The 576,716-nt window shown below is 36.9% G+C and overlaps 2 protein-coding genes and 1 long non-coding RNA gene across 8 annotated transcripts in view; 2 read left to right on the forward strand and 1 right to left on the reverse strand.

Moving 5' to 3' along the window:
* Gca (grancalcin) overlaps positions 1-6,470 on the forward strand; it is a 26,253-nt gene extending 19,783 nt beyond the window's left edge. Inside the window, exons 4-8 of the mRNA XM_041631560.1 lie at positions 779-822; positions 1,093-1,240; positions 3,994-4,107; positions 4,410-4,468; positions 5,326-6,470. Coding sequence (XP_041487494.1) covers positions 779-822; positions 1,093-1,240; positions 3,994-4,107; positions 4,410-4,468; positions 5,326-5,352 — 392 coding nt within the window. The 3' untranslated portion in view covers positions 5,353-6,470. The remainder of the gene's footprint in view (positions 1-778; positions 823-1,092; positions 1,241-3,993; positions 4,108-4,409; positions 4,469-5,325) is intronic.
* A 5,914-nt stretch (positions 6,471-12,384) lies between these two features.
* Positions 12,385-433,650, reverse strand: Kcnh7 (potassium voltage-gated channel subfamily H member 7). 4 transcript variants are annotated; one of them, XM_041631378.1, is made up of 17 exons: positions 433,519-433,650; positions 431,607-431,837; positions 156,839-156,994; positions 142,175-142,603; positions 138,622-138,642; positions 138,180-138,203; positions 131,781-131,995; positions 94,153-94,578; positions 83,695-84,094; positions 71,131-71,330; positions 47,953-48,196; positions 44,800-45,005; positions 42,035-42,116; positions 30,411-30,674; positions 24,960-25,128; positions 18,125-18,317; positions 12,385-16,590 (listed from the first exon to the last, which is right to left on the reverse strand). In XM_041631378.1, exons 1-17 carry the CDS (start codon positions 433,592-433,594, stop codon positions 16,324-16,326), a joined length of 3,603 nt encoding a protein of 1,200 aa, XP_041487312.1. In that variant the 5' UTR covers positions 433,595-433,650; the 3' UTR covers positions 12,385-16,323. The 4 variants fall into 4 exon arrangements, with proteins under 4 accessions (XP_041487312.1, XP_041487311.1, XP_041487313.1 ...); XM_041631377.1 differs by having other exon boundaries at positions 47,953-48,205; XM_041631379.1 differs by lacking the exon at positions 138,180-138,203 and having other exon boundaries at positions 47,953-48,205.
* Positions 433,651-433,698: 48 nt separating this feature from the next.
* Positions 433,699-449,515, forward strand: LOC121433134. Of its 3 annotated transcripts, XR_005972284.1 has the most exons (5): positions 433,699-433,818; positions 435,692-436,020; positions 438,235-438,344; positions 444,029-444,077; positions 449,442-449,515. It is a non-coding gene; the product is annotated as an uncharacterized LOC121433134 (long non-coding RNA). The 3 variants fall into 3 exon arrangements; XR_005972283.1 differs by lacking the exon at positions 449,442-449,515 and having other exon boundaries at positions 444,029-445,599; XR_005972285.1 differs by lacking the exons at positions 444,029-444,077; positions 449,442-449,515 and adding an exon at positions 440,170-440,185.
* Positions 449,516-576,716: the final 127,201 nt, after the last annotated feature.

Here is a 576,716-nt window from a genome sequence, read left to right on the forward strand (position 1 = left end):
ACGAGCCCCAGAATTTCTTTCCTCACGTGGCTTGTAGTGGTCTTCCTTTCTCCCCTCTTAAGAGAAGACAGCTGTCTCAGCTCAGCGGCTCATGCTTCCCCACCAGACCTCTTACTAAGCCCTCACGTGATTCACCTGTACCCTGATCTCTTTTCACCTTGAGTCTTTTGTTGTAAAGCAGAGTTCAGGTTGAGGAAGTGTTCCACTTTCTTTTCTGCTGTATCACCACTGGGAAGTTCATTGGTTTACAGTGTAATATTCAAGAATTTCTTTGTTTGGCCTTCTTTGCCTTCCTGACGTCCTCTTACGTTATTCCCTTACCTGTTCTCTAAGCCCTGCACAGCTTCTGGCTTCTGAGTACATAGCAGATATCCAGGTCAACCTCCCTCTCTCTGTCTCTGGTGGTTTAAAAACTGAAACCAACTTTCTGCCCAGACTCCTGGCAAAGCCAAGTGCCTGTAAAGTGTTCATCATGTTAACTTTACGCTACTCCGTAACTGCTCACCTGGTTACTGACCTCAGTTAGTGTCAGTAGTTTGGAGAGAGTCATTTTAAAATGTATTTTATTGTTATTATTCTAAGTGTTTATCAGCCAATAAATATTTAATATAAATATTTACATTGGCATATAAATATTTTATATTTAAAATAAATATAATATTGTGATTTTTATATTGTTTGCAATTTTTAAAAATTTTTTGAAACTGAAGATTATCCTGATGTTTTGTAGATAAAACTGAGAATAATATAATATTTTAATACTGAATATCTTTTGCAGCCTTCAGTCTGGAAACCTGCAGAATTATGATTGCCATGTTGGATGTATCCTTGAATAAAGATAGAAAATATCTTTATATTATAAATATAGAGTTATTGCTTTTTTAACATTTAAGTCAGTTATTTTAGATCTAACTGTATTTTGTAAGATCCTGCTTAAAGTCTATATAATTACATTTTCACACAGCAATCTATTCATAGACTGGATTCTGCTAGCTAACTATACAAGAATATGTTCTTTTTAGTGATTTGGGGTGTAGAATCAGATAAATTCTCTCGGCTACCAAAACTTATTTTTGTTAATAAAACTGTTAGAGAGATTATACAGGAAAAATGGGGTTCAATGAATTCAAGGAGCTTTGGGCAGCGCTGAATGCCTGGAAGCAGAACTTCATGACTATTGATCAAGACCAGAGTGGCACAGTAGAACACCATGAGCTGAGCCAAGCCATCACTCTTATGGGTAAGAGCGTCCTTTAGAATCCAGAAGAATCATCTTTGCTCATTGATCAAGTTATGAATTTTTTATATTTATAAAAGATGTGTTTATTTTATTTTATGAGCTTGAGTGTTTGCCTGCAAGTCTGTATGTGTACCATGTGTGTGCCTGTTGCTCTAGGAACCCAGAAGAGGGTGTCAGATTCCCTGGAACTGGAGTTGCAGAAGGTTGTGAGCTATCATATGCATGCTCGTAACTGAACCTAGTTCCTCTTGCAAGAGCAGAAAGTGTTCTTAACCACTGACTGATCTTTTCAGTTTACAAACTGTGAATCTGAGTTGTTTAATTTACTAAGTTTCCTGTTAGTGTGTTCCCTAATTTGGGCTCACAGTTGTAAGTAAATTCTGATCCAAGACACTAATACAATCATTATTGTTGTTATTTCTTCACTTTATTGTCGTATTGAAGACTGAACCTCAGTCTTACATGTTTGAGACCAGCACAGTGTCTCTGAACTCCAGTCCTTAAATTTGTCTGAGGTTTCTTCCAAAGGCAATCTTTCATTCATTCTTAATTCCTTGCATCTAATTATCATCCCTAATGTTAGCATCCACCACCTGCATTCCACTAGTTTGTAATTTGGTGGACTCTTTAATTATTCATGAAAGACTTATCTCAGTCAACCACACATGTCTGTATCAGAGTCTAGCTTTTCAACTGAAAGAATAATTTGTTTCATTTTTCTTCTTTGTTCTCACGCAATTTAGAATACACGAGATGCATTTCAGTTTAAAAGGTGTAACTATTTTTATTGTACTTCTTATAGGCTAAGGTTCTTGGTTCACTTGCAAAGAGTGGTTATATATACATACATACATACATATATACTTAATTTGCTAGCATGTAATGCGCTGGTACTTTCCCTCTTTTATCTGCCCCTGTCTGTCTCTCTCTCTCTCTCTCTCTCTCTCTCTCCTCTCTCTCTCTCTCTCTCTCCCTCCCTCCCTCCCTCCCTCCCTCTGTCTCTTTATTGTTTAGGCAGATTATCACTCTGCTCACTCTATAACTCAGCCTCATCTGGAACTCACTATGTATGTAGCCTAGGCCTGCCTCTAATTTACTGAGTTCCTTCTGCCTCCATCTCCTGAGTTGTAAGTGTAGGCCATAATTTATGAAGTTTTGCCTAACTTTAATTAGTTTTCTTCATTTTCTTATCTTATAATTTTGTGTATGTTATTTATAAACAAAATGTATATACATAAAATTATCTCTTTGAAAATTAAAATGTAAGCTCAAGGCACATGGGTTTAAATTATATGCCAAAAAGCTCAAACTAGGGAAGATTTTATTTTATTTTATTTATTTATTTTTTATTTTATTTTATTTTATTTTTATTAAAGATTTCTGTCTCTTCCCCGCCACCGCCGCTAGGGAAGATTTTAAAATTAGTTATATAAATAGGCATTTTGTTTTTGTATCTAGGGAAAATCCTGGCTATATAAATATGTTTAGCTGTAGATCCATAATAATAATCGATTCAACTCAACCTTTTATAGTGTTATTTAAAAAAAAAATTAATGTAGTATTTTTTTCCCCCAAAGTAAAATGGTTCAAAGGGGTCAACCAAGTATCCAAGTGTAAGAAAAGATTTTTCTGAGGCCTGCAAAAGCACCTAGTGCCAAACTGAATGGCCTAAATTTGATTCTCAGGGCCCTTGTGGTGGGAGGAGAGAGCTGACTCCTGCCAAGTTGCCTTCTGACCTACGAACAATTGCTGTGTTGTGTGTGTTCCCTCAAACTGTAATGAAAGATTTAAGTGTTTTCAGACTGTTCCAACTTAACACCTTCAAATACCTTTAGAGTTATTCAAGTTACGGCAACATTTTAGGAATTGTATTCATACCACTTTCACGTGGTCGACTTGTGTGTTTTGGTATGACTCTTACTTTAAGTATGTTTTCTGGGAGATATGTATATATGTGTGTGTGTATGTACATATATGTGTATGATGTATGTACATACAGATATATAATCTCGCATATGTATCTTACATATATGAAATCATATATTATTTTGTATATATGATTTATTTTGTTTTTTGTGGTGGGAATACAACCTAAGGAAGTTCCCTGACCCCAAGCCTTATGGGTTGTATTTTACAATAACTACAGATGGAGTTTTTCCTTCTGGTACTGATTTTTATCTTTATCTAGATTAGTGTCATATATATATATATATATATATATATATATATATATATATATATGTATTGAAGAAAGGGTTTCTCTGTTTAGCCCTGACTGTCTTGGAACTCATTCTCTAGACTAGGCTGGCCTCAAACTCCAAACTCAGAGATCTGCCTGCCTCTGCCTCCTAAAGGAGTGTGCCACCTTTGCCTGGCATAAAAATAAATATATTTTAAATGCCAGAGGAGATAATTGTTTTCTTTCTTCAGAATTGATTGTGTTACAAAGTTAGAATTGTGTCAGCTCTGTACCACTTGGTGGAATTATTAAGAAATCTCTTGACTTAGCATTTTTAATATTAATTTAATGTGTTTTAAAAATATGCTTTTGAGGGCTTTGTTTCAGAGGTGGAGTTCTTGCCTCTTTCCCATGTGTAAGCACTTATAGTCAGTTCCCAGTCCTGCCAAAAATAAATAGGATATATTTTGTGTAGAAAGAAATTTGAAAGTTATTTCTTTTTCATGATTTTATTAATAGCTGTGTTTTGGGTATTTAACGTTGAAGTTTTCAATGTGCCAATCTTCTTCCTTAGGTTATAGGTTGAGTCCCCAGACACTGGCTGCTATTGTTAAACGCTACAGCAAGAATGGCAGAATTTTCTTTGATGACTATGTTGCCTGCTGTGTGAAACTTCGTGCCCTGACAGGTACTCAGCATTTAAAAGTGGATTCAATTTATGTGGCCATTTTTCTTCAATAGTGTCTTTGTTTCTTTTAGCAAATTATAAGTGTTTTCTCTTCTTTATTCACTATAATATCTAAATAGTCTCAAGGATTTAAAATGTGAATATAAGTAAAGAAACATTGGAATCTCTGAATTTTAGAAAATTTATATATTTACGGTTCTTAGAATGTTAAGACACTTAAGATAGGAGCAGTCTTAGTACCAGGCACTGGGAATTAGTGGGTTTTCAATTAAAATCCTAAAACATCATTTTTGTGTGTAAAGATTTCTTTAGGCGAAGAGATCACTTGCAACAAGGGATTGTGAACTTCATGTATGAGGATGTAAGTATTCTGAATACACTGTAACATTTGTACTTCGTTGTTAGCTATTGAAAAGACATTAAGTGATGGGACCAGCAAGGTAGCTTAATATGTAGATGTTTGTCACCAATCTTATATCCTGAGTTCCAGTCCCGGGACACATGTGATGGAAAGAGAAAACATTCTCATGAAAGCTGTCCTCTGAGTTCCACATATGTTTCATGACATGGAGGTCATGAACATGTATGCAAGTGTGTACACACACATACACACACATGCACACAATCAATTGATAAATATATAGATGCAATAAAATGTTGAAAACCAGTAATTGATCCAGAGCACAAACCCTGAAAATAATATCTTGGCTGGCTACGTTGTTTCCCACATTTCTCGCTAATGCAAATGTAAGGTTATTATTGTTGGTATACTGTAAAAATCGCATGACACATGTTTGGAGTTTTTTTTCCAATAATTTAATGGTAATCACTAGCATTATTTTCATGAAGAGTTGTTAACTTGAGTTATCTTTTCTTGAGAGAGAGAGAGAGCGAGAGAGAGAGAAAGAATACTTTCAGTGACAAAATATGAAGCTGCTCCTCTTTCAATTCAAACATTCCTCATGAACCCACTTCTAGTTGTTCCTAATTGAAGCTAGTGGTTTTCATGTGTGCTTCGGTGCTTTGGAAGTTTTGTTCTGGATTTGTTATGTTTCTTAATGGAAGGTATATGATAGACAATACTTTATTGATATATATGTGTTTGAATTATAAGTCTTAAACAGTTTCATTTTCTTATAGTAAATGTTCTCATGGAATACAGTTCATTTAAAACAAAACCACTGTTGTTGACTTATGATAACGCCCCTCGTGTCTTAGTTTCTACAGGGCACTATGACCATTTGACAGCGTAGCAATGAAAAAGTGAATACTGAAGAATCCTTCTGCTTCACTGAAACAGACTGGACTACCTAAAACTAGAAGTTTGATGAACTTTTTTGTATCCCTTCCTGTTAAAGCTCCGTCCCCTTCCTGTTAATTTACCTTAAAGCACATTTCAATGCAATAACGTTTTTATTTGGGATATATTATTTTTTGGAAAAGTTACGGTGTTGCAGATATATGCACGCCATCTTGAAATGTTGCTAATGATATGTAGTTGATTGATATCAGCGCACCTGAGCCTTCGTTTTTTAACAATAATAGTGTATAGAAATGTAGTTATATGACAGATTGTCTATGAAGCCAAGTAGCAAAAGTCTAGATAAAACTTAATCATGTTATCTAAAGGCTACAAGTTGTACTTCTGATTTTGTTCACGTCTGTGGCTGTTTCTGGAAGTAAGTCAGTTAGAAGGGACATCTGCACATTTTCTGGCTTTGGCTTTGATTACCCCACCAGAGAACATAACCTCATGTTCTTGGCCTATGAATAAGAAATCTGTAGCTCCAAACACTATTTGAATTTGAGTCTGTCAGCCTAAGATAGTAGGTATTGTTTACCTTTTTTATTTCATTGTTTATTTTTCTACAAAATATTTTGTTGTCTTCCTATTTTCTTTTCTTTTTTTTTTCTTTTTAACATCTTTGTTTCTGCTTAGCTTTGTTTTGTGAGACAGGATCTTTCTAGATGGCCCAATAGGTCACAAACCCATCGTCCTCCTGTCTTGCCCACTTTGTGTGTGGAGGTTCAAGGCATGCAGACGTGTGCCTGCCTTAAAATTTGAAAATGAAGATATCTTTCTCTTTTCTTAGCAGTGGCATAGATAACCTAAAATGTCCTCTTTTTTCAAAATCAACCAGTTTTGGAGGATGACACATTTTAGTGAAGTGTCAGCACTTATTCTTGTTTCTTCTTTAAACCCGTGCTGCCCCTAGGTGATGGCGACAGTTTATAAAATGAGAAAAAAATTCATGTGATCCGCTACTGTTCAGGAATTCTGTGTTGGATTAATGGCATGAATGTGTGTGCGTGTGTGTGTGTGCGTGTGTGTGTGTGTGCGTGTGTGCGTGTGTGTGTGTGTGCGTGTGTGTGTGTGTGTGTGCGTGTGTGCGTGTGTGTGTGTGCGTGCGTGCGTGCGCGTGCGTGCGTGCGTGCGTGTGTGTGTGTGTGTGTGTGAATATGTGGGTATGGGTGTACCAAGAAGTGTTTTGATTTTTTTTTCCTTTGTGGACCCTGATAGCATTTCTGGTGAAATTTTCTATAGAGATTTCAAGTAGTCATCAAGCTCTTTGCACTAAGTCCTCTGGTATAAGGTGTCAGAGTTAATTTCGTTTCTAATGTGGAAGACACTTGTCTTTATTAATGAAGATTTGATAAATCACTAAATTGTCATATATTTTAACTGAATATATATCTAGCTGAAGAAAAATGCAAATAGATATAATTTTAGTTTAACTGGTGACCAAATTAAATATTTTTTAAAGAAAACGCCATGTTTTTTTAACAGCAAACCTCTTTATAATTACAGAAAAATGTGAAAATGCTTTTACTTGAAAAGATTCGGGTAAAGAAGTGATGCCTAATTGTTTTGACACTGGTTCCCTATAGTTTGCTATCAAATACATTTGCTCACTTTTATAAAGACCGACTAATGGATATGCCACACAAACTGTCCTCTGATTGTGTTTCATGACCACATATTTGATAACCTGAAAGAATATTAGCCCAACCATTGAATGTACAGAATCTGAAGCCATTGTAGGGAAATGAAGCCACAGTATGATGTTATAAATTATTGAAGAATGGACACTCGTGATGTATAAGTGCTTTTATTTATACAGTAAACATGTCTCCATGTCATTTTGAGAATTTTTTAATAAACATTCAAATAGCTTGCTGTAAAGTTTTGTATCATACAAAATTTGTTACATATGTACTGTTATGAGATGCGTCAGTTCAACAACAGTGCATTAATTCAGCTGTTATCTAAAAGATTGCCAAATGATGAGATGTCAGGTATTGCACTTCTAGTTTGAGTGGCAGTTTACACATTTCAAATTACATCCAGGGCAAATCAATGCTGGGGGAGTCTCGATTTGGTCCACTGAAAATGTCTTTTAAGGACTGTGCTCATTAACCTATTTTAGGCATGCACTCAGAAAAAGGAAAGTAACAAATACATATTCAAGTTATATATTTTTTTTTCAGAAAAGGCATTTACCCTGGAAGAAAGTAGAATTTATCAAGGTAGTTTAAACTCTGTGCAATTAAAAAAATAACAAAATCAATTTGTGATTATTTCTTTAATTAAAATATACACATCAAGTTCACTTGTAATCTTATGATAGTACTAATTGAATAAACAAAATAAATACTACTTATGAGAAATGTGCTTTTTTAAAAATGTCCTTTTATCTTTGACAAATTAAAATGGATATATTTTGTCCTGCTTCATGAACAGCTTTCTGTAAATTTGATAGGGGTATGTTTTTAATAATCTCTAAATTGAACCCATTGCTCAGAATTCCAAACTGCTTTTGATTATCACATCCTCCGGTTAAAATTATAAAACTCAACCATGGCTCTTTTATTACTTTGGTGCTTGCTTAAAAAGATCCCTTTTGTTTGTCTTAATGAAATCATTTATGTAGTGAGTTAAGCTTCCTCAAATAACTGTCTAAGGCTAAGGTATCCTCTACACTATGTCTGGGAGTACTACAATGCAGATGTTTAGAACATCTGTGAGGTGGAGAATGCAGACAGCATTTTAAATGAATACCATTCTTATTTCTCATTTAGAACAATATCAAGACATCTCTCCATATATTAGATTAAAATTTCCTTGTAATTTAAAACAGTGAGAATAGCTAGCAAGACAAGGAGAACTCAGGGACCCCTTCTGACTCTAGATCGGTCTGTCCTTCGGATACTAGGAAACCTGTGCTCTGAATCCTCCTTATCATGACCCCTTCTTATTTTTAGACAAATTTTTCCTTCTTACAAAGGAAAGAATATATGTTCTTATCACTCCTTTAATCAAAGTAGCTTTATTACATATAGCGCAGTATATTAAAACCCAGGCTCGCTTCTGTCAGTCTGAACATATAGTAAGTAGACATACAGAGTGCTTCTACCTGCCTACCGCGCACCACAATTAGGAAACGGATGGGTTTGTGGCCATGTGCTGCTCTTGTTGTCAGGTGAGCCCCTTCATTAACATTAAGGAGTTAACAGAGCTTCATTGAATAGCTATATGGAGAGATGTGTGAGCCAGGGATGGTGGATTTTCAATTCTGACGTACTAAGGGTTGGAGTTTAACCTTTTCTCTAAGCATAAACATCTAAATATATAGACACATGCATATAGCCATTTTGATTTAATTGTCTGTATCGCTTATTTAGTTATCTTATTTTTCTATGATTATTGAAATTGCAAAAGGTAACCTGAACGGTGAGGATGTCACTGTTCTAGAAACCCACTAATTTAAAGAGTCTTGTTAGTTTGTAAATGATAGGCCATTTAAAGTTGACTTTAGGATTTACTGGACTTTTTCTGCATATTTAATTTCTCACAGTTTTGTAAATGCAGGACCCTCAAATGTGTCTTAAGAGAAGAGATAATTACACAGTGGGATGTTTCCAGGGATTTTGCCTTCTGTACTTTGACTCTGACTTCACAATCAGTTTCTCTGACAGAGGGCAATGTAATATTTCCTGCTATCTGTAATAAGTTTGGTTTTACTTTTAATACATGGGGACATATGCTCTTGACTTCTTACATCTTAAAAATGAAGCATGAAGAATCTATGCCACTACACAGACAGTGCTACCCTTAGCGCATGCTGTGTCAGAGCCAACCAGTTTTTGTTTAGAAGTGTCTTTGAGGATAGTACGAATTTTCTTAACTGACACAAAAGCAACGAGGGGAGAAACGAAGCCCGTATGAAACTGAAGCAAGAGGAAATCGTAGCTGCATACTTTTATTCTTGAGTGAAAAGATGAGCCAAGCTTTCGTTACAAATGAGCTATTTTGAATGCATGTTAAAGGCCATTTACTCTTCAGAAAATTTTAGTGAACAAGAAACTTGTCAGTCATTTGCTACCATGGTTCTGATAGGGCAATAAGTAAAATGTTTCTGAGTTCTTTCCATTCAGATTTAATTCTTCCGCCACTCAGCCCAGCTTGCTCTTGGTCTACTGGGCTTCGGTAAAACTGTAGCACTGTTACAACGATGTGGATTTCGAATTGATCAGCACCACCATGCCTATATCTAGCTGTACCTAATAAAATGTTGGAATTTGTTGGCTTCGCTATTAAAAGTACACTAGCTAGCTAATAAGATTTACTTTCTTTTCCCCCAAAATAAATTCTTTTACAAATTCTTGAATTTTTCATGTATAAATAGATCATAAATTATGTTTCATTCTTGAATTAGATGTATATATATATATATATATATATATATACTATATTTTCAATACAACTTGTATACTTCTTTCAGCTACCAAAATGTTGCAACCATTTTTTACAGGAAATTTACATTTTTCTTATGTACAATTATTTGTAGAAGGTTATTGCAAAACTAACTGTGCAAATAGATTACACTGTCAATACCACATACCAATCTTTGAGGAAAATATTGGCTAAAAAATAAATATTTCTGCACAGAATATTTCAAAAGCGTTATGATTCCATGCTACATTATGTGCATAAAGACTATGAAGTAGTATGTGTTTTGGTCGATGGTTTCATGTCGTTTAAAGCATTCCCAAGTTCTATGTAACAGGATGTGAGTGAGCTTTCTTAGATCAGATCACGTTTTCAAGTGATCACACATATTCTTTTCTGAAGTACGTTATTCACTGACTGGCAAGCCTTCTGGGATAATATATTTTCTCATCAGCATTATAAGCTAAACATTTCAGCTATAAAGAGGTCTTGGGCCTTTCATTCAAATCCGTAGGCGCCTAGGCATAAAGTAGGGATTTCTTGATATTTTTTTATTGTGTTTTTGTACCACTTGGGAGAAGGGTGCCATGCCATTTCGTTGCTGTCCTAACTCTACGAGGAGAATGTGGGGAGAGCTCGTCACAGCTCCATCCATCCTTCAAGTTCCCTTCTAGTTAGGGATAAGGAATGTGGTGTAGACTATGCTTATGCACCCGCAAACAATGCAAATCAAAATGAAAGCTAATACAGTTGGAGTGCTCACAGTTGTGGTTATTCACATGTGGGAGTTTTAAAACTGCGTCATAATATACCAGAAGCAGCCCAGAGAATGTGAGTTAAGCATAGAACGCTTTGAAATCGCAGGTGTCCCCAATTAGTTCACACCTTACAAAACACATTGACTAATGGAGTCCCAGATGACATGAGTACAGTTTGGGAATTTCTAAGTCTTGATATTACTTTTAAAAGAACAGCCATGTTCACATTTCCACGTCGCACAATAAAAATGTTTAATTGGGAGCACTAATATCGCGGTTGTTTTTACTGTGTTTGTTTACAGGTTTGATCATGACTGGAAAAGCAATGGACTGGGTCAACTGAGTGTATAGTTTTGAATACATTTTCCATTTCTGTGATTTTTTTTATTCTCATTTATTGTTATAACATGGTAGTTTAAAACAACTTCCAGTTAGTCATCTCTCAACTTGCACGTACTAGTCAACGAAACAATCTGTGGTAGTTTTTTTTCATGCTGTTAAATGTCAGTCTGCGTCTTCTATGAATTTTGTTTTTTTATACTGGGCTTTAAAACAAAGTGTATTTTACCACAAGAGAATATAATGACATTCTAGGCATGAGCGGACCTTGCTTAGTCATGATACCTAATATTTTATAAAGCACTGAAAATATATGCCTTTAGTTTTTAAAAGACTAACACCAGCTTAAGAAGAAACAGAAACACGCAGCTTTAAATGGGGCATCAGGGAGAGAAGGGGCAACCTATGTAAAACTGAGAAAACATCTGCACATCTGCATTGTGGATGTGTCTATAGGTGTTGGGAGCTAAGGCAGAAGAGGTGGCCCCTCCAATCCTGTTTCCTTTTAGCAACCTCATTGTTGGCAGGGGCATGAAAACCACTTTGGGGGTTTGTTACATACTGAGTGTCAGTGTGGAGAGTTGGGTGGAGGCAAGACAGAAAATCACGTGGCAATCATGGCCGTGCCACTACCTGAACACCACTGTGTGGTGCCGTGCAAGCCACAGGATGAATTTGCATCTTTACACAGTGCCTGGTTTCCACACACCTCCATATGTACATTTCAGAGAGAAGTTCAAAAGTCACTTGTCTTTGGATACTGAGGGTCACTTTGGGCTTTTCCTCAACCATAAATGGGATAGGTAGGATTTGATTTCAGCTTTACCATGCCGAGCCTTTTGGCCATTTCCAGCATTCCACACGAGAACTCAGAATGTCCCTGTGCGACGAGAGAAAGAAGCTGGGTGCTTAACGTCCATTACCCTGGGAAGGTCTAGTTTTTGTAAAAATAGCATTGTGTTTACTTTCAAATTAATGACTGTATTTTGTAAAGAGTTTGAAATACCCATGTGGGAACACTCATATCCAAGCAGACACTGCACAGTGAAAAATCCGACATTAATTCAGAGCAATTATTATTTTTTTTGACCGTGGGAATCATATTCTCACTGTTGTTATTATCATTATTTTTCCTTTAAAGCTGCAGCGCTAATAGCACAAAGTTAAGGGAAGATGGTAGCTACAGTTACATGTTTCAGAATCAAAAGCTTTCATCATGGGAACAGCGATTCACTTACTTAGCACTTGTTCAAAAGAAAACTTTTCTTCTTAATTGCTTTTAATGTGTTTCTTGTGGTGGCGTGGGGGGGGGGTCATTTTAGGAAGAAGAGCTGCTAGGCTCGAGTTGGCCTGATGACAGGGGACACTTTGCGGACCTCCGTGTTTCAGTTCGTACACAGATCATGCTAAGGAGAGCTCATTGAACCCGTGCTGAGTCCCAGCCTTCACTTTTTTTTTTTTTTTTTTTTTTTTAATGGGATCTGGGATGAGACCCAGAACTTTTCATTTCCAAGTTCTGAGGTGATGTGAGTGCTGCCATCTTAGGACAGCTTGCAGACACCCCACAGCCAAGCTGTCTTCCCAGGGCCTCTTGGAATGCAGAGTATTGACATGTTTATGTTACTACAAAACTGGGATTAAAAATGAAATAGCTACTCAATTTTTTTTTGATCTAAAGGTTTTAAACATTGAATGACAAGCCCATTTACACATCGAGAACTTGTTTTCTGGTTTCGTTTTTATCCATGAATCAACAATATAGAGTCCTTTGTGTTAAATTATAGCCAGTTGCAGTTCATTTCTAGCTAATTGATCTACTGAATTGCTTTTTTCCCTGACTATAAAGTATGTTATATATTTTAGTTACTCTTTTATATATACTGAGGATGTGAAACATCTCATCCTTACCTATAATGTGTCAGTTGTGATTTGAAATTGACATTTGGATATAAATGTTTTTCTCCTGGGTATTTTGGAGCCATTGTACAAGTTCAAGGCCACATAGCCTTGAGCTCTAACACGCACATATTAAACCGGATTCCTAGTGTCACTATACCTGACTAGAAGAGTAGAAAACTTAATTCTGATAGCCAGTAATTATAATGGCCTTGAAATTTACGTTGTCTCAAATTGGCCCCCTGCTTTCCCCTGTTTTGTTGAATTAGTGACTATTATATTAAAAGGATCACTTCTGTCTTTTTTTATTCCTGGTTTTCTCATCAACTAATTAAAGTAGTGGACTCCCCTCTGGGATAAAATGATGAGTCTTAGAGGCAATTCTCTGTCCAGCAATTAATAGCAGCAGGAGAACATCTCAGCCAAATAAACTTTAAGACAGCATTTTTTTTAAGGGCATGGGACCGATAATAATTTTAGGTTAAAGGCAAAGGTGTTATGTCAGTGCTTCTAATTCTTTCCAAGGAAAGCTGGGCTGCTTTTAGGCTGGTGTAGCATTTAGACCCAGCCTTAGGCAGGACCCCAAGTTGGAGGTGGCAGATTGCATTTATTGTGGGTGCTAAGTAGGGAAATGCTATTTTAAAGTTATTTTTCGGCTGGGACAAGGGAATGCGAATTGTGTGTCAGGATGATTGCTTTTGTTATCCATAAGTCAGTTCAAGTGTTCATCTGACATTTACGACTACGTGTATGTTTATGTTGCTTGGGAACCTTTAAAATTAATATTCTGTGGAAAAAAAGAAACGCTACCCAATCCTCCGAGACTTACGATTTAAACAGCAAACAATTATTCTATGTGGAGGAATTAAGAAGGGACGGGGTTTGGATTGTGCTAGAATCTAAGCCAGCTGGATGCTTGTATACTACCCCTTGTCTTCCTTTTCCTGCATGCCCGGTTTTTATAGAGAAGTACAAATGGAGGCTTCAAATAGGCCGAATCGCATGCATGCCATGCCAAATGTTGCAGCTGAAGCATTCGCTAATCAGATCAAACAATCAGATCTCAGTTCCTCACCTGCCAAATCCTCCTTCCTTACAAATGAGCAATCTCTGGTGAATCTATTCGGAATGCCCATGAGCTTAGGCAGAATAGTCCTTCGAAAATGTGTTGCAGCTGCAGAAATGTGTCCCAATATGGAAATAAGATCTCTAAATCCACATCTAGATTGTTCGCTACTTAAAGGACTCTCTCTCTCCTGTGTGGGGCACCTCGTTTGAATGTTTGCTGAGTGAGTGAATGAAAAGGGCCTGGAATCTACATTTCTATCTGTCCCATATCATAAGATTTGGGAAGCCCATTCTAATTATTATACTTTCATTGACTTCACTGGTCTTTTGCTATAAGTACACAATCACTTATGATTACTTTTCTTAAGTGAGAATAGAGCGTGCCCTATATACAGGTTTACTCCCACTCAGATCAGATTGGCAAACTCTGTGACTGCTTAAAATTATATAGAGCACAGCTTAAGGTCACTCTCATCACAATTTAAATAGAGGAATAATGTTATATGCATTTAATAAATTGCTTGCATTTGAAGTGGATTAACGATTAGTGTTAAAGGTGAAAGAAAATTCAACCATTTAATAACGTGCAGACAAACTACTATTTAAAACTCTGTGGGAACATAAGAATTTTTAGAAAAACCAAGAGGCTCCCAACAAATTTCTAGGTGTTTGTTCAGGAGAAAAGAAAGCTAAGGGCTAGTATATAATAATTTTAAGATTATAATTGAGTTGAAAATAAAATTTAACTAGAGTTTGACCCATCATTAATTGTAAATTGTATTTTTTCCTGTGTTGATTTTACAATCCAGATGCCATCTCCTTTTACAAAACAGTAGATAGCACTCAAAGGTGTTAGAATATATTCTTCCACTATATATATATATATATATATTCTGTGATCAAATCAATATAGAATCAGTCTATCCTATACGTAATGGATTTTTCACTTAATTTTCAACTTACTTAAGAAGTTTCTAAGTGCAGGTGGTGGTGATGCACGCCTTTAATCCCAGCACTCGGGAGGCAGAGATAGGCAGATCTCTGTGAGTTCGAGACCAGCCTGATCTACAAGAGCTAGTTCCAGGACAGGCTCCAAAGCTACAGAGAAACTTTGTTTCAAAAAACTAAACAAATAAAAAAATAAAAGGTTCTAGGTGGGCCAATGAACAATGTTTTCCGCAGCTGGGATAATGAAGCAAGGAAACAACCCCATTTTTAATGAAAGACAATTTTGCTGACAAATATTCTGAAATTGAACATTTAAAAAATATGGGTGTCTACTATTTAATCAAATGAAAGATTGGTCTCACATAAATCTGAACAAATTGTGAATGTCTTTTTATATAAGGGGCATGTTAGGAGCCACCCCAGCACACAAAATAATCTTCAGTTTAAGACTTCAGAAAAATGTACTATTGTAAATATTTTAGGAAGCTCGTGAATGAAGCTCCTGAAGAATTTGCTAGAGACTATTTTATTCTCTCACTGATATTGTCCTGTATTCATAATGGTTTAGCTGAAGACAACCTGGGGAAGCAGTGCGCCTCCTCAGTCTGTCCAAACATAGGGCAGAAAAACAAAGGTCTCTCCTCTCCTCCCACTTGCCGGTCTAAAAGCAGGATATAGAGACTCCTTATGGATAGATTGCTCACTGGCACAGAGACTGCAGCTGCCAGAAGTTTCCTGGGACAGCTTTGCTGTTACTTCTCCAAAATGAGGAGCTCTTGCTGAAGGTCTTCTAAACCTGGGCCATGAAACTAGGGCCTGAGTTCCTGAGGAAACCTCACAGGTGTTTTCTGGAGTTTATATTAACAAACTACAAATCTATTAAGAAGGAACCATATCCTTTGATGCTTTTGGATTTAGCTTCCTTTCTAATACGTGTAAGTCCAACTTCTTTTTTATTGTTCTAGGAAATGAAGGTAAGTAACTATAAACATGTCAATAGAGAAGGAAATCCGTTCTCCAAAGTGACTAACTTCCCTCTATCCCCCCCCTTGAAATCCCGTGAGTGCAGGATCATCTGAGTTGCAATCCTGACCATTTTCATTCCTCAGTTTCTTATTTGCTGGAAGGCTTTTTCATAATCAAGCACTGATTCAGTAATAGCGGCAAATAGGAGTCTCCATGCAAGAGAAACTGGAGTTTCCTAGCATGCACATGATTTCAAAAATAAAATCAAAAAATAAGGTGCCTTGAGATGCTGGCAGTTTGAACATTTGGAACCAAAAGCTCTTAATGTATATTTACATCCTAACTGCTCAACTTTACCCTACAAGCTTCAATTTAGGAAAAATATACAGTACTTTTGCATATAATGGTACCTTGTGAGCCCCTGAGTCAAGTAGAGAGGATTTAAATACAAAAAGGAAAACAGCCATTAAAAGCACTTACATTGGATGTGGAGGAAATAGTACAAAAGGATTACTTTCCTGGAAGACCAGGGTCAGAGACATGCCTATGGAGACCCAGGATCCCTACAGTGCTTAGGGAAGAGTCTGGCAGAGACGGGTGCCGGATGGGATGAAGGTAGGTTTTTCTTGGCCGCGGGTGAAGCTCTACAGACACATCGCCGTCTCGTGTTGAAGGTGAAGTCAACTTTTCTTCTGAGGCTGTGTTCAGATGCCTTCCGCTTGAGGGGGATTCTTTGGATTTGAGTTTAGATTTTTCAAGGTCTAGAAATTCAGGACACTGATAGAAAGAAAAGAAAATACGCTTTCATAATTTACTCCAAAAGCTAACTAAAATTATGTGTTTGTGTAATCCAGATGTGTTTGTTTTCCCCATTCGCTATATGTGGTTAAATGTACTGGCCAACACCTCTCTCCAAAAACAGAGCCCCAAAATTAAGGGTCTCTTATCTCAAGTGAAGAATTTTAATTTCACCCTGAAATAAGATTTAAAGGTTCAGTTTTTTTTTAAAACAAACAAACAAACAACAACAACAAAAAACTATTCACTTTGAGTTGTGTATAAGTGGGTTTTAATTCAAAATTTAGGACTGGATTAATAAATGTCTCTTGCTGATTAGTGTTATCTAAGAAGGAAAGCAACAAAGGAAATAAAACATCATTCCTGTCAGAAACCACTGCCTTAACCAACTGCAAAGAATAAAACACGTTGTGTGTATTTCTCATTCATTCAAAACCTCTAAGAGCTGAACTAACTTCCACATTTTGTAAAAAGTATCATTATTTTCCTTTTGACACAGTGACTTCTGTTATCATGTTTCATTTCCTAGAAAATTTTACATTCAGTTTCCATGCAGAAATGTACATAAGAGTGTCTATACATTCTTATCGAAATAGTCTTTCTTAGGTTCCATTGCCCATGATGCTGAAGTAACTGAGAGGGGCACTCTTAGACGATTAGAGTCACATGTTTTGTCTTACCATGGATATTATCATTCAAGTGGTAAAAACTTAGAGATACCTGGTGGCAAGTGGGGCACAAATGTGTTTGCCACATCTGTCTGGCTGCATTTGAACCTCAGATCGAGCCCAGTTACCTGCCCACTCTTTTCTTCTCCAAGGCCTCCCTACCCTGCCTTGTGGCATTGTAGGAAATGCCAGGTTTTCCTCTGATGTACTTTTTGAATTTTAATTCACCAAGCATGATTCCTCACCGTTAAAATCTATATAGTGCGCCAGTCCATTTAGGTTGATTCTTGAGTAATAGCATCCCCTCTTAGATAACTGTCAATGTTTAGGGAAAGGTGCTGTCCTAATGCATGAAAGCACAGTATGAAGAGTTGGGTGTTGTGCACCTGTAATGCCAGCACTGGGGAGGTAGGGACAAAGGGCTCCCTGGGGATCACCAGCCAGCAAGTCTAGCCAAATTAGTGTTGTTGGTGCATTGAGAGAGCTGCCGTTAGAATAACACACAATGTTGTATATGCTTGTCTCAAAAAATAAGATGAACTATCTAGAGAGAAACCTGATGCTTATCTTCTGGCGTTTACCACTCACTCCCAGCAACAGACAGACACACACACACACACACACACACACACACACACACGTAATTGGTACTGTTTAAATTTTTCTTTAAATCCATTGTTTGCAAATTTTAAGGACACAATGCAAAAACACAGATCCAGTTTCCAGAAACTCTGAGCAGAAGCAGATAGAAGTGGAAATTCCTATTTCTCAGTGTGAGTCTTACTCAGGTGACCCGGGAGATACACTCAAGGAGACACTCTTGGCTTTACCGTGTCTACACTCACTTGTGAGGAGGGGCTGAAACTCCGGTCAGTCTTAATGGATGCTCTGGGCTGACTGGTTCTCAGCAGCCGCAGGACAGGTCTCTGGTATTCCGCTCCTGCGGTTACCATGCTGTAGGCTGGAGGGACCACTGTGCTTTGCTTCTGCAGGAGCTGTAAGATGGTCTGGATGTCTGTTGTCATTTGGGATTCAAGTCTGCAAGACATGCGGAAAGGGGAAAGATAGTCTTAAATAGTCATGACCTGTAGGAAAGGTCAGTGCTGAGAAAGCATTGGCACTACCAACAAACAGAACTATGGGTAGCCCTGAACAGGAAAGACAGGAGCGGGAAGAGAGACTCTCTCCTACCAAACCCTTTCTGTGGAATGAATTACTCTGACTCAGACCATCAATTTATTATGCTCATACTAACAGGAAAATAGGAGTTATGTACAATAAGCTTTATTTCTACAAAACTTTATTGATTTTAAAATATAAATCACATTTAGAATATTGTGACCAATAATTATCTGATTTTGATTAGGTTTTTACTCTACTATTTATGAACTGTTTTTGCCCTCTTCACAGAAGAACTTGGTAACCCATTTCTTTTCTTTTATATTCATTTTTTATTTTTAGTCTATTGGTGTTTTGCCTTCATGTATGTCTGTATGAAGGTGTCAGATCCCCGAGAATAGGAGCTACGAACAGCTCTGAGCTGCCATGCAGGTGCTGGGGATTGAACCTGAGTTCTTGGGAAGAGCAACCAGTGCTCTTAACCACTGAGCCCCAGTAACATATTTCTTTACAATTACAGCACCTCAGGAAAACTTCTTATAAAATTTGTGTTTTCACTATGTGCTGGCTAATCTTATGTCAACTTGACACACAAACTAGAGTCATCTGAAAGGAGGGAACCTCAGCTGAGAAAATGCCTCCATAAGATTGGCTGTAGGACATTTTCTTAATTAGTGATCGATAGGGGTGGGTCAAGCAAATTGTGGGTGGTGCCATTCCTGGGCAGATGGTCCTGGGCTCTATAAGAAAGCAGGCTGAGGGGCTGGAGAGATGGCTCAGAGGTTAAGAGCACTGACTGCTCTTCCAGAGGTCCTGAGTTCAATTCCCAGCAACCACATGGTGGCTGACAGCCATCTATAGTGAGATCTGGTGCCCTAAATAAATAAATCTTTAAAAAAAAAAAAAAAAAAGAAAGCAGGCTGAGCAAGCCAGTAAGCAAAACTCCTCCATGGCCTCTGCATCAGCTCTTGCCTCCTGGTTTCAGCCCTGTTTGAGTTCCTGTTCTGACTTTCGTTGATGATGAACAGTGATGTGGAAGCATAAGCTGAATAAACTCTTTCCTCCCCATCTTGCTTTGGTCATGGTGTTTCCTCCCAGGGACAGACAGTAACCCTGACTAAGACACTATTTGACCTTGCCTCTCTCCCCTTCAAGGCAAGTTCTATATATGAGTCATCATACTTTCTTTTTTAAATTATTTTATTTTAATGATTAGCGCTCTTGAACATTAAATACCTTTCCTATCTCTGGTTCAGAGCTTTAATATTTCAGAGACAGAGGAAACTTAAGTTTAGTCGCTTCTATGACTCATCTGGCTTGCACAATGTACAAACAACCATTGCTTTCTCCAAAGCCCACCAGCAGTCAACCTTTCATTTAAAAATAAATTTCAAGACCAAACCACAAAATATAATTGGTTTGTGCCAGGTCCAAAGGAAACTCCAGTTCCCCAAACTCTAAAAGGCAGTCTAAATATCCGGGAATGAGCTCCACCTGGATTACAGAGGATCTCTGGCACTCAGATAAAAAGCTAGCGTTCCTCAGCAACTTGTGGAAACCCAGTCCCCATCTGCCAGGATTCATTTCCCTTACCTCTGGCAGAAGAACACAATAGCTTCCCATTGATGTATAACCTCCAGCACATATCGCTATATCAAGGTAGCCTCAGGCTTCCTCAGTCCCTACTCACAGGACTTGTTATATACCTCAGGTCCCTGCTGACTTTCCAGCCCTTCTCACCTCCTCCTGGACCGGAAACCCCTCCAGCTGATGGACTTCCCTGCCCTTCCTACTCTTCCCTCTCATAACCCAATGTTTCTCACTTCACTAACCCCCTGCTATTTTCAGCATGTTTTCTCTATCCCCTATCCCCTGTTTTCCCATTTCTTGCAGTTAGCTCTGGTCTTGTCTGTTCTTCTGCTCTGGACTTTTCCAGATGCCTCTGGCTGGTTTCTATCTCAAAAATAAAACCAAACGAAGCAAAAACTAAAACCTTCCCCCTTAACCACACCTCGGACTGCTCACGCCAGCTGTTCCTGTCACATACATCTGCTCTCGCGTACAGTTTATTCCCCGGTGTGGATGGCTTAAGATACGGTATTTCCTTGGTATAAGAACAAAATTTGCACCATATGCCTTATTTGTGCCTATGATTTACCACTGAATTAAAAAAGAGAGAGCTGTACATCTTAGAACTATTTGCCCTATTAAATAAATGTATCTATGGAAATTAGTTTTGTTTCAAAAAATGAAAATCTGGGAAACCTTAGAAAAGCTACACGTTATTTTTAATTTTAATTCTAAGATAGTATCTTCCTGTATAGGGAGGTCAGGCTAGCCTAGCACTTTCTTTTCAAGTCTCTGGGGTTGGTGGAATTACAGGCGTGCCAGACAATAGGTTCTTTTTACCTCTTAATAGTAACATTAAAATCTTCTTTCAAATTCAAATATATCCTTATAGATTTTCTTTCATTAGTAAATATGGCCAGAGAAAGCCTTAGTATTTTTCATACCAATAGCTTATAAAATATGTCTGATTGTGGCACATAAATGCCACAGCTGCATGCTGAAAATGAAAAAAATACAGTTCACCTAGCAGATGACTAAATGCCTGATGTAATTGTGGTACAAATTCAATAGAACCGAACGATTATTTTGTTGTTATGAATCGATTCCTCATCTCATACTTCAGGTTCAGTGCAAATTATGTCTGCATCAATAATTCTTCCCCCGTTTAACTCATTCAGAATTATTCTGTCCTGGGGCGAGACAGACCAGAGGTCTTGGGTTCTTGCTGAGGTCATTTCAGGTTTAACTAGAATTTGATCTCCTTGATGGAGATCCCACGGAAAACTCCCCAACTCTATTTATTCTAGGAACCCAAGGTTAGGATGTCCTAGGTAATTTAGCTTCTGTTAAACTGCCTGTTTGTGAGGGGCCCCTCCAGTTAACTGCTTGTCTTAGCTTTTGTTAAACTGCTTGTTTCTGCAACCGTCCCTCCTGCAGTCAGTGAGATGCTAGGGCGTGGTTTCTGCCTTTAAAAAGCCCTGTGTTCTGGACAGTAGGGGCCACACCTAGGTCTCCCAAACACTTGGGTGTGTTTCCAGCTGGCTTGAATGAAGAGTTTCAATTGGCTGTATACACTGTGTCTGAGTGTGTCATCTTTGTTGAGCTCCCCTAACAACTTCTCTTTCCCCCGAGCCCCGAATAAAATTCTAAATTCAAGCTTCTTCATGAATATTTCTACAAATTTAGCCTATTAATGATGACATCGAAGTAGTGAATGGATTGCATGATGCTCTTTACTCTAGTTGACAGGATACACTGTTGGAGGTGAAATGACTTCTCTGTGGCTATTGGAGTAAAAGCTTCACTGACAAGTCACATTGAAGATGATATTTCTGAGTCTGTTAAAGCCTTTGTCAGACAGTGATAGTCTTTGAGGGAAAAAAAGTCTCTTTAAAATAGGTTCTATTTAAATAACGTCAATGCAGAAACCTAGGCAGCTAGCTATATGCCTGATCGTTGCCGGCTGTGAGTGGGGCTTCTCACATAGAAGGGGAAGTAGCTGGTTTACAGTGAGACTGGACATAATTTGTGCTAATACTACATACGACTAGACTTTCTCTATCAACTTGACTTGGCTTTTGCAAGGAAATTTTGCCTAAGGAAGACGAGCATAGGTCAGGAGCTGGGTTTTATTAGCATAGGAATAGCTACTACTCAGCAAGTCTTGACTTCTTCCTGATCAACCTTCACCAAGTCTCACTAAGTCTTGCTTCTCTTCTCCTTTGAATTCCAAAGCAATATGTGATGAATTTTGTGCAATCCTACTTTTTTTTTTATTTTTATGGGTTGGATCTAAATCGCTATCTCCAGAAGCCTGATATGTTGAAGGATTAGTCTCAGGCAGGTTAATCATGGAGAAGTGATTGGACCACAAGGGTTCTGACCTAATCACTATATGAACCTATAGGTGGATTTGTAATTTGATGGCACTCCCGGGAAGCAATGGAAACTGTCTGAGTTGGGGCCAAGTTGGAGGAAGTGCATCAACAAGAGTGTGCCCATGGGACCTATATCTTGGTGTAGGCACCTTTCTGTTATCTCTGTGTTTCCTGGGTGCCATGACATAAGCTGTGCTCACCATGTTTTCCGTACACCATGTTCTCTCTCACCACATTGCTCAGTAAGTCACAGAAGACAGGGTCTGAAACGGAGGCAATGCAAAATGTGCCTCCTTTGGAATTGCTCCTCTAAGCTGGAAAAATGAGCACAGTTCCCTTTCTTGAAGGCCCAGACTCCAAAGTCCCGTAAGCATTGTACTTCGGTGTGTCCTTTCTGAGACTTGATGTATGTGACTGTCCCTCAGTCTCCTTTCTTACATTATTTTTAGTGCTTTACAAAATGATTCTTTTATCTTTTGTGATTATAAAATAATTATGTCATTTTGTTTGCCCTGCCTCCCTCCAAACCTTCCCATATACTTCTTTCAAATTCATGGCCTCTTTTTTTCATTAATTGTTTTTATATACATATATGCATATTATATTATGTATACACTTACATTCCTAAACACCTAAGTACGATCTTGTGTATATGTTTTCAAAACTTTCAAAAATGAATTAGGTGTTTGATATTTGGGTTGGGCATTTCAGCAAAGGAGAGTATGGTAATGGGTGTCTGCACAATGTACAGTATTTATTTTCATGTTATGCCTAGGGTCTATTTGCTGAATTATAAAGGAGTCTTTTGAGAATAAGTAAAGTACTTTGAAAGAATAAAGGGAATTAAACATAAGTCCAATTTTTCTCTGTTTTTAAAACACAAAACAACCCAGCTTTAGATTTTTTTTTTGTTAGCATAACATAAAGTTGTAGAAAAGGAGACCTGCTATCAATCAGGCTTGACATTAGGTGGAAAGGAGAGATGAGACACCATGAAGAGTGATAATTGATTCGAGCTCATTATAGACAGAATCCATGTGAGGACCAGAGTCCGGATTCCCAGAACCCACAGGAAAAGCTGGGCAGATGTGGCTGCCATCTGTAATCCCAGCACTCAGCAGACAGAGAAGGGAGATTCTCCGGCAAACCTGGATAGCTATGGTAGCTAACTGACAGCTTCTGAGTTCAGCCGAGGAACTGCGAGTGAAGAAGTAAGTTAGAAAAAAAATCAAGATTGACACCTGGTGTCAACTTTGGACCTCCACAATTGCACACATGTGCACACAGCATAACCCTCACACGCGCATCCTCATACATTACATATATACATATTACTATGTAAACAACAGAAAAGAAAGCGAAGGACATGGATAATCGATTGTAACAGTAAACAAAGCAGTACTTCATGTGGTCGTGGAAGGCAAACACATTGCTTTGTGCGTTCTGCAGTGGAAAGGCCACTGACCACAAGTTTTACATAGTTTAGGTCATCTTATTTGTGCTGCTTAGTCAAGCAGCACTGAACATCCCTGGCAGCCTGTTAAAATGTGGACTCTGCAACTCCCAGCCCTTCTGTCTTACAGTTGCACTTCTGCAACTTACCCAGCGACCTGAGTGCGTATTTAAGCTTGAGAAATTCTGCTGTGGGATCAAACATTTGCAATTCCCCCAACTTTGTATATATCTAGGCACACTATATAAATATTTAAGAACATCTACATAAACCTTTAAGCCTACATATAATTATTATTATATTAATTGGCCGTTAATGCAAAAAATGTGATATAGCAAGGAAGATGGGTAGTTATGAAAGAAGTGGAAAGAACTTACCATCCTGGTAGCTCTGGGTTGTATCATCAGGTTTCAGGTAGCATGCCTTTCATGAGGCTTATAGGAAATGCATTAATTGCCCACTTTGCCTCTTTTTAATAAATCATGCTGTGGCCTTTGAGATACTTGCCTTCTAGTATACTTGAAGGTCAACACCGAATAAAACACATTTCCAAACACACTCAGGGAAGCTATCAGAATCTTCATTTTTCCTAGAGTTTTCTTTTGAGGCAAGGCCTACTACGTAGTCCTGGCTGGCCTGGAACTCGCTATATGGATCAACCAGTCTCAGAACTCAGAGACTTGCTTGTCTCCTCTAGATGTTTTTGACCAATTTAACTTTAAAGAACTGAAACGGTCTTGAATAAAGCGTTGCCTCTTTCCCCAAACTAAAATTATTCCTCATATTTGTCTAGATCAAGAGAAGGGGTTGGGGGACCCAAGTCTTGCTTTAGCTTGCGATGCTTTAAAAACATTAATATTTTTGAAGTTGATTTAATAACCATTTTTTCAAAATGTCACAGCTCAGGGTGAATTCAGGAACAACAACTAAATAATATACAAGAATTAAAAGAAGGAGGTTGCCTGTTAAGAAGTCTAATGTAAATTACTTTGAGAGCAGGAGGTGTTTTAATGATAACAGTGCAGATGGTACACGAACGGAATGGTAAGCTAAGGGAGGGTGCTTGGTGGCAAAAGTACCCTAAATTCCATGCTCCTTGGTCTTCTTTATTTATGTGATGTACATACATAAATTCCTCTTTGGCTTCAAATGCTCATTTACCTGTTAAGTTGTTCTTGAAGTAGATCTAACCTTTGCTCCACTTCCCCATAGGTGAGGTCACTTTCAGTCTCAGAGATCCCCCAAGCAGCTCTCTGAAGTCCTGGCGGACTGCTTTCTTCAGGCTGAGCCCTGGCAGGCTCTCTTTCCCAGCTGTGTGCATCAGTGATATCTGTGGGAGAGAGCAAGACAGATGTCAGTTTCTTTGGAAGTCCCTTGGAGATACAGTACAAAAACCCCTGCAAGGCAGACTAGGCGCATCTCCAGGCATAATCCAAGACAGAGAGAAACACAGGAGCTCAAAGACATGGCAATCACCATCTCCAGTCTGTAGCAGAATCTTAACCTTAAGCTGTCTAGCTTACCTCCCCCATCTCTTTTCATAGGGTTCACAATCTACAACAGGACATAAGATTTTTTTCCCCCAGGTTATGATTTTTTTCCCATCTTTTTGTTAGTGCTGAGAAGACATGATGGACAAATTCAAATAGATCAAACAACTACTATTTAATTGGGAGAAGATAGCAAGTTTGTTTACAATGCTTTACCCAGAACATAAGAGTGTTAGCACCCCTACACATAAGGTAATTTCCATACATTATGGTTCTGCTTGAGCCCCAGTAGAAGGTCAGGAGGGCACTGTGGGTCTTCTGGGTGTTTGGGGAAGTCTTAAATGTGATGGCTTTGTTGGGAGCCTAGCCAGTTTGGATGTTCACCTTCCTAGATATGGACGGAGGGGGGAGGTCCTAGGTCTTACCACAGGGCAGAAAACCCTGACTGCTCTTTGGACTGGAGAGGGAGGGGGAAAGGAGTGGGGGGAGGGGGAGAAGGGTGGGAGGAGGGGGCGTAGGGTGGGAGGAGGGGGAGGGAAATGGGCGGCTGGGAGGAGGTGGAAACTTGTTTTTTTTTTTTTTCTTTTCTCCTTTTCTCAATAAATAAAAAAAATACAGAAGCAAAAAAAAAAAAAAGTCCTCTGCTGCTCTTCCATGCTTTCAACTTCCTTAAAGGTTCTTTTGTGCTACATTTAATATAGTCACATTGCTTTCTAGAATTTTCTTTTTGTGAACCTTTATTATAAATACCTTATGTTAATATACTTTAAAACAAACTTCTTATGTGTTCAATTCTACTTTTCTGGTGTGCCAAGTGTTAAATTCCAGATTCTGCTAAGCATGAGGAACTGAAGACAAAGACTGTGAGTTCAACTCAGAATGTCCGTGGTCATTTTTCATATAATGATTCATTACATAAATTATATATTTTCATATAATGATTCATTACATAAATTATATTTTTCATATAATGATTCAGTAACCTCTCCTAAAATCTCCAAATATATACTACTTTCTTCCTCATTTTTGTCAAGAAATTTGATGCTTTGAACCCACTTTCTTCTACAAAATGTGTGAACGGTAAGGAAATAAAACCGGTGAAGAAATGCAACTTGACTTGGGAGATTATCTCAGGGATAAAGAAAAGCAAATTTTTTCCTTCATGGGAGAGCTGGTGGGAGGGAAGATGTCCCTCAAGTGGGTCTTCTCTTTGCTTCCGAACTAGCTTTGGGTCATAGAATGTGGTTCGAAAGACATTTTAAAAGAAAGTCTTGACAAATAGCTATGGTTAAACGGCAAGGAGAGTTATTACATAAGATATGGAATTTACATCCTTTGCTATTTTTTTAAAAAAGGACTGAAAGTAACTAAATCTGGCAGGATTAGCGATGAGTCTAGAAATAGGGAACAGATCTGTGAGACTTCCTTTCCTATGGTTTCTCTGAAAGCACTCTGGTGGGGGGGAGGGTGCCTTGTACTCCCCCTTTCTGAGCAGATGACAAAAAAATATTCTTTTTCCATGAGTTTTCTCTCCCTATCTTTTATCACTGGGTGTACAAAAAAAGTCTCTAATGATGTGCTTTTTATTTCTGTCTCAGTAGGGGAGGCTATAAGGCAGGAATTAGCATAACCAAAGACAGCATGAGAAAAACAAGGCCAGGTTCCTTGTTTTGTTGAAATGGCTAACAAACCTCAGAGACTTCTCTGTGACATCCAGAGGAGGCTCCTGATTATGGCATCTGTAAAGCCCGCAGGATCTTGGTGTTCCATGCTTTTCTACAGTGTCCGTGTATCGCTTATTTTTCCGTCTTACCGGACAGGGAGAAACGCGAATACAGAAGTGACAGGGCGATTTTCCTGGAGAAGTATGCTTGGTTGTTCACAGACATTTGCACCACTTTAAAATGCAGACCCACAACCGAGTGCCTTGGTAAACTACGTTTCCTACTCTGTGTCGGTGATGCTAAATCAGCATGGAGAACGTGCGCAAGGAGCTTGGAGATGCCAGGCACCGGGCCCCTCTTGATTCTCAACAGCCAGTTCTTGCAGGGACATTACTTTAGAGAGGTTGAGAAGTGATAGCATTGAAGGCTATGCAGTGTCCTCATGAGCTCGGTGCCAAGTAACCTCATTGAATTTCTGCCTCTGCCTAAGAGCCCCCTCCTTCTCCAATTACATAGCACATTGATTTTTAAATGACTCTGGTGAGTCGCATGCAGTAACTTATGGAGGATAGTGCTTTTCTTTGATGTTTAAGAAAAGGATTATCTTAGCAGAAATGAGTAAAATATGTACTGTGAGATTGAGGCTTCCTTCATCACAACTTAATTTTTAATTGAAATTTAGAGATATGTTATTAATTTGATTTAATGGCAGAATGAAAGCTAAAGAGTTCAAAGGGGGAAACCCTGGTTGGTTGTCTTAATCAAATGAGCATCCTTGTAGACACTTTCTAAAAATAGCTCAGACGGTATCTGCACTGGTTGCCTTGGAAAATGTTGCCATAGTTGCAAGACACATTTCTGCAAATGGATGAACAGAGGGTAAACCTTCATTTTCAGAGTTCACAGTTTCCCTGGAGTCTACACTTGACCTCAGCACTAGGAAGGCCAGAATCAATTTAATTTTTTTTCTTTTAAAGTTTTGCTGAAATGACCCCTTCTTTGGGATGACAAGTCTCAGAATGCAAGGGAGTGAAACTGCCTATTGATAATTAAACGAAACAGTCAGAACCCAGCAGTTTGATCTGCAACAATTATACCTACATTTACATATCGAAGCTCATTACTAATACACAGCCTTGCACTTTGAAAGTTTCTGGGGAATGATTTTTTTCAGTGAATCAAGTTTTTAAATTCTTCACTGTAATTATATTAATTAGTCATGTTCAATGCATGTCATCTTGACTGAAGCTTTATGTCATCAATTCCATTTGTCAATAGGCATGCATATTTAGCTATGCATTATCAAGATAATTATTCGTGACTGGAGTGTGGATTTCATTATGAATTTTTGAAAACATGGATGTTTGGACATGTTAAAATCTCCTGAAAATATAATTTGTTGGGCACAGAAAAGAGTTAATTAAAAGTTGGAAGAAGAAAAATTATAAAACGAACGGCGTTTGAATTCACTGTCAGGGAGAATCATTATAAAGTCAAATAAAATCTCAAAAATATCTTTAATGACTTGTCACTTGAGAGCCTAATATTCATGAAGAAAACATGTTTTTACAAAAATCATCTTAAAATCATTTTGTCCATAGTAGGTATTGTTCAGTGAGTTCTTCAGAACTCTGACTTCCTGGATACAACCTGTTTTCTATTTTTAGTCCTACCCAGAATCCATTTTCATAAATAACTAAAATGGGACATTTGGTAATCACATCTAATATTCCATTCTTCCACTGTGATGAATGAGATACTATTTCCATGCATTCCATCAAGATTTTAGGCTGTCTAGAGGACATTTGCATATATTCTTAGCTTATTGCCATGTGAAATCACGACAAAAGCTTATGTGACATGGTGGGGAAGATAGGGAAAGGAACTCTAGGAAATTAGCAACCCTCGCCATCTTGTCTCAACACACTTGGTTGTTGGACATTCCTCCGAAATGATGGTGATGACAAGGACTGCCTGCCTTCTCAGTGGCATAGTTTTCTTTCCTCCTAGCAAAGAATCCTGGTTTTCTTCATTTATGTTATAATCTTTTGATGTTTCATAATACCGTCTTTAAAAAGATTTATTTATTTTTATTATGTGTATATATGTGTGTGCTGCTTGTCTGCATGTGTAGACAATGCACATGTATAGAGAATCCATAAAAAGACAATGGATTCTCTGGAACTGGCGTTACATGCATTGGTGCACCGCTAGATGGATATGGGAGATAGAAACCAAGCTCAGGCCCCTGGTAAGAGCAACAAGTGCTCTCAATGTCCTAGCCAGCTCTCCAGCCCTGTGAGAGGCCTTTTCAGTGTCCACATTTAAATTAAATAAGTAAATAGTTGGAAAATAAAAACCTAGCAGAAAATATTAAGTAAAACTTAAGATTCGATCCCAGAAAATTTTATTTACAATTTATGGTTAAATAATCCTAATCAGTTGATTAGATAACATTGATTCTATCTTAAAGATGAATAAATTGGACCCTGAGGTTGATCAAGCAATTTGCCTAAAGTCATACAGGATGGCAGAGCTAATTTTTATAATCCAATAAGTCTGACCCACATCTCCAAGTTCACATAGATAGCAAGATCTAGCTAGATGTAGAGATCTGGTACACTGATTGTTCATCCAGTAACATTTTTAAAGTGTTGTTTCATATCCTTTATCATAAATTCTGAAAACGAAAGCACACTGCTCAGTTCTTGTGTATTTTCTACAACAGAGCTTGCATTATTCCTTTTGAAGGAGATGTGAAACAAGAATGGTCTCAAGAATATGTTTTATTTCAAGCTATTCCTCATCTTCATACTTCACAGTAAAACACAATTGGATGGAGCTTCTATGTTATAAAGTTATTAAGGCTGAAGTTAAGAATTGGTACTGAGGATGAATATAAAAAAAACTTTAAGCTGGGCGGTGGTGGCGCACGCCTTTAATCCCAGCACTCGGGAGGCAGAGGCAGGCGGATCTCTGTGAGTTCGAGGCCAGCCTGGTCTACAAGAGCTAGTTCCAGAACAGGAACCAAAAGCTACGGAGAAACCCTGTCTCGAAAATCAAAAACAAAACAAAACAAAACAAAACAACAAAAAAACCCTTTAACTTGCTAGCTCTCAGCAAACAGCCTCTGATCCGCCCTTCCTATAACCAACAAACTGCCAATAGCGCTGTTCTTCTTAGTCTTATACTAAGTTTAATTGGCCATAAAAATTTCCCAAACTAAAATTTATATATGGGCAAACCCTATAGGCCATCATTCTTTCCCCCGTGGCTTTGTAGTTATTTTCCAAGAACTACAGTTCCCAGAATCCCAGGAAGTCACCTGGTCTAATGTGGGGCATACAGGTTAACTTTCGGTCTAACGTCAGAAGAACCTGGACTCGTGCGGTTCTTCGGTTTTGAAAAGCAACCATCTCCCATCTAGTGATGAGGAGAGAGTGTTGACGCTCAGTTACCTCTGCAAGAGTGGCTTCTTTTATCCATGTGGATTCTTCCTGAGGGGGGCACTGTTTCTTCACCGTGGAGTCGGGTTGACTTCACCTTTCTTGGAGTAGAGTCTATGGTTCCCAAGAAGAGTGGCTTTTGTTCATCATCGATGGAGGAGATGAAGGACGACGACCTGCTTTTCCTTTCTTCGAAGGGCTTTTTGGAACCCTGATAACGCCTTATTGTATCTGTGGAATCGTCGGGATCATTTGTGCTGTTTTCTTTGCTAAAATCTATCAAAGAGAGGTTATTTTCATAGTAAAAAATCAAATGTGGGACCTTGTGCACATTATACTAAATAGCTGTAAGCAAACTGCTGTTTACTCGTGGAAAAATGTAGCTGTGTGGACCCTGCTAAATTCAAGGGTTATTAGCTTATCTTCACGAAGTAAATCACTCATTTCAAAATTTAAAGACATCAAGCAAGAGTGAGTTTATGTGGAAGAAAAATGATACGAAAATTAAAAATCACACACAGTCAAGTCTTATTTAGTCTTAGAATCAAGCATATTATTTCTTGAGGAAAGTGGAGAGACTAGAGAAAATGTGTCCTAATTCTAAAATATCACCAACGATACAGCTTGTTATTTTTTTTTTAACCTTTATGCCATATCATGTGTGACAATCATTCACACATTGTAAAGGTCAAATCTGGAAGTCACTTCAGGAAAGTCAGGCAGGCAAAGTTTCAACCTTAGCTTAGTAAATGGCCTTGACAATTTAGGGAGTTTGATTGTGTAGAACCTTGCAAAGGATATGAAGCTTAACTACAGTAATTGAGGTAAGCTTCTTTACCTAATTACACTAAGGCCACTGATGCATACTGACTACTTCATAGAGAAATGTCAGGATAATTTGAGCCCCAAAGGTTGTTGTGTTAGAACATATTTCAGCCAGAAAAACTCAGAAACAAATCTCCAAACTTGTTTCTATTAGTGTCCTGGGGAGAGAGTGCAATTCTCCATCTGGTTCCTGCTAATAACCAACCAACAAAACTCCAAGAGGTATATCATTTTCTGGAGAAATTTTGAAGCCTGTGTCCCTATCCTCTCTGTGCCTGATGTGCTCATTTCGTTATTTATAGAAGGCCAGATGAACAGATTTAAGGCCACTCCAGAGAAACTTCCAACTGCTTTTCAGAATTCCCATATGGCAGAGAAATGAAACAAGGATCCTCCTTTCCCTCTTTTTAAACAACAACTTATAATTTAAAAAAAATATTAAAAGCCAGAAAGCAGCTCAAGGTAAAAATGTTCAGTGTTTAAAAAGTAGTTTCATCTGGAAGTATGTGGTCTGTCAGTCTAAGTCTAGCAAATGCAGAGAACCTAATGTATTTTCTTAAGGCATCACACTTGTTCGGCCATTCCATCAATGCTGTGAACACTGCACACCCTCACGCTGTCCAGCAGGATAGTGACGACTACTACTCCGAGATTCATGGGTAGCCACTCAACTATCAATGTATGTGTGAATATTCTGATCAACACATGCAAATGTCCTTCTCTTCAGGATCATTGACCCAACTCCCCATAGGCTTCCAGACTTCATCCTTCTCATCATTCTCTATTTTCTTTATCTGTTCTCTTGAAGAACCTTTGGAAAATATCATCAACATTCTCCCCCTTTATGAGCACATCACTTCAATCCTCAAAAAAACAACTTAATTTATTTTCGCCAAATTTATTTTAGTAAGTTTGAGAAAAGAATAAAAGCTTAGCTTTTCTAAGTTTCCCTGTTTTAGATTTCCGCAGCCTGGGTCTCAGTTTCACTGTTCTAATTTCTCACAGCCTGGGTTGCTAGTCCCAACTAACCCTTTTGTAATTAATAATCTGGGCAGAGTGGTATTTGTATCAACCCAAGCTTCCCATCCCCTTAATATTGTCATTCTTTGTAACTGTATCATGGCGTTTGTTCCTAGAGGAACCAAATTTAAATTAACCTAACCATCGATTCATGTGCCTCTCATCCAAGTGTGGGTAATTATCGTCAAGACATATCACCGGCTACTAAGATACGTGGTCACATTTGATATGTAGTGTTCTGTAAATTTTCAAATCCCTACATGTGGCTGTCTCAGCAGTTCAGAGGATTTCTTGATTTTCCAAAGGACCCAGGTTTGGTTCCCAGCACTCATAGCCATCTATAAAGCCAGCTCGATGGATCTAACAACTTCTTCTCACCAGCTTTGGCACAAGGCGCGTCGCACATGGTACACAGACATACAGGCAAACACTTGAACACATAAATAAAATAAATAAATCTTTAAAATATTAAATCTCATACGAAAAGACGTTCCATGTCACCTTCTACAAAGGCCCAACATTAACTTACTAACTCATGGCTTCATTTCAGTTGTTTAGACATAAGATATTGTTTAACATGAATGAATTAAAACAGGCTGATTTCAATTTAGGAGAGGTACACAGACTGTGATGAGTAAAGAATTACAAATATTTAGCTCAATAGTTTAAAATGCCATTTATTTCATACACATAGGACTTACCTCTTGTGACAATTAGGTTTTTTTTTTGTTTGTTTTCTTTTTTGTTTTTGTTTTTGGTCAGCTTGACATAAACTTGAGTCATGGGGAAAGAGGGACTGATGTGGGAGGTCATTCTGTCTATGTGTTGGTTTTATTGGTTAATGAATAAAGAAAACTGGCTTGGCCTGTAGCATGGGAGGAATAAGGTGCAGTAGGGAGAAGCAATGGAACCACTGGAGACAGAAGCTGGGAACATTACCTGGTAAGCCACTGCCACGTGGCGATACACAGAATAATAAGATGGGTTAAATTAATATGTAAGGGTTAGCCAATAAGAAGCTAGAGCTAATGGCCCAAGCAGTGATTTAAATAATATGGCTACTGTGTGATTATTTTGGTTCTAAGCTAGCCAGACAGCCGGGAAGAACAAGTAGCCTCCTACAACAAGGGACTGGCCCATAGGGGATTTTCTAGCTTAATTATTGATGTGGGAGGATCCTGGCCAGTGTGAGTAGTTCTACTGTTGGGCAGGTAGAACCTGTTTGTATAGGAAAACATGGAGCCAGGTGGTTCCGGATTGTATAGGAAAGTAAACTGAGCAAGCCATGGAGAGCAATCCAGTAGGCAGTGTTCTTCCCCAGCCTCTGCTTCTCCTTCCTGTTCTAAATTCCTTATCACCTCTCCACGCCTCAATGATGAACTCTAAGCTGTAAGCCAGCTAAACTCTTTCCTCTCCAAACTGGCCCAGTCTTTTATCACAGAAATCCCATTAGCAAGAAGTTCAGGCAAATGAATCAAAAAAAAAAAAATGGAAAGAATTTGATGTTCTTGAATGTTTCTGCATTCCACTAGATTATTGCAGTCTGTGTGAACAGCTGCTTTGAGAGAGCCCCCTCCAAACAAGATTTTCTGTTTAATACTAGCTAAATTAAAACTTCATTTTCTATCATAGAAAATGGAAATAGAAATGACAATCTACTTGTAGCCTGAAAATAGAAATTGTCATGTTTGGTCTGGTAGCTGACAGGTGTAATCCATGCGATTGAGCTGTTGGCGTGCACTGTTGTTAGCCTTCAAGTACTAGATTTTGATGGCCTGTCCCATTTCTGCCTCTCTGTAGAGAAACTGATTTGATAGCCATTAAGCAGGATTATAAAATGCCTTTCTTCATTCTCCTCATATTCTGCATAGGCATTCCAAATATTGAAGATAGATGGTGATTACATTCTGAAACAAATCTGAGGATATTTATGTTTTCCCCTTGTGTATACATGAGATCACATAATCACCCATCACAATCGCTTTACGAAGAATTCTTTTCTGCTTGTTTAAGTTGATCCCTGTTTTCTGAATCGGAGGACCATAGGGCCAGCAAAGCCACCCCCCTCCCCCCCGCGACCCCACACAGGACATAATTATACAGCGTGTGTGGCTTTCCTTGTAGGTAACTGTAGCTTTAGGATGAATTCGAGTTAATGAAATTCAACTTTTTGATGGAGTAGCTGACGCAGCTGCCTTACGAACGATAATAGAAAAAGCTTCCTTGCCAAAAAGTCCGGGGATAAATTCTTAAACTCCCTCTGTCTTTTACAAGAACTTCCTTTCAGATTAATTACAACTTTTATTAGTCAGACCCAACAGGGAGACATAACTCTTGGTCAAAGAGAGACATTTAATGAGGTTTCTAGGCATTTGGGCTTTATGTCTCCCACTGGTGACGATTTGGAGGTAGTCTGAGTACTCTCCTGCTAGTTAGGTTAGGAAAACATTTTATTGGGAACCTAACGCCAGGAAAACACTTCTTCACTTGTCATCAAGTACCTTAGGCTTAAAGGGGACCCTAAAGTAGGCTGCCATACAAATACTTGATTAAATAGTCTTACAAACTATTTAGAAAGAAAAGATTCGTTTGGGGAGATGTCACAGTTTTATTTAGGACAAATAAGTTCTAAAACTCAGTAGTAAAGCAAGATAATGACAGTCAACTCATGGCGTGCTTAATACTTCCTGGGAGCAATCTTAAACATTCTTTCCACACAGAAGAAAGAAGTAATGGTTATGCTTGTGGCATCTCTCTCTCTCCCCCTGCAGTGTGTGTGTGTATATCCAAATATCACATTATATACTACTGTTACAGTTGTACACAGCTTTTGCTTTTCAAACATGCTTGTTTCTAAAGATCTTGAAAAGAAAGACAGGTTTCATATATATGCCACTAAAATGGGTAATACGAGTTATGTTGTTTTGTGGGAGATCTATTTATTTATTAAGACATATGTAGCCACTAGTTAGCCCAGGACTGTCCTGAACAATGTATATCACCCCGCTCCTCCTTCCCAAGTGCTGGGATTATAGGCATACATCACAGTGATTGGACATTATTTCTTTTTGAGAAAGACAATCTGGAACCCAGACATCAAATTATTTTGCCACTTTATTTAAAGGATTGATTTTTTTAAAAAATTAGCTTTATACCCCGTCTTGCTCATAATATAATTTTAACAATATATGCATTTATTCCCTTAGTTACTTTCATTGATGTTATTTTCTTTTGAGGAATACTTTCAAAGTGTGTTGCATTCTGGCATACAATATGAAATAATTAAACATATAAAGTAACACTACTTACTGTTATCAGTAGAAATGGAAATTGTAATGGTCTCAGGGTGCTTGTATAGTGCTCGGAGGAACACTGAATTTTTAATCCTACGTTCAATGTGGGACTACGTACACCCACTGGAAGAAGGTGATAAGCAGCATCTTTCTAATGATTTCCCTACAGTCAGCTGTCACAGGCAAGCCTTTTAACACCATTTTCTCTTGTATTGTTTAAATATTTATTGACTGTTTTTCATTTTTGGCAGTCTGTTATTGATAACAAGCTTTGCTGTGATTGCCAGCAGCTGTGGGAGTCCTCTGATCTTGGGGAGATGATTATTAGGTATACAAAATCAAGACAGCATATGTATTTTTCTTGTAGTAACAAGTCTAGGATTCTAGGAGAACTTCCACTTGGCTAACAATGCTTATTTTCTTTCTGATGCCACATATTTTTCAGGTGAAACTTCATTGAGGCTAATTATTTACTGTATCTTTGATTTTTAACATTTTCAAAAGGGAACGGAGGGAGCATGTCCATGAAGGACGAGGAGAAGCCAAGGTAGGTACATCTGCTGATTCTGAGTGCGAACTTGGGCAGGGCCAGCCAAGCTTGAGCTGTCTTCCAGAGGCTCACACTTTCTGTTCCCTCCTCCTTTGATAACATTCAAGGCAACCTGTGCTTTAGGTGAAAAATGCCCCAGCAGTTTGTTTTCCTGGAAATTCACAGTATCAGCAGGTGCGGTAGGTACGTGATGGTTGCTGCTTTTACAGCACCAGCAGGTTCTAAATAGTAAAACCAATTAAAGAGTTCCCCCTTTCTAAACTATCATTTTTTTTCCATGCTTACCGTTTGCTACAAAGACAGAAAAGCAAGTTCTACAGAATTCAGTGGAAATCTTTATTTTTACTGCTAATCAGTAAAAAAGGAGTGATAAAAACAGGAAAGCAGAGATAAAGAGACATTAGCTGTAATTCAGAATTATTTGGTTTGTCTGTTAAAACTAGTGACATTTTTTTCTTCTAAGTAGAAAGAAACTTCTTAAAACTAAAAAACAAAATAAAACAGAAAACCGGTCTAAGTAAAGTACCTAAGAGCATTTAGCACACAACAGATACTCAATGCTTGTTTTATAAGTGAATGAGTGATTGACTTACATCTATAACATTGCTACAATTACTGACCTAATGGTCATCGATACTCCAATCATCTATTAGTGACTACTTTTTTACATGCTGTCTACAGAAGGAGTTGAGCAGAACACTCTAAATATTTGATCATGTAAATTTTGTTGGTATATATACACACATATGTATGTGTGAATGCTTGGGTATGGAATGGTACCTTATGTACACATACACACATATATACCAAAATACAACTATGTATTTCCTAGTTTACTATCCACAATACTTCCTTCCTGTGTTAATCATGCCACTGTACTAGTATTGTATGTATTTTATTGTGTGCACATAATATTTTAAATGAACTATTCCCAAGACCCAATTCATCACTTTAGTAGACTTGAGAGTAAGCATAATCCAACTTTGTAGACCACTTAAGTGGAAGTGATTTTTTATTGTTTCCTTCATTAGTTTATTTTGCCCACCCATTGCAGTTTCCTTGGCAACAGAATACATCACTGAAGCATCATTTTGTTTCTTGTTTTATGTAGCAAGAATAGGACCAGGAGAACCTTTATCCAGCAACAGATGGAAACAGAGGCAGAGTTCTGCATCAGAGCACTGGACTGAGCTTCCAAACTCTAGTTGAAGAGTGGGAGGAGTAAGAATATTAGCAAAGAGGTCAAGGCCATGATGGGGACACCCACTGAAACAATCTACCTGAGCTAATGAGAGCTCACCATCTCTAGCCTGACAGGGAAAGTACATGCATAGGTCCAAACTAGTCCCTCTGAATGTGGGTGACAGTTGCATGGCTGGGCCAGACTGTACAGCCACTGGCAGTGGCACCAGGATTTATCCCTACTGCTGGTACTGGCTTTTTGGAACCTATTCTCTTTGGATGGATACCTTGCTCAGCTGCCTAGATATAGTAGGGAGGGTCTTGGACCTTACCCTCTCTGTGGAATGGATGGGGGTGTGGGTGTGAGGGTTAAGTGGAGGGAACGGGAGGGGGGAGGAGTGGGAACTTGGTTTGGTATGTATAATGAAAAAAGATAGTTGTTTTCTTTTTTTTTAAGAAAATAAAAAATATAAAATAATAAAAGTAGATTCTACTTCCATCTTGGAAGCTCTAACATCTCTACCTATGCTGATCGACCCTAGTCATGAGAGATCCTAGGTGCCTGTCTCCCAGAAGTTAAAGGAGGAATTAACCCCAACCTTCAGATCTGCTGTGACAATTCCTTCCTGTTGGGAAGTGGGTTCATTTTCTCAGAAGAAATCTGAAGCTCATGAAGACAGACTATCTACATCAACAAATTCCTTATGTTTAATCAGCTTGGCAGAGGTCCTGGCCATTTTTTTTTAAAGATGCTGTTTGTGCATGATGAGGTGGACCTGCTAAGGGCTAAAACCTAAAAATTGTGAACATCTTGTTGAGAAGGCACTTGGAAAACAGACAGGATTTTACCTCTGTTTACCCATCTCCGATGCACAGACTCTTCTTGTCCCTGTTGTCTATGTAAATTGATTTCATAAGACGTCAATGCTCTTGGAATACTACCTTCAAGGATCTGTCTCATAGAAGCAGTAAGGTAACACTGTAATCATAAGTACATTCCCTGTGAAACTTCTAGTTTATTCAGCCCTGGGTTGATCAGTATTAGAGAATCCTCTGGAAATTCTCTACTACTGTACATTGGCCTGTTTTATGTGCGCCCCCCTCCCCGACAGAAGACAATTTTATCTGACAAAATATGGGATGACTGGTCACCTAAAGAGTATTAGATTGGGGTGACATGTACTAAATTTCTCTCAGCAGAATTATGCACTTGCCAGCAGCAGCCTGGAATTCCAAAGGCTTTGAAAAAAGGCTGTGAAGCTCTGGATAATGGGAATTAATTGTATTTTCACATTGTTGAACTCATGGTAACATACTGGCATGCTAGGAAACTTCAGAATGATACAGGAAGGCAAATCTCCTGCTATCTGCACTTTATATAAAACATCTCAGAAACTAAGGCTGTGATTAAAAGGAATGATTTCAACATCAATAGAAATGTCTGGGTACACGAAGCCTTGTGAATTGTGACCCGATTTCAGGGCCTTATCAGAAGATAAAAACGTGAGATTATTTGCCTTGAGAATGGGGAAACTGAACAAGATTGAAAGAGGATTTAATAAATCTTCAACCCTTTGGAGAACAATGGTACACAGGCTACACATTGCCAGGTTGTTCTCCATTTCCGGTGAGATAAAACCAAGAGATTAACACCAGGATGAGGGAATCAGATTAACTCTATGGAAAAACAGCTTGACATCAGGGGTGCTGTTTTAGAAAACTCTACCAAGAAAATAAAGAAGGCCATTGCAGAAAATACTTCCTATTGGTGAGCAGGTTATGAAGTAGGTTAAATGATTCAACTATTGGTAAAAGACAACCAACATCTATCAGATGTGTTTTGTTTGAAGGCACCTAAAGTTTTGTAGAGATAAAAAAGAAACCAATTATGCCAGTAACCCGAGCACAGTGCACAGTTTGGCGATAACGCAAGAGGAATGCATATGGGGATTCATAAGAAAATTCCTGTGCATTTAAAGTGATCAAGAAAATGCTTGTTAAACAACACATCGCAAACCACAAGTTTAGTGAATGAAAAACAGTCTGGTCTGGTTGTATGTGAAGGTTTCCTTGGAGCTATGGGTGTTCATATGTTTTAGGAAAAGTCTGACAATCTATCTCAAGGAATAACATATGCAAGAACACAGAAACAATGTACATAAAAGAGAGAAGAATTTAATTCACTAAAAACAAATAGCAAGCTAGCAGGTGATATCTCCAAGAGAACAGAGTTAAAAAGAGAACTTGAAATATGAAGACAAAATGAAGGTGGAAAAGGGTTACTCAAATGCCATTTCATTTGTGTTTCTTCTCTTCTCTTCCTCCTCCTCCTTCCAGTGGCTTCATCTGTTTTGAAAACTGCAATCCTCTTGCCTCTGGAGTACTTGGGTTATGGAAATGTACAATTCTGCCTGGTTCATATGTAATTTCAATAGATAATGCTGTACATGCCCCTGAGTCACAGGGAACAAGTATATACCATTTTTATGAAGTTCACAATTCACAGGTAAACAACGTCGAGCAGTAGTGTCTTAAATAACTATAACTGAAATAAAGGCTTGGAGGAGATGAGCCTCAGGGCAAAGGTGAGGAGTTCATGGGAATAATTAAGGAGAATTAAAATAGTTAGTATGAGATAAAAGTCTCAAAGAAGTAGGAAAAAAAGCCAATTCTATTACCAATGCACAGAACAGGAGACTCTGTTTTCTTTAAGGAAGAGTCATTGATAGGTTACCCAATTCCTTTTAGTCAGTCCTCAATAATAAAGAGACTCAATAGATTCTCTACAATGTTGTGTGTATGTTTGTATATGTATGTATATATGTATGCATGTGTGTGTGTTATGTATCATCTATCTATCTATATCTATCATCTCTCATCTATATCTTCTCTATGTCTATATGTATTAATAATGAAGAAGAAGTCATGCATTTGAGAAGGAGTAGGGGCATTAGAAGAGTTGGGGTGGGAAGAGGGAGGAATAGAAATGTAAATAAAGTAATCATGTTTGAAATTCTCAAAACAAATTTTAAAAGTTAGTAACAACAAATGAGTATACAAAATATGAAGTCCTTAGAAGAATTTAAATATACAGGTGAAATGAATGTAATTGGATTCAGAAAAAAAAATGTCATCAGTGTCCCAATGTGTAGAATAGATGAAAATAGAGTAAATTTTACAAGGAAAATGAGTTAGTTAAAAAGCTGGTTTAGTATTCTAAGGAGACAGATGATAATATCTAGACCCAATCGGGTGGAGGGGCTGTGGGAATGGAGATAAATGAACCAACGGACACTTAGGTTTGAAAGTAGAGATGGTGGAAATACAGTAGAAAAGTCTAATCAAGGCTACAGTTTCTTCATAGCTCAAGAGAAGTTATAATCCTACATGTTTGTGGAACTGATTTGAATGGTGTGGGTGTGAACATTTGCAGAGCAACAGATATGGAGAGGGACAGGAATTTCAAGGAAGCATTAGGGGATACCTTTGAGAGCTTAAGTAGTTTAATAAAAAGTTGGAGTCAAAATATGGAAGCTCATCTGGCCTGTGGTTTAAGATATTAATATGTACACTTCCCAAATGAAAACAGAATGAAATTAGAAGCATAGATGATATTAATCAGAGAAAGATTATATTACATAAAAAGAAAAGGAGGCGGAAGATATCTTAAGAAACTTTGGAGTCTGTGGAGAGAGCTCAGTTGATAAAGTCCTTGCTAACAAGCATGAAGCCATGAGTTTAATCTCTAGAACCTATACAAAAACTTTGAGATTGTGAGATGTGCATGTATTACAAAAAACACGGAGGCAGAAGATTCTGGAAGTTCACAGGCCAACATGTAACTTAGTTGTGAGAACCAAGCCAGTGAGATCCCATCTCAAAGGAAGAGGGAAAGACATCTGAGGTAGTGTTATGGCCTCTATACACATGTATACAAATGTGCGCATGCACCCCAATACCATGTGAACATGTATGCATACCAAACATACAAATACACACACAACAAAAAGAAACTCTAAGAAATAACAAGCCAGATGAGAATATGATATGAAGTTTATCTCCGGAGAATTTGTGAAGTTGGAAGGAAAATAGGAAGAGCGGAGAGCCACCGACACCATGCAAAGACTATTCAATAGGAAGAATTGATCCAGGGTCAGGTGCTGCTGTGAGGCCAAGTAGGAAAAGGCTAGAAAGCTGGTGAGATCAGCAGGAGGCAAAGTGAGAGGTTTTTCGTGACATCTTGGTCTCGTTGCCAGGCACACTTCTGCACACCTGTATCTGGGGTCCTACTGAAGTGTACTTGTTTCTGTTCCTGACTGAGAGTGGCTCCCCCTCCCTCCCTAATGAAGATGAGTTCTATTTTGTGCCTTCATCCACACAATTGGTATGTGTGGTGCTTGCTGGCGAAGGGATTACACTCCTGACCTGAAATGAAAATTCCTCTTCCCAAAACACTCTGCTTCAAACTCTGAGTATATTTATTATCTATTATCAACTTGATTTTGCTTTCAATCAATTTTCCTAGTTCCTCTGTTGGCTGTCCTTGAAGACATGGAGTGGCTTTGCTGAATGATGTAATTCAGACATAGCCACCCCGGAACAAAAACAATGTTTTTAGTTTGGGAACAAAAGTGATTCTCCCGACACTATCAAAGCATGAATTAGATATAACCTTGAAAATCACAAAACTATAATGAGTATTTAAGCAAAAAGAGCTAGACACCGTGTGCTCTAGATAAAACTTGACAAATAGAAAGAATGATTACCTTTCTCGCCTTCACTTTCAAAGGACAGTCTTCTTCTTCGTAGTTTACAGGTGTCCCCTTCAGAATCATTTATGGATTGGGACTGCAGCGGAAAATCAACCGTGTTAATGGAACTCAAAGAGGGATCTAGAAGGTTATGCTACTTGAGTATAATGTCTTACTGGTAAACTCTACTATATCACTTCGCAGCAACCACTTTAAATCTTAAGAATTATGTTTTGGCCAAGTAGTTACAGTAATTTTCTTGAAGGTTAGCTCTGAGTTGTAAAACAGATTGATAGAATAATTCTAGTAGCTTCGCAATTTGATTGGGGAAACCACGGTTTGTAAGAGTTATGGGCTAGGAATTTTAGGATCTGGCATTAGAATTTAGAAATAAAATAGTCCACAGAAGGGAGTATTTTGTATAATACGATAAACATTTAAAATATTAACAATTTAGACAAGTAGAAGAATCTGTATTATTGCTAGCAAAATTTATGAATCAATTAACAGTAACTAGGATGTATATATTACTTAGTAATGAACGTAAGGCTAAATTTTACAATCAATATATGATTGAAGACAATCGATACTATGATAAAAGACCTTTATTAGACTTGCTTCAGCTCCTCCTTCTCCTCTTTGATTGTCTGTACACCATCAGCCTTGTAAATCAGAGCAGAAATTCCCTGCGTTGTTCATCTGGTTGCCATATGAATTTCAGTACAATGAAGTCACCTGAGGCTCATAGTTGCATTTTAGGTAAAACCAGAATTAGGTTGATGCTCTCTGACTGAGGTCACAATAAAGCATTCAGTAAGACTATTCTGAGAACATATGTTTAAGAACTGGAGACTTTTTACTGTAAGTTTTTTTTTTTTTTGTTTGAAAAGAAGTTAGCTCAGTAAGCTGAATTAGAACACTGAATGGCCACCCGGTGACCCTAGAAACTGCTGTTTCTTAAGCCTCTCAATGCCTGGTGATGACTACAACTCCATGGAGACTTAAGTCTCACATCTTTTGCCTAAATATTGACCTAGGGAATTCTTCCATAGAACACATTAGCTCATAAATAAATACACTGGGCAAGTACCAAGTGCTCAATGTTTGATGTATGATAAAAGGGCATTTAGAAATAAATGGACTTTCTGAAACTTGGCAAATTAACCCAGTAACAAATTGTGAGCTATGATGTAAGTTGTCCTTCCACAAGACAAGACTAGCTTATCGATCAGAGTTCACAGTGGAGCACAGTAAGAGCCCCACTCGCGAAATCATTAAAGGTTGGGTAATGTGCAGAATTAAACATAAAATATTATTTCTATTAGACAATATTTTATTCATTCCATAGCCTAGATTTTGACTCTATTGTAAGAGTTAATTAATTCATACTTCATTAACTTGAAAGTTGAGTTTAGTATTAATCTAAACTTTGATAGGTCTAATATTTTCAACATTGCAGAACATCAATAGCAACTGATATGGTAGGAATAATAGACGAGATAATATTTCATTCCCTATCTATGTAAGATAAACTCCTTTAGGAGATTTTAAAAATTACTCGAAACCACTCATTTTCCTACAAAAACTCTAATGTAAACCAAGACTCTAAGAACTTCTAAAAGGTCAAACTTAGCCATAAATAAGGGTTATGGAGTCTACAATTGGTGAACCTAAAGAAGCTAAGTAAGAAGGTGAACCCAAGGAAAAACATATAGTTATCCTCTTGGCTATGGGAAGTAGACAAAATTGCCAGGGAGAAAGTTGGGATTTTGGGGGTGGGGTGGGATGGGGGTAACGGGAGATGGGGAGAGAAAAGGGAGAAGGGGAGGATGGGGGGGAACTCGAGGAAAAAGGATGATTGGGATAAAGGAAGGTTGGATAGGGGAGCACGGAAGCACAATTCTTAGTTAAGGGAGCCACCTTAGAGTTGGCAAGAGACTTGACCCTAGAGTGGCTCCCAGGAGCCCAAGGCGATGTCCCCAGTTAGTTCCTTGGGCAGCTGAGGATAGGGAACCTGAAATGACCCTATCCTTTAGCAATACTGACGAATATCTTGCATATCACTATAGAACCTTCATCTGGTGATGGATGGAGATAGAGACAGAGACCCACACTGGAGCACTGGACTGAGCTCCCAAGGTCCCAATGAGGAGCAGAAGGAGGGAGAACATGAGCAAAGAAGTCGGGACCACGAAGGGTGCACCCACCCACTGAGACAGTGGGGCTGATCTATGGGGAGCTCACCAAGGCCAGCTGGACTGTGACTGAAAAAGCATGGGATAAAACCGGACTCTCTGAACATGGTGAACAATGAGGGCTGATGAGAAGCCAAGGACAATGGCACGGAGTTTTGATCCTACTTCATGTTCTGGCTTTGTGGGAGCCTAGCCAGTTTGGATGTTCACCTTCCTAGATATGGACGGAGCGGGGGAGGACCTTGGACTTTCCACAGGGCAAGGAACCCTGACTGCTCTTTGGACTGGAGAGGGAGGGGGAGAGGAGTGGGGGGGGAGAAGGGTGGGAGGAGGGGGAGAGGGTGGGAGGCTGGGAGGAGGCGGAAACTTTTTTTTTCCTTTTCTCAATAAAAAAAATTATTCACCATCTTTTAATACTGAATTCTTGCCGTATAATTTATTAATTTCAACATTCAGTTGGTCTCTTTCTCTCAGTATTTAATATTGATAAATTTTTGTTGCAGTGTTTTGTTTGTTGTTTTCAGAAGCACTTGGCAGATCTATGAATGACATTTCAGACATGGGAAGGTCATCAGTGGGGCTTACCTTTGCACTCTCGTGTCTCAGGTTGAAAGTCAGTTCTAGATTCGTCAGAAAGTGGTCGGAGAACTCGGGGTACATATCCAAGACCTCCAGTAAGTCTTCTCGCTGGATCTTATGCAGGTCACAGTATGTGAGTGCTCTCACATCTGCATTAGACTTGCCAGGCTTGGCATAAAGATGAACCATTTCTCCAAAGATATCATTTTTTCCTAAAATAAACCAAAAAAGAAGAAGAAAGAAAAGGAGGAAGAGAAAGAGATTTAATGTTTTATTTATAAGTAGAAAGGGACACCAACCAACTGCCTAATCATTGAACCAAAGATTACAAATGTAAGATCCCATACCTGCAGAGCATGGAGAGCAACATTCCATGTCTTGACTGATTGTGCAATGTTGAGTGAAACTTTGTTCTTCTTAAAAGTCTTGGGTACCATTATAATCTCCTTCATTTCTTTACTTAGGTTCTTTTGCTAAGAGTGTAAGATTTAGAGGATGCTTTTTTTTGTTACACTCCTGAGTGCTAGCTGTGGGTCTCGCCATATGGTTTTCTAAATATACTTTCAGGTAGAAGTGTTCTGATGGTGCCAGTCCAGGAATATGAGAGGCTGAAACTAGCTGGATTTCTGTTCTTTCTGTTCAGTCCTATCATGTCCAGAGCTTTTTGCCAATTAACAGCTCCATCATTCCTCAGCCCTCACAGATATGGACAAGTGATATCAACACACCTTGCTTTCTCAAGTTACCAGTTTTGAATGTGCCTTTAAAGTATTTGTCCATTTGTTTAAATAATGACTTCTATGTATGTCACCCACAGACATAGTCAGGGCTTTTGTCACTTGCTCTTTGCTCTGAAAATTTGTTCCCATTGTACTTCTACAATTACTAGGATTATTTCAGTATTGGATTCTGCCTAACCATGTGCTGTCTACTTTCAGTTTTATTCAATGACAAGAGTAAGAATAATCCATATTTTCTGACGACCATGTAGGTGCCATGTTTATGTCCAATGTTTATGTATATTACATATATGTATGCTTACACATATGTATGTATATGATACTCAAAAATAATTTTGTGAAGATGTGATTATTATAAAAATCTATAAATACTGAAACAAAATTAAAGAGGTAAACTGAATATCGTAAGGTTCATTTCTCAGTTGGGTGAAATGGAGGAAGGAAAAGTAGCCAGGATTAAAACCCATGCATTTTGACACCATAGTCAATATCCTTACCTGCCCAGGATATCAAACCTTTCAATAGTTCTCAAAATTTCACGGCCATTTTTCTGTTTCTGAGTATCAAGGTACTCACATGGTATATACCTTTAGTCAATATTGGTAGACTACTTGATGAAGTCACTTTTGAAGGTCATTAGTAGCAATGCAACATAGCACTTTCTTCACATTTCTAAAGGTTCTTTTCAGATTACGGATACGCAAAAAGTATGCATTTATGTTTGCTTCTGGTGGATTACTACATGTGTCTTCCAATTTAGGGAGCTATCAAGGATGTTTAAACAATAAAGTTCCAACAAGTGAAAAGTGCTGGGACATTATTTTAAATGAGAATTTAATAAGGAAAAGTCAAATACCATATACTTATAATTAGAGAGAAGTCATTAGGCATAGTTTAAATAAATACTTATTAGACTTTGAGAACCATAATGAATAGCAATAATTTTTCAAATGCTAACATACATGGAAATTGGGACAGCAAAGGAGAAGCTTTTGCAAGTCTTTAGATTGGATGGCTTTGTTTAGATAATTATTTTATGACTCTGAACTGTATTTGCATGGGGTTTATATTTTAATTATCTTCTGTGAATATAGATGAGCAAGAAGGAAGCCCCATGATGCTGAACAGCATTCTATACTCACAGTAGTCTAAGCACAGAAGCAAGTTGTTTTGCACACAGATGCCAGGACAGGCAGGCATAAAGATCAGCCTCTGCTTTCCTTGGTAAGACACCAAGGAAAGCTGTCAATGTCAAATTCAGTGAAAACTTTCTTTTGATAAGTGGCCTTGAGGTGACTTATGATGCTTTTATTCCATGACTCTTTATTGGTTTAGAAACCAAATAGTGTACCTTCTCCATCTGTGGATTTTTTGACCACAATAATAACGAAATTATCAAAATACCAAGGGAATCACTTAAACTTCTTTGTTTGTATAGGGCATCTAACGATCCATGCTTTGGGTCTGTCTAACAACAAACAGATAAAACCCATGAGTTTATAATGATCAAATGTGAAAACTGAGAACTGAGTGAAAAGAAACCATTCAACTGACATAGATTGAACAGTAGATAGATAGACACTGGGGATGAACTTTGGCCTTGACTGTGCTGGGCAAGAATCTATCTCCCACTTATGCCTCTAGTGCTGTATGACTGCTTATCAATGGAACAGTGTATTAAATCTATGAGAAAACTGAATTTCCATTGACACTGTGGGGAAAGGGAGTTTTGATCCTGCAGCTATATGATCAGAAAGCAGGCGAATAGAGTTGGCTTTTTCTGTTCATCTCTCCATTACCCTAACAGTCCAAAGAAATGCTATGAATTCATATAAGCAGGTTCATTTTTAAAGAGACAGAGCGAACTAAACATGAGTGTTCCTTTACGCTCAAACCCATGTTTCACTCATTTTGTAGTCTATCAACTCACGTCCTAATGTTAAATGCACCGCTTCACTCTGTTAAGTCAGGACCCCAATTTCTTTTCTAAGGGTTTAATAAATAGCAGGTAAATGAAATTCACGAAATGATAAATTTAGCTCATATTACTGTAGGCACATGCTAATTAGTATGTCTACAACACTGAGTAGTTCATATTAAGATGCTAAAGGATCAACCATGAAGCCAAGATCTCACATGAAAAGGAAAATGTCAACTGTTTTTATATATTTAGCTTCAAATGTCTAAGTAGCTGCCAACAGTTGAAGAGAATCACGAGAATGTTTGCATATTACACAAAAATTGAGACATTAAAATACATTTTAGCAAGGTTAATTTGACATGCAATGAATTGAAATAAAGCTCTGAAACGATCGGTGTTGTCATCCTTAACCAATCGGTCTGTTAGTCTGTCATTGCAAACTAATGTTTGCAACAACTCACAGCTGAAGATGTCATTGATCCTGGCTAAAATACTCACCGAGAATAGCTACCACTATGTCATCCTTGAGGATTTCTATGGAGCCTCTGGATAAGAAGTACAGTGCAGTTAGGACATCCCCACAGTGAACCAGGGTGTCTCCTGGAGGCGCGTGGGTGGTTTTGAACTTCATTGCCAAAGCTCTAAGGCAGCCTTTACTTGCTCCTCGAAAGGCTTTGCAGTTTTGCAGCAAAGTCTGGTTCAGATGCAGGCAAATGTCAGCTTGTAAACATTCTGGGAATCCCTTTAAGACCTGAAATGAAAAAATAAAGAGTTTGATACTACCAGAACACCAGGCACTTCAGCTTGAAATCAAGTCTATTTCTTGCTCACAGATCTGAAGATGCAGTAATTCTTATGAGGGAGATTTTATAATGCAGCTAGTTTGCTTCCCTTAATGAATATTTGGTCTGCTAAACAAGTCAGAAGTTTTCGCTGTATATTGTTCTGTGAATTAACTGCAGACATTCGATTCAACCCAAGTGCTGTCTCATTAAAATGTTATGCCTACACATTTCACATTACTTCTTGCCTGCCTTAGGTTATTCAGTATCATATTGTGCATAGATTAATGCAACAATCAAAAGAACACTGGTAAAAGTCAATATTCAAAAAGTCAAAAATCGAAAGATGAGAAACTTTTTGAAAGAATTTTAAATCAATTTAAATTGTCACCATGAGTGTACATCTAATCTGATGCAGCTTTGCTATTTGCATATGTCATAACCGATGAAATGTTTAATCAACTGTATTTGGAATAATCATATTTCTATAGACATTTTTTTTTGAGTCAGGGTTTCTCTGTAGCTTTGGAGCCTGTCCTGGAACTAGCTCTTGTAGACCAGGCTGGCCTCAAACTCACAGAGATCCACCTAACTTTGTCTCCTGAGTGTTGGGGTTAAAGGCGTGTGCCAACACCGCCCAGCTCGATACACATTTTTATACTAAATGTTTGGAGAAACACTGAAAATAAAAGAAAGGAGAGCAGTTGATGTACTTTGAAAGTAAAGTTTAATTTTTTAGTAATAGAAATGGTGCTACTTTTGAAAACTCACTGGTTAATTTAAAACCTAAGGCACAGACTAACCAATAATTTCTGATAAATGTCCCTTAGTTTGAATGGAATAACATGCTATTTTTGCAAAGTTATCCGTATGTAATGGGTCAGGGCACTCTTCTTTAACTCTTTCCATCTTATTCTCTGGGGCATCACATGCAGACTTTAGTTTTTATACTGACTTTCCCCGCAATTATGAACAGGATACTTTAGGGCAGATGGACCCATTGAACAGAACAATTTACAGGGTAATAATGCATTTAGAGACTTTTCTTTCTCTGATTTTTATTGGTTCAACTTTAGCATATAATTTAATATAACCAAAATGATCATAAATTGGCAATAAGACAATTCAAGTGTATTTAGTCCAGAAAGAAACTTTGTATTGAATTATATTTGAGTCAAGCTATGATTGTCAGTGTCTGAAATATAAAACAACTTGAGTGATCCGACTTCTACGAAGCTACCATGTGATGTTGCTGCTGAATTGACTACAGCATACCATGGAAAGATCTTTAACACCTGTGAAGCACAGCAGCCACGTTTTTGTTATTGTTTTAATGATCAACAGAGAGTAAAGTATATTTTGGAAGAAAATCTATGAAATTAAAAATTTTTATAAAATTTGCCACAATTAGACTCTTGTGCAAGTCACTTCACCCATCCACGTTTTTTTTTTTTTAAGATTAGAATCTTCAAAGTACCGAATTAGTTATGTTACTGATAAATAGTGTGCCAGCTATCCAATTCTGCTTACTCAGCTTTACGCTGCCAACACTTTCAGCCTGAAAGTTTTCGGGTCCAGTAGAATTCAAGCCTTCCTCTTGTATGAGTTTCTGGGCATGTATCATCTAACTTCTTCTTACCTATAACTTCAGCTTCCATCAACCTGCGAGGACCCCTCCCAGTGTTCTGCTTGGACTAAAGACCTCTCTAATATAACCTGTCTCATATTGCCTAGTCCTGTCTCTGAAGCCTAGGGGTTTTTATCTCACTCTTATGGTGCCTTACATAAGTTAAGGTTTCTTCAGAGAACCAATGCATGACCACCCTTTTCCATCACCTACAATGGAAATTATTGCTTTGAATTCTTTGTCAAGTTGTGTCAAGCTGCAGATGACCTTAGTTTAAACCACTGGTTTCTGAATGAAAAATCATTTTCATTGGAGAGTCTATAGGAGAAAAACACCAGTGTTCACTGGCTTCTCCATGCGTCTTTGAAAGCCACTTTTGGAATCCCAGCCTAAATCTTAAATGACCCTGCTAGGATATAGATGGATAGAACACTACGCCAAGCAAAAGCTAGACCTTTCCTTTTAAATATAGTTGACAAAATATCTTGTACTTCACACAAATGGAGGAGGGTACTCATCCTGTACAACTGGCATGTGCTTCTGGCACATTCCTTGAACTACCCCTGACTATCATCAACCCATTTTGTTTCTGTGTGTGTCTGGTCATGTATGTGTTGGAATGGTTTGAGTTGGAAGACAGAGATGAGTGAGCGATGGCATTTCCATCTTTTGAATTTGTCAGTGAACTACACAGTTGGATGCAAATGGACTGACATTCCTGACCCTTTACTTGCCGATTCTAAGTTTGGGGGTTATTTATCTTCTCTGTGACTTGGTACCTTATTTTTCAAAATTGAATAAATAACATTTGCTTCACAGGTTGTATACTGATGTTTGTGAAGCATAAAGCTGATAGCCAATTTTCAATATATTTTTGGGTTTTTTTTATATTTTTGGATTTTTGAAAAAAGCGAACAAAAAAACTGAGTGCATATCTGCACCCCCCCCCCCCCAAATAACAGATATGTTCCCTTTAACTAGTATTTTTTTTTCCTCTGTTAACTGGGCAGAGTTTAAAGGCTTTGCATTCTAGGCATCATTAGTTTGTAGATCCCATCCCCCAACATTTCTCTGTAATCTTTTTTTTTTTTTTTTTTTTGGTTTTTCAAGACAAGGTTTCTCTGTGGCTTTGGAGACTGTCCTGGAACTAGCTCTGTAGACCAGGCTGGTCTCGAACTCACAGAGATCCGCCTGCCTCTGCCTCCTGAGTGCTGGGATTACCGATTGCTGGGATTAAAGGCGTGCACCACCATCGCCCGTTTTTTTTAAAATATTTATTTATTTATTATGTATACAATATTCTGTCTATGTGTATGCCTGCAGGCCAGAAGAGGGCACAAGATCCCATTACAGATGGTTGTGAGCCACCATGTGGTTGCTGGGAATTGAACTCAGGACCTTTGGAAGAGTAGGCAATGCTCTTAACCTCTGAGCCATCTCTCCAGCCCTCTCTGTAATCTTATTTCCTATGTCTTCTGAAGTGTTCTGGCTCGTGTGAACATAAGCTTTCACTGGTACTTGCCTTAAATTTATCCTGAAAGTAGGTGGTTAATGAAATACAACTATATTTTAGAATCCAAGTCTTCTTGGAACTCCTCACAGAACATGAAGGTCACTTGGGAAAGTTTCCAGTCTAAATGGTCTACTTTCAGTCTTCATTCTGCTAGACCGGAGTCTGCTGATAAGGACCGCATTTAGCTTGAGATGCCATAGAGCTCTGTTTTCACAGGTGGTGATTATATAGACATCACAGAAAAGTTACCCATACACATTTGTGATCGTAACCCTTACCTGACTTTCTTAACTATCTTAATTTGATCTGTTGCTCAAGGAAAACTGAGTAAGACTTGAAATTTGCTTGTTGGATCTCAAGGTAGCCCATCGTTTGGATTCCCAAGTAGGTCAGTGGCTTTAGAATTTGTGATTAACTTTGGGAAAGAATTGTTTTTTTTTAATGGAGAGTTAACAGTTTGGAACATTAAAAAGTACATGATTTTTTTCCTAATGTGGGAAATAAGAGGTAGTTTCAAGTAGGTCAAGACACCTCGTTCACTATCTCCGTATGGGTTGCCCTCTTCCTTTCCTACCTATTATTGTACAATTTTTTTCTGTGTTTATTTCCTCTGTTAAATTTCCTGAAGTAGAATATTTTCATTTATCACTGAAATCTGACATCTTAGCAGGCCTTGCAGACATAGATGAAGAAAATTGGAATGTAAAATAGCTAACTACAAATCAGGATGTAAGCTTGCTTGATGACAGTTACAACCATAACCCCAGTGCCCTGCATTCTTGGCCGAGTTGTGGTTCTCCAAAGGTACACGTCACTGTCTGCTGTGCATCTGGAGCTATTGTTTAACTGAGTGAATTCAATTTTAAAAACCACTGTCAGCCTCGTGGCCTGCACCTTAGAAAGACAGTTCTCATCTTTTAAGCATGCATTCATTCACATACTTACTCATTTAAATGCTTAAATAGCACCAGATTCAAAAGAATCATAATGAATAAAGCATGTTTTGAAAATGTACTAAGGCTTCGTGACAGATTAAACACAATTCTTACAGGTCTAATCAGAATTGGTTACACTGTCCTCATGTTGAAGTCAGACATTTGTTATAAATAATAGTGGACGTTCATGGAACCTCAAGTAGCAGTTAATTTGAGGTGAGTTAAAGTCCTAATCTCATTTTTTCTAACTCTACTTCTTCACGGCATATTTTTAAGACTTGACGAAGTTCCAGAAAACTTTTCTCTATGTTGAAAGGAATCACACACGTTTACTATGTGTGATGCAAAGCCATTTGTGTTTTGCCTTCTCTTTGCTTGGATTTATGTGAACAAAAATCTGTGAGTCTTATAATGAAATGATAACTTGTTTAAGACTTTTCTCACTTGTAGTAATAGGGGCGGCGGGGCTGCGTCCCCGGCACCCCGGCTGCCTGCTCGGCTAGCTTATGCCCGAAATAATTACACAGAAACTGTATTCATTTAATCACTGCTTGGCCCATTCACTTCTAGGCTAATTCTCGCATATTAATTTAGCCCATTTCTAATCATCTGTGTGTAGCACCCCAAGGTGCACTTACCGGGGAGATTCTAGCCTATGTCCATCCTGGGTCGGAGCTTCATGCTGGGAGCGGGGCATGGCGTCTCTCTCAGGCGTCTGCTCCTGAGAGGAGAGCTGTTGTGTCTCTGACCTCACTTCCTCTTCCTCCCAGCATTTTGTTCTGTTTACTCCACCCACAGGGCCAAGCAGTTTCTTTATTGGCCAATGACCTTCCTCCATCACTCACTTCAGTCTGAAATACTTGCTGCGATAGTTATAAAAGATTTGTAGTTTACTGTCTGTGGGCCCCAATGTAAAGACCTATGGACAGGGGAAACCTACTAATAACACTTCAGCATTGTTAAAGTCATTTTTAAAAGCCACACAAAACAAAGGGTGGACAACAATATTATCTAACAAATATCTATGAACTGTGATCAGTAGTTAATTCAGAAGCATCTGACCTCATGGTAGAGTTCCCTAACAGGTGTATCTGCTAACAAACTTGTAATGTCATGACAATACATTCTTGCTATTTGTACTTAAATTGTACAAGTAGTATAGCATGACAGCTGAGTACATGCTGATATTGATGCAGGTCTATTGCTTGATATAAATGCTAGTCAAAGGCGGGCGGTGGTGGCGCACGCCTTTAATCCCAGCACTCGGGAGGAAGTTTGGTCAATTCCAATAACAATAAAATTAAAAAACTTTGTCATTGGTATCCTGAATAGTTTTATATCATCTTGACACAAAGTAGAGTCATCAGAGAGGAGGAAACCTCAATTGAGAAAAATACCTCAATAAGATCAGGCTATATGCAGGCCTAGAGGGCATTTTCTTAATTAGTAACTGATGTGGGAGAGCCCAGTCCATTGTGGGCGTCACCAGTTCTGAGTTGGTGGTCCCAGTTTCTATAGGAGAGTAGGCTGAACAAGCCTTAAGGAGCAAGGCAGTAAGCAGCACCTCTTTATGGCCTCTGTGTTAGCTCCTGCCTTCAGGTTCTTGAACTGTTTGAGTTCCTGTCCAGACTTCATACAGTGATAAACAGTGATTTGGAAGCATAGGTCAAATAAACCCCTTTCTCTTCAATTTGCTTTTGGTTCTGGTGTTTCAACACAGCAATATAACCTGAACTAGAGCAATCAGTTTTGGTTAGCGGCATTGAGTGAACAAACATTTCTAATCAGGGAAATTGTCAGCAAAAAAAGTTAGGATATGTCATTATTATATCATTTTTCATGACAATAGAATATATATATTTTCTTAATAACATTTTACCTGATAGAAAAATATTTCTAAATTAAGACATAGTGTATTGGCCGTAAACTGTTGCTCTTTCCTTAGATGTGAGGAAGATTGAACATTTGCTGCTTTCTGTCTCTGTCTGAGACTGTCTCATGATGAGTACATTTTCCAAATTCTGTTTAAAGAGTGCCAATACATAAGTTTCTGACCCCAAACACTTCCCAGCCTTCTTTATGTTTTGAACCCCTAAATTTACTTTTTTAAAGAAACCAAATCTGTTCCCCAACACATATCGTTATCCTATATCCTGTAGTACGGAGGTTGATCTGTGTTCTAACCAGGGGTTTTTCACTCATTTCTGCTAGTGGTACTGCAGAAGGGAGCATTCCCCAAGGCAGGCCGAATAGAGAGCACATTTAGGCAGCCTGACTGTGGCAAATGGTTCCCTAAATAGCAGATTAATCATGTGGACAACTTCGGTGGCTGAGTTAACTGTCATTAGAAAATGTCCTAGGGAAATTCTTTGGGTCATTAAATATACTTAAATCTTGACAAATTAGGATTAATCAAAACACAAATTAGCACTCCCTATGAACCTCCAGCATGATTATCAAACACATTATGCAAGTAATATGCTAAATCTTAAGTCTCTGCCCTGGAGTACAGCTTTACCATTTGAGAACATCTCCTGACTCTGGCAGAATTGCTATTTTTATGTGGGCATTCAGCTTCTTGATAAATCTTTAGCACCTGTGAACTCATGAACCTTACATTATGTTCTTTGTGGAAGCTAATGTCTTAACATAATGCATTTTGTAATCTCTAGATCATTCCATATTGTATCATTTCTATCATTAGGCACCAAGAAATAGGAAACAAATTCATTCTATGTTTCCTTGGTGGCTACATGGTGATTACTACATTTTAACCACTGATTATAATAGTAAGCCCTTAAGTAGGTTTAGCAACACATATACACATTAATTACCCCAGTGTGAAGCTCACATTGCTTTGACATCTACATTTTTTTTATTCTACCTCCATGTGGCTGTTAAAAATAAGGAACTATTTTAATATATAAGACCGTCAGGCCTTGCCAGACCATTGAGAAAATTAGAGAATTGTGAATTCAGGAATGTGGAAATATTTATAAACACTGAAATAATACATTAATGTGTTTCATGTAACCTGTCCACATTTAGCACATGGTTTGTATTTACTGAAGATACAAAACCTTATTATACTTGGACATGGCTAAAAAAGTAGGAAGTCATGAAACAGTTTTGGCTGCACCAATGATGCCTCAAAAAATAAAAAAATAAAAAAAAATAAAGAGCATCCTCTTCCTGCTTCCTCTTCCTTCCCAACTAGCAGCATTGCGATGACTTCCTTTTAGAGGAACACTTAAACTTCAACATGATTCAATGAAGACAGGGTTAACAGTGATGTGTGGGCAGAAGCGAATCTCTGCTTTTCTTCATCATCCAGGCTCTGGAGTCCTTTTTGTTAGATCAGTAAAAACTTGGCTTACAAGGAGTGTCTCGGGATCTGCAGTGCGATCTCAAAAGGAACTCTAATAACTATTCAGATTTCTAGAGGCTACAAGAAGGACCTACAGCCTCAGGATTAGATTCTGAGTCTCCCCCTTTTAATCCTTGCATAGTTATTTGAGAGAGATAGTAGGGGAAGGGACGAAAAGAACATAACTGAAGCCCCTTCTTCTAGCTGCACTGCAGCTAGTTCTTTCTGAATTGATTGATTGTGGATGACCCGATCTTTCTCACAGAGTAGGGGAAAGGGAAATGCAGTTGGACAGGTTCAATGATATAAAGTATCACATTGCATCTAAAATGCTATCTTGAGTTTGAATCAAGTTTTATGATCCTGGAAAGATTTCTCATATGCTATATTTCAGAACCAAATTTCCTCAACATTATGTGAAGCAACAGAGTGGCAGTAGCCTCATTTTACAAACATAAAAGCGAAGACACCACACATTAGAGAACTCTGCTTGTGGAAGCTCTGAGACTTGTAACGTAGTCCGGAATTCACCTAGTTTTATTTAACTGTCTTTCAAGTTGGACTTCTAATGTTGCTCGCAGTATGAGAGGACAAATGTCTTTTCCACTCATTTTCAGTAACTGGTTTTGTAGATAATAAAGGATTGAGATCCCAAGTAGATGTTCTCTTCATTTTGTATGAGAGGGGTGATGTATTCCTCAAAATATTAAGATAGATGAAAATATAACTCATTGCTTTGTAGGAAAAGTAAAAAACCCATATTGACAATTGTTTAACTTATTATAAAGTAGTAGAAGCTTTAAAACAAAATGTACTGTTTTCATAGCTCAGATTCCCTTCCCATAAAATGTCCTGGCTGTTATCTGGAACCCTGATGTCAGATCTCTGCACATTTCTGCTCCGACTAAGCAAGCCCATTGCCTATGTTCCAGTGGTTGACTTTTTTTCCAGCTTCACAAGTTGGTCAAACTAAATAATTCAGTAATATATTATAAAAAATCCATGGCACTTAGAAAAAGGAGGGATAGTCCCTCTTTCTTAAACTATACAGTAAGGCAAATAATTTGGAAATTTTAATAATAATGAGCCATTTCAAAACTGCAATCAGAATGGGAACTGGAGGGATCAGGTTGTAGGAAGATGGAGGGAGAGAGAACTGGGAGACACAACTGGAATGGGGGGCATTTTGGGGACATGGTAGAAACCTAGTACAATGGAATCTCCTAAGAATCTACAAGGGTGACCCTACCTAAGACTCCTAATAATGAGGCAAATTGGAGTCTGAAACATACAACTTCTGTAACCAGGCAAGGATTACAGTGTAGGGATTGGGACACCAACCTAGCCACAAAACCTTCGACCTACAAGTTGTCTAGTCTGCAAGATATACTGGGGTAAAGGGGGTGCAGAACTTATGAGAGTGGCCAAACAATGACTGGTTTAACTTGAGACCCATGCCAGAGAGGGAGCAAAGGTCTGACACTCCCCGGAGGGTCAGAAACTAGAGGCTGGATAGCCAAGAGACCAAGGATAGAGTCAAAATCACTGGGGAAACAAAGAGTGAATGAAATGATTCCTGATGATATTGTGCTATACTAGTAGACCGGAGTCTAACACAATCGTCATGAGAGGGGCTTCATCCAGCAAAGGATGGAAACAGATGGAGCAACCTGCAGTCAAACATTAGGCAGAGCTTGGGGAATCCTACAGAATCGGGGAAGGAAGGATATTGGAGTTAGAGGGGTCAAGGACACCACAAGAAAACTCTCAGACTCAACTAACCTGGATTCATAGGGTCTCACAGAGACTGAACCAACACAATCCGGGACCTAGTCCCTCTGTGTATATGTTATGGTAGTTAGGTCTTCTTGTGGGACTCCTAATTGTTGGAACAGTGACTGCCTCTGACTCATTTGCCTTCTTTTGGGACATTTTTACTCCTACTGTGTTGACTTTTCAGAATACCTGGAGGAGGTGCCCAGTCTTATTGCAATGTGATATGCCACCTGCACTGGGTAGGCTTTGTGTGTCAACTAGACACAAGCTAGTTATCAGTAGAAGGAGCCTCAGTTGAGGAAATGCTTCAGTGAGATCCAGCTGTAGGGCATTTTCTCATTTGGTAATCAACAGGGGAGGGTCAAGCCCATGGTCGATGGTATCATCCTTGGGCTGTTGGTCCTGAGTTCTTTAAAAACAAAACAAAACAAAAAAAAACAAACCAACAAAAACCAGGAAGTAATATCTTTCTATGTTCTTTTTATCAGCTCCCACCTTCAGGATCCTGCCCTGTTTAAGTTTCTGTCCTAACTTCTTTAGTGATGAAGAGCAATGCTGAAGTGTAAGTCAAATACCTCCCCTGGCTACCAACTTGCTTTTTGATCATGGTGTTTTATTGCAGTAATAGAAACCTCAACTAAGACACCATGCCTATCCTCCTCACATCCATATGCATCCATCAAAAGAAAGGAAAAATAAAAACCATGACAGATTCGAAAATAGGAAACATTCATCAGCTTTTTGTCCCCTTCCAACAGTAAGTGTGGGTATAGTAATAAAGTATGGAATATATACACATTAGAGTACTACGCTGCGGTAAAAAACAATGACTTCTCAAATTTTGCATGCAAATGGATGGAAATAGAAAACACTATCCTGAGTGAGGTATCCCAGACCCAAAAAGATGAACATGGGATGTACTCACTCATAATTGGTTTCTAGCCATAAATAAGGGTCACGGAGTCTACAATTGGTGAACCTAAAGAAACTAAATAAGAAGGAGAACCCAAGGAAAAACATATAGTTATCCTCTTGGCTATGGGAAGTAGACAAAATTGCCGGGGAGAAAATTGGGATCTTGGGGGTGGGGTGGGATGGGGGTAAGGGGAGATGGGGAGAGAAAAGTTAGAAGGGAAGGAGGGGGGAACTTGGGGAAACAGGAGGATTGGGATAAAGGAAGGTTGGACGGGGGATCACGGAACCACAATTCTTAGTTAAGGGAGCCACTTTAGGGTTGGCAAGAGACTTGACCCTAGAGTGGCTCCCAGGAGCCCATGGTGATGTCCCCAGTTAGTCCCTTGGGCAGCTGAGGATAGGGAACCTGAAATGACCCTATCCTAGAGCAATACTGACGAATATCTTGCATACTACCCTAGAACCTTCATCTGGTGATGGATGGAGATAGAGACAGAGACCCACACTGGAGCACTGGTCTGAGCTACCAAGGTCCCAATGAGGAGCGGAAGGAGGGAGAACATGAGCAAGGAAGTCGGGACCACGAGGGGCGCACCCACCCACTGAGACAAGGGGGCTGATCTAGTGGGAGCTCACCAAGGCCAGTTGGACTGTGACTGAAAAAGCATGGGATAAAACCGGACTCTATGAACATGGCGAACAATGAGGGCTGATGAGAAGCCAAGGACAATGGCACAGGGTTTTGACCCTACTTCATGTTCTGGCTTTGTGGGAGCCTAGCCAGTTTGGTTGTTCACCTTTCTAGACATGGACGGATGGGGGCGGACCTTGGACTTTCCACAGGGCAGGGAACCCTGACTATTCTATGGACTGGAGAGGGAGGGGGAGAGGAGATTGGGGGAGGGGGAGAAGGGTGGGAGGAGGGGGAGGGAAATGGGAGGCTGGGAGGAGACGGATACTCTTTTTTCCTTTTCTCAATAAAAAAAAAAAGAAAAAAATAACACTATCCTGAAATTTAAAAAAAAAAGAAGAGGAAGAATGAAAGGGCAATGCTCGGTTATGATGGCGAGGAAGGTCGGAGTGCAGGCCAAGAGTGCAGGCCAAGTACAGGAATTATGAATAAGAACAGAAAGAGGACATGCTGCTTCATTGATTTGAATTTCACAGACTGGCACGGTTGATGGAAGATGACAAAAGTGGAAAAGTGGTTCCACTCTGAAAGATAATTGGTTTTAAGAGAGAGAAAACTGAAAATATTGAATCTGCCTGGAATGTTGGATGCAATTGTAGTATAGAACTTAGTTATTCTTAAATTACTCGAATCTGTAATCTTATGGTATGAAGCTTACCTTAATTTAAAAAAAATACAATCAGACCAGAAAACAGATTTTATACAATTGATGGCATTTTCTTTCTAATCACATAGGAAAATACAGAAAAAAAGATGAAACAAAGTCAATGATCTAATGGGACTTTTTAAAAACAAGGAATGATTTTTTTAACTACAACAGAAATGTTGGTAAATCAGACCCTATTTAAAATAGCAGCAAAAAAACTGTGTCAAAAACATCCTGTAAGTGAAATGAATGTGTTGAAAATATATTATGAATAATTTATAGTCTGTGACAGATAAAACCATGGCATATGTAATATATGTAGCATTCTTATAAAATAAAACAAAATAGTTGAAATAGACAATTCAAAAAGAAGTTATTCAGATATAATATATATATATATATATATATATATATATATATATATATAGTCAGAGAGATGTCACTGAAGTGACCATAAATATATCTGCTGAACTGGGAGATATGAAAACAAAACATAACATCCATTGCTACCGAAGAAAAAGCAGGTGAGTATTAACATCCTTCTTAGAAATGGGAATTGTCAAACAGTAGCTAGTAAAACTTAAAATTGCTCACAGAAATCTCTCATCTGAAAATCTACTCGTCAGGACAAAACCATCAGGAGAAGATATAGGTAGGTATATTTGCTTTATTATTACCCAGAGTGGCATAAAATTAGGAACGAAAATGAAATCACATTAGTGACAGAATAGTTCAGTGTTATGTTATAAAATCATAAATTACAATGTCCTATAAAATTAGGGTACATAAAAATGAGTTAGTGTAGGAATGTTACATGATTTCATTTTGTAAATAGGATTTGGATGCAATTTTAAAAGGTGTGACATGAGAAATATCAAGTATAATGTTAAATTATGTAGCTAAGTGTGTGATGGTGTGTGTATGTAAATTATACATATATATGAGAATACTAGCATATTTATTGCAGAAGTGAGAAAATTGTGAAAGATTATATACTTGAGTGAATAAATTTTTGGTGTGGAGAGAGGGGATAGCAATGATCAAGGATGGAATAAAAACCACAATACAACACTAAAAACCCCTAAATAAAACATATATTGATTTTATCTGTGTAAAATTTGTGTGTAACTGTGTATCTTTATGGGTGATATGGACACTATTGCAAAAGATGGTCTTAACTTGAAAAACTTTGATCAGGTTGTATAACTTTAGAAGAATAACGGTTATTAAATATTACAGGAACAGACTTGGCGACCAAGATGCTGCATTTGGACATTACCTATGATTTGAAAATATCAAAAGTAAATTTTAACTACTTTATAAAAGAATTTTGTTAAAGAATTAATAGAACGCAGAATATTTAAGGTGGTTTTAACCTGAAAGCCTTCTCCCATGGTCTGGATTTCATAGTACCAGAAGGTGCTATGTCAGGTGCTGAGGGAAAGAAGCTATCTCTAGGTCTAGATGGCTGTGATAACTCTGAACTCCAACAATGACATGATGGTAAGATATTCCTAATGGCGCAATAATGACACATATATTGTCAATAGGCAACAGATGCTTAATTGATCTTACGGTGCACTCAACAGGAGGGAAATCATGCCTGGTTTTACCTAGTCAATCATCTGTGGTCTTAGAAAAGAACCTACTACCAAAACTGTAATAGTCAGTATAATTCCTAAATTCCATGCTCATACCTAATATATACTTATATATAAGTACAGCTCTCACCCCATGTCAAAGAAGCTTTCATTTGCATTAGAGGCCATCACGGAAAACCACAATGAGTTATATTGCAAAAACCAGCTGATTTAGGGGAGCCCAGTCCCAACAGATACATGCACAACACTACTCCCGCATTGAAGGCTCAAGGAGCAGCATGGAAGAGGGGCCAGAAAGACTGTAAGAGCCTGAAGGCAGGGTGTATGCTGTGAGATTATGTCTCCTGGAAATGATAGGGAAGTTACACTCATAATACCACAACAGTATGGTGGCCTAAAGAAGACCTGAACAGTGATAATACCAATAGACACGCCATCGTGGAACGGGGAAATATCACAGAGTCCTTCCCTAATAAAAGAACTAAGGTTAACTAATGATTGCTCAGAAAGGAAGAATTTGTTTTCCTCTGGGGAAAAACAGGAGCGGGGGCTTAATTAGTATTCAATACCAATCGAGGAGCCCTGAAATCATATATACAGAAGCAACACTAAATGGATTCAGAAAGTTTTATTTATATATTTATATATATATTCATACATATGAGTATTTGTAACAATAATCAAAGAAGAACAGTTTATCAGTTTTTTTTTTTTGTTAAATCAGGGATAGGGCAATGGGAGGGGTCAGAGGAAAGAAAGGGAAAAAAGTGATGTAATTAAATTTTAATTATTTTTTTCAAAAATTGTGTGTATGTGGTTGTTGTGCGTGGTTCATACACATGGGCGCATGGGTGAACGAACATGAAAAGGTCACGGGAAGGCATGAAGTGGCTTCCCCTGTCACTCTTAACTCCTTCAGGACTGGGGCTCCCACCCAGGCTATCTGGTTAGTGATCTCCTTGGGTTTACCTCTCTCTACTCCTCAACATTGGCTTTGCAGATGCATGCAGTGGTGCCCAGTTTTTCACACTGGAGCCTGGGATTTGAACTCAGGTCCTCATGTTTGCAAAGCAAGCCCTCTTGTCCACTGAGCCAGCTCCCTAGCCACTATTTTTAAAACAAATTCTTCGACTCTGAATATCTATGGGAGCTATTATATTTAATAAAAATATCCCTACAATATTTATAGATTCCAATTCAGTGTGCGAAGGGAAAGTAATTAAGTAATGCATTGCAATTAATGCCCTCCTCGTGCATAATAAGAATGAGGGCAGAGAAATGAAGTACAATCACAGACATGGTGAAACATAGCCCCTGATTTTCTTTTCTTTTTATTGTCAAAAATTTAAAAAATTAAAATATAATTACATTACTCCCTTTTTATCCTTCCTATCCCCTCCCATGTCACTCTCGTTTCTTTTCTTAATTCTCACCAATATCTACATGTCCCACTGCCCCACCTAATCCCAGCATGGCTCCATCTGTTTATTTTAACCAAGATTAGCACATATATTTTGTTCCACTTATCAGTCCTGTTTCTGAAATAACCAACCTTATGGCATCTTTTCCTGACATTATATTCTCACCAATTCTTCAGAGGTGTAGCCAAAGGGACTTGATTTATTATGAAGTTTGGCTGATCATCAATTCTCAAATTATCGGCAGCTAAATATTCTGAATGGTTTCCTAGGTAGGCGACTAGTGCGCTGTTATAGACTGAAGCCTCTGTCTTGGGGAATAGCACGAGGACCCCATTTTCCTTGCATCTGTGTGCCAGGATTCACAGCAAAGAACCAGAAGTCAGAGATGGATTTCTGGCTTCAAATAAAATAACGACAATGATGAGGTGTGAACCTTTGGCTTATCTTCCCCTATGGCAGCTTTTCCTAAACACAGTCGTGTTTTTTTCTCTGTGAGGGTTATAGAACATCACTATCTGTGAAGATTACTGATAGAAAGGGCAAGATGAATTGCAACAGAAATAAAAGTGTCTTAGCATAGAACCCAGGCTCCTCCAGCAAAAATGATGCGATTTTTCTCTCTCTCTAGGAAAAACGAAAAAACAAAAAAACAAAAAACAATAAAAACAATCAGACTGTCCCAAAGCATGAAATTGTGTGGTGGGGGTGAGTGACTTGCCTCACTAATAGAAGTCAAGATACCAACTAAAATGCACTTTGATATATATATATCATTGAAGATGTAATCATTCTGCACTTTTTCTATCCATACTCTCTCATAACTGTCTACATCTAGGAAAGCATATATCTGAAATATCGGCTATATTACATTCTTAAGGTCATGTAATAACATGCCTTCGGGTGAGCTGTTTTCTGCTAACCTTCATCCTTAAATTGGTTAAAAAAATAACTATCCGTGTAGTGGTGGTGCACGCCTTTAATCCCAGCAATCGGGAGGCAGAGGCAGGTGGATCTCTGTGAGTTAGAGGCTATCCTGGTCTAGAAACAAGATCTAGTTTCAGGACAGGTCAAAGCTACAGAGAAACCCTGTCTTGAAAAACCAAACAACAACAATAAAACAAAAATAAAACCCTAACGTGTTAGGTAGAACAGGTATGTATTTGTTAATAACAAATCCCATGGCACTAGCTTGTTTTTCATGGCAGCGAGTATCAGACCTTTTTTTCTGGGGAAGATATTGGGGGTGATATGAGTTCATTAAGTTGGAGAGACACTGAGTTATTCTAGGATTTATCCAAAAGAGGCTTAGAATAACATTTCCAAAGAATACTTTACTACTGAACTTCGATGAGGTCTGTGTCGAGAGTAGGGACCAGAGGAAGGAGACCCAGTGAATGAGATCCTAAGTGAGTATGTGCTGTTGACATGTATCTGGGGCCTCAGACCAATGGGGGAAATGGAAGAGCTTACCCCCTCTTCAGAGTGAGGCTCAGAGAGAAATGGCTAAGCCTTCCCTCCTGGCCCCTGTGTGGCTGTTGATAGTATGTGCAGAAAATGTCCAACATAGCTTTCTCTACCCCCTAAGGAATGCTGAAGAATGCTCCCCTAGAGGACTGCTGCTGGTGAAATTAGCTGAGCCTGTCCTTTCAATGTAGCTGCATACCATACAATGTGGCTCTTGTTTATCTTTATATACTAACCCTTTCTCCTTGTTCAGCTGTGAACAATAACCCTTCTTTCTCCTCATCTTTCAGTAACATGCTGAGCTTCTGGGTGTTGCGGCTTCTCTAACAAAGAGCCCAGGCCATCAGATCCCAGCTTTCTGTGTCTAAATGTTTGTATTTTCTTTGTTTCCTAGCCATACAAGTCATGTTCAATTTTCTGGAGGCTGTGCAATAGTTTCTTTCTTTCTTTCTTTCTTTCTTTCTTTCTTTCTTTCTTTTTTCTTTCTTTCTTTTTTTCTCTTTCTTCCCTCTCCCTCTCTCTTTCTTTCTTCCTATCTCTCTCTCTCTCTTTATTTCTTCTTCCTTTTTTATTGGCTTAACCTGTGTTGATAAAAGAACAGGAAATTGAATTGTGTCTGAATGGCTCTGCTTCTCTAACTCACCAAAGAAAGTGTTTTATGACGTGTCATTCCCTTCTGCATCAGGAACTGCATCAGCTCCTGTTTAGAAGGGTCATTATTTTCAGGAGTTGCAAAACAAAAGCAGAAATCATTTCCACTCTCTACTGCTATAAGAAGAACATTAGTAATGCACTGGAGAAACTGAAGCCCAGAGTGTACTCACTGCCTATGTGGTGTTTCTGCAGTAGCTACTGATCTTTTTAAGGCCCTGGGACAAGGTGCAGTTTAGTTCCCAGGGTTCAAAAACTGCTAAAAAAAAAAAAAAAACAAAACTGTGTGTGGTGGCACAATCGTCTTTAGTCCCAGAACTCAGGAGGCAGAGACAGGCAGATTCCTGAATCTGAGGCTAGCCTGTATTTGTACAAAGAATTCCAGGACAGCCAGGGCTACATAAAAAACAAACAAACCTGTCTTCAGGGTAAAGACAAAAAAGCCTTACTGGCTATGGGAGCACGTGCTGGTCTCTGTAGATAAGTAGATAAACTATAGATAAGTCATTCTGTACATGATAGGAAAATCCATCATTTTGAATGATGGCTGAGTGACTTGTCACCTAAAAACATCAGATGCCTGTTTCACGATGTCTACTAGTCCTGCCAGGGAGCTGCAGATGTTTTGTTGCTTTTTTCTACAGTGGTGTTTTAAAGAGCTGTTGAGTAAGTTGCATAGGATGGGCAGATGAACTCAACCTTTCCTAAAGCATAGGTTGCCTAGCAACTTGCTACAGAAAGAGACCAGGTGTGACAAACTTGTATACTGATATATAAGTGCAAGTTTATAATAAACACTTTTTGAAGAGATTGGCAACCTCTGCTGATTGATTAATCATCATACAGATGAAATGATCATCCCTAAAAATATAAATTATATTTATTTATTTGTGTGTGTGTGTGTGTGTGTGTGTGTACACTTGTGAAGGTCAGGGGTCAAATCTTGTGAGTTGGCTTGTTCCTTGCAGCCATGTGGGTCACAGGTATAAAGCCCATGTGCCAAAATATTCAGCAGCCTTGGCAGCAAATGCCTTTACTCACTCACTAAGCTATCTCACAAAATATCCTCTTAAGTGTATATGGCAAAGTTATTTTTAAAACTCAATTCCTAAACAATAACCAAGCATTTATTTATAGAAAACCAAAAGATTTCACGGGTCCTATGGTCCACATCATGTATATTAAAGTGTTTCCCCATCTCCTTTAAATATTGGTTGGTTTAGTCAGATATGCAGGCACTGTTTTGGATACCTTTGCTATGGTTCCATGTTATATCAGTTAACCAAATGTTGCTCATTGACTCTGTTTATAAATAAAAGTTTTTTTTTTTTTTTTTTTTTTTTTTTTTTTTTTTTTTTTTTTTTTTTTTTAGAAAAGGTAGAGGATTAAAAGATCTAAAAGCATGCTACACCATTTTTAAGTTTTCCCTCTACACTGGTGACTGGGTTTATCGTAAGGATTGTTCTTATCTGATTTCATTCATTGAGTACAAACAAGTGTGGGTCCCCTCCACCTTAGCACTTCGCTGTGATGTGTCAAAAGCTGCGATCTGAACACGAAAGTGGAGTACATAGGAAATTATGTAAATAAGTGTACAGAGTAATGGCTTTCCCTCAATGTATCTGTGTGTGTGCGTACCCAAAGGCACGTGTGTACCCATGCTTTTGGAGGCCAGAAGTCAGCAGCTACTGTCCACCTTTCTTTCCTTCTTCTTCTTCTTCTTCTTCTTCTTCTTCTTCTTCTTCTTCTTCTTCTCCTTCTCCTTCTTCTTCTTCTTCTTCTTTTTAAAAAAACACTGATACAAAGTCTCTAATTAGCCTTGACTATACCTAGTAGGCTGGGCTGGTGGACCTGAGAGTCTTGGAGCTCTGCCTTGTCTGTCTTCCTGGGGGTGGAGTCTTAAGTAAGAGCTACTACATTATTTTTATTTCTCTGAATAAAAATTCTGAATGAGTTGTGGGGATTGAACTCAAATCTTCATGCTTTTGAGGCAGAGTGAGCTGTCTTCCTATTCCTAACATGAGACTTTCATTGAGTACAATTAGACCACGAATGCAGCCGTGACTCCAATGCTAGCACTGGAGGCATTTCTGCCAGGGAGTTGAGAAACTAGAAGTAATGTGAAAATAAGGAAAACACAATATGACTAAAATATTCCTTAGAAATCCCACCAGCCCCAAGAAATTATGATCTCTGTTGACTAATCTGCCATTTATCAGCTTTACTTCTCCTTTGGTTTTATGTGCTGACTCCTTTAAGAAACATGCTGTGTCATGCAGAATGTCACTGGGCTTGAAAAGACTTTTAGCCTGCTAGGATGACTTCACTGAAATCTTCCAAGACTCCGCTCCTACAGCTCTACCCCTCCCATATCATCACCCACCTCACCGTTCATGGAGAGTCTGGTTAGATCATGTAATACCATACTTTCTCTCTTTTTCCTGAAAGACAGCACACCACACTATTCTCAACACATAATCACTGTGTTCTAAGTGATTTTTTATCTGTTCACCTTTCTGGAGAATCTTATCATCTAGTCCATTAGTCCGGATACTTTCTATTCGCATCTCTCAAAACTGCCTTCATTGAACAGTCCTAATAAAAAGTCCATTTCCCCAACCATGTTCTTCCGAAAACCAACTAAATAAAAATGTGCCCGGACTACCTAATTCACTGTGTGTGTGTGCGTGTGCATGTATGACTTGCTCTCTTGCTTATGTTTCCTGCTCGTTACCTTTTTTCTCTACAATCAGCAATTCTAATAGCGACATAGTTGAGTGGTTTTTGCACTACATCCATTGCAAGATGCTCCACGAGGAAGGCTTGGATGCTCCTTACAGGGAGTGGAGGAAGTGGCAGCTGATAGGCTATCATGTACACACTGTATTTGAGTACCGGTGCCTTCACATGCTTATACGTGGTGAGTTTATTGGAACTGTAGAAAGTATAAGTGACTTGCTCAAGACGGTGGCATGCTGAGGACAAGTGCCCAGGTCTCTTGACTTTTTCCTGTTTCTCACCGATTACTTGGTTGTTGTCACAACAGAAATTTTAGGCAAAGCAAAAGTCCACTAAGTGTGCACACGTGATTTTCTTCCAAGCCAATATTAAATTATAGAGATTACTTCCTGTCATGATAAGGGACATTTGGACCATCAAGTATCAAGCCTAGCTCATAGTCTGGTATTAGTCTGCTTGAATTCTACATTTAGATGGAAAACAGTTTTTATTTTCTTGTTGTCAGTCAAACTAAAATAATGTTGGCTAACTTCAGAAAGTTTCTGGTTCGGTTAAGAGATGGCTTTGATTTGCAGAAATTCCTTGAAATGCTGCTAGCTCTACCTTGAGAACACATCTCTTTATTATCAATCAGTCCGTTTTCTGCATGAATTTTTCAGGATTAATCTGTGCACATGCTTGAGACAATTATACAGTGCTAAAACTGAAGCCAGACCCTGAAAAACACATTCCGTTCACTACCTTTGTTGGTTTGACCCTTTCCTTTTTTTCTTTAGCCTATTTGGTTCAAGTAAAAGGGAATCCATAATTGTTTTTTATTCTGGAACATACTGGCAGCAGTATATATGAAAAGTAAAAAACAGAAGGAGTAAGGGATATGGCCCCACTTTTTTTTTTAGGTCAATTATTTCAATGTTTTGGTGGTCTCCTAAGCAATCAAATGTCTTGGATTGTGAAATAATTTTAAGTGAATTTACTGTGTGTTTGGAAACCTTTACTTCATTTGAAGATGATTGAACAGTAAAAAATGGCCTGAAATGCTTCATGAGAAATTATATTTAAGTTTATACTTAAATAAAATAATATGGAATGTAGATGCAAAATACAACAGTTTGATGTAGTTTTATGTATCACAGTACATAAACTAGCTAATTTTAAATTGTTTTAAAATTATAATTTTATCAACAATAACTTGACAAGACACAATAATCATTAACAATGTGTTTTTGGCAGTCTCATAGTACAGTTGCTTTTCTCTAATCAACGTTGTTTTACACATCATACTTATAGCAAAATCTTCCATTTGCTCTGTGCGGAGTTATCTTATACTGAGTTTTTTTTTTCTTTTTTACTCACTTTGCAGTCACAAAATGAAAATGTAGACACCATGTACAAACAAGGAGTTCGTGCAAAGTCAAGTTTTCAAAACCACATGCAAGTCTCAGCGGCACATGGCTTAGAGCTCACACGCTCCAGGATCATGTAAAACTGGCATGCAGATGAGAGGAGAGAAAAGCACCTACATCATGAAGAGAGGATGATGAAAGAGAATGACATTTTCTTTATGACAGTTATCTAATGCAAACCGTATACCCATAACCTCTACCAGCTTGGGAATGGGGGCAGAGAAGTGGATTTTTGTGGGGCGTAGGAAATTGTACATCAACGTTATTGGAGGTCAAGTTGTTACTGAAATGGAGAATTGCTATTCTGTACTTGGCCTCATCCATGTTATCTTCCCCAGCTTCTTGCTCTCTATTTCCTCTGTTATATCATGCAAAAAAAGATCAGAACTAACCCTGGAAATCATTTAACAAGCTCTAAACCTGACAGATAACAAGGGTATTCTCCACAATTTACACGAGAATTAAATTGGATATAAATACCTCCTGTTCTTACCGGTGGGTGTTGTGATTCCATGTGTTAAGGTGTGAAGCAGGCAGGAAAGAGATAAATCTTTCATAAGTACATTGTAAATAGGCAAGTGGTATAGAAACCATATTTATAGGTAATAGAGTCAAACAATGATAGGTAAATAGTTGTCACAAAATATTTTATCATAAAAATGGTTATAAATCTAAGTTTTATGGAGAAGGGACATAAATAAATGGCTGTTTTATTACTGTTATTGAAATACCCTGGCAGTATGAAACAATAAAATTGAGTGACGCATATTTTAATTAAAAATACTTGACACTGCTTAAGCAAGCCCGGCACTAGAGATTCCTCAGCGGTTTTGAATGCTGGTATCTTTGTTAAACAAGCACAGTAACAATTTATAAAAGCAACCAATATATACAGGTGCTCTTTCTTGCTAGATTAAAAACCACCTCAGAAGAGATTAATTTAATAAGTGGCTTTTTCACCGTGAACTTTGGGACACCTGAAAATCGCAGCTCATCGGCTTGAGCTACATTTTTTCGGCTCTAAGGAGCTCGTGTATTTCTTCAAATTAAAAATTTTATAATATGATGGTATTTCTCAGCAAATAAATCGCATGCAGCTATGATAAATTTGTCGACATATAAATGTGTCTTTGAGTTGGCAGCAAGTGCTCTATGGCTTTCTCCGTGATTTCCGATTTTGATTCAAATGGTAAATAGCCATCTAAATTGTCCATATACACTCACACAAAAATGGCATCATGTAATTGATGGAATCAAACATGGATAATTTATTTTCAGAACAGGGTAGTGATGTGAGGACGTGCTGTGTTTTTTTTTTTCTATAGCTCTGTACTAAGCAGTGGGGTTTGGCTTTGTTGTATAATTTATCTGTAGCATTAAATGTCTAAAGCCAAACAGCAAAGTAAATAATATAAGCGATGCTCTTAATCCCAAAAAGAGCTCTTCAGAACCCATTCATCTTAACTAGACTTCTATGCAGTGATTGAGATGCTTCTGAAAAGTGTATTTTTTTTAAAAAAAAAATCAAGTATTTAAAAGGTGTTAAGGAATGCTTGTCCCCTCCTTGAGCAGAGAGAGTCATTAAACCAAGTAAATATATTGAAATGGAATATAATTAATTGTTAAAGGAAGTATGAAACTTCCTATCAGAAAATGCTTTCTGACATACTTAAGGTCTCTAAACTTTCCTACAAATATTCAAGATGTCCTACTCCAAAAGTATGTTCATCTTGGATCGCTGTTTAGGCTCATCCAATTGTCACAGTTGGTTTTTGGAATCTTAATTGAGCATAGACTCAGCAACTTTTCTTGTTGTTATTTGCTCATTTGTAACCAGGCCATACCACGAAGGCCTGAGTTTTAGCTAAGACCAAGGTTTCCTTTAATTGGAGATGGGAACTCTATGACACATAGTTATATCAGTTTGCATCACGTTATAATGCCTTTGCCACACAGTATAACTAGATATAGCACCATGCAATGCCATGAATTGAGAATGAGACACTATCTCCAGGGGAGAAAAATAAACATCCAAGAGAAGGAAACAAAAGCACGGGGCTCAAAGCTGGTGAGACTGGCCTTTCATTTAGCTATAGCTGTAATGCCTGTTGAGCTTCTGTTTTGGGAAACAGAAGTACATACCATGTTCATGTCAATGCCGTTGGTGTAAGTCCATGCGTGCTGGAAATATTCTTCAAGCCGTTGCCGCAGGGGGTTGGGGATTTGGTGGAAGCGAATGAACTCTTTCACTCTCAGCATCTGCATGTGGTACCTGGCGGTCCCCGAGTACAGTCTTTGAATAATTGCAGAAACATTCCCAAAAATGCTTGCATACATTAGGGCTGGATTGGATAAAAAAAAAAACAAAGTTATGGGGCAACACTGCATTTGGGCATCGTATATTTTTTTTCAGAATATCAAATGTGCAGATTTCAAGTATTTAACCCAAGTATGCAAGTATGTCAATTTACCCCTGCTTTAGTACATTTTTTTTTAAAAACAGTAAAGTGATGTAAAGAACTCAAAATCCCCATGATTCAAAGTAAAACTCATATTGCTTTATGAGATACACCTGGAACCAAGAACATTAACTAGATGTTTTATATGCTTGTGTTAAGCCATCTTATTTGTAGTAAGCTACATTGTAGTCATCATTACCATAGGCAAAAACATTCTTTAGGGACTTTAATACCACTTTAATTTATATAAGCTTTTAATTTATATTATATAATATTCATTATATATATCTTAGCTGGTGGGCAACTAAGAGCAATGGCAATACCCTATATTATTTGGGGGGTTTGCAGGAAACCCCTGACCAACAACTCTAGAAGTAACACATACATGGCCCTGGACTTTTTTGGTGACCTATGGCTTTGGGGAGGAGCATTATCCCCTGTGTAGACTAACTCCAATTAAACTTTATATATATATATATATATATATATATATATATATATATATAATATAATAGTAGGTTTCCCTATGGCTATCTCTCTTCCTACACGATATTGTCCTAGGACATGGAGAAATCAAATTGGCATGAGCTAGGAAGCTTTTTTCCTGCCGACTGGCTTTCACAGTATTTGAAAATGATATGTAGACTGCTAGAGAGAAAAGTCGTCAACAATCTTACTCAGCTGTGAACTCATAGAGCTAAAATAATGATCAGCATGGATGTTATCCATGGATGTTATGCCCGTGGGTGCAATAGTAACAGAACAGTAACCAATTTACTGTCAGCTCCACTGGAGGAGGTTCATTATTAGTACTGTTCAAAGAACACATGGTTGGGAAGGTCATATGCTTGAGGATGAACCTACCACCATTACTTTACTGAATGGACATCATATCAACCTGCTTTCTACGTCTGTGTCTCTCATCCATCTATTAATGAAACGCTTAGATCTCATCAGAGTGGTTTTCAGTGCAGCGGATATATACCACAGAAACTCACAATGGGTCAGAGCACAGAGAGCCACTTTCCTCTCCCTCCAGGCTCAACGAACATCAAGGAAGAGGAGGTAGAAAGATTTTTAAGAGCCAGAGTCAGGGAGGACCAGAGCAAAAGAGCGTCTTCTAGATGTGACAGGACCAGCTGCACTCTTTAACTCACAGGGGCTGTGCTTGCCTACCCAAGAACAAGCCAGGCAGCATTCCAGCACAGGGGAGGAAAGAGCTCCTGAGAGCTCGATGGCTTTTGGGGAGGGAGAGTCAGTTCTTTAAGGTTGTGGATTCTGGTGGATCAACTATGCTCTGGAGAATGACCCTATACCCATGAGTATATGGTAGCACAAATTGGACTTGTTGGGTTATCAAAAAATGGTGGGTAGTAACATAAAGATGGGAGGAGAGGTAGGAGAGGTGGAGCTGGAAGGTGGCCACAATTACATTGTATGTATGTATGAAATTATCAATGAAGTAATAAGATATTATAATAAAAAAATTAGAAATTAATCTTGAGTTGGACAGTGGTGGTGCACACCTTTAATCCCAGCACTCAAGAGGTGGATATCTGAGTTTGAGGCCAGCCTGGTTTACATAGCTTGTTCCAGAACAGCTAGGGCTGTTACAGAGAGAAGCCCTGTCTCAAAAAAAATTAATATCAAATTAGAATTAAAGTATTAATTTCAAAAATGGACTTTGCTATCACAGCCTGGAATATAATCTTGTCATAATAAAAATGAATTGCAAAATTTCAACACTTTGGAGTTCTCAAATAACTCATTAATTTTCTTATGGAACATAGAATTTTCTTAGAGTGTTAATTTGTATATAATTTTTAATTTATTCCAAGTTGATCATATATATATATATATATATATATATATAATGACTTAGAAAAATGTATACTGCTTAACTTTTGCCAAGAAAGCTGTGCCACATTTTGCTCATCTATTGGAAGAAAGTGCTATGACACTCATATACATTCAGCATTTAGAATATCCTCAGAATTACTTCTTGGGATAACATTTTTTAAAATGTGTGTGAACTTTTTTTGCCTGCATGTATGTATGTGTACCATGTGTGATTTTTTGTTGTTGTTGTTCACAGAGGCCAGAAAAGGGGTCAGAGCCCTGGAACTGAAATTAAAGGTGGTTGCAAGTCCCTATGGGAACTGAGCCCAGATACTCTGTAAGAGCAACAAGTGCTCTTAACCACTGAGCCATTTCTCCAGTCCTTGAAATATATTTTTATTTAAGATTGCCACGTTCTTATTGTTTTTCCTTTTGTGTTTACATTTCTAATAATTAAAACATAGAAACACTATTTTATGAAGAAAGATTACATGATCTATTTTCTGCTGATGGATCTTTGGGACTCTGTCAAGAGCTTTGATATGGCAATGAAGGTTTCAAGCTCTGGGGTCAGAGCACAAAAGCAGCTGAGAGAGGTACCAAAAGCAATAGCACAGTTTGAAGTATGAGATCCAACTATGTTCATCCAACATATCTTTTTACTTGAAGTGCATTTTCTGGACAATCCTCTAAAATCTACTTGCTTATCTAAAATGTAGATGTTCCCAGACTTATGCTCTGTTACATGAATGTGGTTTTTTGACCATTTGTTTTCCTTTCCTTGGTGTGTCTTGTCATGTTTGATTGTCATAATCTTTGTTTGCCATAGATGTCCAAAGGAAGGAATGTTTCTGGGAAAGATGCGATCATTTGTTAAAATACATAAAAGTGAGGGCTGTGAGGATTAATTTCATGACAACTTGACTAGGGTAGAGTGTTCACATAATTTGATTATGCGACACACTATGTGAGTCTGTAAGGTTATGTGTGGTTGAGATACATATCTCAAATTAACACTTGAGATAAGTAATGAAGATTGAATTCTCCTCTGTAGGCAGTCATCACCCATCCAGTTTAAAGGTCTGAGCAGAGTGGACATTGGAGCAGGGAATGTTTGCTCTCTTTTTCTCTCTTACTCTCTAGAGCAGAACACTGCTCTTGACTCTGGGCAGTACTAACCAAGAATAAAATTATGCCTTGGTTTTCCTGCAAAACTCTAGAGCACATCCTTGTCTTAGGTACCAGTTTGGTTCTCCTGTGAAAATCTTGACAAATGGAAGAACCCTATTGCGAGGCTAAGGTGGCCAGTCTGTGGAACACCAATGCTCTGGAATGCGCTATATGTAAAATGTCAGTCGTTTGCAATGTTGATCAGCTGCTTAGTTTGCTTCATCTTCAGGAAGAACCAGCAGATAGAAACTGTTTCTAATTTGAGTAAATTAATACTTTATTGAGGAGATGACAATATTCACAAGAAGTTGATTCGTGTGACTCATTGAGAAGTATATTTTACTGAGAGAAATTTTTTGATATGTAAAATCATATTTTTCATATCACTAACTTTCCAAAGTTACACACTGTCTCACACTCATGAAGCAGATTCTGAAAGTACAAGACCCTCAGCAACTATTTTTCCTGAAGTTCATAATGTAAAGTGGGCCTTAATACATACACAGTAGTTTTATCTCCATTTCTTCATGAAAATGAATCAAAAGCCAAACACAGAACCAGGAACTGCCTACACTGTTATGTATGTTAGGATTATGAATGCTGGTATTCAGGCATTATGCTGGCCTTTGCCACCTGGCAGGACACACTCAGGCAGTACTTTGGCCAGTCCAGCGTCCTATAGCTGCTATGTCACTAATCTGTATGCAGGTAGAAAAAGGCCCCTTGAGGCAGAGGCAAGCGTATCTCTGTGAGTTTGAGGCCAGGCTGGTGTACAAGAGCTAGTTCCCGGACAGGCTCTAAAACTACAGTGAAACCCTGTCTTGAAAAAAAAAAAGAAAGAAAGAAAGAAAAAGACAAGCTCCAGTCGGGCGGTGGTGGCTCCTGCCTTCAATCCCAGCACTGGGGAGGTAAAGACAGACAGACATCTGTGAGTTCAAAGCCAGCATGGTCTACAAGAGCTAGTTCCAGGACAGGCACCAAAACTACAGAGAAACCCTGTCTTGCAAAACCAAACCAACCAAACCAACCAACCAACCAACCAACCAACCAACCAACCAACCAACCAACCAAACAACCAAACAACCAAACAAAAAAAAACAAGTTCCACCCATTCCTGTTCTCTTTACTGTTCTTCTGAAGAGGCAAGTAGGTCCCTACCTCTCTCTCTCTCTCTGTCTCTGTCTCTTTCTGTCTCTCTGTCTCTGTTTCTCTCTCTTCTATCTCTCTCTCTGTCTCTGTTTCTTTGTCTGTCTGTCTCTCTCTGTCTCTGTTTCTGTCTTTCTTTTCTCTCTCTCTCTCTCTCTCTCTCTCTCTCTCTCTCTCCCGCTTCCCCTTCTCTCAATAAACTCCTCACCTAAGCTCTGTCTGCATGGCATCACCCACTGTGGTTTGTCTCTCACCCACCGCAAAGGTCGCTCCCATGCAAAATCATTACATTGTGAAAATGGAAAACCTAGATTCTAAGTATGAAATTGGAAACATGAATGAGAAATTGGAGGATGTATTTGAATTTTAAAATCCTAAGGAAAACCTGGGGTTTTATACACCCTTCCATTTTAAAACAAAACATCACCAGTTAGAGAGAACAAATTATTACTATTATTATATTTTTGCATTTATTTAGTTGGAGCCCATGCACTGGCATGGAATATTAGTCAAATGTATATTGGCAAAATAAATAAATGAATAAACAAATAATACTATTTATATATAGGAATTTCTTTCTCTAACTCAACTTTTTACTTACCCTTCCTTAACCTTCAGTGGAAGGTTTTGACTTCATCAAAATTGTTTACTTTAGGTTGAAGTCTCATAGAAACAAAATAAGCATAACCTTCTTGAGCCCATAACCACACATATTAAATGCTAGTGAAGTATTAGCCTTAGATTCTGGTAGAACCACTACAGTTTGCTTTTTTAAAAATCTATTTCATGTATTTCAAAAATATGTAACCAAAGGATGAGAATTTTTGATGGATAATAAACACATAGCTAGATGCATCATTTTAAGTATGTATTTCATTTGGTTGTGGCTAATGTGAGCATTCCTGTTGACATATTGAGAGATTAGCCTGTTTCTCCCCTCCTGGAATACTTGCTCACATCATTTCAGATGTGGAACTGCAGAGACGAGCTTCATTAGCTAGGGACCAAGGCACACAAACCATCCACTTTGGTCTTTTGTTCAGCGTAATGCTGAGAATCATTGTCCCTCAGTACCTTAAAAATCTGTGAATCCTAAAGGTGTACCAGAGTTTGTTTGCATCATTTGCTGATGGAAAGCACAGCATGTATACACAGTAAACACCGCCCTGAACATTTGTGTACAGATCTTTGTGTGGGCATGTATTTTCATTTCTGTTTCAAACACCTAGGTGTGGACTGTCTATGTGGTATGGCTTGTTTAATTTTACAAGAGACAAGTTCTTTGCTAAAGTTGTCTCATTTTGTGTTCCCGCAAACATACTATGGCAATACCATTTGTTCTAGATCCTGCCGACATTTGGTAGTTGCCAATTTACATTTACCATGGTAGCATGTGTGGTGTGTCTCATTAGTGTTTAATTTGCATTTCACTGTGATGATTAATACCACAGTTAAACATACTTTTTCAATGTTCAGGTGTGTTTTTGTTCGGTTAAAAACAAACAAAAAATAATTTGCTCCTAAAAAAAAGCCTCAATGTTTTACAGCTTTAAGTTGTAAGAATTCTTAATATATTTTGGCTGCCAGTCTTTTTCATACCTATATATTCAAAATACTTTCTTCTAGTCTCTCACTTTCAATTTCTTTGTTTTAAACAATGCCATTTGATTTTTTTTTTTTTTGGGAGAGTGTCTAACCACATTGATCTGAAAATTGCTGTGTAGGGCAGGCTGGCCTCAAACTCACACCTGTCTTCATTGCCTACCTAAGTGCTAGGTTTAAGGCATGTGCCATCACACCCAACTGAACAATTCCATTTCAAAAGAAGCCAATTTTGATGAACTATAACTCAATAATTTTTAATTTTAACATCTCTTATGTCTGTTATCATAATGTTATCCATAGTGTAATTTGTTCTAAGTTGTCAATCATAAATCATAAATCAGTTCTAGTGGTCCTTTTTGTTGTGGGTTGTGGTGGTGGTAGTATTGGGGATTAAATTCAGGGCTTTTCATGCCAGTAGAACTCTCTACATTTGACCTACAGCTTGAGCCCCAGAGTTCAGCTTTTTATTCAAAGTGCGCAAAAGTCCTCCTTCATCTAATTTTTCTGCTTTCATTGTTTCCTCTTCTGTGTCAGAGTGGTGAGACCATGCTGATATTTGTCTGGGACTTTGCAAACAAACCACTAAGACCAATGGTATAAATGGTGATTTACACCAACTGTACCGTTAAGAGCAATGGTTCTCAACCTGGGGGTTGTGATCCCTTTGCCATCATGGGGTTCACCTGAGGCCACTGGAAAACACAGACATTTACAATATGATTCACAACAGTAGCAAAATTATGAAGTAGTAACAAAAATAATTTTATGGTTGGAGGTCACCACAACATGAGGAACTACATTAAAGGTCACAGCGTTAGGAGGGCTGAGACCCACTGACTAAGAACATTGATTTGTTCTGCCTGAGGACCACGAGGGCACATAGCGTAGATGAAAGTTAGGCTGGAGCCCTAGACCATGCGCAGACGAGTGGTGCAGCCAAGCCAGAGCAGCAGGGGTGAAGTGAGGGCAACTGTATTAACAGCTTGGCTTTACAATGTCCTAAGAATCAGAACGTCCCTTTTGTAATGCTGCACATTTGCAGCTTGGTTCAGCCTAGTATAAGGCATATCCATTTTATTAACTTTTTAAAAAGAGTCAGAATTTATGTCCTTCAACTATCTCTCTGTTCAAATAGTTTTTAAATTTTCTCTCAACTCTATCATTCTTTTTTTCCTATTTATATACCTTGAAGTTACTTTTAAACATTTACCAACTTTTAAAGAGAGATGTAAGAGCTTTCAACTTGATAATAAGAACTCTTTGAACATCGCTTTAGCTAATTTCTATAGGTTTGGGCATTTTTCATTTTAAATTTTATGCATGCAGTTCTTGGTAACTATTTCTTTCTAGAACATTTAATCCTGGCTCAAATGATGCAGGATTTCACAGAAGCGATGAAATGCTACTTCATCTTCCTCTCTTTGTGCTAATATCATCACACCTCCTTTTACATATACTTCACAAGACCTATCAATTCACAGACGTGATTTTCACACTGGTCAATTATTTGGAAGATGTATAAAGACAAGAGAGCATGTTTTCAGTTTATTCCTATATTGACTAGCATTGGTCTTCCTCATTCCAGTATTTCACAGGCTATATTTCTCATTCATTGTCAAAATTTTTAGTTTCTTATAGTCTGCTTATGATAAATCAAGTCATTTGTATCCTTGTCCTTACTTGAAATACAGTTTAATCATAAATTTCCATGTCGACAGACACTGTTTTTCTCTCAGCAATTTAGCTCTTTATCTATGGTGTTATTTATCCCATTGTATATAAGAAATCTTTCAATTTTATTTTATTATTTTATTTTGCTATATATGTCTTGGTTTTCCTTTTATCACCTTGAAATTTTTTACTTCATGACTAGTTTTGTTAGTTTGATAATGTGTCTTGATATGTTTTATTCACAGTTTTAATATTCATTGAATTTTTTGAGTCTGTAGTTTATAGTTTTCCTTGATCTTGACAAAAATCAAGCCATTCTACTTCTGACCACTTCTCTATTTGCTCCCCTCATTCTGGGGGTTCCTCTTTCTTGTCTCTGCTTGCTCCTTTTCTTCTTGAGGATTCCTCTCTTGCATTTATCAATTGCTTGATCTCACCTTCTGGCCAAGTGTTTTCTGTGAGTTCCATTTGCTCTATGCCTGTTTCCTGTCTTGCTTCTGGCTCAAACCTTTGTGCCATCATAGCTGTAATTATTTTTAAGTTAATATTGCATAGTGCTGTACTATTTCTTCTTTTAAAAATGTTAGACTGTTGTTTTTGATGAGTGACTATCTTTCTGTGTGTGTTACATTGCTATATGTGTGTGTGTGTGTGTGTGTGTGTGTGTGTGTGTGTGTGTATGTAGCTGCATGTATACTTGCCATGCATGCATGCATGGGGCCCAGAGGGTGACGTCTGATCTGAGTTATCTTCCTCATTCACTTATCCATCTTAGTTTTTGAGATAAAGTCTGTTGCTGAATTTGGAACTTGTCAGTGGATTGCCTGGCTAGCAAGCTCTAGGAATTCTCCTGTCTCTACTCCTAGTGATGGGTTAAAGACACTTTGTCATCATGCCCAGATAGTTTATATGGCTGTTGGAGATTTAAAAAAAAAAATCAGATCTCCAAGCTTTCACAGAAAGTACTTTATACACTGAGCAATCTCCATACTTCCATAGTCCTACACCCTTCTTCTCTCTTCTTTTTTCCTTCTTCTTTCTCCTCCTTCATTTTCTTTTTCCCCTCTTCTTACTCCAACTTCCTCTTTCAAATTTAAATGTATTTGTGATTGAAATATAGACACATACAATCTGTATATTCATGGAGTATCATATAACATTTTGTTAATGTATGTATTTGAAGTATTATAACTCTCCTTATACATTTATCATTTTTATAATAAAGCAGTAAAAATCCTTTAAATAGTTACCATCTATAGTCATATCAGGGATTTTTTTGTTCCTGTACATGAATGAACATACCATATTCACATTTATTCAGTATTCTTTCATTTTTTAATTATGCACACTATTAAAATGAATTATTCAATCTTGTTCTGTGTTCAGTGAAAATGACAGCTTTGAAACTTCCCATAGATGTTTGTTATTTGTATTTACTGAGGCCATTTTTGCAGACTCTTATTATATAGCCCATTCTGGTCACCAGTTTCTGTCCTTCCTGTTACCAGTACTGAGTGCAGGGATTGGAAGTGCACTGATCTTTGCCTCCCTTTCGATAGTTTAGAATTCTTTATGTTTATTTTTCTTACATGATAATGCTGTAATATGTATATATAGTTTCTCTTTGTCTACAATGTGGCTTCATTGTTATCTTTTATAATTTTTTTGTTTTCTAAATAATTAAGGAAGCTAAAACTTCAACCAGATAATATTTATGGTTATAATGAACACACAAATGATATTTTATATTAATTTTTTTTGTTTTGTCTTTTAATTTTATGTCAAAAATAAGACTTCTCTAGGTATGATACATTTGGCTTAGTATGTAAATATTGCTAATTACAAGAACCAATTAATTTTTGCATATAATTTCATATAGTGGGAGACATCAGGAACAAATGTGTCACTATGCCTAAAGGCTAAGAACATTTCATGAGCAATGTCGCAACTGCTGTGTTTCAAGTTTCAATTTTACCTTTCCCTTATCAATGAGATCATAGGTCATAAGAATATTCTCAAGCAATGATTAGAAGATTTTCTGTGTGACATCAAGCTTTGCAGAACTTATTTTAATCAATGCTTATAAAAAGGACTCTTCTGCTTGAATAATATGTGTGGAACGTGAATTAAATTTTCCTCTATTGAATTTGAATAGATTTTTCTCTTAAAAGATCAAAATTATCTGTAGGAATCACATATTCTTTTTAAAGGATCAGTAATGGTAGCCTAGTGTTATGTTTATCAAGAGCATGAAAAGAAAGAACAAAAGAAGGAAGGAGAGAAGTAAAGAAAAGAAGAAAGGGGGACAAAGAAAATTAAAATAAAGGGGGAGGGGAAACAGGCAAGAGAAGCTGTCACTATTCCTCTGACATTAGATATTGTGTGTAGGCTAAATAAGAACTAGCGTTTGTTTATAATAAAATGCTTCACATAATAAATATCACAGTGCTGAAGATTTCTAAGCAGTGAACAGGATAACTGGTTGTGAGTTTTGTAAGTTCCTTGAGTTATTTTTTCTTAATATAGGTAGGTACTCTTTTCTTACATAGATACATTCATATTTAATTCACAGGTATACGTATTTAATCAAGAACAGATACTTTTCTTTTGCCTTGTTTGATAATAATGCAACTAAAATCTTTAACCTCTGTGAAATATATTCTGGTAGATACTTTGCTGTTGCTTTGAGTGTGTGTGTGTGTGTTTGTATGTGTATGTATATATGCACATATGGAAGCCAGAAATTGATGTTTGATGTTTTCGTCAATCACTTTCTAACACACACACACACACACACACACACCCCTTATTATATTGATATGTGTTAACTTTGAGTTTGTAAGCAAGTGTGCATCTGTATGTTTTGGGTTCGTTGTATGTGCATGTGTAGGCCATGACTTGTGTGTGTTAAGAGGGCAACTGGTAGGTGTCAGCGTTTCCCCTCCACCGTATGCATTGGAAATTAAACTGGGTTTTTTCAAGCTTGGGCATCGGTGTCTACTTGCTGAGCCATCTCCCTGGTCATTCCACCATGTTTTTCACATCTCACCCTCAACAGACCCACTGGGAGGCCACAAAGTCTTAAGGATCCTCCTATATCTGCACCCCTAATCCCAGGAATTCAAGTGTGCACAGCTGCACTGGGCTTCTGTGTTAGTGCTCAGGATCTGTCAACTTGCAAGCCGAAACCTGTGCTGAGTCATCTCCCAGCCCATCTGTGGTTCTAATTACATTAAAAGTGACTTTAATGTGTATTTCTATTTTTTAAATAGGTTCCAGTCCCATTGCCTTCTTCATGCAATACTGCTTCTGTGTTCGTAACGAAGAGTGTGATGGAATTGTCATAGAAGATCTTGAAGGTTTAAAAATGTATTTTCTTATGAAAATGTTATTGAAATAAAAACTAAATTTTAGGCAGAGTAGATGACTGAGAGAACTCATTTAAGTTTCATAAATAGGTTTTATCTAACCACATTTCAGTAACTAATTATGGCAACATGTAAGAAATCAATTGTCAAGATCTGTTTTCTACTTTGTACACCATCCAAGGGCAGTGCTCCTTTCAAAGCTGTTATTCTTGTCTGCCATCATCTGGGTAACCTCTAGGTTCTTAACTAGGTCTTTTCAAAAATATTATTAAGTCAACTCTATCTTACCACAATTTTTTTTATTCTCAATAATATATGAAATAAATTATTCTCTTATATAAAGCCTCTACAGAGTAAAAAACAATGTCAGGCCTTAGAATATCAAAAGGAAAGCAATTTAAAATTAATAAGAGAGAGAATTGGTCGTAGGTATTATTGTAAGGGTCTTATATGTACGAGAGAAAGATTTATCTCTAGAATTCTATTTTCCAGCTTAATTTGGTTGCTACTCGAATCAGAAAATATCTATTAGATCTAAATTATAATCACTTTTATGCAACAATGAATGAACTATACTTTTTAGATCTGCAGACTAACTATGCACATCACTCCAGTTTACAGCCATGATATTCTAGGGTAAAAACGAAGCCTCATTGAATGTAGGAAATTGTGACTTCTGTATTTACATTTGAGAGTTTAACCAATCATGAACAAAAAATATTTTCAAAAAATTATGCCTATACTGCACACATCTATATTTTTCGTTCTTCTTTGTGAGATTTATACATTTATGCTGTAGGAAATACAAGTAGTCTAGAAGGGATTTAATATACGCATGAAAATATTTTTGTATTAAAGACAATTTTGTGATACTATTTTTAAAATTTAATTTTCAGATTTTATTTATTGTTATGTTTGCGTGTGAGTGCCTACATGAATCTATTTCCACTATGTGCATGTCTTGTATTTTCAGAGGCCAGGAGGGGGTATTAGATTGGAGCTAGAGTTAGTGGGGGTTGTGTGTGTGCTAAGAGCAAGCATCTAGGCAAGAGTAGCAAGTGTTCTTAACCACTGAGCCATCTACAGAGCCCTCAGTGTGATACTATTTTATATAAAGCACTCATGATACTCCTTTATAGTAAGAGGCTGCTCAGGTTCAGACAAGAATGAGACACATCCTGAACTAACCCTGGGATCCCGAAGTGATGAGTATATTTCATATTGATATTAAAGTTAGTTCTAAGCAAAGAATATGAAAACAATTTTTGTTTCTACACTTCACTAAGAAAATTTATACTTTATGGAATATAGCATACACATGTGTAATCCCACCATCGCCACAGTTTCTGAATCTTGCTTTATTCTCTATGTTCTAGAAATACCAATTTTGTTCTATTACTTTATCCTAACAGAGAACAGGGGAAAAAAAAAGAAAGAAATCTACTTACAGCCAATCAACATGACACAAATGGAGAAGATTTTCTCCGAATTGGTGTTGGGAGACACATTTCCAAATCCTACACTGGTCAAACTGCTGAAGGTAAAATAAAGTGCCGTGACGTATTTGTCTTTAATGGACGGTCCAGAACTCGAGTCACTGTCATTGTAACGTTTCCCAATTTGTTGTCCTAAGGAATCCAACCATCCAATTTTGTCAGTCAGATAGGGCCTCTCTACATTCCCAATCGCATACCAGATGCAAGCCAGCCAGTGGGCAATCAGGGCAAATATGCACATTAAGAGCATAAGAACCGCGGCGCCGTATTCGGAATAGCGATCCAGCTTCCTGGCCACGCGCACAAGACGAAGGAGCCGCGCAGTCTTCAAAAGACCAATTAATGTTGTTGTCTGTGGAAAAAAATGCGAATGGTCAGAAACAGCCATTTCAAGGTATGTTCTTGTAAGGTTGAACTGTTAACAGAAAATGGGAAAACGAACGAAGGCTTGAATCAAGTATGAAGATTAGTTCTTCATCCAAAGAGTATTAATTCCACTTTGAAAAATATGGGACTTTGGAACCCAATGTCTTGGCATGCAAAATCCATGGAATGAGAGTCAGCTTTCACAAGGTCTACAAAAGTGACTTTCATGCAATATGTATGCCCTACTAAAGTGTTCCTTCCTCAACCAATGTCCAGGGAGTTGATTGTGTGTCTACCACGTACCACGCACCACAATTACAATGCAGGAATAAAGTTCTCTCTAACAAAGACAGACAATTATATAGACAAGGGATCTCCTCTAATGAAGAGAAAAAAAAAGTCTGCTATTTCCTGGCAGAGAGACTGAAAAGTGAGATCTTGGGATTAGCATTAGTTATGGTTATTGCATAATTGCTATTTGGCAATATAGTTTGTGGTAGAGATCACAAGAGAGGAAGACCCCAAAAGACCTTTCTAACTAGGCTGTACTGAAGTTGAAAAACACCTGAGCGATGTGAAGGAGTCAGCCAAGCTCCTCTTGTAACTGTTAGGAGCCCTTAGTGGATACCTGCATGCACGAATTACAATCTTTATTTAAATATCTCTTTCTTTCTTTTCTCTTGAATGCGTCAAATTCATAAATCGTTTCTTGGTATCCTGATGACCTCACAATTGTATTTTGGAGTATGCTGCATGTTAACTAATTGCATGATTGTTGCTGACCAGGTAGTTAACGATAGGATACTTTTACATAATAACAGGATATTTAACTGGTTGTTGAGAATCGAAATCTGATAAGTACAAATTACAAGTTCATTTCTTATGTTTCCTAAATAATGTCAACTAGAAGTAGTATATAATTCGCAGAGCGTGTAATTATTCCATAGTAACATGGTGTTTACCAATCAATTATTGAGTCATTTTAGCTCTTTATTGTGGTGTTTATTTTACAAAGTACTTCCAAGTGTGTTAAGAACGCTAGTGTTTTAATTGAAGAACTAGCACACAGAGTAGCTATTGCCCCATTGCTATAAAAATACTGATTTAGTGAAAAATATTACTGAGTATACAGGAAAACTTTTAATGGAAACATTGTAGAAAATCCTCCCTTTGTTCCTTTGTTACAGTCAAGCAAAGGAAAATACTTTATTTTCCCTTGAATTCATTTCTCTAAGATTGGAACTCTTCAAAAGTAGGAGGACTTTGCCTAGCTTGGATGGACTTATCATAACAGGATTATAGTTTTTTTCATCTTGGTTGTGCCAATAAATAAGTTAATATTTTTCACAATGCAATGCAGAAAACAGGTTTTCCCTCTTCACATCTTTAAAGACACATGCCCCATCAATGAATTCCAGAATTTAAGAGAGCATTACAGAGTTCACTGGAAGTAAAGTAAAGTTCCCTATTTATACAAATACAACAGAAAGTCCAGTTATGTACATGGACTTTCGAACAGGCAGCCTTATAAGTTCTACGTGGATAGCTCTATGCCGCATTGGACAGGTTCTTTTTATACTCGGGCTTTAGCTGCTTTGTTTATAAATGGAAATATGAGGTCTACACGGGTGTAGGTAATATCTAATAAGTGATAGATCTTCATATTTCTATTTAAATATTTCCTCATATTTCTGTTTCTACTTATAGGAACTTTATGTTATAAAATGTGTTGATGGAGGGCTGGAGAGATGGCTCAGAGGTTAAGAGCATTGCCTGCTCTTCCAAAGGTCCTGAGTTCAATTCCCAGCAACCACATGGTAGCTCACAACCATCTGTAATGGGTTCTAGTGCCCTTTTCTGGCCTGCAGGCATACACACAGACAGAATATTGTATAAATAATAAATAAATAAATAAATAAATAAATAAATAAATTAAAAAATGTGTTGATGGAGCTTACATACTTTCCAAATATACTACATAGACAATTGGAATCTCAAATGGATGCCTGGCATCATGGATTAGGGTGCCCTCAGAAAATGGATGGGTCTTGGAAAGACAAGAACTTCATCCAGGTAAATGATTGCCAGGCGCTTACAGCAGGAGTCCCATTTGCTCAGTCTCGCCACGTCTGCCCAGTTCAGACTCTTGAGTTTATTTCTTCTCCTAACACTGCTGCCTGTTTATGTGTGTTTCAAAACCAGAGCTTGTTAAGTATTATTGTGCAAATACTAAAATTCTTATTTAGTTTTAGAATAAAACGTTTCAAAAATAATTTAAATATAATGGAGATTTACCAGGTAGTAGGTTAAATTAAGTAAATTCCTTACAGAACACTGACAGTTTCATAATGGGTTGTAAAGCGGTAGACTACAAGGAAAATAATAAAAATCTGCTGCGTAGGCTTCATACCCTTGTGCGTTTCCACCTCGAACACTCTAAAAATTTCTACTATATTTACTTAGTAATGAAAATAGAATTTATGTGAAGCTAAGGTCTTTCAAGAATATAAATCAGTATAATTTACATGATCACATATGAATGACAAATATTCTAAGAGAAAATAAGTTTAAGAAGACATGGACTCGTTCACAATTTTTATACCTGATAATTACAGGAAAAATAAGAGAAAGGAAGGGCAGAAGGAGATACAGGAGAGGCAGGAGGGGGGAGTCGAAGAAAAATAAGCCGGATGGAAGAGGAGAGATGAAGTTGTGACTCACTTTCGTTGTCAGGAGAGGTGGAATGAACAGTCCCTTTGATAGTCATTCACGACTCTGTAACATTTACCCAAGCTCAACTACATGAGCTAGTTTTATGTTGTACCATTTTTCTGTTGACAAATGCTGCCAACTCTCTTGGATCGTCTTTGCTACTGACCCTTGTGCATACTGCCATACTGTCTTGCCTGAGATTATAGAGATAAGATAAGGGATGGCACCAAATCTCTGAGAGAATAGGCCAGGACATTTCCGATCTCTGCTTGCTGAGTAGCTTTTGGCAAAACAAAACAAAACAAAACACACACCTCAGCATGTCCTAAACTTTGTTGACTTTTATAAATAGGGTAATAAAAATAGATAATAAGCAAGAAGTACTTCTGCAGTAGTGAAGGAAGGTACTTTGCCAATTTGACTTATGAGCTATAGTAAGGAAGACACAAGGGGTCCTAGAATATCAAACTTCATCTTATAGTACCTGTGCGATGTAGAACTCAGCTCATTCATTATGGCTGAAAAATATTCAATTTTTTCCAGACTGTAATAGTAAAGAAACTTTTCTCATAGAAGATTTTCATTTTAAATGTCCTGTTTAGTGCTTTTTAATTTGACAACTTTCCTTCACAAATACAATTATTTATATCTCTTGAATAATGAGTATAATTCAATTATATTGTTTTAAAATATCTGATATTTATTAAAGGTCTTAATTCCTTCTGATATTGGTAGAAATTAAGTTTCCTCATTAAATAAATGACTTTTTTTGATTAAAGATACAACTATACACTTGGAAAAATGCTGTATCAGAGACCAGAATAAAAAATTATATTAATATTTTTGATGAACGTTGTGTAATAAATTAATCAATATTTTCCTTCACTGTTGTAAAACTTTCCAAAGTACTGAAATTAGTTAATTCCTGTCAGGATTAATATTATTAAAAATAAGTCTGTGTAGGGTTAGATTGAGAAAGCTTTGCCAATAAGAATTTTTTTTTTTTTGTTTTTGGTTTTTCGAGACAGGGTTTCTCTGTAGCTTTGGTGCCTGTCCCGGAACTAGCTCTTGTAGACCAAACTGGCCTCGAACTCCCAGAGATCCGCCTGCCTCTGCCCCCCCCCCCCCCCCCGAGTGCTGGGATTAAAGGCGTGCGCCACCACCACCCGGCAATAAGAAAAATTTATATGCTGAAAAATTTTAAAATTTACTTTGTTAGTATTTATAAAAATCTTATAATAAAAATGTTTAGAGTCCTTAGAAAACTTAAAGTCACTTAATAAAAGTTAACATTTAGGTAAATTATAGCAATTATTTTTTTTATAAATGATGAAATATAAACATGTTCTCTTTGGTTTTATAGGATGGACTAAAGAATCAGACATCAATGAAACTTCAGTTGAATGCATTATTCCACCCTACTTCCCAATAAATAAATGTATGGGGGATACAGAAATATTTGCAAATAAAAATTGCAAGATTCCATATTCAATGTTTCTGCTTTAAATTTTATTCCAGGTATTCCCATTCAAATGTATACTTTACACACCATTTAATCAATTATTTAAATAATGCGGCTCAATGATAAAATTGTCTAGTTTCTAGCCTTTTCTTTCAGTTGTCTAATACTTTTCATCATTTCTGAGGACATGTTTATTAAAACTATCAATATCTGTATTTGGATATGTGCAGAATCCCGAGGAATTATCTAGCTTGTTTCTTTATTCAAATCAAATTCCACAATTGCTTTTACTAACTATGTATTCCAAAGAAATGATTCTACAGTTTGCTGCGGAATTCCTTTCAATTCCAAGCTTAATGATTGATACACATACACTGTATCATAGTTAACAATCTATTATACTGTAATGTTAAATTCCTTTCTATATCACTGCAGTAACATAGAAACTGGGCATCAAATAATTGTAAGTTTTAACAGAGAAATAAACCATCACATGTAGAAGTATGGATGTTATACCCTTTTAATTGAATTTTTAACTTTTAATTGAGTTTTTAACCAAGAAAATTGCATTCTATATAATCTCTATCATTTTTAGTCAGTCACACATATATTATATGTAAAAGATTCACTTAAAGAAAATTTCTTTTCCAATTGGTCATCTGTATTTAAGTCACATGTCATGCCAGAGTTGAGAGGCATGATCAAAGCTCCAAGTGGAGCTCAAGGAAAATTTCTGTAAAATACAAGCCAAACACTATCTAAAAAGAGAGAAATAGCTATGCTATTGTTGACATGCATATACACAAAATTTTATGCTGTGCTCTGTCATTTCAAGAGAAATATCAATACCTCATTCACATAATAATGTCTAGGAAATTCATGGCATCTAGCATAAAGATCAAAGGCAAGGAGAACAGCTCACAATATAATCAGAATTTCTACAGAAGACTACTAATGTTTTCTGTATGTTCACTCCACAGTTCGTTAGCGTAATGAGTGAAACGTTTTTTTGTGAGCAGACATTCCACTTTCCTATTGGAATTTTGCTTCAAAGAACCTCTAGTTATTTTGGTTCTAAAACCTTTCCTTCTTGTGTTTACTATTCATTTAAAAAATATCACTAAGGCATGAATCAGAGGTCAACAAAGCAAATAACTGAAAGCTAGAATTTTAATTATCAGGGGAGGAAGGAGATAATATTGTGTTTCTAAGTAGAGCTCTCTAGGTCCTAAGTGTTAATGTCTTGAAAATTTGCCATGGATATCCAAATATGGGCAAATCTGAAGCAGATAATCAAAACTGATTTTGTGGAGACAAAAGGAATGATATTGTCCTTCAGCATCAATGATATTGATGCAAATTATTGTGGCAGTGTCACACTTGAGGAAGCCAAAGTTAGGAACCACAGAACTATTTCTCTTTCTAGATGATACCAGCATCAGTAAGACAGAAATAATATAGGCAAGCTGAGTAATCCCCTGCGCTCAAATTCTTCAAAATGTTTGCAACAGTAAAGGAGTGCATCTAGTTATTACTAATCACATTTAATTATAGTAAAAAAGTAATGTTAGTTTGAAAAATAAGAGTAATTGTGTCTTCTTTAGTAAAACCACATAGTCATGCTATCCACCTATTGTGAGTATGTGTGATTTACAGATAAAATGGTATTGTTACAATATTAGATTTAGGAGTTGACCATAAATAAGATAGTTTAACGTTCAGGTAAAGGATGATATTAATAGTTAATTGACAGTGAGAAAAAATATTTTCTTTATGTTAATTGATGATGCTAACATGTAAGAAAAAGTCATTCAAATAGCTCAGCAAAAATTGTTCCTACTTTTAATCATTAGAAATTAACATCTTCATTAATTTGCCCATGCATATTTGCATGTAGTTTCACGAGTACATGAAAGCCTGGGTGTTTGTATTCCAGATATGGCCACCACATTACATATGTTTAAACAGTACAGTTGTCCCTAAAATTTAAAACAGAAAATCTGATTTTAAAGTTCACCAAATGTGAATCTTCCCGCATGTATGCATATATGTATGTATGTATATATGTATGTATGTATGTATGTATGTTTGTATGTATGTATTGAGATGAGGTTTTGTTAAATAGCCCAAGATGGCCTTCTTCTCCCATATGCTCAATACATGGGCATGTACAGCTAAGTCTGGTCTATAGACTCTTTTAAAAAATTTACACAGAAATTGATGTGCAATTCTGATAGAAAAGGACTCGTTCAAACCACCCATTACTGTGATTCTATCTAATTTTTAATTTAAAGGCTGTCTTCTCTCTTTCATGTGTGTCTTTCTAGCTACTCACAGGTTGCCTAATTTGTTTCCCAGCCATCTGTATTTGTAGGACTAATAAGCATCTCATACTTATGATGGCCAAAACATCTCACTTTACACTTTTTTTCTCCTGCACAGTACACCTGTTTCTCCCCATGATTTTACCATCGGGATAAAGACATTACCATCTATGAAAGTTGCTTCTAAGCGTACCTTCTCTCTCATCCCTACTCCCTCCTTAATAACTCAATGCGTGAACTACAAAATATGTTTTGAATCATTGTTAGTTCAGATTTTACTTTTATTTTTTTCATGGGTATTTAATTAACCAACAATTTACGATAGGGTGGCATTTAAAACCTTCCATAAATGTATCTACTTCCTACATCTCTATGGTGTCATGTGTCTATGCTGCTTTCTCGTCCACCACACATCACATTCTGGGCTTTCGTCTGGGCCCCTTGCTCCTGACTGCTCACCACAGAGAACGGTCTATGCAATCTTTTATATGTCAATCAAAATCAGTTCCATTCCAGAGAGTCTTGTTTAAGCCACAATAAACAGATCTTACGCTTCTTTGTGATTTAGTTCTCATATCTTAGCACCTCATCTCTGACTTTGACTCAGCCTTGCTGTCACTGGCATGTTTGCTCGTCTTCTAACATCTCAACCCGGACAGTCAACTGAGGAAATGCTCCAAATAGTTTTTTTTGAAGTGTTCTGTATTATAGACTTACATGACATAAATTTCCTTCTTTCTTCTCTCTCTCTCTCTCTCTTCTTTTTTCCTTTTTTTTTTTTTTTTTTTTTTTTTTTTGGTTTTTCGAGACAGGGTTTCTCTGTAGCTTTGGAGCCTGTTCTGGAACTAGCTCTTGTAGACCAGGCTAGCCTCGAACTCCCAGAGATCCGCCAGCCTCTGCCTCCCGAGTGCTGGGATTAAAGGCAAATGCCACCACTGCCCGGCAACTGTAAATTTCTTGTAAGCCTCAACTCAAACAGTCTTTTTTTTAGTGGCCTTTCCTAATCTCCAAGTCTGTTAGAAAATGACATATTATTGTTTCCACCCAATTTGTGTCATTTCAGCATTTGCTCTTCTATGGGAGTATAGAGCAGAAACATATCTAGCTGCTTGACTTCTGAATCTGGGATAATGCTGGCTGCTCTGAAAGCTACTCAGTAAACATTTGTTGATGAAGGAGATAGGGTATGGTGCTATTGAATAGGAATGATGTGCAGTGTAGGGTCCAGGAAGCCAGTTAATGGCCTAATCTATAAAACTGGAATAATAACTTCCCAGGCCTCGTGTTAGATGAAATAATTTTGTAGTTAATTTTACTTCTAAAATTTATGGGAAACACAGTATTAGATTTTAATGTTACCTCTTAGAAGAATGAGATCAGAATACATTGTGATACCTAGAAGAGTCTCCAACAAAATATTGCATTACCTAAATAATTTTCTTAGTGTTTTGCTGGTAATTTACATATGTAAAACCAAACATTGGGATATCTATTATTCGTTCCAGGAGTCTCCTCACTCTGTAAGCTTCAAATTCTTCACTTTCTTTTTCACCCTCTTTTCCTTAGACAATTTCAGTCCACAGTCATGTGACTCTCTTAAACTGTCCCTTGGTTTATTAAACAGAATTTTGCTCTAGTACTGATTTATCTGAACTACGTATTTTAAAGGAATTTTACATTTTTCAAAATGTGCAGTAACTGAAATGAAAATAATCTAACATTTCTAAATATTTCTAAATATACACTTTATTATTATTATTGATTGAATATAACTTTTCTTAATATTCTATTTGCCTATTCACTTGTTTTTCAATGTTTGAGTCACTGCTAGTGTGTGTATGGATAGTTAATGCACACGCACACACAGATACACACTAATACACAGTGTTCACACTTTTGAAACAGTGAAATTTTTATTCTAGTTCGTCAGGAAAAGTTTGTGTTATATAATTGCATGTATCCCCCATTATAAGAAATTCAAATATAAATATCAATGATGAAGTGTTTTATATTCTTGTGTTTTAGTTCCAACCCAAATTAGGAATCACCTTTAAAAGATCTTTAATGACTTTTTTTTCCTATTTCATAGGGGTTATTTCATTCTAATGCCAAATAAAATAAGAAATTAACAAGGAAGATAACTTTATTAGCATTCTTTTACAGATGATGAAAGGGTGCTAGGACTTCATCATATTCCATTGTCCTGAGCTCAACTAATCTACAGTTTAGACAAGCCTTTCTGTAGAAACAGAGACAATTCTAAGTGTTCTAATTCCCCCTGGATGACAAATATTCTTTTGTTCTGAAGCCTTCAGAGGCTAGGAAGCATGTATCTGCTGAGATCTCTTTTTCTCTTGGAATATGCAAATTAACAAACCAAGCAAAAGATGATGATGAATTCTTTGGGGCACTGATTTTTTTTAAAAAAAATTCATCATATTTCTTGGAGTTACTTTTATACCTCCCATGACGGGTAGTTTTAATTGTTAAATTGTGAACTTGATAAAATATAGAAAGCTTCAACGAGGGATTATTTCATTGGCTTGAGGTATGTCTGTAGGGGAATTGTTTTTGAATGCATTTATTGACGTGGGGAGACCCAGCCTGAAGTGTGTAGCACCATTTCCTGGGTTTGCATCATTGTATAAGGGAAGAGAGAGCAATTAAGCAGTAAGGATATATGTACTCATTCTCCTCTGCTCTTGGCTGTAACTCTGACCAGCTGCTTCAACTTCCCGAAGTCTTCACTCTCCCACACTGATAGAATGAATAGAACCTGGAACCTGGGATCTAAAGTAGACCCATTATCCTCTAATTTGTTTTTTTTGTCCATGTATTTTTATCAAAGCCTCAGAAAGGAAACTAAGGCACATATCTCCTGTAAATCTTTTCATTATATAAATATTTATGTGCTATAACAGTTAGTGATGGTTAAGTAATGGGGACACTAACTGAATCTGTCCCAAAGATTCCTTTGAAGATCTGATTATTTTTATGGACGCACTGTTCAGAAAATGTACTCAATACATCCAAACTTATCATATTTACGTAAGCTTTCCAACTTTATGAGGTATTAGCATTATGCATTTGATATTTTCTGAAATGTGAGGTGGAAGTGAAAGAGTTTTTGATAAAGGCATTTCATAAGGTGCCCTTTTTTATAGTTTGAACAAAGAACAAGTCTTTCTTTGTTCCACACCCTAATTAGTGATGTAAGAAAGAAAACAGCCTTAATGTTGGATAGCTTTGCACTCAAGAACTTCTTTGTACATATTTTACTCACTAGAGTAAAATGCTCTGTGGATGTGTTTTAAAATTTAAATTGTTGGCTACAGCATGGATAGTATTTTTGTATCTCTTAGCAAATATAGAAGTAATTTCAATTATTCACAACAGAAAAATGTCTTCATTTCATTTTACAACATTTCCAGGTGTAAATGAAATTTCATCTGTGAGATGTAGGACTATTTTTTTTTATCTAGTTAATGTAGATTTACTTTTACAATTGCAGTCTTTCAAAAAATAAAATTCTTAAGCAGCTCTTACCTCATCAGAACCTGATCCAAAAATCAGCAAGTCAAAAGGGATGGCTGCAACCATGTCAATCAGGAACCAGCCTTTGAAGTAGTGTATTGCTATTTTGGCAGGATCACTTACCACTTCTTCATTTTGATTTACATAGGTTGTTCTGAAGTTTATTAGAATGTCTATAATAAACATAATATCCACAATCAAGTCTACCACATTCAAAGGGCTACAAGAATAGCCACATTCTCGCCTTTTTTGTTCTTCTCTGTCATTGAGGAGAAAGGCTGCAGAGTAGGGGGTGAAGATAGCAGTATAAATGACCAGTAGTAAAATAAGCCAATCCCAGACTGCTTTGAAAGGGCTGTAGTGCAATATTGTAAATTTGTTGATACGTGGTGTCTGCAGCTTGTATTCTGGCAAGACATCTGCTCCCAAAGAAAGAACCTGAGTATAAGAAAGAAAAGCAGACATGCATAAAAAAATGCATTTTAAATTCTGTCATACCTGTAAAACAGTAAGGCAATTATAGAACATGATACATCAGGAAGGAGTCATGTTATTTTGACATACTCATGAAAAACACACATACATTTATATGAATCTTACATAATGATTTTTGGTGATGTTGTCAGTTTAAAAAAAATCGCAATGACATTTCTTGATAAATATGATTTTTCAGCAAAATTTAATGCATAATATTCCTGAGACACCGAGGAATCATTAGATTTTTAAGTACATGAAGGTTTTCAGAAATGCATAAAATCAGTTAATTTAAGTAATTGCTCAGTTTTCCAATGTAAGGAAGTAGTAGCTGTAAAGAATAGATGAAATATATATATATATAAAGTCAGATTTGATTTATTCATACTAATTAATAATTAAATCTTGATAAATTAATTGAAAAAGGAAATCTTGCTTAACCTATCCAGATCTTTAGTTAAGCATGATTCTCCTCCTTATAATATATTTTCAATAAGAGCAAAAGCAAATAATACTAAAATACACTCAAAAGAGTCTTTTGTTTAGATGATGAAAAGATATTTAATATTCTGGAACAAATAGTAACTTCATTTAATTTTTTTCTGAGACGTAGAGAATTCCATGGGAGCAGGGAATGCTTCAGAGTTCTTCAGATTATTACCTGAAGCTGTTACAGATTTTTATCTACCAAGAGACATGCAGACACTAAGACATAGTCTCCTAATAAGGTGTCAGGCCAGCTAAAATGATGTAGCTTATAGTTTTAGTGTATCTGAGACTATCAGAGCTAAACTTGAGTCATGTCTAAAGTAAATTTGTGATTTTGTGATTTCTACAAACAAATTTAAAAAAAAAAACAAAAATCAAAACAGGAGGGTTTCCACCTATACAATGTACCAAACACTAAGCATGTTTAAGGGGCCTCTGAATTACATTACACTCTTCACATCACACATGTGCACACTGGTTTGAAAGATGAAGCATTTACTAAGTGTATAAACTAGAGTTTTCTAAATTATATTATTGGCTTTATGATATGAATCTCAGATCCCTGTTGATACTTTTTATAGTTTTGGAAATTCTATACATATTGAATTTATCTTAAGTATAATAATAACCTTCCTGAGTTTACTTCAATATTCAATTTTATTTTTATTGTCATACCTTATTTCTTTTCTCCTCATGTAACAAGTTATCCCTCACTTAACATAGACTTGAGAAGTCAGCCACCAAGTGCAATGGCATTAAAGCATAACATAGGAATTTAGCTAAAATAGGCAAATGTGGTTATGTAATAGCTAAAGCAATTTAAGTAGCTTTGGAACCCAAGAACCTAATTTGATTATTTATCCAGAGCACAGTAAATATGAATAAACAAAAACATGGAGGAAATGGAAGGTTACCTCAAACTATGGTGGACAATGACAAGCTGAGCATGGGGACAATATAGAGAGTTCAATACAGAGAAAAGCGATCTAATATTTCATAAAGTACTAAAAATCCTTAGAATCAAAGATATGCTAATATGTAAGGACGCCATTTTCCAGATCCAAGAGGGTAAAATGTGTAGCTTAATATCTCTTATCACTTGGAAAGAGGAAATCAGATAGAACAATATTGTAATTTTATTCAGCCTGGAAAGTTAATCTATGACATCTTGGTTGGAAAGTGTGGACTAGCAACTGTCATGTTAACCACTGGGCCTTTCTCATAAAACACGCTCTCCTTATCTTGTACAACGTAACACGTAAAACCTTATTTTGGTTGTCAAGATCTAAAAATATATGGATGTGTTCTATTTTTCTAGCTCCCTCCCCCTGCCAGGTTCCTGCATGCTATGGGCTGCTCCAAGAAAGTGAGGTTGAAACTTTGAGCCAAGCAGATCTTTCTAAATCCTGAACCTACAGTTTTCCTCCGGAAAGAAAGAGCGTGTAAAGAAAACAGCAAGGACTACAAAACAGTTTGTTCACAAAGAGGTATTGTCTGGGATTACCCAGTGCATTACCTTGGAACTCCTCCGGGAGAGTAAAATGCACACAGCGCCTTGCAACTTCTGGGGAGTAACGCTGTGGCTGCAACCCTACCCTACCACACTGACATCTGAAACGGTTGTACACTGTTTCCGATGTCAAGGCACTGCGAGAACGGTAAGCTTTTGGAGTTTCACCTTACTAGGTGTCTGAGGGTGGGAATGGTGCCTAGGTGATATTCGTAGAAGTGTCAGAAAGAAAAAAAAAAAGATGGCAGCTTTGTTGAGACTTTGAACCAAGTTACAAATGCATAATGTCGGGGCATGAGGAAACTGAACCTAAAGCACATTGCAGGAGGAAGGACAGAATCATCGACGTTAAGGACATTACAAGCGGAGGAATTATAAGCAGACTGCATTTATGCTGAAGGGTTATCCATAGGGAAACTGTGGCAGAGGACAGCGCTGGGAAGACATGGCACAGGCTACGGAGACTCTAATGTATGTGGCACGGACCTCAGATTTGAGTGTTAGGGAAAGGTTTCATACATTTTACATGTAAATTCCTTTTAAAGAGAAGTATATTTATTTCAGAAGCCCCCTGATTTATGTTATTCATATTTAAAATATAAAAATAGGTTAAAATGGTTTAGCATATACCTCTCAATATGAATGATATGATGCAATTTGTACATCTCAAATACATGTTTATGTCCTAATCCACAGCACCTGTAAATGTGACCTTATTTTGAAATATGGCCTTTACAGATAGAATCAAGTTAAAATGAGGCCAGAGTGGTACAATAATTGATGTTTGTATAAATGAAGAGAGATTCGGGTGCAGAAACACAAAGACGCATGTAGAGAATCCCACAAGCTAGCGGAGGCAGCGGGGCCTGCATGTCAAGGATGGCCAAGCGTGTCTTTTCACAGCAGGGCCCAAGAGGGGGGCTGTGTGACTTTCCCCTCAGTCTTTCCAAGAAGAAACACTGTGTTCATAGTCTGACTTGGAGCAAATCAGGACCTGTATGAGGGAATATAATTCCATTGTTTTAAACACCTTTTAATGCTTTATTATCTGCAGCCACAAGAGAGTAATGAAATCACAAAAACAGAAACGGATAATTTAGAAAATACTTTCCATCTGTGAACTAAAATGGTCAGTATTCGACAATTCTGTGGACCAAACAAATCAATCATTGGCTCCTTGACATGGGCCAATCTAATACGTAAAATCATGATTTTTCTTTTCAAAACTTCATGCCATTTTGAGAATGTCAAAATAGTGTTACAACCATCCAAGCTTCAATTGCTCTTTCAGGATATTTTAACATAATCCTTAAGGCAAACACTGCTCCTGCTGGCCTTTGGAAGCCAATTTAAATGGCATTACTTTGTAACTCTACCAGGCTTTGTTTACATAGAGCTAACTTTAGCTTTAAGGCTTTATTGAATTCTGTATCCAGTGATTATATAATCAACTTATCTCTGGAACTGGGCTTAGAATATAGTACTTTATTTATTATAGTGCAATTTGTTATGTACATTGGGGTGCATTTTGATGGTATGAGATCAAATGTTAATTTAATTTACAGGTTTTTAACTTGTGCATGGCTGTGTGAATCATGTGATTACTCAATCATCATGCAACTTTATTAGTAAAAGAATTTCAATAAATTCTGTTTAATGACATATTTTAATATCATGAATTATTACTATAAATCCAAATGAGTTGGGATTGAAGTCAGGTGGGTATTAATTCTGTATTGGAAGGTCATTGTTTTCATGATTCAGAAGATTATTGTACTGACTGAAATATCACAGAGACAGAATAAGATATTCAGAACGAATTCATCGCTATGGTAATCAGTTTGAAGACTGTTAAGTATTGCTAGTCAGGAAACATGGTCATACTTAGCTTGAGAAAAATGTATCTGGTAATAAAATGCTGGTGAAAAGAAGGCCCCGATCAAAGATCAGAGCTCATTGAAGTCTTTGGTACATCAAGAGAGACATATTAAGAGGACATTTGAGGGACCAGGCATCAGAGATGTAGCAGGGTACAGTTGAGATATAAATGTTTCCCAAGAATACTCATAGCTCCAATCCTAAGACATCTAAATTAGTGTGACCTGTGCTATAAATCTCTGAAGGCACAACTGAGAGAGGAATAAGGGAAAGAATGTTTCCAGAAATCTGAAGATATGAATTTAAGTATTAGGTATTAAATTTTTTATGTTAAGGCATTAATCTCTTCAGATCTCAGATTTTTCACAATGATAGTAATATATGCTCAAATCACCACTCTATGCAGAAGTATTATGTCATGTCATCATATCATCATATCTCTTTAATGAGTTGGATAATAAAACAGGGAAGTTTTAATTATCATATATATAAAGCATTTTCATCATGGTTTAGAATTGTAGGGTAATTCACATCATGGCTTAGACATACCAACAATAGCAAAGCATTTGTACACCACATGGAGAAATTTTGATTTGGACTGAAATTGCTTTAGTTACCTACTCCTTAAAACAAACTAGGCCAAAGTTTTGTGAATTAAAAGAGTAGATATTAATTATTTATAGTTTTATGCTTCAGATGTGAATGAAGGCAGGGCTTAGAATGCAGGACTTCTGTGCTGTTGCTGACAACTGGGGTTTGTTTAGGGATATTTACTTTGTGAGAAAGCCAAGATTCACGTGATTAACTCCTTATTATGGCTAACTGCAGGGCAAACTCACCCAATATGCTGAGGGGGTTTGTTCTTCTGTTTGTTTTCTCTCGCTTCTCTGTTTCCTCATCTCCCTTTCTTTCACTCTATCCCTTCCTTTTCTCCCTCCCTCCTTCAATTCTTTGCTCCTCTGATTTCAATAACAGAAACTTCTAGCCTTCTCAGTGTCCAGACACATATTTTTTTTTTCATAGTCAGAGCAGAAGCATGTTAGTTCAAATTCAAGAAAGTGAAAGGATATTTCCTAACTTTTGTCAGGGAACATAGGTTACAGAGGAGAAAAAAAAATCAGTGAGGGTCCTTTTAGAGACAGATTAGGGGCAATTCTTACTTTTGAGTGCAATGCCATCTGTAGTTATTTTAAAATTATTTTTATTTTGTTTTATTCTATGTGTATGGGTATTGTGCCTGCATGTATGTCTGTGTACCTCATAGAAATCAGAAGAGGGTATCTGATAACCTGGAACAGGAGTTATAGGTGGTTATGATAGTACTACTTGTAGGAGTGCATGAGATAAGGCAAAGAGGAAGTTCCCCCACCCCACAAACAATGCTGGATAAAGGAAGACTATGGAACCTTGGGTATGACAATAACACAAGCATCTAGGATGGGCCTGCATAGGAACAACTGGAGAACCACCATAAACAGGCTGGACATGCATGCTTATGCATTGCTGGGGCATAAATGATGATGGCGATGATGATGACGATGAGCTTCCAGGGAGATGTGGGAGCTGGACACAGGTCTTCAAGAAGAGCAACCAGTTCTCTTTGCTACTGAGCCATCTCTCCAGGCCCTGTAGTTATGCTTTAAAAATATGTCTTACAATTTAGCACTGTGGATGAAATGTTTATGGGTCTTTTACAATGTTAGAGATTTTTTTCAATATGCCCTGAAGCATGAAGAGAGGAAGGAGGTCTGGTTATGTATAATGCTATAATGCTCACTATAGTTTATGTTGAAACTGGGTGACTAAATACCAATCTCATTATTTTACAAGATGCTTAAAATATTTTACTATAAACACTTTGAAGTAATTCTAGACTATCAAGAAGTATGATATATATTATATAAATATGTTTGGAATCTTATCCCAGCTTTTTTTTTTAAAGTGACAATAAATTATTTCATTAATCACATTGTATTTATCTTCTTTCAGAAAACAAAACAATGACATTAAGAATACTAAGTGATTATTTATATTGTCCTTTATATTATTTAAGTAGTCTAAATGAGAAAGCATTTTATAACATTTAAACATGTGTTTTACAAATAATAGACACAAAAATTTTAAGTCAAAATTAATCATGAAAGTGCTTTGGATTTATTGTTTTGGAAAATGAAATATTAGGTAGGTAAATATTTGTTTATCAGTGTAATGAGAGTTCTCCAAGTCCACTAAATAGAAAAATCTGCTACTCAATCCATTCCATTTCCTTAAGAGAGTCAACATTTCCTATACATGTGAGAAATATCAAACTTCAGAAAGACAAACCATGATTAATTGAACTATTACAAGAATTTTCTTCTAAACGATAAAGGAAAGACGAGAAGAGTAACAAGTCACTGTATAAAACTAAGATTCCATGATATTCATAAGGATATTTATATTTTCTCCCCCCTCAAGTTACCCACTAAATATACAGTTTAATACACACTAAAGATTTTTTTTTTAACCAACTACATTTGTCTTCTTGTTAGCACATCCCTATTTGTTTAACTTTCAACAGTTTGGTGTTATATATAACTAAAATTTCCCAGATGGAACAGCACTATGAATTCAATGAAGATCCACTTTGAACATTTTTTTGTGAACCCCAACATTAATAACTACCTTTCTCTTTCGAAAAGTGCAATAGGGAATGATTAAGCTGTCCTAAAGATTAGGCAGTGCTTCAAGCAGCCATTAACTACCCCGATGCAGTGTTAGTGGAGCATGCTCACCTGTTATTTACCTTTGACTAGGGATGTCTATTTAACCAAGAGTCTGGCTGCCTTTCTATCCACTGGGAAAGTACCGGGTAGCGAAGTGAAGCAGATAGATTATACAGCACCAGGAAAGGTTTAATGATTCGGGCTAAGCTGAGTAATTACCATCGAAGCAGGCATTCTCTAATGACAACTACCCTAATATTCAAGTAAGAAATATGCAAAAACGACACAGCTGTCACAAAGGAAGTGACCATTAATTAAATACAAAACTAAAACGAAGTAGCACAGTCATTCAATATTCTGAGTTCTAATGATTTTCCAAGGTTTATTTTTTATTGATTTTATTGAGCTATACATTTTTCTCTGCTCCCCTCTCTCCCCCGTTCAACCCTCTCCCATGGTCCCCATGCTCCCAATTTATTCAGGAGATCTTGTCTTTTGCTACTCCCCATTTAGATTAGATCCATGTATGTCTCTCTTAGGGTCCTCCTTGTTGACTAGGTTCTCTGGGATTGTGAATTGTAGGTTGTTTTTTTTTATGCCTAAAAGCCACTTCTGAGTGAGTACATATATTTGTCTTTCTGGGTCTGGGTTACCTCACTCAGTATGATATTTTCTAGATCCATTCATTTGCCTGCAAATTTCAAGATGTCATTATTTTTTTCTGCTGTGTAGTACTTTACTGTGTAAATGTACCACATTTTCCTTATCCATTCTTCAGTCGAGGGACATTTAGGTTGTTTCTAGGTTCTGGCTATAACAATGTTGCTATGAATATAGTTTAGCACATGTTCTTGTGGTACGATTGAGAATCCTTTGGATATATACCCCCAAAGTGGTATTGCTGGATCTTGAGGAAGGTTGTTTCCTAATTTTCTGAGATATTGTCACACTGATATCCAAAGGGGCTGTACCAGTTTGTAATCCCACCAGCAATGAAGCAGTGTTCCCTTTACCCCACATCCTCTCTAGCAGTGTTTTTGTTTTTTTTTGTTTTTTTGTTTTTTTGGTCTTTCGAGACAGGGTTTCTCTGTGGCTTTGGAGTCTGTCCTGGATCTAGCAGTGTTTTTGATTTTGGCAATTCTTACAGGCTTAAAATGGAATCTCAGAGTTGTTTTGATTCGCATTTCTCTGATGGCTAAAGATGTTAATCAGTTCCTTAAGTATTTTTCAGCTATTTTAGATTCTTCTGTTGAGAATTCTCTGTTTTGGTCTGCACCCCATTTTCTTTCTTTTTTGGTTTAAAATTGGCCTGTAGAGGTGTGTGTGTGTGTGTGTGTGTGTACTTGAGTACATATTATTGTTTTATTTTGTAAAACTCAGATACACATAGGTCTGGGGTCTGCTATAAATCAGTTTTAGCTTTATGCTAACTCTAAAAACCTCTGTTCTTAAAGGTATATAACATGTGGTTTTTATTACATAGAGGTATATATTTCTCTGGGGATATATATTCACTCTCTTATCAGATTTTTCAGAGTCATCTATTACCTATAAAACATTAAAAACTCCAACTAAGAAGAAGGGCATGATGGCATGCTCCTATTATTTTAGCACTGGGGACAGATAGAGAAACTCAGATTCCTATAGTTCATTGGCTAGCCAGTCTGGCCAAATTGATGAGCATGAAGTCCAGTGAAAAAACGTGTCTCAAAAAATAATGGGAATTCACTAAAAAAGACACCTGACTTCAACACACACATGCACACATGTTGTTTGTGCACCTCCTCACACATGTGCCCACATCCACACCAACATAGATACTCCCCCTACAAACACCCAACTTAGAACATAGTTTTCTGTGAATGTCTAGGGACTACAATCACACTTTTAATTCTCACAAAAGAGGCAGAAATAAGAACAGAGACAGGAGAGAGAAAGAAAAGAAGACACAGAAACGCCTTCTCTCAATTAGAAAAAGCTGAGGCCTGCAGAGGAGGAAGCCTGTAAGAAGATAAACATATGTAGAGACATCAGAGGGGACCCCAAGATCAATGCATCACTCAACCCTTGGCAGGGAAGTTTTTTCTTGCAGCAGGTGGTAAGTAATACAGAGACCCACACCATGGCAACAGACAATATGGAGAGAGAGAGAGAGAGAGAGAGAGAGAGAGAGAGAGAGAGACTTTGGAGTGTTGACTCTGAGTGATATGCTTATATCACAGTTATCTCCTGCAGCCTCAGAGATCTACAAGGAGGAAGGAACAGGAAGATTTTAAGAGCCAGAGGCGGCATATGATTTTAAGGAAACAGCATTTTATACACACACGGCCAATGCATATGGGAACCTATATACACTGCAACAGCATGCATAGGACCTGGACACACTCAAGCCAAAGTCCCACAATGGAGGAGGAGAGGCAGACACAAAGTCCCACTCTTAGCTAAGAAGCTGTTTGCAGTCGGTAGATACTGTGAGAGTGAAATCGGCTTCCTTCAATTGAGTGACACTGAGTTCGCCGACCACACACCACAAGGGCGGACTCATGCTCAGGAATATAGTTCACCAACATTAAACAGACTCCATGGTTTTAGTGGCTTTTTACTTTTCTTCCCTTCTTTTTTTAATAGTAAGAAAGAAAATAGATTAGGGTGGGGAGGGAAGGGTAGAGGATCTGGGTGGAGTTGGGGAGCAAAGAAAATATGATAAAGTATACTATATTTAATTATCAAAGAATAACAACAAAATATAGCAGTACTGGTAGTAGAAAATATGCTCAAGGTCACAATGAAATCAAGAGTGACATCTTTTCTGAGGTATAGATGATTCCTACATTGACAAAAGGTTTCTGATAATTCCCAAGGCAAAAGCTCTGCTATCAGATATGAGCTGAGATTTGGTTTGATATGGATGTGTTAATTAGTCATTTTTATTATCCTGTAATGAAGATGCATATCAAAGCGTCTTATTGTTTTCTGTAAATATAGGGTAGCCTTTCCTTCCAGCTAAATCTTCAAACGAGAAAAGAACAAATTCCATTACAGAGCAGCTTTGGCAACAGGGAGACTTCTGTCTGACGGGAAGTTAATGAGTCTTACTTGGTTGGACCACATATGATGGCTAGAAATTAGCTAAGAGTCTATGATATTTTATTCTAACTACAAGAATTTACTCAAGTCATTTTTATTCTTAACAGATTCCTGGAAGTCTCTCACTTTTCTTCTAGCCTTGTTTTGGAGAAACTTTTCCATCAGTTTTTCCATCCTGTATTTTGATACTATGTTGCTAGGTATTGTGGACCCAGAAGAACAAGAATTCTAAATGTCAGTTCCTCAGTAGCCCAACTAGTGTAACGAGAAGAAGTAAAAATAGATGACTTTCAGAGAACTCAATGCTAACCCTTCTGTCTATTTTTGTCTGTATTCCTCCTTTCTTTTCATCTCCCCTTTTTCCTCTGTCCCTCACTTTCTCTTGCTCTATTCCATAACAAAAGGTTTTGCAGAGATCAAACTGGTGCAGAAGAAAAATATGAATTAGGTTGTAGAGTTATTTTCTAGACTTTAAAATAGCTTTAACCATGGTACTCAATTTTCTATATTTGAAGCCACTCTACATCCATTGTAAGCCACGTAATAAATACTGAATAATATTTTCTACAGGATGACAAACCTGTGACCCAAATGTTCCAGTACATGGAAGGCTCAGTAAGTTTCATTATGCAAGAAATGATGTTTTACTATTTTAAGTTTAAAAGATTCTTTGAAAAATGTCTTTCTAGGATTCAAAATACTCCTTAAATATAATAGGGAGACTTGATCACTAAAAGCAGCATACAAGTAAAAGCTAACAAAAACTAAGTAACATTAAAAAGAAATGATTAAATAGATATCTTAACCTTAAGACATGGAATAACACTGCACAATAAGAGAAAACTATAGAAATACTTTACTCTTAATTATATATTTTCTGATTGTGGTAGTTTATTTAGAGAGTGGCACTAGTCATAGGTGTGACCTGTTGGAGTAGGTGTGGCTTTGTTAGAGGAGGTCTGTCACATCACTAAGGCCTGGGCTCTGAGGTCTCAGAAGCTGAAGCCTGGCCAGTGGGTCATTGTTACTTTCGGCTACTGGTGGATCCAGATGTAGAAGTCTCAGTTACCTCTCTTGTACCATGTCTGCCTACATGCTGTGATTCTTCCTGCCGTCATGATAATGAACTAAACCTCTAAAACCATAAGCCAGCCCCAATTAATTGTTTCCTTTATAAGACTTGCTGTCATGCTGTCTCAACACAGGAATAGAAGCTCTAAGACACTGATCTGCCAAGAGAGGGAAAAGTTTTGAGTATTCTACTAAAATCCCTGTTGATTCTGTAAATTAAATATGCGGTCAATTCTATTATAATCTAGAGATAGTTATACCCCAAAGTTATCTGGGGGTACCAATGAGCTAGTGGTGTCAAACACAGTCCTTTAAAAACATTTCTTTTTAAATCAAACCGAAGAATTCAGATATAATTCATTTAAAAAAACCACCTTTGAGTTCTGCAGTAACTTTGAACCAATAAGTACATGCACAATCTAATATAAATGAAGAGAAATAAAGATGGTATTTCAGCTTATTTAGAAGACCCGGTAAAGAAGCAGGGACTTTGTATGAATAGTCATTAACATCCAGTTGTTCACATCACTTCTCAGGAACAACTTCACAGGAGGTCATTTTTCTTGATTCAAAATAGTCACAAATTTCATTTTGGCTTATATTATACCTTATGGCTCATCAGTAATAATTTAGCTTTGATATTTTTGCAAAAAAGAAAACTTTTAAGATTTCCTGTTTCTCCTAGGTGGAAGCATGAATGTGAAAATATCTAACTAAAACACACCAGAACATCATAATCCAAGGAACAAATGGAAATCAAGCCACCATGGGCTTCCCCATGGGAAGCACAATTTTCTCAGTAACAGCCAACTCATTAAGTGTGTCTAATACAATTCTGTATGTGCATTGCTTTTCTTGATTTCTTCATTGTAGCTTTTGTGTCTTACCAGTATATAAAATATTCTAGATTTTTTTCAAACACACCTTTGTATTTGAAATTATCATTTTAAAATTTTCTATTGAACACAGATGAATAGCAAAATACCTGGATTATTTCTTTTGGAACCTTTCAAATTTCAAATGTCAAATAGAGGTGATATCCTTTAGTGTATCTCATATCTTTAATAGTTCTTACTAATTCAGTCTCTTTGATAAATTATATTAGGCCTTTCACATGAAAGTATTTAAGAGACTCCATTCTACATTGGCATCTTAAACTGTTTCCCCAAATTTCTGGATTTCATACTCAAGTAAAATTTTGAGTTGCTAGGCAATGGGATCCTATAGACATCCTTCAAACATAGGCTGTGGCTAATGGTATAGGTTACCCTCCACAACCTGATGGTGAGACCCTATTGCTGAAGGTATCACAATCTTATCATGGGACATGGAGAAAACTACATGGTCCTCAACTGGGAGCTTTGTCCTGGCTGGATACTGTTCATAGCGCTTGAAGGTACTGTACACGCCACCGGAGGAGGAAATCATCATACCACCATCTACAAAACAACCTGCTTGTAAGATACTCCCACTGCTGCAACTGTGAGGTGCCACAATTTGAATATTTGTGCATGCTATAAGAGTAATTAAACACCTTTTTGTTGCATGTAAGACTTGCTTCATGAGATATAACTTGTATTTGACGCCATCAATGAAACCAGGAAGCTGAAGCTAGGTAAGCATGGGAAAACCTACTACTCTTTCCCTACAGGAAAACCTACTACTCTTATTATGGTAAATGAACACCATAATAGGTTTTAATAACACATTGCTATTCCTATAGATTAGTGCATCAATAAACCCTCATTATATTAGTTTCATCATGCAGTCGGTAGTAATTAGCATGCAAACCCACAACTGGTTAATGTGTAGCCAATAAGAGATCTTTAATATTATGTTCTAAGTGGACACATATAATATCCCTCTTCAATGTGCACGGATCTGTGTGGATGCGGGGATGGAAAGATTGTGAGACCCAGAGGTAGTGGATGACTTCAAAGAAACAGCATTTTCCTGATACAACAGTCCACAAGCACATACAAACTCACAGAGGCTGTGACAGTATGCACAAGACTGGCATAAACTCATGCTAGACAAATATCCCAGCACGGCAGGGGGAAGTCCCGCCTATAGGCAGGAAGCTAGTCAGAAATGGTAGATTCTGGGAGAGAAAGACCATTAAATTTAGTCAATGGAGTGATCCTGGGTCTATTAAACACATTCTAGGGCAGACTTCATACCCAGGATTAACTGGCTAACATAAACTGTGCTCCATTGATTTTTGGTTGTTCAATTTTTTAGAGTAAAGGAATAGCAAGTTAGTTCAATATTGATATTTTAAACAATGTGTTCTGAAATGAGTAGCAGTGGTTCAAACATACCAAATGTCAGTTAAATACAAGTAATAAAGGATGTTAAAGGAGAAAGCATTGCTACTAAATGGAAAAACTCATCAGTCTATGGGTTTCTGCTTACATCCCCCCTGGTGGAGTGAGGCTTATTATTATCATATGTTATTTCCAAATAATTCTATTTGTCTTTAGGATAAATTTTGCTTTTTTCCCCCATGAGAGTGGAAGATGTTGTTATGGGAATTAACGAGATATGGGAAGAAAAAGAGATTCAGACTAAAGTATTCTATATTAGGCCTAGAGAAGAGAGCGTACTGTTAGTTGCTGGGGATGTGAGCAGAAGTTGTCATGCCGCTGAGAAGTTGAGAGTGATGTTTAAACCAAAGACTCTGAAAGCCATGTTGACTGAATTCATGGCAATCTACCCTGCAAGCTCAACAGCAGAAAATGGAATTTATGCACAAGTTTCAGTCTTTTGGGGTTGCTAAGTGACTTATAAACAAGAGAAATTTATTTCTTAGAGTTTTGTGACCTAGAATGTTCAGTATCAAGGGTCATCATCCTCAAGTACTTTTAATGTGCAAACACAGGTTCAAAAGCTTTTCCAAAGACTGGCTTCCTACTCTGCCTTCAGAATATAAAAAAATGCATGGAAATATTAATTTTAGCAAGTGACAGTAACAAATTAATATACTTACTCTGAAGTGTTATTATATTTTAGGGTGACAATAGACGAATTTTTATGCATACATGAATGGCTAGACACATTTTTGTGTGGAAATGTTAGAGAACAGGCAGAGAAAACAAACCTTGAAAACAGGTTTGTGAGGAAGGCTGCGAGCAATAGATAGGTTTGTGAAATGGTGTAGTTATTACAAAGTTATAGACTTCAAAACACAAAATAACAGGAAGTCAGTAAAATACTGACTTTCATCTAAATTGTATCTTAAGAACTACTTGTGTAAAGTGCATGGTCTCTGATCTAAACAACTCTGTTCAAGCAGCTGGCTTTCCAAACAAATAGGAGAAAAATGCTTCTTCCAAATCAAGATTCTTGGTTTCCAGTGGCTTCTACCTCTGGTAGAATCAAGTAGAGAAGAATGTGTATCAATATCTCTCAAATCAGTCACTCATTAGACTGTTCAACTCATAGTTATTGAAAACTACTCCATGCTATCACTCAGCTAGGTGTGACTACAGAAATAAAACATTCACTCTGACTTTCAAAACACGCATGTTTTAGTAAGGCCTACAAGGTAATTAAAGAGCATTTGAAGTAAGTTAAGAAACAGAAAATAAATGTGCTTATTACCATGATAGAATTAGTCACAGTGGCTGGGGAAGACTGAGAAGAGTCCCCTGGTCCAGAACTGTGGGTGTGTAGAGCCTTCTTTAAAGGACAATGATTTCTTGAATTAAGGATACATTGGAGTTCTTCAAATAACAGTTTCAGAAAAAGATGCTGTTGTAATTGTAGCATGAATGTTGTGAGTACCCACTCTCTGATTCCATCTAAAGCCTATTCCACAAGATATAACTTAGGCAGCCTAACTGGGTGAAAATTTCATAGCTAGTTAAGTCATATGACCTATGGGAGAATTGAATACTTTCGTTCTGTTTATAAATTGACCTCTAAATTCTTATCATTACGCCTAGAGATTTAAGCATCTCAGTTGTCATTACAGAAGCTTCTCTGGAAATTGATATAGAGACCCATGGCTGATCAACATGCACAGAATAAGAGACTGTGGAGGGCTCAGCTCTAAACGGAACATCCATTTGACATTCCTCCTTCCAAGGTTCAGAGATTATTGCAGAAGGGGAATGGGAAAATCATTGTTAGAACCACAGGGAATAGACATCTACAGCGAAATAGTAATTACGGGACATCACAGGTCATTGCACACACGAGCTCACTGTGACTTGGACTGCACACACAATATCTGCATAAGATCAAGAAAACACTCTAGATGAAGTCCCACACTTCTCTGGGAAGCTCTTGATAACAGGAGGAGTGTCCTGTGTAGCCTCTGAGAGGCTATACATGCCCTGGAAGATGGTTTTACACCTACGTAAATAGAAGCAGCACTAAATGGATTTGGGACAATTTCTCTCTCTTTTTTTAAAGAGCACTTGATGGACAGTGTATGTATGATGGGGAGGACTTGGAAGGAAACAAATGATGTAGGATTTAATCAAAACACTTTACAGGCACTATGAGAACACCAGCAATAAAGGAGTCTAAGGATAACGCTTTCTAGAAGAAATAACATCAGAGTTAGTTAAAAAAATAAACTCAGAATATTAGTTTCTGTTGTTATAAAGTTTCCTATGAAGTAGTTCCAGAATATAATGAGGAACCTATAGTAACAGTGTTATGGATTCTTTGTAAGAGCTAGGCACTGTGTTGTAAAGAGCTATACCCAGCATTACTTTTTTCTCAGTTTCTACAGCAATTCTATCAAGTTTTAGTTTTCAGTGAAGAAACTGAATGTCCATGTGTTGAATAAACATTCCAGGGTCATAAAATGAATGACAGAACCATGGTTAGAACTTACAATGCTTGGTTTTAAAGCCCAATATGTTAAAGGCCATTTAGGACCAGCAAGAAGGCTCAACAAGCAAGAGGGCTGGCCATCCAGGTCTGACATTCATCTGAATTTGAGCCCTTTAACCCACACGAAGGGAGGAGAGACCCAAATGCCATAGATTAATATCCTATGGAACTTCCACAACTTCCTCTTAACTTTCACAAGCCTGCTCTGTCCATCCATTTGTCCCATGTGCAATCATTCACACACACGTTAAAAAGTTGAAGACTATTTAATAATTTAATATTATATCTATATAGTGTATGCAAATGGTATCATATGCCTTAATAATAAGAAACATTTTTTTTGGTGGACAGTTAATTGTTACATATGCAGATTTTCAGTTGCTAAGGACCACTATATCAGAATAAAAGTAGTGTTATTGCAATGTGTCAAAAATAGTGATCCTGAAAATAACTTGATGTGAGAGTTTCATATTTCTGGGGAGAAATGCTAGCACCCTCCCTCCACATGGCAGGCAGTCTCTCAAGTGGTCACCAATGATTTCTGCTTCTTAATACTCAAACCTTTTGTGACTGTGTCCTCAAGAACGTAGGCTGCATTTATAGATGTGACCCTAGTGATAGAATGTGGTAAAAAGTATGGGTGTTACTTCTAATACTAGGGCAAACAGACAGTGTCTTTGTATCGCGGATACTCACTTACTCCATCTCTGCCTCCAGAGGAACAAAAAACAGTGGCAAGAGGGAGTCCTGGTAGAAATCTCAAGAACAACTTAGAATATTTCTGAGTCCTATATTCCTAGATGTGTTCATGGAAACAGATTGTTTCCTAGCTCATCCTAGAGATACCTGTAGTCATGACCAATAGGCACTTTAATGATGCCCTGACTTACAGACATGTTTTTCAGCCTTGTAACAGGCCTGCAGTGAGCCACAGGCACCCGAGGAAATCTGTCCTTACTTCCTGACCCACAGCGATGTACAGTTGCATATACTTATTGTTCCAGACATTAAGACGGAGGCTAATTTCTTTCTCAACAACACTGCTTGATGTGTCAAAGTTATCATCCCATCATATACACTATAGGTCCCTGGAGACAGTTTTGTGTATGTGCAGTTGGATCACACTGTCTAATTATACCACGTACATACTACTGAAGAAAGTAATGTCCCGGATGCGATTGCTATCTCTAATTGACAATAAATCCCTAATGAAATCAAATCACCTCAGAGTAATAATCTTTATTTTCCCCCTGCAAAGATGTATTTCTAGTATTTCTGGAATATTTTTGGAAACTGTGTAGCAAACCCTCAGGCCAGCGATCACAGCATGAAGTCAGTCATTCGGGCTTCTGTATCTATTCTCTACCTGATCGTTCTGCAGTCTGAATATTAGGTTGATTCTTTATCCTGTATCTCTCTCTCTCTGTGTGTGTTTAGGAAACTACAGTTCTTACAATATAGTTGTTATTGTAACACATACAGTAGAGTTAAGTAACTGCTGAGATGTAACAACGAGCACTTTCAAAAACAGCGAGGTTTCAATGCGCTCCTATAGCCGAAATTCATGAGTATATAGGATATTTATACTGCTTAAATAAGCACCTTTCACTGTGATTTTTCCCCTCAAGTCGTAGACAAAGAAGAAGGCAATTTTAAAATGGAGTCCTTGAAGTCCCCCACCCACCGCTGATGTGTGCTTTCTCAGTCTCATGAGTCATGGCTGTGTGCATACAGTTGGCTCAGATGAGCTGGCACCCTGGAAATGGGAGCAGCTGCGCTAAACAATTACGAGGCTCTAACTGAGAAAATGTCTCGTGGGGGACAAAGAGCCAGCTGGGCATTGCTGGTGCTTGCCTGGTGGACGTTTGTTAGTTTGTATGAACACTAAAATTCCCAGGGCAGCAATCAATGGGGGAGATAATTCCACCAAGAATACATTAACCCCAAAAGAGCTGCAACTGGAGAAGACCCTTTGTGGGAGAGCAGTTTGCCTTCAGTGAGGCAGCCTGGAAGCTGGGGCTGAACACCCCAGATCTGGAAAAAGTCTTTGGAGTACTGTATCTCATGAGGGAGATTGCTGCCTATTAACAAAACTCAATTTATCAATCCTTAGTCATTTGAGTGTAACTTGCTGAAATAATACCCTTAAACTTTCTGATCCAAATTATACTGGAACTCTATACATAGAACAAACTCTCAGTATTCATTTTGTGAAGCATATTTGTGATATCAAAGGCTGTATCAGAATATTAATATTTTCTTGGCATTACTGTCCAATAATCCCTCAGCACTTTGATCCACTCAGTAATTCAAAAAACTTCATTATCTGAGAGCCATCATCTTCCTTTTTATGAATATAGATGCTAAAATGAGTTAATCTTTTAAAGCAGATTTTATATTTTCAATGTTATGTATATTTAAAATAAAAGTTATAAATCTTGAACTAATGAAGACTTTCTTCCCAGTTCATTGAAAATTACTTCCACTTTACTAAGCAATCTATCACTTGCTCTTTATCGTTAATAGCATAGGTTCATTAGTGCACTCTATTAAATACACGTTTAGAACTCTTTAAGCATACCTAATCTTGAAATAATCGATGAGACAATTGTTAACCCCATTATGATTCTGACTAAGTCATGATGGTGAAACACGGTGTTTCTTTTCCTTGTGAGTTGAGAAGAGAGTGTCTTTCCAGGGAAGATTTGCAGGTTTGAAGATACACAGGATAATAGCCCATTCTCACCTCTGGGAAAAACACAGATTCTAAGATGTTCAAATGATTTTATGCACAAAACATCACATTTGTAACAGCCCTTTATTATAGCAATAAAAATGCTCATGGGTTTGAAGCAGACCATCAGATTTATCTACGTGTTTGGTACCTCGGGTGGAAATAAGATGCCTAGAACGTGAATGGGCACATAAACATCATCCCTCAGTGGTACTAATGTACCTGATTTAAAAACAAAAAACAAAAAACAAAATTGTATTCGAAACAGCAAAGAAGTAGGGGACTCTTACCTGATCCCATGCAACTGTTAACTTGGAAACTAAGGTCATTCTGGATAGTCTACAGATTTTTGTTACCTCTGACTCAGCCTACAAGTCAGAAATGCTCAAAGCACAGTCATTGTACCGCAAAGGGAGCACAAGAGACAAATCCAAGAGGAGGTGGAGCTTCTAGTGTGCAGGCTGACTGACTGGGAGCACTGCCAGCACCTTCCATTCATTTGCACGACCCTCCTCCCGCCCCCCTCTGCTCTCCCCTGCCACTCACTGACACAAATCACCACAGGGATCAGTCTTGAGACAAACTGAACCCCGAGTTTGTTTTCAGTAGGCCTCAGGGAGAGAAAGGATGGAAAAAGGGAGAAGGTAAAGTTTTGTTTTTTTATTTCCTATTTTGCAGTGGATGGGCCCCTGAAAAACCATCTCTGTCACTTCTGTCTTTGCAGAGAAAAACACACAGAAGAATAAAAGTAAACGGTGCAAAACCATTTTGTTCTTATTCTTATTTTCCATCTCCTGTTGTCTGAAAAGAATACTCCATTCTGGTTTTGAAAGTAAACTCCCATATTGATTTAGAAAGTAACTTAGAATATTTCTCTTTTCACAGAGCCTTTAAGGTAGCAGGGGAAGACAGTCACAGCCTGACCACAGAGACCTCCTAACTGTGCTGGAAAGATTAGAGTTAAAGGAACAGTAGAAGAGCAGACAATGTGCTGCTGTGTGACTTTGCCTCAGGGGAAGGAAGCATCCTTTAGGAGCCAGTATTTAAGATGTGCTAGGCTGGATATGGCAATGGTGAGGGTACCTAGACGTGATACCAGATGTATGCCCTGGGCAGGTGTTGTTCCCTTGTAACACTACAACTCCCAGCATCCCTCTGGACTCCAGCGCACGCAAGCGCGGGACACATTTCCCAGAAGCCTTTGCATCCTCTGTTAAAAGCAAGGACAAGCCATGAGTTCGCCCCTTCCCTTCCCCTTCTTGTCCCTTCCCTTTGTCCCTTCCTTTCACTTTTCCTAGTGTGTTTTCCCCTCCCATTAAAAAGTGTACCACGTGGTATCGCCGCGTGTCTGTGTCTTTTCTAGCGTAACCCTCGTCTAACCCGCAGGAATTAAGAACAACCCGCGGAAATTAAGAACAACAGCAGGGACTCGTGAATTGTTCCTCTGACGGGAAAACTAGGCTTCTGTAAGAAACTATGCCCTTCTCTTTTTACCAGTTACAAACTCTACCTTTCTTTTTAATCATCTTGATAGTAGTATGTAGACATCTGGAATGAACCTTCCAACAAGATGCTAGGTCCTGTTTTAGAATGTAGAGGATCATGTGTTCCTCACTGGTAAGTTCCTCGTAGATTCAGATACCATCTACTGACATAGGGTTTGATATCAATTTGTCATCAGCATACTCTGACTCTGGTAAGGCAATCCTGGAAGATATCTTGGTCTCTGATCTCATAATTAACTTTCCTCTAGCATAGATTATAAGTTCTCCCTCTTCAAACCCACACTGATGAGAACAGGAGATAGAAAGTAGTCCGACCATTTGTGGATGGACGCTTAAAAGAAATCCCACACTAGCTCAGAATTGAGAAATAGATTGTTATTTATTTAGGGGTAGACTCACAAATCAGAATCCTCTGCTTGAATGAAGATCAGAAACTGAATCTGGCAGCCGGAAAAGAGGCCGGATGCATGCTCTACATCTGTATATATAGTATAAGAGGCCACGCCCCAGTGAGCGGGTAACCACTGACTGTAAGACTTCCTACAGCAGCCATTTAGGGATAGGGAACGTGATTCTTGTCAGAAATGTCCTTAGTTCAGCTCTGACTAGAGGTCAAGGGTGCCAGAGGGGGCTCGGGTTCTTGCTCTGGCTTGACATAGAATTTCCTCTCCTTTCACACAACCGAGATGAGCATTAGAGCTCAAATGTGTGTATGTGTGTGTGTATGAGTGTGTGTGTGTGTGTGTGCGTGTGTGTGTGAGTGTGTGAAGATGTGACAGAAACCAAAACACCTGGACACCACATGGATGGCTTGAAAAGACTGACCAACTCACTTTCTCCGGCATCCCTGCCGTTCCTGTCATTAAGTCTTAGGAAAAGCCCCTCACCAGCAGCTCAACTCTACCCGCATCCCAGGAATCACTTCTCTGAAAAATCTTGGGCATCTCTCCCTCTATTTTCATCTTCCAGCTATAATCCTACAACAAAACTTCTTTCTCAGCTCTCCTCTGTGTGGCCCACAAACTTCATTCTTTCAAATGAAGACAAGAACATAGAGCCACCAACTCAGCGAAAGTCTTGTGTGATCATGAATATTCTGCACCCTAGCTCCCAAGTTAAAGTTTAGTTGAGGCTAGCCTCTATGGCACTCAGTGACCTCTCTCTTGCTCTAACTCAGTATCATCTACTTATCAGAATGTACAGCATGTTCTCAGGCCAAGTCGCCACCTGAATTAATACAGATTTGACATTACAGAATTCTGAATGAGCCGAGCGTTGAGGTTTTATCATGGCTGTATGTTCTTACCCTTCCCATCCAATATTAAGCCAGTGAATCACGATCCATTGAAGTTTCTGGAACTAATTTCATTTCTCACCCTCTGCCTGCAACTGGCATGAGGTAGGCCCTTGGGCAGTTTAAGCTCCTGACCTACTTCAGCCTTTCTTTTGTGTTCTGGAAGGTATCACAGTTTAGAAAGCAGTTTAAATCCTAGAACAGGTCGTTAATCACTGTGGCTCCCAGGGCTTTTCTGGGGCTTTTGAAATAGAAGTTGATCTGATACAAATAAAACATGTGGGGGAACTTTTATTTTAAAAGCCTCAGATCTGGTCACAGAAATCACAAGGATGGGGAAAGAAGAAGTACACTCTACATTTTTGTGAGTGCAATGGCTAAACTATTGGAAAATTCTTCTCCTGACAGAGTGGAGCCATTCTGGCAGGATTAGCTGAATGAAGCCCCCACAAGACCTCTTTTTCATGATAGAAACATGTACTCAATCTCTTGAATTCATATCAAATGCTTTCTGATAAATTGAACTAATATCTGAAAACAAACATAGCCCATTATTTATTGGCTAAGCAGTACCCATACATAGTGGTCAGCTGTGATTATGCTGTTGAAATATTGGACTTGGAAGGCTCTTTTGAGGTGGATGTTTTATGAACTTAATAAGCTCTTCTGGGTTTCAAGTAAGCATATTCATTTATTTTATGAGAGTAAGGGGCAGTACCTAAAGAAGAACTAATGGTTCAACCCAGACAACAATTAACTTTCAAAACTTCAACACGACTTGAATAATGTTGCTCCTTTTTCAACTTTTATAAATGAGAAGTTGTCCTGCTTTGCCCCTTATAACTGTGACAAAAGCCACAGCCAAAGCAGCTTGATGAGGGAAGGGTTCATTTTACCTTGAAGGTTACGGTCTGTCATTCATCGGAGTCAGGACAGAGATCAGGCAGGGATCTAGAGGCAGGAACTAAGCAGAGACTGTTGAGATTGCTCATTTCTGACTTTCTCCTCTACAGCTTGCTCATCCTACATCTTTATATCTCTCAGGACCAGCTACCAAGGGGTGGAACCACCCCATTACTGTTGATCAAGATAGTGCCTCACAGACTTTCCTACAGGGCATTTTGTCAATCGTGGTTCCTTCTTTCCATAAAATGCTAACAATGTAAATGCAGGGATCTCTCCCTGCCCCCACTCTCCCAGAGTGTGTGTGTGTGTGTGTGTTGTGATGATGACTAGATCGCTGGAGAGTATGACTGGATGCCAAGAACTCAAGGGTAGTGACTTTTCTCTTCAGCCTGGTGTGCTTTTAATGAGGACTTGTCAGGCCCTTCTCCTTCTGCCTTTTTGCCTTGACTCACAGATCTGCAGAATAAGTGTAGGAATTTAGTTTAATTTCAACTTCATGACAATATCATCCAGGATTGTATCGGAAGGTTTTGAAAAGGTAACCAGAGACTCTGTGGAGATTTATCTTGTGAAGGATCCCAACGTTTCCCAAGGTTTTCATGAAACTATTTTAAAACATTAGGAAAAGAAAGAAAACCTGTAGTTGAAGGCAGACACTAAATTAAGTGGTGAAAACTGAATTCCCTTTACTTAAAATAGGAACTCTGTTTTTCAAACCTAAAGCATATTGAAATACTATTAATTTAAATAGATATCTTTGCTATATATGCATTTTCTTAGTTTACTTAATCATTAGAGCATTGTAAATGTTTCATTGTCTAGTAAACATAGGAAGTCCAACACGTTCATAAATGTCTTTGAATTTTGAGTAATACTCGCTTTTCAGAGAAGACTGACTGACTGAATCCTTAACTGCTGAAGGTAAAAAAAAAGGAAATTTATCTGTGGTATTGAATGACCTGAAGAAGGCAGAGAGACAGAGAACCCGAGGGCCTGTCAATAGAACCAGGAAGCTTTTTTCTAAACTTTATCTTTCACTTTCAATCGGCTCCCCTCCCTCCCTTTTTTTTTTAAAGATTCTTTTTTTTTAATATTTATTTATTTATTATGTATACAATATTCTTTCTGCGTGTATGCCTGAAGGCCAGAAGAGGGCACCAGATCTCATTTCAGATGGTTGTGAGCCACCATGTGGTTGCTGGGAATTGAACTCAAGACCTTTGGAAGAGCAGGCAATGCTCTTAACCGCTGAGCCATCTCTCCAGCCCCCCCCTCCCTCCCTTTTTATGTTTCCATGAATAAAAATCTTCAGTTGAGTTAATGAGTTTCTCCTTCTTGATGCAGATACATCCCACCAAGAATAGAATTCTATTTTTGATGCAGGTTTTTTTTTTTTATATGAAATGCTTCAATCAAATTAGCAGCCTTAGGAAAAGGTGGGTTTTTATTACAATGGGAAGTCAAACAAAATCCCAGCATGGAGGAAGAAGGTGCGTATGAGGTCCCTTTCGTGGCTAAGGAGCTATTGGCAAGCGGTGGCTGAAAAATGTGGGAAAGAGCAAATTGAACTGGATGGGCTTTAAAAAACAAAAACAAAGCCAGGTGGTGGTAGTGCACTCCTTTAATCCCAGCACTCATGAGACAGAGGCAGGCGGATCTCTGTGAGCTCGGGGCCAGCCTGCTCTACAAGAGCTAGTTCCAGGACAGGCTCCAAAGCTACAGAGAAACCCAGGCTTGAAACAAACAAACAACAATAACAAAAAAATCAAACCAAAACAACAACAACAAAAACCTCAAAAACCAAAAAACAAAAATGAAGACATGAGAATGAGTAGGTAGGGAATGGGTCTTGGAGGAGTCGGAGGTTGAATGTCATCAAATGATATGAAATCCTCAAAGAATTAATGACATAAAGAGAAATAGAAAGTATACTGACAGTTTCTTAGACTACTTTAAAACATTTAAATAACCTCTCATGAGGCCACCTTTAGGATGGAATGCTTTAAAGAGCAGAACCAACGTGGAAGAATGTGTTATCTTGTAGAGCAAGGACTTGCTAAGGGCACCAGAGAAGAAAACAGGAGGCCAGAATTAGAAACTGGGTTCAAAAAAGAGCCTGTGTCTTTTGCTACCCTTTCCACAGTTACCGCCAGTCACTCAGTCTGAAAATCTCTGTGCTGTTATCTGCTTTGAAGTCTCCCTGCCGAGGATGACACTGTGCAGGTACCTTCCATTTTCTTTGACTTTTCATGGCTCATTGTGAATACTACTTCCTCTGGCATGCCAGACTCAATTAAATTTTTCTATCTGTTCATGAGTCCCCTCTGTCTGTGGAAGTATTATCTTTGCCTTTGCCTTTCTGTTTTAGTCTAGTCAACTCGATGGCAGTGGTTTACCACACCACGGTAACCAACATTTATAATGAAACACTCCAATGCGAGAGTAGAGAGCTAGAATCCATTTTGCTCAGGAACTCAAACCAATGATTTATTGACTATCTCTAACAGGGAAGAAAACATACCTGGCTTGCAGCTTAGGAATTTAGGAAAAGAATGAATGAACAATGAGCGAAGAAAGTTGTCGAGCTCTTATCGTACATTTGACAACAAAAGACGCCACAGTCTTAACCCTTCTATTATTCCCTCAGAATAGGTTTATCTAAGATACTTATAAAGAACAGCATCTGCCCTAATTTTATGGCACCCCCTCACTGGTGAAAATAGGAAGACAAGGACAGAATGAAGTGATCAGGTGAATCAACTTATAGGTCTCTTATTAGATCTACTTGCAATTTAGTAGGAACTCAGTAAAGATTATGTGAATGGAAATGCGATTCTACTAGTCCATCGTTATATTTTTCTGTGATTGCCAAGAGTATACTATGCACTATGACACTATATCTACTTTAATTATTCATTTATAAGTGAGCACTATGTTGAGTTGTTTGGGCCATATGTTAAAAAAACATAATACCAAACTGGACAGAGGTTTTCACAAGCTCTAAACTCTACACAAGGACAATTGAGGAAACCTGGTACAGGAGAGTTGGTCCTCTCCAGAGAAGTGTATATCAATTAGTAGTCCAGTGTCAAATGGTCAGCCCTGAAAACACACACACATACACAAACACACACACACATATATACATATAATGAAAACATATATATATACATATATTTACATGTATGTAGCATTATACATATAACAGGTTATATTTAGGAACGTGTGTGTCTGAGTGTTTGTGTGTGCATGTAATAGCAATTATTGTAAAAAGAGGCCTTAAACTCGAAGGAGAGTAGGGGAGAGAGAATATGAAAGGTGTTAGGACAGTGGTTCTTAACATTCCTAATTCTGTGACCCTTTAATACAGTTCCTCATGTTGTGGTGACCCACAACCATACAATTATGTCACTGATACTTTGTAACTGTAATTTTGTTACTGTTATGAATCGTTATGTAAATATCTGATATACAGGATATCTCATATGTGGCCCCTGCAACTGAAGGGCTCATGACCCAAGTGTTGAGAACCATTAGAGGGAGGAAAGGGAAGGATAAATGTAACTAGATTATAATCTCAATATATTTAGTAATTAAGAAAAGATGGTGCCAAATGAATAAAGTTTCCCCCAATTATAATCCTATCTCTCAAGGGAAAGAAATGGAAATAACTCAGCATGCACATACATACAGGTAAGTTACCTATATGAATCCACCCGCATACCTGTTTATTTCCCATCACCATCCTCTAGCCATCTATCTACAAGTAGACACAACATATTATGGATGGATATAAGTTTTCCTGTCACACAAAACCAAGTTGTCATTGGACATTTGGTAGAAACTGTGAAGCTCGCTGAATTGCCATATTGGATGCAGACCTTAGGAACAGGCGGGATTTGACGGACATGAGGGTGTTGCTGCTGTTAACTTTAGAATAAACAAAACTCTAGGTCATAGCATATCACAGCAGGACAAACGGACTTAAGGGAGACTGTTGGATCACCCCAAATGTTCGCTGATGAGGAAGGAGCCAGAATACAGTAACAGGCAAGAGAGACAGCCTGGGTAAGGGAACAATACTCTGAGGTGAGACAGATCAAGGTCCTCTTCCTTATGTGTTTATTTGTTTGTTTTCCAGGAAAAAGGGGTTTTGGGGAGTGGGGAACACTGATTTTAGGTAAACTATTAAAGAGGGTTTCAGTGGGCAACAGTTCAAGTTTAAACAAAGGAGTTAGCCTGCTAAAATAAAACTTAAAAAAAAAAAAAAAACATTGTGCTGGGAATAAGGACTCCAAACAATGCTAGCACTTTTAAACAGCCACATTAAGTTTGCTGGTTGAGCCAGATTCAAGGCGCATCAGGTCACCCAGGCTACCCATTAAGCCAGCGCAAGAGAAGAGAATGATATTACTGATGTGTGCCGTTTCCTACGGCTACTGAACCCTGAGAAATTGAAAGCGTTTCAGAAGAATGTTCTCCTAACCTTTACAGATTAATTTGGAGCCTTTCCTTCCTCTACCGGAAAGCTATATCTCTAGAGCAGTTTCACTACACATTTTAACATCTATGCCTGATGCTGTCAGGGACAGAGTCTGAATGCTAAGTGCCAGCTGAATTTAATTATATCCCTGCTATTAGTAGGTTAATTTTCACCTGTTGTAACTGAAAATTCCTGGAACTGTTATGTAGCAGAAGCTGTGTTCAGGATTTATACTCTGGTGCTGAGGATAGAGGTGGGATCTTATTACTAAGGAATTGAGTTTTCATAAAGTAAGGAAATGAAAGTATAATGTTATAGAATAAATGGCACATTTCCCATCTGTGATCTCAAATTTCATTCTTGAATTTTATATTTCTTTCAGTCAACTAATTTAATATTTCTAGTGGGTGGGAAACAGATGTGATATTAAATATATTTGGAATATTTAAAGAACTTATTTCAAATCCATTATTTCAACAGTTTGCAAATTATCTCTTGAAGATGATGTTGGCAAGAAAATACACAAGCTAAATCAAGTTCTAAGCTATCTCTTCCAGTATGTGTGTATACTTTTGTTTTGGTATATGGTTTTAAAATGTGAATTTTAATTTCAGGTAATATGAAAGAGGGGCTATGTAATATGGTATAACTGTTGTTGGCAAAAATCATAAAAATAAGTTAAACAAAAGTTTCTTTCAATGAACACACATTCATGTTTTCCTTGTTTCCTTTTTAATTCTGAATGTTGCATTTCCTTTTGTAAATTATAGTAGGCCTGCAGTAGAACTTGTTATTGTAAATTATAGTAGGCCTGCAGTAGAACTTGTTATTGTAAATTATAGTAGGCCTGCAGTAGAACTTGTTAGCACAAATTTACAGATTCTTCTATCTGTAAATATTCCCTTAAAAAGTAACAACTACCTAATTTTTAAGAATGTGTTTTTTTTTAAAGCTATGCTTTTTCCTAAAGTTAATTTTCTTACCTATTTTGAGGCTGATAGTAAAATGTAAAGTAAAAATAAATAGTTAAAAATGCCTGTTTGCCTGCTCCATTGCAGTTAGCGATAATAACTCATTGGTGGAAGCACCTGTGCATTTAGCCCCTGAACATTATTGGTGCTAGGAGGAATAAGATTAGACGGCCAACATACTCTTGAGATAGCCCAGTTAGAGGAAAGAAAAACTACAGGAGTTAAAACTGTCTTGTCACTGAATGGCACACAAAATACAGTTAGCACCAGACTTCTAGGAAGTAAATTTTATTCTTGGATGTGAGATTCTGAGTGTTTCCTTGACTCAAAATTTATTGTAAAAATAAATACTTGTTGATCAGAATCAGTTTTGGTCTAGGATATCTGGATACATGAAAGCACAAAATTACAGATATACACGTTTATTTAGATTGAAAAACCTAAACAAATCAGTTCTCTTAACACACACACACACACACACACACACACACACACAGAGAGAGAGAGAGAGAGAGAGAGAGAGAGAGAGAGAGAGAGAAAGTGAGAGAGAAAGTGAGAGAGAAGAGAATGCACAGATATATAGGGTACTGAGAACATTCGTGTCAGGGGTATTACACAGTCCTTATTCTCTGTACCTTTGACTCCAGGCTGTTTATTGGCACTGAGGACTGCATGATTTTATTATTAAAAGGATAATGTATTTGTAATTTTGTGCATGCTTGGGACAAATACCTGATGAAAGCAACCTAAGGAAGGATGTTCTTGGCTCACAGTTTGAAGACACAGTCCTTTATGGCAGGGAGAGCATGGCCACACAGTGTTGTTGGCTTCTCTTGTTGTATGTCCAGTCAAGAAGCAGCAAGAAATGAGTTCTGGCGCTCAGTTAGATTTTTCCTTCTCATTCGTTCTAAGACCCCAGTCCATTGATGGTATTGCGCACACCCAGACTGGGTCTCCCAACTAAACTGACACAACCAGAGAATTGTTTTTATGAGGACTCTAAATCCCATCAAGCTGGCAATCAAGATTACCACCACAGACACAGAATTCATCCAAAATTGCTGTGGTGACCACATGAAAAAGGAGCCAGAGGAACAGCCACAACCCAAGTGCTAGAACTACTCTAATTTATAGGATGTGGGGAGATTCTCTCTTGGCAGTGAGATGTGATGGAAAAGATCTCTGAATGGAAAAGAAAAAAAAAAAGAATGGTGTTTCTGTCCTTGAACTTAAACAGAAAGCTGTGGGGATTCCAAATGGAACCCGAGGTCCTCAAATGAAGTTTGCATCTGTGCCTTTCATGACCTTGCTCCTTCCTTCCCCAGCGATTCTCGGGAGTAGTTTTGTTTCAAATGGATATCTGCTTTGAAGAATAGAATTAGAGTTAGGAGGATGCTCTGAATCTTATGAACACTGTCAGGGGCCTATTTATGTTCAGTCTAGAAACCAAATATAAAATGTGACACTGACTCGTTTCTTTTTCATACGACTTGGTTGAAGCTTTAGTCCTCTGACCTCTTAAGTGTGGATTAGAATGAGGAGGTCTGACAAATAAAACCAGGAATCTGAAGAAAAAAAATCACACCACAGAAAACAGATCACAACACAAAGCTGCAATCGATAAGTGGGCAATGTCATCACTTTTCAATCATTTTCAAGTAATGGGTTGTGCTGACCGGGAAGAAGTCATACTCACGCTTTGCTAGATATTTTTCCTGTTAACTATACTGAACTCTCATGTCCATGTGGCTTATTTACTAAATCTAAAGTCATCAGAGTGTCCATCTGGAGGCACTCATTTCAAGTGTACAGACAGAAACAGGGGTGAAGAAAAAGTCTTTATTTAAAAGACCAAGTGAGTTAGTAATACCTGATGAGAGGGAGAGAGGTAAGGAGGAAGGGGTGAGCAAACAGAATTTTAAGTACTTTGGGGGTTTGAAAGTGGGAAAATTTAGGGGGTCAGAAACCACTATTTTTCAATACAACTTCATGAATAACGGAGATAGGTATGGGCATAATGTATACATGACAGATTACCTCTCTAGAGCAGGTGGTTCAGTTGAAGTGACAGCTGGCAGGCGAGAAGAAGCATTGGTGTTCTTTTTTGTTGCATTCATTTTTATTCCTCTTCAGATTCTGTTCCCTCAATATGACTCAGTTTTAGTATTCTGTCCTGAAAATTAAGGACTTGCTTCTGATATGGTGTGGGGACCTGTCATGTGGCCTGCATTTCACATGTAGCCGAGATCCACAGGCACAAAGGAGTAGACTTGGCTAACGGCTATTTTGCCTTTTGTCTTTTTGCTGCATTAGAAAATAAATGGTAGAGCAACCCAACGGGAGAGGACACAAATTGGAAGAGAAAATACCTCCGTCCACAATCCGTCCACCTCTGCTGGGACCACAGAATGGGAGAGGACACAAATTGGAAGAGAAAATACCTCAGTCCACAACCTGTTCACCTCTGCTGGGACCACTAACGTGACACCTTTGATAAGGCCAGCCCTTAGCATTGACTGAGAAGTGGGCAGAGCAGAAAAGGTCATCTCTTCCGCTTCTGAAGTCCGCAAGCCAGCTTTCATCAAGGTCCGCTCTTAAAGGGGTTTAGATTCTTTCCTTTATCCATCACTTTGTATCTCATATTTCTTTCTCCCTTTCTACTTATCAGATACTAAAGAAATAGGTCTCAAACACACATGGGCCTGCAACAGGAGTATTAAAGACAGAAAAAGAATGTGAGACTAATGTCGCCGAGAACACACCAGAGTATAGGCATAGGCCGTTATCCTGGTTGGAAGCTGCGTCTAAGATGGACTGCGGGTACCCACTGCTCTGAAGCTGCCCCGGGAAACCAAGAGAGGCCAATCCAGGGTTACTGAAATGAGAACGGACGGGCTTTTCCTTTTTATTCAAAGGCGTTATAAGAGGAATTTCACAGGATTGTGTAGTTCGTCCTCTTCCATAAAAACCACATGAAGATGCAAGTTCTCAAAACAAGTGAAGCTTTAGAAAATACAGGGCTGTGTCAGATTCTCTTTTCAGCTTCAACTGCAGGGTGAAAGGTGGGATTCTACCCATGTTTCCAAGTTTGTCTGATTTTAATGATACAGAAGTGGATGTTACAAAGGAGATAAAGACAGTGGAGAATCAGGAGTCCTTAGACTCATATCACCATTAAATAAAATTCTTGTGGATTTTAAATTACCAAATTTTTAATGATTTTTTTAGAAACAATTAAATTTTAGAGAGTTTTGTGATCTAACTATATACTTTCCCTTGGAAACAAGGTCTTCACAATAGAGAGAGAAAGGACCTGGAGGAAAAGGTATTGATACCAAGATCACCAGTAAGGTTTTCTAGTTTATTTTGTTTTAGTCTCCTAATTTAGATTTCTTTTTAAATGTATTCCACACCTTAGCTCAAGGAAGAAAAGACCACAGTCACACATTTCAAGACCTTAGATGATTTTTGTGAAAATACCACGTATGCTGTGGAGGTTCATTGCTGATATTTTTTTTAGCTTAATTTTCATCCCACAAAACACAAAAAACTTACCGCTTCTTACAGCGCTTCTGCTCTTATTAGGTAGTTCCCTTTGAAATGTGCTTGTCCAAACCCCTAGTTTACAAGGGAAAATGATCGAAGAACTTTACCTCTGCATTTCCTGCCTGTTCCAGCTCCTGACTTTTATCTCAAAGCTCTGGCTAACTGGAGGGTGGACGGGGATGGAAAAACAAAACCATCTTGGCAATACAGCCACATTCTTCTGTGCCTCAGTTGCTATGGTAACCATGCTATTGCTGTGAACCCTAAGCTAAATTATTTTTACCTGTCTCTCCTGACCACTCATATATATACACCCCACTTCTAAAGGAGACAGCATTCTTTTTCTTTTCTCCTCTTTAAATATGTGAATATATAAAATCAAACAGGTGGTTGCTTTAAGCAGGTATTCATGAATCCTTCACCAAAAGCTGTGGCTCTTATTCAGTCGCTTCCAGTGTTGCTGCAGCATCAAAATTGTGCTGAAGGGTGATTATTAAAATAAATAAAGTACTTTTAGAAAAACAAAGGCCTATTTTATTAGACTATATGTGATATTAGGCATATATAATATATATACACACACATCCATACTTAGACATACATATATACACCTATACATATATATGTTTCAGTGAAAATAGACAAAATTAATTTTTTGCTTTAAAAATTTTTATACTTATTTTCTAAAGATAACAGGTTTATTTATATTAAATGTAAATGCAGTATAGTACATACTTACAGAAGATAATTGTTAATAAGATACTTACTTTTTTAAATCCTAAGTGATACTCTTATTATCATCATTTATACTGTAGACTATATTGACTATATGAGAAAAAGCTTGAAATCATAATCTAGTATCTTCAGTTTCAAAGCTTTGTAGTAACTCAAAGGCAAAGCAAAGCATTGCAGCTACAGCAGCTGGCACTCGCTTACAGTTAAGTACTCACAGCTGCTGAACCCGTGTTCAGGGTACCTTATGCTTTCTTGAAAAGTCCAGATATACTGTTTTCTTTTCAATTTGCATTTGTACAAGTAATTTATAAACCATGCTCAGAATATAGAGAAAATACTGGATGGGATTTCTTTCTTGCTCTGCCAAAGTTGATGGTATTCTATAAATAGCTGGAAGATAATGGATACAAAACAAATGTCCTATCAATTGCTAGTATTCAGAAGCAATTTTTCCTCCTCTGTTGCATTTCAAATTTAATTTATAATATTTTTATTATTGCTATTTCTGGCAGTTCAAGATGATCTGTTCAGTTCTATTGAAACTTGCATGATGTTTAAATCAGTTTAGATACAAAATGAAGTTTAGAAAAGAAGTACATTATTCATGTGGCAGAAGTATTATGAATCTTTCATTTTGTAACATCAAAAATGAAGAATCATTAGTTAAAATAGTGTTGTAAATTAAAATCTCTCATTGTGTGCAATTTTAACTTAACAGCATTATTGAAAAATAGTGCTCTATATAAAATCATTTTTAATTTGTAGTTTCGTGTGGAAAATTTCAAAAAACATCACTGATGAATTTTTCATATTTATAGTATTTGAAGGAATATGTCAAATATTTTAAGAAATTTTGTATAGCTAATCACAAGTTGATAATGTTAAATATTTTAATATTACTTTTGAACTAAAATTCCTCTACTATAAATAATACTCTTATAGATAGTTGCTTTGAAGTTTTTGGTTGACTGTGAAGAACTTATAAATAAATTTGCATTGTATAAATTTCAATAAAAAGTAGATGCTATCATCTTTGAGTTAGTATTTGTGTTAGTAACATCATGGTCATTTCACTTTTTTGGTAATTTGTCACACACAAACAGAACCCTAAATCCCATGGTCCTCATCTAAACCTAGCATCAATAGATAGACATGAACTGCAACAGTGATGATGGAAAAAAAGTTTCTTTGTCAAGATGTGTGGAAGACTAGGAGAAAGAACTCTCTGCTTTGTTCCTGTTCCTGTAGCCTCACTTCTCTGAATACTTAATGTTTTTCTGAGTATGACATTCAACCATAAAGACAGGCTTCAGGCATATCCTGTTGCCGTGATGCCTTCTGAGAAGATTCAGCATGCAAATGGGGAACTAGTAGATTCATGGAGTGTGGTTTAGAAACGGAGGCATCCACGTGTGGCGTCAAGCAACCTTAGGTGGGAAGGAATGGGTATAATAATATTGCCAACTAGTTATGTAGATTAAACTTGGTCAGCCATAAAACACTTTATCACAGAATCTCTTAAACAGTACACAGTCATTGTCAGCTCTTATTAAATTTACCATAATTCTATTTTCATGCCAGTAACATATTTACAATGAGTGTTGAAGATTAGAAATCTACTTTGGCTTAAAATCTACATAGATGATTTAAGTATTATATAGATTCTTCTTTTTTTTTTTTCTTGTTTTGAGTCAGGTCCTCTTTACATAGTCCTGGCTGTCCTGGAATCACTATGTAGATCAGGCTAGGTTTGAATGCACATAGACCCACCAACTGCCCTGTAATTTACTATATAGACTAGGCTAACCAGGAATTCACAGTGACCTGCCTGCCTCTGCCTCCCCAGTGCTGGGATTAAAGGCATGCTGTTGGTGAATACATGGGCTTATAAACATTGATGAATTACTTTATTGTTGCCTAAGTCTTTTGTGATGAGTTAAATCTAATTTCTTGAATGCTTTCCTCAGTAAATCTACAGGAAAATTCCTGTAGATTAATAGTAAATTTCGTTGTTCTCTAGGTGAGCCTGCTCTCATTCGTTTAGCAGCAGCTTGCAACTTATTCCCTGATAGTGTCTGTTTGGAGTTCCATGAAACTTGTCAAAAATTATTCATGAATAATAGACACCATCAGACCAACTTTGAGTTGAAGGGAAATAGAGATTCCCTTTAGTTCCCAAAAGTGATATTATAGTATTTATCACACTACTCTTGTCAATGGTATCATTCTATACAGTTATATAGTGTTTCTCCATCTAGTTCAAAGCACCTTCTATTGTCATACTGGGCATTATTCCCTCATGGAACTCTATTTTATATTTTAGTATTAAACCATTGACTGTGTGATGTGGGAAGTCCTTCTGTATATGTGTTGCTTTTATTGGTTAATGAATAAATAAGCTGTTTGGGCCTATTACAGGGCGGAATAGAGCTAGGCAGGAAACTAAACTGAATACTGGGAGAAAGATGGCAGAGTCAGAGAAACACTATGTAGCCCCGGAACCTTTCTGGTAAACCGCAAGCCTTGTGGTTAAATATAAAATAATATAAATGGGTTAATTCGAGATATAAGAGCTAGTCAACAAGAAGCCTAAGATAATAGGCCAAGCAGTGTTGTAATTAATAAAGTTTCTGTGTCATTATTTCATGTCTGGGCAGCTGGGAAATGAACAAGCAACTGAAGGAGACAGACACTCAGCCTGCAGGAACCTTGCCTGTAGACCATGACCTTGTAACAACACATAAAATAATAGAAATGGGTTAATTCAAGATATAAGAACTAGTTAATAAGAAGCGTGAGAGAATAGGCCAAGAAGTGTTGTAATTAATTCTGTATGACTTTTTTCGCGTCTGGGCAGCTGGGAAACAAACAAGCCTTCTCCTACAACTGTGGGTTTTATACTTCTGTAATATAGAATTTATTCAGCATTTAACATAATTGTGTTTATGTCCACTTCAGTGGCAGCGATGCTGTTAATTTGAATACTTGTCTATAGCCGTCTAATGAACTTCAGCAGAGTCCTTTCGAATCCACTACACTTTCTTGGGTTGTTTTCATCAAAGAACTACACTATTACTACAAGGATGGTCACAAAACCCAAAAGGGCTGACCAGGGTCCTTTTGCTCTGGGACTCATAGGAATGCTGGAAGATGGAAGATACTTACCGGTAGATAACTACCTGTGAGCACTAAGAGGAGCAGGGGACTCTCAGGAACTTGTTTTCCTTTCGTGATGAGCTAGGTCAAGTAGAAGAAAGCCTGGCCAGGAGACTGCGTGGAGTCTGCTCTCTCCTCAGCTGTGTCATATATTACAAGAAACACTAGCGACACTGCAATTGTTTTTCATTCTGTAGTTTCCTCACAGACTGCAAATTCCAGATTCTTATTCTAAAACACTGGCAATTTCTCAAGCTTCATAACTAGCCTACGAGGCCACATTACCTAATTGCCATCCCTTCATCCCAGCCCAGGTAAGGTTTCCTGTTTGGGAATCCTCTGTATCTTGTCTGCCCTGGTAGTATAATCTTTTCAACTGCCTTGTAATACCTCTGTAATCTACTTGTCTATTTCCTTCGTGTCTCCAAGGTAAAGTCATTTCCTTTAAGTCTACATTTCCAGGATAATACATCGTATATCCTCTCAGCAAACTCTTGTTGAATGAACAAACCACTGCAGGAGAGAATAGATAATTGAGTGACTAACCATAGGCTTTCTGCTGGAAAGAAACTCGTCTCGCTGGAGAGAAAAATAGCTACACATTCTAATTCAGTGTGTATAAGAGACTAGGGACAAAACTAGCGTATTTAGTTTTTTTTTATAGTGAAAAGTTTTAGAGAATTACCACATTAATTTTAGTGACTGTTTGACAAAGGAAGTCGCATCAAATGAATATGTAAATGTCAAAGACACTTATGGCTAGGAAACTTGGCATAGTCTCAGAGTACTTTAATGCAAAATTAGACCTAATATTGCTGGTTGTTTGTTTTGTATTTGATCTTTACCTTGTTTACTTTGGCATGTAAATGATAAGTTGGCATGAAAATAATCAAGTGCCAGAATAGAACTATCCCATGTTGTCCATATATGCTGCTATGGTTCTTGGACAGTTCCCATCATGCTTGCTGTGTTCCAAGCTTCACTTCCTCATGCCACTTTATAGCCACGCCCCTAGAATTGCTAAGGTTACTTCCATCTCTTATCTTAATTTCTATAGCTACATGTTAGTTGCTGCTTATAAAGAAATTTTTAAGATAAAGATAGAAGTTGTAAGTAAAATTCAAAGCTACCAAGATGATATCAGTTAATATGAATAATAATAAAATATTTATTTAATTCTATTATATATTTATTTAATTCTATTTTATTGACTTATGCTAGTTAAGAAGAAGGAAAGACCAATAGTAGTGTGCCTTCTTACATAAAAATACAAAGGTATATTCTAGGGATGCTATCATAAATGGCAAACATATTTTATCATTTCCAACAAATATAAGTTGGTCACGTAAGCCCTAATATGCACAGTTCTGTCATATGTATCTCATACAAGAGGTTCTGGGCAGATAGCAATGCAGTTCTACCTGTGGTAATTACTACTCAGAAAACTTTTTTTTTTTTATTAATTCTAATTTTTTCAGTCCTTCCAATAGGGGTTCAGGCTAAATTTACCTTCCTTTGAAATTGTGGGTTGTTTATACAAACACTCGCTGCCAAACAAAGTTGTATTAGAGGAATTGCTTCCTTGACAAATTTTAGAGCCATGAATCCCTAACATGGTAAATGCACTGTAAGCAAAAGCTAGGGACTGCTTAGGTGGTTATTTTGACATAATAAATACAAATCATCTTTATTTATTCTTTGAGGGAAGACTTTTGAACAGTGTCTTTTTTATCACAATTCAGGTTGCAATATTTATTTGAAAAATGATAAAATATTGTCGCTGTGAGATGCTTTGTTTCGCTCTAAGATTTTGTCATCTCAGACACCCCTTCTTTCTTTCAACACGCATACAGCTCAATTTAGTGGAGTAAGTGCAAAAGGGGAGGACACAGTTAGGAATAATTCCCCGTTAGACCTCTAAAGTTCCGTTAATCACATCTGATCCATTTCTTTAAAAAATGCTTTATATTGTCAGGGTGGACAGCAAGTCAATAAATGTTCAAGAATGATAAATGGCAGCATAATTACCTCTGAGCAATAAACAATGTCAAGTTAGTTCAGTTTTGCCCAGTCTAGTAACAGGCAAAAATCACTGCAGTAGTTTTGTTAATTTTTCCTTAGGAGTTTTTCAATATCTCAAGGCATTGAGATAAACGTCTTACCGTTATTCATCAGAGAGAAAAGTATTCGTTATGGAAAAATAAATAATCCCATAGTGGTTGTAAAGTATAGCAAAGCAATGTCCTACCTGGGTTACTTTCTCTGTCACATTGTGTGTCCGTTCTTTGACCTTGGGTGCAATAATAGTTTTATCTGAAGAGGGAGGGGATGTATTCTTTTTTTCAGTTTTGACATCTGAAAAGTTCAGAGTGAGCTGAGGAATCTTGTTGATGGTGCTGTATTTGTTGAGGTTTGAATCCGATGTGGACCCCAGCAGACTTGACTTGATATGATTAAAAGGCCCTAGAAAGATTGGAAAGTATTTGTAAAAATAATATCAGAAGAAACAGAAAAAATAAAAAAGATGGTCTTGGATGCCTGGCTAATGATCCATGACTGTGTGAGTCCCATGACTAAGTGCAGTCAGTTTGTGTGTGAACACCTTTTGCCACAAAGGAGGACATGCGAGAATCAAAGGGAAAATTTTGGTATTAAAAGTACGAATGCCAACCTCTATCGTGAACTGGCTTCTCTTATTAAAGGCTGAAAAAAAAAGAGAGAGAGAAACAAAACTAAACAACAAAATAAACAAAAAACCCTGCATGCCCTGCTGATGGCTGGATTCTACCTCAAGTATTCCAATAGATTTTGTTTCCTATTCTGGGGGTGACTTAGGGAAGCATTGACTTAGTTAAAATCATGTTGGTCTTGACATTTGTGCATTTACACAGCCTGGGTTTACATTCCTCTCTTTGACATGTCACAGAGAAGGGACAAGCTAGTTACTTTCTTCAGGTGTTCTACTACCGACATGAGATGATCCATGGAGTTTCTACGAGATTCATGCCTAAATGATGTTGAAAATGACTAAGTGTCTTGTGTGTGTGTGTGTGTGTGTGTGTGTGTGTGTGTGTGTGTGGTGTATACTGGTGTTCTCTGTTGAGATTCTCTGGATTCTTTTTGGGATATTGATATCTTTCTTTCCATTTTACTTTCAGTTACATTAAAATACCTGTAACTAAAGTATATAAGCATGTTGCTATGGCAAACACAGCTTAAACTAGACATAACGGTAGTCAGGAGACAGAGCATGTCTGAATTGGAAGTTGCTAAACACCTTCAACACTCTGTTCCTACAAACACAGCTGGAAAGAGGCCAAGGACCCTGGTTCCCTTGTGGAAGACGAGGAGCCAAAGCAGAGCCATTTTCTTTACAGACGAATCTATTATCTGCTATTTATGATGTCAAGAAATAGTCTGGAGTTCTTATGTGTTGCTTATTCTATGTTATAGATCTTAAAATTTAGCATCATGAAGAACTGTTTCAAATTCCTGAGGCCATGAGTATTACACAGTGTATTTTTGACTGGGAGAGTGGGGGTGGGTGGGGAAAGACTCCCTTTCAGTTGCTTTTGCCTGTCTCATTATCTGAACTTGCTCCACCACCATCATCATTTGCTGGTGCCTCCAATTAGCGCCCCAGTATTGGTACCTGAAGTCTTTAAAAAAATTAAAAAACATAATAAAAAGCGTACTTCAGATGGGGTTTTCCAGTTTCGTATATTTCTTGGCCTCAATTTTAGGCACATTTGTTAAAATTTGTAACACATCTAGGATTTCGGACTTTGTAGACACTGTTGTTTTCCTCCCCACAGAAATGTTGTATTTTTTTTTTTGCCTGGATAATTTATCTGCACTTAGGGATATGAATAAGAAATGTAAGTGGTAACATTCAGGCATACAGCGAAGTTGCATTAAATCGTTACAGTTCGCCTTTTGAATTTATGACTAGATCATCCTTCTTTATGTTGTATTTTTGTAGGAACTTGTCTTCACAGCTGATCTAGGATGTTAATAGCTAGGCAAAATATGTTAGTGTAGTTTTATTGCCCTTATGGTTATTTCAGATCACCTTCTGGAATTAGCTATAGTTATAATTATAGTGTGTGCGCGCGTGTGTGCGTATGCTATGGTTACTGAGGAGTACATGTAGAGGCTATAGAACAAGTTCTTAGTTTTCTTCTTCTAATGTGCGGGGATGGAGCTTGGGCCAGCGCTCTTGAGCTGTAAGTGATTTTACCTGTGAATTTATCTATCAAGCACTAGCCATTCTTAACAAAGCATGTGGTTTGCAAGGTACACCTTGATGAAATTATACATTAACATTTAGCAATGTGTCTATCTTCTGTGCAAGTCAATGTTACTACATCTTATCACATAGAGAAGTAGCCTGAAAGAATGTTTAAGGGAAGGAGAGCTCGCTTGTGAGAATATCGCACTTCCTAATTTCCCTTTCATGTTCTCTTAGTATTATTTTGAGTATTTAACACATTTAGAAATTTATTAAATCTTATGATTTCTCTCCCACTTTACTATTTTTCGATGGGGTATTCAATCATGTCCTTAATTTCTTGGAAGTCAACTTTTTCTACTGTTACAAGGATTATGTCCTTAGCATATTGATATATAAACTAGCATAGTAATATTCGTATTATCTGATTATAAACTGCTTTGCCTTTGTAAGCCCTTTATAGTAAGTTAGAGGACCATGCTATTATTTCAGGAATGCTTAATTATCTCTCAATTTCATTGCAGGGAAATCAAGTGATTAAAACAAAATACTTGCCGAGAAACGGACTCTTCGAACTGAAGCTGAGAAACTCTTTGAAAAACTGTCTTACCCACACACCCCTGGATTGGCAACCTCCCTACAGTCCTTATTTTACTTTCTCTCATTTACTAGGGGAAAAAGAAATCTCCTACATTGTCATTTCATTCTGTTTTTTTTTTTTAGATTTTTAGTCTGAAAGAGTTAAAGAAAACTTTCTTTTGTGTGAATATATTTATTGAATTCAGCATAACAGTATATTTAAAATAAATTATGCACCCTTACTCAGATAGGGCATCCCAAGCATCTTTTCTCCTGTAGAACAGAAAGTGGTGTTCTTCTTTCTCTTGACTTTGAATCAAATATTTACACCTAGAAGTCTTTTAGACTTTGCAAGTTACAGTCTTTTCTGAATTCTATATAAATTCCAGTGGAATATATTCCCAATGCTTTAAGGCAGGGATTAATAATATTCTTTTTCACCAATTCTAAACTAAGCTGACAGAATATGAGGTCAAAAAGGTACAAGTCAAAGACCAAAAATCAAAGTACAAGGTTTCCTACCTCCTAGGTCTACATTCAGAGAGGCCTTGGCTGAGGACTTAGAGTTGATAGGCAGCCTCACTGACAATGATCATGAACAGATGGGATTTGGGATTCTAATGAAAGAAAGGAGATTAGCCTGAAAAACAAAGTAAATGAATTTACAGAGAAGGAACAGGCAGAAATAAGGGGACATGATCAATTCAGTTGAGGGGACTATAAGACTCAAGTGTACCAGGAGACTGACGTTCTGTGAGGGAGAGCAACGTGAGGGGTAACAACGTGAGTATGCCAATGTGTGATTAGGAAACGGAAAGCAGGTGACCAGGGAGGCTACAGCAAAAGTTGGGTAGATTTTAGCACCAGTACCTGATGAAGTTATAAAATAAGCTACGTTTTCCAACTATGCATAGAGATCCAGCAATAACTAAGAAGAATTTCAGATTTGAAAATACTTAAAATGAGACTGTCTAAATTTATCAGGAGTAAGAAAATGCTTTATTATTATTGTTGTTGTGTGTGTATGTTTGTGTATGTGTGTGATTTGTATTTATGGGCACAAATGTCAAGGCATATGTACATCATAGGGTGGTTTCATGGCATGGGTTCTCCCTTTACATAGTTGAACAAGGTTTCTTGGAATCAAACTCAGGTTGTCAGGCTTTCATTTTCTGGCAGCCAGGGCCTTTACTTTGCTATCTTGTCGGACATGTACAGTATTTCTTAGGGCATTGAATTACATTTGTTAAATGTAATGAAACATACAACTAATCTATATTAACATTAGCAAAAATGCCAGCGTAGCATTGGCAATGACGCTTTGCCAAAGAACCCTGCGAATAAGCATCAGCCAAAAAGTGCTGTAGCGCTCAGAAAAAGACAGAAACACTCATCAAGTTACTTGCATTCAGTGTCTACAAATTCTGTTCCTCTGCGTGACGTATAATTTGCCAGACAAATTGTCACCACTAAGAATCAATTTGCAAATCTTGGTAAGATCATAGGCATCTGGATAAAGGCCAATACAAAGTATGAGAAACAAGTTCTGTTAGATCTCTCCTCTCTCTCTCTCTCTCTCTCTCTCTCTCTCTCTCTCTCTCTCTCCCTGTCTTTTTCTCTCTCTGTCTCTTTCTCTCTGTCTGTCATTATTTTTGTTCCTGATAGGTTTCCTGGCTACAGTGGAAGTGATTGCTCTTAGCAATCTTGATAGCAGTTTTGGTTTCTGACTCAAGATAGTATCGTGTTCTAGTTGGAAAGTGGTCAACATGAAATAGAAATCTGTAGTCTTAGGAAGCAACATAGGGCACAACATTTTCAAGGACTTACTAAATAGGAAGAGAGGAGTAATGTATCTATGACTTAGAATGCAGGACACATGGACAAACTACTAGGTGTGAGGTGATAATTGAGTGACTGAAATACCAGTAGAAACCCTTCTGAAGCTCTAGAGATAGGGCCTCGAATCATATTATCTACATACGTTATGCCATTTGTTAAAAGTTGCTGTACTCCTTCTCCTTCAGGGATTACAGTTTCTAAAAATAGCAAGTAACTGTTGTTTAAAGTGTTAGAGTGACAAAGAAACTTATCGAAGGGAAGCAGAATTGATCTGAAGAAAGGGTCTGTGTATTTAGTTTTGGAAGGAAAGGCTGAGTGCCAGCCTACTGTCTTCTGCTGGTAAGATTTTTATGCTTAGAGTCCTTGATGCCAGAGAATATATCTCTGTCCACTGGGGACAGATGGAAGGAGAAAGGATTTAAGCCAATGCTGGTTCTCTGTGGAACAGGAACTAAAACAGACTTCCCAAGATAGTAAACGCATGACCTTTTCTGAAAATAAAGATGTCAGTACTCCTTGTGCCAAGGAATTAGGCGGCACCTGAGCTTTAAGGGGACCACTCAGACAAACCTGCAAATCCTTTGTCTGTGTTACCAGGTTATTTATGCTCTTTTGTCGGGAAATGATTTCTGGTCAAAGTGGATGATACGTTTTGTGTTTGTATTTATTATGGCTTAGAGTCAGTATTAATTTGTTTTATAAGCACACTTGATGGATCATCCAGTATCTATTTGTAGTTTTATGAAAATGGCAGTTGTAAAACTGATGTGCATCTGAAATATATGCACACATACACACACACACACAAAAAAAAAACAAAAATGAACTTTAATCAAGCAATTGGGATTTCTACCTAAAACACAGGGAATACGGATAAAGGTTGGTTTGATGGAGTAGTTGATGAAATTAAAATAAATTTTTTTTGACAATAGATGAAGGGTAGGTTCTTTCTCTTTTCCTTCCTCCCTTATTTTCTTTCTTTTTCCCTTTCTTGATTTGGGTGCTTGGGATCTGATTAAGGCTCACACATATGGGTGATCTACCTCTGAATTATATATCCCTATTACTGGAAAATTAGTTTAGGAGCTAAAGCCAGCCAAATTTGGACATAATTTAAACAAACTAGATTCATTTCTCACTTTGACTTTCAAAAAACAAAACCAAAAACCAAAAAAATCCACAGAAAAATTAATGTCTATGCATTTACTCATCTTAAGTACTAGTAGTATTTCCAAGGACCAAGCAGGCAATAGATCTTTACATTCTTTCTGAGGATTCATTCTGAATTGTCAACTAAAACTACCATGCCCAACTAGAATAACTATGTAGATAAACAAAACAAAACAAAGGAACAACAACAACAAAAAGCCCATCCCACTATTGGAGGTATCTTGTACAGATCTTCCTTGAAGTGCTTACAAAATAGTAGGAAAGGCAAAGGAAACACTCCTACAATCTCGTTGATTTACAGATTATCCTGGGAGTTTGATCACATAACACCTACAGTGTCTAGTACTGCTCATTCATCAGCAACAGCAGTTCTGAATCAATTATGGAAGCAATTAAGATGTCAATTACACAAAACTGCACAGTGGTCAGAGTACCAGTGATGCAAAGAAGAGGCCCAGACAGTAAGTTCTGAGGAATGATGGTTACTGGTGGAGACATGTTCATGCAACAAACATGCACAAGATGCATCACTGACATCATTTCCACAGCCACAGCAGCATGCACGGGCAAACACCATGCCAAAAGTTTTGATCCTTGCATCTACTGTGATAAGATAGCCAAAGCAGAATTGGATTTCAAATTTTAGCCAAACCCAAATTTATCCAGAGTATCTCCCGGTTAAATATTACTCTGTGGTAGCTGTAAACCATGTCAGTGATTAGAATAATATAGAATACATTTTAAAATGATTGAAGTATAATAGAGAAAAAGTAGAAAATGACTCTCATGCAAGTACAGTATACTACTACAGTAAGCTTAAAACCATACCCCCTGCCATCCAGGAACGTGAAACTAGTTTTAAGGAAACAAAAGAGGAACAAGTGAAGTGATGCTGTCATAGAGCTTTGATCATTCTATTTAATCTTGTACTCAAGAAAAGACAGAGTCCCTGCAACAGTTTATGTGCTTCTTTTATACTGGAATATATTCATCTTGACAATTGTTTCTTTCCAAATGTCTAGGAAGTGTTCACCGTCAATCTTACATCCTTTTGTTCAGGATAAAAAGGTGTTCATCATCACTTTGATGGCACAGCAGAGAAAGTAATCATGTCTCCAGCAAAACCAAGCCATGATGTCTCCACCAGGCACCTGGACTAGCTGAGGGCAGCATGGAGATGTGGCATCAACAGGGCATATAGCAGGCAAGTTAACATGCCAAGTAAAGGGCACTTTAAGCATCAGATGGCGAATTTGAGTTTATACGTTACCTTTGACATTGCGACCATTGTCTGTTTTGAGCATATAAGGATAAAAGAGAGAGAAATATAAAACAGAAGACTAAAATTATGTTTAGCACACCAAACTAGCTTAGTAGAAACAATCAGAGAAACCAGGATGTAAATACAGAAAATGGAATTTTGGTTGAGGTGAATATTATAAATCATTAATCAGGAGAAATGCACAAACTGAAATATCAGTTATAATAAACATCACAAATAACTGAAATACGTCACTTAATTTAAACAAATTGTAAGTAACAGATTTTATAATTACAGCATTTTAGAGAAAGATCTGCATAGTTGCTGGTAATTGTGGTAATTTACAACCTTGTCAAAAGCCAATCTTTATGTCTCCTCAGCTGTAGCTTGTAACAAAGGAAACCATACAACATTTTGTATGTCAAGTTTTTTCCATATACTTAAACCTAGGAATGTTAGTATGGACAGAAGTTTTTAAGACAATGGAATAATACATATTTGAATTATTTAGGATACTTTTGTTAGCTGTCCCTTTACCCTCAACTGTTCTTTACTGTATGCTTTAAAAATATCAGTCTTTAACGAGTCATTCTTAGGCAAAAAAATAATTGCAACATATCAGTGAACACTTTATTGTATAAAAAGAATTTGCATTTTTTTCTATGTAGCATAAAACCTAGAATATTTATACATTTGCTTATATTAAAGCAGGTGTTTTCAAATCTTGGCATAGTGTTTTCAGATTTATTTTGAGAGTAGAAATCTAAATGTTTTCTATGTGGTACTAAAAATATGTATTAATATGTATTACCAGCTTTGAAATACACAAGCTTAAAATAAATGAAGTCATAACAAACCCTTCAAATGTGTTCAAGATTTGATAAATTTATGTATTTATTGCCATCTATCTTATCACCATGCATATCTAAAATCTTGAGATAGACCATAATTGTCTCTAAGCTTATGTTAAAAGTAATTCCAATATTGTGGTTTATGAAATTGTTAGAGAAGACATGGCCTTGTCAATACTATGTGCATAAAATGTGACTTTCAGTGGCAACTTGTTCATCTCTTTTAACAAGTCATTTTTAAAATAGGACCGTGGGACAGTTTTCTTCTACATAGAGATGGTTTCCCCTCACAATATTCTACAGTCATTAGCAAAGTAGTAACTGCTTTCCCAGTAGTTAGAAAAAAAATCATAAATGGAGCTGGGTTTGATCCCCAACACTGCTGAACACTGCTAATAAAATGCTCACTATAAAACGCACATGCATGCACCCCCCACATACACGACCATGCACATGTGCGCATATACACACGTGTACTTGCTAAGCCCAGATCCTATAAAAACAAATGGGAAAAAAGCTAGCAGAGTGAAGCTTTGACACTGAGGAAGAATGAGAAGTTTGAAGATTAAAATGAGTCAACAGTTCTTTGCTATTTCTTCTATGCCCATCAGTGGTTGTATTTAATTAGTTGATTGGTTTTTGGCTAAATTTGGTCTGAAGTTAAAGTACAATACTATACATTTATTAGTCTGAAGTCACATATCCACTGTGACATCCTTATTACCGACAATATGAATGTGCAGAACATAGAATACTTAGACTCCTTTGTAGTATTTTGGCAGACTAAATTCACTGAATATAATGATAAACTAATTAAGGTTTATATTTTCCATGTCTATCTTTTACTTTATAACACTACATTTTTACTGAATTTTTATAGTGTTAATTTAGAACAGATCACAAAAAGACTCAGTTGTCTGTAACATGTGCCTTAGGAAGAAAAATTCCAAGGTACTTTACAATAGACATAAATAAGAAGATTATGTAAATATCACCTAGCAATATGCTATTAAATATTTACAGAATTCTAAGGATAGAGCACTTAAGAGCACAGTTCTGTGTTGGAATGAGGACATTGCAGCTCTAACTCTTGAGCTTCTATAATTTTATATCTTAATCATTTTCAAGGGTTTATAAAACTAAAATCAACTGTGAGGGTTTTCCATCTATTGTTACGCATGCTCAGTTTCTCAAATATATATAGAATTATACGGCCCCCGGAATGGTAGTTCCTTTAATGCTCATCACTGTCTTTTAGGTAAGATCATTTCAAGGTTGAAGTACTGCAGTTGCATGCCCTATGAGTTTATCAGGCTGTGGCACACACTGACTGCGGTTTTGGTAGGAGAGAAATACTGCCCAAAAGGGCCCAGCCCAAAGAGGAGAGGAAAATTGAGAGTGAGCCCATCATCAAGCATCTATACACAGATCCTGTACTGAGAAATCTAAGAAATACCGTCACACTTTCCTATAACTGTCTTAGTAACTGTACTATGTGGAGGCCACCTGAGAGGAAAATGACAAACATAAGTTATAAAACCTGATACACAACACAATACTGAGAAGTTCCAGAGAAGCACAGGGGAAGGATGCAGGATGTGCTGAGTCTGAGATGTTGGCTTTTCAAATTTATTATCATAAACTCAGTTTCCTAGGAGAAAACCCTGATGATTCTGTATGCTTGTTAAAGATGAGCATAGTAACTGGTAGGGACCAACTAAAGCATATGCTGTTTATTTGAAACACTACTGAATTTATTGTGACTCGTCCACAGGAGTCGTTGCTCAAACATCCAGTTACACAGGTTTCACTCAGTCAGAAAATACTGAACTCACCTCTCCTGGGTGAGGATCTGGAAAAAGGGACCTTTCAAGAATCTAATTCTACAAGGAATGGAGAAGAGTATCAGGCCTGCTACTGACTCTCAGACTCCTGGTCTTCACTTATATTGAAGTCTTCTGCAGTATGAACGACGGAAGCAGTCCTTGCCCTGTGGCAGTTGGAGACTTACCCATAAAGGGAGATTCAAACTGGCTCCTAACCTGTGAGAGTTGCTCTGAGGTTTAACTGAGACTTAATGTGTGTCAAACACTTACACTGCCTCAGGCATCCTAACTGGTCCATGTTACCTATTATTGTGCTAAAGATGGATGGTATCTGTGGTGGCTCTCAAAGCATACTTTTCACACTGGCTGCCTTAGGAATGTGAGAGGCTAGGGAGAGAATAAAGTCTCACCCTGCTTTCCAAGTTGCCCAGTGAGTTTTCCCACTAACTTATCCCCTCTTTCCCACCTGCCTCCCACCTCTGATGGTCAGTAACAGTCCTATGAGGGCACGCTGTTCTTTCATTCAGGGTCTGATCAGCTACTAAATTCAACAAAATTAATTATGCTTAAGATAAAAGAATTCACCACCTAATCACATCTTAAATTAAGCAGTAATTAATTAACACCCCAGGAAGCGGGCTGATAATGGTTATACTATTTCAGAAGCACCGATAAAGAAGCCAGAAGAAACCAAGTTACTCACTGGGGTTCAAAGAGGAAATGAGAAAAGGTGCTTAATGCAAGATCCGTGTTCTTAATAGCTTTTAATCATATTTCTTCTTTGAAAAAGCAGATTACTGTTCAATTTTGAAACAATACAAACATAAACTTCCATCACCCAACCAAAAGAATGTTTCCATGTTTAAAAAGAATAATCAAACATACCTTCACTGGCATGTCGATCTCTAAATATGTTCTTGGGATGGACACTGAAGCCTTCTATATCGTGAACTGAAGATGCTCTCCGGATGCTGCAGAGGCTTTCCCTTGATCTGGAGTGTGTTAGTTGGGAACTTGACTGCAGCATGTCAGGGTAGAGGCGGTCCCATTGCCTTTTGGGAGAGGAATGGTCCAGAGGTCCGGATATGTTCACTAAGGGGGAACACTGGCTAGGCTGTATCAAGGCCTTTGTGTCATCTGCTTCAGAGGGACTGCAACTTTCTTTCGTGGGAGACTTGAAGTGTTTCATGGCCACAGAGTCATCGCTGTGTTTGGAGGAATCAATGACTACCACATCCGGGTCTTCCTGTGGCAAGGACTGCTTTCTGTATGTTAGAACTCTTAGCCCGGGAAATTTGAACCCAAAGAGTTTCCCTACAAAGGAAGACAGAAAAGAGTGTTTTCACACTGTGAATATATATTTTAAAACTAATAAAAACAATAAACTCATATTGAAATATCATACAAAATAACTGCTATACTTGATACTATAAAAATAACTATCTGTATTTAATTAATTCTGCTTTAATGAGAAATATTGTAAAAAAGTTTTCTGAGTATAATAAGATATATATATATATAAATATATATATGTATGTATCCTGCTTTTGATAATTATAAAACAGCTCAATGAAATGAAAACTTTATTTACATGACAGAAACCTTTAGTTTATAACAGATTAAAAACATGTATTCAGTAAAAACCCATAATTTAAACAGGAAAAGAAAGAACCTATGTCTTGTATCAAGGGACACACACAGGAATGAGTGGGTCTATGTGGGGTGTACATGGAGTGGTAAAAATATTGATGGTAACAAAATAGTACATGAAACGGGCTTGATACCCTTGTAGTTTTGTCTTTAATAGTATTGTAATTTCAGTCTGAGTGGTAAAAAGGGGGGAATCAATGGTATATCAAAGGCTCTCAATCCATCTGGTAGTTTTGAAAAGTTATAATGTCAAATGTTTTCCACCTTATTTTCTTCTATAAAAGTCATGGAAACTAATCAACATGGACACTGTTGTTTTTTGTGCATGGACTACTCAATCCATTGAAGATGGATTCTAAAACACAAGAGAACCTAACTCTAAACTCAGCATCTTTTCTCCATTTTGGAAACATGCATAGCGAATGATGTTATCTATCTATTTATTTTTAATCCTATTCTTAACCCAAATACTATAAATTTATGTCTCCAGTCCAGATTTTTACGCTGAGTTCCAAACTTGTGTATCTAAAACTGGCAACATTCCCTCTTAAAAAGTTGCAAGTTATCTCAGATTCTTAGTCCACATTCCAATCTCCTGATCTAGCCTCCAAACTCAGCTATTTTTCAGAGCAAATGGCACTGTAATCCATCTAGTTGGTTAAGTCCGAGGCTTGAGGGACATCCTCAGTACTGTTCTCTGGCCTCATCTTCTAGAACCCATTAATATCAACCTCTTGATTGCATTCATTTCACTTTTCCCATCATGTTTTTTATGTTTACACCTTTTCCCTCAGTCTAATGGCCCAGCTGACCCCTTGGTATAGAACGCTGGTCACTTGTTATACTGGCGACAGCAACAGCGTTTCTTGTTCACCTCCCAAAGACAATGAGTTTTATGTCCTCAAACATTCACACTGAACAAAGTAGACTACTCTCACTTCTCTTCATAAGTTCTTACTTAGAGAGTGTAATCTCTACCCCATCTTTAATTCCTCTCCTTGGACTCTAGAATCCAGCCACGATGTCTTTTATATTCCTTTGGACTCCCATGCTTCTTTCAGATTCTGGGCTCACTTCTGTTAGATCATTGCCTTTTGTCTACTTAATTGCTCCTGCAGGTTATAGCCCAGCAGAGTTGCTTCAGAGAGGCTCTTCCTTCCCTCTGAACCATGCTGACAGTTCCACACAGTTTTCACTGCATAACGTAATAATAGACTCAGTGATTTCCCGATTAACACTTCTTTACACCCTTTTAAGGAAGACCTTGTTGATTTTGCCTCAGTTTAGACAAAATGACCGAGCATGGCAATGGAGTTATACAAACACATAATAAACTGAGTTGATAATGTTGCTTAGTTTGGATTAAAATATGTAATTACTCTGATCTTCATACTTATGTAATCTTAGCCTCCTGGGGAACTGTATCGACTTCTATGCACTTTGCAATTGAGTGGAACTAAACACATCACGGGAGCTCTATATCATGCTCCATATACCTGAAACAACCCTTATTACCAATTTCAGCCTTTTAGTGAGGGTTTACATTGCTTCCGTTCTGATTGCTGAGTTTACACAGAAGTGTTTTCTTGTCTTGCATGATCTAGGAAAATATAGATAGATAAAATGCTTGTTGGAGAACAATTTAGAATGAAGCAGGCTAATTTATTATGCCAGTGTCGCACTAGTAGTCTAGGAGTTAATAATGCTCAAAGTAATGGAAATAGGATTTATTTCTCTAGTAAAGTGCGATGACACAAGACAAGTATATTAAACATATTGTGGATTAATATGCAAAGATGAGAGCAACCAATCTGCACAAATAAGATTAGATATCAGGGCAAAACTATAAGGGTTTTGAAAGCATTTTTTTTTACATGTTTCTACTAACAGTTTTATATGCTCAAGTCGATTGCTAAGCTCAAAATCAGTGAGCTGCATCAAAGCCATTTGATTAGTGCTTAATGCACATGAAATTGAGTTACAGTTTACAAATCAATTTTGCAAGTTTTATTACAATGCATTGAAGGGCTATGCCTACTTTTACTCATTTTTCATCAGTTACATTACACCCCCCCCCCAAAGAACACCCAGTAGCTCTCTTAAACTAATGACCACACGGGCGTTTATTTTGCTCCTGTAGTTATTTGCAGCCAAGGTGGTCCAGATGGTCTTTTCCGCACCACTAGGCTAACATGACCATGTTGTATTGCATTCCGGATTTAGTTGTCTCCGTGTAGTTCACGCGGAAAGAATGCACATTGAGAAATTTGTGCGCCACTATACTTCCCTAAGGCATGGAATTTAAAACGTAGGTAAGTGTAGCGCTGCTGTGCCTTTTAACTCTGCAAAATGTCTTGCTAAGTCTTCAGGTTTTATTAAGTTTACTTTCTTACTTGGATAATTAGATTTTATTTAATCTCATGTCTGCTAAAATAGTACACCTGAAATAGGAAAAAAAAAAGCTCAACATTTTTTCACAACTCTTATACATTGTCAGATAAGGATAAATATTGATAGATTACTTCCATGAATCTAACTTTGCTTTAATACAGAATTTAAATAACAAGTGCTGGTAGCTATGTACATTAGAAATGGTCTTTCTTGGGGAAAATGAATATTAGTACAAAAGATTTTTCACCTAGCTTTTAATCATTAATTTTTCTTACAACTGCAAGTTTTTGTTTTCTTCATTCCATTTATTATCATTTTACAAAATTTTAGAACATCAATGATCTAAGAATTTTACTACTAAAGTACAATATGTGGCTTAAAACTTGCCTAGTTGTTCCTGGTTGAGTCTTGCACCAAGAGGAGAGATCCTTAAGTGTGAATTGTTACGTAAATAGAGCTATCTTTAGGTGTGGCAAGGATAATGAGTGTGGAGGGAAATGGAGCGGAGAGAAGTAGGGAAGGCTGCCAGCTTTTCTTTTAGTGAAGGATTGAAAACAAACTTGCTGGGCAGTGGTAGAGCAAACCTTTCTATGAGTTCGAGGCCAGCCTGGTCTACAGATGGAGTTCCAGGACAGCTGGGGTTACACAGAGAAGACCCATCTCATTAAAAGACAGAGTGGGGGGGAGGAGAGGGGAAGGATGAAGGAAGAATGAGGGGGGTGGGGGAGAAGGAGGGAGAGAGAGAGAGAGGAAGGGAGGGAGGAAGGAAGGAAGGAAGGAAGGAAGGAAAGGGTTGCTTTCAGACCTTACTGTGTTTCTAAATCTGCCGTCTTCCTTGTACAAGAAGACTCAAGATTTCAGGATTCCAAGGTGATCTTAAACTCTCTGCTGCTTATTTGAAGCCTCTTGTATCTCTACATCACCCAGTCCCTGGCTCCTACCTATAAGCAGTATCCGCAGACCTACTGAGAGGCAGTTTGGTGTGTGTAACAATTCATACTTTCAGTAATTTTGCTATTACAGTCAGGAGCATAGTGTCTTGTACAAAGAATGGGAAAAAGAGCCACCTTTAGTTCTGCAAAATAACATCCAATGTGGACTTAGCTCTGATCAAATGGCTATCCTGAGTACTGAATTATAAATGGACCAGTGTAGCCAGTGTAGTTTGGGAGCTACAGAACAAAACAAAACAGAATAAAACTCCGTGGAGTCCACTGGCAGGCAGCAAAGTTGAAGCTAAATATGGGGCTCCTTGAATGAGCAGATGTGATCAGTAGAGACATATAAGACTAAGTCTCCAATGATACAACTTAAGAGCAGTTGATGCAGAGAAAAAGCAAGATCGCACAAAGGAAGGGAGCAGTGAGCAATGGAACAATTGGAATCTTGAAGTGATGTGAGTTGCAGAATGCTGTGTGAAGGTCAGGGATCAGCTAGGGCTGAATCCCAGCATTAAAACAGTTGCAGCAGCAGCAACAGCAGTAGCAGCACACTCCTCTAAACTTGTTAAAGATTGCTGCTGGTGTCTGAGAAGCCCTGCTTCCAGTCTGGCCACATCATCATGACAGCAAAGGAGGCAGCAAGCAGAGATTTGGACGAGGGAGATAAGCAAAAAGACAGGGTAACAAGATTGACTGCTTTTAACCACTCATTCACTAAGGAGACAGGGAACGAGTATAATGCACCAACATTACATATGCCTAATTACATCTCCATGCGCTTGAAATAACCACTAAGTCAATAAATGCATGATTTTACCATATTATTATTAAGTTTCCCTCGGGTATATATGGTTTCCTCTCTCCAAATGCCAAGTTAAAGAATCAATTCAGGTCTCCTGGATGTGATAACATCTTAAGATTCTGGGTGATCATGCAGCCATCATGCTGATGGGAGCCCTAAACAGAATGTTCAAAGCATTAATGAGAAATGGTCCAGTTTCCCAAATGCTGGAAGGCTAGAGAGTGTCCCTGATTTTCATGTTGCTAGGTAACAAAATATTCCACAAGATGCTTACAAGGGGGACCGGCTATGCTTATGCTGACCTGGGTGCTGATCAACATCCCTTATTAACAAAGTACGTACTTCCCCCCCAATAACAAGCATTTCAATTGATCTTAGATCTATGTTCTTTACTCGTATGATGGGGAAACTATAACATAAATTTGACTGAACGTTTTCCCTGTTTGTTGTTGCAACAATGTCATGGTTCCTTTTTCTATATCAAATTTAATCCTTAAAGAAAAAGACTTTCAAAGGAAGGATGAAAGTAAACATTAGTTACATTGTGAAACCTTTAATTAAATTCCGTTCAATAGCAGACCGTTTCTATAGTAATGTGTGCTGATTAGGGAATTCTGTATTACCACGGCAGCCTCTCATCTTTGAATTAAAGAATGACTTTCAGCTCCAATGGAGAATAGTAAAAGCCTGGTGATGGCTCTTCTGCAAAGAACTACATGGAACATTTCTTTGTTTCTTCCTTGCTTGGGGTCAGAGAACAGATACAAGTTTGAAGAGGTCATATAGCTGCTGAGACAAATGTATTTTTTATGTGGTAATTATCTTGAGTGAGTTCAAAACATATGAATAGATAATAATGGCTTAAATTAGACAGATAATGGCCTAAATTATCAAATGTTATTTTGTATGTATAAATTTAGTTTCAGTTGAAGCTTTTAGGATAATTCAAACTTTTATTTTAGTAAGAATAATAGTAAAAATTTCTTCCAAAAAGATACAATTTTAATCTTTTTTAAAGATTATGGGTTCTTTTAAACAAGATTAAATGAAGAAATCTTTTTCTGAAAGTTATTGTTTGAATAAACCTCTATAGAGATTTGACATTATTTTATGAGATGACTTATATTTGATTTCACTTAAAATCATATTATTTGAGTATTATTTAGCTTAGATCACAGTACCAGGATGACACCAAGTTTAATATAAACAGAGTACTGAATTTCTGTGTTTCTGAGTCAGTAGTTCTGACATACAGACGAAAAACTTGAATTTCAAGCATGTTACCTGTAGAAGGAGACTGCTCTTTCATCTTCTGGCAACCCAGACCCAAATAATCAAATAGAAACTATGTCAGTTACAACAGTGTTGAAATAAATATGCTACAAAAAATGACAACATTCTGCTAGACAATACATAACAAAGGACTTTTCTAGTGAAACTCTACTAAATACTAGAAGCTATAGAAGATGAATCTAACAAAATAAAGGAAGTCACTATGACTTAGATCTTCGTATTGCATATACACAAAATTTGGAATTTTATGTTTTAGGCAACAAAAGCATATCACAAAGGATAGAAATAGTGGACTTCTGTAATCTGGGAGGAGCAGTATTTTATGTAATATTGGAGAAAAAGGATGAAGGAGGGAATTAAAATTATGAGACCATTACATTAGCTCAAATAAGATGTGTTGAAGTTCTGAGTAGGATAATTATAGTGCAATATAAGGAAGCTATTGAATGAAGTGATGGATATACTTAGTCCACCTTTTTGATGGGAGATGAGAGGATTCAATGGAAGGAGAAGCATAGCATGCTATATTTTGGCTTGGATGACTTGGTTAGTGAACCATGATAATCGAAGAAGTCTAAGTGAGAGGGGCTAGAGATTTTAAGACACATCTAACTTGAAAAGGTGGATGTTCCAGAAGTACTAATATATTCCAAAGAGTTCACCCAATGGGCCATTGAATACATCAGGCTCTAAGTGATGAGAAAGGACTAAGGAAACTGTGACCCAAAATACGGATTTGTGGAAAGGCCTGAAGCTGCGGTAACTGATGAAACTGTCCAAGCAGGATGAATCATGATGACTCCTATCTAAGGAGGGGAAATGCTAAAAGTAGCTCCTGGAAGATAAAGAGTATTTAGGGGTAGAATCAGAGGGAGATTTGGAGTGTGACTTTGGTAGGAACTTGTATAGCTTTTGTTAGCACCAGGATGGGACCGCAGCACTGATAAGAGACTCAGAGAGAGGGAGAGTAGGAACTTGAGGAATGGGGAAGGAGGAAAGGGAACGAGGAGGCAGAGAGCAAATACTGCTGAAATAACAGTGCATTTTAAAGACGCAGTGAGTGTAGTAGCCTAGAAGTAAAAATAAAGGCAAGAAGTGATCTAACTCACCTCTGTACAGAACAGTCTAGAGAATGAATTGAGAGAGCTCAATTATGCCGCTCTGTGGGATGAAGGAACGAGTGGAAGCAGGGAAACACGTGCGGTTTAAACATCTACAGACAGAGACAAATAATAGAAACCAAGAAACCCAAGTGTACACAAAACTTACGGAAACATGTACTGAGCACAGTTAATGGAATAGCACAGGCCTTGGCAAAAAGGGGTCGCTAGTATTCTGTGCCAACTTAGAACGAACATTTGGGGTGTGTAACTAGATACTCAAGACAGAGAGAGAGCGAGAGTGCCAGATATCCTAATTTTAATGTGCAATATCAAAATTTTAAATGCTGGCAACAAATTCCACTAATTAAAACTTTAAAAAATATGATGTGATATAAACAAAATGTGTCTGTTGAAATGCAGGCTATTTATTCTCAGCAGCTTGAGTATGAGCAACAGAGGAAGAAGCCAGAGGAAAACACTGGCATGGGAGGGAGACACTGAGGAAGATGGATTTTGAAGGAACAGGAGAGTATCGACCCTTAAGGGATACATATGTTTCCCTTAGGATTTGTCAGCCAAAGGTGGCATGTAGTTACTGAGGAATTTCCACCCAATGCCCTCCTTCACCCCTACTGTGGGCAAAGGAAGAAAAGGATTCTGCAGTGTAACACAGGAATGGACTTGAGGCCAGAGTCATAACCATTCTACCAGAGATTGGAGGTTGGAAGTACTAGTTAAGGGAAATGGGAGAAAATCTGAAAAGGAAAGAGTATCTCAAATATATATATAGTCAATCAATAGCTTGATGAAATAATTTTTCTAAAATTGAGTAAAACTTAGTTAAAGCTTGTAGCTTATTGGAAAATCCCTAAATTATAGTGTAAACTCAATATATCCTGAACTTTTGACAGTAAGTGATGTAGGTTTAAATTGAGACTCAAAGCAATTTACATTGATTAAGGAGTAAAAATGTTATTAATAAGATTTGTTTAGTGAGAGAAATGTTAGAGAAACTTTTATAGTAGGTCAAACAAGATAAAAATATATGCATTAATTTTCTGTTTGGATATTATCTTAGTTTATTTTCCTGTTGCTATGACAAAAGGCCCTGAGAAAAGTGAGTTGAGGATGAGAAGGTTCATTTTGGCCCACTGCTCAAGGGTGCAGTCTTACATGGGTGATCCATAGTCAAAAAGCAGACAGCACGGAGAGCATGTTCTTACTCATTTTCTCCTTGTAGGTAGTACAGATCCCATTCCAGGGAATGGCGCCACACACGGTGGTCGGTCCTCTCACCTCAGTGAACCTAATCTAGATAATAGAGGGACAACATGCCCCAGACATGCCTAAGGCTTATCTCCTAGAGGACTTTGATTCATAGCAAATAGAAAATTGAGATTAACTATCACAATCAAGAATTTTGTTCAATTTAGGTTTCCCCATTGTTCTCAAAATCCTAGCAAACTCTATTATTTCCATTTTAAAGAATATTTTATATAAAGTAGCAATAAAATACTGAGTTTGTATTGTATTAATATTTACATTAATTAGTTAAATGGATCCATTGTATAGTATTTACTAATTTGATAGTTGTACCCATTAATAATAACACTTCCTTATGAACGTGTTCCATTTAGGGGGACATAAGTCATTTATTTTTATCTGGTCTTGTAACTCTCACAGATAATATTGTGAAAAAAATTACTTTTCTGAATACTATGCTTACTTTTCTTGTGTTGGGTTCCATGTTCTAAAGCTAATATTTTTACTGAGATTGTTTATTATTCCATTCAATACACAGCAAGTTTTCCTTTTTATAGTTTCTCTTTTCTATAATTCATTTAATATTCTTTTCCTTAGTCATCATAATTTAATAGTTAAAAATATGCACATGTCTCATTTTTTTTTTGCTCAGGTTGGTGACATTTTTGGGAGACAAGTAATTTACAGAAAGATGTATCTTTAATAAATAACAAATGGGCAATCTTCACCTTTTGTCCCTCTCTTTCATTCTTTCTCTCAGAGGTATACATACCATATTTTCATAAGAGATTAAGCATTGACTAGAGAAAAATATCAGGTTTAAAGTATTTATCATACACACACACACACACACACACACACACACACACACACACATAAATCAGTGTAACCAAACTTTATTTATGACTAGTTTAATTTACCCACAAGCTTTCAACTGGATTGTAGACTTTAAAGCAATATATCTGTTAAGGGTTAGCATTGTAACAGGGCAAGACAGTGCAAAGGTTTTACCTTCTTGTGTTCTTGCTGCAGCCATTTTAGGTTTAAGTAGAATTTGATCTCCTTGATGGAGAATCCCAAGGGAGATTATTCAACTCTATTCTAGGAACCTGAGGCAAAGATGCCCCAGCTAACTTGCCTGGCTTCTGATAAACTGCCTGCTTGTGCAAACCTCCATCTCCTGCTAACTGCTTATCTTAGCTTCTGTTAAACTGCTTGCTAAAGTAAAACCTCTCCCTGCAGCTGCTGCCGCCAAGCAAGATATCATGATAGAGTTTGCCTTTAAAAGTTCCTTGCTCTAAATACTCAGTGCTATGCTTAAGTCCTTAATATCTGTGTATATTCCCAGCGGGTTGGAATGAAGACTTTCAATTGGCTATAAACTGTGTTTCAGTGGACATCTTTGGTTGACTTTCCATAACAATATGTTTTTCCAAAGAAATGTATTAAAATTTCACCTTCTCTCTCCCTCTTCCTCCCTCCCTTCCTCCATTCTTCTTTCTTTTCCTCCCTCCATCCATCCCTCACTCTTTTCCTCCATCTCTTCTTCCTATTCCTTCACCCCCCTTTTTGTATTTTTTTCTGGCTCTCTACCAAAAGATGTTTGAAAGAGCCAAAGCCATTATTTTGTACTGACAGTAAAATTTTATTCTCAAAGAAATAAATCAGCACATTTTGTCAGAGATGAGACACAATGTGAAATGTTATCAAGCAAAATTTGGGTCTTTTAAACTTTTCTGCTTGATTTAACAATCAATTCTTCAAATTCTGACACAAAGCTAAGCCACTAGACTGGCTGTAAATAATAAGAGTTTGAAAAGCCATGGAAACAATTGTATCTGCATATTTTTTACTCTCTCCAGTGATTTCCTGTGTGAGTGACAGATACACCATAGGGGAGCCACACATATTCACAAATTAAGGAGTAGAATCTCTACTGGACTTGTCAGGACTTTCCCATGAGATGCCAGTCTAACTAAATTTCAAATGCCATAGACTGTGTTCATAATCTGGGAGCATGCGTTTCGATTTCTTTCTCTTTAGGAAACCAAGGTATCAATTCAACATTTGTATTTCAGTTTTAAATGAATGTATTATCCTTTTTTTTTCCTCTAAATTCCATCCTCTGCTATCGTGTGGGCACACTGTTTCTTTCTTTCTTTCATTAAGATGAAGGGCCACACCAGACACTATCACATGGGTAAAATGAAGCAATTGAGAAGATGGTTAAGAAAATAAACTAGGCATTCCCTCTGTGGACAAATATTTACAGATATTTATAAATATTCACAAATGTTCAAGGCAGAGAGAGGCAGATGCCACTGAGGTTCACTCTCATAGACCATCCTGTAGTGACTGAACTTGACAAGAAGAGAACATATCAAAATTGAAGTGGGTATCACTTCAAAGCTACAATGTTTGTGACCAGAATACTTTTATAGTAATTTACATTTTGTTTCATAACAAAATTATGTTTCATATTTTGTTAGATTTATAAATTACAGATTTCTCAAGAAATTTCCTCAAATGTATTTTTTGGAGGGAAAATTCAGGATATTGTCATTATATTACATTACTATATTTGTTCCACCTTTGCTTTAGGAGAAATTTAATTTCTACTGCCATTTAGGTTTGGCACATGAAGTAACTGATACTATAAAAAATGTTTAATTGTTTGATTTAGTATTAAACCTAGGTGTATGCTTACAGGGAGGAACCTGCGACTCATGGGTGGTAAACATCATGCAGCCAAGGGTAATGAGAAAAACACCCATACAAAAACACAACCTGCCATAAAGGATAAAATTGTTTTTATATTTTGTGTGTGTGAAATCTAAAAAAAAACATTATATGATTGTTAAGCTTGAACTTTGTAGATAACAGTTTTGTGTTTTAATGTCAAAAGGTTGCACATGTGATGAAGGCTTATCTAGGAAACTGCACACATGTGAACGTTGACTTGAGTTTCATCCCCAAAAACCCATGTGAAAAAGCTGGATAAGAGAGCTCGGGAAATGGCTTTGGGAATAAAGGGTTTGCTGTGTACTTCTGATTCCAGAACCCATGTGAGAAACACGTGGACATGGTGGCCACAGTGGTCTTAACACTCAAGAGACAGAGACAGAAGATCTATAGGGCAAGCTGACTAGCAAGTGTAGCCAGAACTGATGAACTCCAAGTTTACTGAGCTAAAAAAAAAAAATAAAGAGGAAAGTAATTGGGGAAGACACATGATATCAACTTCAGGTTCTCACACGCACATATACATCTGTATCTGGACATGTACCCACACACATCCATCAGTACACATAAAAATACATACATAATGATAAAGCTTCAATAAACACAAAACTGGCTGCAGTAGTGCATGCCTAGAATCTCAGCACCAGGGAGGCAGACAGGAGACTCTCCAGTCTATCTGAATCAGTAAGATCCAGTTCGATTGGGAGACCTGATCTCAAAATAAGGTAGAGGGACACAGAAAACATTATCAATGTCAGTCTCTGGCCTCTATTTGTAAGTATATACCACTTCAAGATTTGGACATGTTAGGCAGCATATGCTTTGGGAGCATAATTTTTATTTCATATATGTTGTTATTTGATGTTCATAAAGTATAGGAGTTTTAAATTTCTGTTATTAACATTTTTGTGATGTTTTCCAATGTTCATTAGAAATACCAGATATATAAAGACCAGGTTTCATATGAATTTTATCTCAAGCAAATAAATCAATAGGAAGATGTCAAATCAAAGCACGCATAATCTGGACATACAGCATTGTTACAAGAATAGCATCAGGCTTCTATTTCATCTACACCTAGAAACGTTCACCTAGAACAGCAGAATTTGCTGAGGAGAGCACAGGACGGATCAGAGAAGAGAGCCACAAAAGCTATGTAAGGAAAGAGGAGGCACTAATCTTGGAATTATGAACTGTACTCTGAAGAGTACCCTTGCAGAGGAGTGTGCACACTGGAGAAGAAATAGGAAGTGTGAGATGAAAACGGCCCAATGGCCCAAACCACTAGTATGGTCAAGGAGACTAGCATTAGACTCCTTGTCAGCAACACTTAATGGAAGAAAAGAATGGAGAGTCTGTTGGAGTAACAGGCCAATGTAAATGCAAGATAATATCCAAATTGTTATTATCTCCCAATGCTGGCTGGCCTTCAAGCATTGAGGCTATAGAAGAACCATGTTTTTATTTGTCACTTCTCTACTGCTATGATAAAAAAAAAAACATGACCAAGACAACTTATAGAAGGAACAGTTTATTCAGGCTCATGGTTCTCATGGGATAAGAGTTTGCCATGGTGGAGAAGAAACAGAGATGGCAAGCTTAAATCTTAAACCACAGGTACAAAGCAGAGACATTAACCTAGAAATGACCTGAGATTTTAAACTCTAAAGCTCATCCTTCATGACATACATAATCCAGCGTATCCATACCCCGAAATTTACCCAAATACCGGGGACTAAGTATTCACATGCCTGAGACTAGGGTGGACAGTTTCCATTCAAACCACTACCCTGTTGAATAAGAAAGTGTTCTAAAACACTTTGCAGTAATAAGTTTAATTTAGTATGTTATGTTGGAGAAACTGAGGAGATCTGTGTGAATACTGATTCTGTTTTATTAAAACTTAAAACAAGGGGAGAGGAATGGGGGGAGGGGGAGGAGGTTAGGAGGAGGGGGAGAGAAATGGGAGGCTGGGTGGTGGCGGAAACTTTCTTTTTTTCCTTTTCTCAATTAAACAAAAAGAAATTTAAAACAAAATTGAAAAATATAAAAATGTTCCAAAACTGACAGACTGCACAATGACATCAAGGGGCAGGGGTTGGGGAGAAAAATCATAAGACAGACTAAGTTTGTTGACAAGATATAGAAATCTAATAATACAATCCAAACTAAAAAGTCAAGTAGCATACTATTAATGATATTTAACAACACAATGACAAGCTCAAAGAAATATATTATTGACTAAAATTGTATGGTGGGAAGGTCAGAAAAAGACCTTTGATCTAATTTTCTTCTCCCTCAATGTAAGGAATCAAAATTCACTGTATGATGAGGATGAATGAAGGACCTAATCTATAAAGTCAACAAATTGTATAATTGCAGATAAATGGCATCTTGTAAACTATTAGACAACTATTTAGACAACTATTAGAAAAGTAGTTATGTTACCAAATATAACAAGAAAGACACGCAGACTGAAACAACCAAACACTAACACAATTAGATGGAATAGGTCAACACGGAATGCTATCACTGTGAAAAAACAATCAATTTTGTCAATAAACATGTATTGCCACTGGAACTGTAATCAAAGCATTTCTTGATGCTTCTTAGTGAGCATCAAGAAACAAGTGCCATATGGATGGAATGACACAACCAAAACAAATCTTAAATGTAGTTAAAAATGCAGCAACAGAAGAGAAAAGGATTCATGTGTCATAGATTAAGGTACAGGAGACTGAGTTGAAAAAAATCAGTAAATGAAGTGAACCGAATATCCTCTAACAATGTGAACTGCTTTATTTTACCAATATAAAGTTATTTATATGAAGTATTAGTTCTTTTTAAAGCATCTTTTCTGAGTTTATTGGCCAATTATTTTAAGTTAACTGAAATGAAACTATTTTTTATTTTATAAGCTAATATCTTGTCAAGCATTACAATTTTTGTTTACCTAATGTGAAGTATTATTTCTAATACCTAATATTTGTAAACAGCCTAAGTGTTTTTCATTGTTCAGTAAAGTATTGGTAAAGTGACTAGCGTGGTGGAGTACACCTTGAATCTCAGTACTGTGGAAGCAGATGCAGTCAGTTTGGGGCCAACGTAGACTACATACTAAGTTCAGAGGCCACTCAAAAATACATAGTATGACCCTGTCCAGAAGAAAAAAAACAAAAGCATTAGCATTATGGAATACCTGAGATACATGACTGTCAAAGTAGATGATAAATTCTGTAGAGTAGCATCGGCTATGGCTATCTGAAATAAAGTAGTAATATTTTCTATGTGGGAACTGATTCATGCAAATGCCTACAGCAGCCACAGAGTATTCGGACTTTATGGACATGGGCCTTGTACTTACGGTTTACAGATTTGACTGGTAAGATTGGGTTTACCCTCTCTGGGGAGGCAGCACTATCTTCATCTGTCACATACTCAAAATTAATGATGAACATCATAGCCACACCCTCTTGGTTCTTCACTGGGATTATGTGAGTGTTACAAATGAAAGTGGAGCCTAAGGGGAGGAAAAAAAAATGAGTGTTAGATCAAACATATACTTTCTCTGTGAATTATCAGTAATAACACAATTGAAATGCATTCCTATAAAAAGTTGTCTTAAATGACCACTGACAATCAATAAAATAATTTAATTTTCCCATAATTTATTGCATATGTATTTACTTTATAGATACACATAAAAAGTTTAGAGTATAATTCAGTTATTATATTGTGGAAAAACACAATATCAAATCCTATCAGCTCTTACCAATAACTTTAACAACTAGTATAAAAGAGTATTTTTAAGATTCTAGAAAACACATTCATCCATGCCCTACATATTTGTATTAAGTCTATGTCTATGAGAAATATACTTGTATAAAGAGTGAAGAGATATTCCTTTTATATCACCATGATTTTGAAATTAAAAATTATATATTTTTCTTAGTTTCCTAGACCCAATCAATTACTGTATATCTTAGATGTGCTGCAATAAATGAGAAAAATGCAAGCATCCAAATGACAATATTTTATTCGGTTTTAATTGTTTAGAACATTGGAAAATATCTATATTATTGTATTATTGTTTTCTGTATTGCCAATAGTCACCTCTGTGAATCCATCAACACAATCTTTGCCATTCACGATCTATAAATACAGTTGAGAAGCTGAGTTTCTTTAAACTATTTACCTTCTGTCTGATTTCTTGGTGCTGACAACTAGTAATCCTCAAACAGTTCCTTTCTGGTGTTGGGAGGTCTTTCTGTCTATGTGTTGCTTTCATTGGTTAATGAATAAAGAACTGCTTTAAGCCTATGACAGGAAAGAACTGAACTAGGCTGTATGCTGGGAGAAAGAAGTGCGGAGTCAGAGAGAAGCCATGGAGCCACCACCAGATACAGACATGCTAAAAGTTTGCCTGTAAGCCACTGCCATGTGGTGATACACAGATTAATAGAAATTGGTTAAATTAATATGTAAAAGTTAGCCAATAAGAAGCTAGAGCTAATGGGTCAAGCAGTGATTTAATTAATGCAATTTCTGTGTGATTATTTTGGGGTTGAGCAGCCAGGAACCAACAAGCGGCCTCCTTGCTATACCCTTCAATCCCTATCTTCTGAGGATTTGTTCTACTCAGTAAAAGTGAGATTAAACTTTAGAACTATGCATTTGTTTCAGCCAAATGTAAATGTGAAAAACTTCAGAAAGCAATCTTAATCTCTCAGATAGTAACGTGTATTATGATTATTCTTGCTTTTTTTAATATTAGCCCAAGAATTATGTTTCAGTGACAAAATAGAGAGGGGTGTAAGAAGGCAAGGTTGATGAGATATTTTGATGAATTGTGAGAAAATGATGGCCATCTGGAAAGAAGGGACAAAGGTGCGGGCAGATAGCAGAAGGTTTGAACCAAGAACCCGAGCATCTTCAAGAATTACAGATTGCTGACATTCTAAAGAGGCGTTGCAAATTCTGTTGCAAGCAAAACCAGCAGTGAATAAAGCCTTTTCCTTCCTACAGAGTCCCGTATCATGGCTAATACTATCAGAGTTGAGAACAGAAGCTGCTTCTGATATCGCTGTAGGTGGAGGACGCAGAGCTTTGAGAAATGTGCGGCCGGACAGCTATTTGCCATGTGGTAAATTGTTTCAATGGTCTCTAATTTCTACAGATCGTAGTTACAAATACCCACTTAGATCACTTACTCTTTGTATCTTAGAGATACCAAAGTCTTAGTTACAATTTAGATTTATAAATACTGATATCTTTCCCTATTTGAAATGGAATAGACCCTAATAAAATATCAAACGAAAGAGACCCTAAGAAAATGTCTAATATAGATCAGTAACCCACACTGCACAGATGCTAAAAAACATGCATTAAGAATGATTTGTTGCACATCCAGTCTTCAGCTGTATCTTCAATTCATCTAATAAAATAGTTAGCTAGAGCTCTTGTGAAGTTTCTATGGTAACAAACAGGCCAACTTTAGTAAACACAAAATAAGCAATTTAAGAGTGCTCCATTAGAACTAAATATAGACGTGCCATGGACCAGGCATCACAATGCAAACTGGTTAAACAGAATCTGAAGAGACGTGAGAAACAGCCATCATGCACTTTCCTAATGAGTCAAAATACATATTGATTTTACCACTTACAATGACATTTCCTACACCATTTAGAATATAATTGTGAATTCACAGATTTGTTATTCAGCAGTTTGAAATCTTTCAACATTTGAGGTATACTGCTGATTGTGAAGCAGAAACATAAACTAAATCTTTGAGAAATCAATAAATAAAAGATGCAAGGATGAGGATCTAATAGGCTTGTAATAGAACAGAGCTGTTTTGTATTGACTAATAAAAGGAAAACCATACCCTTCCATACAAATGCTTGAAATTTACTCTTGAGTACTGAAAAGCACATAATCATTGTGTTCCAGGAAAACAGTTCAATGCATGTATATCAGCTCCACATCTCATTGCATATGTATAATTAATATGAGATTTATTGCTTACCACTATTGCTTCCTACATGCTTCCATTAAATAATATATCCTTTCTACAGTCAACTGAAGACTCACACTTACATGCTTTCCAGTTTTAGTTTGGGGAGTTGACATATCCATCAATCTTGTGTAGCCTCTGGAAGGCACACAGTGAAAGGGGAAACACAGAATACCGAGGAGGAGCATATATGGAATGTATTTTAGCTTGCATAATTCTGCAACCTCCAAGCACTGTTGAGTAAAGCAACATACCTGTCAGAGTCATCATTCTGTGATTGTTAATATTTTTTCCCCTGAATGAAGTGGTAGAAGCAAAAGGAACAGAAACATAATCTGTGAAGCACTACTTTAACAATGAAGAAAAGAAAGACTTATTCAATGATATTTAAATAGCATTAAATCAAGAAAGAATTTAAACCTTGTTAAAGTGCATCGTGTATTCAAATGCAATTAATAGTGTTTGTTAAGAGGCAGAATATTTACAATAACATTATCCATTATTTATACAGTTAGGCATGCAGTTATGCTGCACTAATACTGGTTAGACTTGGGTTCATTTCCATATTTTTGTTTCCTGAGTGAAAACCTTTCCAAAGTGGAAAAGGCTACTTGTCAGAAACTGTGATTATTTTAATAAATTTTTCAGAATTTAAAACTTTTAAACTCAAGAAAAGCACAGTCCTTTGAATAACACAACAATTACCTCTTTAAACATAAACAGTGGCTTATACTCAGCTGTATTATGAAATGCAATGAAAGGCCATGATTTTTCTGCACAAACTTCTTTGAAAGTATTTCTTTTGTCTGTAATGTGTACTCACAGGGCATCTTGTGCATACAAGGAACATCAGGGAAGCCAGAGTAACTATACCAACATGGTGACTACAAAGTCTGGGGTGTGGAGGGTAGGTCAAGGGAGATACAAAACGGCACACCAACCGAGAACTTCTCTCTGTTGGAAAAGTGCTGGGGCATTTCATGCACAGATTGCTTCATTTGATTTAAAACTATCATTCTCATGTGCATGCAAGCAATAGCTTGCTGAGAAGGCTAGGATGGGAGCAAAGAAAGCATTGTGGAAAACACTGTCAAAACTGGCATGAGTATAATAGTTTATACCAGTGTCGTGTGGGTGAAAGTGCTTAGGTGGAGTTCAACATGTGTTGAGCTAGAAGAATGACTTACTATTTCTTTAACTGAAATAGGGTGAGGCAAGAAGTGGTCTTGAAGATTTTGTATACTCATAGGTGTTTGAATATGGTAACTCTGAAATTGCTTGGATATCTAAGTGGAGAAGATAAACATAAGGCACAGCAGTAAAGTTGAGTTTAGGTATTACTCTAAACCAGCATTATGAATTTGGAAGTCATTGGGGTAGATAGGTATAGAGAAAGTTTGTAGCCCTACTCCAGAGGCACTTCAGAGTCAGAGGATAGATGAGCAAGACCCCATAATGATCATGAAGGATCACACAGTGAAGTGGGAGTGGAATCAAGACTGTGGGCCATCAGGGCTTCAGAGCCAACATTAATCCCTCTTGCCAATAGGCATCATGAGACATTAGCAAACATTGCAATTCTTTAAGAGATATTTCATAGAACTGTGGCCATGAAGCTGTTTGGATGCATTCAAGAATGAATAAACTGCATGAATTACATCTGACAACAGAAGATTCTTTCAAACTGTTCTACTAATGGATGAACTCCACACAGTTCTAGCACAGATCCATAGCTAGAAAAGATATTAAAGCTGTATTTTCTTGCTAGAAAAAATGTTGTATGTTTCTACATTTCTACAAAGTACATTGAATTGTTTTAAAACAATTCTATCCAAATTTGTTCACATTAGGCTATTTAAAGTTACTTAAACTCAAGAAAGGTCTAATTCTATCTTGAGATATTTTTCTTACATTTGCCTTGTTCAGTGTTTACTGATTTCCTCTGCACATGGTACCTATACAAAACCTGGCAGCTCCTCTTGTTGGAGAGTGCTAGCTTTGCAGCTGGAATGTGTGTCTCTGAGACCCTGTCCCATTCTTTTCTTTTCTGAGCAACCTGCTAGCTCTACTAAAGGGCTCAGCTCAGTTCATACTTTACTTATCTGTATTCTGTAAATAATTATTTTTTTGTGTATCCTTGTTCTTGGAATTAAATGAATGAATATCTGTGCAGCCAGGGTTTAGGATAGAATTCTTTATACCGTGCTAACATGACGTTCTAATAGGTCAAGTCTATTCTCATTTGATTTCTATTGCTGTGATAAACAGCATGACCAAAAACAACTTGGGAAGAAGAGATTTTATTTTAGCTTACACTTGCATGTCATCGTCCATCACAGAGGGGGGCCAGGGAATAATTCAAGCAGGAACATGAAGCAGGGACCGAATAAAGAGGAGTCCCTAGAAGAATGCTGTTTACTGGCTTGCTTCCAGACTCATTTTCAGCTACCTCCTTACATCACACAGCACATGCTGTTTAGTGATCACACCCTGCCTAGAGAGGCCTGGGCCCTTCTCCCTTAATTAACAACAAAGATAATATCTTACAGTCATACCCATAGGGCATAATGGAAAGGGCAAAGTTTTTAAACTGAGGTTTTTTTCTTCCCAGGGTTCTCAGTTTGTAGCTAGTTGGAAAAACCTAGACAATACATCAAGAACCATGATGAGAATAAGCTCCAATTCTCTACTGATTTACAAAGCCATCCAACTGTTATTCCAAGGACTTAAAGCACCTGGAGATGGGGAAGAGAGTAATAGAAAGGACTGAGGAAGAGATTTAATTGGGAAAGCTGACAGTGAGTATTCCATCTCAGGAACTTTACATCTAGGTCCTCTATAAAATATAAATTGTGGGTTGAAGACCCTTGAAATGAAAGGTAATTCTTAAATTGAAGTAGAGGCTGGTGTTTGAAAGACAATGAAATGTAGAGTAGCCAGGTTTTGGGCATGGGGCCCCAATTCTGCAGTAATAGAGGGCAAAGAGTTTGCAACATCTCTTCTTCCCCAGAGCCAGTCACACCATGGCTGAGTAACGGACAGGACAGTGGTGTGGGTGATGTCTACTCACCTGAACCTATGCATTGGACTAAGAACTTCATGGATCTAGGGATGAGTGGACTTAAGAGGAAAAGGAAGGAGGCAGTCCTTTGACAGTAAGGACCATCTGACTTGGGGGAAAAACATGCAGGAAAAGGCAGCTAAATGTAGGTAAGGTCAACATAGCCTCTGAACAGCACATCCTTCTGTCTGGGAAAGGCCATGTCAACTCTGAACATCTGCTAATCCCACAGAAGGCCAACAAGCCAGCCAAGTGACAACTGCTGTCCTATTCAACCTTTCCTCCCTCTCACTTTATACTCCAAGGGGAGCAAATAGAAACCAGCTTACTGGGAGCTACTCAAGCACACCACTGACTGTTTAGTGCAGGTCAGATGTTGTATCTTTAGATCTGTTTGTACAATAAAAAGTCAACAGAAGTCCAACGGCTGAAAGTGATCCATAAAACGACATGCCTGTCAAACCCCCACCCAAATAGCACTTGATTATCCCCTGTGAGTAAAGTTCATGGGATGATGACAGACAAAATAAACAGCATTTTCATCATATTGCAAACTTCAGAGTATACAACAGTTTCTGGGCACACAGAGAACACTTAGAAGCAAAATTCAATAATGTGAGCTATTATCTTTGCCTATTGTTGCTGGATCTTCAGAGGGCAAGTGTGATAGCTAATTTTAGCTGTCAAATTGGCTGCATCTGGAATTAACTAAAACCCAAGTGTCTGGGTCCAATTGTGAGAGAATTTTCTTAAGTGATTTGAAGCAGGAAGATCCACCTTTAATCTAGGCCACCCCTTCTCATAGCAACCTATCTAATGGGCATTGAAGTGGGAAGCTCTTGTTCTTTGCCTGCTTGACTTAGCAAGTTCATTCCTTCACTAGCCTCTTTCTTTGGGATTCCAGCATATACTGAAGACTAGCTGAGACATCCAGCTTCGTGGACTGAACAACTACTGATTACTGGATCCTTGGACTTCTCATGGTAGACAGTCATTGCTAGACTATCTGGACCACATAAAAAAATCTAATAATACATATAGGTATTGCTAGAGATATATAGTTTTGCTCCTCTAGAGAACCCTGACTATTACCTCAAGATAACTGCTCAGACTCTGTATGCATTTTTCTCCAACCTCCTACCATTCTTAGAGTTGGAATCACAATGTTTATCTTTGGGACACCAAATAGAGAATATTCTTTTCTGAACTAATCAATTTAGCAAATACTTGGGATCTTTTATTCCTTTCTTTCTAGTAGACTGGAAGGCCTTTGAAGATTAAAAAAAATGTCATTAAAGGCTGGCTCTAGAATAAAAATAAAACACAGCAATCTCTAGGGAAGGAAAAGACCTCATCTAAAAGGCAGGGCTGTTAATTTTGAATAAAAAGACGTGTTAGAAAATCAAAGGGGAATGGTCTTCCCACACGAGAAGAAAGCATCTGGTCACTAATGACTGATGGTATAATTAGGTAGAAAAACGTGAAAACAAATGGAATTGGTGCTTGACTTTCTGTATGTAACAAGCATTTTCCTTCTTTCACTGAGAGTGTTTCACTGCTCTCTCCTGGCATGTCCACTCAAAGGTGAAAGAGTACAAGCGTTTTCATATCAAAAAGGAGACTTGTGAAAATCACTAATTTCTTATTGAACTGAGAATGACTTAATTGATTATCGCTATCTGGGGAATTTTTAAAAATCTTGAAAGTTAAAGGAACCTAATTGACAGCTCTCATGTAGCCTCCATGAGAAAAAATGTTTGGTTTTGTCATCAGGACTTTTCAGACATCCCCAAATCCATTTTGAACTCTCTCCAAATATCAATGTCCCCACTGTACAAGTTGTGACCCAAAGGAAAGGGCCATGTGTTGAAGCACTGGAACAGAACTAGAAGAAATTAATAATTGCAGAGTTTATGTGATGTCATTTGGCCTCCCATATATCAATATTTTGTTCATCCCTAACTATGGTCCATTTCAGAATTCAATACAGCATCTGAAGAAGAAAAGAGCAATGCTGTGTCCCACTCCAGACACACCTCAGCACACCATGGGAGTGCCATAAATATTTATTGAGTTGATAGTTGCTCCTCCTCCTTCTTTCTGATGGTGAGATAGTCCACATAAAGTTGTTCACAGAAGAGGACTCATGAGTGGGACAGTGGAGCATTTGTGCCCAAGTGGGCAGTAGCCTGTAGCTTTAAGACAGGATCTGGAGTCAACAGACATGAGATATCTGCTTCTGAACCTGCTACACTATTGAGCTTTTCTTCTGCCTTCTTTCTCTGTGGGGTGAGAATCATGCCATATCAATGCAAAGAAAATGGCCAGTGAGGACCATGGGTAGGAGAAAGTTAAAGCTTTTTACTCAGTGGGAAAGACCTTGCTGAAGAAAGCACACTTTAGTAAAGAAGCAAGGAAATAAGTGACCATTAAGGAGAAAGGTCAGGGAAAGGTCAACAACGCATATAGTGCCCCACTGTAGACGGAACTGTGTCTCTTCAGAATCCATGTGCTGTACTGAGGCCATGGTATGAGTGGAGCTAGCCCTTTCAAGGAGTAAAATATGGTTATTAGTGGAATTCTAGTTCAGTGAATTCCCTAAGAAATAGAGAGATAATCAATGGCATAGGAGAATATTTAAGTACATAATGAAGGGTAACCATTCGCAACCCCAAACTGCCAGCTTTGTGAACAGTAAGGAGGAAGATTCTATTATGTAAGTACAGATCTGTGCTATTTTATTTTAGCAGTATGTATAGAATAACCTCAACCTGGGGAGGCCAGGGAGATGACAGTGTGGTTGAAACAGATGAAGATGGGGTGCATTGTAATGACTTGGGCTGACAGTGTGAACCCACTGTGCAAACTGAGAGGGAAAATGGTGACTCTGAATGTTAGTGCAATAAAGGCATGGCCATGTGAAGATTTTGACATTTTACTATAAGTGCATAGCGTACTTCAATCACAGTCACCTCCTCTTTATATTTTCATGTCTTCTTTATATATTTCTTTTGGGGACCCTGTACATTTAATTAGGAATGCTTACAGAATCAGGAAGGAGTAAAGGGTTATTGTGCGTATTAAGTCTACACTGACTAACCGCACGCTAGAATAATGTTGTTACCCAGAAAAGATGAAGGAGGGTTGTGGGAGATCCTGTCTTGGTGTTTTAGAAATTTAGTCTGTTGGTGTTAAGGAAGTGACAAGCTGTTCTGAGGAGGGGGGCATCTCATGAAGCAATTCTTCACTGTACAGAGAACTTCTACACGGCCTGCCGTAGCTATTAGTGAGGTCACAGAGAAAACATAAGTTCAAAGATGTAGGAGCTATATATTTGATTAAAGAGACAGAGGGACATTTAGAAAGGCCATTAAATAACTCTTACCCAACATCATAGCAGCAAAAACAAATGAAGCAGTCAGTTCAAGTGAGCCTATACAGTATGTTTGCTCTGATGGATTGAATCTGACTTGACTGCTGTGGGAGGTATGGAGCTATCAGTAGACCGGTGGTCATTTTTCTTATTTTTCCAATCACCTTGCTAACTCTCAGAGAACATGCTGAAAACAAACAGGAAGGGACTCAGATGAGTTAATAAAAATATGCCTTTTGTAGGTGCATTTTAAATAAGAATGCACCCCAGAAGTCAGTGTGTCTAGTGATACCTTTGCTTTAAGAAAAGCTGTTTAACATAATAAATGTGTTCGTTCCCCAACATAATTAAATAGGTGCAATCATGAACAAATATAGATCGTCTCTGTCCCTACTGGAGTGACAAGGAACTACAATTGTCTTTTCAGACCTTTCTAAATAAATATTACCTATTCATTGCTTGCCAGCTTTAAAAAATTATGGAAAATTTGTCTATGTTATATAAGCTTGCTTATATAACATTCAAATTCTGCTATGTGATAAATGTCTCATGTATCAGAAAAATAACTTGTGTTTAATTATGGCTTCTTTAAGTAATTTTAAATACTCAAAATGACAGGGTTGTATGATTTTTGACATTGTAGCCCTGTACAGATGTAGAACTATCATTTATCTGACTCTTGTCATTTGACAAAGGACCTTACACAGGTCTATTAATAAATGCCTCCAAGAATTGCACTACCTATCCATAAAGAGGGCAATGAAAGAGACAGTGGAACATGCACAGTGTTATTGGTAAGACAAAATGAGATCATGCATTCAAGGCACTCAGCAAGAAGTTGGCATATAAGAAGCGAAATATAAATGAACGCTTTTGTTATTAACTGGCACGGAGAAGTAATTTTCTCTGTTGAAAACAGGAGAGAAGCATCTTCCAAAGGTAGACTGGTACGTTGGAGACATTTGTTTCCTAAGGGATTTCAGATAGATACAAACTCATCAACTCAATCCCTTAGCTTTGCTAAGCAGGTGCATTAGAGAGCTATTAGATGAGGGTGCTGACTTCCCAGAAGATGGACCTTCCATCAGCTAATGTCCAAGGCAGGACCCTTGCATTCTGTAGTGATGAGAGCCTGCTTTAGTTCTTAGATTCTTCCTTACTTTGTAAATTGTCCCCGAATGCACACAATCTATTAGGTGACTACGAGAAATACTTTTAACATTTTGATATGCAATAGCAATGTGTGAATTATTTTGAATTTTTAGAAATACTTTGGTTAACACTTGAAAGCACATTTTAGGTAGGATGCTCATGTTAACCTCTAATATTTATTGTGTTCCCGACACTGTACTGATGGATTTGAGTTTTCATATCATTACAGCCACAGAAAAACATAATAACGGACAATGTTGTCATTTGCCATCATCCCAAATATGAAGGCAGCTATGAATATCATTGTCTTCTCTTGTGATATTGGGATACATTGTCTTTTATGACAACTTGGGCAAAATGCTGTTCACCTGAGTTCTTTGTTATGGTAAGACTCTGAATTTCAGGATTTTCAAATCAGGTGTACACAAAAAATTTTTTTTTTATCTTTTATAGCACTTTGCTGTAAATTAAACCCTCTCACTTCTTTTCTCAGGCTTTCATGTTTCTACAATGTCCTTGGCTTAGATAGATTAGGTTCCAAGTCTTTTCTCTTGGAAGTCAAATGGTTCTGCCTTGGGGCCTTTTAGGAATAAGCAGGTTCTTGTCTGATGCCTATAGTTTTCCATTTGCTACCACCACAGAGAAGTCTTTCAAGTAAGCAATAGAATCATATGCTTGAATTCTGACATGACTGGGAATAGGGAAGTGACATCTCTGGAATTGAAACATTCTCTTTTGGAATAGAATTTATGAAACTTGGAAGGAGAAGGAAGGCTTGTAAACCATAGGAAATAAAACTCAGAGGTTAAGGAAGTTCCTAAAACTTACAAGATTCATAAGATTCCTTCCCAAGGATATTCTAGTAGTAAGAACTGGGAGAGTGGCTGTCTGTAAGCTCCTGTGGGGACCTTCAGAAAGGCAGCATGCATGAGTTTTCACTCATGCTGAGGTGGCCTTTTTCAATGATGCCCAGTCCTTGAGTCTTCCTCACTCCTATGCTTTGATGGAACCACAGGAAACTCACTGGCTCATTAAGCTAGACTCAGGTGGAATTTTTTTCTCTGGTCTGACATAGGCATCCTATCTGAGGCGAATAGATGTTTGTTTTCCTTTCTCTAGGAAGAGCCAAACTCTACCTGGTTCACTCTCTCTCCTTCATTTGTGTCATCCAAAGATGTGGAGATGATTCTAGGAAGAGATTTCTGTAACCAGTGTATAGCAAACGTCCTTCTATAGTAGATGCTTGAAATCCATTATTTATATGAGAGATTTAGAAGTTTACAGGTTTAGATACATTCTAAATGAGGAAATCTTCCTCTCCTCTCCCCTCCCCTCCCTCCCCTCCCCTCCCCTCCCCTCCCCTCCCCTCCCCTCCTCTCCTCTCCTCTCCTCTCCTCTTCTCTTCTCTTCTCTTCTCTCTCTCTCTCTCCTTTTGTGAAATGTTGTGACTCTATTTCTGTGTCTTACAAATACTGGGCCAGGGCTCTATGCTTGAACTACATCCTTAGCCCTCATATTATTTTAGATAAATTTGTGGTTAAAGTCTAGCTGTCCTCAATGTCATTGGAAAACATTGAATTGTGTAATGCCCTCTTTCTCACATATAGCTTTTGACAGGGAAGCAAGTAAATATCATAGATCACTAAGGTGCTCTTGGAAGTATAGAGAACAAAACACTGGGTCAGGAGAGGACGAATGATGCCAAATGCTCTGCACCTGTTTGATATATTTTGCTTGGTAATGATTCTTGTCAAAGCTCTCAAAAATCCGCTTAAATCATATTGTCACATTAGATTACACCATATTAGATGTATATAGCACCAGAGAATTTCTCATTAGCTTGTTTTAAGTTTATAGTATAGTCTTTTTGAGTCCTACGCTCAATTTGTATCTCATCACAGGGATCAAGTTTTATCCTGTGAAAGCGGTAGTTCAAGAATCCATTAGAAATTGCATAAACTAGCCATAAACTATGTAAAGAAATGTCTTTCATTGTGTTTAATCACCTATCATTTCCTCCTCTTTTTTGGGGGGCTGAGTATATGGGAATTTATAATTGTTTGTTGAATTATGCCTAGATGCTGATAAATTTTCTACCAAGATTTAAGTTCAGGTGTTAGGCCCTTTTTAATAATCAACTTACAAATCTGATTACTGAAAAATCTCAATTTACATCATTAGTGATTAGTCTAGGATAAATGATTTGATGGCTGAAATAGAAAGAAAACATCTGATTTTCTCTCATTGACAGTTAAGATTATCTTTTAGGATGAACTATTCATATTACCACGTACTTTGTCTCCATTTCATCTGGACATTTTATACATTCCTGGTATAGCAGATAAGACAAGTGTGGGAACGAGCTGGGACTGATGCTCAATGCTGTTTTTATTCTTCTGCAAAGCCAAGCCTATATTAATGATGAGACAATTTAGGGCATGTTTGTGATGACTTCTTAAATGTTAAGTGCTTTTATTTTTCTACTTAAATAAATATTTATTAAATTAAAACTACTTTAGACAAAGAACATTCTGGCCATCCCACCAAACTGTCATTTGTTAAGTCAGGTTGCTTTAAATCTTAACTGACTAAGAATATAAGCAAAGGCGCACATCACGGTATGTGCACAGGTTATCATGGCCAGAACATAAGGAAGAACCAGGGACCATGCACCCACTCTACATATGTGATTGCCAACTGACCTTATGTGGTGAGCTCTGTTCATTGAGTTTTTGTGATTATTGAAAGACTATTCTGCTTTGCATTTGTGTTTTGTTCTCTTGTGCTTGCAACAATAGAACAGAGACAAAAGTAACAAAATAAAGCTAGAATCTCTTAGAATGTGTAAATAGGCATTTACAAATTTGGCAACATGTACATGTTGCCAAATTTAGCAAGTACCTATGCTGTAGTTGGCTACAGTTTATTAACTACTGCTTTACAAGTTGGAAGTGCTACAAACATGATCAAAAACATGGGTTTAGGAGTGAGGATATGGTTAGAAATAATGCATTTGCCTAAAAACAGGGGTTGCTTTTTTTTTTTTTTTTTTTTTTGCCTCACTTCTTAGAAGTAAGTATCTGAGACAGGCATGTAATTCCTCTTAGAGATAAGGGAAGTTCACACAGAAAACGTCATTCAGACTGCATCCTCAATTATGACCACAGGGAGAAATTTGGAGGGGAGGTGTTTCTGGCCGAGGAGAAGCATAAGCGGTGAAAAATTATGGTGACCCGGGACAAAGTGCACGGTTTGAGATAATGAGGGTAGAGATTTCCAAGTCCCATTTCCTCTCCTTTATCTTTCACACATCTCTCATCTGTAGTGCTTCAGCATAGGCAGAATTCCTTTCTCCTGCTTCCTGGGAGTAAAAAGCCACTTTCTAACTGCAGAGTATCCCATTTTAATTTTATCCATTTGGTTCCAGAGAGGCAATGATTCCAGACAGCTAATTGAATTGGCCCATGCCAGGTATTTCTCTGTTTGATAATGGCTGCTTTTCTCAAGTATTTGCTCCCTACTAGTTACACAAACTATGTATGTATGCATGTATGTATGTATGTATGTATTTATTTATTTATTTTAACATGGCACATGGAATCCTCATAAGAACCTTCACCAACTCTGTGAAACAAATCCCATCCCTGCACGAAACTTCAGGCATGAGAAGAATAAGGAACTCCCTTGAAGCACACAGTTCTTTGGGAGAGTCCAGATTTTATCAGCAAGGCTTGACCCATGCTGATGTATTTCACAGCACAAAGAGGCTCCTTCCTACTTCCTCATGGGTCCTGGGTGTGGCCTATGTCTCACAGAGCTCCATAGTTCCCTACACCTCTGTTCTAGCACAGAACCTTGGGATTCTCTTCTTTATCCCTTACTGCAAAGGGGTATATTGAAAAATAGCAAACGCATCACTAATAACCTCTGGCTTCAGCTGAGAGTCCCCAGCAAGGGGAGAAGACCATACTTGGGTTACCATTAAGTTCCTTAGGTATGTTAGGAACATATGTAATAAAATGAGAAAAATCAAAAAGCAAAATTGAAGTGTTAATAATTGTTTTATTTTGTATCTTGACCTTCTCGTGTTTTCAAATAAGCCAATAAAATATCCTACCCTGTTTAAACTAAGTAAGTTAGAGTCTAAACTTCCCTTATATGCCTACATAGATTTTACTGAATAGATAAACATATGTGAGAGAATTGTGCTGAAATCCCTATTAGGGGTGTTCTGCATGACTAACCTTGTTGAGAAGCACCCCGTCCCCCTCAGGCTTTGACACCAGGCCTTGGGGCATGTGGGTGCTACAGATGTTCCCTGTTCCCTAAGGATGTAAGAAGCATGTGCCCGCAGCAGATGACTGATGGCAGCGGTTACATTACAGTGCTTCATCTTGCCCTGGATGTGTGTTTCCAAGGCAGCAAAGGCAGGGGACCACATTTAGTGCTTCTTCGTGTCTAGTTTGTATCTGTATTTATTGTGCAGCCTACCATCTTTGTAGATTGACAGGAGACTGACCGCTGTGGTCCAGCTGTTCACCGAGACTGTGGAGAAGATGCAGGATGACATGATGTGATGCACTTTTCTGAGTGGCAGTTGTATCCCCTACATCCCTAGAGGTGGTAGTGTAGATGACAAGCTAGAGCTCCCCAAGGGTTAACTTCTGGGTCTCTCACTTATCAGTGTTTAATCTTGGGGTAAATTACTTAGGGGCTCTAGAAGTTTATCCTCATTTATAAATGGAAACAGTCATAGAACCTAATTCATGGGGTGATGCTGTTATAACTAAATTGTTCAACATCACTAGAAAGATTATAGTATCACCTTGTACAGTGAAAATGTATGATCAAACCAACAGAGAAAAATCAGAGTGTGTTCTGTTGCTAGTGAGGCGAGTTAGAGAGAAAACACTTGTGTTTCCTTGGCTGCCACCCTACAGCTTCACTGTTGACTTTCTAGACCTTGCCTGTCGTTCTCTACTTCTCGAGAGTCTTTGCCTCTACAAAGCCATTGGTGTGTGCATTCATCAAACACTGCTTAAAAGCTTGCTGACCTCAGAAGGCACAGAAGGACTGTGTTCAGATAAGAGGGTACTTTTCAGCTCTGGGTAGATTCTTTCCTTCCTTCCTTCCTTCCTTCCTCCCTTCCTTCCTTCTTTCCTTTCTTCCTTCTTTGCTTCTTCTCTCCCTCCCTTCCTCCCTTCCTTTTTTTTTTGGATCAGTAATTTCTGTGTCTCTCTGCTGCTTACTCATAACAAGGAATATAATCCTTAGATTGAACTGCATCATGTAAAATTCAAACCTTTTGCTATTTTAAACAAAACTGTCTATCTGGGCACAAATGGCCTTTTTCATCTGATGTTTCTGATACTGATTAGTGAGGACATCAATGTGTGATTTCTGTACATAATCTAACTCATTTAGTAGGAGCTTTCTGGAAATAAAACGTGTCTCTAATGATGGGGATTTCAGACACTTAGGTAAACTATTTTAAGAATTTTTATTTTAATGGAGACTTTTATTACATCTCAAATAATACAGAACTGAAAAACATAAGAATGAGCAGGCAAGATTGTAATAGGTATGAAGGCATAGCAAGGCTGACCTTTAATATATTACTTTTGAGAAGAGAGATTAGAGATTTAAGATGAGAGGGATTAATTTCCTACATTCCTTTCTCTCTGTAAACTGTTAGGAACAAAGAACAGATATTATAGTATCAGTGCTTATAAAAACAAAGGAAGTTGACAGAATTTGGTCATTTAACACTAGAAAGACATGGTGGTGTCTTGCTTCAAAATGTCAGATGGTAGAACTTTTTTTGTTATTTGTTTTGGTTTGTTTGTTTTCTTTCAAGACATGAATTCTCTGTGGAACTCGGGATGTACTGGAACTCACTCTGTAGACCAGGCTGGCCTGGAACTCAGTGATCTGCCTGCTCCTGCCTCCTGAATGCTGTGATTAAAAGCATGCACCACCATGCCCAGCTTGACAAGAAATTCTTTTTTTATTAAGTCTTTGATAATTTCCTGTAATTGATCATATTCATATTCAAAGTTTGACTGAATTTAATTTCATTAATATTCTCTCCTCTTCTATCTCTCTTGGTGGCAAAACCTTGGTATATAGCTCGGGTTGGCCTTGAATTTGATGATCTTTCTGCTTTAGCAGTCTGAGGGCTCAGATTGTAGGTGTGTGTCATCATACTGTGTTCATTGCTATTTTTTTTTAATATTTAAATTCTTATTCCTCTTGGAACTGTGGTTAAGTTGGTATGACATTTCATCCTGTGAGTTTTGTGTGAGGCTCTGAAGGAAGAGGAACCAAATTGTATCTTAATGTAAGAATATTTCCAAACAACTTTTAGAAGTCAAGATGGTATGGAACACTCGGCAGACTAAGAGGATACTGAGTGTTTCTTCAGAGTCCGGCTTCGGGAAAATTAATCGATTGGTGTCCTAAGCTATTCTTAAGCTGTGATTTTAGAGAAGGAACTTAGATACAATGCTGATGTCATCCTGCAGGACTTCATCCATTTGTCCTTGCAGACTGTCTTCCATCCTTCTCCTCCTGCTGATAAAGGGCACAGCATGCATCAGAGGTTAACCTCCCACGCCAGACCACTCTCCCCTTGGTTTGTAGACAGTGGTGGTTGTAAGAAAGAAACAGGAGAAAGGGAGGGAGGAGGAAAAGGTTAGGTTGTTTATTTTTAAGATTTCAGCTCTGTGGTGTTACCATGGGCTTGCTCTATCTTACACAAAACTCACTGTGCAGTGCTCAGCATATAGCTGTGTCTCATCCGACTAACAACCATTCCCACTGTTGATCTGTTCTAGAATTCTCCTTGAGTTATCTTTTGCTTCCCTAATCTTATCCATATGTTATAAATTAATTTTTCATGAAAGCTCTAACATCCCAATTTTAATGTTTAAATATATTTTATCTTGATTCATACAAGATGAAAACAATACCAGACAAATAAAATAAATGGAATCTTGGTAAGCAAGTACAATATATTTAAAAAGTAAATATAGAGAAACATACTCTGGTAACGAGACTCAGATGGGTATATGATTAAAGGCAAAAGCACTAGCAAGCAAAGATAGACTTGGTAGTAATGACGCATCCCCACCTCCATCCATGAAGAATTTGTGGAAACCTGAATTAGAGAAATGTCAGTATCAGAATTTTAGATTTGATAAATGACCTTCTAAGATTAAGCCTCCTTTAGAACTTCAAGGGGAAGTTTTAGTTCAGTGCAGTGTTCAGAAGAACAGCAAATTACCAGGCAGCAATTTTCCAGGAGCATATTCGACATCCTAATGAAAGCGAGGGGAACTCAGAAGGTATCCATCAGAATGCGAGCACTCAGTGACAAAAGCCGAAGAAAAGCAACTTCAGCACTGACAAGACTTAAATTATTCAGAAACTGCCCATTACCAAACCTGGTGGGAAATCCTGCACTATTTTAAAAGCATCACCCTGGATTTCTAAGAAAAGAAGTTGACCATAAATCTTGCATGATAGAGTGGAGATGCTAATAAAAGTGAATGAAGGGAAAAAACAAAACAAAACAAAACCAAAATAATAAAACAAAACCAACAAAAATTAAAGTATTTCCAAAGGCAAAGAAATAGTAAAGGGTGTTAAAGAAATGAATAAGTATTCAAAGTCAGTGTGAAGTAAAAAGCCAAAAGTAATTTGAAGCTACAGGAAATAGTTTCTAAGTCATTAATTAAAATGATATGTTTTTGGAATCATTAAAAGAAAATCAGGCAGTGAACAATGTTGGGTCACTGAAGGTGTGCTCAGTATCAAGAGAAAGCCAGCTACAAACATTGTATTAGACATGGAAGAGCCTAAAAACCATAAAATGGGAAAGTAGATCACATTAATTGCTTGCACAAAACAGTAAAAATAAATCTTTCCCCATAATCAATTTTTAAAGTGCACCAAGTTTGATGCTAGTGCCCTAAGTCTGTAATTTATTATTCTACTGATCAATGTGCTGGTCCATGTGATTTCTATAATAAGCACTTAAGAGAACGACAGCTCAGACCAGCAGTTCTTAGCTAAGCAAGTGACTGGCAACAGAAATAAATTCTGAGGCCTCTAAAGAACGATTTGTTGGTGAAAAGGTGATATATACATATTACTTTCTGTAAAGTAAAATCTGGTCTCTTTTGTATATTGGAGGTGTTTAAAATTAAATATAATCATAGATTTAAAAAAAGCCAGAACCCAGAACTTTGACAACAACTATTATTAAACCATTCTGGGCCCCTTGGTTTTCCAAGGGAAGGAATTACTGCTGCCATTTCCTGGAGGAAGCTAGAGGGGCTCTCTATCCACTCTCTTAATCTGCTGTAGTCTGCTATCAGTTTGGAAGTAGAAACCGGACACTTGCCCACATCTGCCTCATTCTTAGTACTCAGATTATTGCCCTAATTTACTTAGATTTTTTTTTTTTTAAATTGCAAACACTTCTTAGGGGTTTTAGAGGGCTTTAAACATTCCATCACATTTCAATGAACATAGTGTTTTGAAAGATAAAGGACTTCAATTAAAAATAATGGAAAATAATTGCTATAAACAAGTTTTTCTCCCATTAGAAATTTACAATATTTTCCACGTAGAATTCTATAGTGCCTTTCATATCTTAAGTTCTTGGTATTCCACAGAGCATAATGTCAGAATTGTGAATATGGCACAATTAAGATTCCTATGATTATTACAGTTATATGGTGGAGTTAACTTTAAACAAAAGATTATCAGCTGGGTGTGGTGGTTCTCACCTATAAAGTAAATATTTCCAATGCTGAGGTAGAAAGATATGGGGTTTAAGGCCATTGTGGATTCTGTAGAGTAATCCTTTCTGAAAACAAACAATAGGCAAACGGACAATAGCAATGCTAATGAAAGAACACTAGAGGGCCATTATTTAAAAGTTTTTAGCCTAATTGAAACTTTTCAAAGCTGAGATTTCTCAATGGCTGGTTAGAGGATAGGAAATAAAATGTTTGCTTGCTAGTTTGGGAGAAATCAGACATCTATGTGAGAACTCGTGAATAAAAATGGATGATATGGTCCTTGTGAACAGTGAGAGAGACCCTGGAGATTCCAATCTGCAATCACAGGAGGTGATCTCTACAGTCAACCAGTACAGTTTTAAGAAAGTGCATGCGAGCCCAGATGAGAACTGCAGCTTTACACATGGGTGTTTACCTTGTAGAACCCCAAACAGGGGACCAAGAACAGTATTTCTAAACTTCAGACTACCAAATCTCTGAGCAATAAAATGGCAATAAAAATTAATACCCATTAAAACTTTTCCAGAAATTATTTTTTCTGACAGTCTACAAAGTTCAAGTGAGGAGGTGGGGAGATAACTCAGGACCTAAAGCACTTGCGCAAAAATGAGAAGACTAGTTCATAACCCCAGAGCCCATGTAAAGGTTAGGTAGGCGTGTTTGCCCACTTGTAATTCCAGCCTTGGTAAGCAAAGACAAGAATATCCAGAGCAAGTTGGCTGGTGAGACTTTGTGAAGTCTAGTTTTGACTGAGAGACCTTGACTTCAATAAGATGGTGGAGCAATCCAGCAAGATTCCTAACATTAACCTTGGATTTCCATGTGCAAGTCTCTCTTTTCTCTCTTTCTTGCTACATGCATTCATGCAAGCACATACACACACACACACACACACACAAACACACACTCAAGTAAACATGGATACACACCTACACATAAAAAACAGAAAAAATGCTTTAAAGTTCAGACTCCTGAAAAGTAAGATTATATTTTGCTTGCACATAAAATTTGATCTGTGGGGAATACACTATGGGGAGATTGAGTTACAATGATTGATAGAAGCAGCTTCAGTGTGGGCAGAAGACACTTCAGGAAACATTAATCCAGGTGATATTTGCAAAATGATGGATGAGACTTATTCAGCAGTTATGATTCATTAAAAAGCTACATGGGACATTTTCATTGTTCCCTTTAGACACTGACTTAGCATAGTACTGTTCAGAAGACCAAAAGGAAGCAGATATTCTGAGCGCCTCTGGGAAGATGTTGGAAACCAGCTACAAGCAAAAGATCTTGGGGAAAAAGATAATTTCATCCAATAACATGAAGAGCTCTAACGACTACCAAGAAATACCTGAGTAAGAGACAAGGTCACCAAGTGAGAAACTAACACGAATATCAGGATATTATTTTTAAAAGTGCATTTTCACATCCATCCTACATATAAGAAAATGAATAGAGGTTATAAAAATTAAAATTGGAATGACCACAGAGTAGACACATTTCCTTTCTGGAATATCTTTACCTATCTAAAAGTTAGAACAGTATTGCAATATTTCTGATCTCTCTGCACCCTGTCCTTCTCCATGCCATCGGAATAATGTGAGCACTATCTGCTTGCTAAAACCAGGGCAATGTGTCAGTGTTTCTGACTCTAATTTTCCTTATCACCAAGGCGGAATTTGACTAAGCGGAGAGCCCGGCCTTTCTTCTATGTACATCTCTAACTAAAATTGTCTTCTGAGTTTTGGGCTGAAGCATCTAAACCCTTCCAAGAATACAAGCCATAATTCTATCCCCTTGAGTAATAAAGGTGAAAATTTACTCTAGACAATTTGACTTACTTCTAATTTCATTTTTATTTATTTGTGTGTGTGTGTGTGTGTGTGTGTGTGTGTGTGCTCGTGCATGTGTCATGTCATGTATGTGGAAGCTTCAGGACAACTTATAGTTTTCTCTTTCCACTATGTGGGGATGGGAGCTGGAACTCAGGTCATCAGGCTTGTTTTCAAGTGCATTTATGTACTGAGTCATCTTGCTGGCATACTTACACTGTATTTGTGATGCTCAAGGAATATTGCTCACTTCTACCTTGGGGATCATAGCTTCAAGTAACAAGCTTTTTAATGTCTGATTTATCTATATATGTGTATATTTATCAAATTCATTACCTCAGAAAAAATCCAAAGTGTCGAGATTTGAATGAGATGTCCTCTGTAAGATTCAGGCATTTGACTTCTTGGTTCCCAGTCGTTGGCACTGTTTGAGAAAGTTTAGGAGATGAAGCCTTATGGGAGGAATGCATCACAGAAGTGAGGCTTTGAGGTTTCAAAAGCTTCATGACATTCCTAGTTAGTTCTCTCTCTGTCCTGGTTGTGGTTTGAGATGTGAGCTGTCAGTTTCCAGCCCCCAGCCACCATGTCGGCCAACTGCTATCCCTGCCACCATGGGCCCTAATGCTCTAAGTCCAAAATGCACTTTTATCTATAAGTTGTCTTGGTCATGATGTGTAATCATAGGAATAGAAAAATAACTAATACATAAAAATATATGCATATGTATATGATTTTCTGCAAGTCTTGTGCCATTTTTGATAGGAAGTGATTGAAATGAAAGCTGATGTGGAATCATGTAGGCAAGTGAGGAAGAATGAAGATTTCAAAAAAAGGATGAAACAAAATTTCAGCGTTAAGTAGATGCAAGAAAATGTTTTCAGACCATCACTTTCTATTTCCTACCAAGCTCTAGTACGGAGAAGCGAGGTATGGAATTCTTGATTACAGCACAGCACACTGGGGACGAAATGCTTACTGTTGCTGATAAAACAAATTACCGCAATTTACTGTTTTCAAGAACTATAAATTTAATAACTTGCAGCTCTGGGGGGTCAGAAATCTCGAGTAATATGCAGGTTGCCTTCCCACGGGAGACTAGGGGTGAATTCATCTTCAGGACTTTCCTACTTTCACAGACACTGGCTCCTAGCCATAACCTAATGTTTGTGTGTCATGATTATTTCAGTTTCAATCAGCTTCTTAGCAAATGCAATGTGATGTTCTCGACCCAAATTCTGTCTATAGATAAATATGGATATTTTCACTAAAGTACTTTGTGTTTTATTAAAACTATGTATGACATCATGAAATAATGAATTGTTGAGGAGGTTTGGTCTTGCTAATACTATGCAATTTTTACTTTTTGTTTATTTTTTTGCAGTTCACTGGGTTCTCTAAAGTTATTTTCATCAGTGTCTACCCACTAGCATGAAGATTAGCAATCTCTCTGGCAGTTTCATATTTGTAAAAATAATTTAGAGTCAAGAGAGTATTTACCAAATGATAACAGATACAAGTATTCTGATGTATTTGAGTAAAAAAGTTCTTTATATTTTAAGCAGATTATTTTCCCTAACTATGGGATTCTGGTCATAATTTATACAATAAGAGTTATTATTGCAGCTTTATATGGGAAACTAAATTATTTATAAAAATATTGCACACTATCTTAAGTTATGTCTTTAACAACATGCAAACCACAGACACACATATACTTCCACGCATATGCAGAAAACTAAATAGAACCTTATTTTCACATGTATTATATTATAACTTATTAAACTATGGTGCATCAATTGGAAACCAATGGGATATAATTATATGTTTTAAAATAAACCATGTCCATATAGAATAGCAAAAGGTTCAAAGTTTGCTTTGAAACTTAAGCATTTGTGATTATTTTTATTAAAGAGAAGTACATATAATTCACATATGCATTAATTATTTATATAAATACTAGAATCTCGATCGATATGCACTTGGTATCAGATTATAATTGAAACTATCACTTGTGAAATATTTATTTGCTCACTAGTTCTCTTCCAAAGGCTTAGTATAAACCATCTTATATGATTCTAAGTCAAGATTGTATGCTATTATCCTCATTCTATAGATAAGTCCATAAGGGAAAGAATATTCAGAGGATTCTTTGCTCTATTCACAGACTAAAGAAATAAAGAAACCTTAATAAGTTGTGTGTATTACTTTTGTAATTATAGAAAAATCTGGGGGAAAATGATCTTTGCCAAAAAAACAAAACAAAAACCAATTGTAAGCACCTGGCTGTAATTTACTGGAGATAATAATTTAAAATGTAAGAGAACTGGTGTTCAAAATCAATTACTTTCAGTCAGGAATTGTGGCACATCTTTATAATTCTAAAACTCTGGAGGCTGGGGATGAACATCTGAGTCTGAAACCGAGCTGAGTTGTGTAGGGACACGTTGACTAAACAAATAAGCAAGCAAGCAAGCAAGCAATAAGCAAAAACCCCTCTAAATAGTTTATTTAATAAATTGTTACGATTAGGTCCTAACTCTGCACACAAACAATCAAGTAAAACAAGAATTTAGTCTTTATATATATAGTTAATGCTTTCCCAAGAGCTGTTTTTCAGATGAAACTGTAGGACATATGAAAAATATTTTAAAATTAATGTAGAACTTAAAAAACTCACTGTATCAATATGCTAAAACCACAGAAGGATTTAACCTAAAAGTCAAGGTGGTTTCGGTCACAATGGTTGCATTCTCAGGGAGAAGAAACACAGGACAGTTGCATTTGGACAAGTTAGGCTGCAGATTAAATAGTACTGTCAACATCGATTGCAGGGCAGCAGTCCACCAAAACGCTTAGTGATCCCAAACAATATACTATTATAGTTCTGTGGTGTAAGTCTGAGTGTGGGGTGTATGGGCTCCATCTAGTATCCTGCAGCCCAGAACATCTGAGGGCAGGACAGGGTTGGCTTCCCACGGATACCCATTCTTGTTGCTGGCAGCTATAGCTAGTTGAGGGTGGGGAAGCCGGCCCCCGCCCTTCACTGCTCTCCTTCTGTGTACCTTCTTAGGATTTGGGACTCTCAGAAAATGATGCCTACATTTCCAGAAGAGACATCCAAACTGAATGTTCTGTTGACACTCCTGCAGGAGCCAGAAGGCAGAATCAACTGGACAAACTAGTGAGACAATACCTGGGCAAGCATTGGCCCTTTCATGTATTTTCCAATCAAAGGAGCTACAGGCTCCCCCCTCCCCCCATTGAAGGATGTAGAGAAGCAGACAGACTACCCTTCTTGACGGATCAGTGGCATGAGACGGGAGGTGGAGAGTGCTGTGCCAAAGTTACCCTTGGAAAATGCAAACCTGTTCTAGTCTGTTAAAACGGACTTTCGCCAAGTCTATGCATAAATACATATTTTATATAAAACATCCTATGGAACTGACAGATATGTGAATTTGGTTACCTCAGATAATCTCACATACATAATATTGATCATAATTCATAAAGAGGACTACGACTCTATTTCTGGCAGCCTCTGTTTCTGTCAAAGCTCCTTTGATTGTTGGTGATCTTGGGTTCAGGTGTGCAGATTGGGGTAAAGTGTTGGAAGACAGAGTGACTAAGGAGAAAACCACAATTTAAATACGTAGAAAAATGTGCCAATAATTACCACGAACTTTTGGTGTCAGTTACTTTTCTGATGCTGTTTTAAGATAGCATGACCAAAAACCACTCAGAGAAGAGAGTTTATTTTGAATTATGGTTCCAGGGGTGGGGATGTTCATCTTGGAGAGGAAAAGGCAGGGCGGCAAGCAGCAGACAAGGCAACAGGAACTGGAAGCTGAGAGCTCACACCTTCAAACACAAGCAGAAAGCAGAGAAAGCAAAGCAGAAAAGTGAATCTTAAAGCTCTCAGAGCCTACCTCCCGTGGCATATTTTCTCGAACAAGGTGGCATTGAAACAGCTCTCCCAGCTGGGGACCAAACATTCAAATACTGGAGCCTATGGGGGCATTTTCATTCTGACAGCAGCATAGGTCCTTAGCATGGAAGCTTATAATCTGGTTGATATTTTTCAGTATAAACGATAACAATGGCTACATTTCTTAATACAGAAAATCACTTGGTGTTCATATCTCCCAGACTATACAATTGCCTGGTTAGCTATTGTTGAAGTTTGCCTTAATATGTCTTCCCTTTGGCAGGCTGTGTCATGGAGAAAACAAACATCCACATCTCTGCGGTCTATTTTCAAAGTGGCTGTTTCTTTTAGTGCTTTTATTAGGTCTAGGCTCTGGCAGCAATGGATTATCTATGGTTTGATCACCGATCTTTCTTCCAGGGTCAGGATAAGACTGCTGCTATTCTTTGTGACATACCAATCAGTGGGAAAATGCAATGAAAATCAGATAGTGGCTTCTGAATTTTTGTTGCAATATGACAATGTCACATACGTTCTCTATTCATGAGCTTATAACACGTTGTGAACTAAACTCGATGTGAGCATGGTCAAGTATGTACTTCTACAAGATTATTGAATGCATAATAACAATAAAGTCGTTTTTGGTAAGAATCATAATGCTCCTTACTGGACTAAAATTTCCTGAAGGCAAAAAATCTTATCTGGAATATTTAAAATATTCATTTCTCTATATCCAGTGCATATTTCATGCACTGTAGGAAGCACTCGTCAAATATTAATGGCTCGATTCATTAGATAGGTAAAGATTAACATGTAGCAAACCCTTGTTCTGTGACCTTTATCTCCCCAGGCTCCAAATCGAAGCAGCATTGATTAAAATTTAAATTTCTGCTGTTAATCGAGATGTGTTCAAACATCCTCAGACCATCAATAAGGTGCCCTTTATAGAACTGCAGTCATAACAGAGGGCAAGGTAACGCAGGCAATTAGGTCAAGTTAAAAGGGTTCAGTTATTCATTTAGCAAACAGGTACTAAAATGTCCTATCAGAGCCTTGTATGTACAGGGTGCTGAGGACAATATTTAAGAAATGAGTAGGACAGAGGTTTAGGCCTTGCCTCCAATGAAGTGTAGCGGCAACTATCAGGCCAAAAATAAATTTCATGATGACAATTTTAGTGAGTTAATTTGTTGTTTTTATTTTAAAGATCTTAAACTGCAGTTTGGGAAGTGTCTGGATAGGCACATGCAACTTCATTAAACTACAGTCTTTGAAAATCTATTTAAACTAAGGAATACAGCCAGTGTTTCCAAAATGTCCTTAAAAGCAGGAAGTATCATCACCGCACACAGACTTATAAAAGGAATCTCTTAAATCAGGGGCAAAATTATATTTATGGGCCATGGAAAGTAGCTATTTAAAAGTGTGTTCAGCGTATGCAGAGGAGCTAGCATTTGACCTCCAGACTATATCATCCTGTGCAGAGGACTTTAAATGCTAAATTATTTTGACACAACACTTGCTCAGTCCAAGTGAATACCATGCAGTTCTTTAATTGGCCCTCCTTCTACAGTGAGAGCTCATTCAAGAACTTTCTGTTTCCTTTCCCTAATACAGAAAAAGTTAGCTTTGTACCTACTCGTATAAGAACTCTATTGAGGGGTGCTATGGCATTAATGGAGACAGAAGAAAAATTCCTAAGCACAGCTTTTTCTATTAGCTGAAATGAAGCGCAGTCTAAATAAATATATTTCAAAAGCTTTTTCCAGTTAATGACCTACAAAGTTGAGAATTCAAGTTGTTTAATTAGTTATTAAGAATCACCAAAGACACAGGTCACTGTTGCCAGGGAAGCAGTCAGAAACTTAAAACAAGTTAGACATCACTTAAAAGAAAAATGGAAAAAAGAAAATGTGGTATATTTATACAATGGAGTATTACTCAGATGCTTAAAAAATGACATCATGACATTTGTAGGCAACTGGGTGAAACTAGAAAAAAAAATCATTCTAAATGTGGTATTCCAGACTCAGAAAGACCATTATGGTATGGATTTGCTTATATGTGGATATTAACTATAGAACCACAGAGGGTAGGCATAGTATAAAGAACTAGAGGGAACAGATCTAGTTAGGAAAGGGGAATAGAATAGATAATTATGGATAGATGGGTGGGAAGTACTGGAACTGAGAATCAAGTCATGGTGGGGAGCTTTATGGGAAAGGATACAAGGAAGGGCAGTTAACATTAAGTGATTTTTAAGGGGTTCTGCAGAAACCTAATATAGTAGAAACTTTCTAATATATACATGTAAAGGTGATATAAATGCAGTTGCCAAATAATGAGGGAGACACAGTCCAAACTGGTCATTTTTTGTCATCAAACAAAGCTTTTGGTACCAGATTTGGGTTACATCTAATTGAATTGTTGTCCAGTGGGGTCCCATGGGAATCCTCAAACAACCCACAATGTTGCCGAGACTATAAGCAGTTCTCTACAAACTGACATCAAGGTTCCATTGCTGAAGATAACACCTAAACAACTCATTGAACATGGTCCACTCCATGAAATGAAACCCATACAAGGCACTGCTTGGGTGACGAAGATCAGAGACTAGATAGCCTAGGGACCCTGGGTAAATACTATTGGTCTTAAAAAAAAGTAGTAATAAAAGGACTTCTGATGACACTCTGTTATACTCATAGATCAGTGCCTTGTTCAGTCATCATCCAAGAAGCTTCTTCCTGCAGTAGATGGTAACAAATATAGAGATCCATAGTCAGACACCATGCACAGAGTGTGATACATTGAACCATTCAACCCTAAATGAGATGTCTCCATTAAATTCTTCCCCTCAGAGCTCAGGGACAGCATGTAAGAGTCAGAGAGGATGGAGGACACCAAGAAAACAAGGCCCTCAATATCAACATGATCAAAACTCATAGGAACTCACAGAGACTAAAGCAGTATGCACAGGAACTGCATAGATATACACCAGGTCCTTTGTGTATATATTATGGCTTCCAGTTTAGTGTTTTTATAAGATTCCTGAGTGTACAAATGAGTGTATCTCTCTGATTCTTGTGCCTTCTCTTGGGATCTTCCTCCTCCTCCTCCTCTTCTTCTTCATCTGATTTTATTTTATTTTATTAATTATTAACAAAATTAATGAACAAATCAATAAATGAAAGAACAACTAGCCACTAGCATAAAAGTTAACAAGTGAAGGGTTGTTTATACTTTCTGGGAGAGGGAAAATCAGTTTTTCAAATGTAGTAACATTGGGTATATCAACCACTCCAGAACAGGCCTCATGTATGTTTAGGAGTAATTGACTAACCCCAGATTGTTTTATGAGTGCTTTTATTTGGTTACAGTTGGTAGGCTTTGATCATTTTGTTTTGTTTTCTGATGATCTGTTGTTTTGTTTTCTTGGTTTTGCAGGGTTTTGTTGTTGTATTGTTTTGTTGTGTGTTTTTATGAGAAATAGCTGGGAGGATAAGAAGGGGGAGAGGATCTGGAAGGACTTGGGGGAGGGAGAGAACATGATAAAAATATATTTAAATTTACACATTGTTTTAAATGATAAAAATATAATAAAAATTCAAATATTTTAAGAAGAGAAAACAGAATCAGAAAAGGAAGGTAGATGCTTCTCTCATTAGTTCTGGATTATAAAAATCATTCTTTTTAACACTTGTCCTTCTTAAAGCTGTCTTATTGCTTTAGTTGTGGAATCAGTTTCTACAATAAATGAGATATTTGATTCTTATAAATTACACTCTTAATAAATATTGCCTCTGAGGTTATTTTTACACATATTGCTATACACAGAACTTCTGGAAGCTCATAAATAGATTTTGAGTGTATGCTTGCTCCTCTTTTCCTGTAGAATAATTTTTCAAACAAAAATAAAGAAAATTGAAAATTAAGTTGTCCTTCCTCATGTCATGGGTGACTGAGGCCTGCCCTGAGTGGAGTACACAGTATCAGTGCGTGCAAAAGCCAGCAGGGCTCCTGTGCCATAGCACAGTTGGGCCTTTTTGCACCCCCAACATCACGAGTCTTTGCTGCTTTGGTTCATCCACAGGAAGAGCCGGGGGAACCAGAATGGCGAGTGGGAATTGGAATGCACATCTGCCTTTTCTTGCAAGAATTTCACAAGTCTGAATGAATAAATAGATGTGGAACAGGAAGCAAAAGCCTGAAAATCTTTGGGCATTAAAGAGTGTGGTGCTCACCGAAGCACAGCATTTTAGAACCAATCAAATTTATAACGCCTGGTCAACAAAACCAGAATCCAGAGACAGAAATAACAAACTTTTTAAAAAAGGCATTCTCAGAAAAAGTCTTGACTAAAAAGCTCTATCCACGTGTCCACAGGATGGTATCGAGAAACACCGTGGGAGTGAGCTGCCACCAGTGACAGTGGACTAGTGATGAAGGTATAAAAATTATGATAGGAAGCTTATAAAATGATTCAGCTACCCACTCCTGATATCACATTCAAAGTTATTTCATTTTAGAAAGTTAGAAGTGATGAAAGCTAACTCCTGTCTTTTTTATTCTTTCTAACTATGCCATCAAAATGTACGAAACTGTTGTACAGTATTCTTTCAAATGTCCTGCTGGTCCTTGGGAAACCTTAGTATTGAAAGTGGTCACTTTAATATTTTTAAAATGAAAGTCCAAGGCTGGCAAGATGGCTTCTGGGTAAATGTGCTTCCTATCATGCCTATTGCCTGGAATTTGATTCTCAGCGCCCACATTTGGAAGGAGAGATTTTTGTCAAGACCAAATTTTACAAAGTTGTCACCTGACCTCTATACATGAGTTGTGGCATGTAACTTTTCCCTTCACATAGTTGCACATAAAACAAATATAAAATGTGGGGGGAAAACGAGGCTACGGTGTGGTGTAGAATGTGACAGGTGGAGCTAAAAACAGTTGCACACAAGATTGTGTGCATGCAGACTGTGCTCTGAACTGTGCTGTGCAATTCTGAACATTCGGCAGGTAGGGGAGCAGGTGAGCTTGAATTATGTTTGTGAGAAATGACATTTAATACATGGAGTACTGAGTTTTGTGACCATTTTACTCTATTAATTAACAAAACAGGTTAGAAGATGTTCTCTTTTATAGAATCCAGTGTCGACCTAATGATTTCAAAAATATTTCTTTTCTGACAGAGAGACTTGACCAATAGATGTATCCGTAATAAAGCTGTCTTTCTTTGTGGGTAAGCTGTCGAAAAGAGTGAGGGTGCCAACTGTAAGAATAATTCTTGCATGGCAGCTAGCCAGTGGAACATGTTCCTAGAATTCGGTGAGGTATGCCTCAAATTGCACAGCTACAAAATTTATGAATCAGAGAAGCAAGATTTTTTTTCTATATTTGAAAGTTCATTTTTTTCCAAACTATTTCTCTGCTCTTTCTGTGTGTGTGTGTGTGTGTGTGTGTGTAACATGATACTTTGGTCTCAGGCAGGTCTTTACATCTAAAAACACCATATATTTCCATAAACACGTGATTTCTAAACATGGACCAGAGCCAAAGCAGTGGCCTTAGGGAAAGTTAAAGGGACAGGCTTTGATTTGATGACAAAGAGCTTGTTTTGCTAGACTGGGGCTGCTGGGCAAGTTATGTAGGCAGGAATCGGAACCCAATAAGGGACAGAGTAATCAAGGATGTGTCAGCCTCAATATTAGTCTTCTATGTATAAGGGGATGCCTGAATTATTCAAAGTAAAAGGCGTTGGTGTCTTTGGGTGTGAGGTTGGTCAAGAATGACAGAGAGTTGAATTTAAGAACTATATAGTGTTACCAGGTAAAACTGATGTTATTTTATGACTTGTATGTTCAAAGTAGAGGAATTTATCTCTATCAAGTTCTTGTGACTTAAAATCATTGGAGAGTCACAGAAGTTAACAGGACAATAGTCTGTGACTCTAGGCTTATTCCATCAGTCACTCTTGAGATAACTAAGTATGAGGGCCCTTTCACATGGATATTTGTGTCTGTTAAGTGTCTCATGATAAAATGGAATGACTCCTTCTCAGAACTGCAGTGGTCAGTGAGATATAGATAAAAGACACATAAAAGGAATAATTTATTATTAGTATTTTACAATTTTGAAATGTCTACACTAATTGCAAAATATCATGACACCATAGATTTTTTTTTCTTTTTAAAAGACAAATTTGAAGCAAGCTTTAATTAAATACTGGCCAGGTGGATTTATCTCTGGTCAAGTTCATGCCCAGGTTCCTGGGAAATGGCCCAGAAGCAAGTATGGCAAAGGCTGAAGAAGGAAAACCTACAATTTATCCCATCAGGTCCAATCATGGGCAAACATACACCCTGATTATTTCCTGTCTATGTACCTCCCGCCCACATGCAATCAAGCACATCCAGCGCAGATGGGTCAAGCAAACTTGTTTAGAGGAGTGTGGCTTCTTATCTCCCACAAACAACAACCTCCTCCAGCATTTCAGGAACTATATGTCCTTGGGCGAGCAGCTTGAAGATCAGAGGCATTTTTGTTTCATGGATCTCTTAGGCATAGTAACTAAAACTTCAAATGTAACTTTGGCTCTCTCATTTGCTCTTAAGTTGTATCCTGAGTCAAATTCTTGACTCTGTGATGGGGATCTGTTTGTTTGTTTGTTTATTCTCATTTTAATTGTTTAGACAGAATTGCGCTATATATTTTTTTCTCACTCCCTTTCCCTCCTTTCCTCCTCCCTCCCACTGTCCATCCTGCCCTTCATACTCCCTATTTACTCAGGAGACCTTGTCCTTTTCTCCCTTCCTAGGTGGGTTCAGGTTCTCTGGGGTTTTGATATGTAGACGGGTTATCCTTTACTTTATATCTATTATCTACTTTTGAGTGAGTATATATTATATTTGCCTTTCTGGGTTTGGGTTATCTCATTCAGGATGGCTTTTTCGAGTTCTGTCAATTTGCCTGCAAATTTTAAGATATTGCTTTTTTTTTTAACCACTGATAATGTTACATTGTGTAAATATACCACATTTTTCTTAACCATTTTTCAGGTCAGGGGCACCAATACCACAGCTTTTTAAGCAAGATATTTTCTCAGTTTTATAATATGTTATTTATAAACAGGACCATCAATTTTCATTTAACTGATAACGAGTATCCATGGTGAGAAGTGTGCATACTTCTGTTATCCTGTAAAATTTTTCTTTATTAATTTAGTTTGTTGTGACTATTGTTTTGCTATGAGACGATGGTATTTCCTGTTACAGTTGGTGAGGAAAATCAACTATTCATTTGCTATGAACCAGATTCTTTCCCTCGGCTTTTGAATAAAAACAACTTTACCTAATTTGATGTTTTATTATATTATACAATTGATACCTAATATTCATAAGTTTGTTAAAATACTATAGCTAGCATATGATTCCAAAGTTATATGGCTGGGGTGGCCTTTTGCATTAAGGAAGCAGGTAGTGGACTTGATGGTGCAGTAGGCAGTCCATTAGGGAGTTGTTTACGCCACTGGAGGTTGGGTAGTACACAGACTGTAAATAGTTCACAGTGACTTTGGAGTAAGTCTGCACTGTTTCAACAGACACCTAAGATAAGGGATTTGGTATTCTGGGTGTTGCCCACCCAGGGAAATGTTGCTAATCCTTACAGTTCAGAAATTGCTTCTGGGAAGTAGAGCTGTCTCTTCCAGTCTGAGCTTTTGAAAAGTTCAGAATTCTAATGGGGGAAGGAGAAAGCAGACTCTCCTCAAAAGAAGGTGATTGTATGATTGTAAGGCATCCCCTTACAATATGAGCTCGTGCACCCTCCTCATAGGTTTGTCTTGCCTGACTTGCCCTTCGGGGTCCCAGGTAAATGCTTGAGTTCTTCTAGAGTCCATCTTTTGAGTTATCTCTCTACATTTGTGCCACATGGTCCCAGGGGGCTATGGAAGAACAGAAGAAATCCTGCTCAAGTAGAAATCCTGCAGCGCTCCCAAGGTTTAAAGATGAGGGAATGGCTCTTGTCTTCATGGTATCATGGAGCTATTTCACAAGCACAAGGTCACTTCCAGCAGGTAACTATTTTTTTCCATTTTAATTTAAGTGACTGCCACCAAATGAAAGATGGCTTATTCACCGAGTTTAAATGTGCAAAGATCAGCATCTCCCTGCGGAGACCTTGAGTTCAAACAGCTTGGCTTAGTGACTGAAGATCTGTTCTCTTCATCTGAGCACTGAGTTAAGACTAACTCCCTGGGGATGGCTTGGTTTTCGGGTGGACAATGTGGACATTTAAACATGCACATAACCTTCTCAGTGGCCATATGGAGTGGTATAGAATAATGGGCAGTTATGCTTCTTTCAGATAGTGGAGAAAGACGGTGCAAGCCTATCAAGTCAAGACTACTGCTGCAAAGACTCCACATCTACTTGGGCTGTGCTGTGGATTATCAGAGTGTTTACCTACTGTGATTTTAGAAAGGGATACAAAGCAGGCAAACTATAACACAAAAGGAAAACAACCAACCAAATAAAACATCTTCAGTGTGTTGACTGTTAGATGGACGACTACAAAATCCTATAAAGGAAACTGCTTTAGATAGCAGGAAATGACTCAGTGGTGTGTGTTGTTATGGTTATAGACAGTATCTGAATTTAGTAATGTATCAACTTACATAGACCATTAATTCCCAGCTACTTTCCTCAGCATTCATTTCTACATATGTGTATAACAATAATCTATTACTCTTTTGCGATTATTTGAAAAACATGTTCTCCCATTTACACAGTTATTCATATCCAAAGCTTTAGAAAGTCATTATTGAATATAAAAATTTTGCTTAATATTCATTCTATAATGCAACAAATATGAAAGCCAAAATTACTTTCACTTCAAACTTGACATATCAAAATGCATCATATAAATTTATGAAATTTTCAAGGAAATAAAAAACCTTAAATTATGTTTCTTCTCTAATATCTTCCTACATACAACTTTATTTAAAGCGATTATTTTCATGAATAATTCATTTTAAAGTCACTGAATGCATTACCCTGTTTTTGTCTTTCCCTCTCTCTCTCCATTCCTCTGCTTGCTTTTAAAAAAAAAAAAAAACCTCTCTTTCCAGAATCCCTGGAAGCAGAGTTAGGGCTTGTTTTTTTCCTACCTGATTTACAGATATGGCTTAGAGAGCTTACATGACTTCATCAAGGTTAGGGAGACAGACAGAGGTTTTGCGAGTGCTGACTCAGTCTTTGAGAAGGGATGCCACATTGTCAGAGTTCTTCTCAATGAGGTTTCTTTGCTCTGCTTTCACGATAGAGGCTATGTATATCCGAAGTAATTGAGATCCGGAGAGGCGAAAAAGAAGTTTGCTAACCCCTAGAATTGCCTTTATAATTCACCTGTCCTGCTTTTCTTTCTGGAAAACCCAGAGAAAATCTTTGGTGATCAATGTAAAGAGACATTTACACAGGGTACTTTTCCTTGCAGCAGGGACTATTCAGTCTGTGACCTTGGCCACTTATTCTTTGTAACATTTAAAAGATAAGAAGGATTATTGGTTTAGGATTACGGAAATACAACATAATATTTTTGCATCTGTGAAATTACTACATGACTCCATTCTGAAGTTCATTCAAGGCTTGTTCTCTGCTCCGCTCACCTTCAGCACCTTCAGGTCAGAATAGCTGTACTCACAGCTGGATCATCTAAGGTATTCAAAATTATCTTAGTCAAAATTCCAATGGAAAAATTATGATAACTCTCTACAAAGTTTTGAAATTCCTAATTAAAGTATCATGTTGGTTGAGAGGTGATATTGGTGGCCATTGCTACTTTTGAAGGCTATATCAGCTTAGAGGTGAATTAGTGTTGGTGGGGTTCCTTAGCCTCCAAGTTATTTGGTTTTTGTGTTTACGTATTAGAACCATGCCTCACTGTTAATATTTAATACCCACAAACATGACCTTCAAAGTGAAGGACTGTGGGTGGGACTGGTACAATGACTGTCACCGATAAGTAAATATTATCCTTAGGATGAATAAAGATTTCCATTTTTCTTCCTTGTTCTGTCTTTCTCCTCCTTTTGGTACTTTCTATAAAATGTTAGACTATAGTGACATAGAAATTGTTTCTTTCCTGTTTATCTCTTGCCATGTTATATGTGCAAAATAAGTGAGTTTTTTGAAAAACTGAATTAACAGTAGAAAATATGACCTCTTGTATGTGTTAGACAATATAGACATTTAAACATACTTGAAATATTAAGTGTATAGCCCAAATATGGTGTGTATTTTCATGAAAATATTAAGAAAATTGTGACATGCTAAGCTATCTTAATATGAAGTATTAATGTATTAAAATTTTAATTGAATAATAAAATAAAATTGTGAGAAAAAGCATCATTTCTGTGTAAAATATTGATGTGCAAAATTGTTATGTCTAAAATATCATTTAATGCCCCATGAAATAATCACTTAGGGAATAGTGTTTGTGGCATCCTCACGTGAGAGCTAAGATGAACCACAATGACTGTGAACAGAGACAAGGACATTGTTAGGTTCAGAATCAGTATTTAGACACATGAGATCATTACAATGGGCAAGGAAACTATTCACGGATATCAACCTTGAGAGTTTCCTTAATTATTTAAGTTTGGGAGGATGGTGGCTAATAATACACTAGTATCTTGGTGTCTCTGTACCTGTAATTAGACATTAGCTTCTTTATTTGGAGATGTGTGACCTTGGGAAAATTACTGAGCTTTTTCATTCCTCTGTTTCTGCATCTATAAAACACAGGGTGAAAAGTGGTTTTGTGAAAATAAAAAAAAAATAGGCTATCAGATGCTTTGTTTATTACATATTTAATAAATATTCGTTTATTATTTATTCACTTAATATACTTATAAGTCACTTTCATCTGTCTGGGAACCATGCTCTTCTACATTAATCCTCATTGTTGGGGACCAAAAGTCTCAGAAAAATATCAGCCTATGAGTCTATGGACTTTTTGTCATTTGCTGCTCTGGTCTTTCCATTTTTGTCATATTTCACAGACTTTACAGGTAGTTTAGACAGAACAATTACTGGGTAATGACCCCTCTAAAATATGTTATAGGATAAAGCATGGTCATTTTTCCAAGTTCAATTTTATTATAGTATAACATAATTTTGGATTTTTCATATGTCTGCAAATGTTTTGTCAGCAACTTCAGCTCATTAATTTATGACAAGGTAAAAATAGGACTTAACTCACAGACTGAGTACTGTAAGGCTTTATCTCATGGTCCAAACAGTCTTCTATTGAATAGTTGTCTTAGAAATATGATTTTAGTATTCCTAGTGAACCTAAAAATACTAAAGACAAATATGAGAGATGGCCAACTTGACACTTTAGACAAACTTTATTTAACTAATATATACTAATCAAGTTACTAACAACGGCCATTTTAAATGTCTGGTGAAAATCAGGTATGTGCTGCTTGTATCTAAAATAACAAACAGAGAAGTTGCCATTAAAGGGCTTCCATTTAAAATCTAACATTTTGTTTCAGCAGAAATACATGGAACACAGACATATCTAAAGCAAAGGCAGGGCAGAACCCCATGTGGATGAAGGTGAAACCCTTGGTGGGACAGTAGGTCATAGCCATGGGTTGACAGAGGGAGGATTCATGAATTCAGACTGTTCAGTTGATGACATAAGGTCAATTTTTTTCACTAAAAATATTAAGACTACTGTGTCTGTCCATGCCATGAACTAAATGCTTATTAGGAAATGAAACTGAAAATTTAGTGATGTATGGATCTGTTGTAAGTTCCCTGTAAAGTCAATGTCGAAACACATAGCTATTCTTTAGGAGATAGAAGAAAATGGGTATAAAATCATCCCTTTATTTAGAAAAGATCATCCAAAAAATAACTATTTCTGATGTATCAGATATGATCTGTTAAGAAAAAATTAAATTTACAAAGGATTTTATAGAAAGAAAATGCTTACTTTACAATTTTTCTAGGTTTTTTTTTTCTGTCTTTCTTTTAGAAAAGTCTTTTTAAGCTGAGGATAAGTAAGGTTGCAGTCATCTGTGCAGAATGTATGAGCAAAAGCAATATGACTGTTGGATTGTTTATGCGCCACACCAGGCATAAGCTTACTTATAGTTGCTAAATAATAGGCCCAGAGCCATACACGTGATACCTACTCTCACGTTGTTGTTCAGAGATAGGCTATTGCTGTTACTCTTGCTTGTCTACCAAAACTTGATGATGGGACCCTATTGCTGAAGACAATACACACTTTGGCTATAAAATATGGAGAAAACAAGTTGTATAGGACATGTAGGGGTCACCAGAACCGTTGTAAACTCTTGTGTGATGGAGGAAGGTCATTGGCTAATAAAGGAACTGCCTTGGCCCATTTTATTGGTTGGAAGATAGGTGGGAGGAGTAGGCAGAACAGGACTCTGGGAGGAAGAGGAAGTGAGCTCAGACTCGACAGCTCTCCTCTTAGGAGCAGACACCTGAGAGAGACGCCATGCTCCTGGCTCCTGGGCAGACGCACAGCTATGAAGCTCCGACCCAGGATGGACATAGGCTAGAATCTTCCCGGTAAGCGTACCTAGGGGCGCAACACAGATGATTAGAAATGGGCTAAATTAATATGTGAGAATTAGCCTAGAAGAGAATGGGCCAAGCAGTGTTTAAATGAATACAGTTTGTGTGTTGTTATTTTGGGCATAAGCTAGCCGTGCCGGCGGCTGGGGTGCTGGGGATGCAGCCCCGCTGCCCCTATTACTACACTTGTGTACAGTGGTTCTGTTTGTTTCACTCTGGTTTGTGCTATGCACCTCACCCTTACCCCTGACCCATCTCCACTAGCCTAACTCTGCCTCTAATAATCTTTCTTTCTCCTCTCTGCCATGGTTCCTGCTTTGGAGGCAGCGGTTTTATGTTGATGTATCATCTGTGGCTGAGGAATCCACACACACTTATTCTTTGTGCTTTGAGTAGTTATGATGCTCTGCACTTAATGTGGTCCACTAAACAAAGAAGTTCTTTAATAAGGTCTGAGTGCTGCAGTTACATATGGTTCTAGACGTACAAACTTAAAGGGCAGTTTGATACTATGACCAGAATAATGGTAATAGGTTCATTCCTAAAGGCTGTGAGTTCTACAACCATGACTTCTTGGCCAAATTTGTAACAGAAATCATGGATGTCTTCCTGTGGGAAGGACCTTAAATCCAATCAGAAAGCTGTTGGCTACCCTATAACATTTGTGCCACCAATGTTATACCAATGGTATATTCTGCCATGCCAGTTGTTTCTGCAGTTCATAGGATTAAGAGCTTGGGAAGAATGTTGATGACATCCCTCCTAGCTCCAGAAGTCTTCATAGCACTTCTCAGTGTTAGGGGAACAAGCTGGTAGGGGTGACGCTCCACGGTAAAAGGACACCTGCTGCCAAGCTGAAAGACCCGAGTTCAATCCCTGGGAAGTACATGGTGGAAGGAGAGACCTGATTCACAATAGCTGACCTCTGACTTCCACTTGCACATTGTGTCACATGTATACACACATGCACACACACAAAACATAAATAAAATGTAATACAATTAAAAAATGGAAGTAAAAGTAGGAATAAAAAAGATTTAAATAAACACTTTATATAATATTTAGAAAATATAATTAAATTGGCTTAGGTAGTATAAAAATTTATCTTGGTATAAAATATAAATTATTTTTAAGTTTCTATAGTGAATACTATTTAATTAAATCCACTAGGTAGGCTAAGCATGTCTGTTACCTCTAATTGTTATTTATGTTGTACAAATTTAAATTAAAGCTCGATTATTATTTGTATTGCTTTGGTGGAATTATCCAGCTGTTGTTATGATCAATAAAGTATATTTGTTTAATAGAAACATTGTTTCACATTTAATTGGTAGGCAGCTCATAATTTTCAACTCTTGATGGAAAATACAGAGAGAAACTTGGATCATGTGCAAACACATTGCTACATATGTTCACCAGAAAAAGCAAATTCCCCTGGGGACAGGCTGCAGAAAAGTCACGTTTGTTATCAAAAGAGCAGAATAAACAGCGCCGACTCTTATTGTATTTTATTCATTCAAACTACGAGCAAATCTCTTATTTCTAAGTGGAAAACTTCTAAAGAATTTGAAATTTGTGCTAGCTATGGGTATTAATTATCTTAAAAACAGTTAATTGAATATCTGTTGAACACTATATGGCATCATCTCAACGCAACTTTGTATCTCTGATGGGTGAATATTCATGGTTTTCAATGGACACTACAAATTATGGGGAGGATTTATAGGCGGGAATGTTTAATATAACACAAATGTGGCTGACAGAGCTTGGGCCGCCTAGTTTGAGGTTTTATTAGCCAAGTTGACATTTGAAGGGATATTCTTCACTCATTATTTCAGGGCTTTGATATTCTTCCTTTCAATTTATTATAGTTAATTTTTGAAGTCTTAATTTCTTCTTCTTTATAAAATAAATAAAGGAACAAAGGCACCATCACAGAACTATTAGACAGTTGGTTCAACAGAACTGTAATTATTCCATTGTGAAGATCTCTTAATTGTACAAATGCACTAGAAATGTAAGCTGTTTACTTAATAACTTACAATACTCTCTGCAGAGACTGAGCGCAAAATACTTTACTGTTTTTTAAACAAGTATTCAATGTTATGAATGTCCTGTGAACTATCTAGAAGAAATATCTTTGGGCACATTAGCAGTGATTACCTCTTAGAGTCTGGGAATGAAGATGTGGGTGGGTGGAACTAAAACAAATGTATGAGCTCATTCTCATGGTGTGCACATGACCAAACCAACACTGTGTGGTGTCTGAGTCCTCACAGTCATCACATCTTAGCATCCAGGACTGAAAATGCATCTTTGTAGAATCAGGCCCATGTTCTTACCTGTGTCTTTGTATCATCATCAGGCTTGGCTTACAAAGTCATGCAGTAATTGTTATTTCATGTAGCCTGACCATGCACAGGCAGACTATGCTCACAACTCTTGTAGTTTCTTTGATTTTTTTTTAAATCAATCGCTGGTTGAATTGTTGCTTGATATTAAGGCATTTACCTCACTGATTTGTCAGAATTGCAGGAAAACTGGTGCATTCCTACGCGTGATTGCTGCTGTGTAGCCACCAAGTCACTTAGCAGGAAGCTATAACTGCTAATCAGAACTGGTACTGTAAGTGGGCATGGAAGAAGCGAGAGCATGTAAAGCCCATCAGTGTATGGTTCAAATTCCCACCTACTTTGCTTTGCTCTTGATCTCCACATCAGGCACTCTAACTGGGCTCCTGCCTTCCTGCTCAGCCCTAGATCTCTTCCCACATTGATTTGATCGCCTTCTTGCCTACATTCCAGTGTTTTAATAGTTGCTTTCTTCTCTGCTTGGCTGGGTCAGTTTTCCACAGGGGACATGAGTCCACATTTCTAATTTCTGGGAGATCTGTTGCTTGCCCACAAATTGCCTTAGGCAACCTGTCTACTGCCTGCTGGAACTCCTAAAACAGTGCTCATCTACCTGTTGAATCATCCTGTTGACCTCAGTAGGCTCTCTTGTCCAGATGCTGTCCCGGACAGGCAGCTACTGCTTGTGGCCATATTTATTGTATGCTCTATCTATTATGTTATGTTAATCCAGGCTGGTTCATTTGAAAGTAGGGCCTCTCTACTAGCAAATAATAACAATTTTCACATTCAGCTACTATAGTCTTCCCAACCCTATTACATGGAGCTATTCTGACATATGACTGTGATAGCTCTGCCAACATCTTACTTACCACTATTATTTATTGCCTTAAATAATTATGTTATTTTTACTTTTTAGTTCAGTGTATGTCTATACAGGATTCACACATGAGTGGAGTACCTGCTGAGTAGAGAAGAGGACAATGGGTTTTATCTCTACTGCTGGAGTTGTGAGCAGCCCAACAGGGATGCTAGGAAGACTACTAGGGGACTCTGGAAGAGCATTACATGCTCCTAACTGCTGAGCCATCTCTCCTGCCCATATATATATATTTGTTTTTGCTTTTCGAGACAGGGTTTCTCTGTAGCTTTGGTGCCTGTCCCGGAACTAGCTCTTGTAGACCAGGCTGGCCTCGAACTCCCAGTGATCCGCCTGCCACTGCCTCCCGAGTATTGGGATTAAAGGCGTGCGCCACCACCGCCAGGCCCCTTCTTTATATTTTTAAGACAGCAACACTTACTTGATTATTTATTAGAATAAATCACCTTACTTTGGAATTCAGAAAATCTTGTTTTTGGGAGTTGAATATGAAAACTGTATCACTGAAAAAAATTAAAGCTACTCTTAAGTGAAATCAATATCACAGTTAAAATTTTTTCAAAACTAGATCACAGAGACATTTTACAATTGAATTCTCAACCAAAGAACTGTAAAATTAATTTAAACCAAACAATTATTTTGGCAGTGCTTCAAAAATTATGAATGTTCTTTCTGATAGCTAAATCACTTGATGGGAATGAGTTATGCCATGCAGAAACATCTTCTATTGCTACATCATTTGGGTTTCACTTAAAATTGAACCCTTCAGTTTTGAAAGAGGTCTGAACTTGGCAAAAGTGGATTTTTCTAATAGAGTACTATCCTTTTTTTGCCTAAAAGATCATGACTGTGTCCCAGGCAGCAGGCAATTTTAAACTGATGTGAAGAATTTGAATTACCTCTCAGCATTTTTCTTATAACTTTACTAGCATCCAGTTGACTAAATTTTTTCTTTAAGGCTATCCAAAGATTAGGGAACTGATGAAAAAGATGAGAAAATTGATATTCTTTAAGCTTTTTGTGAAAATGCCCATTCTATTACCTTTTTATTCTTCATTTTCTCATCTGCAAAAGCTGGAGGTTTAAGGGTAATGGCAATGAAAGAGATCAGATTTATTTTAATTCAAAAAGGACAAGATTAGTAAATTAGAAATACTTGGATTGATACTTAGTTCACAGCAGAATCTCTTAGCATGAAGGCAAAACATGTGGGTCAGTTAGAGAAGGTAATCCTTTCTTCCTTTTTTATCAGCTTTAACTCTTGTTTTACCCATCAATATCCCCTCTCTTTCTAACACATTCTGTACAACTACAAAAACTATTTCTAAGTTTCTGTTTTTGGTTTTGTTTGTTTTATCAATGGCTGAATAATAAGTAGAGAATAGGATTTTGAGCTAACAGGAGCAATGATGATGACCCAAAGTGTACTGAGAGTAAGGGAGAGAGTTGCAGAGAAAAGTGCAGAAGAGAAAAAAACAATAACTTAATCACATCTGCTAGAGGCATGGACGAGTGGAACTTTATCAACCAAGAAAATGTATCATATACTTTTAGTGAGCTTTTTTGGGACCCGTCAGGTCACGGACACATTTTTCCACTTGGGTAGGCATAGGAAGGGAGACTGAGGACATGTTGAAGATTGCTTCTTTGTACACTCATACTCTAAAGCTGGCCTAGATCAAATAGAGAAAAGAATTGTGGATGTTGGGTGAAATCCCTTAAGGGTTTAGCTTTAAGCTCTGGATCCAGCTTCATTACAGTCAGCTCTTTTTCCTGAAACTTTAGCCAGGACACTTAACCTAATTGTAGCTTCCTCTGTAATATTAAAAACAATTCTTTCCTCACGCTCACAAACCTTGGAGAAGAAAGATTTTAGCGCCACTATTTTTAAAGCTACATAAAACTCTATCAACACGATATTTTTCCTCTTCTTCGACTGGACTGCCTAATGCTTAGCAAGTTCTTAGCAGAATTTCATTAAAGGACTGCACTCCGCTAGAACTTCTCACACATTCCACATTAGTGAACGAAGTAGGACTGTATCATATCCAATAAGCCAGATTCTTTCCATGTAGGTATTACCAGGTTCATTTTATAGCTGAAGAAATTGATCACAGTGAAATCCAACCACCTGCTTATAATCCTCAAGCTCCTGAGTCATTGAACTGAGACAACAAACAAATCTGTGTCAAATCCTGTATCTCTCCGAACGGAATTGAGTTCTGCAGACAAAGGAGCCCAGCTCCTGTGCTGTATGTAACTCATACCTGAGTCAAATGTACCTGCTGTGTTTGGGAAATTTTACACAGACTATGCTCCTGCTGTTTCTGAAGGTATGCAACCATTGACTATTCGTTTCTCCAGCCCTTCCCGTGGCTGTGCCTGTTGCTGACGCAGATTGGTCCCAGAAAAAGATCAGAATTCAGACATGATAAAAGCAGGCATGTCACAAAGGATGGGGCTCTATTTGAGACAGTTGTCACTATCGCCTGGTTTGTAATGTCTCCCTAGGATTCAGTTTGTATCTATTCTCCCATTGAGGTTTTTCCTACTTTGAAGCTTTCCTGTCAGAAATGATCCTCTAAGGTATCTATTTTTAATTATATTTTTTATATTACTGTGAGTTCAATTGTTAACTAATTAACTGGGAGTATTTCAATATAACCAATATTAACTGGGAATAACATTATTTACAATTTGGAGTAAAATAATTTGTCTCCATGTAGAGAAACTTCCATGAATTGAAGTGAGAGATGCTTTTGAAGAGATGTGGGGTGTGTGTGTATGTGTATATGTGATTTTTGGAAAACTGGTTTCTTCCACTCCTTTTAGGGCACTAAGAAAATGGGAAAATATAAAAGGAACATTTTCTAGAAGGGCAAATTAAATTATCTCTCTTTCAAAAGTGATCAGGTTATAACACAATAATGTATGTGACAGCTAATCTTGGTTGTCAACTTGACTCCATCTGGGAAACAAACAAACAAACAAAAAACAAAATAAAAAAAAATCCACACAAACTTTTGGACTACTCCTGCGAGGGATTTTCTTGACCAGAATATTTGAAGTAGAAAGATCCGCTCTAAACTTGGGTAGCTCCTTCTGGTAGCAGCTCAGATAAAAGGAAATGGACAAGAAAACTTGGCATTTTGTCTACTTGCCTTCACTTCTGGTAGCAGGCTTATCTCTCCTAGTGTTGAGGCATTCCTTTGCCAGTATTAGGGCCAGATTGTTAGGGCTTCTAATGAGCAGCTCTCCAGGAACCCTCTAGGAATCCATTGTCTGATTAGGATTGCTGAGGCATCCAGCTTTCTGGACTAAATAACTAGCAAATTCTTAGCCTTTCAAGTGTGCGGCAGCCACCGTAGCGTTTCCACTTTTAATATCTATACCCATTCTATCTGTTCCGTTTCTTTAGAGCACTCCGACTAATGCAAAACATATTTATTACAAATTATTTCAGGATATTTTTGCATGCTAATTTTTGTTTTGTGTTTCAAGAGTTCAAATGTGTTTCCTCAACTTTGAGAGATGTCAACAGCACATGTCATATAGACCCAACTAGACAGTGAGGCGACTTCCACTGGCAGGTGAAAATCTATCTGTTCAATGCCTAAATAGGGTAGAAAGGGTTAAGTAATACAATGCACCTATGAGTTTAGAAATTCAGAACTAAACTCAAATAAATGGCAATGACAGAAGAAACTAAGAATGACCCTCTTGTAGATTTTTGTTTAGACTTGACTGAAGGTTGATACAACCATGAATATGCAAACGGAATAAAGATTGGATGCTGGAATACATACATTTTTAAGTGAAAATAGAAAAGGAGTTCCTGGGTAGGAATGGGACTTTCTTTCTTCGTAAGCATCCTTTGCTATCATAAGCTAAACAAATGCACTTATGCAGAAAGGATTATACCAAATTACTATTGTTATTATTATCATATTTACAGCTCTACTAAAAACAAAAATTAAATTTCATTCATATTTATGAGACTCTTTGATATGGTAACATAATAAAATTTAAATTGTGCTTTCTGTCTACTGAAGCATTTACATTTGGAATGACTCAGTAACTAAACAATTCCATTCATTAGGAAACATGCCTTAGCACAAAGAGAAGCATAGGAGGATTTGATTTCCCCCTTTTTCTATTTCTTTTACTCTCTTTTTCTCTACTAGGCTTTTAGATGAAGCTTAGGACTATGAGAATCCTTAAGAACAACAAGCTTAATCTTAGCAGAAAGACAAGGCAGTTCTTATTTGTGCTGACTGAGAAGGGAACGAAGCAGGAAGGGAGACTTCCCAGAATATGATGCTTACTTATCTTTGCAAGAATCATAATTTAAGGTTATCACAATGGAACCCAAAGACACAACTAAGTTGGGCTTATAGAAGCTCATAGACACTGGACAGGCAACTAAGAAGCCTACATGGGACCCACTTGGGTCCTCTACATATGTGTGACAGTTGTACAGCTTGGTCTTCTGTGGGACTCTTAGGAATGGGAAGGGGTCCTGTCCCTGATGCTTTGTCAGGCTTTGGGAACCTATTCTTCATACGGATTGCCCTACCAAGTCATAATATGAGAGGAGGAGCTTAATCTTACCTCAACTTGAGATGCTTGCTATTCTTTGTTAACAGCCATGGGAGGCCTGCCCTTTTTGAACAAAAATATAGGAGTGGACTGGGCAGAATACTGAGGAGGTGGGAAGAGGGGATGGCAGGAGAAGAGTGAGGAAAAACTGCAGTTGGAATGTAAATAAATGAATAAATTTAATTTTTTCGAAAGCGAAAGAATCACAATTACTTTGATCTGGTCCCGTGGATTCCTCCTAAGCTGAAGGCATCTTTACCCACTCCGGGAACCAAAAGAGAGCACCAAGCAAAATACATATTTATGTAACTCCAGTTTCTGTAGAGGGAAATGAAGTATTTCTTGGCTGAGGATAGCTTCTAGGGAAAAGTACCGCAATCACATTTCCAAGGAGGTAATGTCCTTCCTGGTCCTCGGCTATGTCAATATCAAAGTTTTATTTACTCTGTTTCCTCTAGAAGCTTGGAGACTTTTTAGTCTCCCTAGTGTCTGACATATCACTTACAGCACAGAACCTTGAAAACTTCTTGGTATAATAAAACAATAGGGGAGGAGTTTCAAGAGTGATGGTTGAGCACTCCTGAAAGTAGAGCAAAAAGGAGAAAGGGAAGACACATTTATTGAACAGAATGCGCTTATACAGCAAAGGTTCAGGCCATCCTGAAGTTCTGTGTGTCTTTAAAGGACCACAGAGTTATTGGCGAACCTTGGTCAAGGCAGACACAGAGGGTGTGGAATAATCACAGACAGCAAACAATCTCCTTTCAGAACGACTGGTAAGAAGAACTGTGGAAAAATAATGGTGCAGTTGATGTGATGATTTCTCCTTTTTGAGATGGTCTGATAATGATTTATGATGACCTCTTTGATGGGCAAAGTAGAACTTTCCTTTGGATTGAAGGAGAGCTAACAACCCTCTCATGGAGAATGGCTGAGTTCACCTGAGTTTCTTTTCTCACGTCATCCAAAGAAGATCAGGTCACACATCCTCCTGGCTGTTCTCTTGAGAATATCCAGAAAATGAAACTCTATGAGCTTTTCTTTATGTGCTAGTGGCATCACAGCTAAAGTCAGTATGGCTTCTCCGGTGTTCATGAGGTCCTCTCTATCAGGCAGGCCAACCTGTTTATATCATTCCTGGTTCACAGCACATGTCCATCACTTTGAAGAGCTTTGAGAAACTATTTCTTGTAAAAAAGAAAATCTACTCAACCTCTCAAACCTCTTCTAAGTTGTTACAAAGTAAAAAAATAAGAGCTGGTTCTTAATCCTTAGAAAGATATATTTAAAATAGGGATTTAAAAATGAAAGTTTAATAGATCTAAAGAGTGGGAATGAACTGATGGCTCACCAAAAGTAGGTATGGAAGACTTCAACAAGGAGGAATCAGTGATAAGACACTGAATTCTATTTTACCTCACCATAGGGCAGTTGGCTCCATTAAGTTAAGTCCATTTAATTCACTTTTATTTTCCTTGCTGCAACTTAACCCAGTGACTTGGTTAAGATAAAGATGATAGGTAGAAGAAACTGAACCACTCTACTAGGAGAGATGCTGCAGGAGGATGTCTTTTAAGAGCAAAGCTGGACAGGATGAGAAGGGTGCTTGGTTGAAGTTGAAAATAGAAGAAATGTCACATGAAGTTTCCCATCATGAACCAAGGAAGGTATAGGCAGAAACCACCATGTTGTCTACATAGAAATAATCTTGGATAGCATAAAGATTGAATAACATAGCAACACATTTTTATCCCAGCTTACAGAGAATGAAGTGTAACTATGCTGAGGAATGGGGTCAGGCTTCAGAGGAGCCCTGGATAGGGTCACACTTCCTAAGCAGAAAAATTTCCATTTGACTTGAAATATTAGTGGTTGCCATTATTTTTGACAGATTCAAGCAAATCGATGCTTCAGCCTCAAATTTGAAACTGTGGTTTTAAAAAGAATTCTAATTCCAGTAGGACAAATTGTACAACTCACTTTGCTAATAACTACACTTTCTAGGCCATAGATGATGGACGAAATTTCAATAAATCAAATAACAATGGATAGCTATTTTCAGTATTTCATACGATATATGAGTAGCAGAACAATACAACAGTCAGTAATATACCAGCTTAGTAAAAATAGAACCATCATTTTCTTACAGCTGATGCCAAGGGATTTAGGACAGAGCCTTTGGAGGCCACAGTTTAGTCTTTACCTCATTAGGAGGAGAGGCATTGCAGGGCATATTGCTTGGATTATTTTTCTCCACGTCTTTTGAATACCTACAAAATGTATTTAAATAAAGATATTTTTTCCACAATACATTTTATTTTGCATAATATCACCTTGTTATAACACCAGACTGAACATTATGTTGAATTTATTGGAGATATTTAACTGGAGAGCTACAATATCAAATGGGAGTGAGAAACTGGTAATGGATCGTTATGGACGATAATTCATTGAGACTTGGGTCTGATTTATAGTTAAGAAAATCAATATCCCAGAGAGATGTCTATTATGTTTGCACTGCAAAGGAATTCAACCTCGTCGGAGAAACGTGAAACAGTGAAGAGGTACTTCGAGTAAAAGAATAAATTGCTGCGTGTGATTCTCTCATTCCAGCTCAGGCTTCCCATTTGAAAGTGATAAACATTGTGTCCCCTGGAAGACCTGGCCATCTTCAGGCCTTCAGGCTCATATTGCTTAACAAAATTAGCTGGGTGACCGGAGGATGATAGAGACATAGCTCGGAAATCATGGCTGTGCAGCAATGCTTCCCTTTGCAGTCCGAGATTCATGAGAAAAGTGTTATAAAAAGATCAAGATTAGCCCCGCTGGATAATTTGACTCCATCTGGTTTTGCAGTTGGGTCGAAGGATTTGCTAAGCTCAGATTTGCTGCTCTCAAAACTGTATCTATGACCTGCCAGTTTTTCTTAGGTCTGAAGTGGGACTTATGGAATCCTTTATAAAAATATAAATGAAAGCAGGAGGGATTACTCTATATTCTCAAGTCCAATGTGTTTTAGTACCATTCATCACTTTGGTGGTAAGGTATTATAAGGATAAAACACAATGTTAGTTGAGGACTGGGTCAATCTGATACCATTGCTTGGTTGAGGCTTATTCTCATTGCTTGTCCTTGTAGGAATAGGTGCCTTCACTCTGCATTCTAATGGTCAATGACTCAGCTTTGAAGCCATCTCTACAGTAGGGGGCCTGACTGAGTCATGCTCTTTGTCACTAGGCTTGCCTTAATGTCTTGGCACAAGAAGACAAGTGAATCTCCATGTTTGGGGCTGAGAAGGTCACTTCCTGTTTAGGCCTAGAGCACAGCTTTTTAATTGATATCAGGTAATTGAAAACCTGAACCTGAAAGGAAGGAGCCTGACTGTAACCCTCATTGCACCATAGGAAGCATCCAGGACCTTATTTTGTCTCAAATCAACGAGACTGAGCTTCATTGCTCTGTGGTCATTGATTGGATATTACACATCACCTGTATCTCAGAAATAAATACAACAACAATCCAACTTAAGGTTTGTAAAATTGCTAGGTCATGATCTTCCCACAGAGAATATCATTCTTCATAAGAGAGAGACATTTCAAATCTATTTTTAGTATAGATGACAGAGACAGCTACTGTGCTAAAGGCTAAATTTCAAAATTGCATTCCTGGGAGTATTTTTGGTTTTTCCTTTGAGATTTATGTATCATTTTATGGGTACAAATGTTGTGTTTTATGTATATATGTATACTGAGTGCATGCATGGTGCCCATGAAAGTCAGAAAATACATCAGATGTTTTGGAACAAGAGTTAAGGGGGATGTGAGCTGCTATGTGAGTAAGAGAAACTGAACCCTGGTCCTCAGCAAGATCAGCAAGTGCTCTTAACCGAAGATCTATTTTACCATCGCTCTCCTTGGTGGCATTCTTGAATAATTTAAGCATACTTTTGACTGGTAATTGGTTATAATGTATTTGAAAAACTCACTTTGAGGAGCTGTAGGGGGTATGAGTTTGTGACAACATTGTAAGTAGCAAAGGTGGACAATCAATGAGAAGGACGCAGCTCTGTGGCAATAAAGGGATTCTTACATTAGGGAAAACTTGAAGCATACTTTCATGGCTATTTAGATGTAGTAAAACATTGTTTCTTTTTTAACATTGTTTTTCATTATACACAGCAATTGATGCATCTATTTTCAATCAAGCAAAGAGAGCTAGAACTAATTTCAGTGTGCATGGTTCTGAGCATATATGTTATTTGAAGCACACTTACATGTTTAATACCAGAAAAACAGTCAACATAATCAAAATCAATAGTAGTAATTTAATATGACAGCTAGAGTTGCCTTGCTGGGACAAGAGCAATAAGACTAGAACAAAACCATACTTCCTGCTTTGGTCACTTGATAAATGGACAGCATGCCTTGGAGCCATAAGTGCAAAATCCACTTCAGAATTCAAAGCCTAAATACTTTATAGAGGATGGTATCTATAATCAAATGCACTTTGAAATTTCTAACAAAATACACAAATATACAAATATTCATACTGAATATAAGTAGTCCAATGTTCATTAGATGAAGTTTTGATATCAAACTTATCAAATCATTAATATTACTCTTTGAGCTTACATTAGTTACATTTTAAATGATATAAGTGTTAGATTCATTTACATGGCATTTCTACCTGTTTCAATAGATTTAAGATAATTCTTGTAGACCATTCTCTAAAATGGTTCTTGAACTTCAGATAGCCTCAGACTCTGAGAAGTGAATCAACACCTAGAACCTGGACCCAAGATATATCTTACAGTGGATTAGCTCATGAAGTAGCATAGGATGTCATAGCATTAGTGGGCAGTCATCTTAAGACCTAAGTCCTAGTAATATAAGTAGATAGAGGGAGTAGAAAACCATTTCATGATCAAACTCATCTTTGTTCCTCATGCTCCTTAGTTAGCTCACGAAACTCAGAACGCCAAGGTCAGACCCTGTGAGAATACAAAAGTATTACATTTTTCTATGCTTGTAAATGGGCTATTCCGCAACATTAAACTGTTACTGGCTCCACAAAGAAAGGGAAAGCAGTTATGGGATTAGCATGACATGACACCTTTGTTTTGCTCTTACTTTGTCTCATTTAAATCTTTTTGTTTAGCTCTGAGCAAATCTCTTTCTCATGTCTATTCTAAATGGTTTTATTTGTCAAGCCAGTGGTCATTCTCATACCAAGGGTTGCAGGATCATGGCAAATGGATGCTTATGAGTGTTTTGTGGATTTGATGTGTGTCGTCAGTAGCTAAGGGTATATGTTCCAACATTCACAGTTCCCAGCGAGAGCAGGGAAGCATCCCTGGGATGCTGTGTGCTCTGGGCTAACAGATGATGCTGATTTCACTGCTGGGCATGGCATTACCCTGTGTCTCCCTCTAACCTGGCTTCCTCAAACAGGAAATTAAAAAGTGACCTATTGGATCCACCCCTGTAACTACTTTGAAGCACAAATGTTTTCAGTTTCCTTAACAGTTTTGTGATTGGAAGCATAGCCTTGCTAAGGTGATCTCTCTATCCTCACAAAATCTCTGCTTCTGCCCCACAATTACCAATTTTCTTCCATAAAACAACAGTTGAGTCATAGTTTCTATTGACCAAGATTAATAAATGTCGTATGTCTAAAATCTCATTTTAAAGCTGGGATACATCTAACCATGTATAGATACTTATTCTAATAATTCACAATACAAAAGAAATAGACTTGAAATAGATGGTTAAGGCATTTGTAACATAACTATACAATCAAATGATACTTCTTTTCTAGTATACGGGAATACAATTGGATAAATTATTAAACAAGGATAAGTTGGGTAAGTCATTAACTAATGCAATGTTCTGTGTTACTTTGTTCACTCAAATTTAAGGCATGATTTTCAGAAATACTGTTATATTATTATTAAGACAAGTTATAATTGCATTGGCATTAATCATGCTGATTAGTCTTGTCTATTTTTATTTAAATGGAAGAAATTATACATATTATTGGGAAATACAAATGTGTCAGTGCAAGAGATACAAAGCAATGTATCTAGAATTATAAAACATTTTAAGAACTGTATTAAAACATACAATGTGTTTTCACGTGACAACAAGTTTTCTAAAAATTCAAAATAATCAGGGTTATCTTTGCTTGTATTCATGATAAGATAATCCAGACTGTGGTATACTACAAAATAGGATACCAGATTTCTCCTATTGACATATAACTTATCATTTGAATTATATGTCAATGCTTTTATTTAAAGGAAAATGCTCAGGTGGCAAGATAGTTCAGCACTTGTCCTCCAATGATGCAAACTTGATAACGTAATTTTGATCCCCAGAATCCACAGACAGGTGGAGAGAGGCAACTCCACAATGTTGTCCTCAGGCCTTCCCCTCAATGCCCTCCCCACCCCAACAATTGATAAATAAAATAATTTTAATGTGAAGTGTTCCTTTCACACTCTACCATGGTTTAATCTCTGGAGGATTTGCACCTACTTCAGTTTATAGAATGTTGAAGCAGTGCCAACTGCATGTTAAGAGTCTGGGTGTGAAATGTCCCCAAACAACTCCTGAGTTTTGAATACTTGTTTTCAACTGGTGATGGTATTCTGAGAGGCTGCACAACATTTTTGGTGTTGCAAGCACAATGATAGATACAGATAAAAGGCTCAAAAGATATACCTGGCCCGGGTTGGTCTGCAGTCTTTGCTTCCAGGTCTGGTGATGTGATCAAGCCTTGATATAAACTTCTAATGCCAAAGGCAGGAGTTGCTCCCATGGGCATACCTTCTCTACCATGAAATTGTGAAGTAAATTCCTCCTTGCTTAAGTTGTTTCTCCTCAGTTTTTTCACCACAGTGATAAAAACGTCACCAAGATGCTGTATACTAACACACTTTCAGCATGTGGCTTCAGAAGGCTTTATAGATTCACTTTTGTCCTTTTGAAACTTTGAGATCACTGGGTTCTAAAGGTTAGGAGGCGGCACAGAGGCAGAATGCCAGATATTCTGGACATTCACGATGAGACCTTAACATTTGTTAAAGGACTCACCCTAGTCAGCATCCTTACTCAATCTCCTGATGATTGGAAACCAGTGAATGATACCCTGTGAGCCAGCCAAAGCAGAGAAAAATCTCAGGACCAATGATCTTAGCCCAACCTGCAGAATGATGAGCAAATGGTTCTTTATTATTGCATTAAGGCATTATTTGAGATGGTATGAAATGCCTAACTAATTGATGCAATATAATTATTATTCTTAATTTTAACTGTTTTAACTTTTCTATTAGTGACATTTGGGCTGTGGAATCGATGATGAACAAAAAGTTGAAAATCTAATGCGAAATTGAAAACAGCTTGTTATGCATGATTTTACCGTCCAAACAATATGTATCAAGTCATAAACATTAAAAGTTTTAAATGAGAGCCATACATATGTGTATCAGTTTTTATATGCAACACTATCTACACTATAACTGAGGCCTCCTTCCTCAGCATGACTAAAATTTGTCCAAAACTTCACTCTTACTGTGGGCTCTAATTTGTGCTCTATATACATATTTCCCCCCTCAGAATGAGTGATTGTCTTTCATCTCTAATTTTATGGCTTAACTCTTGCATGTAAGCAAAGCTCTCAGATACTATTAAATGAATTCATATACATGGTTTCTGTCAGAGTGTATTTGCAGTTTTTCCTGCAATTTATGCATTTAATTTTCTGCTTGTCTTTTATGCTATTTACTTTATATTTATGAGTGACCTGCTATTCCTATTAGGAAAACATGAATAGGTTTCATCGAACACTCTGACTGCTATTTGTGGGAGGATATTTTAAGGCCCAGATATTATGCTTCATGGGAAACTGCACATGGGAGGATGTTGGGTTGCGAAGGAAGGGCTTAGAATACACTGCAAAGGGTTTCCTTTAGAAAACACATCTCCTTCCTCAAGACTCTTTGTGACAAAGATTCATAGTCACTTCCTGGAGCTATCACAAGTTTACTGTGGAAGAACTAATACAAAGGCCATGTAACAATATTTCCTGAGATTGTTTTTTAATATCCTTTTTATTGTGAAAACATTGTTCTTATAGCATTTAGATTAAAAAATAAAACATAGGAAGAAACACCAAAACACATTTATGTTTTGTTATAAAAACAAACACCCATGCATGTACTCTTTCTTGCTCTGTTCCCCTCTCTCTCTCTCTCTCTCTCTCTCTCTCACACACACACACACACACACACACACACACACCCATATTTATGTTAACACAACAGAGATATATACAAGTCTTGCTGCATATACCTGAAAAAACATTTCTCCATAAACAGTCTTAATTTGTAATTGTTGCTAAGAAAGGAAGCCAGTCACACTACTGAATACAGGTGGATACAGGCGGTTGTGACACTGGCTTCTTCAGCCTTCTTCCTCCCCCTACTCCTGCACTGAGTGGGCCATTAAATGATTATGAACTGGAGACAATGGAAGCAGTATTCCGTGGCTCCCTATGTACAGCAGCAAGAACCACAAGGGCTGGGTATTTATCATTCTGCCTCTCAGTACCCACTTTTTGGTGCTTAAAATAAGAGTAAAAGGAGATTAAAAAAGAGCACAAGTAGAAAACTTTTGGTTTTTTTTTTCATGGAAAAGGATCCATTTTTATGCATTCATCTAATTTGTAATCTCTGACATGTTTCTTTCTAACTTTGTTTTCAGACAATATAGAATAGACCTAAGTTTTCATTAATCTGTTACTATTTGTTACCAAGTTAGCATTTTTCTATTTACTATGGTCTTTTCTCTATAATTCCTCCAAATGAAAGTTTGGATATTTATCAGAGTGAGACATCTATAAGAAATTTGTGATGTTTGTAGAAACCAATGTTTGCTATCTTAATCTACTTCTATTGGTATATTGTATTCTCTTCTTCAAAAATAGCTACAATCATCATTTAACTTCCTGTCCTCCTGCCTTCCCCTGTATATGACTAATAGTAGGTATAGCTTCATTCCTAGAAAACTGTCACCAACCAATCAAGATTGGCAAACCAATAGATATAAAATAAGCCATTTTTTTGATGACACTTTATAACTTCAACTAAATTTTTAACACTAGACAGACTTCAGTTACTTTGGATCCCCAAATACGGTCTACATTTTTCACTTTTGAAAATACACCGGAGATTTCAATTCCTACTATCGTAGCATGTGGATATAGAAATCATGAAGCATGAATTTTGAGAGAATAGAAAGATGACAATGGCACCCTGCCTCACTCTCGTCAGACATTAGCAAGTGAAGGCTGTCAGCAGTGTGGATCAGGTGCAATGGCGAGAAAGATTCAGAACACTGCCCTTACTAGTTATTGAAGGAAAAAAAAGAAAAAGAAAGAAATGAGAACAGCATCCACTTCTGAAGAAGGAAGTCTCTTCCATGTTTAATAAAAAGCAAAGGATGAAATATCTTTCTTGGCAGTTTAAATGCATTTCCATGAACCTAAAATTAATAAGTAAGTATGTGGTGTGTGTGTATGAGTGTGTGTGCATGTGTGCAAACTCCACTCAACAAAGAATATGTTCTCATTATATGTATTTATACGTAGGATAAGAATGGATACAATAAAGAATTTGTATAGGAAAAGAAACTACATGAGATGCATTCTATGCAGGAAGCATTAGTTAATGCTTTAGAGTTCAAAAAATCCCATATGCACAGTGATTTAGCTCTTTATGGAAGCAAAGAGCAGAGAAGGGAAATGAAATGTTAAATTATAGAACATGGAAGGAACTTGAAAAGCTTTCGGCATTTACAGAGCTCTTTTTTTTTTGATGTAGAAATATATTTGAAGATAGTTTTGTCTCACATAGATGAAAGAGGTTGAGAAAGTTCCCCAGCACAGCATGGTAGAGAAGACGACATCATGAACTAGGCATTTCTGCTAGTGCATCTGAGTGGGAGGGAAGTCACACCTCCTCAGATCCTGGCAAGTGCAATAGCTGTAAACACGAAGGAGCCAGAGCAAATATTGTAAAAACTGCAATGAGAGACGAAACAGCAAAAGCTGTTTCATCTGTAACAACCAATGAAGACTGGCATTATGAGGACATTGATGGATACAGCCTAGCTTGAGTTGGAAGCTATCATGAAGCATGACATGGAGGCCCTTGATCCAGAGTGGTAGGTAACACAGAAAGACAGAGGCAAGGCCGTATTCTGTCATCTCCCTAATGCTCAGCACCAACCCTTGAGACTTCTTTAAAAAAGCATTTTCCAAAAGTATCAGCACAAGGTCTCCTGTCCAATATATCATAAGGAAGTCTTCAGAGTAGGAGCTCTGAAGAATAATTAGAACTGCCCACTCTCCATACATTCTCCACTTCCCTGCTGCCATCTGGAGCCTGGACAAGTACAGTTCCCATCTACATGACTGCCTTTCCTTCTGGATACGTCTACTTCTGTGATTTTCAGAGTGTAAAGCAATCAATGCCTTTCTAATCATCCAGTAGTGTCATGAAGCTCAACTCATCACAAACACCACTTGGCCTCATCTCATAGCTCTCGGATTTCAGCTGAAAGAGTTTCACATTCTCAGAATATGTCCAGTTCCTCCTGTCCCCTAGGGTGTGTGCTGGTTCGTCTCTTTGACTGGATTCCCTCAGCTCCTCAATGCCTGGCTTTCCCCACACTTACAATGCACCTCAAGTATCATTTTCACAGAGAAAACTCTTCTTGACCCACCAATTCAACACACCAATATTTTTAAATCGGAGATTTTAATATCTGTATCTTGCCATCTATGTTTTTTCTTCTCTTCTTTTCTTCTCCTTCCTTGCCACTTCCTCCCACCTCTCCCCCTCTTTTTCTATTTACTCAAACTAGAAAGTGATTTCGGTAGGATAAGGACCTCCCTTTACCTTTGTTTCTCCGGAATTACAGTAAACACATTACAAACCCCAAACTAACTCATCAGCTAACAATCTAAAACATTTAAAAACTACTTATTTGGGTTTCTCTTTTTTTAAAAAATGATTTGTTTACTTGTTTATTTATATTTTTGTTTTTCCTCATGTGTGTTTGTGCCCCTGGAAGCCAGAAGAGAGGGACAGACTTCTTGGAACTGGAGTTACAGTTGCGAGCTGCCATGTGGGTACTAAGAATTAAATCAGGGCACTAAGGAAGAACAGTTCCTGCTTTTAACGACTGAGTCATTTCTCCTGTCCTCAGAATTATACTTTTATAAAAATTACTTATTTGTCCTAATTGATCTTTTACATCATAGAAGACACAAAAAGAAACTAGAAACAATGAAAGAAAAAAAAAACCAGGAAGTAGCCAATGTCTTTGTAGCTCTGTGACTAACCCACTTACACAGCTAGCCAGTCCTGAACAGGTTCCAGTGAGTCATCAGGTGACTTAAGGTTTCTTCCTGTCACCTCACCACACTGAAAGGCAGACACAGAAGAGGTCCTGGATGTCCATTGACTAGTGGGTATAGACAATTGATGAGTTCAGAAAGACTCTCAAACAAACAAAACCAGCTTGGTAATAAAAAGGGATGAGGTTTTATGGCTCCAAAGATAAAAGTTCTTACTGTGCCACCAATATAAGCAGGATCCCTGGAATCCAAGTAAAGATGGAGGAAGAGAAACATGTCCACAATTGTCCTCTGATTTCACACAGGCACTGTGCACATACACAGCCACACACATACATCACACACACACACACACACACACACACACACACACACACACATACAAGAACAACAATGATAGTTTTTAAAATGTAACATGGAAGGCCTGAAGAAATGACTCAGCAGGTAAGATCACTGGCTGCTCTTCCAGAGGATACCAGTTCAACTTCCAGTATGTGCATAGAAACTCACAACCATCTGTAACCCCAGGTGTGGGGAATCTGATACCTTTATCCCGCTTCCTCAGTGAGTCAAGAAAACAGCGGAGCACAGAAGACATCCGGTATTAACCTGTTTTGTACAAGCATGAAACACACATCCAGACACACCTGCACACATACATAAACATGTCCATAGACATATTCAGAAAAAAATATTCATTTAATATATATTTCAAGAGTGAGGACTTTATGGAATTTCCAATTTTAAAATTTAGTTCACGTTGCTAACAGTTGCTTTTTCTACTAAATTAAAAGACAACATATGTGCTTTGCCTGTTTGCAACCCATTCCCTCCCATTCCCTTTCTCATAGATTATACCCTTAATTTCAGTGTTTTTGCACAAACTTAATAACTGACTTGTGAATATGAAAACATTGATAAAGTCTTGCATTGCCTTCATGGAGTCAGCATGCATGTCAACATTTCTTTTCTCTCGACTGACCAAGAGAGAAAAGTTGGGAATGCAGTTTTACAGTTTTTTTTTTTTTTTTAAAAAAAAAAACAAGATACTGAAAAGAAACAGCGAAGAATTGTGTGCTAGTTTGGTGGGGTGATTCAAGTCTCCCACAGCTGAAAGGTTACTTAATTCAGAGCTGTGCTGAGTGTCCCGATCTATTCCTAGCCTCCTGATAGACAAAGGTTTCACCCACAATCTGCAATCAGCTCTACAGTTGTCTTCAGGGAAGGGAGCTGATGCATTTGTAAGCACATCATCAAGGGAAAGGTTGGAAGCCATCAGAACTGAGAGGACATGGTTGAGTACTTCAGGGTCCAGACTAATAAATACAGTCCCAGGAGAACTTAGGGGAGCACATGAACGCAGGGAACTCATTTTTCTAATCAGGGCTTCTACCTGGCTCTGGACCACAAAGTCTTGAGCTCTTTGAGAAAAAACGACTCTTAGCTATAAATGCATTGGACAGGTGTAGGCATTTAGTGGTGGGAACAGGTGTCACAACTTAGGTACTGCTGCTTCCAGTTTCTCCCCGGAGCAACCCCGGAACCCCGGAACCGTTGCTTAATCCTTGGAAAATAGAACACTACTTTATTTGTGTGTATATATGTTAATATAATGATGTTAAAATAAATACATAGTTTCTATTTTGTTGCTCTTGCTTATTGACTATCTGCAAGGCTTTGCCTTGTCACTTTTGGTAAGCTTGCCTAGTCTCTGAACACAAATGCTTCTTTCTCTTTGATATCACAATATCGATGCATTTTTGACACTTCACCAATTAATTCTACACTAGAAGCGTGTTCTAATCCTTTAAGATTGGAATCATGTGTCTACCTCCTGCTTCATCTCAGTAGACCAGCACGGGTTCATTCCATTTCATTCACATCCTTTGTTTTACTGCTAGCCTGCCAACAAGCTATCTACTAAAGGGAGTAATACATTGTGAGTATACAGATAAAGAGTTAAGGGCAAATATTTTAGGATCCATATAGGGTCATCAACCCTACAGAGTTTTTCAAAAAATTTAAAAATTTAGCATTCTTTATCCAAAGGCCACAAAAATAAAACAAAAGCTAAGACAAAACAAAAACCCCAACACAGTGAAAACCTCTAGACCAGATATGACAAATAAACATTAATTTTCTTACTGATGGAATAAATAAATTTATAGTTATTAATTTAATTTGTCTTTATCAAACAGTTATTTTGTTTCATCTGCACAAAGAAATAATAATATAGACATGCAAAATTGGGAACTTTTTGTATTGTGGGAAAGATTTGGTTCACTTTGAAAGCATGGGAAATAAACATTTCAAATGCCCACAGTAGGCATAGCCAAATTTATTCCATTCCTATTTTAATATTAAAGAGATAGTGATTCTATCACTTTTTTTTTCATTTTGTTCCTTCCTGTCTGCCACACCATACAAGTGTAGGTTAGAGGACATAACCTGGCAGAGTCAGGTTTTTCCTTTCTATCTTCATTATAGGTTCTGAGAATTTAATTAGATGGACAGATTAGTACAGCAGGTATCTCTTCCCTATACACTATATTTTTAGGCCACCACCACATACTTAACTGTTTTAAAAGATTTATTTATTTATCTATTCATATATATTAGTGCTCTGTCTTCATGCGCACCAGAAGAAGGAATCTGAACCCATTACAGATAGTTGTGAGCCGCCATGTGGGTGCTGGTAATTACACTCACGACCTCTGGAGGAATAGTCAAGTGCTCTTAACTGCTAAGTCATCTTTTCAGCTCCCATATGCTTAATTTCTAAGAAAAAAATATTTATTTATTTTTATTTTCTATGAGTGTTTGGCCTGTCTATATGTATGTGCACCATATGTGTGTCTGGTATCCAAGGAAGCTAGGAGAGAGTGTTGGATCCCTTGTAACTGGAATTACAGATGGCTATGAGTTGCCATGTGGGTGTTAGGAACTAAGTCTGAGTTCTCTACAAGAGCAGCAACTATTCCTAACTGCTAAGCCATCTCTCTAGTCTCATCCTAAAAAATTTAAAGAGTGTCTTCAGTACTGCTCTTTGGCAATTTAAGAAAGAAAAAAATCAGACAAGATAGGAATTACTGCATCTCACATATGACAGTAAACTTTCCCATCTCTACCTCTCCCCACAATTTTCAGATTATAAAAACCTTGTTTAGATTACTAATAATGACTATATTAGGTCCATGAGTCTATCTGATATTATGCATTTTGCAAAGCTCATTTTAAAAGCTTTATTTTATTTTTAGTTATTTGTTTCATTTCTTGGTGTATGTGTGGGGGGGAATGTGTGCATGTGTATGAATGTGTGTGTATGTGTGTGTGCATATGTGCAAATGAGTGTATATGAAGTTGCTCCTTTTATCTTTTGTTTTCTGAGAATACTTGTCAAAGATTCAATTACATGAACAAGAGGCATTGTCAAGTCAAATTATCTTTGAAATAGAACTATTTGTTCATTGACTGAACAGATTTCTAGACAGGCACTGGTTGTCCACACTTCTTTTCAGATATTGCATCTGATTTAAATATTATCCTGCTAGTCCAGCATGTGGCTCTAAAGGATGCAGGGAGCATGATGGCACTGGGAATCTCACTTTATGCATGGGAGATCATCTTTCATAACCTTTGCAACCAAGACTCTAGGTCTTGTCTTTCCAGGTAGCAATTTTCTCATTGAAAAAATGATAGTTCTGACTGTGACATTTCAAATTTAATTTGTAATTTAATAAAGGCTTTGAGGATTTAGAAAGGACACACCTTTATCACCCACCAAACATAGTAATTAGTTTGGGAGAATTTAATTTCTCCTTATCTTCTCTCCCCCTTTCTCATTCCTTTCCCCTCTTTCTCTCTCCTTTCTTCCCTGTATCTGTCTCATAGTGTTTCCTCTTCCTCATTTCTTGTTTTACAATGTAACCAGTTTTTTGGAGTAGAGGGGCTTTGAAATGTCATTTAACCAAGAAAATATAATCAATAGAATTAATAGTTTGGAAATTTCAGGATAAGGAAATATCTCCAGTTTGATCTTATATAAGAAAAACACATAGGAAACTCTGAATCCAGTGTCAGGGGCACTGTAAGAAAGGTATAGGAAAAGTTGTCTTGTGAATATAGACCTAAGAACTCTCAACATAACAAAGACTTAATAAGACATCAAAATCCATTTAAGGAAATTTCAAACAGTTTTGTTTTTTTTTTTTTTTTTTTTTTTTTTTACAATCACTAAGTAGGAATTATTCCGGGGGTGTAAGGATGGTCCAAACTTTGCAAGTAAAGAAATCAGGTTTGTCACACAGTATGAAGTCACAAAAGTATGTGAAAAACTGATGTTATCCATGCCAAAATGCTTACACAAAAGAGTGCTGAAGTCATCGTTATCAGGACTCCAGAGCCTCTAAGTTAAAATACGCGACATCATATGAAACATGAAAGTGGAAAACATGCCCCCGGCAATGCAGAAGCGTGCACGGGCAGCCCATCTGTACTGGGTTTCACGGTCTGAATTGATGAGGAGGACTGACCAGGTCCCTTCCTCAAGGAACAGGTTCCACCAAGATATGAATTCAGATCACTGGATTCAGAGTCCAGAGCATTAACCATCACACCACGGGAGCTGGTGCTTGTGACATCATACACAATTGTGAAAATCTGAAAGATTTCCATCTGAGTTTAGGAGGCCATGAATTTGATGGATGATGTAGAGGGATTTATGGGAGGGTTTGGCGGGAGCAAAGGCAAGGAACAAATATAATTAAATTATATTCTAAAAATGGTCAAAACTGTTTAGGAACACAACCATGTTTACTGCTGTTGCCATTTCTCTTCACACGGAGCAGTGAAAATTCTAGGCAAAATGGTGAGGAAGAACAGGAATCCAAACAGGAAATGAAGGTGTGAAATTGTCTGAATTTGTCAACAGCATAGGTTTACATATAGAAAAGCCTAATCACTAAAAGTTCAGACTGATATATGAATTCTATTTGAAAAACATAAGAATAGCCATAATCTATAAAAACATCAAAATAATAAGGGGTACACTTAACTGAGGTAGTGAAAGATAAGTATACTTAAAACGTTACAGCATTGTTAAGAATTGAAAAAAAAGTAAACAAAAGGATATCCAATGCTCATAAATTGTAAAAATTAATATGATGACCATATCCACATCACCAAAGCGATGTGCCAGTTTAAAGGTCTTTAAATTTTATAAGAAGCATCAAAGGACTACAAACAGCCATAGTACATTCTAAGCAAAAAATTGATGGGGCCATTATTCTGCTGGGCATCCAAATATATTACAAAACTGTTGCAATCAAAACAGCATGATATTGGCATAAAAGAAGATTCATAGATAGATAATATAAGGCAAGAAGCCCAGAAATACAGCCTCACACCTGCAGGCAATTAATCTTTGACAAAGGTGCCAAGAATGCATAACAGAGAAACAATCTTTCCATAAATAGTGTTGGGAACACTGCTTATGCATTGAAGAAGAGTTAAATTGTACTAGTATCCTATATATAACTTAATACCTAGCTCAAAAGTTACTAAAAATACAAATTTAATTACAGGCTATAAAATAGCCAAAGAAAACAGAAGCAATGCGATATTGGTTTGTGAACTTTTCTTTTTTCTTATGCTCCGTAAAACATAGATAACCAAAGCAAAAATAGATACGACTGTAGAGAACAACTGCTTCCTCTCCCCCAGGGGAAAGGGTCAGCAGACTAAGTAAATCGTCTTTGTAATGAGAGAAACTGTTGCCAACTATGTAATGTAATGAGCTAATATCCAAATATTATATATATATATATATATATATATATATATATATATATATATGAATTCAAAGAACTCAACAAGAAAACAGATTATTTAAAAAAGGGAAATGGAGATGATCACACATTGCACAAACACAGATAAGTGACAGTCAACACAAAAAATACTTACTGTCACTAACAACTGGGAAATACAAATTGAACTCCATTGAGATGCCACCTCACAGCTAGACTGGCCCTTATCAAAATGACAAAACTTGGTGAGAATGTGAAGAAAAAAAAAGAGAGCCCTTTTATAAGGTTGATCACAATGAAATTAATGCAGCCATTTTGGACAATAGCAATGGAGTGTCCTTAAAAAAAGCACATAATTAATTCTATGTAAGTTCTTGTGTGTTTGCCCAATATAAGTGAAATCAATATGCTGCAGAAATATCTGTATTTCTACGATCACTGTGCATTGTTCACAAAAGCCAATGTTTGGAAGCAATCCAAGAGTCCATCTGTTGGGAGCATGAAGGTCCTTACATCTATAGATCAACAGCTAAAGCAGAAACATTAAGCACGTAAGTGTGTCCTTTCAAAGGAAAGAACAGGCGACTGGTTTCTCCATTCCAAAGGCTGGGAATTGGAAGGGATTAACAACAGCCAGGTGATTCGCATTATCTGTAGGGTCAGCCATATCAAGCTCCCACTGGATGCGGCTAGTAATCTGAATATCCTTGCATTATCTGTTTAAGACCTCTCCCTAGTTCATGAAACCAGGACTGGAGGTGGCTAATAGTCCAAATGGTCTCAATACTATCTGTATGACTGAAACCAAGCCGTAGTCTTCTCTAGGCCCTTACGCTAGTACAGGCAGCCAATCTAGAACCCATCTTCTTGGAAGAAATGGCATCTACTTTGGGTTTTCATGTAATTTATAACTCCTCCTAAGGATACAGTATTATACAAGAAAATACCTTTTTCCAAATTGTACTGGTTTTGACTATGCCGGCAACAAACCACTTGGAATCAGATTCTCTAAGTTTGATTTAGCCTAATTAAGTCAGATTGAATAAAGTTTTTATTCTTGTCTCTTGATATATAGTTTCACTCTTGGCTGTGATGCCTGCAGAGACCTTCCACAACCACCAGTAAATGAATGATTACAAAAGTATCACACACACACACACACACACACACACACACACACACACACACACACACTTCCTGCAAATAAATGATAATTATGTAAGGTTTTAAATAAAGAAGCTAGATTGTGGAAATTCCACTATCTGTTAATGCACAATACCATTATATTATACCCTACAAATACATATATTTATTGGCTATGAATGTTCTGTAAAAATCAGAAACAAGAGTATTTTTAAGTATATACCAAATCAAGAAAATAATATTTGGTCTAGGCTTTGTGGTTGCACTAAGTTCAGGAGAAACTTTCTACCCGTAAGTTTGGAATTCCAATTATGTTCATTTGTTTAATTAAAGCTCCCTTTCTTTTCTCAATCCCCAGATGTAAACTTGTAAAAGAGATAGAATCCCCTGTCACACAGAGAGATAGCTGAAAATGTGATGAACACAAGCTGACCTGTGCAGAATCTAAACGAGTGCTAACATTGTTTTTGAAAAATTATTTTCCGTGTACTAACTAAAGTTACTGAGGAAGTAACTCCGTAGCTTCCCCTTGTTTATCAGCTCAGATATACGAATAGGCAGAACCTATTCCAGGATGGAATTTGTGGGAAAGTGACTTTGAAGCAAGCTAAGAACACAAGTAAGAAAAATTCCATTACTTATTCAAACTCAGGCAGATGTTGCAAGGATGTGCTACAACTCTAGGTGCTCATCCTCAAGGAGAAGACATAGAAGGCTTTTAGAATTATATGTAACAATAGTCAAACACTAGTTATTATAGAAGATCAATAGGTTAAAGTTCTCCAAACAGGCACACGTGTAGACACATAATTGTGGTGTCCTTAAATTTTTTAATGGTTCCACTATTAAATGATTAGATCGATTTTAACGAGTTTCGGCATACTGAGTAGTTCTGTGTGAGCATCTTCAGAAGGCAAGTAGACAGCACTGTTACTGTGAACATGGACCATCAAACTCTTCACTGGGGTTGGGGCAAAAGTCTTTTCTAGCAAAGTTTTAGGGATAACATAGAGGATCCCCCACACTGATTTTCCTTGTTTCACACAAAAGAGACTTTATGTGGTTATTAGCATTAGAAAACGATGTCACAAATTCTTTATGATATGAATGAAATATTAAACATAGTAGAGTTTTATAAAACAGTTTTAGAGGAGACTTGAAAGAGTTTTGAGGCTTTATAATATTGAAATCACTCATTTTGAAAGCTTATTCAATTTATGTTATTTTCAGAAATTGCACATCCTTACATGGAGAAAGGAGCACCTCCCAGGAGTATTATATCCTTCCTGAACCCTGGGATTATAAATGTTCTTTCTTGTGTCCAGGCAAAGCTATAAGTGAACAATCTAGATGAACACTACCATATAAAAGATTATTATTAAATTAGAGTTGGTGACATTCAAGAACTTTCAACTCTATGTAGGAACTAAAATTTTGTTCTTAAAATATGATCTCTTCGTTCTCCATGGGAAAGTGACCAGTTTTTTACCTCAAACACTTTCAATTACTTTACCATTTCTTAAATTTTTTTTCTACATTCTACCCTTGTAATTAGTGTTATCTATCCGAAGGTTTTGATTGTGTCCGAAGCTTCTAAGCCTTGTAAATTTGCATACTTAAATATTAACTTAAAATGTTCATGGTTAATTTATATTTCTCTTTGCACAGTAACAAAATCTTACATCATATTTAGTGAAATATTAAGTACACTTCATAAAACATACATTACTTTCTTTGGCTTAACTGTGCGACAGAATTATGCTAGCTTTCTTATCAGCGCGACACTGTTCAGGAAAGTACAGCTTAGAGCTCGCTAGGTAGCCAGTGGCCAGCGCTGCCTGCACTCAACCATTTCAGACTTGAATCTGTACAGTTGGAGGTCTCTTCGGTGTGTTGCCGTGGAGTTGATTCTAGGGAATTTGATTTCATTTACTTGTAATCATTTTTCAAACTGTCAAGGTCATTTTTAATTCTAAGCCTGTCTTCCAAGGTGCTTTGCCCACTCTGATGATGCGATCTACTTGGCAAGCTTAATGACTACCCTCTCGAGCTTGTAATCAATCACATACAGAGATGTTAAATGCACCCAGGACTGAATCTCCGCAGAATATCACCTGCTAGGAGCTTAGGGGCAATGGTTCTACATCGTGTTTTTTTAAATTCTGGTGATTACCGTATTCTTCACACTGTGCTGTAGACAAAGACAAATAGAATGCTGCCTGAGTTAAATAAAATCGGGTAAATACAGAGGGATGAGCACGGCTAGCTCTGGGGCCTTCCTGCAGAGGCCTGAACCAAGTGTGGCACAAAGCCTGAATCCGTTTGTCTGCATCGCTTGGGTTTCAGAACACAAGCAGAAGACAGCCAGTCTTTGTCAGGATATGATGAAACTTATGGTCTCTGCCTCGATGGCTGATAGACTCTTTGCTCCTCTCTTAGACATTCTGAGCCCACATTCACTGTTCATATTTCTGTCTGCCTGCCAGTCTTCTGAATAGCCATGATAATTTCCCTTCGGCTCTCCTTACACGACCTGATTTTGAGCAACCCCATCTTTGGGAAGTGGACAACATGCGGCACTGTGGTTTAATAGGCCTTGTGATTTACAGGACAGCAGTGAGGTTCCTAGAACTTAGTAAAATTTTCCTTTGTCTGTAGGGGAAGAACTCACATCAGTGCTAAGCCGACGAATTCTTCAATGATTTTGTCCAGGTAAAAAATGGTGACTATATTAACCTCTCAAAGTTCGATCTATACTAAGCAATGTACATGCGACCTGCTTAGGGAGGTGGTATATTGAGCAAGAATATAAAATATTGCTTCAAATAGGTATTAATATTTCCAATGGAGAGAATTTTGTTTAAAGACTCAAGAGAGTTTCAAACCCAATTGTAAATAGCCTTGGGCATACTTTCTGAAATGAAAAACGGAAAATTAGACTGTATTAGGTATATTGGTGGCATTAAACCTGTGTTTTCTGGCATTGTTGGGCAAAGGACATTGAACTACATCCCCTGCTTTGGTAACTAATTTCTTTTTAAAGTTGGAGTACAAATAGAGTGGCGATTGGTGTCTTAAATGTTCTTTGAAAATTGTGAGATGGAATCCATGTTTAATGGAAAAGAACTTTCCAATACATAGTAGTGGTGTCTCCCAGGGAGAGGAAGGAAGAGAGAAATATTTTCTCCCCTGCACATGGTAATTTGCAGTCTCTGAGTACTCTAAGATTTTTGTAAGCACTTAACCAAAAGGAAACAAAAAAAAAAATGAAAAACATACATTGCTCACTCCAGACCTCTGGAAAAAGATGCATGGGGCTTTGCTTTCCTAGCTAGAGGTAAGAACCTATATTCCAGAAAACCAGGATATTCCGTATCCTGTCGTAGGTCAGAATAAATGCTCTCAGCTGCTTGGAACATCTCTCCACTGAAGGTGAGGCCTATGCCCATTATTAAAAGTTTTGTACATTTAGCTCTGAATTCTTTCACTAAAACTTAATTCAACAAATGGAATCTGCTTTGCCTTCCCAGTTAAAAGCCCCCATCTCTCTTTGTCTCTCTCTCTCTCTGAAACTTACTTTTGTGTTTTTAACACACACACACACACACACACACACACACACACACACTTTTCAGATGAACTTCTCAGTTTGACACTCTACCGCAGATATTTCGGCCTTCTACTCAGACTAAACTGCTAAACCAGGTCACAAATGACCTTTACTTTCTGGTCATTGTTCAGTTTGTACCAAAATGTCACATTCTTCATTAACTGATTTCTTGAACATTTTGTTTGGACTATCATTGATGAAGTTGGAAGTTATTTGCTTTGTTTGATGTTTGATAATCCCTGTATTAAATATTGTACTCAGCCACAGCTGGTCAAAGTTAAGAATTTTGAAATGTTGAACGGCTTGAAGAGGGATTAAATGTTATGGACTCATGGGCCTAGATGCTCCATTTCAGGTTCTAAGCATCTTGTACTTAATCTTGTTTCTGTTGACTGGAGCGTCTACACTAATTTTGAATTCATGTTCTACGACAAATAAGTTGATGTTGGATTTAAGAAGAGAAGTGAGAATAATTTATTTTTGAGATCAAATATTTATTATACAACATGATGAAACAGATCATATGGTGTTGACCAGGAAATGAAATGAAGCAGTCTTTGGCTATAAGCATTATTTCAGAGAAAGGAGCTGGCCTGAGGTAAGGGGTGGACTCATGTAAAATAAATTTCAATATTCTCAAATAAAATATAATGAATTCTATTCTACATCTGTTTTATTCATTCTATTTGCATTGCAGTTCACTTTACACCTTCCTCTATGTGGATGAAGAAAAAGTTTCAGTAAGATTGGTTTGTGATGATACCAAATACGCAGGAAGCTTAAGAAGAAGTTTGCAACAGCGTTTTCCTGAATGGGAACCATACCCTGACAGAAGCCATCACCAATGGTATAAAGCTTTGGGACTGCTTGATAGGAAAGCTGTTTGATACATTTATCCAATGAAGTCATAGGCAAGAAAGTCCAAACGGTAGTTGAAATTGTGCCAGAGTCAGAGATCTGAAAAGGTGGAGAATATCAAACCTCGCTGGGCCCACACAGCACTCCGTTGCCTGGCCTTTGGCTACTTTTTCTGTTTTTGTGTTCTTTTGCACACTGAAAACCAGCTTGCTCTTCCTCCCCAGGCTTGCCAAGAACACCGATGGAACTTCTTCAGTCTAACACTCTCGCGGCTGAGATATTTTGGCTCTCTGCTCAGATGGAGCTTCTAAATCCAGGGTTTCTATTTCCTTCCTGGATCATGGGAATCACCCCTGCGTTTTATTTAGGGTTCTGACCACAGTCAATCTTTTCTGAAAGTGCTCGCCTGCTCACTTTCCCAGACGATTCCAACATTAAGCCTTCATTGTTCCGAATTGGTTCTCTTTAGAATTGTTTGTTCATCCCCATTGAATACCAGATTTAACAATTTTACATCAGTGAAGAAAACATATAAGAATGTCTAAGTCACGAGGGAGAAGAAAGTCCAGTGGCCACGCAATGAAAGGGTCAAGACAACCTTTAGAAAGAAGGTACTGAAATGTGGAGAGTAGCAGGGTCACTTTTTGCAATGGTTCTGCAGAATGGCATGGGCTTCATTCATACTACAGGAGGTTCCAGACAAAGACCGACTGGAACTAGAAGTTTGAGCATCGCATACAGAAGACTTGGAGAACTAGATAGACAGAGCTCAAGAGTTTGAGTTTTTATGCCAGCTTGTGATTTTTGAGTATAGATAACGCTATTTTTATTTTTGCTCAGTCACTACACTCAAAGTTTAAGAATGAAATGAGTTTCAGGCATTGCCAATAGGATATGCATATCAGACTATAATTCCAGACACATATATAGTAAAACGATAATTTATAATCTAATAAAATAGCTCCTGATCGGTATCACTGTTCATTATTTTTCTTTTTTAATTTATTTATTTATTAAAAATGTCTACCTCCTCCCTTCCTCCCATTTCCCTCCCCTTCCCTCTCCGGTCTTAAGAGAAGCCAGGGTGCCCTGCCCTGTGGGAAGTCCAAGGCCCTCCCCCTTCCATCCAGGTCTAGGCTTGCAAAAAGCCAGTACATGCAGAGGAATCAAAATCCAGTGCCATTATCATTGGCTTCTCAGTCAGCCCTCACTGTCAGCCACATGCATTCCCTGTGAGGGCCTGGATAGTATTTTACATTTTTGGTTTATTCTTGGATTCATTTTAGTTTGGGGAGATTGTTTTGGTTTTTGCCTGAACATTGTAATTTCAATGTACAGAAATTAGTCCTACTGTATATTTTAAACTTAGAGTAAAAGTGGCAAAACAGGTTATTCTTACTGTCTTTAATATGGAAAATAGAAAGACATTTTCAAGAAGATAGACATGTTTGCATGTATGTCCACTTGATAAACAGTTGAACTCTCAGTATTCAGAAAATGTTCTGCACACTTCAAATAACATTGCTTTCCTACAATCTGTGTAATATATAATTGAACTGTACCCTTCGCCGGCCTTCTTTCTTCAGTATGAAAATCAATTTCAAACTCTGGAGGCTTGTTAACTATCTCTCAATAACATATTCCAGCTTTGTATTTGAATACACACACACACACACACACACACACACACACACACACACAGACACTTACACACAGACACATATTTGGAGTGCCTGATTGTCATTAAGGACAATCAAACATCAAATACAGACAACTTAAAATAAAAATCTCAACCCATAAAGTAACTTACATAATTCAAATCACTAAGGAAACCAGGTGATTTATAACTTCTTTAATTGGCACAAAAATGTGGGAACAGAAAACATACTTTAAGGTTAGTGCCAAATTTTTCCTTTTATATTCGAGATTGTCTTTCATATTATTTCATGTAGAAAACACACATACTCTTCAGATGCAGCTGTTTTGTCCAATTAGTTAATGTTTGGATGGAGACATGTTACTTATACACATTTCTGTTATTTATGTGATTAAACAGAGGAAGATATTAACAGCTTCTTTTATCTTAATCCCAATAAAAGAATATTAAAAAACAAAACACCATTAGTTACCCAACATATACTATTTAGGATATAGATTGTTGTTTTATAATGTGTCTATGTGTAATCTAAAAATCTAAGTTTAAGTTTAATAATTATTCTTAGTTGTAGTAAGTTTAGAAAATTTAGCCAGGTGGTGGAAGCACACGCCTTTAATTCTAGCACTCACAAGGCAAAGGTAGGTGGATCCCTTTGAGTTTGAGGCCAGCCTGGGTTACAGAGCTAGTTCCAGAACAGCTTCAGAAACTGTACCGAGATATCCTATATCAAAAGCCAAAATAAATAAGTAAGTAAAATAAATAAATTTAGAAAATTTAAGTAATTTTCCATGTAGTGAATGAGCAATGAATTAATTATAGATGGTGTTAGATGGAATAACTCGTTTTGTTTTTTATACTATGACACATTTTATTTGATTTATATTTAAAAGACATCAGTTCATTTTTATAGTAAGTATTCACAAAACATAAGATGAAGCAATCACTTCTCAGGTACTCGGAATTCTTCAATTTTACATATTTTTGATTCTGCATCTGAATGCCTTTTCAGTTGCTTTCTAAAAATAAATCTCAATACCTAGGCATATGTATAAATAGACACATGTATAAACAATTTTCCCAGAGGATATGCTTCTGAGTTGCTATGGAGCAACCCACTTTTTTAAAAGCCAATGAGTTACACAATCTTAAATACAAAAAATTATTTGGAACCAAGCTCTCCCATCTGTGTTCCAGTCCAGTGCTGCTACTTCCCTGTGGGACGGAGCACAGCGGAGACATAACTCCTACCTCAGTTGGATATACGGCAACTGAAAACCTCAAGCAAAGAACCAAATGTTACTTATATTAAAGATAGGTTTTATTTGTGTGTGTGTGTGTGGTGGGATACTTGTACACTGTATGAAGATACATTTACTGTGATTGGTGTAGTAGAAAAGCTGATAGGCCAAGAGCCAGGTAGGAGACATGGGTGGGATTTCACAGGAAAAAAAAGAGGAGTGGAGGCTTTCAAGAGAGGGGAGGAGACACTGAAAGGAAATGGGAGGTGCAAGATGGTGGAGATGTAATATCATGGGATAGAACGTAGATCAATAAAAATGGATTAATTTAAATAATAAGAGCTAGTTAGGAGTAAGCCTAAGCTATCAGCTGAGCTTTCATAATTAATAAGAATTCTCCCTGACATTATTTGTCAGTTGATGGCTTGATGGGTCATGGAAAAATCTAACTCTCTCTCTCTCTCTCTCTCTCTCTCTCTCTCTCTCTCTCTCTCTCTCTCTCTGTGTGTGTGTGTGTGTGTGTGTGTGTGTGTGTGTGTGTGTGTGAATGTACCTACATCGTGTGTTTGCTCACAGAGGGAAAACAAAAGCATTGGATTCCTGGAGCTGAAATTATAGGAAGTTCTGAACTGCCCCATGTGGGTGCTGGGAACTAAATAAACTCCAGTCCTCTGAAAGAGCACCTACACTCTGAACTGCTGATCCATCTCTCCAGTCCAAAACCCTTAGCAGATGGAAGTACTAGGCAGCAATGACAGGACCACAGGATTCCGAGGACAGTCTGGGTTGTAAAAAGAGGTCTAGCTGAGACCCTGTCTCAGCTAAAGAAAATTAAAAGATAAAATGCCATTAGGTACACAGTGACAACAGCAAAAAGCAGGAAACCTCTTCTTCAGGCATCTTTCTTCCTCATCTTTCTTCCTCATCTTTCTTCCTCATCTTTCTTCCTCATCTTTCTTCCTCATCTTTGCCTCCCCTCAAATCTTGACCTTTTGATTCTGCTCTCTCTAAATCCCTCATATCTACTCTCTGCTCCACTTTTTCATGTCAAGATCTTAGCTGAAGTTTCTTGTCTCAAGAAAATAGAAAAGAACAAGCAAGTAGACCTGCAAAGCCAAGGAAGCAAGAACCCCAGCTCAAAGAAAGGCAAAGCTCCTCTCTCATGTTATATATTAAAAACCAGGTTCTAGAGATAGCATGCAGAAGTAAGTACAGCGCAGTGATAAAAATATCCTTTGACTTATCCTCATTGAAAAATAGTAAAAAACATAGTGAAAAGACTTTAACTGCCTATTGAGTATTCCATAAACTCACAAGTATCAACATATTGGTCTTATGAATCACCATAGAGATTACTTATGATCACCTTGCTTTTTCACTATCAGGAAATAGAAAAAGACAAATCTTGAGCCGGGCGGTGGTGGTGCACTCCTTTAATCCCAGCACTTGGGAGGCAGAGGCAGGCGGATCTCTGGGAGTTCGAGGCCAGCCTGGTCTTCAAGAGCTAGTTCCGGGACAGGCACCAAAGCTACAGAGAAACCCTGTCTCGAAAAAATAAAAACAAAAAACAAACAAACAAAAAAGACAAATCTTGCATGAAAGTGAAATAGGAATCACAAAACCAGGACTTTCGGTAGCTTGAGGGGGAAGAAAAGGAAAAGTTGCAATTTTATTCGTCCATGTGGCCGAGATAAATAATTCCCACACACCTGTATTACTACAAGAGTCCTTGGGCTGAGTATGTAGAGATGCCGATTTTGTATGAATTACTGCAACAGACTGCACGGTAGGATAGAGTTCACCTTTAGAGAAGCAGATTAATTTTGCTTTCCAATTTAGCCTGCTCTGTAGCTATGACAAGGTAAATCATTTCAGAGAAGATCTGCTAAACCTGATTAGGGCTCCTGTTTTAACACTTGTCAGACCGGTAATGACCCAGTGGTCAGTAGCAAACAGATACCCGCAGAATTACAAGCAGAAATCTTTGGAGAAAAGAATGAGAAATGTATTATTATTCTTCAAATTTCCAGGAAAAAAAAGCCCATTCCCTGGAAAGATTTTTCATGTTGTGATTTTTGGAAACCTTGAGGGTGACAGGCATGAACAGAGAAATTCTTCTTAATGAGAATCCCCTCAGATTTCTCTGGTGGAAAACACTTCAAATACAAGACTATGGCTTGTTGTTTAAAGTTTGTTTTTCTGTGTAGGTTCTTTCCTTCTAGAAATCTTGTATTTTCCCTTTTGTCAAATTTTTTCTCTGTTTCATGCAAATAGACCCTTAAATAATCCAGACTGAAATTTTCTACAGAGTGGATGAGGATGTGAATCCAGATCACCCTTCCAGTTGACACATAATTAGGATTTACAGAAAGTTTGCTTAATTTTACAATTAAAGTCTTGTGAAATCTGGCAAAGCATTGGACACATCTTGTTAGGTACTTTTTATTGTATTTTCCCTCACTTTAGCTGTGGTAGGAAGACTACCTCCTGTTCAGGGTAGATGTTGGTTTATTATAGTATCTAACCTTTCATGTCTATGGTGCTTTTATTGGTTAACGAATAAAGAACTGGCTTGGCCTATAGCATGGGAGGAGGAAGGTGGAGTCAGGGAGAAGCTATGGAGCAGCTGCCGGAGTCAGACATGCCAAAACTTCGCCGGTCAGCTACTGTCACGTGGCAAACACAGATTAATGGAGATGGGTTAAATTAAAATTTAAGAGCTAGCCAGTAAGAAGTTAGAGCTAATAGGCCAAGCAGTGATTTAAATAATATGGTTTCTGTGTGATTATTTCTGGTCTAAGCTAGCTGAGTGGCCGAAAACCAATAAGTGCCCCCCCACAACATATTAATGTATTAAAGTTTTTAAAGATGCATTTCCCTGGCTCATGAACTTCTGTATTTTTTTTAATATCTGGACTGCTACTAGGTGATATATCTGTATACCTACATATTTATAGATCTTTCTATATATACCCACATATATCAATATCTGATAGCATGGAAAATACAAAATGTAATTACAACTATCTGTATGTATGTGAGTGTATGTGTATATCGGTGTCTTCATGTGTGTGTGGGTGCTTGTGGAGGCCAGAAGACAATATTGGGTAACATTCCTCAGGCATTGTCTTCCTTCCTTCCTTTCTTCCTTCCTTCTTTCCTTTTTTATTTTTCTCAGACAGAGTCTCTTAGTGGCCTGCCATTTAGCTAGGTGGCCGCCTAGTGAATCACAGAGATCCATCTATTTCCACATCTTTAGTTCTGGGATTAAAAGTATATACCACTACGCCGTGTTGTTTTATTTATTTATTTTTTTACATCTGTTGGCTTAATAGATTTTGAGTATTGAACCTAGGTCCTCACTTTGATAACCAAGCTGCTTTCCTAGGCTTCATTCTGCCTTCTTTTAAATTACCTTTTCAATTAATTATTTAAATTATTTACTGAGTTGTATGTAAAAATGGCTAAATATGAACATAATCGATAAAAGCAACAGAAATTTATGAACAAATGTAAAAAGTCTCCCACATCAGTGTCAATTATATGAATTAGAATTTAAGCAAGTTTCTAATACTGCTTACTTTGACAAGGAAGAGTGGTATACCTAGTGTTGTTGAAGACTTCAGGCTTATACATCTACAACTCAACTTGGTAAAAGATATAAGGTAAAACATTTCACTGAGTAGAAATATGGCAGGATTATTTTAAAGGTCCTATATTTTGATTCAATAATTTTATTTGACTTTGTTCTTTAAAAATTAGTCTTAAACCAGACTGTGGTGGTTCACACCTTTTAATCCCAATACTGGGGAGGCAGAAGCAGGCAGCTCTCAGTGAGTTTGAGGCCAGCCTGGTCTACAGAGTGAGTTCCAGGTTAGCCAGGACTGTTACACAGAGAAACCCTGTCATGAAAAACAAAACAAAATTAGTCTTAAAGTGTATTTGAAAATTTTGCTTTCAGTTATTATTTTAAAATAATATACTAACATTTAAAAAATAAGTAAATACGTTACTAAATACATGATAGGCACAATTTAGAATATTATAATAAAACAAAATTATTGTTACCTAGTAGTACATATTTACTTTGGATAATGCATAAATAAAATGTGATACATCAAAGGGATCTTATATATATGAGAAAGTTAGGAGCTACTGTCTTTTCTTTTTTTAAAAAATTTTCTATGTTTTGAGACACAGCTTGTTTGCTAGGCAGGTCTTGAACTGCTGGTTTCAATCGAATGCATGGCCTCAACCTTCTCCTACATAGGCATGTAGGATTATAGTCTCACAGCTAACAATAGCATTAAAAATAAACAGTAGATTTAACATAAACGTAGAAATGAAATATACTGAACTGAAAATTTTGATTGCTGATTAATTATGAGGTGACAAATTATGTTTTTTTATGTTTTCATTTAATGGTATTCTACCACACTCATTTTACATTAAAAAGGGTTTTTGAAAATTGATTGAAAAGTATGTTTTTGGTTCATGGTTTCTAGCTTTGGAAAGAAAACCCGAGTTTGAAATAAAGAGAACAATTCTTAATTAGCAATTAATGTTTCAAAGTTATTAATTATATATTTAAGATGAATAAAAAGTATAAATACAGTATAATGTGCAAAATTAATTTTAAATTATGGTTAACACTAATTTCATATATCTCTGAATTAAAAATACACAAGTATTTCCTGCCTTTTTCTCTTCCTCCCTCCCTCCTTCCCTCCCTCCCTCCCTCCCTCCCTCCCTTCCTCCCTCTTTTCCTTCCTTCTTTCCTTTATTTCTTTTTGGGGTTTTGAAACAACATCTTTTTGCATAGCCCCAGATGTCCTGGAATTCGCTATGTAGACCAGGCTGCAAGATCCACTTGCCTCTGCTTCTCTAGCTCTGAGATTAAAGACATGCATTACTACTCTTGGCTGTATTTTATTTTTTTAAAAGCCAATATTTAATGTTCCAACAAATCTTTTGATTTCATTCAATTTGGAAATATGAATATAATTTTTATAAAACATAAATGCCGCTTCTTTAAATGTTTGCCTCATTTATAAAATCAGAACTTATCTTTTTAAATAAGATGTATAAATATAATAGCTTCTTTTTTTTAAAAAAAAATCTTTTTCCTAGTAAAATAGGTGATGGAGGAAGGTCATTGGTTAATAAAGGAACTGCCTTGGCCCATTTTATTGGTTGAAAGATAGGTGGGAGGAGTAGGCAGAACAGGACGCTGGGAGGAAGAGGAAGTGAGGTCAGACTCCACAGCTCTCCTCTCGGGAGCAGATGCCTCAGAGAGACGCCATGCAACCAGCTCCCAGGCAGACGCACACCATGAAGCTCTGACCCAGGATGGACATAGGCTAGAATCTTCCCGGTAAGACCGGTGCCCACAGATTATTAGAGATGGGTTGATCAGGATATCAGAATTAGCCAGTAAGGGCTAGAGCTAAAGGGCCAAGCAGTGTTTAAATGAATACAGTTTGTGTGTTGTTATTTCGGGGCATAAGCTAGCCGAGCAGGCAGCCAGGGTGCTGGGGACGCAGCCCCGCCGCCCCTATTACTACAAACAGGGAAGGGGTTTGCAAGATTATTTTCCTACAAAACCCCAAGTATTGGCTACTTTTCCCCACTTGATGCCTTGCAATCTCTTAGTCCATTATTTTTACACAGAGTGCCACAAAATTTGGGACTTGGTTATTACTCAAAAATGAACAAATACATCAATAAGTGGACTTCTTACACATCGAAAGTTTTCTTCCACGAAAGACTTTTTATGCTTAATAATGACGTTATGGTGCTATTAAGGCTAAACAACCATATTTTACTATGTTTAGTCTTACAATGTATAGGATTCCAATACTCTTTTCTTTTCCTTTTGTTTATTTTTTATTTTTTAGGACTGACCTACATATATATATATATATATATATATATATATATATATATATATTACATTTCTGTTCTCATATGAAATCATAGGACTCATTTCTAGGAGTATGCTTAGAGATCACTTAGTCCAATATTTTCATTGATATTCCTTTTGGGTTTCACTGTGAAGATATTTTAGGTATTTTGGCCCAGAGGCAAGAAGAGTTAGTTAAGGCAGAAAGTGCTAAGTGTGCATAAATGAAGTTAAGGCAAACTTTTCCTTAGTTTTGAAGAGACATTTGGCAGAAAGTGGAATAAAGGGAGGGAGAGCCGGGAGTGTAACAAAGGCTCCCCTACAAGATCCAGACCTCACCGTCTCTGGAATAGTCATCCTGTTGCGAGAACATGGGGGAGAGCTCAGACTGCTCTGAGGCTCTAGAGATGGTGTAGTTTAACTCTGGGCTAGAGTTCTGATGAGTTTAAATGTGATTCTCCCTCGGCAATAGCACAGATGCAGCATGGACCATTCCTCGGAAGGTGTAGGTTCTAAGTGTTTCAGGAGAATAGGGAACGTGGGAGATGACAACATGGATTCATTTCCTCTCACAGCCACCCTTCTGAAACACAGGCAGATAGTGTGACACTCACGATGAGTCGGGAAGGAGAGACAGTTCCACATCACAGAGAACAGTAAAGTCGAAAGTAAGGTCAAGAGAGTATGGCATACTACATTGTAGTATCACATTGTGGGGTATTATCTTATGTTTTAAAAAGCACATTTCAGCAGTAAATTCTGGGAGCCCAAACATGCAATCAGCAACTGAGTGTTGACAGAGGTTTCTGTCCCACCAGGTCCCACAGTCATTTAGTCACAAACAAACACAAAGAGGTCTACATTAATTAAAAACTAGATGGTTAGCTCAGGCTTCTTATAACTCTTATAACTTATATTAGCCTATAATTCTTGTCTGTGTTAGCCATGTGGTACCTTTTGTCAGTGAGGCATTCTCATCTTGCTTCCTCTATGTCTGGGTTACAACTGCAGCAGACTGAGTCTTTTCTTTTCCTAGAATTCTCCTGTCCTATTGCCTTGCCACTATTGCCTGGTCACCCCACCTCTACTTCCTGCTTGGTTAATGGCCAATCAGCATTTTTTAAAAATACAAGTGACAGAGTACAGACCATTGTCCCACAGAACTCCTCCCCTTTTTCTTTCTTTTTTTTTTTTTTTTTTTTTTTTTTTTTTTTTTGGTTTTTCGAGACAGGGTTTCTCTGTGGTTTTGGAGCCTGTCCTGGAACTAGCTCTTGTAGACCAGGCTGGTCTCGAACTCACAGAGATCCGCCTGCCTCTGCCTCCCGAGTGCTGGGATTAAAGGCGTGCGCCACCACCGCCCGGCCCCTTTTTTCTTTCAAAACAAAAACTTGAAATCAAATCTCCTTGGTTTAGCTTTTTTCTTGACTATTATTCATAACAATTGTAGCCAACATTCTAAACAAAGGTGAACATCCATAACCCTTTTTTTTGGGGGGGGGGAATGTAAATGTAATTTTCCAGGCAACTTCCTACTGATTGGGGGCACTGATAATCTTACAAGGACCTAAAGATAATTTTGAATTATGGTCAAGTTTTGACTGGAATTTTCTGTGAGGCTTGATCATCTCAGTCAGCAGTCTTGAGGCTGTTCTTGATATAGAATTCAGAGGAAACTCTGAAATGTTGGATCATCTGGACCATTCACTCCTATTGGAGATTCTTTAAGGGTTCCTTTTTGATCAAACCTGATTTTTCTGGTCAATTTTCTTGTTCTTTCTCTTCTTTTAATAATAGTCTACAGTTTTTTAAAAAAACAGCTAAGTTAACTTTACCCAACCAGTTATATCCCGTACTGTCTTTATGAAACATTGCTCCTTAGACTTAGGGAGGTGACCTGATCCACTGATTGTCAGACCCCTTAGGTCATTGATCGAGAAAGTAAGAGTAGTTAGAGAATTCTCTTTAATACTTTATTTCTAGAGATGAAAATTTTCTAATTTTATTAAGTTTCTTGAAACCTATAGTTAAGTAAAATATATTCCTATTTCCAGCCTCAATTTTTGCCAGTATTATGTGGGAAAATTGGCATTCCACTTAATATAAGAATAAGTATAAAACAAATGATTTGTCTATTTTGTCTTCATTTCACTTGTGATATGTCAATATAATTTTGGCTGAGTTACTATTATTAAAATTGGATATGTTTTTTCTTACACGTCTATCAGTATTTGATCTTTATGTTCTATAAAGTAGAGAGAAAAATGTGTCAAGAATTAATACTTATTTTAGATAACATTGAATGATATACCCAACAAAGAAAGTTTCATGAGACAAAAGGCTGAAAGAGTCTTTGAAAATGGAGTGACATTTAAATTAGAAACCATTTCAGACAAGTGAGATAAATAACACTCCAGATATTACTCTCAGTAGACACAAAGGAGAAATCACATCATGACTCATCAATAGGAGTTACTGTGCATGACAGTGAACTTATGCAGAAAAAGTCGAGCAGGGAAAGGTCATAAGGCTTAAACTTCCAGACAGCTCAGTCTTTTTTTTTTTTTAAATTTATTTATTTATTAAGGATTTCTCCCTCCTCCCCGCCACCGCCTCCAATTTCCCTCCCCCTCCCCCGACCAAGTCCCTCTCCCTCATCAGCTCGAAGAGCAATCAGGGTTCCCTGACCTGTGGGAAGTCCAAGGACCGCCCACCTCCATCCAGGTTTAGTAAGGTGAGCATCAAGACTGCCTAGGCTCCCCTAAAGCCAGGATGTGCAGTAGGAATCTCAGTCTTATGTGATAGGAATGTAAAGCAGCATCAAAGGCATACTAATAAGCCCTGGGTTGACCAGGAAGGCAAAGGGGCAGATAGAGATCTTGTCAACACAATGTCCTGGTCATTCAGAGTGATAATATCAGGAGAAGCACAGTACCATTGGACTTCTAGATTGGGCTCTTCCCTCTGATACAAGTTAGGGCAAGAATGCATTCTGATCATCATTTTCTCTAGTACTCAGATGTCAGCCTACGAAGAGGCTGAGAGAAGGGACTGTGAGCTAAAAAGCATGAGGTACCAACAGGAGGTTCTCTATTCCTGGAGAGAGTGGGTATTAATTGAAGGACTAATTAGACCAATTGATTATTAATAAAATACTGAGTAGCTAACGTTCTGAGACTAACAAGTCCATTAGGTTAGGAAAAAAAATGCAGCATTAGTACTAGAGAAAAGCAGAACTAGTTTTTCTATGTGTGTTTGAGCACACTGTGCTTTAAACCTATAAGTTTACTTCACAGCAAAGCACCAAGTATGCATTTACAAAGAGTAGCATCGGAACCAGGGGGGAATGACATGTAGTATATTGCACTGGCTACTTTTCCAGGGAACCTGGTTGGATTCTTAGCACCCAAGTGGTGGCTCACAGTAACTGAAGGTTTCTCTGCTGCCCTTCAGGTCCTGAATAACCAGTGTGAGGCTTAATATTAATTATAAATATCTGGATGGTAGCTCAGACTTATTATAGCTAACTCTTACATTTAAATTAACCCATATTTCTTATCTATGTTTTGTCACATGGTTTATGATTGGTTAACCTCATTTTTTACATGTCAGCAGCTGGCTGGCATCTCCCAGGCTCCATCTTTCTTCTCCTGTATCTCTGCTTGGATTTCCTGCCTTACTCTGTCCTACCTTGCCATACACCAGTGCATCTTTTTTTTTATCAACCAATAAGAGAACACATATTCACAGTGTAGAAAAAGACATCACATATCAGCTCACAACTTAATATAACTCCAGTTACCAAGGATCTGATGCTTCTTCAGGCCTCTGTGGGTATTGCACACATGAGATACATAGATAAAAATGCAGGGGAAATACCCATATACATAAAAATAAAAAGAGAGAGATATAGAGAGGGACTAATCTATATGTACATTGTACATGCCACTCCCAAGATATCTGAAGCTCAATGAAAATTTAAGTGTTTGTACATGAAGAAAATCTGAGTAGTAACTATATCTCTAGGCTCTTTCTTTAGGTTCTTCCAGACTTTTTTTGTTTGTTTGTTTGTTTGTTTGTTTGTTTTTCGAGACAGGGTTTCTTTGTGGCTTTGGAGCCTGTCCTGGAACTAGCTCTGTAGACCAGGCTGGTCTCGAACTCACAGAGATCCGCCTGCCTCTGCCTCCCGAGGTTCTTCCAGACTTTTAAGAGGGCAGTCTGTTAATAGCTGTACCAGTTTACAGCAGAACACCACATAAAGCCAGAATTAGGAAAAAAGAGATCCTTGGTCAAAAATGAAATTGGAAAACAAAAAGTTTATCTTGAGCTAGCATGTCTTTGACAGCCCTCTAAATGTCTATCTCTATATCCATAGATTAGTTCTGCTCTCAGAACTCACTAGAAGTTTCTTCACGGATGGCAGCGAAGATAGAAACCCACACCTGAATAATGATTACAAAATGTGTTGGTGGGCTGATCATCCACAAATAGACAGTTTTATCACCCACTCCACGGATCAGCAGCCATCAACATCAGGGAACAGAAATTTACAAGATTCAGAAAAAGGGAGGAGCACAGCAGAGCAATGTCTTCTGGACATGGAAGCAGCACTGCACTCGTGACCTCCCAGTAGCTGTGGTTATCTGCGTAGGAAAACTAGCACGAAGCAGGTAGGGGCTCATGAAGACACACCCTAACCAAGGAGCTGTGGAGAGTTGATAGTTTCTGGGAAGGGTTTTAAGTGTGGGGGGGGGCACTAGTAGGCTGACTATGCCTACTCCCTGAGCATGAGTAACACAAACTTCACTCAGTGGATTATTTTATAGTTTTTATAAGATACAAGCTTGGCAGTTATTGAGAAGGTAGGGTTGGGTCCTTGAGGAGTTAGGAGGAGGAGTGTGGTGGCAGGGTAAATGTGTTCAACATATGCTGTATGAAATTCTTAAAGACTCCACAAAATATTTAGCAGAGCTGGTGCTTGCATGAAGTCTCACTCCTACAGTTTAGTCTCTTTGGTGAGGGAAGGTACTCTGCAGAAATTGAAACCCGGACACCAACTCAGTCACAAAATCCTGGAACTATATCTGTCCTGCATGCAAGATGTGCTGGGGCAATGATGGCACAGAACTTGTAGAAGTGGGTAACCAATGTCTGGTTTAGTTTGAGGCCTACTCCAAAAGAGGAAGCCCATGCCTTCCACTGTTTGTGAGGATAGGAACCACAGACTAGAGAGTCCCGAAATCTAGGGAAGAACTAAACATGTGCCAATAAAAATAAATAAACAAATAAATCAGTGACATAATTCATAATGATATTCTGCTATATTCCTTGATTTGTGGCTTGTCCACGTGTCATCAGTGAGTCTTCATTTGGCAGCAGGTGGGAGCAGGTGCAGAGACCCACAGTATGCAGAGAAAGTCTAAACTGGAGGTTTCCATTGGATCTCACCCCTCAGAACCCTGGAACCACTGCTGAAAAGGGGCAGGAAAGATTGTAGGAACCAGAAAGGATGGAGGACACCAGGAAAACATGGCCTACTGAATTAATTAAGCAGGGTTCACAGAGATGGGAGCAACACACCTAATCTGTATGGGTCTGAGCTAGGTCCTCTTAATATATGTTACAGTGTGTAGTTTGGTTTTTGTTTCCAGTAATTTATAGTTGGGTAGATAAACAATGAGGTTATTAAATTTGCTCCCTGCTTTATTGTTTTTTTTCTTCTGAAATATTTTTATCAGCAAAAAGTTCTAGCTGTGTCACAGTTTATGAATATAATTATAATTATGAATGCACATTCAAAAATCTGCAAATGGCCCATACTTAAATGTACAAGCACGAAAGCACAACTTTTCCCCAGGATTGCTTATGAGTTACTTTTCAAGTAATTAACAAGATGATTTCCTATTTCATACTTGAATTAGAATTTACTAAATTACACATAGGAAAACTGCTGAGATGAGTTTCTACCCCTCCGCTTTTCTACTGTGCCTTCGAATCTACAGTCTGGTGGATTCAGGCAGATCTCTGACCATGCCAATGATTCCATCAGTCTTCAACAGGTGTGATAACATTGTCTTTACTTTTCCACATTCCTCTGACCTCCACTTCCCAAGCCTACTTTATGACCAATAGTATGAGTAACTGCAGCCCAGTTTCACACAGTTTGCGTGAAGGGTAAGACCCTACCTTCCTCATGTGATAACCTCTGGAGACTATGAAAAATAAAGAGGATGCCTTTCATCCTCAAATGTGCTCTTGGCTTTGGTAAAAGATAAGACTTGGAAAAAATACATGCTTTAAGTTTAAAACCATTACAATTAATGTGTCATATAAGATGGAGCAGAGCAGTAACTGGGACGGTGAAAGGTCAGTTATCATCCTTGCACGCCAATGACCAGTGTAGCTTTGGCAAAACACCACGTGTACCTTTCTTTCCTCATCTGTAAAATGAGATGCCCAGATTAATATGATGAATAAATTCACCTCCAGTTCTTTTACCCGTAGTGATATATTTTATTTGTATTTTATTAAATAAAGCTTGCTTGAAGATCAGAGAGTAAAACAGCCCTACTGGTCAGCCTTACAGACCAGGCAGTGTAGGGCTGATTTCAAGATTCCTGGAGGCGGGATCACCACCATTTCTGGCTGAGGTAGAGGCAAGAGCCAGTGGCTGACTTTTGCTTTTCTGATCTTCAGGTTGAACCCCAATTTCTGTCTCTGGGTTTTTGTTATTCGAGCTATACTCACATCAACATTCACGGTTTTTAGTTTCTTACGCCAGATTTGTGTTTTGATTTGTCTGCATTTTCTGTATATCAAATTGAAGCTTGAGTTAGTTAGGTAAGCTTGAAAATGCAGAGAGCACAGAAATGTAAGCTCTGCGGAGGTCACTGGAGTCTTTTTAACAATGGAAAAATGTGTAACGTCAAAGTGCAGTCCAATCTATTTTACAGAAGCAGATCATTTATGCTTACGGAAGAGGAATAAGGAGGACACAACAAAACACGCAAAACTGGACGGGGAAAGCCATGGAGACCTCAACCCCACACGAAGTACAGGCAACTGAGCAAAGCTGGGAGCAGGGAGTGGGGTCCTCCCAGGGAAGAGCACACCAATTGGCTGTCCAGTGCCAAATGGTCAGCCCTGAAAACACACATAGGAGTACATTTGTAAGGACTCAAGAGCTTATATTTAGGAATATATGTGTATATGCAAATATATATGTATTCAATAATAATTAATGAATAAAGAGGCAATGAATTTGAAAAGGAACAGAGTGGAATACATGGAAGGGTTTTGAGGTAGGGAAAAGAAGGGAGAAATGTAATTAAATTGCATTCTCAAAAAAAGGAAAAAGAAGCAACTTAAAATATAACACTAATTGTCTGCTAATTACAACTAATTTTCGAGAATGGAATTTCAGTAACTATTCAGGCGTCTGGCATGTGCCTTTAAATTCCTTCCTGCCCTCTGTTTTTGCTCTGCAATCTCCTCTTCTGTAAATGTGTTGTCTTGGAGCTGAGGTCTACCTTCATTGTTATGCTAAGGGCCTACAAAGTTAGAGTTTGGAAAGGGGAAAGGTGTGGATTGGGAACAGTGAATGAGGTGATCTTAGAGAAGCCAAGAGCAAGAAGAGTTGCCAGGCATAGCATCACCAACAGAGTATGTTATGTTTTTGAGAATGAAGAAAACTTTATAGGCACATGGTGTCTACAATTTTGAATGCAAAGAATCTGTCTGTATCCAGTTAAACTGTCATGCCACTTAAGGTTTTTTTTTTCTATTTTCTAGTTTTACCTTGACAATCTTATATAAATGATGGAAATATGTATTTAAAATTTCAATCTTCATTTTATCCTCATAACCATAAGTCTAAAATCAGAATACTTTATTATTTTATTAAAATAATAGGAAAATGATAACATTTCAAGCTAATCCAAACTTTATTAAATAGATATACATCATGAATTTATCTTTATAAATAGCGAAATGAGTGAATAGAGATTATTTAGACTTTCTAAGTAAATGCTTCATAATAATGGTAAATTGGTTATAAGGTCATGTGATATATTATTTTAAAAGTTTATCTTTTAGTTTTATGAAGTCCAATTCTTCAGGTTTTATTTTGTCATTTGCATTAATTTGTGAGTAGATGGGGTCCTGTTTGGGAAGTCCTGCTCTACACAGATATTTTGTAAGATGCTACCTGTGTTCTTCCAGCCATTCCTGGGGCCCATTTGGAAATGACTTTGTGCAGGGTGACAGATATGAATCTAAGCACATTCTTCTACCGGAGGATACCTGGCTTACACCGCACCATTCATCAAAGATGCTTTTTCTTCAGTGTGTATTTGGCATCTCTGTCAAATATGAGATGTCTATAAACATGTGTATTCATGTTTGGGTTTTCAGTTTTCTTCCATCTTCCACTGACCTACAGTGTGTGTGTGTGTGTGTGTGTGTGTGTGTGTGTGTGTGTGTATGCATGCACATGTATCATTTTTTTCCTACATAACTCTATGATATAACTTGAAATCTGTAATGACAATTCCTTCAGCTTGGTCTTTTTTTCCTCAAAATTGCTTTGATTACCTGAGGTCTTTTGTAGTTGTAGATGAATTTTAGGATGTTTTTTTTCCTATCTTCATAAATAATGTCATGAGGATTTTGATTGGGACTGTTTTGAATCTATAAGTTGCATCTGATAGGATGGGCATTTTCACGGTATTAGTTCTGACAACACATGAGCAGGGGAGCTATTTTAATTCTCTAGTGTCGCACATAGTTTCTTTCTTCAAGGACTCAAAGCTTTTGCTGCAGAGATCTTTCAACTCCTTGGTTTGGATTACTCCTAGGTATTTGTTTGAGGCTATTGTAAGTGGGAGTGTATCCATTACCTCTTCTCGGTGTGTTTGTTACTGGTTCATAGAAAATCTGCTGATTTTGTAAGGTGATTTTATATCTTGCCAATTTGCTAAAACTATTGACAATCTGTTGAAGTTTTCTTGCGCAATTTTGGGACCTTAATATCATATCCTCTACACATAAAAATAATAAAATATCTCTGTTTTTTTGCTATTTAATTCCCTTTTCTTGCCTGATTGTTAGTGCTTTAGGCATTTTATTGAGAAGCGGTGATAATATACAGCTGTTCTCATTCCTGATTTGAATGGAATTACTTCAAGATTTTCTCATTTAAGATGATGTTGTTTGTGACTCTGTCATATACAGGACACAATCAACTGAGTGAAAAGGAAGGCCACTCTGAAGAAAAGATTTTTTTCTATCTATACACCTGAATATATAGAGAAATATAAACAAGACAAAACAAAACAGAGTCAAGGAAACAAATGACCCAGTTTAAAAAAATGGGCTAGGAATCTGAACACAGTCCACCAAATAAGCTAGAAATATAGCGAATAAGCATCTTAAAATACGTTTACTATCTTAGCAATTAAGGAAATAAAATTAAAACTAATTTGAGATTTTATTTTATCCCTGTCAACTGTCTAAGATCAAGAGAACAATGGACAAGAAATACTTATGGAGATGCGGTGAAATGGAAAGCCCTCATAAACTGAGGATAGGATTGCATACTGATGCATCTATTATAGAAATCAGTGTGGGAAATTCTCAGAAAGCTAAAAGAACACCTACACACACACCCCAGCTATGCCACCTGATCTATGCCCAGAGGATTCACCATTCTTCTGTGCAGACACTTGGTCAGCAATGTTATTGCCATTCTATTCACAATACCCAGACAATGGGCTCATCAAGTCCCACACCATATCTACCCTCAAGGCCCTACCAGGCCATCATTCTCTAGGCCTCCTCAGTGTGCTGAGTCTGCTCTAAGCTTCCAGCACTTAGCTACCTTAAACCAGAGTCTGGGACGTCATGCCCTGCAAAGCAGCTTTGTCTAAAAAGTCCCACCCACACCCTGCGAAACTCCAAGCACAGGACACAAGTGCTACTCAGCTCCACTATTTGCCAGCCCTCATTCCATCAAGTCTCATGCTATAGCTACTCTCCAGGTACAGCCAGGGCAGCACAGTCAATGCTCTGATGGTCCATGCTCAAGCCGATTGTCCTTATCCCAATCCTCTGAAGAAAGTCAGTTCTCAAAAAGCACTGAATGGAACAGAGAATTCTCAACAGAAGAAATTCAAATGGCCAGAAGACACATAAGGTCATGCTCAACCTCCTTAGCAATCAGGGAAATGCAAATCAAAACAACTTTGAGATACCATCTTATACCTGTCAGAATGGCTAAAATCAAAAACACCAGTGATAGATAGCCTTTGCTGGAGAGGATATGGAGTAAGGGGGACACTCATCCATTGCTAGTGGGAATGTAAACTTGTGTAATCACTTTGGAAACCAGTGTGGTGGTTTCTCAGGAAATTTGGGATCAACCTACCCCAGGATCCAGCAATACCACTCTTGGGAATATACCTAAGAGATGCCCTATCATACTACAAAAGCATTTGTTCAACTATGTTCATAGCAGCATTATTTGTAATAGTCAGAACTTGGAAACAACCTAGACGCCCCTCAATGGAAGAATGGATAAAGAGTGTGGAATATATACACATTAGAGTACTACTCAGCGGTAGAAAACAATGACATCTTGAATTTTGCATGCAAATGGATGGAAATAGAAAACACTATCCTGAATGAGGTAACCCAGACCCAAAAAGATGAATATGGTATGTACTCACTCATAAGTTGATTCTAGTCATAATTAAAGGACATTGAGCCTATAATTCATGATCCTAGAGAAGCTAAATAAGAACGTTCTCGTTTCTATAAGGCACTTTTGTAACTTTATTTCGTGGTTTCTTGATTTTCTACTGCCCTGTATAAAATTATCCTCAAAATTAAAGAATATGTAAGCATGACCCTTGAATTTAGGCCCTGCTGAGCCAGAACACAAGTTTGTCACCTATGATAATTCTTTTTCTCAGCCACAGGTATTAGTGTGACTCTCTTTTCATTCCAGTCTGGGAGAAAGGAAGGGCTGGAAACTTTGCCCAGGCAATATTATGCTGTACCTGCTGCTCTGGGGTTCCAAGTATAATGTTTGCTTAATACCTTTTATATGAGTGTTCTTTATAGACTATTACTTGTATGGTTTGGTAAAAGCACACAAGGTCATTTTCTACATATGTACTAATTCACAGATTATAAAAAGTTATATTAGTAATTTAGAAATTATAAAAAGTTATATTAGTAATTATTCTGTACTAATGTGCACATATATTGAAAATATGAAAGGCTTAAGTATTATTGTATAGTCTGATTTTTCCAGTACCTGAAATTTTTTGTAAAACATTTTTATTAAGAGGATCTTATAGTATAATATACACTATACAAGACAGCCATGGACAATTATTTTAGCAAACTGAAATCATATAGTTATATACATTACAAATCATTTTGCTCTCTTCTGTTATCATCATTAATTATACTCACAGTGAAAATATTTCTTTTATGAGAAAATGAACCAAAATACCAAAAGATAAAATAGCTATTAGAGGGCATTTTTCTTTCGCCACTTCTCATGTGTCTTTTAAAAGACTGTTCAGTCTAATTTCTCTCTTGATATATAGTTTGCTATTCTATTTCTGCAAAAGGAGAACATTCTGTTCTATTCATTCTCCCACTTACTTTTAGAAACTGCAGAAAGGCTTAAATTAAACTCCTAAAGAATTAACTGCCATTCTCATGCATAGTTATGAAATATACAACAGACTTTTGTGCATTGTTCCTAGGCGTTGTGCCTCACTGGTGAGTGATCAGCAATACATTCATATAAAACATCACTGGAGAGACAACCAAAACTGGGTCAGGAAAATCCCTTCGCATGAGGCTTACAGGAACCAGTGAGAGAAGAGAGAATAGTTAGTACCCACCCCCTCATGACCAAAAAAATAAGAGAGAAGGGCCTCTCTGTACACAATGCAACTCATTCATTCATTCACTTATCAGAAACCAATATAAAGCATTTCCAAATATGTCCTTCAAGACTGACAGTTGTCAAAAGAATTTGCTTTACCTTATTCTTAACAACGATTAAACATTTAAGCAATCTGTGTCCAAGTCTTCCTTGGTTATATTGTCTTCCTTCTGGCAGGGATTCGGAGCAAGAACTGGATCTCTAAGTTTTCCTCTAGTTTGGAAATTGACACTCAAGAGTCGGCAAAGCAGTGGTAAAATCTATTTGTGTCTATGTAGGTAGTACCATAACTTTCATAAAATCAGATAGTCAGTCTACTAGAAAAATGTACCAATTATACTAGAAAATGATACCAATTCCTGACACACAGAGACTGAAAACTCATAAGGAGTGTTTAGGTGAGATTTTCTTTGCCTCTCGATGTGGCATATCAGATTTTATTCCACTGATTTTGTTCGTTTGTAAATCCACGGAGGCACAACAGTGCAGGTTGCCCCATAATCTTTGGATCTGGGGTAGGTAAGTGCATGTCTGTACTTGAGAGAAATTCATACATTGTCTTTGGTCAAAGTGTTTAGGTGAAGACTTTTTGTTTCAAACCATCCTTCATGCTGTAAGGTGCAAATCAGTCTCCCGAGCTTGTGGTTGATTTTAAGAAACAGCGATCTACACTGTGGCATGGCCATTTTCCATAACAATAACTACAAACCTCGAAGATGTCTTCTCACACCTTCAGTTTTTCTTATACCTTAATTGTTACCCACAGTTTGTACTTTGCTTATCTATTTGCTTGGAAATGGTGTTGATTATAACCTACATTAGTTTTGAAGATCTAAGGTGGTTGAATGCTCACTTTTACACATGGTTCAATCTATGCATAAGAATTTGCATGTGAATGAGATTATATTTCACATTTTTTTTACTAAAACCATTTTGGCTACAGAACTTGTTTATTAACTATGAATTATTACGACTGTGAACACACACTGTTTGTACAATTAAGGTCCCCTTTATTGTTGCTTGGCACAGAGATTAAGGACATAGATTTCAGGGTTACTTGCACGTGGGCTCAAAGCCCCTACCTTTGAATCTAGTAACTAACAGTGTTTAAATCAGATAAGCTACTAGACATGTTTCTTGCAAAACAGGGACAACGTTACTTTACAGTGTGCTAATAAATACCAAGAGAGTTAATATCAATACATTAAGAAATTTTTAGAGGCAGTGTGTACCGCACACCATGAGAAAGGGTTATTGGACCAGAAAAACTGAGATTTTAGCCCTGTGTCCATATAATCTTGTTTCCTTCTTGAAATAGCTGATAATAAGGCCTGGAAGTGCACAGCATGAAGTCAGCACGGCAGTTCACTCTCTCCAATGACCTCTTCTCCTCTGTGCACTCTCGTTTTGAGCTTCCCAGTTTCTATATTAATTCTATATTCCATAATTAGATTGCATCTTTATTTGGCTTTCTAACTTACTTTCTTGGACTACTGTTGTGGAATATTCATAGAAAAGAAGGCATAACCATATGACTAAGCCCTTGTGTGATTGACCTTGCAATTGCTGTACCGGGATAGAATCAATTTCTCCTAGTTTTCTCTGATTCTAGAATCAGTAGTGTAATAATTAATTGAATCCTCTCAAAGGAAGCTTCAAGAAACATGGTAGTTAAATTTCGGCTTAAGTCTTTGAATTGCAGTCTCTACTCTTTTACTAGTAAGATACTAGAAACTTAACCCTTTGATTCTCCACTGTCTTGTTTATTAAAGAAAGTGGAGTATTGAAATGGCTCAACTGTGCAAATCTGGTGACCTGAGTTTGACCCCAGAAATTCACAGGGGGAAAAGAGAATTGACTCCCTCCCAACATTTTTCTTTAACCTCCTCATGTGAGCTATGGACCACACACACTCACAAGCTCTTAAAACACACATCCTGCATGCAACAAACATACACAAACACATACACAATAAGTTAATAACTAGTTTTAATGATTGTAAAGAAAGAATTTATGCTCTATTAATTTGTACGATTAAGTTGGTTAATGCAGGGAAAGCATCTAGAACATCCTTGGCAGGTAGGAAGTCTTTAAACATCACATATTTTTTTTTTTCACTTTAATAATTAGAAGCTGTTAGTAGTAAAATCATTGGTGGGTCATTCAGGAATTTAGAGATTCATTTGCCTTTGACAGAATTGGACCCGTCAGTAACCAAAGCTCATATTTTAAAGAAAAAGTGTAGGTTTCATTTACAAGATTAGCAAGTAGAATTGGGAAATAATAATAAAAAAAAACATTGATGCAAGCCTATCCACAATGCAGTCACAGACCACAGAGCCTTGCTGCCTACCGTTCTAGCAATCTATTAAACATTTAGGATAGAAGGTATAAAAAAAAAAAGGCAGTCTTAAAAATTACACTGGATAATTTATACTGGTGAGAGGAATAACTGTAATAAAAGGACATGATTAGTAAGCAACGTGGAGTTGAAATAAAAGACATCATGTTGCTTTAGGAGTGAAGTAAGAGGTTTTGGTAACCTAGGTGAGCACCGACTAGGATCTACTACAGATACCTGCATATGCTTATGTGGGTTGCACATTGAGTGTAATTGTGCTACAGGTCTAGGACTTAGGAGGCATCTGGTTATGTCATAGTTGGATTTTTGAGGCCGCTGCTAATAACTGTGGACTGCTGTGAAGGGAAACTTGTATTTGTTTGAATATATGATGCCTTGCTCAATTTTCAATAAGCAAATGTATCATAACTTATGATACATTTAAGATACATCGCGCCATTCACATTATCAAATACCAAATTGTATTTGTAGAAAACGGTTCAGTGAACATGTTAACAAATACATGGCTTTTATTAATTAATATACTACATATTTAGAGATGCACAATGCCCATAGAAAAAAATGGCATATTTGGACAACTTCACAGTTTTCATGTAGACTTTATATGTCTTTATATTCATCTTGCAGTTTTTATATTGTTCAAATATTTAACAAATATTATTTTTGAAATAGAATGATTTTTTCATTTGGAAAATGTATAGATGATATAAATTAATTTGTAGATTAATGTAATGCATCCAAATAAAATAATTATAATGCTAATAAAACTATAAAGCTAAGTTCCTAAAAATTGGAAGATGTTTCTGTTTGATATAAAAGAAGACTGTGCAGACAGAAAACCATTATTCTAACTGTCAGGGAATAGACTGCTTTATTTGATTGAGAATAGATTCTTTAAGCAATAAAAATAAATGATTGACATGTCTGATATAAGGTAATATAAATAAACCCTGATGAAAGTGGCTGATTTGACACAAAAGATTCCTAAAAGCTGAGTTGATTCATCTGATCTGTAGGGTATAATCTCATTATGAATAGAAGATATCACTATACAGACAAATCAAATATATGTATCGTTGAAATGATATTAATGATTTATGTGATACGTATCACAGTATTAAGTGGGGGATATTAAAGATGATTATTTTGAAAGGCAGATAAAAATAAGAAATAGAATAAGCTGAGAGATGGTTCATGGCTACCTTGGGTTAATCTTTGTTGTTACTAATTAAAGAGAAGAGTATAAAAACATTATAATTTAGTTACAACACGAGACAACATCAAAAGCATGCTTAAACAGTACTGTTAGATCAAGCTATTTGTTAATTAGTGATTTTTGAGAAAAATTGTATCAAACACAAGGAAACTGAGTTTGGCGCTCCCATTTTTTTTCAAGTAATGTTTACGCAGATTCACTTTATTTTGTCTAGGAACATTGAAGGCCATCACATGCTGGATTATGACTTCCAGGTTCAGGTAACATAGCAGTTGTAGCGGACGGTGTTTGGTCACTAGTTACCCCATATGTACACACAGAAGTTGGTGTGACAAAGAGAGCAAGATCCTGAGTCAAATACGCATGTCTCTCTAGGTCAGCAACACGGCAGTAGCTAGATATGCGAAAATAATCTCAAGGGTCGTGGAAACTAAATTAATCTTTTTCTACTTTGATAAGTTGTTTTCCTAAATACATTTGGAAAAAACTTTTGAAGTTACTGAAAAATGTAAAGAAGCGAAGCAACACACTTCAGATAACTGAAAACTTTAATTTTCTCATGAATATGAAATGGCAAAATTTCCTGCTCCATAGTTTAGAGGAATCATTTAACATTCACAACTGAATATCTTCTATGAAATAGAGAATACTATGATTTTCAGATCCCATTATTTATGCAATGACATTTTAATATATTTTATTTGGAATCACTAAGTGAATTGTCATGGCTCAGTGCTTGGCTTGAACCCTAGAGTAATCTAGCCTTGACATCTGTCACAGTATTCATTGCCAGGACAAATTTGGCTAATTATTAATGATTGACATGGACAACATGAATTTTTTTTTTCCTAGTGGATAAGGTCTCCTTTACAAGAACAACTTTCACTTTCCCCATCTATCTTTTTTTTTTATTAAAAATTTCCGCCTCCTCCCCGCCTCCCTTTTCCCTCCCTCTCCCCCCACTCCCCTTCCCCTCCCTCTCCAGTCCAAAGAGCAGTCAGGGTTCCCTGCCCTGTGGGAAGTCCAAGGTCCTCCTCCCTCCATCCAGGTCTAGGAAGGTGAGCATCCAAATAGGCTAGGCTCCCACAAAGCCATTACATGCAGTAGGATAAAAACCCAGTGCCATTGTCCTTGGCTTCTCAGCAGCCCTCATTGTCTGCCATGTTCAGAGAGTCCGGTTTTTTCCCATGCTTTTTCAGTCCCAGTCCAGCTGGCCTTGGTGAGCTCCTGTTAGAGCAGCCCCACTGTCTCAGTGGGTGGGTGCACCCCTTGCACCGTCTATCTTCAGAATTTTGTTTCGACTGATGGACACTTAAATTCGTTAGTCAAAAGAATTACCAAGAAGCCAAGCATGGTGGCAAATACCGACAATCAACGATGCTGAGTGGGGTTGAGATAGGAGGACTGTGAGACACAGAACATTCTGGTCGACATTAGCAATTGTAATACTATTACAGACCATACAAGAAGATTCTGTATCAACAAAGAAACCCTTTAAACAAGCAAAACAAATCACACACACACACACACACACACACACACACACACACACACTTCTCACTGTTGCCACAGAAAGCAATTAACTGCTCATAAATAAGGAATAAATTTTATTTGAAATAAAATCAAACAAGGAATTCATATAGATCTTAAATATATATACTGTAATATATATGTACATATATATGTAGCTTGATAGGAAAATTTTTTATGGATATATTGTTAAAAATTATTGTTTTATTTGTGCTGGAATATATTTTACTGAAAAAAATAAAAATTTTTGGAAACTACAGAACTAGAAAGAGGCAGATCCCCTCTCTGTTTGCTTTGTGGGGTGAGGGATGCTTATTGATCTATATGAAGCATATGAAGTTTTATGAAATTTCCAGGAGCAGTTTGTAGATACTTTCTAATTTGGGGCCAATTTTATAACTGATAGAGCACATAGATTTATCATCATTTTGTGGCTAAAAGGATGACAGTTAAAATATAGATATGTACATGAAGGACTGGAAAAGACCAAAATCAACAAACACCCCTTCACAGCTACAATTACACTCTCACACTTGAGTTTCTGCTAAAGTTAGGAGCCATGTAACAATGTAGTGATGATGTGGACATACCAGCTTTTCACTGCCCTTTTGAACCGTAAAGCATGCTACATGTGGGCTCTAGAGTGAGTGTTTCCAATGGGTCAAAGATAGAAGAAACTACAGTTAAGGTATTTAAGTGAACAGAGAACGACTGTTAGAGGCAGTGCTTGGAAAAGGCCACTGGCTGAGGCTGCCCTTGGGAAGGACACAGCAGAGAAGTAAACAACTCCCGTTTTCGGAGCTGCCATTCATCACTCCACTCTACCCCACCTCACTGCCCTTGGTGTTAGATCAAGTGTCAACTTTAAGTCTAGATGAGGGCAAGACTGTGTCCTGAGCCAGGAAAAGCAGGCAAGGGGTTGGGGTACCCAGAGGAGTAAGTGAAGACTTCTCGGGAGTCACCTAGCTCAGACCCGCTCTCCTGTTCGAATGTGCACAGTTTTCTCCCAAACCAAAGCACTGCTGGCTGTAGCTAACTTGAAACTGATCACACCAGGGATATTTGCAGCAGAGAAATCAGCTGGAATTTTCTTTTTCCCCTTCTGTGACAGACATTAGCAGGTCATTACCATTTAGAGTGACTCTCTTAGAGACAGGACATTGAATTCTGAATAGTGGCAGAGAATGAAATCTCAAAAGAGAAGTTGATATTAAGGTCAACAAAATAAGGAATTCCTGAAACTACAAGGTATAGAGCATGGGAAAGTGATTATGTACCTTTAATCAATCAATCAATCAATCACTCAATCAGTCAACCAAGTATTTCCTTAAGATAAGACCTCACTGGCCTATAATTCACTTTGTAGCCCAGGGTAGCCCAGGATTCACAGCAATAACTCCTGTATTAGTCTTCTGGGATTACAGGTGTGTCTACTTTGCCAAGGAAAAGTGTCTTGAGAATACAAAAATAACTCAGCATAGTGACAAAATTTCAGATATGCATAAACCTGGTTAAATTTTACTGACATTTAAATTGAAGTCCCAACGGAGATCAAAATGCAAATTGATAAGCTATTTTCATAGGATATATTGGCTTACTGCTTAAGGGAGTGTAAAATTTTACACTGTTATTCTAGAAATTGCATTTATTTTTATGGCAAAACAAAGATGCAGCCCTATGTGAGATTATCATGGAAAACACATTGAACTGGAGGCAAAAGTTCTGCTGAGAATATTGCTTTCAGGAATATCTGCTAACTGAGAAACGAGGGGGGGGAGTGAGGAAAAATAAAAAATAACAGTAAATAGAGACACGAAAGAATAAAGGAGAATAGACAAACACATCATCACTGTGGCTAAGCTTGAAGACACTGGCTTTGCAACTTGGAAGTTTTTTCAAAGATAGTTGTTTCATCCAGCCAATAAGAGAATTAGATAAGGAATGTACCTGATGTAGACAATTTCTTTCAGAGTTTACTAGATCTCAAAGTAACAGAAATAAAATCTCGATTGATAATATTAGTGCAGGAATAGTCTCTATTAGTTTTAGGAATATCAGTCAGGGAAAACAGCACCCACAAAAATAGACCCCTAAAAGTTAGGGTCTTCATTAGAAGAAGGTGGGTGGTTCAATTTTTTAATTGTCTGGAAGAGAGGCAATCCAATTTAGGCTGAGAACATATAAACCACTCAGTGTCATTTTTCTGCCAGTCTTCTCGAAATCATACCCTAGCCAGCTGGGGGAGTACAGGCATGGTTGCTCTGGTTCCAGAATCCTTCAGTGGGATCTACGCTAATCCCTGTCCAGGATTAATAATGCCGTTAATTTAATTAACATTAATAAATACCCAGATGGAACAGAAAGTAGTGTCAACTGCAGTTAGACCTAGACAGATTGAGTTTTCTAGCAGAGTTAGCTGGAAATCTGAGCATTTGTCACAGAATTTCATTCATATCTGCCAACGACATTTCCGGTGGCTGAATGTTGTAGGATGCACTTACAATGTTTTGAAAGGGTTCTGTTGCACTGTCACTTTGTGGGAAACTGTAGGATGAGTAGCCTGTCTTCCCACATCATTCAACCCTCATAGCATTGACTCTGTATGTTTATATGTTGAGAGTTTCTTCTCTCTACCTAGACTATTTACAATTATCACTTCACGTTGTGTGGCTTTGTTTTTGGGTCAAAATACATTTCTTTATGATTGTGTCAGAAGTAATTAATATATGTGTAATTATCATTAATTACCTTAATGATAATGTGACAAAATGCAAAAAGGTAAAGCGAAAGAAGAGAACATTTCATTTGGATTAGAGTTTCAGTGATACAAGCCTTCTCAGCAAGAAAGAAGGTATGGAGCAGGCTTAAGAGGGAGCTGGTCACATGGTATCTACAGTCAGGATGCAGAGCCCTGTGAGTGTTCTTAGTCAACACCTAGGCTCTTTTATAATTCATTTGATTACCCCAACTTATGAAATACTGTCACCCAAGTGGTTGGTTTTCTGAATGTCAATTAACTTATTCTAGATAATCCCTCATAGGCATACCCAAAGCTTTGTCTCCTAGTTGACGTTACAAATCATGCAGTTGAAAATTGAGATTAACCATCATAGTATGGTATATCCACCCGTGTTAGAAGCCAGATACTAAAACCTTGAAAGAAAGAAGTACTCTTTCATGAAAGCTGAAGAGAATGTTTGAAACGGGTGTTTAAGCAACCATGGACTCTGTATTTCAGTTGTTGGTGAATCAGTTTGAAATAAATTCTCAAGATGTTCTTGTATAATATAAATAGATAAGGCTTTCTTTAAAATATTTTATTATCCACATAATATCTATGGAAGAAAAAGAAGAGCTTATTTGGTAAAATTATAGAATTACATGTTTTGTTTTTTTTTCCTATTTCTTGAAAGTTGATAAATGTAACTGTAACAGATCAAGAATGGCTGAATAACCAACAAAGAGAAAGGCAAAAAAGATCAGAGAAACACCTTATCACACGAAGTTGCCAAAAGAATAAAATTAGTAACTCTTGAGTGAAGGAGTATGTAGACATAGAGATGAAAGTCTGATGGCTGATTAAAAATATAAATCCATTTTACAAGAGAAATGCAATAAATGAAATTATTGTAAGAAGTGAACTGCCATGCTCCCTCTTTTGGGGAATCCACATTGTTGATTCTATAGCACAGAAGTAGAGAGTAGAGAGAACTGGATATGTGGGGACAATAGAAGGAGACATGGTGGTTACATGATATATAATTTACACAGTCATATAGAAGGAAGACTTTTAAATGTTTATGTTGTTTTCTATAAATAGGTAGAAATATAAAGTTGGTAAGTGATTTCCAGGAACCTGGACGTTGGAGGAGATGATTGCTGCTGGGGGATGAGGGAGAGAGAATGCTTTTTATGTTTGTCATTTGCTAAATCACAGGAGCCAACACTCCATGGTGTGTGTGTTTGCCCCACATTTTCTTGCAATTAATAAAGGCTCTTTTGCAACAATATCCCCTGCAAGATTTCTTTATCACGACTAATGGTTAGGAACTTTATTATATGGTGACAACATTTAAAAAAATGAAAGGTTAAATATTGAAGAAGAAGCACTAAATAAGATTACCTAACAAGAAAGACTGTAGGTATCAATTGAAGACTGTCAAAAATAATGAAATTATTCAGAAAGATGGCAGGTTCAGCAAATCAAATGGTTTTATAGACCATGAAACAACCAGTTAGAAAACTTAAAGAAACAACAAATTATTTTTAATGACAATAAGAATGTGAGATAAAATGCAAAGAATGCATTTAGAAAAAATGCTACTAATATATCTATATCTGCACCTACTTCTACCACTATCTGCATACATGTATTATGTTGATAAATGATAACTATAGAATTAGACCAGAACCAAACATTTAACATTCTCAGCTTTTAGAATAGCACTTTTCTTAAATTACTTTGTTTAAATAAAATCTTGTCAAACTTTCAACATTATATCCACAGAATGTAATATGTTAATCTAAAATTAACATAGAAGAAAATATACTCTCTCCAAAGATCTCAAAGCATATGTCTATAACAATGAAAATGGGAAGCAGGCAGAGAACTTGAGACATAGATCAATAGAATGAATAAATTCTAGAGAAGATCCATGAATAAATATTGATATAACTCAACTAAATGTCCTTTAAGATTTTGGAAGATAGTCTGACTTTTCAAAATAATGTTTTGATAATCTACTAACCACTTGTAATAAAATGAAATCTCGGATAATTTGGGGAGTCCTACATAAAAAATTAAATACCATATAGACAAATAACCCAAATATTGAAGAAAGATCTAGGAGAATATATAATCACAAAGAAAATGAAAAAGAAGGGGAAACTTTCTGGATACAATGGAAAAGCCAGAAGATATGGAAGGAAATCTCATAGATTTAGTTGAATGATAAAATAAAATGAAAATTTTCTACTTTTGAACGATAAGAACAGAAAAGCCAAAGTAACAAGGTATTTGAGAAGAATGTTTTCCCAGTTTCATAACAGAAGACATGATTCAATTTGTCTATGACCTGGTCTAGTAAGGATTTCATGCCTTCTTTATTCCAAATCATATATTAAGGATTTTTCTGTGTTTTGGGAAATGCAGGATGATTTTATCTTTAAATTAATTTGTCACATTAACTCCGGGGCATATTACTTCTCCATTTTGAAGTGTTGCATTTCAAACTCAGGGCTTCAGGTAAGGGTCATAGAAGGGCAAGCCTTCTATTGCCTGGTTATAGACTTGACTTTCATATTTCACTTTAATCATAAAACATATATATACTTGACTGTAGTCATCAACCTAAAGTTATGTGGTTTTTGTCATCCGCAGCCAGCCTTTTTATACAGCCTCTATGAGATACCCTTTGACTGTGCTGTAGATTTCTTTGAATTGGATGTTCATAGTTTAGTTTTGTTAAGATGTTTATGATGCTAAAAAGTAAAAAAGAAATTAGAGATATGTAATTTTATATGGCTTTCCTCTGATAAGATTCTGTATGCTCTCCCTATATGAGATAAATACTATGTTTATCTTGCTTTTTGGTGTCATTTCATAAACCTCTTTACCAGCCATAATTTATTTTTTGGCATACTGTATGATTTGGCATGGTAAACTGATGTGTTTGTCTATGTAGGTTACCCCTTTCCTGTTTTATAACCTCATTTTCACCAAGGTCTCTTCCAAATGTGTCTTCTCTATTTATGTATCCATTATGTTGTACATTGTTTTGGTTTGCTTGTTCAGCCTCTAGAACTTATTTCATTGCTTCATTGGATAAGCTCATTATTCTAAATGTTCAAAAATTCTTGAAATTGTTCACAGAGCATGGATTTAGAAAAAGGATTATGCTTCCATGCAACATTTAATCTTTTCATTCAGAAATCACATGTGCATTAGTTCCAGACTTGCTCACATACAGTTTAATAACATGTATTTATAGAAATATGATAACCTTTGTATAAATCCTTCTTAGTTGTAATTAAGTATTTTCTGAAGTTATATATTTACCTGGGCACATTTTGTAGGAGCTGTGACTATTAATATAGTTAACAGAATACTTTCTGTTTTACTGTGTTGCCTATATATCTTCTGTTGTTGTTGTGACTGGATGTAGGTATTATGTGGAAACCATGCAGTGGGACTGAATTTTTATGTTATTCCAGCTCAGTAATCATTTTGAAGTATTATTAAGTACCAAGCTCTGTACAACGAATAAGTAAATAAGGTTAAGACAGCGTTATTGTGCTTTTCATACATTAGATATGAACTTCAAAGCAAGCGTGGACTTATAGAAAGTATCCATTATCTTGCCCTCAGGAAGCAGGGCATATATTGACTAAGACATTTATATTATTGGTACTACGGCATGACTCAGTGTCTTCATGACATCAGACAATCTATCTGATCTTTAACAACTACATTCTTTATACTTTCTGCTTCTTATATTGTAGTTATGAACAGTACATTAATGACTACTAATAATGTGATTAAGCATTCAGTCACCTGACAGCCTGTATATTATAATCTTCATTTCCCTGAGGAAGGTTTGAAGCTTGGAGGTCTTCATATTTACTCTTTTGCTGTTTGTGCACAACAGCAGAGCTCCAAACTCATATATATGTATAATGCTTTCATGATGAACTACATAGAGCTGTAGAGGAATGATTTTGAGATGGTCAGTAATACTATTTATTGAAAATCAATAAGGGAAGATTGGTTGCTTTCCCCTAATCTTAAATGTAACAGCATGTTTTTCCTTGGCTTTTTTATCCAATAAAATAAGTTGGAAGGAGAGCTGAAAAGATACAATAAGCATCATTAAAATGTCCCATTTGGTCTATTAAAATATATTTAATGGAATTTATTCTTTGACTATTTCACTTATGTGTCAAGAACATTATTCTCACCCTATCACTTCTTCCCAAAGTTTCTGTCTGAAGTCCTTGCCTTTTTATTTTTATACTTAGTTTCTATAAAGGATCATCTGTGTGACTATGGGCTTGACAGTACCAACTGGAACCGAGGGGCATCCTCAGTGGGTACACAACTAAAAACAAAGGCTGTTTATCTCCTGGAATCCATTAGAAGCCAATAGTAGAGTAAGGAAGGCAAAGGCCCTGTCATGCTCATGGTTATCAGATGATGGGCCCAGTCCTGTATATGTCTGTTGTGACGTCATGATAACACTGGCTGTGGCACGTCACAGCCCTTCTCCATATCTTCTGGTTCATACACTGTTTTTCCTCCCCCCTTTCATGATTATCTTGGTTTACAGGGGGTAATACACATTTCAGGCTTAGGGTTAAGAATAAGACACATTTATACTCTCAGAATTTTCTTGAGCCATGCATTTCTGCATTCATTCGTGACTGTTCTTTGACCAGAGAAGCCAGTCCTTTCTATTTCCTTTAGTCACTTTTTGAAAAGAACATGAATTTACATGATTAATTAATTAAACATTTAAATAAAACGAAATTGATGAAGTAGTCCCTGTTTTGCTTGCTGCATTTGAAATGCTTCATAGCTACACGTGGTTAGCTGGTACAATGTGGATCACGCCAAACAGGTCCGTCACTACAGAAGTTTCTGTGGAATTGTGCTGAGTTATCACATCTGACTAAGGTCATATTCTGCAGTTGCTCTATAATTTCATTTCATGCAATCTAACATTAAGCCAAGAAATGAGCAAGTATTTGAAATATACAAGTACTTAAGACTCAGCTTTTTTCATTAAGTTTCTCAAAATTTTGTGGCAGACAAATAAATGTATTTGTTTTGATTGACATTCTTGGGAATAACAATATATGATAATAATAATAACAATAATAAAAATCCCCTACTCATTACAACATTATTCTATTATTTTCCCTTTGCAACCTTTGTCTCTTTCAGATAACATTAATGTTTATTTCATCTTTATTAAAGGTGCTATGAGGCAGCTGTTGCCCATAGTATCTACAAGCTTGGCCTAGTATTTTTCTTTTTTCACTCTGGTTGTATTGCTTTTATACCAACTCACACAGGACCTGAATGGTTAGCTGTACATACCTGGATCATAATTTCTGCTAGTTTTTTTTTTATAAAAAATGCATCTAGGATCTATTCATGCTTTGTTTTTCTTTGTTGTCTAGAGAGACAGGAAGTCTTGGCATAGAATCTTTCCCATTTATTTTTCAAAAGGCGACTATTGAAAAAATGATCAGCTTACAAATCACAATCCCAGAGAATTTAAACAACAATGAGGACACCAAGAAAGACTTACATAGATCTAATCTACATGGTAAGTAGAAAAAGACAAGATCTCCTGAGTAAATTGGGAGCATGGGGACCTTGGGGGAGGATTGAAGGGGAAGGGAGAGGCAGGGAGGGAAGCAGAGAAAAATGTAGAGCTCAATAAAAACAAGGGAAAAAAATGATCAGTAGAACAATCCAATTTTTCACTGTTAAGTATTTGAAAAATATCACTTACATAAAGCTGTTGGAAAACACTGTTTTTCTTTCACACAGAAAATTTCACATTTTCTGAGTTTTCAAACACAGACCAGAGGAGATTCTGAAAATAACTAATATAACATTCTGCCAAATGTTTTTCTTAATGGGGGTCACCTCTCTGCTTTTTTTCAATAAGAAGAATTCCATTTTTCACCTCATAGATTATGATTAAAAACTCATCTAACTTCTCTTTGGAGAGCATTGCAGTATCCTGCTTCTTCTTATTTGGTTTTATGAATATTAGAATCTACACAAAATGTCCTCTTTTCCAATTAATGCTTGGTAGAACTGATATTCAAATTTACTTTTGGTGACAAAAATATCATATTGGGCAGCATTGTTTTCTGAAAATGGTCAAAATTTCAACACCATAAAATGAGACTATCAGCCATAGACCAAAACAGACATGAGGCTTTTTGAGACTTCATTTGTCTTCTGAGAGAAGATCTGTCACTCTTGCTTGGCTTTTCCCTGAACTATTCTGTTTTCATGACATCCAACTTTAGATGCTCATGGAGTACCAATGGCAAGCCAAACTCGATTGCCTGGTAGTTACTGAACCTTCATTAATCTATGAACAAAAAAGCCTTTTGATTCTAAATTTTGCCTTTCCATTTAGATAAAATTTTTAATCCTATTCCTGAGTTTTGATGACTAAGACTAGCATATGTGTAATCTCTAACAAAAATCTGAACATTGATGTTTTCTGACATAATATAGTCATTACATTATATGTTATGAGTCCATTTTTTAATAAACTGATCATCATTCTTTTTCAGATAGAGCCAATAGAGCCCACTGATAAGGGCATAAGCAAGTAAACTCATTGAAGTGTTCAGCAGATTCATTGACCAAGGGAACACTGCTATTTTCAAACTTTACTTCAACCATTCCCTTACTGCACTGTGCAAGGTAAGCCTGTGGCATATTACTGAGTTTCAGAGCTTGTATTTGTCTTTGAAAGTTTGCTGTCAACTCTAACTTTTTTCAATATGTCTTACTAATGTTCCTCCTGTCTGCCCACTTTCCCATGATCCTCCTGTAAAATTGAACAAGGGGGTCCCTTTTTGTGAGAATCCATTTGAGACTCAATCCAGGAAAATTTATGTTTTTTTCTTTCTTCTCTACTCTTTACATCCTCCATAACATTGCTTACTATAAAGAAACACATCCTTCCTGTACGTTTGGTTCTCATATCTGAGTGTCAATAGTACTGCTTCCCACGTTGGTTGTGTTGTTTTTATTTGGAGACTTCTCATGCCTAAGGACTCTATACCACATAATGCTCCCTTATGTATCCTGATTCACTTGCGGTCTTCAGCAGGGACTATGGAACAAGGCAATGATTCACCTTGTACTTTTTCGGAGAGGTGTCTGCTTGGCAGACCAACCTTGGATCATCTTATACTAGTAAAAGAGTCAGACCCCAGAGTGCTAAGTGGATGACTGTTTACATCTTGTTCCGTAACTCATTTGAGTAGTTAGAGAGTTGATGTGCTATCAGGTGATATGTTATTCAGATATACATATCTTAAGTTAGAAACTATAAGTCCAACATATCTATTACATAGCACCGTTAGGATAGTTAATAAAATATAGACTTGAAAATGCTAATAAAATGTTCTTAGCACAAAAAGTTAAGTATTTGAAATAATGTGTGCTAATTAGTTTGATTTAGCTAAAGCACAATATTTAAATAGCAACACCTCTTGTACACTAAAGTATAAGCATCTTTTATTAAAATATACACAAAGAAGAAAGCTAGTGTGCTAATATCCATCTGATTGTAGGAATTTACACAAGATGAGGTTGTTGTGATTTATTGCTCCCTTAAAATCTTGGCACAAATACAGTATTTACAAGTGGATTGATGAGACTTTCCAGAGCATTTCCTCTCCTAGTGCTGATATTTTCATTTTCTTTTGATAGTCTTATATTAGGGTAATCAAATGGGCTACAGTTATAAGCAGGGTTCAGGTTCAGTAGCAGAATTTTAAAGAACATTTTTGGAGTGGAATGAATCCTTAAATTTTTTAAAAAAATTATTTATTTTTAAAGTTCATGTGTGTGGGAGTTTTGCTTGTATATCAGTGCATGCAATTCCTAAAGAGGCCAGTAGTGGGCAACATATTCCATAGGACTGGAATTACAAGATGGCTGTCAGCAATCATGTGAGTACTAGGAAAAAAAAAATCCAAGCTTTCTTTTTTTTTTTTCTTCTTTTTTTTCCTGAAGAGCAGTCAGTGCCAACAACTGTTGAGGCATCTCTACAGCTCCGGTATTCTCATTTTTTTTTAAATTAACTTTGCTAGGGTATGTAATTTAAAACAAAATAATGATCTTCATTTTGAAGAAGATCATTCTATCTATCTATCATCTATCTATCTATCTATCTATCTATCTATCTATCTATCTATCATCTACCTATCTATCTACATGCAAACATACACACACACATATATATATGCAAATAACAGGCTTTAATTATATTCCTCTCTCTTATCCATTTATTCCCCCTACCCTGACCCCTTTCTCTTCTTCTGTTACTGTCCCTACCTCTTCTACTTCAATAACTTCAGTTTCCTACATTCCATATATGAGGAAAAACATGTGATGCTTGCCTTTCTGCTTCAAATTGTATCACTGAGAGAGAGAACAACATCCTAGACACACAGGACATTGAATATAAAGCTATTGGACATTACATCTGATCAGGAAGTTACAGATGCATGATCTGAGCATGTATTTTATGTTTTTCTTTCAAAAAAGCCAGACGTTTTAACAGACAGGTGTTCACAGTCAGTAAGACATAATAGAAGACATTACATTGGAGGGGCAATGCAGATTATGCATTAGGTTTGTATCCTTCATAAAGTATTTGGATTAAATCACCCCTTCAGTGGAATTAAATTTCCCCACTGATTTTGAGTGTACCTTTCAAATATCGATCTTACTATTAAGATGAGGTTGTCTTATAAACATTGTGCCCTGCACACGGGATACTTCTAATGGAAACAGCAATATCTTGAGTTGATGGCAGGAGGGACTCCTGCATTTTATAACAGAGGAACCATTTTCCAGCCTTTCCTCTTGAGCCCATCCATAGACAAAGTGTTACATCATCAACTTGAGGGATTGCTGAAATAGACATAAGGAAAGTATGAATTTGGAAAAAAATAAGCAAACAAAAATATCTAGTTCACAGACCTAAAATGGGAAGCAAAACAATAAACTGTTGAACATATTTAATTCTATCAGTAGCATAGGGCTGAAGATTAATCATTCCCAAAGTCTCCTTGTGCAAGTATTTATTCTGTGGTTGGTGCCTCAAATTAGAGTAAGTAATATAAATTATTATATTACTGGAAGGAGGATATATTGAGGTATATCCTGAATTGAGTTTATTCAGCATCGTTGTTTGTGTAGCTGATGTCCTCGTCCTTGTAGACTGCTTAGTACTATCCCTGGCCTCCCAATTGGACACCAGTACCACACCATCCTCCTCTGCCAATTTTGACAACCCAAACTGTAATATACCACTTAGACTTGGAGCAATATTGTTTGCCTTCCCTTCATTAAGTAGGCTGATCTAAGCATAGGTGTATAGGAATATCTCATTTGACACTATTATGTACAGTAGTAGTTGTGATCACAGCTAAAGTTAGATTAATACCATGCGGTGAATATTTTGACAGACATATCTTCTTTAATTGCCACAGTGCTGTGAGTTATGCAGGCACTGTCATTATCAAGTCTTTGGAAACATTAAGTGTGAGTTTCCTGAATGAACGCATTGTACTATTTAGCAGCGCTAAGATACTTGTTCAATATAACACTGTTAGGAGAAGATAAAGGCAAGACTCATTTAGTACAGACTGATCTCACCTATATGTATAAAAACACTGTACTATCAGCTCTATAGAATCTTTATTTAATCTATTCCTTGGGAAATGAACTAAAGTGGACAAAATAGCTAATCATAAAGCTTAGATTCAATATCAGATTCTGGGGGTTTGAATATTTTCTTCCAACATTAGGCACATGATAAATGTCCAGGCTCGCAATTCTCATTCATTACAGTTCTGGAACTCTGGCTAATGTAGTAAGAAAAGAAAGTAAAAAGATCATCCATATTGGAAAGAAAAAAATAAAAATTGTGGGGCCCCAGGCAGTGGAACCAGGATTTATACCCTGGTGCATCAGCTGACATTTTGGAGTCCATTCCCTGTTATGGGATACTTTGATCAACCTTGATGTGGGGAGAGAGGCTTGTTCTTGCCTCATGATGTGCCAGACTTTGTTGACTCCCCATGGAAGGTCTTACCTTTTCTGAGTAGTGGATGGGGAGTGGGGTAGGGAGGGTGAGGTGGGGGAAAGCAGGAGGAGGGGAGAGAAGAGGAAAAAGATTCATTGACTAACTATATATAAAAATATGAGGAAGATGACAAAAACAAAACAAAACAAGCAACCAAAAACAAAAAAAAACTAAAAACCTTCCCAACAAACAGAAAAAAAGGTCTGTCCACCTAAAAGGTGAATATAAGATCTCTGAATAATATACAAATGCACAAAACAACTGTATTTCTATAAAGTATCAATGTACAACTTGAAAATGTAATGATAATTAAAATCAGTCCCCCAAATAAAATACATGCATATAAATTAAACAAACACACATAAAATTTTATGCTGAATTTTACAAAACTCACAGAGAACACAAAATTCAGTGAATAAGGGAAGTGTCTACGTTAAGGTTTCTATTGCTGTGAAGAGAAACCATGACCACAACAACTCTTATAAGACAATCATTTAATTAGGGGATTCTCGCTTACAGTTTCAGATCAGCCCATTATCATCATGGTGGGCATATGGAATGTAGGTAGACATGGGACTGGAGAAGTAGCCAAGAGTCCTATATCTTGCAGGCAACAGGAAGTTGACTGAGGATCACATTGAGTATAGCTTGAACAATGCCCCTATAGTGACACACTTTCTTCAACAAGGCCATACCCACTTCAACAAGACCATACCTCCTAATAGTGTCATTCCCTATGAGATTATAGAGGCCAATTACATTCAAACTACAACAGGAAGACACAGATCTCAATTTTCCTCAAATTCATAAATATTTAAAAAATCATTGTGTATGTGTGTACATATGCACTTGGGTATTTATAAACTCCAGAAAACATCTTTATGATCTCTGTTCCTGCTGTTGTAGGCAGTTGTGAATTGTCCAATATAGCTGCTGGAATTATAGCTCTGGTCTTCGGGAAGAGGAGCAAGTGCTCTTAACCACTGAGACATCTCTGCAACCCCAATGAATTCTTTTGAAATCTCAGCATGATGATTTTATGTTGATATAGACAAGATTATCTAAAGTTTGGAAATGCAAAGGAAGTCGAATAATAAAGCAATATTGAAAGTAAAGAATAAAGAGGCTTAGTATAAATTATTTCATGATGTCACTTGGTTATAGTAATAAAGATTGTTTACTATTAGTGAAAGCAAAGACTTATAACCAAACAGAACAGTAGACAGGAATCCCTCCCAAAACCCATACAAACTTGCCCAAATACATTTTCATAAAGGTACACTGCCAACGCAGCATGCAAAAATATGCTCTCTTAAGCCTTGCTTATTCTTTCTATACAACAGCTCTGCAACTTGGTGTGATTATCCTCAGCACTTCACAGCAGTGCATCTGAAATCAGAAGACATGTGTCTACATGCACAATTCAGCAAGAATATTAACCATAGAAACGAATACATACTGATTGTGTTTTAAGTGCACTGAGCTGGAACACACTAGCCTTTCCATTATTGTTTTTCACTTTTTTGTATTTCATTTTCATTTTACATGCTTTGCAATATATTGCAAGTAGCTTGAGAGGTCCTTAAGAATGTTTTTTGTCTCTGTCTCTGTCTCCATCCATCACCAGATGAAGGTTCTATGATGATATGCAAGATATTCGTCAGTATTGCTCTAGGATAGGGTCATTTCAGGTTCCCCATCCTCAGCTGCCCAAGGAACTAACTGGGGACCTCGGCTTGGGTATCTGGGAGCCACTCTAGGTTCAAGTCTCTTGCCAACCCTAAGGTGGCTCCCTTAACTAAGAACCGTGCTTCCGTGCTCCCCCATCCAACCTTCCTTCATCCCAATCCTCCCCCTTCCCCAAGCTCCCCCCATTCTCCCCCTCTCCCCCCTCTCTCCCCATCTCCCCTTACCCCCATCCCACCCCACCCCCAAGGTCTCAATTTTCTCCCCGGCAATTTTGTCTACTTCCCATAGCCAAGAGGACAACTATATGCTTTTCCTCTGGTTCACCTTCTTACTTAGCTTCTTTGGGATCACCAATTGTAGACTCCGTGACCCTTGTTTATGGCTAGAAACCCACACTGGAGCACTGGACTGAGCTCCCAAGGTCCCAATGAGGAGCAGAAGGAGGGAGAACATGAGCAAAGAAGTCGGGACCACGAGGGGAGCACCCACCCACTGAGACAGTGGAGCTGATCTATTGGGAGCTCACCAAGGCCAGCTGAACTATGACTGAAAAAGCATGGGATAAAACTGGACTCTCTGAGCATGGCGAACAATGAGGGCTGATGAGAACCCAAGGACAATGGCACGGAGTTTTGAACCTACGTAATGTGCTGGCTTTGTGGGAGCCTAGCCAGTTTGGATGTTCACCTTCCTAGAAATGCACGGAGGGGGGAGGACCTAGGACTTACCACAGGGCAGGGAAATCTGACTGCTCTTTGGGCTGGAGAGGGAGGGGGAGAGGAGTGGGGGGAGGGGGAGAAGGGTGGGAGGAGGGGGAGGGAAATGGGAGGCTGGGAGGAGGAGGAAATTTGTTTTTTTTTTCTTTTCTCAATAAAAAAAAAGTTAAAAAAAAACAAAAAAAAAAAGAATGTTTTTTGTTGGTGTTGTTTTCTCTAAATCCTATCCAGATTTTCATCACAGTATCATTGAGCTATCTTATTGCAGTAGGCACAGATACATAGTTCTGATTACTTGATCAACTAAAAGAATCTCAATTTAGCTATTTCTGGCACTTTCTCTGAAAAGGAGTATCATCCAGTGAGGGATCTTTAAGAGATGAAATGTCATTGCTATTTCAATGCCCCCAAACAAGGTCAGGTCTGTTGCTATTCTGCTTCTTTTCCTTTGTATCACCCTGTGGTGACTCCTAGAGACATTATTGCACCTGGCAAAAAATAAAAATAAAATAAAAAAATAAAATAGGACATCTGTTGGAAGCCAGGAATCCACTTTAAGGCTGCAGTAACTTGCTTAACTACATTTGCTTTCTGCTGTGTTCCTGCTATTAGTGCAGAAAAGAAAGCAGGTAACTAAGGGGCAGAAAGTAGCACCAAGTAACCATCAAAACTCTAAGTAACATCATAGAGATTCTAATATGTTTTTGCTGTCTTGCTGAAGCAGTTTAACAAGGTAAAACATACTGGTCAGATTATAGGCATTTAGGGGTCTCTAACATGGATCAATGCATACGGTTTGAGATTTTTTTTTTTTAGGTTGAGATTTAAAATCACAGTGAAATGGAAATCAATGAAGAAAAGATAAAAATATTTATATTATTAAAATTGAAACAATATGGACCAATTTATTTATGAATGAAACCTGGCTGAATGGAAATTCTCCCTTTGAAATATTTAAATGATATAAAGATTGCCCTCCCAGGACTTCTGTGGTTATTTCTATGAAATAATACTAACTCAGCTAGCTCTCTTTTCAAGCCTGTATCAGTCAAGACAGACTTGCTGGCTCCTAGAACCTCTAATTGATTACCAGTCACATTAATGATTTGTTTTTTTAAAATTCTACTGATCAATGAAATGGAACTTATTTATGTTATTGCTTTAAGAATACCTTATGCCACCCTAATAACACTAATTTGGACAGGAAAAGTCTAAGGAAATTTTTGATCTGGACTGAAACAGAAGAACACTGAGATGCTCTTTAAGAAAGAGCAGTCAACGAAGCCACGTTTCTGCCTTTCAGAAGATGGGGGAAACATAAACTGAACGTTCTAACAGTCCTTCAACAAGCTGATAGGGCAGCCCCGCCGTTTGTGGTCTGGAAGTCACCATATTCTTTCTTAATTTTTTTCCTGCTTAAAGGCCATTTCTGCTTTATATTTTCAGCTTTTATCTTCACCTCTTCCCTATGGATCTGTACAATATTCAAGAAAACATTGGTTGTGGGGGGTAGTCTTATGTAAAGAGAGCTGGATTAAATAGGCGAACAGCCCCTCTGCTCATAGTGACACACATAGCTTCAGCCAACAGCCCTTTGCCCTGAAAATAATACCAGGATGACATTTAGACAAGAGGAAAGCTTTACTGGTCTTAACTTGTTCAATAAAGGTATTCACACTATAAAATAGTTAGCAGTGTCCAATGATTCCATAAAATATCCAAAAATTTGTCAATAATTAACTAACTAAATAGGACAGAGTCTTCTGTATTTCAGCCTGGTCTTGAACTGGTTCTGTGGCCTTGAACTTCTGATTTTTTTCTGCACTTGTTTTCTGAGTGCTGATATTTAAGGAACGTCCTACCATGCCTAGATTATGCTATCGGTGGCTGAGATGAGAGTTTGGGGCATGATAGACAGCATGCTGCCAACATAGCTACCACCCGAACCCCATTTGCGTTTTTGTCCACTAATAAATTCTTTCTGCTTATGTAACAGCATATCTTAATATTTATATAACTCTTTTTGACCAAAGTAATGAGTTGAAACTCTGTATAGTGTATGTAACAACAATAGCAACAACAAAATTATCAGTGGTTAGAAAATCACTAATATTAATGTTTATCCACAGTATAGTACAAGCTTTCATTTTAACATTTCATTAGGAGAAGGTTCTATTCACTTTAATTATTGTGTAGCTATAATTAAGAAGTCACAATCGAGAATAAACTCTTTTATATGCCCATGTGCTATATGCACAGAAGGAAAAAATTCTTTGCTGTTTTCCCAGAGTGACATGAGTTGCTTTCCTCACAGGTGCCATTACTTCATTAATTATTTGAAATAAACTTGTCTGAAAACCTTTTAAATATCCACAGAACCAATGAAAACTGTACTTAAAGAGCTTAATTTTACCTCAAATGCTGATAAATACAGGAAACATCTATTTGAGTTTATATCTTATATCAATAAGTACTCTATATGTAAGCATATATAAAATGTGCATAAAGGTACGTGTGTGTGGGTTTTCACTCCATATATAATTGCTTTTTTGCTATCACACATTTAATTTCTGATTTTCTACATTGGTAAAGCACATTTCTTTTGCATTAGCAAAATAAAAAACATTTGAATATGAGAGAGAGAAAGAAAGAGAGAGAGAGAGAGAGAGAGAGAGAGAGAGAGAGACTTTGACTTCAGCCTATGAAGCCTGAGCAGATAATTAAGGTTAGTTCCTTCAGACTTTTGCTACACAATAATGTCATCAATAGGAGTCGTTCAACTGACCGAGTTTGCAGTAATTTGTATCCCAGAACTAAAAAAAATTTGGATTTATGGTACAGTCTATTATTGGGACCAATAAGCATCAAGGATCTGGTGGTCAATTTGTAGGGTCAAGAAGCTTCTCTTCCAAGAAATAAAGGCAGGAGGCTTAGACCATATCTATCTGTTGGCATATATGCCCATGGTGTTCCAGATGCAATTGCTGGCTTCCGCTAAGGAGAGATTTGGTTTCCCAATAGGGTGACAGGCTCTTTCCAAATTCCCTATTTGAGCAGGCTCCTGACATGCTTGTGGGAGTGTGTGTGTGTTTGTGTTCACATGTAAATATCCAAATGTTGTATAGTGCTGGTTGTATACTGTATGTATGCTTTATAATACTATAAAATGTGGCTAACTTATACCACATTCAACACATTTATAATCTCCTTGAGAACATTTTAAAACATTTCGGAATCATTTGTGAAACTATGTGATTACGTTTTGAGATGTTTTACAATTACATTGCGTCAAGGTTTATGGTTCATTAGACCTCTGCCGCCTAGAGAATAAGAACTGCATTGCATATACTGCTAGGTCCTTACTAATCTGCAGTAATCAATAAACAGTTGTTGAATGTATATTTGAAAGTAGCAGTAAAGCAGAGAGGTTACAATACAGAAACTAAGGTCATATTGTAGGCAAGATAACATTGGTTTTTCATGAGTAATTAATGAATCCTACCTAATGATCTTGCATAATCCTGAGATTTGTAATGAAATTGCATCTACTACACATTGGTAAGGCCACAGTTGTTTGGTCTATAGGCCACCTCTTCGTTTAAAACAGGTCAAAGAAACAAGGACCACGGCCAGTCTAACCCTTTTCCTATGCGTCTGATCAATCAAATGCTGACAAAAAGTCCTTTTCAATTTTTTCTTTTTCTTTTTCTTTTCTTTTCTTTTTTTTTTAAAAAAAAACATTTCTGGGGAGTGAATCTGAGGTTCTACACATGTTAGAAATTTGTCCTATCACTAAGCCTCCTTCTAAGCTGGTTAGACCAGTCTTTGCTTTTTGTTTCTTTGTTTTTGTTGCTTTCTTAATGATTTTCAGTTGATACATTATAAAGAGTCACACGATATCAGTGCCTATAAAATATGCTTGGTTTTGAGACTTGGTTTTAGAAACTTAGATATTTACTCTTTGGTGCATAACAGTAATAACTTGCTTGTTCTTACCTTAGGGGTAATTCAGTTGCAATCTTCTCTACAATTATTTAATTCTTTCAATATGAAGAAATTCTTCTTATAAGTTTCTATTATATTGGTTTTAACCTCACTAAGTTAATTTTTTTGTTGTTGTTAGTTTTTCATGACAGGGGTTCTTTGTATAGCCCTGGCTGTCCTGAAACTCACTCTGTAGAACATGCTGGCCTCGAACTCACAAAGATCCACCTGTGCCTGCCTTCTAAGTACTGAGATTAAAGGTGTGTGTTATCACTGATTGGTGTTAAGTTTTAATATAACTTTGTCAGATATCACACATGTGATTTTTGAGAATGAACAATTAAATATTCAGGAGCAACTTGAACCATAGGAAAGTATTCTATAAATCTTCAGAAACAATACTAATAACATATTATGAAGGAATCAAATAGACATTGATATTAACATCCTAGGACCATCACAAGATGGTTATAAACACTGAAAATGTTTTGGGTTCTCTGTGCATGAGAATGATGAAATGGTAAGTACATTAAATGAAAATATCACATGCCAATAATCAATGCATTTTAACCAACAGAAAGAGTTAAAGTAATATGAACTATGTTTGAACTAACATGTTGCAGATTAAAATTGAATACACCATACAATTGCATGAAAGGTGATGACTGAGAATTTTTCTTTTAAATTAATGTGGACGTTTGTGTGCTTGTTTGAATTCCTATGACTGAGAGTTTTTAGTGACCTGATGTCTGCAATATTTCCTGTCCCTGCTTAAATCATATAAGCACACAGCAAAAACACAGAAAAAAAATAACCACGAGAACAAAAAATACATATGTATTTCTATTTAAATATCATTTGTTTCTTATAGATGAAGCATATGACTATTAAATACAAATCTTTCTAAAGAGGATTATAGATATTATATTAAGAACCATTATGACTTGCTACATAGCATTTATTTTATTTTTAATTCTTTAAAGTAATATTTTCATTAATTCTTTGTTCTTGTATTTTGATCATATTCACTTCCTTCCCAACTCCTCCCAGGGCTACCCCACCTTCCTAACCTACTCAGCTTTGTTCTCCACCCACCCATACAGTTCATGTGAGTGTCCTAAATATTCTTGGACGTGGGGCCTGAGGTTACACCCTGAAAGAAAACTGACTGCCCCTCTCCCAGCACCTTTGAAATACCAAGAGCACTTCAGCTGCGGGTGGGGAGTTCAGCAAGTTCTTACTGGTCAGATTGAGTATCTTGTGATTCGGAGGTTTCCATGGGTAGATGTGCAGATATGGATTATGTCTGTCCTGCCTTGTCATATTCAGCGAATTGGGTATATGTAAATGAGTGGATAGATAGAACAGGCACTGATGCCTTCTCAGTTAAGCAGTTACCATTCTTCATCTCAAAGTGAGCTACGCGTTCCCTACAGTTACATGAAGGCCAGCACAGCATTCAACAAAATGAGTTAATGCCCCTTCCCCAAGCGAGATTTTGTTTAAAAATTAATTCGAAATAAAACCATGCAGAATGAAAACAGTTATACATTATGCAGTAAAGCATACATTTTTCATTAATGTTAAAGTGAAAAATAAAACTTCCAAGGGGAGAAATATGGAGCCAGAGCAAAGGTTTTTTCATCAGTCCCTTTGTAGGAATACACTTTCCCTGTCCTCTGTCATCAGAAACGTATCCGTGGGAAAGTGTGAGCTACTTGAGACAAAATAATCGGGAGAAAAGAGGGATGAAAGGAGATGAGACTCAAGCCATATGGTCTTTTTCTTGAAATCTAAAAATACACAGACTACAGCTGATATAATGTGACCCGAAGAGCTCAGGGGTCTGTTTTACCATAGTGCTTCAAAAGACCTGTAGGTCTTGAAACAGACGTTCAAAGACTTTATATATTATTTTAAGATGTTAACACTTCCAGGGTATATTAGTGTATTTTTTTCCTTGTGAACACCTTGGACAAGTTAACTTTAATTAAGTAAGCAAGCACACAATGGGTTGATAGATGAATGTAGACCCCAGGAAGGGACACATTCAGTTCAAATCCCCTCTTTGTTACCGACTAGAAGTGTGATCTACACCCAGATATTTTTCTCAAGCGCTTGTTTCCTTTAGTCGGTAAGATGGATGGAATAAGGGTACACACCTAAAAATACTGTGAGGCCCCGATGAAGTGATGTTTGTACAGGACAGTATGGTGCCTGGAGGAAGCCCGCAGATAATTCGACAGGTTAATAACAAACAAAACTGTTTCTGGCAGGAGATAGTTGTTCTAAAGAGGCAGCACATGTATACATTGGCATCTTCTTTCGAAATGTATGGTTTTCTTACAGCGACCATTTCACATAATGTTAATGAATGCTTTGCAGCTCTGTGATGCCTCCAGCTAATGTCTGACCTACTTATTAGGAAGGGAACTCCAATAATCTGGCCTTTGCAGAAGCTGTTTTCCTGGACTGATGGAATTGAATAATTGCTACTTCAGGCATTGCTATATAATGTTTACAATTACATTAAAAAACTACAATCCTTAAAGTTGTTAATTGGCTAGTTTTTATAGATGCCTTCTTTCAAGCACCCTGGAAATGCCTGAAACTCACACAATAATGGAAATTTGTCAAAATATGGACTATTCATATTTAGTTTTTTTTTATGAGGGAGCATAAAAAGATAAAACAATGCATTTTTATTATGTGTTCCCAAGATGCCCGTGGTCACAGCAGACTGCCTTAGCACCTCTGGGTTCTAGATTTTCTGATCACATCACAATTAGATTACTGTAGACCTCAATTCTTGGTATCACAATTTATAGTGAAAGCTGTGATAGCAGAATTTCCAAAGCTAGCAGCAACTGAAGAGTAAACATTAAAGAAAAACCTTCTATGAGAAAGGTGTGAAAGAATCAAGAACACTTAAATGATAAGGCTTTCAAAGGTCTCTGAGAGCTCAGTCTAAATTGAAAAATATTTGTGGAAGGAAGAAGCAATGAAATAAAAAATAACAAAGAAGGAAGAAACTCAAAACAAGATAAAACCCAAAAATCCAAACTGGTAATTGTACTGGGAATAATCACATGGCAGCTGTGAATCCCTGTATTAGCAAGTGCAAAGGACAATTGCTAGCCCAGCGTTTTGATTATTGGTAGATTTTGGTAGGCTAGGGTTTTGGGCACTGGAAGATTGCGATAGAGTAAGATTCCGATCATTCTGGTAGACTGTGTTAGGCTAGGGTTTGTAGCCTGGTCATTGACAGGGTTGTAGTAGGCTAGGATTCCAGTTATTGATAAACTTTGTTAGGCTAAGTTTCTGGTCACTGGTAGTTTGTGGTAGGCTGGCATTCTGGTCACTGGTAAGTTGTGGTAGGATAGGTTCTGGTCATTGGTAAAATTCTCATGAATGAACCCTTGAAAGTCCTGTTAAGCTGGTTATTTGGTGATGGACTTCTGCTAAATGCATTCGTAAATTTTTATAGTTTCTGTTTTGTGATTCCTGAATATTAAACAACTGAAATTAATTATTATGGATCTTTAATTTAAATATGTTAAATAATAAGCTTTTAAAATAGAATTGTCCTGACAGTAGAACATCTTTTCTGAAGGGTATGATATTATGACAAAGAATTTGTGAATTTTGTTGAGTAGATTTGAGCAATTCTGTAGAAGACTCAGGAACAAACATATTTTTATTCAAGTATCACTAATATTAATAATTCTTTGTATAGAAGCTAAATAATAAATATTAATCCAAATTAAAATCTGTTGAAAAAAGAAAGAACACATGCTTCTCTCATGAAATTTTCTATTTCTAGTTATGTGGTTTTATTTTAAAGTAATTAACAAAATTTGCCACTGGTGTTTTATTCTAATTTTCAAAGTTAGCTTATGTCAAGTATTAGGTAATACGCACAAGAATTAGGTAATAATAAAAACAATAAATGCCGAGATCATGTTTCAGGAAGATGGAAATTTCATTAGGAGTCTCTTTCCACTATCAATTATTAAATAATTTCACCAGAGTATTTTCTTCTCGTAAACTATTCAGAAGAAAACCATTTCAAAAGAATTTGTTCTTTGAAGTATGAGAAGTTTATGGAACAAAAGTCACCAAAGTCTTGTCTGAACACTAAGATTTCCTGAAGAAACTATCAGAGTAATTTTGTGACAAGGCCATTTCATTTTAAAGGAAGGTTTCCATCTATGTAAATGATAAACAGTGAAAGCATAAAAGTAGACCATAAATTTTGAAGGTGAATTTTACTTTTAGTTTTATAATAATAACTAGCAATTTTTGCATTCCATGGAAGTTTTATATTCTTTCATTCCTTTGAAGTCATTTAAACATTAACAATCCTCCTTAAAGACACATTCTAGTGCACAAAAACAGTCGGACTTTTTCTGTTCTCCCACTGTTTCAGAAAGGTTCTCCAAGAGAACACAATGAGACAAGAGCATAAATAGAGTCTCCAGGTCCTGGGTCAATCTGCCTGGCTCTCCCCAGGACTTCAGTATCAGGACACAGATACACACAGGTACATGCAGATATGAGTGCTTCGCATCAATACTACATCTCTCTGTAAAACCCCAGATGTTTTAAATATTATGTTTGTATGAGCACATCCTCCTAATACATTGTACTTTTAGATAGAGGCAACGGCAATAAAATAGCAGAAAGACTATTTTACAGTCTTACTGAGCTTATGAAGTTAAAGAGTGACCACTAACTGGCTTACTAAGAGAAATGTATTTCACTACTCTTATGGCTCTTATTTGATTATAATAAACTGTCAGAGAAATGGGAGATTATATTGTATTCCCTAGAAATTTGAAAATCTACCACAAGTATGTGAGGAGGTAGCATATGAGGAATTTAGAGAGTTCTGTATGGCCAAAGCTTATGCAAATTTCTTCACAATCATAAGGCACATGGTAGTAACCTTATAGGTCAAAAGAAATGTTTAATTGTTTCTGTGCTAGGATAGTAAATAATCTTTTTATTTGTGTAAAAAGTGTACATAATGATGATTATTTAGGGCTTAGTGTATTTATAACTCTATAGCGCTTCTTTTCCATTATTCAGAATCCAGAAATTCAGTAAAGTTAAAAGGCTGTGTTTTAATAACTGCTATCTATATACTGTGAAAGCAGCTAAAAAGAAACACAGTCATATGCTGCTACAATAAGGGGAATTTTCCTTCCCTTCTCATTTGACCAATGATGCCTCTTCATTCCTTTAACCAAGGCTCCAATGTGATCTTTCCAGTAAAGTCATTCATGACCCTGACAAGGTTAAATTCTCATGTCAGGTTTTCTCCCAAGCAGAAACTGTCTGTGTGTCTCTCTACTAGGCTTTCAGCTCCATGAGAACAGAAATCGTGAAAGTTTTGGTCTTCAATATTCAAGCAAAATAACAAGTACGTAGAGGAAATTCCAGCAATGTTCACTTAAGGAGTGAATTAATAGAGGAGCCTGTGAAGTTTCATCAAGAATTAACTGCTAGGCACATATAACTATTGCCATTCTTCTTCTAAGTTTTCCATGTGATTTCTCTCTCTTTCTGGAATCCCATTGCTCAAATACATATAAGCGTATTGATCATTTCAAAGAACTAAAATGAAACATACTTCTGTATGATTGGAATGTGTAGCATGAATAACAAAAATCCAAAGTCATGGCAACTTCTAAGTCATTTTTAGTTTTCAGAAGGAACTGTGGTGAATTTTAATTTTCAAATGGGAAGGAGGGAGTAAAGACATTATGATCCATCTGGGTTCAGAAGCAAATACTAGCCACTTATTCCTGTGAAAACCTAAATTTTTCAAGTATGCAACCTCAGTTACTTAAAACGGCAATGGTATTTAGAATTCTTACAAAGATTAAAAGATTTCTTTGAAAAAATGCATTGTGTGGTATCTTTTTAAAAATACCAACTCCAATGTCAATAAGTTCATAACAGCATTTATTTTTCTATGTATAATACATGGATTTTACAAAAGCACAAGATACATATGTTGAATTAAGGCAGATACTAAGAAATATAAGTCTAAAACCTTTTTTTTCCTTTACCTTTATTTTTAAATTTTACGTGCAGGTATTTTTTGCCTCCATGTTTATTTTTGCACCATGTACGTGCTTGGCACCTTCAAAGATCAGAGGAGGGCATTAGATTCCATGCACTGGAGTTACATATGGTTGTGAGGTGCCTTAAGAGTGTTCCGAACTCAGATCTTCGGCAAGAATAACAAGTATTTTTAAAATTTATTTGGTTTACATCCATACCTCAGTTTACCCTCCTTTTTTTCTTCCTAGTCCCGCCCCCACCAACTCTCTGCTCCTATCCACCCATTCCTTCTCCGTTTCTATTCATGAAAAGGTCAGCTTCCCATGGATATTGGCAAAACATCTCATATCTAGTTGTAGTAGACTGAGCACCTTCAAGTATTTTTAACTACTGAGTCATCTCTGTAGCTCCCCCAGCAGCAATTTTAACTGTTTTTCAATGAATAGAGCTGTCTTTACCATGAAGAAACTGATTCATTTACTTTTCTGAATTTTATCTTCACAAAAATTGAAAGTTGCTTTTCAATTACTTTTGTAGAAACTGGGGCTAAAGAGACAAGCTTAATTCTTGTCTTTGAGCAATTAAATTAAGTTAAAAGGACTTTATAAATCTCTTTGGTAAGTTGTGGTTTTTACAGGCATGTCTAACTGTGGACCTTGTGAAATCACATTCACATATATATGTGTGCGTTCATACCTATAATGTTCATACCTAAGAATCACACAATCCAACTGCAATAGAAATTAGTAAAAAGAAAATTTCTACCAACCAAACAAGCAAAAACTAAACTCTGTCATAGTGTTTTAAACAAGTGTCTAACTATTACTGTGTTCTTGAGCTGCATCTCTAGCTCCTTGGGACCCAGTTGGGATTGGATATATGTGGTAGAGAACAGCATATAGAGTCTACAAGAGCTATGCAACCTGAAAATAGAGACCTACAATTTATTATTAACAGTTCACACAAGTGACCTGTTAACTTGACAAGGAATTGATGGATATTTCTAATCAGTATTGCTCTGAAAATCTTATTCACAAAAATTAAGCAATATAAAAGGCATCCAAACAAAAGTAAGTATAGTGTGTGAAGAAAATTCTGCCCTTTTAGAACTAAGTGACAGGTAGCAAAGTTGTATGACTCAAAATTGAAACTCTATCAATGAGGGTGTTTCGGTACACACACAATGACCTCTGTAAAAGAGAATTCGGTGAAACTGCAGGACACAAATCACAGACAAAAGTCAGTTTTATAGTCTTGCTCTATACTATAATAATAAATTACCCCCAAAGTAATCAAGAAAACTATCCAATTTATCAAGGCATTGAAAAAGCTCATGACTAAAATGAAATAAAGACCACCCAAAACTTTTAAATGACACCACAAATATTGACTGAAAACAAAGAGGGAGACACAAAGTAGTGGAAAGATGCCTGGGTTTGCAGATCAGAAAAATTTAAGATTGCTAAAATGTCCACAGTATCTAAGGCAAACTACAGATTCATGTAATTCCTATCAAATCCAAATGAGATTAAACAATCTTAAACATTGCAGATGAAATTACTAAATAATTTTAATAGCCAATGCAATCTTTGAAAAAGAACGAAGCATATGGAAACTCACTATATAATTTCAGAGTATATTACAGAGCTGTCGCAGTGGAAGAAACATGCTACCGGCTTGAGAATAGACAGAGCAACGGAATGTAAGAGAAAACACAGACATCCATCTATAAATTTATATAAAATGATTTTTAAATCAAAATATCAGTATACAGTAGTACTTTATTCAATAAATAATGTTGGCACAATTGGATGCTTACATGTAAATAAATTTCTTCATTCAATAGCATGCATAAAATAAATTGAAAACTGAGTAAGCACTTGAATGTAGGACAGGAACTAGCAAAATACTGAAATATAGTCCCCCGACATTAGTCTGAACAGAAATCGTTTGGATGACCCCCAAAACAACAAAAACAAAACAGACAAGACAAATTACATAATATTAAAAAGCTACAGCATAGAAAATTAAACAGTTCACAGAAGAGACAGGGTAAAAAAAATAAGAAACATTTAAAGTTTGTAATGATATCAGTACCTAAATAATAATGAATTTATATCAATCAGGATATTATTGCTGTGGCCATTAAAACCAATTGCAAGTCCTCAAAGAAGCAGTTTAAGGGAACAAAGGTTTATTGTGGTTCACAGTGACAGAGGATTTCATTCCATCCTAGAGAGGAGGGCGTGGCCTAGGGGCATCTAGTAGAGACTCATCATATCCTGATAGACCAGGAAAAAGTCAGAATGAGGGACACTGTAACCCATAGAGGGCTACACTAGAGGCCTGCTGCTATCAGATAGATGTCATTATATAATGGTTTCACAACCTTCCAATATAAGGTCACCATTAAGAAACATTTAGCATACGCACCTGTGTAGAACATTTCAGATGAAAGATAACACAGGAGAACTCAAACCAATACCAAGTACATAAATAGTCTGATTAAAATTAAATAGAAGGCATGAATGGACATTGTTCACATCGATCTGCAGAATGTATTTCAAAATACTTGGTGTACCTAATTGATGTGGGATTCCCCTCTGTATGCTGGGAACCATTGGTTAATGTATAAAGCTGCTTTGACCTATCAGCAGGGCAGCATAGAGTAAGGCACAAATTCCAAGCAGATGGAGGAGGAAAGAAGGCAAAGTTAGAGAGATTCTGGCAGCTAGGTGACTGGTGAGGGCCTGCTTCCTAGCTTATGGTCACACAAATTTCCGCTGTGCACTCCTCATATAGCAGGAGGGTCAGGTGTTTCAGCTTACGCTCACAGGTTCTCTCATGATGATTATGCCCTCAATACTGAATAAATCACCAATGTCTGTTTTCTAATAGCATACCATTGTGTGTTCTAAAGGAAAAATACAGCTTTCAAAAGGAAAGGACAGTATTTAGGAGTAAGTTCTCTCCTCCAGTAGGATTCAGGAATCAAACTCAGGTTTTCAGGTGTGTATAGCAAGGTGCTAAACCCTCTGAGGTATTTTGCTAACCAGATATTTAGTTTTTTTTTAAATAATTAGTAATTAATGGCCTTCCCAAGTGAAAAAAAATGTATAAACTCTTCTTAGGAAAAATTCCAATTCTATTTTAGAAAAGTAGAATTCCAATTATTCCAATATCATTGCATGAAAATCTTAGTCTACACCATTAAGATCATCTCGATTATATTATCACCTAAGAATGCTAGTTTTGCATCACACACTTAGGCCTTGGACCATTCTAAGTCATCATCATGTTGTGTAAAAGACTTCTTTTTAGATTCTCTGCAGGGGCTCCAACAGTCCACTTGCTGAAATGGCGTTTGTGGAGAAGAATGTATCTTTTCCTTTGCACGGACACTTGTCTTTTGTCAAAGATTATTTGGCAAGATTAGTATAGGTTCCGTTCCAGGCTCTATTTTGTCCCACTGACATGTTTATTACTTTACCACTTTATGCTCTCTCAGTTCTCATATTAAATCTGCTTCAATATTGTGTTATCTTTTCTTTGGCCTTTGCCTCCTAAGGAAATCTTAAAATAATTTTATTGTTCTCTTCAGATTAATTGACAGAATTTTGATTGGAATTGTATTTTTCTACGGATCAAGTTAAAAAAAATACCTTCCTATGAACATGTATGGATCTCTACTTAGTTTTTTGTTTTTTCCAGTTTCTGCATGGCAGTGCTAAGAATTGGACCTACATGCTCACACATGCACGGCAAACAATTCTGCTGTCAACTATACTTCAAGCCTTTGTCTCTTGTCATCAGCGCTGTGAAGGTTTTTTTCCCCCACATATATCTTCCACACATTTTGTTAGATTTATATTGAGTTGTATCATTTTGTGGTGCTAATGTAGAAAAAAAACCCATTCTATTTCAAACACCAAATTATGTTTGTTCAACACTGGTCAATAGAGAAGGGTGGCCCTTCTGTATAGTAGTAACCTTGCATTTTAAACCTTTGCTATGAGAATGGAGAGATTGTTCAGGGGTTAGGTGCTCTTACTGCTCTTGTCGAGTGCGTGAGATCAGTACTCAGCCTGTCTGTAATTCTAGCTCCAAGAGACTTCCATCCTCTTCTGCCCTCAGTGGGCACCTGTATATATGTAGTACATATAAGCATGCACAGACACTCTCACAAAATTAATAATAAATAAATACACTAATCTGACTAAAAATAGAACCTTGCTCTGTTCACTTATTTCTGGAATACTTTTCTCTGCCTTTAGACTCTTCTATGTAGCCATATAATTTTAGAACAAAAAGCTTTATTCCTTCTCATTTTGTGTAGCTTTAATTTTCTTTTATTATCTTGTTTTGATGAAGATTTCCAGTATAACGTTGGAAAGCAAAAGATAAAAACAGAAATCCTGATCTCAGGAGATAGCTACTAATTCCCCACAATTAAGGATGATGGTAGCTGAAGACATTTTGTAGATGATCATTATTCAGTAGAAGATCTTGTTCTCTGTTTCTTTTTGATGAGAATTTTTTAAGGAATTCAGATTTTTACAAAGCTGTCTTTATAACTATCAATGCTCATTTTCTTTAGTCTACAATGTGATAGATTACATGAACTGAATTTTAAACATCGAACTTGCCTTGCCTATCTATAACAGAGCGCCTTCGCTTCACTAGGTGGTGGCATATAATTCCCCAGTGTGTGGTATGGACTTGGGTAGACGTATCCGTGTGGAGGTCAGAGGACAGCTTCTGGCAGAGGTCCTCAACTTCCATCCTGTTTGAGACAGTCTTTTTTTTTGGGGGGGGGGTGCTGTATTTGACAAGCTATCTGGTCCTCAGCTTCTTGGGATTTTCTTATTAACTGCAGGCCTGGTAGGATCACAGGAGCACCAAAGCACCTGATTTTATATGGGCCTAAGAGATCTACATTCACGTCTTTATATTAGCAAGTGATGTGCCCATAGAACTATCTCTGCACTTTGTATTTTTTTTTTTGAGGCAGGCTCTCTCACGGAACCTAGTTATAGGTGTTTCAGCTAAATCAGTTGCCCAAGACCCCAGGATCGCCCTCTCTCTGTCTCCACAGACATGGGTTACAGATACCAACCTCAACACATGGTTTTTCGTTGTTGCAGCGGATGCCAAAGGTTCTTATGCTTGCACGACACACATTTGACATACTAAGACCCACCATTGTATTTTGTTTTACAATATATTCTTTATTCTTTAATTGATTTTTTGAGCTACACGTTTTTCTCTGCTCCCCTCCTTTCCCTTCTTCCCTCTCCAATGGTTCCCATATTCTCAATTTACTCAGGAGATCTTGTCTTTTTCTACTTCCTATGTAGATTAGATCTGTGTATGTCTCTCTTAGGGTCCTCATTATTGTTTAGGTTCTCTGTAATTGTGAATTATAGGCTGGTTTTCTTTGCTTATATCTAAGAGCCACTTATGAGTGAGTACATATGATGTTTGTCTTTTTGGGTTTGAGTTACCTCACCCAATATCATGTTTTCTAGATCTGTCCATTTGCCTGAAAATCTCAGTTGTTATTATTTTTTTCTGCTGTGTAGTACTCCATTGTGTAAATGTGTAAAATGTGCATTTTCCTTATCCATTATTTGGTCAAGGGGCATTTTTGTTGTTTCCAGGTTCTGGCTATGACAAACAATGCTGCAATGAACATAGTTGTGCACATGTCCTTGTGGTACAATTGAGCATCCTTTGGGTATATATTCAAAAGTGGTATTGCTTGGTCATGAGGAATGTTGTTTCCTAATTTTCTGATAAATTACCATATTGATATTTAAAAGGGCTGTACCAGCTTGCCCTCCCACCAGCAATGCAGGAGTGTTCCCTTTACCCCACATCCTCTCCAGCATAAGTTGTCATTAGCGTTTTTGATCTTGGCCATTCTTATTGGTATAAGATGGAATCTCAGACTTGTTTTGATTTGCATTTCTCTGATGGCTAAGGATGTTGAACATTTCCTTCAGTGTCTTTCAGCCATTTAAGATTCTTCTGTTGAGATTCTTCTGTTCTCTGTTTAGGTCTGTACCCTATTTTGAGAAATTTTGAATTTATGCTTATGAGAGATATTCATAATTTTTCATGTACTGCCTTTGATTGCTTTTAATAATGTTATTTTCATCTAATAAAAATACTTCTTCTCTCTTTTAAAAGGGAATTTGGGAGCTTTTTCTTTAGGAGTTTTGTTTTGTTTTTTGTTTTTCAGGACAGTGTTTCTCTCTGTAGATTTGGAGTCTGTCCAGGAACTCGCTCTGTAGACCATGCTGGCCTCATACTTAACAGTGATCTTCCTGCCTCTGCTGGGATTAAAGGCGTACTCCACCACCACCTGTCTTTCTTTAGAGTTTTAATAGAACAAGTTGAACATTTTTTTTTCTATTTGGGAAGGTCATTAACTACTGATTGCTTAAAAAATAAATATCTGGTCAGGAATAGATCTCAATGTATATAGCATTTACAGCACTAACCTAAAAAACCTAGTTTGATTTGGAGAACACACAGTAGGAGAAAATCAATTTCTGAATGTGACCTATGTCACTCAAGTGCCAGTCCATATGTGCCTACATGAATAATAAATATAAGTTTAAAATAATTTTTTAATTAAAAATATATAAATGTTCAGATAGTGCTTGCTTGTTTTTATGACTTTTGGGACATTGGATTCTTTAAGATATTTCATATAGTTTGAGAAACTCATGGACATAGATGCTCATAATAATCTTTATTGTCCTAATTGATGCCCCAAGGTTTTGTAATGATGTCTTTCCTCTCATTTCTGTTACTAGTATTTGTGTCTTCTCTTTGCATGTAGTCTGTCTGACCAGGGCCTTACCATTTCTTTCACACTATCTATAAATTCAGCTTAGACGTTATAGTATTTTCCCACAATTTTTTAAAATTTTTTTTAGTTCATTGATTATTTGGTTCACTTATGATTTTCTTTCTAGTTGTATTAGAAGTCAACTAGACAATTAACTTCGGAGACTTTATTGTTTGTAACATGTGGATTCAAGCTGCACAGCTGGGCTAAGGTTGCTTTATCTGCATTCCACCAACTTTGAAAACTGTCTCCACCTTCGTCTTCATTTAGGTCAAAGTATTGCTTAATTTCTCCCAATTCTAACTTGTGCATATATTAGAAACGTGTTGTTCAAATTTCATTTTTGTAGGATATTTCCAATATTTGGGATTTCAACTTATTTTCTGTTTTATATAGATTAATTCCATTACTAGACAATAGTGAAATGTCATGATTCTAATTAATTAAATTGCTAGCCTGGATTTTGAAGCCTCCAGGGTCATCTGTTTTATGGAATATCCCATAGCAACTTTAGAAACAGGTGTATTTAGCTGTTGTTGGAGAAACTTTCATTTTACCCATCTGGTATCCTGTGATTTCACTTTTTTCAACTGATATCCTACCCACCAGATATAAAAAGAAAAACTATTTTTTTCAGTTATTTTCTGCATACTGAGAAAAAAGGAAAATACGAACTCTGCAAAACATGGCAGTACAGATTTCAGGATGTTCTTTCACAACAAAGAACATGGTCACAAAATGCATACTATATAAGTATTTTGGGGAGGGATTAACAAAAAGACTATTATACACCAGACAATCATATTCTCTTTCCTTTAACAGAGTTTTGTATAATGATCCAACGCATTGCGTTGGAAGAAACTCATGATATGGTAACTGTGTAATGTTTGTTTTTGTTTTTGTCTTTTTCTGCACAGGGTAGTGCAGTCCTATAAGAAGTTTACTTAGGAAGCAGAGGCAAGGTGGTTACAAAGTCAATGGCAGCCTGAGTAACAGAGTGAGATCAAAGGATGCCTGGCTAACAATACAATTCTATCGCAAATTGACACATAGAAGGAAGGCTGAAGCTATAGAACAGAGGTAGAAGAATTGAGTGACCTTCACCAGTCTTGGGTTTGATCCTCAGTAGTGGAGAAATGGCTGATTTATTAAGATTGCTCTATTAGTGTGTTAAAAGTGAAATTATCACAAACTCAAATTCTTTCAATAAGCTTTGAAAAATGCTATTTTCTGTGGCAAATCTGCATATGGCAATACTATATTCCCAGAATATCAAATAAAGAATTCTACTATTCAGCTACTGTCTCCTGTCTGAACCAGTGAATACACAAAGTGCTCTATCAATGGGAAGTTTGGATATTTACCTATTTACAAAGCAAACAAAACCCATAATTTCTCACGTTTGCAAAAGTTACTAAACTGTTGATATTTGCTCTTAAAAGCAGGAACCAACTAAGGTGGAAAACTCAGTGTAAAGAGAAAGCAGTAGTGGGCACAAAGCTTATATCAGGCATTGCAGATGTGAACTGGCTCCTGGGCCACAACAGCCTTAATAGCACAGAGTAAAGAAAAAAACTATGAATGGGGATTTTTCTGCTATTCTGTAATTTGCAGTCACAGATTGTCATTATTTATAATAAAAGGTCTACACTCAGTCAAAACACGAGTTTCTAGATAAGCTATGAGTGTCAGCCGTTATTGTCTTGAAGGTTAAATTTCTGTGGCAAGCACAGGGTTCTGGGAATTATCATAGATCAGAAAAGACTCTGTAAAAAGTTATTTCCGGTAATGAAAATCTCATAAATTTCATGAGATAAAGCTTACGTAAGCCTGAAAAGAGATACTCCAGATTTAGAAAGGAAATGAGAAGCAGGAACTACGTAACGACACTGACAGATGTTCCCAACTCACTGTGCTCTCTCTCTCTCTCTCTCTCTCTCTCTCTCTCTCTCTCTCGGTCTGCAGATGTTATGATGGATCCTAATGCTTACTGGTTTTTGTTCTGGAAGAAAGGAACTTCCATGCTATTATTATATGTTATTTTATGTTTTAAAATAAATAGATTGCATTAAAGTTTGATTTTCTATGCACAATATTGAATAAGTAAAATTGCATTATTAAATGTCATCTCTTTTATCCTCTTCAAGTACTTTTAAGTATGAAAGGTATTTTTGTTTTCTCTGTTTTAGTCAAGTTTCTTTTCAGAAAAAGAAAACTGACAGTATTCACTCAGTATCCTAGTCAGTTATGTATATTATCAACCTATGTAGAGAAACGTATTTGCTTGTTATTGTTTTTAATACAGACTCTCACCTGTGATGTTTTTCTAACACAGACTCTATGAAGCCTGTCTGACCTAGAGCTCTCTCTGTAGAGTAGACTGCACTGGATCTCTTAGAGATAGAGCTACCTGCCTCTGTTTTTCAAGTGCTGAGATTAAAATCGTGTGTCACAGTGCCCAGCAATTAAAGCACATTTTCATCTGGTGTGAAAGTCTAATTACTGTGCTCATCTGGAGTTAACCAACTGATCTCTTCTTCACTCAGAGCTTTCACCTGATGCTCTTCGTCATGACAACAGCATGCTGCATAGCTACTGCCTTCAGAGGTATTTTCTGGCCACTTTTATTTTTTTTTCCTCATTAAGTTCTAATCTCTTCGTTTTGTGTGATTTGTTTGCAAGCTTGAGTTGGTTTCTAAAACCGTTGAAATGAGAATGACGGCCTTTTGTTTTTCAACCATGATTGTATAGGGAAATTTTTGTAATATAAATATTCAGCAAGTGATAAAAAAATGTCTGTCCTGGGAATTAGTAAATTAACATATATGGCAAGGTTTGAAAACATTAAATTTGAAATCAAAAGTGTGACTTCATCTTACTCTGACGATGTCTATTTATAGTGGGAAGGTCTTTGAAATGCCTTGGCCGTGGTTGCATTTTTAAATGGGAAGAAAATAACCCTACTTTCTTGCAAGGCGTCTCTAGGGAGTGAAGACTGTAGATGGACAGCGTTAGCACGTGGCAGCCAGTTGGTCGTTTAGATGCTGGTTGTCTGTAGTGCAGTCTTGGAAGTAACAGTGTTATATCTGTACATTTAGTGTATGAATAATTATGAAAGCAAATTATGATTCCTACAAGTTTTGTGCCTCACAAAGAGAAGAAACAACAGATGTGTGCAGAATGTGCATTTTCAGAAAGCATGTCCTCTGTTTGAGAAAAAAACTATAGAAAATATTCTTGTTAATATTTCATTACAATTTCTCTTTCTTTTGAAATTTAGTATAATCCTATAATGTTTAGATAAAACATCTTGATTAATCATTAGTTATTAATATACTCAAGTTGGATGTCTATTATTTACCTTCCACTCTGGGTAACATATAATTTTGTTTATCACTACATTTTTCTTAATAAATAGCTAATTAGTTTGATCTTCCTGAGATTAGCATTAACTCTTTATCCACTCTAAAAATGCTTAAGAGAATCAAATGACTGTCTGCGAGGGGGAACAGAAACTAACCTGCATCTTAACATTTGTGCTCTACAGGAAGGAACTCTGAAGCAGCTCCCGCAGATGCTATTGGGGGTTAGGGAAATGAAGAAGAATCAGCTGGTGCAAAGCTGCAACAATGATGGGCTGGTACCTTAGCATGTGATGAAGATACAGATCTCCCCAAACACACATTAAGCTAAACTTAGTATGAATGTGGTTTTGAGTATCAAAGAAATGTAAAGCCGAAGCAAATTATATCTGCCTTTGTGGGACTTAGTGGGAATAATTACCTTACTTCAGAATTTTCCAAACATCTGTAATATCTTCAACCTAGTAGCAAATTTATTTAAACTCACCTGCTTATTTTCATTAACTTTACTTAATTTTTAAATCCAAAATGCCACAAATCCTTATCCGTTAATTCTCCATGTTGATTTAACAGCTTAATGTTATAGGCATCTTGTAGTTGCATTTCTTGCTCCAAACTGTTGGTTCCTTTTGCTTTTCCATTATTAATCTCCCTTCTACCAACTTCTCTTCATTTAATTTGTCTTCCTGTGTCAGAGACAAAGTGCTTTAAGGATCTTTGAAATTATTTAGATCCCCGTGAGAACTGCTTCCAGTTGTCAACTTGATGAGAATGAACTTGATGAGGAGATTCGGACTTTCCATAGCAGAAAATTTCTGGGCTTGTCTCTAAGAGACTGTCTATACTGGAATAATTGAGGCTAGAAGACCTACTCTAAATGTTGAAATACTATCCCAAGGGCTAGAGTCTTGCTGAATAGATGGAAAAAGCAAGCAGAATGCAAGAACTCACTGTTTTCTGCTTCTTAACTGCACACAGTGTGCCTGTCTGCTTCCTGCCACAATATGGTCTCTCTGATTATAACTGATTGTTCGACTTATAATTGTAAGTTAAAATAATCTTATCATACCTCAGTGTATCTCTGTGTATCCCTGGCTGTCCTTTGAACTCATTCCGTAGACTAGGCTGACCCCAGAGAGATCTACCTATCTCTACCTCCCAACGGCTGAGATCAACATTATGTGCCACCACTAGTTGGCTTCTCTAGTAGCCTTTGTAAGGTAATTTATCACAATAACAAGTAGCTTTAATAAAATGTTCCTCCAAGAGAGTGTATAAGTGTGTGCATAAGCTATTACATTTACAATTTTTATAAACTTTTGTACATTTTAGACTAAACCCTAAATAATGTCCTAAGTTCCTTGTCAGTGCATGGCTTGGATCCTAGAACCTGAAGGAATGAAAGAAAGACAGATACACAGGCACAGAAAAGCTGGGTAAGGTAGATCGTGATCTCTGACTGAGACACCACATCACTTCAGAAACTCAGCAGCTTTATATATATATATATATATATATATATATATATATATATATATACATACATAATATTATATACAACTAAACAGAGAGTTAAGGCAGGATTATTGCATAAAGTGAGCAAAGAGGCAAGGTTAAAATATAGAGCTGAATCAAGAAACAAGGTTTAGCTCATTTTGACAAGAGCAGTAGGGGAGAAATTTCCAGACCATTAACAACTGGTGAGAGAAAGCTTGGTGAAGATTCTCTGGGCACTTTATCAGCATCTACACATGGGGCATGAGGAAAGGTCTTGACATATCCCATGGGGATTGCAGCCTGGAAAGTCTTTTCAGTTCCCATGGGGCTAAGGCATTTGGGTCCTTGACATAGCCCTGCCTTTCTCAACAGTGTTCACTCAGGACTTCACTTGTTCCCTACCCCTTAGCAATGAACTGTTTTAGCAATGGTCTTCCAAATCCTCAAATATAGAAGCAGCAGTTATCACTGGCCAGAACACAGTGATGCACTAGATATGCTAACGTCCTGCAATGACGTTTCCAGAAGCCCAGAAGCCCCACTCAGAGTGAAAAAGTAGAATTATCAAGGAGTCTAATGTCTTTGTCTATGCTACACTATATATTTGCCACAGAATTCCAATGTAAACCACACCTAATTTAGAAGGAAAGCCTGTTCTCGAGGCACTCGACTGCCTCATCATACTGCTTGAGTAGAGACACAGAGAAAACAATTGAGTAGCACAGCCTTCAGGTAAACAAGCATACGAAAGAAACCTTGCTAGTTGTTAAAAATGTAGCATATAGCATCACTATAGATAAAAGTGTAAGGAAAAATGGCTAATATTTTTCAGTAAAGTACTTATACCGGCTGCTAAATATTGAGACTAACAAATATCAGTCAGAATATTAATTTTTAATTTCACTAAATGGTCTTCTAACTTACTGGCTAACAAGCCTATTTGTATGATTATAGCCAATTCAGACTTGTGTTTTAAATATTTTGAAAATTTCACTATGGACCAAAACAAAAACTTTGCCCACCAAATTCTCCTCCTTTTCTTTTGGAACCACACTCAACTAACAATGTTATTTCCCATGATTTCCTTTGAAAGTGTATTACTGTGTTATCTATTTCTTATAAAGAATTATGAATACACTGAAGTGTTTGAGTTTGGAGTACAATTTTATATGTGTTATGTTATCTAACAGTACTCACTGACTATCAGAAAATTCTGGAAGAGCATCATTCACTTTTAACAGTCTTAGATAAATTGTAGGTTCTATGACTCTCACTAAATTTCATTTTTATTCTTTCAGCACCATTCTTATTGATGATAAAGATCAAAATATTCTCATTTTTATTACAGGCAAACAGAATACCAGTAGTAACATGTTGGATATTTGAGTCCCATCTTTGATCAGTTCCTTTTATTTTAAATCAATTAGGATATAACATGCAATACTTTTTTCTCACCACTCCCCACATTGCTTTCAAGGCCATTCTTCAATACTTTCAAGAGTTCTCATGAGCCTCAAAAGACACTTCTGTATGTCCTGGAGCATTCTATCTTCTTAACCCCTCACTTGTAATGAGCACTTGTGACATTAAGTCTCTCTAGGCAGTTTTTTAACTTCTCCCCCTCCTGTTCTTCCTCCTCCTCTTGATCTTCCCATGTTTTTCCTCCTGCTTTTCATCCTTTCTCCTCCTCTACTCCTTCCTCTTATTGTTTTTGTCCCTTTGCTCTAACACTGCATTTGAGTCAGCTCTTGGAGGTGACTGTAGGTCTCCTCTTTGGTCACTTCTCTTTCTTCTTGTGTTTTCTCCCTCCTCCTTCAAACATTTAATATCTTTAAAGCACATTGCCAAATTTTGTCATTCTTTATCTGTCCTCCATCCTGTCATCTGCTTACCTCCGGATCAGGATCACTTCTTTCCTTTATTGTAAGTAAAGTAAACTGATGTGAGCAAAGATCACTGATGATGCCAGCATCTAACTCTGGACCTGCCCTCCAAACCAAAGGAGATTCTTTAGCTCTTAGGCAGAAACCTAAGTCCCTCAGGTCTACTCTTCTTTTTATTTCCAAGTTTCTTTTTTCATTTTACACAGCAATTATTTTCCCACCCTGCTCGTCTGTGTTTGCCTTGTGTACTGACTTTCTAATTGAATTTGTTTTTTTATTTTTTATTTCAATATTTTTATTGATTTTATTGAGCTCTACATTTTTCTCTGCTCCCCTCCCTGCCTCTCCCCTCCCCTTCAACCCTCTCCCATGGTCCCCAATTTACTCAAGAGATCTTGTCTTTTTCTACTTCCCATGTAGATTAGATCCATGTATGCCTCTCTTACGGTCCACATTGTTGTCTAGGTTCTCTGAATTTTATGATTTCTCAATTACTCCATGAAATTACATCTTGGTCACCTCATTTATTTGTGAGAACTACACCTCAAATTTTAACATTACTGCCAGGGCTGCCCTTCCTGTACATTTGAACTTTGATGACCCTCAGTGAGCTCCTTGCAGCTATTTTCTGATACATCTAGTTTGATCATTCTCTGAGCAAAGAAAATTTCTCAACCCATAGGCCTGCTTCTAAGATTGATTTTTTTTTGAAAAAAAAAATCTGTTCTTGGTTTCTTCAATTACTAGAATAAAAACACCTAAGTAAACATTGGCACTAACTACCCATTTTCTGCTAACAAGAAGCCATTGGTAGAGTTCCCACCACATTCTCCATTATACCATAGTTCCTGAAAGTGACGGGAAAATTGGAAAACTGTACTGACTGTGATCAGGTGATATCTTTAGGAAAACTAACTTTTAAGGTATACCCCATAATCCATGTAGCACAATAAATTTTATAACAAATATTTATAGGATTAAAACAGCGTATTTATTAGTTAAGAGCATTTACCAATCAGAACACCTATGTTTATTAATAACAATATTTCCTCAATTTGTTCAATAATAAATGAGATTTTTAACCCAACTACAAATCCACATTTCTAATGTATCTTGACAAGTTATAAAAGAAAGTATAGGAATCTAATAATATACCTTTAAAAATACATGTTTAGTTGTATATTAATAATTTTCATAATTTATATTTAGCTTGTCAATGCCATCAAATTAAAAACTATATTTAAATGTATCTCACAGAAGTCAATAGAGTTCTTTGCAAGAGCTAAAGAATTTTCAGAAGGCAAACCTATCGATTTTACCAACCCCTCAATTAAAATGAACGTTAGCGAGCAGCAGAAGCATTCTTTGCAATCTATTTCAGATCTGTCTCACTGAGCAGTCTTTTGTGGCTGTTTCCTTCCGTGAGGCTCTTCTGTATTGTTGCATAGAGTTGGACCTTACAAATTCATAGTGATGCACCATTCTCCACATTATTTTGTCATACTTTCATCTGTTCTGTTTGCAAGCATAAGTGTGGCTTCAAACTGGAGCTATTATATAACATAATCCTCATGTGAATATTCTCAAACATTTTGGACAAAAATATTACATATTTCAGATGGAATTTTGGAAAATAAGACACACGTGTGCTTAGAGGGTTGGACCCTGGCGATGGCCCAGCTTGTTATTTATTCATGCCCACAGGAGGATTTTGAGACATTTTCATAGATTCACATGCTCAGAAGCAGTCAGTAGCTTACCTACTCTGGTGGACAAGTAGCATTATTTCTTTATGCCTTTACCTTAATTTGTCTGGATACTTATGCTTGAGAGATGTGCCTGCCTCTGTGTTCTGAGTGCTGGGATTAAAAGCATGTACCACCACTACCCAGCATGCTTAATCTTATAACTTCTTATGCTGTGTGCAATTGATATCTCTGGTATAGAGGGAAATGGAAGAGGATAGATTTGGGGGTCTGGGGAGAGGGTCGGAGAGAAGCAGGGGAGGGAAAACTGTGGTCCGGATTTAATGTATGAGAAAATAAGAAAAATATGTACAGGGAATAGAGGGGTTTCATCTAACAAAACTGGCAAACAGTCATTTCCCAGAAGAGCTGTGCTGTTTGTGTTTTTAGAGTAGTTAGAAATGTCACTATGTATCTGTACCTTTAGCCATCCTAAAGAAATACTCAACAACTAATATTGCATTACTTAGAACACATGCAAGTCTAAAATTCTTGTGCATATTAATTGTAATAAATTGCATGAGTAAAGGATGGAGACGCATTGTTTTAATCTAAAGCAATTTCCAGTCTTGCTTCAGAGAAGGAAGATTACCAAAGCATAAAACACTCCTTGAGTTAAGATCATCATATATTAATGAATCTCTGGAGTGGTGATTACTTGAGCACTCTGAGCAGTTGAGAAAAAGGATCAATTTAGAGAGTTAAATACAGAGTAATGACATGAAAACATGCATTTTATTACTTTTATGTTGATTCTACGATCTCACATTCAAATGTCCTTTATATTATTAATTTCCCATCCATTCAGTAATCCAGTCATATAAAAAAATACTTCATAGTGTTGTTTTTAATTACTTTCTTTCTGGGTGAAAACCAAGACAAGTTTCAGCTTTGTGTTAATTAATGTATTGTACTTAATTTATTTCTGTATCTATGTTTCTCAAGTTCAATTGGCCTCATAAAATATCTTTCTAGATTGGGCTAAATTTGCTTTGGTAAAGCCATTTTAAAACTTATATGAGAACATTACTTTGTACTATCTTTAAAATTTAAGTAAATTGAGAATACGGAGCATAAAGAGTCCCTTTACAAAAGTAGAGAACACACCATATTTAAACCCACTGCAGCAGCAAAGAATACAGCGTCTTTGTAGATGAAGAGCCTATACATGTAACTGTCTGACACGCTAGGAATGTCTTGGATGTATTCAATGTCAGTCTAAGGTATATGACTTAATTTATATTGCAAGATCAATACTGAAAATTAAACAAATTACACTGGATGTGAGTCATGATATTCCCCAAAAGACTGAAAGATTGTGTAATAATACATGGTGAGAGACACCCTCCCCCACCCCACACATACACGAACACTTTCCATTCAACTAAAGGCAAGCTGGAAGACTTGAGTGAGAAAATAAGATAGGAGGGCAAAATGACGAATTAACATACAGTGCAAAGGTTTTTGAAAGGTAGAAGCAAAGACAATGCTGGCCAAGAATAAGCCATGAGAGCAAAAATAAAATTCGGAGTGTTTATATAACACAGAAGGAATGGAAAACTTAACTTTTTCATTAATGCTAAGTGGACCTGTGTACATTAACAAATGCATAGAAAATGAACTCCACTCCATCTGCTCGTCCATTCTTGCCTTTTTTTTTTTTTTTTTTTTTTCGAGACAGGGTTTCTCTGTGGTTTTGGAGCCTGTCCTGGAACTAGCTGTTGTAGACCAGGCTGGTCTCGAACTCACAGAGATCCACCTGCCTCTGCCTCCCAAGTGCTGGGATTAAAGGCGTGCGCCACCACTGCCCGGCGTGCTCGTCCATTCTTTAGATACAGGTTGCACTCCAGGACTTGAGGATTACATTAGTGAATACGACACATCTGTATACTTGCCTTATGGGGTTACAGACCAAATCAAAACTCTCAACAAACCAATCAATACTGATAAAACTATATAAAGACATGATGCCACTTCCATAAAGCTGAAGGCTGGTAGGTCAAGCTCTCATATATTATGTAGGGGTGCAGAAAAGTACCAAGGTGCTTAAAAGCCCAAACTCCTGGGAAAGTTTGGCATTTGCTTCACTTAGGACTGCGTAGCTTCTGGCTAGTCCCTTTCTTTCATTTACTTACTATTAAATGAATAGGATCACAGTAACTTTTCAAAAAATTGTATAAAACCTAAAGAGGTAATATTTTGAAGACTATCATTGGGCGCTGGGATGATAAAGAGGCCATAGACATTGGAACTGATAATGTTACTTTTCTTGATTTTGTGGTAAAAAGACATTCATGCTGATATATATCACATATATTCTACTTATTTTTTAAATTGTCCATACTAAACCTTTCAAAACAATTTCAAGAAAGGATATAGAACAATATAAAGCAAACTTTACATATTGGTTTTCTATAACCTATAGGATTATGAGTTATAACGATGATAAATATTTGAACGGTTTCAATTTGTGAAACTGAACCTATAACATAATTTATTGTTTTTGAAAAGGATTCAATTAAAAAAGGGAGGAAGCAAATGTAAAATGTCAGAGTTTTCCAGGGAAGGACAAAGAGCAAGGGGATGCTCAGCTCCTGGAGAGAACGAGTGTCAGTGGGTGCTTGAAGCTTAGCGACCCTACAGCAACTTGAAGCTTAGCGACCCTACAGCAACTTGAAGCTTAGGGACCCTACAGCAACTTGAAGCTTAGCAACCCTACAGCAACTTGAAGCTTAGCAACCCTACAGCAACTTGAAGCTTAGCGACCCTACAGCAACTTAAAGCTTAGGGACACTACAGCAACTTGAAGCTTAGGGACCCTACAGCAACTTAAAGCTTAGGGACACTACAGCAACTTAAAGCTTAGTGACCCTACAGCAACTTAAAGCTTAGGGACCCTACAGCAACTTAAAGCTTAGGGACACTACAACAACTTGAAGCTTAAAGACACTTATGGTTTTGGTATCAGGCTTTGTGGGAGCCTAGGCAGTTTGGATGCTCACCTTACTAGACATGGATGGAGGTGGGTGGTCCTTGGACTTCCCACAGGGCAGGGAACCCTGATTGCTTTTTGGGCTGATGAGGGAGGGGGACTTGATTGGGGGAGGGGGAGGGAAATGAGAGGCGGTGGCGGGGAAGAGACAGAAATCTTTAATAAATAAATAAATAATTTTTAAAAAATGAAAAAAAAAGACACTTATGGTTGGCTAGCTCACCTAATAAAGTTCCACCAAAATTACTATTCACCTTTTTTTTTTTTGGTCTTTTTAAAGTTCCAGTATCTAAAGTCATACCTAATCTATTCCCCAATGCCTTTTTGAAACAATTCAAGTTTTAAGAAAACTATGCCACGATGTTCAAAATCACAAGGCATAGTTAAGATATTTATAACAAAAGATATTGAGTCACATTGAAAACGGTTGAAATCTATTCAATAGGGAAACTTTTCCTTAAACCATAAGCATTTGATGTAATCAGGTACACTAGCAAGTTCAATTTTTTTCATTCTGTAATCTGCATACCTATTTAAGTATCACACTGTGCTCTATAAGTATACATTATTATTTTTGTTAATTAAAAATGAAACTTCAAAAAGATGTTGTGGTATTCCTAATTATATAGTATATTCCCAATTTAATATTTGTGTTTCCCAATAGCAAGAAGAAGATATCTGCTATTCATTAGTCTGGTACTGAGGAAGCAGTGTTCGAGTTACTAAAACAGAAGTCTAATATATATTTAGTATTTGGGTTAATACAAAAAAGAGGCACTCAGGGAAAGAAATTCTAGTCAAGAATGTGGGTGTAAAAGCCACACTTACACAGTAAGCAGAAGCCATATATAAATTTTGGTGTTTCACACATTACATATAAAGGGTTGCTAAGAAAATATTTTTTTCAATAAATGAGATTAGGCAGATGTCAAGGCAGTATCCTCAGCAATTTTAGAATGTTTTGTAGATATAATATGTCAACCCAGCCAAGGACACCAAGACATACAGCAGGGAAATGCATTCAGTGGACTTTCAAGAAATGCTTTGTGTGTGTGTGTGTGCGTGCGGTGACACAATGTCTAATTTGTGATGAATGTAAAATTATGCTCAGATTTTTTCTTAATTTTTATACTGCTTTTTATAGCTAACAAATAACACAGATTCATTAGCAAGTCAGCTCACTCTTCAAAAGTGAAACTTAGAACACATTTGAATTCTTCAGCTTGCTGTTAAAATAATAGGGAGATAGGTATGTAATAATAGGCGGTAATTCTAGTCTTTAAAGTGACTTTGATCAACCAACCTTAGACTATTTTTTCATGGAGCTTTCATATGAGTACTAGTAGACTTACTGCATGAGCCACTTGATAGACCTTCAAATCTTGATACTTTGAATTCAAAAGAATGCAAAGAGATAGTGCTGCAGGCAGTAACAATGGTCTCCTAGACTCATCCTCTACTGGTCCTTTTTAGTTTAGCAAGGAATTTTAAGAGACAGTGATTGAAGTTACTATTAAATTGCCCCTCGACTGAGGTAGGCATCACAGTGGCCTGGACCAAACAGTTATGACGGCATGCAAGCGGCCTTGAACTCATTGCAATGAACATTTTGCGGGTTGGGTGCTTAGACAAAAGGGTAATCTGCTGCGTGACACACTGCAGCTCCAGATGCCACCAGGATGAATGAAGAGGTGTTGAAAAGATGGAGGCAAAGGATGTTTGGTGTGTTGCATGCTGCTGGAGTGAGGGTAGATGTGAAGGGAGTGAAAGATAAGCAAGACTGGGTGCATGATTTGAATCAAAGAATCATTTAAGAATTATTTTTTAAAAAGTTAAATTGTTTAAAATTTCATGTTGTAGATTATATTAAAATCTAACAACAAATATGTAAAAATGTCAATTATTTCATTAGTAATTTTGTTATTAAAGTTATTTATGATAACTGAATTTGTTCCACAGAGAAATGTTCATAGCAACTAAAGTGTATGGTAGTGAACATCTCTATATTTACTCAGTATTGTCCTCAGGCTGGTTGACATTATCCATGTCAGGAATATTTATACCACAGATTTGGCACATACAGCTAACCTTATAGTTTCTCCCTACCCCACTGCCCCATGGACAATAGTCTTTAAGCATAAGAACTCCACAAATAGAAGTCCTCTGCTATGGACCAAAGTGAACTATATGTTTATTTCTATTTCAGCTGTTTCTTGTGTTATCACTACCACACGGAATTTCAAGTCTCATTGAGAGATACACATGGAAGACAGGCTTTTATGTAAAGATTCATTCTACTAAATTTTAAAAATTGAGCACTATATAAGTGGCTATTAGCAAGCATTTACTTAAAGGGTTTTAGTTAAGGCATTTTTCATCGCATAAAGAAAAGAATTAAAAAGAAAATTTACTAGTAATAGTATATATTATTCTGAGTTAATCTTTTTTTGTTTTTTTTTTGAGATAGGGTTTTATGAGTTAATCTTAAAGTTTTGAGAATAAAATAAAAAAAATAATTAAACAATTAAGTGGCCTATAGTTTTTACTGAGATTTTTTTTTTAAATCACATTTACCAGGATTTAAGATACTTCATCTAAAGTTAATTTAGTGTTTTTCAATGAAATTCTGATTCATGAATCAATACAGTTCAAATTCCTTTGCTCATAAGAATTTAAATATGCAGATGAAGTCATCTTGAATATGAATACAAGCAAACATTCCATGTTTATTTCTGACCATATAATTAATTGTAATTTCCAAGTTCAAAGTCAGTAGCATGATGCTTGAATTTAAGTTTCTCATTGGCAAAGGTTTACTGGTCCTCTTTGTAATAAGAAGGGGCTATGCAGTGATAATCTTTCCACTGTCACTCTCATGACTTCCGCAACATGTGTGTAAAAGCTCTATGACCTCTGTGATGAGGGATATTAACGTTTGTAATCATAGCATGCATGAGAGCCAAGTCTCTGTTAGGTTTATCAGAAATCATGGTTTTGAAAACTACTATCAAATTACACATAACAAGTCTATTCACTTGGAATCCAGAGTAGACTCTGAGTCCAGTCAAACTCCTGAGAAACTCCTAGAAGTAGTAGAGCATGGGAATTATGCAGTTCTTTGCTTTGATGACTTTATCTCTTTAAGCTCTGATTTATCTTCCTCACTACTCATTTCCCTTTGCTACTTTGGGTTCGGTTCTCCACAGTGATATTTAACAAAACATTATGTTTCACTATTATTCAAAGTAGATGTATATGTCTCATTTTCTAGAACGTTCTAAGCTTCCTTATCTGAACGAAACAAGAAGTGGAGTCAGAATGATTTGGAATGCATTGGTTTTTTTTTTCTGTCAATTGTGTCACTTGTTACACATGTAATATTGATTTCCAGTTTTTTATGCATGAAATGGATATATTGTTTCTTACTGTGGTCATACATTTCAGTAGAAATGTAGTAATGAGCTTTCAACTGCTGAAACAAGTTTCTGGCATATAGTTTATTTTTAATGAATAACACATTACTATCCTCCTGGAGGCTAACTGTTAAAGATAATATTTTCATATAAAATTTGAGCACTATGACTGTTTGAATTTCACTTATATTCTACTCAGGAGTTAGAGAAACATGTTAACTATTGATTAAAGGGATACAACTCACGGTAAATCTGCTCTTGCTATTCCTTATTAAAGTGCTGTTTACATATTTTAGAGACTTTTGATTCAAAAAAGGAAAATAAACCAACAGAAATTCCTCTTTTAATTCTTCATGTATTTCCCCCAGTATTGTAGCATTCCCAGTTTAATTAAAAAATATGGGTCTTTGGAATTCATATATTACTAGGGAAATGATGAACACTTCACTTCAGACACAGATAGCTGGAAGGGGTTTGGGAGGTAAGGAACGTACAGAGGGGAAGCATTGCTACCCATTCACTGGCCATAACTCTGAAAAGTAGTTTTACTTTATATGAGTCCCCTGTAGCCTAGAACGTTTTCTTTACTATGCAAAGAGAAACAAAGGAAGACAGATGCAAGATCTGCTTTTACAGGAAAAATATCAGTACATTTCATCTTCTCTAATAACACGCATATTAGCCACATTGTTATTTGTGGGAGGAAGACACACTGGATGTTTTCTTACAGCATTTTCAGCACTGCCTTATTTTCAGTCTTGGCTGTCTGCATTTTTGATAGGTAACTTCCAGGCCAACTACTTCTCTTGGCTCAAACCTTCCTTTATTAGTAGAGGTACAGAGGGATTTGCCTGAGCCAGGGCACATGGTTCATTCACTATATTTATTTCCACTCATAAATGATCAAGATGTGTTATTAAACAGCAGCTAGAGTTATATCTGTACATGCTGAATTTGAAATTAAATCAAGATACATCTGAAGTACAACAAAAAACATATCAATATGCTATGTTCCTAGTCAAGATGGAGTGGAGGCTTCCCTTGGGTTATTTTTAAAAAATATATTATATTTGAAGTAGCATTCTATATTTTAGCATCCCAGAATCAATTCCCATGTATTATTTTCAGACTTGGAGATTTTTGTTATTTATTGCTCCAGGCCAATGGTCATGGGAGCTCTAACCTGTAGAGCTCTCTCTTAAAGTGAACATTTACTCATGAATTCAGCTTGAATGCCCATGAAAGAGGTCTTTTTCAGTGGGCAGCATGACAGCGACTCTCACAAATGCAGTTCTTCCAGGATAATGATGACAGTGCCAAACTTTTGTATTTGTTTCTTTTATATTTTGATATGATAATATAATTGCATCCTTTCCCTCTTCCCCTTCATTACACCAAACCACCGCAAATACCCCATTTCTCTACTTCAAATTCATGGTGTCAATTTCATCAAAAGTGCTGTTGAGGGGCTGGAGAGATGGCTCAGAGGTTAAGAGCACTAGCTGCTCTTCTAAAGGTCCTGAGTTCAATTCCCAGCAACCACGTGGTGGCTCACAACCATCTGTACTGAGGTCTGGCGCCCTCCTCTGGTGTATGGGCATTCATCGAGGCAGAATGTTGTATACATAATAAATAAATAAATCTTTAAAAAAATTGCTGTTGAATCCATGTATGTATATGAATATATATCCCTAAATACAAAAAAATAACATGCTCAATCTGCATCATGCTACTTATATGCATGTTTTCAGATCTGAGAGTTCAGTATCATATAACCAAAAGGTGTGCTCTTCCCTGACGAAGATTATTTCTCTTACTCTTGATGTTCCTTAGCTGCCTATAGTTCTTTGTGTGGGATTGTCTCACCAGCATGACTGCCTAAACATGAATTAAACAAAGACAACAATAAACATTTTAAAGTGGTGACTAAAAACAAACAAACAAAAACAATCCAGTGACTGGGAAATAATTATCATTGTATATGACTAATTTTTTATACATTCAGCTAATCTATTATAGGAAGTTGAAAACCTGTAAGTGATTAGCTAATGCCTACTTAAAGAAACAACAGATTCGTAGGCTGTTTTCTCATTTGTAGTAAGTACTTTAAATTTCCATTATAATAAGGTAAAAATATTCCTTGCCACTACATTGCCTAAATCCACAAATCAACTGAATAGTAAACTAACATTGAATGAAATAGTTTTTAATTGTTTCTCAAAACACTATTATTTTACCAGATGGTATATGAAATATCACCATATTATAGCCACTTCCTACCAAAAATTAAAACTGAGAATACCTGTCACTTGGGAGATTGGTGGAAATAATTCTGACCTTCAAGGGACTAGTCAACTACTAATAAACAGGATTAAGGCTGTAACTAATAGAATTCTCCGGACCCTGTGATGGGCCTACATCCATGCACATATGGGCAGGACTCACTGGACTTAGAAGGTTTCAAAAGATAAGATCTTAGGAAGGGAGCATTGTCAGAGCAATATGGGGTAATTGGCATAGAAAAATGGGAGTATATATGATCATATTTTAGTGCATACTCAAGAATAAAAAATAACTAAAGATTGCATCATCGTTTATTGCTATGTTAGAGAAGAATACTTTACCTTAGCCCATGGGGATGATATGTTCTGCTTCTGATCTACTGCAAATATGAGGACCTGCATCTACTTAGCAATAGATATTTCCGTTGACATTGTCTAAGGGAATGTTGATCTGAGCAGCATTTGTTCCATATGAACCATCTGTCTTAGAATCCACATCAGGCTTCTATCAACAAGAGTCTCTGAGGATACACACCTGTACCCTCACACCTCCACATCTCATGTGACCCTCCAAGTGTTTTAATGGTTTAGTGCACATTAGTATACTAAATTTTGAGGAGTCGGTGTGTCAACAAGGAACATGATGTTTATGCTGTGATTTTCTACTGACAACCCCAGTAGATACAAGGAAGTCTCTCAGCAATATGATTGTTTTTCTATCAACATTTTAGAGTACATGCTAGTTTAACACTGCAAAGGCCAAAAGCAGTGCTTTGTGTGACCTAGTGAAAAATGAGAAGAGTCAATTGTGCTTTATTTCCCGTGATCCAAGAAAGAAAAAAATGCTCTTCATTAATTGGGTTACCACCTGAGAGATCTTATATACAATAAAAGTAAACACCATAAAATAGCCCGTATACTATAGGGAATCTGTCAAGAGAATGTGGTGTCGGAAAGACAAAGAGGCATACTGATAATTGATTGCTGAGTGCCAAAGAAAGTGTGAAAATGATCAGAGAACCAATCCATCTAAGTGGGTGCAAATAATCAAGAAAAGAGAAGAGGACTGTTGACCATAGGGGTGGGAAAATATGACACAGGGGCTCTAAAGGACATGTAATATTAAATGATTAAACACAAAGAGGACAACTTCAAAGTCCATGAAAAATGTATAGCAATGTAAACTCAGCACAAATGTTTAGTCAAACCCATGTGAACAAAGAAAATAACAAAGAAACCTGCCTATAATCTCGGAGGACATTATAGATCATAAAGAGTCAATTAAGATTCTATACAGAGCAGGAACAATATTCTGTTGCTGTTAATTTTGAATGGTACAGTTGCTTTATAATTTAATGAAAAAGAGCCTGTGAGGATTAATGAGCTGGTGTCTTCAAAGACTTTTAGACAAAGGTGTTACACAAGAAGAAACCCTGGCTATTATCAAATGTCTACATAGTTTAATAATATATATTCTCATTTTGAAATTGCACATAAAAACTATATTTAATCACTGCCGGTTTAACCTTGTGATTATTTATTACATTACACAAAATTGCACTTTGAACTCTCATCAAAATTTCAAAATCTGGAAATGAATATTCTGTGTGGTGACTTGACTTGTGCAACTAACAAAGATAAAGCCTATGATGTCATTGAGAAAGTACCCACAAGAGGTCATTATCACAGTTACTCAGATTGCCTTCCGTGCCATGCCATCCGCTAAAGGAAGGCTGCTACACTCTGAGAGAGAAGCAGTGAAATCCATAGGTCTTTTTAGTGCCACACTATCCTAGACATCTCTTGAAGGTATGTATGTGCGTGTGCTTCTACCGTGGGGAATCTGCACTCTTATGATCCTGAAAGCCATTACTAGAGGTTCTGATAAGTACTGTCTGAGAGCAAGCATGTCTAAAAAGGAAGTGTATTCCTAGTTCCTGCTCTTTCCAGGAACATGCTTTGTAGGTACACAGAATGGACTGGCAAATTTACTGAGATGACATAGGGAGAGAGATGCACTCCTTACTGCAAGGAAATTTCTTGGAATACAATGCACAGCTAACTAAGAAATTACAGATTAAGAAAGCAGCATCTAACTGTTCAAGTAATTAGTTTCTCAATTGGTAAAAAAAAATCCAATAAATACAGCTGTCCTTGGGTTACGGCGAGGATACTTGAGGGAGTAAAGTTTCTCTTTTTTCTCTCTGAGATATCTGTGAGACTATTGGCTGTGTTAGCATAAATGTCTGTTAATTTTATTTTTTGCTGTGCTCGCGTTTTTCTGTCTACAGTCAATAATAATCAGCTACTAGATTTGGAAAGGATGGGAATGGCAGGAGCAGCTGGATAGTTCTCACACTTCTCTGAGTCGCAGCACAAAAATAGGCCAGATTAACAAGATGGTAAAACTAGAAGTCTATGAATAACACTTACAGCAAATCTGGTGTCAAGCTATCCCACGAACCCCCCACTACTAAGCTCTGAGGACATTCCATCCCCAGCTAGCAGGCTTGTGGATAATTAGTGCCTTTATGAGACAAAGAAAACGAAAGTCACAGGATTTCTTATGGTCCTGAGAACCACACAAAATGATCCAGACCACAGGAGTCTGCTTGAGAATGTCTGAAGTTTGGAGCAACTTTACCAGATACATTTGCCAGTAGTTCAGCTGATCCAACCAGGTGCATCTTAGTGCACAAAGACCCTGTATCCCTTAAAAGCGGCAACCAGGGTCACACATTATGAAGCAACTACTAGAAATGAGACAAATCACACTAGATATTGACAGGAGAGTCTATGACGAAGGTGGCCCGATAAAAATGGAGAAAGTAAAGATTTCAGGAAATCTTAGAAAGCATGACATTTCGGACAGCTTCATGAAATTACAAATAGACGGTCATATTTAAACTTACTTGAGCTCTAACTAAACCTTATTAAAACTGTGGAAAGATCAATTATTCATATACAATACTATTTTCAAATACGAGCTTAGTAAGAAATATGCTAAAGAGTTTGGAGAGATTGTTCAGCAGTTAGGAGCACATGAGACTCTTGCAGAGGAGCTGGGTTGACATCCCAGCAAACATAGCAGCTTACAATAGTCTGTAGCTCCAGTTACAGGGCACACGGTGCCCTGTTCTGTCGCTATAGGCATCAGCTTACATTTAGTTTATATACATACATGCAAGAAAAAATATTCAAGCACATAAAATAAAATTCAGCAAAATTTTAAAAGAAGGTATCTTCTGATAAACAAGGGATTTCAGAAGACAAGTGAGTAAAGCAAATGTTCAGTGTCAAGGGAAACATTAAGCATGCATTTGTTGAAATAAGACTAAATGTGAAATCACAAAGGAAGAGCCAAAGCTAGATGCTCACAAAATGTGGACAAGACAGAACCTAAGACAGAGATGCATACCACTACTAGCACTTTATAAGTGTTTGTAGAAACTATCTTAGAAGTTGTGTGTGTGGTTGTCATATTCTCTGCAGTATAGTTATTTTATCTCTATCATTCCTATTCTCTTGTAGAAAGTTCACATGGGATATACAATGAAATAATACAAATTGGTCACTCTAATGCCAAAAAGCACAAAAATCTGAAATGTCCTTTTTAAATACTAATATGAAATCACAATGGAAAGGTCTCTATCTGATCTCACTTGAGAGTCACAGTGATAGCAGACACACCAAAAAATACTCCAGAAACATGATTATTGTATCCTCGGGTTGCATGAACAATGTTTGATTAATTTTCTACTTAAACTTTATTCCCAGGGTATGCTGTATATGTAATAATAGCAGAATATGAAAAAAAACCTGAAGATGTAGTAGTTTCAATGTAATTGTCCCTCATAATCTTATAGAAAGTGGAACTATTAGGAAGGGTAGCCTTGTTGAAGTGTGACCTTATTGGAGGAAGTGTGTGGGGTGGGCTTTGATGTCTCTATGCACAAGATACCACCCAGTGTTATAGACCACTCCCTATTGCCTACAAGATTTAAGACTCTCAGTTATTTCTCCAGAACTATGTCTGCTTGCACGCCACCATGTCCCACCATGATGATAATGGACTAAACCTCTGAAATGTAAGCTAGCCCCAATTCAATGTCTTCCTTTATAAAAGTTGCTATGGTCTTGGTGTCTCTTCACAGCAACAGAAACTCTAAGATGGAAACGTTTCCTAGTAGAATCATTTTAGATATGGCATTATTGACATGTAAGAATAGTAATATGTCTGAGAATTATAATATGAACTAGAAATACAGAAGGAAATTTAGCAAAAAATTAACGAGGCATGTTAGTGTCCAGATATGTTTCTGTGTTCTCTCTACCAAAGTAGTCTATATGGAGTGGCTGAATACAAGGAACATGTCTTGCATTCAAGTTATAGCATTGATAAATATCCTTATGTACAAAAAGAAAGATCTAGATATAGGTCTCAGGCAATAAAATATGAACAGGCCTCAGAAATTTTAGCTATGATATTGAGGAAGCTAATTATTGCAAGGCACAATGGCAGCAAACAACAACAATACAATCTACCCTCTAACACCATACGAAGAGACAAGTGTAAAGACAATGTCAGAGGGATTAAAAGTATATGTGAAGATTTGTCTTTTTACCACAAATGGAAGTATGTGAATTTCAAAAGGCTTAATAATTGTCAATGATTGAAACCTGATATTTAGCTGAAAGGAGATTTTTTTCCACAAAAATAGACATCTATATCCATATTCATATCTATCTATCTTGTCTCTCTGTCTACCTTCTACCTACCTATTTATCTATCTATCTGTCTATTAAATGGCAGAAATTTTACCCCCTAATAAGCTCTATTGGAGGGTACTGAGCATCATCAATCACAATGGAACAATAAGCAGCTATCATGGACCTCCTGAGAAAGAACATGGCATTCATATTGTCAAGTCAAGAGAACAGAGTCTATTGAGTTGTTCTGTCACTTGGCAGAAATTACAGACTACAGACAACCAATTCACCACAAGTTTGCAACTAGCAAATGCAGATGTACAGATTCTATAGTTCAAACGTTGTTAATACTTATGCAAAAAGGCAAATAAATAACAAAAACACACAATCACATGAAAAATCAAGGATCCGTAGGGGTAGCTATTGGTCAAAAAAAAGATTTAAATAAAAAGTATGGGCAAAACTAGATAAACTATGGTAGTTTAATGCCATTAAAGCCAGAGTCAATATGTTAATGGAAAAGAGGGAGGAGGCTTTAGCTTGGCCAAGGATATGGAAATACTTATTGTAGTACTTTATTTTGTTATATTTTTAGACCCTGGCACAATAAAGAATATTTCTTAGACTATCTCATTGGTCTATACATTAGTTTTCTGTATATGTGCTTTATTTTATGGTAAAATAAAAGTAACTAGTTGTATATTTATAATTAAAAGTATACAAAGATTTTATGTCTTATTTTTAAACTATAAGGTTTCAAAATTGTTTCTTATTTAAGTCTTATCTTTGCCTTTATAAGAAAAATACCAACATATTATTTTACATTAATTTCTGAAGAATAAGAAACAGAAACCTATTTGAATCCCTCACAGTGTCCTGGTTTTCTGATGTTCATCCAGAATCATTAAGGTTTTCTTTAGTTGGCCTTTTTAAACTTTCAAATCCCTCTTAAACCCAATTCTGGAGTTCCTTTTACTTTTCCAGTATCCTTATCAAGCACCTTATTTCCATGGACAGTTTCTTGTGTCAGGTGACCTTTCCTTGTTGTTATAACAACACATGACTGGATAATTTAGTGGGAAGAATCATTTTTAACACACGGTTCCAGAAGTTCTTATGCATCATTCAAAGGAGGCTTGACATGGTAGAACAGGACACATTGGGAGAACTAAGGATTGTGCAGGGGAACACTGTTGGTATGGTGTTCTACCCTTTTCATTACGATGGGGTGCTCATTCTAGAATATGGTGCCCCCCAGATTCAGGATGGATTACATTTCCTATGTTCATCCTCTCTGGAAGCATTCTCAATGACACACACGGATGGATAGTGTGCTACTCCCAGCCACTCGATGTTTCAATGTAGTTGATGAACAATATTAAAATTTATGAGAAAAACCTTCAGCGATCATTTACTAGGGAAACATCATTAGCTTTGGACGGAACAGGTCAATAACTCAGCACTTGGTTATGCATTTACTCTGAGAAAATCACTCTATCTCCTTGAGCACCATCTTTCTCATTTATAAACTGAAGACCACATAGTAAATGATGTGGGGCTTCCAGGAAAGTTAACTCAGGAAACACACCTGGAATAACGGCTCCATGCTGAATAACCTGTTATTATATGAATAATGCCATTCATATAGTAAACATTACTTTCCCCAAAGTTATGATTCATACTAAGGTAGACTTGAAGCTGAAATAGTTGTTATGAAGATAAATATTTTAATTGCTCAATAATATGTGCACATTTTTAAATTGGCAAACTTGTTTTTATTATTCCATTGCTCATATTTTACATACAAATTGTATACACACACACACACTATGAGAAGTGGGCAAATCAAAATTGACGTATGTAATGCCTTGTATACTTACCATTTTGTTGAGAAAACAAAAGCCTTTTAGCAACTTGCAAGTATATATAATACACATTATATTGATCCCATATTGACCATTAAACAGATTCACGATTCATTTGCGGCTATAAACAGCCTTTGAAGTTGGCCGCTACCTCTTTAGTATTACATTATGATATATGGGCCAGCAAATAGAAAATTCAATCAGTGAACCATCACATAATTCTTTTCCTCATCAATGGGCTCCCAAATAATACACAAATACACTCAGAACATAGCTATCAGTAGCTGAGAGTCACAAGTGCACAGACAGATCAACTGTTATCACGGGAGGGAGTGGCAAGTTTTGAGGGGTAGAGGCATGCCATGGATAGCACCTCCTCAAACTCCAGACAGGAGAGAGATTGAAACCTTGAATGCTTTTTATTCACATGACAGACTGTTGTTGAACCGCGTGTCACCCTTCTGCTCTGGGAGGTGATGGTTCTCACGAGTTAACAGCTGGAAGCAGTCAACTTTGGTCCTCTTTCTCTGCTTTCCTTTCAGTTGGGACATTTCTATTCTGCAAAGATCCTGATTTAGAAATACCCATTTCTTCTGGGCACAGAAGAGGAAAATGCCAAAGTCAAAATGATGGAACTTTCATTTCTTCCCTGACACATGGTGACTCCAGAGTTCCACATGTAAAATGTAAATACTTGCATGGATTCTCTTTCTTTAACAATCCATACCCTTCTGACTGTCAGTATATTTGAAAATAAAGATGATTCCCAGTTTCTTCGGGGCTATCAGAATCTGTTCCCTTGATTGTGTCAGAGGTTGGAAAACTGTTGCTCTCAGTTTTCCCCCTAATATTTAAGAATCTGTCTCTTTCCTTTTTTTTTTTAATGTCTATCAGAGCTTTTGAACAAATTGGAAAGTTATTGCTCCTTCAGTTTCATTTAGATTTTTTTTTTCTTTCCTGGATGAAAACGATACAACAAATCTGTTTTGGTGTTTTAAGAATCAAAGTTCTGGCTTAATAAAATAGTCAAATAATGAATGCTCACTTCAAGGGTCTGGGTTGTGCTTTTAAAATGTTGCGGTCCCTGTGTCAGCCTAATTGTAACTTGTGTCCTAGTTAACTGGAATGCAGTTCACACAAACTAGATGCTCAGATAACAAGAACCGGCAACTGTCTTAGACTTCTTGCCCCCGAGAATTGTTAAAGTACAGTTAGTGAATTATTGCTAATTAAACTACTTCACAATCTTGGATATCTTACAAATAAATCCTTTGTAAAATAATTAAAGACTGCTTTCCAAATACATGCACATTTTCAGGACTATTTATTTAGTACCTATAAAATTATTTTAATTCTTACAGATTAGCAACAATATTTTAACCAGGAATAAATCAATTTATGTTTCTTTATTCTATTTATTAAACATTTTGTGTTTAATATTTTCAAATGTAAATCCTCAGAAAATATGAAAACTGACAAGAAGATCCAGCATTTCTAGTGGCTAATTTGAAAAGGAGGAAAAACGTTTTCTTTCAATATCTTTATCTCATAATTCCTCAATATACTATGAAAAGCCAGAAACTAAATGATTTGAAGTGAGGTTTGGAGGTCAGAGTTAAACATTACATACGTCTATGATCAAATTAAGATTAATAATTGAAAGTATTAAATCATTTAATCCGTTTTAACTTTCTTCATCTTTGCACGTGCACATACATGCATACATGTGTGTGTGTATGTGTGTAGGCCAGAAGCAAATCTCAGAAATATTTCTATAGCAACACCAACCTCTTCAGTTTTGATTCACTTTCTCTCATTGGTCTTTGTCCAGAGCTGGTCCATTAACATAGATGGACTGGTAAGCAAGAAGAAGGGGTTTTCCTGCTTGCCTACTCAATGATGGGATTACAAGGGTTTAACACTGTGCTTTGCTTATTTTAACCGGGGGTATGTGATTCAATTCAGCATTCTTGCTTGTTTGGCAAGCGTTTTAACTACTGAACCATCTTCCAAGAACCTCAACTTTTATCTTCTAGACAGCACTGCATGAAGAAAAAGTATTTCCGGAAGAACAGTTCTTCTTCTTCTTCTTCTTTTTTTAAATATAAAGAACAGTGAAAAATATGAAGCGGCATGAATTATAAACATCATTTGCTGTATTATCGTTGTAATTAATGGTTGCTAGAAGCACACTATTCTCTTTGAAAACCAGAAACAACTTTATTTCTATTCACTTTCTTCTTTCTTTGTGCCAGAGTGCTGAAAAATTCAAACTATTATTAATATTCATAGTACGCATAGATTACCCCAGTGCTAAAATAATTTGTATGATATAATTTTGTTCTGTCAAGTTAATGACACACTATCAAGTAGAGACATCTGGTTCCTACCTTGAATATCATGCTTTATCTCTGATATGCAATCAATGAAATGTTGTACCTCAAAGGACATTACTCATCATTTGTTTAAACCGCTTAAAATAGTCTAAAAATAATTGCAACAATTATGCAATGATAGTCTGTCAGAGCGTGCTCTGTGGATATGATAAGGAAGAAGTCGACATGTATTCCAATATTGTAAGGAAAGTCCCCTCCCAGGTTACATTATTAGCCATACTTTCTGTATAGCCTGTAATTCTCTCCTCTGTGCCTGGGACCCCAGAATCTCCCAGAATAGCTTCTCTTTGTCCTCTAAATTCTCAGTGCATACCTCTTCCCGGGACCGCTTTCAATCACCTCTGCTAGGGATGAGAGCCATTTGCCCATTCTGTATTTAGGTTTTGTTTTCCTAACAGGACCCAGCTTGGTTTGTGTTTGGAAACAAAGGCTTCCCTCATTTTTTCTAGTAGGGAATCAATGATTGCTGGTAGAAAGTGAACAGCCCTAAAACCATATATATGTAACATCACATGGACTGTGCAGCTTATATTTATATATTTAGAAATAAGACTGGGTGAATATGTGGTAAGAATTGGAAGGAAGAAAAGGAAGGGAGATAATATATTTTAATTTCAAAACAAAAATATATTTTAAAAATGATCTTACAGAGGTTGCTCAGAAAATAAATGAGAAATTGAGTTATCAGAGGTTGAGAGATTACTATTTTAATGGTAAGTGTTATGTTCATTTAAAATAATTTTTTTGTGTTTGACTCTGCACTGTTGCTTGAGATAAATATTGACAATAGTAGTAATAGATAAAGCACTCACTACACAACATTTACTTGACCCCATTAACTCAATGAATCATTATTATCCCTATTTTATATATGAAGCACAAGACTTACTGTGAGTTTAATGAAGCAGAAGAATGAGACATAAGTTACAATTCAACCAGCAAATGCCATGGCTGAGTTGTGTCTTCTCAATTTACTTCCCCAGAGTAAGAGTCATATGACACTAAGAATTTAAGCCTGTGTGCTAGATGATAGGACTTTGTAACATCAGAAAAAGAAATGTCTTGATATACATCTCTCTCTCTCTCTCTATATATATATATATATATATATATATATGAACATACATATACATTTATATATGACCATGATTATCAGTATATAGCAAAATACTAGATTTCATTAAAAATGAAATTTCAAAATACACATTTATATTTAACAAAAGCAACTTTAAACATTGTGCACAAAATCTATATGACATTCAATCATTATTTTATGGATCAAACACTGAGAATCTCATGTTTTACTGAGTCTAAAAATTTGGCTCACAACATTGATTTTTCAACATACTATTTACCTGTTACCCTAGTCAACACATTATCACAAAAGTAACAGAAACAGCAAATAAGCTAAAGTCCTGAATTAGCAGCAACTAGAATTTCTAACAGTTCTGAGATACCGTGTATTCTCTTAAAAACATGTCAGATATAGCACAATGAAATGATCAGTCTACCAACTATCAAAACACTATGTGTTTCTTAGAAGAGAGAAGAGAAAGAAGTAATACAAAACTTCCTATTAATGTAGAAAATTAGTTTCAAAAATGTTGGTTTACATTAACTATGGTTTTTGTTATTTGCATTTTCAAATGGCTACAGTAAAGAATAGGATGTCATCAAATAACTATACTTGAAAAATGAATAATTATATACACTGGTAATATTTTTCCAAAGCACAAATACCACTTCAGTTTTCCCAATATGTCTCCCCAGTCACTGAAATTATGTTTGACGCTGACTAAATTGCATGCTATGGTTTGGATTTCGGTTTCCTTAGAGAAATATCAATTTCCAGAATGGGCACATGTTCCTACATTTGAAAATTAAAAGAGACAAAGTAATGGCAAGTTATTAATCTTATCTTAATATAAAGAATAGCAATATCAAAAAAGCCAATTAGAAAAGAAATCCAATTATTGAAATCTTTGAGAAAGATATTAGAGATGTTTCATTTGTTCTTCAATGAGTGTAAACTGATTTCTTGTGTAACATTTTATTGTATAGAAAACATAGCCTTCATTTTACAAGTTGTATATATTAGTTCAGGAAGAAAATAGAGATCACTATATAGAGAGTATCAGTTTTTTGAGGAATTATCATTTTAAAGTAATTTAAATGTCCACAGACTAATCTAGTCAGAATTTCTCTCTCTATATCCAGCAAACTGGAAAAGAAAAGCACTGGGCATCAGGGGAGCATCCTCTTATATTCTTCTTGCCTTGTGTCCCCATGCTTCGAGCCTGAGCATTTATTCACTTCCTCTACCACTTGGCTTCTCTAGTGATGGAAGGCAACGTGGTTTATGGCCATGTAAAGTATGAAAGAGATGAGAAACATTTCTTTTTCTCTATATTTTTCTCCTGTTTTCTCAAATTCTGTTTTGATTTTTTTCTTTTTCTATTGATTTTTATTGAGCTCTTCATTTTTCTCTGCTCCTTTCCCTGCCTCTTCCCCTCCCCTTCAACCCTCTTCCAAAGTCCCCATGCTCCCAATTTACTCAGGAGATCTTGTCTTTTTCTACTACCCATGTAGATTAGATCTATGTATGCTTCTCTTAGGGCCCTCATTGTTGTCTAGATTCTCTGGGATTGGATTGTGATTTGTGGGCTGTTTTTTTTTTTTTTTGCTTTATGCTTAAAAACCACTTATGAGTGAGTACATGTAATAATTGTCTTTCTGTGTCTCCGTTACCTCACCCAAAATGATGTTTTCTAGCTCCATCCATTTGCCTGCAAAATTCAAGATGTTATTATTTTTTTTCTTCTATGTAGTACTCCATTGTGTAAATGTACCACATTTTCCTTATCCATTCTTTGGAAGAAGGACATTTAGGTTGTTTCTAGGTTCTGACTATGACAAACAATGCTGATATAAACATAGTTGGGCATATGTCTTTGTGGTACGATTGAGTATCCTTTGGATATACCAAAAGTGGTATTACTGGGTTTTGAGGAAGGTTGTTCCCTAATTTTCTTAGAAATTGCCACACTGACATCCAAAGGGGCTCTACCAGCTTGCATTTCCCCCAGCAATGCAAATTCTGCTTTAAAATAGAGTTGGCTAAAACAGGGAAGAAGTTCACAGAATCTTAATATTTTAACCCATTTTTTTGTTGTGACAGAATTCAGGTAAATAATGTGAAATAAATGAATTAATATTTAACACTATTAAAGGATTAGCACTATAAATTCAGATATGCTTTCTAAATCATCATTTATTTTAATCATTTGGACTGAGAACCTAATGCATTGAAGACACACGCTACACCACTGAGTTACCACCCCAGGCCTTATGCCAAAGTTCTGTTATATAAGGCATTAAGTATATTTATAAACTACAAATTCATATAAATCTTTAAATCATACTAGGCTTGAGAGAAAGTGATGGGAAAATATTTTACAATATTCATAAAAATTACCCAAAAACAAATAACTAAAAACCAAATATATGTTAAGGAACATGGGTATATGGATGACATGTGTTCAAGTCATATATCTGTTCAGCATCAATGATACCTCCTGAAAGTTCATATCTTACTCTAGATATCGAAATAATCCACTGGAGCAGGAGTAGGTATGGGCTAGCATGTGCAAAGGCATTATGAAAATATGACTTTGTAAAACTGAAGGGTGTAATGGCAATTATATCATTAGAGCACCCATTCTGTAGTGAGCTTATGAGAAAACAGGAACATTGCATAACATTTGCCTTGTCATAGAATTGAGATAGCAAGATGAATTCAAGCCATTTGCCTCATTCCTCACTAGGAAATTGTGTACAGGCACTTCTATGTTGGTGTGTTTGCTATATTCTATGTTGTGAAAATATGATAAACTGGTTAATGGACATTGGTTTAATTAATGGTATTAATTGCTATCTATATGGTGATAAATATGGACTACTCTTATATTATGAATGACTGGTAAGTTTCAACTAATAAAATTTCAGATTTTAAAATATTCCCTGCACAACGAACACCTCACTGAGGTGAGGATTCAGCAAAAAGTTGGCAATCAGTAATGTAGTTAGCAGCATTTTTTTCTTATCAGTGAATCTTGGGAACCAAATCACCAAAATATTCTTTAAATGCATTAAAAATTAAGTTTAAACACTTTAAACCAACTGTTAACTGGTGCTTCCAGCTGGAGCATTCATGATGCAATAAAATTAGAAAATTGGAAAGAAAACACTCCACAGAAATGTACTTGATTTAAAAGTCAGACTTCACATTTCAAAGTTCCTGGTATTTCAGAGGAGCTTCTGCTGTGCATGCCCACAGAGGTACACTTTCAAGTCACAGAAGAGTGTTCTGGTAAATGGAAAAGGCTCTGTGCTCCATTTGCAGACCGGAGAAGTTAGGGGCTAAGCTGGAGACTGCTGTCTGCAGCATTTACGATAGCTTAACCAGCCCAGGAAACCATTTCCAGATCCCCATTTAACCTAAAGAACCCTAGGAAAATAGAACTTTTATAAAAAGGAGAAACTAACATTTCTTTAGAATGACTTCAGTGATGAGGTGAATGACGATTGTGGGCCTGATCACCCGAACGATGAGGCTGGTGATTGTGATAGTGATGATGATGGAAGGGACGATGGTTGTGAAGGTAACAATCATAGAAATGATGATGATAGTGATGACAGCATGACAACAAGATGATTCTGATGATGAAACTGGTAGAATTAAAGCAATTCTTGTACAGTCATTGGGACATGTGTTTTGCGTGGATTAGATCCTCTGCTGTAGGCACTCTAAGTGTTCCTGTCTTACAGATAAAAACACCAAGGTTCCCACACTGTTTGTCAAGGTTTTATCTAACCTAAGGCAGATTGTGGTTAGGAACTCGGGTGTGCCTCTCTAACGTGGTTCCCAGTCAATTGTCTTTCCATCTGGTAAAACTGGTCAAGGTTGTCAAGCTCCTTCAAAATATATATTACTGCAACACTCAATTAGGTAACATATTTTGGTTTCAGAAGAGAAGAGAGATCTTGATACACAATTTGCCCTCAATTGCCCCCACTCATGGGGAAGTTATGTCACCCATCTGCAGTGGCCTGTGGGAGGGAAAAGGCTTAGAGGAAGGCTGGACTGCATTAATTGTCTCTTGTGTTTAAAAAGGCAATAACCACAGTAAGAGGTTCGTCTGGCCATTTAAACCCACACTTTATTTTTTGCAGTGTGTGTTACCAAGACCTTTAATGAGCACAGTTGGAGTGGGGAGCTTTCTATTTCTGCAAGCCAAGATCATCTCCAGTTTCGTGGCGTTCCCTAGCAGCACACTAGAATATGCATTCACAGAAACCCAAGAACAAAACTTCGCAGCATATCTTTTGACAGGCTATTTTCTCTTAAGAGGTTCACATTCAGATAAAGCAATTATTGTCTTTGCATTTTGGAATTCACTAGAAGATAAATCTACGTGGCCATGAAAACACCTAACTGATTTCTTCTTTGTTATGCTTGATTTATCATGGCTATAACCTTGAAGTTCTACAGGGATGACACTGGTGTTCTTTTTACACATGTAAGAATCAAAACAGAATTCATACATTTAAAATGGGTAAAAACAATTGAAATCTATAAACTTTAAGGAAGACCCTAGTGCCTCTAGGAGATAATAGCTAAATTAAAACATCATTCTACTTAAAGCTGGAATTAGCCTTTACCATACACTAAGTAGATAGCATTTATTTCTAATAAATAACTTTATAAAACATTTAAATGTTTTAAAAGAAATCACCAATTTTGGTATCATACTTTATTTTATTATATTAAATAAACATTGATCAAACACTTCTTTAATACCTATAGATTAAAAATATATCTGAAAATAATAAAATAATCTGTGCAATAAAGCACTAAGTCTTGATTGAGAAAGATGATGTTCAAATAAAGGTAAGGAGCATCTCTCTCTCTCTCTCTCTCTCTCTATATATATATATATATATGTGTGTGTGTGTGTATGTGTGTGTGTGTGTGATAAATACAAACAGCTCAGACATAATTGTACGATGAGTCCTCAAAGAATGTAAACTAGGAAGATAGAGAGGAAGCAGGCAAGTGACACCACTGTGTACACCTGATGTCAACTATAGCTCTCCACCTACTATGATCTGTACAAGATGATGTTCTTGTGAGTTCTTCAACAACCACGTTCATGTTCCACAAATACAGAATTTCTTCATATGTTTTATCCATGTAGGTATGCAGATCGAGGCTTGCTTTATTTGTTTTCCATAAAAATTTACCACAAATGCTACTTACAAATGGCGTTGTCTCTGCACTCCCTATTGAATGCAGTGTTGTTCCATCCACTTCTCTATAGCCTTTGTACCTCTTGCTTTTCTTAACTCATATTAATTTCAAATATATTATAATACACTCTTACATACTTTATACCTTGTCATCTTCCTAACATTAAGATTCAGGGGCAGACTTTTTGTTTTTGTTTATGGTAAGTTTTGCAGATCCTACAGCACAGAGATAAAATATGTTTTAAAAAAAAGATTGGACAAAGAATTTAAAAATGAAGACTGTAATTAAAACATAACCAGAGTTCAGATGAAGTTCCAAACCAGGGAAGTTTTATTCACCAGCCAAGTAATATGAGAGAGAAACCAGAGAGCAGAGAAGGAGACAGTAGAATGTGGAAACACTGAAGGTCAATGACCCGAGTGCACTGAAGCATGCAGTCTAGAGTCAGGGGCAGGGTAATGTGTTTTCCTTTAGGAGAACACCGTGCTCTCTCCTGAAAGGCCAAATGAAAGGAAGGAGAGTGGCAGGCAAGAATAAAGACAGAAGTTTAAAATGTGGAACGAATGAAGACAAGTAAACTTATCACCAAGGTGTCTGAGCAGAAAATGGAAGATGCTCAACAGAGTGTCAAAAGCAGCTGCTGGAGAGGATTGCATGGATTTTATGGATGTCGAGAATTTGACCACAAGAGAGAAAATAAAAACCTACCCGTTATCATGAAAGGGAAAAACCTGCAGATACCATGTGGACCTAGGGGCAGGGAAATCAGAATGGCAGGAAGGAAGGCAGGTGGAACAGCCGTGTGAAAGAAAAGTAAGGACATCTTTAGAAGCAGAACTAATATGGTAGAGACTGCATTGTGCTTGTTGTTCCTGGAGTCACACAACTCAGAGGATCAAACATATATGCCTCTGCTGAGTAGCATGTTTATCACTTAAGTGGTGTCTAGCTATGTGACTCCAAAGTTGATCCCATTTTGCCACAAGTAGGAATGTGTACGAGTACCTATCTCACATGCCTATGAATGACTAAATGAAGATGACTCTAATCTGGACAAAAATGTGGTACCTAAAAAGTGAATAAATTTAAGACGATCTAAAGTCATACTTGGACCTGTGTAAGCTCTACCTAATGTTACATTTGAAAAATAATAATACGATGGGATTTTTTTTTATCCATATGTGCAATCTTGACTATTTTGGCAAGGCTCTGATTATCAAACTCTAGATCCAAGGGACAGGATCATTTTCTTCCCCCACTCAAGGAACTGAGAAATAATACAGGTGAGCCTGTGTAACAACAGTCTACTGAGGCAGGGCTTTTGCTTGTTCCCGTAGGAGTCTGAAACGCTCTGTACCTATGTCTCATGGAACCAACTTTGAACTCTTAAGCTCAGAATTTAAGTTTTGCTACATTTTGTTCCCAAATTTGTTCCAAAAAATCTCCTGCAGCCAGATTTATTCAAACTTTTTACAACAGCCGAGCAAACAGGCGGCTTTTGTTTTACATGCTGTGTGTATCACTATACCTTTCCCCCATCTTACCAGTCATCTTTCCCGTCTGTTTCTGCCCCACACAAGTAATTCCTAAGAACTTATCTGTCTTCCATGTGCTAACAAGCATCTTTCCACTCTGAAATTAAAATTTCTGGCAGCAGACTTTTTCTCTGGGCCTCCAGCTCAAAAAAAAAAAAAAAAAAAAAAAAAGAAGACAGAGTCTTATTGATAATTGTGAAAGGTCAGCCTATAGCTGAGGCTTTCCCCACTATCTCTTCTAACTGAAATCAACCCATTTCTACTCATATACACATTGCGATGTGACTCGTGGCTTTTACTTTTCCTCCTGCATGTCCTGTTTCCTTTGCACCCTGCCTTTCCTCTTCACCGAGACCTTTCTCTACCCAGAAGTGCTACCTAACCTCTTCCTGCCAAGTATTGGCCTTTCAGCTCTATTAAACTAAGCACAGTAAGACACCTTCACGTGATGTAGAAGACTCTTTCACAACAATCTCTAACTTGCCATGTGCTCAATATATAGCTTACATCCCCCGAACACACATAACACTAATGTAATGGAGAGCACAGCTGGGTTCTTAGGAATGGAGCCTGAAAGGAGTCGGTGCTCTTGCACATGCCTGGTCATCAACAAAAAGACAATAACGAGAAGAGAACAAAACAAAATTATCTACATTAGCTGCCAAAGGAATTGTCAATCACGTGAGTGGGAAAGCTCAGAGTTAAAAGTAATTTTGATCTGTAGCTTCATTAAATAAATAAAGCATATAAAAGCTTGAAAATGACATAGAAAGCCAGTTCCTCTGCATTAGGCTTATGAACCCTTTACCTTTCCCAGATAAAATGAGTGTGGGGGTCTGCCGCCGTAATTTGAACGTAAACACGCACATGTGACAAAATTAGAATGGCTTAGTTTTAAAATTTTTACCAAGTTTTCTTTAAATAAGTAACATCTAGTTGCGCAGTAGCCTTGCATAACGAGTCGCATGAAACCAAGACTTACGAACCCCCCCTACCACCACCGCTCACACCTCGTTCAGGAAGTGTAGCTGAGTTAGCAGTCTTCTACATTAACTTATGGCAGAAAACACCCTTCTACTGTAATGTTCTGTTAGTGTGCGGATCAGAAGCTCAAAAGCCTGGGAATAAGGTAGCATCCAAGCGCACAGCGAGGGAGAGCTCATAGTCGGCGCACAGTGTAATATGCAGGTAGGGAGCAGGGGTGCTGGGGCCCGTAGGCAGCTTCCGGGAGGAGAGGCTCTTCCTGAACTTTGGGTGGACTTTTGTCATTCATGAATACAGGAATAATGCAGCAAGGTCTTTAAGAGCTCAATGGAACTGCAAAACATGGTCTTTTAATGTCAGATATAAATTTAAAATTTGACCAAAATACATGTAATATCAGTTAAACATTTAGTACGGCAAAAACACTGTTTTTTTGGTTTGTTTTTTGTTTTTTGTTTGCTTTGAGTTAATATGATGGCCTTCTTCAGAGTTACTTCAATTCAATAACCACAGAAGTGAAAAAATAACCTCACCTGTAAGATGGTAGAAAATAACCCTTATTTTCATAGTACGCACATGTGTGGCTGAAAAAAGAATCCATTTTTTTTTTTTTAAAGAAGGTTCTGAAGTCCTGAGGTGGTATGTGGGAGCCATGAGACAAGGGTAAGACGTTCTAAGGAGAATGAGGATATTTTTGGCTGTGTTTTATTTAGTGCATGCCCTCTGGGTTGAATATCTTCCTAGCACAATAATCCCGTTGCCATCGCTGGACCTTCGTGTCAGCAGAGACTCCGAAAGGTGCTGTATTTTTAGAACTCGTTCACCAAGGCTGCTATTGCCACCATTCATCTATTAGTTTCCAGCTTTTCCAGGAAGGCTCTTGAAAATATATTCCAAGCAGAATAAACGAGAGAAACAGCTGGACCTTTGGGAAGCAGCGGTATTCTTTATTCATGACTTGCTTCATGAACACCTAGAAACGTTCACATGTTGGGTAAATGTTCCTCTACTGAGCAGGAGGCGTGGGGAGGAGCATAGAAGTAGGAACTTTGCCTAACAGCACATTATTTTTTTTTAAGTTTGATTCCTAGCAATGCAAAATAAAATAAAAAGGAATCAGGCATACCTTTAAAAGACTTCCCAATGTTTTGCTAAACTAAAGCTACAAAATCGTGGCCCACTTCCACCTCCATCAAACATTTCCCCAAGTCATTTCAAAGGGAACTCAGTTCATATATTTTCTCATGATAAGAATATAATTTTAGCTGTTTTGTGTCTATTCGGTAGCACAGGACCTCATTCTGATGCCCCAAAGTCATCTTTCTCTTTTGACAGTTAGCAGAGCTCCAAAGCGAAATAGGGTTTAATGCTCGACTTAGAAGTTAGACAGCTGGAGTAGGTTCTGAATGCTTCACGCAGTAAATGTTTCCTCATTCCTATCAAAGGAGGAGCCCTGCGCAGAGGCCTCAGTTCCTACAGTGAGGCAGCTTTACAATAGCCATTACCTTTCAAAGAAAAAGGGGGGAAATGGAAAAGACTAACACAGACAAACAAAAAATGGTAAAAAAAAAAGCAATAAATATGAACATGAATATGAATGACTCTGAGAGGGTGCTTGAAGAGCTCCAGGTGACAGGAGAGTCACTTCCTAGTCCCCCGCTTCTCAACAGCTTTGATCCCTGCTCTCACTGTTGTGCATTTAGAATGTTCCATTTTCTCTTCTCAGCTTCGCACTGGGGAACCCATGCTTTGATCCCTGTATGCTTTGCTCGGCTGTGCGAGGCTCTTTAGAAGGCATTTTAAACAATGCAGCTTTGTCTAGAGAATGGCTCTTCCCAACATATTTTGTAGCCAGTGACTCCTTTAGAATTAAAAAGCAAATTGAACAATTTTAATGTCAGCTGAATAAAAGCAGATTTTTAAGACAGGAAAAAAAAATCCGCTTTGTGTTGTTTCCTCAGAGTACCTGAGCACACCTGTTGGTGTTCTCTATGAGAATTGCTCATGGTTATTTTATCCTCAGTCTCTTCCGTCCTTTTCTACCCAGGAAATAAGCCATTTTTTTTGGCACTGCCCATGGTTTTCTGAGCCTCCTCTGCAACCTCTTTATTTAATCTCTCCTCCAGGTTGTCATAAACAAGAAGCTGTCTTTCTGCTGTGCAAGGAAAGGGTGATTGAACTAAATTATTAATCTAAACTGAAAATGGCATAAAACCTTGGAACTTTAAGACAAACATTTCTGGACTGATTCTTAAAATGAAACACAAGGAAAGGAAAAATGAACTAGCTTGCTTCGAAATGTTCTTGAAGTAGGTTAATTTACTGAATCCTAACATTATTGAAAGACGCATTTATTTTTATTTTATAGGTATAGGTTTGTTCCCTGCATATATGTAACTTTAACAAGTGTGCCATGCTCATGAAAGCCAGAAGCAAGCCTAAATCCCCTCGAGCTGGAGTTACAGATGGTTGTTAGCCAGCATGAGGGCTTGGGGAACTGACCCTGGGTCCTTGCAAGAACAACAAATGTTTTTAACTGAAAGCTAAGTTACCAGCCCTAACTCCAGTGTTTTCAACTGTAGGCCTAGATATACAGCCAAATGAAATACATGGAAAAGATCTGGCAATAGTAAGATGTTTCTGAATGCCCCATGGTGAATTTTCTTTCAAAGTCAATGAAATAACAAACATGAGGTTTTGACCATGCTTGTTCATGAAACACCCTGTATGTAACTTCTATGTGGCTTTTGCTCTGACCACATCACATAGACACTCTGCATGAGAACACTGCTAAACTATCCCATGCCAATGATAGCTGCTCTTAACAGCTCAGCCCCGATTTAAGGTTATTACCTATATGAATTGCAATGTTTTTAGAGGACATACAAAAATTTTCCGCTTTTATAGAAAGGTAATTGTTTAATTATGGAAAACAAAGCCTTGGGAGTTTTCCAAGGTCATGTAAGTATCAAGCTGGATTGCATTGTATTACAATACTTAATGGAAATTTCCTTTTTGAGTTGCTGACTTGAGCTTCTTAATGAAGAGCATTAAAATAACTTTGGCTTGGGACTAGGGAAGATTTTCTAAGTGACTGTAAACATATTGCTATCATTTGATACCGCATTTGTGGCATCCCCAAATAAAGCAACATACTGATAAATTATAAAAAAAAACCCCACTCGTTGTGTATTATATCCTGGGATGCACATATTAATACACTATTAAATTCTTTAAAACAAACACATACATCCATCTCTTTAGTATGTACATTTGAATTAGTCTTTAAGGAATAGTAGAAGTTTTCAAATACATTTATTTGTAATTTGCATTTTATTTGCACACCCTTCTATACACATGTGTTTCCAGCTTCTCCCGGTATTTCTCAGGTATAAAGAGGTGGCAAGTGATAAAAGTTTAAGAAACTCTTTTATAGATGCCATATATTGTTATTTTTTTAACAAATGCCCAAGACTTGCCCTACTAACAATTATTTTTACTATTAGTTTTCAAACGTACAATTAATTTGACTAATTTCAAAGAACAGAGTGTGTTCAGCTTTAACACCAGGAGTGTCATCTGTCACAGAGACTCACTGAGTTTACTAGACCAGGCAGACATTATTCTTACTTTATTTAAATAAAGAGGCACAGTAAGCACGTGACTGTGACTTATCAGCCGACTACCGTGGTTGGAAGGTGTAGGTGCCCGGCTATAATCGCTCTAGATTTGTAGACATGCAGAAGACAAGATGTGTTCAGACTTGTAAGAACTGCTTGAGAGCATGAGAACAATAATTGTTCATGCTTGGAGACAGAAGTCACAGGCAGAGGATGCACTGTGAAAGAGGAAGGATGGAAGCTCCTTGTTTTAGCTGCAGAGATGGCGAGTGACTAAAAGGTGAATTTTGAGACAAGGAAGTGCTAAGAAAATTGCTCTCTGAGCCTGAAAGCATCCGACAGGCAGAGGGCATGTCTCGTGGCTGGCAGCTGTGAGCAAAATTGATGGCAGTTTGATCGGCAACGCCACTAATGACTCACACTTTACAGAAACATTTCAAGGTAAAAAGTGAAATGAAGGTGAGTTAAGAAGTAACTTAATAATCGTACTTGAAAAGCTGGGGAAAATCACTTCCCTTGGCTTACTGAACACTAACAGAATCAAATACGTGGACTACTGAGAGCAGATAAAAATTACAAAGCTACAGTATTTGCAAACATGACCTGCTTTATTGGAGAGCTTGAGTTCTGACATGTTTGGCGATTTGATGGAAAAGTACACATTTAATTTCTCAAATGACAGTGAAGTAGAAAAGCCCAGCTGAACACCCAAGGAGTGCATTCTAGCATGGTACAATGGGCACCATTTGTAATTAGAGTTCATTTGGCAGCTATCTACTCAGGGCTGAAAGGCCAAGTTTATCCAAGTTCCAAGAATCAGGTCAGAGCCTGTAGGTTTCAGCTTGGGAGATACAACCCTGGCTTCTTCTGCTGAGTGGTAAAATAGTCAGATCACCGCAGATGTGGGCTTTTTCTGTACCAAACTTTGAGACTCATATTAGAAAGGTGTCCTAACCCAGTGAGGAGAACACAGTATAGAGAGATAATCACTAAGCGTGATCACCAAAAAGGCAGCCAGGGAAGGAAGAAGAAAGCAACACTGTTAGAACTCATGAACTGTCACTTCTGACTGCTGGAATGTTTCCTGAAGAATCTGAGAGAGGGGACTCAGTCATCAGAATAGACTTCCTTAGGAATGTCTATATAGAATCTGAGAAGTGATGACTTTAAAACAGGGCACTAGTAAGCATTCTCTGTACCAGACCAGAGAGCATGTATTCAGGCATTACAGTCCACATGGTTCCGGCTTTGAAACAGCTCAAACACAGGAGAGTGACAGCAACTCCAGGAAAGATGTAAATTAATAAGGATTGTATATTTCTATAATGTTTTTGGTAAGGACACTGTACTCTGAGTTCTATATGATAATTACACGATGCAAAACACCATTAAAATTGTTTTAAATGCCAGGTGGTGGTGGCATGTGCCTTTAATCCCAGTACTCAGGAGACAGAGGCAGGTGGATCTCTATGACTTGGAGGTGAGCCTGGTCTACAGTGCTAGTTCCAGGACAGCTATAGCTGTTATACAGTGAAACCCTGTCTTGGAAAAAAAAAAGTTGCAAATTTTTACATCTAGATATCCATGTGAATTCTATAATGAATTAATGATGGAAATTTGATCTATGGTTGAGAATTTGCTGACCCTTACTCTAGAACTGTAAGTTAATTGAGATACATTTGATATACATTTCATGATAATCATTTAAAAGCCATAATTACAAATTTTTAGGCTGGATTGTAATATATAGAATGGGCTTTCAAGTATATTTCTTCATCATCACAACAATCCCATGTACTGTATTGGCGTGCATATTACATGGTGGCCCTAGTTCTATAGCTCTGTAGACTTGCATTAGCAAGAATTACAGTCTCAGTGACTGAAAACTAGGAAATTCCTTGATCTCTCATTGTGATTCAGGCTGTATTTTTTCCATCTGGTTAATGGAAGATGGCAGTTGACCCAAAAGCTGAGACTTGAAGCATGCTTGAATGTTTTTAGGCGGTGCTTACATTTTGCCCTTGCTGTGAGATCATGGTAAGGATAGAATGACTCTAAAGTGCATCACAGATCAGGTCCATTCACCCAGCAGCCTTATGCATGTGAAACACTCCGTACAGATCAGCAGAGCAGCGCAGGCAATCCAAAAGTAAGCTGTATGAATGAGGTTGGCCAAGCTCAGCTGATCCATGCTTTTCCTTGACTTTAATGTATGCTTATAATTGCATTACATGTTATAAGTTTATTGTATGCCATTATCATGGCTATCTGCAGTTGATATGTTAGGGTAGGTATTTTTCTTGATGTTTTACAAAGTACCAAATTTAGTCATTTTCTGAAATTAATTGGAGAAAAATACCTCTATTCTTTAATTCATAAAAATTTCTTAAAAGAAATCTGTAGAATCCCAATTTGTGGAGAGACCTAATCTAATTATAGAAACATCAAGGAAGAGAACTTCTCGTCTCCAATGGAACATTTAAATCAAAAGGCACACAGAATATAAGACATATTAGGCAACAGAATGACTAGTATGAAAAATGCACAAAGATGCCATAGAAGGAGATCAAAGATTACTTACTTAATGGAGATCGATTCTTGTTTATATTTGATGTCTTACCACATATTTTGTTCAAGGCAGACTATAACTACTCATACAAACTGTGTCGTGTGTAAAGGATTACAGTGATTTTAATTACTGTCCTGAAGAGTCAATAGAAATGCTTTTAAAGATACATAAATGAAAGCTAATGCTAAATATTGTGAAGCCAGGTCTTATAAAAAGCCTTTATGACTTTCCTGATTGGTTCTACTAGAGTGAACATTGGACATGCAAAACACTTAGTAATCTTAGGAACACAAATGTGAAAAAGATGAAAATTTTATTCCTCTGCATATACAGACTTTGCGGCTTTGAACTGAGAGACAAGAACTGAATTAACAAAATCAGATAAAACACAAAAATGCGCTACAATATATTCAGTTGAAATATACAGAATCTACGTGAAATTTTGAAAACTATATTTAAATAAACTTGAAAAATCTAAAAGAAAAAGAGAAATTGCCAGACATACATGATCAATAAAATTAACCAAAGGGATAAGACATAATATATACATATACACATATACCCGTATACAGACTCTCATACACACATACACACAACACATACACACACACATACTCATACATACAACACACAAACACACACATACTACACATACTCATAAAATACACACACATGAACATACACACACATGAACACATATGACAATTAATTTGAAACAATTTTTAAAAGTCTTTCAACAAAGAAATCCATGTCTAACTTTATGATGTTCTCTACTTGCACCCACTTAGCTAAAGAGTAAATGGCAACCACTCATCTTCACAGTCCAGACTGTTACGTTTAGGCTGAAATTCCCATTCTGCTCTGGCCAGTAGTGATGAGAAGTCTTATGACCATAAAGTTTGTGATCAACTAGAGCTTTGAGTTTACAGCACATGAAATTTTCTCAGATTTCTTCTCCGAAGTAGAAAAAGGACGAAAGAAATGCATTATTTAGTCCTCTGTTTTCTTGGTGGCTACTCTACTGTCAATCCTTTAAGTAGCACAGAAGTGAACAAAATGGTTAAAAAAAAATGAAACTATTTTAATTTTGTTTTAGAAATCATTTAAATTTGTTACAGAAACCTTTTACCACACACACACAGACACACACACACACACACACACAACCGCTTCTAAACTTGATCTAAAAACTTAAAAGAACTTAGTAAAACTTAATTCAATAAAATTCAACGTATAACTTCTTACTTTTACTTGATCTCTCAATGCTGTTGAGAAAAGCTCTTGGTTAGACTATCCAGGGTGGTTTTAAACCTATGGGCTCAAAAATTCCTCCATCCATCTCTTCAATAGCTAGGACTGTAACTTGTAGGTCCTCATAGCCTGTTATATCATGCATTCTAGTTAGAAGTTATGGTTTCTCATGCAGTTATAAAATATATTAAACAATATCTTGTGTACCATTTTCCTACTTTCTCTGCAGAGCTAATCACTTGAAAAGCTGGGGCACAAGTGGCGCGATATCATAATCTGCATACTGTGTTGATCCAATCTGGACTCAGCACATTTTCCGGTCTATAGGATTCCTCACTGTCCTGACAGACACCTCTTCTCTCCCACCCCCACATCCTTCTAGATCTCCCAGGAACAATAAGCTATTCTCCGTTTCTACATTTTGTCATTCAAGAATGTTGTGTCAATGAAGTTATATGGTGTATTAGCTCTTAGGGATTGATTATTGTTTTACTCAATATAATCCCTTGGACCTTCACCTGGTTTATTGAAAATTCACAATTGATTTCATTTTACTGATGAGTGGGAGTCACAGTGTATTTAGCCACTTATCTGCTGAATGACATATGGGATGTTTAAAGTCATTGACTGTTACATATAAAGCTCTCATAAAATTTCAGATGGTGTTTTGTATGAACCTGTCTTGATTTTTCAGATTTTTCAAGGATAAATGGACAAAATAGAACTGCTGATCCTTACAGTATTTGCATGGCTAGGTAAACCATGATCTGTTTTCTCAATAGGTGGCACCATGTTTCACACCAGCATATATATATATATGCCATCTAATTTCCCTGCTTCTATCTCAATATTTTCTGGTTTTCATTTGCTTTTACCTCATCATTCTGATTTCTGTGTGGTTACACTTTGTTCTGGGTTTAAATCCTGCTTCTCTCATGGTTGGCGATGTAAAAATGGAGGAAGATATTAGAACAGTGAAATCCTTTGACAATGCTTTGTAAATGACTAAGCTTTAGCAGGAGAACTCAAGAGAGAGAGAGAGAGAGAAAGACAGACACAGAGACAAAAGACAAGACAAAGGGGCAGAGAAACACAGAGATAGGTTTGAATCAAACCCTATGAGAAGACTTTTCAATCTAAATGCACCAGAACCCACTAATTCATGCATAAAATACAGGAATCTAAAATCAAACACAAGTACATTTAGTTTTGCTTTTCCTGGCTGTCCTGGAACTCACTCTGTAGACTAACTGCCCTTGAACTCACTGAGATCCGTCTGCCTCTGCATCCCAAGTGCTGTTATTAAAGGCGTGAGCCACCAGTAAACATTTCGTTTTTTTTTTTTTAACAGTGGTTACTCTTTAATTTCATGGGGAGATAATATTTGTCTTTGAGAGAAAAATCTTTAGTCTTCATTTTATTTTAAAGCAAAATAAAATTCAGTGCCTTAAAATTTCACTGTAAAATTTAAGTCATGAAGAGTATCCTAATATTAATTATAATAACAAATCATCAAAACAATTCAGTTGACTACAATTGGTTATATACATGGGTACATGTGACTTATCTACTCATATAAAACCATTGTTGACGTCTCTGAGTGCACTGGTTATACTGGCTTGTCCTGACAGTGTAACTTTGCTTGACTTTTCCCATTGCTCTTCTAACCCAGTGACTTTCTATTATTCACACAGCTATTTTGTGACTTTCCTGCATTGCAAATCAACAATTTCCTTGTTTCCATTGCATTTCTAATACTGAAAGTAGTAGGGTAACAGGATGCCATGTGCATAAGGACTGACTTCACTGGTACTTAAGAAGGATAAGATTATAGAAACTATCTCTGAAGAATGAGAACCCTTCGTGGATACTTGAAGCTCTAGTAATGCAAAGCACTACTATTTAAATGAATTTATATATTTATTTCATATGTAGGGAATCTTCTCATAGAGAGGAAGCAGTGCTGTGCCTCTTGAAGTAATAAGGGCTGCGGGGCTGCGTCCCCAACACCCCAGCCGCCTGCTCGGCTAGCTTATGCCCCGAAATAACAACACACAAACTGTATTCATTTAATCACTGCTTGGCCCTTTAGCTCTAGCACTTACAGGCTAATTCTCACGTCCCGATCAACCCATTTCTAATAATCTGTGAGCACCGGTCTTACCGGGAAAGGTTCAGCATGTCTAACCTGGCGGCTTGCTTCATGGCGTGTGTCTGCCCGGGAGCGGGGCATGGCGTCTCTGCTGAGGCATCTGCTCAGGAGAGCAGAGCTGTGGAGTCTGACCTCACTTCCTCTTCCTCCCGGCATTTTGTTCTGTTTACTCCACCCACAGGGCCAAGCAGTTTCTTTATTGGCCAATGACCTTCCTCCATCAGCCTCTCATTACTATTATTTAATTTTAAAATTGTACACTTTGTTTAACTAGATTTACTGTCCATAAAAGAACAACACAACATTTTGTCCTCCTAATCTGGAGCTCTCAGGTCGTGTTTATACTCAAACTCCACCTATAGGGAAATGGGAAATGAGCTTCAATGATGTCATTGTCCAAGCGGGACTTCGGCAATGACTCAGAACTCTCATTTTCAAATCTTGTGAAAATTTAATTTTAATATATTTTATAATGGACGTGTTGTATACTCGATAATAGATAGATTGTATGCAGTTGAGGGAAGACTTGGTTTTGGAGACAGAGGGAAGTCATTTAAAGCCCAGTGCAGGGGGTAGGAAACAAAGGATATCTCAGAAATGTTTAATCAAAATTGTTGCGAGTGGATCCGTATGAAAACCTTATTTTCATAAGTTATCTATCAAGTGTCTCTGGAATAACTTTCGAAATGATGCTGAAACTTGTTTGAATGACACAGGAAAAAAAGAAATGGTTTGAAAGGAAAAATACACACTTGTTTTGCTCATCATGTTACACTTGATTTGTGTTTAAAATACATCACTTCATTTTTTACAGGAATATACACAGAATGTAAAATGAAGTGTTTATCCCTCCAGGTTCTCTGAATCCTATAATTTCAGGTATCTTTGATCCTGCATTTGGAATGAAGCTCTCCCAGCTGTGTTCAATACAGTGATCTCTTCCTCTTGGTGGAAGAGAGCACACGAGAGACATAGCTCTTTCTTCAGTTAGGTGTGTGATAGTTGAAAATCCAGCCAAAGCACCAGATGATATTTATAGTCTTAAAAAATTATTTTAACTTTATTTGTGTGTCTGTGCATGTCTCTGAGTATACACCGTGTGTGTGTGTGTGTGTGTGTGTGTGTGTGTGTGTGTGTGTTTATGGACGTCTAATGGGAGTATTGGATTCCCAGGAGCTGGAATGATAAGCAATTCCGAGTCATTTGATGTTGGTGCTAGGAAAGCAACTCAGGCTTTCAGGGAGAACAGAGGATTTTTCTTAGCCACTGAACCATCTCCCTGTTTCCAATATGCCTCAGGTTATATTGATGCCAACATGAATGGAAGACTGATCTCTATCATATTTTTCATGCTAACCATTTTTATTCGGGGCATTGATGAAAACTATTTTTCACAGGATGTACAAAATGTCATACACAGTGAATATTTATAGTTCCTCTTTCAAGAAAGCACAGTGAGCTTGCACATAGCATGGAAATTGATGTGGGCTATTTTCAGTTGTCTACATGTTGACTATACAGGCCGCAGAGCTTATTTTTGCTTGTTCTTAATGAATGGGATTCTATAAGCTCTGACTGGTATCATAAAAAGGTTGCGATGTCAAATTGTAGAAAACAAACAAACGGATAAAGAAGTAAAAACCCCAGAAAAGAATTATGAGAAGAGTTGTTTTAAAGTGGACTTTTGTTCCTTTCTTTTCTAGTATCAACAACTTTAATTTCTTAGGGAGGAATAAAGGCTTTGTCATATTTTAGCAAGAAACATTTTTGTATATTATAGAAGAAATCCCAGTCTATGCAAATAGCAGTTTTAAACAGATGGAGTAAAACCCCTAATTTTTGCAACTTTGTTTTTAAATAGGAATATGTGGGCTACATACCAAATACTAAAACATGACTCCAGCCTACTCAAAAACTCAAATTGTTCGCTGTTCTCAATCAACACCCTTAAGTTCAGTAAAAAAATAAATAAAATAAAGAAGCAAACAAATAAAAATTCCAAGATATACAAGGTCACTATAATGTAACAATCTTGTGTGCCACACTTCTCGTCATATGTTAATAGTCTTTGGGTGGTGCCCTGCACATTTACATACAGCGTAGCCTATAGAAGAGCATTCATTTGTGTATACATTCAGTTACATTCTAAATAATAGAATAACTACAATAACTAATAACTACAATATGTTAGCTATGAAAAAAAGAAAGAAAGAAAGAAAGAAAAAAAGAAACCATGAAGACTATGCAGTCCTGGATCCTGTCAGTTAAAGGTTTGTGTTCTCTTGCATGCAGCTAGAGACTGAACATAAACAAAGAGCCTTCATCTTCATGAAGGCAACATTTCAGCATGAGTCAAGTATTCTCATTTGTGTACTCATACTGCTTTCAAAGGGATTTGTATCTCTGCAACTATTGTTTGTGGAAATGTCATTCTTTATATAGCTTTACAAAAGATGACTACAAAAAAGTGACATTCATAAAAAAAACTGCAAGCAAGGAAGAACATTAAAAAGCATAATGAACATATGGATGCAAACTTTAAATCTAGGGGAAATAGTTCTGTATTTCAAAATATTTATACAGCATAAAGTGATACGAGGTAAAACCAACTAATCGTTAGCCAAACTGAAATGGTTATTACATTTTTCTGACAGTGACAATAAACTCAACAATCCTCCTGTGGAAGTTGCTCTCTGGATGGCTGGTTGCTTCTGAGGGAAGGTTAGTCCATTTTCTTAGAGTGTGGCCCTAGTAGACCAATGTTTACAGAAGATTATCCTACCTCCAGGACTATGTGAGAACAAGAAATTGGCTTCCATCGGTTATTAACTAAGATAAGAAAGAAACGAGAACACACGTTGGGGGTAGAGTGGTATCAGGGGAATTAGAGGGAATAGTTGGGAGCCTTCATAATACATAAAATAAAATACATCAAATAATCATATAAAGTTGTCATAATTATGATGATCATAATACATCATATAAAATTGTCAAAGAATTAATAAAATATTAGAAAATCTTATTCTTATTTTGATTTTTTCTCAAACTGAATGCTGTCGCTCATTCCACAAGGTCCTTATAGTCTCTGCCATAAAGCTGTGTACATATAGAACTGAAAGTGATAAGTCCTTGTCTGAGCCCAGCACCGAAGCAACAATGAAGATAACAGTGAGAGCAAATGATTTGTGTCAAATGTATGTTTCACTCATGAGCGTCTTGGAGTAAACTCAACTGTTTTACACAATTTTGCTATTTTCTCTGTAGAATGACTTTAGTAAATTCATATATAAAATAATCCACCGACCCAACTGGCTCATGTAGACATTGTTTCATGTTAAATGGTTGTTTAACTTGCGTTCGTTTTGGTGTCCTCTGCTCTGTTCACTGTCTGTCTGTCTCTGTGACAGTAGGCCACTGTTCTTTCATGGTAGTTTTGAAGTGATTTTTGGAAGGTAATAAATCAACCACTCTCCACTGCTCTTGGCTTCCAAAGTTAATATAGCAAAGCAGAAACCTTTATTCTTCTCTATAAACTTTAAGTGTTCATCGCATGAAAAAACGAGTAAGAGTTCCTCACAAAATTTCAGCTCAAGGCCCAGCATAGAACTGACTGTATTGATATATTTGGTCAGAGTTTATATGATTGTTTTTATTACAAATGCACTAGTCAAAATTATAGACACTTCCTCCATATTTTATAGCATTTTAATACCTTTATAGTTTTTATTTTCAGTATTTCCACAAATAGATCTTGAGAATTTTCTGTTAAAATCATTTACTTGTCATAGGCTTTATTAACAAGTATTAAATAACATACCATGTTTTTATACCACAATCAAATAACATTGTTTTGTTAATATTAACTTTAATCAAACAGCATTGCTATAATATTTTATAAAATTTAATTACTAATATTATTTTTATATACACTAAAAATTTAGAGATGAGAATTTTAGACAATTTATATATTAACTTTCCTACATCGTAGGAGAAAATTTTTATAAAGATAAATCCAAATGTTTAAATATGTTATAAAAATGTGATTTTAGAAGTTCAGTGATTAGGCATGTACCTAGCACAAGGAGAAACACAAAGGAAAAAAAAAAGAAAGGAAAAACAACAATGAACTAAAGACAAATAGAAATAAAAAAGGAGAAAGGAAGGAAGGGAGGAAGGAAAGAAGGGAGGGAGGGAGGGAGGGAGGGAGGGAGGAAGGAAGGGAGGATGAATGGGTTATTAAATTAATTTTAGATAATGTCTTTTTCCAGCATGGTGAAGTGAATATAGCATTTTGGCCATTTACCGGATCTTCAGTTGAGTTTTCCATTTAAAATTTGTGTTGTTGATATTTTTGTTATTGTTTTGAGTCTTCATACACTCTTTATTTTAAGTCTTTCTCACAGAAATAGTAATTTCTAAGACGATTTGTAAAGTCATCTCCGTGGCTCTATCCAAATAAAGGATAAAATATGTAAAGAAATTACATTTCTGTAATTTGAAAAAGAAAGTTCATATGCCCAGTCTAAGCCATAACAATGACTCTCTCAATTTGACTGTATTTAGATTCAAAGACTTTGCATGGTATAATAAGATTAACCTATAAGTTGGAACCTGGTTGACATAAAAACAAACTCGTGGTTGGTAGTATCCATTTCTGTGCTTCAGTTCTATGCTCATTGATGCTTCTTCTCACTGGAAGAATTTGAATTAGATTTAAGCAAAACCACATTGGTATTAAGATCTTACTTAAAATTTTCCTATTGTTTTCATATTTAGAAAGAAATAATTTATTACCATTTTGCTTATTCTTTTAAAATTAATGTTATTTGGGGCAGAATTTGTTTCTATAAAATTACTCAATCACCAAGTTACCACAAATAGTCTGGAAAATAAAATAAAAAATAAGAGCAAAGAAAACCAGCCCACAAAGCACAACTCCAGAGAACTTAGATAACAATGAGGACCCTAAGGGAGACATACATAGATCTAATCTACATGAGAACAAGAAAAACACAAGATCTCCTAAGTAAATTGGGATCATGGGGACCTTGAGGGAGGGTTAAATAGGAGGGCAGAGGCAGGGAGGGGAGCAGAGAAAGATGGAGAGCTCAATAAAAAACAATAAAATAAAGGAAAAAATATGTACCAACAATTTTAATACAAACTTTTTATTAAAGGAATTTTATGTCATCTAAACTTTAATTTCATTGTTTCACTATAAACTTATTTATTATTAAAAAAACTAGAATATTCAATCAGAGAAAACAGAATCCAAACCACCCAGGCACACAGCATTTAGCTCGTATGATTTTCAAGTAATAAATAATATTACATTTACATTTTAATACACATTCTTTAAGCATCATATCGTTTTATAGCAAATTCTATATGAGATTTTGTCTGCACATATTTCAGCATGTAAGTCTATAAAAATGTATTCTTTCAAAACCAACTTATAACCACAGTTCTATTTTCTTGTCTTTAATAAAAGTAGGCAATGCTTCTTAACACTACTATCAAATTAGTGTTTAAATTTCCCTGCGTTTTGAAACTGGGGCACAATGGCATCTACTAATTGCATTTTTCAATAAAAGAATAAGTAAAAATTTAAATAGCTAATAATTGAAACACTGAAGTTGTAGGAAGAAATATATTTATCTTTCTTCAAGCTACCTTTCTCTCCAAATATGCCAATTATAATCAGGTGGATTACTTGACAACTTCCCTTTATTTTCCCTTAAGTTAGCAACAAGGGGAGAATCTCATTAATTCATTGACATGACAAAGACATGGAAGAGTAAAAATACTCCCCAGGGTCATTCATAAACTCAACCACATAAATTCCCAAAGTCACCACAGGTGTTGAACAGAGACAAGCAAGCTAAACTAGAACTGACTGCGTCACTCCACAAAAAATTAAGCTGCAGGAGATAATTGATGGATCTGAAATTTTATTAAAAACCCTAAGCAAAATCATCTCATGCCTCATAGAGAAATGTTTTCTTTTGAAATAATGTTATGAATCATGTCCAGCCTGGCTTGGTTGCCCTGTAGCACTGTTTGGTTTCATACACATAGTAATCCTCCTGCCCTGTGTTCCTGAGTACTAGGCTTATTGGCATGGTTTTTTTCTTATTGGCATATTTAACAACTCTTGACACAAAAGTATTTCATAAGATTCAAAACACCAGAGAGAAACAGTTTGCACAATCTGATGGCTTGTAGAATGAGAAACGTCTACCTCTTAAAAAAGAAAAAAAAAGTAATTCCCATTGTAAGCAATGTAGAAAGAAGAGGTGAAGCTATTGTGGCTCTATATTAACTTTCAGGGAAGCCCCCTCCGCAAATGTATACATGGAAATGACTCTGTTTGCTTGAACATTGCTATCTTTATTTGTAACTAGAAAATTATAACTGTTAGCATATACTTCAAAGGATCCTGGTGATGATTCTCAAAACTTCAGATGATAAAGAAAACTGGACTATCATTATAATATTTTATAGACAGGTATTAGTCTTGGCAAATCAGCAAGATGCAGGAAACTGTCTTTACACCACTAATATTGTTATAAACCTTGTGGTCATTGAGCCAGTTTATGCCTTAACTAATACATCACACTTTTTGTATATATGAATCATTTTTGACATTGAGAAATCTGGCAATTTAAGGACATAGACTCCATTTCTTTAAGCCTGATGTATTATACTACATCTGATTTTAAGGAGCTGGGGCTCCAGGACCTGTCCAGGAGTAAGGCTTGACTAAGGGAACTGAACAAAGGTAGACTAGTCTACAGACTCTTATGATAAAAATAACTTGGCCAGTAAGTTTCCAACTCTGCATGGAAGCATTTAAACTCCCTCTGAATGAGTCAGCAGCCAATTTCTTTTTTCAGTTTCTCTCTTACCCACATTTTGTTTTTGAATAGGTGCTTTCTTCCCCACTGTGTTAGAATATACCATTGTCAGAAGCACTTATTACTTCTCCCTTCTGACCATATTTCTTCCCAACTCACTATCCTCAGGCTTGAGCCCATATCTTGCTTCGGCTACTGAACTGAGACAAACACCATGACCAAGCAAAACCATGGCTCTGCCTTCTGTATTTATCTCTTAGTTGGTAGCAGATCAGGATTTCTCTAGGCACGAGCTCTTGTCTTTGGTCTAACCAGAGAACAAGGACACTGTAGAGGAGAACCAAAAGAGACTCAAGTTTGCGTGTAGCATGAGCAAAACCTAAGCAATTTCTCCGGGGGTTGTTAATGCGCCATTTTCTGTCACAGAAATAATCATTCTAACCTAATCCATGAAGTCCTTTAGTTCTTCTGGCCAATCTAGCTGTCAAACATCACAGTACCCTCCAGTCATCCTCCAACAACAGAGCTTTTGATGTAGCAGCCAAATCTATTTTACTTGTTTGAAAGGGAAGTGCCAAGATAGAAGGATCCATTTGTTATTCAGATTTTAGTAGCTGCTTCCTCTTTGTCATCATGAAAACCAAAGTCTTACCATGAACCAAGTGTTTCTAATACTTTACCTCTATCAAAACACGTAACACTATCAAGATGCATCCTCACTAGTGTAGCTTAGTTTTTTTCAAAGAATCAAACTGAGGCTCAAACATTTACCTAAGAAGCAGGCCTATGCTTATTTTCAAAGACTTATTTATTTATAAGGTTTATGGAAATGTATATATGTATGTATATATATATGTGTGTGTGTGTGTGTGTGTGTAAACATGTTTTTGTGGCTATGCTCAATACATTATTGAAAAGTGATTTTAGAAAGCCTTATTCAAAAGTTCCATATAATAATACTGAATTTCTAAGTTGGATCTAAGCTATCTCATGGTGAATTTCATTTATTTTTCTTCCCTGGACATAAAGAATTGTGATGAATATAAAACACAATGAATCTTTTTTCATTATGCTTGCTATTATTCCCAAATAAAGTTTTAAAATTAAAATGACATCCTTTTATTACTAGATTATGACCTTCCTTTGGTTTGGTGATTAAATGTGTTTTCCTGGGAGATATGGCAATCGCAGATGTGGCTTACAGAGAAAGTTTCATATGGGAACATTAAGATATGATACCCCTGTGTTTGATGCCACAGTGGATTTCTCTCTCAGGTATACAGCACACAGTCTGAAATAGACAAATATTCCTTTCCCTTTCCATCCCTCTTATGGCAAATGTCCACCTCCTTTTTAAGCTGGGCATATGGCAGTTTGCTGAGACAGAAACTGAGTGCTTCCAATTACAAATTGGACTTTTCAAATGCACAGCATATAAGATTGAAGCATAATTTGCTTTTTTTTGTTATAAAACCACTTTAATCCAAAGTCAGGTACTACTCAATACACAAAATGCATAGCTTAAGACAGAATCATAGAAAAAAAATATCTATTTGACAATAATTTTTCTTAACATCAATTTTTATTTTAACAAATAAATGTGTGTGTGTGTAAGAGAGAGAGAGAGAGAGAGAGAGAGAGAGAGAGAGAGAGATGAGAGGGAGAGGAATTTGGTGTGGGAATTATTAAGTGAAGTAGGTGTGGCCAGTTTAGATGTTGACAGACTTTTAAACAAGAGAACAAGAGCCTGGAACCTTGCTCTTCATGCAGCTTTGCTCCTAAGCCTGGTACTTTGGAGACATAGATGTCAATAAAAATCTGTTTTTTATGTATAAGAGATAGTGAGCCTTATAACAAGTGAGGCATGTATTGAAAACAAAAAGCTGTGACATATATACCCAGGTAAAGCTTGATAGAGAGCCTACAACTTACTTTGTGCCCATCAATCTTGAGAAAACCACTGCAATAGTTCAGAAAAGGCTAGTTGAGTTGAAGGATCTTAGAATAAAGACACAGGAAATTCTGAGTGAGTCTGTGGACCTGTGACTTACTGATCGAAAATATTTTGGTGTTAGAACTGATAATGGTTGATAATAATAAAAATTAGTAATAGTAAGATAAGTGCGTGCAAACTCGGTTGGCTGATGCTAATAGTGAATTTCAGGTCCTGCTTTTCTTCCATGGGGTCATTAGCACAGCTCAAATGAAAAGAGACCTCATATTGAATAGAACCCAGACAGGAACTTTGAATGCAGATGTATATTTAAATAGAGAACACTGATAAAATTAAATTTACTTCTAACATAATCCATTGCATGAACTCTAAACTTTTGGTAATCTATAGATTCTGATTCATACTTCTTTATTAGTACCCATAGTGGATGAATTGAAACAAAACAGAATTTTAAGGTATTGCATCCTATGCAATGAATGACTCAAGGTGACACCTTTATTCAGTAAAGAAGACATACCCTATATGGAAGAGGCTGACACTTGGAATAACCCAGAAGGCAGATGATCCATTTGTATCTAAGGGACATTTTAACAGCTCACTCATTATGGGTGGAGTGATATTTTCCAATAATAGAAATTACAATAATTTCTGAGGTACCTGATGTCCCAGAAGGAGAAGTGGGTGTTGGAGAGTCATGGTTACTTAGATACAGATAGGGAGCATGGGGAAACACCTCAGAATGTAAACAGTATGGATACACTGAGCTTTCCAAAGGCAAAGAGGACAAGGTGAAGCCAAACCCCAGAAGACTCTGTAGGAAGTCTCTTTTCTCACTATGTTTTAATTATCATCATTGCAGGGCCTCACGGTGAATGGCAATTAATGCTTTTCCCAATGGATTCTCGTTCGGCTACTGAGTTTTTGACAACTAGGGATGCTTGCAGTGTGAGTATAGCTTTTAATGACCCAAGTATATTCTTATGACAAGAAACTAATTTTACGGTGTTACATCTATATGTCCATAAAAGAATGCAACCCATCCCCCAGTATCTGAGAAAAAGACGTTTTGCAAAAGACTAGAATTTGATCAGTTTAAACTGTATTGACCTCATGTGTACAACTTCTCAGCAAAACAGAAAGCCCGTATCTACTGCCACAAAGATGTATACCTTGAAATCAAGAGATCAGGGAGTTGGAACTTTGCAATTATTTTGTGAACCTATTTAGTGTGGTTTGTGTGAATATGATATCAGGGATGACCACTTTATATCAACCAACTAGAAGACTCCTCTTTCTAGGGGTGGTAGCATGTGCAACCCCCCCCCCTATTTTAGCATTGCTGCAATCATTGTTCAGGCCTCATGTAGGCAGTCATATTGTTGAGGTATTGTGTAGTTTCCCTGGTATTACTAGGGAACACAATGTCACAGCAGATACCATAATCTTACGGCTCTTAAAATCTTTCTGTCATTTCTTCTGGGAGGTATGCTTGTAACAAGAAGAATAAAAAACAAAGCCACCAATTTGAGAGAACTGGGAGGCACTACAGGAGTTGAGGGGCTGGAAAGAGGAAAGGCAAGAGGTTAAATTATGTAATGATATTTTAATTAAAAATATTACAAAACTTACTCTAGTTGGTAAAACATTATTTCATATTTAATAAAAGTGTCTAGACAAATTTTATTAAGAAAAAAAGCCTTTAGTCTTTAGGAAAATATTACTTTTGGGAGACTACTATGACTTTCTTTTGTTTGTTTTAGATAAGGTCTGAATATGTTTGTAAACCTGGCCAGCTTAGAAGTTTCTACAAAAAGCTAATATTTTTTTTAGGCTGCCCTTGAATTCACAGAGATCTGTCTGACTCTTCCTTCCAAGTGTTAGGATTAAAGGAATAGAGCATGTCCAACTCAGCATAACTTCTCCACATTATCTGTGGGCATGACTGATACTTGGTGAAACAGGCCAAAGACAAGCTTCTTATACTTTCTTTAACCCAACCCAAGCCATAAGCTATGGAACAGTGAGTTTCATATATTTTTGAAGGCAGAGATTGTCTTCTCATCAGCAATAGCTGGCCTTTCTACTTAATGTGACATTGGGACCCAGAACGGTAGATTAAGACTGATGAGTTTTAAGAGGCACTTTAGTGCTAATGGATTTGGAGAGGCCCCTGATTTTCCTCCCAGATCAGAGCACAGAGAGAAACCTTGTGACTAGCATAAAGTACAGAGAGATCACTGGAGCAGCAAGGAGGAGGAAAGCTTGGCTGCCAGGGGGGAGTGGAAGCCAAAGGATTCGAAATATTCTCAGAAGGATTGAAGTAAGGTGTCAAGATTCTGCTGTCATTGAAATAATCCCTAATGCAGAAACGTGCAAGTTTTGAAAGACAGAATTTGACAAGACCATGAGAATAATTTTATCATAGTTAAGACAAATGTTATTGACTGATTAAAATCTCTAACACTGGAGACAAAAAATATAATGCTTCAACATTCTGAAACTTTCCTGTTAAGTGTAAAGTCTTTTGTTCCTTTTGCCAATCACTGAATTCTCTTGCCACTGGTGAGGGAGACCTGGCATAAGACTTAACAATGGCTTGACTTCAGAAAATCAGTGAAAGGAAGATGATGACCTTTATTTCATTCTTGCTACAATGACATAACATCAACAGATGACATTATTTTTAAAAACTGTAACCTTTCAAATTAGAGTGCTGTCAGATGATGATGACAATAACAATAATTACAAGAACCACACTTATGTATATAGGCTCATATGGTGTCATTTGCTGATATCTACACAGAATTTGTTCTAAGACCCTAGATAATCCTAATTGCAGATGAGTCAAGTTCTGTTTATAAAACGGCTTATTATTTATACACAACCTTTGCATAGTCTCTAGTTTACTATTTCCAGTTTACTCACAATATCTAATATAACAATTATATTAATAGTTGCTACACACACACACACACACACACACACACACAAACAATGAACAATGACTAGAAAAACCATCTATGCAACACATTAGTAAAGATGTAATTTGTCTCAAATAGTTCCAGTCCAGGTTTGGGTTCACCAGCAGGCAATGAAAGATCTGATACAAAAAGGTTGATTCTCTGTGTATACATGAACATGCATATGTACAAATATGAGCAAGAGAGAGATGGGTAGGGAGAGGGAGAGAGTTGCTATCAGCCCTCACTGGGAAGGTTCCCGCTCCTTTTGTGTATAAACCTCAGGCTGAATGAGGTCCTAATGACCCTCCTCTGCTGGCTGATAAAAGACCTGTCTGTCAAAGCTCTTCAGTACAGCCCTTAGCATTAACGTGATTAGTGCTGTAATTTGACATTTTACAAAGGACAAGTTTCCATGGTGGTTCTCATTTATTTAGGATCCCCAGAACTTGCTGACAGAGGTTTTCAGCCCTAGTCAGGAGGGGTCTGGAGTGGGAAGCTTTGTGCTGAATGCAGCCTAGGCCGACCTAGTTCCTATAAGGGAACAAGAGACCTAAAGGAAACCCTGGAACTGAGTGGATGCCAGCAGGTCACATGAGCAGATGCTCAAAATAAAAATTCAGACCCTTCTTTGTCCTTTGGCTCTGATACTAGCCTGGCTGTTCGTCAATTTCTTATCCTTACTGGGACTAATGTATAAAATGGGGATAGCATTAGTTAGCATTATAAACTGGTTGTGAAAACGAGGAGCTCTTGTTCAATCTTGGTTCCTGGAGAAAGAGCATTCCTGTAAAAACTGTTACTTTAAGGGCTAACATTCAAGTCATTGGTCATGTTCTACAGATAAGTAAAAGGTATAATAAATATAAGTCAGCAACTAATACGCCTTCATTTCTAACTTGGGGGCTGTACAGTGAAATTGTGTTCCTGTCTGCACTTAAACCTAAAACTACAGCAACCAAGCCTTTGGATGACGGAAAACTCCTTTCAGTTTTTAAATCTGGCTGAGACTTAGGTATCGCCCAGGAACTGTCCTTACTAGGTTTCTTTTCAGTGCAGCTGGTTCTATATTGTTCCTAGGTAGGGATTGCCATTTGTATTTCATCTCGGAGTTCAGCTTCCCCATGTTTCCATGCCTATTCTTACTCTGTCTATCAAAGTCATTGTGAGGACACCCAGACATCCCAAGCCCCTGTGTGATATTTTCATACATAGACCTTCACCTTGAAGTTTATTTTCAAATTCTCTACTTGAGACCTCTTTTATGCTCGCCCTGACCTCTGTTTACCCCAACTTTCCTTCTGACCAACAACATTCTATTTTCTCTCTTTAAGCTATGAATCATGCTACAAACTCCAGATAAGTGCCTAGGAAGCATCTCAGAGCTGATACTACTCCTAATGTCCACTATATAGTACCATTTCTGGGCATTTTTACCATAGATTGATAAATGACTTATTAACATCTTCTGATATACCTCGCAGTTAACTTCATCATATAACCAAACCACACCAGCTCTGTTTTACGTTGTCACTTAGGAATAATATTTGTTTCTTTGTTTGTTCTACTTGTAAGTCTAAGTTCTACTGATTCCACAGGAAACATGACCCTAGGATGTTGAGATACATTGTATCAGGTTCTGCATGGTGCTGACATATCAGATGACCTTCCTCTCAACAATGTTTGCAAGTATTTCTCAGAAACAGACACTAGCATTGTGGTGCTCTGGATATGGGCATGGTCCAGTGTGGAAACTGATAATTCAAAGCACTTTCCCAAATAGATTTCTACATAGTTTGTTGTGACTTCTACAAATGATCAGAGTCCCAGGTCCCAGGCTCTTTCTCCTACTACTTTTACTAAATATACCAGGAGCTCAATAGATATTTTAAATGGTATAATACTACTCAAAGTGCATATTTATACTTCATATAAATGATAAAAATATAAGACTTGCATATTAAAGAAACAGTTCATGGGTAAGGAGGGCCGGATATTGCTAATCCTGATAGGAGCTTATTTATTAAAATGTCATATGCAGAGAAAATTAACTAGACTGCAGGAATTAGCCCAGGCAAGAGGAGGCAAGTAGTCTATGGACCAGTGTCCCAGGAGCACATGAAAAAGAAGGATGCTAAACATGCTGTAGCATGTCAGTTACAGGTCACTGATGACTCAGTCAAGGTGGTAAATCGTCACTCATCAGGAGAATCTATTCCCTTGTGTCAGGAGTTCAGGAGTTCAACTAGGAGTGGGTCAATTGGTATGTACGTATGTATGAACAGTTAGGAAGGGTTAACAGGAAGTGGGACCCAGATATCAAAGGGGACAAGGTCATTCTATGAGGTTTGCTGAACGCTCAGCAGTTGGTGTAGAGGGTGCACAGGAATGAAGCATGTTGAAAGAAAGTGACATGCCACCATGAGCGAATGGCTCTTCCAAGACACAGTAGACACTGATAAGAGGACATGACACCTGGACCCTTGGTAGCACCTGTGGGAGAGAGGGAGAGATCTATGTGTTTCCTGGATTGGAGGGAAGTGATTTTGACCTTGCAGTTAGGATACATGAACACAACTAGTTAAACAGCGGGATTCATGCTACAGAATTAGGATGAGAGTCACACCTTTTTCAAGAACTTTGGTGATGTCTCAGCGGAGATTGAACCTGAGCTCTCTCACGTCTCTGGTCAGTCACAAGGCAAAGCTCTCGTCTTCTACAGTCCTGCTCTTTTTTAACAGATACGAGGGAGTACAAACAAGACACGGTGTCTAGGAAGAGCAGAGGCTTGCTGCCCTTTCACTCTTGGTTACTTTGCTGTCATCTCCCATCTTCGCTTTTGTTTTGTTTCCACCCCCGATACATTCTTAGCTCTTGCAATATCATCAGCCATGCTTTGGCCTTATCAGTCCTTGGAGGCCTGAGAAGCACACCTGTAGACTTTCTGTAATTGGCAGCCTTGCCATCATCATTATGGAAAGCATTTGTTTCTTACTGTTTCTTGGAAATTCTTTTTTTTATTTGTTTATTTATTTATTTATTAAAGGTTTCTATCTCTTCCCCGCAACCACCTCCAATCAACTCCCCCTCTCTCCTCGGCCTGAAGAGAAGATCAGGTTCCCTGCCCTGTGGGAAGTCCAAGGACCTCCCACCTCCTTCCAGGTCTAGTAAGGTGAACATCCAAACAGCCTAGGCTCCCACAAAGCCAGTACGTGCAGTAGGATCGAAACCCAGTGTCATTGTTCTTGAGTTCTCAGTAGTCCTTATTGTCCGCTATGTTCAGCGAGTCCAGTTTTATCCCATGTTTTTTCAGACCCAGGCCAGCTGGCCTTGGTGAGTTCCCGAAAGAACATCCCCATTGTCTCAGTGTGTGGGTGCACCCCTCGCAGTGGTGAGTTTTTTGCTCGTGCTCTCTCTCCTTCTGTTCCTGATTTCGACCTTGGGGTTGTAGTCCGTTGCTCCACTGTGGGACTCTGTCTTTGTCTCCTTTCATCGCCTGATGAAGGTTAATATCCAGGAGGATGACTATATGTTTGTCTGTGGGTTCACCTTCTTATTTAGCTTCTCTAGGATCACAAATTATATTATGACAAGTTATTTCAACCTCTGAATAGGATAGAGGCTTCAAAAATATGTGAATATTGGCTAATAATTCTAGCCTCCAGAAGAAAAATTCAACCAAAGCTCTATAGTAGGGTACTTCATTCATTTCATGCCTTCCTAATCTGCTAGCATTATATATGGTACGCATGCGATGTGCTTGTATTAACTTGCTGCTTTGGATGAGAACATGGAAGTTAAAAGACCTTCATAAGAAGGAAGGTGCACTCAAAGTTCAATATATAGTTTTCCGTAGTCTGTCCTTTTCAGGGTGCTTACAGCAAAACTGCGTGCTCTGCTCCAGTTACCTCAGCTGGTGGAAGAAGGTACAGTATGAGGAGATCAAGTAGTGAAGCTGAAATATCTCAAGAGTAATGTTCTCAGGTATTAGGTGAAATGGGGCGTGACTCATGGCTTTCTGCAAACTGGTACAAGATACGCCGCACCCACTCTACTGGGTCCTTCTCTTTGTGTAAGTACTGGGACGTCTTTCTGTTTTACAGATTGCTTGCTTTCACATACCTTATGCCCTACTGTTTGCTATGTTATTCCACGTGTGTCTTTCTTAACTGGCAAGTAGAATTATGTGGCTAGAAAAATACAAGAGAAAACTCCTACGCCTTTCAATTGTAGTATTTTAAATACTGCGTCTTGTACAGTTATTTAAAATCAATGTTACTACTTCAAGCAGAACTCCAGAGGAAATAATTCTTAAATGAAAACATCACTAAAGAAACAGAGAACAAAGGAGGATTTAGGGGAAAAAAAAAAAACTTATGCTCTTCTGCCCAAGTACAAGAGACAATCCAGGGTGTATTTTCAAAAGGAACATACAAGATAACACAGAATATTCTTAAGGAAAATTAAAAATGAATGATAAAATGACTTAATTAAGAATAGGAATCAGTATGCAAGTTTGCTGCAGGTGAGTGTCTGAGTACTTCTGATTATAAATTTAGAGAATGTAAGGTGTGTGTGGGCATTGTCTGGAGTGGGGATTCCAGTGGTCCACAGCAAATTGACAATAAAAATCAGAAAGTTGTTTGCCAAGGTTATGAGACCTTCAATGGTGCCATTCTGCAATGTCAGTTAATGACCCATTGCCAAATCTTAATCACAGAATAATAATTAAGAGACATTATCAACATACACATTTAACGAGCAATGTTTTTTGGCATTATTTCTTTATATATTTTACTAGTGGATAAAAAGAAAATTCATTTTCGAAATGATTCATTAATATTTAAAGTAACTTTAGTGCTGGTAAAATGTATCTATTTCAAGATATTTTTCAGATGTAATGGAGGAAAAACATTTTTTTTCTGCTTCAAAATCCACAAAAATGTTGATGACCCAGAAATCATTAGCGAGATGGATTCATTAGTGAAGAATCAGAAGAATGGTCTGTGCACACATAGCTGGTTGTCTATAAGATTGTGGAAAATCCTGACACATGTGCCTGAATTCTTATGTCTCAAATCATTGAGGGTTTATAAAGGTCTACCTTAATAACCTTGGTATAAATGGTCCCTAATTGCTAATTATTAAAAAAAAACTTGATATGATTTATTATTGTGAGCATTAAGCAAATGTTAAGTTTTGATAATTTTTCTAAGATATATAATTGCTTCCAATAAACTCTTCTCAAACCAAGCAAGCACCTTTTTCTTTGCCCCCTGCTTAGGTTATTTTTCCCTCTTATTCACTGCAATAAAATTCTCCCCAGGCAAACAAGCTTCCCTACCAGGCAGGTATTTCCAGTTTCTCGTATCTCTAACCATCATATTCTCACTAGCTCTACACTGACAATTTAAGTTCTACACAAACTATTTTGTTCTAATTTACCAAACTTTTAATTACTCCTGTGACTCTAGATACTAATGTGTCAGATTCTAGATACTAATGTGTCAGACATGGTGGTACTCAGACCCTGCTTATCCTTTTGGCTTCATCCTCCACAAGACATTGAGGAGTCATTTTGCAGGAGTCATTAGGCCACCTGCTTAGTGTTTATCCATTACCTTCTCGATCTCCAAGTAGCCTTAATGCTCAAAGATGTTTTGTTCCTGAAAGGGATTAGGTCACTGAAATTTAAGAATATCTTACTAAGTTTCCACAACTTAATGTGCGACTGACTAGTGGAATTTCTAGACCACTCTAAGCAGAGAACAGACAGGGAACTTGTCAATAGCCATGAACTATAAAGCAATATAATTCTGCTTTGTGGCTTGCCTTACATAAGCTCAGTTACTCCCACTCTTCTACTGCATTGAATCTACATGTAGCTTGACACATTAAACAGTTTTAATAGTTTTCTGACTTAAAATGATCATGGTATAGAGCAAAGAATAAGTGCACATTAGAAATGGGCAGGAAGCAGCTTAGACACTTTCCTTTAGTTATATATACAACCATCCTCATAAATTTCCTTAATGTAAAATATTGTATGGCCTCTACTGCTTTTACTGAAAGAATACTGTTTGAGAAAGCAATACTCTCCCAAAATGAATTATCCAACAACCTAAATTGATGATGAAAGAACAACATATATGACGGTGCACAAAGTATGATGTCTGACATGTTTTACTTAAAGATAATTCAGAATTTGTAGGGCCATAAATATTTAAACTCTAAGAAGGTGTCAGATTAAACGGTTCATACACTGCTTTAATTTTTTAAAAAAAGGAAAACTTTTTATTTCCATCTTATGATGTGTTTTGCTTCGTTTCATGTAAGTCCTTATAAACATTCTTACTGGCACCCTCTTTCTTGGTTTCTTGAGAGGTTTCTCTGTATAGCCCTGAATGTCCAGGAATGTAGTTTGTAGACCATGCTGGCCTTGAGCTCAGAGATCTCCCTGCCTCTGCCTCCTAAGTGCTGGAATTAAAGTCATGAACCAACACTATTACTTTGATGAATAAAAAATTCAGAATATTAGTTTCTTGAGATTGCTATATTATAAACCCAAAACAAAGTTTTTTTAATAGTTCTTACATCAAAATGTCTTTACAGGCAGCCATGTGGTGATTATTTTTCTTTACCTTCATTGTCTTATAATAATTTCCTTTCTAGATTTCCAAGCTAGAATGAGAATTAATATAAAAAATTAGCATTGGCTGGAAACGGGCTTAATAACAGCAGGCTCAATGATTTTGCATTTCAGAAAAAAAACATTCTTATTTAAGACTGTGGCAACATTTATCATCTGTAAATATTAATTTGTCATCTTAGTCTGTAAAAATGACTGATATGGGAAGCAATGTTATAAGCGTTAATATATAAAAGAAGATTTGAGTTGTAGGTCAGAATGTATTTTTATCCTGTAATATTTATAGTGATTTCAGCTTCAGTTCCTGAGTCCTCATCCCTTGAGGTTTTCTTTGAGATCCAGGCTTAAATGAACCAGAAAACCTCACACTCAAAACTCATCTTACATTGCCAAGCTTTACATGGTTTCTGCCTAAAATAATAAATCAAACTTGAAATTTATCCCAGCTTTGTTGAAAACTCTAATTTCATGAAATCACCAAGGTCCTGAAACTATAATGAGACTTGTGATAATGTCAAGCAGATATGGAAATCAAAAACCAGACAAACTACCAAAAAATGCACACAGTTACAATGAAGCAAGCTACCAGTAAACCATCTTGGCTCATCTCAATTTCTACAAAGAAAAATTATAATGAAAATGGCAAAGCTAATTAGCCTCAGAAATTTTGGTGATGTTTTATATAGTAACAATGCATGTTGTTCACAGATCTTTCCAGTGGGTCAGGATGGAATAAAAAAGATACAGTGGGGCAAGTCTAGCATTGATCTGTTTTATTTTAAATTTACTAGTTGACCATGATATTTCAAAAGATGTAGTCTTTAGTCACTGATAATCAAAAATGTAGGTTTCCATGCTCATTTTAAAATAAGAATAGTCAACACAGAGTAAAAAGAAGTATGAAGATTCTATTTGTGATAAAATATAAAATTTATCTCTAAAATATCACAAAAGATGCATTTTCAGAAGCTTATTACTTTTAATACCAAAGTGTAGCTTATTTCCATCTAGTGAAGGAAAAGCTAATACTGGGACAAGACATCTTAAATAACATGGCAGCAACAAAGCCCTCTGCTGTGGACAAAATTGCACAAGAAATCTATGGCTCTTAAAAAAGCTTTGACTAAGATATTGAAGTATGAACCATAGTTTACATTGAAAATAATAAAGGAAACAATCAAGAACTTTGATCTACCAGCAGTAAAGTGTTGGAACCTGATATCTAAGTTCCTGGAAATGTCTCTCAGGGTATTTTCAAAATTACTCATGATACACTTGATATGTTGAAAAAGAATTGATTATCCATTTGTTATTTTTTCATGTGTATAAAGTCATGTCTGTGCATATATTTTGGTGTAGGTTTCTGTGTAACAAAAATCCATACATTTTATAATAGCATATTATTCAATATATCATCTAGTAGACCAGAGCTCATGGGCATACATTATCTTGCTAACTAAAATCACTACATGTAAACTATGTGTAAAGGCTTTTTAAGAAATGAAATGCATGATAGAATTTACCTGAAAGAAATAGTTGCTAAATGTGTTCCATTGCATCATCCAACTTTCAATTATTATGTGTTCTTCACATATAATTAATATTTAAAAGATGATTTTTATATCATAATTGAGATTATTCCTAAGAACTCCTATTACCTTTCACAAAGGAAGAGACAAAATGCTGCAGTATTTTATACTCTGTGTCTAACTTCACTATGGTTCCTTATGCTTTTTCATCTCTACCTTTCCTGAAAGCCCGTTGCATAGTTGAGAGGTAGTATGGTTGATGTGGCTACACGAAAGTCAATGCAAATAATGAATCCCGAAATGGCAATCATTGAAAATCAATTTAAAAATCATGCCACTCAGAAAGGTTAAGACACGAACAGTAGTTTTTTAGACAAACAGAAAGCTATGGAAACACCCATGCAGTCTCATTGTTTCACGGTTCTCAGCAAAATCTTGGAGGACATCACTGCCTGAGGCATGTCGGACGACTCCACATCCCTTACAGTTTTACTGTGGCTGCTGTACAATGTACTTTAATTATTTGGCTGTAGTCTTTGGATTCATAGGAAACCCAGGGTCAGGTAAACAGATATTTTCCATGTTTTCTGACAGGACAATGATCCTTTCACTGAGATGAGATAGACTGTGATTTTGTGCACCTCTCCAGATTGGTTGAAATCCTCAGTGTTTATATGATATACTCGATGCCTTCGTGAAGACAGAGTAGAGAGAAGGCAAATAGGAGACTCTTCTAGTATGCTTGTCCAAATACGGCATCTTTCAACACAGATATATACCCATGCAATAACTGTTTCTTAAACACATAGTCCATTTAAGATCCTCTTCTAGCTTTGTAAACAAAATAAATGAAACTAAACAAAATTTGTGTGCATTAAAAATTCATACTGTAGAGAGACATGCAGACCAGGAATAACAATAAATCACTATATTAATACATCTTACATGTTTCAGAAGTAATATGTTAAACATTATGTTTGAAAATATAGGTATGGAAGATGGGGGACAGTTGAACAAGTGACGACTTAAAATAATAATCGTTCATACAATTCTGACATTTGGACAACATTTTGAAAGAACTTCAAGTTAGGCAACCACTAAAACTTTTGAATTATACTTGGACATGAAGTACCTAGACAGACTGAGCATATATGTCAGAAAGTACCTAGAAGAAATATCACAAAGGACAGGTTATTACAATATAATATCCCTTCAAAGGTGGTAAAAAATAAATAGCATAGGATTAGAATCTGAAGATGATGTTAGGAATATTGGGGGTGGGAGGACAAAACCATCTGGGTGGTAACAGCACCCTCCTTTTAATCCCAACAGTCAGAAGACAGGAAAATGGATCTCTTTGGGTTTGAGGCCACCCTGGCCTACAAAGCAAGTTATAGGACAGTCAAAAGTACATAGAGAAACTCTGTCTCAATAAACAACACAGAAACAAAACAAACAAGAAACAAAAATAAAACCAGAATAGGTCTCCCAGGAGCCTTGAATAGCATGAAGGAATAAAGAAACAACTGTAGGAGCAGGCGTGAGCAGACCATTTTGATGAATAAACAATGTCATCCTACTGGTCACCCTGAGGCTTGCAAAATGGAGCTTCTCTTGTGAAACATACATGAGTGACCTATGTGATCTTAGAAAGGTTCATCAGATTAATTAAAAGGCATGACAATTCTGGATTCAACGCATTAACACAAAGGACGAAAATGAAAACTTAAAAAATTATTAGTGACAGGAAATTAGCCTTTGGAAGCCTCAGAGATAATGGACTATACAGGGATATTAACATCAAGACTGTGTATCAACAAGAAAGTAAAAATTGGATAGAATCGGGTGAAAGGAACAAAATGTGGATACAATTTATTTCTATAACTCATAGTGCTTAGCTTGTGGTATGAGAGAAATAAGACTTTGGAATTCTGAGTAGGCTCAGAAATGAACAACAAACAACTGGGACTAGATACCCTGCGCATGAAAATGACTAAAAGGTTTAAAAAGTTCAGAAAATTAACATAATCCACAGACTGTCTGACAAACACATTAAAATTTTATAAAACATTTACTAGTTAATGTTACATCAAATGAATAAAACTGCAATACATATATACTAGTGTCAATCAATGAACCAAATATGCACATTAAACCACTTATAAAAGTTCATGGGTGGATTAGTTAATGTGCTGAACATTGTAAGATATAGATTTAAATAATTTTTTAATCAGTTAAAATTTATCTGCAGTTTTGTTAGATGTATGGGAAACTTTGTCACCTTGGAACTATTTTTGTTCTAATTTTCACACACGAGAACAAGAGAGAACAAAGTTATGATTCCCAATAGTTCTGTAGGAAGAGAGCAATTGTGAAAGAATCCTGGAAAATATGTGTTTCTTTTCATATTATAATACATACATACACTGATTATAGTTCCTTATTTAAAATTTAAGTTGTCTTCCGTCCTCCCTTCTGTCCTTTTCTCCTTTTATTTTCTTCTGAATTGACCAAGACTTTTATTCCTTTGTATTCAAATTCCAACATGACATTTAAAAATACAAAGTATTGGAAAATACATTTCTCAAACAGATTTTCCTCAAGGCTCTCTACCTAGCCCAATGTAGTCTCAGAATCACAGTGCTTTGCTTAGTATTTGGGATCCCCAGATACCTGAAGATCTCGGGTTTCTTATTTTATTTTAGAGGTTTATAACTGTAGCTCATGGAGTTTGTTACTCTTTAGGAGAGAGTTCTCTCTCACAGTAGTGTTAAAATGTACTCTGTGTAGCTTAATCTTTCTTTAAAATTCTCTCCCTCCCTCCCTCCCTCTTTCCTATGCAGCTCCATGTCCTCCCTATGGCTCACCTCTGTGCCTAACTCAAATGGTATGACTACTTTCCCTCTTTCTCGCTCTCCCCCTTTCTCTCTCCCTCCTTTCATCTCTCTGTCTCTGTCTCATTCTCTATTTCATTTTATTTCTGTGTCTGTCTTACCTATGAGTCCATAATCAGCTTCTCTTTGAAACTAAAAATTCCCCAAAACCAAACTCACCAAAACAGAAAATATTTTACATTTTGCTCTCAATAGAAAAGTAATATACTTTAGTTTCACATCAATGTGATATTGAATGCTGCCCCAAAGCATTCGTTTCGTATGTTACTTCTATGCCATCACCATGCTGTTATAATGAATTATTGAAGAGAGCAGAGACATTAACATGTCTTAAATATATTATTAAACAAAATCAATAAAAGTTGTTTTTATGGATTTGAAAAGTTACTTCAACACAGGCTTTAAAGCCTTATCGGAATGTGTTAGAAAGACATAGCACCTAGACAATTAAGAATACCTGATTGCCAATTCCAGTTCTACTTATAATCTAAGAATTGAACTCAGTTGAGAATGGTTTAAACCACTAGAAAGAAACTGCAGTTTTTCAGGGTATATACTTTGCCCTAATCGTTCTAAGTCTCTTCCTTCTTTGCTCATTGTGATGACGAAAAACATTTGGGAGGCATGATCTAATATTAATAATCTTCCATCTTTCCAGAGGTCCACAAAATTATTGTTCTTTAATTTAGTCTGATTAGATAGAGAAAGTTATCATAAACAATTTTAAATTCATTCAACATGGTTTTTAGTCATGGTTATTTTATATAATTGAATTGCAGGTTTTCTTGTTTTTCTGTTGCGTAGAAACCCTCATGGGTTAGGAGGTATGTCTGCATTCAGGCCACTCAGGAGCTTTCCTTTCTGGAATCTGAATTATGAACAAGGTTCTCAGTAGAGTGTAGTAATAAGGGCGGCGGGGCTGTGTCCCCAGCACCCCGGCTGCCTGGCTAGCTTATGCCCGAAATAACAACACACAAACTGTATTCATTTAATCACTGCTTGGCCCATTTCTATCTAGCCTCTTCTAGGCTAATTCTCACATATTAATTTAGCCCATTTCTAATCATCTGTGTAGTGCCCCTAGGTGCGCTTACCGGGAAGATTCTAGCCTATGTCCATCCTGGGTCGGAGCTTCATCACGTGCCTCTGCCTGGGAGCTGGGAGCATGGTGTCTCTCTGAGGCATCTGCTCCCTAGAGGAGAGCTGTGGAGTCTGAGCTCACTTCCTCTTCCTCCCAGCGTTCTGTTCTGTTTACTCCTCCCACCTATCTTCTAACCTATGAGGGCCAAGCAGTTTCTTTTTATTTAACCAATGACCTTCCTCCATCAGTAGAGAGCAAAGAGTCTGGAAATGTTGAATTCTTATTCTACCCAGAAGGGATGCTGAAGTGAAGATGGCCGCAGGTAATGCTGGTGAGCTTATAACCTGTGAGTAATTTCCTTCTTATCTGTGTCAGCAAGCCCAAACTCAGGCTCTATAATCCCATGCTTGCTCTCTTTGAGGAGTGGTTACAAATAGGACTCCTCCATCTTTACCATCTTTAGATAGGTTTGGAAGAGGCTGCTCATGCTTTGCTAAGAATGTTACCTAGATGAATGACTTTGTGTTCAAGAGAGGTTGCTCGTTCTGATTTAGTTTCTCTTTTTGCTTTTTTTTTTCTCTGTAAAATATTAGCAAGATCATGCAATGGGTGCCCCTTCAAATAATAAAGGACACACAAGTGTGGAAATTCTCCCACATATAAAAATGATCATGTATATTTAATATGATTTTCAATTGTCAGCATCATTTAAATGAACGGCATTCATTTCTAATCTTGAGTATATTCTACAGAGATTGTGAATACAAATATACTTTAAAAAGGTAAAGGCACAATTCAGATACAGAAGAGTGAAAACAAGAATCTGCACCAATATTTATTAGTTCCCTCAAATGTCATTTCATGTCAAAGCAACAGGTCTTATAATAAAGCATGAATTGGATCAAAAAGAAAGTGGTAACAAGGATAGGAAAGTGATCAGGAGCCAGTGACGTAGCAGAAACGAGAAAAGGAAAAGAGAAGTGAAAAGGCAGCTCTGAAAATTAATAATTGGATGGAGCAACTGGCTTTATAAAAGATGGACGCGTCCGGGGAACTATAAAAGATAAGTATGTTATGACATGGGTATTAACCACAGAGTCTGCTCGTATTTTGGAAAACAAAGCCGGAAGTTTATCGTGATACAACTATCTGTCAAACTCTGGAAAGGGTGATAGAGGTGGTGGGTGTGACAGCTACAACAGTATTCTTACAACATTTATCTTCTATTATATTTGCTAACTAAGATAAACTCAGACTTTCTCAGGTAACTTTTGTTTAATTCCTTTGTTTCCTGAATTTCACTGTGAGAAGATTCCTATGTACAGTTCAAGGTTACCTTGACCTTCTGATTCCTGTATTTCCACTTCCCAAACTCTGAGATGAAGAACATGTGTCACTATGTTCAGCTTGAGTTGAAATTTTAATCTTAGCAAGTCAATAATACTTCTTAATTCAATGCTTTATATTTACCTTAATTATGGTTGCCAGAGCAAAGAATTCTGAATTATGAACCATCCTTTAAACTCAGTTATAAAGTAAACTAAACTAAAATACTATTTTTATTCTTTAGTAGATGTCAATAGACTGATTTTATGTATATTTTTTGCATAGCAAAGCATTTTCTCAGTATTATGAATTAAACAGGAGGCCCGCTGACTCTTAAAAACACCTGAAAGATGTTCAGGTCTTCTGAAGGCCATAGATAGAAATGCAAACTCAATGAAGGCACACATTTGGCCGGTTGACTGATTTATTTCCCCTAACCTTATGGTGAATCTAGAGTCATAGGGGATTCTGGTGAAATCCTGTTGCCTCAGTGGTATTCCCTTCCTCTACTCTGCTTCCTCTTACCTCTGAAGATAGTTAGGTCGAAGTCCCATCCAGCAAAAACTGATGCCTAGACTAAATCCAACCATTTAAAATTCTTGCTCTGAAGAATAATTTAACTTTCACCTAAGATGTTTCCAAGGTGTGGTTTGAGCTGAGAAAATGCACATTGAAAAGAAAATATCAGGTAATCATTTAAGGGAGATAATCATAAAACTTAATGTGGTTTGAGTCAATCAATTAAAAAAAAAGAAAAAAGAAAACCACATTAGTCATCAAAACATAAGCAGTGTTAAAATTAGGTCCTGTTTACATTTCACTGTGAAATTTACTTTCCACCATTTGGGGGTTTACAAAGAAAAAAAATCACTTGGCTTGAGAATATTTTTCCATGGTTAATTTTAGTTGTACATTTTTCATTTTTAGATTATTATTTTTTATTTGAATCTGCAAAGCTGCTAGAAAATGTGGAATAAATTACCGAGGTAATCATCTGCTGTTTTACCATTTCCTTCTGCTGCCAGCTAAAATTAAAATGGGAATATCAATGTTTAGAGGCTTAAATGTTAGGCATGATTCAAATAGTATCTGAAAGAAAGCCTCCCAGAGAAACCTCTCAACACACATTGAAAAGGCAACCAATTTTAGATACTACCTCTTCAGGTTCCCCCAATCTTTCATTTAATATGTTTTTCCTTTACAGAAGTTTAGCCTTGATTAGACCACTGATGGAATGAACTATTATAGCTTTGTTTCTAGAATTTAAATACAGAAAATATACAAAAGAATACATGATCTCCCCAAATTACTATAGGGTTAGCTATTTTTCTGTTTGAGTCCCACAATTCTATAATCATGAAGGCACTTCACTTTCCGAAGTTTCTAAGCTAAATAAAGTAACTACTCGATAAAAATGATTATTTTCTTAATACAATGATTTCCAATTCGATCTAATTATTTGCAAATTTTGTCCTTCTTCATGGTATATATATGAGATGACTATGATATATTGTCTTTACTTCTTCCATATGAACTGTTACACATTAACATACCAAGCTAAGGATGGTGTTTTGAAAGAAAATGGCCTGGGATATAGCCCTATTGCGGTAAGTGTGTACTTTTGGATGCAGGCTTTGAGGTCTCATATAGGTTCAAGCCTGTCTCAGAACACTTGCTGTTGTCTGTGAGTCAAGATCTAGGATTCTTGGCTACATCTCCAGCACCATGTCTGCACGCTACCTTGTTGCACTGATGAGGACAATGGACTAAACCTCTGTAAATGAAAATCACCCCAATAAAATGTTTTTCCTCTAAAAGAGTTACTACGGTCATGGTGACTCTTTCCAGCAGTAGAAACCCTAAGACACTAAGTATTTACTTAATAAGCAAATGGAAGTTAAGAAGTTCACTCTAAGTAAACATGAGACACTAACCTGGAGCTAAGAGAAAATCACAGTAAGTATATTGGTAGAAGAAGAATTTTCTCTAAAATCCTGGGAATGTCATAAAGGCTGGCCTACATTCAGTGTAAGCAGTTTGGTTACTGTACTACTGGGGAACAGATTGCTAATCAAGATGGAATAACAATTTTCCTGATAATAATCAATACGACTAAGACATCGAAGAACCCTCTTCAGCTTTAGAAATTAGCAGTAGATTTAAATGTGCACACCTAGATACGCATATGCATATTTATATACTTTGGTAATAACTTAAATTGTATATAATGTACATATAGTGTGTGTGTGTTTGTATTGATGAGTTTCCCCAATAGAGGTTTTATAGAAAATTTGTTAAAAAAATGAAAGCAAGCAAGCAGTAAACACTCAATGGCCTTTTAGCTAAGCTCTGGTGGTTCGGCATTTGCTATGCACAGAAGAAAGCTTACGGAAGGCATTAGGAAGTCATTTTGAGGTCAAAGGAACAGGAAGGGAAAGTTGACAATTATTTTTAGAAATTAAGGATGATGCAAAGCTATTTCAGTTACAGTATAACAGACTGATAGGATAACATTTATGGCCAAAGAATCAAATGAGAAAGTTTTGTTTCTTCAGGAAACAATTAACATACTCTATCATCTGCTAATGAAGTTCAGGATGCGGCTTAGGTTTCTTTAACCCTCAGCAGAAGCCCATCCTTGGTTTGGAAAATTTTAATATTCATGGGATTATTCCATTGACTATATATAAGTAGGGGATGAGAGACCTCAAGTTTTGTGGATGACAGGTAATTGACCCAGGCACAGAAGTAAATTGGATTGTTTTCTCTTCTGTCCATGATTGGGAGCTACATCCTTGCATCACATACAGAAGCCAGGACTGTCAGGTACCCAGGGGATGGTAGCTGTATGGGTGTCCATTGTCCTCAGGAAATCAGCCCACTATGTCACTGAAAGAGTGAAATCGGAAAGTCACCTTCAAGCAATTCCCAGTAGCCAATCACCAGTGTAGGTAGGTGATCATGAGGTTGCTGATGGAGTCTGTGCAGCCAACATCCTTAGAGACAGGAGTTTTAAGGCCTCTGTATCACACACAGTAAGGGCACACGAAAATGCCTGCTCTTAGATTTATCATTGATGTTTTAGCATACAAAATTGCAAGTCCATTTTGGAGCATTAGGCTGAATAGACAAGGCAGGAAGAAAGGCAGAAAGGGAAGGATGGAGGGATCTAGCTGATGGGAGAATTCACGGACAAGGCTCTAGATTCTAACCCCAGCACAACACATCAAATAACCAAAAGAGCACGGAAAGTTCTTGGAAATTTTTGAAGCTAGAAATTTTTGAAGCAATGTCAGTTCATTACAAATGAATCGGTAATTAGCCTCTAGATGATAATTAATATTTATCCCCACTAATTGTTCTCAACTTTGCCACTGATGTCTCTGAATTAAATTTCCAAGGCTGGACTACTAAAACAATTCAAAAGAGGCAAGTCCTGAGGAATCGATACATGGTAAAATTGCATATGGTGTTTACTGAAAAGAGGAGATAATAAAGTACCCTATGAGAAAAGTGCATGGCTATTTTCATACTAAGTAATTCTGTGGCATTCAGCAGATAATGACTTAATGCTAAAGGAAGTCCAGCCCAGGACAGCTGGGCAGGATATTTATTTATCGTCAACAACCATGCTATGACTTGTAAACAAGACGAATCAGTAGGGATGTAAAGCAAGAACTGAACATGTTTCTTTCCACTTAAGAAATACAGCAACATGTTTCTTTCTTTTTTAATTCTTGCATCTTACTTTGTCCTGATGTACATTGTTTATGAGGGAAACCCATGCCCCCAGATCACGATTCACTAAATATTTAAATTAGCATTTCATCAAACTCAGATTTATCAAACTCAGACCAAGTCCTTTTTTGTCATTTGGATGACCCTCACATCACAAGTATGTGTGATTTGTTTAGTTTTCAGCTAACCGCACTTCCCGACTTTCATTATCTAAAGTTTCATATTACTGGATATGACACAGTGAGCACCTCCTCGCTCAGCACTTAAAAATAAACAGATAAATTGAAAATCTGGTGGAAGTGGGGAAGCAAGAGCTTGTTATTCCTACTGATACGATCATCCCACTGGTTTGCACAGGGAAGGAAAGCATATTAGGAAGCTGTTTAAGCGATTGCCAGGGAGGGGCTTTAGCACCATGGGAGTGTGAATCAAATTATGTGAAGCACCTGTTACACAATTAGCCTGGAAACAAAGTACGTGCTATAGCAAACTTCTGCAGGACTTTAGCTCATTGCTTTGATCCTTCACTTATTCAGTGTCTACTAGTGTCTATTACCGTAGTAGTATCTAAGAATAAAAATCTAGCTTTTTGTCTTTGTATAAACAGGCGACAAGTAACATGATGGATGAACGGAAAAGAATTTAATAAAGATGCCGTGTGCATAGTGGGTGTGTGTAGTCATGAATGCATGTCCGTAAGGCCTGTTTTCTTTGAGTGAAGGATAGATTTCTTAGACTGTTTGTAATTTTCCTCAGTGATTTTTTTTCCAAATACTTGTTTTTTTTTTCTCTTGTTCATATTTTCTATAATGGAGATGGATAAATTTTCCCAAACAACATAAGATTCCCAAGGATGCATGCAAATCTCAACAATAACACTGCAAGGCAGTAATGAAAAGGTTTACATTACGTGGTGTCTCTGAAACTCTCATTTTACAAGAGAAAATTATCAGCATCTACAAGAACGAGCTCTGCTTTGATATTACTGTTGGGAGAGCATGAATACTCAGGAAGCAGCACTATTTTATATAAATATTAAGAAGGAAATCATTTCCGAGGGAATGTTCCTTCTTTATTCAGCGTCCTGTATAATAATTCATCATTTTATCCTCCATCATCTAAATATTGATAACACTGGTTACTCTAATAGGCACTGTCCAGAGTACAATACCACCAAAATCTGCTTCCAAATATAAGACAATGAATACATTTTTAAATGGTCAGAATAAATTTATTTTTCCCAGTAAAATTATGAGCAGCATCAATCATTCCCTCCACAGATTCTCTCAAGTAAAACAGCTAGATCAAAACTGACAGGGAATAAACATCATTGGCTTAGCTAAAAATTCCAGAAAAAAATCAACACATAAATTATGTTTAAAAGAATACAATTATTAAAGCACCCACTATAAACGTAAATATCTGAACATAGATGTGGTTAAAAATTAAAAATGTTTCTTTTAGCCATGAACCTTCAGCGTTTTAGGAAGGGCTATGCATTAAGTTTATGCTTGACAGAATAAATTTACTTTGAATAAGCAATGAGAGCTCAGGCAGCATTTTTTGGTTAGCTAACATAATCTTTAAAGCTGTTGTATTTCTAAATTGTTTGACATATATAACCATATAAACACCAAATGGAGCTATAAAAAGAAATCCAAAATATATTAAAATGTCACAGCTCTCCCATGAATATTTATGCTGACTTCATTTTATTTGATGTAACTAGGGTAGGGAGAAAGGGGCAAGAATACAAGCAGGTCCTAAAGAAATAACAAAATCCAGGGATAATTTTACTCTTCAGAGCACAGTGTAAAAGAAGAAGAAACCTGGACTAGACCTGAATTCAGAGGCAGGAAAGAAAGGAGGTGCAGTCCTAAATGTCAACGCTTCATTAATAGCTGATTGCTGGGATCACTTAGTGGTTCCCATTCTGCCTAATGCTGTGAACCTTTAACATAATCCCTCATGTCGTGGTAACCCCCACCACAAAATTATTTCATTGTTGTGTTGCACCTGTAGTTTTGCAATTTCTTAAACCAGAATATAAATGCCTGTTATGTTCCTATCGGATAAGTGACCTCTGTGGGGTCATGAGTTGAAAACTGCTGCGTCTATGTGACCAAATCCCACAGCACATCCCTCTGTATCTTTTTCTATCAATATTGAAATCCCATTTGCCAGGCATGTCAATCTTAGCAATTGGGAAGCAGAGGCAAGTAGATCTCTATGAGTCTATAGTCTGGTCTATTTTGGAAGTTCCAGGACAGTCAGGACTACATTTAAAACAGCAACAACAACAACAACAAAAATCTTATCCTTAAGATAAATATATTAATGAATCAAATTACCTCAATTAATTTCTGATATTAGGGTTAAATGTGAGAATACCTCTTGAATAGAATGAGTTGTCTACTTTTGATCTTATTCTCTTCTACAACCATGCAGTTTTTATGAGTTTATTTGTGTTTTGGAGAGTTTATTATGAGTTTCAGTTCTTTCACTTCTACAGGGCTGGGGCTGGAGAGAGGACACAGAGGTTAAGAGCACTTTTGCTCTTGCAGAGGACTGGGGTTTGTTCTCAGAACCCATGCAGTAGCTCACAAACATCTGTAACCATTGACCTACGAGAGATAACATCCTCTTCCGGCCTCAAGAGGCACTGCAAGAATGTGGTGCGCATGCATTCATTATGGCAAAACATACATCCACCCACATAAATAAAATAATCCTGAAATATTAAATACTGTAGGGTTTCTAACAAATGGTATTTTCTTTAACACATGATTACTATCTTTATAAGGTTTGGAGATGCCTACATTCTTTCCACAAGAAAATTCCCCCTATAGGTGTTTGTAAAGATAACTGAAGTGTTCACAAGACGCTGTGCTGCCAACAAGTAGGAATTGCGAAGTCTTACTCTCTTGGATGAAGCTGGGTCAGTACCTAACAAAAATTGATTACATGTCAGAAAATGTAAAAAAAAAAAGTGGATTTTACTATATCCTTCTGATGGAGTTCTCCCTTTATTTTTATATCAAATATCCAATATCATACCTTTTATTATCATCTACTTTATTAATTAATATTCTATTTTATCACCTATATTATTTTCGTTATGCACTAGAGAGGCATGACTGAGGTAGGGAGTGTGTAAGAAAAGGAGGTTGATATTTTTTTTTCTTTCTTGGCCAAGACGTAATCTTTCAGCAGAACATGGTATTCACATTGTGCACAGGTACCGGCCCCATCCCTACTTCTGGAACTCACATCCAGGCCCCTGCTTATGCCAGGCAATGAGCTACATCTGTAGCTGCACATACACGTTGTTATAGGTTTGGATACAAAATGCACCCACAAAGGCTTGAGTATGAAAAGCTTGTCTCCCACATGGAACTTCCAATCATTGAAAGGATTGTGATCTTTCTGACCAAATCGGTGGATTTGTCCACTGGTGGATTCACATGTGAGCATGGCTTTGGTTGTAGGTACTGGAAACTTCTGGAGAAAGTGCCTGGCTGGAGGATGCAGGTTACTGTGGCATGTTTTTGGAGAGTTTATGTGTGTGCAATGGATCCCCAGCCTCTCTCTGTCACACTTTATGATTCCTGGATCCTGTGAGGTGAGAAACCTTCTAATTTCGTACTTGACATGGTGTTCAGCCTAACAGTAGCTGGATTAGAAACACTGGGGTCAATCTAAAACATCATCATTCAAATAACCTTCCATATGATTTCTATATAAGCTGTTTTGTCCCATCAATGAAAATCCAAGAAATACCTTGACATGTAAAACAATTTATGTAAAGTCAAACAAACCAAAGCCTAGCTGTGAGGAAGTCCTTCTGCATAAAATTCCATCTAATATGTGAAAATGGAATTTCCTTTAGTTAATCTTCAAGTCCTGCTCTTACCCATTTGTCTTCACACTTTCTTCTCAGAAGGCCAAGTTCCTAACCTTTCTGAAGACCAATATACTCTCCAAGACAGTTGGATCATTGGAGTATGTTTTAAGTCCAGTCCCTACCTAGTCATTGCAGCTTGAACGGTTCTCATCTATACTAATTCCGTTTACATTTCTACCCAATGTCTGAACAAGAGTGTTAAGAAAGCATTCATTTGGAGCAGGCAAGATGAGTAAAGGCACGTGTTCTTCAAGCCCAGTGACCTGAGTTCATTGCTTGGAGCCCATGTAAAGGTGAGAAGACAGACCTCCCCCTGGAAGTTTTCCACTGACTTCTGAGGTATACACTGTGGCCCACACACTTACACATATTCATGAACACACACAGGGAAACACAACAATAGTAAATAAAACGTTTTTTGAAAGTTGTAATTTTTGACTGATTAATAGGCAATTGAATTTTGAATGGGATATATGTAGAAACTTAGATATTAAAATAAGAAAATAAAATTCCTTTCACTAGAAATTTAGAGATATAGATATTTGGCAGTTTATCTATAGAGATTTATGATTCTTCACTCTTTCTCCTCCCCTTCTCTCTATCTCTGTGTGTGTGTGTTCTGTGGGTTTATGCATATGTCCTATAGACTGACACATGATTTCTGAACAAAAGGAGAATGTTTAATACTTGGTATTTCTGTAGGTATAAAAGAATTAATGATTGATCTTTTAGATTGCTCCTGTTTATAAATATTTTATGAAGCCCCTCCCAATAACTACAGCATCTTAATCCATCATGCAGCTATCAAATATTTTACCCATATTATATTCCCAGATATAAGGTCTATTTCTTTTTCTAGAGTGAGTAACTGTACAATTCCTATATTTCTCAGGATGTCTAATTGTGCCTGCAAGGTATAATTTTGGAAGTGAAATTACTCACGTTAAGGGTATAAACGTTTGAAGTTTCCATACCTATACGTGCAATGGGCCTCACAGATGTTTTAGCTAGTTGTATTTCTATCAATAATCGATGAATCCGTCCTATACTCTCCGAAGCATCTCTACTAATCATGTTACTCTTTTCAACCTGATAAGCAGAAAATGATCTTTTAGTGTTCTGAACACTTTTCTCTAACAGTTCCAATGTTATTTTGGATTTGCATTTAATTCATGGAGTACATTTTAGTTATCATTTAAGGAAAATATTTTTTGATACATATGGATGACTTCTAGGATGATATTTATACCATTTATAAATTATTAAGCGTGTGTGTGTGTGTGTGTGTGTGAAAATGTATGTGGAGGTCAAAGAGCAACTATATGTGTTCTTCTTTAAGTGATATCAGCTTGTCATTGCTGTTTTTATATGAAGGGATGAAACAGATCTGGAAAGCTTCATCTATTACACACTAAAACTGTGTAAGCAAATTAGTACATCTTAAACCAATAAACTGGCTTTTATCTTACCATGTTGATTGTCATACCTATTTATTTATAAATAGCATCATTTATAAAATATTTAAATATGTTTAATAATTGATAAGCCATTTCCTATGCATTGATTTTTAGTCAAAATTATATCTTTTACATGAACAAATTTTGTACAATTTCATCAGCCAGTTAGAAAGTCTAATTCCATGTATTGATAAACCTTAAAATTCATACAGTTCCAACCTATAAAGCTAAAGACAAAATACCATCCTCCAGCAATCTATATACAAAAAAATCAATTTCAATGGCATATAGAATACATGTATCTGTTAGCAAAATGCCTAATAACTTTTTATGTTTGTATTTACTGGATAAGATGCACATAAAAATACTTCTAGGGCTTAAATTATTGACTTAAAATGTTAATTCACTAAATTATTGATTTAAGAACTAATTTGGGGGGTGGGAATTATTTGTAAATTGAAGGCTAAATACCCAGAAGGCATATGAAAACTTAAAGACATTACTCTTGACAAATCTAAACACAACTTTGCAGGAACATATGGGCTGGGAAGAGCTCAGCAGGTAATGAGCTTTCTTGCCAAGGCTTGCAGCCTCACAACCCAACTTTGACCTTTGAAATCCCGTACAGTAAAGGAGTGAACCCACTCCCATCAAGTTTTTTTCTGACCTCAACATATGTGCTGTGGAACACAAGTGAACACGTGCACCAAGAGAAACACACACACAAAATATTTTAAGAACATCTTCGTAAGAAAATTAAAATAAGAATGAAGTGACTGGAACTTTAAAAAATGTTTGACAAGTGGTTTGGCATAGGTCTTAATTTGATAACCAGTGATGTTTTCTTCTATCTGGTAAAAACACACATGTGCACACACACACACACACCAACAACCACAACCATCATGGAACTTTTAGCAGCACACATTAGTCAAGGAGGTAAAAACTGCCCCGTTTTCACATGAAACCTGAAAGCTGCCACCTCAATGTTCACAGATTTCCCCGAGAGCCATCTCACACTGACTTATAGGCCTACTATCGGATATGAAGAAAAGTGAATAGGAAATCTAAAGTTGAAAGGGACATCATTATCTCATCGGGGATAGGAGAATAAAGGGAAGTCAGTACACCCAGCAACTGGTCATCTACAAATGTCCAATTCTACAGTCTTCTCAGAATCTTTGGCCAGGAGCAAGACTTTCAGTTTTTGCAAAGCGTGACAGCAGTGGTCACCCTAGCTCTATGTGCAGTCAAACCACCCAGTGCCCTTTCTGTGTAAGGGCAGTCTGCTGGTGCACAAAAGGAAGAGAAGCAGGCTTGAAGAGGAGAGATGGGCTAGCGTTAAAGAGAGAGATTTTCAACAGGGTTCTATGGTTGCTATAGAAACAGCTCCTTTTGTTTGTACATACTCAGAACAGCTGCTTCTTTTTGGCTTCTGGTGGCAGGGACACCATGGAGGTAACAGAGAGGGGAAGAAACATCGCTAGCTGACACAGAAACACTTTCCCCAGCCAGAGTACTTTTATTTCACCTGGTAGCCTGGGTGGGGTCAATGTGGCTTGGCAAAAAAGCTAGAAAAGATAATTTCCAACAAGGAAAAGCCAAGGTGTGCTTTAATCTGCCAGAGATTTTGTGCTAATTTGAAAAATATCCCTCCACTCTTTTGTGCTCTTATGACTTGAAACACTCCATGTTCTTACAGCCTCAGATATATGCAAACTCTACTGCCAGCCCTCCCCCAGCAGGTGTTTTTTTTTTTCCACCAAGAGAAAAATACTTCTTGCAAATGCACACAAATCTCTCCATACCTTTCCAAGCCCTAATTAATTTCTCTAATTAGAGCCTTTTCTGGCTCCGACCATTTACTAAGTTGAATGGCTACATAAAAACAAATTTAATGAATATGCATAAACTAATAATCTTCACTGGCTTAACACTCCTGTTGCCCGCAAACTGGTATTGAAACCAGCTTAATAGAGTCTTTAATAGACCTCACTGGAGAAGGTCATCTCCAAGGAAAATGCAGAGAAAGCCCGTTTGCAAGACAGATTCTCTAACAACCACTTTTTATGCATTTTGTATAAGCAAGCATAGATATATAAAGCACACATGGCATATATGTGTACATAATGTAGATCCATTTGCTTCTCTGTAGTACATATAGACCTAAGTAACACGGAATGAAAAACAAACTTGAGGGGTTAAAACAATTGAAGCAAAACAGTAAAAACAGCATCTGCAGGAGGAGTAGTCAAATTGCACAATAACCAAACCTACAATGCAAACTTGCACAGTAGAAGGGACAGCTGTCCTTATAAACAAATTAATACTGAACATAGGTGTATTAGCATGTTTCTGATCCTCTGGGATTGCACAAACGTGCACTATGACAGCAAAGTAATGCTTTTCTTTTTAAGTGGAAATGTAATCATCATTTGTCAACTGGAGGCTTTTAAGCCTCCTATTTGTACTTAAAATCCAGGTGACATTTGGTTGGTTTTATCTGGTAACTGCACATATTCACATGTCCTAACTCTTAAGATTCAGCCATGGCAATTTAACTGGATATTTGCCTAAGACTTCTCATATCAATCAATTTATTTTATCTTTTTTTTAAACACATAAAATCTGAGTCAACAAATTTTGATTGGTTCAAAATATAAAGAAATTTAGAACAGCATAAATGTTTATGTTGTTAAATAAAAATAAAAATTTCTGAGATTTCATATTGGATTCCTTCATGTACATATTTACTTACTAGAATATCGACATATTGGAATCAGATCCTTTCACATCAGTTTCAGTTAAATATACATTACTGAAGTCAAGTAAGACAATAACAAGTGTACCCACCTTTTTAGCTTTTGCCAGCATGGTTTGGGACAAATATCTAACCTCTTTAAAAGTCAAGTTTGTGTAAGACAATGATACAACCACAGTGGGAAATAAATTAAGGTCAGGTATCTAAATGCATGTGGAAATTATAAATGTTACATGATTCTGCTATACTAATAAATGAGAATTTTTTTTTACTTTTCATTTCCTGAATTTCTTTTATTCTGACATCGCATGTTTTTCAGCATTATCAATTTTCTGAGCACCAGACTTTGAATGTTCCGAATACTCGTAACTGAAGTCTCATTGGTTAACGCAGATGTATTAAATCCAAACTAAAGAATTCACCCCTCTTAAACAGGTGATTCATTGCACGTCTGAGGACACTGCATTTCTTTCCATTCTGCAAGTCCCAGTCTGGGTCTTTGCTTTCATCCTCTTACAATCGTTCTCATTCTCCTCATTTACACTCAAGTTTTGCAGACGTTATCTTGAGTTCTTGCTAAACCACCCACAAACCCTAGATTTATTTCTCCATCATTCGAGAGACCAGTTCATCCCCCAATGCATCATACAGATCTCCTAAAATATCTGATGGTTTCTGCCTTCCTACTGCACAGGTCATGCGTCTCCCAGGACCCACAGATAATTCCATGTTCAAAATGCGGCCAACATGCTATTGCAGTCTTCCTTACTTTTAAATATATGCAGAGTGTTTTAAAATCTATACTTTGAGAAGCTCATGCGCATAACACACAATGTATTTTGAGAATAACTACCCTTCATCTTACCTTCAAATCCTTCCTGGATTCCCTTCTACTATGCTACTTCCAAAATTAATATCCTTGTTTTAATTTTACTTAATAACTCACTGAGCCCAATTAGTGTTGCCCATATGTGCAGGGTGTAAAGACATTCGCTGGAGCACTACCTCTGTGACATATCTCTGAAAGCACCTGACTCTTTTCCCTTGGTAGCCACCAACTGTCAATACCCTCATCCCTAGGGGTAGGGCCTCAAACATTTTCCTTATAATTGTGACTTCGCTTTCTACAAGTCTATTGAATCATTTGGCTTCTGCCCTACTTTGTGTCTTTATTTCTGTAATGCACTAACCAAAGCCAACTTGGAAAAGGAAAGAATTTTATTTAAGCTTACAGGTTGTAGTCCATCATGGAAGGAACCCAAGGCCAATGAAGCTTGAGAAAGAAATCATGGAGAAATTTTATGTACTGGCCTGCTTCTAGGCTCTTATTCAGCATCCTTTCTCCTACTGTCAAGGACCTCACCCCCGCCCCCCAAATGATACCATCCACAGTGCATGGGCCTCCTATATCAATTAACAATCAATAAAATACCCCACAACTATGCCCACAGGCCTGTCAATTAGAGCCATATCCTCAACTGAATTTCCCTCTTCCCAAGTTGACAACTGAAGCTGATCATATCTTCTGTATAAAGTTTGTCCCTGTCCCAATTACTCGAGGTCACCTCACATGGCATTTCTTTCTTGAAGATTTAGTAAATTCACTTCTTTTGTTCCAAGGTACACCATTTTGGGCACTATTCTGGAAGGTACCTTTAGCCTAGAGATATTCTTAATTTTGTGTATTTTTTGTCTTTGTTCATGTTATTCAACTTGATATTCATCATAGTGACGGTTAAACATTAATACTTAAGATATTTTTTTAAATATTTATTTATTTATTATGTATACAATATTCTGTCTGTGTGTATGCCTGCAGGCCAGAAGAGGGCACCAGACCCCATTGCAGATGGTTGTAAGCCAACACGTGGTTGCTGGGAATTGAACTCAGGACCTTTGGAAGAGCAGGCAGTGCTCTTAACCTCTGAGCCATCTCTCCAGCCCCTACTTAAGATATTTTAAGTTGAATTTATATATACAAATTTAGACATGACTACTCATGATTTCTTACCTATTTATAAAGTAAGTTTGATGGTGAATGTGGGCTCTTTCTTTTCTTACCTTTAACCTAGTCATAATCCTGTTACTTCATATTATCTCCATTCTAATATTTTATTAGCACCGCTAAGTTATTGGTATAAAAGTAACTGTTTCACAAATAGAATTATTGCTAGGGTGCATATAATGGTTAGTCAATACTTCTTAAAAAAATGGGCCAGAATTTTTTTTTTATTTTTTAAGAAGGTGTCTGTTGCTAAGAATGAAGTCTCTGTCTGCCATCCATTGGAGACACAATCAGATTGTGCTGACTAAAAAGACATGAATAAGGAGGATCTGAGTTGATAAAGTTATGGTCAAACTTTTAAATTATAAATGCCAAAAGACCAAATATATTATTACAATTCATTGCCATGTCAAAAACTCTTTAAGTTAAACAATATGTCATTTTTAAAATGAGAGAAGTAGGAAAGAAAAACCCAGGGCTGTAAAAGGCATATAACAGCCAGTCAGAGCTTTCAACTTGAACCTACATATTCTGTTTTTAAAAAAAGGAGGGTTTTTTTTTCTTCAGCATACAACTTATCGCCTGATTGCAATCCTCTGTTTTAAACCTGTCTTGTAGTAGTATCAACTCTATCACTGTTTAGCTTCATAAAATGCAATAATGTCATGACTTTTATCCTCCTTTCTCCACTTCATGCAGCATTGTGTACCTCTCCATCTTGGATTGTTTATTATGTCTCCTTTGCTTTTCCATCTGTCCCATTTGAAAGGATTTGTAAAGTCAGGCAAGCATCACATTCGCTCAGAAACGAGTGAAAAACATCCATCTATTTTAAACATAACACCTTGAATGTCCCATTTAGATCACACAGACTCCATGGTGGAGACCAATTAAGGCAGTCATTAAATAAATATAACCTCAATTTTTATATCTCTGGCTTTTTTGATTATCCCTCTCCCTCCCCATATCACTGAATTCGTTGCATTAAATATTCATTTAGTAGGTGCCAAAGCAAGTGAGTTATAACTAAGTTCAAAAGTGTTATGCAAAGGAAAAAAAGGGATACAGTGAGCTCAGGAGACATACAAAATGTTAGCTTCCATAACAAGTAAACCCTCAACACCTGTTTATAGCTAGATCCATTCCTCTCCCTGAAGCTTTGCACCTGTATTTTTCTCAAGTAACCAGCTGGTATGAATTTTCATCTAACTTGGTTCAGTTCAGTTTTTTTATTTCTCTTATGGATTGTATACACGCAGTTGTAATTAATATTTATGCTGTATTAGAATTATTCTATGGTAGCTAAGACTGTGTTTCCCTTAATTAACAATTACCTATAAGTCAAAAGTACAGTTTGTGCTTGAATATCAAAGGAAGAGAGTTCATAAAAGATAATAGAAATTGAAAAATAAAAGTGGACATAAAGCAAAGAAAACCAGCCCACAAACCACAATCCCAGAGAATTTAGACAACAATGAGGACACTAAGAGAGACTTACATAGATCTAATCTACATGGGAAGTAGAAAAAGACAAGATCTCATGAGTAAATTGGGAGCATGGGGACTTGGGGGAGGGCTGAAGGGATGAGGGGAGTGGCAGGAAGGGAGCAGAAAAAAATGTAGAATTCAATAAAAATCAAAACATAAAAGAAAAATGGAACTAAAATTAACACTTCCTAAATCCTATGCTGGGAATTTATGAGATTTTGAAATTTTTGCATACACTATCACAGACATATGGATACACACAATTAAAATAATTAAATAATGTATATGTCTAATTATAATTTTAATAAGTATTTGAAATACACAATTTGTAAAGATATTTTACATTCCAGGAATTTAAAATTCCTTATAAGCAATGAGAAAATTCATAAATAAACATTTCATAAGGTCAGTGTTTCTCAAGCTGTGGGTCACGACCCCTCTGGCAAACCTTTATCTCCAAGAAATATTTACATTATGATTCATAATAGTAGCAAACTTGCAATTTTAAAGTAGCAAAAAAATAAATTTATGGTTGGGAACCACTACAACATGAAGGACAGTGTTAAAGAGTCTTAGCATTAAGAAGATTGAGAACCACTGCTTTAGGTACTGTTTTATACATATATATTATTGTATATATGATAAGAGAGATTGTATACTATATATATAGTTTAAACATTAAATCGAAATTTGTCAATATTATAAATCAAAAAATGTGAATATTATAATCACAACCTAATATAACTTTAAGTACCATCTTTTAAAGGTGATATCAGAGGATTTTGTAGCAGGGCAATATAAACTAAAATTGTTGAGAAACTTTGAATTAAAGTATTTTAACTAATGACTCACAAGCATTGGCAAGAAGCCATTAGAAAGAGACCTCTACTGATTTGTTGGCTAGGGTTAAGAGATTTGAGAGGCAAATGCCCTTCCTTGTACAGCTTACTCTGAGGACTCTCCTCTGAGAGCTCAGCCAGATTGCCACAGGAAGAGTGGAAAAAGTGAAAAGGACCATTATTGTCCAGGAATGTGAAATCAGATTTGGTCCATAGCATAGAGTTGGTCACACAGAGATGGGCTCAGGACCAATGAGCCTCCCGAATGAGGGACCACACAGAGGTTGACCTAACACTTGCTCACTGTACTGTTATCTTTCAATTGACCTTTACAGATCTTATAATTGGCAGAATTTTCTGATCCCTCTATCTTACTCTCAATTAGTTTCTAAATTTTGTCAGAGGGGATAAAACATATCCTTTTGGACTTCTTGAAATGGGTCCATGTATGTATGCATTTATATCGTTTTCTCTCTCACTCTTCTCCTTCCAACTCTTACCATGTGTCCCACAACTCCCCAAATTCATGGCCCTTATTTTTAACTATTTTATGTCATGTATTATAATCATTTACACTACATAATGATTTTACTTAGTATTGTTTATATGTGTGTTTAGGATTGACCAATTGGTATTGAATAACCTATCAGCATAATCCCTGCTCTCTCTCTCTCTCTCTCTCTCTCTCTCTCTCTCTCTCTCTCTCTCTTTGTGTGTGTGTGTGTGTGTGTGTAGTCTGGATCTTGCCTATAGATATTTTCCTAAGGATGGGGCCTTTTGAGATTGCTCAATTGCTCAATACAAATAGACATTTGTTGTCATTTGCTAGGACTTGTTTAGGCAACCATATTGCTGAGATTTAATTGGTTCAGCTTTTCAGTCATGTAGGAAGACTTTATTTAGCAGCAGGTTTCTAGTTCTCTGGCTATCAGCTTTCTGCCTCTTCTTCCATAATATTCCTTGAGCCTCAGTTGTAGGTATTGAATCATGGACATATGGACATATCAATTGTTGGTCTCTGCATTTTGAGAAATTGCAGCTTTCTGTAATACTCTCTGTCATAAAAAGATGTGTCTTTGATGAGTGGTGAGAGCTATACATACCAGACACATGTGATGTGCTTATTTAAATGATTTTATCTATGATTTGTAGGAAATATGGAAATTCATGTAGTGCTACTATTAGGAAAAGGAAATAGTCAAAATCAGTCTTCAACAGGAATTCTTCAATAGTAGATAGGTTGCTATATCAATGGGAAAAAATACAGAAGTACATTTATTCTTCAGTCCACAGAAAACTTTCCTCTTTTCATCTACCCTGTTATTCTTTCTCCTCACTTACCCTTTAAAGCAGATTTGAAAATGTCTGGTTTTGGGTTCTATAACGTAATGCAATTTGAATAAAAATGTTTCATGTGATAGCACTAGCCATAGGATTTAATAATCAAATGAGTTATCAAAGAGTGATATCTTTAACCAGAGACAATAGGAAAAGTGAGAAAGAATACGAATGCTAGGAACAACATAGGTCATCACTGGCACTTTGTACCAGGAAACTGATCTCCTTTTTTCTCTCTGAAGTCACCGACGTGTATCTCTAGCCATTGTTTTTATCATTGTGGCAAAGTGTCAGATGTAAGTAGTAGTATGTTAATCCATACTTGCTAGTGGGTGTGTATGACAGAGTGGAAGCACCTTGGTATGCCACTTGACCCATGAAGGGTGCGTTGGATGACATGTGATTCGTAATGAATACTCAACATATGTTAACTATTGGTTGTTAACCCTACTAATAAAGCTCTGAATAAGCCTTCATTTACTGAAAGAAGCCCAGGACTTTGTGTCGTCTTTTTTGTTCCATCATCACTTCACAGGAATACACTGCCTTTGGGATTTATGCAAGAGCTTGCCACACTATGACCTCTGGAGCGGAAGCTTAAAATAAATGCCACATGCACATAGCTCATGCGCTGCTTTTCACCACTAGGAATCAATCCATTGGCTAAAACAGACAATTTAGGCCAAGTCACTTTCTCTCTAAGAAGTGTAATTAAAATCGTCCAAGACCAAGCCAGTGATCCCCGAGTGTTGAGCTAAAAATGTATATTGATTGGAAGAATGCATTTTGGATGAATTTCAAGTCACAAAGTGCTGGTGAAAACAGAGGAGGAAAGGGCAGAGAATTTGGGCAAAAAATAAGAAAGAGAGGTGAAAAGAAAGAGGAAGGTTAAAGGAAAAGGAAGGGTCAAGTTGCTAAGCGTCAGAGAGAGAAGGAGACACCAAGACAGCCATTGAAACTACAGCTTTTGAAAAGACACAGTAGTATAGTAGAACTTTAGCAAACTCCAACTTGCAAAGTACATGATAAAGTCCTGTAAATGGTTCTTTAACTCCTTAGGGTCATTCTACTGCTTATTTAACAAGACCACCAGCATCCTGCATCCTACCTATGTACTTCAAGGGGGGAGTAGTTATTTGAGTTGAGGAGGTAGTACACAGGCAGTATGCTAATTGCCTTTCACACATTAGTTGTATTGTCTCTTCTCCTTTCAGCTTTCTGAGGTTTGTATCATACTTATTTCCAAAGGACAATACCTACTAAGGACAGAGAAACACATTGCTGAGACAATTCTGGCCCATTAGCAGGTGGAGATATTTAACCAGGGTTATAATTTTTGACTGACTGAACTCATAACAGAAGAGTGTACTGAGTGTGCTCAGAAGAGTGTACTGGGAAGAGAGTACTGAGGAGTTTTCTTTTTTAACTTTTGTGTCAAAGAGGAGCAATAAGAATGGAGTTGATTTTGTTTGAACTACAATATTTAATATGATATATAAGCAAATTTTATCTTATTTCTATATATATATAGTGAGAAGCATTTTAATTTAATTTCATATTAATTTAATAAAGAATTTAGCTATAAGCTTAAACAGACTTCAAATTGCTTAAAATGAAAAGCCAAATTATACTAAAGACAGAAATATACATGTGAGATTATGCATATGAAGTGATCTCCCTGAGTATCTGTGGATAAAAGTCATGGTACTGATGAGTTATGAATTATGAGATGTGCAGATTATCCATGAAGAAAATAGCTGTGTTGTCAATATGATCAAACATCAGAATTCAGGATAATTGAAAGTACTTGAAAATTAGGGGATCTGTATAGAGAAAGAGGTGCTAAAGCAGGCACATTAGGGGAACCCTATGCTAATAGTAAAGTTGGATTAAACACTAATTCCTTGGCTTCAGAATAACCTACAGGCATTCAGCTTGCTTCGCTTAGACATGCTTCATTTTAAGAAGTAACTTCTGTACTTGTTATGTATTTCTGTAAATGGCTTTGCTAAGCCAACACTTCATTTTTGACCCCCTCTAAAGTCAAAACTTTGAGTTTTACTTTAATAAGATATAATAAAGCCCATTTATTAACTTCATAGCCAAGCTGATCAAGATTTTGCCAAGTGGTATAATTGAGCTGGCTGTAATTATTACTAACTCTTAATTGGTTGCCATGCTGGATAAGTAAGGAAGAAAACATCACCTTTTACCTTAATGAAGGTTTAACAACAAATACATGGAAAAAAGGCAAGATCTCCTGAGTAAATTGGGAGTGTGGGAGTCAAGAGAAAGGACAGAGGGGGAGAAAGGAGGAAGGGAGGGGAGCAGAGAAAAATGTATAGCACGATAAAAACAATAAGAGAGTTGATGTGTGCTATTTATCTGTGTGTTTGTGCTCATGGGTGTATGCACATTTGTGTGTGTGTGTTGTGAGTTTAAGTGTGTATGCATATGACTATGTGTACATGTTTGTGGATATGTGTAAAAACTCCCAAATGTTTAAACTGAGTATTGTGACATTTGTGACTAATGAAATTATCCTCTTTGTTGTATTTTAAAATGCCTTGTTTTAATTTCATTTTATTTTGATATTTGAATTCTGGGTATTATTTCATACAGATTCATCACTCGGGATTAGAATATCAAAGACAAAATAGTGTATAAAGAAAGTGGTAGCTTTCTTTGATAGCTCTAGAAAGAAAAATAATAGGAATAAAGCATTTAGAAAAACTGAAAATACCTACAATTAGAATGCAAATTTGTCAAAAGAATACCCCGATAGTATTTTATAATTCCACTCAATTAATAGTAATTGCAACAAATACTTCTATGATATTATTCAATCATTTTAATTCATTTCTTCATTGCCAAGGAAATTGATGTTATACTGAAAATTTCCTACTTGTGCATGAACAAGACAAATTGGCTGTCTATTAAGGAACTATAGAAAGGTGACTGAGTGAAAAGGAGGACAAAGCCAAGCTAAAGGTCCCCTTTAGTGTTCAGTGACAATGAAATATGCTTGTTATGTAACACTACAAATGACAGCCTCGGTTACACAGCATTTTACAATTTAATAACTTTATGGCCTATAAAATGTTAGACTATGACTGCTGTAGTCACTTAATATGGTCCAAGTACACTGCTAAGTATGTGACTTCTTTTTACTTCATGGGAGGATCCAAAGGCAGATACTACCATCCTGTATCTAAGAAGCCAAGCTGGGAACTGACATTTACCTGGGCATAAGTGTACCACTGGGACCAACTAAGACTCACACTCATGTCACTAGGGTCTGAAGTCTGTATTCTTTCTACTGTGCCATATTTGAAATGTTCCATGGTTCTAAGCTAACAATCCCCATCTTTTGTCCTACCCAGTCCTGACCTTCTGTTTCTATACTCCTGTTCTCAGGCTCCTTGCTGCAGCCTCTGACCTGCTCCAGAGCTACCACAGTTCATAAATTCCCAGTAATACAAAACAATGTCTCTTTCAGAACCTCCACTGCATGTTTACTGAAGGATGTTTTCTCATAAGTCCTTCCTTTCTGCAGAACTACACCAATTATGTTTGCACAGGTACAATTTTAATAGTTCACCTATTCACTATAGTTGAGCACATAGTTCCAACTGCTCTGCTTTTCCTATCAGACCAAGGTAAGAAAACTTGCCTGGAAAGGGTCAGCTAGGAAATACTTTGAATTTCGTGAGACCTACAGTTTCGGCTACTATTCCTCAACCCTCAGTACAGATAGAACCAGTCCTGATGATAGGCTAGTGGATGAACATGACCGTGTTCCCATAAAAAGCACATGAAAACTAAAGCTCTAAGCTCCTCTTTCCCAGCAGTCTATATTCTGCCAATGTAAGGTGATGGTCACCTAAAAAGATCTTTCACTGTTCTTCGCTTTATAGCAGAAGCCCTTTAGCACAATCCAAACAAATTCTGACGCAAACAGTCTAATTCATAACTCTTCTTTCAGAGCGAAATTTATTAAAGAAATGTAGCATAAAATAATGTTTCCTGTCCATTACATTCCCTCCTCAAACCACCTTCCATGGAGATTACTCGTCACTGAGAGTGTTATCATCCAAGAGAACAGGGTTCCTGTCTACGCCAGCTTAAGAGTTTAGTCGCTGTTTGACTTTGGTCAATATATTGAACATTTTCGATTCTGTATTCCTTTCTATTTAAAACAAGAATAGTAAAAGTATTGCCACTGTGAAAACTGGATTAGATGACTACATAAAATGAGAAAGAACATAGCAAAAAAAATGTACTACAAGTAACAATATTACTTTCTATGTTATCTCTTTCAAATCATTAATAAACAAATACAATTAATTCAACAAGGTGTGATCCATTCCTGGCACTGGGTGGGTGCTTTGGTAGCATACAATGTCTAGTTGGGGGACCACTTCCTTCATTATATGGTAACTCCATTTAGATTCCTTTAATATAATTTATATATTAGGAAGGTTATATAGTACTAGGTTTCCATATGGCTTTTCTTAAGGTCTTTAGGGTTAGTTGTCTCCCCTTGTAATCTCTTCTTTATCCTGCCCTGTCACCCCCTCCTCATTTGATTCATCTCCTCTGGTTTCTCTCAATCTCTTTACAGGCTACTTATTGTCAAGGCCTGAGGTTACCATACAAATTCAGACAGTAAGGTCCTTTTGCTGCAGATACCACCTACCTAAGTCATTTAATACACAGAAACTGAATGGTACTCAACTAGCAGATTCATCCATACTAACTAGCATCATAGTGCTGAGAGATACTATAAATGCTACCAAAGAAGAAAAATGAATCTCTCTCTCTCTCTCTCTCTCTCTCTCTCTCTCTCTCCTAGCTGTGAACCTGTGACCAACAATATCAACCTGCCTTCAAGATATACTTCTGTGACAGTAGCACAAATATTATGGGAGTAACCAATATATAATGATTGATTTTAAGGTCCACTCCTGTAGACAGAAGTTTCTGTCCCACCTGGTCTTATAGACGTTCAGTCGCAAAGAAACACACAGAGGCCAACATTAATTATAAACTGATTGACATTTAGTTCATGCTTTCTTATTAACTAACTCTTACATCTTAGATTAACCCATAATCCTTGTCTGTGTTAACCACATGGCTTGGTGCCTTTATCAGTGAGGCATTCGCATCTTGCTTCTTTGGTGTCTGGGTGATGACTGTAGACTGAGCCTTTACTGCTCCCAGCATTCTCCTATTCTGCTTACCCTGCCTATACTTCCTGCCTAACTACTGGTTAATCAGCATTTTATTAAAGTAATACAAGTGAAAAATCCTTATAGGGTACAAGACCATACCATACAGTACATATCATGAGATGAAATTCATACCTGACACTACTAAGGTGTCCAAAAACTTGAGACTAGATAGGTCATGAACCTAAGTGAAGACTCACTGCTATTAATCTCCTATTTAGAATAAAATACAGAATAAAAATGACTCCAAATGAAAATTTGGTATACTTATAGATTGCACTTCATTTAACCCCATCAGAGAAGCTTCTTCTTGCAGTATACAGAGACACACTACTGAACAATATGTACAGACTGAGAGACTGTGGAGCACTCAGTCTTAATCTCTTTGCAAGTGACACCATATGGGAGAGGAAAAACTCAGTTTTCTCCAATTTACTGACAATGGTGTATTAACCACACTTCAGGGAAGTCTTCAGATTCTAGGGAAATTAACTGGCCAACACAAATCATAATCCATCATTTTGTGTGATGTGTGTTTGGTCATGTTTTGATGGTTTTTGTCTTTTTCATTCTTTTTCATTTATTTGGAGAGAGAAAGATTGTGGAGGTGGGGAAAGATCTGAAAAGAGATGGAGGAGGAGGAGAGAAAGATGATCAAAATATATTGTATAACAATTTTAAAACTAAAAAATTCTCATAAAAATTTAAAACAAAGCAAAAAATTCAATCCACTTGAGGCTTATGAGTTTTATGAGATTTTTTTTTTAATCCTTGGTTTCTATGACTTGGGGATGCTGACCACTCTGTGTACACACTTCCTACTCATACATCCACAGCTGTTTTCCAGTCCTCTGCTCTGCTTTTGCTTACTCCTCTAGATCCTTCTGCCTCAAGTGGGCTTTCTCTTGATTGTTCTAGCTGCCTCTCTCTTGACATAAGAATTCAGTGATCATCTCACTTAGAGGATTCTGGGATCACAAACCTAGCAAACTCTATACTCACTCCTCCTTCATTGATTTGCTTCAGCTCGTTCTACAGAAAAGCAGATCTTTGCTTGTTTCTGTCTTTATCTTTCCTATACATAGCATGTGTTCCACAGACATTGACAAACTTGAAATCTACGGATGGGTTGCTATTCCAAAGTTACCACCTTTTCTGTCTCCTTGCCGGATAAATTCTCCCCAAACAAAGAAATGCATTCACAGAACTCAGGGGCCATAATTGATTCTGGTCACAGACAAGGAATTTTTCTCCCCTAGAATCCTGACTGCTTCCTTTTCTCAACTTTCTACTTTTTCATCTTTATATGCTGTATGTTATATTTTTTATAAATTTACAGATCAGAGTACTTAATGCTATAGTTCAAAACCATGTAAGGTTTCTTATTATCACAGAATACATTTGGGTGTCCCGAGCCTGACAGAGACAAGTTAGTAAATTCTCACCTGGCTTGCCAATGCTATATCTCACTACTTCCTAAACTGACAGCTGAACTAATTTCCATTACATTGTTTCTTTTCTATTTAATCTTATTGAAATAGGTTTTTCATGTAATATATTGATTATGGTTCCCCCTCCTCAAACTAGTCCCAGATTATGCCTATATCCCAACTCACCCAAATCCACATCCTGTATGGTCTCTCTCATTAGAACAAAAGAGGCATCTAAAAAGAAATAATAATAAAATAAGACAAAATAAAAATGAGTGAGTCTGAATATGACAAAACAAATAAACAAATAAGAACCAAAGAAAATGCACAAAAAAAAAACACATAGACAGAGACATTGGCAAACACAGAAACTCCACAAAAGTTTTAGAAACTATAGCAAATAAGCAAAAGACCTGTATGATAAGAAAAAGGCAAAAAGAAAAAGGAAAGGAAGAAAAAAAATGGCCAGACAAAGCATTATGATACAAAAAAAATCCTCCAAAAATACCATTGAGTTTGTTTTTCAAATACGGAGATTGAGGAAAAAAATTCTTTCATGAAAGGAGGTTTTGTAACAAAAATTTTTCTAAAAAGCTATAAATTACAGAATGGAATTTCATATTAGAGGGGACTTCTATTTCTCCTAGTTGGTCTGCCAAGGGTCCTTATCATTTTATTATAATGGTTTTACAATTGCATTAATATACCTGAAGAAGATTAATTTGATAACTCTCCCAAGTCAAGGCTTTCTGCTAAGCTCACTGCTCATCGCACATAACTATGAACTGTAAGAGGTGGTGTGAGATTTCCGCATATGTGATTCTAGGCAGAGAGTTAGAACATTGGTAATGTCTCCAGAACAACAGAATCACCACCGCCTGTATCGCTCCAGTCATGTCCAGGACAGATCCTTTCCCTTTTCATCATCCCACACAGTGAAGACTTGGACTCTGCGAACTTTTCACTGTTTTATTGTTGGATGCACAGACTGCAAGAGCATAGGTAACCAGTAAATATTCCTGAATAAATCATATCACTGAGTTCTTCGTGACTCAGAATATGTTACAAATATCCAATTTATAATGTAGTAAAATTATTTTAGTATTATTATATCGTACAAAAGAGGTAAAAGGGAATATATAGATGAGACTCCCTCTTGCCTCCTTTGCAGAAAAGAAACTTTAGACATTTAAGTTCCCCATTATCTACATTCTATCAGACATTTTGAGACAGGTTTAAGCCACATCGTTGCTGGAGTTATTCATCCACAAGGCCTATATGTTTACTTAGGGGAGAGAATTCCACAGTGTTCCACAGGCTCAGATTCCGACCCTGAAATTGCCAACATCCTGCCATAGTTACATTAATCACTTAACACCAACTTCAATTTAGTAGTGAGTTGCTTTGTTTTGTTTCTCTTTGTGGAGAAAATTAAACCCACGATGAGATTAAAAAAAATCAATGACATTTAAGAAAGCCTCAATAATCTGGTTATCTTAGTGTTTAAGAAATGCTATCAGTGTAAGAGCTGATGTTAAGATCTGCAGATACATACAGAGACATGCGTTTTCTTAAAACTGTGGCTTATCATTCAAGCCTCTGTACTTGTTGTCATGGTAATTTCTGTTTGTATATCACACACTTGTTGCCACTTCATTATGTGTGTGTGTGTGTGTGTGTTAATACCACAGCTTGCACCTTTTCTAATTCATGGTTTCTTTGTCCTTTGCCACTGTGAAGCTTTTAACAGGCTGGTTAGCTCAAAGTTTCATAGGATTCTCCTGTTTGTGCCGTCAGTCTCGCCACAGAGGTACTAGAATTATAGACATGGTCTACATAAGCTGACTTTATGATTTCTGGGGATTCAAACTGAGGTTCTCTCCTTTACAAAGCAGGCACCTTTATTACTGAACCATCTTAGATATCCATGGGGTTGCTTCTAAACCCAAATGCCTTCTTATTTTTGCCCCCACTCTATTATCCCCCTTTTAATAGCACTCAAACTGTCTGGCATGGATACTACTACTCCCTGACAGCAAACCGTCTGAGTCAACTTCACTGCTGTAGGGCCGTTCCATCTACCTCAGAGTAATTTGCTCAGCCCTGTCACGTGGCATCACTTCTCTCTTACACCTCAACTAACCTTCCTTGAAGTAATATCCTTCACATATGTTCAGATATATTTTTAAATCCTCATCCTCTTCCCCTTTCACCTGCCCCCCTTTTCTCATGGCACATGCCTGTCCTGTTTCCCCTTCACTCACTCCTCTGCTACTGCAGCTTGGAAATAACGTCTTAAGGCATCATCAGCCTGCATATTGAGTGCTGGGGAACAACTGTGCCAGAGGAGCTGCGAACTATGAAGCTAAGTAATTCAATTGTGAGTTCATTTGATAAGGAAACTCAAATCTTCGTTCTCCTCTTTCCCCTCCTTGTTCTAAGAAAAGTAACTCACAGATGTACATGCAATAAAAGCCGATAATACATGCATACATGCATGTCTGCACTACTAAAACTTTTTACACTTCATTTCTATGACAATAAATTTCAGTCACCTATTCAGGCGTATCTTTGAGCGCTGTGTCATTTTTAGGAATTGCATTGCATTCCACTCTGTGGTTGTGCTGGAGTTGGTGAAAAAAAAATGTTTCTCATAGCACTTTGGAGATTTTGTGCTTTGTATGACCCTGGCAATGCTAAGAGTAGAGTGGCTGTATAAGAGTTATCAAGAAATAAGTGAAAGCATTAAGCTCTAAACATGTAAATTAAAAGATAAAATTATCTTGAGATAAAGTGCTTAGCCAGAGGCCCATTGTGGTGGCAGGGTCTCTCAAGAATTGTGGAACTGTGAAGCATTTCAATCCACGGTCTTACGTTTTCCTAGTTGAATGAGGCCTTTCTGGATCCTGAGAGAAATGAGCTCCATTTTTAACTTTTTGTGAAATCACTTGTATGTTACTGGCTTTGATATTTCAAACAATTCTCTCTTGTGAGGAATATATAATTTTCTCCATTTTAAATAGATTATCAAATTACAAATTATCTGAGTATTTGATTTGAAAAGTATACCTCTTGTATTAATAGCGTTTGATTTGACTTACCTTTAGAGCAGCTGTTGACATGTGTAATGATCATTAAAACCTACTGTGTCAGCAGCTGATCCTATCCCCTGAGGTGATGTGTTCTTTTATTATCATTGATTAATTAAGGAAAATTTGAAGTTATAATGTCATCTTCCACATATAAATGTGGTCATTTATACTCTTGTGTACTTTATAGACTCCAAAATTTTGGCTTAATTGGAGAGTAAAGATATTTTTAATTTCTTGTCATATTGCTGAACAGCCCAAGAATAAGTGATGTACAGTGAAGTGTGTATTTAAAATTGTAAGGATGAAAATTATAGTATGATTAATTCCCTGTGCATGTATCTCCACATTGGTCTAAGTATTTCACACATATCTCATATGAGTCTTAACTAATAGCATCCATTGCTAGTGCCTGTGATTATTACTAGTATTATTTTAGCAGAGGATACTAAGAAGTCTAAAACATCCTTCACAGTACCATGTTTCATTAAGCGATACGATCAGGACTGGATTTTAGTGGTTCTAAATAATCTATATTTTCTAATGAAACCCAGTGTTTAGAAAGTACATCGTTTCACTTATTGGGTCTCAATATTTTCAGTGCACCCTTTCATGGTGAATTATTGGCTGTTGATGGATTCTGGGAAAGGGCTAACCATTGACTCTTATGGACAATTCTGGGTAGGAGACTCAGTGTCTATGAGGAGGAAAGTGAGGAAAAGAAAATGGAGAGCTTCAGGTTGGAGCTTCCTTTCATTAAATCTCTAAGCTTAATCTTTTAAGATTTCAAAGGAGGACTGCAGAGAAATCCGGCTAAGGGTATTGAGAGAAGAACAAAACCATGAAAGTGCTGAATAAAATGTTTCGGTGTGACTTTATCTATCTATAAAGGTAGAAATTATGTAGCTGTACAAATTCATTAAGGAGTCAATGACATCTAAAGTCTCCTCGCCAGTAAGGTGAAACTTCAACAAAGTAATCATGGGAGGCTTTTCTGAGGAGTTGTTGTGAAGGGAGAAACATAAGAAGGGAATGGATTGAGGCAGTGACCACCTGCAGAAAACCACTTTTTCATCAGCAGTGCACACGTGTATGTGTGTGTGTGTGAACATGCATGTGTGTGTGCATTCACATGTGTGTGCACGTATGTGTGTGTTTGTGTGTGCAGGCATGCATGTGTGTGTGTGTGTATGTGACAGTCACAACTAAAGGAGGGAGAGAGTGGAGAAGGCTAGGAGGGAAGTCTAAAGTGCAGGGATATTGGAATTAATGATAAGGAAAACCTAGAAAGCCATGAAAGAAATTAGATAAGAAGGAATATCTGAGTAGGAAAAAGCAAAATAGATATTCTGAATAGCATTATCATGAGGATCGAATAAGGTTCCATAGCTTTCAGTTGAGACTTGAGAAACTGGATTGTGCATCAGTAGTATGCATCAGCAACCACATTGTGGCCTGCACTCCCCAGCTACACGGTGGGATTTAAACAAGAGAGGCACATGTGTGAAGTTTCAGAGGTCAAGTACAGCAGTCATATACTCACTAAGGGGCGGAGTCACAGAGGGCACCAAGGACAGATGCTGTAGTGGACAAGTCCAGAGGTTTCCAGCAGGCTATAACTGTGGATAATGTCTCTATGAGGCATCTATCTACAGATGATGTTGTCCATTAATGGTCATGACCACCAACGAGCTCTTTAGCTCAGTGTGAAGGCAGCAGCTTCCTTTACAACCCACGTAAGCTTTCTTGGCAGTTGCCTGTGATTGTCAAGTGCTTGTCTTCTGAGATCGGTTCTCTGAAGATCCCACTACCACAGCCCCTCCTCACTTCCATTGTTGCTTCCACCATCTTTGAACCGATTTCTATAGCACCTTTCTTACCCCTGCCTCAATCTGCTGAAAACAGTTTCAGGAAAATACCCAACTGCTTCCACACTTAATAACAATGATAACTTGGTAAAATTTAAACAAACAGGAGACTTCTATATACCTTATTGAATATGTTTGATATATGTTTTGATGGAACCTTTTTTTGTAGTGATGGACTGTAGGTTTATAGCTTGATCCAAGATTTAAGAATAATACATAACCCCAACTTCTGTTTGTGAATACTGTCAATTTGGAAATATGGAGCATATGTTGACAGAAATATATTTGCCAGTCTGATTCCTCAGCAAACACTTTGAAGGAAAGACAACATGAGTCTAGACTGAATAAATACCCTGCTTTAAATTTATGTTTCCAATCCCTTAAGCTGTATCCCCTAAAGATGACATCTGTATGATTTCAAATACAAAGTGATTTTGTCATCACTCAGCAAAGACCCCGTATTTTAATAGCTGAGCTTTGAACATAACACATCCACATTAAAGAGAATATTACAGCATGTTTCAGTTTGAAATGTAAATAAGTCTACCACTTTGTTCATAGAGATCCTGACTTCATTTTTCCCCTTTCTAAATCCATCCCTTGCATTTTAGCTGTCAAATATCTCAAAACTGACACATCTAAATCAGACATTAGACCCTTTGAAAGGAATAAAGTGTGATGAATTCTCTTGTTTTCTACTTAAACAACTCCTGTTCTATCATAATTCAATACTTGATTGTCTGTAAGATGATAATTGGATTGTAGAAAAAGCAGTGTGAGATTTTGAGCAAAGTAGAGAAGATACAGCTGATCCCAGTGTCACGGCAGTTAGCAGTGGCTGACCCAGCTCACTTATGTTTTTGATTCTCTTCTTCCTTCCAATTAACAAATGGGTTACTTTTAGAGAAAAGGGAGGCTCCAAAACAATTAAACAGCTTTCCCATTATTCCAGACCCAATAAGCATAGAAACATTGTAGGGTGATGTACCGACCACCAGATTTCTTTTTCAAATTCTACATTGTTAGATAAGGAAGCAATGACATTAAGCTCAATGTTTTATTTGCATTTAAATCATATTAGACATGTGTCTATTCTTCCTTCTCAAATTGCATAATCAGTGACATGAGCTGGCAGAATTAACTTCTGGCTAACTGATTATGACACTGGCTTTTATTTAAATCTCTATCTCAATTCCCACAACTGATGGAAAAAGCTTAAGTCAATGATTGATTTGACCCCTTGCAAATGTGGCAGTATCAGGCAGATGACTCTATGAGTTCCACTGTCATTGTCCAAGAAGTTAAAGATCTGATTTACACATAGGATTTCTTTGAAAGTCAACCACAGCAAGGTATTATCTTCCCTTCCACAGTATCTCAATGTAATGCTACCATTCTGGGTAATTTTGGCAAGAGCTGAAGGGTGGCAGGAACACTTGAAATTGGCCTTGATTACCCAAGGTTATATTTCAGAATCTTTTAATTTGGGATACAGCTAAGTCCAGGCCAGTGGGAGTTCTTGATGCTGAAATTTCTACAACATTTTTGACCATCCAATGGGGATGGAAAGGAGAAGAGGGAGAGGCAACTCAATGCAGTAGTTTTGGGAGCACTATAATCTCCATTTTCTCTTGCAACCAAAGCTGTGATGCTGCCAGGAACAGTGAGCCTGAGCTCTGAGGAGAGAGCCTGTTATCCTAAGACAGGTCTGTACTAGGACCTTATTTAAGTTTTAACATCTATCTAAAATGTTCTAACCTGAACACATATTTCATTTTAAAGTTCTAGCTTCTCATGAAACAATGAACAAAACTATACTCATTCATCAATGATGATGAATCCTATTTTGAGAGAGATAAACACAATGGCTAACTGGTGTTTGGTCACTAGTGTAGGCTTACATATAGCCATGTAATGAAGCACTTAGTTTCTGTTTATCTCTCTATTCTATTAATATAGCTCTTTTTATTATGTATTGGATTTATATACAACACCTCCACAGCATCAACATCAATACTTTCCATTTCACTGACATTGCTAACATGATCTAAGCTTACAATTATTTGGATTTCTGGACTTTCCACATTGGGATTTTCTGAAGTTACTCAACCTACTTCTCTTTTCTTTAAGTGTGTGTGTGTGTGTGTGTGTGTGTGTGTGTATGTGTATGTTGTGTGTGTGGGTGCACCACCTGTGTACAAGTGCACACAGAGACCAGTGGAGGAAGGATGTAAGGTGCCCTGCTCTGTCATTCTCTATCTTACTCCCTTGAGAGGGGAGTCTCTGCCTGAACCTGAAGTTAAGCTAGCATACAGCTATCCCCATTGGTGTGCCAGTCTCTGCCCTTAACAACAATGCACTTAAGTGTCCATAGCTACCCCCAACTTTTTACATGGATATTGGAAGCTTTAACTGATATCTGGTGTTTATAAATTTAGCACTCTTACCTATCTCTCCAGCTCCTGCCTTAAATATTTGAATTGGTTCTGCATTTTACAGTTTACTTTCCTCTGTCTTCCATTACATCTCACTATTCAGAGCACATAAGGGATTTTTCATAGTGGAAGGAATAGGTTAAGGGAGATTACTTTTCTTCTTCTTTTTTTCCCATAACTTGGTACTTTGAGGTGTTTGTTTTGTAGGAACATGTCCTTGGAAAGAGTTTGAGACCAGATATACATATTATTGTTTAGTATCACCCGAGAATGGACAGAGGTATGACAGTTTCTTCTTATTTGATTATTCATTTTTCTAGTTACTTATTGATTGCCCACCTTTAATGGTTCTTGCAAACCAGCCCCATTAAAGCTAGCAACATAAGCCAGCATCCATGGGGGCTCACACTACATTCCAGGCACTCTCCTGTGTATTCCTAACTTACTCAAACTTTTCCCTGCATTACTTCTTTATGAATGCAATATTGCTCCCATTCTACAAGCAAAGAGATGATCACAGAAGTAATTTACCATTCTAAAAGCACAATGAAAAAAATTGCTAAGCCTGAAACTGAATCCTATCACTATGCCTTTTAGAACTTGTGATTCGATTAAAACCAAAACAAATATATTTGTTTGAGTAAATACTAGTTAAATTATTTGAACTTTTTGAAATGCTTAGGATTTTTTAGAATAAAACACTTTAAAATTTCATTTTCAGTCTAATAAGGTATTCTAAACATAAAGTACTGTTCAAAGCGATCACATTTGAAGTGGTCAAACAGAACCTTTGTTAATTTGGAGATTTACTTACATCTTCAGGTTTTCAAGCTGTATTGTTTAAAAAAAAATAACAAAAAAGGAACCACTGATAGTAAGATGCTTGAAGTTTCCAGAACACCACTTTATACACATAAGCACACCTTCCAAAGAGTGAGGAAACCCAAGTAAGATTTTGTAGGACTTGACTGGAACATGAGTGAGAAAAAAACAAAACAGAAAGGACTACTTGCAGTGTCTGCATCAATCCATCTCATGCAGTATCTGATGGAAAGTGGTAACTATGTCTACAGAAAGGTGAGTGACACGGTGACAATCAATTTTAAGGACACTAGTGCCAATCTGTTCTAGGGAACTCCAGAGCAAGACTGAAACCCATGGTATGGGGAACTATAATAACATCCACGAAACCGGACTCTGAGATGATAGCTTTAGACCCTGGGCCCATATTTTCCACATGATGCTAGACTCTATGTTCATGCCTGCTAGTATATTGGCTAAGATCTTACAGTAATTTATATTACTAGTTTAGAGCTCACAGGCAGAAAGTAAACCCAATCCTTGAATCTAGATACCAGATTAACCTCGAAACCATCTTAGTTTCTCAAAAATTCATATTTAAGGCACAGTCAATGCTGTATCAAGTGATATGAACACAATTATCATGCTTCAATGGGCCTTGCTACAGGAAAAATTTAAACGCCGAGAAAAACTAGCACCAGTACCACTCTTAAGGAGCAAAGGCTGGTTCTGATGTGGGAGTGATTTCTTATTAATAAAGAAACTGCCTAGACCCATTTGATAGGCCAACCCTTAGGTAGGCGGAGTAAACAGAACAGAATGCTGGGAGAAAGAAGCTGAGTCAGGGAGTCGCCATGGTTCTCCCACTCCAGAAAGACGCAGGTTAAGATCATTCCTGGTAAGCCAGCTCGTGGGCTACACAGATTAATAGAAATGGGTTAGATCAATATGTAAAAGCTAGCCAATAAGAAACTGAAACTAATGGGTCAGGCAGTGTTTAAAAGAATACAGTTTCCGTGTAATTATTTCGGGTAAAGCTAGCCGGGTGGCGGGACACAGCCCGCAGCTCCGTATTTCAACATGGTTCCAATGTTCTTTCCTAGGAAGCACAGGGACCAGATTTGCTCAGTTGAAGAGTATCAGTAGACTCACCTTTAGATCACACAGCCAGCTGTGATGGCTAACATATCAACTTGACATAACCTAGAACCACCTGGAAAGAGTTTCAGTGAGTAATGATCTTCAGTGCATGGTCTTATAGACATTAAACTAATACTAGAAGACACAGCTCATTGTGGGTGGCAATGTTCTCTAGGGGTTCTGAATATGTATGAGTGGAAAAAACCAGTTGACCACAAACAAGTGAAGAAGTGAACATGCATATGTTTCTATTTTTCTTAATATGACAATGGATGTCATGTGGTCAGCTATTTTAAGTTCCAGCTTGACTTTATTGGTATGGTAGCCTATAACCCATTACTGTGAGATAAAATAAATCCTTTCTCCCATGAGTTACCTTGTTATGATGTTTTATTACAACAACAGAAATATAATTAGGACAATAAACTGTACAGGATCTATATAAGGGCTGGTTGGTGAAGAGCTTTCCCTGCTTGAAGACAGTTTACAAAGATACAAAGATCATGTATAACCAGTAACATCACAGAAAAGGAAAAAAAGAAAACAACAGTTACCAGTCCTAGAAATAACAATCAACAAACTGTGCCACAAGCAACTTATAACAACCATCGTAAAGAAACTCATAAACCCGAAAGAGGACATTCACAACTGATCAAGATGGGGATCTGGTCCAGGAATAAAATGGGTCCTGCAACAACAAAAATCATCTATTATAGGAAAGAACCAAATAAATTCTGGCTCTAGAAAGCACAGAACTGAGCTGAAGAAACAGCAGTGTCAATAAAGTGGAAGTCAGAGTTGGCAATTTCAAATGATAGCCATTAAAACACACCCAGAGAACTAAAAGAAAGAGTGGAAAAGCCGAGAATATTCCCTAATCTTTATTTAACATTCTAAGATGGTTTTCACAGTGATTAAAACAGGACTAACACAAATAACAAAATGTTTGTTGAAGAGATAAGAATGTAGAATTTGCATATGTAGTTCAATTTTAGTTGGTAGCCTAATTGATGCTAACTGTTACAAATGGATTTATTTAAACTTTATGAGAACCATGAAAAGAGAATTACTTATAATAGATTCACAGAGGATGTGATAAAATGAAGCATGCCACAACAAACAAAGCAAAAACAGATCACAAAAGAAGACAGCCTAGTCAAAGATATGAACAGAAAAAATATAGGATATTCAAAAGGAAATCAATGAAATGATGAAAGTAAAATGCTTACATATAATAATTCCTGTAAGTGTAAATGGATTAAGTTACCCAATCAAGAGTCACAGGAGTCTTCATGGATTTAAAGCAAACACCAATATATCTATTGTTGAACTTTTGTTTAGCATGAGTGACCTTGGTTCTCCACCTCCAACACTCTAAAATAAAATAATTACATTAAAATGCATTTAAAACAAACAAAGGCAATAATATAAAGTATCCAAATAAATGCTGTCTAAAGATAATTTATCTTTAAGGACACACATTGAAAGTGAAAGGAAAACAAAAGATACCGTGTCATTGGCAACCAGAAGAGAACTTGTGCTTGTGGTTAAACTTGGATAAAATTGACCTAGGTATAAATTGTTATGAGAGAAAATGAATATCATTATGTAATTATAAAGGTCCATTATCTAAAGATTATAATAATTATGTCTTTGAAACGAACATTGGAGTACCTAAATAAGTATAGCACAATTAAACAATCTAAAGAAAAGCAGTAATAAAAAACAAAGGGGAAACTTCAGTATGCCACTTTCAAGTGTGAAGAGACCACTGAGACATAGTAAACATGACTGCATTGCACTGAACCAAACTTAAGCCAGTCTTCATGTCAAAATGACAAATTTCTTTGCGTGAAACATAATCAAGAAATTTACCTCTTTCTATTACCTGATTTGACTTAATTCCAATTTTCCAAGAAACATTCCCCATGTAAAGCTTGAAAATGCCACAAGGATACATAGATAATTCAAATACAGGCCCATCTGCTTGAAAGATGGTGGGATGATTTATGGATATAATTTATACCACTTGTGTGCCATCGACGAAGTCTGGTGTATACTCAATTTTCAAGCATGAAAAACCACTTTCTAGTCGTCTTCATAATCAGGAGGATTGCTGAAGACAATAATGTGTTTACCTCCTAAACTACAAGTCCGGTTTATACTGGGATGACAAATATGTCAAGAACAGGAAAATGGTCCCCATTGGGTCATATAGTTGAATGCTTGGTTCCAGTTGTTGACATTATTAAGGAAGGATTGGGAGGTGTGGCCTTGTTGGAAGAAATGTGTTGAGTGGGCTTTAAAATTTCAAAAACCCACACCATTCCTAGTTTTCACTCTCTCTGTTCCTTTCTTTCTTCCTTATACTTGTGTGTCAGATGTAAGTTCCTAGCTATTACTTCACTGCTTACTTATTCTTGCTTACCTGCTACCACAATGGTAATAAACTCTAAACAAATTAAATGCTGTGGTGATATTCTGTTTGTGCTTTCACAAATCAACTTGTCTGGTGATCAGAGTGCAGCACTAGCCACTAGTTAGCCATAGAAGCCAGGCAGTGGTGGCTCACACCTTTAATCCCAGGGAGTCATATGCCTTTAATACCAGCACTAGGGAGGTGGAAACAGGAAGGGGCATGGCTGAATGGAGAGAGGAATATAAGCCGGGAGAAGACAGGAGCTTGGAACATTCATTTTGAGAATTTGTGGAGACAGGATCTTGCCTACTTTGGTCTGAGGAGTCAGTAAAGGTAAAAGGTCTCTCTAGTGTCTGTCTCCTTTACTGCTCTGTTCTTTCAACATTTACCCCAATATCTGACTCTGGCCTTTTATTATTGAGATCAATTAGAATTTGTGCTACAAGATGCTTTCTTTTATAAGTTCTCTTGGCCATGTTGCTTTGTCATAGCAACAGAAAAGTAACTAGGGCAAGAGAAGTTATTGAGTTTTGTGAGCCTCATTTTATCTGTGCAATAGTTATAACAACTATTTCAAACGTTTCTAGAGAATATTGGATATGATTATGCATGTGGGGATCAGAATAATACTTACCATATAAAAAACTGCAAGCCAGCATTGCTTGACAAAGAGATCTTATGGAAACTTATAGAAAACACTAAGAGACTGTGAGACTATAGAGTATATCCAGAGAAATGGTGGACTCCCTAAGGCTAGCATATTTGGTTCTTTTACTTACTGTAACCATCGTGATATAACTAATTGGTGCCCTTGAACTACTCACACTGCCATAGATCAATGCAAAAATGCATGGATTCATGATACATACATCATCAGGAATTGTTTTTGAAACAGCTGCTATCTGTGTTGCCTTAGCAGCAGCATCTGTGTAGAGCATCTTCTGTGTTATGTTTAGCATGGTCCATATGTGAACAGTTAATAAATCACATTTCCATGCACTAGCAACTGTGGGGAATTTGTAAGAAAGCTGTAGCTTCAACAAAATAAGCCCTGATCATGGTTGATTGAAAGTTGCAATCAGCACTTAACAAAAAAAAAGTCTTAGTTTGTTTAATATTGGTTAATTTTTAAAACTTTGAACATACTTGTCTTAGGGGTTGTATTGCTATAATCTTTTTATTTAATGAATAAATGGAACTTGGGATGAACAAGGTTTATTGGAACTTACATATCCCAACCACAGTCTATTATGAAGTAAGTCAAGGTAGGGACTAAAGGCAGAAACCTGGAGTAGGATCATGCTCCTTGACTCTCTTGGGCAGCTTTCATTCACAATCAAGGACCATGGGATCAGACATAATGTGGGATTCCCCTCTGTATGCTATGAATTTGCTTCATTGCCATTGGTTATTAAGCAAGCTATTTTGCCCATTGGCTTAGTAGAGTAAAGCCAGATGGGAAATCTGAACAGATATATAGAGAGAAAGTAGGAGGAGTCAAAGAGACACCATGCAGATGCTGAAGGAGATAGCTGCTAGCCACCAGCCACAACCTTAATGGTAGACCACAAACTCATGGTGATTCACAGATTAATAGAAATGGGTAAATTTAAGATATAATAGTTAGCTAGAAATATGCATAAGTTATTGGCCAAACAGTGTTGCAATTAACATAGTCTCTGTGTGATTAGTTTGGAACCAAATGAACAGTTTCTATCTACACAGACAGGGCACTGCCTACAGTGAGCTGGAACCTCCCACATCAGTCCTTAAGACAATATACCCAGACTTGCCTAAAGACAGGACTGATGGAGGCATTTTCTCAATTAAGATTTCCTCTTCTCAGTATATCTAGATTTGCATCAAATTGACAAAACCTAGGACAACTGTCCGCTTTGTTGACCTGACATACAAACACATCAATATTAAACCATAGAATCCTTTGTTTTTTGTGTATTACTGAGACATAGTTTTAACATTAATATAACAACATAAAATATTCCAAAAGCCCCATAGTCTTTAAATCTAATTTAAAAGTTAAGTAGCTTTAAAACATCCAAATGTCTTGTTAAATTTCCAGTCTCTTAAATTCCAAGGTCTCTCTAAAACTCTAAAATCTCTTTAAAAGTCTGAGTCTCTTAACTGTGGGCTCCTACAAAACCAAAAGGAAGTTCCATACTTTCTTATTCCAAGAGGGAAGACCTAGAGCACTGTTACATTCAAATCAAATCAAAACCAAAGTCCAACAGTGTAGAGTTCAGGGGCAAACTTCCAGGGCACTTGGTCCTCTGGCTCTAAGGGACTTGCCACAACTCATACTATGAATTATGTAGACTTAACCTGGCTCCACTTCACACCCCACCTTGCTAGTTGTCCCATGGTATTGTGATCTCCAAGTCCTGGTGTCTTTGTAACTGGGTTGCACTTTGACCAGTAACTTCTGTGCTCTCTTCAGAGACCCCAAACCATATGACAGCGTACCAATCCTCAACTGCCCTCCATTAACCCCTTCAGTACTTGGGCATCTACTGTATTTGAGGCTGCACTTTGGTGACCTTTTCTGACCTCTCACAGTGAGAAATGCCATCTGTTCTCTGTGATCATTTCATGTCTTCAAAACCAGGACTACTTGGGGAACTCATATATTCCCAAATTTGTATCCTAACACAAGTCACAACCTTTTTTTCTTCTGAACTGCAATGTCTGTGCTCTAACCCTGGGAAAATACTTTCTAGAATATTTTCCTCAATAATGTTGATTTCTTCTTAATTACAGTCAATGCTTCAGTCCCAATTGACTAGAATCACAAATTCCCAATTCAAATACCGATGATTCTGATAGTGTCTTTAAAGGACTCCAAGACTTCCATATGAAAATGCACAGGTCAGGCCTCCATCATGTACATTGCTCTCAACATTTTTTTTTTTACCAGCTCACACAGAATAGACCTGAGCTCTGAGCATTCAGTGGATTTTTCAGTCTACCTTATTCTTTGTATAAAACTTTGTCAGGTATGTTACATCAGCATCCCACTTCTGGTAACAACTCTGTCTTTAATTGGGCCTGTACTGCTGTGATGGAACACAATGACTAAAATCACGTTGGAGAGGAAAGGGATTATTTGAGTAAGTGGGATCCAACAGTATTCCATCACTAAGGGAACTCAGGGTAGGAACTCAAGATAGGAATCTGAAGGTAGGAAATAAAGCAGAAACCATGGAGGAATGTTGCTTACTAGAATGTTCTACATGGCTTTCTGAGCTTGTTTTCTTAAACTACGCAGCACCACAAGCCCAGGTGGGCCATTCTACATCCATCACTTATTAATACAATACCTTAAATAGTTCCTGTAGGCTAGTCTTATGCCATGGTCCGATTTACCTTCATTACAATAATATAGAGAACTTACTGTGTTTAAAGGCCTGAATGATATACCCCAACATCAACCTCCAAGAACTTCAATACTTAGAATGGTGGGGCAATGTAAAAAGAACACAACTCTCTCTGTTATAAATAAGTATGAGTGGAGATTTGTTTATTTGTTGAAATTTTAGCAGTCTAACTATAATATATATTTATATATATTATATATAATATATGTAAACTAAGACTCCCAGGACAGGTCACTATCAGTGAATTCAGCCTTCTTCTATGAATCTGAGATTGAACTCTAGTACTCAGGCAAGTTTTGTGATGTATCCTTAGAGCTAGTAATGCATTTCTTTTCTTATGATTATGCAACGTGTGTTCCCCACCCCCTGAAAAAGAGAAACATTAACTACGAGAACTCATCCACTCATTATTATAATTACCCAATTTAACAGAAAAATCTAATGATAATTAGCAGAAAATAAGAGTTGTCATAGGGATGAAAAAAGCATATATCTTCAGGAGCCAAGGGAATAATTTACATGAATACAGTAGACTGAATATAAGAGCAGAAGTTGACCGGTCTGGGGCTACAACAGAACCCTGAAAGTCAACTGTAAAAACAAACAAAACAAACAAAAAAACTAAAGAAAACAAGAACAAAATGTAACAGTCATCATGAAATTTAAACTAGTTTGGGACCCTGGTATGTTATGTGAATGTGAAGGGGACAAGGTAAGGTTGCCTACTGAGATTTTCAGGTTGCATGCTAGTGAACTGAAGGGCTGGAGAATGCTCATGGAAAGCCAGGGCACCAGAAAGGATCACTGTATCAATAATGGAGACTACTCTTATGTTTTCCAGCTTCCCTGACTTGAATAATCACACAGAAACTATATTAATTACAACACTATTTGGCCAATGGTTTAGGCGTAATCCTAGCTAACACTTACATCTTAATTTAACTAATTTTTATTAATCTGTGTATCACCACGAGGCATCTTTCTCCTTCAGCAGCTACATGGTGTCTCACTGACTCTGCCTACCTTCCCCATATATCTCTGTTTCACACCTGAATTTAATCTGCCCTGTCATAGGCCACGGAAGCTTCTTTATTAACCAATGGTAATAAAACATATTCACAGCACACAGAGGGGAATCCCACATCATATTAATGCAAGACAGCCTTGACATTGTTGAGGCCAAGATGAATGGTTGAGATTTCTGGAAAGTTCAGAAACTATTTGAAATTCCTTCACATTTAATAAAATAAGGGAAACTAGATTATAACTGGAATAATGACATCTTAATTTGAATATAATCATCCCTAAGGGAGAAATGTATCTACTTGAGGTAAATGAAAGAGCAAAGCAAAAGGTACACACCTCTGGGTCAACAAGATCACTATATACTTGTGAAGCATTTCATGCACTCACTTTCTCATTTGCTTAAGGAGAAGCTACCGTTCTAGAAGCAGGGAATTTTGAGAAGGCTAGAAAAGGAATCAGTCCTAAGGCATTTTGGAGTTTTGCCTTGAAAATTTGCTGTCTCAATTTGCCAAGAAAAATATTGTGGAGCTCACCGTTTCAAGAAGAAAAATTCAAACAAGAATTTTTTTGTTCTAAACTTGTCCTATATTATAATTATATAATAATGGTAAGATTTTTTTTTCTTTTTTAGTTTTTTGAGACAGGGTTTCTCTGTAGCTTTGGAGCCTGTCCTGGTACTAGCTCTTGTAGGCCAGGCTGGCCTCGAACTCACAGAGATCCGCCTGCCTTTGCCTCCCGAGTGCTGGGATTAAAGGCATGCGCCACCACCGCCCGGCTTAATGGTAAGATTTTTTAATGAAACACATGCATCTTAGAAAATTCTACTCATATGTTTTATAATTCTCACTGAACATGCTACATAATGTATCATAAAAACCTTTGTATGAACAAATTTCAAGGATTCATTTCCCATTTTTGTAGTAAACTCATACAAGTGACAGACCTCGTCAGAATGTGTCTTAGTTACTTTCTATTATTTGATAAAGCACCATGACCAAAGAAAGTCACAAAGGGAAACATTTAATTGGGATACAGTTCCAGAGGTTTAGAGTCCATGCTAACAAAGCAAAGGCGTGGTGACAGGAGGTGGCAATTCACACCTTGAACTGCGAACAGGATACAGAAAAAGTGGACTGGGCAAAGCAGGAGGCTTTTAATTCCTTAAAACCCATATTTCCACGGCATGCACCCTAAAACAAGACACTACCTCCTAACCCTTCCTTAACAATTTTACCAACAGGGGATTAAGTATTAAAAGATAAGAACGTATGGGAGCTATTGTTAGTCAAATTTTTACAAAATGCACTATGGATAGAGTTGTGTTTCAAACCAAATTGGTCAGCAATAAATATTGACACCTCAAGTCAATATTTTCTCTTACTTCCTAAAACAGTAATATGTAAAACTACATCTTTTTAAATGTTTTCTAAAATATTGTCTTAAAAACTAAATCATTCTAAAATTCAGAAATAGAAAAATAGACCATAGATCATACTGAGGAAAGAGCTGTGACAGGTACTGTTTTTACACTCCTTCACCCCTATCACTTACATAGTGATGTGTCCAAAGCTGAAGTCAGGGGACCAAACACACTGTAACTGACAACTGGATATATAATATCAGAAAGATGGTCATCTAGGGAGTAGGCCCTGTAGTATGAGGGAAAGTGGTTTCTACCCAGGAGTCCCTAATTCCACCCAGATTGAAACAAAACAAGAAGCTGTAGCTTTACCTAACACACTCTCCTCTTTGATCCAGGACAAATCTTGCACCATGCATGAGTAGTGATTAAAACTGAGGTGGTTTTTGTCTGTTGCCCTGTTTTGTTGTTTTATTTTGCTTTGTTCATTTTCACTACAGTCTATAAATCAACAACAGAAGATTTCCTTACTTCTAAACTTTGGCCTGAAAAGAGACTATTGAGCTGTTGCTAACTCAGTGAAAATACAACTGCAAAAAGAGAGAAAAGCAGATTTTTGCAAAGATGTTCTGGTTAGAAATTCTCAGTTTGTCCTTGGAATGCAACAGTGATTTGATGAATCGATTTTTAAACATTTTGTTGCTTGTTTCTATTGACAGGCCCTATAATGAAAACCAGCTTATTCTTAGCTCTGCCGTCAGGTGGTCCTGGATGACTCTCTCACTGAAGACTTCCATATGAAGCCCTAGTTGAGAAATCAACTTTGTTTTTAAGCACCAAAGTTTCCACTGGGAGACAGAGGTTTTCTACTTTTTTGAAACCAGTACTGTCTACGTTTTCCTGACACTGTCAAGAATGTTAGTGCTGGATTTGAAGCCCAAATATAGCAATTTGGAAGTCAGAATGTCCTGTGGTTTGTGATAACGTTTGCACCTTACGTTTATTTAATTTGTATTACTTATTTTAGTTTTTAGGGAATAAATTTATGACAAATTTCAGACAATTGCTAATGTTGTTAAATATACCTATGAAATGGTATGGAGAATAGACAATATTAATGCATATTTTAAAGATAATATTGGTATGACCAAACATTGTCAGTCCTCTCTTATGCCATTAAAATATTTGTGTTATCATGAATAGAAGTTCTTTCTATGTACCTGATTGTTCCGTTTAAAGGTTTTTACATAAAATTATAATTAATCTGAAATAATATTAAGACATAAATATATAAATAATCAAATATATAATGTAAACAATCAAATCCCTTTGCTTCTGGTATGTTTTAACATTAAGGATTTAAAGAGTCCATTTGTTTAACTAGGTAAAGATGTGTTGCATTTGTTTAACTGTATAAAGATGTTTTGCTTTTTACCTTGCCTGCCTAAGGCATCTGAATGGTTTAATAAAAAGCTAAATTGTCAATAGCTACGCAGAGGAGGGATGGGCAGGGCTGGCAGGCAGAGAGAAAAGGGCTAGCCAGCCACGGATCAGTCATCCGGTAGCTGGACAGCCAGACACAGAGGGCATGGAGAAGGAGAATGAACAGCACACAGATGAGATAAATGAGCCTATGGAAGCATATAGATTAATAGAAATTTAAGTTAAAAAAACAGCTAGCTAGAAACAAACCTAAGGTAAGGCCGATCATTCATAATTCATAATAAGTATCATAGTTTGGGGACTGGTGGTCCAAGAAAGCCTGCTTCAAGGCTTTACTGGTAAACTAACAACAGATCTAAAAGAAATCAATAATAATTGAGTAAAGTTTTTTGTAGGAACTAAAATATGAAAAAGATAAGTTACTTTTATTTATTATGTATGTTATGGGGGTGCTGATATCTGTGGTCAGAGGTCACCTTCCCGAGATGGTTCTTCACTTCTATCATATGGTTTCAGGGGACTGAACTCAGTGTATCAGCCTTAGGGACGAGCACAGTTATCCAATGATATACCTCCCTGGCCCAAGTTTTCCCTTTTAAAGAAAATAGTTTTGTTTTGTTTTCAACTACAACTTTTTGGATCTCCTCTCTCTCTCTCTCTCTCTCTCTCTCTCTCTCTCTCTCTCTCCCTTGCCAAGACTATTATAACCAGAATAATGTAGTGCCATATAATTTTATGTAACCATCTTAACCTTCTCAAATGGTCCCACCATCATTTTTCTTTACAATCGAGAGTGTTTAAAGGAATATCTTTAACCTAGCACAGTATTCCACTTATCAATGTTGTATAGATTTTAAAACCAAAAGCTCTGAAGCAAATTAAGCATTCTTGTATCACAAGAAGTTGTTTAAGGATGATAAGAAATAAACTCCATTAAGAAGTCAATTAATAATAATTAGACACTAAACTGAGAAAACTACTTAGATAGAGTTTCCCTTGAATACTTAATAATTTAATGTAAGTCATTGGAAGGAGGCACTCAGCCTTGCTTCTTCATTATGACCCATTATTCAGCTATTCACTAAATACCTGTTTAACTTAATGAACTCTCAGCTTATTTATTAGCAGGAACTCTGTTTTCATTAGCAAGAATATTTACTATTTGAGTGTAGTGGTTTGCGAAGTTCAGTGTGCATGAGAAATAGCTGGATGCTTAATCAAAAAGTTTCAAGATGAATCACTCTCTCTACTGCCGTAGTTCTGACGTGGACTGATGGACATCAGTGAGAGGAAGTGTGCAGGCAATGTTGGCACCATCTTTTTGTGAAGGATTTTCAGACCAACCTTCTTGCTTTAATAAATGTTTGTTTTCTTTTCCAACAAATGGGGAAAACATATCATCTAAGTTTCTCGGTGTACAAGGACAGGGGAAATCCCAGTGTCACTGATTAGACAGGGCCCTTCGGGGCTGAACATTCTAGCTGCTAATTCTAAATTCCACAGCGATCACCTTATTATGATCCTCAGGGGCCAAAGACTTCCTTTTGCCAAAAGCTATACTTTCCTTTAAGCCTCACTTGACTTATCAGGGTCCTGCAACCAATCCCCAGTGGGATATTTTCACTTAGCACTGAGTAATTTTACTCTAGTCATGTCTATACTTCAATGCTATTCTATAAAAATGCGAAGTTTATGCCGCGGTACAATTTTAATCTCTCAGTCAGTAGTTATTGTGAAAAAGAAAATAAAAGGGAAGGATGAAATAATTTTAACAAGCCTTACTTAACCCTTAATTAATTAATATTCTTAATACCCCTAAGAATATTATTTTCAGCATGTTAAAAATTAAGGTAGTGTCTTACATAGTTGCAAGAAATCTTTGAAATTCTGCATCTATGTTATACTTAAATACACATCACAATTAATCATCTGCATTTATCTACCTTGAGAGGTTTCAGTAGTTTAAATTGCTATGAAAACAATATTTACATTCAAGAGACCACACTTAGAGTGTTTTTTAAAAATCTAAGTTAAATTTAAATCTCAAAAAGTAGATTCTTTATATTACTAGGCTGGTGTCTATTTCAACTGCCTTATAGCTACAGATGAGTAAGTGATTTCCATAAGAGGCAATGCACTTCTGGGGCTTAACCAGAACTGAATCTATTTCCTCAGGCAGGAAAGGTGCAAAGTCAAACGCGGGTGAATATTTCAGGGAAAGTTCCACTGAACAAGCAGAGTGGGGAGGAACTGATCAGCCTAAAGAGGGACAAAACCCAGAGCAATCAGCAAACCTGAAGAACACAGACACTGCCTCACTCAAAATGACTTTTGCTCAAGTAACAAAGCCCAGATGAGAATAGGCAATTTATTATTTTTTAGTTCCTCAAGCTTTTGGTTTGAGAATGGAGTGATAACTTAACTATAATATGAAGGAAAGTGTGGACATGTAAACAGAATCCAGGGCTGGCTGCCACTGATATAATAATAGAGATCATAGGACTTTACAGACATTTTTATTGATGTGCTGCTGTGGGCACTTGAAGTGGACTGGAGCATTGAATTTCAGTCTCCACTCACACAGCTTCAGCCTTGTCATTCTCGCTCCCCAGATAGAGAAAGTGGAACCACATGATTTTTCCAAGCTTGCCTCCCAAAGGAAAGCTCTAATTTTGCCATTGGGATAACCCCTGTGTAACTCCTGCTCTGGGAAATCACATAGTAATTTGCTTTCTGAAGCTCAGTACTCATAGACGAATAATCCGACCACCAAAACAAATGACACACTTGGCTTTAACCTGCAAATCACCTGTCGATTCACAGTGTGTGAAAGAGAGACCCTTTACTTGCTCCTAAATCCACAGCCCACTGCTTACAATAGTAAAGGAACAGGGAATGGGCTGAATCATTTTGTTCAGTAGAAGCTGCACTTCTGGGGACCACTCATCTCTTCTCTTGTGTGCGCTTTCCCTATTCCCTGGGCCCCTGGGCAATGACACATTCAGTAAGCCTCTGCAGACAATCCTGACTGTTCTCCAATTATCTTAAACATCAGTAAGACTTTCCACGGGAAGTATTTTAAAATCAAAGCAATAAAACATAATTAAAAGTAAAAGTAAATCTGACATCAATCATAAAAGAAAAAGTTTACTCTCTGGGAATGTACAAATGGAGATATGAAGAACGAAAGTGTCAAGGGCACCTAAACGCATATATATTTATTTAGAATAACATTGCCTCCAAGAAAGCATACTAGTTCTATGAATGATATTAATTTGAAAACTTGGGGTTAATTTTTATTTGTAGAACAATAATGGGCCTCTTAAAAATGTAAACTGAAAGGCAAAGGGAAATGATTTCTTAAGTACCTTTTGTACCACGGGTCATGAAACTATAGTCCACTTATATTACATTTAGTCATCCATCCTTCTTTGTTTTCTCCATTAAATGCCTAGTGAAGTATATGCAAGACACTGTGAACTCCTGCAAGGTCTTAAGAGTTTTTCAACATGGGAAAAAACCAGGAGGGATTTAACGTTAGTTCCCGAGGAGTAAGCTGGGTTTCTAAGAGATATAAAGAAGTCTTATCTTTTTACTTTATGTTCTCCAGACTTTGGGGAATTTGCTTTATTAAATTTTAATTAACTTCTAAATTATTTGTAAAGATTTAAATATAGGAACAATCCATGTAAGAACAACAGGTGAAGAAATTAAACCTTATAATGGAGACAAAAGTTGATAGGTTGTGAAAATGCAGACTGCCATTTAAACTTCATTTTTCTAGATTTATTTTATAAGAAGAGAATACATAGACATGTGAGCATAGTCACACTTTAGTATAGGTATACTCTTATATGTAAACATCTCACTGGCATATAACAACAAAATTCTAACTCTACTTTTCAGATGCAATTTTAGAGTTAGTTTGAAGTAGTGAAAATTAGTTATACAGTAGAACACAATATTGGGCTGGTGATCCAGATCTGTTCTGTGGAAGAATTGTGAGGCCTTGAGCTCAATTCCAAACAATAAAATTTCAATCTCCATCTATCTATCTATCTATCTATCTATCTATCTATCTATCTCTATGCCATACATAGATATATGACATATGTATATATAGAGATAGAATCTCTCTAGAGATTTTCTATCATCTATCATATATCTGTATATATCATATATCTATGACAAATCTATCTATCATATATATATATATCATATATATATATATATAAAGATTTGAAAATGTTTATGTTAGTTTATTGGTGAAACAAGGCTCACCTCAGTACTGCTGACATCAATAATGCAGTATTTTTACTGCAAGCCTTAGTACATAAAGTTTAAGGCCTGATTTACAGACAAGCAATTAGCAAACATCTCCTGATAGATTTCATTCTAGTCCATTAACACCTGAATTTTGCAGGTAGAAATCTGAGCCAATATGGAGTACTTTCTGAGACTTATCATCTGAGAACGATATTAACCTAAGATGATAATTATGACCTCATGTATAGCAACATGGAATTAAATATTAACAAATCATGTATTAAGGAAAAGAGAAAATTTGAAAACTGCATGAGATATCTGTCTCCATCTTTGCTAAACCTATTTGAATAAAAACAATAATTATTATCTTATAACTTTAAGAAATTTTGGGGGTTTGGAATTAATTAAGAATGAGCATTGGAGATCAAGAAATGGCAACGAAGTTAAGAGTACCTATTCCTCCTAAAAAGAACCTTAGGTCTTAAACCTAAAAAGAATTTTAGGTCATTGAACCTACATGGTGGCTCACAAATATGTAACTTTAATTCCAGGGCATCTGACACCTTCTTCTGGTCTCCATGTTACACACATATATGATATACATAAACTCATGCAGGCACATATTCACATACATATTTAAAAAATACAATTAGCTTTTATAGAAGATGCTATTGCTTTAACATATAAAACCGTGAAATATTGTAATGATATTTTAGATATTCTTGCAGTCATCATAGAATAAAAAGGTCAAGCTTTATTAATAAGTCACTTAACTTCTCTGGCAGTTACCCTTTATTTAGCACTCAAGACTCCATTAATAACTTTCCTAACTCCTTTTTATATAAAACATACGTAAGACTTGTGCATCAGAAATAATTGTTTCTAGAAACATAGTAAGGCCATAAAAATCATATGAAGATTATTGATAAAACAATATTGTTCTCAAAGATAAGGATGGTACAAGTTTAGCATTTGTATCTCACAAAAATATTTCTAATTTATTTGAAGGTATTAAAAAGGCATATGGAGCAACACTTCTCTAATTTACCATGACTGGCACAGAAAACAATCTCACATAGAATAGTATTACCTCACTTTTATGCTCTAAAAGTTATAATTCTGATAATAAAGATTTTATGCTTCCTAATTATTTTATAGACATGTGTTCTGTCATCTATATTAAGTAACTGTGAATAATGAATGTACACTTATAATTTAACAACATCTACTGTGTATCTATATCATGTTCATATCAGTGCTGACTTCACTAAAAGAGAGGTTATCTGTTTAACAAGCAAACTTGAGTTTACTGTACAGAAAACATACTTCTGCAATGGGGAGAACATTAAGCCAACCATGACACCATGCAGGGTCAAACGATATTCTGAATCATACCACAAAATATGTACTGAAAGCGTAATAAGAACCAAATGATACAGGAAAAGTGATTTCCGTTTGTTGGAGTGGAGTTAACTGGCATTAGTGGAGAAGTGATGTGTGAACAGTCACCAGCAATCAATGGTCTTTCTCTGTGCCATCAGTCTCCGTAACCTCCTGCCATCTCACAAACCCCAGAAAAATTCGGCAAGTAAGTACCATCTTAGGAGATCTGGTGAGTGAAAAGTTATTTTTTAAGTTTAAAATGCTTAGCAGATATGGTTTTATGTGTGTCACTTTCCTTTGAATCTGCATATATCACAGTGCAGAATGTTGAAAATGAATTTAAATTTAGTTCTAAAATCTGATGCAATATGTGCCTCTAAAACTTACTGTCCTACTTTATCTTAAAATACAAAGCCTTCCCCAGACGAATTAAAAAGAGAATAGCACATTTTAATTATTCAACCAACTTTATGCTAAGGCCAACTTCCCACCCCTAAATAAAGAAAAGTTAGTCAAAAATATTTCTATTTTTATTTCAGAAGCATATTACTTTTAAAGAAAAATATTTGAAAACGTTTTGATTTGGTAAACTGAGCTTTCATGGGTTATGGCAGAAAAATCTTATGATAAATAACTTCTCCAAAGTAAATAAAAACATAGATGTTGGTTTCATATCCTTTTCCTTTCTAGATCATTATTCTTGGGAACAGCATTACAATGGAGGTAGGGAGGTGGGGTATGCATACTTTTCTAACTCATTCTTTGTTAGACTTTGCCTCAGATGTATATTTTATGGCATCTAGCAGATCAGTAGAAAAATCAGAAACTGTAATAAGCAAGATTAGAGGAAAATATTTGAGGATGCTGCAGATATATAGAAAAAAAAACAAGAAAAGTTTCGACATGATAATGTGTTAGGGTGCTTAGTTAAGCAGTCGTGGGAATCAGGTAAATACCAGCCGCAAGCACAGTCTCTCAGGACCTTCTGACGCTGCCTCTAGGCTTTCTCTTTTACAACTAAATATAAAATGTTAATGATTTAAAAAAATACAAGATGAAAATAGCAGAACTAAGATTCCCATATAGTCCCAGGAAACTAGCAGTAATTTTATTCTAACAATTATCAAGATCTTACTACCTTTGTCTTTACCATTGGAGGTGCTACAAAGAAAATATTTCTCTAAAGGGCTTTGAAAAGGTAGTTATTACAAGAAAACAATTTAATTCACAGAAAGAAGTGGGCATCTTTGGGATAAAATTTAGAAAAGTTCCTCAGAGAATGTCAAGAGTTAAATATGATAAGGAAGTCTTCCAAATAGTGAGGGACTTCACTTACAAGAAAAACAGGTTTTTTTTTTTTTGAGTGGGGGTTGTTTGCTTTTTTAAACTTGGAAACCAATTGTCTGTGCTCATGATGTCATGATAGTACAGACTGTTTAAGAGACAGGAGATGCAGTTGGGTAACTTTAAACCATTGATCATGACAGGAACACAACTTTAGGCATCACAGACATTGGATCATAAAGGACATAGGTGAACGGTGTAAAATATGAGTGCAATTTCTATGTTCTTCATGTAAATATGCTTTCATTTTTTTAAAATTATGTGTGCACAGAACAGTGTGTGTGTGTGTATGCGTGCATGTGTGTGCTCACTCAAGTGGGTGTGAATCCATGTGTGAGCACATGTGCACCTGTGTGAGCATGACACAATGCTGATTTGTGACATATAATTCTATTCTGGTTATGATAAAAAAAGAGTTGCAAAAATATAGAGAATAGAGGTAGTTAAAGGGATCCTAAAGCTTAGCAAAGCAACAAAAAAGTAGCAGAAAAATGGGAGGCTTTTAAATATTTTGAGCAAAGGCAATGCAGCAAAAACCAGGCCAAAGTGAGATTATATTATCAGTGACAGGCCAACTAATTGGAGGAAAGGAAAAGACAAGTGTGAGCAAGAACAATGGTGAGCCTGTTGCAGGTAATAGCAGTCAAGCACCTAAGGCAAAATATTGGCTATTGTATAAAGAAAGGAAAGAGACGGATTGACATGTCAGAGTACAAACTCACAAGTTCACTGAAACAGAGAAGGAAGGCAACGAATAATCAGAAAGGAAATGGAAATTTTGATCTTTTAATGCTAAGAACATTGGTGCTTTTCAGTCCAGTTTGGTATACCTTAATTTGAGAAGGAAAATAGGATTTGGATCTAATCTTTCAATCACATGGCAATAGATATTAGACATTTTTAAATATTTAAGTAATTGATTTGGACAAAGAAAGAATTCCCCGGGTACCTCTTAAGAAATTCAACTGTAGATAAGAAATCAATAAGTGTAAGGTTACAAATAAACTCCAGATCTTATGACAATGGAAGACAAGAATGGAATAATAAGTAGAGGGAGATCGCATTGCAGTATTAAGAAAGCCAAGAAGAAAGGGGTTGACGTAAGCATATTTTGAGGAAGTTCTTGGTACCTTACAGTAAAGGCAGCCTAACAGATCCTTGAGTTTAGTTTCATCAGGAGAATCAGCAGTTTCGGCAACCTCAGGATGGATGGGGTGATGCAAAAATGGAGGAAGGCTGGAAAAGACCTAGAAGGTTTTCAAGAATATAATTGGGAAACTGTCAATGAGAAGAGAATAGAGTTCCTCTCTGCCCCTCATCTGAGATTTAGGAAATACCTTCATGTGTTGAAGGTCAGACAGGACAAAGCACCTAGATTAAAGGACTAAAACGGTAGCAGATCACTTAGAGGATGAGCCATAAATTCTGGTGCAGTGCACAGTTAGCATTAGATTGCTTTTGTGTCCAGGACTCAAGGACACTCAGGAATCATTGTCATATGCTAATTCTTACGTAAAAGAAAGTGACCACAGTTAAGGGAGGATAGGAAGGGCATACAGTTTTCTGTCCTGCCTGAAAAGTTTTGCTTTGTTTTCATTTTCATCACTCAAGTACATTACTCTATTGATGTTTATCCTACTGTGGTATGCTTGGACACTAGGGAGGGAGGTTTGTTTGGAGGGATTTTAAATATCAGGTACACAAAAGGGCTGATTAGTGAGTCTCACTGAAACTTGGGGAAACTTCTGAAACATTCTGGTCAGGAATTTGTATCCATCTTCCACTCTTGTAACAATTGTTGATAGGAAAGCTATAAAAAGCACTGGGGGACTTAATTATTTCCTCTCTGTTATTGACCACTGTGCACAGCGTACAATGACAGTAATTCATCTGTATTTCTCTTCAATCTGACAATAAGAAAATTTTAACACGTGTATTCTTTTGTTTGCACATCATCTGTGAAAGTGGCAGTTAAGGGGCCACAGTGTCCATGAATTGTTTTATTGGCAATATCATTGCTCTTTCTGTTGAGACTGTGGAAAGTACCCACATTTTGTTTAGAAAGAACAGTGTAAGCAAATACGAGAGAACAATCTAGAAAGTAATTGCGATTTACACAGGCATTTTTTTTAACACGTCGCCAACAAAATATTGTGAATCGGCCCAACAATAACTAAGATATGAAACTCTCTATTCCATGTGTTTGTGGTATGCTTGTCAGTGCTTCCTATCAATAAGAATTCCCTTTGACCGCATAAACAAGAGACTCTACTTTATTTTCTATGAGAGTAGAGAAAAAAAGTTACCAAGTAAACCTTCGCTAACAGAAGGGTGTTTACATCCGAGAACAAAAAATTACTTCACACTGTAGCCACTAATAATACCCATTTCAAAGAATTTCTTAAATCCTGGTGTCACCCCAGTGTCCAATAACTGGGAGCTAATGTTGGGCTTAGTAATTTCCTTTCATACAGAGTGATCAATCTATTTTTACTGCTTTCACAAAATATTCCTTCGGTGTCATAAATTAGTGCATAATAAAGCACAATGTAATTTTTGTATTTGACACACAAACATTAGCATAGTAATTTCACTCAGAATTCCATTTCTCATTAATACCTAGCATATATTCTATAGAGCCAATATCAGAGTCCTCTGAATGCTGTCCAACCTAAATTAGTTGCAGCAGACCCAACTGACCAATGCATAATTCAACTACTTTCAGATTATTCTGGGCACAAGCATGAACGTAATATCCAATAAACTGTATGAATCTATTGCAACTAGCACCACAGATGATTATAGGTCGCATTCTGTTCTTGCTTGAGTTTGGTGTGAGCCCATATACCTCACATGCTGAAGGAGGTTCCAGTCCTCATCTCATGTAAATCAGGAAACAATCAGATCATTGTAATGGTTTTGAAATGTAAACTCCGTTAGGTTTTTGGATTCATGACCCGCATTAATATTGTCAAGTTACAAAGCACACTACATTGAGTCTAATAACAACATAATGTGACTAGCCTTGGAAAATAATTGGTAATATTCTACTCACAGGTATAGATTTCCTGAGGATTTTGTACTGCAGTATTGTAGAGACATGGACTTGGGATGCCTAATACGTAAACATCTAAAATTCCTTTACCTTTAATAATACATAGCAAACTAGGTATTAAAGTGGAAAAAAGCAAGCCATAAATACCCAAATTGTTCAAGGAAATATAAATGAGATCACCTCTCTGATGTGGGAATACCCTCTGTATGCTATGAATATGTCTTATTACCATTGGCTAATAAAAAGCTGCTTTGGCCTAAGGCATAAACTGAATGCTCAGAGAAAGAAGGTGGAGCCAGGGAGACAACAGGTAGCTGCCGAAGGAGAAAGACGCCAGAACATAACTGGTAAGCCTCAGCCAGCCTCATGGCAACATATAGATTAATAGAAATGTGTTGATTTAAGATATAAGATATAATTAGGAATATGCCTGAGCCATTGGCCAAATACTGTTGTAATTAGTACAGTTTCTGTTTGATTTTTCAGGTCTGGGCAGCTGGGAAATGAAAGTGCATTTTCCGTTTGCACTTCTGCCTAGAAACACCCTAACAGCACACACACACACACACACACACACACACACACACACACACACCACACAGTGAAAGAGGCATGTTAAAAAGGATACCTCCCTAAGGTAATGGTAAGTGAAACTGTGTACTTTCAGAGCGCCAACCAAAACCTTATTTTCTGTAGAGAAATTGTTTGTTTGTTTGTTTTTTAAATAGAATGCTTCATTATTTTCCGTAGCTGGGCAAGTTAGAATTATAATCAGTGGGGTAGTAAAGGCAGAAGAAAATGCCATTAACAGGGCTTCTGTGATTGCCACACCTTCAATGACCTCAAAAGCACAGCGAGAAGGACATCAGATGATAGAGTTTGCAGGAGTGCAGTGCTGGAGGTAGGGAGTAATCTCCAAGGAGTATATTAACAAGTCACTTTCTGTAATGGTACCCAGGAAAACACAAACAGACACACAGGATCCAAGTGTGGCTGTAACGAGAATGTATGGTCCTCATTTAAGCTTTTCCTCCATGGTGAACATGAATTGTCCTCATAGCATCATTACTGATAATATTAGCATTCCTTGTGGACACAGACACAGTGTTTCCCCAAACTAAGAGCTCATTATCCAAAACCACCTGCATGAGCCCACAAAGCCCAATAAATCACATCCATGCAACAAACAATCTGTATTCCAATTCACGTTTGATGCTTCTACAGATGCTACATTAGATATGCCTTCCTTAGAGTATTGCAATAGAATATTATAGCGAATAGCAGGACCTTACTATTTTAATATACAGTACAAATAGCACCAGCTCCTCTCAAGAGACTTAAATCAATTTATAGATTCATATGCCTCATGTGTTATCCTTGAATAAAAGAGGTGTCAGGAAGGTTGTTTTAAAGCACCCACCAGTGCAAGAGAAATGTTCAATGAGGAAATCAAAAGCTATATGATTGTCTCAGACTTGGTGAGAAGTACTGATTTGAAATTCAGGCTGGATAGTCCTCATCTTTACAGAGAGGAAACTGAATCTTTATCGATTCTTGTAAGGATACTGCTTGTTTGAGAAAATGAGCCAGATGACGGTACTCTCTGTGTATAAGGGAAAGGACAGCGCTGCCTTAGAAAATAGAAAATATGGAGCCTGGGTCAGGGACCAAGGGGCCTTTGGCAGGTTACCTTGCTTTTTTTACCTGTGTAAAGCAGGGGTCACTGCAGCAAAAGTGGGAAGATGAGCAGAAGGGAGAGTTGTAATGGAGGCAGACAGTAAGCTATCTATTCAGTAGGCTTTAGGGGCAGCCTTTATGGCTCAGACACTATTGGCACACTTCCTAGAAGTCATAGCATGTGACTCCAGTACTTTAGCATCTTCAAGCAAGGATGAAAGAAAGTGCATTCCTCTTTTGTCATCTTGATTGATAAGCAAACTTTGAAATTGTATCTGATATGAATATAGAGATTTGTCTGCCAAAGTGTCTGTCAAATATTTACTAGTCATACATTCCAATCAAGTCCATTTATACCTTCTGTAAGAATAAACATAATATTCTATAAAGGCAACTGGAAACCCGCAGCAGTTCATTTCTAGGTAAGGTTTCAGCTTGACTGAAGGGTGAAAAGGCATTGATTATTATTATCTTGTTTTCCAGGAGGCTTAATCTAGTTACTTCACCAAAGGAACAGGCGGGGAAGGAAAAATAGGCCTCAGGTATTGGCTTCTACTTCTGGAAAAGTAAATCTGCTGTTTGGAACAAAGACCTGTTATCTCTAGACAGCACTTTTATCTGTGTAGCTGTCAGGAGAGGGATCTCACACAATGAGGTGTCATGAATTCCAGGGCTTCTGTCTTTTTTCCAGAGACAATTAGGGTGTCCTGCTATCTGTTACTCATCACTGTCCTCTTAGACCCAAATGGAGCAGTGAGCAATCTAAGGAATAAATATTTGTTTTTTGCACTAAACCATTCATCCTTCTGGGACCATAGTCTCAAATTTCAATGGCCTTCTTGAACTTATGCTTGCCATAAATTTCCCTGACATGCTTTATTTGGATTGGAGGAAACCAAAAGTCTCTTTTTGTTTCTGTGTCACCTTCCTTTAGTCCCTGATAACCTTGAAACAAATTTCTACCCTTCTCTTTTCTCTACAGGTTCATCTATTGACTTTCCCCCATATTATGATTCTGTTTGCCTATATTTGACACTTGGCTCCTTCGCCTTCTTCAGGTCTGTTTTCATTTTGACTTCTCCAATAACTGAGAAGATGAAATGAACTAGACCTTCATACTTTGAAAGCCAGGGTTGCACAGAAAATGTTACCTTTCTAAACAGTTTAAATTTGGAGACAAGACGTCCAAGTGGAATGCTTACAATTAAAGGAGGAACTCTATCTTACATACCAACTTATTTTGAATATACCAATTTAGTTGTTAATTAGGAGAGCACAGTCTTCATAGTAAAGCCAACTGTTTAAACTAGTAAAAATATAAATATCCAAACAGGTAGATAAAATCACTTAAGCCTGAGACAAATGATTCTATTTTTTAAACAATCTTTTTTTAAAAATTATTTTAAATACCAATCTCAGTTCCCCCTCCCTGCGCTCTTCCTGCTTTTCCCATCTTCTCTCTACGTCATTCCCTATCCACTCCTCAGAGAGGGTTAGGTCTCCCATGGGGAATTTAAAAAGTCTGTCACATCACTTCAGGTAGGATCAAGGTCCTCCCGCATGTATCTAGGCTGAACAAGGTATCCTTCCACAGTTAATAGACCCTAAAAAAAAAAAAAAAAATTCATTCACAAGGGATAAATCCCGATCCCACTACCAGTGGCCTCACAAACTGTCCAAGCCACACAATTGTGACCCACATTCAAAGGGCATAGTTTGGTCCTATGCAGGTTTCCCAGCTGTCAGGCTGGAGTCAATGAGGTTTCACTAGCTTAGGTTAGCTGTTTCTATTGGTTTCTTATTATGGTCCTGACCTCTTTACTCACATTATCATTCCTCCTTCTCTTTAACTGGATTCCAGAAGCTTGATCCACTGCTTAGCTATGGATCTCTGCATCTGCTTTCACCAGGGGGACGAGAACATGAGGGAACAGGGTGGTCAAATTGGGGAAAGGACAGGGAGGGAGAACAAGGAAAATGCTATATAGATAGAGGGAATCATTATGGGGTTAGGGAAAACTGGCAGTAGGGAAATTCCCAGGAATCCACAAGAGTGACCCCAGCTAGTACTCTAAACAATAGTGGAGAGGGTGCCTGAACTCACCTTCCCCTGTAATCAGATTGATGGCTACCTTAATTGTTGCCATTAAACCTTCACCCAAGAAATGATCGAGACACATGATTCTTGCAACCAAGACATACTTTTGTGTTCACGCAAGTCTTGTGGTGGTTTATGACAATAACACAATCAGCACTAACTGAAGCTTTCACTGCTGTATGTGTGAGAAAAACATCCCTTTAGGAGAAAAGACTTAGGAGGTGATACATCTGTTGTGCACTTGGTTTTACAAATGGTTTTGAGTTAATCTTGAAGTTATTAAAAATAAAAAAAAAACTAAACATGAGAAACACACACTTGGAAGAGTGCATAATGATGGAAAGCCAAGAAAGTGCCTATGATGTCACATAAGAAAATAAGTAAACATTTATGTCATCCTTAAAAACAAACAAAAAAAAAACCCGTTAACTTTTCATGTTGGCATCTAAGAGCCACCAATAAATTTTTCTTTTAAGGTATATTTATAATACCTCTGATAATGACATATTTGATAATGCCCTGTTTAAATTTACATTTAAGCATGCTTGTTTCTCTCTTTGAGAACTGTTCAACCATTATGGGTTTGAAGACTGTAATAACCACATGAGTAATGAATGTGTGTATATCTTCTCCAGTATACATACAGCCAAGTGTACCTAGCACCTCACTCACCAGAAGTACAAATCTTACTTAGAAACTGGTTTCACATTCTTAATGGCCTAGTTTCCTTTCTTCACTGATTATATTTTGCTTTAGTAGAATTTTTTTGATCTGCATCAAAGAAATATTGACTTTCATTAAACTGGTCATTTCTGCCCTTTCTCATAATAGAATCTTGAAATCTACAAGGAAGAGATCAATAGAAAGTACCCTACCCTGAAGGGCTCATGGATTACTAACGACTCATTTGCCACTTAAGAATGAGAATAAAACCCTTGAGAAAAAAATTACTCTTTACTAACCCGGAAGATGATTAGATCTAGTTGGTTTAGATGGTTTTATAGGAAAGAATATTTGATTTAGACTATGAGTCACCACAGGCGCAAGCAATCAGAATGGACAGTAAACAGGTTATAAGTATGAAAAGCAATAGTTATGGCTTCTTTGAGGCTTTACTAACACCCAAATAGGCCTAGGGAGAAACGAAACAACTTGTTGATTAATAAATGTTCACTGAGGCCGGGCAGTGGTGGCGCACGCCTTTAATCCCAGCACTTGGGAGGCCGAGGCAGGCGGATCTCTGTGAGTTTGAGACCAGCCTGGTCTACAAGAGCTAGTTCCAGGACAGGCTCCAAAACCACAGAGAAACCCTGTCTCAAAAAACCAAAAAAAAAAAAAAAATGTGTACTGAGTTTATAAACTCCGTGTATCAGCATATTCTAGTATCTTTTAACCTTAAAATAAGTAAAATAGCAGAAAATAAAACACAGAGTGTGATTTTTGTTGCTGTCATGAAAACACAAAACAGTAGAATATTGAATTAAAGCTAATTGCCTTGTGCATGGATTTGGAGGCCAAGAAAGTGCAAGTGCAGACTGTGTTTTTTTTTCATACTGTATTTTTGTGATGATTGCAGAGTTAAAGAAAGACAGCCTGATTCTGAAAATGAATGATGACTCTATTAAATTGAAGGAAAGTTTATCTACAATGTAGATTGAAGCAATCGGTGACTGTGTGTGTGTTTGCGTGGTTTTGTGTGTGTGTGTGTGTGTGTGTGTGTGTGTGTGTGTATAGTCAGCATGCCAATCAGATAGACAGCATCAGTCAGTCCCTAACATCCCAGGATGCTCTTCTTATGGTTGTTTGTGCCTTCCACCCCACATAGTAATCATTTCTTTCTTTGTTTATCATTAAAGTTATGCTTTTCTTAATCTTAATCTTTTAAAATTGAAGCCTTCTAATATCTATTCTTGGTTTTTTCTGACTTGCCCTCACAACCTCTTTAAGGAAATCATTTGTTGTATTTTTCCCACCTAATAACATTGAATTAATTCATTTTTTACAATTTCATACTAATTATCAACCGGTTACTATTGTTCAATATTATCATACTATTTTAAAGCTTTATTACAATGTATTTACTTATGATGAATTTTTTGCTGATTTAGATATTTGGGCTGTAATGAATTCTGTGATAAACATCTCATAAAGATTATAATTCATTCACTTTCCCTAGATTATATACATTCACTTAAGATAAAGGAGGATCATAAGATATTTAATTTCATAGAAACATTAAAAGTTTCTCAAATAATCATCCCATTTTTCAATGCCATTGGTAGTACAAAAGTGTATCACTAATATTTGGTAGTGTCAATGTTCTTTATTCTAGTACGTTTTAAATACCTTACCTTTAGAAATATTTATTTCATGTGTATATATGTTTTGTCTGTGTGTGCCTCTGTGTACTATTTATGTGCCTGTGGAGGCTGAAAAAGAACATTGGTGCCCTCAAAGTAGAGTTGTAGGTTGTTGCTAATCATCATGTGGGTACTGGAACTCAAATCTGGCTCTTCTGGAAAAGCAACCAGTTCCCTTGACCTCTTCATCCCCTTATTTCACTACATTGAAAAATAAATGGTTTTTCTTAAAAGTTTCTAAGTCTTTCCAGGTAGTTGTGGTGCATGACTTTAATACCAGCAGCCAGGAGACAGAGGTAGGCAGATCTCTGTGAGTTCAAGGCCAGCCTGGTCTACAGACTGAATTCCAGGACAGCTAGACTGAGAAACCCTGTCTTGAAAGAAACAACAAAATTTTCTATGTCTTTATTATTGTTGCTGTTCATCATTTCTTATTACATACAAAAATATGTGATATTATATATATATACTTTTATGTATAAAAATAATTTTCATATTACTATATACATATCAAAGGATATGATTTAAAATATATGGATGGAATATTTCCTCTCAGTTTGTGTCATGTTTTTGCTTTTGTTACTGTTGTTTTCTTTATTTTAATTTATACTTATAATTGTAGACTGGCCTCAAACTCACAATCCACCTGTTTTTGCTTCCTGAATGATGGCACTTCAAGTTGCATTCTATATTCAGAAAATTTCTTTTCTTTCTTTCTTTTGTTTTCTTTGAAGTGGTTTCATCTTTATTCTGTTATGCTGACTTAAAATTAAGAACCAGTTTTGGTGAAAATTTTCTCAATTAATGTTTCTGAAATGTACAACTTTTCAAATTTGGGGGTGTCCAATTTTTTATTTTTATTTTTATGATTAGTAGCTTTTATTTCTTATTTATAAAGATAGGATAAATCTTAAAGGTTAAAGTAAGTCATGAAGATCCATTAGATGAGTTCACGGTGAACGTTCTGTAAGTCAATGAGCCCTTTCCCTTATAGATTAGTGCTGTGATAGTCAAGAAATGCTGAAGTTCAAGGACACTAAGATAAATGGTATAATACATGGTAATGGGGGGTACAAATTAAATCCCTCATTGAGAAAAGCAAATGTTGTCAGGATGTCACATGGATGGCGTACAAAGTTAATGGCAGTTCCTACTAGTCTCATTGCCTCTGTTAAAAAATGTCTCATTTGAAGAAATAGTTGAGCTAATTTCATTAATAGTAGCAAATTATTAAAATATTTAAGAATGAGAGGTCAGTATTTCTGTAAGTAAATATGATTGCCTCATAAAGATAATGAGTAAATTAAAAAACAATTTATACACACATACAACTGAGAAAGAACAACAAAGGCAGTAGTTTTTACATTACTTAATTTCTGTGAGGACCTTACGTGCATTCAAATCATTGCCATATTTTGGCAACTCACCAATAGGAGTATATTGCTGTGGTCCATAAGAATCACCAAGTGAGTTTTCAGTTCATAGAGCAGAAGGCTGATCCACCAGAATGAATGTGTTCTGATGGAGATAAACCCTGATTTGCAAGACGCTGGGCCTACCACCTTTTGTATATTGGCTGTTCTTACAGTAGATCTCTTGTGAAGCCATATGCCCTCTTCCTTAGTGCAAGATTCAGCAGAGTATGGATCACTGGGCACAATTCTTTCCCATGTCCTGGTATATTGGGTCGTCTCCCATCCCCCACTCTGTGGGACCTGAAGTGTGAAATTTAGTCTTGCAGTCAATAACTTTGGTTCTCACATTCTAATTTTTGCTTTGTTCCCTGAGATACGTTAGAAGCCACCTCCCTGCAACTCTCTTCCATCTGACAGGACATGCAGTCAGGAAAGGAATCTTTCATATAGATGACCTTTGGGACCTTCAAAGATAAAGGGACATCTAAGCTCAGAGAATTTCTTTGTTTTGCCTGTGTATATAAACTGGAAACTTTACAGAAGAGAACATCTGGAGAAGAATCAAGACACTAATGCAGATAAGAAGACAGTGGAGAGTATATTTTCACCCTCAGATCTAAGTCCCGCACTTAATGTAAGTTTTCTTCGGAACCCTGAAGGGGACACTGAAGTTGGCACTCAGAGGTCCCCTATAATACATAGTTTTAAGAACTTCTAATTAAACTGATAATAGTAAGGTTGAATATGTGGATCATTCTTTCCTGTAATTGTCCAATCCCCTGTTTGTTGTTGTTTGAAAATGCTGGTAAATGTTGTGTTTTAATTGCCAAATGTTTCTCTTACCTCTGGATTTGCTTTTCTTTGCCTAAAGGCTGGATAATGTCCCTGTGCTAAAAAGTTAAGGATAATGCAATGTAGAAGAAATTTCCAGCCCACGAATTTTATGTGCTGCTCTTTCTATGATACATTTTCAAAAAGAATGCAAAATTAAAAATAATCCCAACTGAAAGTGTGACTGATGTTTTTTTCCTCCCCTACCTTAGCTAATTAAAAAAGACAAACAGTTTGAAGCTAAAAATTTGACAATCTACAACAATGCAATTCCATGTTCCAAAATTATGAAAAAGTAGTAATGTGTTTTCTTGGCCAGCTTTTTGTTCCATGTACTTTTATTTAGCAAATACGGAGTGAAAGGGATACTATAAATGGTGTGGGACAATTCTGTATTCTGTCAATTATGTTTTAAGTAAACACTAATTAGCCAGTAGCCAGGCAGGAAGTATAGATGGGATAACCAGACAGAAACTAGAGGTGGGGCAATGAGAACAGGAGTGTTCTGGGAAGAAGGAAGCTCTTTTCCCAGTCCTGCCGAGACCATGGAAGAAGCAGGATGTGACCTGTCCAGCTGAAAAAGGTACTAAGCCATGTGGCTAACATATATTAGAATAATGGGCTAATATAAGTTATAAGAGCTAATACGAAGCCAGAGCTAGTGGGCCAATCAATTTATAACTTATGGAGACCTCTGTGTGATTTTCTTTTGGGCTTAACAGCTGTGGGAACTAGGCAGGATAGAAACCCCAATAAGCAGGCCCTCGTGTTACACATAAATCAACATGAAGTTAGATTTGAGGAAGGTACAACTTCTCAGACATCCATTTCCTTTACAGTCTTTATGTCACATTTCCAATATATAAAATTCCTTCAACAATCATGGCCAATTTAAAAGGAAAAGTCTGAGGAATCTAGAAGAGAGGAAGAATATTTATAACTATTGTAATTCATGAGGATTTGTTTTCTTTCTCTTTCTTAGGTTTGAATTGTAACTTAAAAACAACATTTGTTTATAACCCCAGTTCTCACAAAAATAATCATTTTTTAAAATGTGTTTGATTGCCTTTCCTTGACACTAGAAAAACACAAATACCATGATAATGCCTTCCCCACTACTTTAGCTTAACCCTTCTCTGAAAAACAATTTTATTTGGTCTTATTTAGATCTTGTGATGTCTCTATTTTTCTCCTGAATGTGGAAGAGATTAATTTCTACATGAGCTCATGAGAATGAGAAAATTGGTTCTCTTTTGCAAAATATGAATTTGTTAATTCATGCTTAATTGTTTTTCTTAGAAAGCAGACAATTCTTTTCTTGCATGCCATTAGCCTTAACTTTCCTGGGAATGTCTCTCCTTTTCAAAACACATCTTTCATAAACAAGTCTTATACTGCAAGAACAAGATTATCACCAGGTTAAAATATCAGCAATGAATACAGTCAGAGCCTGGTCAAAAACCAAAGGAAAAAAGGACTGTACATGCTCCATGCATACCCATGTTTTAATAGAGTCAGATAAAGATCCTGCTGAAAATGAAAGATATCCTTTGACAGAGTGCTGGCATTCAACAACGAACTCAATCTTTCTACCTTAAGTTTATTACTATTCTCCTGATTCACAATGGTTCACAAAATGGTTAAGGTTAATTCCCTTTACTAAGAACCGTCAACATGGTATTTATAGAGGGATTCATTTGCAGTCTTATTTCAAAGGGGTCAGCAGGTGCAATGCATTCTTTAGAGGAATTCTGACTCATTTCTCCAGATTGCTAGATACTGTCTTTGTCTACACAGTAAGCATTTTAGGCATTGCAAGAATGAGAGGCTACATTTATCCACATAGGTTTGGGAAACCTAAATGAAATGTTCATACTAAAGAATGGTATACATCTTTTTAAAAATCTGCTAAATTAAGCTAGCTATATGTTATGTTTAGAGTGTATACATGCAATATGCACACATCAATCCCAGGTTTTATTGGCCACCTGTTATATTTACCAATAACTGTGCTTTTTTACTTTGAAAAATATCTTGTTTTAAAACTATGTAGTACAACCATATTAGCTATGGTATTTGGATATTCTCATCTATATATTTTTTACAAGTAGATGGATTCCAATTATTTCTGCATTGCTGCTGTAAATACATTTGGTATCAATTGTCACTGAATCATGGACTAAAGAAAAGCAAGCTGAGCTAACACATGACTGTGAAAGAGGAAATTTCTGTCCAAATGCACCCATTTCTGAGATATAGTTACTGAAATTAGCTTTGCACAGATAAATGCGAAGAACTCCAGTTTCCCTGACTGTGGATACATTCCGGATAAGCATGTCCAATATAGGTCCCAAAATTTCAAAAGAAATCTAAAACTAAAGCAAATTATTCAGAGTATTATGAAGGCCTTGATTTCTAGTTTGAAGACACAAGGATGACAACTTGCCAAAACTAAGCATAGTTTTACTTTTACATCCCGAAGTCAGAATTTCTTTAATGGTTTTTATTCAGCCTCATATGGATTGCACATTCCTTTTTGGAATTTGACAGTTTAACATGAGTTTTTAACTCAGTTGCTTTACCTATTATGTTTGCTAACTCTTACATTGCACTAATAGGCAGAAAAAATTTCTAGAATTTTTATAAGTGCAAGCATGAATATTTTGATATGATAGTATCTGTTATAGCCATGGTTCTCATTTCACTGATGATAGAATTATGGACAAGTAGCTTCAATAAATTGTAGGAGGTACACACATATTCAGGGGACAGAGACTGAGCACATACCCTACTATCTATAATATGTAAATTTGTGTTTTTTTCTTTCTTTGAAGTTATTTATTTAATTCCTTAAAATTTTTTGAAAAAATTTCAAAAATCTTTCTCTGAAATTTTTATTTATTGAGATTACACAACATTTGCATAACTTCCCCCTTCTGCTTCTTCTGTCCAAACTCTCCCATATAACCCTTGCAGCTCTTTCAAATGTATGGCCTCTTTTTTATTAATTATAATAACATGTGTGAGTATGTGTGTTCCTAAATATGTAAGTACAATCTAATTAATTTTTAAAACATTACTTGTAGGTATGTTCTGTGGAAGAGGTGGCAGAAAGCATTAGGGAGTTTGATGTGAGATTGTGTCTCATAACAATGTCAAAAGCTACATCCACAAAGGCTTGAAAACTTGAACTAAACAAGAATAACTACAGTAGAGGCTTTACCCTAACAGGAGGTTAGGGTGCAGACAGGAGGCTTTAACCCTTCTTCCCAGGGGAACACACACCAATTCGTTGTTCATCATAGTTCGTTTCCTTTACATCTTCCCTTTCCACCAGGCAAGACACTAACACTGTGTGAAAGAAGTAAGTGATAGCCAGGTGGTGGTGGCGCACGCCTTTAATCCAAGCACTAGGGAGGCAGAGCTGGGTGGATCTCTGTGAGTTTGAGGCCAGCCAGGTCTCCAAGAACTAGTTCCAGGACAGCCTCCAAAGCTTCAGAGAAACCCTGTCTCAAAAAACCAAGAAAGAAAGAAAGAAAGAAAGAAAGGAGGGAGGGAGGGAGGGAGGGAGGGAGGGAGGGAGGGAAGGGAGATAGAAGTGATTAAATTCTGGCTGGGCTAAGAGAGTTTGCTTTACATGTTGACTCAGTCAGTGATTTAAAGAAATAACTTGTTGAGCACTGCCTCTGAGTAAGACAATGTAGGAACATACATTTATGTGATTGTCAAGGCCCTTTAGAGGGTGTATGCAATCAGATAGCTGTCCTATACTATAGTGGTTAGTAAACCTTACTGTATATAGGAAATGAAAGGACTTCTTGGTCTCTTCCTGCTGTTTCCAGAAAAGCATGGACAGTTCTTGTAACCTGCATAGCAAGTTTTGTATGTTTGTATAATTACATGTTAAGGAAAGATTAGAAGCCTGAAAATTACTATTAAAATTAGAAGCCTCTGGATTCTCTAGAGGAACATGACTATACACACACACACACACACACACACACAAACACACACAAACACACACACACATACACACTCATACACATATGGTATTTACTAGAATGGCTTACTGGGTTTGGTCCAGCTGGTCCAACAATGGCCATCTGCCAACAGAAAGTCCAGGAATCCAGTAGTTGCTCAGTCTATGAGGCTGGGTGTTTCAGCTGGATATCAGTATAAAAAAGGAGGCTCTAATACCAGGGAAGGAATAGACTTTCTAGGGAGTGTGACAGCAAGCAGGCAAAAACAGAGCAAGCTTCCTTCTTCCATGTTCTTCATAGAGGTTTTCAGCAGAAGGTATGGCCCATGTTAAAGATGACTCTTCCTACCTTTAAGATCTGGATTGAAATGGGGTCTTCCCACTCACTTCAAATGATTTAATTAAGAATAGTAGCTTACAGGTGTGTTCATCCATTTGGATTTTAATTAGTTCCAGATGTAGTTGGCAAAAGTGATAGTAGTAATATTCGTAGATGTCAATATAACAATCAAGAATAGCCCTCACAATCTTAAATCCAGAAATAATTGATGCTTTTCTGTTAAGATAAGATTGTCCCCACAGGTATGAACTTTGCATATCACTGAATTAGTATGAAAGGGGTCAGGGTGGGCTGAGGTACAATTAGAGACCTTTATCAATGGGCTCCAAAAGAAGACAAAGCATGCTCAGATGGTGGCTATCCCAGATAAACTTTTAGCAGCTTTGAGAAAGTAGCTAACCTCCGTAATTTCAGTCTTTAAAATAGGAACTATGAAGAACCCCTTTCATTAGGTGAGGTAGGGTGTTCTAATGGGAAGATTTTAGATGAATAGTTTTAGGGTCAAAAGAAACCCCCAGTTCCCCAAACTCAAAAATACAGTCCAAATTTCCAGAAATGAGTTTACTTAGCATTATAGGAGGATTCCTGACAGTTACATAAAAGCATTTCTCAGGAGCGTGTGAAACTGGTTCCTATCTGCCAAAGGGAGTCATGTTCCTTACCTCTGGACGAAGAGATATAAGTCTATCTACCAGCATATCAAAGCCCATGCTGACCTCCAGCCTCCCTCTGTAGCACAAGTATCTGCTACATATTAAAAAGACCCTGCTTGGACCCTAGCCCTTCTCACCTTCTCCCATACCCTAAACTCCCTCCAGCTCATGGGCTTTGCTCCCCCAAGCTGCTCATTTCCTCAGAACCCCGCTACTCTTACTGTTTTCCCTATGCTCTGTTCCCACTTCACTCACGGTTGTTTTCTCTGTCCTCGGTTATTCTTCTCCTCTCTTGCAGACGGCTCTGGCTATGTCTAATCTGCTATCCATGTTCAGTTTCCTTCTTTCTCTTCCTGATCTGAATTCTTCCAGATGTCTCTGGTTGTTCCCTCCCTGATATATGCAATCAAAACCTTCTCCTTAACTACACCATGGGGTGGCCCTCTCATCACTTTGTGCAAGTAGTAGCAGATTTTAAAGGTTCATTCAATGACTCTTAAAATTAATATTGTTTAAAATCTGAAAACCATACTCTACTACATAGTTACCCTAAAGTATAAGGTTGCATATAAATCACCAGAAATAAATTAGGCTAAATTTTAAACTTTTGTAAGATATTATTGTGTATGAGTAAATTAAAAAAAATATTTTCAATAAAACCCCCAAAACACTGAAATTTTTTTTTGTTTTGTTTTGCTTAAATTGAGTGATAGTTAATGAGGGAAGGATGGTTTTAGCTCTGGAACAGTGAAATTAGAAGCAAGGAAGTCCCCTTTGTTTCCAATATCACACCATTACTATAAAAAAATACTATGTTTTTTCAGTTATTTTTGTAGAGGTGAGCAATGTAAGATGTGTGGAAAGAAAATGCAATATCTTGTCTTTTTCAGGTTTTCCATTACTTGGCTAACAAAATGTAAAGGATTTGGTTTCATCTTCATTCCTTACATTCAAAGTATGTTTTATCAGCAGTTCTTCAAGGCTCACCCAGTAAGACTTATATGACTACTTTGTATATCATCTTATGCCTGACGTTGTCATTTCTGTAGTAGATTCGATGCTTTGCCAGACATTTAGATTTATTTTCTAGCACAGAAGAAAAATCAAGATGGCATTATAAAACTCTTCCTTGATAAAGATATTTAAAGCGGAAGCAGCATTGCTCACATTTTCAAAATGCCAAGACTAATAACAACTCTTTAATATGAAGTATTTGCCAAAGGGAAATTCATCATTGAAATTATTGGCATCTTCAAATGAGCCAGTAATTAAAATAAAACGTTGTATAACCCACACCATACATGAGTTGCAATGAATACATTTGAAATAATGAGAGTTGGTAGGTATGAAATTTCAGTAGGACACCTTCTGTTCAGCCTAGAAACATGAACTATGAAGAAAGGAAAGAGTAAAGCGGTTTTAGATTGTGAACGGACTGGAGGCTTGCTAATAGGACGATTGAATTCTCACATCATTAGTGGCATTTCTGTGGAGTTCTTCATTCAGGGAGCAAATTCTAAGAGCAATCTGGGAAGCCATAAATCCTACTGAGCCTCAGATAAGTGACATTCATTATAAAGAACACCTGGAGGGAAGACCTAAGCATTGAGTCGCTGCTACAGAGATCTGATTACCTGAGCTCTGCTTGTCTTGGTTAAGGAAGAGAGTTGGGGACACAGGGCCTTTTCCTGTTGTCTTTTCTGTGAACTATGTAGGACCATGTGGATAAAGCTGGTAGTTTGTCTAACATGCCGTTGTTTCTGTTGCTTGGTTTCTTCCTCACATATTATGGAGTAATTTCATTATTTGACATCACATCTCTCATGGTACAATTCGCTTCTGTTGTATATTGAAGTACTCTATTCATTTCTTGTTAGTTTACTACCTTGTAAGGTCATCACTTTTTATGTGATCAAAACTAGATGTTATTTAGAAATCTATATTTTATGAAAATAATACTTTCAATACTCAAAATTTTGATTACACGTTAGATGGACAACAATAAATACTAAAGCAAGTCAAAATCCAATTCATGTCATGCAGAAAACTGACAAAGGTCAATTAATGCTTTCTCTTTTAATTGGCTAATTTTTCAATAGTAAACAATTCGTACTAGTTTTTAAAATCTGAGATTTCAAAATTTGTAAGGAAATTACTAAAATAAAATGTAAATGTGACTGGCAGTTTTGAAAGAATTATCCCAGTATGAGAAATGATATTTATTTGCCAGTCCAATTAATTAGCTATTCAGGGGGTTCTCATTGCTATAATTATAACAACAATCAGATCCAGTTGTCTGTAAGCAATAAAACAGATTGCTTCATATATTTTCCATATATGTTCTTCAGTAAACATTTGAGATTAATTATCATAAAATAAGATTATTTTTTTACTGTTTTAACTAAAATTAAAAGGAAGTCCAAATGTTGTTATTCATAAGGTATAAATAAACAAGAAAACACCTTCCCTTTTGGAGTATAAAATGTAATAGAAGTGTCAAATATGCAAACATCATTTTGAGACATATATATTGTTTTATCTAATAGTTATACTTCTGGAAACATGTGTCCACAGGAACACTTCAGGTAAACAAGATATATTTTCTTTGTATGCCTTTACATTTGTACAAAATTAGAAATTATTAAATATTTCTTAAGTTTTTGGAAATATTCTATCCTCTCAAGTGAAATATTTTAGAATACCATAATAATTTCTAGGTTGTCCATATGAAAATAAATTATGCAATCATTACAGCAGGTTTTGATTCAGCATATTTTTCAGTGAAGAAATAAAGATATACATGGGTGTACAAAATATAATGCCATTCTCATCTTGTTTTAACACAGTCCATATGATAAATGTATATGCAAAAATATATTGCAAAGAAAATATGAGCAATATATTTTATTATTTACCAGTGAAGATTTCTTACTTTGAATGGTATGTCTGTTTTCTATTTGCTATACATACATCTGTATTTCCTGATTTTTGTCAGGGCAATTAAATTACACACACAAAGAGAGAGAGAGAGAGAGAGAGAGAGAGAGAGAGAGAGAGAGAGAGGCAGAAGGAGCTACAGAGAGAGGGGTGTAATATATAAAGTCCTTTGCTTGCTGATGTGTTGAGAACCTCAGGTCTCAGGGAATGACACCATACAGATTTTACATTCTTATTCCATGAGACAAGAAAGGAAAGAAGGAATTAAATGTTTGGAGAGACTAGTGTAAGGATGAGTTTATTTATAGACAAGGGAAAGAGCTCAGAATAATTGCAGAGAAGGTTTTATAGCTATTTTATCATGAGTATTTGGGGAAATGCAGGGAAGGCAGAGATGCCAAGAACACATGGACAAATTGCTGCTTTCCTTTACCTGTGGGTACCCTCCAGACCTAGCTACATTCCTTTACCTGTGGTGTGGGTACCCTTCAGACCTAGCTAAGGATGATGCTAGCAAAGGAGTAGACATTTGCATTGTAGATGAAATGCTCTGGCCATTGCTCCTTACAGACTCACTTGGAAGGGTAAATAAATATTAGCAATTCATTGTTTATACAATTAAACAATGGAGGTTACTGATTTTTACACTTTTCACACTTACCATATGAGTAGCATATGATATTTAAAGACAGAAAGAAGAAATGAATGGGACTTTTGCAGATCCTATCACTGAAAATATTACAAATAATTTCATCTACAAAAATGTTTGTGCCTGGATTATTTTAGAATCATTTCTACTCTTCTGCTATTTTGCCAAGTCTTTAATAACTGCCTCCAGGAGTGCTCTCAAAATATTAAATGTTGAGAAGAGAAGGCCAGTTTGGAAACAGATTACTTAAGCCTCATTTCCTAAGTATCCTAACAGAGATATGAAAAGGAATGTCAGGGAATGTGGAAAAGGTGCCGGAGGGATTTAGAGAGCACCTTTAAAATGAGCTGAGATTGACACTATACAGAAGTGGTCATAGAAATGGAAAAGCGTTGAAGGGTGAAAGAAGGGGTGCTGTGGTTTCTCCCAGGGCAAAGGAACTCCGCAGGTAGAGGCGGGGAGAGGTGCTAAGGGGTATTGAGGAGAAGAATTCGAATGCAGTCTGTTACTGAACATGGTGTATGGCCAAAGAGGAAGAAAAGTGGAAGAGTTTCAAATAAACTAGAAACTGTATACATTATTAAATTCAACTTTTCCCTAAGTGTTAGGTTTTGACAATTAGCATAACCTTTATCGGGTGTGGTGCTAGGGGGCTTGTTTCCTGAGAAAGGGAGAAGGGAAGTGTCCCGACCAGATAAAAGACATAACAGAGCTTAAATTGGCATATAATTTCTATTCAACAAATTAGAAATATTTAAGAACAAAAGGGAATATACCTCATATTTATTAAAAATTACACTTCTAAACTAATGACTTATTCCACTGAATTTAAAATTACCAGACAGACATCCCTTTTGTTCAATAAGTCAAGTTGAAAATGAAAAATACTTAAAGAAAAGTACTCCTTTTGGTGTGAATTAAATTGCATATATATATATATATATTACATAATCAGTCAAATATATGAATTAAGAACTAAAATAAATGTGTTATGAAAGCATCTTATTTTGGAGGAAGAACAATAGAGTCTACAAGACAGACATGCACAGTCTGAAAAACCTCATGTCCCTTGCTCTGCGGTCATTAATAGTTTGCTTAAGTTCTCTTGATCACAAATTAACTAATTTGAAGAATGGAATAGATAATAAGATTCTATTGACTCACAAGGTTTCCACAGCAAAGCAACAAAGAAACTTATATTTAAGTACCAGACACAGAACTATAAGTCAATGAGTATGAGTTGTTTGAGAAAAGACATATCTATGTAGAAGGCTTCAATCGATATATGATAGGCACCTGGAATTACCAACTGTAAGGCTCATCTACTATGCATTTATTAGAATACAGATATCACTAAAGGTCACCTTTTAACATGACAAATCAAAAATATGGTTAATACATATTTCTCAGAAAAGAAGAGAAAATGTTAATATTGCTATGAAAGGTAAATGGAAACTTGTTTAAAAATTATTCATTCATTATAAACTTTTGTATGAATTTAACATTGATTCTTTCCAAATAAATACAATATATATATATATATATATATATATATACTGTAATATGATTTCAAGATGAAATCTTTTCTAATACTAGGATAAATTGTTTGCAAATATCTGATTTATCTTGACATTCTTTGAGAAATGAACTGCAAACTCACACTATCGTGAACTTTAATTGTTAGCATCATGCCTGCCATTTTGCATCATTAGTGCAGATTTGGCTGAGCAGAATTTAAAAGAATGTTTTGAACACAAAGGCATGTAATCTCTATGAGAGGAAACAGGCATTGCTGGTTCCTGAACCCATGCTGTTATTACATTTTCTAAAGTCAATGTTTTAAACAGTATTTAAGACTTAGTATCGGATCAAAACTAACAATCCATGAGAAGTGGACATGTTTCCTATTGACTATGAGGGAAGAATGAAAGGAATGACAAATGAAACAGGGGCATTAATGAAGCCTACAACCCTGAAAATACATGACTGATAAAGATTTCTCCGAGAAAGATGAAGAAAATTGTTAGCGTGCCTGAGAAAGGTAAATGGAAGCATGTTATAAACTCTTCACTCCTCACGCACCTTTGTAGCAACTTAACACTGATTTCTTTGCAAAACAGGTGTTTTCAGTTTATATACTGCCAAGGTGGCGTCTTCTGCTCAGTTATTTCTGAAGAAAATTCAGGTGAAGAATAGCACTGTGCTCCAAGGAATTTGACAAACCCCCTGCTTTCTAGCTTGAGCGCAGCTTTTAAACAGTCAGCGATTACACAAGCCACCACCACCACTCACTTCTTTCTCAGCCTTTCCTTCAAATCTCTGACCGTTAGCACCAGCCACGGCTGATATTATCTCTTTCTAAGGAAAAGGTAGTATGAAGTGTTCTACCAAGACAAATCAGTTTTTTTTTTCCGCTCGCCTTTGTTTTTGTAAACAGAAGCATAAATATTTCAGCAGTGGAAAAGATCACTCATTGGGGGCCCTCCAAGAAATGCATGAGTTGCCATAGATAGGGTACATTGGTTTTTTTTTTTGTCAATTAAAATTAAGAAAATGTTATGGAATGTTCAGTTATGACAATGGGAGTCTAATCGAGGTTTTCTTGAATCTTGGTTGGGACAAATGGACACGTCAGTTTAAATTTTAGTAGTAGGGCACACTATATCTTATGGTGGTTAATACCTTCCAGATGCCTCACTCCTTCTTAGCAGCCTACCACTGTTACTAAAGCAGGCAGCACAGTTGAGAAAGAGGAAACACTAATAGGACATTTATGATTATTAATAATTAACTTTTTTGGACTTTATCCTTTCATTATTGAATAATCCTGGTATTAAAGCGTAATTACTGATTAGATAATCCCAAGAAAACACTGAGCGTAAATGGGTGCAGTGGTGTACCTCCAGAGTTCCAATGCTCATGAAGTTGAGGCAGAAGGATGACAAGTTTGAGGGCAGCAGGGTTACCTACAATTGGGAGGAGAATCAAACTTGCAGATTTAGCCAACTAAGTGATCGTCACTGAATGCATAACAAACAAGAAACTATGTCGCAAATAAGTTATGGCTTAGGATGCTTGGCTTTTAAAAAAGAGATGTCATCTTCTATTACGTGTGAGAAGAGGAAATTAAGCCAAGTGGGTAAATTTTGGTAAAGTTAACTTTCGTGTTAGAGCTGACAACTTACTTTGTCTTACTCAAGTATACCCCACTTGGAAACCCCAGTAAATCTTTTTCTTGAAGGCCACCTACCACAAACACTGGGTAAGAGTCTAGAATGTTATCCTGAGAGTTTCTAATGAGTATAAGCAGGTAGCCAAGTGTTCCACATAGACAAACTGTGCACTAAGGTAAAGCTACTAAGAGCTTAAGACCCGTCAATTCTGAACTGTGTGTAACTGGACAAATGACTCAGTTTCTCTGGTCTCAGAGTTATTTATGTAAAAGGTGAATAGTAGGATCCGTAGTCTATGGAATTATTTTAACCTTTATTTAATGCATAAAATTCACCTAAAGTGATTCTTAGCTTCACTAAATCATCAGTGTGGCTCATATTTTAGTAAGATCCCTCTGAAGACAACATGAGAAATGGATTGCAGAGTGGGGAAAGCAGCTCCCGTGTTTCCCGAAGTGGATCATGCAGACCTCCATGAGAGGACTCGACAGCAAATGGAGACGGGAATAGTACCGTGAGATATTTGTTGACCAGTGGTTTATAAAGAAGAGATAAAATTATAAGGATTTCCTGGCGTCTAATTCACATTGCACTATTAATGGTGCACCAGAGCACTCCATACTATACCTGCTACTCCCATGCAGCTCAACTGTCCAAGGATTCGCTCAGCAGCTGGCTGCAGCAGACCTGGTGCCTATGTATAACAAACAACCAGACAGACAACAGAGCACACACAACCCCTTAGAAATTTAGCAGAAGCAAACTGCTCCGACTAGTCTACACCATGCCTTGAAACTGACCTGCTCTCAAGCCATTTAGGAATAAAACCAACCAAGCAGTCCTCTCCCAAGCCACCAGTAAAGACTGCATCTTTTTGCACCGGTGATCACAGGTGTAGAGCTGGAGGGTGCTGTACCAAGATATGATCAGACCACTTTTATCTTTGGGACATTTTAGTTTCACATGAGACAAGAATGAAATGAGGTTGCAGACTGTGGGTGGGGGGGAAATACTGTTTTAGAAGGGTTACTTTACTATCAGATACAATGGATCAAGCATAATCTCCAGAAAGTCAGAAAGTATGGGGTTCAGAAACAAATTAGATCTGTGAAAGACAATGAATTTTAGAATCTCTGATGTTATAATATCCTGCTGAATAAAGTATGGAGAAGTCGAGATAAGAGAAAGAAAGTGACAATGAATCCCAGGCAACACACTCCTTGGAAATCTTTCCTGTTGCTTGAATTACATACACACAAACTATATTTCTATTTCTGTACTTAAAACCACCATCTGCAGCTCTACTATACAATCCAAGAATTAGGAGAGCCGAATATATTATGAGCACAAAGCTTATGTAAAGCTATTCTAATAGTTATTTCATATGACTAAAATTTTAACTAAGCTGCATTGCTTCCTTAAGACGTCATTACAGTGCACAAGTAACAAAGTATGGTTAAAAGTATATATTAGTAGTTATTAAAGCTGAAAAATATAGGAAGAGTTATAATTGATATTAAATGTCATAAGATCTCTCTATACTTTTTTATTTGTTTGTAAGCAACTTCTTAGAAATATCCATGGTTTAGAAATTGCAAAAGAACATTAGTTGCTTTATCCTAATACAACACATCCAATTGCTCTATCCTCATACAACACATCCAATTGCTCTATCCTCATACAACACATACAATTGCTCTATCCTCATACAACACATCCAATTGCTCTCAGAGCTGAGACCTCTTGTGCAATCTTTGTACCTATGATTAGCCTGTCACCTAAACTAGAGCTAAAACCCGGGGTAACCCTTCACTCTTAATTTCAGAACAGCACCTTTTAGGTCTTTCTGCATCACTTTCAGGAAAGCAAGACTCAATGTTAATAAACCAAAGCCACTTCCAGCATAAGTGGAAGTGAAACTCTGAGCAGAGCAGGCAAGGACTCTCCTCAGTAACTGTCCATCCCCCAGCTATTGAAAAGTAACACGAAGACAAGAAAGGTAACTATATACTATACCGGTTGAACAATAAAATTCCAACTGCATTTGGGTCTGGAAATTTAATGACAATGTCATAATAAGGCTGCCTGGTTACTAATTCTCATACATTTCAGAACCTTCTCTCCTTCTGAATAAAGGTGTTATTTGTTCATGAGTTTACTCTGGTTTTCTAGGTTTTTGAAGTTGCTTGGCAACTTGAGTTACACATGTAAATATAGATGAAGGGTTTTAGGATTCCAACAGGCTATTTCTATTATGTGATACACCAAAAAAAAACTCAAGTAAGCAAGTAAATTGAGTCACAGCCAATTATTCCCATCACCTGCAAACCACAAATAAGAAAATCATTTTCTAGTTCAGTCACTACTCCTCTCAAGGTACTTTTTAAAAACACTTTTTTTAAACAGTATTAAAATACATGCCCACCCTTATATAAGTCTCCGTGTAATTATAGTTTTATATAATTAGAGTTTCATGTCAAAAGATTTACAGCTTTATCACCTCAAGCAACATTCAGAGCTGCCAAGAATGATTTATGCAATAATGACTTAAACTGTAAAATAGAATTCTCAAAGGAAGGGCTGTCAAGTGCTTCTACTTCAGATAAGTGGGTTTTTAAGAATTGATATTCTGGTAAATAGCAAACTTTGTTCTACCTAGAACAGTCCTATACAGAGCAAGATAGGAAGTATTGTGTCTCAGTTGGCTATGCAGCTCACGACATTTCCACTGGGACTCATTGCATATGCCCCTGGCTCCCACTGCTCAGGAAACCAGTGGGTCCCGTCAGGAAACAAGCTTTCATAAATAATATTTTAATCCTGAGATTAGTTTTGCTGTTCCATCAAGAATAAATTGTAAATGTAGAATATATCAACTATTCCTAACTTTCTCACTGTGTTCATTACATAACTTACATATTTCATTGAACTGCTGAATAAATTAAAAGCAAAGGAAGCATTTACTAAATAAAATCAGGAATTAAGAAGCATACCCTCAAAATAAATGACCTCTAAAAGGACTTAAGGAAACTTTAAGAAACAAACCAATGAAAATGTTTCTATTTTTTTCTTTCTGTCTCTCTGCTTTTATGAATACAAAGTGGCTTGCAGCAGGTCAATAAAAGGTGAGACTATCAAAGCATTTGAAGCTCATAAGCCTTGACTGATTTTATAGCTGTCATGTGAATAAGACAGTAAACACTCAAGATTCTATTCAATGCACCTGAATTAACATCAAAGCTAACCACTAGTTTATTGCAACCAAAGTAGGTAAACATATCTGTATCTTAACAGTATCCAAGGGGATTTCATTTAATAAGTTTTCCTTGAAATGTAGAAAAACTGAGTGCATCTATTCATTTCCTCTACCAGCTAAAGTTAAATAGACAGTGTCTTGCTAATACTAAAGATACCCTACTCCTTCAAAGTGTGTTGCACCTGAAAAAATCAACTGAGACAATTTTCACCAAGACTGACATCTCTATAGTTAAACTGGCTTCCAAACAAAGAATCGTATGAAATTGTTTTTAAAATTCGGATAGCTAAGTAAACCACCCAGGCATAGGTTTGCAATGGTCAATGCACTGACATCTTTACTAGAGGCTTTGTAACCAACAGGTTTGTGCTTAAATATAAAATTCCTTTTGAGAAGTGTTCTGAGCTCATTTTATGATTATAGTGAATGAATTGATAAGGGTGCAAAACTTCCACATTTTATTTACACCATAATAGGTACAATTCCTACTTAAAACCATTCTAAAAAAATGTACTCATTTTTTAATTGGTTTAGCCAGAGCAGTACTTGAAGTTTTTAAGCTGGAAAAAGTGTCTTAAACAGCCTTGAAAATATATCAACCAATGATGGACCACATTGCCTTGAAAAACCACAACACAGACCATGTCAACCTTATCCTTTATAGTCAGAGAAGAAACAGCACTGAACTTTTTACACTTTCAAAAAAATTGAGTTTCTTGGCATCATATAGACGAAAGAGGTAAGTTGCAGTGTTTCATGAAAGTCTCAATACAGAAATATTTCTAGACAGTGGAACTATTGGACTATTTATAATACATGAAGCTACTGATCAAAAAGGCAGAGAAAATGGGAAGGATTGAAGAAACAAGCTCTGTGCTGTTTGATAATCATATATTTGCTTTCATTCCGGAGCAATACAAACCTGTTTTTCCAGTAATACCTGGTTCCAAATAACCCACTCAAGTTTAACTTCATACAATGAAAAAAATCCAATAATTAAGAATTGCACATTTTGCAGCATGACACATTTCCTTTTAAGAAAATAAGAGAAAGAATCATACCTTTCTTTTGATATTCTTTTCTTCATAGTTTTCAAAGGAGTCACACTATGGTGTAGACTATAGCGTGGCATACATTTGCCAAACATAAGAGTTTTCTAAAACACTGAGAAGATTCTTCTCAGAATCATTATGTTTTGTACATACAACAGAGAGAAACAGATGATGCCATATGGGCAGAAACTGCAGCATACTTGTTTTCTACAGGTGTTTTACTAAATGAGTAAATGCCATTAAGTGTGCACCCTATGCATCTATATTTCCCTTAAAGGGATTATATGAGTATACAGTAATCTATTTGTATTCAGTTATCTATATCTATATCCATAATATGAACACACACATAGTTTTCAAAGGAGTCACACTATGGTGTAGACTATAGCCTGGCATACAGAGAAAAAGAGATACTGAGAGAGACGAAGGGAAAGGGAGCTATAGTATAAATGTATGTACATGGCTCCCAGGACAAAACTATAAGAAGGCAGTGTATCTTTAAAGTTGAAATAATGGCCTTAACTTTGAAGTGCTAGCTTATCTATGGTAGATGAGTGAATGCTAATAACCCTGCACGCTCACAGATTCTTTTTCGTATTTCTTACAGCGAGTAATGTCTTCTATATGTCTTATTTCATAACATATGTATGAACCCAAGTTTTGTGACTCAGTTGAAGGAGTTACTATAAATTCTGCTTAATCTTCTCTAAGAACAAAGAAAAGAGACAAGAAGTTCCATCCATCCACACTGAAAAAGCCAAGAAACATTCATAACTGTACCAATCTTCAATGCACATTAAATAGCTTCCAAGAAGACCTAGTGGAATATGTTCAAATGTAGGCAAATAAAATGTGTTTCTCTCATTCTAGGCACAGAAAACAGTGGATTTCAAATCTGTACATCATTCCTTTAAAAGGTGTCAGGACTGACTGATGACATTCTTGCCCTTGGTGACATTAAGTTACTGCACGTCTACAGAGTTCAAACAACGTTCCCTTACACGAAGAAGAATCTTTTTCCTACTGGTCCAATAATAAGAACATCCCTATTTCTTGCATACTAAGGTTTTACATTAAAAAAAATTCATCTACAATTAACTACATGGTGTTTCTCTGCATATGAACTTTGAGTAATCGAAATTTCATTTCAAGGGAATCAAATACAAGAAACTTTAATCAGGCCCACTTTACCATTTTTATGATAGTAGGTGACCTCCACTTTCCTCTCCTCTGACCCCAGCAACGCCTGGGCAATCTGGGCAATGTCATGCCTCTTGGTCTCAGGCCCGTGAAGGAAGTCGCAGGTGCATGGCTTCTGCATGACATCTGGCCTGGAGAACCCAGTCATCTCGCAGAACCCGTCATTGCAGTAGATGATGGCACAGTTCTGCACTCTGGCATTTGCAATGATAAATTTTTTATCTGCAATAAGGAGAGGGCAGGACATCTTTTAGACATCTTCCACAGGGTTCACACAAACACTAAAACAATTAGTTGCATAATAAGGGCCTGGAAAGCAGTTGTTTCCCCCAGATGCTAACTATCTAGACCCTTCCCAAGAATTAAAAATCACACACACACACATACACCTCTAGTACTTTATGTGTGAGATCAGTGGCAATAAGTAATTAAGGAATTAAGAAAATTATTTTATAATTTCAAGAACAGAAATATTCAATTTGTCTAGTTCCCAAGCTCTGTGAAAACCAGGGGTCCTATTTGACAGGCAGAAATGCAGCTTGCCAATGGATAATTCCAGAATGCTACTTACCTGTATGGTAAAATTTTTCCAAGTCAGAAAATTGAAACATCCTGTAACTGTCATGTTTCTTACATCAACTTTGACTGAACCTTAGAATGTCACTTTCTCAAAGCATTTATTATTCTTGGATTTGTTTTTTTCCTTGATTTTTTGTAAGGAAGGCGTATATGTTTGCAATTTTTACACAGGCTTGTGTTTTTAAGACAATTATCTTTAGCAATGAAATGACTTCACATTTATTAACAATAAATTATGTAAAGCTTTACACTTTCATAATTCAATTGCAAAGGATAGAAACTACACACATGCTTTAAGCATGATGATAACACATTAAAAAACTTTTTTCTATGTAACAAAGTAGAATTTTGTGTGATAGTAGATATTTTAATACCAATTCCATTAAGTGTGCTAGCAAACTGTTTGCTATTTTTGGAAAGAATATGAAGCAGGATAGAGAAGTTAATGTTGTACACAGACACCATATCTTCACATCATTAAATGCAGTCCTGCAAAATTTGTGAAGGTATGCAAAATAAATGCACACTGAGGGAGATTTAGGGCAGAATATAAAACTACAACTATAGGATTTTAAATTACTAGATTTATGTAAAATAATTAATTCCTCGTGGTTTGCTTACATGCCTACATTAAATTTATCTACATTCAGTCTCTGTGGGGTTACGGACTGCCCTTTGATTTTTAAATTTCCAGACAGCATGTCTAGGGGAGCAACACAGAGACACAATTACGGTTTTTGAGTAGTGAGCGTCTTGCACCCAAAACCAGACCACCACTCTCCAAATTATTCTTTGACGTCTATTTTCAGCTTCCGTACAAAGTTCAGTTTTAAGAGCCAACTGACATCTAGCAAGCGTCTTTGACATTCCACAGCCCAGCAGTTTACCAAGATAAAACAGTTTGCATAGCCATTTACATCGCTACTACCATTTACATGTCCTTGTTCTGAGCCTATGGTCGGCTCTGCTCCTGACTTTAAAAAGTCTGCCACAGAAAGGGAGCTTCATAAAGCAAGCCCATGCTATACCAGCACGTTCCCTTTAAGGTTGTGGACTAGTAGGGCATGAAGTAGCAAGGCAGATAATGGAGCAGTGGGAGAGGAGGATCAAATTGCCTGGTACAATGGAGTCCATAATCTAAAATGTAAATCCAAATTAATATTAGAGAGAGAACACTCCCGCTGCCATCCGAACTGCCTGACTGGCTTTCCCAGCCTCTAACTTGACAGTCTAGAGTTGCCCATCTCTCTAGGTTGGAAGCGACGGACGCCAAGTGCTCTACCAAAGCCAAAAGCGAGCGACAGAAGAGAACAAACGAACTTACTCTGTCCTTCAAATTTCCGTATGATGGTCCCCAGGAAGGTGTTTTGAGGTGCCACATGCCCCCTGCGAACAGGCATGTTGCCCGGGTCTTAGCCGAGCGCTCCGAGCTCGGAGTTCTCCCGGGATGTCTCCCGGGCTAGAGCCCAGGCCGGCGCGCAAGCCGCTCTTTGTGGCAGCGCATCTTCTTTGGAGAGCAGAAATCTCTTCCCATTAGCACCACTTCGAGACACCCGCGTTCCCCGCCGGAGTCCAATCCATCCCGCTCACCTTCTGGAGGGGGCCTCGCACCGGCCTGACGCGGGTGAGAGGCTTGGGGGCGGGGAGGGGAGGAGGCGGGGTGCGGGAGGCGGCGGGGGAGGGCCGAGGAACGCGGGGGGCGGGCTGGGCCGGGGGGGGGGGGGTGGTGGCGGGGAGTCACAAGGGCAATCGATCTGTTTCTCTTCTCCCAAACAGCGCCAATTTCCCAGTGCAAATGGGCTTAACCTGGCTGTTGCCCAGAGCCCCAAGGATTGCTGGTGGGCGGGGGTGGGGTGGGGTAGAAGACTTGTGCGCCTTTTGCAGGAAGGGGGAAAGGAAAAGAAAAGGAGGCAGGGTGGGGGTTGACGTTTCTGTCCCCGCCCTCTCCCCCTACACACACACACACACACACACACACACACACACACACACACACAGCGTTATCCTGGGAGCTTGGGCGCCGCCACAGCTCGGGTTACTCAAGCGTGCCTTAAGCGGAAGGCAGCCAAGAAATCTCCAAAACTCAGTGATAAAACAGCTACTCTGGGAAGGTGATCTCCACCGTCCCTAGCCATAGGGCTCCATCCTTAAGCGCCCTGCACCGAGATAGTTAACACACCCTCAGCTGCAAAGAAAAGACAGGTGGGAAGCCAGCCCTTCAATGAGTGTATTAAAGCTCCGCTGGCGCTCAGGATGTTGAAGATCTAAGATGCGCCACCTAAGAGTGCAGGTGCAATTTCAGGGTCCAGATCCCCTGAGCACCTGAAGGGTGGGCCCTGAATGAAGCCCGGGCTATCCAGCTTGAACTAAGCTTCTGAAAGATTGAAGGCTGTCAGCACCCAGCACAGCTCAGCATGCCGGGTTTCCCCGAGGAAGTCCCTCAGGAGTTGCAACGTTTGGGGGGTGACTGGGTCTCCAGGGACTAGAGGTTGCCAGGAGGATGATAAGGGCAAAGATTGTGTAAACAAATGGTTCAAAACAAGGCAAGAGTTTGGAATGGTTGAGGCTGGGCTCCAGGGAGAAAGAACAAAAGGTGGGTGGGGCTAAGAGTTTGCAGCCCTGAAGTGACCTCTCTTGCTACTTACCTTCTGAACATACTAGCCAATTCCTCTGGCTTTCTCCCCGTTTCTAAAGGAGCGCTTGCATAAGACAGGAAGAGATTCAAAGGGCAACATTGAGACCTCTTGATTCTTGTTTCTCAGAGTCTTCAAATGTGGGAATCTCCTGGTTTACACATACTTCGGTTCAAATCCTACCGAAGTCTTAAGGCAAGCTGGGCTAGGAAAAACATTTTTTAGAAGTTGTCCTTTCCACGTTTCTTTTTCTCCCCTCCTGCTTCTTTCCCTTCATTGATGCTGTCATCTTTAATAGCCATATCCACACTCCTTTCTGTGTTTGCCACCATTTCATTCTACAGGAGAGAGCATAGACAAATCTGTTGTTTCTATCATATTCTATGGACAATAAAGGTCGATAGACTTCCATCAGAACATGTAGCTGCTTGCTAGAAGGCCTCTGAAAGGTGAGGGTGCAGCCCATTGTCCTGCTTTGTCTGAGTCAACGAGGTTCGCATTTTGTTAGTTACAGCTCAAATCTGAAGAAAATAACGAGAGTGGAACTCTGTGTCAAGAAGCAAGGTTAGTTTAGGAAGATATTTTGTAAGAAATGGGAGCCAAACATAACACTTTATATGTTTCAAATCCAAAGAAAAACAAGAACCCGCGAATTTTTAATTATTTCCTATGACAGTATTGAAAACAAATCAAAAGGAAGGCAGCATCTGAAAAAGTTGAATTGTCTAATTAACTAGTTTGATTGTCCCTGAATCTGTAGAATTGCCTCCCTTATAATATTGAGGATATACCCTTTCCCAATGCTTGGTTTATTTTATCTATTTTTACTTTGTAAGTAGATTATTCTGTCATTCTCTTCCCTAGCTGCAGCTGGGCCTGAAACAGGAACTTTCCACTTCCAGAGGCGAAATGTGTGGAGCTCTCCGTGGTGCTGACTTGGATTCTGCTGTTAGCGAATGGTTACTGAGGAAGTCAACCAATGGCAGTGGAATTTCAAACTCAGTCAAGTGGTTGTTAAGTCACATAGCCCGATCTTAGTCACCAAATGCCTAGAGAAACACACGTTACTATTTTTGATTCATTTCTTAAACACCCTCCCTTTTTACTTAGCTTTTTAAGTAAATTCAAGTTCACATTTCTCCTCAAATCAAGGACTCCAGGGAAAGAAGACTAACCTACAAATTGTGCAGATTGTAAGTTTCCCATATAAAGTTTCATTGCCTATAAGGTTTCATGACACAATAATACAAGAGTAAGTTGTAACAAAGCAGCATGGTTCGCTAATAAATTTTGAATGACTTTTAAACTCAGCAAATGAATACCACTTTAAGGTAGTAAAATCCCCAGTATGTTTTGAAACATAAATGTTTATCTACTAAAAAAAAAAAAAGAATCGGCATGCAGAAATTTGCTGTGCAATGCTTCTATTCATGACTGTGCCATTGACTTTCACGGGCTATTGAATTTGGAAACCCTCTAACTCCACTTTCTTCAAGAAACAAAAAAGGAATCCTCTTCACCAGATATAGCTATAATTCTCAAAATGGTATTTTTATTCATTTATTTATTGGTTTTTCGAGACAGGGTTTCTCTGTGGCTTTGAAGCCTGTCCTGGAACTAGCTCTTGTAGACCAGGCTGGTCTCGAACTCACAGAGATCCGCCTGCCTCTGCCTCCCGAGTGCTGGGATTAAAGGCGTGCGCCACCATCGCCTGGCAAAATGGTATTTTTAGATTAACTAATACATACATTATAAATTTCCATAGCTGTGTAATATATAAGGTTTATATGTTATATTACATGCAATGTAATATGTAAGATTATAGGTTTCACAATTTTCCAGCCATATTTAAATAAGATCAGTTCCATTGACGAGTCTATGCACAATCATATAACATTCCACAGCCTATGTATTGTAATTGACTGGTTTGAACAAAAGATTAAAGGCATTCTGTTTCTAAATTACCCCGGTAATTGTGTTCATGCATTATATATTGCCACAGTGGAAGCAAGTACATTAATCTATACTCACCCAATAATAGAATAAAACCAAAGGGTGACAACTAGGTTTCTTGCAGGCTGGAAAATTATCTACTTTCATCTCCATCCTTTATAAATCTAACTTCAGACATTATGTGTTTTCTTTCTAATAAGCATTTTGAATTTTTGGAGTTGTAAATTCAAATAATGAAAATTAGCTTAAACTGGGCTCTCAAAATACCATGAAATGTACAACTTGACACTCAGTCACCTAATTATGAACAAAGATACAGAATAGGTTCATATATCTTTTAAAGCCTATAGTTATTCACATTGCCTTGAAACTAAGCTACTAAGAATTTAAATATGTAAATATTTTAACAATGCCTACCACATCCACATAATAAAAAATATGTTTTTACACACACACACACACACACACACACACACACACACATATATGCATCTGTGTGGTGTTGCTCAGTGATAAAGCATACTAGCTCAGCATGCATGGCAATCTAGGTTCAATTCCTAGCACACTTTTTTTTTAAAGAAATCAGACTTTTCTTAATAACAAACATTAGAAAAATTTTAAGCATCATGTAGGCAGAGGATGTTTGGTTCCCAGCTGCCCAGACTAAAATAATCACACGGAAACTGTATTGATTAAAACACTGCTTGGCCTATTAGCTCAGGCTTCTTATTAACTAACTCTTACATTTTACATTAAGCCATTTCTATTAATCTATGTGTCAACACGTGGCTGTGACCTATCAGTACGGTTTCCTCTGGTGTCTGTCTCCTGTGGTGGCTACATGGCATCTCTGATTCTGCCTTCTTTTCTCCCCTATCACTACTTGGGATTCCTTCCTTGCTCTATTCTGTGCTGCCATAGGTCCAAAACAGATTCTTTATTAACCAATAGTAATTAAACCTATTCACAGCATACATAGGGGAATCACACATCAGCATCATACATGGTTTCTCCAGTCTTTATGTGATATTCTTATGCTAAGAAAAACTGGCAACTCTATGAGCAACTAAGTGGTATTACTTCAGCATTTTTTTTACTGTTTTTGAAGTGATATAGAACGTAATTTGATGAGATGTATGTAAAGTAATTTTGTACAATTTAGCAAATATCTGCTATTGATCTGATGACCACAATGTACCATTATAATAATTATCTTAATGTGGCCTTCTGTGGAGATATGGTAGAGTCTTTTACTAATTGGGTCACATCTAACTAAAGAAACAACTGAGTTTACAGTTATGAGTTGGGCAGATTTTGCCTTGTATTATCCTCCGTGACTTGGAATCTCCAAAGAGGCAAGAATGTTGACATCATCTATTAACACAATAATATGTTTGTACAGATTGGAGTAGAGAGAAAAGACTAGGAACTAACATTACACTATTTCATTATAGTGGAATTCGGGGCTGGGAGATGGTTCATTGCTGAAATGCTTTCTGCACACCATGATCATCTGAGTTCTCATGACCAGGCTTGGAATTCCCATCTCCCACAGAGACGTCAGGTATTGTGGCTTGTCTGTAACATCAATGTTTGGATAATGGGGAGAGGTGAATTCCAGAATTTTAGCCAGGCAATCTAGTTGAAACAATGTGTTCAAGATTCAGTTAGAAATCCTGTCCTATAAAATAAGGTGGAAACTATCTAATCACAATCGAGATTCTTTGAAAATCTAAGGAACAGAGTGATATTGGTAAATACCCAACATTGGTCTCTGACCATCCCCACTCATGTATGTACATCCCATACACAAAAAACCCACTAAAACACAACAGAAAATGTTTAAGATATATTTTCCTGTCTTATTTCACAAATCAGTGGAACAATTCCTGATTTCCAGACAGTGTGAACGGTAAGTAAAAGAGATATGCAAGTATTTAGCATAAAATCTGGTAGGTTGTGAATTATTTTTCTCATTGCTGACATATTAAGCTGACTATAGTAACAAGCTTGGTTCTGTGAGGACTGGGGTGCCTATCTCTTTCTTATTAGTTATGACCATGATCACAGACAACAACCTGTTCAAATGAGACAAAGATCCATCAATAACAGAAACAAGAAGTGATGATAACAGATATCACGAAATAACTGAACTTTATAGCATAAAAAACACCCCAAATATGAGAAAAGTAGAAGGTTATAGCAATATTCTAGCTTAATATTTGGCAGCAGACAGTAGTAAGTTGTTTACAGTATGATTTTTTTCATTTAAGAAATAATTCAGTAGTCAGATAAAATTGAGAAACATTCTACATATCGCCTTTTTGAAGTCTGAACTATTTCACTCAATATTTGTAGACATTAAAATTGTTTTAGTTTGCCTATTAGTTCTTCTGTTGTTTACATTATTTGATAATAGTCCCTACTTTTAATTTGACTCCAGCCATTTTGAAAAATTTAACTAGGAAATGAATCTTGCTTTACAAATAAGTGCTCTATAGATATATTTTGAGGTGATAGAGCAGGATTTAATAAATTTGCCTTTTATATTGAATCAAGAATTCCAATTTATGTCTAACCGATTTTATAGCATGTTTGACTACTTCAGGAAAAATAATGGGGTGACTAGATGTTCTCTTTGTGGGAGAGATTGAGGAGCCTTTGGGGAAAACAGTGAACCAAAGTATAAGAGCTTAAAATTTGATTTAATCATGAATTTCATGATTTTCGGGGAAGTCATAAATGTTTCCGACTGTTATATGAAGGGTACATAAAGTAGTAAAGTAATTTAAATATTTTCCTATTATAGCTTTATACTGACATTATAGCATTTCCACACAGATTTAGAACACCTTTATAGAAATCCAAAATATTTAAACATCAAAATAATTTTGAAGAATAATTGATGTAAAATACAAAATGCACATATTAAAGGTTCAGGTAATAGTTTTAAAGAATGTTCTTTCTTTTTTTTTAATTTTTCGAGACAGGGTTTCTCTGTAGCTTTTGGTTCCTGTCCTGGAACTAGCTCTTGTAGACCAGGCTGGCCTCGAACTCACAGAGATCCACTGCCTCTGCCTTCCGAGTGCTGGGATTAAAGGCATGCGCCACCACTGTCCAGCTTGTTTTTTCTTGTATATAATTAGAGTATTTCTATTGTATTAGTTTTTCATACAACATCCCAGAAGACCCTTAGTTTTATTCATTTCTCCCCATATTCTACCCTTGCTCTACTGTCCCTCCTCATCCCCATTTGATCCTCATATTCCAATACACCTCCAGTCCATCCATAACTATCTATTCTATTTGCTCTTTCTAGGGGAGATCCAGCCTTTCCCCTCCCCATTTCCTTACTCTATATCTAACCTCTGTGGTTCTCTGTGTTGTAGCTTGCTTACCAATGGCTTAAAAGATAATATCCACATGTAAGTTAATATATACCATATTTATCTTCCTGGGTCTGGTTTACCTCACTCAGGAATTTTTTTTCATTTGTTTGTTTAGCTTCATACTTACTTGCAAATTTCATGACTTCCATTTTTTCAATGTCTGAGAAATATTAGCCTATGTAAATGTAACACATTTTCTTTATCCATTCATTTGTTGACAGACATTTAGTTTTTTTCCAATTTCTGGCTATTATTAATGAAGCAGCAATAAGCATGGTTGAGATAACATCTCTGTACTAGGATGAAGTATCGTTAGGGTATATGCTCAAGAGAAGTATAGCTGGTAGATGGAACTGAGGATGACCAATTCCCATCTTTCTGAGGAATCACCACACTGATTTCCTTAAAGGTTATACAAGTTTGTACTGTCACTATCAATGAAAGACTGTAACCCTTACTCCACATCCTCAACAGCATGGACTGTCATTTGTCTTATTGATCTTAGTCATTCAATTTGTTGTAAGATGTCATATTTACCGTTACAGTTTTTAACATTAAAATGAAAGAATTCATATTAAAACATATAAAGGGAAAATGTGTGGGGGAGTTTTAGAAATAGCATAGATAGTCTTCCAGATATGTCTACTGAAATAGCTCACTCAAAAATTGGCTTAGTGTTCTTACAAATTATTTTACCAGATGAAGTGTAGTAAAAGGGCCACTTGTTTGTTTCCCAGCCACCTGGCAGCTCAGACCCAAAATAACCACACAGAAATGGTATTAATTAAAACACTGTCTGGCCTATTAGCTCTAGTTTCTTATTAGCTATCTCTCACATATTAATTTAACCCATCTCCATTAATCTGTGTGTTGACACGAGGCTGTGGCTTCCCTGGAAAGTTCCAGCATCTGTCTCCGGCAGGGCTACAAGACTTCACTTTGACTCTGCCTCCTTTCTCCCAGCATTCAGTTTAGTTTTTCTAACCTAGCTCTGTTCTTCCCTATCACAGGCCCAAAACAGCTTCTTTATTAACCAATGGTAATCACAGCAAACAGAAGGGAATCCCAAATTACCTCCCCTTTTCTGTTTAAATGAAAAGGAAGGTTTTAATTCTAACATAGTAAAATTACATGTAACAAAACAGTTATCAAGTAAGAATTATAGTTACAATATTTAAATCTACTTTATCTTTTATCATAACTAAGAAAACTATAACTATCCATTCTTCAACTCCATCAAAGACTCCAGAAGGATATAATATTATCTAAGTAAACAGGAAGTGCATTGTAAGCAACTTCCAAAGCTCTAGAATTGCCAGAGACATCTTGTTGCCTGTACAGTTATCCAAAGTTCTTCTGTAATGCTGGAGCATTAATATTCAGCCTACAGGCCCATCGTATCCACCAGACTTTTCCACAAAGCAGGAAATTTCAAAAGCTGGTCTGCCTACATTGGCAGTTTGTCAGTCACTTTCTTTTGTGTCTGCAGAATGTCTGGCAGACTCTTTCATGAAGCAGGAACCTCCAAAGAACATCTCATCTTTAGACAAGTTCAGCAGTTATTTCTCTGTGGGCCCTACATGTCCAGTTCATTCAGCATAACATCAAGCAATCCAGGCAAGATCAGTTTCTTGCCCAAATAGCTAGCAAATTCCATAAGGAGCCTCTTCAAGGCCCATTATCTTCTTGATTGGAAGTAGATTGGTGCTGCCAGGAGCAGATGTATCTCGTTGTCATGAAAAGTTACTAAAACATTTTAAATGCCATATTCTGTAGTCTTTGAAAGATCTGAAGAATATCTATCCATCTGAAATTTATCTCTGTACATCTAGAAAATCTAACATGACTAAAAGCTTGACTATTATAGATGACTATTAACCTATATTTCTTAATTATACATTGCATTTTAAGTGAGCTGCACAAACATAATACCTTAGTCAAGAGCAGAAATACATATAATAAAATTGACCTTAAGTTTGTATCAATTGACCAAGATCCATACCAATGCAAATCTCTGTATCAATGAAAACCTATAAAAAACATACCACTTAACCTGATATTTAATGTTCAAGGCTTTAGAGTATAGGTATATAGCACCTGTGTGACTGATTTCAGTTACTGGGACTCCTCCTTTCAGATGTCAAACTGACAAAGAATGGACCAAGGCATTAGGCATACATAAAACCATTATTAGGAAGGATACACCAAGAACAAATCCCAATACCTTAGCAAAAGGCCATTGGGGAAAAAATTTAGGGTTTGCTAAATCCAGTCATGTGGTCAGTTGTTTTTACTATTTCTAAGACTACTTAGAGTAATTTTTTTGTGTGTCTATGTGTGTGTGTGTCTGTGTGTGTGTGAGTGTGTGTGTGTGTGTGTGTGTGTGTGTGTGTGTGTAATGGTTTGTCAAAAAGTATGGAGTAGTTTCATTACTAGAAATAGTTATCTTTAAAATACATATGCATACTGTATATGTATACTGAGGTCAGAAAAATACATAGGGTGCCATTATGACTCTCCACCTGACTTTTTAAGGACAGGATCTCTCTTTCGTCAAACCAAAATATCACTGGTTTTACTTGGTCTGCCAGTGCTCACCTGGGAGTTTAGGCACATATGTCTACGCTTTGCCATTTTGCTTTTATGTGGATGTGAACTGTCTAAACCCAGGTCCACTTGCTTTCACATCAAGTATTCTTAATCACTGATATTTGTATCCCAAACCAAGAATAATTTTTAAAACAATTAGAAAAGCAAACTATTATCAATGCTTGTGGTATCTTCTAGTATAGTGTGGCACAGTTGGGTAGGGGCTTGTTTTCTCTACACTTTTTTTTTTTTGATTTTTCGAGACAGGGTTTCTCCGTAGCTTTTGGTTCCTGTCCTGGAACTAGCTCTTGTAGACCAGGCTGGCCTCGAACTCACAGAGATCCGCCTGCCTCTGCCTCCCGAGTGCTGGGATTAAAGGCGTGCGCCACCACTTTTAAGTGGTCTCTGAAGGTGTTGATGGAGGCTATAAATAAAAGATTATAAATAAGTTTTATTCTTTCAGCCTGTACCTCATTCTCCATGCCCTCTGTATGATTTACTAAGAAGTTTCAACTTATTCTTTTCTCCTTTTAGACACACATTCAGCATCTTGGCGACCATGTGTTATTTATTTCAGGATGCCTAATACTGTGCATGCCATCTGTCATCTAGTGGTGGCCAATAAGTGTTGTTATGAGAAAGAAGAAAACAAAACATACAGGATGAACATATGAATGGACAGAGAGGAAAGAGAAGGGAAGGGCCAATGGAAGAAATGCAGTTGGAACAGGTGAGGCAGAGGAAGAAAATAGGAAAGGAAATAGTTGGAAAAAGAGATAAATAAAAGTGGGTAGCAAGAGAGGAAAGAGCAAAGAAAAGACTAAAAGGGAACAGGAATGGGGAGGATAAAAGAAAAGCAAAAGAAAATAAAGAAGAAATAATGGAAAGAAAATAGATTTTTTTTCACGCAACATTATGAATTTCTAAGAACCACACTAGCCATTTTCCTATGTAGAGTGTTAAATAAAATTGATGTGTGCTTGATATTCTGTGTTTATAAATGATTTACTACAAATAGCATCCATTTTGATGACAACATAAAGAATTATAAACATGCATGCAAAGTATCATGCTCATAGGCAGTGCAAAATCAATTTTATACTGAAATTAAGTGTAACTGTATACTCACAATTATCCAGCTTTCCTTGACTGTAAATCAAAGATGGTCATATTTAAAGTGGTCATATGTATGATACCATTAAAAGCCAGGGCTCATATATGCATTGTGCATGAGTTAGTATTTGTTCTTACGGCCATTTCTTCTTTACAGTTTTCTGTGCTGGCTTCGAAGGGAACTTCCTGCTCATAGAGAGAGGCAGGTGAGCGCATGAGAACTCTTTCATCTGAGCTCAGTTTTGCAGCTGAGAAGATTGAGATGGAGAGAAGATTTGCTTTAGGTCATAAAATGAGTTCAGTTCAGTTCACTTTGCAGCCTTGTAACTAATATGTGAATCCCATTCTCTTCTGCACTGCTGAAACATACTCCTTCTCCCAAATCTGTTAAATTTCTAAATTTGATAGCTAATTTGAATGTTTCTTTTTAACAAACACTGCATATCTCAGCCATACTTCGCATTCAGGCACATTGCAGCAAAGCTCTGCAGTGCTTTGGATCTTGAGATGCTTTCTGATACTTTAGCCTAATGTGGCCGTGTTCAATCTTTTCTAAGACAAATTTCCATTTCTCTGTCTCTAATTGATCCTAACTCAACATTCTATATCACCTTGAACAAAATGTAATTATGAAACTGTATCAGACTAATATTTCCTTTCCAACCTTCTGTGTTAAATTCCTTTGTTCAATACTGTTAATATATTTTATGTGGGGAGTTTAACTAAATAATGAAACTGCCGTGGCTGCCCCCTATTGAATTAGTCATTGACATTGTTAGCCTAGAATAGACCAACACTGGAAATGATTCTCATTTCATCCATACATTCTTCAAGTTATAGAAGATTTAATTTCTTACCACTTTTAATCTAAATTGTTATTTCACAGTTTTATGTCACAGAGCAGCAAATAGCATGGGGTCATTTTCTTGCCCATTGGGTTCTCACTGTCATTTCTCATTTTATCAACTGTAATTTAAAGAATGAATTCAACTCAGAAACTCCTGTTCCAAATCTTTTCACTTTTATTTGATGGTATTTTTTTTTCATGCATTCTCACTGATACAAGTTTTTGCTTTAAGGTACTACTTAAGTCATTTGTGAAAGAAAGCACTTAATGGCCCATGGGATGTTTCAGTAGGTAAAGATCCTTGCCTCCTAGCCTGAGAAATTCAGCTCAATTCAGATGACCCACATGGTAGAAGGAAAGAACCATTTCCAGCCAGCCTTATTCTTGAGTTCCACACACACACTGTGGCATTCAGGCACTGCTCACGCCAACCCACGTCAAATAAGTGCATACTAAAAAGAAGGAAGAATGGGTACCCAAAAGTAATATTTTAAGGGAAAAGGCCTTGGACAACATGCTACTTGCCTGTTTGTTTCAATGATGATCATTCCACTTAATTGTAGAAATTAGTATTTTCACAGAATACCCTGAAAACAGAATTAAGCAATGTAACATTGGCTTTCCTTTGAGAGCTCAAGTGCTCTCATTGACTGGAGCACTGACAAATTAACAAAGAGTAGAGGAAGAAAATTCTTTTCCTGCGTGTGATTGCAAGTGTGCCTTGGTTGAAAGCAGCAGAAATCTCCTTATCACCGAACTTGACTCAGAACCTGTCAGTCCTGACTCAGAAGCCTGCTCGTCTTCTGCTATAAAAGTCTTTATCATCAGTCATAACTCAGCCCGAACCTTTGCCATTGTGAGGTTCAGAGTTGTTTGATCTACAGCTTTCCACTTCTCTCATGTTTGTTTCTTCCTGGTAACAAAATTACTCTAGTCTATACAGGCTTCAGATAGCATGTCTGGTACAGGGAATCACCACAAAAGAAAAATCGAACCCATTTTAAAAATAAATAAAAATAAAAGGAAGAATGATATACTTGTTGAATCATCTGTCTTCATTTTTCTGTAAAACCAGGCAAATCACCTTCACATCTCAGAACTTCCCAACAGCATTCCCCCCTGATATTAGATCAGAACTCTGCATTGTAGTCAACCTCAACTGTGAAGTTAATACATAGGTATTTTAGCACATTTTATTTCATATTGGGAATTCTATGCTGAAGTTTTTCAGTCTCTGCGAAAGGTTCCACGAACATATTTGCATGTATAACTAATGATATATCTTCATTCTCTACATTATCTTAAGCAATTTCCAGATAAAAAATTCCTGACAGAAACATTTGTATACAACTTAGGGGCTCAACTAATATGAGATAACATCATAACCTGAGACCAAATAAGCAATTTTTTGGAGGACATTTTATATTCCTAATATCCTCCAAATCATGTTGCACGCCAATCTCTATCCCCAACAGGACTTTTCATTTTGTCTTTCTCCATTTTATCAGAAAGCTATAATGATTCTCTAACAAAACCCAGTGTAATAAATGAATCATCTGGTGATTTCTCATAAAGATACCCAGTTGAAATTACTGATAGCTTCACTGTTCCCTTGGCTATTTCATGATCTAAATATGAATGCATATCTTCTATGATTGTCTAATCAGAAACATAAAGATACATTTGCAGTAATCTAAAAGTCTAAATGTTTCAACCATTTGCAAGTATTTATACACTTTCATTGTTAATCTGTGTGGTTTTAAGCATTGACTTTTTCAGTGAATACTGATAAAATTAAAACTATAGGACATTGGCCTCTTCCTACAGAAAGTCTTAGCAAGAGTACAAATAGGTGATATATCACTGTAACTTTGGTTCATGTAGGTTAGAAATTTTACAAATCTATGTTATTTTAACACATAGGCTTCTTACATTTGTCTCTTTGCCTTTCTGATATGTTTAGAGGAATCATACCTCTTAACTACAGTACCTGGGAGAGAGTCATTCATAAAAGTATAGAAATTATTCAAGGGTCACATTTCTGCTTTAAGACATTCGGCAGTCATTTATTTCAAAATATGAAGAAGGGTCTAAGTCACTGATTCATTATATCTTCTCAAGTGTGTGAAGAACGTAGCCATTAAAATAGAGCAGTAATTGAAATGCATGCTATGTGTCAACTGATGTCTTAACATCTTTATAGTTAGGAACATACGTCTAAGACAAACATGTTCCTGCAGTTTCCATGACTGATCACTAAAAATCACTCTGCACTATCGGGTGTCCAAAGGGAAAAGATGGATGTGACATATTTTGATGGTTAATTATGTCAGCTTGCCAGGATCCTCTGGGTAAGCCTGTGGAAAACCATTGCCATTGGATTACCTGAAATGGGAAGACCCATACTAAACATGGGCAGTGTCACAGCCACACGTGTGGGTTAGTATTCATTGTCAGCTGACAAATTTCAGAATTTCCCCAGGCAGTGGGCCTCTGGGCTTCCCTTTGGGGAATTATTTCAGTTATGGTAACTAATATGGGGGTATCTCTACAACTGGGATGGCAGAGAGTATACATGGAGAGAGGAACTGAGCAGTAGCATGAATAAATCTCTCTCTGCTTCCTGGTTGTGGATACAATGAGATCAGCTGTCTCAAGCTTCTGCAACCTTGTCTTCTCTATGAGGGTGGACAGAGCCTTCAAGTGGGGAGAGAGAATAACCTTCTTCTCTTTCATGCTGCCTTCCTCAGAATAAACTAGGGCAATCTTAGTATATTTTTTGTATATGTATATATGGCTTTGTATACAGGAAAGGTGAGATAGGCACAAGCATTTATTAATTTTTCCTTCCTGCCTATATACACAGTGTGGCCCACTATCTCCTCCTGCTTCTGCTATTGTATCTTCTCCACTATACTAGATTGCCCTCAACTGTGAGCCAAAACAAACATGTCTTTATGTTGTTTATTATTATTTTGTGTCTCAACATCAAGACTAGTAACTAAGACACACATTATATACATTTTAGTGTGCCTAATTTAAATTCAAGTGAAACCATTACTAATCAGATACCAAATTCTATAATTAATATCTCACATATTGATATGTCTCAGGAACACATACAGAAACCTTGAAAATATAAAGTATGAGGCAGAAAATACTGGTCTAACATTGAAAAGAAACTCCATGAAAAATTTATATATTTATATAACTTTCTTTTTTCACTGAAATGGAGCAAAGTTCTTATAACTGGCCAGACATATTTTTTTCACATACCATCAAACTCTTCAGTTGTTTACAATCATTAAAATTGTAACTTATAATATGTCTTTAAAAAAAGCAATAAAACTTCATTATTATGGCTGCAAAATAATGTAAATATTGTCAAGTGCAATGAGAAAAGTAGCCTTGGAAAATCTTTTCTTCATCTCTCAGGAATTGATTGAATCCAGCATTTATTTGCCCATACAAAACAGTGGCTGCCCAAAGGTTCTCATCTTCCTTTTCACCCTCTTCCTCTGGTGTTATTATCTCTCTCTTTTTAGCCCTAAAAACAAAAACAACAACCAAAACTGCAAATTCTCATACCACAGTGATTTTCAGTGGAATCATTTCTTCTTTGGGAAAAGCTGCTTTCTGCTTGTCCAGGTGCCCCAGAAAGTGTTTGTGTCTTGAATTACAGGACTCCCCACCCTACCCCACACTGATCCACAACCAGATTAGCAACTTCTTTATATATTTTCTGCCATTGGAAGAGCAAACATACCGATTTGTACATACTGTACAATCAGAACAGCTGGGCTGCCTACCTGCAGGTAATTGATAGTGAATGACTGTTTCCAAGATACGATCTGTTAAGAGTCATTCTACATCTTTAAGAACCTGTTTGTTCTGGGTGTTGGATATTTTTGAACAAGAATAATCGACAGGCTTTTTCTTCATCAAGAGGATTTGGTGAAATATCCAGTAAAGGTGGGGGTGGTGCATGACTTTAATCCCAGCGCTCGGGAGGCAGAGATAGAGGCAGGCGGATCTCTGTGAGTCTGAGGCCAGCCTCGTCTACAGGAGCTAGTTCCAAGACAGGCTCCAAAGCTACAGAAAAACCCTGTCTCGAAAACCAAAAACCAACCAACCAACTAAACAAACAAAAAAGGTTTGATTAAGCTTGATACTAAAGCTAAAAGATACCCTAATGAGTAGTGAGAGGCCCAGAGCCCATAAATTCAGTGAGTCCACAGTCCTATCATAGCCCCTAGCATGCTGGCGATGAGTTCAAAGCCAGGGAAAGAAACACACTCTGAAAATGAAAGCAGAGCCATGGGAAGAAACACTTTGTCCCTGAAGCTACAGCCAGAGAAAAGACACTGTGGAATAAAACCAGGACCAAAACAACACACTAAGCTCTTACCAAAGATATTTGCCCTGGTCCAAAATTTGAGTCAAAAAACAAACAAACAAAAAAAAAAAAAACAAGGAAAGAAACACAATTTGGCTCCTGAATCAGAGTCATCTCTGTTCCCCCCTCCCTGACTCAAAACCAGCCAATACCCTGAGCAGGGAAAATGGACCAATCACTGACCCCCTACAGGCTTGGACTTCCCCTAAGGCAGTGACGGGCATTTGGGAATTTCTTTACATCCTTGGGGTAGCCAATCCCAAGTCTGGAGGCTGGGAATTCCCTAGGTCTTTCCCTCTGTATAAACTCTCTCTTTTTGCTGCTCAGGGTCTTTCCTGCTCTGTTCTTGTTGCTGTCGCTGCTGCTGCTACTAGTACCTCTATTGCAGTTGCTGCTGCTGCTGCTTTGGACAGAAGGACCATAGTGAACTCGCAATAAAGACTCTCTGCTTTTGCATCAGATACGGTCTCGTGGTAATGTTTTGGGAGTTTGGACTTTGGGCGTGACAATTATTAAAATAAGTGATTTGGAATGACAACTAAATTATTGCACATCTGTCAGTTCACAGTTGAAAGACCACCCAGGGTTAAGCCCTTGATATTTCATGGAAAGACCTAAAATAGCTCAGGTTAGTTATAAAATTGAGAGACGTAATGATGAATTTTCAGTTCAAAAGATTTTCCTCAAAGAACCGAGGTATGGTACTAAGCTAAAAATTCACTAAAAGTGAGAATATTCCACATATTGGCAGCTACTGGTCTGATCACTGAATCTTCTTTTCAGCTTGGCTTGTTGGAGAAACAGTTTCCTTTGCAGGTCAGCTTCTCTGAAAGGTAGTTTCAGGTTTTGTTATTTATGGGAGCAGAGAGGAGCCTGGTGAAACAGGTCAGTTTCAGGGACTTCCTGAAGCTATTTTGAGTTGTTTACTTCACTGCTTAAGGAGTTTCCACCTAGGATGGACTATTTCATTCTCATAGGAAACTGTTACATGCCCACCAGAGTTGAGTTTTGACAACACAGAGTTATGAAAGACTTGGTTTATGCTATTTTAAAGTCCTGTTAACTATTTTATAGACCCAAACTGCATATTGAATGAATGACATGTGTCATGTTGTGAAGTACGTTTTGTTGTACAGACAATAATCATCTGTCTTCATGGTGTGATGTTAGGTGTAATATTTATGCAGTGAGGTCCACTAAATAAATAGGCTTACATAGTCTATTTCTGTTTTATTTATCTTTTATTGATGCTAAAAACATTCAAATATCTCTTTTTAAGCGTTTTGATTTATGAAAGAACAGTGCTGGCTGTGTTCTATTATTTTAGAATGCTTGGTTTGTCCCCATGTACAAATCCATGCACACTTCCTCTCACCCATCTTCCCAGCCTCTACTGATAACCATTCTGCTAACTCTATGAATGCAGTCTTTTCTTAGGCAACACATGCATGGCATCATATTTGAGAACTTTTCTTTGTATGTCTGACTTCATTGCATTTGCTATGATACCCACACTTATCCATATTGCTGTAAACGGTATAATTTTATCTTTTTTATAGCTGAATAGTACTTACCTCATTCTGTATCAGTACTGCATTTTCTTTTTTACACATTTACTGGTGGAGATTTTGCCTAATACCATACACTGGTGATTAGGATGCAATAAACAAGGTTTGAGGGATCTCTTGAACTGCTTCATAATATTTTTCTTCCTTTTTATTTCTCTATTAATTGTACATCCTGGCTACAGCCTCCCCCACATTCTCCCTGAGAAGAAATAGTCAATGGTGGGATTTTTAAAATTATATAATACTTTCATTTTTATGAAAAACTTCCGTATTGCTTTCCACAGTTGAATGTTAATTTAATCTGTGTATCAGATGTCTTATCTCCATTCCTCTCCAGCAATTGTCAGTGTTTGATTATATATGTATTACTTGGTTTGAGGTTATGTCAAATGTGGCCTCAACTTTCCTTTACCTACTGATTAGAGATACACATGTTTTTCATATGATTGGTGATTTCTTTGGGAAAATATCTATTCAAACAGTTTGGCCATTTATTAACTGGATTAATTATTGCTATTGAGCATTTTTAGTTATATGTTGTGGATATTACTCTTTGGGGGGAACAAATGGCGTATAAACATTTTCTCCTATTCAATAGTTTCCCATGACCTTCCTTTTATTTATTATTTACTTTGCTGTGAACTCATTGAGTTTGAAGGTGGTAACAAAGTATACTGTAAAATTTAAGCAATTCATTCACATTTTCTGAATATTGTGATATGGTCATTTTTGGGGGGCTTCCATATTATGACTATAATAATGATGTTGTTTTCACTTGAGGAGCTATAGGATTCTACTCAGAATTATTTTTTAGTTGGATCCCTAGTCAGGCAGTTCAACCTGATGTAAGTATGATCTCACATAAGGGACAATTTTGTTTTGTATTTTGTTCTCCTTTTTTTTTTTTTTTTGCTTTTTTCCTTTTGAAATTCAGACTTTCTTTTCTTCAACAAGTGCCATGGCTTTTGCTACTGGACATTACATGATTTCTATTGTAATTTTCCTGCTAGAACTAGCCTTAAACCCTACACAGTATATTTTCTCCCAGAAATAAGTCAAATATCACTACATATTTCATTTCATATTAGCAGGGTTTTGGGCCTTATTTGCTGTGTCTCTGCCTCTGGTACACATTTAATTTTTTATTCATTTGGTCTGATTAATTGATATCATTAATATGGTGTACCAAATGTCATGTGAAATGTTCAAGTGGTTCAGGTCCCAATGCACTATAGTATGAAAGAGATTAAGAGAAACAACCTAACCCTTGCACAAGGTAATAAATTTAAAATTTTGTCATCACATGTGACTAGGAACTATTTATAGCTTTCATTCTCTACAGGGACAGAAGAGCACATTCTTGCCAAATCGCTGGCTGTGCAAACAACCTAAACTTGGTCAATCTACTGAAGCAAAGAAACTACACATGCCACAATAGTTGTAGATAGGCACTTCCCAATTGGGAGCTTGGAGTTCACATGTAGTTTTGCTCAACTAAGCAGAAAATTGTAGTTCTATTTTAGCATGGCTAATGAGTGACTGAGAGACAAGACTATCAGAAGGGAAATATGTGGTGACAAAATCATCGGTTTTCATGATTGCCTTGTCAGCATCAGGCAGCTTAGCGATTGTTATTTGCTCATCCCCAGTAGAGAAAGTACGTATCCTTGTTATAGTTTGAAGCAGAGACTTCCAACTTTGCGGTGGATTCAATCAACTCTGGAGCTCAACAAATAGTTCCAAGTGCTGGTCTATATGTCATCACAATGGCATTAGCAACTTCTAGAAATTGTTTTGGGATCCTACGTTTTTTTAAAATCATACAAGGTATCAAGAGCCATACATCATAATGAGTAGTTTAACTGAACACATCACACTTGACGCTCAAAGAATATTATATTTTAGTATAAGAGGGGACAATTTTTACATCTTAATTTTGTGTTGAATAGCATATAACACAAAAGAAAACAGTTAGATCAAATACTTGTTTCATTCAAATAAGTGTCCCCCCCCCTTCCCCAAAAGACTGCTTAAAGACCATGGGGATCATTTTCTTGGATGACAATCATGCTAAATGAAAACATCATAGGTCTTTATTTATGCAATTATTATAATTACCTTTGTTCATATGGCTCTGAACATTCTAGACAGAAGGTTAAGCATCTTATATAATTATCCTGATCCAGCCATACTCCCACAATGTATATTTGACAGTTTTTGAACCTCAAGAAAACCATGAGTAGACCAATATTTAAATAGAGCAAACTATAAAAAGCTTTATAGAACTAAAATTAACTGTAAAATAGCTGGAAGTAGACTATACATCATGTGTTGGGAGTACTAAAATAAGAATAGTATTAACCGGAAGAAAAATTTACTTTTCTCTCATGTATTAATGTCCCAAGGGAAGCAGTTTTAAAATTGTATGTCAGCTCTTTATCCCCGTTAGGAATCTGACTTCCAGTGTATTTATCCTCTGTTATTAAAATGTTTCACAATGGATTTTAGAATTTTAGCCATTGACTTCAAACTCCAGGCAGTAGGTGGGAAAAATGAAATGATAGTCATACATTAAGTTAAAAAAACTGCTTGCAACTTGAGGCCTTTGTTTATGGAGCTTTGTAAAAGCTGAGCACAGCATTTCTTCCTTACTGGTCAACAGTAGTCAAGTGTTTTTATTACCTATACTAAGCTTTAAGAGATGGTCAATATTGATTGTTAACTTGGGAGGATTTAAAATCTCTTTGCTGACATGTCTGAGCAGGCCTATGAGAGAGTTTCCAGATTGGATTGATGGAGTTGGAAGGCCCCTGTGGTATGTGGGCAGTGCCATTCTATAGCCTAGGCTCCTGAGTTGAGTGAAACAGAGGAAAAGAGATGAGCACCAGAACTTGCCTGATCGTGTTTCCTCACTGAGGATGCAATGTGACCAGTTTCCTCCGTCTTCTGCCATCTGGACTTTCCTGCCTTGGTGGTCTATGTTTACAAATTCTGAGTCAAGTGTAAAGTCATCCTTCCTTAAGCTGTAGTCAGGAATCTTGTTGTAGCAAGGAGAAAATAACTGTTGTACTAGGAACTAAACTACTTATTTGTATCACAGTGTGCCCACATTGATATCTATGCCGCTCATATTAAAAAGCAACAGTGACAATAGAATACCATTCATACTCCTCGTCATGAATTAAGAGATAACAATGTGTGATTATAACCATTTTTTTTTACTTCTTAAATGATTCTTTCAACTGAAAGGCATTTGTATATAACACTGCTGTGTTTATTTGCTTTGATGAGTCTGGTTACTAACAATGTCCTGGAATACTGTAAAAGCTTCTGTTGTTTCCGTTCTCCCCTACCAGAATATTTAGCATTGTCATTCTTAGATTTTAAACTATGAAGAATCTTCTAATACCTCATGAGGTGAGCCTTGAGATACTAACAAATATAAACTAGTACTTAGTACAATTCTGAGGATAAACAATTATTTAGCACATGATATCAAAAGGTATATGCCCTTTATTTTGTTAAGACAGAGTGCAAAATAGTAAAATTGCATCAGGGAAATAATGACAAAAACAAAATATGAAGATATTATTCAGTTTTTTTCTAACAAAAATATGCAATTCTGAAATAAGAATATATATATGCATATAAGTGATCAGCTTATCAGATTAAAAGACAAAATTCTTCAAGTCCAAAATATGTCATGTAACTATGAGAAATTGGCTGTATGTCATTTGATAAATAATACCTGGATCTTTGACATGTGACCAAGAAATCACCCAGATTGACAGAGAGTATCTTGAGTTCCCTAGATAGAAGGTGGCACATCCCTTCTGTTAGTGAGAGACAGCATTTCTTCATTCCTGACTGTTGTTACTCTGCAGACTTTTAGCACTGGTATGAAGTACTTCAAACTGAGAGACATAGCTCACTGCAGACATGTCATTGTAGTGTGTTCTGGCAAGAGCATAATCTCTCTGAAAGTAGAGATGTTTCTTCCTGGCCTCTACTTAGCTCTTTATGGTCACCAGCAGTCCTTGGTGTTTACTGGATTAGAAATACACACTCTAACTCCCTTCCCCTTTCTCTCTTCTCTCTTCTCTCTCTGTCTCTGTCTCTCTCTCTCTCTCTCTCTCTCTCTCTCTCTCTCTCTCATCTCACGGTGTAGCCCAGGCTTGCCTTTAATTCATCAACCCCTGGCATTAGCTTAGTACAGGGCCACCATCAGTTTTCCTCCTTTTCCAAGAATTTTAGTCATTGGACGAAGGTCCAGCCTGATCCAAAATAACCTTGCACTAATTTGAAAAATAAAATAAAATTATTGCTTCCAAAGGTAATCACATTCAAAATTACTGGATATTAAGCCTTTAGTGTAGCATTGAGGAGAACACAATCTACCCCATAGCAGTTACAATGCAAGGACTTAGTCTCTGTGGGTTTTTGAAACTATTTTTCAAGGGAAGTAAAATTCAGTTTCTATCCATCCAATGGGATCAAACATAGGTAAGCTAAGCAAATACTCTAAAGCAGAACTATGTGCCTGCCCATAATGTTTGTTAAATACCAACATCTGTAAGCTGAATATAGATCATAATTCTGCATGTTTAACACTTCTCTTTTCATAGGCAAAGAGGGGCTGGCATTATTGCTTAGTGGTTGAGTGCCTACCTACCATGCATAAGAACAAAGGTTCAAGTCCAAGCACTCCACCCACATACCAACAAAAGAATATAAAGTAGGGTGTGCCCTAACACTAAATACTAGATAGCATCATAGATGAGAAGGAAAAGTGGTTACATAATGAGAACTGAAGTGATAGAAAAGAGAACGGAAAAATGGGACAGATGAGAGGCATGGGATTATAGTTGTTTGAAAGGAAAGGGGATGAGTTAAAAGTGGTTGTGCTACAAGCAACAGAAGATCATCAGCATACAGGATGTGCATAACAATGCTCTAGGCAAAAGTTCAAGTCAGTTTTCACAAGCAGTATGTAAACTTGCATCCATGGACTCATTTGCATGGGTAAATGAGTTTGCGCATCACTGAAATTAATGTACTCCTTCATAGATTAGACTTCTGGGGCATAACACCTGCTGGATATTTAGTAGACATTTTAATATTGTTGATATGTATGCCAAAGGTGTACTTAATATCTATTCTGACATATTGCTGAAAAATGAATACAAAATATTTTCAGTCTCTGAAGGTTTTAAGCTTTCCAGGCTTCTGTATTCCGACTTGGCAGGCAATGTTAACAATTACATTTTCAAAATCCACGTGCCATTCTTGAAGCCAAGGGCACAGCTAACTCCATTTGTATCAAATGGATTGAGTAGGTGAGGTGATTTCTAATAATACACTACCAGAGGACCGATACATGCTTTAATGGTTCAATAACTTGTATTCTTTCTTCCCACCACTCTCTTTGTCCCTTCATCTTTTTTTTTATTTTATCCCTTCCTCCCCTTGACTCTCTGTCCCTCCCATCCCTAATTCTTTCCTTTCCCTCCTTCCCTCTCTGCCTTTCCTTCCATCTTTTCCTTATCTTTCTTCTGTTCCTCTATTCATCTCTTTACTAGAAACCGGCCTTGTTCTAAAAACTGGAAAATGCTTCAACTAAAATCAAATGAACAAAACCAGTCCATTTCTTGAATGGGTATGTGCCATGTAACATACCGACCAAAGCAAAATGGTTTAAGAGAGTATAAAAAGCATACACAGTATATAATGACAGCAGTGAAGAGAAAGGTGAAACTTTCTATATATGGTGCCTGGGTGGCTTTTCAAGAAAAATATTAAATATATCATGAAAGATGTATAGAAAAGAGCCAGATGAAATATGTATGAACAGCTTAATACAAAGGCAGACTAAAATCTTTAGGAATCATTAGACTGAGACAGTCCAGGAAGAAGCAAACAATTTGCTATGGCTTCTCACTTGTGAGTTACTGTTAAGGCAAAATTGGAAACTTGGTTTCAGGACTTAAGCAACATCTGCTATGAGTGTGGATTTAGCATTCATGCCTATTGTAAGGTCACTAAGCAGGGGAAAATAAACAGGTCTTGCTATAAAACTACAGGAGCAGAAGCAAGAAGCAAGCATTGTCTGTTTAGCCAACCCTGTTTTGGGACTTCTCCATGCCCAAAGCACTTGCTTAGTGTTCCTGCGATCCTGTGTTCCATATTCAACACTGCAAAAACTACTTCAAAAAATGAGTCAAAGACCTTATTCAGGGTATTCTTCAAGTAACCTGATAAGGTGCTTCATCAACATCGGACAGTGGGAGGAGAAAAGGAAGACATCACAGCTGTAGGAAATCCAGGGGAGAATCTGAAGAGCCTGAGTGTATCGCTCCTGAAATGAGAAAGGATTTGAACAGTCCTACCGAGCGGAGGCTTTAAGCATGATGACTTTGCATGTGTGCAGCATTGAGCCTGGACCTCGGTTCCTAGGATTCTGGAATCTAGAAGAGGATTTCCGTAGTAAGCCAAGGAGCTGATAACTGGGCATTGAAAGCGGGTGGTCTTGGATGGTGAGAACAGATGCAGTCCAGTAGCTGAGCAGTGGCTTGGGGTGGCTGGGAAAAGAGCCAAAGCAATAAGACAGCTGAAGATCAGTGAGCCAGATATGAAGGCCCAGTGTATGTAGGGATGTGCCTTGATCTCAGGCTCTCTTTCAATGTGCGCATGCGCGCACTCACACACACCTCACTGCTCTGTTTCTACCCTATCTTTCCTCATTCTATGGCAAATCATAGATTTATAGTTAGGAAAGGCATTTGCTACACTTCTTTAGGTTTATGATATTAATAAAAATTATGGATTCTTAGCTGTGCCCTCTACCTATATTACCAAATAACGCGAGAAAAAGAAATATTTGTGAAAAGACTCCAAACTTACCCTCCCCCTTTCCCTCTATTTCCCTGTCTCTACCCACTCTTTCTTTCTGAATCTCTTCTCTCTTTCTTTCTTGCACACTCCTTCCTTCCTTTTTTATTCCTTGACTAAAACAATCTTCCGCAGTTCCGAAGAAGGAGAAGCTGCTCCATAAATATAAGGCATGGCATTACTGAGGTAACTAACAAGACTCTGCTAACACCATGTGCACTGGCATTACTGTCATAAGGTTCCTCATTTGGTCAGAGAGGAGAAAAGCAGGTCACTGGTATCCTAAGTCCTTGGGGGTCACAGCAGCAAAGTAGCAAAATACAACTAGCACCAAGGAAGACAGGTTTACACACAGTGTGTGATTTGATTCCTCTTTAATTTCTTTAGGAGTGATGCAGTTGATAACTGGGATGCTAGGAGGTGTGGATGGTGAGTTTGGGCAGACCTTATTATCTGCAGGAGGAGACCAGCTTGCCTGGGACAGCGGTAATTGGCCTCTTCCAGCCTTTCTGGAGCTGGAGAGAAAACAGTGCTTTCCAGTCCGTAGTGTTTGTGCAAGACAAATGGAATGCTTTGCTTTTCATTTATTACTTGTAGCACGAAACGGAAAGGGGAAGAGCCAGGTTGAATTTGTGACACACTGCAAATCTGAAAGCAGGCCTCACCTCCCAGGAGAACAAGCAGCCATGAAGGGGTGCTTAATTCAAAGATCATTTTGTAGTTACGTCAAGGGCTTGGCGGGAGTCAAATGCTAAAATTCTTCTAATTGGTCCTTTAAGTGGGTACACTCACTGCGATGTTTTGAGATGGCTGTGTGAATATAGAGCAACTACATGAACACATGGCACCCCTAAAGCTCGATTGCCTCCAAAGCTCTCATTCCTGGCATGGGGATTTAATTAAAATTGAATATACTTAACATTGCCTGTTAAGGCTTGTGGCCAGCCCTTGCTATCAGATCTCAGAGTTGTGACAGATTTTCACCGATGATGCAGGCTGCTCACATCAGGTCTGAACAAATAGGAATGGATTAGATTAATTCTTTTACCCTTCATTCATACCTTGCTATGTAAAAGCCCAAACAATCCTTTTTTTAAAAAATTGTAGATATGCAAAGCTAAACTAGATTTTAGGCTTCCTGCCCACCTGGTTTCTAAAGATGGAGAAGAGGAAAGGACAGCCATATGAAACTGGAGAGTTTTCTTTTTTTTTGGTCTGCTGGGAAAGAAGACCTTGCTAGTACTTTTTGACAGAACTCAAAACATGGCATTTTTAATCCCAAGAGTTAGTGTAGATTTCTGCAGGAAAAATGTTTGTATTCTTACATCAGAGACTTCACTCCAACTTTTTGTCTCCCACTGTTAAAAGCTTTCTTTGCCCAAGAGCTTTCCTGTAATTCTGTATAGAAAGTTGGAAGTACAAAACTCTCGACCACCAAAGGATGACTCTGCTTATTGTAATCTTCTGGAGTCCATTTGATGTTTAATTCCATTAATATCTGTTTAATATTTAATGAGGAACCCAATTGGGTACATGACATTCATCAGCCTCTATCCCATTGGATACACAAATTTGGATCAAATCAGGAGAATAAATGGATTTCAACAGAAAAGACAAAAGAAACACACCATTTATCTAAATACAGCCTTCTCCCATGAGATTCTTGTCGGTTAGGAGTCCAACACCATTAGCAGAAGTCTGGGAAAAGATTATTGATGCCTGTGAGACAAAAATAAATCTCAAATTTTAATCTGTTATTAATTTGGGTTTTCATCTTGTGATGTAATACCTGTTCAGTTCGCTTTGCTTCAATTAAACAAAGTTAGTCATTATTTTCTGCTACACATAGACAGCTATATATTATGAATGGAAATATTAAGAAATATATGAAATATACTCTTAGGAAACACCATTTTGATTACTAAAAACACCTGACCTAGCATTTTAAGTCAGCTAATAGACTATCAGAGCCTTGTACTTTCAAGGTCCACATACATAATGGCATGCATAGCAGCTCAAAATTTTTTTTGTACTATGGCTAATAAATATTTAGCTCAAGAGCTGCTAGAAATAGCTCTTCAGAAAATGCACAGGAGGAGCATGAGGCATCACTAGTCAGTTACGTTCTAATCATAACATTCTGGGAAAGAGATCCCAGAGGACATGAGTCATGTTCTTTTTTCCTGTTTCTAAATCCTAGTGTGTAATAGATAACAAATGATTGTTGAACGCATCAATGATTGAGAGAAAGTTGAATAAAGTTCTCAAAGTGATAGTTGAGACAAGAGTATAAGTTCCTAAATCAGACTATATCCCCATTCCCATTATTCTAAGTTTAACAGATTTCTTAATATCTGTAAAGCATTAGTTTGCTCGGTTGTATATGGAAGTAAAACTGTAGCAAAGGAGAGTGTGTGTTTATATCATATACATATACCCGGCAAAGAAGCCAAGCTGGAATTGCATTCTGTACCTTAGTGGTAGTTGCTTATGGCTGCATAATGCAGGACCTTTGGTTGTTTCCTTGTTTATAATTTCAAATTATTTGCTTTAAAGTAACGTGTAAGTGACACGAGCTTACGAAAGTGCTCAGGTGATGCAGCCAGAGTATCATGTAGCCAGAACCGAAAGGCAGGGAATAGGCTCACTCATCCAAAACTGTTTTTCCTTAAATGTGTAACCTCTTCAATACCCCAAGTTTGGGGCTGGAGAGATGGCTCAGAGGTTAAGAGCATTGCCTGTTCTTCCAAAGGTCCTGAGTTCAATTCCCAGCAACCACATGGTAGCTCACAACCATCTGTATTGGGGTCTGGTGCCCTCTTCTGGCCTCCAGGCATACACACAGACAGAACATTGTATACATAATAAATAAATAAATAAATAAATAAATAAATAATTTTTTTTTTTTTAAAAAAAAGGCCCCCAAGTTTTCCATGAGCTAGCTTTTATCTTTGCATACTTCTCCCTCTAAGTATTGTAGGGGATGTTTCAGTTCTGTGCCCCTTTCAGTTACAGGTTATTTTTCACTCGCTTCCTGGTGCTCTCTTCGCTATGGCCGGGCCATAGAGACTGTTGTTTAATGATTTAGTTGTTAGTTTCCTCTGAAGGTTAATTCTGAGTGAGAGCTGAGTGTCCTGTGCCTTTATTATGAAATCGGAGTCCAACAATTCCCATTCGATGACTCAGGTACCTACAGACTGTGGCTTCTCACTTTTCCCGCTTTCTTCTTTCAGCCCGGAGATGTGTTATAATCTTCTTTGAGTAAGAACTTTCTTGTCTGCCTTGCCGACCCTACATTACAGGGCTTGGATTTCTGTGCTTCCTAAGACTTCACTCTGACTGAACTGCCGTATTTTATTTTACTGCTGTGTCTGAGACTATAGAATGCTTTCTGTGGACCATGAATTCAGCTGTAAGTAACCACCTGGTCAAAATTAACTTGTAGATTAAATGAACTTGTGGAATTCACTTTCTAAAGGAAATACTCACGTGATTATTTGTATGAAGAAAATAACTTATATTTTGAAAATTTTATACTACACACTTGCTTAGAAGCAATAGCATACTTTGGTGGGAGATATAAATATCCTGAATCAAATGTGACCACTTTAGTATTTGAATAGAAATATAATTTTTTTTAACACATTGACAACTGATCATAGAACCACCTTTCTGTTGCAGGATTGCTCACTTTCTTCCTGTGTTTCATTCACTATAACTAGACTAAAGAGACAGATGCTATTTAATCTGGTCATTTATTTCCCCCTGAAGATCATTTTTTGTTTTATTTATTTTCTCAAAATTTCTTACACTTTATGTTTTAGACATGCCTGTTTTACTCTTAACCACTTCTTTGAAAGCATGAACGAACAGTTGAGTTGTTTTCTTTATCGGAAGTCTCTTCCCCATAGTTTTGAGGAAGGACTTGCTATTTTGAGGCCATTTTGACTTCTGTAATTACTGAAACATGATCTCTATGCTTACAGACTCTGGTTTTGTCTCCAGGATACCTACTGTGTTCTCTTTGCTCAGAGGCTGAACTGGGTAGAATCTAGAGAAGCATCCATATCCTCTTTTCTACTCCTTGGGACATTGCCATTCATTTTACTCAGCCATCAATACAGAAACCTTACACTGGATGACTTTCCTTCTTGGTAGAGAATGTGTGCTTTGTGGCCTTGAAACATGCATATGGATGCTGCATATGGATGTGTGAACACAGACACAACCTACATAGAGGAATGATGCCATTAGTTTGAGCTGTTGTTTCATGGTATTGTGAAAATTCTCTCCTCTGTTGGTGATAGATCAATTTAAGTTCTTATCTTTATTTTTCCTTCCTTCCTTCCTTCCTTCCTTCCTTTTTTTATTTGTTTCATTACATGTATCTTGTCAAGTGCTTAGGAATAAAATGCATTCTTAGGGGCAAGCTGGTTGGGACTAACTAACTCTAGATTTGTGAACCAGATATCAAAACTAATAGCGTGCACACATTTCTTCCCTTCGGTTAAGACGTGATGCTAGGCACTACATAGGTCCATTGAGTAGCTCTGGAATTCAGGAGTAATAGATAGAAGCATGTTTCAGATAACATATTGTTAGTTCATCAAGAAGGACCGATTAACAGCGCCAGTCTGATCCACATGAATCTTGCTTCATGTTTTCTTCCTAACGATAACGACCATTTTTAATGTTTAATATAAACCAGATACTCTACTAGGAGCTTTGCATAAATTAAACTCTAATCCTTTTATTAAACAGAGAGGAAAAGAATGTATTGTAGTTCTGTTTTATTTTTGTCTGTTTTGTTTCTATTTTTAACTGTGCTATGTCATAGTCTTGGTAAAACCAAAGATCTTGTCCCTTAGTATAATGTTGCCCTGAAATCCTTTCCTGAGAAGTATGCTGAATCCCCTTTAGTGTGTTAGGTTTTAGTGAGCATCCAAAAAGCAATAGACTTGTCCAATGTTCATTGTGACATAGAAAAAAATAAAACCTTTGGCGTTAAATCTCTTCTCTCTGTCAGTTTAGGTTTCTATATTTTGGCTCACAAAATAAAGATAATTAGTCTATTTTCTTCCCTCTTTCTACAGTAAAAGAATTTCTGAGAACCAGATGCACTGTGTATAAAAGCTTGCTAAAAATGCCGAGGACTGACTTATACAGATTATACACACACTGACTCAGTCAGATCTAATACAAAAATACACCACAGTACATAAGAATAACTCCAATGAGATATCCATATTATATTGACACATACACACAACTGTGACACGTGGGAAAGTCTCAAACGAGAAGCTCTGAAAATAGTGGATAACAGAAGTCAACACTAGACTTTCACAACTCATTCACCAAAGCATAATGAATTGGACACATTTGAACGGGGAGAGACCAAGTGATATTTCATATTATTATTTTCCTTAAAAATGTTATTTCAGGCATTATCATGAAATTACCAGACTTTGAAAAATATACTAGCTAACCCCTACTTTTATTATAATCCATATTATAATATAGGCAGAGGGACTAAAAGAAAGACGAGACATTAAGAGAAATCGTAAGTACTTTTGTTTTAGGAATCTTAGTTTGGAAACGATTGAAGCTCAACCAAGGTCATGAACAATAGCTACGTATTTCAAATGATGTTTCCTAATATGTATTTAAGTGTTTGCATGTTTGATTTTCTTTCATTAAAGATGCTAAATTGATAATAAATCAAATCTTTTACCAAAAACCCATTCTTGTCCTTAAAAAGTACTTTGAGCATTTTAAGGTGCTATTTTAAAAAATTAAAGTTGATCTTTGTTCCGTTCATATTTTCTTTGATATGACATCTTGTTCTATCATTAATAGTTTTACCATTGACAGTTTGGGGGAATTTGTATATACTTTACTGAAAGAGTCCAGACTTAGTTATGGAAAACATTTAATCTATGCATCTGCGATGGAACTCACCTTCACTTGGTCAGTCAGTTCTTGCTTTGCTGCCTTTTCTATACATTTACCACCAGGTGGCAGTGGGGCTACACATAAGGTCACCAGGTAGGCTCTCATGTGGTTTAGTATGACTTGGGAAGTGGTAGAGGTGAGAACGCCACTTAGCTAATCATCAAAGGCCAGATTGTTAACATGTGGGTAGTTAACATGCAGGCCCCGAGGTTGACTCTGCATATACAGGAATTTATGACATAAATAGTTGCTGTCTTATTTCCACATCGTTTCAACTTTTAGATCCTTTGAACCTGGAGTAGAAGGCTGAGCACCTGTGTTTTTTATGTCACACTGAAGTTATATTAATATGTTGTATTTATGTATAAATGAGCCTAGCTTTTAGTAACAGATTCTAATTTCATATTTACCTGAGCATAATTGTTCCGTCATTGAAATTTTAATATTTACATATCCAACTACTTTTATCAAAATATAACTTTTATGTATTTGAGGCCTTAATTGTGATATGTATTTTTGAGTATTTGTTTATAATTGTTTTATATTCTGAGTGGATTTTTTTTGTCTTTATCCTTTTTACTAATAGTCTATGTTTTAATTTGATATCTCTGATTTTAGAGTAATCAATCTGGCTGTTTCGTGGTTACTGTCTGCATGATTTGGCTTCATCTCTCTTTTTAATTTCCACACCTTGGGACTCATGATGAAGCTACGTTGTATTTCTTGTCTGTATTATATTTTCACATAGTCTCTCAATCACTCGTTAATCTCATTATTATTAGATTGCTTATTTTTAAGACCTAAAATTATTATCTAGATATTTGGATTTATGCCTGCCATATCACTTCTGTCTTCTAAGTTCAGGACTGTTGGTTCATTTGTTTTTCTCTTCTTCCTTGACAATTCTTGTTTGTTTGCATTAACATTTTTCTTATATGACATCCTAATTCATTGTGTTATATTTTCACTGAATTTCCAACACTGTTTTCTGTTTTTATACTTTGCATTTAACTCATCACAGCACACATTAAGTTTTTAATTAATAGGAGTATTAGGCGTGGTACAGAAGCCACCATTCTTGGTGGCTCTATTTCATTTTTATTTTGGGCTTCTATTGTCACACATATCAGTGTGACACATGTTACGGCTGTGATAATGAACTGTTGTAAGTTACTTTATATAATTTTGGGTCTTAATAAAATGGTTAGAAAGTCAAGGCTGTCCAGTAGACACTGTATCCACATTTGACATTTTTGACTCTTGTCATTTGTTATAGTTGATTCATGTCATCATTTGTTGCTCTTTTTTTCACTCTGAAGCGTCCCCTCTTTGCATTAGTTGTGAACATAGCACATGTCACGTTGTATAGAATCAAATTTAATTATATAACATTATTTCGGGTACTTGTTTTTGATATCAGTTAAGAGATTGGAGGAGGCACAGTCCAGGGTTTTAATGTGTAGTCATCCGGGATGACATGATGTAGAAGTCTCTCACATTATCTCTTTTTCTTGCTTCTTTTTCCATTAAACTGCTGGTTTCTGTTGGCAATATGCCAGCTGTTAGGGCTACAGTAATTGCCAGGTGATTGTTACACAGTTTTCAACAATGCCCTTAGGTATCAACTACTATTTAGTCAGATCCAATTAAATCTAGACCACTCTGGCGGGTAGTTTTGAGGCCAGGCATTGACATTTATCTGAGTGGGTCTTTTAACACTTCCTTTTCCCTGGCTATCTGTTGAAAGACATATTCTATAGTTTGCAATTAATGAGTTAGTAGCCTCATTTTTTTTAAATTGCTTTCTCTCAAAAATCTATGTTGCTTAGAAGACTGACCTGTAGACTTACCTTTCCTAAACTATTTCAAATAATTATGTTTTAGAGAAGAGGTTATGGAGTTAGGCTGGATTTAACACCCAGTGATGAAAACTATGAGCATGGAGATCGTGGTCTGCTTTTGCAAGAACAAAACATTGAGTTCTTGAGTGAGAAGATCCAGTAAGAACATCTGAATGCATTGGCGTGTTTCCCCACCATGAACCTTTCCACTCAATGAAAAAGCTATTGTGGGAGTGAGTAAGGAACCAGTATTCCCAGAGTGCCTCAACACCCAATGAGTGGAGGCTGCTGGAAGAGCAGCATCCCCACCCTTTTGGCCACAATTATACATGCACTGTTTGTCACAGTGAAGTAGGACTAGGAAAGGAGAATTTTAGAGATGAAAATATATGGTTGATATTTAAAAATAATTGGCCCTTGTGGACTTTAGTGAGGGAGTGATTTCATGCCCCTGAAGACATTGTAAAGAGGGAGCCATATTTCATGAGGTCTTCACTTTCATTTTACTGTTCCTTCTAGAAGTTCATCAGTTCCATTTTCACAATAGTGCCTCTCTGTCCAGTTATTTGTATGCATTTTCTTTTCCAAAATTAAAGCTTCCAACTCAGGAATTTCCTTGTTACCTCCATAATTTTTACTTTTCTGCAATGTACAATGTACAGTTTCACTTGCTCTACCTTTATCTTGAACATATTTACTGTAGTTGTTACAAATGTTTTGTACAAATGCTGACAAAGATAGCTAATCACATTTTTATTGACCATTTTTACTTGATTATTTCTTAATTTTTTCTTCTTTTTTTATACAATGACATCTGTTACTTTAATGCTGGAGTTTGTAGATTATGTACTCTTCACTCTTAATAGTACAGTCACCCTGCTTTCTGTGTATTTCTTTCCAATGTTTTTCTTTTTTTCAGGATATTTAAAATAAAATGTCATAAAAAAGGAACTGACTAATATATCACGTGCCTGTGTAAGTTAAAATTCTGTAAATCCTAGGAGTAGAGCGTTCACAACATGAGTCACATGTGGGCTCTGACTAGTACGGCTGTGGGGATGCTAAAGGAATTATGTTCAGTTATGTGGAGTTCATTCTTGATACATGCTCTAAATATACGTTAGAGAGAATGGTAAGAGTCTCCCACAGACTAGAAACCCAAATATTCCTAGAGCACTTTGTGAATGTATGTTTGAGAGTCTGCTTCCTAACTGATTACCATCTGTAATCAATAGGGATTAGATTTTCCTCTCCAATTTCTTCCACATAAAGAAACAGCTTTAACAGACAGCCAATTCCCTACAGCAAAATGCTGAGTCACTTGAGATACTCTTCTTACATCAACTTCCAATTTTCAAATCACCTCCAGATGTGTCCCAATTCCACCGTTGTTCTCCATAGACCTTGCCACTTTCCTGTGCGCTGCCATTTCTTACGAGGATCAGTATTTACTCCCAGTCATTCTTGTTACTTTTTATCTTGTCCTTTACTGCAGATCAGCCAGACTAATACTTAAATGATGTCATGTCTTAAACCCTTTCAATAATGTTAATCCTACAATCGAGAGGAGGAAGATCATTGACCCAAATCATCATGGCCACATTCATTAAAGCAAACTTTTTAAATTCATGGACATGGACTGTCTCTCCTTAAAGGAAGCACTCAAAAGATTAGCAATGAACATGTGGAAGATAATAGTTTTTATAATTCACGAGTAGAGTGTTTCAAATTGGGGATTTGGCAGGTAAATAGGTACGGTTAAAGAAGTAGAACATGTAAGCACAAGAAATTGGTCATGACAAAGACATAGTTGTAAGGTGGTTATAAGAACTTTCTGAAACAAAGATGCCATTGTCACTTCCTGAAAGAGGTAGTACAGAACCATTTGAAGTTAAGGTTACAAGTAGGGCATAGCCTAATCCTTGAAAAACAGAGATTTCATCACAAACGTGAATGAACTGAGTTTCTCTTTACTATAAGATGGCTTTCAAGCCTAAGACAGAGGCAGTGGGGTTTTACCAGTATCTTTGAATTACATTAAGAATAAATCCAGAGCCCACCCCGAGCCTTTAAAAGTTCTAAATCTCACCAAGCTGTCTCCTGGATTCCATTTCACTTCACTCTTCCGTTTCCCACCAGGCTTCAGTTCTACTGAGTGTTCATTTTCCTGTTTCTTTCCTCCTCAAAGACAGTAATCTTGTCATTCTGAGACCTCTCTATTGTTTCTTCTACCTGCAATAGTCTTCCCTAGAAATTAGCTTTATTTTTACTAAGCTGATTAAATTGATTTTCTACTGCTGCCATGCCTTAGTAGTTCCAAACAAACTCAATTATATTATCTTCCAGATCCATGGATTAGATACCATAAGCTTGTCACTACTGAAATCCAAGTGTCTGCAGGCAGGCTCTTTGCCTTTATGAAGTACTAAGGGAAAGTCAGCTTCCTGGTTCTTTGGGGTACTATAAAACTTCAGCTGTTGAACTGAAGATCCTGTATTCCTGCTAGCCACGGAATGGGTGATAGTCTTTGCTGCTAAGCGTCACTCGAACTTTGGCTCTGTCTCTCTTACTTCATTTTCACACTCAGAAATGGCAGGAAATTGCTGTTGATGCTACATGTCCTACCTATGGCCTATTATTCTGCCTTCTTTTATATTTAAGGATTTCTATGAGAAGAGTGGACCCATGCAAGTTTAGGTTAATCTCTTTTCTCATAACGAATGCATCTCATTGAGATGGTGAAATAAAAACTGAGTAAATAACTGATGTAAAACATTTCAGATTTAATGACAACTTCCATGTCTCTTTTCTGATAGCTTGTAATTTTTTTCCCTAGTTTCCAAGGTCAGGCCTGGGGAGCCTAACATTCACTATCACATTGGCTCATCCACTTTTTCCCTTTTGTTGTTTATAATCTAAAATATGTTTCATCTAGTATATTTTGATCATTATTTTCTTTCCCTCAACTCCTCCCAGATCCTGCCCACCTCCAAACTTCACCAACTACTTGTTCTCTCTCTAAAAATAAACAACCCCCCAAAATGAAAATCCAAACAAGCAAACAGCAAACATATCAGTTTAAAATGCCAAAACAAAACAAAAATCCCACCACAAAACAAAGCAAAATGAAGCAACAACAGAAAGAAAAATCATAAAATTTATTATTTGAAGCTTACTATCTGAATACTGGCAGAAAATGTCATGTCCATAACAAAACTATCTTACGCATGTCAACAATCCTTTATTACATCACCACGCTGTATTTCTTTCAAAGGGTTTCCTACCCCCTGAAACATGTGTAGTTTGATTCCTATTAGTATTATCTTATGGCATTAGATTATTATCTTTAGCATGATGACAGCAAAGTTTTCTTCATTTTTGCTTATTCCCATTCTTACATCTATTACCCAAAATAGTTCCTGGTATAGATAATATAATGTAATAATGTAATGTAAGATAATAATGTAAGTCATTCCAATAGAATAAATGAGAGAAAGAATCACGGAGCACAGGTCATGTTTTCAGAAGAGGTGGAACCAACCTCTTCGCTGTCACTATGAGACTTAAGTGAGTATTATATGCACTTCCTACTTACTTTTCCTTCTTTCTAAGTATAGACTTTTGTTCCTTCTAGATGGTCCAGTTTTGCCTTTGTATGACTTACAATAGTTTTGCATTTCTCTGTATGTCAGTGAGGCATAATGTTTGTCTTAGCAGACCTCTTGAAACCTGACTCTCTGGTCGTAACTTCCCATTGAGTTTTAAGGTGATTTTGGGTTCACAGGTATACAAGTCAGTAAGTCAGTGAACAATGGTATCTTTCACCCCTGCCTAGATGCAGCCACAGAATTGTCCTCACAGTTCATGTAAAAGAAAAAAGTAGATCAAATCTCAGTGGGAATAATCAGTACCTATTAGGCATAAGCGTTGGCATTTCCCTTAATAACTTGAAAATATATTCTATCTTTGCTTAAGAATAATGCTGCTCTTTACAAGTTTGTGTCATTATTACTTTATAAACTCGGTCCTCAAATTCACATTTGTAGCCCTAACTCTCAGTGTAAACATATTTTGATAAATAAGGTCTTTGGAAGGTAATTGGATTGACATGAGGCCTGAGGGTTGCTGAGAATCACCTGATTTTCACAGAAGACACAAAGGACCTCTTTGCACCTTTTCCACAAGGTAGAGGCAAAGTGGAAAGGTGGCCATCCTCAAATCAGAAAGAGCCCTCAGGAGGCAGTGACCTTGCTGGTAGTATCATCCACCTTTATCTTCACGAAGAGTGAGAAAGTAGATGTCGCATGATATTAGCTATGACAATTTGCTCAGAATAGCACAATCCTTGAAATGTCATTTGAAAGTAAGGTCCAAATTCCCCTTTCGGCCAAATGAGGAAATGTAGGACTTCCAAATCAGGGTCCGGTTATTTTTTATTTTTAAAGGCTAGTAGAAAATCTGAATTAGAACCCAGGAGAGTCAACACACATTCCACTGTTAACTGGAAACCAGGAGAGCCAACACACTTTCTGTTTTTAATTCCACCACACTGCGTGGCCTCAAAACAAACTTGGAGCCACATGCTGAGTTACAAAACCTTGATAATTAATAATTAACAATGAAAGGAAAAGGTCCATACGTAATCTGTAAGGTGACACAAGTAGGGGAGACCTACCGAATGGCCATTTTGTCCGATGGACAATGACTCTGGCCTTTTAAACATCACTTGTTAAAGGATCAAAGCCCACACGTTTTTTTTTTTTAAGTTGTAATTACAATCTCAGGACTCATTAGCATCTTCAGCGATAATTACAGAACCAGCTATCTCCTGAATGTAATTACCTGATTTTTGATGTTCTGATCTGATGGTCAACCATTCCTCACAGCAGCCGAGTGTCACAGAGTGGCTGAGGCAGTAAGCCAGCTTATCTGTGTCCACATTTGGCCATGTTGGTTCTAAATTCTGCTATAGCAGCCAATATATTCACAAACACAGAAATACTGCCTTTCTTGTTCTATCCATTCTGACTACCTTACTATGATCATTCAAGGAGGTGACAAAACTGGGAATTATTTAAAAGTTGAAATTTTATCTGCAGTTTCACCCAATACAGAGTTTTTCTTTGTTGTTATTTTTCTATTAATTGAAATGTGCATCATATAAAATGTAGCCGGGCAGTGGTGGCACACACCTTTAATCCCAGCACTAGGGAGGCATAGACAGGTGGATCTCTGTGAGTTCGAGTCCAGCCTAGTCTACAGAGCGAGTTCCAGCACAGGCTTCAAAGCTACAGAGAAACCCTGTCTCAAAAATCTAAATAAATAAATAAATAACACAATGTACAAAAAGAAAAACTGCTCACAATTTGGAACTTTTCTTCCATATCAAAAACATTTATAAAGTATTAACCTTTCTTCTTTTTAAAATGATTTTCTCCTTTGAGGTTTCACTGCTAGTGTTTAGTTTGCTTCTTCAACTCTGTGCTCATTTCAATATTGTTGCTGTTCAAGCCACTGACAACATCCTATTCTGGATAGTTTACTTGGTCAAACAGAATTCATATAACTACAAATAACACCCATACACTATCAAATACCAATTCTTTCATTTATACACATATTCTACCTATGAGGTTTTTTTTTTAAAAAATAGTTATTATGGATATATTCGAGATGTTTATATTTAAACTATCCATAAACTTTTATTGTAGATTAAATTATATCCCAAACTCAAAAAATAAATGTTGAATTCCTTATTTCTCTTTGTATATCATCACTCCTGCACAAAGGGATACATTGACTTCCTTACTTCTCTTTGTACCTCAGAATGTTACTTTACTGGATGTAGGGTATTGACAAGAAGAAAAAAAAATGTAGACAAAGGAATCTAGACAATGTCATTTAATCACAGATATCGACATAGGAATGATGCCACTTCCATAAGGACTGATAAAGATTGACGGAGAATAAACAGAAGCAAGGAGGATACAAGAATAATTCTGACATTTTCTGAGATGGCTTAGCATGCCAGGTCACTTGCTGCCTAGACTTTGTTTGATCTCCAGAACCCATATGGCAAAAGGATAGAAATGTCTCTTACAAGATATCTTCTGACTCTGATCTCCACATGTGCATCACACTATGCATCCATCCAACACACATGCACGCACGCACTCATGCACACATGCACACACACACAGATAGATAGATGTAAAAAGAAAACACAAGAAAAATAAAAAAGGTTGCTGAGTTTCTGAGGGAGCATTGCCCTTTCGATGCTCTGGTTTTACATCTTCAGAATCCAGAACTGAAAGGGAATAAATTTCCATTTTTTCCAAATCACCCAGCTTACGGTCCTTTGTCACAGCAGTTTAGAACACTAATAAAGTCTCCTTTACATTGTATTCTCCCTCCTACATTCAGTTTCTCAACAAAGCTCATAAAAATGCATTTTTTTTCTCACGGCAAAACCATCCAAAGAAAGTCAACTCTAGGTTCTCTTTCCAAATTAAGTTTTCTGGGATTCAATTTGTTGTTTTCAATTCATTAATAAATTGAAGTGATTTATAATTAAAATGGGAGGGAAGAAATAGGAGAGGTTTCACAACTGTGAAATTCTGTACTGTTTATAAACATTTATTCTCTCATATTTACCAGTATTCAATTATAGGCAGAGAAGCAATTTCATCATGGTAATATGTTGAAATCATATTTTAAATCACCCTTATTTGATAGAGCAGTCATTTCATGGTTCACAGGAGTAGACAGCAATTGCTAAATCATTGAAAGAACTTTCAAGTCCCAAACAACAAGATTCTTGATATAAATTCATATTTAACATTAAAATGTCTGTAGATCACTTATATGACTATATTTTTTTCATAGAGTCACAACAGTATATGTGAGTCAGGAAATCTCAAACCCAGTTTCAGTCTCCCAGCAATAGAAACCATCAAAATGTGAAAAGGTTTGCTAAAAACTCAAGTAAACCTGGGAATGAGACTGGATAATTCAGGCCATGCCTAAGCCCATGCCTGTCATGAAGAGTGCAACTGTTTCCATAATCCAATTTGAGATGATGCTGAATATAATATATTTAGGGACATTTATTCTAATGATGAATTCAAGCCAGCTTCAGTGAATGGGTCAACTATTTATTACAAAATACACTAGAGTTGTCAGGTATAAAATAAAATTCAAGACAAAATAACATCACAGCTCTCTTAAAAGCTACATGATGATGGGAATCCAGCCAAATTCTCCTCAGGAAGAGGTGTGGTATCCCAAAGAAATGGAGAGAAGTGTGAGTTTTTATTGTTTGGCTCACCAGCATCTTCAGGGACTTAGCAGCCAGAGTCCAGAGAGTATTCTATATGATCCAGAAGGGACGGCATAAGGAAAGCATATCTTGGAGAAGTGGTTCACTCTTTTAAAAGTTAAAATAGGGTCTGATTTGGAAATTTCTTCTTATGTAATGGGTCATTGCAAAACGAATGTAAACACGTGTTGGATGAAAGACATGGTTTCTGTATAGAAATATTTTATTTAAAAATAAAAATAAGAAGTAGCACAACTCATATCTGGTAAAGACATTTAAATCTTAAAGTGTGATTTGAAGAGTTAAAAATGATAAATTAGTCCTACAGCTTTTTTCTCTTTGTGTGCACAGATTCAGTTTAATATCAAAACATAGACTGCAAAAATTATAGAAGCGACAAGAGTAATAGCTGAGTATGTGGCACTGCCTATGCAAAGTTATATAGCATCTATTCACACTTATTATACTAGCCTGGAGGCAACCTCTTCATGGTTGCCTCCTTCACAGTATTTCAGATATTTGAAGCTGGATAAAGGTTAGAAGAGTTGGCATCTAAAGGGGAATGTTAACTTTGTTAATTCTCAACCTAGCTGAACAGTGGTAATTTGTTGAGGGTGAATCCTCCATGCAGGGAAATCTGTTTTAATCAGAAACAAGGGGTTGAGACAAATGTGCACAGATCTACTTTAAAGATACTACAAACTTAGTTCTACCTGTCTGAGCAATTAGAACCCACAATCCAGTTCTGCTCCGTGGGTTTTAAGTAATCTTTAGGTCATGCTTCAGAGGTTTGTGTTAAGTAGAGGATATGCATACTTACAGAATGCTTCTTCACTAAGTGGGAAGAACTTTTGAATTAAACATAGAAAAAAAACCCCAACAAATTCAACGTAACAAATGTTCAATTCAGTTTAAAGTGAACAATGCTGACTGGAAAGTTAAAGTAGCAAATATATATTACCTCAATACTGTTAATGAGTGGCCATGGACAGATTTTTATCCATAATTGTCTTGCCCACCATGGGTTTAGTTTCTTTTTACAAATTAGGTCAATGGCTCTTGCTTCTGTCTGCTAGACTGTTCCTGTTCCCCATTTGTGCAGAGGACTGTGATCTAGGACAGTGATCTGTACCCAAGAAAGCAGTGCTTTCTATAGCTTTCCTCTTCTGCCATGAATATCTCAGCAAGAACAGTGTCTTAAGGATATCTTGCTCCTGCAACCTCGGTGCAGCTCTGACAAGCAGCTTGCTCCAATACCGAGGGGACTTAAAAAGTGAATGAACAGCCACACTGCGGGACACCCCACTATATAGTACCTCCACAATGGGACTAATCCCTGGGCTCCTCTCCCAACTCCCTAGGCTTTTCTAGCCAGCAAGCAGGGAGTTTCCTAGGGATAGGCTCCCTCAAAACACAAACCTATCCACTGGACCAGCCAAGCTACTAGCCACATCTAGCCTAAGAGCTAAAGGCTTGCTATAATAATGAGGGGACCAAGAGCTTCCTACAGCACTGAGGGGATTTGAGAGCACCAAGAGAACAGGCTTATAGAGACCTCAGAGACTTTCTGAGACAGACATTGACAGTACAGAGATGACCAAGAAAACTCCCAAACACTCAGACAGCCACTGCAAGGATTGGACCAAGACACAAAGACAATGCAGAGATAGGTAGGTGCCAATGCAAAAATTTCTCCAACCACTAAAAATGCAACAAGGTAACACCAAAATTAACAGGAAGTCACACAACAGGAAGTCTTGATCATCCCAACCCAGAAGAAGAAGAAGAAGAAGAAGAAGAAGAAGAAGAAGAAGAAGAAGAAGAAGAAGAAAACAACTTTAAACGTAACTTTATGAAAATGATGACGGCCTTTAAAGAGGAAAAGAAAAGCTTCCTTAAAGAAATGGAGGAAAAGACAAACAAAAAATTGGAAATTAATAAATCCCTCAAGAAAACCAAAGAGAATCAAGAAAAAATAACCCAATGAAACAGATGAAGCAAACAGTTCAAGACTTGAAGACTGAAATAAAGATAATAAAGAAAACACAAACCAAGGGAATTCTGGATAAGGAAAATCTGGGTAAACTAACAGGAACTACAGAGACAAGTATAACCACCAGAATATAAGAGATAGAAGAAAGAATCTCATTTGCTGAAGATACTATAGAGGAAATAGACTCATTGGTCAAAGGAAACACTAAATTCAACAAACTCTTAACACAAAACATCCAGGAAATTTGGGACACCATGAAAAGAACAAACCTAAGAACAATAAGGAATAGGGGTAGAAGAGGGAGAAGAACTCCAGCTCAAAGGCACAGAAAATATATTCAGCAAAATCATAGAAGAAAACTTCCCCAACCTAAAGAAGTATATCCCTATGAAGATACAAGAAACTTACAGAACACCAAATAGACTGGATCAAAAACAAACAAAAAAACCCTCGCCATATAATAAAACACAAAACATACAGAATAAGCCGGGCGGTGGTGGCGCACGCCTTTAATCCCAGCACTTGGGAGGCAGAGGCAGGCGGATCTCCGTGAGTTCGAGACCAGCCTGGTCTACAAGAGCTAGTTCCAGGACAGGCTCCAAAACCACAGAGAAACCCTGTCTCGAAAAACCAAAAAAAAAAAAAAGACATACAGAATAAAGAAAGAATATTAAGAGCTGCAAAGGAAAACATATAAAGATAAACCTATCAGAATTACACCTGACTTCTCAATGGGAACAATGAAAGCCAGAAGGTCCTGAATAGATGTGCTGCAGACACTAAGAGACTATGGATACAAGCTCAGAGTACTATACCTAGGAAAATTTCAACATGGAGAAAGCAAGATATTCCATGACAAAAACAGATGTAAACAATATGTAACCATAATTCCAGCCCTACAGAAAGTACTAGAAGGAAAACCTCAACCTATGGAAGCTAACTGCACCCACAAAAACACAGGCATCTGATAACCATCCACCAGCATAACCCAAAAAAGGGAAACACACAAACACTACTACCAAAAAATAACTGGTCATTAATATTGCTTAATATCAATGGACTCAATTCACCTATAAAAAGACACAGGCTAAGAGAATAGAAATTAAACAGGATCCAGCTTTCTCCCACATATGGTTTGTACCCTGGAACTGAAAAACAGAATAAACACATTCTTTTTTATGTTGTTTTTGTTAGTATGTCCTCACAACAATAAGAAAAGTAACTAACACCATGGAGAAATGATGACTCTTTCCAGCGTTTATATAACTCTGTGCACATTGCTTTCCCAGAAGTGTATGGGAATACAATTTAGGCATTTGATAGAACTTCCATTTCTACTCATTTTTTCCCACTACATATTTATTTTTTTCTTTTTGCCATTTCTTCAACTATCAACATTTTCTCTACAAATCTCTTCTGGAATTCTAATCATTATGCTTCCCAAGCAAAATTACATGCTATTTTAGCAGAGTTGGAGAAACTTGGCATTAAATGGAATTTCAAATCTGGATTTTATTCCCCTTGTGCAGTATTGTAATTGAAGTCCCCATAATTGGTAGTAGATGAGAACAGATAACCCCTGGGTATAAAGCGGCAACATAGTGTTTAAAATATTTATTAGTGGCTAACTGAATTGCATACTGTGAACTGATTTTATGAGGTAGTGCAATGGACTAGGTGTCTGAGAGATTTAGAGTAAATTGTGACCCCAAGAGCTTTAGAACGTGGATGCTTTTATTCAGTTCAATCAACGATTAAAGATAACAAGCTAAAGGTTACAGATCAGTCATAAAAGCTAAGTGTGAGGCGCAGAGTATATGAGGTTCTCACCTTGTTCATAATGAAAATAGTAAAAGCTGAAGACTAGACATAGAACTGTACCAAGGTTAAATTCCTAGTAAAAACGTGCATTGTGCAAAATAAACAAATAAATAAATAAATAAATAAATATTTCTTGGAAAGGCTGGGCAACTAGTACATCTAAAAGTCTTGAGTCTCTATATCCCCCAAACTATAGCAGCTTACAGTAGTTGCAGAATTTGTTTATTAAGGTTTATCAATTCCCTTTGATGACCATGAGTAGTATAATTATAACATAAGTGAGGTAGAAGGGACAGTGTATTCCTTGAATGGTTTCTTAATGCGTACTCCAAGGGAGAGGATAGTAAATGCCTTTGGTTGGTGCTTTTCAGGAATATTTTTGATCATTCTTCCAAAAGCTCTGAGAAATGATATAGTTGCAGAGTTACGATGGCATTTGATGGCACATTGCTTACTTAGATGCTAAATTGAAGTGAATGTCAGTGTTGAAATTGCCATGGTATACATTAAAAATAAAATACAGATGTCAAAGCTATGACTGCGTCATGTGGTGTATACTACATATAGTCAGAAAACCATTACATTTTTGTGGTTCATGGGTGAGGGCAAGAGGATGCGTGACTAACCAGAGAGCTGTGAATAAGGTGGTAATACTGGCCCACATCATAGAGAAGTTATCTCGTTAAAGTCTCTCCAAGTCATATGAGTAAGAAAAATCAATACAAAACTAAGATCAATAATAAAATTATGAGTTTTAAGACCCCCCCAAATAGGGGTGATATTATACCACTCAAATATCAGAGGACAGATGACTACTGGAAGGACCAGTTCAGGGTTTTTGTTTGACTGAATTGATGAATATCTAGAAAATGAGTGAAGTATATTTCTTCTTATTCTATAGAGTAGAAATTACATTTTTTTATTTTTAAAGTTTTTATTAAATGTATTATTTTTATGGATGTTTTGTGTACAATACATACATACGGTATTGCAAATATAATATATCATTGAATGGGAGTGGAAATTTAGTCTCTCCAGTAATTACCTAAAAGATGCAGTGGTGGCAGGAATAATTATGTTTCCACTAAAGGAGCAAGACCTTTCCCTGCAAAACCCAGCAAACAGAATTGACAAAAAATAGACTATAATACGGATTACTGTAAACGCAAGATAAGAGTAGTCCTCACTATTTCTATAGAACTGAAAGTGGTGTTTTTGGTGAACAAATTAAGATGACCTCATGAGCTTGGTAAGTGGCCATTGATTTAATTTGGTAGATGTTTTCTTTGCGATCTCTATTACAGCAAATGGAACAGACAACAGAATGCAGTTATAGTCTTACTCATGGGCTATGATAGTGTTCTGTCCTTTTTCATATCATGCTTTGAAGAAATCCAGGCCATCTGGACATCTCACAGAACATCAGGATGCACCAGTATTATACTGCTTTTTGTAGTAAGAAGCTGCCTTACCCCTCAAATTCTACCACAGCACAAGAGAATTATCGTCATGTAGGCGGGGGGGGGGGGGGGGGGTGAATCATTGGTGTGGACAGGCAATAAGGAAAAAAATGTGTTGTTTATTTTTTAGTATACAAGTCATTATTAAACTATGGACTTCTGATAAAGGTTTAGTGCTATTCAATTCTTATTATCAGAAGTCTCCAATCTGCAGGCCACTGTGAGCTGTCTTTATTACAAAAGCACCCTGGTGCAGTTTCCTCTATAAAAACTGCACACAGCAAACAAGAAGAGAATAGAGAGAGAGCAAGAAGAAGCAAAGAAACCAGCTGGAGAATTCTTATTCATTTGTGTCAGTCAGTGTTCTGTCACGTTGAAGAGACACTATGACCACAGCAACTCTTATAAAAGAAAACATTTATATGGGGCTCACTTACAGTTTCAGAATTTTAGTCTGTCATCTATCTGGTCAGCTATGAGTCATGCCAGGAATCATGACATCATGCAGGCAGACATGATGTTGGAGAATTAGCAGAGTTCTGGATCTGGATCTGCTGGCAACAGAAAGACCCATTCTTTGGGCCTGGCATGAGCTTTTGCAACCTCAAAGCCCACTCCAGTTCCTCCAGAAAGGACATAACTCTAATTCTTTATAAATAGTTCCAGTCCCTGATAACAAAGTGTTCAAATATATGATCCTATGGGGAGGAGCATTCTCATTCAAAACACCATTATCAGGTAACAACAGAAATATAAACATGTTATCTAGGATATTAGCATATATGAAGTTTTATAGCTTACATATTCATCATATGGTGATATTTTGTTCTGTGTTTCTAGCACACTAACTAACACTAAGTCTTTCTTTCTTTCTTTCTTCTTTTTTTTATTGAGAAAGGGTTTCTCTGTAGCTCTTTGGAGCCTGTCCTGGAACTAGCTTTTGTAGACCTGGTTGGCCTCAAACTCATAGAGATCCACCTGTCTCTGCCTTCCAAGTGCTGGGACTAAAGGCATGTGCCACCACTGCCCAGCTTATGAGTGTTTTTATTTTTTCTTTGTTTATTTCTATGCATTATATTTGTGTTTATCTTTTTATTGCTCTTCCCTCTCATCTCTATTTTCTAGCAAAATAGATGGATTTTATGAGCTTTTAGATCTGAGAAGTTACCAAGATGCTCAAACTTTATACATGATTCCAGGGAAAATTGGGCATTCTTTTGTTGTTTTGAAAGCTTTCATGTGCATTTAGAACCTTCTATACAACCTCATCTAGGTACACAGGGTTACAAAGATAAATGGATACTTAACATGGACAAAACAATTATATCCTTAGTAACTTTAGTACCGTGTATATCTAGCTGGATGCTTTTAACAAGCAGTAATTGAAATTTTAATTCTGCAGTTTCACAGGGATAGTTTCCATTTGGTAGAACATTTGTTTTAAATTATTATAATTTAAACCTAACGAAATTGATCCTTGTAGTAACATATACAAGTTCACTGTTTAAGAACTATCAAAACGTCTTGAAGACAAGACTTGCTTCGTGGTGTTAAAACAGGAGTCGTATTTTAATACCTTTAAAGTAAATTTTTAGTCATGATGAGTTTTACCTTAAATATGGCTCTGAAATCGTTACCAAAGGTGACACTAATGTTGGATTGTGTTCTCCACATCTGCAGCCATGACTAAAATGAATTTTCTTTACTCACATAGCTGGCACATAACCCCAGGTATACTTGTATTCTTCCCAATAGACTCTCTGTCCATATAACAATCATATTCCATTGAAAGAAAGAGGCAGAGATGCTGGAATGAACACAAACGTGACAGGGCAAACTGAATGCTAGTTGTTTGTTGTCTAAAAGACTAAGGAACCAAATGCAGCGTTGCCTCACTGTTGGCGTCAGATTGACTCACTACTGTGAGACTGGCTGCGTTCCAGGCCCTTGGTTGTGGGACTCCTGTCTTGCCCTGAAGTGTTGAAGATGATCCCAGGTAAGGCTGATGAGACAGCGCTGTGAGCACAGAGTGTTATCTGTAGCAACACCAAGTCTAGCATGTGCTTTTACAACAACAACTTCTGCAAGTTAGTACGTGAACGTTTGATGTTTGAAAGTCAATGACATTTGGAAAAGGGAAAAACATGATATAAACAGACATCTATTAAAGATGTGGTAAGGAATTGTACACAGTTGTAAGTAAACGATATAAACCATGTGTTAGAGACTTCTAATTGAAAAAGGAGACAGAAGAATTTATATCAGATTAATTTCTATCAAGCTTGCTTTGAGATAAGTTGTGGTTGAGCCAAGGGACTCACTGGACTTCCACGCATTGGGGAAGCTGCCTACAAAAGATTTTAGGTTTCCCATATAAAAAGTAGGTCAGCTCCCAGCATTCCTTGATCCAATTAAATTCCGGTGCTGAGGGTGATATGAGACAAACAGAATTGGCATCTTCTTTTTGTGATGGATTATTCACCTGCACATTCTATTTTTCACCCAAATTACAAAGAAAAATATAGTTTATAGAAATCAGGAATAAATTGTTTCTCCATCCTAGGCATCTCAGACAATGACTTCATGATATCACATATTGTACACACTGTCAACTGCAGTTAGCACTCCAAACCCTTTGAAAACATCACATCAAAATGTTGCAAGTAATTATGCTGAAATAATAATATAGAAGCCTAATGTATTTGCATGCATTTGGAGAATGTGAATCCTACTGAAAATAAAATGGCTTCTGTTTGATATTCAAATTACTTTTCCAGAATTCCCTCAGTTTGTGTTTTCTTTATTGCTTCAATTACCATTTCCAGGCATTGAACTGTGCCATTCACCTGTTTGTTTTCTCTTGGCTTTCTTGGCATTCTTTAAGGGATTTGTTGATTTCCTCAATTTTTTGTTTGTTTGTTGGCCTGCTTGCTTTTTCCTTGATTTCTTTAAGGGATTTCTTTCATATCCTCTTTGAGGATGTCTATTATCTTCACACAGTTGGTCTTAAGGTCATTTTCTCCTGCTTGAGCTGCATTAGAATATTCAGGTTTTGCTATCACAGGATAGCTGGGATCTGGTGGTGCCATCTTACCCTGGCTGCTGTCAATTGTGCTTTTTTACAGTCTTTTAGGCATCTTGTTTTGGGATTATTATAGATCCAGGTGCTGATTTCTGACTTTATCTTTGTTGAATGGGTGTTTTGTTCCTTGGATTTTGTTTCCTCTTTGGTCTTCTGGTCTTTGTGGACTGGACTTCTGGCAGCTAGCTTGGCCTTTAGTATAACAAGGGGTATCTGCCCTAGATGCCAGGGAGAGGGTTGAGCTACAGTGATGAGGAAGGGACTGGGGACTGGGGAAACTGAATGAGTGTATGTCTGCTGGTGGTCTACCTATCTGTGGTTCTAGTGCCAGGTGTGGTCTCTGGCCCCGCAGGGAGTCTCTGCCTCAGTTCACCTATCTGTTCTTCTGGCTTGCTTGGCCTTCACCTGTTCTCCAAACTGTCCCACCTGCACCTGTTTGGACTGGTGTGGCCTGCTTCAGGGCAACTGTTCTTCTGAATGGTGTGATGTGCTCTTGTGCAGCAGACATCACGCCCAGTTGGAGCCAGGGGCACAGCAGCAGGAGGGGACTGAGGTGGTATAGCACTGTAGGGGAGGCAGAGGAATGTGTCTTTCAGAAGCAAATCTAGGGAGTGGGGCAGTGTTCAACTGGCAGGCAGTTCACTCGTCTGTTATTCTGACTGCTGTGGCCTGCACTTGAGCAGCAGAAGTCTGCCAAATAGTCAAATTACAAACATTTTCATAAAAAGAGGAAACTGATATCTTCTCAATACTTCACAAAATTGATTTGATAATGCATATCAACATGGTCTGAGTGGAATCTTCGCATTCCAAATGAAAAAGAACATGTGTATCAGTGGCAGCGCTCATTGGCTAGCAGACTAGGCAACTAGTAAGTTGCTATGATTGAGAACCAAGAAGCTGTTCTTGAAGAAGAACTCAATGTCAACAGACTAGCCCTTGAGTTTCAACTGTTCATGGGCTCTGAAATCTGAAAGTAGTCGCACTTTCACCATGGGAGTTTTTACCCAGTAACTCAGCAATTCTCCTTTAAATGGAAACAATCCAAATGAATTAAGAGTGTGTGCTGCTTTTGTAGAACTGAGTTTATTTCTCAGCACCTATGTCAGCCCACTCACAACTACCTGAAATTCCACCTCCAAGAGATCTGATGTCCTTATTTTCACATTGCACACGCAGGATGTGTGTTTATACGCAGAAACACGTACACACACAAGTAAGAGCCTTTTAAAATGTCTTTTACAAATGTAGTAGCAATATTTTCCGAACATTCCTGAAGCTATATGCCTGATCCTAGCATTACATGTGATTGAACAGATACTTATATAAATAAGGTAGATTGCTTTTCCTCTGCCTACTTTTGTGTCACAATGGGTGCAAATCTCATGAAAATATGAAATATGTCTTTGTACTCACATACAAATTATATATCTGTGTGTAAGTGTATGTATGTGCATGTGTGTGTGAGTGAATGTGCCTGTGTGTGCATGTGTGTGTGGGCATGCGTGTGTGTGTGCATACATGTGCATGCACGTGTGTAAGCATGTGTGTGCATGTGTATGCATGTGCGTGTCTGCCCACGTGTGCGTGTGTGAATGCGTGTGTGAGTGCGTGTGCGTGTATTCACACACACACACACACACAGATACAGAGGTCCGAGGAACGGCTCCTGGCTACTGGCCCCCTTCATGTGTTTCACCTGGCTCTAGCTTCTCCCTCCGCTGGAGCAGCTAACAGCCATTCCTTTCAAAGGAGGCCCCTCCACTCCACTTTCTCCTGGAGAGCTCTGGTCCCTGAAGAGTCTGCTTGGAAGGATAGAAACTCCACTGCTACTACAATTTAATTGCTGAAATAGCTCTTCTGTTTCCCCAGCATGCTGATTACTCTTTTAAATGCTCCCTTAGTTTATAAACTCTGTCCAAATTATCATAGATTCTCTTTCTATGGGATTTGGACTGATAAAATTATCCTATATTGCCCCCAATGATACACCTATTCAATTTACTTTTAAGTTTTGTTTTTTTTTGCTGAAATAAACATGATTCTGCATATATTCTTAAATACTGTTGCCTTTGTTTATGTATGATATTAGTCTAAAGTATCAATGCTCATTCAAATTTAAATGTGTTTTAAATATTTATGATTTTTTTCTGGATAGCTCTCTAAAAGCTTTAAAATAATTCACACTTGCAGTGGCTATTTAATTATACAGTTAATTTTTAAATTGAATTTCTTTTAATCAATTTTGAGGTTTACTATGTGTCAGACACTCTGTAAAGGACACAGAAAATACTATGTTATATAATACTTTATAAAATATAGTTTCTTATCTCTGTATACTCCTAAGCATTATTATATGCTATCAATCTTTCATAAATTCTCCATACAGCATGTCAAAATGATTTCTGGCCATTTAAATTTGCATTTCCTTCTCGTCTATTAGCAAGGCTGAATTCATCTGTCTATCATGTATTTTGCCTAATTATGTTTCCAATTCAGTGAATTGTCTGTTCATATTCTTTGCTTCTTTAGTGGGTGTTTTATTAATTAGACCAATTAGATTGGGAGGATTTGGGTGAGTGCTTAGCATCCACAAAACTAATAGGCTTTAAAGTATATCACAATTTCCAAATTAAATAGCTCTGCACACAATGTCAAATTGTATGCTTATTCAGCTATGTTAAGACACATGCTGATGTTTCTTACCGCCTTTACTTCTATACTGGAGTGTGGTCAGAAAAAGTAACATGGTTTTCTGCGAGAGATCAGAGGCATTAACGGATTGAGGAACCGTGAAAAATAACACACTTGGAGTCAAAAACTGACTGTGGTTGATAGGCATAAGAATGTATTGATGTGACTTGAAACTGGAATTTAGCTAAAAACCTTTAATTTTACAAATCATAGATGAGTCTCAAAGTAACACACCATCATAACGACATTCATATGGGAAGACTTGGAGACTGATAAAATGAGATCCTAATGGCTTTCACCCCTTGTTTCTAATTTTCAAAATTTGGAAATCATATTAAGCCATTAGGGTTTTCAGTGTTAGAGAACTCCAGCCATCAATGTGGGCATTTGATCGTGCTGTGGGGGAAAGCTAGGTCTGGAAACCAGGCACTCTGTCTCGTTTGCCTCTGTGCTGCACAGCTAACAAGAAATCTCATGCAGAGGTATTTTATAGAATATGGACTACTAAGAAAAAGGCATGGGAAATAAGTTTCTAAGGAGGTCTCTAGTTTTCACACACCTTGAATTCTTTTCCTGGACTCAGTGTTCATTAGCAGAGGTAATAGTCAAAACAATCCTCTAATATTTTTAGCTTAAAGATGCCAGATGAGACACAACTCCTTTCAAAGGGGAAAACTAAGTCTGTGTGTTTACTCACACACCAAACACACACTCCTCTTCGCTACATGAAGTACTTGATGACGGCACTGTGGCTCTAATTTTGCTAAGAATAAGTTATGCTAAGCAAGTATCAGTACTGGGCCATGTCAGGGGCAGCATCTGATGAGCAAAACCCAAATTCTTCCCAAGCTCAAATGAATCTTACTAATGTGTCTTTAGGAAATTCCTATGTATGTTTAAGCATAAATTGTGAAGCAGTCAGCTTTTTGTTGCATATGTAGTCTAGCCCATGTCTATATCATATTTTTACTTATTAAAAACATATGCTATGCCATATTGGGAGATGGAGGCAGACTGGAGTGCTATCATCTCAAAAAGTTTTCTCATTTTGTGCTTCTTAATCAAGTTTGTGAAGAGAAACTGTGGGAAAGATGTAATGTGTGGGAGACTAAATAAATAAAGGGTTGATTCTTGCTGGGTATTCCAAAGCAACAAGAAAGGTAAAAGAAATGTATTAATTTCAATTTTAAGTTTTTTTTAAAAAAATCAATATACCTCAAATATACAAAGGAATACTAATCTGTGGAAAATAGAAATCAGTTTTAATGTGAATCAATAGTGATGAGTATATGTACTATAGAGCATGAAGAATATTTAACATGTACTATGTTAAACTCAAATTTGTATCAATTATATTTCTAACAAAGATAGGATAAGTACATCCCTACAGAATATGCCTAAAAGTCTTTGGGTAGAATTCACAATGATACTTCTGAGGGCTATAAAAAGTAAATGGAAAAAATAAGTAAAGGTAGATCAGAGAAGGATCATGAACTTGAGGGATCATTCAACTGGAACAAGTTTCACCTCATTTTTCTGCTAGGCCACAAAAGAGAGTCAAATTGAATATTGAGATTCACAACTATTCAGAGTGCATGAGAAAGAAGATGAGCTAAAGCTCCCTGATCCTCCTCTGAAGCCTACAAAAGGAATGCCAGGAAGGTCGAAGAGCCTTAAGATAATATTCAATATCTTTTAACGCATTTTCTTATTTCTTGAAGTTTCACACACATGTAATGCACGATCACACACCTGCACAGCTACCTCCCACAAAATTTTATTTCCATATTTTCCTCCTTTTTTTTGCCCCATTCCAAGTCAGCACAACAGTACCAAAGCTAGGAATCTGACAAAGATGACATTTTCTTTTGAAACTTGAAAGAAAATAAAAAAAAACGTCATTGATGTGCACACTTCTGCATTCTCTATTACTCTCTCCACAAAGAATCAGTAATTGAGTGAGTTTTGGGGGGAGGTGCTGGTGGGTAATTTGCTTGTCAGTCTTCTTGGCCAATTTAGTGGAGTATAGAATCACCTGTTTTTAAAATTAAAATGTAATATTTAAAATATAATTATATCACTTCCTTTTTTCAACACTTCCCATGAACCCCCCCCTCTAATTCTTTCAATACTTGCCATCACTCTTTGAAATTGATATTCTTTTTTAAAAAATTATTGCTATACACACAGGTGGTACATAAACACATAAATTAAACCTACTGAGTCCTTTTTGTGTGTCTTGGCTTGTGTGTATATGATTTTATGGCTCATCAAATTGTACTTGATAAACAATTGAGGGTTTATCCCAGAACAGGAAAATTCTCCTCTTTTCATTGGTTATTAGTTATTTTTAAATCTTTGACAAGGGGTGGGACACTGTAAGATTTCCCCCTTTCTGCATTAGCAACTATTGTTGCTGCTGGTGGTGGTGAAGTGTGTGTATGTGTGTGTGTGTGAGTGTGTGTGTGTGTGTGTGAGTGTGTGTAAGAATTCATTGTTGTTCATATATGTATTTAGGGCTCATCTCCAGAGAAGACTTTTTTTTTAATTTCAGTAGTCATTAATTAACTGTAGTTCTTTATCTAGGTTCTTATGAGGCTTCCCCCGTCATGCTGAAATGATAACTAGTATCATCATTATGATGATATTATTTATTTAGGTAATAACATGGTTGATACTTCATTGGTGCAGTTTTTCAGTCATCTACAGAAGATATTATCTTGAAGCAAAAGTTCTGGTCTTCTGGCTCTTATAAACTTTCTGCTCTCTCTTCTATGAGGTTTTCTGAGCTTTGTATGTAGGTGTTGAGTTGTAGATGTTTAAAGTAGTTTTTGGCAACATATGGTCAGTGTGCTCTGCATTTTGGCCAGGTATGGATTCCTGTAATGGATTACATCTGCTGGAAAAGGAAGCTTATTTGATGAGGAATTCGAGTTACAATTACCTATGTGTATAAAGAGGAGTATTTAGAATGAAGTTGGAAAGTATATTGGCTTAGGAGTGGCAATAAAATGTTTTCGTGTGTCCATAATTTTATTAACCAGGGATAGTTAACTAGGTTTATTACACCAGACACAAATTATCTCCTACGGAATGGAATCAAACCCTGGTGGTGGCTGGCTGTTTATTATTCCTAAGATATAACTGAAATTACTGCATTCTTGGGGGTTTTCTGTCATGATGGTCACTGGGGGTTTGCAGGCTCTCATCTATGGGAGATTATTGACTGCTCTTTTCTCTTGACTGATTTCATAACTTTTCCTGAAATTATGAGAGCTGTGTTTTCATGAAAGAGACTGACAGGTCAATGCCAGTGCCATTTTTCCAAGTCCTTTATCTGAAAGGCATGGTGTACTCCTGGCAAAAAAATTGAAGGAAGGTTTTTTTTATATACCTGGACAAGGAGTTTTTGATAGAGTTTATAACTCGTGGGGAGAAGTGTTATCAGCCCAATTGGCAAAACTTGTATACTACTACTCACTCTTTACCCACTCAGTTAATGTATTTTCTCATCCTTCCCATTAATGATCATATTGCCTGTATTCTACTACCATCCTGTCTAGAGCTCCTTCGCCCCAAAAAGGTCCTGTTTGCATTTCCTGGTTTCTGTGGTTACACCAGGTTATATGCTTACATTTTAAGATTTGGATTAAGAATCACAGAGAAGAGGGAATTTGCAGCTTTGACTTTTGGGTAGTTTTAATCAGTGTAATAGTTTCTGCTTCTATTCACATTTCGGAAAAACTCATGATTTCATTTTTTCATGACAGATGAATAGAATTTAATTCCATGTGTGTTCAATATCTTCATTCATTCTTTGAGGCACATCTAGCTTGTATCAATTTCTGAACGATTGTGAAGAGAATGGCAATGAGCCTAGATGAGCAAGTATTTGTGGAGCAAGAGGTCGAGTCCTTTGGGCATGAGCCAAGGACTACTAGCTTCTTGAGATTTCCCCACCTTGGTTTACTAGTTGGCTGCACCAGGGTATAATCCCAGGAACAGTAAAGGGGGTTCCCTTTCCCCCACGTTCTCATCAGCATTTGTTGCTTTCTTGTTTTTTAGCAATTCTGACTGAAGTAGATGAAATCTTAAAGTAATCTTACTTTGCATTTCCACAGTGGTTAAGGAAATAATTGAACAACTTTAAAGATAGTTCTCAGCCATAACCATGCTTATTTTCTTTTTTTAGAACTCTCTGTTCAGGTACAAAGCCAATTTCTTAATTGGGTAGCTGGATTTCTTGATCCTTGCTTTTTGTTCATATTTTATAGATATTATCATAACATATTCATGTTCTAGATATTGTTATGTCATATGTTCTGGATGCCATCTCTTTATTGGATTTACAGCCAACACAGTTTTGCTTTCACTCCGTGACCTTCCTTTTCACCAAATTGTTTGCTCCATTTTTTTGTACAGAAGCTTTTTATTTTTATGAGTTCCCATTTGTCTATTTGTGGTCCTAATTCCTTAGCGAATTGAATCCTATTCGGAAAGCGCTTTCCTACAGCTCTATCTTGTAGCGCACTGAGAATGTTTTCTTCTAGAAGTCTCAGGCTTTCAAGTTTCAGTGGTGTTTTCGTATATTGGTAACTCCGGATCTAATTTTATTCTTCTACATATGGATGCCTACCTTCCACAGTACCGTTTGTTGAAGGTGATGTTTTTCTCTTGTGTGCAGTCTAGTCTTGGGTGGCTATGTATAGAAATAGTTTGATTATAAAATGATATTCCAAACAGTTTTTGATGCAACACATATTTATGTATTTAATAGAACAGAGATTACATGAATGCATATAAAATTTTAATTTCCAGAAAATATTCAAAAAATTCAAATCAGCTTTTTCTACAAAATTTATGGTTTATAAAAGTTTTTGCAATAATCTTTAGTTACTTTTGGCTTCTGCTGAGAGCTAGAATAAAAGACACCTTTTTAATGGCTGCTAATTCTATGAAGAAAGCTCTAGGTTTATGCCTTTCCTTCTTAAATGCTGCAGATATCCCACGCTATAACTGCTATGGCTGGAATATTCTCTGTATATAATTCAAGATTTCTAAAATACTAATCAAAGTATATGTAATAAGACTTTCTAATCTCTATCAATGTATCATTGTATTCATATTAATGCTATTAGTCAGTGACTGGTAAACTTCATGTGTCTATAGAATTACATCATCCAATTTTAACACTTTTTTCAGAATAAGTATGGTGAAAGGGATGTTCAAAAGCATTGTATTGAAGGATACTTTCATATAGATAATCTCTATTTTCATTATTGTATGAATTTCCAAAAGTTAAACTAAAAACTGTTCAAGGAGGCTCTAAAATTTCTCTTACTCTCTTAGTGTAAGACTTTGATTTTTTTTTTCCTTTAGGAAATCAAGATTTGAATTTCAATTGCATAATTTTTAGTTCTGTTTGGAATGTAGGGAAATCCACCAATATTAAATTCACAATTCTATTTGTAACTAAAGTAGTCATTCTGATGTGTCAGTTTGGTTGATTTAGGCTCTCAGGTTATTCTTCTCAAGTAGTATTAACTACATTGGTGTGAGATATCTTTATATGATTAAAATCTAGAATTGACCAACTAGTAGCAAAGGAGATAGGTGAAATCACACAGGCAAACCTGACTTAAGCAAAACCAGGTTTGCACCAAAGATGAGCTTCGTTAGTGAAATAAATTCTGGGGCAGCAGTCTCACCCTGAGCCTTTGAGGCCAGCTTGTCCCTTTGCCTAATCCTATAAGCCTCAGACACCATCATTTCTCAAAAACACATCCTACTGTAAGCATGTTCTTTGTGATAAATATGTCCATTTTTAATTTCTACTGATTCTCTTTCTTTGGTCTAACCTCCACTGATTCAGTTACCTGGACTTTTCTAACAAAGAACTCAACACAAACCATTTATATAGAATTCCAGACAATAGACTGAACTTCCTATCTCTGTGAAAATAAAGTAACATCTTAGAAATTAATTAAACTAAGAGATACAAGTCATTATTACTAGACAACCTTTTGGTTTGTGAATGTTGATTATCTCTACAGTGTATTGTTCTCAAGACTGTTTTGGCTTTTGGAGTCTTACTTGATTTCACATTTGGTGTTTTGGACAATTCTATAAAAGTTCATGTCATGAATGTGCAGTACACGTGGCAGCTAAGAAAGGACGACCTTTCCTAGTATCTCTGTTTTTAAACATGTAACATGGGGATTTTTGCTTAAGTCAGTAACAGCAGAAAAGTAGACTTGCTTTTTTTGTCTTACAAAAGAAAAGTTTAACACTTCTCTCTTCTCTGTCAACCTGATCATATAGCCAAAATTATAGAGAATATACTAAGTTCTGTTCATGAAATATCCTCCAGGGTTTAACCCAAAATATTTCAGGAGTCTACTGGAAGATTTTTGCTTTCATTTTACAAATATAAACATCATACTGGTGCCTCAGTGTCTACTGTGGTTTCAGAAGTAAAAATGAAATTTGTTTTAACCATTTCTAACTCTTAAGAACTTAAAAATGGATAATAGAACATTCTAAGAAATACCTTGCTGCTGGTACCTTACATTAATCTCATCTTAAGTAGGTTTTTAAAAACGTTTTTAGCCCTAAGTACATACTAAAAAGTTACATTATGTTGAGAATCATCCTATTTGTTAGATAGGCGTTGTTTCATCTCTCTTCCTATTGGGAGCATGTGTCTCAGCAGGATGATTTCCATCTGTGCTGATAAAGGAAGGAGTGATGTAAGACTCTTGACTTCTGAATTGTTTTTTCTGTGCTAATATTTCTGTAAAGTGTCTACGATGCAAGCTGCACAAATTTCCCTTACCTTAATTGTCTTGAGCTGTGCATCAATGTACCAGAGAAATAGCATTTGATGAAGAATTTAAGCTCTGGAGTTTTCATTACAGAATTCTAACTCAGTCTTGTGATCAGTGTTAGAGGGCACTGAGTGAGGGGTATGAATAAATCATGTGGTGGTATTGATAATCTTTAAAACACTGAATACAGGAATTTAATATCAGGGTATTGTGTCTAGATTTTCAAATACTACTGCTGGAATATCATCAATACAGGTGTATACTATTTTATTAAAAGAAAACTATCATTTTTAAGTGATTTATAATTAAATGATATCTCTAGTGACTATTTGTTCACCTTTGTGGCTCAGGCAGATGTTGCTACCAACATTAGGAAGACGAAATTGATTAGAAACTAGTGTAATTTATCATGCAATCCTATAGCTTGAGGGATTTTAAGTAGACCCAGGATAGTCTCCTACGTTAAAGTCAGTGAGATAAATTTATTCTTGCTATCAGGGACAACAGACTCCAGTGTATAGGGAGTTCAGAGTACATTAACTTTTTTCCGCTTTCATTGCATCATCTTTAGCAAATAAATGTAGGATAGAGCTGGGGAAACATGAAAATACATGTTCCAAAATTGTCAGAGAGCTTTATCCTTCAAAAATTGTTAGCTTTGTGTGTGTGTGTGTGTGTGTGTGTGTGTGTGTGTATGTACTATATAGGTATCAAGGTCTTTTAACATCAGCTTTCAATTATAAATGGTAGATAAAAGGAGCAAGGATAAAGATCTATCCTATCCCCCTTCTGTCTCTCTTTATATAATCCACCACAGATAAAAGAATTTTATTTCAAAATACATTTGCTCCTTATTGCTGAGGGAGATAACATAGAATGACATACCAAGAGATTTACTGAAAGTAGACATCTTTCAAGTCATCAGTTAAGGTTTAGAGGAGCTGTTCTTCAACTGTAGTTGAAAACTCCTATGAAAAATGTGTAGGCAGAAGAGATGAAAAGTTGACATTTTCTTTGGCATAGTTTTCACAAATGTAATCTTCTATAACATATCAGAATATATATATTTTATACAATAGGGATCAATGAAATCTGTGGATATCTAAGCAGTAATTGCCTTTTTATGACCTTCAATTTCAATATGTAGTTCTCTGTTAGACACTGCTAATTCTGAGCTGCATAAGGAACCCATAGTAGATTCACACTGCTAAACTGTACAGGGAGGGATAAAAACATATCTTTGAAGGCATGCAAGTGCAGTAGTGGAAAGCAGATGAAGGAGGAAAAATTCTTGAGGACAGCTTCAGAGAAAATAGTACCTGGTAAATCCAGAGTTTTCAGTTGTCTTTCTATGGGTATGAACATTAAAGAGTGTGGTGTGGAACAGATGATCTGGGTTCCTCCAAAAGAGAGAACTGGTGTGTTATGGAGCATATAACTCAACAAGGCTTTTAAGTATCACCCAGGGCTATATGCTTACAGTCTTTGAAACTCCTGCTAATTACTACCCTAAATGTGTAACTTAAGTTACAGGTGTGCAAAAATAATTGACTGAAGAACTGTTGTGATTTGCATGGCTCAGGGAGTGACCTAACAGGGGTGACAGAGAATGAAAAAATAATAGACACAGATACAGAAAAACTGAGAACAGGTTGGCCATGTACTCTGATGAAGATGAACAAACATGTCAAACTAATTTATACACAGCTGATCTAAGTAGAACACCAGTTAGTTAATCTTTGTAGGAGGTCTCTGTTGCAGTAATCCATCCAGGAAGAGAAAGTCACAAGAGATACTTTGGAATATACTGGCTTTAGGTAAAGGTGATTCATTCATTACCACTTTCACTTGAACCAGGGGAAAGCTTTGGCATTACTTTGAGCTTCATACAGGGAAAGCCTCACCCTTTCCGAGTGTCTAAAGCACTGGGGTCCTTGAAATGACTGTGCTTAAATCAATAATAATGTTTCACTCAGGACTTCATCTACTCCCCACAAAGACCCAAGAAGCAAATATTGAAAATTCAGAGCAGAAATACTGATGTTCAAACAAATGGCCTTGAGGACACTTATCTCTGATGTATCTGAAGAAAGTAATAATTTCATCATGAAAGTCTAGCATTTACCAATTCATGATATAACAAAAGGCAAAATCTAGACTTGGCACTGCGTAGAGAGTTTTGGGAAACCAAGAAAAAAATAGAGATATCATAGGCACACAAATAGCCTCCCTCTTGAGATATTTGCAAAACATGAGCTGCAGAGGACAAGATCAAGCTGAAAATCTGCAAAAGGCACACAGACAATTCTAAAACCTGCCATCTCCCTGTAGGAGAAGGAAATGTTTCCCAAGCCTTTAAAGTAAGGATTTTGCTATGGTACATTTAACAGTACAGGAAAGCAACCCACTAAATCCAGTACACTTTTGAATTGGCTCCATTCTGGATTAAGTTGTTTTTTTTTTTTTTTTTTTTTTTTTTTTTTAGGTCTGGAATTCCTGTGGTATAAAACAGACTCCAAAACCTAAGCATTTATAGGATTATTTTTTTTTTTACTTTTGTTTATTTATGTGGAGTGGGTGTGTAAACACCATGGTATACTTACTTATAAGAGGTCAGAGAACAACTTGGGAGTTGATTGTCTTTCCACCTTGTGTGTTCTGGTAATCAACTTTAAGGTGCCAGTCTTAAGGCATAGGTCTCACCTATGCTTACCCTTTGAGACAGCTTTCCAACTGCAGACTTTACAGCTTGTATTTGTAATGTTCATTATTTGCAAACCATGAGGCATGTATTGACACAGAACTCTATTATCATTGACTAAGAGGAGGCATAGAACCTATGATCAAATTTTTGGATGACCTGACATTTAGATCAGAACCAATGCCCATCAAGTGACTCTGTTTAATACTTTAATGTCCCATGACTAATAAAAACCCAGAGACAGATATTGGGATTCAAACTGAAGATTAAAAAACAAAACAGCCAAGCCACTAGAGAAGTCTTACTTCTACCAAGGCTGGGTGACTACGGACTGAAAACCTGAGCCTCTGTCTCCTCTTGTTTTATATTCCTCTTTAGTGCTGGGATTTGGAGCCACCACCTGATTCTGTTTCTGCACTGATTTTGTGTAGTTCAGGGTGGCCTTGAACTCACAGAGATCGGTATGTCTCTTTCTCTCGAATCCTGGGATAAAAGGTATGTGATACCACTGCCTGGCATCTACCTTTACCTTTACCTTACATTTACCTTCTGATCTTTAGGCAAGCTTTATTTATTGAAACATAAATAAAATAGCACTATGCTTTAAGATTTAGAAATTTAAAATTTTTAACAACAGTGGACAGGTTGGTTGTTTAATATGCCACAAAAATAAAATAAATATAATAGGATCAAAAACTACAATAACTGCAGTTAAGTAATCTATGGGCCTGGGCAGAGGTGGTGTACTCCTTTAATCCCAGCACTTGGGAGGCAGAGACAGACAGATATCTGTGAGTTTGAGGCCAGCCTAGTCTACAGAGTAAGTTCCAGGACAGCCAGGGTTACATAGAGAAAATTTGCCTCCAATAATCAAAAAAGAAAAAAAGAAAGGAAATAAAGAAATTAAAGGATGGTTTTCATAGGTTGATAAAAATATACAAAATATATCAATAATAATAATAATAATAATAATAATTATAATAGCCAGGCAGTGGCGGGGCATGTCTTTAATCCCAGCACTCAGGAGGAAGAGGCAGGCAGATCTTGATGTGGGATTTCCCTCTTCTGCCATGATCACCATTAATAAAGAGCTGCTTTGAGCCTATAGCAGAGCAGGGTGGGGTGAGCAGAGCTAGGGAGGGAGGACTGGACTGAATGCTGGGAAAAAGAAGGGTGGAGTTAGAGAGAAGCCATGGAGCCACCACTGGAGATATGTGCACTGAGACTTTGCTGGTAGGCCACAAACTCATGGTGATATACAGATTAATTAGAAATGGGTTAAATTAATACGTAAGAGTTAGACCATAAAAAGCTAGAGTTAATGGGCCAAGCAGTGATTTAATTAATATAATTTCTCTGTAATTATTTTGCGTCAAAGCTAGCTGGATGGCTAGGAACCAACCGTTGACAGTATCACAAGATACTGTGAGTACTATATATATATATATATATATATATATATATATATATATGTGTGTGTGTGTGTGTGTGTGTGTGCGTGTGTGTGTGTGTGTATGTATATATATATAATTATAATAAAAAAGCAAAATAGATATGAATCTGCATAATGGAGCCTGTGTGGCTCCAACAAAGAGTAAAGGAAGGAAGACAAAAAATAATTTAAAATCGGTAGCTGGAACCTTCAGTTAAATTGCTGTATGATGTAGAAAATTAATCAATTTCTAAGAGAACAGATAATAAAAAGACATAATTTTTAGAAGAATGACAACAATAATAGAAGTAGCAATAATAATAATGACATATCAGAATCTAAAGAAATGAGAAGCCATTGACTTCATATCTTTAAAATGTTCAAATAATTGTTAATCTACAATTCTATGCTTACCCAAATATTTTTCAAAAACAAACATAAGTTGATTATGTTTCCAGCAAAAAAAATACTATGAGACTGAGATCAATTGGTATATAGAAACAGATACAAGAGACCTATTAGGTTAAATAAAAAGCTACCTTTGAGGGCTCATTCCTTTAACCCCAGCATTTAACAGTTAGAGGCATCTAGATCTCGGTGAGTTCAAGGACAACCAGGATTGTAACACAGAGAAACCCTGTCTCTAAATAAATAAATAAATAAATAAATAAATATTTTAAAGAAGTTACTTTGGACAAATAAATGTAATACATACTACAATAAAGGACATCATATTTAGTAAAAATTTGCAAAAAAATTGTCCAAAACATTATTTTGATTGTGAAAACTTATAATGTAAAATAGGCTTACAATTGCTTAAGAGAACAGTAAAAACACGAGAGAGGGACTCTTGAAAGTATTCTAAGATGACTACACTAAAGGGAAGTGGAATTATTAATAACATACATGGTAATGCATCACAAATAAATTTTTAATCAGTAAACATTAAAAGAATAAAAAAGAATGTATAATTTAGATGGTGATACAGAATGAATATGGAGTAATAATAGCGTAAGTTGATATGAATGCTAGAAAAGAAAAACTGAGAAATAAGATACTGGAAAAAGATAAAAGGAAATAATGGCACCACTTAAACTGCACAAACAATTATATTAAAAGTAAATGGATCAGATATCATAATTAAAATAGGACATATGTTATATTAAAATAAAATAATAACTTTGTTCCCTAAACCATTCTTTGAATACAAAGAAATGTTGAAAATTCAACAAGATATCAGAGCATAGAACAATGGGGGTGTCAGCAATATGGAAAAATAAAAGTGTTTTGTTGTTGCTTTTCATCATCTGCTGGCAGCACAAACACACAACACACACATAAATAAATAAAAGTGTTACTGGATTTGAAATAACATAAATCTGCAACCCTGGTGACTCCTCGAGCTCTATATGTTTGTATGTTCCACGATACCATTCTTTCTCTAAATGAAGTATGAGCCAGAATGCATCCCATCTCTTTTCAAACTGGCCAATTTGAACATTGCACATAGCAATAAGAATTCAAAGAAAAAAATCTGAACAGGACTTAAAAATTATGTTTTTTTCTCAAGAGACCCAGGAAAGGAGTTTTGGTGAAATTAATACAGATTCTTCTTAAATACCATCAATTTAATTTTTGCCTTCTTCCTCCTCTTTTTCTTCATCTTCTCTTCCTCTTCCTCTTCTTCTTCTTCCTCTTCTTCTCCTCCTTCTACTCCTTCTCCTCTTCCCTCTACATTTTTATATAAGATTTTTTTTTCATTTTATATACTAATCCTATTTCAGCCTCCTTCCCCTTCTCTCACCCCTTTTTCCCAAGCCATCCCACTTCCAATCCTCTCTTCAGAGTGGGGAGGTCTTCCCATGAAGAGTAAACAATGTCTGGCATACCAACTGAGGCAGACCAAGCCCTTCACCACCTGCATCAAAGCTTAGCAAGGTATTTCACCATAGGGACTGGACAATCTATAAAAATAATTAAAATTAAGAAGACTTAATTTTTAAAAAAAAAAATGTGTTGAGAGGATGTGCTGTGGGAACTCTTTCAGCCAATAGCCTTTAATATTCCAGCCCACTTGGGTGTGGCCTCTTGTACTATACAGGCAGATATAAAGCATGTGCGGGCCTCTTGGCTGCTGGATTCGGTTCCAGTTCCCAGCACATGCAGAGGTCTGTATATCACTACCCTTTCTGTGAGTTCACCCCCTTAATAATTAAGCTTTTAATATACTCCATTCTGGGCTAGTATAATACAAGGATGCACTGCAAAGAGAATTGTCATACTTTACTGGTGAAAGTGAAATGATATAAAGAAATAAATTTAAACTTTAGTCATCACATGTGATTAGGAACTATTTATAGCTTTTATTCTCTATAGGGACAGAAGAGCATATTCTTGCCAAATCATTGGCTGTGCAAACAGCCCAAACTTTGTCAAACTACTCAAGCAAAGAAACGACACAGGCACGATAGTTGCATATAGACACTTCCCAATTCTGACACAGTCTTGCTAGGTGGCTCTTATTTCTCAGGAACTCATTTAGTATACAGTTTTAGCTGTCCTCAAATTCATACTGCATCTCTCTTTCTCTGTTTTATAAATGTTGACTAAAAATAAAAATCAGGAAACTCCACTTTGAGAAACTGACATTATATACTAACTTTGATTGCACGCATAGCCTATGACTCAACTGCTCCATTTCTAGGTATGAAAAGAACTGAAATAAAGGAATGTATTCAATTCAAATGTGCCTGACAAATTAAAATAGCACTATGTTTGATAGCCCTAACTCAAAATCACTGAAATGCCTAAATATTAAAGAAATGCATACATTATACTGTATCAATGAAGGAATTATATGAAGAATGAGAATGACCAGACCACATTGACAAGTATAATACATAAAATCTAAGAAACCTAATGTTGATTAAAAGATGATAGGTAAAAAATGTAGCCCTCTAAGCTGATAAAGTTGGTTCTTACACAAATGTGTTCCATTTGAGATAATTTAGCTATCAGTAGACTTATAGTCTGTATAAATAAATCTTAATGTATAATTGAGATATTTGCAACTTTTTTAATCTATTCTGAGTGTAAGAAATGTTTGAATGTATATTATAATTCAGGGATAGACAATATTCATTCTTAAAAGTGAAGGTTTGTATAATATACAAATGGCTCAATATTATTACTCACTATTGCATAACCCTCTGTAGAAGCCAGGAGATGTTAGCTATGCTAGAGCTTGTTGTGCAGCTCCAGCTTTTCCCCCAACCCGTAGTGAATGAGCCAATCCCACACCACAGTGAGGAGTTTCTCTTATATAGCATGACAGATTATTTTTTCAAATTCAAAATGCTTGCATAATGCCATCCTAGCATTTTATTTTATCTCTCTAAGTGGGAAATTTGATCTCCTAGGGATCACCCAAGGCTTGTGCTTTTAAAATGAGGATAGCACACACTGCCCTCAAAAAATCAAAAATAGTTCCATTAAAATGCATTTTTTTCTTAAATTTAACACTGTTCCACATGACTCAAGGGTTACACAATGTAGTACACACTCTGGCAGGTCCTTCTGTAATTGTGTTCACAAACTTATTTTCTCAAGTCGTTAATCTTACATGCTGGAGTTTTCAGTTAGAGGAAGCAACTGAAAATCCAGGGCAGGGTGTCCTGGCCATATTGAATCACTTTCTACACTCATTCCCTCTGCACAGTGATTATAAAGCAGCTTGTCACTTACAGTTCAGTCTGGCATTGATTTGAGTAACCAGAAAGCATTATGTATCTTGAACAATATATTTCGAGGGCACCCTGTTTTAAATCTATCATCTTTCCCCCTGAGAAACAGATCAGAAGTTTAATAATCTTGAGAACATTTGTTTGCCATTTCAGATCACATCTGATTTTTTTGCTCTAAAGAGGTTTTTAGTACATGATTTTCTTATTTGAAGCTTACCCTGACATGCCTTCTAAATTACAGATGTCAAATTTCTTGAGTTTGAAAGGGTTGCCCCCACCTGCTTTTGGCAATGCTATCAAGAGCATTCAACCTACTTTTGGCTAACTTTAGAAGTTTAAATAGAGTTCTCCTCTCAGTCTTCTTCCTCCCACAGTACGTTGCTTCTCTCGAGACCATATAATTAGCCTGTGTCTCCGCTATGTGTGACTTTAGTATCAACGTAGTTCATAAGACACTAAAACAAGGTTTGTCTCTAAACAAACAGATATTCCCAGAATGCTATATTAGGCAAGAGCTCTGCCAAGAGCATGAAGAAATAGAACAGAAGAACCAACAATACACCTGTTTCTTTCCAGAGTGAGGAAGTGGGAAGTTAAGCAATTTGTCTGAGATCACAATGTCTGTCAGTGGCAGAAACAGATTTGGACCCAGGGACCCATGATGTATTGCCTAACCAGGGTTCTTTCCATCATTCTAGTCATAAATAATAAATATCAAATAGCTGCTTGCTTTTGCCTCTCTCTTACTGAATTTGTATACATATTATAGGCCATTCTCCATATCTGTGAAGAAAGTCATAATAAAATCCCCTTTAAAGATATGTCATAACTCTTTCTAATTACCTAGTATGTAAAAAAAAACACTTATTAAATTAAGATGTTTGTTGATGCTATATTCTATATAAATAAGTACTTTAAGAAATAAATTTATAAATGTGTATTTTCTTGTGTTTGTTTGTATTTTTAAGATGGGGTTTCTCTGTGTAGCCTTGGCTGTCTGGGAACTTCGTCTGTAGGCTGTGTTAGCCTAGAACTCAGTGATCTGCCTGCCTCTACTTCCCAGGTTCTGGGATTAAAGGCATGTGCCACCACTGTATAGCTTACTTCAATGTTTTATTGCAACCATATTCCTAAAAATAGAGTTGCTGGGGCAAAGACTCGGGCTAGAAGTCTCTAAATATCGAAGATGTAAGTACTAATGGTAAAAAAATAAAACATTAGTCACTGAATAATCTCAGGAAGAAACAGTACTCAAACTCTACAAATACTAAGGCAAAATGAAAATGCTCATATTTTCCTTTGTTGAAAATGCATATTTTCATAAATAATTCCGTAGCTCTTTTCTGTAAAATTTTGCATTTATGCCTTTGCATAATGTTCACCAAATGATTTGGTTATTTGCTTAGTGATTTGATAAAGTCATTCTAAGAATCCTTTAATATATTCAAACAAAAATATCCAAAAACTTTTGCTGTTGTCTGATTGGTTGTATGGTTCTCTATCTCAAGCTTGATACCCAACTGTCTCAGAAACATAAGTTGTGGGATTATAGGTATGTGCTACAACACTACCACAGTGCCTCAAATTTGGTATCGTATATATTGAAATCATCAGGAATACTATTTTGGTTGAAATTAATTTATGAACTATTATCTTTAGAATTACAAGACTTACCATTCAGTAACATTTATGCAACAACCATTATTAATCAACTTCCATAAAATCATATTTTATTTTATGTACCCAAGGAAATGTTTTAACTTTTTTTTGCTTAATCTTGTTATAAATTGATGGTAATACTTATTTATTAAAAGACAAGTTCTATTTTCTTCGTTTTATAAATGCATTATATTAAGATTTACAAATACTTTTATTTTTAAGTTCAAAATTCATCATCTGAACAATATTTCTATTATTTGTATTCTAACTATGTGTGCGTGTGTGATCCTAAATTTTCTTTTTATCTTTCTTTTATCTTAAATTGTGTTTGACAAAGTAAGTAGACATTGCAAATGTGGTTTGTATGGTTCTGTCACCATTTCTTTAAGAAAGGAATGTCAGAAAACAAAGAAAAAATGAAGAAGTGGGTAAGGTCTTTTCTGTTCGGGGGTGGTTGAACTGGATACTGAAGAACCGTCCCTTAACCTTGAGTTCAGTAGACACCAAATAATTGTCCTCATGTTTTCTTTATCCTTACATATAACCATACTAATCATAGCAATATTTAATTATTGTGTAACCCTCCATACTTGCATCTGTGAGATGAAGCCTTTCTAGAACAAAAGTATCCTGAGCAGATTCTCATCTTCCACTCTCTTCTAGCTCTTGCTACCACAAGTCTGTATTTCACAGCTCTGCACTGGTTCTTGTGAAACATTTCTCAAATATTTGTTCTTCATTTTGGATGAAGGTGTTCATGTTTGAGTGGCCCTGTATATAGTAGAGGTTCTGGTTCTGCTCACTAAATCCATGACACAAGCCACCCAAACTAAAGTTTTTTTCTTCTTTACACATAAAATTCAAAAATAGTCATCACAGTAACCTTAGTTTTTTTGCTTTTGCTTAGTCCATAGAAGCAGCTTATAAAAACTCATTTAAAAAATTTAATATACAGTTAAAATAATTTAGCTGTCTTTCTAGTATCTGATCTGTATTTTGGAAATATTCCCAACAATTACAAATTAGATTTATTAGTTCATAATAAAACAATAATTTAATTGATTTTTATTTAGAATATCTTCTAAGCTGGAAATTGATTAAAGAAATAATTAACAATAAACTAAATCATACTTGACCACTAAATCTGGCAATTTTCTTTCAATCATCAGAAACTCTTTCTAAGCCATAAAAAGCAATGTCTCTGAATATCCTTGGCTTAGCTGACAATTCCTCAAATAGTGTCCAGGTGTGCCCCACTAGAGAGATATGCATCAAAGACTCCGGTAGGATTTCAAACTTGTACATCCCTTGCAACCCCTGGGCACCTAGCATGCATTCTGGTTTCCTCAAGCTCTGACAATCAGCCTCTGATCACAGGAGAATTGTAGTGTTTTATTCATATGTGAAGACTTGAGACTCTTGTCCCCACAGTTATCTTCAAATGACTTATGAATTATATCCCAATAGTCATCTTCAAATACTGAAGTGAAGTTTATGCTGAAATCATGGAGGTTTCATAATATATTTTAGAATTTTATAATTATCCATTTCATACCCAGCATTTCTTCTGGGCAAGAGATCTTTATAATTTCACCTTGTGTAATTTCTCTTTGGACTTTCCCAACATTTTTTTTTTGTCAACAGCGACAAATTTAAAAATTGAAATTATAAATTGAATGAATGAAAATTTAGTTAAATTTGAGTAACTTGTCAACTTTGGTTTTAAATTTTTTTCCTGTGAATTACAAATGTTCTTATTCAAAGAAGGTTTTTCTCCACACTCAATAACTTCTCTTTGAAGCAATGGAGGTTTGTTAATTGATGTTAGACTGAAGTGATTAAGAACTATGATGATTGAATTTCCATTATAGAACAGTGATTACAGTTCAAGAAGCCCAATTGTTTAGTGAAACTTGAAGAACAAGATGTGCTATCCTGTGTTTACAGAATCATGGGTGGGTTTTGGTGACATTGCCTTCCCAGACAATTTTTGAGAATACATGTTTGGTATTCTGCTAAGCTTCCAAGTCTCTTTGCACAGCAACGAAGTTACCCTTATCCAGCACTTAGTGTTACTCCAAAGGTTAGTAACTTAGTATGGAAATAAACAGATGTTACAATTAGGGCCACACAGGAAAACAGGAATGCTGTAACCTACATGTAGAAGCAAAAAGGACTTTCTTGTCAGTAGATATTTATATTACAGGCCAATTGGAAATGATTTGAAAAACAATCTTCTTAAGAAATATAAAAGAAGTGATGATTGTGTAAAGTTTAGTTAAAAGGGCTCATTACAAATGGCTGAAAGGACAATTGTCATAGGAGGTTTAAATTCCCATCAAAAGGCAGGGTTGTTGAGTGAGTAATGCAAAGGATCAAGAGAAATCACACCCATATTGTTTCACGGCCAAAGATACAAGAGAGCTTTAAATGTATGGTAGTTTGTGGATGTAGCCATTTGCTAACTTTCCCTATGCGTTGCATTTATTGTAAAAGTTTGGTGAAAGTGGGTCTTATCTCACAATATGAATGTAGTCTGTGAAGTGGAAACACATAATAAACAGAAAGAAATCTGTTCTAAGAGACTTGGAGGAACATGGCATAGGTTCAGAACTGCTTAGAGAGTCTGCTGTTGTGTGAGAGCTGCTGGTATTTAAAACATCATCTCACAGAGTTCACCCTTCTAGTCTGACTTGCATTTTTTTTTTGCAAACATGAATATTCTTTACTCTGCCATGGTACAGGGGTTCCTAGAACACCTGAGCATTCATGGTTGCTTATGAATTATAATGATAGGCATCATATATACTTCACCCACATTAAAATTATGTATCTTCTGCAGCCACAAAGGAATTTAAAGCCTTAACTACTCTAGCTTATGAAATAGAGGAAAATGTTGTCAGCTACCTCTACCCATTTGTAAGCCTCTCTGGGCGAGGTTGCTTTTTTCTCCATTTGCATATATCAAGGACTTTCCTTGGTAGGATCTGAAATCATGATTTGGAAACATGGTGTCTCTTTTTCTGTGGAACAACAGCTCAGCTTTGGAGGGTAAATAATCAGGCTATTTCAGCCCCAGGCCTTTCTTATGAGTGTCTCACATAACCCTATGCTATACACATGCCTCTCTCACTGGAGGCCTTCACGCCTTGATATCTTTTCCGTTTTCACTCTCTCTTCACCCTGGCAGATATGTACCTCCACAAAGATAACATTTTAAGTCCCAGCCTCCCAATGTTTTAATTTTAATTTCAATAATTATCATATTTACTTGGCTTCACCCAGTACCTCTCGGACATTTTTATCAATCATTTCCTCCTTTCTCATATCAGCAACCTACTGAATGAATTGTAAATGAATTGAATAAAATTTCAAACATTATAAATTCATCATTATCACCTGTAAATGAGTTCTCAGTGTAACTAGATACTTTTTACAAAATTCTTAAAATTTAGTCGTAACATGTCCAACAATTTGAAAACTTATGATCAAGCCTCCAGGCCTCCTTACTGCAAGAACTTCAATCTTTTTCATGCTTAAGGTACATTGGTCTAATAGGAGCAGAAGAAATTGGTTTATGGTAGGTAAATGTATAGTTTTTCCTGTTTTATTTTTCTTTATTTTCATATAAAATGAATGTGCAGACTGGACAGATGGTTCAACAGTTAAGAGGACTGACTTCTCTTCCAAATGACGTGGGTTAAATTCCTGGCACCCACATATTAACTCACAACCATCAGTAATTCCAATTCCTCGGGATATGATTCTGTCATTTGGCCTCTCTAGGCACCACATCCCAAAAGTGGTGTACAAACATGCATTCACATAAAATTCTTACACAAACAAAATAATAAAAAAATAAAAGTGAGTAAAAGGAATGTGTAACTTGTATCAAATATCTGATAAATTTTTGCATTTGATCAGTTTGTGATTTCCTGATATTCAGTCATAAAAGTTTCCCTATTTTCGATACTTGTTTTCTGATCGCTAATATGTCTATATCTTAAATATTTGCCTTTGAGATTTACCCCCACTACAGTGATCCATGGTTTGTCTGGGATTAGTCTTTTTTTTTTCTTTTTTCTTTCATCACAGTGTTCACTCATTCACATAAAACATCTTGGCTTTATTATTTATCCACTGATATTTTCCCTATCAAGATATGCAAGAACCCATTTCAGTTTCCTACAATAAAGGCTTCATAGTCTCACCTTGATTGAGTTTATAATGGTGTGTGTCACAAAACACTGTCTCTCATGTGCTAAGAAAATAGATATTCTGTGACAGTCAGTATACTTTTCCAGCTTTTGTTCTGACTTTCTTATTGATACATATACCCACACAATCTCACCTACTTGTAGTAATTGAAAAACAGAAGTACAAACCAGAAAAAATATACTCTTGATTATTAGAACTCCACTGAACTCTGACTTCTTTTGTCTCCCTTCTCACAATAGTCTGCATCTTCATTTCTATTCTATTTCTGTGATGAAGAGCCATGGTCAAGGCAACTCTTATAAAAGAGAGCATTTAACTGAAAAACTGCTTACAGTTTTAAGGTTAACCCATGATTCTCATGGTGAAAAGCAGACAGGCATGGTGTTGAAGCAGAACTGAGAGCTTTACATCCTGATCTTCAGGCAGCTGGCAGAGAAGGAGAGACATTGAATCGTCACTTTGCACCCTGCTGTGACATATCACCTCCATAAAGGTCATAATTATTCCAACAACCATATGTTCTAATCCTTCCCAAACAGTTCCATGGACTGGGGACTGAGCATGCAAACATAGGATCCTATGCAGGTGCGCTCATTCAAACCATCACAACCTCCTTAAGCCTCTCCTGACCTTAGTCTAACGTTCTCTCGTTTGATCCTACTTATGGGACTAAAAGTATATCTATAGAATTGCAAAACACGGTAATTTCGTAACAGTGATTATTCATGTTTTTTTTTTAAAAAAATCTAACTTCTATTTATAGGCCATATTTCAACAGAGACCTGAAATCTTGTAGAAAACATAGTCTCAGTTAATGTTCTTAGAGGGTAGTGCTGACTCGTTTTTTGTCATCTTGACATAAACCTAGGCATAGGTGAGGGGATCTTAGTTGAGAATATGTTTCCAGGAGAGACGATCAGCCTGTATAGGCAAGTCTATAGGGCATATTCTTGATTAATGGTTGATGTGGAAGGGTCCCACCCACTATTGGTGATGTCTCTGGATAAGTGGTCTTTGGTGCTATAGGAAATCATGTTGAATAAGCCATGTGTAGCGAGCCTCCCTTCTCGAATAGTCTGTATCTTCATTTCTATTCTATTTCTGTTTCTATTCTATTTCTGAACTTGGCTCCAGGCTTCTCCGTTAAATTCTTGCCTTGACTCTTCTCAGTGATTGAGTAAGACCTAAGAGGAAAGATACTTTCTTTCCCAAGTTGCTCTTGGTTATATTGGTTTAGTACACTAGAAGCCCTAACTAAGATATATATGCTTCCAAAGTTCCTCTATTTCCCATTCCCTACAGTTTTACATTTTCTCCTGGCATATAGAGAATATGTGGAACAATCCAGCTTGAAAACAAAGAGAAATGCATGATACACAAAGGTACTTCATTAGTATTTTTCAAACTGAATGAATCAATAAATTATACCCTGAATGTACATTATGGAGAATTTAACAGTGAGTCATGGAACTATTTTAGAATAAATTATTGAGCAGCTCATTTGTATCCACTTTGAAAATAAGGTGGCAATGACCAGAATCTATTACAGAGTCGCAGAGGACAAGCCATGCCCCTGTTAATAGGATTTCCCCTGGTAGACATGAATGCCTTTCATGGAGCGCCTGGGCTTCTCTATTTAGATTTGGCTTCAGGAGATTTAATCGTTTAGGTCTTATATTATTAGGAACAAGGTGGGAAGGTGAGATCAAATATTAAAACAAGAAATAGAAGTATTTTTGATTGGTTCTGGTGCTACTGAATATTTGGTTTGGCTTCATTCAAGATTTTTTTTTAAAAAAACACCTTTGATAAGAATATAGAAGAAAAAATTGTAGTGGAGTTATAGAAGAAAAAATTGTAGTGGAGTTATAAAATAAAATACTTGCAGAACATTCAGACTGTCTGGGTGATAATTTCTGTCAGGGATATCCTTGTCACGAAGGTATTTCTATGCTGAGTGGGAGGTTGGCTATATAATTTTCAAAGACTTTTCCAAATTTAACGTGTCATCTTCTGTGAAGCGTTATCATCTCACGATGTGCTGGAGGTTCCTGTATAATCCGAGAATGCTCTACTTTGAAGAAATCATAGAGTATATATTATAAAGTTCAAGCAAGTTATTTGCATCCATTTGTGCACCTGCCAAGTTTTCTCAAGCAGGAGAAATGGAAACGACAAAGATAAAATGCCTGATTATCTCCTGTGACACTAGAGCCTCAAGAAATGCTTGAGGTGGCTTTATTCAAATTTGGCACACTTTACGTCACAATTATTCGATCATTCAACTGTAGTCTCTTTACTTGTACTAAAAGTCAAGATACGAAATGTGATTGCTTTCCTTTTAGACTTTTATAAAATTTCAGAACTTCTGGATTCTTTTGTTGTTGTTGTGACTATTTGTGTCCCCTCAAAACTGATTTGTCTCTGTGCCATCACCTTAAGTGCCAACAAGAGAAGAAGAGCTTTTATATGGTCAAATTCATAACCTCTGTGTTTTCAAAATCCTTTTAAATGGTAATGAACCTACATTGCTGTAGAGTTTAATGTTATTTTCTGTCTGCAGCACAGACAGAGGGTTCTCTCTGTGTCAGATATGATACGAAAGGACATCAAAGGCCACAGAACATTGCTGTATTGGATAAGTTCCACAGATGAAAAGGCCTAATTGAGGGGACTGGCTAAATTTTGGAAGCCAGCATATGAGAGAAACACTGTTTCAAACACGACTTGAGTAATTTCATCCAAATAAGAAGCTTTCAGGCTTGACTTCTGTGACCTTTTAAGTAGTAAATTGTCACCCATTCTACTGAGCTAATGTTTCACAAATCAACTCATTCCTGACTCTGATCAGAGTTGAATGATAAAAAAATACTGAAGTAAACAAGAAGCAATTGCCACTTGTCCTGTGTTCTTGCTTTAGGAAGGCTCTCCGACCTTTCCTTTCTGTTTTTGTGGATGTGACCTATATCCAGCCTTTTTCTTTTATGAATGTTCTTCCTAACAATTTCATTACAGGTCTTCACCATCCTCCATGTCTCTTCTTGCAGTCCATTATCTGTGAACTACGTGACAAATTTTCTTAAATGTTTTTGAACACAAACTACTGCCCTTTGTGTAAATCTTTTATGGCTCTTCATAGTTTAAAGTAAAATTCTGTGGTAGTCAAAATTTTCTGTTGTAACTATACACACCAACAAACAAGCAAAAATCAACTCACCAACTTAACAAAAACCATGAATGGGTAAGGGCTTATTTTAGCACCTGGTTTCAGTCAATCATGGTGGGGGTGGACAGGGTAAAGCATGGCAGTTCATACCAAGGTGTCAAGGAAGGAGAGTGAGACCATGCCTGTGCTGGCCAGTCTTTTCCTCCACCCACCTTTCTACTTTTCTGGTGCCAAACCTATGAGATGGAACTTCTCTAATTTGGTGTGAGTTTTCTCTCCTTACTTAATACTTTCTGCAAAGGCTCTCAAGCACACCCAGAGGAGGGATTTACTAATCTCTTGTGGAATTTGCAATCCTGTCATGTTGATAATCATGACTAACCATCACAGCCCTTATCACAGAATGGGTGTCCAAGTGCTTAACTCTGTATATCTTTGGGATAAAATTTCACTGCTACCAAATAAGCTCTTAGGTGGAAAAGTCCTAGATCCTGACTGCAGTGTTGTAGAATGCCTCTTCTCTGGCATGTTATCAAGTTCATATATCTAGTCACAAGGCTTCCCTTCAAACTGAGGCGACTATGCCTCCTTGAGACTCAGAAGTGAGCATTATTATCTGTGATATATTAAAGCCAGTCATAACTGAAGGACTTCTCATACAAATAATCTATACTACTGTGGAGTATTTTTATAAATAGTATTGAAATTGCTCACTTGTCATAGCCTTGTGAAAGGAAGATAACATTTCAACATCTTCAGTGATATAGCCTTGGGTTGACTTGGTCCTATGTTCCTACAGACTACAAATAGCCACAGTCTAAACTAATGCAACTATACTTACATTTAGACAGTAGATTTTTATTTAAGTTTCTTTTCCTTTTACATACTAACCCAGTTACCCTTCACTCCACTTCTCCTGCCTCCCTCCTCCCGGCTTCCCACATTCCCATCCACTCCTTTGGGGAGTCAATAAAGTCTTGCATAGCAAATTGAGGCAGAACTGATCCCCTCCCCCTGTATCAAGCCTGAGCAAGGTATCCTGGTTACAAATTAGAAGGGACAAAGTCGAACTTTTCCACTATTTGTAGATGATATGATAGTATACATAAGTGACTCCAAAAACTCCACCAGCAAACTACTACATCTTATAAACACCTTCAGTAATGTGGAAGGATACAAGATTAACTCAAAAATATCAGTATCCCTCCTATATACAAATGATAAACTGACTGAGAAATATTCAGAGAGACATCACCCTATACAATAGCCACAAATAGCATAAAAAAATCTTGTGGTAACTCTAACCAAACAAGTGAAAGACCTGTATGACAAGAACTTAAAATCTGAAGAAGAAATTGAAGAAAATATTAGAAAATACAAAGATTTCCCATACTCTTGAATAGGTATAATTAACATAGTAAAAATGACAATCCTATCAAAAGCAATCTACAGATTCAATGCAATTCCCATCAAAATTTCAACACAAATCTTCACAAACCTCAAAAGAACAATACTCTATATGGTAAAACAAAAATCCCAGAATAATCAGGACAACCCTGTATATTAGACTATAATTATTAATACGGTTTTTAGTCTAGAAGAATTCCAAATCTACTCTATCGAATTTCCAATTCTGGAATTTAGGATTCTCCAGTTATTTAAAAAGCTGTTTCTTTATCTGTGTGTTTTTCTTGTTACTGTGTTCCCCTATTGTGTGAAGTCAAGTTGAATTGCCACAAATAATTCCTTGCTCTCACAATTCCTCACAGGCACTGATAGTTCTTACTTTCTTCTTTATCCTCTGTTGACTTTTCACTCTTTGAATTGAACCAGGGACTGAAGAAACGTCTCAGTGACAAAAGGATTTGACATGCAAGCACAAGGAACTGAGCTTGAATCTTCACAGCCTTTGTAAAGCTGGGGGACAATAGCATATCTCTAATCCACGATCCAAATGGCAGAATGACTAGGAAAACGAGTCCATGGGTTAGCTACTTAGTGTCCACAAAGACAAAGCAGGAAACTGTCACAAACAATATGAAAGGTGAGCATCCATATTTGAGGCTCTTCTCTGACCTCTTCATGCATGTACAATATTACACATGTGTACACACACATATAATATATACATATACATGGTTTATTGAAGTAAATGATTGACCATAACTGACCATATGTAGTTCAATAAACGTATTTGCTTTTGGCAGTTTTGACTAGTCCTGCCTGCTGTCTCTTTCCAAACCCCCATTCTACCAACATAGTCCATATAATAATGTCCTGTTTGTATCAGTTGATTTCATTGGATAGTGTGCTTAGACATTTTCTACCAAACCCAATAGGCTCATTAAAGGAAAAACAATATTCTCATACACATACAGGCAATCTGATTTACATATTATCTGTTATTTGAAGTTGGGAACACAAATTAGAGAAAAATTTATGGTCAAACTTCACAGATAGAATTTATGATATTCAGCCAGGCAATGGTGGCGCATGCCTTTAATCCCAGCATTCGGGAGGCAGAGGCAGGTGGATCTCTGTGAATTCGAGGCCAGCCTGGTCTACAGAGCTAGTTCCAGGACAGGCTCCAAAACCACAGAAAAACCCTGTCTCGAAAAACCAAATAAATAAATAAATAAATAAATAAATATAAAAAAGAATTTATGATATTCAGTTTTTGTAAGGTTTAATCTTTGTTATTCTTTTCTGTTATTTTTTGTTCATTATATTTCCTATTTCAGCTCAGCCATTCTCTTCTTAATTTTTTCACTTAAGAGGACCAAGGATACAGTGAGAAGGATACATCTGTAATATTGTATGTGGTATGAGATTAATAACTTTTAACTTAAGAGAAAATTGATTTTAAAATCTTCCAGCATTGTGTATTATAATAGGAAACAACATGGGCTTTTCTGATGGTAAACAATGAATTTCACAAGTGATCTCATGCCTTTCTGTTCATGAAAGTCACTGGAACTCTGACATCGTTTAGTTGCCAAAAGCATTAAAAGTGACTTGGGCACATGACACCTAGCAAGGAATGCTACAGAATTCATTCCAGGTTTAATCAGAGACTAAACCAGTGGTTTGTCCTGTTGATGTGTAACATAATCCCTTGGAGAGATTTCTTTTAAATGAGTCGATATCATCTGTTCTACTTGAATCAAGAATTTGTGGAGCTAGAGGAATGGTTCAGTAGTAAAGTGTGCTTGCTGCTCTTGCAGATGACCTGGGTTGGGTTCCCAGTCCCACCTGGTGCTTTGTAACTGCAGGTCTAGGAGGAAATCCAAAACACTATGCTGTCCTCCATGATCACTGTATGTATGCAAAAATCCTATATGTAAAGTAAATTAACTAAATTCTTAAAAAGCAATAATTTGTGGAGGTAGTACAATAGCAGTTGTATGTATGTATGTATATATATATATATATATATACACATCCAAATCTATTTATCTATATGTCTGTATCTAATCTCTCAATATACATATATCCATACATACATTCACATGCTCACACACACACATGCAAACACACACACACACACACACACACACTTATATCAGTGCATTCAAGCCTGAAACCAGACTTGAGAATTCATTATAGCTTAATTCCAGCAAAAAACAATACTGTTATTTTATAATTAAAACTGAATCTGTGTTTCTGTCACTACTAATCTTCATTCTAATAAATCTGCAAATTCTACCAAAGTCTGTTATTTGCATTTAAAATTAAGGTAACTATCAAAACCAAAATAGCAATGTAATTTTGCTATTCTCTAACATATTTTTTTTCTAATTGTAATAAAGTAGAACAGAAGCTTAAAAAAATAAGTTAGGTTCTATTGCTATAAAGAAGCTTATTTGGAATGGGGTGTGGCGTGCAGTGCTGCTCTCTAACACTAGAGGTGCTCTAATTGGCTTCCTGTTGTTCTGACAAACACAATGACTGAAAGCGATTTGGTGAGGAATAGGTGCATTTCCACTTGCAGGTTCCAGTCCCTCATGGAGGGAAGTGAAGGAAAGGACCTGGAAGAAGGAACTGAATCAGAAGCCATGGGGAGATTCTGCTTATTAGCTTGTGTCTTCTTTGCTCATGCTAGTCTACCTTTCTTTGCTTTTTCCTAATATTTTTTTTAAAAATTAAATATAATTGCATTGGTAGTTTTAATGTGTTTTTAATATGCAGATTTAAATATACTTCAAGTGAAGTTATCTCAGTTTCAAGTTTGACAATCCTCGTGGAGAGCTGATAAAGACCTGAATGAAGGGGTATTGTCTAACATGGGCAGACTCATGGAAATAGTGAAGCCTTCTTTGGGTCAGGCACAGGGAAATGGTAAATCCTTCCTCCTAGTCCGAGATGTCCCACTGACACTGGTTACCTCCTCTTGATTGTGCAATACATAGTAAATTCATTGAGTATCTGCATATCAAGTGTCCTCCATCAGAGTAAGCCCAGCCCAGCCCAAACCAGCCCAGCTCTTAATATGTCTGTCGTTCACTTCACTGGTGTCTGTTGTTTTTCCATTCCCATATCTCCCTAGTTTGGATTTTAGGGTCAAGCCATGCTAGATATAGGAAAATGCACTTTTTTTTTTTTGGTGGAGGAATGCAAGAAGCTCCTCAAACAATGTAGACTACTGTTACAGCTCTTTGTTGGCTCTTAGACAGTAAAGGTAAGCCCCTGTTGAAGAAGGCACCATGTCATTCTGACTTAAGGCTGAAAAGATCTGAACTGGAACCAACCTTATGATCTGTCCCCTAAGAACCAGCTTTATTAACACTGGAAGGTATTAAGCAAGTCTCCATGAGAGGGAAGCAGCAGACAGTTCTCCCCAGCTGTGATGTCTATGCATCAGCAATTTCCTCTTTGAATGTTGAAAGCATTCACAGAGAAAACACCTCAACTGCTTGACCTTCACTGAGCCTTTTCCAGTTGCCCGTACCATGGGAGATGCAGGGACAGATTTCCATCTTTAAGGAATTGGAGGGGAAGATGGGTGAGCAGGTGGTTGGCTGCCAAACAACTGTGGAACTGTGTGGACGGAATTTAAATGGACCCCGGCTTCAGAATCGGCATGGTGTAGATAAAGTGATTCACGGGGAGAAAGTAAAGCTGAAGCACAGTCAGAGATGCAAGAGTCTGAAACAGAGAATGGGTATTTAGGGAAGTAAGAGTTAGAGAGGCAGCAGGGAAATGAGAGACATTAAAAGAAAGGAATCGGGGCCAGATGTGCAGGCTCCTGACTGTGAAGCCAGCACTGGGAGGACTGGAGCGTGAAGACTGTCCTGGGTTTGAGTCTAGTGAGACTTTGTCTTGAAAACAAACAATAGGAAAAGAAAGTGAAACAGAGGAAAAAAGGAGTTCTGTCTTAGGGAAAGAGAAGCACTATGTGTAGAAAAAACATGTCTGCTTCTCCAGGAAAACAACCACAAGGAGGTGAACATCTGGAAGAATGTCACACTCTACCATGGAGATAACTAGAGGTAACAATTTCAACCCCAGGTTTAAATCACCAATAAATCCAAAGCAGGTGCAGCCTCAAAATAGGCTTTCAAAAAAATCTAGGCTCTCATGTTCAGACTATCCATTTTATTAGGTTTCTCATTGCCTTTGTTAGTATTCTGGCAGTATAAAAATGATAAATCAGGACTCTCAGATCCCAAACTTCAATTCATACATAGAGTCACCTGAGGAAAGTATTTCAGAGATCTGAATTTTTTTTATTTTTTTATTTTTTTTTTAGTTTTAAAATGTATAGTAATGGCATTGCACTAGGGAGATAGTATATCTAGCTATGATAAGGTAATTTATGCGTTAAGGGCATTAACTGAGGTAACATGTATTCCATGAATAGTCCTAGCTCAGCACATTGTAGGCACTGGCAAAGAGATAGTTCTTAGGACGATTTCTAATTATTTGACTTATATAGTGCCTCTGAATAAACAGAACTGGGCTTGTGAAGTAAACCTATTGACTAATGAAATAGTAGGAGGAGAATTTAAAAATCAGCAGCTTTTAAAAACAGGATCCTTGTGACCATTTTCATGCTATGACTCGGATTTTAATGCTATATGAAATAGTCCATCACAGAAAACATCCTAAGGGAAAAGGTAAGTTTTAGCTGTGAGACTAAGAGCACTTCAGGTTTCGTTCCATTCACTTGCTCAAAGATAAGCAGCCGGCTATTACACTCTCGTAGGGTTGGCTTCAGACACTATTTCTGGCTGCTAGTTATGGGAATGTTTTATGAGATGTCAGCATGTGTGAGAAGAGATAGCTTGGTTTGTCATGGGCAGATAGGTCATAGTCTGAAGCAGACTGATGGCTTTGTCTTTCATCATTGTCACAGGCTTATTTAACAAGCTCTGGTGCTGGGGTCCATCACAAAGAAAACTGTCATTCTCCAGACTCGTGGCCTGAACACCCTTTCATCTCTGTTCCAGGTCTATCTGTCATATGACATCCAGCAGACCAGCAGCTCTGCAGTACAGGTTTTGACCTGAGAACTAGGAAGTTTGCTCTGGAACAGACCCAAGGTTTGCACCTTTGATTAGATTAAGTGGAGGAGAAAAACAGACGCTAGCACTGAAGTTGTGTATGCTGATAAACATTGTTACAATATAACTTGAAAGGAAATGCTTCAGCCGCCTGTGTTCATGAGAAAGTTATCACAATGTTATTCTGAATTATAGATAAATCAATTAGGATTCATTAACTCCATCATGCCCCCATTATAACAAACTTTTTATCTCTATATATTAATGACATGTAATCTCCTAAAATCGCTTTGTAGCTTCAATTATCAAGGTTCCTTGGAGACTGTTGATGAATACCTTAACGTTATGAGATTATGCAGCATATGAAAAATGGTCTCTTTCACTCTGGGGTAAATTAATGATGTATGCAGAGCTATGAAGAGAACGTTCTTTCATATTTCTGAGTGAGTTCTCTGGCTATTGGTTTACTCAGTCCCTCAACTGAATTGTTTTCTCTCAGTCTGTAGGATACATATTGGCTGTGCAAACTGGGCCTGACCTGCTGAGTACAGCACATTGCCTGACCCTGGACAGGATATTCTGCTCCAACTGTGACTTGGCAGATCACATTAAACTACTTTGGAGACATTAAAGTATAAATATTTCATAGGTCCCCTTGTGAGATTGAATTTAAACTATAGCATTTCAAAGACCAAGTAGTTTGGATTCTCTGGTGATTTCTTCCATTTTGTTCTCCTTAAATTCTTTATTTTTCAAAGTCATCTTTTACACATTTTAGTTTTCTTTTGTCTGTTACTATTTTCTTTATGTATCCTAGGATGGTTAAAGAAATATTAGCTACAAAGTTCTAAATCTAAAAGTAAAGGAATCATTTGGCCACCAAGTGTCTTGTATGAAAGGACAAAATCCTAAAACTAAAAAGAACATTTTGTTCTTTGTGTTTTGTTTATGTAATTGAGACTACAGATGGTGATCACAGCTGGGTTCTGAATGAGGACTCAGGTTTGACCAGGGCTCTGCTAACTTAGCAGTACATTCTGGTAGTATACATGCAAAAGAGTTACCATGTTTTTAGTCACTTCTTCTAGATACCTAAACAAAGATATGAGATAATCTAGATGTGGCAACAAGCGAATAAAAGGCAGATGTTTAGCAAATGGTATATATACCGGTTTGAATGAAAAAGTATCTTTGAAGAGGAGAGATTTCCAAAGCGTCCAGAAAGTCAACCATAAGTACTATGTGGCCATTAAAAACACAAGTGAAATTCAAAATTTTCTGTATTTCTTTTAACTGAAAAATATCAATTTGCGTAGCTGGGCATGGGATGTACATCATTATTCCCAGCACCTGCAAGGCAAAGGTAGCTGGATCTCTGTGAGTTTAGCCAGGCTTACGTAGTGAATTCCAAGATAACCAGAGCTTCTCAGTGACACCCACTTCCCCAAAACAATAACAATAACAAAAACCTCAACCAAAAAACAAACAAAAAATATTTTATATGACAGAGCTAAACCATTCCTGCTCTGTGATCTCAATTAGTAAACAGAAAGAAATAAATATAAAAAAACTCTTCTATGTCTTTGTTCAAAATATATTATTATTGAAAGGACTTGCATTAGTTTCCTCATTGCTATAACAAAATACCTGTCAAAATCCACTTAAAGAAGAAAGGCTCTATGTTGACTCACCAGTTCCAGTGTATAGTCATGGACACAGAAAAGTCACAGCTGTAGGAGTTTAGGATGGCTGGTTACATTGCATCCAAAATCAAGCAGACCTGAGAAACACAGACTAGTGATTAGCTTATTTTTCTCTACTTATACAGTCTTGGAACCCAGCCTGTAAGATGACACTTACATTTGGTATGGGCTTCACACCTAGGTTAATTTGATCTAGAAAGTTTCTCACTGACATGTCCAGAGATTGCCTCTTAGAAGATCTGATATCTTACCAAGTAGGCAATCAATATATAATCATCAGAATCCCACTGTTGCCAACTTATCACTGAAATATCAATTTGAAGACAATCTTTTGTATGCATAGTCTCATAGCCATCTCATAATGCATACCGAGTCCAGTCCAAGTGCCAAAGTAACCCAACACTTTAGCAGTCTCAACCCTTCAGAACTTTAAGTGCTGAATCGTCAGGCGGCTTGGGCAACTCTTTAACTGAAACTGCAAAACATCAGAGGCAATTTTGCAACATAAAATGGCACAGAGTAAACATGGCCATTCCAAAAGGGAAGAAGGCATGGAAAACAATGATCTGAGCAAAGCAAGTCTGAAACCCTGCAGATATATATCAGACTTCTTTCCCTCATGATAGAATCATCTGGGAGCCAATGAACTTGGATGGCATTCTTTCAGCTTGACTGTAACACACATAGTTATTCTCTTGGGCTAGTTCCAGTTTATGTCTGTAGCTTTCTTCATCATGTTCTATGGTCTTGGTCTTGCTGGTGGGCTGGAGATGCAGGGTGAGGAATGAACCACAGAGCTCAACAAAAGTTTGTGGGAGTTTATCATGAAAGGGCAGAGGTAAGGGGGAGGAAGTGTGGTTGACTGAGAGGGGAGTGGAAAAAAAAGAGATAAACAGGCAGGCAAAGCTTAACTGAGGAATTTTACTGGGGAAAGGAATAGGAAAAGGGAAGGGAATAGGAAAAGGGAAGGGAATAGGAAAAGGGAAGGGAATAGGAAAAGGAAGGTAGAGAGCAGGAGAGAGAGAGAGAGAGAGAGAGAGAGAGAGAGGAAGAAGAAGAAGAAGAAGAAGAAGAAGAAGAAGAAGAAGAGGAGGAGGAGGAGGAGGAGAAGGAGAAGAAGGAGGAAAAGGAGAAGAAGAAGAAGAAGAAGAAGAAGAAGAAGAAGAAGAAGAAGAAGAAGAAGAGGAGGAGGAGGAGGAGGAGGAGGAGAAGGAGGAGGAGGAGGAGGAGGAGAAGGAGAAGAAGAAGAAGAAGAAGAAGAAGAAGAAGAAGAAGAAGAAGAAGAAGAAGAAGAAGGGAAAGTCTTGCTTGCCCCTTCACAGGAACAGCAGAAAAGAGACTGTGAGTGGGCGGAGATTACTTAAAAGAGATAGCTTGGGCATGCATACAGAGCCATCCACAGCCAGGAAAAGCCTATACAACACATGATTTAACGACATCTGTTCTCAGGACCATGGAATGGCTAGGTGTTTACCTGAATGCCAGTGGGCTGCTGGGTGGCAGGGTCATAATCATGTTGGAATCCTGAAACTTGGCATTCCCAACATGAAGCAGGGAGGCACGATGGGCATGCAGATGGGGCATGCCTTTGTTTCCACTTAGATTTTACATTTACAGCGTTGCTCAATGGCTCTCTAATCCTTGCAAGGATTCTGACACTGCCCCACATATGAGCCGGCATAGACAGAAACCAGGTGCAATCCTCCAGGACCCCTTGGCTTTTGCATCTATCACACCTGTAAAGCCAGCAACATGTGAATGAAATGGCCACGTTCTGCTGTTCATTCGAATGCGTTTCTGTCAGGCCTGAACACCCTGAATGCTGACCTTTGAAGACATTCCCTAGCCACCATTTTGGAAGGCATAATACCTTGCATGGCCCTACCACTTTACTCTCTCTGCTTTCAAACGAATTAGCATTTTCACCAGATGGAGCCATGAATATTTGAGGTTTAGTTGCCAGGATGTCTTTCCTGTGGTCCCAGCAAAGAGTTCAAGGCATCCCTTTGATAGCTTTAATCTCTTTAACAATTCCAGTTGCTCTCTCTGCACCCTCCGTGTCCAACAACTGTAAACTTGTTCTTACCCTCTTCCTTTCAGCACTCACTCTGCTCACATATCTTTTCTCTTGCTGACCTGAGTGGGAAGAGTGAGTGGCAGCAATCTGAATGCTCAACCTATCTTCAAAGCTCCTCCAGCAAGCAAATTAGTCCATTCCTTTCTAATCAGCCTCCATTAAGTCATGAGTACCGGGGCAAAATGCAGTCTGATTCTTTGCCAGACTAACCTGAAGCCTGTATCCCTCCTGTCAACAGAATCCTTGTTCCCTTTTGAAATCTCACAAGCTGGGCCTCCACTCCACATTCTCTTGGCATCCTGAACTTCCAGACTCCACAAGGGTGGTCTGGTTAGCTCTACTTTCACTCTTTAAGGGTTCCCCAACCCACAGCTGCGAACATTCTGCATTCCTCCTGCAAGCCATTTGCAAAAACTCAAGAGCTATGCATGGTCCTGTGTGTCACAGCAGTCGCCCAGCTCTTCTCTGCCAGCTTTCTACATTAAGTCCCTTTCTCATTGTCTCAACAAAACATGTTACAGAAACAACTTATGAAGAGAAGGGTTTATTTCAGCTCACAGTTTTTCTTTCCTTTTTATTTTTGTATTTTTAGTCGATTTGCAGGTATGTATGAATGTTCTCATATATGCTCTACATGGAAAAAGAGAGAGAGAGAGAGAGAGGATATGGAGGCCCAGGACAAATATTCAGAGCCTTCCTCAATTACTCTCCACTGTTTGCACTGAGGCAGGGTCTCTCAAATGAACTCAGAGTTTGCCAACCTGTCTCTGATAAGTGCTAAAATTACAGGCAGGCTGCCATACCCATTTAGCATTAACGTGGGAGCTAGAGACCCAAACTCTGGTCCTCATGCTTATGTGGCAAATGGTTTGTCAACTGGGCCAGCTCCACAGCAGTTGACTCACAGTTTGAGGCTACATGCCACTATGACAAGAAAGTCAGGAGCAAGGGTATGAGGCGACCACAGCAGCCAAGAACCAGAGTGATTGTTACTGATGCTCAGTTCTTCTTCTCCTTTTGATGGTTTCCAAGAAAGGTATCATGGGGGGAGGGGGGATAAAGATTCTCAAATTAACCCAATCTAGAAATAAAAAATTGCAGCCACAATTCCAAATTCCTAAACACTTCCTGAAAAACCTATGCAACCGATTACGAGTTGGTATGCTCTTCCCTGGGGAAGACTATTGCTCGCTCTCCCAGCATTTCTTAGTCATCTGTAGTTCTTTGTGAAGGATTAAAGCCTTCCTAGCCTTCCCAAGTTCACTTTAGTATGTCGATTGTTGTGCCTGTTGAGCTCGTATTTATGCAAGTAGTCATGTTGGTGAGCTATCACACCTGTAGCTTCAGCTATTACTGAGAGATCTCATTTCACAGCAAATTCCCCATCTTCTCTGGCTCTTACAGTCTTCCTGCCCTCTCTTCCACCTGTTCCCTGGGCCTTATGCATGCTGATTATTTTGGGATTAATTAATTAATCCACTGGGATTAATCTCCACCCATTGCATTTTAATTAGTTGTGGTTTTCTGTAATGGTCTCTGTATGTTGCAAAGAGAAGCTTCCTTAATTGAGGAGTGAGCATTAACTCATGCAGGTATGAGGATTTTCCAGCCCTATTTTACGTATGTTTGTATAATGTTTAATGAAAAATGACAAAACTATGCTAGAATCTCAGAAAATAAAAGACATTACTTCTGAAAATTATGTGGAGTGTCTAATTAAGGTCTTCAGTTTTTACATTTCTGGTTATTCTGAAATTTCAAAAATATCAGAAGTGTCTAAGTAGTGCAAACATTTCTCATCAGTAAATTTGTGTAGTTAAATTATATTTCAATGAATGAAATGTGTTTAAATTTTGTTATAACTATGGTTCAGTTGTAACATCCTTTTTCAACTTTAGCTTCCAGTATTTAAATAGTCAAAAGCTTTCAAATATGATGCTGCTTTTCTGTTGCTGTATTAAAATGCTATAACTAAATATAGCTCAGGGAGGAAAGAGTTTATTTCTCCTTGCAGCTTACAGTCCATTGCCAGGGAATCCAACACCTGAAACAGAGAAATGCTATTTACTGGCATATTTCCATGCTCATATTCAGCTGCCTTTTTTTCTGCTCATGGTTCATACTGCCCACAGTGGATCAGGTTTTCTACATCAATTAGCAATCAAGAAAATGTCCCACAAATGTACCCATAGGCTACTCTGATGGAGGCAATTACCCAGCTGAGATTCCCTCTTCCCAGGAGTGTCAACTTGATAACTGGAGCTAAATATGAAGAGTGGTGAATATAGGCTTACTACATAGCAAAGAGAATGTGTACAGTGTCTTCTTTATGAGGTCCTTTATCCCCCAGACATACTTAATGATCCCTTCTATTTAAGGCAAATAATTTACCTCCTCAATGTAACTGACATGACATAGGATGAAACACTTGTGAATTTTCTTCCTTATGTAGGAATTTCATGTAATATTTTCTTTCTTTTTGTTTAAAAAACAATGTATGTTAAATATCCAATAGCTAGATTTTATAAAGCTTTTATCAGTTAAATACAATACACTATCAAAAGTATTTTTTATTTTTCTAAAACATTCACCATAAGAGTTTAATATTCTGTATCTTGGTAGGTTGTGTCTTTAAGAAAATGAAACAGAATTAAGGGAAAATATCAAGAGTTTATACACACAAGAACTCTATATTTAATATCTAAAGGTTAAACAAAAGCATGGCCAATTAATGATAGTTGGTTCAATGAAAATTATTTACAGATTTTTTTCTATTTAATTGATCAAACTATAGATTTTAAATTTAATATGAGCAGCAGAATTAAAAGGTTAAGTCATTATTAATAATCGTAAAGACAGTGTCTTATTGTGTAACCCAAATTGACCTGGAACTTACAATGTAGCTTAGGTGGTTTCTAAAGTATAAGTACTCTCTGGTCTCAGACTCCAAAGTGCAAGAATTACAAGCTTATACCCCACAATTCTGTAAATGGAAGTCAGAGCATCAAACGTTTTAACTCAGCTTCATCCCAAGTACTAAAATTTACATTCTCTGAACATTCGGGAAATCCTTGCATGTAAAATCGAAATTGAGCCACAAAGATATCTTTCAGTCAGAATACCTGTTAAAATGAAGAATCACCTCTGGTATAAATGGCTTCCATTTTAGTTTTCTGCCAGAATGAAAACAAATTGTATATGTGATATATGAGCTGAAGATCAAATAACAAAGCAGGTGTAGCTCCCCACTGAGAATCAGGAATTCTGTCATTCTTTACAGGCTGCCTCCTGTTGGAAGGGGCTGCTCCTTCATCCTGGCACCCAGAACTGAAATAATCACACAGAAACTATATTATTTAAATCACTGCTTGCCCATTAGCTCTAGCTTCTTATTGGCTAACTCTTACATCTTAATTTAACCCATTTCAATTATTTTATATTTTACCATGAGGCTCATGGCCAACCAGCAAGTTTCCTGCATGTCTGTCTCCAGTGACTGCTCCTACCTTTGCCTCCTTTCTCCCAGCATTCTGTTTAGTTTTCTCCACCTGGCTCTGTTCCCCTATAGCTCTGCTTTAAGCCCAAAGCAGTTCCTTTATTAACCAATGATATTCACAGCATACAGAGGGGAATCCCCCATTTCTTCTGCCTTATGCTGCTAGCAAGGCATTAGAGGTAGATTCCTTTCTATCTAAGCCGAGCTTTCTTTTTGTACATTATACAATTAGTGTAAGAGGATAAGAGATATTTGAATTAAGTTTCAAGTATAGTCAATAAATTATGAAAGCTATATATTTGGTCTCAACAGGTACAACTAAAAAATATCTATATTTGAATCTTCATTTTTCACCTAAGGTTTTTTTTTCCTTTCCTTTTCATTTGACAAGATCAAATCTGTATTGAAATTCACTTTTCCAGTTGCACCATTTTTGGTCTTAGTATAATGAAACATTGACCAATTTCTACAGAAAGCACCATTTTGCAATTTGTTATGCATGTGCTTGTGATTGTTTTTCTCGCACAATGCTTTCTGAATATTACATAGCTATTCCTGAGTTGAGTCAATGCTCTGACATCTGTCCCAGAATAGCAAGCATCTGTATTCACCTTGTCTGTGTTTTCTAAACTCGCACATCTTTTATTTTTATTTTTCCTTGAGGAAGATTAGAAATGCAAAGATGAATAATTAGCTCTCTTGTCTACCTGCTTTGTCACAGTCATCTTTGAATCACTTTTCTGTTTGCAGAGAGCTTTAGTGGGAACATTAACAGCAATTTGTGATGTATTCCACTCAAATACAGAATCTGGGACAAAGTGCACAATGATAAACAAAACAGAACATATGGGACACAAAGCCATGGGTGTATACACACACACAGACACACAGACACACAGACACACACACACACACACACACACACACACACACACACACACATTACACTGAGAAACCCAGTGCAGAGTATCACATTGATAGAGAAAAGAGGGTGTTAGTCTAGAAAGTGGGATGGCAAAACACAAAAGGAGACAGAGCACATTAAAACTAAAATCCTCCATAAAATTTTGTTGTGATAATAAAATGAAAATATATTTGCATGTGTTTCTTGAAAATATAGGCACATAAAACAATTCAAGTTACTAGTTTTCTATGTCACATGATTATATACAGAACTTCTGAAGATGAAAACATGATTTTTTTTTCTCCAAGAGTTAAAATACACAATATAGAAACGAATAAGGTGAACAGGCTGTTAGACAGAGAATCAGAAGCCTCAGGTTCCAGTATTAGGTGAAATGGCTTAAACCTGAATATATTGTAAGGAGGAGACCATGTGTTTCCCAGATGCCTGGCAGCTTAGACCCAAAAATAATCACACAGAAACTATATTAATTAAATTACTTCTTGGCTCATTAGCTCCAGCTTCTTATTGGCTACCTCTTACATTTTAATTTAACCCATTTCCATTATTCTGTGTATTTCCATGAGGTTATGGCTTACTGGCTAACGTTCTAGCTTCTGTCTCTGGTGGGGCTACATGACTTCTCTCTGAACTCTGCTTCCTTTCTCCCAGCATTCAGTTTAGTTTTCTGAGCCAACCTAAGTTCTGTCCTACTAGAGGTCTAAAGAAGTTTCTTTCTTTATTAACCAGTGGCATTCACAGCCTACAGAGGGGAATCTAACATCATGAATATGTGACCTTAGGGGACTTCATCAAATTGTGGTTAGTATTCTACTTGATTTTAGCAACAGGATCTTCCTATATTGCTTTTGCTTCCTGTGATTTGCTATGCAGATCAGGTTGACCTCAGCCTCCTGAGTGCTGAGATGAAAGATGTACACCAGTAAATCCAGCATAGTTTTCTTTTTCAACATAAAGGAAAATACTGTGAGACTCATATAAAAAGTATGATTTATGATTTTAGAGATTTGAAAGGGAATTGGTGCCATAGGCTCATTTATTTAAATGTTGGATCAGCTGACAGAACTGTTTGGGAAGGATTAAGAGGTGTGAGTTTTTTATAGGAGGTGTGTCTCTGGGGGTAGGCTTTGTGGTTTCAAAATCCCATGGTATTTCCTAGTAACCTCTCTTTGCCTGCTAAATGGATCTCAAAATGCAAGCTCTTAGCTACTACTCTAGTGCCAGGCCTGTATGACCGATGTATGCTCCAGTTATGATGGTCCTGATCTCAAACCCTCTGAAACTATGAAGGTCAAAAAGATCTTTCTTCTGTAAGTTGTTTTGTGTAGTAAATAGGGGCGGTGGGGCTGCGTTCCCAGCACCCTGGCCGCCTGCTCACATGGCTAGCTTATGCTCCGAAATAACAACACACAAACTGTATTCATTTAAACACTGCTTGGCCCTTTAGCTCTAGCACTTACAGGCTAATTCTCGCATCCCGATCAACCCATCTCTAATGAGCACCGGTCTTACCGGGAAAGATTCAGCCTAGTCCATCCTGGGTCGGAGCTTCATGGCGTGTGTCTGCCCGGGAGCAGGGCATGGCATCTCTCTCAGGCGTCTGCTCCCGAGAGGAGAGCTGTTGAGTCTCTGAGCTCACTTCCTCTTCCTCCCAGCATTCTGTTCTGTTTATTCCACCCACCTATGTTCTAAGCTATGAGCCCAAGCAGTTTGTTTATTACTTAGCCAATGAAATAAACAGATTGATATATGACACTCCCACATCAGTTTTGGTCATGATATCTCTTCATAGCAATTGAAAAGTAAATAAGACAATAATATATGAAATATATTAAAAATAAAAATTATACTTTCAGGTATGTATAGATGAATGGGTAAAGGCATAAATTTACTTCATGTTTTTTAGAATGTACTTTTGTGGTTGCTATATATTGAAGTACATGTAAAGTGCATTTAAATCTTAAAATATTGCAACATTCATATTAAATGCGTATTTACATTGAAAATATTCTCTTGATTGAACACTCATAGAAAAGCCAAAAACTAATCCCATCATATTATTACTAAATTTATGATAAACATTCTGACAAATTTTGTTTACAATCATAAAGTGAGAAACTGAATCGTGACCTGGCAGCACCTATTTGTATAAGCAGAATTCATGAAGATCAGAAAGGAAGTTTCACATGAGCTCAAAGCCAACCTGAACTAATGCAGTGAATTAGATCAACCAGGGCCACAGAGGAAGGTATTGCTTAACGTATAGGAAAACGAGGCAAAATAATTCATCTTTAGTTTTTCAGAAAGAGTGAAAAAATTTAAAGTCCCATAATAGAGTCAAGGAAGTGAATATAAGGTTACTACTAAATAAAAAGAACGAGCTGATAAAAGACAAAGAAAACATGGTCTTCAAATCATTTAGAATGGAAGCTGGCTTTCATTCAAACACTAATATCTTGAGCTTGCTTTCACATTCCCTATTAGAGCAATTAAAATCAATTTTAATAAATAATAAAAAAATAAAATATATTTTTAATAAGTAGTTATGTAGAAACAAGATAGTGGATAAGGTATATGGCTTATGTGTACTTATTTGTAAGCTTGTGCATATATGTATACATATCTGCAATGACAGGTCAGTAGCTGGGGTATGTGTCTGTCTTTCTTCTATGTATGTTGAAAGAAAGAACTATAACTGTGTTGTGATCAAAGCAAAGTAAGACGGATTCCAATTATTTGTGCTCCTTTGAAAAGTAGTAGTAGTTTTCAAAAATCTTAGCTTAATTGTAAGCTATATGTGTATATATACATATATATACATATATATGTATATATATATATACATATAATTTGTTGCTAATTATGTCAAAATCAATGTTAAAAAAAGTAAATTGTTTAATTGAAATGTTAGGCCAATCATAACTCACGGCTTAATGATATTTACCAAATGTACCACTGACAACAGCTTCCAGTACTCAACACATATTTGCTGGATTCGGAAAACAAGGAAGGTAGGTAGAAAGAACAGAAGGCAAGCAGGAAAATTGTGTGGAAGGCAGGAGTGCAGGAAGATAGGAAGAAAGAAGGACAAAGAAGAGGTCTTTTTAATTCAAGAGAAGGATGACTCCATAAACATATCAGGATCCTCTATTGGGAAGAAATACCTTCAGCTATTTTGCTTAAGAAAGGAAAATGAACAAGCATATTTTTACAGCAAGTTGTCATATCCTTTTTTAATTTTCAATTTTTATTCTAAACAAAGAAAGTTGAGCAGTATTTTTCAGTTCTGTTGCCTGCAGGCTAATCCATTTTGGTCTATCCTATTAAGAGTCACTGGTAGGAGTGCAAACTTATACAACCACTTTGGAGATCAGTATGTTGTTTTCTCAGAAAATTTGAAATTAACCTACTTCAAAACCCAGAAATACAACACTTGGGCATATACTGAAAGGATGCTCAATCATACCACAAGGACATTTGCTCAGCTACATTCATATTAGCTTCATTTGTAATAGCCAGAACTTGAAAACAACCTAGATACCCCTTAATGAAAGAATGAATAAAGAAAATGTGGTACATTAACACTACTCAGCAGTAAAAATGCAATGGAATCTTTAAATTTGCACACAAATGGATGGAACTGGAATAAAATATCCTGAGTGAGGTAATCCACACCCAGAAAGACAAACACAATATGCACTCAGTCATAAGTGGATATTAGGAGTAATACAAAGGATAACCAGTCTTTAGTACAGTACTCCAGAGAAGGTAGGTAACAAGAAAATCTGTAAGAGAAACATATAATGATCCCCTGAAAAGGGGAAGTAGACAAGATATCCTGAGAATATTGGGAGTGTGGGGGTGAGGGGAGAAGTGAGGGTGGAAGGAGAGGAGGAGGGGGAATGGTAGGGGGAGAATGGGAGGGGGGAGAACAAGAGGGAACGAGATGGTTGAGTTGAGGAAAAGACAGAGAAGAAGAGCAAGGAAAGAGATATCTTGATTGAGGAAGTCAATATGAGGCTAGCAAGAAACCTGGCACTAGGGAAATTCCTACGAATCTACAAGGATGACCCCAACTAAGACCCTAAGCAATAGTGAACAGGGTGCCTGAACTGCCCTTTCCCTGTAATCAGATTGATGACTAACTCAATTGATATCACAGAACCTTCATCCAGCAACTGAAGTATAGTGGAAGAGAGGGAAGAGCAGTAATATTAGCAAAGGGGTCAAGACCATGATGGGGATACACACTGAAAAAGCTTACTTGAGCAAATGGGAGCTCCCTGACCCTGGGCTGACAGCAGAGAAACTAGTAGAGGACCAAACAAGGCCCTCTGAGTAGGTGACAGTCTATGGGGCCATTGTTACTCAGACGAGGACTTATCCCTATTGCTTGTTCTGGCTCTTTTGGAGCCCATTCTCTTTGCAGTGATACCTTGCTTAGCCTAGACATAAAGGGGAAGTGCCTTGGTCCTTCATCAAAGTGATGTGCTAGACTTTGTTGACTCCCCAGGGGAACCCTTACTCTCTCTGAGGGATGGATAGGGTGGAGGTGGGGTAATGGAAATATGGGAGCTGGGAGTGGTATGTAATATGAGAATAGATTGTTTTTTTAAAAAACATTAATTAACTAATTAATTTAAAAGTGTCATATCACAATATTGGAAAGATGCTCCCCCCACACAATGCTCACTATATGGAATTTTATGTACATGCTCTAAAATCATCCAGTGCTATTTCAACATCACAATATATTATTTATAGCTTCAGTGGCATATTTAAATAAATTTTAAGGTTAATGTGATTCTATATAGGCAGCTGCTTTATTCCTCTACTGGGATGCAATATGATAACTTAATGGCCTTTTTCTAAAATAATAATAATACTTTTACCACACTAAGGAAGATTATTTCTCAAGTATAAAGTATAATATCTCTCTTAGCATTTGAGTCCAAGAAGTCATCTAGGAAATAAATGCACGGTGTTATGTAGAGCCAATGAATTCACTTCCTTTTAGCTACAAAATCTACCCTTACCCGTTTGTCAGCATGTTGTACTTGTGCTTTGTTTTCCCTCTCACGTCTGACTTCTTCTTCTAAGTTGGGGTTGCCAGGAGAGACAGGTGGTGCATGAAGGTTACTTAAAACACTGCCAGTTTTAGCACTGTAGCAAGCATGGGTCAAATCAAGTGGAAATGGATGCCAGGGTTGGAGAAAAGTCAGAAAGTTTGAGACTGGCAAGTTTTTCTCCATCTTTTGGATGCATTTTAAGATGTTTTATCCTTCTAATTCTGACGACAAGCAATAGAAATTTCTGAATTTGGATCAACGAGACAAGTTGTACTATTGCTATGCTTCATGTTAGACACTATAAAACAATATCTATTTAGCCATCACAGCATTTATATGTAGCGGCTGGGATTATGTGTATTTCACAAATGAGGAATCTGAGGCTTTAGAATACTAAGGTGACTTGCTTGAGATCATATGCTGATAGGAACAATCTCACAGTTCAAATGTCAATGGATCAGTAGTTAGATCAGTGGTCCTTACCTGCAGACACTTCTACTCTTAGTGAGATATTTGACAATATCTGGAAAGAACACAATGGATTTTCCCTAATAGAAACTGGATATAACTGATATCTGTTGTGTAGAGATATTTATTCTACTAACTAGCCTGCGACATACGTCACATATGTCTTCTAATATCTTTCTAGCATGAATATCCCAAGTCATGAAGTTAACTGTAGGCTAAGACTTTTTATTTTACCACTGTTTTTAATTTTCAGACAATAATGAACCTATGAAAGTCATAGCACAACTTAAATTTTGGGACATAATCCATAGAATATATTAATAGAAAGGTCATGGTTCCATGATCCACACAAAAAGTATAAATATGGAAAATCATAAATTCCAGCCCAGGCATGTGAAAATAAATAATCTGAAATAAGAATCTGCTATTCCTTTGTACTTAAGAATTCAATAATTGTGTACATAGTTCTATGTGTACATGCATATAGACAGATAGATAAGAATTGATAAAATATAACTGTAGAAGTAGCATTGCTGATTGAAAGCAAGGAGCATGTAATAAATAATGCATGATAACAATATTCCGCAAGAAAGACAAGATAGACGCTTTGATCACATATCTTACAATGGAAATGTTAAGCTCAACTTTTAAAAAATTTAATTTCTACAAATAAACTCACACATTGTACTCTAGGTTCATTCTAAACCCAAGCATCTTGCTTCAGAGCCAATGTTCTTAAGGAGTATAGAATGTTTATTCTATTGCAGACTGCCACTGGAATCCTAGGAAAGGGACTTTCCCAAACATTTAACTGACTCAAGCCAGAATTCAAGAAGGGGAACTTAACTATACCTACAGGAGTGAAAAAAGTATGAAAAAAAATCTAAAAGATGCTTCATGTGTTTGAGTGATAATAGTGAGAGTGAACTTTCTATCAGCACACAGTATGAACCACACCTGCAGAAGATTCAAAGCATGTGGCATGTGCTGATCAGGTGGTTTTCTATTGCTCTGGTGAAGAGGTATGCATAGTCTTTGGTATGTCATGCTTTCTCTATATGTAAGAACTTAAGTATAGTTCCTAGGCTTTCTTCCTTAATGATCCTGGGTCTGATGTGTTTCTTCTCCTTCTCTGATCCTCCAACATCAGCAAGCCAAGGACATTCAATTAAAGCATGTCCATGTCCATTGTTTCTGTGTTACAAGGCATTGCCTTAGATAATTTCATATTTTCCTGTCTCTTCTGTTAGTATCCTTTCACCATGGTGTAGAGGCTGCATACGGCTGACATTATTCTGAATGGTTAACTTGTTACAGTGAACTCAGCCTGGCATGAAGTCAAGGGAACACATGCATATGTACACATGTGTTGTGTTCAAATAATATATTTTTCATCTTATTCAGATAACGTTTCATACTGCCAACAAAAGTGTTTAGAATTCTCCATCTAAGCAGAAGTTTTACTTTAGTACTTTTTGCACACCGAGTTCCCGGGCTAAAAATAGTTAAGGATGAGTTCCTTTTTTTGTCAGTAAATGGATTAAAACATTTAGGATCTAGACTCTCAGTGTTTTAAATTTGTAAGTCTACCACATACAGAGCATTACCTAGTAATTTTTGGCAAGTTTCATTTTCTCTAATTTTGTACATTTATTCAGAAAGGGAGAATATACACAAATACATCTTTCATGAGAATATTATGAGGAAGAATGGTGTCATGTTTGAAAATGATAAAGCACAGTACATATGCAAAATAGAGTACAGGCTCTGTATAATCATGCTACGAGAAGCTTGGCTGGTGTCTGTTCTCTTGGGTGCTCCAAACAACCATCTTGCTTGCAGCATTGCAGTGATAGTCTCACTGGTCTGTTTTGATCCTATATCATTGCAAGTAGGAAAAAAAAAGCTATGAATAGCTGCCTCTTTATATTAAAATAATACCAAATTACAAAAAATAGCAGAACTGTAATTTATTTATCCAAAATTATTTCTTCACCTTTCTCTTCCAGTCACAGCAATAAATACCTCATACACGGAGAGAAAACTTCTAATTCTCCATTTTCTACCATTTTAAATGGAATTATTCCAATCCTATTTTTTAAAAAAATGGTAATTAAAAATATTTGCTGTTTTAATGCCAGGTGTATAACCTTGTGTCCTGCTGAGGATATATGACAATGTGGCAAACACAGAGACTGCATTCATGAAGCTTGAATCCTAAAGAGGCAAACGCTCAAAAAGCAAGTAAAACAACATATTCAAAGCTGCTGATTTTGATAAGAAAGCAGCAAGGTTTTGTGATGTGTGCAGTGTGAGAAGATTGTCAATTATTTTAGAGTGATCACAACATACTATATGTTTCCAAGGAGATGACTATTTTGTAAAGGCCAGCCAAGATGGAAGATTAGCTCATAATACAGGAGAAGTATAGCAAAGATAATAATATGGGGTAAATATGTCTGTAGAACTAAGGGCAGGGGAGTTGGTAAGATCAATGTGAAAGACTGAGTTATTGATACCAGTTTCACAACCTTTCATTCCATCATTTGTTATATCATAACACATGTGTTTGTTGTAAAAATAGTGTACAGTTCTATAAATTTTAAATTTTTATTCAAGTGTGTAGCTTTCTTTGACCAGTGAAATATGTAAAGAAATGACAGTATACGTAGTCTAAATATACTATATAAATATATTAATGCTATGGCTTCTTCTCTTTGTCATCTTTTATCTCCATGATAATGGCATATTGTGCTTAGCCCAATAGTCTAAAACAAATGGGAGATAAATGAAACAGAGCTAAGCTGCCCAACAGAGTCTAACAAACACTGTGCCCAGTCTGTAGATGCATGAAAAAAAAAATCAATAAACCAACCACAACTTTTATCTCACAGACAGCCAAGGAACTGATTATAGTATTTTTCTAAGGTTTTATATTTTTTTGGTAGAAAATAGCTCACCAATTTAGTTAACAGTGCAGACAAATTCAGTTTAAGTTTCATTAAAAAACAAACCCTGCAGTATGTTTTGATAAACCAGAAATAGAAATCAACTTATAGTATCTAGGGACACACACACACACCCAAAGGAAAAGAAAAAGAAATAGTTGTCTGTGGCATTGTGGAGAAGTGGGTAAAAAACAGATTGGTAAAAGAAGAATGCTCAATAAGTCATGGCAACCCAAGTGCCCCAATAAATGTCTATTAGATTTTATGATATCCGTGACCGTGACAACAACAAAGTTGAACAGTATCAAACTCAGCAAGTGTTGGTGTCATGTTGGAATAAATAACAAAAACAGAGATGACCCAATGATAAATTAATAAATAGACAATTATTTTAAGTTCTAGGTAAGATTCACTTTTTTTGGTGGTACAGTCTGTGCTGTAGGGATGATGATAGCAGTATAAATTCTATCCCAGAGAACTGAATGACAGCAAATATGAGATGAATTTTCATTCTGTACCTAAATGGTCATTAGTATTTCATGAATTTAACTTACAAAATAACAAAATAAAACATGCCCTATTTTTACTGAATAGTATTTGCTCATATTTCCAAGAATAAGATAGAATATTCTTACATATACATTTGATTATAAAAACATATAAATTAAGGTGTGAAAATACACTCAATCAGTTGGTGATTTCTTTTTATTTGAAGTGCAAGAATGTAGCCTAGGCAGTTTGGATGCTACCTTACTAGACCTGGATGGAGGTGGGTGGTCCTTGAACTTCCCACAGGTCAGGGAACCCTGATTGCTCTTAGAGCTGATGAGGGAGGGGGACTTGATGGGGAGAGGGGGAGGGAAATGGGAGGTGGTGGCGGGGAGGAGGCAGAAATCCTTAATAAATAAATTAATTAATTAAAAAAAGAATGTTGTCTGCCAATCAACAGATCGTTTTAGAAAGACACATCCCTAGCTAGTTAGCTTACATCCCAAAATGGCAGATTTAAAAAAAAAATGATTGGAAATCAAATTAAACTTGTCAAATTATAAATCCCTGAATGTGTTTACTTAAAATATAAACTTCAACTTCCAATATACATGAGAACAAAACCATGGCAGAATAGTAGAGAGTACTCAGAAAGGAATGAAAAGAGCTGAAAACACACAGGGTTAGACTGCAAATACCCTGGACAGAAGAATGACTTTATATTTCTCAAAACTGATACATTTTAAAATATGTGATTAAAGTGTATTTAACAAGATCAGAATGTGGAATGAACATCTGGGAGAGTGTTTTACTGGCTTGTATGTGTGCTTTCTACTTGTAGGACTTATTGAATAGAGTTGCAATGAAAACAGCTGAAACTTATCTGTCTTCATACGCAGACTGGAGACAGAAGACAGTATGTTTTGCTAAATGTGTTTGCTTGTTTATTTGTTCTGCTTGAAGCTTCCTTTCAAAGAAATTGCTTCCAGAAAATATAGGCTATTAAGTGAATATCCCCACTAGTTTCTGGTCATTCAGGTTGTTGATAAAGACACTGCATACTTTGATTATGGTACATAGGGGAATCAAGGTGGAATGGAGCTAGAAGCTTACTCACTGCTGGCTTGCATTCATAGTGTGAATTTTGGAGGGAAAAATCATCAATGGTCTTACATAGCTGCGCACATTGCAAGCTGTAACACTGATCTGTCTGGCATGATGTACTTATTGGTGAGGTGGTAGCATGACTATTTTGGGGAAATCAACCATTTTCTGTTTGAATATAAAATACACCACAGAGAGCAATTCATGCTTGGCACAGTAAATCTGGTCAACATTCCATGACTAGGCATGTCAAAGAACCTACAAGGGCATTACTAATATCATAGTTCTCTATTGAAAATGGCCCTTTTAATTTAAAACCTCTTACCACACTACAAATTACCTTTAAAATATGTGTCTAAAGTAATTTCATTGTGGCTTTAAGTATACGATTCCATACACATATCTGTTGTTATATATCAGACAGTTTAAAAATGGGCTGTAGTCTAGAATGCAGAGGAAATGACAAAGGATGAGTATAGCATACACTGTGGTCAACCTAACTAATCTCAAAGCCAAAAACAAAAGTAATCAATTATGGTGTACTTTCTGATCATCAGCATTTGCTTGAAGTACAAGGACATTTTCTATTCTCTGGAATTTGAACAATATTGACTTTTTTTATTTCTAAAATGTGTATTGATTTAGATATTTTGCACAACATAAAGCATTAATGTGTGAGTTGAGTATGTTTTCACCCTAAAATACTCACATTCTTAAAAGCCACATGTTAAAAATATTAATCCTACAAAAAATACTAGTCATACCAGAGAGTGATAGAGAAACTCAAGAATGTTTTCAGTATAATGAACAGCAAAAGTTCAATTTTCTTCATAGAAATAAATAGCTCTTGCAGTCTAAGCAAATTATTCAGGATCTAGAGCTATTAAAAGTGCACTTTGAGAAGAAGGAACAAGATCAATTTTACGTGAAAACCATCAATTCCTATGTTTATGTCATTAGCCTCTATCAATGTTAGACAAAGAAGTGATTATTGGGATTTGATAGAGAAATGTAGTGTTTACAGGAGACTGGATTGTCTATAAACCAAATTTTTAAGAGCTACCTAGTCTTAATGTTCATGTAATCATATTAAACTCCATGTCAGTAAATGAGGAAGGCTTATTTAATTGTCCTGCTGGAAGGCAGTGATGTGGGAGTGTCATATATCAATCTGTTGATTTCATTGGTTAAGTAATAAACAAACAGCTTGGGCTCATAGCTTAGAACATATGTGGGTGGAGTAAACAGAACAGAATGCTGGGAGGAAGAGGAAGTGAGAGCAGAGTCGCCATCCTCTCCTCTCCTGGGCAGACACACACGATGAAGCTCAGAAGCTCCGACCCAGGATGGACATAGGCTAGAATCTTCCAGGTAAGCGCACCTAGCTGTGCTACATAGAATATTAGAAATGGGCTAGTCCAGGTGTGAGAGTTAGCCTAGAAGAGGCTAGATAGAAATGGGCCAAGCAGTGATTAAAAGAATACAGTGTCCGTGTAATTATTTTGGGGCATAAGCTAGCCAGGCGGCCAGGGTGCTGGGGACGCAGCCCCGTCGCTCCTACTATTACTACAAGGCAGTGTGCTTACCAATATAGCATCAATATCATTATTGTTTGTGGTGTTTTGTCATTCAGAGTCATATAGAAGACTACAGCTCCATACAGTACATTTTGAAAGAACTCTAAAATTGCTGCTTACCACTTTATTGCCATTTGTTCTAGGGAACAAAGTTGTACTGTTTTCAGGCTTGGTCATCTGTATATCAACTGGAACACAAAGGTAAATGTTAGTTCGTCTTTGCTTTCAATGGGAAGGTAAGTAGTAAAAACTGTCTTATCCCAGAACCTCGTACCCAAACTAGACCGATGCATGGATATGGTAACAAGATGAGGCAGCCAACGTGGGGAAAAGAAGATGTGAAAAGCAGGATGGGAATGTGTTTTAAATGAGTATGGACAAAAGCACCACATCTGCTAAGAGACATTTTGCATGTTAATAGCAGAAGGAAATAACTGGAAAAGACTTTTCGAATGTGTCAGGTTCCTAAGCCTCCTATGAAACATAAGGAATCCAGGTTCTCCTGGGTTTCTTAATTGAAAACACACAGAGAAACTGAAAAGGCAAGTGATTCTACTGAAGTTTGGACCAGGACATAGATGCCATCAAGTGTGAGGGTGCAGTGACCAAGGACAAAACCCCTGTGAGATTTTAATGGGGGCCAAGAATCATCCTGCCTCAATAATCACAAGTCCAGAGGGCATCCCAGACTTACTGCATCCTAGGCTTTTCCAAAGACCAATCAAATTCATGATTTCCCCACTTTCTTTAAATGTTTTGTCTCACAACCCTCAGTTTTCATCTTTAGCTAAAACTCTACAGGATCACGATAAGGAAGAAGATGAATGGATTTTATCTTTGATATTCGTTTTTGAGACATATATTAATATACTAGGTTGATTTTTACCTAATCGAATTTTTTTTTTACCTTCATTTGATCTTGGTATGGTTGGGAGGCAGAATGCTTATAAGGAGAGATAAATTGACCTCGTTAGCTGACAGGTTAACTGCCTTTCATGCCTAAGTCAACAATTACTTCCAGAGGCCATTCTGGCTCTCTTCCTACTTATACAAACACCTGCCATTACATTGTGGCTGATTGAGTAAATTAGCAAAGAGTTAAATTAATTAGGCCTTCTGATCCTTTTCTGAAATTTTTCGAAGTCAGCATTAATTCACAGTCAGTAAGTCTAATGCTAGGTTTCTCGCAGAGGTGCTGATACATGGTAGAGGATCTATTGCAGAAGAGAAGAGAACAGTATAAGAAAGGAGACTGTGAGTCCCATTACGGCCTTTCTTATCTTCTATCCTTTCCAGAACTCTAAATTCAAGTCAAATCCTGACAGTTTTTAAACCTCTTTCTCCCTTCTCTTTAACGTTGACTTTATCTGTTCTGCCTATAAATAGCTTATTGTTTTCAATGGAAATAGATACAATGCTGTTTGGATAAGCTGAGCAAACTTGGGAAAGTTAGAGAGCCTTTTCAAAACTCAGTTTCCTGGCTTAATGAATTAAGGAAAATGTATATATTGCATTAGGCCACCGTGAGAAGGGGGCCGATGACACATAAAGGGTGCCTGAGAGGGACGGCATTTCTCTTGACATGCCTTTCTTATAATTCTTTTGTTTTGTTTGTTTTGAAAAGGTATATTCGGTTTGGAGAATTCTGAAAAGAAAATTAAAATTGTGTCACTCTTATTTATATTCACAATAACTCTAATGATTTAGATTTTATTTAATTGGCTTTTCACTAAAAGAATTGTAATCACTACCACAATAACACCCTGACACTGTCAATGACAATGTAAAAGTCATCATTACCACTATTAGTTAAGAATAGAAGCCTTAAAGATCCCATAGTCATCCCAGGTACTCTCTGGATTACATTCATTGTGTTTTTGATATACTTGTGCATCTCTTACACTGTATGATGTCTCTTATGCTAAACACTCCAGTTTCATCACTGAAAACAATGCTGGAAAAGCAAGTGAAGTGCTTTACTTCACCTTAATTTACACACACATAAGTCAACCACTCTAGATAGATATGTCCCACAGCCTGAAGGAATCCCCCTCTGTATACTATGAATGTGTTTTATTGCCTTTGATTAATAAAGAAGCTGCTTTCAGCCAGTGGCTTAACAGAATATAGCCAGAATGGAAAAAATACAGAAAGATAGTAGGTGAAGTCAGGGAGATGGCATGTAGCTGCCAAAAGAGACAGATGCTGAAACTTTGACAGCCCTCAGTTTGTGATAACTGGACCTCCAGAATTTCTTTCATGTATCCTATGTTAACTAAATCAGTTTGTGTAAAATCCCCTAAAAGCTTATAAGCATATTTCATATCCTTCGCTCTTGGGGATTTTCTCTTAATGTACTTTTCTGTCCCATAATCCCTGTCATGGTAGCTATAATTCTCTTTCCTTTTTCTGTTATTTCCACTTTTGTTTGTCAAGGTCTGTACATTTATTTGTTACTCTTTGTTCTATTGTATTTTTATTATTTAAAATAATTTTTAAATTTCAATATATTTCTATCATATTCTTACCTTTTCCCACGTCCTTCCAGATTCTTTCCTTCCTGTACACCCCCACTTTAGTTCTTTCTCAAAAAACAAACCAAAAAGCACCCCCAACAAAAGAGCAAAACTCCTCAAACCAAGAGAAAGATATTTTGGACTGGTCTGAGAAGTAGAAGCCCTCAACAAGAACTGCCACGTCTCCTGCCAGTATAGCCCTGTAATTTTTCTTTGTCATCCTTCATTCTTTTAGTGGAAAAATTTTGTACAATCTGCACCCTTCACCTCATTTTTCTTAGTGTGTTGTTTCTTGTTAGAAATATGTTGGCATTGGTCTCACAGGACTCACAGAGTAACAGGATGCTGAATCTTGGCTGCTTTGATCCTGGGCTTACAAACTTTGCTTAAGCTATTTCTGATAACACACTGGCAGATAATGCCTTCTTTAAAGAGATTGAGATTTTTTTCAGTTTCTGCTAGCTCCCTTGGGCTACAACAATGGAGATATGTATCTGTCAGCTCAGGAATATCCTTGTCTCGTCTTTTAGTTTTTATTGTCATGATTATTATTATTTTTTTTTACAACAATGAAGTTGAAAAACACTCAACTTGGCATCCACAATGTGCCCGAAACACACTTTCACTTTCTCTTTCTAATTCTTTTTGGTCTGTAATAAGAAAACTCCTTAGCAGTTAGATATACTCTTCTACAGGTCAAGGAACCTTGCCTCTTGTTTGTCAGTTCCACCACCCTTTGTAGCATACAACACTCCCACTTTTCACCCAGAGAGTTAGCAGCTACTCTTGCAAGCTATGAGCATCTTATAGAAAGAGATTTGAAGTTTGCATTCATCATTGGCTTTAATGAGCTTCTGACAGCTGGTGGCTGAGAGGGAGATATCACCTTCATCCTCACACAGCCAAGGACAAAGGAAAGACCACTGAAAAAGAGAATGCATTCTCATTCCTATTGAGGTTCCTTTCCACTTAAGAACTGGGCATTTGAACCCCATATCATGCTTGGCTCTCCCATATATTGTACCATTTTTCTGTCCAATGCTCTCCCTCATAGCCCAACGCTGTGCACGGCTTCCAAGCACCTTTTCCAAACAAACCCCATTACTATTTGGTAATGTGTGTCAGCTTTCTTTCATAAACCGAGCAGGGATTTCTTCTTTTCTTTCTTCTTATATTTGGCAGTAGCATGGCTTTATGAAGATTGATTGTCATCTTATGTTACCAGTGGAAAATGTCTTACTTCTGGCAATACACATCTTTAAGTATTGAAACATTATTATTTACCCTTGGCTCCTTTCCCACCCAGTGATTTTCCTCTACATTTCTCTTATATTACCATTAGCATTTGCTACTAGTTAATAAAACCGCATTCTTTCTGTACTTATTAAATTGTCATCTTTTCAGAGTCTGTCTTTAAATCACTTCTGAGATTGGTTCCCCCAGTTCTTTTCATCTTCTTTCAACTCTCAGTTGTTTCCTACACGAAAGTTATCATGATCTATTTATTTTGCTTGCTTGTTTTTATTTACTTAATCAATTATGGTTTTGTCCTAGAATAGGACCAGTGGCTCATGAGGGCAGGGAGGATTTGTCTAAATTTCTGTCTGAAGCAGTAGTCTGAAACAAAAACTCAGAAATATGTGGTTTTGTGAGAGATGATGTCCAGAAGAATATTTGAGAAAGTTCCATTAGGGACCCAGGAAAGAAAAAAAAAAGCCAATTTATGTTTGTTAATTCCTTTAACTGATATGCTGCCAATTGATCTACTGAGGTTCAGCTCCTCTGAGATACTTCTGACAAACAATGGAGAAAGTACACTTTGTTCTGCTATGACAGGGCAAGAACGTTTCCATAAAATCATACCATAAAAATCATGAGGCTTATTGCAAAAAAAAAAAAAAAATCAGCACCAGGCGCTCAGTGCTCTTGTATTATTCACACATAAAAATGATTTAATCTTTACAAATGGCAGCACAGATTCATTTATGATAATAATTTAAAACCCACAACATCTCCAATTATGGCCCTTTGCTCTGAAAAAGGGCTTGCTTGCGGTAGCAGTACTGGAAGCATTGCAGTGTGGGGCTTATTGGAATTCAGTGGAAGAGTTAGGGGAAAGGCAATAGGCAATTGTGACACTACTTCTGTGTGGCTCAGAATGAGCACAGTACCCTGAGGTCACTAGTAGATGTTTGGGGTATGTGCAAATTCCCATACCTTATATGATCTCGGTTGATTAACTGCTGATTTATGTATCCATCCACATCAGAGATCACAAATTGTTCTAAGGGTCAGATAGTAAGTATTTTCCTCGCTATGGTACATATGGCTCTGTGACAGCCCTAGTTAAGAGGTTAAAAGTGAAAAGAACAGCTGACTGTAGGGTACCCTTGCCAACTGGTACATCTACAGAACAATTCCTACATCTAAGGCAAAGAAAACATCACAGAAGGGGGCAGAAAAATTGTAAGATCCTGAAGACCATGATATCTGCTAAAAGACAGAGCCTTATATACATGACAAGGAAGCCCATGAAATCGCAACTACTGTGGTGTTAAAATGACCATCCCAATGACAAAAGCAGTTGACATATCAATGTGAACCAGAAGAAATCTCACAGGGCTTAAGCTAGATGGAGAGTCACAGGTGATAATGGCTGCACACAGAGGATGAAACCAGTCTTCTTCAGGGACAAGACCTCTGATAGGCCATCCAATTTCAAGTGGTCAGCCCTATGCAAACATATGAACAACAGCAAATGGGCACTGAAACACACACACACACACACACATGCACACACACACACACACACACACACACACACACACACACAGCTCTTCCCTTTACAGAGTCATGGAATAAAGCTTTTTCCCGTTTCAACTAGCCAGATGTAAAATCAATCCAGTGATCTGAAAAGCAGATAAGTATGTAAGGAAAAGGAGGCAGAACAGAGCTCATGCTGTGGTCCATGAGTAGATGCTGTTGCCACAGTTGATAAAGAAGAAAGAACACCCAAGCACAGAGGTTTATACTTAGCCTCAAGAACAAAGGTAATTTCGTATCATCTATTTTGGAATTTGTGTTTCTATAAAATTTACACACTGAACTCTTAATCCCCTAATGTGACTATTTTTGAAACTTTAACTTGTGGATAAGGTTAAATAATGCCATAAAATTAGGGCCTTAATTAAATATAAATAACATTTTTAAAATAAGAGGAAGGTAAATTAAAGACATAAGTGCTTGCCTTCTCCAGACACACATGAAACACCAAATACATACACGCTCACAAAACAGAGTGAGCAAGTAGTTACACAAGATGGATTGGAGGGGAAGAAGAGGTAAAAGGTAATTATATTTTAATTTAAAAATATTAGAACAAAATTATGTGACAGAGTTGAAGGAGAGGGCAAAATTCTCCATGATAAAGGCTAGCAGACTATGTTTACCAAACCAGCCGTGATGGCTAATTCTGTTTGTTAACTAAACATAGATGGGAAAGAAACCCTCTTTTGAGAAAGAGCTTCCATCAGATTGTCCTGTGGGCATGTGTTTGAGGTTTTGTCTTGTTTGGTAATTGACACAGAGGGGCCCATTCCACTGGGGGTGACACCATTTCTACACAGGTGGGCCTGGATTATACAAAAACTGTAGCTGAACATGGGACTGGGAGTAAGGCAGAATTTGACATTTGAGCATACATTTTACTTGAGACATATGCCATGTACCCCATTTGTCCCAATGATGATCTATAAATTGTGAAATAAATTCTTTATTATCGTGGTCAAAAAAAAATACTAGAACATATATATATATATATATATATATATATATATATATATATCAGCATCTTATAAAGCTTTTAAAAATAAAAATGCAGAGTTACACAGGGATAAAATGGAGTTACTAAGAAGGGCTGTGTTGAAAGGAGTTGGGAAGGCACCTGTCAGAAGTTTCATGGGTCCAAATATATAGAGTGATCATGAAGACTCCAGCAATGAAATCTGTGTTTTCATAGGATTCACACCAAATGAGTAGGCCTTAGCTTCTCTTGTTTTGAAAATACAACATATTGGCTAATGATGTAAGATAATGCTTATATAAATTTACTTCACTCTACTCTTTCTCGGTCTGTATACCATACTAATGTGCTGCATGATTTAAATGTACACAATGAAAACAAAACATTAGTTAGAATTAATTCTCTTTTCTATAAAGTTAGGACAACTGCTCTTTATGCTTTGTAGAATTATAAACTCGAAGTAAGATGGCAATTGGGATAAAGACATAGATCTATACAAATGAAATACAGCCACTCTAATGAGCGCATTTGAAGGTCAGGAAGTGGTTGAGACTTTCATTTGGAGGTTTCACTTTAATTTGTATCTCTCAACTTCAATTTATTTGTGGTAAAAACATGGACTTAGTATCACAGGTCTATTAACGTAGCATCACACTTATTAACAGCACCACATATTTATTAACAGCATTATATTTATATTAGCTTAGTATTACGTGTCTATTAACAAGATTTTTTCTTCTAGAATTCTTATCCATAAAATAAATACAGCATTCTAAATAGTTGAACTTTTTTATGCAGTAAAAGTTAATTAACCATTGATGAATGACAGTAGCGGCAAAGGAACACCGTGGCAATGCCAGGCACCTGCTGAGGAGTCTGGGACACTTGAGCCTGCTCCTGCAAGAATTTAACATTGGAGATGAAAATAGCTAAACTAGGGCAGCAATAGGATCAAGTAATATGCATTCTGCATCTCTGCTGCTCCGTTGGGAGAGAAACCTTTGGGGAATTCGTGATGCTCTGAAGCTTTAAGAGAAGACGAGTATGTGCCTTGCTCAATATATCTTATCATTCAGCATTGACTAAACTAGTTCATTTCATTTTTCTACTATCAGTCCATAAGGAAGACTTTTGTTTCCACTACTCTGCTCTACATTCTCTGCGGAGAGGATTTGTCTGATGAGCAAATGTAAGGAAGTTAACTGGCCATGTTTAACTCACTTCTCCTTCCCTGCCTCTGGCATGCAAGACTTCTGCTCTAGAGATGCTTTCCTCTAATGTTCCAAGTGTGTTGACTCCATGATGGAGATATGGGTCAGTCTTCTGGACAGGAGTGGTGGACTCACAAATTAGTTCCCCCAGCAAACCTGTGAACATACTATAATGTGTTTACTACAGAGAAAAGAGAAATGACACTCTTCCCACTGTGAATGTTAATACTGTTAATTTGATGGGATTCATAATCACCTAGGTTATACATCTTCACTTGTTCCTAGAAAATTTTCTAGGTTGGGATAAATGAGCTGTGAATAACCCACTCTAAAGGGGGGCTGTACCATACCATGGACTAAGGTTCTAAACTAATCAGAGAACATAAACTGGTACTCTCACTCTCTCTGCTTCACAGAGGCAAACACAGAGACCAGCTGTGTCCCCATGCCTTCCCAAGTGGGATGGATTTCATCCCCAAAATGAAAGCTAAAGTGAACTCTTATTTCCTTAAATTGTTTTATTTCCAGGTACTTTGTAGCAGTGATGAAAAAATAGCTAATAATCCACACTATCAATCTCGGGTTTTGTTTTTCAGATTGCTTTCACCATAGTAAATGACGGTGTCTTTGTGAAACTAAATTCATTTCTGCACTTTGTACCCACGACTTAAACATCGCCACATTGTCTGTTAAGAAAGGTTTAAAAGGCTGAGGCAGGGAGATTCCTACGTTGGTAAAAGCTAAAGTTCAGATGCACATAAAAGACTGACTTGTCAGTGGATTGTGAGCAGTCTCTGGGATGCAGAGAAAGAGATGAAATGATTTCCAGAGTGCATTGCTGGCTCAGAGCTAAGTGAGAAACCCTGTCTTGAAAAGCAAGGCAGAAAGAAACAGAGAAAGATGCCAAAAGTTGTCCTCTGGTGGGTACATGAACACTCACACATCCATACACATACACACACACACACACACACACACACACACACACACACACACACGAACAATAGAGAGAGAGAGATAGACAGAGAGAGTGGTTTAAAAGAGTAGAAACATCAAATAACTAAGCTGAATTAAATAGGCTTTATAAACATCCTCACAAATGAGGTTTTGTCTACTTTGATATTGCTAATACATTTAAGAGCTATATCTTCAAATACAGTTAATAAGAATAATAGCATTAGGAATTCTTACTAAGGAAAGGAATAGAAAAATTGAAGACTTTTTTTTTCCAATAAGAAATGTCACCTGAGCATGAATCTTGGTAGCATAGGGCTTGCAAGCATAAAGAAGAGCTTGCTTCTTCACCTGGAGTTTAAACTAAGCCAAGCCGAACACAGTAGAAAAGTTAGAGGTGGAAGTCACCTGTTTCTCTTCTCATTGAATTTCATGTCAGTGTAACCACAGTGCTGGTCCCAGAGTAAAATTTAGTTCCAACAAAATAGGGAATAAAATATCTATTAAAAGGCCAATTTTTAACTCAAACTTTGCCTTTATTCCCCATGAGTCTACACATGTGAGGGAATGTTAAAGAAAGCAATATTGTTTAATTGTTTTTAAATGGCAATTGACAGTATCTAACAAGGGTTTAGGACTGATCACAAGAGGATGGGTTTCTCTTTATTTCAGTTCACTGAGAGCTGAATGATGGCTTGGTCCAGAGGGAAGACACTTCCCAACATTTGCAAAATAGTGTTCAACAGGCACCCCGAGTTTTATCCACTGTTCCGATATTTAAACATTAAACTCATAGAGATTGTATCATTTATTCCTTAATCAATGCCTAATCAATCACTAAGGCAAAGCAAAGTGACACCATTTCATCCTTTTCTGTCAAGAAAATAATTCCCCCATTTCTTTGATAATTTTCATCTATGGAAAATTCCTAATGTGCATATCAATCCCGATTTTAACATATAATGTAAAACAGTATATTTTACCTCACTTAAGGCCATGATTCATTTACCTGATTGCCATTTTCATCTTTATGAAACAGTTCTTCCATAAGAATATTTATGTTAAGGTATTATGGGTCATGAACTCATAGTCTCTTACTGTCAAAAAACCGAAAAAAATTCTTGAATAAATAGCCCTACCTCAGCTTCGGAAAACGTACAACAAAATTCTGCCAATTCTATTTCCTTCAGCTCCAGCTCATTACACTTTCATTTTGAAACCGAGCAGGCCCTTGACATTCTACTCAGCATCGCAGAGTCAGGAAGAAATGCCAGCAGACTTGACTTGGCCAGTCATCAAGAGATTTTGAAACCCAATTGCAATCTCCAGTATGCACCGCCATGCCAAACAGCAAGTAGAATAATTCTTTTAATTGGATCATTATTGACATTCTCTGTAACATATAGCCTTTTGAATGTTTCAAGAAACTTAGAGAATTTGACTAAGATAATGGATGTGTCTCTTCCTCTTACAATCAATGCCTTAGCCACCAGAGTTGCACATGTTTCAAACAACCTTCTGCGCTCAACAAATATGGGTTTAATGAACTCTAGTTTATCTCCTTCCTTCCATGAAAGCTACATATTAAAACTTCATGGTATAAGTAATATTCATTTGTGACTACAATGGTGGCAATAAAAACTTAGACATTTGACAAAACTTTGTTGTTGCCTAATTTTATTAATGTTATTGCAGTTGTTGAAACATCATAATGTGTTTCAGGTTTCTAGGTGAAATGTGATTCACCAATAAAAAATACTGCTGTGTGTTTATCCACAAAATTTCACAAATAATACTCCAAATATAACAAATATTATATGCAACAGAGTAAGAATTCAATAAGATATACCTCAGTGACTTTTAAATAGTATCTAATTTTTTAAAAAAAATAGTTTTTTTGTTTTTAAAACAATCTTATTTTACATATCAATCCTAGTTCTCTATCCATCCCCTACTCTTGCTCCCCTCCCCACTTCCTCTTTCATACTCCCATCAATTTCTCAGAGAGGGTGAGGCCTCTCATGGAGAGTCAACAGTCTGTCACATCACTTGAGGCAGAACCCAGGCTCTCCCCTGTGGGCTGAGTAAGGTATCCTTCCATAGGTAAAAGGCTCCTGAGAGCCTGTTAGTGCATTAGGGGTAAGTACTGGTGCCACTGATAGTAACTCTACAAACTGCCCAAGTCACACCACTGTCACCCACATTCAGAGTTCCCTAGCTGTCAGTGAGTTTTCATTTGCTTGGGTCAGCTGTTTCTGTGGGTTTCCCCACCACGGTCTTTTTTTGTTTTTGTTTTTATGGTTTTTTTGAAACAGGGTTTCTCTGTAGCTTTGGGGCCTGTCCTGGAACTAGCTCTTGTAGACCAGGCTGCCCTGGTCTCACAGAGATCCACCTGCCTCTGCCTCCTGAGTGCTGGGATTAAAGGTGTGCGCCACCCCTGCCAGGCAAGAGCTGACTTTCTCTTGTGTGTTTATCTCTATGCACAAAACTCAAGTACAAGTGGAACAAAGACCTCAACATAATTCCAGTAACGATGAACCTCATAGAAGGGAAAGTGGGAAGTTGCCTTGAATGGTTTGGTACAGGAGACGATGTCCTGAATATAACACCAGTACCACAGACACTGAGATTGGCAATGGACGAGACCTCTTGAAACTGAGAAGCTTCTGTAAGGCAAATGACACAGTCAGTAAGACAAAAGAGCAGCATACAGAATGGGAAAAAAATCTTCACCAACCCAGCAAATGACAGAGGGCTGATTTCCAAAATAAAGAATTCAAGAAAATAGACATCAAAAAAACCCAAATAATCCAATATAAAAAATGGAATAGAGAGCTAAACAGAGAATTTTCAATAGAGGAATCTCAAGCACTTAAGGAAATGGTCAACATTCTTAGCCAGTAGAGAAATGCAAATCAAAACAACTCTGAGATTTCATCTTACACCTGTAAGAATGGCCAAGATCAAAAACAGTGATGACAGATTATGCTGGAGAGGATGTGGGGTAAAGGGAACACTCCTGCATTGCTGGTGGGAGAGCAAGTTGTACAGTCATTTAGGAATCACTATGACAGTTTCTCAGAAAGTTAGAAAACAATCTATCTCAAGACCCAGAAAGACAATTCTTGTTCATTATACCCAAAGGCTGTACACTCATACCACAAGGACATTTGCTCAACTATGTTCATGGCAGCATTATTTGTAATAGCCAGAATCGGAAACAACTTAGATGCCCCTGAACCAAAAAATAAAGAAAATGTGATACATTTACACAATGGAGTACAGTGGTAAAAACAAAAACAAAACAATAATATCTTGATTTTGCTGGCAAATGGATGGAACTAGTATCTACATTTTTGAGACAGAACTCTAAGACATTGAAATTTTCAGGAATAAAACTATATATAAAAAGAAAAGTTAATAAAATGAACTCATGTTATCTAGTGGCTTATGTTTCAAATAATAATTTTTGCTTGTTTCATTTCAAAAATTAATTGCATAATTTTCATAATTTAGTACACAAAGTTTGGTTTAAAAAATTAAAGTACAGATTTATCCAATAGGGTGTAATATCTTAAAAGTGTTCTGTGTCGTCGTATTTAATAGTTATCTTAAAAGTAAGTGCTTCCTTGTGTAAAATTATTTATCCAGAATATTACATTTTAATCCTTCCAGACTTAGGCTTTCTATCCATTTACAGCCATAAGGAAATGCAAGATTAGGAACAAAGCATGCCGTCTGGAGAAGTGAAAAGGCAGTGTGGGAATAGCTGAATGCTTAGGTTAAGCAACTATGGTTTCATTCTCGGAACATAGTTATAGTTTTAATTAACTAGCTTTGTTAAATTCAATTTTGCGGGCATATCTGTAAAGAGGATTTGTGGATGATTTGTGAAATTATATAAAGGAAAAAATGAACGAAACATGTTCCAAAATTCTAAGAGCAGACCCTCCATTTCATAAAAATCAAACTTCTTCAATCAAACTGAATTGACTGATTCTTCTGTGTCAGTTAAAGCTGTCAGAAAGATTTCGAAGGGTTATAAACTATTTTGAAGAAGATGAAAAATGACATCTGCAGTAATGAGTCTTTTCTCAGGAACATGCAAAACATGTGGAAAAGGACCTATATTCAACTAAATCCTGGATCAGTACAATGAGGGTGGTCCTTAAGATATTGGAAATGACCCAATCAGAACCCGTAAATTTTTTCTCAGCCTCTAGGCCACACAAGCATGCAAAATGATATCTCTTGCAATATTAAAGTCCCAAAGGATTCCATCTCCAAAACCATGCAAACTATTCAAGACTTACTATAGTCCAGAGGAGACTCCTATCACATATCCCATATCAGATCACATATGGGCCTGCCGGAAATGCTAGCAACAGGTAGCCACAGATTAGACTGCCCAATTATGACTATGGCAGTGGTCTTGCCTTTGCTGGAACAGGCTAGGCTCCTCCATCAGCAATTTCATTTGTCCCTTTAAAATTTGCCCAAGTTTTTAACCTGGTTTACCCTTGTCCAGCTGTAAACATTTAATCAGAACTTATGCAACTTAACTAAACATGAATCAAGCCATTGGATTTGTCTACCACATTCTTTGGCCAAGTATGGGATCACATAAAATCCTTGCTAGACCACTCTAAACTTGTTGCATGGTGGCTATGTCTGCTACAGCTAAGATCCTCACAACAGCAGGTGAATAAGGCAACACTCCAGGAATTAATGGCTATGGACTGTGCCAGACGAAAACCTCCAAGGGAGGTGATCCATGCTTGGCTAACACAAACACAGGAGGCCATTTAAATCCCTAGTTCTTTTAAAAGTCTCCCTTTGCTTCTGACTTCTTGGCACCTTCTGGGTACCCAATCCTTTGAGGACTGGTAGTCAAATAAGGGTAAGAGCCTGTCTGGCAGGTCAACCGAACATAGGCACAGCCCAAAATGTTGGGAGGATGATACCTGAGGTGGGGTTATAAAAATCCATAACTCCCTCAAGGTCACCCAATAAAATAAAATAAAGAAGTGTGAAAAAGACAAGATCTCCTGAGTAAATTGGGAGAATGGGGACCTTGGGGGAGGGTAGAAGGGAGAAGGGAAGAGGCAGGGAGGGGAAAGAGAAAAATGTAGAGCTCAATAAAGATCAATAAAAAATAAAAAAAAATAAAGAGGGTGATAAAGGCAGGGCAATAGTACAAGCACAGCAAGCACATGCAAACTAAAAATGAATAAGGAGATTTGGCAAAAACAGCCTGTCAGTGGACCAAAAGCACAGTTACTAATGATGCACACTCTTAGCCAAGCGCAACATGTCAGCATCAACCACCAGTTTCAAAGGGACCAACAAAAATCATTCTTGTGGCAGCTTAATTTCCCTAACACCATAAACCCCACAACCTCTTTACAATAAAAAAGCTTCTGTATTGGAATCTCTCAGGGTCTGTGTCATTGCCTGCACGTCTTCTTCTCTTCTGCACCCCAGGAAATGGGGATCACACAACAGGCAGCAGCAACAAGCCCTCAACAATGGTGTTAAGTAATAATAACCAGTTTTCTGCTTCTGGGAAAATGATGTGCACTTTTATCTATTTCACAACTAAGCATCAAAAATATTTATGCCTGTAGTTAGAGGTCTATATAACTAACTATGCACCTAAGTTCTATTTTTTTTCTAATAGTCATATATCAAAGTTCCAATCCATATTATCTCAAAATGTGGCAGTGTTTGATTAGGGAGGCCTTTAATCAAATCTCATTATTTCAGAAATGGGTAAGGAAATGACTTGCCTAATTTCCACCATATAACTACCATTAATATAAGCAGAGAAAAACCCATTAACTATAAGGGAGAACTTCTCAGGGAGAAAAAAAGGAAAGAAATTGCCATTTGGTTAAAAATGTATTATACAGTGATAAGTACAGTATAAGAGTAAAGGTGGACAAAGTTACATTTTGCAAACAAGTATAATGGGAAATTAGAGTAATTGTCAGTATGAGACATAAATCAGAATTCAGAAAAATGAAAATCTGAAGGGTAAATACGACACGACATAATAATTCCATCTTTCTTAGCCATCAAAACATGACAAATGAAAGACGGCATATTTGAGGTGCCTCTATATGACCTGATAAAGAGATAGAGTCAAGATAACAAAAAACTAATCTATCTCAATGAGATAAAGAGAGGATGAATATTAGAACTCATAAAAGGAAGGATATGATAATTCAGCAGGGCAAAGAACTAGAGGTTAAAGTAAAAGTAAGTCACCCACAGCTACAACCACTGCAGGGAAAGCAGAATCCATTTTCACGTGGTGAGCCAGGTGGCCCGAGTGAAAGGAGACTGACAGTACTACTTAGAAAATAAGCCAACAATTAATTATCCTGCTTCAAATCTATTGCCGGTTAGTGAGACCGTGACTTGTTCAGCAGGTGAAAGCTCTGATGTTGTAAGGCAGCAGAACTGAAGAGTTCTGTTTTGCCATTCCCCATGACTTGAAAAACTATGATCGGTGCCATCTGGAAAAACTGTTATTTAGAACTAAACCATACTGGTAATTTGACAGTTACAAGTCAAGGGCCTGAATTCAACCTGCCATAGCCATAGGGTGATGGAGAGTGAAATAAGTGGTCCTAGAGAGAAAGAGAACTATAGAAAAGCAACCAAATATATAGTGGTAGGAAGCTCAGCTCAAGCAGTAATAAGTAAAGTGAGAGATAGCCAGACCCTTGGGGACCCTGAGAATAGCATAGAGATGGATAGATTCCTTCCATCTAGATGTCAGTAGTAGGTCATTCCCTATGCCCAGCCATCTGTCATATGACCTGGAAATGTTCAAACTGCCACAAAAGCACATAGGGAAAATCCTTTAATATATAGTGACAAGTAGAGTCACTTTATATGCATAAATATGTATTACATCTAAATAAACCAATATTTACATATTATATAATATTTATATTATTTATACCTATATATGAATATATTATTAATAATAGTTCAGAATAAATTCCAGTAATGTAAAGTGGAATTACATGATGCAAAAACAGTCCACCAATGGAAGAAAAGCTTTAACAGCTGTACAAGTAGCGGGAAGCTAATATTTAATATGTATAAGGAACTAAAAAATTAATCATTGAAATAATCCAAACCAATCAAAAGGAGGCATATAAGCTGGACAGACAACTCTCAAAAGAAATGCAAATGGCCAGAAAATATCGGAAGAAACAGTCAATACTTGGGTTGCAAGGAGGGAAGATGAATCATACTCTACTTAAAGAAGAGTGACCTGACGCAGGTGCTGGAGATCGGTACTGACGTAACTCAAATAAGTAAAACAAGAACTACTGTATCATTCAGATAGACCTGATATATACATAACTGAAGGAATCTTAGATCAGCGTACCACAGTAATATCTGCATATCTAGAGAATTGGGCGCTCTTCACAATAGCTGTCTGTATTATGGACATTACCCAGAGTCCCATCAACAAAAGAATAAATTTTTTAAAAGTGACATATACACATGACGAAGATTTGTTGTTACCCAGAAGAACAAACTTATGTTACTTGAAGAAAAATAGATAAAACTAAATATCATAATGCTAAGCATAATCGCTCTGCCAGAGTCAGAATGACAAATATATTTCTGTCATATATATATATAAGCATATATGTATATGACATGAAAGAAGAAACTGTAATGCTTTTATGAGAAGAGGGCCAACAGTGAGAGACAGGAAGGGGACTGTATAACTTTTGAAAGAATCATTGTGCACCCAAATGGCTGAACTTCTTAAACACACACACACACACATACACACACACACACACACACACAATGCATACACACATATATAAATGCACTTATATATTATATGCAATTTGAGGTAAATAAAAACTAATATGACTCCATGTGGCCTTTTCAAAGACCCTTAGTGCTTCTTTTTCCTCCTCCCTCCATCTCCTTTTAGCGTTGACCTCTTTCTCCAAATAAAGTCCTTTACCATTTTCCTCTGGATGAAGGTATTTATACTGATAAATTAAAATTATTTAAATTAATGTCAATATTGATGACTAAATAAATAAACCACAATTATAATATTATCTTGCATTTTAAACTCATTTCCTACCTTTCAAATTATTTTTAAAACTTTTCCTGGTATTGTGAGGTATTCATGTAGCTGTTGTCCTCTCTCTTTTTCTAAAATTTATTATATTAAAATATAAATAGATCATTTTCTCCTTTTCCTTTCTTTACTTCAGTTCCTCCCATGTTCCCTCTACTCACTATTCTTTGGCTATTTCCATTGATTATTGCTACATATACATATGTATACATATATGCATCAATAATATACTCACAAGTATATATGAACACATAAATAAATAGAACCTACTGAGTCTGCTCCTCTTGTTTGTATGTACAGTTTCAGGGATGCCTACCTTGTATTGGGTAACTAATTAGTTGACTTATCCCTGGAAGAGGCTAATTCTCCCTTTCCCAGCAGCCAATAGTTGTCTTAATTCTATGTCTAGGTAAAGGACTCAGTGATGTTTTTGTACTTATGAGCAAGCATGCCTATTGATAACATCATTGTTGCAATGAGTGGCCACTTATTCATTATGGCTGCCCAGGATCAAAATAACCATACAGAAACTATATTAATTAAATCACTGCTTGGCCTATTAGCTCTAGCTTCTTATTGACTAACTCTTTCATCTTAATTTAACCCATTTCCATTAATCTGAATATCACCACGAGGTCATGGCCTACCAGCAAAGTTCCAGCATGTCTGTCTGGGCAGTGGTGGCTCCATGGTGTCCCTCTGACTCTGCCTTCTTCTTCCCAGCATGCCATTTAGTTTTTCCCAACTACCTAAGCTTTGCCCTATCAATAGACCAAGGCAGTTTCTTTATTCATTAATGGTATTTACAGCATACGGAGGGAACTCCTCCAACACATCATTGTTTATGTCTTGCTTTCATACCCATTTTTAAGAGAGATTGTCACATATTTCCTGGTTTTCTGGCCGTTTCAATGTCCTCTGCCCCCTGTCATGATGTTCCCTGAGCCATAGCTGCAGAAGCTGTGCTGGAGCTGTGCTGCAGGTGCATTCGTTGGGACTCCGTGATCACCATGATCTATTGAAATCTCATTGTATTCAGTTGTGGTTTCCTGCAGTGCTTTCTGTTTGCCCTAAAGAGAGACTTCTGTGATACTCAGTGATAGCTACATTTAACTATGGCCATAAGAATAAGATTTAGAATGTAGTTTGAAATTATGCTGGTCTGCTAAAGTGGTGGCGGTCGATTCTCTACTGAGGCCCATGACCTTAAACCATCATCACCACATTAGCAGGCAACCCACTACAGAACAGAGAGTCCAATATTCATTCACAGAGAAGGGCAGGTTAACCATTTCAGGATGGGAGTGCAGTAAGTATTCACAGAGACAGAGCTTTGCAGGGTGGGCTGGTCATGGTGTACTGTAGCTATACGACCTGTTTCCTAGGTGATCTTAGATCTCATTAGGTTGACAACAAGCATTGACCACTACACAGTTTACAAAGCATGTCTGGAAAGATCTAGGCAGTGATGTGAAGATAAAGTCAAACTGGAAAATGCTTCTTGTGAATTTTTATATTTTTGGAATTTTGCTCTAACTTAATAATTCTCTTATATTAGCATACTGTCATTTGAAATATATTATGAGCTGAAGCTTTAAATAAATAATTAATTCGTTACTAGTCAAATATGTTTCCTCATAAGGCTCACAGTCTTCTAATGAGATTACCTCCAAAGAAAAATTTTAGGCAGTTTTTAATGCATCTGAAGATGTCTGTCTGCAATAGCGTGAGTCCTACTGTCATCTATCCATTGACTTTGCAAGCAACTCCAGCTTTAAATCTAATAATTATGATGAATATTAAAAATATATTTACAAAGTATTTTTGAATATCCTGAGGGCATTATTTGATGTTATTTAGTACAGAAGTAGTATTTTGTTATTAAGCACAATATTATTAACAAAACTCTATAAAATATGGGAATCGAGATAAAAATGTGGATTTTTAAGTATTCAGTGCGATGTCTGCATTTACTGCATAGCTCAAATTGAAATGGATTGGAATCAGAGTCTTTTGAGTCGTTAGCTGTCTCTTGAGAAAGTCACATAAGAATTAGTATTTGCATTTATTCACAAGTTATATAAAATGTCCGTCTTATTCTTGTCTTTTGGTTTTGCAATAATTATTAAGAACTTATGCAAATTCTATTTCTCATTTGAAAACTTGCATTAATGAGGAGATCTAGATCTTTCTTGTTAACTGACTACTTGTGTCTCTGTAGTGTGCCTGTACAAAGAGACTTTCTTTCCTCCCATTTGAGGTGAAGTGGGTAAAATTCCTGCTTATGGGACATCACAAACCTTTTCCCACTGTTAATCTTGCCATACATTGTCTTTAATTCATTACATCTTAAAATTGGTATTGTGAAAAATCAGTGTTTTGTGATAATGTTTCCTTTTCCTGGATTAACATTGTTTTTGATTACTCTTGCAACTCTTTTCATCCTGTTGGGTTGCCTTGTTCAGCCTTGATATGAATGAAGGTTTCTGCCTCGTCATTTTGCATCTTGTTTTGTTGTATTCGGTTGTAGTCTGCTGGAGACCTGCTCCTTTCTGAAGGGATGCAGAGGGACAGTGGATCTGGGGAAATGTGGGTGACGTGGAGGAGAGAAGGGAGGGGAAACTGTGGTCAGATGTAATGGATGAGAGAAGAACCTATTTTCAATTACAAAAACTACTTTAAAAGCTGCCTTTGCTTGGAAGACACATCATTTTTAGAACTTATTTTAAGTAAATTCCATTAATCTAACTATTGATAATCTTATTTCTAGTTGTTTTTAACATTCTCTTTTATCTCCTAGTAAATATTTTAGGCATCAAATGTATTGTTACCATTGTGCTGATTATCCCTGTGTAACTGGAAAACATTTATTCTACCAAAATGTTTTATTCTCTAAGATAAAGTTACATAGACGATAAGGGCTTCTACACATGTCTTTGTAGCCACTGGAGGGTTCTCCACAAATAGCTTCTTCATATTTCAAGTACTTCATGTCTTATATGATTCCACTGAGTTTTCAGATTCAAAGTCTCATGCTCTTCCCGTTTTCCTTTAAATGAAGTATTATCTGTTATAAATCATTAGATATGAAGACAGTATCTTGTTATCATAACCACATCTTAACAATTTATCAAGATTTATAGTGACACAATTATATCCAGTTATAATATAACACATAGTGAATGAGGCAGAAGAGGGAAGAGAATTATCCAAACATGAAGTCTTATTTGGGGTCCTAGTAGTAATTTAGCTCATAAAAGGAGAGGAAAAGAAATGACACATTACATTATTGTTGTTACAGCACATGGCTTCCTGCCATATCATCATTGAATAGAGTGTAATCTATCCCACTACCGATTTTGATTAATATTATCTCCCAGACCATGGCATTTTATTCTAGTAAAGATGAGGCATTAGCTAATAAAGTGTAGATGTCTGAGTGAAATCTAAAAATGAAAATTGCTTTGGGATGTTTTTCCTTATGAATAATTCTTTTGGTAACTTCTTTGCCCTAGGCAATTATTTCATATTATTTCTATTTATTTTGACCCAAACGGTTTTTGCCCCAAATATGCCTCAGGTACACCAGCTATGGTGACTCCTGCTATATGAAATTGCAGTTCTATGAGTTAATACTTTTGCTTTATTCACCCTCACGTCTAATTTAGGATTAGAAATATACATGTTTATTAGACTATTCAGTCAGTCATAAGGTGTTTTGCACTGTTGATATCAGTTTGGGTTTCATATATATTTTGAAGGTTTATAATATATACACAATAATTTAGGAGTTTTATAATATAAGTTTAAAAAGTATGCATGTGCCTGTACATGTGCATTTGTGTATGTGTATCTGTCTGTCTCTGTATGTATGTCTGTGTGCATTTTTCTATGTCCCTGTAGGTTTATATCTATGCACATGAGAACACGTACCCACTGAGTCAAAAAGTAGGGAAAATTATAGATGGTTGTGAGTCACTAGAAATGGAAACTTAGGAGCACATTTAGGTTTACCTCAAGGGCAATTAACATATAATCTCAATACTTTTATCCACTGAGTCATCTCTCCATCTCCAACAATTAGGACATTAATTCTCTTTAACTGATTATTGGTTTGATTTCTTACATTTATTTGCTTGCATTTGTTGAACAATCCTGCACCCTTAGGATAAATATAGCTCTCTGTAATATGACTGCATCTAGTCTGTAAGTAGTTTACTGAGAAATTTTCCACTATATTCATTAGGGATGTTAGCCTTAAGTTTTTTTTGTTTGTTTGTTTGTTTGTGTTTGTTTTTTGGCCTTTAGTGCTTTTTGATTGTGTGTTTACCATTAAAGTAACACTTTATAGAAGACATTTGGAAGTTCTTCTGTTTTTAGTTTATGGAAAAAATCTGAGAAGCAGTAGCTAATAGTTCTTTGAAAGTCTAAAAGCATTCTGCAGTGAATACATATGGACCTGAGCAGTTCTCAGTAATAAGGCTTTATTTTTGCTGTTTCAATATCCGTGTAGGACCACTTAAGTTATTTATCTCTTCTTCATTTAATTTTAGTAAACTTGGCTTTTTTCCTTTCACAACTCTGTTTCAATATAGTGTTTGAATCCCTAACTAGACCAATAAGACAAGGGAAGGATAATAACATTATTCCTATTTGCAGACAATATAATCTTATATATGTAAGAAATCTCAATAATTGCACCAGAAATTTTGAAAGGATGAAATCTGTCAGAATCATGACATGACACAATACCGATTTATAAAAATTGATAGTATTTTTAAAGCAATAGCAAAAATTGCTGAGAAAGAAATCACAGACACATTGCTCCTCACAATGGTCTAAAAATACCTAGGCATAAACACAGTCAACTTGGAGGATGACTTCAACATGAAAACTTACACTTCTGAAGAAAGAAACTGAGGAAGACACTAGAACATGGAAATAACCCTTGATCCTCATGAGTCAGTAGAATCAACAATGTAAAAAACTACCATCCCACCGAAAGCAATTTACGGCTTCAAGGCAATTCCAATCCAAGTCCCCATTCATAACAAAAATAAAAAAGCTATTCTAAGACTCATATGGAAGCACAAAAGAGCCTAGGTGCTAAAGCAATTTTGAGAAAAAAAATGAATGATGCTAAGGGATTAGCAGCGAGCCATCAGGTTGCATTCCAGAGTATAGTAGTAATAAGCTCATGGTACTGGCATGCAATATATGCCCACTAATGGAACTTAATAAGAGATCCAACTTTAGCACAAGTAATTAAGTCATCTTATGCCAAGAATATACACTGGAAATACATTTTCAACAAGTGATGGTAGGGAAAGGTGATGCCTACATATAGAGGAATAAAATAGACAACTATCTGTCATCCCCTCAAAAATAGATTCCAAAACGTACCAAAAAAACTCAGTGGTAAGCCTGAAACACTAAAATTGCAAGTGGAAAACATAAGGAGCACCTACTAAGGCTCAGATGTAGGAAACGACTTTTGAAACCTGGGTCCATTCTCTCAGGAATTAACGTCAACAATTGACAAATGGGACCTTCTAAGTCCCAAAACCGACCATCTAACAATGGAAACAATTGAATGGTGTGAAAGTTCACAGAGTAAGAATGAATCTTTGATAAATCCACATATAGTGGATTATTAGTCACATCAATCAAAGCCCTCAAAGTACTAAGAATAAATAAAACAAATTACCCAATCACAAAATGCACAATAAATCTGAGCAGAGATTGCTGAACAAGGTGCAAGGTTTCAGGTTTTCTTGCTGCCATGCCTCTGCTTGGTCACCATGGCTGCTAACGTCCTGAAATGGTAAGCACCAAGATAAATACTTTTCTTCTATAAGTCATAGCTGTTACATATTATTACGGAAATAAAAAAGTGACTAAGATACCATCTAAGTGGATAGTCATATATCTATTCCCAAAATGGTAAAAAGGTATATCAACAAGAGGAACAGCAGGTTTAATAGCTAGGAATGGTTAAAGGTAAGGAAAGAAACAAACAAAAGATCCATTGCCCGAGATTGATTAGGAAACATTCGTTCATTGAAGAACAGTAGTATTTCAATGCTTATTTCTATATGAAGGCATGCTGTTCATTAAATTGGAAAGGCTTTCTGGGCATAACTTTTATAGAATTCTTTTAATTTCTATATAAATTTGTATAGTAAGAAGTTCGAAAGTTTCTTCACTACTCTATTATCTTCTGCTTCCATGTATTTCTTCTTCTCTGCATTTTTGTTTTGTGTCTAGTAATTAGTACCAATGCTTAAGCTAAAACGCTTAGCTTTCGTCATCTCAGCAGAGATTTGAGAACAAAACTGAAATGAAAGCCCAAAAGGGATCCTGTGGCTTTAAATTAGAAGTGACTGCATATTTCCAAAAACAGGATGGTATCTAGGTTGAATTTACACTAAGTGAAAGCAGATTATATGTCGTCACAGAAAGTCTGCCATGATGGCCAGAATAAGGATCTCCACGGCACCCACATGCTGTAGAAATTCCTACAGCTGGTAGCCTTTAAGTTACCTGCTCACTTGGGAGTGGCCCCTTATACATGTAAAGTTCATGTTTGCCTTCTCTTCTTCTCTCTTCGGTTCCTGTTCCCCATTTGTGCAGAGAATTGTGATCTGTGAGTCTACCCCTAAATAAATAACCCTTTATTATACTTAATTCTGAGCTAGCATGGGATTTCTTCTTAGCTTCCTTCTTCATCTGGAGCTCGCATGGGGCTGAGCTCCACATCTACCAGGTGGACCAGCTTAAAAGCCTAACTGGTCTACAACCCAGAAAGTTCCCCACCCCTGCCCACTTGCTTGCTTTTACCTAGTAAGCTTTATTTATTTATTTATCTATTTATTTATTTTGTAAAATTCCTGGTGTTAAACTGTGTGATGAGACTTGAAAATTTTTTAAACTTATACACTTCCCCTTTCCCCACTGTCCCATTTCTTGCCGTGTGTCAACTAGCACATCTTCCAGTTTGTACTCCCTGCCTGTGTGTTCTGGACTTCTTTCTCCATGTATAGAATTAATTTAATTGCTTTTAATTTCTCAAGCAAAGCATATTTCTCAGTATTTAACCAGCACCAATGTGAAAAAAAACAAAGCGGGCTGGGCGGTGGTGGTGCACGCCTTTAATCCCAGCACTTGGGAGGCAGAGGCAGGCGGATCTCTGTGAGTTCGAGACCAGCCTGGTCTACAAGAGCTAGTTCCAGGACAGGCACCGCAGAGAAACCCTGTCTCGAAAAACCAAAAAAAAAAAAAAAAAAAAAAAAACAAAAACCAAAGCGGCTCAGGAACTTTTAGTATTACCACTGATTGCAAGGCTGCTACTCGCAACTCTACAACCATGACACCTGTTGAACAATAAAGATTATTACACCTAAAAAATTTACCGGAACTAATACCAGGTAAATGTTTTATTAATTAATAAATTAATAAACTTGAAAGTTATATAATGACAGACAATATTACCATACAGAATTTCAGTAACTTTTTTTCTAATACTATGGATTGTATTCTGCAATGCTTATATGGTTATTGTAATACATCCATTTATTGGATATTGGGACTCAGATTTTTTCTTCATATTATATCCTTAAGAAAATGGTTTGAGAACATCTCCCTGGACACCTGCGAGCCCCTCTAGAGTCAAGTCTCTTGCCAACCCTAAGATGGCTCCCTTAATTAGGATATATACTTCCCTGCTCCCATATCCACCCTTCCTTTATCCCAACCATTCCATTCCCCCAAGCTCCATCCTCCCCTACTCACTTTTCTCTCCCCATCTCCCCTTACCCCAATCCCACCCCAGCCCCAAGTTCCCAATTTTTCCCCAGCAATCTTGTCTACTTCCCATATCCAGGAGGATGAGTATATGTTTTTTTTGGGGAGGGGGGGTTCACCTTCTTATTTAGCTTCTTTAGGATCACAAATTATAGGCTCAATGTCATTTATGGTGAGAAATAGTTATTAGTGAGTCCATCCCATGTTCATCTTTTTGGGTCTGGGTTTCCTCACTCAGGATAGTGTTTTCTATTTCCATCTATTTGCATGCAAAATTCAAGATGTCATTGTTTTTTTACCGCTGAATAGTACTCTAATATGTATATATTCCACACTTTTTTATCCATTCTTCCTTGAAGGGCACCTAGGTTGTTTTCAGGTTCTGGCTATTACAAATAATGCTGCTATGAACATAATTGAACAAATTCTTTTGCAGTATGATAGGGCATTATTGGGTATATTCCCAAGTGTGGTATTGCTGCGTCCTGGGGTAGGTTGATCCCGAATTTCCTAAGAAACGGCCACACTGATTTCCAAAGTGGTTGCACAAGTTTGCATTCCCACCAGCAATGGATGAGTGTACCCTTTACTCCACATCCTCTCCAGCAAAGACTATCATTGGTGTTTTTGGTTTTAGACATTCTGACAGGTGTAAGATGGTATCTCAAAGTTGTTTTGATTTGCATTTCCCTGATCGCTAAGGAGGCTGAGCATGACCTTAAGTGTCTTTTGGCCATTTGAACTTCTCTTGAGAATTCTCTGTTCAGCTCAGTGCCCCATTTTTTAACTGGGTTAATTAGCATTTTAAAGTCTAGTTTCTTGAGTTCTTTATATATTTTGGAAATCAGACCTTTGTCTGTTGCAGGGTTGGTAAAGATCTTCTCCCAGGCAGTAGGTTGCCTTTTTGTCTTAATGACAGTGTCCTTTGCTTTACAGAAGCATCTCAGTTTCAGGAGGTCCCATTTATTCAATGTTGCCCTTAATGTCTGTGCTGCTGGGGTTATATGTAGGAAGCGGTTTCCTATGCCCATGTGTTGTAGAGTACTTCCCAGTTTCTCTTTTATCAGGTTCAGTGTGTTCAGATTGATATTGAGGTTTTTAATCCATTTGGACTTGAGTTTTGTGCATGGTGATAGATATGGATCTATTTTTATTCTTCTACAGGTTGAAGATGCTTTGTTTCTTCCATTGTATACTTGTCATTTGTTCCGCATTTTGGAAGTTGCTTGATTGTACTTCCTGCTTACTCAAGTAATATTATTTCCCTTTTTAAGTCTTCAATGGAGTTGAAGACTAGATAGTTGTAGTTACTTTCCTCTCATGGCTTGGTCTAGTTATTTATAATATAAGACTTAAACTCCTTAAGATAGGATAATTATTGAAACATTTATCTCATGTTTCTTGCTTGATATTGCTTATGCTGGTTATAATTTTTATTTTTATAGCTGATATTTGTTCTTATTATGTATAATTTTGTATTAGGCTTAGAATTCTCTTATTTAAACACAAGGGAGAGGTGTTGTAGGAAATCCTACAGCCAGTAGCCTTTTAAATTACCCGCCCACTTGGGCGTGGCCTCTATACTATATGACACTTTCATTTTAAATTAATCTTTTTTTTTTCCAGTCACCGGAGGGGCTCCGCGCCCAGGCCCGCTCCCCGTCCACTGCCAAGATGCTTTTTTTTTTTTTTAAGATTTATTTATTATGTATACAACATTCTGCCTCCATGTATGCCGGCATGCCAGAGGAAGGCACCAGATCTCATTACAGATGGTTGTGAGCCATCATGTGGTTGCTGGGAATTGAACTCAGGACCTTTGGAAGAGCAGACAGTGCTCATAACCATTGAGCCATCTCTCCAGCCCTTAAATTAATCTTAAGAAAATTACAATCCAAGAATAACCAGGGATAATAGCAATATGCAACAAAAAAAATTATAGAGCCCTGTTTTTCCTTGAACATAAAATGAGCCATTTTCAGACTTTAAATCTTTTTAGATATGACATAGGTCTAAAAGACCATCTTGTACTTTCTTAGGGGAATTAAGTTACATATCTTCTTAAAAAGAGTAGATATATATCTAAAGGATTATCATATTTCTATTTAATATGGCATTAAAGTTAGTGAAAGAATAATGGGAGTGTTTCAGGAGCACCCTTGACCACTGCTGTTTGTTTGACCACTAACAGTGGGTTTGGATGTAGTGATGATTAATTTAGGACAAGACTCTATCAACAAGGCAAGAAAATCAGGGCAGATCCCCTGGTAATAAGGACTGCAAATGTACCTGCTCAGAGAATGACCTAATTCCTTCCAATTCCCTGGTCAGTCACAATCACTGGGACTCTCTGCTTTATGGGTGGTAATCATGTATATAACTATGTCTAACAGAGCCCTCTCTCTTTCCTTCATTTCCACTATTGCTGGACTATTTATAACCTCACGTCACATTCTTAAATGAATATAAGGTGAAAGAAAGCATGAATCCCAACTGCAACACGGAAAAACATCTGCTAATATATCCAGGAAGTTCTAAAGTTTGTTTTAGACACAATGTAAATGTAGATGTGGCTGAGGAAAACCGGCATAGCCAGCACCACAAGTGTTTTTTTCTAATTTCCTGGTAAATTTTCACACCCAGATTCCTTTCCAGGAGGGCTGAGATAGGACCATGAAACTGCAATTTTATTATCATTTTATGTGACTTGTAAGCACATAAATTTTCAGCACCCATGACCTGATCACGACTTGTGCTTTTCTACCCTTCTCTAAATAATTATGCATTCCCTTTAGAGCTGATTTTTAATGTTTATTGTATTGTAAAGAATTTTTTTCTTCTGTCAAAAAATGTCTTAATGGTAGCTTCTCATTTAGAATAAACGTTCAAAATCCCAAATGCAGACTCTACACTTATGCCAATGAAGAGAAACAGGCAGGTAAACTATACATTACACTGACATTATGTAGAAGGGACCAAACACATCACATCACATACAGAGGATACAGAGAGACTGAACATATTTATGGATAATATTCTCCTTGCTCTTTGGGAACAACAAACACAAACACATTAGTTTTGAAAATACCAGATCCCAGTTGCTCTGTCTCTGAGGTTACTCACTCGAGGTGTGTGTGTGTGTGTGTGTGTGTGTGTGTGTGTGTGTGTGTGTAAGAATTTTTAGCACAGGCATATTGTGCATGCATGGCACCAGGTTATTTTGGCACAATTCTATCAGATTAAAGATCTACTGAGACATCCTGTAAGTCTAGATAAAACAGCTCCTGGTGTCTGCAACTGTCAATGACGGCACTCCAAATGTTCAGTCTGTGCAGCAGCAGGGCTTATGTAACAGTCTACCTACAGTCAGGCTTCTGCCAAAGCATTGCAAACATCTGAGCATGTATCCAAACACTGTAAACTAGCTTCACGGAGGTAAGAGAAAATACATGCAGGAAAGGCATCTTCAGTACAGATACATACATTTTAAAAAAACATTTTCAATATATTTATGTTTTAAGAGAAATATGGAAGAAGGGAGAAAGGGGAAAGAAATGGGAGAAGAAAACAACAAAAAGGTCAGGTTTAAATTAATATTTTTGACTGTGGTATAGCTCCATCGTTTTGTGTTCATCTACCCAGGATGGATTCTAGATCCACATCTCCAAAAAAATACATAAATAGCTGAAAAATATCCATTTTTCAAGTATCTTGGAAAGCTTATAAAACCATTCAATAATCTTGTGTTTGTGGTAGAAAATAGTTATAAAACAGAGTTGAGTTTTAGAAAATTTGTATTTTCAGAATTTGATTATGCCAAGATCAAAATGTGTTAGTCTCTGATTTGAAAGCTTCCAGTCTCATAAAAATTTCAAGTGCTGTAAAATAAATGTGATGTCTAGGTGAGAATTAATCTCATCTAAAAGAGTAATAATTTCACTCTATGTCCTCAAAGCTCCCAGGTCTATGGCATAATTAATCTTCTATATACAGACTATATTAACAAATTTTCTGACAACTTCCAATCATTTTTCTTTCAAGTGTGGTCAAGCATGGGGGCCTTGGTATAAAAGTCAATTGCCTTACAGAGTGTTTTTGATTCTATAGGCATAAACTCTTCATGTCAGAACCTATGGTAAGAAGACTAGAGTGAGACACTCTATGTGTAGAGAGACCACTGTCTAGTTAGGAAAATTCCTGATCTTTTATATATTCTGCATGACTTGATTCCAATTCTCCTATGCTGGAATTTATAGAACTTTCCTTTTTACCATCTGTCATCCAAAACTTGGTTACCTTGTTTTGTTTTGTTTTGTTTTTGGCAACATAAAAACTTTTTTACCTTGTTTTATTTTTCAACTTAAGAATTTTCTCTGCTATTTTTGTTCACTAATTAAAAACTAATTCAATTATGTATACTTGGCATGGGGATGGGAGGCATCTTCACATGAGTGTAGGTGCCTGTGGTGGTCACAAGAGCACAAGTGGCCATTGGGTCTCTTGAAGCGGTAGATACAGGCAGTTTGGAGTCTTTGAATGTGAGTGTTGCAAACCAAATTTGGGTTCTGTGGATGAGTATTACATTTTAACTGGAGAAATGTCTATCCAGTCTATTACCAGTATTATTATAAAGAAAACCCTTGTTTCCTTTTGCAATGCTTATGTTTTTCTGACAGTAAATCATCTGATGTTTTCATTTAAATGACTTGTGTTTGCTGTGTATGCATTTGTTTAATCAATGCTTTGTGTGTGTATGTGTGTGTGTGTGTGTAAATGTGTGTATGTGTGTGTATTTCGGTCAAACTCAAAGGTAAGTCATATATCACCATTATGTCCTAAATATTCATATGGTTGAGAACTGTTGCTAGGCTCAATGGTGAGCATAGCAGGCAGGTTGAAACTTGGATGAAGATTTAGTTATTCTACTTGTAAGCACATCTCCAATGAGACCCTGTTGTTGATTGTCTACCTCCTTTCCTTTTAGTCAGAGTTCTTATTAGCAATGGTTTGGTCTACACATTTACAATTTTTAAAGGACATTTTTTTTTGTTTTGTTTTATTACTTCATTCATTGTCTCTTGATATTACCACAACTCTGCTACTGTGTGCTTATTTCAACTAAGTTTTCATGCCTAATTAAGTGTCAGGTATTTATTTCCTTGGCCAATTAGCTTACTCAGACTGTATTTCTTGAAAAATTGCCAAACTAACATACTCAGACCTATGAAGTAATAGGGGCGGCGGGGCTGCGTCCCCAACACCCCAGCCGCCTGCCCGGCTAGCTTATGCCCCGAAATAATTACACGGACACTGTATTCTTTTAAACACTGCTTGGCCCTTTAGCTCTAGCACTTACAGGCTAATTCTCACATCCCGATCAACCCATCTCTAATAATCTGTGAGAACCCGTCTTACCGGGAAGATTCTAGCCTAGTCCATCCTGGGTTGGAGCTTCATGCTGGGAGCGGGGCATGGCGTCTCTCTCAGGCGTCTGCTCCAGAGAGGAGAGATGTCGAGACTCTGAGCTCACTTCCTCTTCCTCCCAGTATCCTGTTCTGTTTTCTCCTCCCACCTATCTTCTAACCAATAAAATGGGCCAACGCAGTTCCTTTATTAGCCAATGACCTTCCTCCATCAGACCTAACTCGTTGTCTTCCTCCAACCAATATCCTGTCGTATTTTCTTTTTTTTTAATCTGTGATTAGTCCTTCTAAGACACAGTGAGTAAAAATAAGCAAATAAAACCTTAGTATCATTTTAAAATTTTTTCTCTTCCTTCTACCATCCTCAATATGCAAGGAAGCATCAAAAATAATTTTATAACTTTAACACATTTTGATTCTCCCCTTCATCAACTATTTCATAGTCTAAACAAACACTGGGCATTCTGATACTTGACAATAAAATCACATTTCTAACAATACATTTGCTGCATAATCAGCACCTATATAGCATCCTCTGTAAGATTCTGCTTCATTCCCTTGAGTACCATTTAATTGCAAAAGTTCAAGTGGACATGTCTCTTCTTAATGCAGTAAATATATGGTAAATCTCCACTGTGTTAAACTGTTTTATATGACTATGATGATATATTACTTGATATTGTAATCTGATTGTTTAACAAAGCATGGCCAATTATAGAAGTAAGCAGTGATAAGTCTATTACTATTAAAGTGGTGTATAATACTAAATGTCCAAAAATCTCTGCCAACAAAAGCTGAAGGTGGAGTTCTGAGAACAATAAAGATAAATTATGACATCACTTTTCTCAACATCAAAACGTTTTAAGTTTTGCCTAAACAACTACTATTTTAATTAAATAAATGAATCCAAATGATACAATCAGACCAGAAGCAGGCATTTTTTTGCAAAAAGAGGAAGTTGACTTTTTTTGGAATTATGTCAAATAGGCAGTTATTTCCACAGCATTAACAGTTGAATAATAAAGTTTAGAAGTTCTTCTGTCCATGAAATGGTCTCAAAGAGAAAGCACTCAGGTAAACTAGAATACAAATTATATTTAGGTTGGTTGACAAGCGAGTTAATAACTGAAGCCTATTCTCTCAATAAATATTAGCAATAACAGCAATGTAAACACATAGGCTACACATTTCATGACATCCAAGGTCATTTGAAACTGCTCTTTCTAACAATATCTAGACTGTCCCTCCACTATTTTATATTGAAATGAATTAAATATTTACATGCATACCTTTTATTTGTCCCTTGTTTTATGTATTGTTGTTCTTCAAAGTAATGCCTGTTTCACCTTGAGGTAATTTTTTGATAAACAGGTTTTGCATCTTTTTATGTGGCACTTATATAATGAATTTGTATTGACATTTTTGTCATTCTAACAATTCCATCAATAATTGATGTACACCTTCTGAAAGTATAAACAATGTGTCATTAGGAAAGCCAATAATGCTGTGGATGACATTATTCAGTATATTTGTTGGTTCTTGACATTGCTTTATTGAATTCTAGAGGTCATTCAATCAACCACCCTTTTTGAATTCAGCATGTTATTATCTTCAGAAGTAGTAATGTGGTCTGTCACTTCCCTGAGCCACGGTATTCTTATCAGAGCTAAGAGATCACCTAGAGTTGCACAGTTCATTCAATCCTGCATAAACTTGTTTAGGAATATATGTAGCAAGCAAATTTCCCAAATCTTAAGAAGGTCGTATCTTTTTCTCATATATCAAAATACTAAGGATAATTCTTTTAAGAGAAATTAATGAATTCTTGTTTATGTAAATACACACTTATATATGATTTTACTTACCTATGAAATATATGTGTGTATTTCAAACACTTGTGCATAAAGACACAGTTAATTTTATCCATTCATATCTATATATTTTAAGTACATAAGTTTTTAAAGTGTGAAAGTATGGTCAAAAGTTCTTGGAAAATTTGCAGCATCTGTTTTTTCCTGAAATTATTTTCTGAGAAAAAATAACAAGCAGACTACATAGTTTAAAAATATGTGTTTTAAATACTTAGTAACTTGATGCTCAAAAGGCTGTTGAGTAATTTTAGCTATCTGCAAAGTTGGAAAAATGGCTATTGAGTAACTTGAGTTATCTTCAAAGTTATAAAACGTAAGTTTTTTAGCATTTGTTGAACTGAAATATGACACAAGCTGGAATTTCCCATATTCAACTCAGCATTCCACAGTTTAGGTTATACATACCCACAACTGAGTTCTAAAAGTAGGGACATTTCAGGAATAAAAACTACGTAAGTTTTAAAGTGTGTCCAGTTCTAAACAGTAGGATGATTGCCACTTTGTTCTGCCTAGCACAGGAATCCACAATGTTGATGCTCTGTTTGCACATTAACCAGTGTAATGCCACCTGAATTATTAGATTGTTGTGTTGTCACAATGCGTACACACTGTTATCATCTAATCACCCAATGAGGGCAATGATTATAAGAATAGTAATGATAACAGTTCCAATTTGCCGCATGTGCTTGTCTTAAGTAAAGTTTAAAGTTCTTGATTGGAAAAAGAAAAAGTAAGCATATTTTTAATGCTTGCAAAGAGCCAAACACTCTACTTATTGAATCTCCACAGTGCCTGATTTATACCTAAATATCACAGCACATATGTATGTATAAAAAAACATGCCACATATAGGAACCAATTATATCTTGTACTCTGAGTGTTCACTGATAACCTTGAGAAATACTTCCTGTATATAAGAGGAACTACAGTATAATTTTACTTAAAGTAGAAAAACAGTATTAATTGAATATTTCTTCATCAATCAGTATAGCTCTTGAGGTAGAGACATGACTAGTGTGCCTCATCAGCTTAGACCATGAAGCCCAATATGGACAAGTTCAACAGAATCTACAATATGGGATCAGGAAAACTCTTAGGAGTCCCAGTCTTTAGGAGAGTAACTGTGCCAGAGCGAAAGCAGGACTCTTGAGCCTTTTTTCTAAAAACCAAGATGTGATTTTGATAACCAAAGGCTCCGTTAGTTTGTCCTCTGCAATTCTGAATGCTGTCTTTTTCTTAAAGTTCCCTTTAGGAGAAAAGGTTGGGTAGGAACTGCTGTCATGAGAAAAGGTAACATCTGTTCACTACTGTGAACACCCCCTTCTTGTTAGGTTCCTGTGACAAACTGGGTTGAATATTTATCTGTGTAATAGAGACCTCTTTTTTAGACTCCCATTGACTCATTTTATTTTGAGATGGCACGGTATTGACATCCCCATTACCACCTCTGGGACTGCTTCTCAAACTGGAAATAAAAGTCCTCTGCTCTCTTTGTGCTAGATGCACCTGTGTGGAAAAAGCTAGAAAATGAGCAAAGGCTTCACTTGCTAGTTTGTTAGATTTGCGTAACATTTCCATTATATTTCCTACTACTCCCCTGATAAAGCAAAAGAGAAAATCCCTCTCAGCCATGTACACTGTGTGTTACAAAGCTTCTGAACATGTTCTGAAGATTTTCGCCATAGGTAAACACAGAGTACCCTATGTGTTTACAGATTACTGCTGCTTCCAAATCTAAATTTCACTCTCCCCATGCTGCCACTCCCGGGAGTGCCCTCCTACATCAGTGCACATTGTTCCTATTTCTAACCTGCCATAGGACGTGGCCTCTACTTGTACTGGGAAATTTATGTTTTACAACATATTAAACCATTGCTTTTATAATAATATCAATGCCTCTGTGTTTTTCTTTGCTCTGTCTCTATGTAGTATACTTACATTTTCACCAACATTAATCTATCCACTCTTTACCATTATGTGGTCCATCATGTTCACAACTGTTAAAGTTTATTTAACTTTGCTTGATGTTAGTATAATGTATATTATTTCACTTTCTCCTTAGAGGTGCTGAGTACATAATTCCATCAATCAAACTTTTTTTTTGGTTATATGAAGCAAATTTCTTTCTTTCATTTCAAATTATCCATGCTGCTGATTTCAAGACACTTAAATTTAATGCCTGTAAAGAAAGCCTTTGCTGTGGGAAGCACAGAACACTGACTATGTCTGAAGTCTTTATTTTATAGTTTCCTATAAACCTCCATTATGCCTTCACTTCTGGATCCAGAAATCCCAGTGCACTTAGAGTGCACAATTTCCATCTGTGTCTTGTTCTGTTGGTTAGTTCCCATCATTCGCTCTGTCCTCCCTCCCCAGTGAGAGGATCCCTTACTCTCAGAGAAGCATGTGTATGCGGCAATCAAGACATTTCCATCTATTTTTTTCTTACTGAAATGATATTTAAGTAGAGGCATTATGTTACTGTTATTATTATTATTATTATTGTGAACTAGTATGTATCGGCGACAATAAACGCAGGCAAATATTAAAGAATATATACAAATTTAATGATTAAATAAAACTTACAGATCCGAGGTTCCCGCACAGCACAGGAGGTAGGAAAGAAAGGGAGGAGCCGCCTCCCGCGCACCCATTTATCAGTACGCATTTGCCCGAGGCAAACCCGCCCCCTAAAGGGGCTGGCTTAACCCTACATCTCCCCCTTTTGTCTAAATAAGACAGAACTAAACCAAATATAACTATAAATAATAATAACACATGATAAATATAACAAACAATATTGAGAACAAAAGTTTTGCTAGACATTCTATCTCAAGGAGTCTAAATAATGTAGAGAGTAACTACAATTAAATAATCTTCAACTCCATCAAAGATCTGTGAAGGGAATAAATATTACTTAACAAATGAGAGATATCCAAAATGTGCAACAAATGACAGAGACAACTGACTACCTGGGCAATCACCCAAAGTCTCGTTTGCAATGTTGAGTCAACCAACTTTGGCTAAGGCCTAACATAATTGATATAACATTATCAAATGCAAGGAACTTTCTTAGAATTATCCTACCCTGTCTTGGCAAGATAAGATAATCCTGTTTCATATCTTAGTCAGTAGTTGAGGTATGGGCTTTTCTTAACCCAAAGGCCAGTTCTGCCAAGAAGACAAGCTCCAGTGGAGTGTCTTTGGTGCTCAACGTTCTCTCGGGAGTAGAGTGGTGTTGCCAGGAGTAATTGTGTCTCGTTGGCACAGAATTCTAGGTTAGATTAAAGGCCATTTTCTACAGCTCTTCAAAGAGGCTCAAGATTATACTATCTATACTAAAAATAATCTCTATGTATCTAAAAGACCTGATTAACCTAAAAATAAATATGACAAACATATAATTCTCAATACCTATCTAATTTGAAAACTAAGAGAATAAACAACTGTGCAAAATATGAAGACAATGATCTTGACCTGTAAACAATGCTATTACTTATCAAATGTAAACAATGTTATTACATAAATAGTATCAGAGGTAGAAATTTACATTGTGATATGATAGACGTATCCATACAATATAAGCATACTCTTATACAAAAATAGAGGTAGGAACACTCACATTCAATATTCAACATAGCAATATACAAGAAACAGTACCAATATAATTTTCGAAAAACAGTAAGTCACAAATACCAATCATCCCATCAAACCAGTTAATCCCCCCCCCCCCGTTTTTTTTGAATATACCCCTAATTCCATACAATATCTCGCCATCCCCTCAACCCTAAACCAACCACTAAAAGATGTCCCTAACCCTGTGGGCAAACTGTTGGGAGAGGGGACATTGTCCTCTTAGATTGCTTCTAGCTGACGTGGGGGCGACGTTCTTCTTAGGGGCCCCTGTGAAAGCAAATGATGGTTAAATTCCCAAATTAATCTTTGACCTAAGAAAATTATAAATAGTCTCTGAGTGTTTTGAGAAGGTCCGGCCAGAGTGTTGTCAAAAATGTGCATCATTCGAAATTGTCTCCTGCAGTTGGTACCAAAAAACAGGTCTAATATTAGTGCTTAAAAAAAAATTCAAAAAAAAAATTCATGACTTCATAAAAACCAGATTGAGCTGATGTTGTGGGGCCCCATCTTCATCTTGGAAACTTCAAAGATTATTGTAGAAAAATATGTTGCTTGTTATGGGAAATTTAAACATTAACAACAAGGACATATACTGACATATAAAGAAAGACACAGATATGAGGAAAGGCAAAGAAAGTTTATAAAGTATAAAATTATTCTTATTCTGTTCCATTTCATGGCTCCTGACCTGAGACAGAAACTCTGAAATATCTCTTATCAACAGGCTTGGAATTGAAGAGGGACTGAGCCATAGTCCAACTCCAAAACCAGCTCTACACATTTATAAAAAAGTGTTCAATAAAACATATAAATATATATAAAGAAATCAATACTTACAGTATGTATAGAATTTTATTGTTGATACTTAGTGGGTTGTTACTATTTTCCATCCATCAGTAATTAAATATTCAGGGTCCCTTAAATTCTTTGAAGATGAGTATTTTCCTGTGGAGATAAGAAAAGTACCCTGCCCCCAACCGATCTGTAAACCTTACCCTCAGTATGCTCCCCATCCTTGTGAATGAATTGTTATTTATCTTTTCCAAGTGACTTCTCTTCTTCAAACCGAACCTTTATTAATTTTGAGGGTATCCATAATTTTCTTCACCTGTGGAGATAAGAGCAAAACCCCTTCCCCAACGCAGCACATCTCCTGGCTTCCATTGTGAGGTCAGCACATCCTTGAAATAAACTGGTTGATTTAGTTCAGCAGACTTTTCCATTATCCAATGTCTTTCTGCAGCTGTCGTTCCCTTCTCATTAGCGTTGAGAAAATTCAAGGTTAACAAAGCATTATGTAACCTATTTCTGGGGGTGTTTTCCACCCCTTTCTGTTTGCTCAATATATCCTTTATAGTTCGATTTGATCTTTCTATGACTGCTTGACCTGTAGGATTGTATGGTATACCTGTAACATGCTTGATATTGTAATAATCAAAAAACCGTTTCATTTTCCTAGAGATATAAGCAGGACCATTATCTGTCTTTATTTGTGTAGGTATACCCATGATACCCATGACTTCTGATAAATGAGTGATTACTGAATCAGCTTTTTCTGAACTTAAAGCAGTTGCCCACTGAAAGCCTGAATAAGTGTCAATAGTGTGATGAACATACTTCAATTTGCCAAATTCTGCAAAGTGGAACACATCCATCTGCCAGATTTCATTCCTATAGGTGCCCTTCAGATTAGCCCCTGCTGGCAGTGGCGTTTGGTTATAGAAAGAGCAGGTAGGGCATTTCTTTACAATCTCCTTATCTTGTTGCCATGTAATAGAAAACTCTTTCTTCAAACCTTTGCTATTAACATGATGGTTTTTTATGAAATTCAGAGGCTTGTAGCACACTACCAATCAATAATTGATCAATTTCTGCATTACCTTGTGCTAGAGGACCTGGCAGACCCATATGGGATTGGATGTGTGTTATGTACATAGGGCAAAGCCTGTTCCTGATCAAAGCTTGAACCTGGATAAACAATGAAGTTAGTTCTGTATCATCAGGTATAAATTCAGCAGTTTCAATATATAAAATTACTCTTTCTGCATATTGTGAATCAGTAACTATATTAATAGGTTCTTTAAAATCTCTTAGTACCATAAGAATGGCATATAATTCTGCCTTCTGGTCAGAATCATAAGGACTTTGTTCCACCTTACCCAAGCCTTCTGATTTGTAACCTGCCTTCCCTGATTTATTGGCATCAGTATAGAATGTACGGGCTCCAGTTATTGGAGCATCACGGATGATTCGAGGAAGTTCTCTTTATGAAGTTAAGCCACTTGCTTTTTGGATAGTTGTTATTAATGTCTCCCAAAAAATTAGCACAAGCTCTTTGCCATGGTCCATTATCTTCCCATAATTTCTTTAGTTCATCAGCAGTGAAAGGCACTATAATTTCTGCTGGGTCTATGCCTGCTAGTGGACGAAGTCTCAGCTTGCCTTTTATAATTAACTCAGAGACTTTTTCCACATAAGTTTTCAGTTTCTTACTTGGTTTATGTGGTAAAAAGATCCATTCCAAGATAATATCATCTCTCTGCATTAAAATTCCTGTAGGAGAAATTTTTGATGGTAATATGACGAGAATACAATCAAGCTCTGGCTTCACTATGTCCACATGTGCCTGTTGTAATTTCTCCTCAATCATTGTCAGTTCCTTTTCTGCTTCAGCTGTTAATTCTCTGGGACTGTTTAAATCTTTCTCACCATCCAAGGTTTTGTTCAAATGAATTATTAGATCAGGTGTTATCCCAATAGCTGGTCGTAGACTAGAAATGTCTCCTAACAGTCTTTGAAAGTCATTAAGAGTCAGTAGGCAATATCTCTGAATTTGTGCCTTTTGTGTCTTAATTTTTTGCAAACCTATTCTATAACCTAAATAATTAACAGAATCTCCCTTCTGAATCTTTTCAGGAGCAATTTGCAATCACCATTTGGGTAAAAGTATCTGTATTTCTTCAAACAGTCTGTTCAAGGTATCTATGTTTGAATTGGATAACAAAATGTTGTCCATGTAATGGTATACTATAGATTTGGGAAATTTCTTGCGTATTATTTGCAATGGTTGGTTCACAAAATATTGGCACAGGGAGGGGCTATTTATCATACCCTGGGGGAGGATGGCCCAATGGTACCTCCTCGAAGGTTGAGAATTGTTATAAGTAGGCACTGTGAAGGCAAATTTTTCTCTATCTTCTTTTTGCAAAGATATAGTGAAAAAACAATCCTTTAAATCAATAACTATGAGAGGCCATCCTTTTGGTAATAAAGACGGCAAAGGAATTCCAGATTGCAGAGGGCCCATAGGTTGAATAACCTTGTTGATGGCCCTGAGATCTGTCACCATTCTCCATTTACCTGATTTTTTCTTAACCACAAATACAGAAGAATTCCAAGGGCTGGTAGATTCTTCTATATGTCCAGCATCTAGTTGTTCTTGTACCAGCTTTTCTAAAGCCTGTAACTTTTCCTCAGCTAAAGGCCATTGCTTTGTCCATATTGGTTTCTCAGTCAACCATTTTAGAGGCAAGGCTGATGGTATCTCTGAAGGGACATCAATTGCTTGTTCTTGCACAGCCCTAATGGCTGGTTTTCTCCATTTGTAATATCTTTTAATATTATTTTCAGAAATATAGGCTCTAGAAGTAGCAGGAAGGTTAATTTTGGTATTCCATTGTTGTAATAGGTTACGACCCCATAAATTCATTGCAATATTGGCTACATATGGCCTTAATTTTCCTATTTGTCCTTCTGGCCCTATACATTCAACCCATCTCGTGCTCTGCCTTACTCGAGATAGGGTTCCAATTCCCAGGAGCTGAACATTTACATTCTGAAGAGGCCAATACGGATGCCAAGATTCTGGGGTAATGATACTTACATCAGCACCTGTGTCCAGCAGGCCAGTAATAAAAATGCCATTTACACACACTCTCAGTTTAGGTCTCTGCGCTGGCAGAGGTGGGAGAAGAACAGAGACTGATCACACTGCTACAGAGGCGCTTGTGCCACTGTCAGGCAGGGCGGGGGCGGGGAGTGCTAATACTCCCGTCCCGTTTGACATTTTAGCAGGCACCAGGAAAGATTGAGTCGCTTAGAATCTAAGCTGTGTCCCCAGCCGTAGTCGGACCGGCTGAAAGGGTGCAGTGTGCATGCCCAGGGAGACCTCCGCTGGGAGCCGTGGCCCCAAGAGACTCCGATTTGGGGCGGGTCTCTGCAAAGCCCCACAGGGCGGGCGCCAAATGTATCGGCGTGAATAAACGCAGGCAAATATTAAAGAATATATACAAATTTAATGATTAAATAAAACTTACAGAACCGAGGTTCCTGCGTAGCACAGGAGGTAGGAAAGAAAGGGAGGAGCCGCCTCCTGCCTCGCCCATTTATCGGTATGCATTCGCCCTAGGAAAATCCGCCCCCTAAAGGGGCTGGCTTAACCCTACACTAGTATGTGCTTTTTTCATTCTTTCTTATTGACTGCAAAGAATGGGGGTGAGGTGGCCATTTTGGACAGTTAGGAGCCATGTCAAAAATGGTGTACATACAATCTAATGATCTGGAGCTTCATTAAATTACAGCTTGATTTTGCTTAAGGGAGAGAGACTTTGGTCTCACACGAGTAGTAATTAGTTTGGATTTTTTTTGGTCAACTTATCTTAACCAACAATGAAATTCATTTTTCCTTTTTGTTGTTTGTGTGTGGTATCTGCCAGGAGTTTCTGTGATTTACCTCCTTAACACAGATTCAGTGGGAGTGGACAATGTCTTAATGCTGCAGCCTTTGCTGCCTGCCGAGTTCTTTCTGATACAGTCGCAATCTTGGTTTTTAGCATAGCAAAGAATTTCAAGAGGAGTTGGGGTGAAGCAAGCTGGGATTTGTCCAGAAGGCAGAGCACACCCAAGGGATGGGTAAGATTTCTCAGGACAGGGTCCCACTTACGTGCCTTAAAGGAGCTGTTTGTAGCTATGGTCCTCCGTCTTTTGAAATTAGATTGTTTAAAATATGTAATTTACAAATAAGTTCAAAGATTAAACAAAGCCTAAAAATTAAATTAAAAGAACCATGAATTTGTTTGCTTATTTCTCTTACCTTCAACAATTTCCTTTTGCAAATGAAAATTTATATTTGGGGGGGCGTGGATGAGATGCATATTGTTTAGGATTATGGATGAGAGGAGGTGTTTAGGGGATTAAACTTGAAGGTGCTGTAGGTTTTAGCCTTAAACTGTTTAAATACTTGTTTGAAATAGTTTTTGGAAAAAGGAGCATTGTCCCTCTGTAAGTAATTCACCTCCCACTCCACCCACACTCTCCCCATGAGTGAAGGTTTGTAGTTCCAGAGTGGATCATCCATAATACTGGCGACTGGTTACATTGTGTCTGTAGTCAGGAGGTGACTGGTTACATTGTATCTGTTCAGGAAGCGACTGGTTACATTGTATCTGTGCTCAGGAAGCTGTGAACAGACAGGCTGTGGTGCCAGACTCTCTCTCTCTCTCTCTCTCTCTCTCTCTCTCTCTCTCTCTCTCTCTTGCCTACGTACCTACCTACATATCTATCATAAATAAAAACCTCAAGGTTTTCTGAAAGTGGCTTACTTTCCCTGAGAGGGCCTATCTCCTAAGGATTCCTGAACCTTCCAAAATAGCCAACACTGAGTACAAAATATCCAAACTTTTAAAAACAAAGGGATAAATTGAAGAACAAAACATTTATGTATCTATTCAAAACATGCTGTTCATTTGATGATAGAGAACCCATAGTACTATCTATTTAATGAAGAACCAACAGAAGGCATCAACCAACTAAACAAAACTATGCTGTACATAATAGAGGTAGTTAACATGTTTGTGTTATTTAATGAATTCCTATGGATGGTGACCATTATAATCAATGTATTATATTTTAGTACTTTAGTATTTTAACAGAAAATGTCCTAGTTGCTTGGCTAGGACAGTGATTTTTAAGAATCAACTATAGTAAACTAAGAGGTCACTCATCAAGATGTCAGTACTCTGTTCTTCCCCCTATACCTCTAGAATCAGTTCCCATGGAAATGTCATTTATGCAGTCCCAAATGAAACTGGCACAGCTGACGATTTCTGTGTTTTTTTTTTCTTTCTTTCTTTCTTTCTTTCTTTTTTTTTTTTTTTTAGATGAAGACTGCTCATTTGTTTCCTGGCTGTGCAAACCCAAATAATCACACAGAAACCATATTAATTACAACACTATTTGGCCAATGACTCAGGTATATTTCTAGCCAGCTCTTGTATATTGAATTAAACCATTTCTATTAATCTGTGTGTTTCCATAAGACTGTGGCTTACTGGAAAGATTCAGGTCCTTCTTCTTCGGCAGCTACATGGTGTCTCCTTGACTCTGCCTAGTTTCTCACTACATCTTTGTTTGGATTTCCCACCTGGCTTTATTCTGCTCAGCTATAGGCCAAAGAAGTTACTTTATTAACCAGTGGTAATAAAACGTATTCACAGCATACAGAGGGGAAATACCACATCAATTTTGGTTTGCTTTGCTTTGTTGAGACAAGGTTTCTCTGTGTAGCTTTGGAACCTGTTCTGGAACTTGCTCTGTACACCAGGCTTACCTAAAACTCACAGAGATCTGCCTGCCTCTGCCTTTTATGATTAAAAGCTAAATATGGAATCCCAGAGCAAACTGTACAAATATGTAAATGCCAGTCTCCTTAAGAATGCAAAGAATGCATCCAATGGTGAGAGATTTTAGCTGAATTTCCAACATAATTTTCATATCCAGTCAGGTTTTTCAGAGATATTATTGACATGTTTTCTTTTTTTAACCAATATGAGCACCTGGAATTGTGGATTAAAATAATCTTTCTTTATATGGACTCATGAAAGTCATAGGCATCGGATATTAGAGCTGGATTCAGATCTTAGTTTCCTAACACTGGCTTGCCATGTGCAGTTCCTTAGGCTGGATCCCCAGCTGTGAAAGAACAAATTATGTTGACTAACAATAGCTTTTCATATATAGATTAAATTTATAAATATTGTACTGGAATTCATATCTGAACTCCACTGAATCTTTAAGTGGAAAAGAACTAATAGCTTTAAGATTTTAGATTTTCCATTCAATATTGTCTCTTCAGTCATTTATGCCACTGCCAGGTTCATTTGGCAATATTTTATGTATTTGCCAAGCTATAAGTATTTTGACAGATTTATGCTGATGCTTAAAAATTGGTAAGTGTTATTTTAAATTATATTTATTTATAATGGTTCATAGGAACACAACTGACTTTTATGTGTACTGTTGATACTTGGTGTCCTCATACGCTCCACTGGGAATTTAATTATTCCTAGAAAATGCAATCTTATAGCAGACTTCTTATGCCTGTGGCTTTCATAATCTCTGAGCCCCCTCTTCCACAATATGAAACAACAACAACAAGTCATGAGTTGAGAAAGAATAAGGGTTAACATATGCACGGGAGGCCTTGGAGGAAGCAGAGTGAAAGGGAAAATGATGTAATTATAATTTACTCTTAAA

The sequence above is a fragment of the Microtus oregoni genome, unplaced genomic scaffold, assembly GCF_018167655.1.
Source record: "Microtus oregoni isolate MIOR12 unplaced genomic scaffold, Mior012 000037F_ref0000500, whole genome shotgun sequence".
Classification (NCBI taxonomy): Eukaryota; Metazoa; Chordata; class Mammalia; order Rodentia; family Cricetidae; genus Microtus; species Microtus oregoni.

Excerpts from the sequence above, each read along its gene's own strand:
- Kcnh7 (XM_041631377.1), bottom strand. The coding sequence starts at position 433,594 with ATGCCTGTTCGCAGGGGGCATGTGGCACCTCAAAACACCTTCCTGGGG. Across the intron at positions 138,204-138,621 it reads CAATGGTCGCAATGTCAAAG|TTTCACGTTCCTGGATGGCA; the intron begins GTAACGTATAAA and ends CCTTAAAACTAG. Across the intron at positions 45,006-47,952 it reads CATAGTGGTAGCTATTCTCG|GAAAAAATGATATCTTTGGA; the intron begins GTGAGTATTTTA and ends GGTTTATTTTAG.